This window comes from Apiospora aurea (genome assembly GCF_038362705.1).
Source record: "Apiospora aurea strain CBS 24483 chromosome Unknown utg000006l_segment0_segment0, whole genome shotgun sequence".
Taxonomy (NCBI): domain Eukaryota; kingdom Fungi; phylum Ascomycota; class Sordariomycetes; order Amphisphaeriales; family Apiosporaceae; genus Apiospora; species Apiospora aurea.
Window position 1 is genome coordinate 1 of NW_027117393.1, and position 505131 is coordinate 505131.

At 53.7% G+C, this 505131-nt stretch overlaps 183 protein-coding genes across 183 annotated transcripts; 85 read left to right on the forward strand and 98 right to left on the reverse strand.

Moving 5' to 3' along the window:
- Window positions 1-2642: 2642 nt before the first annotated feature.
- Window positions 2643-3289, reverse strand: PG986_008579 (uncharacterized protein; the record flags this gene model as incomplete). Its single annotated transcript, XM_066844801.1, has 2 exons — window positions 2643-2828; window positions 3062-3289. The coding sequence occupies 2 exons, from the start codon at window positions 3287-3289 to the stop codon at window positions 2643-2645; spliced, it is 414 nt and encodes a 137-aa protein (XP_066697199.1).
- An 85-nt stretch (window positions 3290-3374) lies between these two features.
- On the reverse strand, window positions 3375-8894 carry PG986_008580 (uncharacterized protein; the record flags this gene model as incomplete). The annotated part of the gene is made up of 3 exons (XM_066844802.1): window positions 3375-3533; window positions 4477-4590; window positions 4779-8894. The coding sequence occupies 3 exons, from the start codon at window positions 8892-8894 to the stop codon at window positions 3375-3377; spliced, it is 4389 nt and encodes a 1462-aa protein (XP_066697200.1).
- Window positions 8895-10968: 2074 nt separating this feature from the next.
- Window positions 10969-11585, reverse strand: PG986_008581 (uncharacterized protein; the record flags this gene model as incomplete). The annotated part of the gene is made up of 2 exons (XM_066844803.1): window positions 10969-11154; window positions 11388-11585. The coding sequence occupies 2 exons, from the start codon at window positions 11583-11585 to the stop codon at window positions 10969-10971; spliced, it is 384 nt and encodes a 127-aa protein (XP_066697201.1).
- Window positions 11586-12949: 1364 nt separating this feature from the next.
- On the reverse strand, window positions 12950-15226 carry PG986_008582 (uncharacterized protein; the record flags this gene model as incomplete). Its single annotated transcript, XM_066844804.1, has 1 exon — window positions 12950-15226. The coding sequence occupies one exon, from the start codon at window positions 15224-15226 to the stop codon at window positions 12950-12952; it is 2277 nt and encodes a 758-aa protein (XP_066697202.1).
- Window positions 15227-15270: 44 nt separating this feature from the next.
- On the reverse strand, window positions 15271-17189 carry PG986_008583 (uncharacterized protein; the record flags this gene model as incomplete). The annotated part of the gene is made up of 2 exons (XM_066844805.1): window positions 15271-16162; window positions 16219-17189. 2 exons carry the CDS (start codon window positions 17187-17189, stop codon window positions 15271-15273), a joined length of 1863 nt encoding a protein of 620 aa, XP_066697203.1.
- A 2438-nt stretch (window positions 17190-19627) lies between these two features.
- PG986_008584 (uncharacterized protein) lies at window positions 19628-20376 on the reverse strand (the record flags this gene model as incomplete). Its single annotated transcript, XM_066844806.1, has 2 exons — window positions 19628-19964; window positions 20078-20376. The coding sequence occupies 2 exons, from the start codon at window positions 20374-20376 to the stop codon at window positions 19628-19630; spliced, it is 636 nt and encodes a 211-aa protein (XP_066697204.1).
- Window positions 20377-22302: 1926 nt separating this feature from the next.
- On the reverse strand, window positions 22303-22662 carry PG986_008585 (uncharacterized protein; the record flags this gene model as incomplete). The annotated part of the gene is made up of 1 exon (XM_066844807.1): window positions 22303-22662. One exon carries the CDS (start codon window positions 22660-22662, stop codon window positions 22303-22305), a length of 360 nt encoding a protein of 119 aa, XP_066697205.1.
- Window positions 22663-23242: 580 nt separating this feature from the next.
- PG986_008586 (uncharacterized protein) lies at window positions 23243-24114 on the reverse strand (the record flags this gene model as incomplete). The annotated part of the gene is made up of 2 exons (XM_066844808.1): window positions 23243-23570; window positions 23969-24114. The coding sequence occupies 2 exons, from the start codon at window positions 24112-24114 to the stop codon at window positions 23243-23245; spliced, it is 474 nt and encodes a 157-aa protein (XP_066697206.1).
- A 1343-nt stretch (window positions 24115-25457) lies between these two features.
- On the forward strand, window positions 25458-26300 carry PG986_008587 (cas1 appressorium specific protein; the record flags this gene model as incomplete). Its single annotated transcript, XM_066844809.1, has 1 exon — window positions 25458-26300. The coding sequence occupies one exon, from the start codon at window positions 25458-25460 to the stop codon at window positions 26298-26300; it is 843 nt and encodes a 280-aa protein (XP_066697207.1).
- A 900-nt stretch (window positions 26301-27200) lies between these two features.
- On the forward strand, window positions 27201-27659 carry PG986_008588 (uncharacterized protein; the record flags this gene model as incomplete). The annotated part of the gene is made up of 1 exon (XM_066844810.1): window positions 27201-27659. The coding sequence occupies one exon, from the start codon at window positions 27201-27203 to the stop codon at window positions 27657-27659; it is 459 nt and encodes a 152-aa protein (XP_066697208.1).
- A 277-nt stretch (window positions 27660-27936) lies between these two features.
- Window positions 27937-28698, reverse strand: PG986_008589 (uncharacterized protein; the record flags this gene model as incomplete). Its single annotated transcript, XM_066844811.1, has 1 exon — window positions 27937-28698. One exon carries the CDS (start codon window positions 28696-28698, stop codon window positions 27937-27939), a length of 762 nt encoding a protein of 253 aa, XP_066697209.1.
- Window positions 28699-29078: 380 nt separating this feature from the next.
- PG986_008590 (uncharacterized protein) lies at window positions 29079-29456 on the reverse strand (the record flags this gene model as incomplete). Its single annotated transcript, XM_066844812.1, has 1 exon — window positions 29079-29456. One exon carries the CDS (start codon window positions 29454-29456, stop codon window positions 29079-29081), a length of 378 nt encoding a protein of 125 aa, XP_066697210.1.
- Window positions 29457-30343: 887 nt separating this feature from the next.
- On the forward strand, window positions 30344-31987 carry PG986_008591 (uncharacterized protein; the record flags this gene model as incomplete). The annotated part of the gene is made up of 1 exon (XM_066844813.1): window positions 30344-31987. One exon carries the CDS (start codon window positions 30344-30346, stop codon window positions 31985-31987), a length of 1644 nt encoding a protein of 547 aa, XP_066697211.1.
- A 319-nt stretch (window positions 31988-32306) lies between these two features.
- PG986_008592 (cytochrome P450) lies at window positions 32307-33691 on the reverse strand (the record flags this gene model as incomplete). The annotated part of the gene is made up of 3 exons (XM_066844814.1): window positions 32307-32702; window positions 32779-33573; window positions 33659-33691. The coding sequence occupies 3 exons, from the start codon at window positions 33689-33691 to the stop codon at window positions 32307-32309; spliced, it is 1224 nt and encodes a 407-aa protein (XP_066697212.1).
- A 1529-nt stretch (window positions 33692-35220) lies between these two features.
- PG986_008593 (RNA-dependent RNA polymerase) lies at window positions 35221-39536 on the reverse strand (the record flags this gene model as incomplete). Its single annotated transcript, XM_066844815.1, has 10 exons — window positions 35221-36123; window positions 36169-36198; window positions 36267-36329; window positions 36382-36670; window positions 36737-36907; window positions 36974-37224; window positions 37281-38069; window positions 38126-38287; window positions 38343-39090; window positions 39154-39536. The coding sequence occupies 10 exons, from the start codon at window positions 39534-39536 to the stop codon at window positions 35221-35223; spliced, it is 3789 nt and encodes a 1262-aa protein (XP_066697213.1).
- Window positions 39537-41954: 2418 nt separating this feature from the next.
- Window positions 41955-43490, reverse strand: PG986_008594 (uncharacterized protein; the record flags this gene model as incomplete). Its single annotated transcript, XM_066844816.1, has 1 exon — window positions 41955-43490. The coding sequence occupies one exon, from the start codon at window positions 43488-43490 to the stop codon at window positions 41955-41957; it is 1536 nt and encodes a 511-aa protein (XP_066697214.1).
- A 96-nt stretch (window positions 43491-43586) lies between these two features.
- On the reverse strand, window positions 43587-43823 carry PG986_008595 (uncharacterized protein; the record flags this gene model as incomplete). The annotated part of the gene is made up of 1 exon (XM_066844817.1): window positions 43587-43823. One exon carries the CDS (start codon window positions 43821-43823, stop codon window positions 43587-43589), a length of 237 nt encoding a protein of 78 aa, XP_066697215.1.
- Window positions 43824-45660: 1837 nt separating this feature from the next.
- Window positions 45661-47294, forward strand: PG986_008596 (Mannan endo-1-6-alpha-mannosidase DCW1; the record flags this gene model as incomplete). The annotated part of the gene is made up of 5 exons (XM_066844818.1): window positions 45661-45751; window positions 45866-45946; window positions 45973-46353; window positions 46416-46657; window positions 46716-47294. 5 exons carry the CDS (start codon window positions 45661-45663, stop codon window positions 47292-47294), a joined length of 1374 nt encoding a protein of 457 aa, XP_066697216.1.
- Window positions 47295-48132: 838 nt separating this feature from the next.
- PG986_008597 (uncharacterized protein) lies at window positions 48133-49152 on the forward strand (the record flags this gene model as incomplete). Its single annotated transcript, XM_066844819.1, has 4 exons — window positions 48133-48232; window positions 48424-48643; window positions 48706-48766; window positions 48823-49152. The coding sequence occupies 4 exons, from the start codon at window positions 48133-48135 to the stop codon at window positions 49150-49152; spliced, it is 711 nt and encodes a 236-aa protein (XP_066697217.1).
- A 519-nt stretch (window positions 49153-49671) lies between these two features.
- PG986_008598 (uncharacterized protein) lies at window positions 49672-50082 on the reverse strand (the record flags this gene model as incomplete). The annotated part of the gene is made up of 1 exon (XM_066844820.1): window positions 49672-50082. The coding sequence occupies one exon, from the start codon at window positions 50080-50082 to the stop codon at window positions 49672-49674; it is 411 nt and encodes a 136-aa protein (XP_066697218.1).
- A 1958-nt stretch (window positions 50083-52040) lies between these two features.
- PG986_008599 (uncharacterized protein) lies at window positions 52041-54113 on the reverse strand (the record flags this gene model as incomplete). The annotated part of the gene is made up of 1 exon (XM_066844821.1): window positions 52041-54113. One exon carries the CDS (start codon window positions 54111-54113, stop codon window positions 52041-52043), a length of 2073 nt encoding a protein of 690 aa, XP_066697219.1.
- Window positions 54114-54568: 455 nt separating this feature from the next.
- Window positions 54569-54976, reverse strand: PG986_008600 (uncharacterized protein; the record flags this gene model as incomplete). Its single annotated transcript, XM_066844822.1, has 2 exons — window positions 54569-54835; window positions 54902-54976. The coding sequence occupies 2 exons, from the start codon at window positions 54974-54976 to the stop codon at window positions 54569-54571; spliced, it is 342 nt and encodes a 113-aa protein (XP_066697220.1).
- Window positions 54977-58133: 3157 nt separating this feature from the next.
- On the reverse strand, window positions 58134-58576 carry PG986_008601 (uncharacterized protein; the record flags this gene model as incomplete). The annotated part of the gene is made up of 2 exons (XM_066844823.1): window positions 58134-58332; window positions 58416-58576. The coding sequence occupies 2 exons, from the start codon at window positions 58574-58576 to the stop codon at window positions 58134-58136; spliced, it is 360 nt and encodes a 119-aa protein (XP_066697221.1).
- Window positions 58577-59558: 982 nt separating this feature from the next.
- On the reverse strand, window positions 59559-62177 carry PG986_008602 (subtilisin; the record flags this gene model as incomplete). The annotated part of the gene is made up of 6 exons (XM_066844824.1): window positions 59559-59970; window positions 60035-60146; window positions 60604-60838; window positions 60916-61002; window positions 61061-61566; window positions 61619-62177. The coding sequence occupies 6 exons, from the start codon at window positions 62175-62177 to the stop codon at window positions 59559-59561; spliced, it is 1911 nt and encodes a 636-aa protein (XP_066697222.1).
- Window positions 62178-62364: 187 nt separating this feature from the next.
- Window positions 62365-63248, forward strand: PG986_008603 (uncharacterized protein; the record flags this gene model as incomplete). Its single annotated transcript, XM_066844825.1, has 3 exons — window positions 62365-62579; window positions 62745-62835; window positions 62910-63248. 3 exons carry the CDS (start codon window positions 62365-62367, stop codon window positions 63246-63248), a joined length of 645 nt encoding a protein of 214 aa, XP_066697223.1.
- A 436-nt stretch (window positions 63249-63684) lies between these two features.
- On the forward strand, window positions 63685-64664 carry PG986_008604 (uncharacterized protein; the record flags this gene model as incomplete). The annotated part of the gene is made up of 2 exons (XM_066844826.1): window positions 63685-64034; window positions 64583-64664. 2 exons carry the CDS (start codon window positions 63685-63687, stop codon window positions 64662-64664), a joined length of 432 nt encoding a protein of 143 aa, XP_066697224.1.
- Window positions 64665-65517: 853 nt separating this feature from the next.
- Window positions 65518-65937, forward strand: PG986_008605 (uncharacterized protein; the record flags this gene model as incomplete). Its single annotated transcript, XM_066844827.1, has 1 exon — window positions 65518-65937. One exon carries the CDS (start codon window positions 65518-65520, stop codon window positions 65935-65937), a length of 420 nt encoding a protein of 139 aa, XP_066697225.1.
- A 1613-nt stretch (window positions 65938-67550) lies between these two features.
- On the reverse strand, window positions 67551-68075 carry PG986_008606 (uncharacterized protein; the record flags this gene model as incomplete). The annotated part of the gene is made up of 1 exon (XM_066844828.1): window positions 67551-68075. The coding sequence occupies one exon, from the start codon at window positions 68073-68075 to the stop codon at window positions 67551-67553; it is 525 nt and encodes a 174-aa protein (XP_066697226.1).
- Window positions 68076-68643: 568 nt separating this feature from the next.
- PG986_008607 (uncharacterized protein) lies at window positions 68644-70383 on the reverse strand (the record flags this gene model as incomplete). The annotated part of the gene is made up of 1 exon (XM_066844829.1): window positions 68644-70383. One exon carries the CDS (start codon window positions 70381-70383, stop codon window positions 68644-68646), a length of 1740 nt encoding a protein of 579 aa, XP_066697227.1.
- Window positions 70384-71689: 1306 nt separating this feature from the next.
- Window positions 71690-72664, forward strand: PG986_008608 (L-carnitine dehydrogenase; the record flags this gene model as incomplete). Its single annotated transcript, XM_066844830.1, has 1 exon — window positions 71690-72664. One exon carries the CDS (start codon window positions 71690-71692, stop codon window positions 72662-72664), a length of 975 nt encoding a protein of 324 aa, XP_066697228.1.
- Window positions 72665-72819: 155 nt separating this feature from the next.
- Window positions 72820-75412, reverse strand: PG986_008609 (uncharacterized protein; the record flags this gene model as incomplete). Its single annotated transcript, XM_066844831.1, has 7 exons — window positions 72820-73518; window positions 73574-73824; window positions 73967-74176; window positions 74323-74400; window positions 74441-74854; window positions 74923-75286; window positions 75380-75412. 7 exons carry the CDS (start codon window positions 75410-75412, stop codon window positions 72820-72822), a joined length of 2049 nt encoding a protein of 682 aa, XP_066697229.1.
- A 1203-nt stretch (window positions 75413-76615) lies between these two features.
- On the forward strand, window positions 76616-77631 carry PG986_008610 (uncharacterized protein; the record flags this gene model as incomplete). Its single annotated transcript, XM_066844832.1, has 4 exons — window positions 76616-76746; window positions 76784-77088; window positions 77173-77408; window positions 77494-77631. The coding sequence occupies 4 exons, from the start codon at window positions 76616-76618 to the stop codon at window positions 77629-77631; spliced, it is 810 nt and encodes a 269-aa protein (XP_066697230.1).
- A 633-nt stretch (window positions 77632-78264) lies between these two features.
- On the forward strand, window positions 78265-79281 carry PG986_008611 (uncharacterized protein; the record flags this gene model as incomplete). The annotated part of the gene is made up of 4 exons (XM_066844833.1): window positions 78265-78414; window positions 78498-78735; window positions 78831-79069; window positions 79123-79281. The coding sequence occupies 4 exons, from the start codon at window positions 78265-78267 to the stop codon at window positions 79279-79281; spliced, it is 786 nt and encodes a 261-aa protein (XP_066697231.1).
- Window positions 79282-80507: 1226 nt separating this feature from the next.
- PG986_008612 (L-carnitine dehydrogenase) lies at window positions 80508-81431 on the forward strand (the record flags this gene model as incomplete). Its single annotated transcript, XM_066844834.1, has 1 exon — window positions 80508-81431. The coding sequence occupies one exon, from the start codon at window positions 80508-80510 to the stop codon at window positions 81429-81431; it is 924 nt and encodes a 307-aa protein (XP_066697232.1).
- Window positions 81432-82404: 973 nt separating this feature from the next.
- On the forward strand, window positions 82405-82662 carry PG986_008613 (uncharacterized protein; the record flags this gene model as incomplete). The annotated part of the gene is made up of 1 exon (XM_066844835.1): window positions 82405-82662. One exon carries the CDS (start codon window positions 82405-82407, stop codon window positions 82660-82662), a length of 258 nt encoding a protein of 85 aa, XP_066697233.1.
- A 903-nt stretch (window positions 82663-83565) lies between these two features.
- Window positions 83566-84849, forward strand: PG986_008614 (uncharacterized protein; the record flags this gene model as incomplete). Its single annotated transcript, XM_066844836.1, has 1 exon — window positions 83566-84849. The coding sequence occupies one exon, from the start codon at window positions 83566-83568 to the stop codon at window positions 84847-84849; it is 1284 nt and encodes a 427-aa protein (XP_066697234.1).
- A 554-nt stretch (window positions 84850-85403) lies between these two features.
- On the reverse strand, window positions 85404-86790 carry PG986_008615 (uncharacterized protein; the record flags this gene model as incomplete). Its single annotated transcript, XM_066844837.1, has 2 exons — window positions 85404-85837; window positions 85893-86790. 2 exons carry the CDS (start codon window positions 86788-86790, stop codon window positions 85404-85406), a joined length of 1332 nt encoding a protein of 443 aa, XP_066697235.1.
- Window positions 86791-87736: 946 nt separating this feature from the next.
- PG986_008616 (uncharacterized protein) lies at window positions 87737-88881 on the forward strand (the record flags this gene model as incomplete). The annotated part of the gene is made up of 2 exons (XM_066844838.1): window positions 87737-88491; window positions 88557-88881. 2 exons carry the CDS (start codon window positions 87737-87739, stop codon window positions 88879-88881), a joined length of 1080 nt encoding a protein of 359 aa, XP_066697236.1.
- A 787-nt stretch (window positions 88882-89668) lies between these two features.
- PG986_008617 (X-domain of DnaJ-containing-domain-containing protein) lies at window positions 89669-90564 on the forward strand (the record flags this gene model as incomplete). Its single annotated transcript, XM_066844839.1, has 2 exons — window positions 89669-89824; window positions 89908-90564. 2 exons carry the CDS (start codon window positions 89669-89671, stop codon window positions 90562-90564), a joined length of 813 nt encoding a protein of 270 aa, XP_066697237.1.
- A 605-nt stretch (window positions 90565-91169) lies between these two features.
- On the forward strand, window positions 91170-92412 carry PG986_008618 (uncharacterized protein; the record flags this gene model as incomplete). The annotated part of the gene is made up of 3 exons (XM_066844840.1): window positions 91170-91953; window positions 92020-92207; window positions 92257-92412. The coding sequence occupies 3 exons, from the start codon at window positions 91170-91172 to the stop codon at window positions 92410-92412; spliced, it is 1128 nt and encodes a 375-aa protein (XP_066697238.1).
- A 723-nt stretch (window positions 92413-93135) lies between these two features.
- Window positions 93136-94461, forward strand: PG986_008619 (uncharacterized protein; the record flags this gene model as incomplete). Its single annotated transcript, XM_066844841.1, has 1 exon — window positions 93136-94461. The coding sequence occupies one exon, from the start codon at window positions 93136-93138 to the stop codon at window positions 94459-94461; it is 1326 nt and encodes a 441-aa protein (XP_066697239.1).
- Window positions 94462-95141: 680 nt separating this feature from the next.
- On the forward strand, window positions 95142-97826 carry PG986_008620 (Tripeptidyl-peptidase sed1; the record flags this gene model as incomplete). Its single annotated transcript, XM_066844842.1, has 6 exons — window positions 95142-95422; window positions 95494-95757; window positions 95826-96124; window positions 96180-96300; window positions 96361-96581; window positions 96646-97826. The coding sequence occupies 6 exons, from the start codon at window positions 95142-95144 to the stop codon at window positions 97824-97826; spliced, it is 2367 nt and encodes a 788-aa protein (XP_066697240.1).
- A 143-nt stretch (window positions 97827-97969) lies between these two features.
- PG986_008621 (Protein disulfide-isomerase) lies at window positions 97970-99453 on the reverse strand (the record flags this gene model as incomplete). The annotated part of the gene is made up of 6 exons (XM_066844843.1): window positions 97970-98386; window positions 98444-98813; window positions 98887-99075; window positions 99136-99143; window positions 99221-99228; window positions 99309-99453. 6 exons carry the CDS (start codon window positions 99451-99453, stop codon window positions 97970-97972), a joined length of 1137 nt encoding a protein of 378 aa, XP_066697241.1.
- A 563-nt stretch (window positions 99454-100016) lies between these two features.
- Window positions 100017-100925, forward strand: PG986_008622 (Prolyl 4-hydroxylase 1; the record flags this gene model as incomplete). Its single annotated transcript, XM_066844844.1, has 2 exons — window positions 100017-100231; window positions 100337-100925. 2 exons carry the CDS (start codon window positions 100017-100019, stop codon window positions 100923-100925), a joined length of 804 nt encoding a protein of 267 aa, XP_066697242.1.
- Window positions 100926-101023: 98 nt separating this feature from the next.
- On the reverse strand, window positions 101024-102757 carry PG986_008623 (aspartic peptidase domain-containing protein; the record flags this gene model as incomplete). The annotated part of the gene is made up of 6 exons (XM_066844845.1): window positions 101024-101154; window positions 101242-101636; window positions 101711-101819; window positions 101881-102072; window positions 102157-102409; window positions 102497-102757. The coding sequence occupies 6 exons, from the start codon at window positions 102755-102757 to the stop codon at window positions 101024-101026; spliced, it is 1341 nt and encodes a 446-aa protein (XP_066697243.1).
- A 2883-nt stretch (window positions 102758-105640) lies between these two features.
- On the forward strand, window positions 105641-107471 carry PG986_008624 (uncharacterized protein; the record flags this gene model as incomplete). The annotated part of the gene is made up of 3 exons (XM_066844846.1): window positions 105641-106158; window positions 106221-106596; window positions 106641-107471. The coding sequence occupies 3 exons, from the start codon at window positions 105641-105643 to the stop codon at window positions 107469-107471; spliced, it is 1725 nt and encodes a 574-aa protein (XP_066697244.1).
- A 362-nt stretch (window positions 107472-107833) lies between these two features.
- Window positions 107834-108143, forward strand: PG986_008625 (uncharacterized protein; the record flags this gene model as incomplete). The annotated part of the gene is made up of 2 exons (XM_066844847.1): window positions 107834-107857; window positions 107886-108143. The coding sequence occupies 2 exons, from the start codon at window positions 107834-107836 to the stop codon at window positions 108141-108143; spliced, it is 282 nt and encodes a 93-aa protein (XP_066697245.1).
- A 711-nt stretch (window positions 108144-108854) lies between these two features.
- On the forward strand, window positions 108855-109921 carry PG986_008626 (uncharacterized protein; the record flags this gene model as incomplete). The annotated part of the gene is made up of 4 exons (XM_066844848.1): window positions 108855-108996; window positions 109053-109191; window positions 109278-109527; window positions 109607-109921. 4 exons carry the CDS (start codon window positions 108855-108857, stop codon window positions 109919-109921), a joined length of 846 nt encoding a protein of 281 aa, XP_066697246.1.
- A 222-nt stretch (window positions 109922-110143) lies between these two features.
- On the reverse strand, window positions 110144-111834 carry PG986_008627 (uncharacterized protein; the record flags this gene model as incomplete). Its single annotated transcript, XM_066844849.1, has 2 exons — window positions 110144-111599; window positions 111665-111834. The coding sequence occupies 2 exons, from the start codon at window positions 111832-111834 to the stop codon at window positions 110144-110146; spliced, it is 1626 nt and encodes a 541-aa protein (XP_066697247.1).
- A 495-nt stretch (window positions 111835-112329) lies between these two features.
- PG986_008628 (calmodulin-binding protein kinase) lies at window positions 112330-114300 on the forward strand (the record flags this gene model as incomplete). Its single annotated transcript, XM_066844850.1, has 2 exons — window positions 112330-113187; window positions 113239-114300. The coding sequence occupies 2 exons, from the start codon at window positions 112330-112332 to the stop codon at window positions 114298-114300; spliced, it is 1920 nt and encodes a 639-aa protein (XP_066697248.1).
- A 2230-nt stretch (window positions 114301-116530) lies between these two features.
- Window positions 116531-117231, forward strand: PG986_008629 (uncharacterized protein; the record flags this gene model as incomplete). Its single annotated transcript, XM_066844851.1, has 2 exons — window positions 116531-116659; window positions 116812-117231. The coding sequence occupies 2 exons, from the start codon at window positions 116531-116533 to the stop codon at window positions 117229-117231; spliced, it is 549 nt and encodes a 182-aa protein (XP_066697249.1).
- Window positions 117232-119917: 2686 nt separating this feature from the next.
- Window positions 119918-120537, forward strand: PG986_008630 (uncharacterized protein; the record flags this gene model as incomplete). The annotated part of the gene is made up of 2 exons (XM_066844852.1): window positions 119918-119952; window positions 120309-120537. 2 exons carry the CDS (start codon window positions 119918-119920, stop codon window positions 120535-120537), a joined length of 264 nt encoding a protein of 87 aa, XP_066697250.1.
- A 14582-nt stretch (window positions 120538-135119) lies between these two features.
- PG986_008631 (uncharacterized protein) lies at window positions 135120-135944 on the forward strand (the record flags this gene model as incomplete). Its single annotated transcript, XM_066844853.1, has 2 exons — window positions 135120-135154; window positions 135731-135944. 2 exons carry the CDS (start codon window positions 135120-135122, stop codon window positions 135942-135944), a joined length of 249 nt encoding a protein of 82 aa, XP_066697251.1.
- A 3570-nt stretch (window positions 135945-139514) lies between these two features.
- On the forward strand, window positions 139515-139997 carry PG986_008632 (uncharacterized protein; the record flags this gene model as incomplete). The annotated part of the gene is made up of 2 exons (XM_066844854.1): window positions 139515-139537; window positions 139766-139997. The coding sequence occupies 2 exons, from the start codon at window positions 139515-139517 to the stop codon at window positions 139995-139997; spliced, it is 255 nt and encodes an 84-aa protein (XP_066697252.1).
- Window positions 139998-148498: 8501 nt separating this feature from the next.
- Window positions 148499-149047, forward strand: PG986_008633 (uncharacterized protein; the record flags this gene model as incomplete). The annotated part of the gene is made up of 2 exons (XM_066844855.1): window positions 148499-148533; window positions 148822-149047. 2 exons carry the CDS (start codon window positions 148499-148501, stop codon window positions 149045-149047), a joined length of 261 nt encoding a protein of 86 aa, XP_066697253.1.
- Window positions 149048-150342: 1295 nt separating this feature from the next.
- On the reverse strand, window positions 150343-151899 carry PG986_008634 (Defect at low temperature protein 1; the record flags this gene model as incomplete). Its single annotated transcript, XM_066844856.1, has 1 exon — window positions 150343-151899. One exon carries the CDS (start codon window positions 151897-151899, stop codon window positions 150343-150345), a length of 1557 nt encoding a protein of 518 aa, XP_066697254.1.
- A 1227-nt stretch (window positions 151900-153126) lies between these two features.
- PG986_008635 (uncharacterized protein) lies at window positions 153127-155169 on the reverse strand (the record flags this gene model as incomplete). The annotated part of the gene is made up of 2 exons (XM_066844857.1): window positions 153127-154137; window positions 154192-155169. 2 exons carry the CDS (start codon window positions 155167-155169, stop codon window positions 153127-153129), a joined length of 1989 nt encoding a protein of 662 aa, XP_066697255.1.
- Window positions 155170-155926: 757 nt separating this feature from the next.
- PG986_008636 (uncharacterized protein) lies at window positions 155927-156793 on the forward strand (the record flags this gene model as incomplete). The annotated part of the gene is made up of 1 exon (XM_066844858.1): window positions 155927-156793. The coding sequence occupies one exon, from the start codon at window positions 155927-155929 to the stop codon at window positions 156791-156793; it is 867 nt and encodes a 288-aa protein (XP_066697256.1).
- Window positions 156794-156964: 171 nt separating this feature from the next.
- On the reverse strand, window positions 156965-158191 carry PG986_008637 (uncharacterized protein; the record flags this gene model as incomplete). The annotated part of the gene is made up of 1 exon (XM_066844859.1): window positions 156965-158191. One exon carries the CDS (start codon window positions 158189-158191, stop codon window positions 156965-156967), a length of 1227 nt encoding a protein of 408 aa, XP_066697257.1.
- A 1111-nt stretch (window positions 158192-159302) lies between these two features.
- PG986_008638 (alpha-1-2-mannosyltransferase alg11) lies at window positions 159303-161056 on the forward strand (the record flags this gene model as incomplete). Its single annotated transcript, XM_066844860.1, has 2 exons — window positions 159303-160806; window positions 160872-161056. The coding sequence occupies 2 exons, from the start codon at window positions 159303-159305 to the stop codon at window positions 161054-161056; spliced, it is 1689 nt and encodes a 562-aa protein (XP_066697258.1).
- An 830-nt stretch (window positions 161057-161886) lies between these two features.
- On the reverse strand, window positions 161887-162919 carry PG986_008639 (uncharacterized protein; the record flags this gene model as incomplete). The annotated part of the gene is made up of 2 exons (XM_066844861.1): window positions 161887-162630; window positions 162785-162919. The coding sequence occupies 2 exons, from the start codon at window positions 162917-162919 to the stop codon at window positions 161887-161889; spliced, it is 879 nt and encodes a 292-aa protein (XP_066697259.1).
- A 1793-nt stretch (window positions 162920-164712) lies between these two features.
- On the reverse strand, window positions 164713-166724 carry PG986_008640 (Phosphate-repressible phosphate permease pho-4; the record flags this gene model as incomplete). The annotated part of the gene is made up of 5 exons (XM_066844862.1): window positions 164713-164915; window positions 164990-165231; window positions 165319-165654; window positions 165696-166566; window positions 166649-166724. 5 exons carry the CDS (start codon window positions 166722-166724, stop codon window positions 164713-164715), a joined length of 1728 nt encoding a protein of 575 aa, XP_066697260.1.
- A 1933-nt stretch (window positions 166725-168657) lies between these two features.
- Window positions 168658-171114, reverse strand: PG986_008641 (uncharacterized protein; the record flags this gene model as incomplete). The annotated part of the gene is made up of 3 exons (XM_066844863.1): window positions 168658-169712; window positions 169804-170678; window positions 170759-171114. 3 exons carry the CDS (start codon window positions 171112-171114, stop codon window positions 168658-168660), a joined length of 2286 nt encoding a protein of 761 aa, XP_066697261.1.
- Window positions 171115-172538: 1424 nt separating this feature from the next.
- PG986_008642 (30 kDa heat shock protein) lies at window positions 172539-173300 on the reverse strand (the record flags this gene model as incomplete). The annotated part of the gene is made up of 1 exon (XM_066844864.1): window positions 172539-173300. One exon carries the CDS (start codon window positions 173298-173300, stop codon window positions 172539-172541), a length of 762 nt encoding a protein of 253 aa, XP_066697262.1.
- Window positions 173301-174915: 1615 nt separating this feature from the next.
- Window positions 174916-176411, reverse strand: PG986_008643 (uncharacterized protein; the record flags this gene model as incomplete). Its single annotated transcript, XM_066844865.1, has 3 exons — window positions 174916-175096; window positions 175193-175404; window positions 175473-176411. 3 exons carry the CDS (start codon window positions 176409-176411, stop codon window positions 174916-174918), a joined length of 1332 nt encoding a protein of 443 aa, XP_066697263.1.
- Window positions 176412-178291: 1880 nt separating this feature from the next.
- On the forward strand, window positions 178292-178561 carry PG986_008644 (uncharacterized protein; the record flags this gene model as incomplete). The annotated part of the gene is made up of 1 exon (XM_066844866.1): window positions 178292-178561. One exon carries the CDS (start codon window positions 178292-178294, stop codon window positions 178559-178561), a length of 270 nt encoding a protein of 89 aa, XP_066697264.1.
- Window positions 178562-178606: 45 nt separating this feature from the next.
- PG986_008645 (uncharacterized protein) lies at window positions 178607-179462 on the forward strand (the record flags this gene model as incomplete). The annotated part of the gene is made up of 2 exons (XM_066844867.1): window positions 178607-178809; window positions 178907-179462. 2 exons carry the CDS (start codon window positions 178607-178609, stop codon window positions 179460-179462), a joined length of 759 nt encoding a protein of 252 aa, XP_066697265.1.
- A 965-nt stretch (window positions 179463-180427) lies between these two features.
- On the reverse strand, window positions 180428-182195 carry PG986_008646 (actin-like protein 3; the record flags this gene model as incomplete). Its single annotated transcript, XM_066844868.1, has 6 exons — window positions 180428-180493; window positions 180549-181382; window positions 181478-181564; window positions 181623-181669; window positions 181740-182047; window positions 182161-182195. The coding sequence occupies 6 exons, from the start codon at window positions 182193-182195 to the stop codon at window positions 180428-180430; spliced, it is 1377 nt and encodes a 458-aa protein (XP_066697266.1).
- Window positions 182196-184006: 1811 nt separating this feature from the next.
- Window positions 184007-185864, forward strand: PG986_008647 (aspartylglucosaminidase-like protein; the record flags this gene model as incomplete). Its single annotated transcript, XM_066844869.1, has 3 exons — window positions 184007-184260; window positions 184314-184513; window positions 184576-185864. The coding sequence occupies 3 exons, from the start codon at window positions 184007-184009 to the stop codon at window positions 185862-185864; spliced, it is 1743 nt and encodes a 580-aa protein (XP_066697267.1).
- Window positions 185865-186526: 662 nt separating this feature from the next.
- PG986_008648 (uncharacterized protein) lies at window positions 186527-187828 on the reverse strand (the record flags this gene model as incomplete). Its single annotated transcript, XM_066844870.1, has 1 exon — window positions 186527-187828. The coding sequence occupies one exon, from the start codon at window positions 187826-187828 to the stop codon at window positions 186527-186529; it is 1302 nt and encodes a 433-aa protein (XP_066697268.1).
- Window positions 187829-189940: 2112 nt separating this feature from the next.
- Window positions 189941-192201, forward strand: PG986_008649 (actin cytoskeleton organization protein; the record flags this gene model as incomplete). Its single annotated transcript, XM_066844871.1, has 2 exons — window positions 189941-190702; window positions 190813-192201. The coding sequence occupies 2 exons, from the start codon at window positions 189941-189943 to the stop codon at window positions 192199-192201; spliced, it is 2151 nt and encodes a 716-aa protein (XP_066697269.1).
- A 401-nt stretch (window positions 192202-192602) lies between these two features.
- PG986_008650 (gamma-glutamyltranspeptidase) lies at window positions 192603-194672 on the reverse strand (the record flags this gene model as incomplete). Its single annotated transcript, XM_066844872.1, has 2 exons — window positions 192603-194551; window positions 194669-194672. The coding sequence occupies 2 exons, from the start codon at window positions 194670-194672 to the stop codon at window positions 192603-192605; spliced, it is 1953 nt and encodes a 650-aa protein (XP_066697270.1).
- A 651-nt stretch (window positions 194673-195323) lies between these two features.
- PG986_008651 (uncharacterized protein) lies at window positions 195324-197122 on the forward strand (the record flags this gene model as incomplete). Its single annotated transcript, XM_066844873.1, has 2 exons — window positions 195324-196844; window positions 196901-197122. 2 exons carry the CDS (start codon window positions 195324-195326, stop codon window positions 197120-197122), a joined length of 1743 nt encoding a protein of 580 aa, XP_066697271.1.
- Window positions 197123-198385: 1263 nt separating this feature from the next.
- On the reverse strand, window positions 198386-201084 carry PG986_008652 (uncharacterized protein; the record flags this gene model as incomplete). Its single annotated transcript, XM_066844874.1, has 2 exons — window positions 198386-200703; window positions 200796-201084. The coding sequence occupies 2 exons, from the start codon at window positions 201082-201084 to the stop codon at window positions 198386-198388; spliced, it is 2607 nt and encodes an 868-aa protein (XP_066697272.1).
- A 1274-nt stretch (window positions 201085-202358) lies between these two features.
- On the reverse strand, window positions 202359-203310 carry PG986_008653 (endoglucanase; the record flags this gene model as incomplete). The annotated part of the gene is made up of 2 exons (XM_066844875.1): window positions 202359-202656; window positions 202721-203310. 2 exons carry the CDS (start codon window positions 203308-203310, stop codon window positions 202359-202361), a joined length of 888 nt encoding a protein of 295 aa, XP_066697273.1.
- Window positions 203311-205623: 2313 nt separating this feature from the next.
- PG986_008654 (uncharacterized protein) lies at window positions 205624-207615 on the reverse strand (the record flags this gene model as incomplete). Its single annotated transcript, XM_066844876.1, has 7 exons — window positions 205624-205932; window positions 206072-206328; window positions 206462-206605; window positions 206733-206785; window positions 206905-207215; window positions 207332-207541; window positions 207604-207615. 7 exons carry the CDS (start codon window positions 207613-207615, stop codon window positions 205624-205626), a joined length of 1296 nt encoding a protein of 431 aa, XP_066697274.1.
- An 809-nt stretch (window positions 207616-208424) lies between these two features.
- Window positions 208425-209588, reverse strand: PG986_008655 (male sterility protein-domain-containing protein; the record flags this gene model as incomplete). The annotated part of the gene is made up of 1 exon (XM_066844877.1): window positions 208425-209588. The coding sequence occupies one exon, from the start codon at window positions 209586-209588 to the stop codon at window positions 208425-208427; it is 1164 nt and encodes a 387-aa protein (XP_066697275.1).
- Window positions 209589-209611: 23 nt separating this feature from the next.
- On the reverse strand, window positions 209612-212045 carry PG986_008656 (uncharacterized protein; the record flags this gene model as incomplete). The annotated part of the gene is made up of 3 exons (XM_066844878.1): window positions 209612-210672; window positions 210720-211537; window positions 211600-212045. 3 exons carry the CDS (start codon window positions 212043-212045, stop codon window positions 209612-209614), a joined length of 2325 nt encoding a protein of 774 aa, XP_066697276.1.
- A 546-nt stretch (window positions 212046-212591) lies between these two features.
- Window positions 212592-213512, forward strand: PG986_008657 (uncharacterized protein; the record flags this gene model as incomplete). The annotated part of the gene is made up of 2 exons (XM_066844879.1): window positions 212592-213113; window positions 213180-213512. 2 exons carry the CDS (start codon window positions 212592-212594, stop codon window positions 213510-213512), a joined length of 855 nt encoding a protein of 284 aa, XP_066697277.1.
- Window positions 213513-213789: 277 nt separating this feature from the next.
- On the reverse strand, window positions 213790-215437 carry PG986_008658 (uncharacterized protein; the record flags this gene model as incomplete). The annotated part of the gene is made up of 2 exons (XM_066844880.1): window positions 213790-214536; window positions 214586-215437. The coding sequence occupies 2 exons, from the start codon at window positions 215435-215437 to the stop codon at window positions 213790-213792; spliced, it is 1599 nt and encodes a 532-aa protein (XP_066697278.1).
- Window positions 215438-216452: 1015 nt separating this feature from the next.
- PG986_008659 (uncharacterized protein) lies at window positions 216453-217971 on the reverse strand (the record flags this gene model as incomplete). The annotated part of the gene is made up of 2 exons (XM_066844881.1): window positions 216453-217178; window positions 217246-217971. 2 exons carry the CDS (start codon window positions 217969-217971, stop codon window positions 216453-216455), a joined length of 1452 nt encoding a protein of 483 aa, XP_066697279.1.
- Window positions 217972-219123: 1152 nt separating this feature from the next.
- On the forward strand, window positions 219124-220125 carry PG986_008660 (uncharacterized protein; the record flags this gene model as incomplete). The annotated part of the gene is made up of 4 exons (XM_066844882.1): window positions 219124-219189; window positions 219265-219793; window positions 219863-220023; window positions 220084-220125. The coding sequence occupies 4 exons, from the start codon at window positions 219124-219126 to the stop codon at window positions 220123-220125; spliced, it is 798 nt and encodes a 265-aa protein (XP_066697280.1).
- Window positions 220126-221077: 952 nt separating this feature from the next.
- Window positions 221078-222307, forward strand: PG986_008661 (nucleotide-diphospho-sugar transferase; the record flags this gene model as incomplete). The annotated part of the gene is made up of 1 exon (XM_066844883.1): window positions 221078-222307. One exon carries the CDS (start codon window positions 221078-221080, stop codon window positions 222305-222307), a length of 1230 nt encoding a protein of 409 aa, XP_066697281.1.
- A 1145-nt stretch (window positions 222308-223452) lies between these two features.
- On the forward strand, window positions 223453-224313 carry PG986_008662 (uncharacterized protein; the record flags this gene model as incomplete). Its single annotated transcript, XM_066844884.1, has 2 exons — window positions 223453-223861; window positions 224012-224313. The coding sequence occupies 2 exons, from the start codon at window positions 223453-223455 to the stop codon at window positions 224311-224313; spliced, it is 711 nt and encodes a 236-aa protein (XP_066697282.1).
- A 250-nt stretch (window positions 224314-224563) lies between these two features.
- Window positions 224564-225587, reverse strand: PG986_008663 (NAD(P)-binding protein; the record flags this gene model as incomplete). Its single annotated transcript, XM_066844885.1, has 5 exons — window positions 224564-224674; window positions 224743-224842; window positions 224977-225138; window positions 225208-225475; window positions 225542-225587. The coding sequence occupies 5 exons, from the start codon at window positions 225585-225587 to the stop codon at window positions 224564-224566; spliced, it is 687 nt and encodes a 228-aa protein (XP_066697283.1).
- A 267-nt stretch (window positions 225588-225854) lies between these two features.
- Window positions 225855-226236, forward strand: PG986_008664 (Beta-ketoacyl synthase; the record flags this gene model as incomplete). Its single annotated transcript, XM_066844886.1, has 2 exons — window positions 225855-225952; window positions 225981-226236. 2 exons carry the CDS (start codon window positions 225855-225857, stop codon window positions 226234-226236), a joined length of 354 nt encoding a protein of 117 aa, XP_066697284.1.
- Window positions 226237-226573: 337 nt separating this feature from the next.
- On the reverse strand, window positions 226574-226999 carry PG986_008665 (uncharacterized protein; the record flags this gene model as incomplete). The annotated part of the gene is made up of 2 exons (XM_066844887.1): window positions 226574-226720; window positions 226811-226999. The coding sequence occupies 2 exons, from the start codon at window positions 226997-226999 to the stop codon at window positions 226574-226576; spliced, it is 336 nt and encodes a 111-aa protein (XP_066697285.1).
- A 756-nt stretch (window positions 227000-227755) lies between these two features.
- Window positions 227756-228601, forward strand: PG986_008666 (uncharacterized protein; the record flags this gene model as incomplete). The annotated part of the gene is made up of 2 exons (XM_066844888.1): window positions 227756-227826; window positions 227893-228601. 2 exons carry the CDS (start codon window positions 227756-227758, stop codon window positions 228599-228601), a joined length of 780 nt encoding a protein of 259 aa, XP_066697286.1.
- Window positions 228602-228754: 153 nt separating this feature from the next.
- Window positions 228755-229326, reverse strand: PG986_008667 (uncharacterized protein; the record flags this gene model as incomplete). The annotated part of the gene is made up of 3 exons (XM_066844889.1): window positions 228755-228884; window positions 229114-229240; window positions 229302-229326. The coding sequence occupies 3 exons, from the start codon at window positions 229324-229326 to the stop codon at window positions 228755-228757; spliced, it is 282 nt and encodes a 93-aa protein (XP_066697287.1).
- Window positions 229327-229353: 27 nt separating this feature from the next.
- Window positions 229354-230283, reverse strand: PG986_008668 (uncharacterized protein; the record flags this gene model as incomplete). Its single annotated transcript, XM_066844890.1, has 2 exons — window positions 229354-229988; window positions 230049-230283. 2 exons carry the CDS (start codon window positions 230281-230283, stop codon window positions 229354-229356), a joined length of 870 nt encoding a protein of 289 aa, XP_066697288.1.
- Window positions 230284-230512: 229 nt separating this feature from the next.
- PG986_008669 (uncharacterized protein) lies at window positions 230513-235532 on the forward strand (the record flags this gene model as incomplete). Its single annotated transcript, XM_066844891.1, has 6 exons — window positions 230513-230524; window positions 230784-231101; window positions 231227-232092; window positions 232127-232553; window positions 232575-235001; window positions 235032-235532. The coding sequence occupies 6 exons, from the start codon at window positions 230513-230515 to the stop codon at window positions 235530-235532; spliced, it is 4551 nt and encodes a 1516-aa protein (XP_066697289.1).
- Window positions 235533-236005: 473 nt separating this feature from the next.
- PG986_008670 (uncharacterized protein) lies at window positions 236006-237603 on the forward strand (the record flags this gene model as incomplete). Its single annotated transcript, XM_066844892.1, has 2 exons — window positions 236006-236797; window positions 236902-237603. The coding sequence occupies 2 exons, from the start codon at window positions 236006-236008 to the stop codon at window positions 237601-237603; spliced, it is 1494 nt and encodes a 497-aa protein (XP_066697290.1).
- A 1227-nt stretch (window positions 237604-238830) lies between these two features.
- On the reverse strand, window positions 238831-240363 carry PG986_008671 (Mannitol 2-dehydrogenase; the record flags this gene model as incomplete). Its single annotated transcript, XM_066844893.1, has 1 exon — window positions 238831-240363. The coding sequence occupies one exon, from the start codon at window positions 240361-240363 to the stop codon at window positions 238831-238833; it is 1533 nt and encodes a 510-aa protein (XP_066697291.1).
- A 2788-nt stretch (window positions 240364-243151) lies between these two features.
- Window positions 243152-244375, forward strand: PG986_008672 (uncharacterized protein; the record flags this gene model as incomplete). Its single annotated transcript, XM_066844894.1, has 2 exons — window positions 243152-243154; window positions 243491-244375. The coding sequence occupies 2 exons, from the start codon at window positions 243152-243154 to the stop codon at window positions 244373-244375; spliced, it is 888 nt and encodes a 295-aa protein (XP_066697292.1).
- A 907-nt stretch (window positions 244376-245282) lies between these two features.
- On the reverse strand, window positions 245283-246874 carry PG986_008673 (uncharacterized protein; the record flags this gene model as incomplete). Its single annotated transcript, XM_066844895.1, has 2 exons — window positions 245283-245900; window positions 245966-246874. The coding sequence occupies 2 exons, from the start codon at window positions 246872-246874 to the stop codon at window positions 245283-245285; spliced, it is 1527 nt and encodes a 508-aa protein (XP_066697293.1).
- A 1804-nt stretch (window positions 246875-248678) lies between these two features.
- Window positions 248679-249868, reverse strand: PG986_008674 (uncharacterized protein; the record flags this gene model as incomplete). Its single annotated transcript, XM_066844896.1, has 3 exons — window positions 248679-248753; window positions 249439-249588; window positions 249644-249868. 3 exons carry the CDS (start codon window positions 249866-249868, stop codon window positions 248679-248681), a joined length of 450 nt encoding a protein of 149 aa, XP_066697294.1.
- Window positions 249869-250561: 693 nt separating this feature from the next.
- On the reverse strand, window positions 250562-251269 carry PG986_008675 (uncharacterized protein; the record flags this gene model as incomplete). The annotated part of the gene is made up of 1 exon (XM_066844897.1): window positions 250562-251269. The coding sequence occupies one exon, from the start codon at window positions 251267-251269 to the stop codon at window positions 250562-250564; it is 708 nt and encodes a 235-aa protein (XP_066697295.1).
- A 1018-nt stretch (window positions 251270-252287) lies between these two features.
- On the reverse strand, window positions 252288-252839 carry PG986_008676 (uncharacterized protein; the record flags this gene model as incomplete). Its single annotated transcript, XM_066844898.1, has 2 exons — window positions 252288-252383; window positions 252453-252839. 2 exons carry the CDS (start codon window positions 252837-252839, stop codon window positions 252288-252290), a joined length of 483 nt encoding a protein of 160 aa, XP_066697296.1.
- Window positions 252840-253443: 604 nt separating this feature from the next.
- PG986_008677 (uncharacterized protein) lies at window positions 253444-253968 on the reverse strand (the record flags this gene model as incomplete). The annotated part of the gene is made up of 1 exon (XM_066844899.1): window positions 253444-253968. One exon carries the CDS (start codon window positions 253966-253968, stop codon window positions 253444-253446), a length of 525 nt encoding a protein of 174 aa, XP_066697297.1.
- A 1276-nt stretch (window positions 253969-255244) lies between these two features.
- Window positions 255245-256305, forward strand: PG986_008678 (Alpha/Beta hydrolase protein; the record flags this gene model as incomplete). The annotated part of the gene is made up of 2 exons (XM_066844900.1): window positions 255245-255986; window positions 256046-256305. The coding sequence occupies 2 exons, from the start codon at window positions 255245-255247 to the stop codon at window positions 256303-256305; spliced, it is 1002 nt and encodes a 333-aa protein (XP_066697298.1).
- Window positions 256306-256595: 290 nt separating this feature from the next.
- PG986_008679 (uncharacterized protein) lies at window positions 256596-257408 on the reverse strand (the record flags this gene model as incomplete). Its single annotated transcript, XM_066844901.1, has 1 exon — window positions 256596-257408. One exon carries the CDS (start codon window positions 257406-257408, stop codon window positions 256596-256598), a length of 813 nt encoding a protein of 270 aa, XP_066697299.1.
- A 9744-nt stretch (window positions 257409-267152) lies between these two features.
- Window positions 267153-267662, reverse strand: PG986_008680 (uncharacterized protein; the record flags this gene model as incomplete). The annotated part of the gene is made up of 1 exon (XM_066844902.1): window positions 267153-267662. The coding sequence occupies one exon, from the start codon at window positions 267660-267662 to the stop codon at window positions 267153-267155; it is 510 nt and encodes a 169-aa protein (XP_066697300.1).
- A 512-nt stretch (window positions 267663-268174) lies between these two features.
- Window positions 268175-268985, reverse strand: PG986_008681 (uncharacterized protein; the record flags this gene model as incomplete). The annotated part of the gene is made up of 4 exons (XM_066844903.1): window positions 268175-268489; window positions 268559-268677; window positions 268735-268827; window positions 268892-268985. 4 exons carry the CDS (start codon window positions 268983-268985, stop codon window positions 268175-268177), a joined length of 621 nt encoding a protein of 206 aa, XP_066697301.1.
- Window positions 268986-270297: 1312 nt separating this feature from the next.
- On the forward strand, window positions 270298-271101 carry PG986_008682 (uncharacterized protein; the record flags this gene model as incomplete). The annotated part of the gene is made up of 4 exons (XM_066844904.1): window positions 270298-270361; window positions 270425-270551; window positions 270628-270739; window positions 270811-271101. The coding sequence occupies 4 exons, from the start codon at window positions 270298-270300 to the stop codon at window positions 271099-271101; spliced, it is 594 nt and encodes a 197-aa protein (XP_066697302.1).
- A 237-nt stretch (window positions 271102-271338) lies between these two features.
- On the reverse strand, window positions 271339-272347 carry PG986_008683 (uncharacterized protein; the record flags this gene model as incomplete). Its single annotated transcript, XM_066844905.1, has 2 exons — window positions 271339-272029; window positions 272334-272347. The coding sequence occupies 2 exons, from the start codon at window positions 272345-272347 to the stop codon at window positions 271339-271341; spliced, it is 705 nt and encodes a 234-aa protein (XP_066697303.1).
- A 346-nt stretch (window positions 272348-272693) lies between these two features.
- Window positions 272694-273350, forward strand: PG986_008684 (uncharacterized protein; the record flags this gene model as incomplete). Its single annotated transcript, XM_066844906.1, has 1 exon — window positions 272694-273350. One exon carries the CDS (start codon window positions 272694-272696, stop codon window positions 273348-273350), a length of 657 nt encoding a protein of 218 aa, XP_066697304.1.
- A 60-nt stretch (window positions 273351-273410) lies between these two features.
- PG986_008685 (uncharacterized protein) lies at window positions 273411-274380 on the reverse strand (the record flags this gene model as incomplete). Its single annotated transcript, XM_066844907.1, has 4 exons — window positions 273411-273662; window positions 273729-273880; window positions 273956-274069; window positions 274137-274380. The coding sequence occupies 4 exons, from the start codon at window positions 274378-274380 to the stop codon at window positions 273411-273413; spliced, it is 762 nt and encodes a 253-aa protein (XP_066697305.1).
- Window positions 274381-274406: 26 nt separating this feature from the next.
- Window positions 274407-274730, reverse strand: PG986_008686 (uncharacterized protein; the record flags this gene model as incomplete). Its single annotated transcript, XM_066844908.1, has 2 exons — window positions 274407-274636; window positions 274688-274730. 2 exons carry the CDS (start codon window positions 274728-274730, stop codon window positions 274407-274409), a joined length of 273 nt encoding a protein of 90 aa, XP_066697306.1.
- Window positions 274731-275348: 618 nt separating this feature from the next.
- On the forward strand, window positions 275349-276410 carry PG986_008687 (uncharacterized protein; the record flags this gene model as incomplete). Its single annotated transcript, XM_066844909.1, has 4 exons — window positions 275349-275616; window positions 275672-275803; window positions 275875-276011; window positions 276099-276410. 4 exons carry the CDS (start codon window positions 275349-275351, stop codon window positions 276408-276410), a joined length of 849 nt encoding a protein of 282 aa, XP_066697307.1.
- A 1094-nt stretch (window positions 276411-277504) lies between these two features.
- On the forward strand, window positions 277505-278112 carry PG986_008688 (uncharacterized protein; the record flags this gene model as incomplete). Its single annotated transcript, XM_066844910.1, has 2 exons — window positions 277505-277570; window positions 277642-278112. 2 exons carry the CDS (start codon window positions 277505-277507, stop codon window positions 278110-278112), a joined length of 537 nt encoding a protein of 178 aa, XP_066697308.1.
- An 802-nt stretch (window positions 278113-278914) lies between these two features.
- Window positions 278915-280291, forward strand: PG986_008689 (phosphotransferase enzyme family protein; the record flags this gene model as incomplete). The annotated part of the gene is made up of 2 exons (XM_066844911.1): window positions 278915-279761; window positions 279840-280291. 2 exons carry the CDS (start codon window positions 278915-278917, stop codon window positions 280289-280291), a joined length of 1299 nt encoding a protein of 432 aa, XP_066697309.1.
- A 435-nt stretch (window positions 280292-280726) lies between these two features.
- Window positions 280727-281035, forward strand: PG986_008690 (uncharacterized protein; the record flags this gene model as incomplete). Its single annotated transcript, XM_066844912.1, has 1 exon — window positions 280727-281035. The coding sequence occupies one exon, from the start codon at window positions 280727-280729 to the stop codon at window positions 281033-281035; it is 309 nt and encodes a 102-aa protein (XP_066697310.1).
- Window positions 281036-281066: 31 nt separating this feature from the next.
- PG986_008691 (uncharacterized protein) lies at window positions 281067-281417 on the forward strand (the record flags this gene model as incomplete). Its single annotated transcript, XM_066844913.1, has 1 exon — window positions 281067-281417. One exon carries the CDS (start codon window positions 281067-281069, stop codon window positions 281415-281417), a length of 351 nt encoding a protein of 116 aa, XP_066697311.1.
- Window positions 281418-282072: 655 nt separating this feature from the next.
- On the forward strand, window positions 282073-283755 carry PG986_008692 (uncharacterized protein; the record flags this gene model as incomplete). The annotated part of the gene is made up of 2 exons (XM_066844914.1): window positions 282073-282750; window positions 282838-283755. 2 exons carry the CDS (start codon window positions 282073-282075, stop codon window positions 283753-283755), a joined length of 1596 nt encoding a protein of 531 aa, XP_066697312.1.
- A 161-nt stretch (window positions 283756-283916) lies between these two features.
- Window positions 283917-286031, reverse strand: PG986_008693 (uncharacterized protein; the record flags this gene model as incomplete). Its single annotated transcript, XM_066844915.1, has 7 exons — window positions 283917-284749; window positions 284814-284834; window positions 284894-284914; window positions 285091-285252; window positions 285301-285511; window positions 285576-285915; window positions 285967-286031. The coding sequence occupies 7 exons, from the start codon at window positions 286029-286031 to the stop codon at window positions 283917-283919; spliced, it is 1653 nt and encodes a 550-aa protein (XP_066697313.1).
- A 732-nt stretch (window positions 286032-286763) lies between these two features.
- Window positions 286764-289574, forward strand: PG986_008694 (aaa family atpase; the record flags this gene model as incomplete). The annotated part of the gene is made up of 8 exons (XM_066844916.1): window positions 286764-286925; window positions 286976-287023; window positions 287088-287987; window positions 288038-288145; window positions 288217-288697; window positions 288767-288935; window positions 288997-289076; window positions 289138-289574. The coding sequence occupies 8 exons, from the start codon at window positions 286764-286766 to the stop codon at window positions 289572-289574; spliced, it is 2385 nt and encodes a 794-aa protein (XP_066697314.1).
- Window positions 289575-289761: 187 nt separating this feature from the next.
- On the reverse strand, window positions 289762-291222 carry PG986_008695 (uncharacterized protein; the record flags this gene model as incomplete). The annotated part of the gene is made up of 3 exons (XM_066844917.1): window positions 289762-289845; window positions 289899-290672; window positions 290728-291222. The coding sequence occupies 3 exons, from the start codon at window positions 291220-291222 to the stop codon at window positions 289762-289764; spliced, it is 1353 nt and encodes a 450-aa protein (XP_066697315.1).
- A 244-nt stretch (window positions 291223-291466) lies between these two features.
- On the forward strand, window positions 291467-294258 carry PG986_008696 (uncharacterized protein; the record flags this gene model as incomplete). Its single annotated transcript, XM_066844918.1, has 3 exons — window positions 291467-293184; window positions 293270-293607; window positions 293696-294258. The coding sequence occupies 3 exons, from the start codon at window positions 291467-291469 to the stop codon at window positions 294256-294258; spliced, it is 2619 nt and encodes an 872-aa protein (XP_066697316.1).
- A 409-nt stretch (window positions 294259-294667) lies between these two features.
- On the reverse strand, window positions 294668-295281 carry PG986_008697 (allergen; the record flags this gene model as incomplete). The annotated part of the gene is made up of 3 exons (XM_066844919.1): window positions 294668-294718; window positions 294775-294892; window positions 294971-295281. The coding sequence occupies 3 exons, from the start codon at window positions 295279-295281 to the stop codon at window positions 294668-294670; spliced, it is 480 nt and encodes a 159-aa protein (XP_066697317.1).
- A 2548-nt stretch (window positions 295282-297829) lies between these two features.
- PG986_008698 (uncharacterized protein) lies at window positions 297830-299219 on the reverse strand (the record flags this gene model as incomplete). Its single annotated transcript, XM_066844920.1, has 4 exons — window positions 297830-298021; window positions 298078-298507; window positions 298570-298999; window positions 299063-299219. The coding sequence occupies 4 exons, from the start codon at window positions 299217-299219 to the stop codon at window positions 297830-297832; spliced, it is 1209 nt and encodes a 402-aa protein (XP_066697318.1).
- A 1154-nt stretch (window positions 299220-300373) lies between these two features.
- On the forward strand, window positions 300374-302344 carry PG986_008699 (Smg-4/UPF3 family-domain-containing protein; the record flags this gene model as incomplete). Its single annotated transcript, XM_066844921.1, has 1 exon — window positions 300374-302344. One exon carries the CDS (start codon window positions 300374-300376, stop codon window positions 302342-302344), a length of 1971 nt encoding a protein of 656 aa, XP_066697319.1.
- An 815-nt stretch (window positions 302345-303159) lies between these two features.
- On the reverse strand, window positions 303160-303815 carry PG986_008700 (uncharacterized protein; the record flags this gene model as incomplete). Its single annotated transcript, XM_066844922.1, has 3 exons — window positions 303160-303342; window positions 303439-303672; window positions 303741-303815. The coding sequence occupies 3 exons, from the start codon at window positions 303813-303815 to the stop codon at window positions 303160-303162; spliced, it is 492 nt and encodes a 163-aa protein (XP_066697320.1).
- A 1056-nt stretch (window positions 303816-304871) lies between these two features.
- Window positions 304872-305954, reverse strand: PG986_008701 (uncharacterized protein; the record flags this gene model as incomplete). Its single annotated transcript, XM_066844923.1, has 1 exon — window positions 304872-305954. The coding sequence occupies one exon, from the start codon at window positions 305952-305954 to the stop codon at window positions 304872-304874; it is 1083 nt and encodes a 360-aa protein (XP_066697321.1).
- A 1041-nt stretch (window positions 305955-306995) lies between these two features.
- Window positions 306996-307940, forward strand: PG986_008702 (uncharacterized protein; the record flags this gene model as incomplete). Its single annotated transcript, XM_066844924.1, has 1 exon — window positions 306996-307940. The coding sequence occupies one exon, from the start codon at window positions 306996-306998 to the stop codon at window positions 307938-307940; it is 945 nt and encodes a 314-aa protein (XP_066697322.1).
- Window positions 307941-309014: 1074 nt separating this feature from the next.
- Window positions 309015-309578, reverse strand: PG986_008703 (3-hydroxyacyl-CoA dehyrogenase; the record flags this gene model as incomplete). The annotated part of the gene is made up of 1 exon (XM_066844925.1): window positions 309015-309578. The coding sequence occupies one exon, from the start codon at window positions 309576-309578 to the stop codon at window positions 309015-309017; it is 564 nt and encodes a 187-aa protein (XP_066697323.1).
- Window positions 309579-309593: 15 nt separating this feature from the next.
- On the reverse strand, window positions 309594-310138 carry PG986_008704 (uncharacterized protein; the record flags this gene model as incomplete). The annotated part of the gene is made up of 2 exons (XM_066844926.1): window positions 309594-309818; window positions 309905-310138. The coding sequence occupies 2 exons, from the start codon at window positions 310136-310138 to the stop codon at window positions 309594-309596; spliced, it is 459 nt and encodes a 152-aa protein (XP_066697324.1).
- Window positions 310139-310372: 234 nt separating this feature from the next.
- Window positions 310373-311393, forward strand: PG986_008705 (uncharacterized protein; the record flags this gene model as incomplete). Its single annotated transcript, XM_066844927.1, is given in 2 exon segments — window positions 310373-310575; window positions 310592-311393. 2 exon segments carry the CDS (start codon window positions 310373-310375, stop codon window positions 311391-311393), a joined length of 1005 nt encoding a protein of 334 aa, XP_066697325.1.
- Window positions 311394-315367: 3974 nt separating this feature from the next.
- On the reverse strand, window positions 315368-318203 carry PG986_008706 (monooxygenase; the record flags this gene model as incomplete). Its single annotated transcript, XM_066844928.1, is given in 7 exon segments — window positions 315368-315385; window positions 316598-317155; window positions 317221-317613; window positions 317649-317710; window positions 317783-317939; window positions 318009-318137; window positions 318153-318203. The coding sequence occupies 7 exon segments, from the start codon at window positions 318201-318203 to the stop codon at window positions 315368-315370; spliced, it is 1368 nt and encodes a 455-aa protein (XP_066697326.1).
- A 923-nt stretch (window positions 318204-319126) lies between these two features.
- Window positions 319127-319964, forward strand: PG986_008707 (uncharacterized protein; the record flags this gene model as incomplete). The annotated part of the gene is made up of 5 exons (XM_066844929.1): window positions 319127-319194; window positions 319233-319274; window positions 319327-319381; window positions 319402-319676; window positions 319763-319964. The coding sequence occupies 5 exons, from the start codon at window positions 319127-319129 to the stop codon at window positions 319962-319964; spliced, it is 642 nt and encodes a 213-aa protein (XP_066697327.1).
- A 773-nt stretch (window positions 319965-320737) lies between these two features.
- Window positions 320738-321645, reverse strand: PG986_008708 (uncharacterized protein; the record flags this gene model as incomplete). Its single annotated transcript, XM_066844930.1, has 4 exons — window positions 320738-321072; window positions 321177-321437; window positions 321488-321507; window positions 321623-321645. The coding sequence occupies 4 exons, from the start codon at window positions 321643-321645 to the stop codon at window positions 320738-320740; spliced, it is 639 nt and encodes a 212-aa protein (XP_066697328.1).
- A 260-nt stretch (window positions 321646-321905) lies between these two features.
- PG986_008709 (uncharacterized protein) lies at window positions 321906-322943 on the reverse strand (the record flags this gene model as incomplete). Its single annotated transcript, XM_066844931.1, has 1 exon — window positions 321906-322943. The coding sequence occupies one exon, from the start codon at window positions 322941-322943 to the stop codon at window positions 321906-321908; it is 1038 nt and encodes a 345-aa protein (XP_066697329.1).
- Window positions 322944-323459: 516 nt separating this feature from the next.
- PG986_008710 (MOSC domain-containing protein) lies at window positions 323460-325146 on the forward strand (the record flags this gene model as incomplete). Its single annotated transcript, XM_066844932.1, has 2 exons — window positions 323460-324047; window positions 324121-325146. 2 exons carry the CDS (start codon window positions 323460-323462, stop codon window positions 325144-325146), a joined length of 1614 nt encoding a protein of 537 aa, XP_066697330.1.
- A 926-nt stretch (window positions 325147-326072) lies between these two features.
- PG986_008711 (aldo/keto reductase) lies at window positions 326073-327428 on the forward strand (the record flags this gene model as incomplete). The annotated part of the gene is made up of 6 exons (XM_066844933.1): window positions 326073-326234; window positions 326296-326374; window positions 326440-326580; window positions 326644-326757; window positions 326832-327026; window positions 327133-327428. The coding sequence occupies 6 exons, from the start codon at window positions 326073-326075 to the stop codon at window positions 327426-327428; spliced, it is 987 nt and encodes a 328-aa protein (XP_066697331.1).
- A 334-nt stretch (window positions 327429-327762) lies between these two features.
- PG986_008712 (uncharacterized protein) lies at window positions 327763-330238 on the reverse strand (the record flags this gene model as incomplete). Its single annotated transcript, XM_066844934.1, has 4 exons — window positions 327763-328028; window positions 328101-328304; window positions 328365-330034; window positions 330093-330238. The coding sequence occupies 4 exons, from the start codon at window positions 330236-330238 to the stop codon at window positions 327763-327765; spliced, it is 2286 nt and encodes a 761-aa protein (XP_066697332.1).
- Window positions 330239-331935: 1697 nt separating this feature from the next.
- On the forward strand, window positions 331936-333025 carry PG986_008713 (phospholipase; the record flags this gene model as incomplete). The annotated part of the gene is made up of 2 exons (XM_066844935.1): window positions 331936-332118; window positions 332270-333025. The coding sequence occupies 2 exons, from the start codon at window positions 331936-331938 to the stop codon at window positions 333023-333025; spliced, it is 939 nt and encodes a 312-aa protein (XP_066697333.1).
- A 1396-nt stretch (window positions 333026-334421) lies between these two features.
- Window positions 334422-335415, reverse strand: PG986_008714 (histone H2A.Z; the record flags this gene model as incomplete). Its single annotated transcript, XM_066844936.1, has 3 exons — window positions 334422-334610; window positions 334737-334868; window positions 335305-335415. 3 exons carry the CDS (start codon window positions 335413-335415, stop codon window positions 334422-334424), a joined length of 432 nt encoding a protein of 143 aa, XP_066697334.1.
- A 1386-nt stretch (window positions 335416-336801) lies between these two features.
- On the reverse strand, window positions 336802-339277 carry PG986_008715 (uncharacterized protein; the record flags this gene model as incomplete). The annotated part of the gene is made up of 8 exons (XM_066844937.1): window positions 336802-337272; window positions 337354-337497; window positions 337548-338400; window positions 338450-338522; window positions 338572-338626; window positions 338688-338789; window positions 338840-339103; window positions 339155-339277. 8 exons carry the CDS (start codon window positions 339275-339277, stop codon window positions 336802-336804), a joined length of 2085 nt encoding a protein of 694 aa, XP_066697335.1.
- Window positions 339278-342120: 2843 nt separating this feature from the next.
- PG986_008716 (uncharacterized protein) lies at window positions 342121-344788 on the forward strand (the record flags this gene model as incomplete). Its single annotated transcript, XM_066844938.1, has 5 exons — window positions 342121-342855; window positions 342880-343655; window positions 343753-344066; window positions 344162-344413; window positions 344583-344788. The coding sequence occupies 5 exons, from the start codon at window positions 342121-342123 to the stop codon at window positions 344786-344788; spliced, it is 2283 nt and encodes a 760-aa protein (XP_066697336.1).
- A 286-nt stretch (window positions 344789-345074) lies between these two features.
- On the reverse strand, window positions 345075-346176 carry PG986_008717 (uncharacterized protein; the record flags this gene model as incomplete). Its single annotated transcript, XM_066844939.1, has 2 exons — window positions 345075-345079; window positions 345165-346176. 2 exons carry the CDS (start codon window positions 346174-346176, stop codon window positions 345075-345077), a joined length of 1017 nt encoding a protein of 338 aa, XP_066697337.1.
- A 1011-nt stretch (window positions 346177-347187) lies between these two features.
- Window positions 347188-349302, reverse strand: PG986_008718 (uncharacterized protein; the record flags this gene model as incomplete). Its single annotated transcript, XM_066844940.1, has 1 exon — window positions 347188-349302. One exon carries the CDS (start codon window positions 349300-349302, stop codon window positions 347188-347190), a length of 2115 nt encoding a protein of 704 aa, XP_066697338.1.
- Window positions 349303-349711: 409 nt separating this feature from the next.
- Window positions 349712-352466, reverse strand: PG986_008719 (uncharacterized protein; the record flags this gene model as incomplete). The annotated part of the gene is made up of 2 exons (XM_066844941.1): window positions 349712-351750; window positions 351815-352466. 2 exons carry the CDS (start codon window positions 352464-352466, stop codon window positions 349712-349714), a joined length of 2691 nt encoding a protein of 896 aa, XP_066697339.1.
- Window positions 352467-354696: 2230 nt separating this feature from the next.
- PG986_008720 (uncharacterized protein) lies at window positions 354697-357672 on the forward strand (the record flags this gene model as incomplete). The annotated part of the gene is made up of 3 exons (XM_066844942.1): window positions 354697-355859; window positions 356240-356567; window positions 356629-357672. 3 exons carry the CDS (start codon window positions 354697-354699, stop codon window positions 357670-357672), a joined length of 2535 nt encoding a protein of 844 aa, XP_066697340.1.
- Window positions 357673-358547: 875 nt separating this feature from the next.
- On the forward strand, window positions 358548-360188 carry PG986_008721 (uncharacterized protein; the record flags this gene model as incomplete). Its single annotated transcript, XM_066844943.1, has 1 exon — window positions 358548-360188. One exon carries the CDS (start codon window positions 358548-358550, stop codon window positions 360186-360188), a length of 1641 nt encoding a protein of 546 aa, XP_066697341.1.
- Window positions 360189-362416: 2228 nt separating this feature from the next.
- Window positions 362417-364016, reverse strand: PG986_008722 (uncharacterized protein; the record flags this gene model as incomplete). The annotated part of the gene is made up of 4 exons (XM_066844944.1): window positions 362417-362510; window positions 362548-362872; window positions 363572-363851; window positions 363894-364016. 4 exons carry the CDS (start codon window positions 364014-364016, stop codon window positions 362417-362419), a joined length of 822 nt encoding a protein of 273 aa, XP_066697342.1.
- A 4489-nt stretch (window positions 364017-368505) lies between these two features.
- Window positions 368506-372044, forward strand: PG986_008723 (glyoxal oxidase N-terminus-domain-containing protein; the record flags this gene model as incomplete). The annotated part of the gene is made up of 9 exons (XM_066844945.1): window positions 368506-368556; window positions 368625-368904; window positions 369015-369144; window positions 369203-369264; window positions 369330-369972; window positions 370039-370169; window positions 370225-370317; window positions 370376-371307; window positions 371367-372044. The coding sequence occupies 9 exons, from the start codon at window positions 368506-368508 to the stop codon at window positions 372042-372044; spliced, it is 3000 nt and encodes a 999-aa protein (XP_066697343.1).
- Window positions 372045-374778: 2734 nt separating this feature from the next.
- PG986_008724 (R3H domain-containing protein) lies at window positions 374779-376675 on the reverse strand (the record flags this gene model as incomplete). The annotated part of the gene is made up of 3 exons (XM_066844946.1): window positions 374779-374825; window positions 374901-376233; window positions 376298-376675. 3 exons carry the CDS (start codon window positions 376673-376675, stop codon window positions 374779-374781), a joined length of 1758 nt encoding a protein of 585 aa, XP_066697344.1.
- A 7578-nt stretch (window positions 376676-384253) lies between these two features.
- PG986_008725 (uncharacterized protein) lies at window positions 384254-387343 on the reverse strand (the record flags this gene model as incomplete). Its single annotated transcript, XM_066844947.1, has 6 exons — window positions 384254-384330; window positions 385389-385551; window positions 385608-385987; window positions 386051-386946; window positions 387020-387129; window positions 387185-387343. The coding sequence occupies 6 exons, from the start codon at window positions 387341-387343 to the stop codon at window positions 384254-384256; spliced, it is 1785 nt and encodes a 594-aa protein (XP_066697345.1).
- Window positions 387344-388779: 1436 nt separating this feature from the next.
- PG986_008726 (uncharacterized protein) lies at window positions 388780-389919 on the forward strand (the record flags this gene model as incomplete). The annotated part of the gene is made up of 1 exon (XM_066844948.1): window positions 388780-389919. One exon carries the CDS (start codon window positions 388780-388782, stop codon window positions 389917-389919), a length of 1140 nt encoding a protein of 379 aa, XP_066697346.1.
- A 58-nt stretch (window positions 389920-389977) lies between these two features.
- PG986_008727 (uncharacterized protein) lies at window positions 389978-394058 on the reverse strand (the record flags this gene model as incomplete). The annotated part of the gene is made up of 7 exons (XM_066844949.1): window positions 389978-391880; window positions 391942-392574; window positions 392641-392665; window positions 392721-393372; window positions 393421-393503; window positions 393555-393647; window positions 393707-394058. 7 exons carry the CDS (start codon window positions 394056-394058, stop codon window positions 389978-389980), a joined length of 3741 nt encoding a protein of 1246 aa, XP_066697347.1.
- A 1343-nt stretch (window positions 394059-395401) lies between these two features.
- On the reverse strand, window positions 395402-397063 carry PG986_008728 (aldehyde dehydrogenase; the record flags this gene model as incomplete). The annotated part of the gene is made up of 2 exons (XM_066844950.1): window positions 395402-396442; window positions 396554-397063. 2 exons carry the CDS (start codon window positions 397061-397063, stop codon window positions 395402-395404), a joined length of 1551 nt encoding a protein of 516 aa, XP_066697348.1.
- Window positions 397064-397383: 320 nt separating this feature from the next.
- On the reverse strand, window positions 397384-398880 carry PG986_008729 (uncharacterized protein; the record flags this gene model as incomplete). The annotated part of the gene is made up of 1 exon (XM_066844951.1): window positions 397384-398880. The coding sequence occupies one exon, from the start codon at window positions 398878-398880 to the stop codon at window positions 397384-397386; it is 1497 nt and encodes a 498-aa protein (XP_066697349.1).
- A 1342-nt stretch (window positions 398881-400222) lies between these two features.
- Window positions 400223-401550, forward strand: PG986_008730 (uncharacterized protein; the record flags this gene model as incomplete). Its single annotated transcript, XM_066844952.1, has 4 exons — window positions 400223-400467; window positions 400533-400578; window positions 400658-400927; window positions 401020-401550. The coding sequence occupies 4 exons, from the start codon at window positions 400223-400225 to the stop codon at window positions 401548-401550; spliced, it is 1092 nt and encodes a 363-aa protein (XP_066697350.1).
- A 1763-nt stretch (window positions 401551-403313) lies between these two features.
- On the forward strand, window positions 403314-403718 carry PG986_008731 (uncharacterized protein; the record flags this gene model as incomplete). Its single annotated transcript, XM_066844953.1, has 1 exon — window positions 403314-403718. One exon carries the CDS (start codon window positions 403314-403316, stop codon window positions 403716-403718), a length of 405 nt encoding a protein of 134 aa, XP_066697351.1.
- Window positions 403719-404889: 1171 nt separating this feature from the next.
- On the reverse strand, window positions 404890-406602 carry PG986_008732 (uncharacterized protein; the record flags this gene model as incomplete). Its single annotated transcript, XM_066844954.1, has 1 exon — window positions 404890-406602. The coding sequence occupies one exon, from the start codon at window positions 406600-406602 to the stop codon at window positions 404890-404892; it is 1713 nt and encodes a 570-aa protein (XP_066697352.1).
- Window positions 406603-409543: 2941 nt separating this feature from the next.
- PG986_008733 (cytochrome P450) lies at window positions 409544-411279 on the reverse strand (the record flags this gene model as incomplete). Its single annotated transcript, XM_066844955.1, has 3 exons — window positions 409544-410549; window positions 410608-410932; window positions 411033-411279. 3 exons carry the CDS (start codon window positions 411277-411279, stop codon window positions 409544-409546), a joined length of 1578 nt encoding a protein of 525 aa, XP_066697353.1.
- An 886-nt stretch (window positions 411280-412165) lies between these two features.
- PG986_008734 (uncharacterized protein) lies at window positions 412166-412785 on the forward strand (the record flags this gene model as incomplete). The annotated part of the gene is made up of 2 exons (XM_066844956.1): window positions 412166-412246; window positions 412411-412785. The coding sequence occupies 2 exons, from the start codon at window positions 412166-412168 to the stop codon at window positions 412783-412785; spliced, it is 456 nt and encodes a 151-aa protein (XP_066697354.1).
- Window positions 412786-413039: 254 nt separating this feature from the next.
- On the reverse strand, window positions 413040-413246 carry PG986_008735 (uncharacterized protein; the record flags this gene model as incomplete). The annotated part of the gene is made up of 2 exons (XM_066844957.1): window positions 413040-413189; window positions 413217-413246. The coding sequence occupies 2 exons, from the start codon at window positions 413244-413246 to the stop codon at window positions 413040-413042; spliced, it is 180 nt and encodes a 59-aa protein (XP_066697355.1).
- Window positions 413247-414561: 1315 nt separating this feature from the next.
- Window positions 414562-416142, forward strand: PG986_008736 (uncharacterized protein; the record flags this gene model as incomplete). Its single annotated transcript, XM_066844958.1, has 6 exons — window positions 414562-414711; window positions 414782-414840; window positions 414917-415037; window positions 415101-415217; window positions 415482-415598; window positions 415705-416142. 6 exons carry the CDS (start codon window positions 414562-414564, stop codon window positions 416140-416142), a joined length of 1002 nt encoding a protein of 333 aa, XP_066697356.1.
- A 753-nt stretch (window positions 416143-416895) lies between these two features.
- PG986_008737 (uncharacterized protein) lies at window positions 416896-419178 on the forward strand (the record flags this gene model as incomplete). Its single annotated transcript, XM_066844959.1, has 1 exon — window positions 416896-419178. One exon carries the CDS (start codon window positions 416896-416898, stop codon window positions 419176-419178), a length of 2283 nt encoding a protein of 760 aa, XP_066697357.1.
- Window positions 419179-421188: 2010 nt separating this feature from the next.
- PG986_008738 (cytochrome P450) lies at window positions 421189-423234 on the forward strand (the record flags this gene model as incomplete). Its single annotated transcript, XM_066844960.1, has 6 exons — window positions 421189-421269; window positions 421345-421457; window positions 421524-421573; window positions 421819-422145; window positions 422213-422832; window positions 422884-423234. The coding sequence occupies 6 exons, from the start codon at window positions 421189-421191 to the stop codon at window positions 423232-423234; spliced, it is 1542 nt and encodes a 513-aa protein (XP_066697358.1).
- A 417-nt stretch (window positions 423235-423651) lies between these two features.
- Window positions 423652-429113, reverse strand: PG986_008739 (uncharacterized protein; the record flags this gene model as incomplete). The annotated part of the gene is made up of 10 exons (XM_066844961.1): window positions 423652-423831; window positions 423916-424230; window positions 424304-425204; window positions 425264-425884; window positions 425940-426287; window positions 426338-427199; window positions 427332-427628; window positions 427833-428292; window positions 428789-428885; window positions 428944-429113. 10 exons carry the CDS (start codon window positions 429111-429113, stop codon window positions 423652-423654), a joined length of 4251 nt encoding a protein of 1416 aa, XP_066697359.1.
- A 396-nt stretch (window positions 429114-429509) lies between these two features.
- On the reverse strand, window positions 429510-431365 carry PG986_008740 (uncharacterized protein; the record flags this gene model as incomplete). Its single annotated transcript, XM_066844962.1, has 4 exons — window positions 429510-430475; window positions 430534-430595; window positions 430660-431083; window positions 431177-431365. 4 exons carry the CDS (start codon window positions 431363-431365, stop codon window positions 429510-429512), a joined length of 1641 nt encoding a protein of 546 aa, XP_066697360.1.
- A 1096-nt stretch (window positions 431366-432461) lies between these two features.
- PG986_008741 (DASH complex subunit Dad1-domain-containing protein) lies at window positions 432462-432933 on the forward strand (the record flags this gene model as incomplete). Its single annotated transcript, XM_066844963.1, has 2 exons — window positions 432462-432563; window positions 432685-432933. The coding sequence occupies 2 exons, from the start codon at window positions 432462-432464 to the stop codon at window positions 432931-432933; spliced, it is 351 nt and encodes a 116-aa protein (XP_066697361.1).
- A 1565-nt stretch (window positions 432934-434498) lies between these two features.
- Window positions 434499-435534, reverse strand: PG986_008742 (RHO1; the record flags this gene model as incomplete). Its single annotated transcript, XM_066844964.1, has 3 exons — window positions 434499-434885; window positions 434953-435156; window positions 435241-435534. The coding sequence occupies 3 exons, from the start codon at window positions 435532-435534 to the stop codon at window positions 434499-434501; spliced, it is 885 nt and encodes a 294-aa protein (XP_066697362.1).
- A 1161-nt stretch (window positions 435535-436695) lies between these two features.
- PG986_008743 (Skp1 family protein) lies at window positions 436696-437427 on the forward strand (the record flags this gene model as incomplete). The annotated part of the gene is made up of 2 exons (XM_066844965.1): window positions 436696-436810; window positions 437258-437427. The coding sequence occupies 2 exons, from the start codon at window positions 436696-436698 to the stop codon at window positions 437425-437427; spliced, it is 285 nt and encodes a 94-aa protein (XP_066697363.1).
- Window positions 437428-438661: 1234 nt separating this feature from the next.
- PG986_008744 (uncharacterized protein) lies at window positions 438662-440528 on the reverse strand (the record flags this gene model as incomplete). The annotated part of the gene is made up of 2 exons (XM_066844966.1): window positions 438662-439432; window positions 439788-440528. The coding sequence occupies 2 exons, from the start codon at window positions 440526-440528 to the stop codon at window positions 438662-438664; spliced, it is 1512 nt and encodes a 503-aa protein (XP_066697364.1).
- Window positions 440529-442821: 2293 nt separating this feature from the next.
- On the reverse strand, window positions 442822-444634 carry PG986_008745 (lariat debranching enzyme; the record flags this gene model as incomplete). Its single annotated transcript, XM_066844967.1, has 2 exons — window positions 442822-444510; window positions 444575-444634. 2 exons carry the CDS (start codon window positions 444632-444634, stop codon window positions 442822-442824), a joined length of 1749 nt encoding a protein of 582 aa, XP_066697365.1.
- A 470-nt stretch (window positions 444635-445104) lies between these two features.
- PG986_008746 (Alpha/Beta hydrolase protein) lies at window positions 445105-446217 on the reverse strand (the record flags this gene model as incomplete). Its single annotated transcript, XM_066844968.1, has 2 exons — window positions 445105-445657; window positions 445727-446217. The coding sequence occupies 2 exons, from the start codon at window positions 446215-446217 to the stop codon at window positions 445105-445107; spliced, it is 1044 nt and encodes a 347-aa protein (XP_066697366.1).
- A 958-nt stretch (window positions 446218-447175) lies between these two features.
- PG986_008747 (RNAse P Rpr2/Rpp21/SNM1 subunit domain-containing protein) lies at window positions 447176-447802 on the forward strand (the record flags this gene model as incomplete). The annotated part of the gene is made up of 1 exon (XM_066844969.1): window positions 447176-447802. One exon carries the CDS (start codon window positions 447176-447178, stop codon window positions 447800-447802), a length of 627 nt encoding a protein of 208 aa, XP_066697367.1.
- A 368-nt stretch (window positions 447803-448170) lies between these two features.
- PG986_008748 (uncharacterized protein) lies at window positions 448171-449690 on the forward strand (the record flags this gene model as incomplete). Its single annotated transcript, XM_066844970.1, has 2 exons — window positions 448171-448359; window positions 448431-449690. 2 exons carry the CDS (start codon window positions 448171-448173, stop codon window positions 449688-449690), a joined length of 1449 nt encoding a protein of 482 aa, XP_066697368.1.
- Window positions 449691-450131: 441 nt separating this feature from the next.
- PG986_008749 (uncharacterized protein) lies at window positions 450132-450890 on the forward strand (the record flags this gene model as incomplete). The annotated part of the gene is made up of 1 exon (XM_066844971.1): window positions 450132-450890. One exon carries the CDS (start codon window positions 450132-450134, stop codon window positions 450888-450890), a length of 759 nt encoding a protein of 252 aa, XP_066697369.1.
- Window positions 450891-452093: 1203 nt separating this feature from the next.
- Window positions 452094-453099, forward strand: PG986_008750 (uncharacterized protein; the record flags this gene model as incomplete). The annotated part of the gene is made up of 2 exons (XM_066844972.1): window positions 452094-452167; window positions 452571-453099. 2 exons carry the CDS (start codon window positions 452094-452096, stop codon window positions 453097-453099), a joined length of 603 nt encoding a protein of 200 aa, XP_066697370.1.
- A 526-nt stretch (window positions 453100-453625) lies between these two features.
- Window positions 453626-456529, forward strand: PG986_008751 (ATP-dependent zinc metalloprotease FtsH; the record flags this gene model as incomplete). The annotated part of the gene is made up of 7 exons (XM_066844973.1): window positions 453626-453640; window positions 453790-453881; window positions 453933-454980; window positions 455319-455505; window positions 455566-455631; window positions 455684-455818; window positions 456048-456529. 7 exons carry the CDS (start codon window positions 453626-453628, stop codon window positions 456527-456529), a joined length of 2025 nt encoding a protein of 674 aa, XP_066697371.1.
- A 792-nt stretch (window positions 456530-457321) lies between these two features.
- Window positions 457322-460249, forward strand: PG986_008752 (amidohydrolase; the record flags this gene model as incomplete). Its single annotated transcript, XM_066844974.1, has 1 exon — window positions 457322-460249. One exon carries the CDS (start codon window positions 457322-457324, stop codon window positions 460247-460249), a length of 2928 nt encoding a protein of 975 aa, XP_066697372.1.
- Window positions 460250-461392: 1143 nt separating this feature from the next.
- Window positions 461393-461873, forward strand: PG986_008753 (uncharacterized protein; the record flags this gene model as incomplete). The annotated part of the gene is made up of 2 exons (XM_066844975.1): window positions 461393-461437; window positions 461565-461873. The coding sequence occupies 2 exons, from the start codon at window positions 461393-461395 to the stop codon at window positions 461871-461873; spliced, it is 354 nt and encodes a 117-aa protein (XP_066697373.1).
- A 152-nt stretch (window positions 461874-462025) lies between these two features.
- On the reverse strand, window positions 462026-462288 carry PG986_008754 (uncharacterized protein; the record flags this gene model as incomplete). The annotated part of the gene is made up of 2 exons (XM_066844976.1): window positions 462026-462217; window positions 462238-462288. 2 exons carry the CDS (start codon window positions 462286-462288, stop codon window positions 462026-462028), a joined length of 243 nt encoding a protein of 80 aa, XP_066697374.1.
- Window positions 462289-462295: 7 nt separating this feature from the next.
- PG986_008755 (uncharacterized protein) lies at window positions 462296-463365 on the reverse strand (the record flags this gene model as incomplete). Its single annotated transcript, XM_066844977.1, is given in 5 exon segments — window positions 462296-462484; window positions 462516-462617; window positions 462697-463089; window positions 463145-463217; window positions 463232-463365. The coding sequence occupies 5 exon segments, from the start codon at window positions 463363-463365 to the stop codon at window positions 462296-462298; spliced, it is 891 nt and encodes a 296-aa protein (XP_066697375.1).
- Window positions 463366-463968: 603 nt separating this feature from the next.
- Window positions 463969-464388, reverse strand: PG986_008756 (uncharacterized protein; the record flags this gene model as incomplete). Its single annotated transcript, XM_066844978.1, has 1 exon — window positions 463969-464388. One exon carries the CDS (start codon window positions 464386-464388, stop codon window positions 463969-463971), a length of 420 nt encoding a protein of 139 aa, XP_066697376.1.
- A 2903-nt stretch (window positions 464389-467291) lies between these two features.
- Window positions 467292-468650, reverse strand: PG986_008757 (methylitaconate delta2-delta3-isomerase; the record flags this gene model as incomplete). The annotated part of the gene is made up of 1 exon (XM_066844979.1): window positions 467292-468650. One exon carries the CDS (start codon window positions 468648-468650, stop codon window positions 467292-467294), a length of 1359 nt encoding a protein of 452 aa, XP_066697377.1.
- Window positions 468651-469087: 437 nt separating this feature from the next.
- On the reverse strand, window positions 469088-471730 carry PG986_008758 (uncharacterized protein; the record flags this gene model as incomplete). Its single annotated transcript, XM_066844980.1, has 4 exons — window positions 469088-469964; window positions 470023-470413; window positions 470503-471036; window positions 471112-471730. The coding sequence occupies 4 exons, from the start codon at window positions 471728-471730 to the stop codon at window positions 469088-469090; spliced, it is 2421 nt and encodes an 806-aa protein (XP_066697378.1).
- Window positions 471731-472580: 850 nt separating this feature from the next.
- On the forward strand, window positions 472581-474275 carry PG986_008759 (major facilitator superfamily domain-containing protein; the record flags this gene model as incomplete). The annotated part of the gene is made up of 5 exons (XM_066844981.1): window positions 472581-472822; window positions 472893-473120; window positions 473186-473259; window positions 473342-473766; window positions 473841-474275. 5 exons carry the CDS (start codon window positions 472581-472583, stop codon window positions 474273-474275), a joined length of 1404 nt encoding a protein of 467 aa, XP_066697379.1.
- A 1011-nt stretch (window positions 474276-475286) lies between these two features.
- On the forward strand, window positions 475287-476098 carry PG986_008760 (uncharacterized protein; the record flags this gene model as incomplete). Its single annotated transcript, XM_066844982.1, has 2 exons — window positions 475287-475588; window positions 475660-476098. Coding segments are annotated over 2 exons (741 nt in total), but the record flags the coding sequence as incomplete, so codon positions are not given.
- A 341-nt stretch (window positions 476099-476439) lies between these two features.
- Window positions 476440-477429, reverse strand: PG986_008761 (uncharacterized protein; the record flags this gene model as incomplete). The annotated part of the gene is made up of 1 exon (XM_066844983.1): window positions 476440-477429. One exon carries the CDS (start codon window positions 477427-477429, stop codon window positions 476440-476442), a length of 990 nt encoding a protein of 329 aa, XP_066697381.1.
- Window positions 477430-505131: the final 27702 nt, after the last annotated feature.

A 505131-nucleotide genomic window follows, 5' to 3' on the forward strand; every position in this document is an offset into this window, starting at 1 on the left:
CCCTAACCCTAACCCTAACCCTAACCCTAACCCTAACCCTAACCCTAACCCTAACCCTAACCCTAACCCTAACCCTAACCCTAACCCTAACCCTAACCCTAACCCTAACCCTAAGTCCCACCACCCTATATAAAATATTTCGTCTCCGACGGGCCAGCTCCGCAAACCGACGGGTTGTCGTCGTCGTTATTATCGTCTCCAACGGGCCAGCTTCGCAAACCAACGGGTTGTCGTCGTTATCATTATCGCCTCTAACGGGTTAGCTTCGCAAAACCAACGGGTTTTACTACTTTATAAAAACTATTCTATTTCCGACGGGCCAGCTTCGTAAACTAACGGGTTATCGTTGTCGTTATTATTAATTGTCTCCGACGGACCAGCTTCGCAAAACCGACGGGTCCCACCACCCTATATAAAATATTTCGTCTCCGACGGGCCAGCTCCGCAAACCGACGGGTTGTCGTCGTCGTTATTATCGTCTCCAACGGGCCAGCTTCGCAAACCAACGGGTTGTCGTCGTTATTATCCTTTCCGACGGGCCAGCTCCGCAAATTGCAGGGCCCCACCACCCTATAAAACTACCCTAAGTAGGGCGGGGCCGCGACCGGCCAATCCGGCCGCGCTGTCCTACGTGAAGCCGTCCTACGGGAACGGGCCCGTGCGCGACGCGAACCCTACGCCAACCGGGCGGAATAGGGCCTAGGGAGTCACCGGGCTCTCCTCCTTCATTTAGAGCAACACTCCTCTCATCACCACGCATCTCCGTCTTCCTACCGTATACAGGACCTTGCGCTCGAATCGCATCGTGAACCTGTACACAGCTCTCCTGCCGAGGTAGCCTAGGTAAAGTTACAACTACCTTCGCCTTTTACATAAGCTTTATCCAATAGACTTTAAGCTTAATGGAGCCTTCGCCAAAATAATTTCATGTACCACACAAACTCATAAACTTCGGTAGGGAACTGTCGTAGCCCTCAATCCGCTTTTTACGCAATTGGCACCACGATCACCACGCCTTTTCTATCCTATTTAATACTCTACTCGCAATACCCACTGCGTTTTACATTGTTAAGAGGTAAGTTAGTTCTTATAGTTCGTTTCTATCGCCACTACCACCACGGCCAGGACCACCACGGCCAGGACCACCACGGCCAGGACCACCACGGCCACCTTAACATTTATATATCACCACACTTAGGTACCTGGATTGTAGGAATGTAATGCTGACCGAGTTTTAGATGTATTATTCAGTTTCGCAACTTTAGCCGACGTTTATTCTCTATTTATAGCTAGGACCACCACCACTAGGACCACCACGGCTAATATTAACGAGCTTACAGCCCGAGTCCGTGGAACAGACAACTCCGGACAGAATAACACCACTTATGTTTATTTAAGAATTAAATTAACACAATTAAGACCACCATAACATACTTAAACTACTATATAGCTACCCTATAGCTACACTAAAGCGATTAAGACCACCACGGCTAGGGCTATTAATCCGCTCCTTACGCAATTGGCACCACGATCACCACGCCTTTTCTGTCCTATTTAATACTCCACTCGCAATACCCATTGCGTTTTATATTATTGAGAGGTAAGTTAGTTCTCATGGTTCGTTTCCACCACCAGGACTACCACTACCAGGACCACTATAAAATACTAGAGCTACCCTGTAGCTACCCTGTAGCTACCCTGGAGCAACTAAAACAACCACGGCCAAGGCCACTACGGCCAAGGCCACCACGGCCAGGACCACCACGGCCAGGACTACAAAAAGGTCAACATCCACGAGCTTACAACACGAGTCCGCGGAACAGACAACTCCGGACAGAATGACACCACTCATATTTGTCTAAGAATTAAATTAACACAATTAGGACCACTATAAAATACTAAAGCTACTTTGTAGCTACCCTGTAGCTACCCTAGAGCAACTAAAACCACCACGGCCAAGACTACCACCACCAGGACCACCACCACCACGATCACCACGCCCTTTCTATCCCATTCGATACTCCACTCGTAACACCCACTGCGTTTTACATTATTGAGAGGTAAGTTAGTTCTTATAGTTCGTTTTTATCGCCACTTCTTCCCATTACCACTAATGCCCGTCTATCTACTATCCACCTTAACATCCACATATCACCACACTTAGGTACCTGGATTACAAGAATGCAATGCTAACCGAGTTTTAGATATATTATTTAGTTTCGTAACTTTAGCCGACGTTTATTCTCCATTTACAGCCAGGACCACCACGGCCAGGACCACCACGGCCAGGACCACCACGGCCAGGGCCACCAAGGCCAGGACCACCAGCACCAGGACTACAAAAAGGCCAACATTAACGAGCTTACAGCCCGAGTCCGTGGAACAGACAACTCCGGACAGAATGACACCACTCATGTTTGTCTAAGAATTAAATTAACACAATTAAGACCACCATAAAAAACTAAAGCTACCCTGTAATTACCCTGTAACTACCCTGTAACTACTTTGAAATCTCCCGCACGCCGCACTACCCTTCTTTTACCGGTAAAGAGAACAAGAGTTACTCGAGTCACGAACGTCGAACGGAGCAACTCCTTTAATGTTCGCTTCCCTCATGGGATATTTGGACATAGTCGAGCTTTTTATATAGCTACCTTAAAATAATTAGGGCCACCACGGCTAAGACTACCACGGCCAGGACTACCACGACTAGGACCACCACGACCAGGACCACCACGACCAGGACCACCACGGCCAACATTAACGAGCTTACAGCCCGAGTCCGTGGAACAGACAACTCCGGACAGAATGACACCACTCATGTTTGTCTAAGAATTAAATTAACACAATTAAGACCACCATAAAAAACTAAAGCTACCCTGTAATTACCCTGTAACTACCCTGTAACTACTTTGAAATCTCCCGCACGCCGCACTACCCTTCTTTTACCGGTAAAGAGAACAAGAGTTACTCGAGTCACGAACGTCGAACGGAGCAACTCCTTTAATGCTCGCTTCCCTCATAGGATATCTAGACATAGTCGAGCTTCTTATATAGTTACCCTAAAATAATTAGGGCCACCACGGCCAAAACCACCACGGCCAGGACTACCACGACTAGGACTACCACGACTAAGACCACCACCACCAGGACCACCACCACCAAGACCACCACCACCAGGACCACCACCACCAGGACCACCACGGCCGAGACCACCACGGCCAACATCAACGAGCTTACAGCCCGAGTCCGTGGAACAGACAACTCCGGACAGAATGACACCACTCATGTTTATCTAAAAATGAAATTAACACAATTAGGACCACCATAAAATATTAAAGCTACCTTGTAGCTACCCTTTAGTTACCCTGTAGCTACCCTAGAGCAACTAAAACCACCACCACCAGGACCACCAGGACTAACACCACCAGGACCACCAGGACCAGGACCACCAGGACCAGGACCACCATCACCACCAGGACCAGGACCGCAAAAAGGCCAACATCAACAACATGAAAGCCGTAGATTTCACTCTCGACAACGAGTTAACAAAGTCGATACGAGAAGAATACATCGAACCGGGCTAAGATAAAAAAGAAACTCAACTAGAACCATTAAGAATAAGACCACCATAAAAGATTTAAGCTACCCTGTAGCTACCCTGTACCTACCCTGGAACAACCAGGACCACCACGGCCAGGACCACCGCGCCGTTTTAAACCCAAAGGCCGACTCAAACCCGTATTCCAAGATCCATCGTTAGAAAGGATATCGCCCTCGAGCGAACGTTAAACGGAGCAACGGCATAAAAATCGTAGATTTTATATAACTAGGACTACTAGGACCAGGACTACTATAAAATATCAGAGCTACCCTATAGCTACCCTAGAGCTACCTTGGAACAATTAGGACCACCACCACCAGGACCACCACCACCAGGACCACCACGGCCGAGACCACGACGGCTAACATCAACGAGCTTATAGCCCGAGTCCGTGGAACAGACAACTCCGGACAGAATGACACCACTTATGTTTATCTAAGAATTAAATTAACACAATTAGGACCACCATAAAATACTAAAGCTACCTTATAGCTACCCTGTAGCTACCCTGTACCTACCTTGGAGCTACCCTGTACCTACCCTGGAACAACCAGGACCAGGACCACCAGGACCACCAGGACCACCACGGCTAGGACCAGGATTAAGACCGCAAAAAAGCTAACATCAACGACATAAAAGCTCTAGATTTCGCTCTCAACAACGAGTACACAAGGTTAATACGAAAGCAATTCATCGAACCGGGCTAAGAAAAAAAATAAAACTCGAAAAATAAAGGCTAAAAAACACGACAATATAATCGCTCGCCACGTCGCGAAAGCGTTCGTAGCAACTACCCCGTCTACCCGCCGCGTTCGGCAAAGCCACCCGGTATACGCTTCGTCGCTCGCGTCTATATCGAACGCTTCTCGTACCAGCCTCTGTAGCGACTGGCTCGTCCCGACGAGCATCGCTACCGGGAGCACCGTGTCGATCCACGGACACCCGCCCCCGGCCACCCCTTCGCCCTCCGCTCCTGTACACCACGCCTGCGGTAGCCCACAGCGGTAACAGCAGCTATACTCGCCGAATCGCAGCTTCTCTCGCCACGCGCTATACGCGGCCGCCGGGATCGTACGGCACGACGTAAATGCGTGCGAGATTTTTTTTTAAGCTCGGCCGGCCGTCCTCGTTGTTGCCACTTTATAAAACAGACCGGGCATTTCCCTCCCCGTACCTCGTCTAGCCAACGTTGTAATACCCGGTCGGCCTCGTACTTCTGCCGGTACCACCGCTGGAGCCGGCCCTCACTTAGACTTAGGCCCGGGCCCTGACCCGGACCCTGTCCTTGACGTTCGCAACGGTCGCACGCGTCTCCTCGAACCCCCGCGCAGTCTAGGCCCTGCCCGTCGAGAAACGTCCCCAGCCCTACCCGCCGGCAGTCAACGCTCTGTACGAACCACGTCATCGCCTGCCGGTTGAGCTGCTCGACGTCGCTGCTCTGCGGGGCTTGCCACGCCGCCCGCCCGTCCCAAACGACGACCGAATCGACCGTCTCGCCCTCCCGCCGCCCGCCCCGGCCCGTTTGCTGCGCGAAGTCGACTAGCCCGTACGGTAGCCCCGCGTGTACCACCGCCACGATCCCCTGGACGTCGACCCCCGTCCCTAGCCCTGTCGTAGCCGCGATCCAGTGGTTGTCGGCCTTCCTTTGTATCCACGCCTCGAGCCGCGCCTGCCGCGTTGCCTCGTCCACGCCGCTGTGGTAAAACGCGCAGCCGACCTTGTCCGCTAACGCCTCACACGCTTGCTGGGTTCGGCAGTATATCACCCCCTTTTCGTCGTCCCGCCAGCGGCGCTGTAGCCGGATCACGGTACGTACTACCTCGTCCTCGACCGCCGTCGGGCCCGGCGTAACCGTCGTAACGCGGTATCGGATGTTCCGCTTCGTCGTCGGCGCCCGTACGATCGCGGCCTCCTCAGCTAGCATCGCCTGCCGGAACGCGCGTTCGAGCCGCACCGGCAGCGTCGCCGTGAGCAGCACCACGGGGCAGTCGAACCGGTGGAGCTCCCGGAGCTCTTCGAGCCGCGGCCGGTACGCGGCGTCCATCAGCACGGTATGGCACTCGTCGACGAAAATACGCCGAAGCAGCCGCCTCGCGCGTAAGCTGTCCGCGTACGCGAGAAACTCGCTGCTCGTCGCGACGTCGGCGCTTACGACGACGAGCCGCGCGACCCGGGCTTGTTCGTCGCGCCCTTCGACCTCGGCCGGCTGCCAATGTAAGCAGTCTAGCCCGGCGTCCGTTGCGCGCCGCACGAGGTCGTTAATCAGCGCGGTAAACGGGACGACGACGAGACTTACCCCCGCGTGCATAGCGGGTACCGCCGGCAACAAAAATAGTACGCTCTTGCCCGCACCGGTAGGGAGCACAACGATTAACACGGCGTTTCCTTTTAGCGCTAGCACCCGACGAGCCGCGTCTTCCTGCTCCGCCGACCGCCAACGCGCCCCGTTGCCTAGTAGCGTTTTAAGCGCGCCGTCGGCTTTTTGTTGCCGCCGTTCGGCCGCGGGGTCGGGCGTAGGTTCGGACCGCTTCGCCGCCGGCGTCGTGGCCGTAATAGGATCTTCGTCCGCTTGCTCGTGCGTGCTGCGACGTCGCTTTTTCGGGGCTTCCTCGCCGTGGCCGCCGTGAGAATCGACGCCGTTCTTGCCGTGAAAATCGACGCCGTTATTGCCGTGTTCGAGGTAGCGGTGCCAGAGCCGGCTGATTTCGCGGAAGTTCGCTACCATCTGCGGCTGGAGCTGGTTCGGGAACCGGACGTCGACGGCGTAGTGCTGCCGCGCTACCGCGCTGCCGTGCGTGGCCTGCAGATCCCATACCGATTCGAACCGCGCCCCTTTGCGTGCCTCCCCCGTGGCCGCGTCCTCGACCGTCGCCCCGTCGCCGCCCCGGTCGTCGTCGCCGGCGAGATCGACCTCGAGCTGCCGCACGACGAGCCCGCGGACCGTCCGCCCCAGCTCGATCGCCACGTGCCGGTAATCGGCCACCGACAGCTCGACCCCCACGTGCTGGCCCGTCACGCGCACGAGCTGCTTGCTGAGCTCGGCCGTCTGCCACGCCCCCACCCGCCCGTCCCTCCAGAGTAGCGGGGCGAGCGCCGGCGCCGCCCCCTGCACGCCGGGTTGCGTCTCCACGAACCGCTCGAACGGGAGCAGCCAGACGACGTACGCGACCATCATCTTGCCGAGGCGCGCCGGCAGAAACCGCGCCACCTTCCGGCCGATGCCCCGGATCGCCTTGTTCTTATCGCGGTCCGTCACGAGCATAACTTCCCCGTCGAGTACGAAGACGTTCCGGAGCAGCTGCTGCGTATCGCCGTGCCGCAGCGTCATGATCTCCGGGCCGCGGCCGGGCTGTCCGCCCCAAACGTGCGTGTTCACGAGGTGGGCGCGCCGGAAGGCCTGGAGCCGGCCGAGCCACTCCCGTACCGGTCCGTTCCGCCACCGCCGTCGCTTGCCGTCCCACAACGCCGCGCGCGCGAGCTCGGCCAGCCGCGCGTGGCCCGGCCGCAGCCAGCGGTTCGCCTCGTGCGTCGCAAACGACCGGCCGGCCCCTTCGAACATCACGGTATCGACGACGCGTGCGAGATCCAGCGAGGCCGCCAGCGCGCCCCAGCCGCCGAAGCAAAGCTCGCCCAACAGCGCCTCGGCCTCGTCGACGACGGCGCACGCCCCCTGCCGGAACGCCCCGAGCCGGATCCGCTGGCCGAAGTAGTACAAGATCTCCTTCTCCGGCCCCGTTTCCCACCGCACCGCCGACGTCCCGCCCTCCTGCCGGCGGAACCCTTTCCCGTACGCCATCCAGCGCACGATCGTGCTGACCGGCGTGTGCGAGCCGTCCGCGAGCCACGCCCGGTGCTCCTGCTTAAAGTGCTCGACGGCGTCGACGTCAACCGCCTCGGCGTCGTCCGGCTGGCCTTCGAACGCCGCCTCGAGCAGCAACACCCGCCCGCACCAGAGCAGCCCCGCGAGCTGGTTCGTGTAGTTCTTCGCCGCCCGCCACGCCCGCCGCTCGACGTCGATCCCGAGTACGGCGGCGAAGTGCAGCAGCGGGCTCTCGAAAATCCGGCCCCCGAGTTTCTGCTGAAGCGAGTAAACGCAGAACTGGAAAACGGCGCGGCCCAACAGCCCCCGCGCGTCCCGGCCTTCGCCGTCGGCGGCGTCGTCTTCCTCCTCCTTCTCCTCTTCCTCCTCGAGCGCGTCGACGACGTCGGCCAACGCGTCCCACTGCCGGTCCGCGAATCGGACCCCCCGCTGCGCCTCCGCCTCTTGGCGCCCGAGCCCGTGCGCCCGCACGCAGTAGCAGAGATAACGCTGCCAGTACCCCCGGTACCGGGTCATCGTGTCGGCGTGTTCCTTCGCGCGGAACGGCCGGCCCGCCGGCTTGCTCGGGTCGATGCTCTCGAGCCAGCGAAGCGTCTCGTGCGGGACCCACGCCACCCGCTCGAGCGACCGCGCCACCTCGCCGTCGAACGCGCCCGCGAGCCGCGCCAGCCGCGCCTGCTCCGCCCGCGCGCCGCGGTCGCGTAGTTTCGCCCGAACCGCCCGCGAAACCGGGCCAGCGCTCGCCTCGTACAGCGCCACGAGGTCCTTCCCGGCTAGGTGCCGCGCCCAGCCCATCTCGCGCACCCAGACCGAGTCGCCGTCGAGTCCCGCGGGCGCTTCGGCGACACGGCGTTGCGCCGCTTCCTCGGCGGCTAGCTGCGTGCTGTACGCCGCGAGCATTTGCTCCCAGCCGTCGCCCGGTTCGCCGCTGCCTTCGCCGTCCTGTTTCTCTTCGTCGTCGTCGTCGTTATCGTCGTCGTCGTCGTCGTCGTCGGCGGCGACAATCCAATACCGCGCGTGCCGCCCCGGCGTATACGACTGCAGCGTGACCCGCGTCCAGCCGGGACTCGTACGCCCGTCCGCCGCGTCGGCGTGCGGCGCCTTTCGGGCGTGGTGCCGCATGTTGTTGTAGTTTACCGTCCGGTACGCGCACCCATCCCGCGCGCACGCGTAGCCGGCGAGCCGCGCGAGCCCTTCGACCGCCGCGCCCCCGTCCGCTGGGAGCGCGACCGTCGCGGGATCGCGCGCGCCGCCCTCGACCGACCCGCATCGCGCCAGCACCCGCTGGAGCCGCGCGCCCGTGAACCGGTGCCGGTTGCGGAAGTGCGCCGCCGCCGCGCCCACGCCCACGCCGCACAAGAGGCAGAGCACGACCCCTCGGGGCCGGTCGAAGGCGACCGCCGCCTGCGCGCCGTCGTCGTCGTCGTCGTCGTCGTCGTCGTTACTGTTGTCTCCATTCGGGGTCGCCATGTCGTTTTTTTCTTTTTTTTTTTTTCTGGCTTTGTTCTTGTTGTCGTTGTTTTGTTTTTGTTTTTTGTTTTTTTTTTCTTTCCCAATGAACCAAGCCGAAGAAAAAGAACCACACCAGCTCGACCACGCCGCCCCAACCCCAACCCCACGTGGGCCCCCCCGGGGGCGTGCGCGCGCGCCAATCGACGCGCGCCGTCCTACGTGAAGCCGTCCTACGGGAACGGGCCCGTGCGCGACGCTTACCCTACGCCAAATGGGCATACGTTCACGAAGAACGGCCGGTGGAATAGGGCCTAGGTAGCCTAGGTAAAGTTACAACTACCTTCGCCTTTTACATAAGCTTTATCCAATAGACTTTAAGCTTAATGGAGCCTTCGCCAAAATAATTTCATGTACCACACAAACTCATAAACTTCGGTAGGGAACTGTCGTAGCCCTCAATCCGCTTTTTACGCAATTGGCACCACGATCACCACGCCTTTTCTATCCTATTTAATACTCTACTCGCAATACCCACTGCGTTTTACATTGTTAAGAGGTAAGTTAGTTCTTATAGTTCGTTTCTATCGCCACTACCACCACGGCCAGGACCACCACGGCCACCTTAACATTTATATATCACCACACTTAGGTACCTGGATTGTAGGAATGTAATGCTGACCGAGTTTTAGATGTATTATTCAGTTTCGCAACTTTAGCCGACGTTTATTCTCTATTTATAGCTAGGACCACCACCACTAGGACCACCACGGCTAATATTAACGAGCTTACAGCCCGAGTCCGTGGAACAGACAACTCCGGACAGAATAACACCACTTATGTTTATTTAAGAATTAAATTAACACAATTAAGACCACCATAACATACTTAAACTACTATATAGCTACCCTATAGCTACACTAAAGCGATTAAGACCACCACGGCTAGGGCTATTAATCCGCTCCTTACGCAATTGGCACCACGATCACCACGCCTTTTCTGTCCTATTTAATACTCCACTCGCAATACCCATTGCGTTTTATATTATTGAGAGGTAAGTTAGTTCTCATGGTTCGTTTCCACCACCAGGACTACCACTACCAGGACCACTATAAAATACTAGAGCTACCCTGTAGCTACCCTGTAGCTACCCTGGAGCAACTAAAACAACCACGGCCAAGGCCACTACGGCCAAGGCCACCACGGCCAGGACCACCACGGCCAGGACTACAAAAAGGTCAACATCCACGAGCTTACAACACGAGTCCGCGGAACAGACAACTCCGGACAGAATGACACCACTCATATTTGTCTAAGAATTAAATTAACACAATTAGGACCACTATAAAATACTAAAGCTACTTTGTAGCTACCCTGTAGCTACCCTAGAGCAACTAAAACCACCACGGCCAAGACTACCACCACCAGGACCACCACCACCACGATCACCACGCCCTTTCTATCCCATTCGATACTCCACTCGTAACACCCACTGCGTTTTACATTATTGAGAGGTAAGTTAGTTCTTATAGTTCGTTTTTATCGCCACTTCTTCCCATTACCACTAATGCCCGTCTATCTACTATCCACCTTAACATCCACATATCACCACACTTAGGTACCTGGATTACAAGAATGCAATGCTAACCGAGTTTTAGATATATTATTTAGTTTCGTAACTTTAGCCGACGTTTATTCTCCATTTACAGCCAGGACCACCACGGCCAGGACCACCACGGCCAGGACCACCACGGCCAGGGCCACCAAGGCCAGGACCACCAGCACCAGGACTACAAAAGGCCAACATTAACGAGCTTACAGCCCGAGTCCGTGGAACAGACAACTCCGGACAGAATGACACCACTCATGTTTGTCTAAAAATTAAATTAACACAATTAAGACCACCATAAAAAACTAAAGCTACCCTGTAATTACCCTGTAACTACCCTGTAACTACTTTGAAATCTCCCGCACGCCGCACTACCCTTCTTTTACCGGTAAAGAGAACAAGAGTTACTCGAGTCACGAACGTCGAACGGAGCAACTCCTTTAATGTTCGCTTCCCTCATGGGATATTTGGACATAGTCGAGCTTTTTATATAGCTACCTTAAAATAATTAGGGCCACCACGGCTAAGACTACCACGGCCAGGACTACCACGACTAGGACCACCACGACCAGGACCACCACGACCAGGACCACCACGGCCAACATTAACGAGCTTACAGCCCGAGTCCGTGGAACAGACAACTCCGGACAGAATGACACCACTCATGTTTGTCTAAGAATTAAATTAACACAATTAAGACCACCATAAAAAACTAAAGCTACCCTGTAATTACCCTGTAACTACCCTGTAACTACTTTGAAATCTCCCGCACGCCGCACTACCCTTCTTTTACCGGTAAAGAGAACAAGAGTTACTCGAGTCACGAACGTCGAACGGAGCAACTCCTTTAATGCTCGCTTCCCTCATAGGATATCTAGACATAGTCGAGCTTCTTATATAGTTACCCTAAAATAATTAGGGCCACCACGGCCAAAACCACCACGGCCAGGACTACCACGACTAGGACTACCACGACTAAGACCACCACCACCAGGACCACCACCACCAGGACCACCACGGCCGAGACCACCACGGCCAACATCAACGAGCTTACAGCCCGAGTCCGTGGAACAGACAACTCCGGACAGAATGACACCACTCATGTTTATCTAAAAATGAAATTAACACAATTAGGACCACCATAAAATATTAAAGCTACCTTGTAGCTACCCTTTAGTTACCCTGTAGCTACCCTAGAGCAACTAAAACCACCACCACCAGGACCACCAGGACTAACACCACCAGGACCACCAGGACCAGGACCACCAGGACCAGGACCACCATCACCACCAGGACCAGGACCGCAAAAAGGCCAACATCAACAACATGAAAGCCGTAGATTTCACTCTCGACAACGAGTTAACAAAGTCGATACGAGAAGAATACATCGAACCGGGCTAAGATAAAAAAGAAACTCAACTAGAACCATTAAGAATAAGACCACCATAAAAGATTTAAGCTACCCTGTAGCTACCCTGTACCTACCCTGGAACAACCAGGACCACCACGGCCAGGACCACCGCGCCGTTTTAAACCCAAAGGCCGACTCAAACCCGTATTCCAAGATCCATCGTTAGAAAGGATATCGCCCTCGAGCGAACGTTAAACGGAGCAACGGCATAAAAATCGTAGATTTTATATAACTAGGACTACTAGGACCAGGACTACTATAAAATATCAGAGCTACCCTATAGCTACCCTAGAGCTACCTTGGAACAATTAGGACCACCACCACCAGGACCACCACCACCAGGACCACCACGGCCGAGACCACGACGGCTAACATCAACGAGCTTATAGCCCGAGTCCGTGGAACAGACAACTCCGGACAGAATGACACCACTTATGTTTATCTAAGAATTAAATTAACACAATTAGGACCACCATAAAATACTAAAGCTACCTTATAGCTACCCTGTAGCTACCCTGTACCTACCTTGGAGCTACCCTGTACCTACCCTGGAACAACCAGGACCAGGACCACCAGGACCACCAGGACCACCACGGCTAGGACCAGGATTAAGACCGCAAAAAGCTAACATCAACGACATAAAAGCTCTAGATTTCGCTCTCAACAACGAGTACACAAGGTTAATACGAAAGCAATTCATCGAACCGGGCTAAGAAAAAAAAATAAAACTCGAAAAATAAAGGCTAAAAACACGACAATATAATCGCTCGCCACGTCGCGAAAGCGTTCGTAGCAACTACCCCGTCTACCCGCCGCGTTCGGCAAAGCCACCCGGTATACGCTTCGTCGCTCGCGTCTATATCGAACGCTTCTCGTACCAGCCTCTGTAGCGACTGGCTCGTCCCGACGAGCATCGCTACCGGGAGCACCGTGTCGATCCACGGACACCCGCCCCCGGCCACCCCTTCGCCCTCCGCTCCTGTACACCACGCCTGCGGTAGCCCACAGCGGTAACAGCAGCTATACTCGCCGAATCGCAGCTTCTCTCGCCACGCGCTATACGCGGCCGCCGGGATCGTACGGCACGACGTAAATGCGTGCGAGATTTTTTTTAAGCTCGGCCGGCCGTCCTCGTTGTTGCCACTTTATAAAACAGACCGGGCATTTCCCTCCCCGTACCTCGTCTAGCCAACGTTGTAATACCCGGTCGGCCTCGTACTTCTGCCGGTACCACCGCTGGAGCCGGCCCTCACTTAGACTTAGGCCCGGGCCCTGACCCGGACCCTGTCCTTGACGTTCGCAACGGTCGCACGCGTCTCCTCGAACCCCCGCGCAGTCTAGGCCCTGCCCGTCGAGAAACGTCCCCAGCCCTACCCGCCGGCAGTCAACGCTCTGTACGAACCACGTCATCGCCTGCCGGTTGAGCTGCTCGACGTCGCTGCTCTGCGGGGCTTGCCACGCCGCCCGCCCGTCCCAAACGACGACCGAATCGACCGTCTCGCCCTCCCGCCGCCCGCCCCGGCCCGTTTGCTGCGCGAAGTCGACTAGCCCGTACGGTAGCCCCGCGTGTACCACCGCCACGATCCCCTGGACGTCGACCCCCGTCCCTAGCCCTGTCGTAGCCGCGATCCAGTGGTTGTCGGCCTTCCTTTGTATCCACGCCTCGAGCCGCGCCTGCCGCGTTGCCTCGTCCACGCCGCTGTGGTAAAACGCGCAGCCGACCTTGTCCGCTAACGCCTCACACGCTTGCTGGGTTCGGCAGTATATCACCCCCTTTTCGTCGTCCCGCCAGCGGCGCTGTAGCCGGATCACGGTACGTACTACCTCGTCCTCGACCGCCGTCGGGCCCGGCGTAACCGTCGTAACGCGGTATCGGATGTTCCGCTTCGTCGTCGGCGCCCGTACGATCGCGGCCTCCTCAGCTAGCATCGCCTGCCGGAACGCGCGTTCGAGCCGCACCGGCAGCGTCGCCGTGAGCAGCACCACGGGGCAGTCGAACCGGTGGAGCTCCCGGAGCTCTTCGAGCCGCGGCCGGTACGCGGCGTCCATCAGCACGGTATGGCACTCGTCGACGAAAATACGCCGAAGCAGCCGCCTCGCGCGTAAGCTGTCCGCGTACGCGAGAAACTCGCTGCTCGTCGCGACGTCGGCGCTTACGACGACGAGCCGCGCGACCCGGGCTTGTTCGTCGCGCCCTTCGACCTCGGCCGGCTGCCAATGTAAGCAGTCTAGCCCGGCGTCCGTTGCGCGCCGCACGAGGTCGTTAATCAGCGCGGTAAACGGGACGACGACGAGACTTACCCCCGCGTGCATAGCGGGTACCGCCGGCAACAAAAATAGTACGCTCTTGCCCGCACCGGTAGGGAGCACAACGATTAACACGGCGTTTCCTTTTAGCGCTAGCACCCGACGAGCCGCGTCTTCCTGCTCCGCCGACCGCCAACGCGCCCCGTTGCCTAGTAGCGTTTTAAGCGCGCCGTCGGCTTTTTGTTGCCGCCGTTCGGCCGCGGGGTCGGGCGTAGGTTCGGACCGCTTCGCCGCCGGCGTCGTGGCCGTAATAGGATCTTCGTCCGCTTGCTCGTGCGTGCTGCGACGTCGCTTTTTCGGGGCTTCCTCGCCGTGGCCGCCGTGAGAATCGACGCCGTTCTTGCCGTGAAAATCGACGCCGTTATTGCCGTGTTCGAGGTAGCGGTGCCAGAGCCGGCTGATTTCGCGGAAGTTCGCTACCATCTGCGGCTGGAGCTGGTTCGGGAACCGGACGTCGACGGCGTAGTGCTGCCGCGCTACCGCGCTGCCGTGCGTGGCCTGCAGATCCCATACCGATTCGAACCGCGCCCCTTTGCGTGCCTCCCCCGTGGCCGCGTCCTCGACCGTCGCCCCGTCGCCGCCCCGGTCGTCGTCGCCGGCGAGATCGACCTCGAGCTGCCGCACGACGAGCCCGCGGACCGTCCGCCCCAGCTCGATCGCCACGTGCCGGTAATCGGCCACCGACAGCTCGACCCCCACGTGCTGGCCCGTCACGCGCACGAGCTGCTTGCTGAGCTCGGCCGTCTGCCACGCCCCCACCCGCCCGTCCCTCCAGAGTAGCGGGGCGAGCGCCGGCGCCGCCCCCTGCACGCCGGGTTGCGTCTCCACGAACCGCTCGAACGGGAGCAGCCAGACGACGTACGCGACCATCATCTTGCCGAGGCGCGCCGGCAGAAACCGCGCCACCTTCCGGCCGATGCCCCGGATCGCCTTGTTCTTATCGCGGTCCGTCACGAGCATAACTTCCCCGTCGAGTACGAAGACGTTCCGGAGCAGCTGCTGCGTATCGCCGTGCCGCAGCGTCATGATCTCCGGGCCGCGGCCGGGCTGTCCGCCCCAAACGTGCGTGTTCACGAGGTGGGCGCGCCGGAAGGCCTGGAGCCGGCCGAGCCACTCCCGTACCGGTCCGTTCCGCCACCGCCGTCGCTTGCCGTCCCACAACGCCGCGCGCGCGCGAGCTCGGCCAGCCGCGCGTGGCCCGGCCGCAGCCAGCGGTTCGCCTCGTGCGTCGCAAACGACCGGCCGGCCCCTTCGAACATCACGGTATCGACGACGCGTGCGAGATCCAGCGAGGCCGCCAGCGCGCCCCAGCCGCCGAAGCAAAGCTCGCCCAACAGCGCCTCGGCCTCGTCGACGACGGCGCACGCCCCCTGCCGGAACGCCCCGAGCCGGATCCGCTGGCCGAAGTAGTACAAGATCTCCTTCTCCGGCCCCGTTTCCCACCGCACCGCCGACGTCCCGCCCTCCTGCCGGCGGAACCCTTTCCCGTACGCCATCCAGCGCACGATCGTGCTGACCGGCGTGTGCGAGCCGTCCGCGAGCCACGCCCGGTGCTCCTGCTTAAAGTGCTCGACGGCGTCGACGTCAACCGCCTCGGCGTCGTCCGGCTGGCCTTCGAACGCCGCCTCGAGCAGCAACACCCGCCCGCACCAGAGCAGCCCCGCGAGCTGGTTCGTGTAGTTCTTCGCCGCCCGCCACGCCCGCCGCTCGACGTCGATCCCGAGTACGGCGGCGAAGTGCAGCAGCGGGCTCTCGAAAATCCGGCCCCCGAGTTTCTGCTGAAGCGAGTAAACGCAGAACTGGAAAACGGCGCGGCCCAACAGCCCCCGCGCGTCCCGGCCTTCGCCGTCGGCGGCGTCGTCTTCCTCCTCCTTCTCCTCTTCCTCCTCGAGCGCGTCGACGACGTCGGCCAACGCGTCCCACTGCCGGTCCGCGAATCGGACCCCCGCTGCGCCTCCGCCTCTTGGCGCCCGAGCCCGTGCGCCCGCACGCAGTAGCAGAGATAACGCTGCCAGTACCCCCGGTACCGGGTCATCGTGTCGGCGTGTTCCTTCGCGCGGAACGGCCGGCCCGCCGGCTTGCTCGGGTCGATGCTCTCGAGCCAGCGAAGCGTCTCGTGCGGGACCCACGCCACCCGCTCGAGCGACCGCGCCACCTCGCCGTCGAACGCGCCCGCGAGCCGCGCCAGCCGCGCCTGCTCCGCCCGCGCGCCGCGGTCGCGTAGTTTCGCCCGAACCGCCCGCGAAACCGGGCCAGCGCTCGCCTCGTACAGCGCCACGAGGTCCTTCCCGGCTAGGTGCCGCGCCCAGCCCATCTCGCGCACCCAGACCGAGTCGCCGTCGAGTCCCGCGGGCGCTTCGGCGACACGGCGTTGCGCCGCTTCCTCGGCGGCTAGCTGCGTGCTGTACGCCGCGAGCATTTGCTCCCAGCCGTCGCCCGGTTCGCCGCTGCCTTCGCCGTCCTGTTTCTCTTCGTCGTCGTCGTCGTTATCGTCGTCGTCGTCGTCGTCGTCGGCGGCGACAATCCAATACCGCGCGTGCCGCCCCGGCGTATACGACTGCAGCGTGACCCGCGTCCAGCCGGGACTCGTACGCCCGTCCGCCGCGTCGGCGTGCGGCGCCTTTCGGGCGTGGTGCCGCATGTTGTTGTAGTTTACCGTCCGGTACGCGCACCCATCCCGCGCGCACGCGTAGCCGGCGAGCCGCGCGAGCCCTTCGACCGCCGCGCCCCCGTCCGCTGGGAGCGCGACCGTCGCGGGATCGCGCGCGCCGCCCTCGACCGACCCGCATCGCGCCAGCACCCGCTGGAGCCGCGCGCCCGTGAACCGGTGCCGGTTGCGGAAGTGCGCCGCCGCCGCGCCCACGCCCACGCCGCACAAGAGGCAGAGCACGACCCCTCGGGGCCGGTCGAAGGCGACCGCCGCCTGCGCGCCGTCGTCGTCGTCGTCGTCGTCGTCGTCGTTACTGTTGTCTCCATTCGGGGTCGCCATGTCGTTTTTTTTTTTTTTTTTTTTTTCTGGCTTTGTTCTTGTTGTCGTTGTTTTGTTTTTGTTTTTTGTTTTTTTTTTCTTTCCCAATGAACCAAGCCGAAGAAAAAGAACCACACCAGCTCGACCACGCCGCCCCAACCCCAACCCCACGTGGGCCCCCCCGGGGCGTGCGCGCGCGCCAATCGACGCGCGCCGTCCTACGTGAAGCCGTCCTACGGGAACGGGCCCGTGCGCGACGCTTACCCTACGCCAAATGGGCATACGTTCACGAAGAACGGCCGGTGGAATAGGGCCTAGGGCCTAGGGGTTAAAAACTTTCGAGCGGCGTAAAAGTTTAGCCCGCCTAAAACCGCGGACTTAATATAAAATAAACGGCCGAAACTTTAATATTATTCGCTATCCTTTAATAATAAAAACGGCTTAAACGTTAACGAGGGTAAATTACCCCCGTTAAAATAAATAACCGGCGACGATAATAAGCGCGGCTTCGATCGTATAAACTTTTAAAGCCGAAACGTGAACGGGTCGTTACCGCCGAAATAAACGCCGGCGCTTTTAAATAAACTATTTATACTGTAATTTCTCAACGCGATTAAAACTCGGTATATTAATAACGTAACCGAGATTTAACGGCGGAATAATGCGCGGCGGTTAACGGCCCGAAAAAAGCCGTAAACCCGTTAAAAATAGCCGCTTAAAAACGAGTTATAATTATATTACGCTATTAAAAAATACGGCTATAATTAAACTAATTTCGAAAAGTTATTATACGGTATATTATAAATATCGCGGTTTTAGTAAATAATTCGAAATAAAACGCGAAACGAAAAGTTTAAATAAATTTTAAATAATAATTATATACCGCCGAGCTTTAACGACGTAATTTTATTAAACGCGTAAAAAGAAATACTGCGAAATAAAAAAAATCTAAATAAACGCGAGGGCGCGAAAGCTTAAAATACGAATCTATTCCCCGTAAATAGCCTTTTATAGCGGCTATATTATAATATATCTTTAAGCCTTATTTTTAATATTATTTAACGAAAGCGATATATTAACTACGAAAAAAGCCGAACGAACCCGCGGCTACCTCGTTTTAAAATACGTAGTATATTATTTTATTTAATATATCTCGATAATTACTATCTTTATAAAAGACTTAAATATAATTAAAATAAAATATATATCGTAGCGTTAAGCCCACGTTATAACAGCGAATAAAAAACCTCCCCCTCGATTAATTACTAATAGCTATAACGTAATTATATTTACTAGAGTTATATTTACTTAATCGGTTAAAGTATTTTCTTATAGCTATCTACGATTAAAAATACGAAACGTGGTTTATTTAACAGGGTCGGTTAATAAAGTTAATAGGGTTAATAAGGTTAAAAAGGTTACGAAAGTTTAACGAAAAATAGGGTTTATTTATACGTGTATAAAAATATAACATTTAAAGCTTTTATAAAGGAAAGTGTAATATTTAAAGCTTTTATAAAAAAGAAGTGGGGCATAAAAGGTTTTATACGGTAAAATAAGCCTTTATATAGCTATTTAATAGGGGTAAGCCCGTGCCCGCTAATAGCCACGTTAATCCCCTATTAAATACGCACGACGAGATTCTAACGGGCTTTAAAAAAAGAATTCGTATACGTCGAAACGGTTAAAAATTATAAAAATAAATAGAATTAAAAGGACCGGTGTCATAAGTATCTAGGCAGAGTTTAAATATACTAGAAGCAAATGTGGCGGCGTCGCAGCCGTTAAAAAATAGGAAATAGGGTATAGAAACGACCATAGAATTTTAACCAAGTCCATCACCAAACCACCAAAAACAACGCCAAATGCGACATAGATCCCGCGCGACGCGACGGTGGGTCCGCCGAGCGCGGCCGACGGGCTGCGCGCCGAGATCGGCGACGCGAGCTGGGCCGTTATTTCGGAGCGCATGGCGGCCGACGACGTGCTGTAGGTCACGGAGGAGGAGATCGTGCTTGCGCTCGCGGTGTCGCGGGAACTCGGGTTCGAGGGGTCGGTTGAGCCCAGTTCGGCCGTGCCGCTCGCGGCGCTGTTGTTCGACAAGGGCTTCCATGAGCGTATTTCGCGGGACGATAAGACGTGTCTGAATGTTGGCATCATTATCACTGGGGGAAATATCGGCGAGGGTTCACGAGTGTAAAGAGGAGTAGTTTAAATATCGCTAGCAGTCGCGTAGACATTCTAGTTTTAAGTAGCTTTATGTTGTTTCGCAATTTAACCCCTTAGCTATTTGTTATTGTTTATCCAAATTGCGCTTTCGTCCTTCATGTATATCAAGAATTGAAAATCTCGCGTTCCATCGTATCAGTCGGTCCCACGCCCACTGGCATTCGGGCATTCTGTCGTAGAAAACTATGCCCTCAAACGATGCTCACAGCCCAGTCGCCCGAAGCATTCCCCTACGACAACAACTGCACATACTCATCGAACTTGCTCGTCTTGGCCACCGCCATGTCGAGCGCCAGCGCGCCCCGGGCGCTGTGGTACGAGATGCGCGACGCGTTGTTGGCCGGCTCCGCGGGCAGCGTCACCGAGAGCGCGTAGGCCAAATCCGCCGGCGCCGTGGCGGCCGGGTCGAGGCTCTCGGTGTTCGTGCCGCGCTGCGAGGTCGCGGTCCACTGGCTGCACCCGCGGCACAGCGCCGTCAGGGTCCAGTGCGTGCTGTTGGCCTCGGAGGCCCTTGAGGCCGGTGTACGTCGCGCCCGCGTAGGGGCCGGGCATGGAGTGGTACCTGGGCTCGACGTTAGCTTCTTTGGTTCCTCGTAGCTGCACCCAAGTGCAGCGAATGGAAGTCCTTTTTGATGGTGATATGCTCAAGCCGAATCGAACTGCAATCAAGATAGACCTACGGAGCCCACCGAGAAGAGGCGACAGTTTTATCGTTGTTGGCCCAGCCGACGGTCAGGGGGTTCAACGTCATCCGCCCTCCCCAGGCCACGCCGGCCCAGCCCACAGACTGGGGCGCCGCGATCTGGAGGAGGATGTCGAAGGGGGCCGCGGCGACGTCGGGGATGGCGACGCGGTAGGCCACGCCGTAGCTGGCCACGACCATCTGGTCGTAGCACACGCTGGTGGCGGGGTCGCAGTACCGGGTCGCCATGACGCTGCTGGCAGCGGACGCCAGGAGAGCGGTCAGAAAGAGTCTCATAGTGATGTAGTTGAATCGATTCGAGGGCTGGTGGTGCTATGGAGCTTGAGGTAGTCTGGATGGCCAGAAGCAAAAGGAAAGAGAAAAGGATTCCCGCAAACTCTCGCGGGTACGCTCGACTGATGGCCATCCCTAGTCATACCTTCTCCAATGGGCGCAAATCACGCCCTTGCTTCCAGATGGCCCAACGGCGTCATGTACATAACCCTTTTGGATGGCTCTGTCCTACACCACTACTCCTTACCGATGTATAGTGAGCAGAATGTATGGCTGTCACGTTACGCATTTGGCTCAGTAATGTACCAATTAATTTCCCATCCGCTAATTACTGAGCAATCATCCACGGGTACAATTAGACTTATGTCACATATCAGATCTGCCAGCGCTTCTGTATATGAGGGTTAGTTGGGGGCGGCTTGGCCTTACTTGGCGGGTGTCGCTACGTCGCCGGCCTTGGCCCCCTTTTCCAATATCCTCGGCTGAATGATGCAGGTTCCGGAATGTCACGATGGAGCTCTATGAGCTCAGATGAATCCTTTAGTCTGGCGAGGCAAATATAAGCTTTCCTGTTTGGACCAGGATGGGAAATGGATTATTAGAACAACCAAGACATGATACCATTACCTAGGTCGACGAGGCATTACGCTACAATCTACAGGATGACTACCTTGCTGGTAAATACAAGAAAAGGCTACCAATCATGGCCATGGCCAAGTTTGGCCGAGTCTTCCCAACTCGAGATGTTGTCGAACTACGCTACTGCGTCTCGAGAGTCCGCAGCTGATGTCGATGTGCCCATGTCTTCAGACGGTGCATACCTCGGACTCGGCAAGGTGAAGTTGTTGGGGGTAGTATACGTGAGGCAGTCAGTAAATCAATCATTGGTAAATGTCCAGGCTTTTGATTATCCCTGGCATCATGAGCTAAGCTTGAGTCTTGAACTATTCAGCATCTGATGCTGTGCCATAGCAGTCGGACTCACAAGATTTGGCCCCATACAGGCTTGCAGAGCTATGTGGCATCTGGGGAATGGCATGAACCAGCAAGTGATGTCGTGGTCTATCCAGCTTTGGTGGTTGGTCTTCTCCTATGGCAGCAGAGTACTGATTACACACGAGATCCTCCACCGCCATGATGGCGGAACAGCGGTGTTGGTTCTATTCTTGATGGGCGAAAGGGGAGCCGTGGGCAGGGTAGCATCGCATGCATGAGAGCGGGATTCACTCGGGGATGCGATTGGTTTGTCAGTGGCCCGAATAGTGGGATGAAACGGATCCCTTGGAAGGGCACGTTTCGCCCTTGCCACCGCCGGTGAAGAGGGATCCCTTGCCTCATTGGTCGAAAAGCTGCACAGGAAAAAGGAGGGTGGTGCTGAAAGTGGCGATTGAAAGAATAGACAAACAGACGAAGGGGCTCCCCGGGTAGAGTTTGCCTCAGACGACGTCCGGGCCTGGGGGGTTATTGTTCCTGGACAGGATGCCGCGCTGCCGATCTGCGGCAAAAGTACCATACTGGGAGCTTACAGGCCCCCGTACGAGAAGAAGGAGGAGGTATCGGCGGCCGAGGCGTTTGGGCGGCAGCAGCTGAAAACGGGCAGCCGTTGACGAAGGGAAACACTTTGGATCTTCTCAGGGTAGGCCGAAAATCCTTCTGATGACAGGCGAGACATTGCTGCAGGCAATGACCCAACGGCGACGATGCCACCACGCGGAACCGTCATCGGGGCCGGGCGATTGCTTCCTGCCCGACATCACGCATCGCGATCTCAAGCTCAGGACCATGCCTAACGCACCTAAGATCTAGAAGTCGATCTCAACAAGCGATGCCGGCGACTCTGTGGTTCTGTTGGGCCATGCGGGCGCTTCTCTGCACTCAAGCTTTTCGATTGGATGGCTGATGCAGACGCCCAGACGAACGGGGAAAACTCTACTTGGACCGGTTCGCCAAGGAGCAGAAGGGAGATCTTCGGAATGAGCCCTTGCAGTCCATCATGGGCCATGAGCGGAGCCTCTCGGGCAATAACAACCATGCTGGGCCAAAGCTCTGGCCAGGGGAATGCGACGTTGGTCTGCCCGCGGGAGTGGACCCGAAGCGCTGGTCGGGGTTTCGCCCATTTCGTTCTTGGCAGGCCACAGGCGCCAACTTTTTGGAGCACGCATCGAACATGGAAACCAGCACGGCATTGGACTCCGATCCAGTGCTTGGAGGCTCCCCGACCCTTGCGCCGATCAGGTCCGGCCTCTCTCGCAGCTCGAAAAGCAGAGATTTCGCGGCGCCGCCGGGCATCCCGGGCGTCCCGGGCCCCGGGCCTGCGTCCAAGCCCGGAGGTCTCGACTCTTGGGCGTCGCTTTGTGCACGACGCGCGAAATGCACGGTGGAGGCCGGGGATTGAATCGCGATGGAGTTCGTTTGCGTTTCTTTCTATGCCGCCCCCTGCCACCGGTTTGATGTGTTGAGATGAGTTATATCAGCCTGGCATGTGCCTATGTGCAATGAATGTACATGCATGCAGAGGCGCGGTGAACCGGAGTCCACACTGGCCCTGTCAGCAGAGGCGCGCAGGGCCCGGAAAGCGCGCGCTGCTGCAATTGCCAATCGGGCACCACGCGATAACGACCGCGTCGGGGTGGGATGGGAATGGGTTCTGAATGGGTTCTCTCATGATTGCCGTTATGCTTTGCAGTTATGCTTGTTTCAAAATCTCGGAGTAGGGCCAGTCATCTCACGATGATTCCGTTATGCTTGTTTCGAGCTTCGATCCAGGAGGGCCCGACTCTGGCCGCTAGTCCAACAGGCGCACCCTCTGCTGCTGCTGCTTGTCAAGTGGTTGTCAATGTTACAGGCCAGCCGCCGGTGGGAGAAGAGATCAGGTGAGACGGGCAGGGATGGGGCTGGCGGCCTGGCGAGGGCGTCCCACTGGAATCGCCTCTAAAACAACTAGTGGATCTGTTTTGAAGCGCATGATGTAACCGTCCGTTCGAAGGGGGTCCTTTCGAAAGGCCAGGGCCAGGGAGTCTTTGCTTTTCGAGGCACACACAGAATTGCGCTGCAAATCCGTGCGATGAGGTCGAGGCCGGCGTGTGGTAGCATCCGATTTGGCAGGGCTGTCGGCCATTGGATGCCTTCGGTTCGCGCTGGTGTCTGCTTCGGGGACTTCCTTGTCGTCCGGCAGTTCTCGTATTTCCCCAGGGCCGCTAGCGATTTCAACAGTGCATCAAACGTGACACAGAAAAGGAAAATGCATCGCCAGTCGTGGGATGCATTGCACCAGGAATAGTCCCCATGGGATTGGGGGGGGGGGTCCAATTGCCTGCTTGCTCAAGAGGCGCAGTCCAAGACGGGCAGCCAAAGCGGCTGCTGGCCGGCCATGGCGAAATCCCATGTCGATATGCATGACTGATTTAGACGACGGCGTCCAATCTTGTGCGCATTGTTCAACGTCGATGCGGGAAATACATACACCAGAAGAGTCCTCACGATCCATAGTTACATAGGCTGATAGGAGACTTCGGCAAATCCCACTCACTGAAAGGGCCGAGGTATTATAGCGGTGGGGGGATCTCAGGTGAACCGCGCCCCCCAAAGTCAGTACCTAATGTACTGCCCAAGCCCCCAAGGATGCCCAGGCGGGAGTTGGCGCTTCTGGGTACACACCAGCAGAACACGACGACCAAAAAGACGCTTGCCCAGCAGCTTGGCGACGCGATCGCATGGGCCCGCCGAAGCTTGTCTCAGCATCCTAGCGCCTAGGCAGGCCCAAGCAGGCCCAAGCAGGCCCAAGCAGGCCCAAGCAGGCCCAAGCAGGCCCAAGCCAAGAAACCCGGCAAGCACAGTTACATGATGCAACATTCGCGGTCGGCCCCCAGCCCAAAGCCCCGGGCGCCGCGTCCAAGAAGATCACTACGAGCAGTCGTCGGCATCCTCGGGCGCCCGACTGAGCGTCTTCTTGGCCTCTCTTTCATGTCAATCCCACTCTGCGGACGTTCGTCTGAAAAGGGGTTTGGCATGGCAGTGCTGGCTGCCTGAAGTGAGGAGCGAGAAGAACGACAGATTGGGTGACACCTGTGATTGACGAACTGACAGCTTGACGGATTGGCGCTAGCACCCACATCGGAACGACTTGCACAATACCTACACTACACTACAGCAGCACCCCAGGTTCGGGGACGATCCGTCAATTCAGGTGTATTGCCAGACAAACTACTTGCTTACTAACTTGACGATTGAACCGGACTTTGCCTGGTAGTGAACTGGATAGACGGGAGATGGAAGTCCCAGAGAATCCCCAAGGCCAAGACTTTTGTTTCCCGGCTGGCAGCTATGATTTGCATTGATTTGCAACGATTTTCGCTTGGTGTTTGGTCGACGGGCGACGGCAGCACGACCCAAGCAGCACTTGGCAGCCAAGAGCGAGAGAACACCCGCCACGGCAAGGACGGCAGGGCAACTCGTCGCGATTCCGATCCCAGATTGTCCACAGGGGGTTGCATGAGATGTCGGGGCCCCTGTCGAGGGTCGAGATCATACTACACCCCCAATAGGATAGAATCCTGGGCTCTTTTTCTTCGCTTGCCTTCTCACGTGGGTCCCGAATCTGGACAGATCCCTGTCGCATACCCGTCGCAACACCCCTGCCAAGGGGTCAAACGCTTGACAACCTGAGGAGTCAGGACAGGCACACCACCATCAAGCTAGTCGCAACCCGGTCAGTCGGGGTGGACAGCCCAGCAACATCGCCGAGTCGCTTGTTGGCGAAAGTCCAGGATAGTGAGGGAGGATGCCAGACAAGAACACCCAACATCGCGACGAGGTTAAGCGCCGCCGACGAGTATATAACGCCCCGTCCGTGGCCTCTCTACTGCTGATATTCTCTCTCCCCATCATCAGCATCGTCAGCTTCTCACTCTTCACTTCGCTTCTTCTTTACACTTCGCAACCGGTTGATCTGGTCTGTTTACTCTTCGCTTCTCAACAATCTTTACCGATTAATTCTTTTGCACCCTTCGAGCCTCTTTCTTCGCTCTTCACTCGCAGTCCCTTTCCAATCCTCGGAACCTTTTCAATCCAAAACAATCCTCAAGATGTACACCGGAACTTCTCTCCTCGCCCTGGCCCTCGCCGCCGCCTCCGTCGTCTCCGCCCACGGCAACGTCCAGGTCGTCACTGGTAACATGGGTGGCAACGGCACCGCCCTCGGCATCAAGGGCGCCGTCGTCGCCCGCTTCGGCCGGAACGCCGCCACCGAGAAGGACACCACCGTCTTCCCCAAGAAGTCCGCCAACAAGCCCCTGACCGACGGCCTCGGCAAGACCACCGCCAACGGCAACCTCAAGGTCGCCAACACCCTGGGCGACTCCATGGCCCTGTCCGGCAACACCCTGCCCCAGGTTTCTGCCGACGGCTCCGGTACCATCACCGGTACCTGGCGCACTGTCACCTCCGATGGCACCGCCATCAACAAGCAGGGTGACCTGAACGTCGTCATCGACCCTACCGGCACCGGCGCCTACTCCAAGGGCACTCTGCTCAAGGCCACCTCCAACATGGTCGGCAACGGCAGGGGCAACGTCGTCCAGCGCGCCCTCGCCGCCATGGGCATCCGCAAGCGAGCCACCAACGTCGGCGCCGACGCCAGCTTCTCCGTCAAGATCCCCGCCGGCACCACCTGCAAGGGTACCGACCCCACCACTGGCGTCACCAACTTCTGCCTCATGAAGATCGCCAACAACAACAACGCCGGTCCCTTCGGTGGCAACATCGCCTTCCAGGTCGCCGGTGCCGGTGGCGCTGCTGCTGCTCCCGCTACTGGCAACGCCGGTGCCGCTACTGGTGGCAACACTGCCGCCAAGGGCAACAACAACAACAACAACAACAACAAGGCCGGCAACAACAACCAGAAGAACGCCCGCTCCTTCATCGCATAAGCCTTTCCATCCTGAGATGAAGATGGCCAGGAACAGCCGGGATGCCTAGAGCTCTTCAGAGTTCTTGGCGCACCCACTCCGATCGAACGCTTCGGAAGGCCTCCTTCCTTCCCCTTTGGCGGTGCTGCTGTGCATCGCTGCTACAGGATAATCAAGGAGTCTTCCGGGGTTTCTCTCACGAGTGCTACGATTTGATTGATTGACTGAACTTGCTTTTTGTTTAGATAGAAGGGTTTCAGCCCGGGGGAGAGTTGGGAGGAACAGCAGTGAAGTCTGTAGATAGAGTGCTGTTAATCGAGAAGCTGCGATGCTATGTATATACACACCACCGCGTCTTCTTTGCCATGCCTGTGACTTGTGACCGGGCGACAACAAATGTTCATTGCATCTCCTTATTTACTAATCGCTAGGAGTGACTGACTCCAGGAACCAAATGGCTCGCTATTCTCGGATGGTTAATCCTGCCAATCGAATGCCCCTAAAGTACAGGGTACCATCAATTCCAGAATTTCCAGGCAGAAGGACCCTGGCCCATTTCGAAGCTTATCCTCGGCGCGTACTGTGTCTTTGAGCAACTGTTCTGATTACGCTTTGCGTATTATTGGGCTTATAAAACGCCTGTTTCTCCGGAACATATTTGTGAACAGAATTTGCTGGAGAAATTGGATCGTTGTGGTCTCCGAAAAGGATATGAGGACCAAATCGGCTGGCGTAACAGCTCTTTTACCAAGTCAGAACACGTCCTCCCATTCTACCTTACTGACACATCAACAATAGGAAAAGCGAACGTTCTGATACCCGGATTTCACCAGGGCCTCCGTCGATCCGCCGCCTCCCTACGCGGAGTTCCCGCCGGCGACCAGTGGCGATTTCTTCCACAAGTTTCCCGGAGACGTAACCATGTACTTCCGTTTCCATCCCGACCCTACCAAATCGCGGGAGGAACAGCCATGGATCGGTATCATGCGCGTCAAGGCCGCCAACGTCCCCCAGCTGATGAAGGAAGGGTTCAGCGTGGCGGAGGGTGACGTCCTGTACGAACAGGGATACATCGCGGAGAGCGAATACGCAACATCCCCGCTGTGGATGTATTACTATTCATGGTCGAGGCACATTTTCCTCCGCGACCGGCAGCAGGAGCCGGCGCGCTGGGCGGCGCATTTAATAGTCAGGACGCGTGGTGTGCTGCCCGATCTCGGCGAGTTTCGGTTCCTCGCCCTCACGCACCGCAACGTCGCGTCTTGCTGGGCCGTCAACAACGAAGACAAGCTCATCTACCAGTTCGAACGGGGAAAGGGGGGTGTCAACGCCATCTACGGCGACCTTCCGTTGGAAGGATTGTGGCCGTGGCCTAGATGAACCCCGAAGAGAGCGCGAGGACTTTACTACGTACTTTACTACTCTCTTTGCAATAAGCAGCGTCAGCCTCAAGAATCCGCTATCCTTTTCATTATCCGCAGACTTGAGCTAAATACATGAATGCACAAGTGATTCTCAGGTCTCCCGAATAATTGAAATACATGTTGATAAGTATTTCGAAATCCTCCACGAAACATCGAGCAGCAAGAAAGGAAGTGAGCATTGCTGCCACCCAGCCAAAGGCCCCAAGTCCCTTACGGCCGATGACCTACTCTGCTCACCCGCGCTGGATCAAGCCCTGAAGCAAGGGACTAGTAAAGGCTTCAGAGCGTTGTCGCCTGGTGGCCCCCTCCAAGAACCCCTCTTGGTTCTTCGGATACGGCCACAACCCCTCGAGCGACAGGTCGTCGTAGATGCAGTTGATGGACTCGCGGGGCCGCAGACGGTCAAAGTGGTAGATCCGCGGGCCCTTGCCGCCGCGCGCCGAGGCGGTGCAGTTGTCGACCTGGTGATGGGTCAGCTCGCACAGCCGGATCTGGGCCAGCGTCTCGAAGTTGGCCGCGAAGCACTGCATGTGCGCCATCCAACGCGGCGGTGTTTGGGTTTCTTGCCCTTTCCCTTCTCCCTCTTCTCGTTGCTGCCGGGCCGGGGCGGGGATGGGGGTGTTGGGGTCTCGTAGGAAGTAGTGCCGAGTGTACGGCCACCTCTCCTTCATCCACTCCTCCTCGGGTTCGCTGGTGGTGAACTTGACGCAGCCTTGTTCCCGCAGGATGCTCTCGGGGGTGATGGCGAACCCATCTTTCATCAGCTGCGGCACGGTCTCGGTCTTCATGCGCAGGCGGCCGAACCAGTGCTGGTCCGCCCGCGGCGACTGCGGGACGGGGTGGAATTCGAACTCGATCGAGGGCGGCGCGGCGTAGGCGTGGTAGGAGGCGCCGGCCGTCGCGGGGGGCGTCGGTCTCGGGTTGCACGATTCTTGGTACGTGGGTGGGCTCCAGGGGACGGGGGCTCCTTCTGGTCCTTGACTGCTGCCGGTCATTGCGGGTTTCCGTCTTTTTCTTTTTCTTCTTCGTATGGCCAAAGGTATGGAGCGCTGAGATGGAGTAAGAGTAGTGTACGAGTGTTCAATAGGAATATGGGATTTGGTGGCTTGCGAGCCTTTGAACCTTCGTCGATGGCCCACAGCCTTTGCAAATTGCTCAAACACCAGCAGCAAGTCAAGATCATAGTTTCCTAGATATAGGGTCGATTTGAAAATCTTCATTCTTCTGCCAGCCAACATCGGATTCTCCGACAAGCACACCTCAGCTCAGGACTGTGGCTCGGCACATCTCGTGACTATCCACTATCCTTGAGCATTTTGACTGTAGCCAGCAATGATGACACCACGAGGCTCACAATGATCAAGCCTGCCCTTCGTCAGCCGTAGCCCCGGGGAGATGGTAGAGCACCTTGCGCAGCATTCCCGTTGTCCTCCTCTGGCGCTTTCGGCCACGGCCAGAGGCCTCGCAGCGACATGTCGCTGTAGATGGCGTTGATGCCACATACGTAGTCCTTGGTGCTCTTTTCCCTCTCGAAGTGGTACACCAGCTTCTCCTCGGCGTGGAACACCCGGCACTTGACCACGTTGCGGTGGGTGACGTCGCGCAGCCGGACCCGGGCGAGATGGGGGGCCAGGTCGCGGGCGAGGCATTCGAGGTGCCCGACCCACCGCGGCGGCTCCTGGTGGTGGTCGCGGAGGAAGTAGTGGCGGGTGAACTTGTAGTCCTTCACCCACTCCTCGTACGGTTCCTCCATGTCGAAATGTTTCTCTCCTCAGCTGAAGTCGCTACCATGGTGAAAAACGACGAGGGCCCTTTTTGTAATATGTCCAGACAGCGGTTAGCGAATAGCGAATCTACCTCTTGGGGACCATGGAGAAGCTACACCTGGTTCCACTACATCGGTCATATGCTCACGTCCAATTGCAGAATATTCTCAACTCCATGAACCACATGCATTGGGAGGTCTTGAGAAATGTCACTGGCCGTAGCATTCCGAGTGCTGCAGATGACATGCCGCGCGCCCATCTAGATCGCGACATGATCATATGTCATCGAAGCATCAGAGGTAGAGAGTTGCTCACGGCAGCTATGCAGGTGATTCTTTCCAAGCTGAAGCCGGTCTTTTGGAAGCGCTCGTGGCGAATTGAAGTTTCCCTTTTCCAGCACTCGACACCCAGCTTGGAGTTGTGTAAGTGGTGAAGAGTAGTGTCTTGACCAGGGCGACCTTTGCCGAGTCCGTCATCCGTCTGGAGGGGCCGAAGCCCGCCAAAACGAGGGGTAAACATTGACCCCACACTCACACTCACTGACCTTCAGCGCCAGTGTCCACTGCCCAGTGTCGTGACGCTGCCCTACGCGCTGGACAAGCAGACTCCGGGCTCAACCTTCAACCGCTCCAGTGCCGAGGAAGTCTGCTCCATCTATATCTGGCCTGCCCTGGCACGCACATGGCCGCCATGAATCGCTACATCATCTCCATTCTAGAAGGCTCTCTTCTTCTTTCTCCCTCGATCTCCGACTCAATTGGTTGAGATTGGCCTTCCAAGAGCGTGTCTGTTACTGGCTTCTGACCTTTCATCCCGTCCACACTGCCTGCTGTGTCCCTGTACGCTCTCGCTTCATCCCGCCCACACTGCCACCATGTCCACCCCGGGAATGCTCGCGGTAACGATGCAGCCGAAGCCCGGTCTGCCGCCCGCCCAGTTCCACGAGTGGTACAACAACGAGCACGGCCCGACGCGCCTGCGCATCCCCGCCATCTTCGCCAACGGCCTGCGGTACCGCGCCGCCGACGACCAGCAGCCCGAGTTCCTCGCCGCCTACGACGTCGCCCGCATGTCCCACCTCGAGACCGACGCCTACACCACCCTGCGCGCGAACCGATCCCCGCGCGAAGCCGAGACGATTGGCCAGGTCGACGTGATGCGCCACTTCTGGGACCTCGTGTCGGAGAAGAAGTCGCCGCTGTTCCTGCCCATCGAGCAGCTGACCGACGACGAGGCCGCCGGGTTGCAGCTCGTGGTCGTCGAGCTCGGCCTGAAGGACCACCCGGACGCGGAAACAGAACTGCTCAGGTGGTACAACGAGGAACACGCCGAGATGCTGTCCAAGGTGCCCGGCTGGCTGCGGACGCGGCTCTTCAAGACGTCGGTCCTCGACACGAAAGGCGGCGCCAGAACTATATTCTACGGAGTTCATGACTACACGAAAGAAAACGGCCTCGGCGGACCGGAGCACAAGGCCTCCATGGCCACGCCCTGGCGCGTCAGGGTGACGGACAACTACGCGACGCTCCAGGGCCGCCGCATCTGGTCGCTCTTCTACACCTTCGGCCCCGCGCCGCGCGACCTTGCGTCTCTCTCCGAACTGCCGGCTGTCACGTCCACCTTCCAGTCCGCCGACGGCAAGACCAAGACGACCAACAATAACTCGGACCCAGCCATCGAGTCCTTCGTGACCCTGCCCTCCGACGGGCTCGTCGTCCCCTACCGCCTCGAAGGCAACCCCGACCCGCAGGCGCCCGTGATCGCTTTCTGCAACTCGTTGCTGACCTCGCTGCACATGTGGGACGGCCTCGTGTCGATGTTGGAAACGCAAAGGCCGCAATACAAGATCCTGCGCTACGACGCCCGCGGCCGCCGCGCAGTGCCGCACCCGCCCCAGCCCGCGACGCTCGAGATGCACGCCGACGACCTTGCCGGTGTGCTGGAGGCCCTCCGCATCCCGCGCCTCGCCGCGCTCGTCGGCGTGTCGATGGGCGGGGCCACAACTCTAAAATTCGCCCTGCGCCACGGCGCCAAGGTGGACAAGTTCATCGCGTGCGACTTCAACGCCGCCTCGAGCGAGGCCAACACGAGCGCCTGGAAAGAGCGCATCACCCTAGCCGAGAGCACTGTTACTCTCGACGACGGCACGACGACAGTCCCAGGGATCCAGAAGCTGGCCGGCGCGACGGTGCAGCGCTGGTTCCACCCCAACACAGGGCCCGAGACGGTGCAGTGGATGACGGACATGGTGGCCGCCAACGACGTCGAGGGCTTCCGGTACGGCTGCCAGGCGCTGTGGGACTACAACATGAAGGAGGAGATGCGGGAGTGCGCCGTTCCCGGTCTGTTGGTGGTCGGCGAGGGCGACGGCAAGGGCGCGCTGGTCAAGGCCATGGACGGGTTCCGGGGCAACCTAGGCGAGAAGGGCGCGGAGCTGGCGGTGGTGCCGGAGACGGGACACCTGCCCATGGCGGAGAACCCGCAGGCATTCTGGGACAAGGTTCAGGGGTTCTTGTGAGGGGCTGCGAGGCAGACCTTGGGAGTGACGGGCGTAAATGTCTGACAGTCCAGTATAGAGTGATTCGTAGCATCAATGATAGAACTGGGCCACCCAACCACTTTCATCCAACCTGAATCTGCCAGCTCTGATCCCCAGCTGCTGCTGAGCTAGTGAAGCTCCATATGCGAAATATGTTCAGGCAGGAATCTATCAACACAAGATAGCTTCATGATGATACGCGGTTGCCTTGGTGGCTGATACATGAAATACAACTTCTGGGAGCCTTTATTGTGCGCATAATCCCATCACTGCCCAACAGCCCCAGACAGGACAATGATCACTGGGTCCCGGGTCGCGGGGACTGTCGCAAATCCCCGCGTTGACGATATCCTTCTCGAGAGCCCGGGATACCACGATCAGACCCACGCGGTCGCCGCTGGACCCCCAAGGCCGGCCGCGCGGGTGGTAGCTGTAACGCCGCTCGTCCGCGTGCACATGTCTGAAAGTGGCGATGCCATGGAGGCCCGGTGTTGCGGGGCAGCTTCTGCGTGCTGAGGAGGTCGATCTCCTCCTCGCTGCTAGAGCTGGAGCAGATTTCGTCCTGCAGCTTGGCGAGTATGTGCGGGTGCTTGCCCAAGAGGTACGTCGCCCCCGACAGGAGAACCGCCGTCGTTTCGGGTCCGGCGATGATGAGGATCGCCGCGGTGGCCACCAGTTCGTCTTTGTTCATTTCCTGCGCAGGAGTGTCAGTGCATCTTGCGGGCCTCTCTGGCAACCTCACCAATGGAGACGGGAATGATGAGACCTACATCGCCCTGCTTCCGGCTCCCGCTCAGCATCTTCCCAATGAGATGCCCGCGCTCTGCCTGCCTTCCTAGCCGCCGCTCCACCTTGACGGCCGACAGCGCATTATGCTCCTGCATCTTGCGCGCGAGGGCGCGCGGAATGAAACACCACGACAACAGGTTGCCGACCCCATACCCGAAGCGGCGCAGCACGGCGGTGTTCCCCATGGTCAGCATGCTCTCGAAGGTCAGGGTGACCCATGGGTGGTACTGCCCCTGCTCGAGGCAGGCAAAGGGCTCGCCGAAGGACAGGTCGCCCACCAGGTCCAACGTGGCCCAGTTGTGCCACTGCGTCACGTCCAGCGGGGTCCGCCCGCCATCGCAGCGCTCGCGCGGGCGCTGCAGCAGCAGGTCCACGTAGCGCTGGATCAGGGGCTGCTGCTCCATCATGGCCTGGGCCGAGAACCCGTTCGAAATGATCCGTCGCACCCGCGAGTGGTCCTCTCGGTTCGTGCCGACAATGTTGCCCTTCATCTGCCAGTAGACCACGTCGTCCTTGTGGTTCTCCGCTTTGCCCTTGGTGCGGTGGCCCCGCAGCTGGACGAGCGCGTCCGGGTGGCCGACGGAAACAATATCGGGCGCCACCCGCATAATGGGCCCGTACCGCGCGTGCAGCTCGCGGGCGTTCCAGGGCCCCCGGCCCGTGAAGAAGTTGAGCGTGTAGGGGACCCGCGTCATGGCCCAGAGCTTGGGGCCCGGGGTGCTTCGGAGCGGGTGGAGGAAGAGGTTGTAGAGACAATACGAAGGGTCAGCCGTTGCCTACTTCATCTTATGTCCCCAGTGGATTCAGGCCACCTGCGATCGCCGCCAACTGGCCGACGCCCAACTGAGGGTTGCTGTATACATGGCCCCGTATCTGTGCCACAAGCTTCATCATGCTGGGCAACGGCGGGACTCTGACAGGTCCGCAACAAGGTTGATGTGCGGTTCTTGTATAGGTAAATACTGGGTGTGCAAGGTAGGACGATGGCCCTGGAGTGGTTGTATGGGAGATATGTACCACACCATGTTATATTACAGCGGCAAAGGCGGTGGGCTTATATACACATGTCCGGCTTTCCAGGGAGTATATGGTCTGGTCTACTCGGAACCCGGGATCCGAACTCCCCCTCTTCTTGACGCAGCGAGGGGATTTGGCCAGGAAGCAAACCTGGCTCTTGACACGCGGTCCTTATCCCGGATGGGCCGATACGAGGCATCGGGATGAATGAAGAGCCCGATCATGGGTCTTCGTCTTCGGCACTTGGATGCTGATGCCCACGGGTTGTAGGGTTGCCGGCCACGGATCGCCCGGTGGCTATCTACAGGAATCCTATGTTTGGGCGACCATGATTGGGCGCGACCCCTCGTGAATCGAGCAATTTAGTATGTGGTCGTATATCAGGGTTTCGTTCGTCGTTGGGAGGGTGTGCCAAGCGGTGTCGTAACTAGGGTTACCTGCATAAATATGTTTGCGTAACAAGGGTGGTGGGTCGTCGGGGAAGTCCACGGCATGTGGGTTTTGGTGTATGCCAGATTCTCCGACGAGCAGCAAATCCCCAGTCTCCAAGGCCCCTTTGGTTTCCCTGGAATCTCGGCCATCTTTCATGTAAGCTGCTCAACGCTACCAAACTTGTTAGCCCTCCTCGCAGATTCCACAGCGTTTTGCATGGCTGAAACTGTGTAGCAATCTAGAGGAAAGACCATGGTCACAATACGGGCGCTTCTGGCTCAAGCATCAGCTGTATAGGGCGCACTCTCGCACATGATAACATCATATATTCATCCCTTACGTGGCTTGGCGGGGAGCGATGACGTAGCTCGGCCACAGTCGTGCCACGCCCAACTGCCGCGTGTCCCGTATCCCTCTGGAGAAAACCAAGGACGAACGTGTCGCAGCCCGGCTCGCACACAGCTTGGAATCGAGACGTCTCCGCGCCAATTTTGTTTCTGCTGCTGGGCTTGCATGGCCTTACCAGAATCATACCAGGCCATCGCACTCCTCGCAGCCAAGAGTGAGAAGAACTCGGCCGTGGCGCAACCACAAAAGCCCGATCAGATCGTCCCATAGTTCTATTTGTGCGTTAGCCCCAAGGGTCTCGCTGCGGGTGACTAGTTTCAGTCAAGTTAGATAACCGTTGGGAGTGGGGGGGGCCGCGGAGGGGAACTTTGCTAGGAGACGGGATTTCTAGGCTTCCCGCCGACAGGGGTATAGCCGCGGTCAGGATGCATGCCAAGAGTCGCATAAACTACCTAGTAGCCCCCCTGTCACCATAGCATTGCCGTTGAACATGTGCGGCGAAGCGGCACTACCGAACCCGATAAAGAACGCTTTGCAAGTTTCTGTTAGGAAGCAATCTCGTCTAACGCTTGCCACTATTTCTAGTCATCTAACCCCTTGGACTCAACTGCTTGAAGCGCGGCTCCTTATCCACCGCCATCAGCACGTCGAATGGCGAGATCCAGCTCCCTTGTGGCACAGGATGCCGCAACCACCTTAAAGCCTTGGTATCCACCACTGTTTCCGTCTTCCTGGCCCCACCGGCCAATGCGGCTCTTCAGCTGGCGGCCGCCGACGTAGAGGCAGGCCAGGCTCAGCTCCAGCGCGGCCAGCGGGTTGTAGTCCAGCACCGTGCTGGCAACATCGTCGTCCTCCGCGTCGTGTTCGTCGTTGCCGTGCTTGTCCTTGCGGATAAGGGCCACCGTCGTCTTGGCCATGCGGTCAAAGGCCTCCTTCAGCTTGAGCGATCGATCACGCTGTCGCGGCGTCTGCACGCCCGACTTGTTGAAGATGCTGCCGGTGAAGACCTCGAGCTCCGAGATGGGAATCGATGCGTGCTCCGAGTAGTCCATGGTGATGTTGTACATCATGTCCTCGTACGTCTCCCGGATCTTCGAGGCTTCGCTCTCAAACTGTTTCCAGTTGACCTCGACGCCCACCTTCGCGGCGCACTCCGACTCGATCAGGGTCATGAGAGCATTCCAGACGGCGGGTCCTGCAACGCGATTAGAGTTGACGCGGACACTGTCGTGCCAGATCTTCTTCTCGTCGATTGCCCGGTAGAGTAGGCCAAGGATCTTGTCGGATTCGTAGTAGGTGTACCGGGGACTGTCGGTCTCCTCGTCATCGTCTCCCGTCGGTTCAATCACCTCTTCTTCGAACGAGATTTCCGTTCGTCTTCTGATGTTCACGGGGGCAGAAGGGGCCATGAAGTCGGGACGGAACCGGTTGGACTTGATCCCGCGCAGCTGCGTCATGTCAACCGCAACCCCGGTCTTGGAATAGTCCACAGCCGTGGAAGCCATCTCGGCCAGCTTTTTGCAATCTAACTAATCAGCGTCTGCAGCTCAACGTCATAGAATCTGTGCACATACCGTCGGCCACTGTACCTGCGTCTCTTTGGTCTGCAAGTATCATGTGTTTGTTCGCGAGAAGCCCTGGCGGTTTGTCAGCTTCGTCACGGGGTACTTACCAGGTCCATCAGAGCGCTAGGATCTTTGGACTCACCCAGCTGATCAGCTTCCATGAACTGGACCTTCGAAGCCAAGTTAGCGGCCGGATACCTCTCAAATAAATAGCAAACTCACAAAGAACTCGGTCATGTCATCCCGTTCGACCTCCCGACCAATGTTGAGCGGAGGGGTACGAGGGTAATCCGCAGGCTCGAAAGTCAGGGTCTCGGCGTTCATAGCACCAGGATCCCATATCACGCTGAAAATGTCCCCGTCAAGGTCGCCGCCAGATAGTTGTGAGGGCAGGTCGCGCTCACCCTTTTGCGAAAAGACGATGCAGTTCTGCAGGGATCGCAACGGGTGGTCGTCGGGCGGGATCACGTTGGTGACAATCTGGATGTCGCCAGGATGCATTGCAGGGGATCTGGGACGTACGTTCTGTCAGTGTGTCATATAGATCGAGGTGTCCGTTGAAGGCCAAAAGACTTACCGGGTCACAAGCATCTGGCGTTGATCAAGTTCCATGCAGTCTGCCCGAACAGCCTCCGACTTGTTGAACGTGATGAAGACTTCATCTTCGTCGAGAAACTGGGTCTCGTCACAGATTCCGAATAGGGTCACTCCCTGGTCGATGGGGATTCGGGCCTTATGCTTCAGCAGCCTGCGACGAAGCGTTAGTCACGGAAAAGGCGGGTTGCATGAATAACCGCCAGGGCACCAAGCTCACCTCAGCTCCTTCAGAACAGCAGACTCGACAACCGCGCTCAAGAATCGATCCTTCTTGTAGTCAATCTCGTTTCGATCCAGCCATCTGATCAGCTGCGGAAGACCGGCCTGTTCTCCGATCCTTTGCCGCCGGAGAAACTCCACAGTGTTGATGGTGTGCGCTGTTATCAGACGGAGGCGGTTGAGTTCTCTGTTTTGTTGCTTGAAGAAAAAGTCATTGGAGACCTTCATGTCTTCCATGATCTTGATCATCTGTAGAGTGTCAGTAAACTTGGCCATGGGCACACAGGGGCAACAGAATTAATTACCTGACGGTTGAGGACCAGGGGGATGGGCTTGCTGGCCGCATCGCAGATCTCGAGGTTGTCGTTGTCGTCTGTCTCGAACTTGACCATCGACGGGCGAACCAGCATCTTTCGCCCAGTCAATTCAGTATCAAGCGCGATCATGCCCTTTGCTCCACCCCATCGGATCTGAAAGCAAGTGGGAAACGCTTTCCGTTGGGCCATGGAGTCCTGGATCAGGTCCACAACTTCCTGCGAAATCCTGCCCACGCCGTCGGTAAACACATTTTCGTTGCCTTTTGCATCAACCCGAGTGATATCCGGGACCATGTGGGAGCTGACGCCATTGCCGGTAAGGTCCACAGCGAACGGCGTCTCGGAGAATGCCTGTCCGATGCGGGCGGCGCATCGTGCAGGAGAGTAGATGTGACTGAATTTTCCGAGGTGGGAGATGACCGTGAAGTAAGTCTGCAGTGTCGAGTCGAAAACAAAGGAAGCCATGAACCACGCGGAATGGCTGCGCAATGAGGAGTGCGAGAAACCGAGGAAGGAGTAGTGGCGGCCACCAATAGCAAAACCCTTCTTGAAAACCTCCTTGAATCGCTCGTAGATCTCGGCATTGCTGGCCTTGGGGTTGAATCGGAGATTCTGTCCATCCTCCTCACTGAACTGGACTCTCAAGAAATATTCGACATGGTCGGGGAACCGTCTCAGGATCCGGTTCTTGGCCTCGAGCTCTGGCCCGTGAAACGTCAAGCCAGTTGGCGAGACCTGAGCCTTGTATACCCATGTAAGGTTATCACGGGCTCGTTCCTGTAGACGTGTCAGTAGGTTACAAATCTGACCATGTGCCGACGACGTTAACTTACAGAGAAGAATTCGGCGGCCATATCTTCCCGGACCAGCTTCTCGAGGACACAGAGGTAGTCCCAGAGGCTGGTTGGCTCAAACATGGATGCATCGACCCCCAAGCCAGGAAACGGGATTTTGGGGAAGAGTCGCTTGATCGCCTGAGCAGAGAAGGGCGGTTTCTGACCAAATGTAGTTAGCAACAGCATTGGGGCCATCAGGAGACGGGGTCATTACCTTATCCTGAGCTTCGCCAGTGGTGCCCACCCCATAATACGTGGCGAGCCGACGAAGTATGGCGTCCACAGTCCAGGGCAGAAGGTAGGCGTTTTGGACCAGGGCTTGGAGTTGGTAAAGAACGTCGAACGGCATGACCTTGGAGCACTCCGAGACAAGAGCGGTGAACTTCTTCATGCCATCAGCAATGCTCAGGTTTCCGTAACTCGTGGGCACGTTGTTCCGATGGCCCATCGAGAAAAGCTCACTGCTCTTCAGTGATTCGACCTTCTCATAGAACTCCACTGGCGACACGACGAGGCGGTAGACAAGACACTGTCCCATGGTTCGTTTGTGGTCACGTACACCTGATACGGGGATACAGGTCAATCGGTCCTTGCTGGGCCCTTGCGGACCTTTCTGGATCGAGAGGTTCGCCATGGCGGCTTCGAGATCGCGGTTCTTGAAGATTCGCGGAGCCTCCCAGAGGGTCAAAGTGAGGGCGGTGGGCGTGGAGGAGGTGACGATTGTCTCGATGATGCGGTAGGGGATCTCGAGCCGAATCGAGCCTCCGAACCAATCGGTATACGTCACGGTGAGCTGGTACTTGGAGAAGCTGGCGATTCCCTCCATTGTTTGCCAGCCGGCCTCGGGCACGTACACCAGCTCGCCTTCTTGGTATGTGTAGTAGCCGCAGGAGAGGGCTTTCTCACCCACTCCCTGGAGGGGAAATGCAACCTTCATGCTTTTCGGTGGCTCGTCCTGGTGCCTGCGTCAAGAGGTCAGAGACACCTACAGCTCACGCATCTCCAGACAGACACGTCAAACGTACCTCTCGGCCCTCTTGCGACGGTCATCCTCGGCCTTCTGTCGACGGTCGTTGGCACTCTTCTGCAGAGCCTTGAGATGGAAGGGGTCGGGGTCCTGGCGGCCTCTGTGGCAGAAGACGCGCTCGCTGAACAGGTACAAGCGGGCCTTCTGCTTGGTCCTGCCGTGGCGGCCGATCTGGCCGGGCATATCGTGGGCGCCGTGCTCGAGCAAGAAGGCCGCGCCATCTTGGGCGCGCAGGAAGGTGATGGTGCCGTTTTTGGACTTGCGCTGCTTGTTGCAGGCCCAGTCGTCTTGGATGCCGAGGGCGGACAGCTTGGCGGCCAGCTGGGTCTTGAGGGCCTTGTCGGAAATGTCGGGCGGCAGGTTGGACAGGAAGACATCCATGATGGCGGCTAGGCTTTGGAACAGAAGTCGATGTGCATACTTGGAATTGGCGGTAAAGAAAGATGTATGGCGGGGGAAGGAGGCGTTTCTTGCACTGCAAGTGCGTTTGGTCCGATGCAAGTTGCCGCCACGATCAATTTGAGATTGGTGGTAGTAGGGCTGGCCAATTGTCGCACCTGGGAAAAGACGACAGGCTCATGAATATTGGAAAGATCAAATGTGCTCCGTCTCAAGCAACCATCGTGCTATCCATCAGATCAATTGAGGGCTGGAAAATCCAGTCGCACCTTAATTCTACCAATGTGCACTTGCTGCTCTTGCCTTGACATCAATCAAAGTGCTGCTGCAAATGTGAAGCTGCAAAACGCGATTTTGTGGTGGGGTAGCAGTCAAGCAGCAGCGTAGCGGGCAGGAGCCTCTGAAACTGCTGCAAGCCCCACCATCCGTCACCACCACGGGCCACTGACAGTGCACTAACAGCCGGTTGGACCTTGACAGCCAGCGCCCAATCACTTATTAGAAGCTTCGATTTTGACAATAATTCTGGGCACGGGCCCGAGCATAACTTGCCTGCGGCCTTCACGATTAGTCCTGAGCCGAAGCATTTGGCCGTCAGGTGGGAAAAAGAATAGGTCAGGCCTCATGGAGCCTGGCACAGGGAAACACAAAGGCGTCGATCCAGCCACAAAGCTGCCGTTGCTCGACCGGGGTCAACCCCCGGGGGCTAAGTTTGTAGGGCTCCGGTACTTGGTGACGGGTTAGCATGTTAATCAAATAGTCGTGATCCCAGGAATACATCGAGCTCAGCGCTGTCGAGATTTCCCGTTTCGACTGTGTCACGTCTAGTTACGGAAATCGGCCGCAGCTCATTGCAGTCGGGTACCTCCTCGGCAGCAATAGCGGAAAGTGTGATCAGCCTTACCTGGATCCGCTACCTGATGGCTTTGGGCGTCCCGAGGAAGCTATTTCATAAAGGCGGAGGTGGCTGCGTAGCGACGGCCGCAGACTTGGAGACCGTTGTTCAGCTACAACCCCTGCTTTAGACGGCCATGCCACAAGGAGCCCCTGTTCTCACCACTGGGGTCGCCGAGTTCCACTCGCGAAGGTGATCGGTGTGCCGAAAGAGCAGATGAAGTAGACAATGAACAGGGCCTCAGGGACGTTTGGAGAAATAAGATACACTGGATGTGCGTGTACGGAAACTTGGTGATAGTCGTCACTACCCACCTTTACTTGCATACCTCTAAGGTCTTTCGCCCACCATCTCTACTTTGTCGCGTGGCCAGGCAGAGGGCCAGGTAATGACCCCCAGCATGTCATTCGCCAGTTGCCTATCTGGTCTACATGGCCCAGTATTGCACGCCGGGCCGCATGCTGCCGAGCGCAGAGAAGGAAGAGAAGTAGCCCTGCTTCCATGTGCAGTTGAATCCACTAGGCCCGTCGATATAAATAGCAATAGCGAGCGAGTGCGGGTCATGTCCGTGGGGTTGATTGCACTCTTAGCCCAGGGGAAATCATCCCGCTCAAAGGGGGGGAGTCCTATTGATAATTCGAGCAACGTCCAAGCTAGCACAGGTCCAAATGATGCTCCGTGTTCAGTGTAACACTATGTCCAGCTGGTGAACCCCTGTTCCCCTGTTCACGTGTTCACGTTCAGCCCTTCCGGCCTTCACGCTAAGCCCTGTGGCCTTCACGCTGGTTCTTGCAGGTGCCACATGCGTATGAGGGAACCCGTCGATGGAGTGCCTTGTGAGAGAAGTCCAGGCCGGTGGATTGCTTACAGTCCATCGAATATGGACCTGCTGTAGCCCAAAGAATCCAGCCCATCGGCATGGATTTGTCCACATTGTGAAAGCGAACACTCGGTCCAAGACCCACTAGCCCAGTTCCCGTTTAGGATGGCGACCCCCTGGACGATTGCGTGGAGTCATGTCGCCCCAGATATATGGTACTTTTCGTCCCGAATCCAAGGATGGCAGGGGATAGGCTTGGTAAGCGAGTCCCTCTTTGGGTAGGTGATGACTCCTCTTTCCTGCTGGATCGGCCGTTGTTTGGGTTCCTCTTGGCGCGGTAAAATTGTGGGAGTACCACGCCCTGTCGCCATGCGGATGTATGTAGGGGTTGCACGCATGATCAGGAGTACTTGTAGTCACCAAATGCCGCCATTATCCACGAGCCCCGACCATGGTTCGAGCCCTGAGATGCATTCTTGACGTAACATTGCATGGTGTATTCTATGTTTTGGGTGGCGCAGTCAACTCCTGCTCGCGCTACCTAGCCTCGATGCAGAACACCCTGAGATGGCAAGTAGCTAGGACTACAGCTTTCTATCGTGAGGTATCATGGGCCCGCTTCTTCTTTTCATCCTTCTTAGTCCGCCCACGCCTGTTCCGGTGCTGCCCCCTTACCCCATCTCCGTCAAGGCGGGATCGATGGGTATGTCGCTCCACCCCCTTCCAGCGATGATGATGGGCCCACCCGCTGACTGCTATACGACAGCGAGGACTCTCCCAGTACGTTCCGAAGATCCGGATCGGTTTGGTAATCGAGCAGATCCAGAGCTGCATGGACCTCTCGGAGAACACCATCAGCCGCCGCAGCTGCTGCTTGATCCCACTGATAATGATGATATTGTTGCTGCTGCCGCCGCCGCAGGTGCATCTCGAGCTCTGCGAGGGCCTCGATGGTTTGCAGACTCGCAAGTCCATATTCATTGGTGGAAAAGTCGATGAGGGTGCGGCAGGCACCCAGGGCCGCGTCTTTGTCTTGCTCTTGCTCCTCATCTTGGTTCGAGCGGTTGCGCGCAAGGAGGGCGGCGGTGTCGTAGTACGAAAACAGACTGTCTGGATAATGGGCAATGTCCTCGGTCAGCTCCGGCCGGCTGACCTCCCGCATGGTTTGTGCGGCGTCCTCGTAGTAGCCGTTGTAGTAGGTACGCCAGGCGTGGTACTCCTTTCTTCTTAGGTCTCCCACATGAGGCGGGAGCGTTTGGGAAGTCGTAGCCTCGGGCCGCATCTTCGCCATCCTGTGCATGGCGTTGTAGCCAAACTCCACGTCATTCGCCATGTCGTAGTGCGCTGTGCGCACCGTGGCAAAGACGGGCTCCTGGCTCCGCCCGGGGTGATCTAGGCCGACCTGTTCCATCAAGAGGAGGCGGTAGAATTCGCATATCGCCCTCGCGCTTATCAGCGTCGGTTCCGCCGACCGGCTCGATTCGCTGACCGGGGAGGGCATCTGATCAAAGGCCACCTCGGCCGGGTGGTTGAGCGCCTGTGAAAGGTTCCAGGCGAGCCGCGCAAAGGACTGGGCCGCTTCTGGGGATTGTGCGGCCAGCTCCATGGCCACTCGGTGTGTGTAGATCCATAAAAGTGGATGGTGGTTCCGCATGAGCGCGGTGAAGTCGTCGAAGCACTGCTGCATGAGTCGGAAGCCGAGTTGCATGCGACCGTATTGTAATGCCCTGTTCACCAGGAGCGTCTTCCGGTACCACGCATTGATGGCCGCGCAGGGCTCGACGCGGCCGCCGGCCGTCCTCCGCCAGAAGCCCGACTCGAACCCAAACGCCACCATCCTCTGTAGCGCCGGACTCCTCCTTTGCTCGGGCGACTTGGGTGAGCGTGTGCGTGCGCGCTCGAGTGTTCGGACCCGCATCTTCCGCACCGGCGTCTGTATTCCAGTCGGCGGGGCGGTCGGCGGCGGCGACGGGGTGCGGCAGGTAATGCCCTCGATCTTGATGCGCTTCTCGCTGGCCGTCGCGTGCGGGCCCGCGCTCATGCCGTGGACGAGGCGGAGGTACTCGCGCACGCGCCGCTGGTCCATCCGCTCGCCCCGGAAGTAGACGTGCGTCGACTTGCCGGCGGCCTCGCGCTCCTTGTACTGTCGGACCAGTTCGATGACCTCGGCGGGCTTGAGGTTCTTTCGGAGCTTCCACTTGGAGATTCGCGATTTGTACATCTTGGCGCTAAAAGACGGGTTGCCTGGTTAGTGCTGACGGGACTTCGTCCAGTTGGGTTTCTGCGAGCAAAGGTCAATACGCACGTTCCGTAAAAGTCATGCTGTTCCTTTTGGTGCAAGCTCGTTAGTCGACAGTTCCGCTTCATGGGAGGTGAGGGCGGCGTTACTGACTTCCATGATGCGCATCGTCTCCTTCAAGGTCAAGTTGCGGCCCGAGAGGTCGTAGAGGTGGGTGATGACGCCCTTCTTGGCCTCAAACTCCTCCGGCCTAGCCCAGGGCACATCATCCTGCTGTTTGGGCGAGGGCTCGCTGCTGCTGTCGGTGGCGCTCATTGTGACCTATGGCTTGGGCAAGATTCGTACGTACGTACAAGTTACAGAGACTGAAGCACGTCTGCTGAGTCAGTGGTGAGCAACGAAAAGAACTTGCTTTCTTTTAAATCTGATGCATGAGAAACGTGCTTGGGGTGGTATAGACTTGCATGCGCCGCCACTAGCTAGTCGACGCGGCATTCTCCATAGAGCGGCCACCGCCGTTGACACTGGGAGGAAGCTTCCCAGACCCCTGGCCGGCCCGCTAGGGCTGAGAGGCACAGCACATGGCACAGAAGTTAAGATTGTACGGGACGGCCGTTGCTGGGACTGCTCTTGATTGGGTCGTCTATGCTCTTCGTAGGACATGGACGTGGGCGGCCCATGCCCGGCGGAGATAGTCTTTGTTATCAGTCCAGCCCACAGCGCAACCCTTGGCTTGGGGATGAGCCTGCGGAGACAGCCGATGCTGCGAGCCAATGGGGAAACGCTCCTCCATGCGGGTTTCCATATGAGTCCAGGATTGCCAGACGTCACCGTTCAGGATGCGCAAAAGATAGGATCTAATAATAGCGCTATTCTCAGCACCTTCCCAAATCACAGGCCATTCTATGCCATAGCGTTGGGAGGGGCAGGGACAGGCAGCGACTCACGCGGCAGCCAAGTCCGTGGCGGGAAGCACTAACAGCTCGCATTTGCCCCATAGGCCCGCCTGTCCAGAAGCCTGCCTGTCCACCCCCCCCCGTAATCCTGCATACAATACCTCCTGGCGCAAGAACACAAGAACATCACGACTGCTACCCAATCTGGTTCTTGAGAGTCATGAGCTATTCCCCAGGGGAGTCTATAGGAACCAGAAGAGGGTGAGGGTGGGTTTCGATCAGTCCACAATATGAGATGACATCTGTTGCAGATGACGAGGAACACTTGCCAGCCTCCAGGTCTATTTGCGTCAGTCATGTTGTCCTCGTGAGCGCTCATTGGCTGGGCAAAGTTACCGCGGGCGGGCGTGCAATAAGCACTCTAAAGCCCACTCTTCACTCTGCCCTTGTCTTGCCCCATCCCGCTGGAGAGGTGCGTCTCCGTTTCGCAGACTAGCCGAAAAGTACGGCGCATAAGCAGACGACGACCATGCGCCTGCGTCCTTCTCTTCCTTTGGTTGCATTCTTATTATATATGCTTGCTATTTAGTAACGTGATATTTGATGAGCAGCCGCTTTGCGTTTTCCCGACCATGCTCGCCTGATTCTTGTTCGCCGGCTCGAGCGGCCCCTGAGGGCTGTGCGCAGTGCTTACGAAGGATTCGCTCCCCGGCGACTTTTGGCGGGAAATCAATCCGACACCTAACGTGACGGGCAGGGCGACCGACCTTTGGATGGCCTCTGGAGGATGTGGAGTCCGCCCTCGTCCCGACACTCTCATCTTTGCTCCCATACGGCCCATCTGGTCTTTCAAACACACCCCGACATTCTATGCAACTCGCGATCGTGCAATGGCGGCCTTTTGGGGCGTACTAGGTCGCCCGCCGGAAGATGGGGTAATGAAACCACCATTTTGGTTTTGTTTTGATTTTCTAATTTAGCCGAACACCAAGTCGGAGCTAGGGAGCATGAGAGAGCATCGTAGTAATCTTATCCAGCGTATATGAATTGATCGTCGCGCCCAATCGCGCCTTTCGCCGTTATTTCCTTTGCTCGCATCCTTCACGTTCCTTTTGGGTGCGCTGCAGGGGGTTGCATTACTCATTTATTCATTCCCTGTTGGCCCTGTCCTGGATTACTAACTACAGCCGCTCGCTTGATTGTTTCTTTTTAAAAGAACACCCCGGACTCGAACTGGCTTAATTCCGGTCGCGAACATGATGCGACCCCTGAACTCCGTCCTCGGTCGGGTTCTGCTCTCGGTCCCGGCCGTTTGGGCAGCTCTCGATCTGGACATCAACAATGAAGGTCAGCTCCCGCCATTTTCGTCATAAGAGCAACACAACCTCACTGCAGCATATTATGTGCTTGTTCAAATGGAACTGAGCCGTATCATGTGCTGACACCCGCTCAATCATGCAGACTCCATCAGGAAGGCCGCCGCCCTGGTGGCCGAGGATCTCGTGAGCTACTACGAGGGCGACAAGCCTAACGAAATCCCGGGTATCCTCCCCGGCCCCCTCCCGAAGGCGACTACTACTGGTGGTCCGGCGCGCTGCTCTGGAACACCCTGATCGACTACGGCAACGTCACGGGCGACGCCAAATACGTCGACACCGTCGTCAAGGGCCTCGGGTGGCAGCTCGGCGAGCACAAGGACTTCATGCCCGCCAACTGGACCGCCCAGATGTCCAACGGCGACCAGGCCCTCTGGGCCGGCGCGGCGCTGACGGCGGCCATGTCGGGACTCCCCGGGCCGTCGTCGTCGTCTGGCGTGTCCGATTGGCTTGCCCCGGCCCGGAAGGTGGGAATCGACGAGTTCCCGCTGAGGCTCATTAACAACGGCACCTGCCAGGGTGCTCTGCGCTGGCAAATCTTCCAATTCAACAACGGCTACGACTACGTTGACAGTAGGGCCCAGCACCCCCGACTCGTGGACCGAGTGTAGATGCTGACTCCTACTTGAAAACAGCCACCTCCAACGCTGCTTACTTCGCCCTCGCGGCCGGCCTGGCGTACGAGACGAAGAATGATACCCTGGCCAAGCAGGCCGCGAGCAGCTACGATTTGATGACCAAGATCGGCTTGATCGACGACGACTTTAGCGTCTTCGATGGCACGAGAGCCTCTGGTGACTGCAAGGACGTCAACATGCTGCAGTTCTCCGTGAACCCCGCGCTGCTTCTGACAGGTGCTGCCTACATGCTTCAGCAGGTAAGTTCATATGGTGCTGTTGCCATTGCTATCAATGCTAATTGAGATATGTACTCAGACCAACAACGACGAAACCTGGAAAAAGCGCGTCGACGGCCTGCTCGCCCACGCCCTCAAGGCCTTCTTCCCCGACGGCGTCGCCTTCGAGGTCGCCTGCGAGTCGTCCAAGAAGTACACCTGCAACACCGACATGAAGCAGTACAAGGGCGCGCTGCACCGCGGCCTCGGCCGGACCATGCAGCTGGCGCCCCACACCAAGGACACGATCCTGCCCGTCCTCAAGACGAGCGCCGCCGCCGCCGCCAAGACGTGCAACGGGGGGCCGAACGGGCGCATGTGCAGCTCGGTGTGGGCGGCGCAGGGGGATAGCGGGAGCGATGAGGCGAGGGAGGATGGCGCGGCGGCGCAGATGGATGTTCTTAATGCGCTCAGCAGTGTGCTGATGGCCAGCCCCAGCAGCGGAAGCAGCAAGCCGGCCAGCGGCGGCGGCGGAAGCGGCGATGGAGGCAAGGGACCGGGTAGCTCGGATGCGACAGGGGGCAACAAGGACGCCCCAGGTAACATGGGGGCCGCTTCTGCCGTCAGCACCTCCATCCTCCTCGGCGGGCTCTTCTTCACTACCTTGGCTCTGTTCTAGATGAGGTACGGTGCTAAGTCGACATCGATCCAGCTTTGGCGACTTGTGGCATACCGTCGTCATCGATCGCTGTAAATCTGGTGATAATGAATGTACGCAGATCTGACATGACCGGCCTCGAGTTTCTGGTGAACAACCTGAGAAGCACTGCCCTTTCAACATCGGCAATATATGCCTTTAAAGTCGCGCGTTCTCAACGCTGATCGCAGCGGATGCCCTTTGTGCCGTCTGGGCGTGGAATCTTCGGTGCCTTTGTTTTCAAGATTTTCTTGTTTCTATTCTCGCTTAGGACCCTAGCGAAAAGGCCAATAAGTAGATCCTGCAGTCACTGACTAATTTGCATCTCGCTTGATAATTGTAACGAATATTTGGAAATACATCATTGATATGGAGATTCCGGTTAAAATAGCGTCTGATTTTGCCAGGCAATTCTTCGCCCAGGGCTCAGGGGTAGCCTTAGAAGGCATCGAAGGGTCGGGCTGGCGGACCCTTCGTCTTCGGCTCAAAGTCAATACTAGTCGTCTGTCATTCAGAAAGTACATGATGCACATGGTGTTCGAAGACCCCCCTCCATCCAGCTTGGAACAAGATACACTTTTGCTGCAGGTAAGTTGCCATCGTTCGAGCCGGTAGTGAAATATATGCTCACGGTTCCTAGGATTTACAATATGCGATCCACGTCGTTAAACTCGCGGCTTTAAGCAATGAACCAACACCGACGCCCGAGCCAAAGAACTTCAAGCCCTTCTTCAACCCTTTCAAGCCGGATGGCCTAAAATACGAACACTATCTTATAGAGTACGAACCGAATGGATCACTTGAACAGTTGATCACAAGGATGGAAGAGGACGAGAAGACGTACAAGAGTAGCTTGAACGAGGAAGAGGACGACAGAGAAAGGATTCCCAACCGCCTCCTCATACGAATATTCCTCTGTGGTAAGACACCTGAGAATCTCGATGGCTGGTTTCCTCTGACCGAAAGGTAGCTGCGAGGGCTTGTGCCGCCATGGCGTGGCTCCCAGGTCCAGGCCGCGACCGTTTCGGATACTTGCTCCCCCGAGGAAGCACGGAACGACGTGGATCCGACCAATTTTGTCCATGGAGCTATCCGGCCCAACCATTGTAAGTCGCTGACCATGTCAAGCCCGCTATCTCCTCCTCCAAGTTCAACCCTCCTGATACCTACACCACAGGGCTTTTTGGGCAGGTCGACGGGCATACGGAAGAGCACAGCCTCGTTCCCATCATGAAACTTGCCGGCTTCGACGAGGCCTACGTCCACAATGGCGAGGAAGCCGACATTGAAAACACCCCTGAATTTGACCAAAAGGCGCAGATCGTGCGGCGGTATGTAACCACCAATGATGCCCTGGATCGTAGGAAACCAAGTCGGCTGACAGCAGCTCCAGTACCCGACCGGTGGGCAACTCCAACGCAGCAACCCGCGTAAATGTTCTCAACGTTGGAGTGGTAAGTGATTATCATGAACTGGACATCCCACCGAGATAAAGCTAACATGGGAACAGCTGATGGGCAACATCATACTCGAGGACAACCAGCTGCTCACTGCCGACGAAGTGCGAAGGGAGCTGGGCCCCAAGGAGCAATGGTCCCGGGCCACGCACCCGGGGTACGATCCGGAGCTGGTCGAGCTGGTCGCACGATGCCTCGCGGTGGAGCCGAACAGCCGGCCCACGATCCAGGAGCTGCTGGATACGCTGAGGACGTGGTTGTTCCAGAAGACGGGAGCGTATTATGCCATGATGCCGGGGGACAAGTGGGAGACGGATGTGGCTTTGCGGCAGCTCATCCAGCGATGTATGTACGACGCCGATACGTGGGTAGGTGGCTGGTAATGGAGTTGGCCAGCAGCATGATTAATTTCTCATGAGATTGTCATGTCAAGTTAGGTGCTTGATGAGCAACGGCCTAAATTTGTACAAGAGGCCGTTGTCAAGAGAAGAAGACTTGGTCCTGGTAACGCCGTACAAGTCGTGTACTATTAAGAATAGTGGTCTAGGTGATTAATAGTGAAACTTGCCACATTGGCGGGAGCCTCTGCGCGCAGGGGAGGGGAACACTTTGCACCATACTCAATAGGTACGTAGATAGAGCCTGTGACCTATTTGCCAGCCAGGTCCGGCTGCGCTTCGCCTCTGAAAGCCAATGATGCCGCCCGCACATATAGATGAACCATGAAAGATCCGAGGATGATGAAAATCGCTGCATGGGGCACTATTACGCCGGGGATCGTGATGGATGGAGGGACTATCAGCCCCAAGTCGATTGAAGCATTTCCGGACTTGCCAGACCACCGTGATGACGACTGCATCGGCGACAGTGGCATGGTGGACGAGATCATGTCACCGGCCAAGTCACCGGCCACCCAGTGGCAGCGCTGCAACCAGCGGTTTGGAATGCTTGGGCCTCGTTCTTTGAATAATGGCTTTGTCCGGACCGACCCACCACAGAACCAGGTAAATATGGACGAACACTTCCAGCAGGTAGACGGTGGCGTCGTGCGGAATGTGACCGGGGCCTGCTTGGCTCAGGATGTAGTCCGCGTGAAAGGGGTGGTCCCCGAGTGCTACGCTCAGATAAAAGTTGAAGCGGTCCTGCTCCCTTGCCTGGCTCGACCCTTTCTCCTCTCGCCGGTAGGTGTATTCGAGCTTCGCCGCCGCCAAAGAGCCCATCACGCTGAGTTGGCCGCTGGCAACCTCCTCAAATGGGCTCTGGCCCCGCCGCACCACACCGCCGGTCAATGGCCGGGCTTTCGGCCTTCTCATTGCACCCTCCACGTTTCGATAGCAGGAATCCAGCCTGTTGCGTCCGGAATCGGACACGGAGGGTATCTCCAGCTACTTTTGCAGTTCGACCGTCCCCCGATAATCCACCGGCGCCGTGACGCATACCCAAAACCACGAGGGCCCGCGATAGGCAGTCGGCCTGACAGCACCATCCTCGAGCTTGTCCACGTACCAGAGAAGATCGAAACCCAGACTGCTTTTCCAAAAGCCTGCCAAGTAGTCTGTGGAAACAAGTCCGAATCGCTGGGCCAGCCCGGAAAGTGCAGGCAGGCAATCCGATGGTCTGGCGAGACTCAATCTTGAGACCTGTTTAACGACACCATACCAACTTTCGTTGTATTTATTTATGGAGCTTATACACGTATTCGGGCTGCTCAGCGCACCCGAGCACTGGCCCGGAATGGTCGTTTTCTTGCATTTCCAGCTTCGTAATAATCTTGTCCCGCATCCGAGGACGTTTCCTGTCCCGTTCACTGGTGGATGAGACATAAGCATCGCAATCATCCACAACAGAAGCATCTGAGGTAACGCCCGCAGTGGGTTTCCCAATAATCGGGGAAGGGTTTTTTTTTTTTTTTTTTTTTTTTTTTTTCATGGATGCCAAAGCGCTGCTTCCAACCCGTACCCGATTCGAGGGTGCCACACTCACAGGTCGTCGACTGGCGGGATTCCCAAACAAGCTCCGCGCCACAGAAATGTAAGACTCGGGCCGCCAAGAGTCTCTCTTGCAATACCCGTCCGCGGCCCAGCAAGGGAGCTCCGTCGGCGACTGTGTGGCTTTGATTGATGACATGCGGTAGTCTCCGGCGTACGTGCATCTTTGAGGAGATAGATGAGTTGGTGGGCTGCGTAGACAATGGCCTAGGCGTAGCACCAGAGCGCTTTTGGCTGAACAGTCCGCCGCCGCCGTTTTCGGCGCTCGTGGCAGCGATGGTGATATAAGAGTTCTGGTATAGATCGGCCAGCTTGGCCGACTCGATCTCCCAGTCTTTTCGGTCGTCCTGGATGATGCAGAGGGAGTCGATCCAAAGGTGGCTGATGTTTAGCTCGAGACAAACCTTGATGCTGTGTTGAAATGCCCGACGTCGCTGGTGGAGTGACTCAACAGTTGTCACCAACGTCTGATGCGATGCCCAGCAGTGACTCCAGGTCGCGTAGCGTTCGTGAGGCGGGGCAAAGTCCTCTCCAAGCCGCACCGTGACCGTGTTATCGAGACTGCAGTGAAACGCCAGTACGCGTCGTCTTGATTGTGCGACTTATATAGTCATCACGGCAAAGGTAAGATACTCGCGGATTTTGGTTCTAGTAGTTGGGATAGGCATTCACACAGTTCGGCTGTCAGCTACATCGCCAGCAGATGGGTCGCGAATGCCCAAGTGCCAAGCTGGACGATTGGAGGGTGCCCTCCCAGATCGCTGCTGTCAGCACTGCCCCGCGCCCTCTATCAATTTCACTGGGACTTTGATACAACGTGCCACCGAGACCTTCTTCTTCTCCGTGGAAAAACGAAACGTGAATACATATTTCGTGCTAGAAATAACTGGGTGAAGAGAATGGATTCATCTTGCAGTGATTTGAGGCTGTACCGATCTTCTACAGCCTGTGTATCGGTTCCTACTAGGTACGTGTGACCAACACCCTGGGACAAAGCGACAGACTAAGTCTCCAGCAATGATGTCGGGCTTAAATCAGCCCGTGCATGAGGGCTTGATGAACCATGACGAAAAGGACCAGAGCGACTGGGGATGGTTATCCTTGGTAGTGATACTTGATTAGGCGACACGACCGTAGAGGTGTGTTAGAAGCCGCAAACGATGCGTGTAACCAATAAAACGCCATTATATACAATTGTCCCCCGTCGACATCGCGCAGTGCGTCCTTCCCCGTGGAAAGGGCTTGCTTTCTCTCTCTCTATATCTCTTGTAGGACGACACGAATCAATCATCTTTCTTTGCCGAGTCTTTCTCCTTCTCCATCTCTTTGGTAGGCTCGACACTGCTAGGGCCGCTCAAGCCCTTGGGTGCCTGCTGCTGATGCGGCTGCTCCGACTTCAAGGGAGTCGCGGCTCGACTGGGCACCCGGCTGGGCATCCAGAAGTCGTACCGGTCGGGGAACAGAATGATGTTAGCCAACCTGACCACCTCGGCCTCAGCCGCCGAGATGGTCGAGGGAGACTTGTCGCTCGCCGTCTCCAATATCGCGTCCACCGCCGTCGGGTCGGGTTTGGCACCGGCACCGGCCGCAGCCCCGTCCATCTTGTTGTTGGATGACGTAGTCGCCGGCGGCGTCGACAGCGTCGACTTGCTCACCGTCCACGGCGCGAGCCCCATGGCCTGCAACCCAGCCTCGCCGCCGACCTCGGCAATATCCTTCTCCTCGAGCCGCCCCGTATGCGGCGCCTCGCTGCCCAGCCCACTGCCCGTCGAGTCAAAGTCCGGGCCCGGGTGGCCCCGCTGGAACGCCTTGCGCTGCCGCGCCAGGAACAGCGCGTTGGTCTGCGTGAGGGGGGCCGCGGGCGTGTAGACCAGCATCGAGGTGCCGGGCGGCGCCTTCTCGAACGCGTAGGCCTGGTCCGGGTGCCAGACGATGTAGTCGCCGGGCTCGAGGGTCGGCGGCGCGACCAGGCTCGAGCGGAGCCGAAGGTGCGGGTGCCACGACTCGGTGACGCGCTGGGCGTGGCCCGGGACGGCGCCGTGGATGATGGTGTTCTGGTCCGGGTCGAGCTGCCAGTTGTCGGCGGCCAGATACGCGGCCCATTCCGCCTCGGACTGCTCGCGCGCCTCGGGAGGCCCCTGCTTGGGCGAGAAGAAGGGCCGCAGCAGGAAGTAGGCGGTGCTCAGCTTGGGCGAGGGGAGCAGGCGCACCATGCCGGGCTCCACCGTCGTGAGCGCGAGGATGCCCTGGAACATGCGGAACATGCTGCACGCGCCGGCACCGTTGTACAGGTCCGTCGTCGCGTTGACGCGGCCCGTCGGGTCCCAGGGATTGTAGGCCTCCCACTGGCCCTTCCAGATCTGGTCGTACGTGCCGCTCTGGCCGTAGCCGTCTTGCTCCCAGCGCTCGAGGCTGCCGTTGTCGATCTGGGCGATGAGCGTGAACGCGGCGACGGGGTGCAGCGCGTCGTCGGGTGGGGGCGCGCTGCTGTTGCCCTCACTCAGGCTGCTCGTCGTCTTGGTGTCGATTCGAATGCGGTCGGCGTAACTGATAGGGCAGCGCGTCGCGAGCCGGTTGTCGTCCTGGCTCGTGTCCCAGAGCGACATGGCGAACTTTTGCGCGGCCAGCACGTTGGGGTGCGCGCGCGCGCGCACCTGGCAGGGCGACCAGAAGAAATCAAAACAAGTCGGGTCCTGCGCGGGCGGCGGCTTGAACTCGTGCTTGGTCTCGAGGTAGCGCTTCGTCTCGTCGACCCAGGACCGGGCGTCGGCGGGGGCGACGACGCCCCGCACCACGCCGATGCCGTAGCGCTTGACGCTTTCACAAAAGGACGAGACGGGGGCGCGACGGTCGATGTCGCCGAACTGGATCTCGGGGATTAGATCGGTGCCGCGGCTCTCGACGTGCTTGATCTCGTCGCGCAGGGCGTCCAGCAAACGGGACCACGAGGCCTGCAGCTCGGCTTCGTGGCCGGCGACGAGCTTGCGCTTGAGGGAGCCGAAGCGCGAGGGCAGCGGGACGGGCTGCTCGCCGTAAAAGGACAGGACCGGGGGCTCCATGGTCTTGGTGAAGGTGCGCTGTCGCAACTTGGGTCGCCGGCCTTCCTTGTGGTCACCATTCCTCGCCCGCTTCGTGCCAATTGTCGTCGGCGGGGTCAAGAACGACGTCGAGAACTCGGAGGGGTGGGGGATTTCCACCGAGGAGATGATGGGCGTCGTTGGCCTCGCCGCTGCTGCTGAGGTATTTGTTGTTGCTGTTGTGGTCGTCGCTGCAGATGTCGTCGTCGCATTGGGGGTCATGGGGAGAGTGACAGTGGCAGTGGCTGCGGCGACAAGGGCAGCGTGGGATTTAGACATGGCGGCAGCGGTTGCGCGTGCGGGGGAGTAGACCGTTGTTGGCACCACGCTGTGCCACCACCTCGGCCGCGGACATGGTTTGGGAGGGGGGACGAGGGCGAGAGGGGTATGGCCTATTTTCAACTAACCAAGGCAGTGAGAGGGACTGATGAAGAGACGGCGAGCAAGGCGGTGCAATGCAGGCAAATGTCAATGGCAAATAACAGACGAGACTGGCAGAAACAGCATGTAACCACTTCCAGACAGCGTCCAAGTCCCAGATGCCACCGCCACAAAAGTATGGGGTCCCTTTTTTCGATCTTCTCTCCTCTCGAGTCCTGCCAAGCCTTCCAATCACACGACAGCGTGTCTTCGCTGTCAATCCCTGAGTCCCCAATCTTTCGGTTCTTCCTCGTCCTCCTCCTCCTCTTCTTGTTCTTCTCGATGGTGGTAAAAAACTGCGATTGGGGTTGTGCCTATGGCTGGCACTTGTGCTTCCTCTGCTCTCTTGCTGATGCGATGACCTGATGCTTGCTGTTGCTGCTGCTGCTGCTGCTGCTGCTGCTGCTGCTGTCGATGTGTTGTCTGACCTTGCTTGGTAACCAACCCGGTGCCAAATGCGAATCGTCGTGGAACTTCAGAGCTCGGCCATTGACATTCCGTCCTCTCTTTCTCTCTTTCTCTTCTTCTCTATCCTCACCAATGCAACGAGTTGCAGCACCGGCGGCGGGGTAGGGCTGGGTCTAAATACGGGAAAGCTCACACGCCAGGAGGTGGTCTCCAGACCAGACTGTTACATACATACATACATTACTCCTGTGCCGTGTCGCAAGTAACGTCGAGTTGGCCAAAGGCGCGGGCGGATGTGACTGGGACGGACCCATGGGCGATGCACCCCTGGCAGCCTGGAGGAGCCCGCGTCGTCTTTCCCTCGGCCGAATCTGGCCAATCCCCTACTGGAAAGAGAGAGATGGGCAAGTGGACCTGGTGAAGGGTCCCGCTGCGGCACCCCGGGCCGAAGTGGCATAGACAAATGTTTGACTCGCTCGCCTTCTCCACCTCCACCTCCACTCGACCTGCCAGCCGCTTTGCTTTTAATTGTCTGACTGGAGTGATTCGCAGTGGCCCTGGCCGGCCCAATATCCCACCGGCCCCTTGGACCGCAGACTCGCCTCATTGCAATTGGCTCCAAGGTCATCATTCGGATCTCGCTTGTCGAGACAAGAGATTCTAGTTTCAATGGCACGACAAGTTGGCCGACTTGCACAATTGCAAAAGCAATAATCGTCCGGCCATTTGCGCCGGGTATCGCCTGTGTCGCAGGTAACAACAACGACAAACACATCAATTATGTAGAGTCCCCCCATCGCAAACAGCCTAAAGCGCCAGCATAGATTGCGCACACTCACCTTTTCTCTTGACACGGCCGCCCGCGCAGTTGGACTGGTCATTGATTTGTACAGCATCTCTCTCCATGCAACCCTGGGGCACCCCTCGATTGGCCGGAAAATATGTGCCAAGATCCTCCGCGTTTTCCCTTTCCATGCTGGCAGCAGCATCTCTATTTCGCAAACCACCAGGACGGGATGGTCACGCTTTCTCAATGGAGGTTGCGCTCCGAAACGCAGGGTCCAGAAAGGGCGTTCGAGGAGCACGACGATGGCGCAGGCCCGTGTCGAACGGGAGTCATGTGCTCTGATTCTGATACTCACACTCACTAGAGCCAAATTGCCAACTTGTAGCATCCCATCCCATTCCCAACCTGCCCCTGCTAATTGCCTGCCTGCCTACCTCCGTTTCTCTCTTATCTACCTCCATTCGCGGGCCAAGTCGTGGATCCGTACTCGTTGTGGTTTAGTATATGTAGAGCATCAAGCAGGCAAAACAAGCAGGCCACGTGCTAGCGGGCGGGAGTGCGGCAAAGACAGGGTAATAATCATAACCCCCCACAGACGCATGACTTGGATACGTGCCAAGCTTGTGGACCGGGGACCAAATGTGCAGTCCATTGCCAAGTCGCAGTTTGGGATGTCATGTCGGCCGTAGAATAGCCGGGCGTTTGACGAGGATTGGAGATACTGTATGGCGGGGTAGTTGAATGGGTTGGTTGGAGGCTGGCGGTGTTTTGTGCCTAGTCAGCCTTTGTCAGAATGCGACGTTGATTGAGTGATTTGCATCTTGAACTCGCATTCCCGCCTGTCTCCGTCTGCGATGGCCCCCAGCAGTATCCCGGTGGTTTGGAACTGGATGCTGGCTGGCTGTCCGTCGTTACGAATCCTATTTCCATTCCCATCGGTATCGGTCAGCGGGCAGCGCAACGTCCAGTGGGTTTTGCTGTTGCAGCCAAGAGAGGGTCAATTTATTCCCGGCCAGAGGATTGGAGGATGGGAGGATTGGCATCATGCAGGAGGGAGACAGACAGCAGAGCAGGGCAGACGTTATCTCATCCAACATATTGTGGCTACTTCCAATGAGCTTGTACCTCTGGGAGCCGACATGAACGGAATCCATACGACTACACACTGTCGATCGTATGTGCAGTTTGATCCACGGCGCAGCAATGGGAAGCCGCTTGACGCCGCCGGCTGTTGGGGGCAGGGTCTCTGAGCCTGTCCCTCTAGTTCCCTCTAGTTCCCTCTAGTTCCCTCTAGTTCCCTCTAACTTCAGGCCCTGTTTCCGTGATTCCGACAAGAAGCCCCACCACCAGAGCCCGAATGGGCCCAATTAGTCCCCTAGTTGCCCCCCCCAAACTCCCCCAAACCACCCCAGCTGCCCCAGGCTACAGGCCACACGAGGCCTGCCACTTCCGACCGGGGCTCCATAATCTGGAGATGATGTCGGGATTTAGGCGGCAGGTTCATCTCTTAAGTAGGAGCATCTATCAATGAGCAGGGAGTCAATAACGCCACCTCCATTTGGTCAGCGTCGTTTCTCCACGTTACACAATCACCTACGCTGCTGGTTGGAGAGAGTGGGCAGACAATTCCGCGCGGTTGGCCGTCGCTCACCCATCTCCCCTTTGCATGACTCGCTTTGGCTGCAGCGACTGCATAACTCCATTGGTGATCGCGTATGTAGGTCCTTGGCCAACGTTGTTGATAGGTCAGAAATCAGTCTGACGGAGAGAGCTGGAGGCGAATAGGCGAACGGGTGTCGGACAGCGCGCCGACTCGGGCGTGGAATCCGTCAGAGACTTCTTCCTATGCCTGCGACCCATCCGGAATCTCTGCCCGATCGCCTGGGTCCAGCACCCCACGCCCGGCCTCGGCCCTGGTCCCATCCGCCCCTCGCTCCATTCCATCCGACGCGAAGCAGACATCATGCATGTGCTGCTCTCCTGATTCATGCGGCCGCTTTGCTTCTGCATTGCCGACGAGGCTTATCAAACTTCTTTTCTCTCCGTAGTGCGCCAGTTCGCTTTGCATGCCGGAATACGGGCCATCTGTGTGTGTGTGATATGATTTTGCTATCTTGGCCAAACGCAGGCCAGAACCTTTTCTACGAGTGGCCATGCGCTTAAGCTGTCTTTCCAAGCTCGGCTCCTAGGGCTGACCTACCCGCCAGCCGGCCGCATCGTCAACAAGAGACTGCATCATTTTTAGCAGCCAACCCATATGGACCGCTCTGGCCTCCGACCGGGTTTACGGGTTTTCGATGCTACATTGACCTTGGCGGGGACGGGAAGCAATCGTTTACAGGAAGGAGGTTGTTGCTTTTTGGGTTCCCGCAATGTCACCCCAGCCAAAGCGCCGGACCAATGCGACATGCAGAGTGAAAGCCCCGACCACCGCTCTCCGAGTAGAGCTATAATGGCGAGATTATCATACGAGATACAATATTAAACTGTTTGTAGTGTTTTTTCTTCTTCTATCAACCTATGAAGGCAAGTCCGGTCAGTTGATAGCTGCCTCCCTCCTCCTCCTCCTCCTCCTCAAATCTCCCCAGAGTGAGAATAGGGTTACACGGCACGAATCGCCGCCGCCCACGCAGAAGCAATATGTCTCAGATCGATTCGTTAAGGGCACGATGGAAGTGGCATCCTCACTTCTCCCTATGTCCACGCGCCGGAGACACTGCCTCGTCAACTAAGTATCCGCGTGGCTTGTTGTACTTTCTCTCTTTCGCTATCTCCTGCGGGTGCGGCTCGTGGTTGAGGCCCACCTCCTGGGCCTTGTCGGGGTTCCCCGTCAGGAGGGCGATCATCCCCGCAATGCCCACGCCGGAAATGATGGCAATGTTTCTCCTTTCATGGGGGAGCTGGTCAGCGGACAGTGGCCAGATGGGTGAGTCAAGAGGGTAAAGAGGGTGGGTGCTACCACTTACCCCAGCTTGTTTCCGCTGTCGGGGATGCCACCCCGCTTTGGCGTCGGCTCCGGCTCCGTCGCGTACTTCCTCGCGCCCATGATGGGCTTTTGTGAGATGCGGGCGGGGCTGACGCGCGTGGCGCGGATGCTGGATCGCAGGGCTGCTGATCTGGCGAACATCTTGGCTGGGTATTTGAGAGCAAGTAGATCCTACAGTTGGGTATGTGAGGTTGCTTGCTGTTCGCAAGTGGGCAATGGTGAGCTGTAGTTCAGGGGGTCTCGTGGCAGCAGTCGTGCTAGGTAAGAAGGGATGATTGATTGACCTGGGTTCAGCTACAGAAGATATCGGACTGAACATTGCTTTTATGACTGTCCAGATCGTCACTGCTCATGTATTAGCTTTGGCTGGGTTTTCATCGTGCCTTCTCTCAATTTGACGTGTCTATGACGTCGGTGATATCCGCCCCATAATTTGCGGCTCATACTAAATCGCCTCTAGCTTTCTTGCCCCGGACGTCCCTGAACTAAGAAGGGCATAGTGACGTTATGTAGTCATCACTTTCTTCTACTTCAGATCGGTTTATCGACTGCCTTCAATCTTCTCAGCAGTTCTCGCTCGCTTCTCGCTCACATTTTTCAGCCCGGCTGCTGAAGCTGCGCGGAGGTGCGCCTTCCCACCGCTGCCAAAGGTGGTAATGGCGCTCTGCCCGACGTAGCGTCTCTTTGTAGGTTAAATGCCACACCGATGGCGCTTCAGGTACCCGAGCACTGGATTATTTGCGTTCACAATGTCAACTAGCTAGGGGTACTCTATGGCCCATTTTTCCGATTTACCGTTGCCCGAGTATCAAACAGCACATCAGGCGAAGACTGTCTCGTTCTCAAGTCGGAATACATACGCATTGGCCGTTGTTTTGGTGAAGACGCCAGCATACCGGGGAAAGGTCATCATCACACCAGGCGAAGTTCCTCACGCACCACGCGTCAGGGTTCGGATCATTTCCACAGCCGTTGTCCATGCAGATGCACCCACTATATTTTAACAGATCAATATAGGTATCACAAGGAGGTTAGGATGGAGCGAGCAAGATAGAGAAAAACTTACTCGCCGTACGGATCGCACACAGCCTGCTGCGTGTCCGAGCAACCAATGTCACCGCAGCTATCCACGCGACAAGCCGTGTTCGCGGCAGATGCAGTGCCCGTGCGGATACATGCCGGTGTCAAGTTCCTCACAGAACATGGTCTGGTGGTAGTGCTTGCGGCAGTCCAGGTTCTCGCACTCGTTGTAGCGCTGGCCGTTGGTGCATCCGGACTGCCACTGGCACTCGCACGGCGGGATGCTGCCGCCGTTGGTGGCTACGGGGCACGCCAGCTCAAAGCCGTCTTTACACTTGTCGCATTTGGGAGGGTTCGCGCAGGCTGCGTTGTTCACGTTGCTGGAACTGGGTGGGATGGCTCCAGTGGTTGACGAGGCCGGAGTGGATGCGGACGGGGTCGATTGGAGTGTACTAGTGGTCAACGAAACAGAAGCCCAAGAGGAGATGGTACTCGAGGTCGACGATCTCGAATAGCTGATCGAGTGGGATGAACTGACCGTAAAGGAGACACCCGTGCTACTGCTCCCGCTGGCTTTACCAGATGTCTGGGACGTATTGGGTCCAGTGGACACTACCTGCGACGAGGTCGATATGGAAAATGTCGGGCTTCCAGCAGAAGCACTTGGTGACCCGGAGCGAGTGGTGGTAGGCTGGAGTGTACTCGCAGTCACTGTAGAGCTCGGTCTGCTGAGATAACTAGTTGTGAAGCTTCGGGTGGGCAGGGGGCATTGGTAGCCTAGATCGTCGTCGGGGTTTGTGAATGTGGTAGTTCCCAGTCTTGTCTGCGAAATCTAGAGGGGGCGAGGGAAATGGAGGTAATCGGGGTTGTGGTGGCAGAAGATTCAGAGGTAGGAGATGTCGAGATGTCGGAGGTTGTGGTAGCAGGCGTCGAGACAGACGAAGTTGTGGTGGTTTCACTCGAGGCAGAATCACTCGAGGCAGAATCAATCGAGGCCTCGGAAGCTGTTGAGATGGTGGCCGTGGAGGAAGTAGATGCTGATCTAGAGGTGGCCGGGATAGGACCGGATTGGGCTCCGCAAGCTAATTGGTGTTAGTTAGCCAAGCCGCGCAGGCAGATATGCTGGTACCGCTGTTGAGGTTACTTACGAATATGAGGGCCCCATGCCCCATTGTAGGCGACGTTTATGGGCAAAGGTAAGTTGTACGGGAGAGGGCCACCACACGCGGGTGTATGGTCGATAGCCAAGTGGCGGTCGTACGAGAGGTCAATAATGTGCTTCTTGATCCTCATGACGAGGTCGATGCCGTCCTGCTCCGTATAGCCGTCTTTCCACTGGAACTTGTCGGGGTCCTCGGACATGAAGTTCGCGATCAGACCGGCCTGGCAAAAGTGTGAGCAGCTATGTTCCCCAGCACATCGTATAATTACGGAGCGGGGTGTTTTGGGTCGTGGCTTACCACCTGCGGAGCCGCAAAGGACGTCCCCGTTCTCCAATACTGTTGGCCATTCGGGCGCAGGACGTCAACTTCTACCCCTTGGGCCCACTAGGGTAATCATGTCTGTTAGCAGTTCCTGTCAGGGAGGTTGTGCAGTAAAACTCACCACTGTCGTAGACCCTGTTGGTCCATCGGGGACCAGTCCTGAACCTGCGATGCTGGTGCCTCGGAAGAGCTTCCCGTCGTCAAACACGGACCCAACTGTAATCAGCGCGTTTTCGGGCCTTCCGAGCCTCTGCGGTAGGAAGTCCCCCATGAACCGGAACCAGCCCCAGCCCAAGTCGCCGTCGTTCCCAGCCGATATGACAAAGGACACTCCCAGCTTGGCGAACTGGTCCATAAAGTCAAGGGTTAGTCTTTGAACCTTGGGGAAATCGTCTGGGTTCCATTGATCTCGGGCGGTCGTGCCCGAAAAGTTGATGACGGCCTTGCCCTGTAGATTGCGCTCTTTGATGATGTCGACAATATGTTGGTATCCGTATCGAAGGTTGTTATAGCATGGCGATATCATGACGTATTGGCCATTGGGGTGATGGAACACTCCGCTCAGTTTGATCAGGTACGGATCGGCTCGAGAGGCGATACCGTACTTTGTGCCGATGGCCAGCGATGCTACGGATGTACCATGACCCTCATGCTCGATAGGATTCGACGGGTCTCGTACCTACCCCGGGGGCCACCGCAGCGTCGTCCATCGCCTCGGGCACCCAATCGGCAATGGGAATCATGCCAAGAGCCAGGGCATTGGGAACAATCCACGTATTTTGCGCGAGGTTGTTGGGATCAACCCGCAGCTCATCCGCGTTGGTGCCACTGATGCCAAATCCCGATTCCAAGACGAAGACGGTAATTCCACTGCCGAGAGCACTATCCCGCTTGTATTTCTGGTCCTTTAGAGCCTGTTGGTCAGTTGATTTGCCGGATATCAGACGCTGGTGCGGATACGCCGGGGGCAGAGGAATTTCCTCCATAGCTCGCTTAGCCAGCGGAGATGAGAGCAATCTAGTGGCGTTCATGTAAGATGCACGGAGATTGTCATCCTCTATACGTAGCTCTTGCCACATGCTTTGATCATCTGCTCCATAGCCAAGTCTCTTGTCACGCTCTTCCAGAGTTTCTTGACGGAAAAATCGCCAGAAGCGGCCGTTGACATCCAGCAAAGCTCGTTGCAACACAGAGCCAGGGACCAAGTCCAGCCCGAGGACATAGGTGAATGATTGCATGTTGAGAACCGCGGGGGAAGTTCCGATCTCAAACCCATCACCTCAGTCAAAGAATTTGGTCATGGACCGGAAGTACCAAAGTGGCTGATACTCTATCGTCACGCTCTAGCCGCGGAAGCCGAAAAGCTCGATTTTGGTATCCAACCGGACCCGAGACACCATATCGAAAGCAGCTGCGCCGTAGACCATGGCCCCACCCCCGGACTTGAGACCCGAAGGTCCACCGGTCGCCATGGTGTTCATGAGCTGGGCTCGGGATTTCTGGAGATACGGCACAAGCTTTGACAGATCAGGCTGCGGGTTTGCTAAGAAGCGAGCGAGGTTCATGAAGCTCTCCATTCTCCAGGGCACCCGCTGGCACAGGTCGTCGATTCCGGGGAGCCCCGAGAACGCGACCTGGACGTACGTCTTGGCGTTGTCAGACCCAGACCCTGACCCAGACCCAGACCCAGACCCAGCCAGACTCCTTTTTTTCGCCACGTGGGGCGCCGGCGGCGTGGGGATGCTGGGCAGGCCCAGGCCGGACGTGGGACTCTGCGTCATGTTGTAGAAGCTGGCCTGGAGCAGGAACCCGTCCCAGGCGGTCGCGCGCGGCTCGTCGAAGAAGCCGAGCACCTTCTGGGCCGCGATTGAGATGTTCGACAGCGCCGCCGCCTCGGTTCCTAGCAGCTGCTCGGCCTCGGCGGGCGAGGGCGCGTCGTAGCGGGCGAAGAAGTCGATGACGGCGTTCAGGAACGCGGCCGCGGGGCGATTGGTCTCGTTGCAGGCCTGGATGTAGTCCTGGGCCACCTTCTTGGCGTAGGGCCGGCCGCCGTCCGAGTCCGGAGGCTGCAGGGCGGGGTTGCCGAGGGCTCGCTCTTTAAAGGTCACCTGAGTCTTGCCGATCAGGGTCGGCGTCGGCATCGAGGGCGGCTCGGTGGGAACGGGGCCCGAAGCGCCGCCGATCTGGATCTTGCTGGGCGAAAGGGCGAGGTCGGTGCCGTCCTTGAGTATGAGGTTGAGGGCATCGCCGTCGGCGGGCACGTGGTAGTCATTGCCCTCGATGGTGATGGTGATTTCGGAGAACTTTGAAAGACCGGGGCAGGCAGTAGCCGTCGGCTGCGCTGATGACGATGAGGACGAAGCTGTCGAGAACGAGGCTGAGGATGACGATGTAGCGGAACTTGTCGAAGTGGTTTTCGTTTCCGTGGAGGACCGCTCAGATGTTTTGCTGTTCTCCTCGCTTGTCTTGGAGGGCTCGTTGTTGGTGGAGGGCTTGTTGTCGCTAGGCTTGTTAGACGGGTTGCTATTATCCCCGCCATCGCCCCCATCACCACCATTGCTGCCATTTCCACCATTGCCACTGCCGCCATTACTGCCTCCACCACCGCCGCCGCCACCATTACCGTTCCCTCCACCCCCTCCTGGAGGTGGAGGAGGTCCGGGTGATGGAGTCACGGGGTTCGAGCCCCCATTGCTTCCCCCACCAACAGTGGTGGGTGGGACAGTAGTATCTGGTGCGGTCGGCATGGCCGGGCTTTGGCTTTGGCTACCGGAAATATTCGTGCTGGTCGAAGGCGGGGAGACGGGCTGTGTGGCCTGCGGCGGTATCGCGCTCGATGCGTTTGAGGGGGAAGTAATGGGTATCTGCGGGGTCACGGTTGTCGTTGTCGAACCGGAAAATGATTGTGCGCCGGCTGGGGAAGATATTGGCAGCGTCGTGTTCCCTGGTTTGCCCTCCGTGCTACCCGTCGAAGAGGCGCCAGCTAGGGTTGTGGGAGATGCACGCGGTGTGGTGTTTGCTAAGGAGGAGCCACTAGAGCGTGTCGGGCCGGCGACAGGCTGTGTAGCGGACTGGGATGAATTCAATGGCGTCGGGTAGGTTACACTGCCCATGGAAGAGTTGACGACAGGACCTGACATAGAGCTGGTGCCCGCTCCCGAAGTAGTGATCCCTTGGTTTGGGGCCGGTGACGAGAAATCTGAGCTCGTGGTGCCGGAAGCTGTTTTTGTGTCCGTCTGTGAAAGGACTGATCCCGAAGAGCTCCGCAGCGGTTTGTACGTTGTTGTACTACCGGTGGAAGAGTTGCTGCCTATAAAAGGGGGGCTTACCGATCCTGTGGAAGACGTGGTCTGGAAGCCAGGAGAAACTGAGCTTGCCTGTGTCGCCCCCGCCGTAGCAGTGTTTTCTTGGGTAGTTGAAGTAAGGCTGCTGCCAGAACGAGATTCATATTCGGCCGTTGTGATCGAAACATGTGGCGATCCGACCGTGATCGAGGTATTTAGGGGCACCCCTGGATAAGGCATAGTAGTCGTCACGGATCCGTAAATACCGAGGGTGTAGGTGAACGGAGCCCCTCCGACGTAGGTAATGACCTCCTCCTCGGTCCAGGTGAGTCTGCCAGTTGCGATGCCAATGGTTGTAGCACTGGGCTCTGCTGGGGACGCCGTGCTGGTGACGGCGGGGGCACCATGGGTGCCCAAGGTGCCCATCGCAAGGAGGCCTAGAAGCCATACCCACGAACTATGGTGATGTAGCATTGTGAAGACGTTGAGTGTGAATTGAAGATGGGTTTGTTTGCTCTGGTTCTTTAATGCTGAAATAGCTGGTTGGGTTGGTTGTAAGGATTGTTTGTATAAGGGGAAACGAAAAGGAGGCAAGGCGCTGGGAAGTTGGTATCTTTTTATAGAGTCCCGGGCACGACATTGACAGAGGCACATTCAGGGCCTCCTGAATAGTTAAGCATCGATATATACCTGGCTCGATTATCATCCTTATCCCTCCCCCTCTAAACTGATTCGATGCTATAGGCTCACCAACCAAATACCACCTTCCACCCTAATCCCTTCATTTTATAGTGAGGTACTGTCGGATACGAGTGAATAAACAACTGTACATAAGGCAATGTCATCTCGAATAACACCATATCTCCACAGATGAACGTGTCATTCGGCACCGCCATTGTCCCTCCGAACAATCTCTCTGTATCAGAATTCGACATTGCGAGCTATCCAACTAGTCAACGCTGTATCTGATAATATCCCTGGCTAGGAGCAAGCTTGGCTAGCAACATAGATCCTTGATTTATTGCTCAAGGCTATATGTGAGATGGTATTATGAGGTAGTAATGCATGTAGTGGGTAATTATTGCCTGGGCTTCAAATAATGTATGGGCAAGAACTGCAGGCTCGAGTGTCGCGATGGGTTCCACATGACATCAAAAAGCGCATATTGCGGTATAGAATAGAACTAGTAAATAAGTTGTCATTAGGCATTAGGATTATTAAAAGAACATGTTCAAAACTATTCCAAAGCTCACCGGGCCACCGGAGCTGCAGGAATAGTCCCATCAACCTGTTGATGCTGCTGAACCTGTGGCGTCGATTGGATGCCCTCCTCCTCTTCCGCTTTGGTGACGGGCACAGCGTCGCCGAACTGCATCTTGCTGGGGTCCGGTCCAAGCAGTTCGACGGGATACCTGTGCCGGAATCCCCACTTCCACCAAAGCCGCCACTTCTGCCCCGCGGACATGGCCTTCCACTGCTCGACCAGTGCAGGCTGATCGGCAATGTCGCGGGTCGGGCTCACGCGCGTGAAGCACGCGACCCAGCCCAAACAAAATGTCCAGCAGAGCGTTCCCAGCCGCAGGGCGCGGCGGCCCCGCATCAGCTGCCGGAACCAGAAGAAGGACTCGAGAAACCCGAGGACGAAGAGGCCAGGCAGCACCGTCGCGAGCACGATGACCCAGTACCGCCACGCCATGCACAGGTGGCCGCGTAGGCGCAGGCATACTTCAGTGTCGCCGTGGGAGGAAGAGGGTCGCGAGCCCGAGGGCGGTTTCTCGCACTTGGCGATGTATTCTCGGTAGTGTGTGCCATACTCGTGCGAGACTCCTGACGGCAGTGCCGAGAGGTAAAGGGTCTCCTCGGGGCCCCAGATCCCCGTGGAGGTCTCGGTCGAGGTCGGATGCAGCGCCGCCGTCTGGGAGGCAGCCAGTGAGACGGTATCGGTGGTCTCGACGGTGAAAGGCGTGGGACACGAGGCCGGGGCCGTGTAGGTGATGGGTGCGACCCAGTACGTGCGAGTGCCGCCGTCGCCGCCGTACTTGGGCATGTCGAGGCCAATGTCGTAAACGAGGTCGTAATTATCGACGGAACCCGCCGGCACGTAGAGCTGGACCACCTCGAGGTCCAGCATCGCGTTGGTGTAGGTCGAGGTCGCGGTGACGCGCGCTGCCGTGGGAGTGTAGTACGACTTGGCGGTCCGCGTCGTGGTGACGAGCTCAGTCGTGGCGGCGTAGTAGTCCCACGTCGTGGTCGTGGTCACGACGACGTACGCCGTCGTCGTGGAGGTTGCATGCGCCAGGGCGCGTTGGGCTTGGAGCGCCAGCAGTGGTAGCCATACGGCTGCTCCTGCAAAGATAGGTGCCATTGTAGATTCAAGTATACTACAGGTATCGAACCAGGACGTGAAGTAATATCTCAGACAGCGTCCTGCCCGAAAATTGGTTGACGACCTGACTCTGGCTTTATATATCTAACTCCTCTGCACAACCAAGACCTATCAACTACAGGAATGGCTGGCCACGACTTTCGAAAAATAAAATCTGATAAGGTGGCCCGCCGTGTAGAGTCCAGACGATCCAGATCGTACGAGCTAGGCGGACGCAATGCTCGTTTGGGCCATATACGGGCCCTCGACGAGATTGCGCACCGACGCGCCGGCGGAATTTCACGATGTCTCATTGGCTCCGGCGGGAGCCAGACCGGGGCGTTCTGTCCGTTTCGGCACCAGCCCATCTAAATTTAGGCAGCTGAGTTGCTGTGCCGCACATCTGCATCTCAATATTTCCGAATCTCCTGCAGGGCCTGGATGTTTTCACGCCAGTTATTTCGGCGAAGACTCATATATTTGCGCCGGCCGGCAATGACTCTTTTCGTTCGTGGCTGAGATCCACCCTTCGATGTCACGGCGTCAAAGGGGACATCTCACGCTTGCCAGTTGCATCGTTCGCTCAGAAAAAGGAAGTTTCGATCGACATGCTGTGACAACATGGAAGAAGACGTGTATATCCAAGTGTCCGTTATTTACTGGGTGCATTTCTTCAAATCCCATGAGCCTTGTTCTCCTGCTTCAGCTGCATTCGGCATCAAAGTGGCTGCCATCCGGTCGAACATGGCCAACACTACCCCGGTTGCCTGGACACCATCCCAAATTCTTCGTCTTCCCGTCGTAGTCGCATTGCAGCCTCAACCCGTTGTTGCCGAGACAATCTGTCTCGGGGCCGTGGGGCCGAGGGTTAACTAGACCTGCTCGCTGCCGACAAAGCCCCCGTACTGCTCCAGCGCCGCATGGAACAAATTCTCCCGCCTTATACTGTGTGCCGCATCTGCTTATTCATCCTCGCCGCCCTTAACGCCTTCACCGTCCTCGTACTGCTCCTTGAACTCCTCCCAACCAACGTTGGAGATCTGCAGGTTGACCAAGACCAAGCCGACATCGTTGACAGGAACGCGCAGCTGATCAATGTGCCACGCATCGTTCCCGTCCTCGTCCTCGGACTCGTCGTTCATGGTTACGACAATCAGCCCGGCCTCCTCCCAATTCTCGTCGACGACGGCGGCGAAGTAGAAGGGGCTGAAGCGGTCCGCCGTCTCGGCCAGGTTGTCCAGACGCTGTGCAAGGGCAGCGCGCAGGGGCTGGCCAGCCAGGTCGTGGCGGAGCGGGGCGCGCCGCACGGGGTTGTCGTCGCCCTCGGTCTCGCTGTTGCAGGCCCGCTCGATGCGGGCGAGCTCCTCTTCGCCGCCGGCGAGCGGAACGTGCACGAAGAGGGCGAAGGGTAGCAGGTTCTCGGGAAGGTCCTCGTACGGGTCGATGGCGGGGGAGGCGCTCGTTGGGAGGGTCAAGTCGACAGACATGGTGGTGATGTTGGTCGGAACTGGGGTTTGGACTCAGGTGCGTTGGTTGACGTAGTTAATCTTGTTCGTGCGCCGTGTTTCTACTAGGCATGGAATGGTTACCGGTGTCATTGCTGTCGCCACCTGGTTATATGGAGCAAGTCAGGGAACTTGAAGAACATTGCATTTGCCAAAAGAGTCAAATTTATGATGAGGGGAGAGTTCCATCAGTGCGCCACAATGTCCAACCCGGACAATGGTTTGATCCCAGGATCTCGCATGGAAGCCTGGAATCCGTCCGCACTAAGCACGAAGCCAGAGTAGATCGGCGATCTAGGCAGAAGCGCTAGTGTGGCATAACATACAACGGCAACAGACGCTGGGCGAGCAGCCCCTCAGGGTGCCATGATAGGGCCGTCGAGGTGCAGGCGCTCAATAGCCATTGCCGCGGGCCGCGTGAAGAAGCTGAGCAACATAATGGGGGCACAATCGTATTACATGGTCATTCTGAGATGGCATTGCTTTATATATACAATTCAACTATCGCTCTGGTATACTTAAACAGTCTCATAACTTCGTAACCTATCCTCTACGCCCACTTGACCTCCGCCGCTCTCTGCGCCGCGTACGGCAGACTGGGAGTCTTCCACTCGGGCGTGCTGGCCTTGTCGCTGAAGCCGACGACCGGCTTCAACAAACTCAGACTCTTACCGTCGAACTCGCTCTTGTCGAACTTCTGGAACCAGCCGCTGCCCTCTTCGAGGTACGAGGCTCCGAACACGCGCTTCCAGCCGTCCCAGACCGTCACCAGCAGGTCGAGCACGTGGTGCTGCCCGCGCATCTCGGCCCACTGGAACCGCTCGGTGCACTCCTTGACGACCTCGCGCGGGTACAACCCGACCTCGGGCCGCAGCGCGTACGTGTTGACGGCGACGAGGGAGGAGTGCACACTGTAGCTGCCGCCCTTGACGGCGCGGTCGCGCAGCGCCTTGAGCGTGCCGACGGCGCCCAGCAGGCCGCACGTCATGTCCGAGATGGGCAGCGAGGGCAGCACGGCCTCGTTGTTGGGCAGGTTCAGCGACCGGCCCGTCACGTAGGCCGAGCCCGCCGCCGCGTCGGCGATCTGCTGCCAGCCGGGGCGCTCGGCGTAGTAGCCGTCGGGCCCGTAGCAGTTCTCGGACACGTACACGATGCCGCGGCCGCGGGCGGCGGCCATGGCGGCGACGTCGTCTTGGGACAGGCCGTACTTCTTCATCTTGCCGAGGCGGAAGCCCTGGACGAAAACGTCGGCGTCCTTCAGGAGGGACTGCAGGATGGCCGAGTCCTCGGGCTGGCGCAGGTCGAGGCCGATGGTGCGCTTGCCGGCGTTGAGGGTCAGCTGCAGGACGTTGATGTCGGGAAGGTGCGGCGGGTTGACGCGGATCACGTCGGCGCCCAGGCTGGAGAGGATGGTGCTGATCTGGGGGCCGGCGATGACGCGCGTCATCTCGAGGACGCGGACGCCGGCGAGGGGCCGCTTATCGTTGGGGTCCAGCGGGGGGAAGGCGACGGGAGCCGTCGGGGTCTGGGGCGAAAGGGGCTTGACGTTGATGACGGGGTGGGCGGCAAGCGACTTGCCCATGGTGCTGTTGTTCCACTGCTCGGGGGTGAAGCAGATGCTGCCGCAGAGGCCGTTGAGCAGGTTGGTCATCTCGAGCTTCTCGGGGCTGATGTTGCTGGTGTGCTGGGCGATGTGGGCGGCGGCGGACTCGTTGCTCGCATTGGCGGCGGCGTCGGCGGGGTCGACGCCGATGGACTTGAGCACGGGCGGTGCGTCCATGGAGCCGTGCAGGGAGTACCAGACGGCCGGGTCGGCGGTCGGGTAGAGGGCGGTGGCGCGGTACTTGAGCGGGGTGTCGGTCCAGCCCTGCTCCCAGTCGGGGATGAGGGACTTCGTCTTGCCCTGCTTGACCAGGCTGACGACATCTTCGCCGCCGACGTGGGCGACGGCGATGGTGCCGAGCCAGAAGCCGGCCTGCGTGGTGTTGACGGTGATCTGGCGGCCCTTGTCCTCGGCGCCGCGCAGCGTCAGGATCTCGTCGGCGAGGACTCCCGCCATGGCGTGCAGGGCGGCGGCGACGGAGACGGCCTTGATGGGGCCCGGGATGACGGGGAAGTCCTCGCCGGTGAACTTGACCTTGGACAGGAGGGCCTCGTCTTGGGTGAAGCCGGGCGTCTCGGCGGCTAGCATGCGGAAGATGCGCTCCGTGTCTTGCGGCACCGGCACAAAGGTCTTGTCTGTGTGGGTTCCCGGTCCGTAGACGTCGGGGATCTTGCTAGCTTCGGCCATGGTGGTGGGTGTGGCTCACGAGGAGACTTGATCTAATGGACAACCAGATGAATGCAAGAGAACGTGGTTGAAAAATTTTGTTAAGAAAGAAATGACTTGGATATATAAGACGGTTTAGTGTAGCATCGGGGAGTGCCTTATATAGGGCTATCTATATATAACTGGGCATTTCCGATCGTTGCATCAGGTCCCGACCCCCTTGCTTTGCATTGGAGACGACAGATACACCCAACCCCGCGAGCGGAACTCGCTCCGTCTGCTGCCTGAATGGCTGACCGGGAAAGCAGGCAGAGGCGATAGTCCCATCTCATCCGGGGATCCGAGGCATGTCGCCCTATGAGCATGACCGCGAGAAAGCCGAAGGGCGTGTTTTGAGACGTTGCAAGACGCTTACGTACGTGTCACTTTGGCGAAACTAAAAAGCTTGATCCTTTTCTCGGCTAACCCCACTGTGTCCCGGGGCCCAAAAAGGGGTGGGGCCGTGGTTTCTAACCTCGGAAGTCCCGACTAGAACGTCATGGTGCTGCCGAGCGTCGTATGAAAGGCCGCGTTTCGGGCGGTGTGTTTGCTACTTTGCTTAGTTATCCTTCGCACGCCATCACGTTGTTTGTCATGCGAGTTGATGATATCCCAGACCGCAAGACGGGCAGGACAATGTTTGTTAGGTGCAACAAACATGCACTAGCAGAGAATGCCACAGAGCTAGACCGCAAAGTTACGGCTGCGGAGAATTCTCTCCCATGGTCGCATGTTTTAAGGCCGACGATCTATTGAGAGCTAACCAACGATGCGAGCGCACGCACGCTAGGGGGATTTCTTCATGCCATTGCCAAACTTGGCCCCTCCATCGCGGAAAGGTTTCCCACCTCCTTTCCGCTGTGGAACCAGCTGCGAACTAGCATCGACCATCTCCCGGCACTCGCTCACTTTCTCCACATGACGAACCTGCATCGAACTTCTGCGAGTCATGCATATTTTCGGCCTGCTTCGTTGTCGCTGCTAAGTTTCATGCCAATCATGTTATCGAGTTCGGGAACTTCGCTTCTGAAAAGTACGCGAAGTGGTTCCTGGCAACATACGCGGCGCGAACAGCGCATACATCGTAGTGGGATGCCAAGTCTCCCCTTTTCTTAGCCCCCCGCCGCGCACCCTGGATATAAAACTTGGGTCACAGATGGATAGAGCGTAGGGCTGGAGATCTGCCACTCGATATACTAGCCATTTACCACGATATTTGCTTTGCTTTACGACGCGTTGTTGCCCTCTTACGAAGTTACGAATATCCTCTTGTCATCAATCTAAAATCATGTCGGACATCCAGAGAGTCGCCATCATCGGCTGCGGCACCATCGGTGCTTCTTGGGCCGCGCTGTTCCTGGCCCAGGGCCTCACCGTCACCGCCTTCGACATCAACCCGGCAGCCGAGGGAACCCTGCAAACCCTCGTGCGCGATGCCCTCCCCGTCCTCGCGCGGCTAGGCATGGCCAAGAAGACCGACGCCAAGGCCAAGGACGTCCTCTTCACCACCGACCTCGCCGAGGCCCTCAAGGGCGCGCAGCTGGTCCAGGAGAACGGCCCCGAGCGCCTCGACTTCAAGCGCGAGCTCTTCAACAGCATGGCCAAGCACCTCAGCAGCGACGCTATCATCGCCACCAGCTCGAGCGGCCTGACGTGCTCCTCGATCCAGGAGGGCATGGACGCGGCCTCCAAACCGGAGCGCTGCGTCGTGGGTCATCCATTCAACCCGCCGCACCTGATCCCGCTCGTCGAGGTCGTGGGCGGGTCGCAGACCTCCGCGGACACTATCCAGCGGATGATGGACTTCTACACGGCCATCGGCAAGAAAGCCGTGCACGTCCAGAAGGAGGTCGTCGGCCACATCGCCAACCGTCTGCAGGCGGCCATCATGCGCGAGGCCCTGTACCTGCTGCAGGAGGGCGTCTGCACCGTCTCCGACATCGACGACGCCGTCTCCAACGGTCCGGGGCTGCGCTGGGGCGTCATGGGCCCCAGCACGCTGTTCCACCTCGGCGGCGGCCCCGGCGGCGTCCAGCACATGGCCGACCACCTGCTCGGCCCGCTGATGAGCTGGTACGCGCCGCGGGATCCCGTCGTGGACGACGGGCTCAAGAAGAAGTGGGTGGATGGGACCCTGGAGATGGTCGGGGACCGGAGTTTCCCGGACTTGGCCAAGCAGCGCGATGAGGAGCTCATCCGGCTGTTGAATGTACGGAAGGAGTGGGATGGGTACGCGGAGCAGCAGCAGAAGCAGAAGCAGTAATCTCGCATTTGAGTGATGATAAAAGAGTGGTACATACCCTATAGACCAGGATAGAATTCCCCAAAAGAGCAACAACATGTCAAAAGGAGAAAAGAAAATACTCTGCCCAAGTAATTACCGTGATATCCGCTTGCCCCCAAAGATTGACTTGAAACTCATGTACCCGTCGGCTGTGGCAATTCTTCAAATCCTAAAGATCCAACAGAAGCTGCCTCCGGTGCTGGGTCTGCCTGACCAGCTGGCGTCGGTTGGGCATCCGACACCGGGGGCGAGGTGTTGCTGGAAGTCTCGGACTGCCTCCTGAGCAGCTCCAAGTAGCGATTCATCCATGCATCTAGTTGTGCATCATCCATTCGCTCGAGATCCTCGTCCTCTGTTAGGTGGATGTCTTGGATGGTCATTTTCTTGATGTCGACCATATCAACCACCTTTCTACTTCCGGTGACAGTGTTGTTTCCGGTCTCATCGTCGGTATCGTTGATCCAGTTACGCTTGATTGGTAGCGGAAAATCCAAAGACGGCAGGACCCCAACGTAGTCGTCGGGGATATGCCACAGCTTCTTGGCCGGGTTATGAAACTGAATTTCCTTGTACTTGTCCTTTTTAATCTTACTAAACGGGTACGGGGGCTGTCCCCCTCGTTTCAAAAGGGCGTCTTTCAAGTCCTGGAGCGGAGGAGGCTTCGTATAGAGCTCTCGGTACTGTTTCAGGTTCTGGTGCTGGGTCTCGTAGAACTCGTCGTTGGTGAGGAGGGCCCAGCCGGGGTCGTTCGGAGCCAAGTCCGACGGCCAGCACGGATTGTCCCTCAGGCCGTACCAGACATTGTCCACGGGGAGATTGTCCCAGTCCTCGAACTTGAAAACGGCATGTTGCGTTCTGACCGAGACGACGGATGTGATGGCTACCCACCAACTCGTCAGCCCAATACTTGGGTCTTGGCGCGCCTCGCTGGTGGAGGATCGGAAGGCGTGACTTACTGGCTCTCCCATTCGCTACCCGCGGCGGGTTCACGACGGGCACCCCTATTGTTCTCACGTTGTCGCGGATTTCATAGGTTTTTCCGCCCTGGGTTGTAATAGCATCGTTATCTGTGCAGAAACCTTTGAAGATGTTGCCAGCCGGACCGTTATGCGATCTTGGGTTGAGGCGAACTCGCTGAGCTGGAGAAGGCTTAGTGTTTATTGGGTGGTACGATCATGACAACAACATTCGTAAGGGATAGTTGGAGTTTCATCGTGAAGGAAGTACCCTTGGAAAAGGCAGCGTGTCACTATTAGCAACGGTAGCAGTGAGAGCACTCACCCATGTTGTTCCTGTTAGCATAATTGTCGCCAGGCCAGAAGAGGGCCGGTGGCCACTCGTCTCGTTCGCATAGCCCTGCAGACTTCTTGTCGTTCTCCCGGGGCAGCCAGCCCTGCGCCCATGGCCACCAGTGCTGGTTAAGGCCCTTTCGCGTCGTAACAGCGGTCGAGCCCCAACGGTCTAACGCCGTAGCCTTCAAATTCCTATTACCTGGGAGTCGGTATCCGCTCCGGGTCTCGGCGCAAGCGAATTCCGTCATGCTTTGGGTTGCCGCATGGATCTGCATCACCGAGCTGCATGACCAGAGTCGGGTTAGGAGCCAAGTCAAAGACATGTTGGGCATTGGTGAAACTGACCTGTAATGATAACAAGCTTGCGCCAAGTCCCTCGGACACTTTTGTGGGATGGTGTGTTTGTAGTGCCCGATGGACGGCCTGGTCTGCGTCACATGCATCGTTGGCGGATTTGGCTTACAGTCGAGACTGGACTCGGCATCACCCAGTTTTGCCTTTTCGTACCACCCGGGTTTGGCGCGCTTCTCAACCTTTTTACAGGCGTCCGAGTCTGTTGTGCTGGAAGTAGTAGATGGATGATCCGTGGTTGTAGTCGTAGGCTTGTCTTCAGTGGTTGTGGGAGACTTGTCGTTGGTGGTGGTAGGCCTGCTGTCAATAGCAGATGGTTTGTTGTCAGTAGTAGGAGGCTTGTCGGGGACATTGGTGTTGGGCTTCTCGGGGGGATCGGCTGGTTTTTTAGGTGCCTTGGGGGGATCTTTCTTGGGTGGTAGCCTCTTGCATCCCTTCTTATTAAAACAGCCAGTACTGGTCCCCATGGAGTCTGGCGCCTCACTGAACTGCTGGAACGCCGTCGTGATGTCGAATCCCTTGAAGCCTTTTTTTGATCAGCATAAACTGCTGTATAATGGAGCGATGACGAACGAGTAGGAGCTATGATCTTACTGGCATCGCCACAAACTGGTCCAACCCAGTTACCGAACATGTCCTCGGCTGTTTTCCCGTTTTCAGCCAGCGTCTTAGCGGCTCGAACTCCCCAGCTTACTGCCTTTACAGCCGAGCCTCCCGGAATAGCCGCGATACCCACATCCACAACCTGCTTGACCGTCTCCAACAAACCCTCACAGATCTTCTCGAGTATGTCCCCGAGCTTCTGCAATGCTTCGGCTATAGCGTTGATGATTGGATCAAGCATGGGTTTGAGGTCTTCCGTGCAAAAGCACTTGCCGATGTTGTGTAAGAAGCCATCATCGTCAAACTTCTGAAACGCAGGCTCGGTCTCTTCCAATGTTGGCATCAAGCTGTGGCACTATACATGTAAGATAAGTCAGCAGCAGGTCTCATCTGTCATAGGAACGGCGGCATGTTACCCCTGTGTCAGCCGATTTGCCTTGTTTCTTACACCACTCTTTACAAGGCCGAGAAGACTTCTCATCGTTGGTACAGGTATCACAATGTTCGACCTCATCATCTCCTTTGCGCTTGTACCCCAGGTAGAAGAAACATTGCCCTAGCGTTTCATACTGGGTAAGGACTTGGTTGTCTGTATCACGGCCACTGGCCGGAGTTACCATGGGAAGCAGCGCAAATAGGAAGAGCAAATAGCACTTCATAGTGCTAGAAACTTGAACAGGGCACTAAGAGACAGGTAAAATGACAAAGTATATGGCTGCTATGGAATAATGCGATACAAGGCTGAAGGACATGAGCGACCAACTTCTACGATGTATGGCTCGACTACGCAGAACCTCCTGGGCCTTTTAAATCCACGAACATCGATGTGTTGGATGACCGTACTCCTAACATATTGGGCCGTTTGGAGCGAAGCCAACATAACCGATGAAGGACACGGCATCAGGTTCCAGGAAAACCAACAACTCCGATATCTTCGCTTGGCTCTGGGGTCTATCACCAGTTGCATTACTTGAGCAGCCAGCGGATGATGAGATAATTTTAGAACATGATGAGGACACGGGGATGCATTGAGCCAAGCTGTGATGTCAATGACATCGCTTGCCCTCTAGTGTCGAGCCTGCTGGAGGTGAGAACTGGTATGATTGAGATACCACATTGGTTCGATCCTTGACGACACGCCTGAAGTTGGTTGACCAGAGATCCTTTAAGCCTACCTGAAACAAAACGACAACGACCCCAAGGGTTCCGAAAGGACGTTGGATTGATGATGTGTCATTATCGAAGTGCTCCAGGAGCAATTATCAAAACCAACAAGATAACTCAGCGTATCAGGAGACGCGCGCTTGTTCTACAGCAGGATGGGGGCTGCAAATCAGAGCCCTGTGCTTCATGCTGAGATATGTAGACATCAGGGGCAGCTGCCGAACGATTGGCTCGCTCATGTTGATGGGTGACATCAAGTCAAAAGGTCTTGGGGCCGCTCGGCCCGGGCCCTAATACAGAGGACTGCACAGCCAATCGGCCCGCCCCCCGCATACCAACCCTGCAGTGTAATTTGGAGAGGAGGGGGCGGAGTAGGAATGGCAGAAATAACGGAGAAACTCGGTAGGTTCCCAGGCAGCAAAGGACAATGCAAACGCGCGAACAACCATTTTCCCGTCCTGAGTTCCCCCGAATCAACATCTTCGCGATCCCAGAGATTCGCTTCATACTCTAGGGCAACATGGCTTCACCTCAGCATCCGTCCCTTCCGGCGCGACCTCGAGCTGCCGCTAGCGACGAGCAAGAAGCTGGCAGACCAGACACCAAAGAGGCATATTCGCACGATGCGACCGTGGCTGCCATAACTTCCATGTGGGAATACGTGTCTGAACTCTACCGCGGCGCCGAGTCCTTGTCCTACCCACCCCCCGGGAGGCTGGGAGGGCTTCGATCGCGACAACCTCAAGACTCTGCAAGAGAACGGCAAGTACAACAATGGTCTCACCGATAGAGTCCTGGACCTCATGCGCCAAATCCCGTACTTTGACTCGGTGGGCCCCGAGCTCATGTTCATGACGCACCCAGCCGACCACCGCGAGCACTTCTGTGACCCCAAGCTGAAACCTCCCGAGACCGATGATGAGAAAAAGCTTGCGGAGAAATACAAAGCCGTCTCTGTCGAAACTTATGAAGATCACCTTCCGCCGCACTTGAGTAAGTTTCCGTGGATACTGTTTTGTTCCTGTCGCTCACTCGCGCGCGATGCACGATGGCAACTAACACACCTCCTTTTCCTAGTGGTATTGACCACCGGTCACCCGTGGCGTTGTTATACCATCCTTATCGATACAGAACTGGGGGCTGTTCGGTTCTGGGATCGTTATGACGGCCAGGAGTTTCCTACAGAAGTACCTGGAGACTTGGGATACGAAGAGGACCGCTACGACATAGATCAGGATGGCCCAGATGGGTGGCGGGCGGCGCCCATCTACCGCATCTCAACCTTCTTTGATCTTTGGCGGAAGGAGTTCCTGGTAAGCTGTGACATATAAGGACCGCATTGCCTCTCTCCCTCCTAGGCATACGAAGTCAGTCTTGCAGATTGCTAACCTATCACAGGACTGGAACAAGGAGCTCATGTACAGGTCGGATGAGGAGGAGGAAGAAGAAGAAGAAGAAGAAGGAAGTGAGAACGAGGACAAGGACGAACAAGAGGCACAGGGGGAAACCTTTGATGACGACCGCGCAAAGCTATGATGATGCTTATCTTGGTGAAGCTGCACACACATCGAGACCCCAGTCTGTACTAGGACCAGTAATAGAGAAGTACCTGATAGTCCACTCAAAACTTGTGGTGTGAGGAGGGAGGAGATTGCCAGCTGGTATGGTCCGCGGCATCTTGGAAGGCGTTATCATCGAAGTGATTTATTCAGTGGAAACTGTGAAACCCAATAATAGTTCAGCGTATTACGAGATGCGCGTTTGCTCTACGGCAGGGGAAGAGAATTATCAACTCTCACTTCACCAGCGCTAATTCTATGCCCCGACAAAACTTGGATATTGAAGTTATCATGGGATCCCAGATCCTAGATACCTAAGCTTGCTAATGGTGTTGGGTGGAATTCCGGATTTCCTACGCGAGTCCCAATAGAGTGGACTGCACAGCCGACTGGCTCGGCCCCCCTGCATACCCTGCAGCGTAGTTTGAAGACGGGAGAGGAGAACCAGAAATAAGGCAGCAATTTGGTTGGCTCCAAAATGATAGTGTAACACCTAGGCATCCAAGCCCCAAGCAAGGATCTTATTCGCCTACTTCCCAAGTCTTTAGGGACAATACTTCCACTCCTCTATCCAAGCATTTTCCTACAATTTCGACGACCGCGACACAACATGCCTGCACCTCAATCACAGCTTCTACCACTCCGGCCTCAGGCCCCTCCCCTCGGGGAAGTTGGGGTAGCCGAAGAAGAATATTCGCATGAAGTTGCCGTTGCCGTCATTACCTCGCTCATGACTTACGCGGCCGAGCTCTACAACAAAGTCGACGACTCTTTCTGTTCCTTAGAATATCCTCCCCCGAGGGCTGGGAGGCCATCAGCCGAGATAACCTGGCCAAACTCCAGGAGAACGGCCAGTACATCGGTCTTACCGATAGAGTCCTGGAGCTCATGCGACACATCCCGTACTTTTGCCAGAACTCGCCCGAGCTCTTATTCGAAACGATTCCAATCAGCCATCTCGATAGATTTACCGGCTCCCTCGCCAGGTGGCCCGAGACCAACGAGGAGAGGGAAGCAGCACGGGAACGCATGCGCCAAGAGCGCGAGCTGAGAGAAGAGCAGCTAGTTCCACCGCATATGCGTGAGTATTATGGTAAACAGTTACTTATCCTCCCCATCAATTCCGTATTCCTTCAATCGTGGTACCGATCATGGATTCTGAGATACACTTTGCAGTGATGTTGACCACTGGTCGCCTTTGGCGCTGCTATACCATCTTAATCGATACCGAGAGAGGAGCCGTCCGATTCTGGGACCGTGCAGGGGATTACTATCCTACCCAGCATCCCGGTGACCTAGAGGTAGATATAGACCTGGACGAATGGCAAGCATACGAAGACGGCCCAGAGTCATGGAGACTGGCGCGCATTTACCGCATTCAGACTTTCTTCGATCTCTGGAAAGAAGAATTCATGGTACCGTCTACCCCATCACGACCCTGCGGCACAGAAAAAGCACGGCCCGGTAGGATGCTAACCCGTATCGGGTGTGGAACAGAGAACTGGAGAGGATGGAGGAGGAGAGGAAAGAAGACGAAGAGTGGGAGGAGATGGAGAGAAGGAAAGAAGCAGCAGAAGGAGAAGGTCAGAAAGAAGAGCAAGAGCAAGAGACAAAGGATGATAACTGACCAGAAGGACGTTGGTTTTGCTTATTGCGAACTTTAGCTTTGCCGAAGGTTTGCGTCTGTTCATAACTCCTGAGTGATGTCGTACATGGCAAACGAAAGCGCAAGCTAACCATCTAGATGTGTACATGGATGAGTACACATAGAGTGTATCTTGAGACCGCAGCGCCAGAAAATGCCACAACACGTTCACTTCTCCAACCAGCTAGTATTACCTCTTGATGTGGGTTGCAGCATCCTGTATGACTTTCTTGGTCGTTACCATCGGCCAACAGTCGGCTACCCGTCGGATACGGAGCGCAGCCCGGGCAGCTGATGCCATATTGAGCACTGGGCGGGATCAACCTCGACATCTAGATAGCCTCTAATAGTGAATCTTGATTAGCTTGCACTACTATGACCCAGCCACCAGGGTTCCATTTGCTACGTGCATTGGTAGATCGCGATCCGGGAATGCCGGCCCTACTCTAAGTACTCACCCGCCAATACATTAGAAATGCTGCGGATACTAGATGCCACCTTGTTTCGCACGATGCAATTCGCGTCGCATTTCGCGTTTGCTGAGTTGTCGTCGTTGTATGCGGTGTATGGCAATCGGGTTTGGCCATGCTCGAGTCAGTCGTCTGTGCTTTTGGGCGGAATCTGGGCGGAACAGAGTTCAGGGACGGAACTAACCATTGGCCTTGCCACGTGGAGCACCTGCGGTCGTCATTAACCTACATAAGTTTTCAAAGGGGGAAGCTAACGACGACTCGCGCGACAATTGTTCGATGTCGATGGGTCCGTGACGGGGTTGGCCGAGGTTCGCAAGTTTGCAAGTTTGCAGGGCTGGCTCTCCCTGGCTGTCGCTGGAGGGTCGACTTTTTTTTTTAGAGGGAGCTCCACCACGAGCATCAAACAGCATTCAAGCATTTTAGCATCCAGGTACCGGAAGTGCCGGGGTCAGTTCGGCATTGACCGCCATCGCGAAAAATTGTGGTCCGCCAGCACGAACATTTCTGCGCTTTCGGCGATTACGGGGTGGCGCCATGAGGACACGGCGTTTTTTTTTGGACAGCAGAAGGGGGATTAAAAGGATTCCGCGTCCGGGGCATTGCGATACTGGGGGGTGACTATTTGGCGATCCATCCATACCACCTGCGTCTCCAAGGACAGTAATAGACCAATAAGACTTTGCATTTCATTAGATTCCGCATTGCCGTATCTTGCCACACCATCCATCGTACGATATGGGTTCCGCCATGCAACAGCGTCTCTACATCCTCGACACCGGCTTCTCGCTGCCGGACCGCATCGGCTCCATCCAGTCCTGCCTCACCGACGGCAGCGACCTGCGCACCGTCGTCGGCGGCATGAAGCACAACCCGGACGGCATCGCCATCGACCACGCCGCCGGCCGCATGTACTGGACCAACATGGGCGCCAAGCTGGCCACCAACGACGGCTACCTCGAGTCCGCCAACCTCGACGGCTCCGACCGCAAGGTCATCGTGCCCCCCGGCAACGTCGGCGTCTTCACCCCGAAACAGATCGCGCTCGCCGCCAAGAGCAACAAGCTCTACTGGTGCGACCGCGAGGGCATGAAGGTCATGCGCTGCAACCCGGACGGCTCCGAGCGCGAGGTCCTGGTGTCCACGGGCTCGACCGACGCGGACCGCGCCGACACGTCGCGGCACTGTGTCGGCATCGCCGTCGATGAGAGCCGGGGCTGCTTCTACTGGACCCAGAAGGGCCCCTCCAAGGGCGACAGCGGCCGCATCTTCCGGTCCAAGATCGACGAGACTGCAGCGCCCGAGGAGCGGCCGCGCGAGATGATCCTGGGCGGCCTTCCCGAGCCCATCGACCTCGAGATCCACGAGGAGACGCAGACGCTCTTCTGGACGGACCGCGGCGACCCGCCGCGGGGCAACAGCCTCAACCGGATCTCGCTCGACGAGCTGGCGGCCGCCACCGCCGAAAAGCCGGTCAAGTCGGACATCTTGGCCCGGCGCCTGCACGAGGCCATCGGCTTGAGCGTCGACCACAAGAACCAGAAGGCCTACGTCGCGGACCTCGCGGGCGGTGTCTACAGAATCGACCTCAAGACCAAGGAGAAGACGGTGCTGTTCCCGGAGCTCGGAGACTTGACCGGTGTCGCTCTGGCGCATCTTTGAGGGCTGCTGAGGTTATATGGTTCAATTATATGCGCAAACGATAAGAGACGACGAGATCATGCATCAGGGGCGTTTAGACAGCGATTGATTTCGTTGGTTGTATATACAGATAGACGTTTAGAGAAGCACTTGGATTTGTTGAGATGAGATGATACCAATAGCAAAATGTACCTGTACCTGTACCACAACCAGTTGCGATTATATGAACCCTAGAGGGCAAGAAAGCACAGGCTTCAACAATCTTACGGCGTGCATGGCGGGAATCTGTATCAAGTCTTACGAGGCAAACTAACGCTGTGTATCTAAAAAGATTAATATTCCAAAAACAGCGGTCGAATCATACCAGCTCACCTCAGCACTAGCCCGTACTCGTATCCCAGACAGATAGCAGACTTCAACAATCACAGAAATCAATCAGACTACGTCAAGGGGATTAGGGATGGCGCTCGACCTGCTTGCGAATTGGCAATGGTTGCTGCCATGCACCGGCCCCTGAATGGCGCTGTCATACCCACGAAGCGAGAGGTTTTTGACAGACGATATTGAATAACACACGCCTATATAAGCCACGGGTTCTTGCACTTCAAGGAACGGACAGCAAACATGCTTGATACAACCTTCATATGTTTTCCAAGATGCAGTTTTCCAAAGGTGGCTCTCTCAAGTTTGCTCGACGATGCTTCGAGCAGTAGCTGACCAGAATCTGACTAGCGAACAGCAATTCAATGCAAAGAGAACAACCTCTTTTGGAGTCGTCAGTGTTCTTGTCCATCCGTGAGATACGAGGGCATTGCTTAATGCCAGATTCTAGATCCTCTTCCCAGGATTTGAATCCCTCGACGCTTATGGGCCCATGGAGATTCTCACTCAGGTACACAATGCCACTCTTTTCCAATGATATGATGCATTCGTAAAACCGCAATATCGCGGCGGTTCTGACCAAGTTGCACACCAGCTCTCCGCGAAGGTGAAAATGATCGTCTCCTTCATCTCCTTCGAGGCAGGCCCCGTCAATTCCCGCTACACCCCGCACGGCCAGCCGCCGGCCGACTTCGGCTACATGCTGGGCACGACCACGACAGCGACGCACACCTTCGCCGACGCGCCGGCCCTGGACATCATCCTCGTCCCCGGCGGCACGGGCACCCAAACGCTGGTGGAGCGGGACCCCGAAGACCACCGCAGCCGCGAGATCGAAGACTTCCTGCAATGCCGCGGTGAATGCTGCTGAGTAGGCGCCGCACCAGGATCCGGACTGGGATCCGTTTTCGGTGGTGTACGAGTTGCCCGGCGCCGACGCGTCGAGGTCGTTGGCTAGCTGCGTTGCGCCGGCCGGGTTCTGGCTAGGTCCGAACGTGGAACAGTGATGGGCTCATAAATGGGAGGGAAATAATATCAGATAAGAGGGGTAGGATGTGTAGGCAAGCAGGCAAGCGGTGTGTGACCAGGAACCGCTGTCCTTGACCTGGGTAGAGGATATTGATCGTAACGACTCATACATTTCATTACACTCTGTCATTTGGTGGTAGTTTTACAGTGCCAGTCTGCTGTCACGTCTGGTCAATTTGGTCTGAGTCGCACTAACATTTCCACATCCTCTGTTGGCAAAATCCAAGCAACAGTTGATGTTTGCTCAGGTACTGCGTTCTTTGTCGGCAATCCCTCGTGGCCCCTTTGACCTCGGGCTTAGTCCCCCTTACAGTCAAAGAGCCTTTCTTAATAGCAGGCCACGAGCCCAATAGTATTAAAGAACTTTCGGGACTATCCAATATCGGGATCATGAAATCCGTCTCTTCGGGGCCAGACTTGCTTACGTCAAGAAAGGCTTCCATCCCTTTATCGTGATGTTTAACAAAGCGTCAAACTTGCAGTATATAACCCAGCATGCCATCAGGCACAAGCCCCGTAGCCACCCTGTAATTCTAGTTGTAATCGTAATTTTCTTTCATTTATTTCCTTCGACTTTTCCTTTTCGTAACAAACGTGAAGCCAACATAAATCTTCCTTTGGCACTTACAGTCACTATCAAACACAATTACCAATCTTGGGCCACCAACCCCCGGCTTTGGCAAACACCATCACACTTTGATTCAACAATCTCTTTTCCTTTTCCTTTTTCCTTTTTTTTCTAGTCATGGCGCCACGAATAATCCTCCCCAAAATCAGCGCGTTCGGCCTCTCCCAGATCACGACACCAGGACCCCTATCGCCGCAGTCCATACACAAAATCCGCCACACTTTGCCCTCATCTCCCCTCACCGCGAGCCCGCAGTGTCCCCCGCCTCCGCGGGAGCCCTGCCCGTTCCTGTGGCAGTGCTGCTCCTGCTACACAACATACAGATTCTCCACCACGCGCCGGTGCCTCCTCTGCAGCCACAACTACTGCACGCGCGAAGTCGCTTTCGGCTCTAACTCGTCTACTTCCACAAACGGCAAGAAGCGCAAGCGCAGAAACCGCTACTGCCGCTCCGAGTTCGACTACGAGGGCTGGGCCACTTGGGGCGCCTGGCGCCGCGGCCACGCCCTGCGGCTCGAGAGTGCGCGCGAGCAGGACGCGGACGCTGTGCTGAAACGGCGCGAGCAGAAGTTCCTGAACAAGACGCACGACTGCTCCGTGCACTGCGACTTCCCCTCGCAGTGCTTCCACACGCAGATCCGCGTGCTCGAGGACGAGCTGCGCGAGGACGCGGCGCAGCGGGAGGCGCACGAGAACGCGAAGAGGGAGGCGGGGATGATGGAGAACGACGAGATTTTGATGGCTTATGCGGCGTCTTCATCGCCGTCTTCTAGGTCCAGCAACGGCCAACAGGCAGAGGCGGTAGTGGATTACGACCAAGAGGACGATCGGCTCGAGCTCAATTTGGCCAGGGACCTGCCCGAGGAAGAGAACGAATCGCCCACGAGCCCCGCCAGCAAGGCGCCGTTCTTCTACGACCAGAACAACCAGTCCCAAGTCAACGTAAGCGGTAGTGGCAACAACAGCAGTGCCAGCAGCAGCAAAGCGCCCGTCATCATCCCCGGCCTGACCTCCTCGCCCGCCGTCGACGCCACCAAGCTGACGCGCGACGAGCTCTTCGCCCTCATCGACGAGGACGACGACATGATGGCCTACGAGGACAGCCGGGCGGGCAAACGGGACGGTGCCGGCAGCCGGCCGCCAGTGCGGAACCAGACCGAGCTGGTGAATTGGGACGACCTGGATGACAGCAGCAGTGACAGCGGGGACGAGGAACCCTATTTCGAGTGTCGTGAAAAACCTCGGCGGCCTAGCTCTAGCGGCTCCGACTCGTCTACGTCATCGACGGAGTGGGAGGATGTGGATGAGGATGAGGAGATGGTGAACGCTGCCGCCGCGGAGGAAGAGGCGGCGCTGCGGGACTTTAGGAGGGTGAGGCACACGTTCATGATTGAGGCGTAAAGTCTTGAGTGGCAAACTTTTGGCGGTCTGCGACCTCTTTTGTTTGGTTAATCGGTACCTTTCTTCGGTATATAATTTTGTGCTTTGCAAGGCGTTAATGCAACATTGTCTTCACTGATCACTTCCATCTCAGATGTCTCGAAGGGTGTATTAGTCACGCGAGCCAGCATAGCTGTTTACAGTGAAACCCATTAAACAACGCGCAATGTCTAGGTGAAACCTATGAAGATACGATTATAACCATAGCATGAGATACGGCGAATGAAAGAAACCTGGGATATCGCTCTCGCTGACTGGCAAACGCTGAAACCATCCCATCGCAGAACTCCGACATGTTCCACCGACCTTTTCCAAACTTTTCCCCAAATCATAATTCATAAGTGCCCCAATTGCATACTCCCATCTCTGACAGACGACCCCCCAACTGCGAGTAGTATCTAAACATATCGACTCAGATCACATGGGCCCAATGTCCAATGCCCGCAGAGAGCCGGATAGCATATCACCTCCAGCCACCAACACGTAAAGCGCCATACTTTACCACACAGTCGTCACTAGCCAACCGCCGGCCGGTAGAGCCCCGTCCGCTTCCCCCTCGCCTCCAGATGCTCGACCTGACAAGCCTGCAGCACAGGCCGGAGGTTATTATCGATCTTGTCCCTTAGTATCCCGTCCACGTGGCGACTCAAATCGCTCATCTTGACGTTGAGCTGGCTGTAGTGGTGCTGCTGGTCGTTGCTCAGCGACTTGCTGACGGCGCGCAGGGCGGCGACGAGCTGGTAGACGGTCCCGGCGTAGGTGTCGCGGTTGGGCATCGGCCAGAGCCGGAACTTCTTCATACTCCGCAGGGTGGCGCCCAGCATGGCGTCGACGCTGGACGTCTCGGAGTGCAGCTCGTGCGCGACGTCGGGGATCAGGGACTCGACCCAGCTGAGGAGCGGCGTCAGGAGGCGCGAGACCACCTTTTGGCGCGTGGCGTGGATGGTTTCTGTTGTTGCTAGGTCAGTAGGAATATTCAGGATGATAGTATTCTGCCCACGGACCAAAGGCCTCCTCGGGCTCAAAGGACTCGTTGAAGAGCACCGCCTTGGTGCCGTGCGCCGTCGCTGGAGACCACAGGCTGCCGTTATCATCCAGACGACTGCACCAGGCCAGTTCGACAATGATCCTCTCGAACTCGGCCAGGTTGCCCAGCTCCCACGTGATCCAGAGGCACTTTTGCAGTGCCACATAGCTCGACGCGTTATGCGCGCCCGGCTGCTTCCGGTTGTTGAGCTCGGTGGCCTGCTGCAGCCGCAGGGCGCTCCAGAGATGGGCCCAGGGCCGCAAGCAGTGGGTCAGGTCGTACTTGTCGGTGGTGATGGCGAGGTCGTAGATGAGCTGGATGCGCGACCCCTTCAGCTCGTCCTGGGGCACCTTATCGAACTGCGTGTGGAAGATGCTCAGCAGGATGTAGAAGGTGCTAGGCGAGTCCTCGGGCAGGCGAATCACCCAGTCGCCCCGCGCGGGCCGGTGCGACTCGGCGAAGCCGCCGTGCAGCATCTGCCGGAAGACGGTCGAGGGGCGCGTGAGGGCGCGCGAGTCGGCCCGGAAGGTGGCCGGGGTGGCGCCCTGGTACTCCTCGCCAATAGCCAGCAGCAGGTCGCCATCCGGGTCGATGTCGAAGCGCCGTTCCGGAAGGGCCTGGTGGACTTGGGCTGGGGCTTGGATCTCGGCTTCCTCTGATTCGGCTTCTGGTCCACGGCCCTGAGCAGCAGGTGCTGGGGCTGAGTCAGGGTCAGGGCCAGGGCCAGGGGCAGGGTCGGTGTCGGCGGTGGTTTCAGTGCGCAAGGCCGGCGCGGGCCTTTCAGAGCCCGATTCGGAGGCTGAACGGCTCCGCGGGCGCTTGGTACCCGAGGCGCTCGGCTGTGCCAGTGAGCCAGTCCTGTTGCGCAATTCCATCTTCAAATGCGTGGCTACCAGTTGCGAAGATGATTAGGATTAGAGAAGGAATGACATGGTTTCCGACAATGCGCAGAGGGCAGGGCTGCGCAGTATTGATGAGATGAGATGGAACGTTCGGCGTTGGCTGGCCGAGGCAGCGCAGTGAGTGCAGGTGTAGTAGCAGCAGTGCTACTGTGCCAGCGAGGGGCAGCTAATGTGCTTGTGTGCGTGCCTGGCTTGGGGGCCTTGGGGGCCCAAGCACTTGACAATCCATTGCCCACCAGCCAATTAGCAGGCTGTAGCAGGCTGTAGCAGGCTGCCTGCCTGTCCGACATGCCGTCTAACCCTCTCTGCTTGAACGGAAGTCGGAATCACCGACATGTTTCGCGCAAACCTTTTGGCGCGAACTGGCTTTAATGAAGAAGACAACAACTATAGAAAAAAGGATCAAACTCTTTAAAAACAAGGAAGGCTGCGATGCCTCGACGAAACCCGCGACGGGGGAAAACACGTTTCTAGGTGGCACTTGGCGTGGTGCCCACTTGCTTCCAGTGCCGCGACTAACCTCCAGTAGCATTAGCATGGCGATGGAGGCACCTACCTGTACCTGATATACTGGAGATTGCGGAAAGCCCGGGGATCAATGCCGACATGCAAGCAAGCTCTCGTGTTTGATGCGCATCGTCGCAATGAGGCTATCCACCGCATGCAAGCCACCGAGTTTGTCAGCAACCACCCCCCCATGCTTTCGTTCCTTACTCCGCACCCCAATGACCGTATGATGTCACCGATCTGGCAGGTCGTATTAAACGTCACAACCTCCACCGTGACATCGTCCATGATCAATACAAATTGAGGGGGGAACCACATGGGAATGTCTCGTCGTCTTCTTTACTATTCATCCGAAGTTGCTCTGTGAAGGAAGACAATCAACCATCACGTCCACTGAGAGAGACACACCATCATGTCGTACGTCGACGGCGCCGGTCGCTACCTCGGCCATGTGGGCAACGAGTCCGGCAGCGCCCTGGACTCGTCCCCGATCCCCTCGGCCGTGAAGTACCACCACGGACTGCGGCGCGAGCTCCTGGACGTCGGAATACTACGAGACACCATCCTGCCCAGCCTGCAGGTGCACGGCTCGCTGGCCCTGCTCGCGTACGGCGTCGCCCGCGCCACCGACAGCGTCGAGGGCAAGGACTTTCTCTGGCCCGTCGCGCCCATGGCAAACGGCTGGTGGAGCGCCGTCGGCCGCAAGGTCTACTCGAAAGGCCTGACCCTCCCGCAGGCTTTCGCGACGCTGTCGCGGCCTGAGCGCCTGCTCCTCGCGGGCGTCACGCTCTGGGGCGGTCGCCTCTTCTACCGCATCGCGAGCCGCTCCGCCCGCCGACGCAAGGCGGCGCCCGGCTCGGACGACGCGCGCTACGAGGAGGACAAGAAGGCGCCCGGGTTCTGGAACAAGGCGCTCTTCACCCTGTTCGTCCCCGAGGCCCTCGTCCAGACCGTCATTTCGCTTCCCTTCACGGCGCCGTTCCACCACCAGGGCGCGGTCCTCACCGGTTACCACCCCGTCATCCAGGCTGTCGCTGTTGGACTCTTCTCTGCCGGCTTCGCTCTCGAGGTTCTTGCGGATAAGCAACTGGAGGAGTTCAAGCAGGACGACAAGAACAAGAACGCCGTTTGCAAGGAGGGAGTCTGGAGTCTCGTCCGACACCCCAAGTAAGTCACTGTCCTCTCACACGCCCCTTTCGAAGACATGGCAGCAAGCTAACCGCGTATCGTAGCTACCTGGGCGACTCTCTGGTCCACTTCTCCTTCCCGCTGCTGCTGTACGGCTCGGACATGCTGGCCCCGATCGAGATCCTCGGCTGCCTCGCCAACTACGCCTTCCTGCGCTACATTGGCGGCGACAAGCAGACGGAGCAGCACCAGGAGCGCCGCTACTCGCAGACCAACCTCGAGAAGCACGCCGATTTCAAGAAGTTCAAGGAGACGCACAACTCCGTCTGGCCCCGCGTCGAGATGGTCAAGAACAAGTGGTTGTGGTATGTGCTGGGTGCGGGTGTTGCCGGTGCGGCTGTCGAGCAGGCTGTTCACCAGCTCCTTTAAAGGGGTGGCCAGGTCAGGGCCCTGGTGATTCGACAAAATTGAATCATTCATCAGTGTACATCAATGTACGTTTCCGTTGTTAGGTATGGCGTTATTGGCTTGGACTGGGAACAAATTTGCACAGTCTAGTTATATCAATGATAACAATCCTTATACGAAGAACAACGAGCCCTCAAATTTGCCCGTGGGGCTTGATAACAATACCTATCTGAATGCAGATCCTGATCTGAACTATCGTGAAGTACCTGTACGGAGGAGTCTCACTCCTGCCCGGTACGGGGCTGGTGTTGAGAAGCGGAACCCCCCGAAACACAGGACCCGGCATGCTGTGGCCGTGAAGTCGACCCCCGTGGTGTCGAGCCCGGGCCGCCCTTTTTAAGGGAGTTTAGGCACCGGTGGTATCTCCTACCTGCTCGGCGCCCCTTTCCAGCCGCATCGCCCCTCATCGCCCCTCCGTCCTCCGTTTGTCACGCAGGGACCCGTGTTCCTGCGGCTGTGTTCCTGCGGATGCCGAACAAAAAAAAAAAAAAAAACGCACACCACCCCAGGCAACGGTGAGCTGAGGCACCGACCTTTGGACTTTTCTTTTGATTCCATCCCGGAATTTCCGCTGTCAATGACTTCCCATTGACACTGGGATTCGACCATCACTCACTCGCAACCATCAGATTGACTCCCTCCTTACGGGATCTGGTCCTTGAATCCGTAACAGAGATTGCATCCCTACTTCCTTCCACTGGCCATTCGTTCCACCACCTACTTCGGCTGCTGCAGTTTGATCTTCAAGATGTCTTCGGCCACCAGATTCGATTACTACGCGGAGCTGCGCATCGAGCCTACCGCTACGTCGCAGGAGATCACGGCTGCCTACCGCCGCCTGGCCCTGCTTCGCCACCCTGATCGAAACCCCGACGATCCCACGGCCACTGCTTCCTTCCAGCGTGTAAGTTGCCTCTTTGTTCTCTTATTTCCATCAGTACTTACCATGTGGTATCGTGGTACTGACTCGGAGACATGGGAAACCAGCTTCAAGAGGCATACGAGACCCTCGGAGACTTTGACAGAAAGGCTGCCTACGACGCCTCTCGCCTCTACCCCGGCCAGCAGCCCGCTGCATTCTACCAAGACGGCGATCACGAGACCTTCGTCGACTCCATCATCGAACGCTACTTCGCCGGCGTCCAAGAGGCCATGGCCCGACAGCGGGCCGCCTTCGAGGCAGCCACCAGATTGCAGCAGGCCGAGACCGAGGCCCAGCGCCGCCGCGAGGAGGAGGAAGAGCGGCGCACCGCCGACCGAATCCTCCGCGAGGGACGGGAACGCTTCGCGGCCGAGCAGCAGCGCCACGCCGAGCGGCAGATGCGCGCCGAGAAGAGGAAGGAGGCGGAGCGCGAGGTGGCGGCCCTGATGGCAGAACAGGCGCGGCAGCATGCGGATGAGCGGGCGCAGCAGGAGCACCGATGGGCCCTGCACAAGGCCGTCACGAGGCCGGACAAGAAGAAGGCCTGCCTGCATTCGCAGTTTGATGGCTGGGTCAAGCACGGCCACCGGCGCAAGCCCCGTTGCGAGGAGTGCGGCGAGAAGCGCAGCATGACCACGTTCGGCTGCCCCTACTGCGACATCACGGTCTGTCCTATGTGCCGCGATAAGCTGGTCAAGGCGAAGCGGGACTCGAAGGAGTAAACTGCTGCTGGAGATGAATGCACTGAGACCGAGGGAGTGAGATGGATATACCATTGGAATGGATGGTGGCAACCAATGATCGACTGCCTCTGACTACATACTTGCTAGGACCTGAGGCTGAGGCAATACGAATACGACAGGTTGGACAGGGAGACCGATGTACTTCTGCCATAGGCCAAACAACATGAATTGCGAGAAAATCGCTACAGGTTACTATTTTTCAACGTGATGAGAACCAGCATCTTCAACTTTTGAGGAATGGACAGTAAGGTGCAGATGTATCTGAGGCTGAAAGGTTGGACATCTGGATTGGAGGCACAAGGGACCTGAAAGTCGGAGGTGAAGCCACCGAACCCCGCCGCCGCTGCTGCTGCTGCTGCTGCTGCCCGCTAAGGTAAAGCGATTTCCAGCCACGGGCGCCCAGAACGCGTCACTAAACCAATTTACGCGTCTTCTCGCCAACGCTACCCGCCGAAATAGTTGATTGCATTGCCAACCCAATCGTCTCCCATTCGTCCCGACAGCACCACTGCGACAGCCACATCGCCTTCAAGTAAGTGAAACGGACCTCTTTGGAAACCCATCGCATCCATCAATCGCCCAGCATGTCCGACTTCGAAGACGAGATGGACGTGGATGCTCCTCCCTCCAACAAGGACATCATGTTCTCGTCCGACAACACCACCAAGGGCAAACGCAGCGCCGCCAACCTGCCCGTCGAAGCCGAAGACTCTCTGCCCTGGGTCGAAAAGTACCGACCCGAGACCCTCGACGACGTGTCCGGACACCAAGACATCCTAGCCACCATCAACAAGTTCGTCGACTCGAACCGACTGCCGCACCTGCTGCTCTACGGGCCCCCGGGCACCGGCAAGACCTCGACCATCCTCGCGCTGGCCCGGCGAATATACGGCGAACAGAACGTGCGGCAGATGGTGCTCGAGCTGAACGCCTCGGACGACCGCGGCATCGACGTGGTGCGCGAGCAGATCAAGACCTTTGCGTCGACCAAGCAGATCTTCACCATGGGCGGCGGCGCCTCTAGGTCGGGCGGCATGGCCAGCTTCAAGCTGATTATCCTCGACGAGGCCGACGCCATGACCAACACGGCCCAGATGGCCCTGCGCCGCATCATGGAGAAGTACACGGCCAACACGCGTTTTTGTATTATCGCCAACTACACCCACAAGCTGTCTCCGGCCCTGCTGTCGCGGTGCACGCGCTTCCGGTTCAGCCCGCTGAAAGAGAACGACATCCGCGTCCTGGTGGACAAGGTGATTGTGGAGGAGAACGTCAAGATCTCGGCCGACGCCACGGATGCGCTCGTCCGGCTGAGCAAGGGCGACATGCGAAGGGCATTGAACGTTTTGCAAGCATGCCAGGCATCAAGTACGTCATTTTCTTTTGCTACCACCACTACCCTTTTTTTTCAAATATGCTAATATGTCCGAACAGGTACCCCGCTTCGACTGAAAGACGAGCCCAAACCCCAAGAGAAGGACATTGTGCGAGAAACCATCACGACCGAAAGCATCTACAACTGCATCGCCGCGCCCCCGCCCGAGGCGATCGAGAAGATTGTGCAGACCCTCCTCAACACGAGCGACGTGACGTCGTGCCTGTCGACCATCAACACGCTCAAGGTGGCCAACGGCCTGGCCCCTGGCCGATATTATCACTGCGCTCGCCGAGACGCTGTCGACGCTCGAGGTCAAGCCCGAGGCCATGATCCGCTGGCTCGACGGGCTGGCCGAGATCGAGTACAGGGTTTCCGGAGGCGGGAGCGAGGCGATCCAGACTGGCGCGGTGGTTGGGGTCATCCGGGAGGGGTGCGAGCTGACGGGTTGAAGAGTTCATGCAGTTCACAACCAACACTGTTCCCTTGCTGGTAAGCCCGATACGAGATGCAGTCAGTTCTGGAGGTTACAAAGAAAGGCAAACGGCCGAGGTTGCTGCAGCTACCTGCCACCCAGGCGTTTGAAAGGCTAGGACGGACGGGCAGCAGTAACGAGCACACGGTTTTTTAGGTGCATTGGCGGCATGCGACAGCCAGTTGCCTACTGCTGTTACTTGGCGATCTGCCCTGGGTTGGACCAATAGATTCAACCTTCAACTGAAGCTTCGTAGCTGGATGGCTGTGCACCCAACTGCAGCTGCCAGCCTCTTGTTTGCTGCCCTGAAGAATCGGATAAAACCAGTCCATCAATGATAAATGAAACTACTATCAATCTTCCATCCGTATTCTTTTTCGACTGTTGCATCGTGGCCTTCTTCCATGGAACATTGGCTGATTTGAACGGTCGTTTTACATTGCACAACTACGGCGTTTCATGCCCCGCTATGTCAGTCAATTGCGCTTGCCAACGCAGTAGGTTAACAGCTGAAGGCGAATCGAATCGAAACCTCCACTTCCGAAAGTCGGTTCAACATCGTCGGCCATCCCACTTGCCTCACTAAATTGCCCATCCACTACGTCGTCGGCCTTAGTCGCAGCACCCAGAAATAACGGTTACAATTGCATGACCTGATCAAAGGCACACCAGTCTCGTTGGCGCCCGTCAATCGCCCAACATGTCTGTGCATAGCGCCTTAGCTACACCCGAGATCCTGCATATCATATGCGATTTCTTAGAGACCAAGGACCTCTACTCGTTCCGTCGTGTTTGTAGCAAGTTCGCAGACGTCGGCGCCTGCTACGCATTCCAGGAACTCATCATCCACTTCCACAAGGATGACTTCGACATGCTGCGGCACTTCGCAGAGTACGAGGCTGTTGCGCGGAATGTGCGGTCCCTCATCTACATTGGCGACACCCTGCAGGACGACACCACCATCAACTTCCCGGAGTTTGCGGCGCACTACATGTTCTCCCAGATCAGCAACGACGCCATCTCCGCCATCACGGGCGGCCGCGGCATTTCGTCCCTCATGAACATTGACGGCCTCAAGCCGTCCTACGACTGCTACGAGGAGCTGCTGGCCACGCAGAAGCGCATGCTCCAGGACGACGTGGACAACGCCGTCATCAAGTACGCCATCTCCAAGTTCCCGCGGCTGCGCGACATCACCATGTCCCTGGGCGGCGACACGTACGAGATCGACTACGTCAAGGGCAAGACGCCCTTCAAGAACTCCCTGGTGAAGCCGGGCACCGAGCCCGAGCCCGTGGGCTGCCGCCAGCTCGGCACCCTGCTGTCGGCCATCGGGGACAAGGACATCAAACTGAAATCGCTGACGGCCGGCCACTTCAGCTGGAAGTTCTTTGAGAACAACCCGATGACGGTGCTGAGCGGCGCGCTGGCGCCCTGCGCGGGGTTGACGTACCTGGAGCTGCTGATCGACACGGGCGTCGAGGACGCGCACGAGGAGGAGCCGAACCTGGGGAGCGAGGTGCACAAGTGCCGGCCCGTCATGGAGCGGGGCCTACTGCGGGATTTTATCGCGTCGCTGACGCAGCTCAAGACGCTGTCGGTCATGTTCAACTTTCATTCGTACGAGCACGGCTTCCCGGCCGCGCTTGAGGATGTCATCAAGCCGAAGCACAAGTGGGAGCATTTGGAAGATTTGAGCCTGGGCAACATCGAGTGCGAGCGGCAGGAGCTCATGTCGGTCCTGAAGCGGCACAAGGACACGCTGGACTCGCTGGAGCTGCAGGACATCCGGCTCAAGAGCACGTCGTGGCTGGCGCTGCAGTCATCGATCCGCAAGCATTTGAACTTGGTGGACGCCATGGTCACGGGCGAGCTGTACGGCGTCGACGAGGAGATGATGATGGACGAGCTGTTCATGCTGGAGCCGGCGGATCTACGGGACGAGCTGAGGGACGATTTGTGCGATTACCTTTGCGGGAAGAGGCGGCGGGGGTTGACACGGGATGACAATAACTTTCTGCTGTGAAGGCGACTAAAGACGGTCTTGCTACGTGGACAACATTGACCTATGACGCGGGTCGGGGTGTTGCGTTCAATAGACGGTTCATCAGCATCACCTAGTACGAACCGCTGCACGCTGGGATGTGTTATTCGACCGGGAGGAAAGGCTTGGCCGAATTGATTGCGGAACGAATACAACAGATTACGAGCTTTTCGCCGACATGAGTCCTATATCCTGTACTCATTCGACCCCGCCGGATCTGAGATAGGGTAACATCGAGTGCGACTACGCGACTCCGAGATTCTGGCCCACCTGCGACCGGGCAGCAATTGGAGTGAGATCAGAGTCTAGACTCGGATGCTGCGGTGCTTTCTAAAGGAGATTTACGTGCTACGTTCATCCAGGGGGGGCGATAGATTAACTGGTCTCATCCTCATTTGCACGCCTGTGGCACAACTGTCATTTAGCCGCAGAAGCGACCTGGACTAGCTGGGGCTTTTCTTACTCTGGCGACGGCATTGCCTAATCTAGAACCTTTTCTCACGGGATACGATCCATTACATTGGTTGCCGTCGTGTTTCTAAAAAACAGCGTCACGATGTACGTCCTCTTTTCGTATTTGAACTGTTCGTCTGCCACTTGTGAGTTGTTCGACGTATCCGACTAGATGTGTTGATTCGGCCTGCTGTGACAGGCATCCTACGATGAAGCCCATCTTGATTCTCTTTTATTCTCTTGCACTGTTCGTCTCAAGGGTCTCTGTCACGCCTTTGCGTCATCATGGCCCAGAGGGTCCCGACCCTGGGTTCCAGACAACGACCAGACGGGCGGTTCCTGATGACCACGTGAAGCATGAGAGACGAACCTTCGAACAGGGGCGGAGATGGGTGAGGCTGAGGAGGGCAGATGCGCTGGCGACGCTGCCTATGCGGATAGGCTTGAAACAGCGCAATCTAGAGAAGGGGCACGATCTGTTGATGGATATGTGTGTTTTAACCGTTTTCATCCAACATCAACTGTTCTAGCAGAAGGGCAACCTACTAACCAACCAGGTAGCTCTGACCCAACATCGAAGAACTACGGCAAGCATCTCACTTCAGCCGAGGTGGCCGACTTCTTCACCCCGTCCGAGACGAGCGTCGCGGCTGTCAAGGACTGGCTGGTTGGAGCTGGCCTTCCGGCGTCGGCCATAGCTCGGTCTCTGAATAGGCAATGGATCCAGTTCGATGTGCCGGTCCGTCAGGCTGAGGACCTCCTCGCGGCCGATTACCACGTCTATGAGCATGACGAAAGTCGGGTCCAGACAGTCGCTTGTGAAGAGTGAGTACAGAAGTTTTCCCTCAGGAGTATAGGAGAAGCCTTGGTCTTTCAACTGCTAACTTGACGAGGTACCATGTCCCCGAACATATACAGGAGCACATTGACTACATCACTCCGGGCATCAAGCTCATGAGCCTGGGCGAGAGCCATGGGCCACGCGGCCAGGCCAGGAAGCGAAGTACTTCTAGAGGAGGCGAGGGCATCGACAGGTTCATCTTACCCGTGACAAAACTGGATCCTGCCAAGTTCAAGACTGCCATGAACCACACGAGCGCGCCCAATGATGCTGGGCCAAGCATCCCCTGGAATATCCCGTTTCCGCTTGATGGCGACTGCGATAAGTACATGACTCCCGCGTGCATCCGACGTACAGTTTTCTGCACCCTAATTGATCTCGGAACACAGGCGCTGACAAGTGCAAGGGCTCTATCGTGTACCTAAAGGCACGAAAGCACACCCTAGTAACAAGATGGGCGTATTCCAAGGGCTGGGGCAGAAGTATACGCAGCACGACCTCAATACGTTCTTTATGGGGTTCATGGAGTAATACGAGTCCTCGAGGAGAAAGTGAAAGGCAAACGGCGACTAACAACTCTGCTGTAGTGGAATCATCCCCAACGGGACGCATCCCGAGCTCCGGTCCATCAACGGCGGCCGCGGCGTGACGACGGATCGGAGGCTCGCAGGAACGGAAGCCAACCTCGACTTCCAGATGGCGTACGGGCTGATCTGGCCGCAGCAGACGGTGCTCTACTCGGTCGACGACGAGTACTACCAAAAGAATCAGGCGGGAGCTGATTCTCCTTACAAGGGCTTCTTCAACAGTATGTATGCGACCGCTTCTCTCTAGCTGGACAACAATGGGAAAGCTGACAGCACCATGTATAGATCTCTGGAACGCCATAGACGGTAGCTACTGCTCATCCTCCGCCTTCGGCGAAACCGGCAACTGCGCCTGCCCCGAGTGCCTAGACCCGTCGTACCCCAACCCCCACACCAACAGCTCTCTGGGGTATCAAGGCCCCCTCATGTGCGGCGCCCACGCCCGCACCAACGTCATCACCATCTCCTACAGCGGCGGCGAGGCCGACCTGCCCTACTCGTACCAGCGGCGCCAGTGCGCCGAGATCCTGAAGCTGGCGCTGCAGGGGACCACGGTGCTGGTGGGCTCGGGGGACGACGGCGTCGCGAGCGCGGGCAACGATCCGGCGCCGAATGGGTGTTTGGGTAGGGACCATGAGGTCTTTCATCCGCAGTTCCTGTCGACTTGTCCGTATGTGCTTTCGGTGGGGTCGACGCTGCTGCCGCCGGGGCGGAAACCGGACGGCGTCGATGGCGGCGGCGACGATGACGATGATGGGTCGGCGTCATCATCGGCGCCAAGCGGTTGCGGTGCGGAGAAGACCGAGAGGAAGGAGAAGGAGAACCCAGAGACTCCGACCGTGCGTTTCCCCTCCGGCGGCGGCTTCTCCAACATCTATCCCAGGCCGCCCTGGCAGGACCGCCACGTCGAGAACTACTTCGCCCGAGTCAATCTCTCCTTCACGGGCTACGACGGCGGCCGACCGCGCGAGGGCTTCTTCATCGGCGACCCCAGCAACCTAACGACTTCGAACAACCCCGCCGATACCAGTGCCTATAACAGCAGTGCTACTCCCGGCGACGTCACCGCCCCCGGCCGCTTCAACCGTCTCGGCCGCGCCTACCCCGACGTCGCCGCCAACGGCGACAACTTCGTCATCTCGCACCGGGGCGAGCTGGCGCGCATCGGCGGCACGTCGGCATCGTGCCCCCTTTTTGGTAGTTTACTGAACCTGATCAACGAGGAGCGGCTCGCGGCGGGCAAGCGGGGGCCCGTGGGGTTCGTGAACCCGGTGCTGTATGCGCACCCGGAGGTGTTTCGGGATGTGGTCGTGGGCGGGAATCGGGGGTGCGGTGCTGGAGTAGAGGGGCAGCAGGGGATGAAGAAGCCGATGGCATTTCCGGCGGCGCCGGGGTGGGATCCTGTTTCGGGGCTGGGGACGCCGGACTTTCCGAAGATGTTGGAGTTGTTTATGAGTTTACCGTAGTTGGCGAGGTGTGTTGTGTGGGTGGTCGATTGTTTGCGGGTCTCTTTATACTGCATCTGATGAGTTCCAATGGACCAAGTACTATCCTTTATTTGATCGTCTATGTCGTCTGTCCAATGCTACATGATGTTTGTATCACTGCTTTACAACTCGTCATGTGCACTTCCACCATTCTCCTTATGCTTCCCCTCCGCCTCGGATTCCTTCGGAGAAGATGAAGCAGTCGATCCAGCAGCCACCGGCGGCGGCGGCGTCCCGTCCCAGGGCTTCACCTTGCCCGACGCGATCTGCGTGACGAACTGCTCGATGGCCTGAGCCGAGAGCTCCTTCTTCTGGTCATAGGGGAACACCTGGCCGTACATAGGATTCTGCACTGCCACCGCGGGCAGCGCCTCGGGCCGCAGCCCGAGCATGGAGACCATGTCGGCGTACTCCTCTGCGTCCACCGTCACGAACAGCAGGTACTCCTCGTACTTGCGCGCGACGGCCCGCATAGAGGCGGCGTACTCCTCGCGCTCGAGGGAGTCGGGTGAGAAGTAGTAGACGAGGGATTTGCCGGACTGCACGTTATCAGTGGGTGATTGGTGGAAATATCAGGAGAAAGAAATGCTACTCGCCTGCAGAAGCTTGCCCTCCGTCTTGCGCGTCAGCTCCCCAATCAGCGGCGCCATGCATTTCTCCACAAACTTGGGAATCGCGTCGACGGCCGTCATGTCCGACAGTACGCTCGGCGGGTCGCCCGCGCGGTCCCGGTTGCTATAGCACACAATGGCGGCTGGGCTGATGCTGGCGATGGACCCGAAGGAGGCGCGGTCCCAGTACCGGTCCGCGACGGCCGCGAACAGGGTCTGCAGGTGGGCGTCGCGGGTCGGGTGCAGCTGCGCCATGACCACGACGTCGTCGACGGACTGGAAGGCGGTTACGGCCTTTTCATCTTCGAGCTTGGAGACGGCGCGGCGCGAAGCGCGTTTGAGATAGAATAGGATGCTGCTCGGGAAGGTGTGAGTGGCCAGCTGTAGTCTGAGAAGAATTTGAAGATGAGTTATGGTCAAGGACTCACGCATTAGATGTCCTAGGACCTCGGTACGGCGTCATCTTGCCATTGCTGTCGAGGAGTCGTATCGCCGGATAGGAGATGACATTGTAGTCTTTGCACAGCTGTTGATTTCTAACGCAGTCGATGCTGATAGCCCAATTCGAGGCTTCTTCCACGCGGGCCCATACTGGCTCCAGGGCGTCGCATGCCGCTCTAAGTAAGTTGTCAATCGTCTGTCATCTTGTCCACGGCAAGTTGGAGAAGGGAACTCACGTTGTTGGCTGTGGTCATTATGAGTGACATGTCAGTTTTCAACTATCCTAAACCCGAAAATCTTATAAGAGGCAATATACCATACCTCTATAACTGTTGCGGTGGAATGTTAGCAAATGCGTATAGTAATATTGTCGTTAACTTGCTCTTTGGCTTTGGCCGGGCTCACTTACATGCTACCAGCATATTTTGGCCCTGAGAGATTGCCTCTCCCCTTCCCAATTTGAAGTCCTTCTCCGAGATATGGCTCCAGCCGTGTCTCCGGCCTATCGTCGCCGACGCCACCGACAAGGCGCATAACGATACTAATAGCTTCATTTTGGGAAGGCTATATTATTGTCATATACCTTCTTTTCTTCAAACTTTTGATAAAACTATTACGGTATGGTATACTTCTACGTAGACAATGAGAACAGCTACGCTCAAGAAGTTGCCTGCAACTCGCTAATGACTAGCTTGTAGGCCAGGTCCCAGTTTAGAGCTGGAGAGCTTGGCGAGGTGCCATTGCCGATCAGGGACGAGCTGCAGGGGCTTGCAGCTTGATGGTCCGACGGGAAGAGCGCTAAAGATCCCTACCTCTGCCCAGAACTGCCAGAACTGCCCCTCGCTAGAGACAGCTAGCCCTCCATCTTTCCCAAGCTCCCCGCTGAAGCTCGAGCCGGACACCTGTGCGCAGACAACTCGCGTTTCAATCCTGCAGTCGTGGAACCTGTAGCCTCAAGGTCATGACAATGGAGAAAGGAATGGATTACTCCGATACCGTCATCAGGTGACCATCGGTCTGCCTGGATCTTTAGAGTCTCTAGAGAAGATGCATTCGTCAGTACTGTTCTCCGGCTACTAATATTGAAGCAATCACCATAATCCTACCTTCCAATACTATGGCGCCATTCAAGGACCTGCTCCTTTTCGCGATCGCGACAGCGACCTGCTTCGCTCAGAGCTCTGGAAACGGCGACGCCCAGCAGCCGCTGGTATTGAGCGACGAATGTAGCCATCCGGCCTACCAAACTCACATTCTATCCAAGTCGCCCTTGGTCATCTATCTGGAAGGCTTTCTGACACCCGAGGAGCGGGCGCATTTGACAGAAGTCACGTAAGTGGGAGATAAAGACAAAAACAAAGCACCGCCTGCCACTATCACTGCTACTGCCATTGTCCCTCCGCCGCAAAAGACTGACAATTGCATCTCACACCACAGAAAAGACACCTTCACCCACTCGGCCGTCGCCGACGGCGGCTCCGAGGGCCTCCGCAAGACGCGCACCTCGCAATCGACCAACGTACCCCGCGACGCCGCCGTCCGCTGCCTCGAAGACCGCGCCCTGCGCTTCCAGGGCTTCGACGTGCCGCGCGCGCACCTCGAGCCCGTCCAGCTCGTGAAATACGGCGCCGGCGAACACTACCACTTCCACACCGACTGGTACACGGACGCTGCGGCGCACGCGCGCACCGCCGCGACGGGCGGGAACCGGCTCAGCTCGTTCTTCGCGTACGTCGCGGCGTCGGACGACATCACGGGCGGCGGCACGAACTTCCCGATGCTGGACGCGCCGCGCGACGAGCGCTGGTGCAAGTTTATTGACTGCGACGAGCCTTGGGACCGTGGGGTTACTTTTCGGCCGGTGGTGGGGAATGCGGTGTACTGGGAGAACCTGCACCCGGACGGCACCGGCGACGAGCGCAACTTGCACGCGGGCCTGCCCGTCACGAGCGGCTGGAAGATTGGCATGAACATTTGGACGAGACAGGGCCCTCTGGGCGAGGACATCCGGGGTCCCGACGTCTGAGGAAATCTAGACGTGCAAGAAGAATATTATACCATAATATAGCAACTCTTTTACACACTTTGGCAACTGTTGGAATTGGTCTACTACTGCTCTTGTGTCTACTCGCAGCCCCCGTAGATCTCCGTCCAAAGCTGCTCTCCCGGGTCTTCGCCCAGGTCCGCGACCGCTTCTTCACCACAAGGCCGGTAGTTCGCCAGCCAGACGGCGTCGTAGTATTGGTCAAACACGACTGTGTCTCTAGTTAGAAAAGGGAGTAGAGCAGATGCCACTAATGACAAGATGAAGACTGGGTAGGACAAGGACTAGCGTGACGTACTGTAAGCTCCCCGGATGAAGGTGTCCCCCAGGACCCAAGTCGCCGCTCCCACGTCCGCCGGCTGCACCCCCAGCGCGCACCGGCCGCCGAGGTCGATGATGAAGTCTTCGTACTTGACGTCGATCACCACGCCGCCCTGGTTGAAGCCGAAATGGACGTACCCGTCCCCGCCGGTTCCGTGGAGGTATGAGCAGGACACGTAGTAGACGCCCTGCTCATCGTCCAGGGCGGCGTCAAACTGCTGGGCCAGCGCCGCGACGAGATCCGAGTCCATGTACGAGAAGGTCGAGCCCGTGTCGAGGAGCATCATTTGCGTGAAACCGGTTGGGGTGAGTTGGTCGGTGGCTTGTTGGTCAGGCCGGGTATGGCCCAGGGATGTTAGGTTCACCCAGTACCTAGCAGTAAGCCAATTGTGTCAGTATCATACTTCATGAAGTAACATACCTAGAACGATGTAGGTGTTGCATACCCGACTTGGCCGAATTGCTCCATTTGTTCCGCCGGCGAGGGCCAGATTTCGACGGGCTCCATCCAGCCCTCGAACTTGTGGTAGTCCACACCGCCGAAGATGATGTCGCCTAAGGCCTGGTTTCAGTTGTGTATTCCTCAAACTAGGTACTGCGAGTCCTCAAGACTTACTGTTGCCGCTTCCCTCACCTCCCAGCCCCACGCTGAATACCCGCTGGCTTATGTATCCGTCATCCACGAGGCGGTCCAGCAACGTGGGGTACGGCGTATTGTACCCCTCGCCGTACCCGAGACCCATCATGCCGGCCCAGACGTAGGCGCTGGCGGTGGCGACCCCGAACTGCTGACTAGTAACGGGCCAGTCTGAAAGGCACGACAAAGTCAATCTCACAACAAACAGACGAGTTAGTTGGGGGATTCCATGGGGCCTCATCAGTCAACACTCACAGTCGTCTCCGAGCGTTAGCACGTCGCTAAAGTACGTCCCCGAATACCCGCCCGTCCCGAACGAGACCCCGAACCGCGTCGTCAGGTTCTGGGATGAGCCCGAGTCCGCGGCGTCGTACCGGCCCGCCGACGCGCAGAAGGTCGGGTTCGCGGCGCGGGCGCAGTCCGGGTTCACGTACAGCTCGTACGAGGCCGTGTCGACGACCACCTCGATGATCTGACCGGGGTTTCCGAGGTTCACTGAGTATGCAAACTGGTTAATATTTGATGGTCATGTTCCATATACTTGATTGGTTAAGTAGACTTGCCGTCCATGAGGTAGACGATGCCGCCTTCGTACAGGGAGAGCGGGAGCCGGCCCCAGCGCCGAGATAGAGTTTGCCGTGGTCACATTGCTGGTGCTAGTCACTTTGTTGGTGATTTGCACTTGCTCCTTCCGGAGGGCCGCCTTGATGTAGTTTCCTGGCCTTGGTGTCGAAGTCGGGCGCGGTGGCCTTTCCTGCCCGCTCGTTGGGACCACGCCGTCGGGCCGCACCAGGTCCGCCAGCGAGGCGGCAAGGCTCAGTCCTGGAAGCAGCAAAGTAAGGACTCCGCACACCATCGTTCTACTCAGTGTGTTGCAGACAAAAGGATTTTGCAACGAGTGACCGTGCCGATTCGACAGCGTTGATCCTGGAGGCCTACCAGACTTCCGGCTCTTATCTCAGCATTACCAGTTAGATCCTAACAGTTGAAATGAGACAGCGCAAACCTCCAAAAGCGACGGGGTTGTTACATGCCAACATGGTTGCTGGGGCTTTGACTTCAATCGTGATTCCTCCGCCAATCCAATTCGCCTCTACCCCCTCTCCATGCTATCCGCCAAACCTGATCTTCTCCATGATGATACATTTGCTGGCAATCAAATTCAAAGTGCCGCTATGAAAATCTCGGTGAGTACGCTTTTGCCCGCTGTGGGTATGGGAAAAAGCAAATTCCATCCTGCGTGGTCTGTGTCCGAGTATCGGCGGCAGTCCTGAGAGGGTTGGGGGAAGGACGCCATATGATACAAATAAACAGGTTGTCCCAGAGTGCGGCAGGCTATGGAGAGGGAGTAGAGAGGGCACTTTATCCGTCACAAGAACTTAAAGGTGTATCGACGTGGTTGGAGCGAAATCCGTCGCGGGTAAATGGCAAATACTCCAACGGGCGATATATCGCGGAGCGGGTAGCAACATCAACGTTGTTCCCGAGGACCCGGCCAGCCGACGGTCGGACGCCGGAGGAAGTCCTTATTCGGACGAGGGTTGGGTATAGGCGCGGTAACGTTACCAAGAGATCCATTGCGTGATCTCGAATCATGTTGTATCCTAGTCGTAGGAAGAACGGCAAACCGTCATTTTCTGTCTCGCATTTCACTGTTCTCCAGGCTTGTGGGCTACAGACTCTTCTGGCGGGTGTTTCCTGGACTCCGTGGATTTTCCATCGGGACTATATACACTATGTGGCCGGCTGAAGATAATATAGAGAGGGAAAGCCTAGGATGTTGCAAAGATCTCAAATCTGGTTGCATTGTATTTCCAGACTCGTGATTCTTTCGCATTCCCAATTTGTAATATGAGAGTTGATATAAAACGAAGCTCACTGACTAGTTTGAAGCGACCGGTTCCATTTTCGGGGCAGAATTGTGAAAGGATCTGTCACACCCAGCACCTAGCGTTTTGCTCCATGGTCTTTTATGCTGCAACCCCTGATCAGACACGGCACGTACATCATGAGCTGAACAAGAACTGCACCCGAACAGCAGTATATATCCGAGACAGCTTGCTTGCGGCCGTAATTTATCTGTACAAGCCTCCTTACCCCTTTTCCGCTATGTGCCATCAAAGAATCCTAATGAGCAGCATCCAGGGCGGAGTCTCTTTAGCCAGGGGTACTTTTTGCAATACCACGGGTGCTGTCCCGGTCTATTTAGTTCTTATAATATTGAGTTGCTAATCATGTAACTCTTTCTAAAGCTTGGAGGCAATGGCTATCAATTTATATAACCAATCAAGGATAGTCAGTTGTAGCACAAGAGAGCATGTTCAGTAAAAGAGGGGAGAAGGCTTGAAAATGGATGCGAAGAGATATATTTTAAGCACACCATTATTCCTTCTTGGAAATATCCTAGACCTCCATATAAGCGCCAGATCTGCGAGTTTGGAATCTATAAGCTGACTAGGTAGTTAACCACGCTTCGAGCATCAGTGTACTGAATAGCCAATCAGACTAAATACCGTGGAATTTGCTTCATTGGCATTTCTCGAATATATGTATCCTTCTTTCCCAATGAGGCCGGTACATACTTCAGATAACAGCATGAGAAACCATCATGGTGCTTCCTGCGATGGAAGCATGCGCCGGTTGTCATCGACCTCAAGATTCGTACATTTCGCGCGTATGACGTTGGCAGTGCGATAGACTTAATGCAGGGACCGAAATTCCCGCCCGATTCGGGGAGTTTGGCACTGCATATGCAGCGTGAATAACTGACAATTAGGTTAACGTTCACTGGGCCTGCCGCTTGATGGGCTCCAACGGTCGTTGGGATGACTCTAGTTTAGAAGCAAGCCTCATCGTTACGCATGGCCGGCATGGGTTTTCAGGTATCATGTTCGCGCATCGACTCACGTCCAATCGCCGCTGTGTATCTACCACTAGAACCAGTGTTGCTCGCTGTCACGTCATTGAGCATGACAACTTCGGCAGAACTGTCTGGGATTAAGCAGACTAACAGCTCATCACCCCGCCTTGCCCGCATCGCAACGTGAAGCTTTCTGCAGGCAGGCGATCATGCATTCATTGTGGTATTCCGTACCACTCGAACCAAGAGCAGAGCGGGGTTCATCTGCAAGCACATTGTGTCCCCCTCGACCATTGGCTGCTCACCTGGGCTACGCCTAGAGCGAACACAAAGAACAGCATGGGGAAGCTCTGGAAGAACAGGGATAAGGAGCTGATATCGGGATTAGCTTACCCTCAGCTTATCCCCCGCCCCATCCCTAAGCCGCGTGGGAAGCTGGCCATCTCCCCCGCCTTTCGCGGGCAGCTAGCTGCGCTTCTTCCTGCGTGCAGTCCCGAAGCAACATCAGCGTTCCGTCACACGTCAAATGTGAATGTGAGAGCTGCATGTAAGCCAAGCCCAGCTATGATAGGCTCTGCCCCTCGCTCTGGGTGCACAGCCAGAATGTTCGGCGGATCCCAAGCTGCGAGCTGTCATCGGGAGAAAGACATCTAGGTAAGGCTGTCAGGCTGCATGCATGTTGGAAAGGTAAGGAGAGTAGAGACGGTTCGTCGTTGATGTAACTTTTCTCACTTATCTTTCATATATGCCCATCAAGTTGCTGCGCTTCTTGCCTGTGTTCCCACTCTCTGATCTCCGCCTTCTTCTACGATCTCTTGAGCTCCTTCTAGCGATGAACCATACAGCCACAACCCGCTTAGAAGCAGTAACCATATCACCATGGCTTTCAAGAATACTTATGCTCTAGTAGCATTGATGCTGCTGGGACTGGAAGGAGTAAATGCAGAGCAGATTGTCTGGTCTTCTTTTGCTTACATCCTCCATGGCGAGACCACTCCCCTCTCCACGAGCTCTCTCAGTTCCAGCCTCACCACGTACGGGGCCCAACAGATGTTCGCCCAGGGACAAATGTTCAGAGACCGCTACTTGGCAAGCGCCAGCACCGACGGTGCGAGCGACGATGACGCCACAGACAGCTTTCCCATCGTCGGTCTATCGCGGAGGGCTCTGGATAACAGCCAGCTTGACATTGTCACCAACACCGACACCTACAATGTGGCCTCCGCTATGGCCTTCATGCAGGGAATGTACCCGCCAATATTAGGGGCGTTCGTTGAGAACGATGGCGATATGAACGCCTCAACACTCTCAAACGGATCGATGGTCGACTTCCCACTGGACGGCTATCAATACCCCAACATCCAAGCGACGTCCATACTAGACGAGAAGTCTTTCCAGTAAGTATAAGCAAAAACGCACCTGAAATTCCATTTTAAGTTTAGATACTAACTCATTCTAGAATTCAAGGGCACGTCTCGTGCTCCACCTACATGGGCTCGCAACTCGAAGCTGACTCCGACGAAATCATCCGCCGGAACCACGACGAGAGCCGGGAGCTGTACGGCGAGCTCAGCCACTCGTCCGTCTTTGCCGGCACCGAGCCCTTCCAGCCGCGCCGGGCCAGCTTCGACCAAGCCTACGAGCTCTGGGACTACGCCGCGTACCAGTACAACCACAACGCCACCGTCCGCGACGCGCTCGGGGCCGAGACCCTGGGACGGCTGGGCCAGCTGGCGGGCGACCAGCAGTTCGACTACAACGGCAACCTCTCGGCCTCGGGGCTCCAGAAGGGCGACATGATCCGCGCCATCGCGGGGCGGACTTTGGCCGGTCGCGTATTGGCGCAGCTACGCTCGCAGGTCGCGGGGGATACTTGCAGAAACTGTCCCTGATGGTCGGGTCGTTCGAGCCAATGCTCGCCTTCTTCGCGCTATCGCAGGTGTCCGACGGCCCATCTGCACTACGATTCCGAACCATCCCGGAGCCCGGCTCAGCCATGGTCTTCGAGCTCTTCAGTGTTTCTGACGACAATCACGACAGCGATAGCAGCATCAGCAAACGACAGCAATACCCCGCCGAAGACGACCTCTGGGTCCGTTTTCTCTACCGGTCCGGCACCAACGCCAGCAGCGAGCCGTCCCTGACCGAGTACCCCCTCTTTGGCCGCGGCAACTCCCAGTCGAGCATGAAGTGGCAGGCCTTCCACGACGCCGTGTCCGACTTCGCGGTCGCGGGCCTTTCGGACTGGTGCCGGCTCTGCAGCGCGCCGACGCTGTACTGCATGGCCACCGAAGCCAACAACAACAACGGCTATGGTGGTACCAGTCCCTCCTCCTCGTGGCCCGGTACATTCGGTGGAAGCTTCCGCCGGCGCATGTCGCCCACCCTCGCCGGCGTCATCGGCGCGTTCGTGACCCTGGCCGCCGTCGCTCTCGCGGGGATTGCAGCCTTTGTTATTGGTGGTCTCCGGGTCCGCCGGCGTCATAACGAACGTCGCGATGCGACCGTGCAGCGGAGCAACAGCCTCGGCGGGGGCGGCTTCAAGGGGGCCGAGAAGATGGCTTCGGATCGGGATCTGGCCGTGGCCCGGGGCGGCGGCCGCCATGAGCGCGTCGGCAGCTGGGAGATGGGCGCGCCCGCGACGCCGCCGAACGTGGCCAGGCGGGGGAGAGGCCGCGTTCGGCGCGACGGTGGGGCGGGAGCTGGATAATGATGGCGTCAGTATCCTGGAGGAGGAGCCGGTGAAGCCTCGCGAGACGGTCTAGTGGCGGAATTGCTTTGACGATCGGAACGCAGGTACAGCCCAGTTTGGCCCTGCTCAAGTTGATCTGGTTTTCGTTATTGGGGATGATCGTCCGGAGGAACATCCATGGTGCTTGGAAATTGAGAACCTCTCATTTTGACCATCACACTCAGTAGGCCGTCCTTGGTGGCCAGGTTTAACTTGATAGAGGACAAGGCGGACAACGCTTGGAGGAGGTGTGTATGAGATATGAATATATATAGACGAATGATAAGATGCAGCCATAAGTCCATCAAATCTCTCGAGACAACTCAGGCAAACACCCATCAATGTTGGACCTCAAGCTCCAGCCAGTGAGCCCTCTCGACTGCGCTGCTCCAGCATGGCCCCCGCGATGCCGTAGCCGCTCGCATGAATACGCGCAACCATGTTGTCGATCCAGGCGATCACGGCGCGCGCCGCCAGACCCGCCGCACTCACTCCAGCGCCGGCAGCATGCTCGCGGGCCCGAACCCCCGGGTTCGTGTCCAGCAAGTATTACTCGGCGGACTGGCAGACATTGCAGTCGATCGGTCGAGGCGGGGCAGCTGGTTCAGGCGGAAATGGCGCAAGCAGTGGGCGGCGGTGGTTGGGGGGTGACCCGAGGTGCCAAGAGTCTTACTTTGCTTATTCGCTGTCTGCAAGTATGGCGAGCTTTTGATCTGCCAGGCACGCCCACCATGCTTTCCAATTGTGGAGAGGAGAGTGATGAACTGGAGGTTAGGAGCGAAGCTCATAGTAGCTACAACCCAAAAAACCGGTGCGGTATATTGTGTTACTGACTTACATCATCCATTATCTACTCTACCTGTCAGCTCGGGTTCGCGCTCGGGTTCGTTCCCCGGAACGAGCTGCGTCGGCACCATCCCGCTTCGGGCCAGAATCCGCGAATGACAACCGCCCGGTGCCTGCCCGCTCATTGGTCCAAGTGAACGAAACACTCGAGCTCACTCAAGGTAATTCAACTAGTTGGATATAACGCACAGCGGATGAGGTATCGTGGTACGTCATATTTGAAAGCGATACCGAGATTGCGCGGACTCTGATCATGAACGACATGGAGACATCGTGGCCACACCTAACTTGCGTCTCTTGGCAATTGCTTGTTCTTTGGACCCTGGCGACCTCGCCAAGAGCATGTATAAAGTGATGGGCTCCCACGCCAGCTAGTATGAAGATTTGATGAGAGCAAGACGGGTTAAGCACTTGATCGCTTGTCTGATTGTCGACCCCCCACCCTTTCACTCTTGACCATCCTCGTTCTGTCGCACCTACCCAAGCGGTTTTACGGGCCAAGCCACAGCACCTGCTATGGATGACGCACACAAGGCACCTGCCATTGCGCAGATCGTCTTCTACGCGCCCATAGTGCCCATCACGCTCTACGTCGGAGCACGCGCTTGGAAGTATGGGCCCCGCCTGGCGTGGTATCCCGCGATGGCGTTCGCCTGTGGTGAGCATGACTCGCCTTGCGTTGATCATGAAGCAGTAGCTGGCCGGTACACACAGTTCGGCTCACCGGCGGCGCCCTCGCCCTCGCGAGCCTGAACGACCCCAAGAACATCGGCCTGATCACGGCCACCATCGTCCTGCTGAACATTGGCCTCGTCCCGCTCATCATGCCGTTCCACGCGCTCATCCGCATCGTGTAAGTCAGGAGGGGCGACTACTTTTCCCAAGGTTTAAATACTTCACACCTCAAATAAGACTCGCTAACAGTCTCGGCCTCTGAAGCTTGGAAGCGAGCTTCCCGAAAAGTAAGAAGAAATGGTTCATCGGCGTCACCAGATGGCTGCTTTTGGCTGCTGTCGCACTCCTCAGTACCGCAGGAGGCCTCACAGGCTATCCCGAAATGGCCCAGACCCAGTCGATCCTCTCCAAGGTCGCGTACTTTGAGTTCGTCCTCGTTCTTCTGTCGCTGATCGCAATGGCGGCGTGGTTGAACCTTTGGCGGCACCATCAGATCAAGAACGGCCAAATTGTTGTAAGTGGTCCGCTTTCGCCTCTGACCCATGTGTTCCACCTTGCTGTTCTCAGCTTTGATACTCATGTTCACTTCGTAGTACATCCGATGGCTGTTGATCAGTTCCCCCTTCCTCTGCGTTCGAACCGTCTTCGGTGTCGTCAGCGTGTTCGAGGCCGCCGGTGCCAACATCCGCACGTCCATCTGGAGTCCCATGTTTGGCAGCGCCCTGCTGTTCTCGCTCATGGCCCTCCTCCCCGAGTCCATTGTGCTCTGCGTCTTTGTGTACTTGGCTATCTACCGGGCCTCTACCGCGGACCGGTACGGTTTGGTGGCGAAGAAGGGCCTGTTCAAAAGGACTGGTGACACCGAGTCAAGAGGGGAGACAATTCACGGGTCAACTGAGGCGGTTTGATATGTGACGGTACTGTACGAAGAAGGCGACTGAGGGTATTGCATGAATTCATGTCACTTTCTGGGGCAACGCCTTCGTTGCCTGGTAGAGCGTGAGGGGGTATCAAGACTCAACTAAAGTTTATACGTTAACGGGTGCTCTTGGTATCCAAGTACGCAGCCGAATGCTTGCGTCCAGCTCTCCTCCGGCTAGAAACACTTCGGCCACTCGTGATAGCCTTAATTAAGGTAACGGACCGTACTCTGCTTTCATTCCGAAAAGACGCCTGCTCCTTCGACCACCTATTGGCTCTGGCTCCATCGCCGATGCAAGCCCAGAGCGTCGGGAGCCTCGGCGAAGGGTCGTTTTGGGCACAGGCGGCGTTTTGCTTGGTCTCGAACCCGCCGACTGGGGCGGGGCTCGAACTGCTGCTCCATGTTTGTTTGGATCCGGCATACCGGACGCTGGTATCCTCGTGCCCTTCGACTGAGCATCGTTGTGTTGGGTTTCAGAGCTGGCAGCGGGATTCGGTGGCTGTACTCTTTGCTTCTTGGCTCTTGGTGTTCGTTGCTGAGCAGCAGACTCATCCTCACCTCTGTCGTGTATGGACCCCCTCCTCTTTCTGCTGCGCTCAACCACCGAGTCACGATGGGCGGGGCGTGATTGATCTTGTTCGGCCTTCACCAGTACATATTGCTTCTCAGCCCAATCCAGTTGTCTCCGGAGCCGTCCCACATCGTCCAGAGTGCTCTCGTTATCCCGGGTCGCTATATAGAATTCCGCGTAGCGCCTGCCTCTCTTTTTTGCTAGATCCAAAGCCGCTTGGGTCTCCTTTACTCGTTTGACAGCGGCTGCCAAAGGACGACGTTTTGGCGGCGGTACGCGCATTCTCGACGATTCCAGCTCGGACGGGTCGAAGTCTGACGGGACCAGCTTGCTCAAATCCATCTTCGCTGCCTCGAGAGCCACTGCCGCGTCGCGTACTGCCGCAGCCTGTTGGAGCTTGGCATCCCTGGAACAAACATAATCTCGGGTCTCGAAAGGCTTGACCTTGACCGATGACTCGAAACTATGCCACGCTTCCTTTAGTTTTCTTTGAAGGTTTTGGGAAGAAGTGGCGCAATGAGTGTAGAGACTTCTCGCATAGACGAGGTACTCGGTCCAGGTAGACAGTTGATCCTGTTCCTCCGTGTTCGGCCTCAGCTCGAAGGGAACATAGGTTGTTGTCGTCTCCATGAGCGCCCGCACGGCCTCGACGTAGCTTGAGAAGCCAGGCTTCCGACGGCGATTGAAATGGCTTAGTGCCATTCTTACAGCCCGACGGCTTGACTCCCAACTGTCATCTCTGTTTGCCTTCTGCCAGTCACGGAAGCCTTCCCAGTCGGAAAGCTGCCTTTGAAATACCTCCAATTCGGGCGGGTTCATGTCCTCGTGGTACACCCAGGGACGCAGTACGTCGCGGTAAGCGTGAGGATCGCTCAAGACGTCCTCGAGCTTCTCAATTGGGTAACACGGCCGGCCACCCGCGCGAACCAGCGCCTCGTAGTGTCTCCTCTCGGAGGAGCCGGCCGGGGATAGCGGCGCGGTAGGGGAGCGATCGCGTTGCGCCGCGTCGGTCTCGGCGGATGCTGCGAGTAGTCGAGCGGTGACTTGGTCCAGGTCGATAGCCTGGGAGCGGGCAGGCTCATTTGCGCGATCCCTATTGTATCCCGATTGGGTTCATTGTAAACATGGGGGAAAGAAACGAGCCGAAAGAGTCCATACCTGAGGCGATTGATGAAGCCTTGGGGGAGATTCTCCGGGTCTGTCACGTCGATCACGTACATGCCATGCCTACGTTTGCTTTCCTCGAGAAACGCGCCCAGCTCGGCATCATCGTATTCGGCCACGTCACGTGCGAGTGGTTTATGCCCGTTGTCTGCATTGGCCGCCATCTCGTGGCCAGGTTGGAAGACGGCGATGGCAATGGCGATGGTGGAGGCATTGCATTCACATTGACAATGAATGCGTCGGTACGGAAATGGACGAATGGTCCGTGTGACCAAATCGCTGGAAGAGCTGAAGGGCTGTAGTGATTGGAGTATTAGGCGCCGCGTAGCCTGCTTATAGGGTGCGGGGTAGAAGCACGTTGGTTTCAGCGTGCTGTAGAGAGGCAGCAACACCCTACGCGATGGCAAATGAGATATGGGCGGCAGCCTGGTTGAATCGATGGAAGATGGATAATTATCGTCTTACTTGCCTCAATTCCCCTTCGTACCAGGAGCGCAAGGCGAGGCAATCTATATCAAATCAGCCTGGGTTTGAGCAACAGAGGCCAAAGAATATATAACAACTGCAAGTGTACACATTCCGTTTAACCTGGGGTCAGTGGGATTGAAAACGTGTTGAATGAGAAAGGTGAAAATAACCTCGGAGCTGGACCAAAAAAGATGGAGGACCCTGATCTAATCGCCCGCATCTACCCCGGAGACTCCAGCAACTACGACAACAATTGGCTTAGTCCAGCGGAGCAAATCATTAGGTCAGCGCACCATCGTGAACGCTGTATTAGCTCCGGCCGCTCCACCCCGCTCCCGGAACCCACTCCTCTGCCTCGCGACACTAGAGCACCGACAGAGGAAAGAGATGCATACGAACCCCCTTTCCTCGAATTCCGCTTCAGCAAGGGGCCCGGCCCTCAGGGCTGCTTCGTAGCAGGACGCGATCCGAGCCAATGCCACTTCCTGATACCGTCCTCGGTCGTCAGCAGTCGCCATTTCGCGCTCACGTTCAAGAAAATCGGCGGTCACTACTGCCTCGTCGTACAAGACCTGAACTCCACCCACGGGACCAGAGTCATATATGACTCGGAAGGTGCCGAGCCCAGGCGCGGCTTCGACTGGATCGTAGGCGGCCTCGGAATCGCGACAGGAGCCAGGGAAATCATCATTCAACTCCGTGGGTGTCCGCGATTCCGCATCGTTCCAGCTCAGCACGATGTTACTTCACCGGACTACGTCACGAACGTCGAGCGCTTCCTGGAGAAGCCGGCGGTGACCGATGATCTGGTTCAAAACATCCACCTGGGCGGCCGAGACACGGAGCTAAACACGGGCGCCCAGACGCCGGTTCACGAGGCCATACTGATCCCCTATGCCCAACTTGGAATGGGAGGTTTCGGCGCCGTAACACACTACTGGAATGTTAGCACCGGCGAGGAGACCGCTTGCAAGCGCCCGAGAGATCCTAACAACTACGATGATCTGGATTGGCGGAACGAGATAGCAATGATGAAGAAGTTCAGTCATGTATGTGGAAGGTAGAAGTCTGTCGCTAGACATAAACTTACTCTGCAACAGCCGCATATTGTCAGCTTGGTCCAGGCCAACAATGGCCCTCCACCCGAGATATGGCTTGAGTACCTGCCATGCGGCAACTTGAACGACGAGCATGCGAAGCGCCCGTTGAGTTACGATGAGTGCTGCGTGATCCTCTACCAGAGCGCCGATGCCTTGGAATACCTCCACAAGGCGAGGACGGCCCATCGCGACATCAAGCCGGAGAACATACTGGTCGCGGCTCGCGACCCGCTGAAGATTAAGCTGGGCGACTTCGGCCTTTCCAAGGCGGGCACGCTGAGAACCCAATGCGGAACCCCGGACCATGTGGCACCCGAGGTGGTAAACGGTCGCCATGCCAGCTATACGACGGCAGCGGATATTTGGTCCCTCGGATGCGTTTTGGCGAGACTGGTGGGCTGCTTCCCCGACTTCAGCACAGTCTTCCGAGGCCGATATCGAAACTCGTGGACGGGTGTAGAGTGGCACGAGCTGGTGGTCGAGAGCGTGAAGCACGCGGGGTCGAATGGTCTGACATGTATCTTGAGGTCCATGCTGGTCCTGGGTCCAGATGAACGGGCAACGGCGGCAGAAATCAAGGAAGCGGCACGGCGCCTGCTGGAAAGCCCGGGGCGGGCAGCAACTCCCACGCAAGCCTCTTACGCTGCCTATCGGGCGTCTTCGACGACACCGAGACTGGACAACAACTTCTGGATGGACCCATTGAACTCGATCGGCGGGGGGTCGTCCCTCCAGACCATGCTCCGCCATGACCTCAAATCCGATGAATTATTAACGAATGCATCGAAAGCATCCTCATCGCGTAACCGTGAATCGCAGGGTGCCACCGTTGTTGTCGAGAACGCCCCTTACGAACGCCGTCCGACCGTCCCCCGGCGGATGCCAGTACCTCCTCACGCTGCATCAGCGACGTACGGGGAGATTGCAGGCGTGGCCAACTATCCCCTTTTCGGAGAAGCGCATCAGGAACCCATCGACAATGCAGAAGAGCTCCATGTCCCCCTTAGCGACAGCCGCCTTGCTGCTGTGTTGAAAGCTTTCGGCGAAGAAGAACACACTTAAGCAGCCCCAATCTGAGCAAATGGAAACATAGTAAATCTCATAGTTACGAAATGCCATTCCAGAGAATATCCTTACCCCAAGAATAAATACCCATGCAATTTAGTAAGCTCCTGTATCGGCTCCCTTGAAGTACTCGCCATCTTTCGTAGTCTTCAGCTGCTTCTTGGCCTTGACTCCAGCTTCACGGATCTCATCTTCCTGCCGATTGTTTCGGCAGCCCCTTATTCTCACGGCGTTACGAGCGCTGCCAGTGTCGCCTTGGGGCAACACTTTGAGCAAGGCAGCGAGGTCACTCGGCTTTGGCGCGTTCCCTCGCAGCTGGCAAAATGACCCGTTTCTTCCCTTCCCATGTGAGCATGACCGCGGCTGTGTGACCCTTACGCGGTGCTTGTTGAGCCCGGCCGTTCAAGAAGTGACTCGTACGGCATCACAGTCGAAGACATCAACGCCAGTGAAGCTAGTGCGCGGGGTCTTGACCACCCCGCACTTTGGCCCAAGCTCCCCAACCTGCTCTTCTACTCTTTTAAGTACTTAGACAGAGCGGAATAACTGAGGAGGGGGTGTTGGATTCGCACATCTCGTTCCGTAGTGTTTGCCATCTTCTAGATTCGAGCCAGGAGGAAGAGAGAGGAGGCGGACGAAGCACTTCTTTTTGTCATGAATGCCTGAATGGCTGCAAACGCTGAACAAAGGCCTGTCGTGGTTGGGGTCTTGGGGTCTCACCCCGAACATCTTCGCGCGTTCGAGAACAGGGGTATGGATTCAATATTTCCGGGCAGCGGAATACCTAGGAACGAGCCATGGAATCGGATGACGGGGACTTCCATCCATTCTGGTTTAGCCCTTACTGACTCGCTTGAATACCTAGGTATGCTCGTTGCCTTGTTTGTGATGTGCGTAGCGTAACCAAGGCACCGGGTAACTCTGAACAGTCAATAACTACCACATTCGGACACAGTCGACCAAAAGGGGCATCGGCGAGCTCTTGGCTCCCATATCTCCCCGGGCGCCCTTTGAAACATATCCGGTACGTTTCGGGCAATTGATTGCAGCGCGATAACAGGTCCCAGCTGGCTGTAACCGCTGGAGTAAGCTCGGCAACGGACAACACGGACACTGATCGCCAGGGTCCGGGTCTCGCCCGGATCTACCCGGCTGGAACAGACCGCTACAAGGGATGACAGACAGCCAGCCAGCCCTGCTGCGGCGCAAGAAATTTGGTACTCCTCCTTCATGGCGATTGCCATCACGACCCCCGGCTCGGGACCCCAACTGCACACTGGGGACCCCAAAGTTGGATCATCAGGGGCAAGTATTGAGGACGACGACTCTTGACGAGTACGACGAGGAGTCAATAGTATCGCGATATCACAATCGAGCGAGCCCACGGGTCGGGCGAACTCTACTGTTCCTGCGCGTTGGTGGGACGCGATGCTGTGCCAATCCCAGTCCCATCACTTGGTTGGTGCACGCCACGTCACGTCACACTGGCTGCCACAGGCGCATAACAAGCATCGGCTGCATGTAGATTGCCGACTGTAGGACCCGGCGGACTGGACGGCTCCCGCAGGTCAGCGATGACAAACATTTGCCGATGCAACTCGAGGACCTTACATAAGTTTGGTAGACTTCCCGAGGAATAGTTCCCGAGGAAGTGCGAACGATCGTGTCATGTTGCCTGTCGATAAGAAACCGAGACGAAAAAACAGCACTGGACAGACCCACTGAACAGCTTCCAACGGTGAGGGTCCTGCAGCAAGTTTTCTCGTTTTGCCGTTTTACTAGCAACGACAACTAACTCGCCCTGGCCATTGCCGCCCTGTCCTGGGCAGAACTAGGCCTGCCCCTGAGCCCAGCGGACCCGGCAATTATCGTTAGCGACCGAGCCTCGGCAAATTCCATCGCGTCGTTCGTCTTTTGTTGTGGGCGACCTTCGAACAGGTCCCACGAACCTACTGAAACAGCACCGCGAGCGCCGCCCCGAGGTCGCATTATGGTCGAATGATCGTCGTCGTTGAGCCAGATTAAAGGGGAACTTAAATTAGTTGCCGTCACAGTGGCACGAGAGGAAGCCGGCCTGTTATCGCATTATCTGGTCTAGATAGAATAAATAAGTAACCAGCCAGCGCGCGCTCTCAACCAGCAGCAAAGCCCAAGCCCAAGTGTAGAAAGACGACGAGCCCGTATTTTCTTTTTCGACAACAATCTTTCAGTTCAACTACCGCCCAAAATGCCGCACAAGAAGGCCGACGTTGCCCAATTCGATTGGAGAATGGACCCCAAGGCGACAGTGGAGGAGAGGGTTCAAAAGATCAAGGACTACCTCGAATGGGGGCGCGGGCATCCCAGAGACCCCAAGGTAAGTGAGAAGAAGTCGCGGTGCGATGCCAATGGGACGGTGCTTTCTTCGCAAGGCGCGTTTTGCCCTCGCGCTCGCCGTCTGGCTCCGAAGCAGACACGCATACCGTTGTTACCAGACCCGGCAGACCGACCGACTGACCCTCCGCCCAGGACTGGCAAACCTTCATCGAGCCGTACCTGACGGTGCACTCGTACGCGACGACGCCCTACCCCTCCATCACCTTCCGCCTGGCGACGCAGCCCGTGCACGCCAACGGCAGCGGCAACCTGCACGGCGGCTGCACGGCCACCCTGTACGACTTCTGCACCAGCTGGCCCCTGCACATCATCGCCAAGCCGGGCTTCTGGCAGCACCTCGGCGTCAGCCGCACCCTCAACTGCACCTACCTCCGGCCCATCCCCATCGGGACGATCGTCGACATCCACTGCGAGGTCATCCAGGCCGGCGCCAAGATGGGCGTCACGCGCGGCGTCATGCGCCGCGTCGAGAAGGACGGGTCGCTGGGGCCGGTGTTGACGATCTGCGAGCACGGCAAGTTCAACTCGGACCCGCCGGCGCCCAAGTTGTAAGGCAGTGTCGACTTTGGAAACCGAATTTAGACGATGGCCGCAGAACATTTAGAGAATACGATAAGCGACTCCGCGGAGCTCAGGATACCCTGTTAGAATAGAGGTCGCGTCATCCGGATTGGAGCAGCGACCAGAATGGGCTTAGATAAAAAGGTCCTAGAATCAATCAAGCGTTTTCGCCGGTTTCAATACCATACCATATGAGACTTAGGTGCACCCTACCATCTGACAAAGAGCCCTAGCCATTGCTAGACTGGAAGCACTTTTGAACTGTTAGTCCCTTCGAACAAAAACCATCGAGGCGAATCTCACCAATGGCTACCACGACAACCACGGACCAAAGATATACCACAAATGGCGCTCTCCGACTCAGGGATGGATCGCCTCCTGCTGGCTGTCTAGAAGCAAGAAAAGCGGAGGGTCAGCCGCCGTTTTCTCTTCCTGTGTGTCGAGATAAAAGTGAAAGGACCTTGGAAGTGCGTTCTACCCCGCATCGAATGATTTGGACAGGTGGTGGACAGAAACTTGGGATGGTTTAAACAATACTCTGGTTATGACGCCTGATGGCTCTTCTTCATGTGCGATAATGTGGCTGGCTGCGTTATCATCCTCAAAGAGCTATGGGGCAATATCATCAGGCTTCTGGACTCTATCGCAAGCTTATTTCAACGCCAACTTCCCATGGCAATTTCTATTGGCACAGGTCAAAAAGCCTCGAAGAGACCCAGAGCCTAGCTACCTGCGTTTCAATCGCCTGCGAAATGCAGCAAATATATATGGGTGTTGCTTTAGCATCGCTTTAGTCACATGTCCCTACCCCCACAAACTACTTATTTTCATCTTGCACAGGCCATTGAATGAATGGAGTCGCAGGGGTGTCTGGACGTGAGGCTCAGTCCGTATCTACCGAGGAAGTAGAATTGATGATGGGGGCTGGACCACCATGCCTGCCTGCCGACAGGTGACTCCTGCCGTGTTATGAGCCCTGGACTTCGGGGTTAGCTGAGACGATGAGAAGAAAAGTGAGCAACGTTCACACTAGGAGAAGACATTCTGTAGTGGGGAAGGCTCGGGTGGTTTAAAGCCTTGTCAAACCCCGGGGCTCAATGATTGCTGGGAGTGACATTGAAGGAAAACGATGCATATCAAAAGAGGCTGGAAACAGTTGAACGGCATAAAAACCGTTGATCGGCATAGAATGGATGGCATGACCCAGCTGGCGAATGACGTACTCATGTTTCGCAGAAAGCCACTGTTGGGTCAGCCTGGCTTGAGGTTCAGCTCGCTCTAAGTTCCCCAGACCAAACGAGAAACCCGCAAGCTTACAACCCCGAAATATTACAACGACAAATGCAACACGACTCGGCGAGAAGGAGGAGGATACCTATCAAGCCAAGCTGCAAGAATTACCCGCACGCAGTCCGCAGTTTCGATTCAATATCATTGTAGCCATATTGGCAAGCTGCTCACCGAGATGAAGCCAAACAACATGCAACTTGCTTCGAAGAAGCAGATAGAATTGGCTCAATTGTGATTTATCGGGCTGTCATAATGAACATGGCTTAGTGTAGACGGAAGGCACGTGGGCTTCGCGTTTGTCCAGACGCGCACCCAGTGGGTGTATCAAGCATTGCTTTTTTGACGACTAATGGAAAGCATTCAGAGGTGGAAGGTCCGGAGGCCGTCGAAGAGATGCTGGAGCCTTGAGTGGGGGTTAGCCTCAAAGTTGGGGTCAGATGTACCGGGGTTGGGGGAGAAGGAAGGATGGTTAGGCAAGTAGATGAGCACCAAAGGTTAGTAATGTGAGAATAATGACTATTCTCTAGTACGCATTGCTGGATATATCAATGTGAAGATAAGATATAAAAACACTAACAAGCGCATGGTGTTGCGAGTTGCGGCAGCGTGTCATCCGGAAGAGGGGGCAGTAAGGCGGATTATCTATGGCATAAAAGTACTTGCGTACCTTTCAACCCAAGTTGGGGGGTGGGCGTATGCCAGTGCAAGGAGCCTCGAGTTGTCAAGGTCTTGAAGCGGCATGTTGTTCGCAGTGTCGCCAAGAAGTGCATCGCCAAGAAGTACGCTCTACCGCTAATGCAGACCCTCAACGCCGGTCATTCCCGTTTCCCAGCCCAAACCGCACACACACACACGCACACACCTTAGGTGGTGTCGCGTACATAAGCATTGCACAGCCCCCCTCCCTCCAGCCTTGGCTTGTTCTCTACTGGCTTGGCTCACCTGCGCTGCTATTCGTAATTGGGTGTAATTCGTCGCCTTTATTTCTCTCCCCAAATTCTCATACATTCATGGCAAACAGGCGACAGGCAGGACTGCCAGGTCGTGGACTTATTATGCACCCAGACCGAGCTTTTTACCCAGCCAACAGTGCCATGTCGCCCTGGAGCAGGTCTTCCTACACTGGATATATAAAGCCGCACAACCTTCACCGTTGGGAGCTGCTGGAAGTTCTCATTCAACATCACGAACCAAGAAAGGCCCATTTCGCAACTGTCTAGTCATACACCACAACTGTGTCTAAATCTTATGGTTTCCTCCCTGCTAGAGCCCTGCCCCCGAGCCTCCTCTGTCAGGAACTTGTTGTCTTAAACGCACACTCATTCTCCTTGAATTCAAGACTGTCAACCTGTCTTGCCATACCGGTACTTCGATTTGACCCATTACGATGAGCGGCTCGTCTGATCGCTGTGTGTATGGAGGGTATGTTGCTAAACCTTTCGGTCCTTTCGACTCTTGGTTACCTTACCACCATCTAATGTAGCTGCCTGTCCACCTCCTTTCGTTCTTAAAACTTCTCACAGAGATGCTCTGCTCAGATGCAGTGTTAGTTACGCTGCCCGGTTGAGATCCAGATCGCAGCCAGTCTTAGTTCTGTGCTGGCCACGAGTGCCAGGTCATGGTCTCCAGATTATTCCCACCTTTCTCCTCTCCATAAGTATCTTCCCATATTCGCTCGCCCATCCCTATGTGCTACCACTCCACCTGCCATTATATTATTCAAATCAGGACCAGATACACTCGTACCATTGCGATGTACCAACTCTTACTCATGATAGCGAAATCCACTCCAAGCCCTCCCACTTCGTCGCCGATAGCACTGAATCCCCTTCCAAGGCATCGATACCGTCGAAGAATGTCAAGTCGTACATTAAGTCCAAGAACGGCGGCGGAGACCCCACGGCTCTTGCTCTTCGCCCGTCCTTGTCCGACAGCGTTGCCGACCGCCGGGCTAAGGTTGAGCGCGACATGGCAGCATCGTTGGCTGTGCTAAACGAAGGCCAGTAAGCCACGTAAATATATCATTTCGAATTGGACGTAAGTGGCATGCCATATGCCGGGGCCTTCATCATTTCCCAGTGTCATCGTGGGCCAACGGAACTAACATGCATACAGTGCGCTTATTATCCAAACACCGTCCCCGCATCTAGAGCTCGGCCGCTACAGATATCCGATGACACAAGGTTAAACTTGTCCAAGCCTGTCCATTTTCGCTAGAAGCCCGCTACGGCAGCATCCGACAGGACCCAGCTGGGTGGATAAACGCCTAACGGGTAGGGCAACTAGCATTGTCTCATCTTATACGATTAAGTAGGCCATGCTTCGTTACTTACAGACGTCGGTGATCAACCGCTAGGGTCAACCTGCCCTAACGGGCTGAGTGTTACTGCCGGATTGGGAAGATCTCTGATATTTGGATCCTTTCATTCTTCGTCATCGCACCACTTTGGATTGCATCGGAGTGCTTATTAACGTTGAGCCATTAGAGAGCATGGGGCACAATTGGATTCTTTGGTTCTGGGGCTTTCATTATGTACCCTTTCTTCTTGACTGGCCGTTTCTCTAATTAACTGCTGCCTGGATTGATGGCTCCCATTTTCATTCCCGTACTTGCTTCGTTGCATACACGTGCCTATCATTATAACCATAATCAATTGGATCTTGGATACGGCTCGTTAAGCTTCCATCCAGGACGGTACTAATCCTCAACGCTTGGTAATAAGTCTAAGGCCTATTTACCATGAATCCGCGAGTCGGACATTTCTTTAATTCAACAAATGAGCTCCTTCCGCTGGCAGCTCGGCCGTTTTAATCATATGCTGCAGGTTTGGCAGATACCGATGAGAAGGTGTGCATGATCGCATCCTATCAACATACACGGTAGGATATCAAAGCTGCCGAAGTGAAACATCCAGGGCTGCTTAGAATGACGGATGTGGGCTATTGCGCATGGGCGGGCAACTGAAGACCCCTGCAGACAGCTATCACGTTGAAAGAAAGCTTGAGTGTTGGGCTGCCCGCACGGGCCGGGAGCCGGGAGCCCAGGGTAACGGTTGACAGATGACTGACCAGGATCTTCAAATCTCCTGGAGGAGCCTTCTATATATTTGCTTTCTTGCCGAAGAAGCCCAAGTCGGTTTGAATCACCACCACTAAAAGAAGCACCATTCGCGATCTATATTGTCACGAGAATTCTTGAAATTGGACATATCGAATTCTTTCGGTATTGCATATTTCCCTTGCTGAAGAGTGCCTGTTATGCAAACGAAACTCTCCCCGCACCCGCATCAGGCATAGAACCCAGGTAGTAACCCCGAATGCTCCAAGTACAGATTCAACCAAATTTTGGACGTTTCTTAATTCTAGGCTGTTATACCCCCCTCCAGCACTAAGCCCCTCTAGCACACAGATCTTAAAATAGCGAAAATGGCGGTGTAATAGCTGTCGGGTCACCGGTTATTATCACTGCCTAGGCCTGCCTTTCCTCACTATAGACGGCACTTGAAACGAGCCCTCTCACTACACCAATATTAGAATCACCCTGTTCTTACTTGGTTTGTGTTTCATGTGTCATCGGAAGAGAAACATGGATTGAATGCTATAAAGACTAGTCGACCTAACTCCATCTATGAATAGCATCGACCCCGAAAAGGCCGCAAGGCTCTAGGGCACGAAGGTGTATTACATATCTCTCGGATGTTTGAGGGCCTGATGATATAGAAACCGACTCCTGCGTGTTTCGAATGTTGTGGCGAGCGTAAAAAGAATGGCCATCGGGCAACCCGTGCCCTTTGAATATTGGCATCATGGAACCCAAGGCTGTCACCTTTGGCTGGTGTCGGCATAAGGTACTTCCTGATAAGAACACTTATTAGTGAGGCTTTAAAGTACCTAAGCGAAAATGGGCCCTAAGCTGCACGCCATCCCGTCATCCAACGGGAAGCTAGGGTCTCTTTTTAAGGGTACCCATCCTCTTGGTCTTGGCGGCTGCCTGGGATATCCAAATGTGATAACGTCGACCTGTCTATTCCTTTCTTAGAAAAGGGCGGGCATTTATACCACTTACTTAGATGCCTTCATGACCCATTGCGTTCTTAGAAAGAGACAAGGCTTAATAGGAGGGTAGAAAGAGAGAGTTGCTGATAGCGCGACGTAGGGTTCATACCCTGAAGATCATCCAAGACTTTCATTAGTAGGCAAAGTAAATGGGGGGGAAGAAAAATAAAAGGACCGGCAGTTTATTTCCTGCACTGGGATTCAATGTTCTAAAAGAAAGAATGGAAAGGTACGCGGGTGTTTCATGTCTCCCTCTTGCATTAGTTAGCCGCCCTTGCGCCTAATCAGTCTTTTCCTCCGTCGGCTGCCCGGACCCGTGATTGGCGCTACACTCGGCCCCTGAAGAAGCAAAGAAAGGCATAGAACCACACCGTTCCTAATTTGATTGGAAAACAAGATGCATCTGAGATTTCCATGATGGCGGTATACCCGTTTCCGTCCAGGAATGCACAATTGACCTAGACCGTCGGATCTATCATGTAGCCAATACAATGACGGCGCCCACGGCTTCCATCTTCTGCTAGGATGGCGGTTCTCTATCGTAGTACTTTGAACATTCTGATCTGTATCGAAGTGTCGCTCGACCTCTGGGCCAGGATCGCAACTTCTCTTGGTCTCATGCTCCTCCTCTGAATGCATGAGAACCAACCGTTTTCGGTGAGAGAGGTTATCAGATATTTCTGCGTATCTGTACTCTGTACTCTGGACTCTGTATATCTGACTTTTACATGCGAACATCCCTATTCGTAGACAAGAGCAAGCCTACTTAGTATATAAGACTCCCTCAGCTAGAGTATTCTCAGTTTCCTAGAAATCATGTTCCTCAGAGTTGACATCGAACCTCGAAAGGCAACAAAACCTCTCCAGACCGAACTATCATTGCCATTTCTGCCTCACTCCTTATATTTCTTCTGATACGTTGGAGCTTCCCTTCTCCATCATACGTTACAAAACCAGTCGTTTGCTGATCGCATCATTCCTATCTCTGTCGCCCTCCCCAGACGCTGAGCCGGCTAATCTCTAGGCAGCCTTCTGCATCTCCTACCTTCTTACTACATCCGCCTTCGCCTTCTTCCAGCATCCTTAGTCATGACGGCTTCTAACCAGAGCCTCAAGTCTGGGTACATTAACGGATTTTTTCATTTAATCACATCCTTTCCGATGAATGCATTGCCCTTATTTTGCTTCTGTGCGATCCTCTCCAGTCCGCCTCCACTATCCACGAATGTGATGTGGTGGAACGGTGACATTCATTTACCACACCCATCCCTGCCTGCTTTTTCCACCCGTCTGTTTTATTCTTCTTTTTCGCAATCTAGCAGTCCAATGTTCAGGTCTATACATGTCCACTTTAGGCCCTGAATACTGAGATATATCTCGCCATCCCTTGCTGTTCATCTTCTCATGTGACATAGCGAAACATCGCCAAGAACTCCCGGACCTATCCCTACTCACATCGAGCCCCCCTCGCCGAGATCGATGGCCAGGAGCCGGACCGAATCATACATGTCGACCAATAACGGTGGCGGAGATCCTGTTACCGCACGGCCGCTACGACCCGAGACCCCTACTGAGAGCATCCTCCAAAGATTTGATAGAGTCGAGCGCGAGATGGACGAAGCACTCTCCAAATTGCGTTGGCCTTACTGTGAGTAGTTACTCCTCGTGCAGCCATGCACAAGCCGCCGTTCCTCTCTCGCTTCACTTATAAGGAGATATACAGCGGTACTTGTCCTGTTGGGATTGTCACACGTGACTAACCAGGCCTCCAGCATTGACGCACACTAGCGTGAATAAATGCTCCGGTCCAGACCACCCTGTTGGGGCTGAACCAGCGGGACCACAACCCACTGGGGAAGCTTGACCAATTAGCGGCTTGGCCAGAGCTGTCTTCAATCGAAACAATGCCGTTCTTCCTCGAATCTTTCAGGGTCTGACAGTGTACAGTTTGGCGGAGGATGGAGCATGTGTCTCTGCCTTTTTCTTTCTGCCTTCGGAACGTTTTCCTTCTTTGTTATAATCGCCTAAGCGCTCTTGCCTTATTTTCTTCCGATAACCCCTGGAGGGTGCTTTTCATTTTGGAGGAGCAATAATGGGGGCACACATGGTTTCTATATCTTCTTCCTCTCCGCGTTTTTATTTGCATTTCTTGGCAGGCCCTTCAAGGTCACTGTATTAGGTTTCGCACAATTAGAACGCTGCATCTGAGAAAGAGCCACAGAGGGCGAGGAGATGCATATAAAAGCATTAGACTATCGCATGGTTTCCCGTTAGGTTTCAATCATGATTTTTGTCCCTCGATCTAACCTGCACCGGCAGTGTCATCTGTTATATGCAGCATTTTCATCCACAAGCGGACAAGCGTCCTACGGGTAGGGCTATTAGCATCGTCGCATTTAAGCTTTCCCAGTGATCTACTGGGATCTTCCTGTCACCACAGGCCCCTGGCAATTCATTGGCATCGGCTTTCTTTTAGTGCGTCTAATCTAAAAAATTAACAATCTTTCAAGGGGTAACGTGTAGCAGAGCAAACGCCTAACGGATACACCATCACATCTGGCCCATCCCAGTGATCTACGTACCCGCTGAGATAACCTGTCACAATGTGCCAGGCATATTCGGATATATCTCCGATCCCGCCTGTGTTTCTTCTGCAGGCTGTCAATTCGGCAGTCTCGCCTAACGCATCTATGCATACAAACCTCAATACAAGCCACTCATGCTCTGCACGCGTGGCGTGCGAAATTACGTGCTGCACCGTTCCCCAACCTGGCGCCATGTTAAACTGATAGCCACTACAGGGTACTCGATACAATTGAAGTGAGACCTTCAAAGCCCGTCCGATGTCGGCAACCTGTCACGCTACGACAGACTCCAGGAACACCTTTTGACCATCGGCCAAGCTGGGGGTCCATGTACTACTACTGCTGATGGTAGGCAACTTAAGCGTACGGGATTGGTACCCAGTACTACGCGCAACCTTCCGCCCAGGTTCGTCCGGACTGACGCAGCTTTCTTCCAAGTAAGGTTTTTGGCACGTTTCTTTTGCTTCCGCACGTTCGGTTCTTCATTTCCCTCATGGATAAGCTCGCGGGTCGTACATAGCGTGGAGTGCCAGGTCGCTTCAGCATCCATCTTCCTGGCTTGGTCCTGGAACCGAGAGCCCGGGTCTTCCCAACCCCAGCCAGTCTCTGTGTTCTACTCTTGGCTATGCGGTAAAGGTTCAGAGCAGCAATTCCCAGGCTCTGAACAACTGAAGGGTTGCACACTTATGGCGGTGAAAATAGTGGAGGGCGATTGCCTATGCACGGAAGCCTTCGTCTGCGTCAACCGGGGTCATGACGTGCAACTGGCAGTACGGCTTTTCTGGCTTGGGGGTTCCCAAGTGTGCGCTTGCTGCAGGGGCTGGAACCAATGACGACTGACAAGTAGCTAGGCCCGGACTCTTCCATCCTCCGTTCCCATCACCTATCAGGGGGCGGCTTCTGCTCCCTGGCTTTCGTCGACGGAGGAATCCGAGGCGGTCTAGATCACCCCCGAACAAAGAACCCTGTCGATCGCTGACAGGGGTTCGTCCACGGACACAGGGGATCATGAAGAAAGTTCACTTGTGCGGTCGCGTTACGTAGCAAAGTCGGCAGACATTGTTCCTTGCTGCGCCCATGGGTGCTGGCCTAGGTACTAATCGGGGATTTTGGCATCTTAGAAGTAAAAAGCGATTTTGCCCAGCAACGCAACAACAAGCAAGCGAAAGGTGGATGATTCTCGCTCTCAACGAACGTTCGGATTATTGGTGCCTTCTCAATTGCACCGTTGATTCATTTCATTCTAAAGTGGTGGTACTCAGCCTTGCCTCTCTGCCTTTCCTCGGGCACGACCTCGCGGCCCGCCGCCACAGGAGGCCTGGAACTCCAGACAGTCCCATCTTGGAACGATCTTGCAATGCCTTTAGCAGCCCAATCTCATACGAAGATCAGCGGCATACTGGGTCTACTACCCGCCCCTCAACAACATTTACAGCCTAGCAGAACCTTTCTTTATTGCTCAAAGGGATGTTTTATATTATGACTTACCTACCCTCGAGAAAGCAGTGGGCAAATCTATAACCAGTGCGAAGAACGCTCAATTGGAGCTGCATGAACACTTGTCGAGACAAATAACGGGGGGCGGACGGTGCATAGTTTATCATCTCGTTGACGTGTTCCAGTGGCTGCATACTATTAACAAAAAACATATGGGATAAGGTAAGCTACCGTGCACTGGAATACGGGATCGAAACAGGTTTCCCCGAATCTGGCAGTCAGTCTGTGGCCAGCAGGCTCTCCGGTGGCTTCGACGTGCGTGCAGTGAATCCCCGGCGTTGTCTGTTTCATCGATCCAGAACGGCGGGCTTGCCCACATATCCGCCCCCCCCCCCCCCATGTCGTCAAAATTAGGATTTGTTCCACCGACCTCCCGCTAGCTACCCAACTACTGGATGACAACAGTCCTTTGGCGCCAAATGTAAGGTTAATAGGTTAGAAATGGAAGGACGCCACGGGGCGAGAAAGAAACAAAGCCAAGCGACGGATGTTCGGGCAATAGCCTACCACGGCGGAAACAACCGATTGACTTCATACGATTGACATCCATGATCACGATTGAGGGGCTAATTGACCTCCGAGCTTGAGATTTCAGGGGTCATGGTGCTGTCTTCCGGACAGATCTTGGTGCTTTGGGGGAAGGCAACAAATACCTTCCACGCGGGTTTGTGGAGTCCTCGTGCGGGGGAGATTTCAGCAGCCTCCCCAAAAAATTGCCGCGACCAACCAAAGCCACGACGGTTCAAGTTGTTCAATGGTGATGCAATAAACAAAGGGTTCCGCCCTATTGAATTGTCCGACAGATTCGTTTCTCTTTGCTGCTTTGTTCCTGCATGAGTAGTGCCGTTTCGGTGAAGAGCTGTTGGAGACCAAGCGTCGTTTCTGGCACTTGCACTTGCACTTGTGGCAGGGGGGCAGGGTATGGAAAGTAGCCTGGGCCAACCGAATAGCGGTCCAAGATGTCGCCTTGGTACGTACCGCACGCCCGCGAGTGCTTGACCCCTGGTTACGCTGCCTGGCGCTCAGCCTGGTTTTACCTTGCCCTCTTTTTTCGGAAGATCAAAGAGAGGAAAAAGAGAGCGATGCCTTTTGGCCAGACCCTACGAGCTCCAAGCCCCGACAATCTGTTGACCGATGCGATGGGCAGGGTATGGGTGGGTGGAATTGGCGCTGGCCTGCAGCGTTAAGCGTCGGCCCCTTGGATTGCGCGGGACAATAGCCTTGGGCGGGGGAGGAGAGCAACGGTATGTACCCGGGGGACTCCCATTGCTACTTCCTGGTTTTGCTCCAAGCAGCCACTGCATGCGCCCCCGTTGACTTGGCTTGTTTGCTTGTCAAAGTGGTTCCCGGTGCCGGGCAGGGGCCTGCAGAGATCTCACTTCAACTGATCAATAGATCCGAGAATTGAGCACGAACAGATTTGAATCAAGTGCCTGGGTACATCTAGCAGCATCATGTATCAGTAGCCATCGTGGCGAGCCAACCTGAGGACGTGTGGACAAACAGGAAGTTTCTTGCTACATGCGTCTGTCGAGCATTATGACTTGCACATTTCCTCCTCGTATTACATTGGCAAACGTCTACGCTGGAGCTTGCTGGACGGAAGCAAGTGGGTGGCCTTTGTCTACCGGTGACAAAACCGGGAGGATTGGGCTTCTAGAAGAGGACGTTTAATGCTGCAACGAAGGTCTACCTCGGTTTCTGCTAACGGTAGAACGAGTTAAATGGCTTTGTGGCTGGGTGAACGGGCGCTGACGTCGACGTTCTTCATGCTGCAAGCCGTCGATCTTCTTTTGTAGTCGAACATGGGCTACACGCCATTGGGAGCCAAGCTGCACGCCTTCCTCTGACTCGCAGCTTGTCCGGCAGTGATGCGGCGGCGGCAGTGTGCTTGTAAGTTGCAGCTCGCGGCCAAGGCCAGGGCTGGGCATGCAGCGGCAGCAGCTTGGCAGCAGCTTGGGTGGAGCAACTGGCTACATACCCTCCCAACGCCTTGGCGGCTTCCACAGTTCCGGCAAGAAAAGAAGGTACTTAGGGCTCACCTAGACACCAGCATCAGACCAGCTTCAGCATGTACCGAACGCCCACACGATCTAACCGGACTACCCATGCACCTGCGGTTGACCTGGCTTGTCAAGCTGCCTCCCTGCGATGGCCAGGTACCTGCTGGGGCCCTCATTTGCTTGCGCGCAGTTTGAGGCCTGGTAAATGAACCACCCGTTTCCTTCCCCTTGGAAACGCACACACCCCCCTTCAAAGGCCAACACCATTGTCTACTGGCCCCGCTTTCCCTCTCGTATAACAAGTACAGAGCGGACAAGTCAGAACAACACTCTGCCAAAGAATCGATGGCAGAGATACACATCTGGTCAAAATAATCCTTTGGAACAAACCCTTGGCATCTCGACATCTCGACTTTAGCGTGCAGGCCCAGACCGCAGGCGACGATTTGCATATATAAACCGCCATGCCCTCCCCCGTTCTCAGCAGAGTCGAAGGGCAAGCAAGGTCAGACCAGAGCAAGAACCATCTTCCTTTGAATCCCGCTGTCAACTTTCTTTTGCGAATTGTCTGTCCTTTGGGAAAAGCCCTGCTTGTCTACAAGCCGCGCATCTCTCTCTGCCATACGTGCATTCTCCCACCCCCTCTCTTCTTGACTTTGGTTCAAGGCCTGCCTGCCTTACTGCGCAAATTCTTTCCTACGTGCCAAGTCCCCTCCTCTATCTCCCGTCCCTTGTGCTGTTTCTTGATCCAGCTCGGAAGTTGTCTCTCTTCTCTGCGTGTCTCTGTCTCTTGTCGGCATCACGAACCCTTGGCTCATCTCAATACCCCGACCCGGACAGAACTCCCGTAGCCTTGTTGCTTTGTGCTACCCGTCTCACACCACCTCGATTTGCCAACTTCATTTGATCTCGCAAGCCCGCTCCAACTTAACAATGGCCGGTTCATCGAAGCAGTGTGTGTGTGAAGGGTACGTTGCATAATCGTCTTGTCTTCTCACCCCACTTGACCATCTACCTATCCAACGTTTCAAACTTGAAGGCACTCAACATGTGAATTCTTTCCATACCCTTACCATCACTTATACTGAACTCATGGAGAGTCGTAAGGTCTGCTGGTGTCAACCACTCCCCGCTCTACACTATTCGAGGCACACTCGAGGTCACGTTGAATGTTTCCCACCCGGCACACATACAAAGTGGTGCTTGGTCTATCACCAACTCTTCTCCTTCTGCGTGCTCTTAGATACCTAAGTATCGAGGAAGGCAACCACACACTACACCTCATCGTTGCCCTACTGCTTCCTAACCTCCACCTCCTCTTACCCAATGCCTAGGTACTAAGTACCACGGCAATGTTGGGGGTCCAACGTGCGGTCCAGGGGCACTCCTCTTACCCTACTGGCCGAAGTTCGGATCCATCCACCCACGAAGGAAAGGGCACATTCTTCCTCTTCTTTTTCTTTTCCCTTGTTGCCTCCATTCATGGAAAGAATGTGGCAGTTCAGCAAGTGAACTGCTTCTCCATTTGCCGTGGCCCTTGGTGTCAAAACATACTTTACTTTCCCCTTCCCTGCCATATCACCATGTAACTTTCATCTCATGCATCACAGGGAGACCCCAACCAAGCCCTCCCACGTCCACGGCGAAACGACCGACTCCCCCACAGATGGGCCAAAGTCGAAGCGCAGAGTCGCAGAACACTCGAGACCTGAGAATGAAGGTGTAATAGCAACCATGGTGGCGGGACCCCGGTCCTCAGCCCAGAGGATCTCCGAGCGAAAGGCCAGGGTAGAGCGCGAAATGGCCGATGCCTTAGCGAAGTTACGCTAATCCCTGGCACGCCACGTGGGATGCACACACACAATGCAGAGTTGTAAGTACCGTCCGTCGTTCACATACACAAGTCACAATCTCCCCCTATATCCATCACACAACAAGCGTACCATACCGGCGCTGTGGTTTGATGTGAATCACGAATGATCTGCCAATTCTAATCAACTGACACATGTATCTCATGCAGGGAATGCAGTCTCGAACTGCCATTGATAGTCCATCCCATCGTCACTTCGGAGATAGCGCCGCTCGAAGTTTGGACGACTTGGGTGGGTGGGTTTCCGCCCCCACCTGCCTAATATGGAAGGTTGGTCAACGGCTTCCCGCTTCATCTGGACGGGTACGACCTGACTCGTGGAACTTTGTTTGGCCCAGATGTCCCCAAACAAAAGGCCCTTGCTAAAAGACGGGCTCTAGAAGATGTGGGTATTGCATATGGAGGCTAAAAGGCGCGCTGAGAGGGAGAACGACTAAAAAGATATGGAAGAGCTAACCTTTGAATTTTTATATTTCCTTCTTGGTCAGGAAATGGGTATAGGTATGGACTTGACGGAAATGCTCTCAGCTGGGTAGACAGGACGTTTGGGCTATGGGTTTATATAGAATCGCGGGGTATCGCTGTCATTGAATAAACGATGTTGCACGTCCTCATGTACTACTGCCCGTACGCTATCCACGATCAGCCGCCGTTAAGCTTCCCCTTGCGACACTACCCCCATTCCCATAAAGCAATTGTCTGCAGGACGGTGCATACTCTGCTGCCATATGTGTTCGCGGCAACTCATGGAGCCGATGTGCCTGGCTGCCTCTGCCCGCTGTCTCACCTGCCTCTTGAAAGTAGAAGAGCCAAACTAATGCCATCTCTGCCGATGCACTTGAGAGGTACTACAAAAAGAGCGAGAGTCCCAGCAAATCGAGTGGATTGATGATGTAGAAGGCTAGGATGGCCGTATCTCCGGTCGGCACTAGGAGTTATGTACTGTCCTCTGACGTGCACACATGCCACAGGTTTGAGTGGTTCCATAGCTGTGCCGGACTCCAGGGAAAGTGTGCATGTGCTTGGCGGGTAGAGCGGTTAGCATTAGGTATCAAACGTCGCATTTATTAGGGTCCCCTGTTCCTTGTAGATCTGGATGGACCAGAGGAACCCCTGATGTTTGAGAGCAAAACCTGGAGGTAGATCAATTCCGTCCTTCGGTTCATCGCTTCCGTTTAATCAGTTCTGTGACTAGGCTCACTTCCCGAGAGCGACTTCGGCTATGCATGACGCAGACATCTGCATCGCCGTGTACTTTCCCATTACCGGTTTGCTGGATAACCGTCATTTTTCTTTTTCTTTTTTTTTCTTTTGGCAGCTGGGCGTGAGCGTGCGTTTCCGCTGCTAAGTGGTCCCTCTGTCGCACGTCACCTGTGTCGAGGCAAGACATTATTATGTATGAGCAGCATGCGTTAGTTTAGTCCCTCGCCCGGCAACAGTGACAGAGCAAAACTAACCAACGCAGGAACCAGAGCAATGGCATTAGGTGCGTCCTGCCCCAGTTGTCGCCATGCAGGCCAGTCCTTCAGTCCAGCTAGGCCCTGAGCTAGCGCCACCACACCACCCATCTCTCCAAGACATTTCTGTATGCTGTCTGCCCTTTAATTCCCCCTTCGCCTGTATCTGGAATATTCCGTCTCTTCGTGACCAGGCCAGCGTGTTTTTCGCCGGTGATTGCGTCGTCCTTTCTAATATTATCATCCTTGTCTTGGTCTGGAGACGGCCTAACTATATGCCCGACTAGAACAGTGCAGGCCATGCGATGCAGAATGAAGATGCAGCGCAGGGAGGCAATTTGCTGCAGACCTACTGCATCTACATCTGCATGCAATCTTGTCCTTGAGGTGGGTGTTTTCCACTAACGGCACCTCCCTGTAGTTTGATGGATGGTTAGTGGCCGCCAGCCCCTGCCGGGGCCCAGCGTTGACTCGATGTCACCACATCCTGTCCCTGTAGTCGATTTGTTGACCGCTTTCGAAGGATTGTGTTGTTCTACGCCCGATACCCGACGCCATTGACGATCCGGTTCTGACAGCAGGCTTTGTCCTTTCTCTTTCCCCATCTAATTCCAGTCTACCCTGGCACTCACTGTGCACAGCGTGGGATGCGGCACAAAGGAGGCTCTGTTGTCAGACCATCCCATACACACACAACGGTCGCCTGGTTAGCCTGCTCCCACCCGGTCCGTGCAACGATTCCAGTAAGGACAAAACCACCATCTTCCAAGGACAGGACATTGCGGTTCGATCGCTCAAGCATACGTGGATTTTCATATAATGAATAAGCTGGAACACGTAGACTGCATACTACCATATAACCGACGCGCTTCCTCATGTATTTTTCTCTCCAACCCACTGCTTCAAACGACTTCTCTTCGCACCAATGGCATTTATGCGTACTGCCTTTGAATGGCAGACCCTGCTGCATTGGGTAATCATGAATACCCTCCCAAGGCAACCGAACGACAAGGCGGTCAGCCGACCCCCTCATGCAATGTTGTGCATCATGAAAAGAGACCAATACCAGTGGTGTAAGCCAGATGGGTTCGTTGCTTTTTCTCCGCGGGGGTAATTTTGAAAGAAATGAAAAAAGCAGGCCCGGCAGAAGGCCCGGCTTGCCTGAAAGGAGAAATTTGGTTAGTACCTGCTTCGCTGTCTGTCGATGTTGATTAATGTTTTATCCGCTTAAAAAAACGGCGTTGTTTACCATGACACAGCAGTATCACCATGGCACAGCAGTAGACGTAGCAGCTAGTTGGGATACGTGACCCTGATGTGTGGTCTCTTGGCAGGGAGTGTCTCAGCCACTCTTATGCATACACTGTAATCCAAAAGGCGATGCCACCAACGATGGCTACCCCTCACCAAGCTTGCATTTCCTCAGAACAACCCGCGCCGGGCAATATCGACCCCCGCCTCGCGCTCAGAATCCCATGCTCGATGAAACTCCCCTACGATCAACTGGGGATTATTCGGGCCAGGTGGACCCTGGACTTCTATAAGGGCTTCTAAACTTTCCGCCCTGGAGTGATGTCGCTACCGACAGGGCGGCGAACGAATACCGGTAGTGCGCAGCGAACAATGGGGTATACATACGGTACTCTAACATGATTGATGCCACTGGGTGTAATGTGGCCGAGAAGAAGCTTCCCCTCGAGATGGTTGCCTTCCATCGACAGGGGAGGTGGCGGCTTGTCATCATGCATACAGCAACCGAATGAAGTTTCAGAATGGCATGTCATTTGATCACTACCGATTGTTCAGCCCAAAGATAGGACTTGCTATCTGTGACTTCTGTTCAGTCTAAGTAGGGAGGGAATGCTGCATTTGAAAATTTTCGCCGTCACCGCTTCGCATTGTACCTGCATGTACATATGTAGGTTTGTAAGGAGCCTGCTGGAACAGCACCCCCTGCCATTTGGGCGAAACACACGCACACGCACACGCACACACACATGCACACACACCTGCCAGGCACAGTGATCACCACTGGCCAGATCGCTACCCACCGTCCCTGACCCTATGGCAATTAGGCGAACTTCACCGAAAATGACGACACTAGCTCAGTCGACTAGTGAGGGTGCCTTTGGGAGTCGCAACCAGGGGATATCATACGAGAGCCCGCCTGGCCGCCTAAACAGTGCGGTCCAGGGCGAAGAGGAAAATGCAGGTCTCGAGGATCACTTGTAAGTCTGGCGGCCTATCATATCGCGCGGTCGCTACTGAATCCTCCGGTCCTCTCCCCCTCCTCAACCCATCCGTTCACGATAATTTTCTCTCTTAATATTTTTTCGCCTCTAGCTTTGGAAACCCGCTTGCCTGTAAATCAGGCAACGGCCAATTAATCGATGTTTACTAATGATATAGCTCTTAGTCGATGTATCTTATGGAAAAACTGTTCCAACTGCTCATATACGTCTTTCCGTTCCGGACTCCGAGCGTCGACCATTAGAAGCACCTGACCATGGCCACCTGCATGCAGTTTGTCGGACGGTTGACAACGCCGTAAGGGCCGTTGGTGTGGTTAGTGGTCACCCGAAGTTGGTGCCCGTTCGAGCTGGGGCAGCCTAGTGCAGACCAGAGTGCTAGCGTCATCTTGGCATCGTGCGTCGTCCAGTAGATCCAACAGGGGGGGACCCCTTGTCGCCCACCCACTGGGAAATTACCGTCGGATTAGAGAGAGGGAGAAAGAGTGAATCGCTTCTGGAAGAGGTGCGCAACAGCCTTGGGCCGTTGAAGATTTCGATGAGCAGCCGCAGGCAGAAGAGGAAGAAGAGGAAGAAGGAAGATGGTGATAATGCTGGTGGTGTATAAAACCCAATGGGCGTCCAGGTCTTTCTACGGCTACGCTGCTTGAAGCTCTCATCACTATCAGTCACCAGACCAACGCGAGAACACCCCAAAACAATAAAACGCCATTACACATTCTTTCCCTGAAAGGAGGACACGAGAGCTCTTTCACTACCGACCAACTCCCGTCTATCATACTGCATAATTGCTAGAATCGTCTCGAACTTCGTGCACATCCTCGACCTGTTTACTACAGCTAACCTTGCATACTCTCATTATCCCACTAACGATGGCTGGTTCATCTGACCAAAGCATCTACGGAGGGTATGTGTGTATGGTCTCGTTGTCACTTTCCCGCCGCCTCTCTCCCCGCCTGGCTCTCCAACCCTCCTTTCGAACCCGATTTTGTCAAAGAGCTTGGATTTTCTCACATGACTGCATCGTTACCCATGTCCCATACTGTCGCCCTCATGCATTGCTGTCCCGGCATACGCCCCTCGACATCCTATTGGTGGGGGTGTGGCGTCACCTCCCATCCCGAGTACTTACACAATGATGCTTTGTTTGCTAGTCCACACATCTCTTCTCCTCTTTCCCTCATCTCGGTGCCGCGAGCTGTCGAGAAATGATTAACTGCCTTGCCCCCTTTCTCTTCCTTCCGTCTTCAAGGGGAATGGTGAAGGTTGGAGCATACTGTACGGCTTACAGGTGGTTCTCCCGTTCTATTGGCTGGAGCCACAGCCCATTTACCAACGAAGAAAAATGCTTCCTCTTTTCCCCTTGCCTTGGCTATTTTCCTCTAAGCCCATCCCCTCCTCGCAATTATAGTTGAGGCTATTGCGTCACCCTTTTCCCTCCTACTGCAGCTTGGGTCTGTCTAATTCCACATGACTATGATAGTGCGGCTCCGTCGAAGCACTCCCACGCCGTCACTGACCAGATCAAATCACCATCCAAGAAGTCAATGTCCAAGAAGAAGACCAAATCCTACATGGCGGAGATCAATGGCGGAGGGGATCCCGTGACCGCCCTGGCTCTGCGGTCGGGATCTCAGAGCGCAGACGAACGACGGGCCAAGGTTGAGCGGGAATTGGCTGCAGCCGCCCCGGCGTAGCTGTAGGTGCAACGCAGCTCACTTGGGTGTAAGTATTAATCCAACCAAGCCGTCAATTGAAACATTGACTTTTTCAAGCCATCTGTTAAGCGATCCATTCAGCCAACCCCCATCACGTTGCAGTTGCATGCGACCGTTGGCCGCTGCAAGTCTGACCTGACTGACATGACGACAGTGCGCAGTACCTGCGACTCTGTACCTGTCACGTCACCATCTTCATCTCGAATTTGACAAGACAGATTGGGCGTCCACTAAAAGCCTCCAACGACCGGGAGCCAGCACGTGGTATTGAGGCCCACCGTCTTAAGGCTGAGTCCGCCTTAACGTTCAGTTCAGCTACGGGCCCAGCCGTCGCCAAAAGCAAACGGCTCCAGAATGGTGCAGCTGGGATCGTGGGGGTGGATGTCTGTCCACAAAAGAAGCTGCAGAAGAACAAAAGTTTGGCCAACGACTTGGCTGGGTCGCACAGGGTTCCTTTTGTCATCGCTTTTTCTACACTCTTCCGACTTTTCTCCCCGAGATCTTCTCCCCAGAGGATAGTCATAGACGAGCGACGGCACGTGGCAATCAGAGGGCGATAACGCGCCTGACCCCGACCCCGACTCTTTTTGTTACTATCCCCTCATTCTGCTACTTTTTTCTTTTGCTTGAAAAAGTCTCGTATTATATTTGACTTCGAACCACCCCGCAGAGCAGTACTGCTGGTACTTGGCAATTGGACGAAGAAACGGACATGACTTTCCCTCTTTTTTTTTTTTTTTTTTTCGTTTTTTTTTTTCTTTGGCTATTATATAGGGATCACGATATTATGGATTGCATCATGATGATATGGTTCGCATCACGAGATAACGCTGGGCATGAACGATACCTGTATAGAGGGAAAGGAAAGGGATCTGCAACTTCGACGGACTACATTGTTTTCGATGCCTGTAAAAGGGCAAGACCAATACTGGTCATTTTCAAATACACATTCTATCCCCCCAACGCTGTCCGAATCCTCACCATGTCAATTCCAAATGATCTTCGTGGTTCCAGGTCAACAATGGTACAGCTGGGCGCGGCAAAGGCCAGCTCGCTGTCGCTTGGCTGACAGTCTCCGGTAACAGCTGATGGGACCTCGACAGAGCGAGTATCGCATCTGGCATACGGTTCTGTCGTGCGGATGGGATGAGGCTACCTGCCGCGATGGGTTGGTTCAGGGCGGAACGTTACCATCTGTGCGGAACGAGAATGGCTGCGCCGCAGCACCACCCTAGCTTATCGCATCTTGTCAATTGCCCTGAACCTGCCTCGTGGCTCGACCCTTGTCTTCATTTTTGCTATTTATGCATGTTGGAGCTTATCTTTAGGTAAGGCGAGGCGGTGGACAGTGGACAAGGGAATTTCGTTGGCACGGAGACAGCTCCGGGTGTTCTGTTTGGGCTGTACGAGCAACACAGGATAAACCTGATGGTATGCCATTGCGTAGAGTAACAAAGCGACGCTGGAGTCTTGCCCAGCTTCGGGGGTTCGCTGTCTAGGGTAGTCTCTTTGCCAGGGCGACTCTTATCTGCCCACTCGTTATGACTTGGCAGGTGGTGGGTAATCAGCATTCAAGACAATATTTCCATGCCGATACTTGTTGTACGCCTAGTCGCACCGGCATGCAGTGCCTCGTTACCTACCAGGTAGGTAATACCACCTCCCCTGCAGCCTGCCCACGCAGCCACGTGCAGTAAGCGTTGTCGTCCCTGGGGCACGGACAACGGTTCTCCAGGTCTCCGCCTCCAAACGAAGTCAAAAAGAATCAAGGGGGCTCGGAGCCGACAGGCATGATGCTTATGCCCAGCCGGCCATGAAACGAATCGCCATATCAAAGGACGGCGGCCACTCCCCGAATCCTGATTGGTGCCCCTCCATTGTCCTTAGCCTGAAGGCGCCCAATTTCCCTAACCGAGAGATTCCTTGGGTCCTCAATCAACGTCATTTTGGAGCTGGTCAGGCACTCTGATTCGGATGCTCAATCTTGCAAACCTCGAATATGACATAAGCACGCCGGAAATAAATAGATCTAACGGGGGCCTGCGCGTAGGAAGCTATAAAAAGAGACTTGCCCCACCAGATCAGGTACGCCTTGGAGCAGTTCCTCTGCCCATTGTCGCGACTCTACTATTCGTATCACCAACGCGCCCTCGAATTGCTTATTGGTCTGATCCTTGTTCAGAGTACTTTCAGCTGCTGTGGTCTTTTGCTTAACCTGACGTTTTTTAGCGGGTCTGCACTGGCCTGTCAACCTCGCGTCTCTGAGCTCCTGATGCGGCTCCGTGCTCGTTCCATGCACCTCCCCGGCAACGGTGGTTATCCAGCTGAGCAGCAGGTGGGGTGCATCCAGGCCGAGGGTGACGACGACCGCACGCTCTCACTTGGTTATCCTCAGCCGGCTCCGTGACAAAGGAAAGCGAAGGCACTGACCGGATTGACTTGTGGGCTGCTGAACTGCCGGCTGGGATCTCAGAAGCCGAGACCACCTCCCTCCTCTAAAACGCTGCCCTGCCTATTGGGTACAGCTCTTGTTAACATCCCCACCTCGAGTGCAACAACCGTTACTCACCTATGACCAGAGAGCTGACCAGTAACCCAAGCCCTTCTGGCGCGCAGGTGAGTAGAGGAGGTTGGGAAACTGGACTAGAGATGGAGACTCCTTGTCCTTGTTTATTTCTTAAGTGGTGCAAAACGCGACATCAACTCGCTTCCCGTCGCATCTCGTCTGATGTTGCACGTAAGGCTACTGTTAGCCACCCCTGGCCACCTGCGGGTCCTCACGAGGGCCCCTGTTTTGGACCTGTGCTGCCATCTTCGGAGGGGCATAGCCTACAGCCTGGCATGGACGGCCACCAGCATTTTCGTGCAGCCGTGCTTTAGCTTACCAGTCTAGACGTTGTGGTGTGTGGGCGGTCTCCAGCTGCTGCGGAAAGCCATTCCCGTCATCATCAAATTGATCAGATCAGATCAGATCCCTTTTCCAATCGAAGCGGCCCTTTCCCGCCTTTTCCTATAATCTCGACTGTCGGGCATCATCATTCCCACCCCAGTCCAAGAACAATGATAAATAAAGCAGCCATGACCTCCCAAGGCCTACTTTCGTTATGCTTCCTACCATTTTCATCGAGACCTACGCGGATACCAGACCAGGCAAACTCTTTTGCTACTTGCCCCATCTCCCATTCTTCTTTTCCCCAGTGCATCAAAACCGGTGCACCCAGGACCTACAACGAGAATACAATCTCAAATCACTCCAACAACGCCCGTCTCTCCTTCTTTATTATGCTCAGTTCTTGACTACTCGTACACTTCCTACCCTCGCCTTGAGTCATGATGCCTGGTTCATCCGATCAAAGTATATATCGAGGGTACGCTACACCTTTTCTTGTTCCAGGATCTTCCCAAATCACTGCCTGGTCCCTCAATATCGAGGTTAGTCCGGATCGGATACCTCCACGAAGAATGCATCTCCATTTAGCTAGGTGTTCTGGTATTGAATGGCTGTTTGTCATTCTCTCTCCTCCTTCCAAATCCAGAACCCACATTACCATGGCGGTATATCAGTGTCAGTGGTGGGTTCAGCGCTCTCAAGTGAGAGCTTACCACGAAGTAACCAAGTACCTTGAGTAATATTTTGTTTGTTGACCTCTTACGCCGCTGGCACGTTATTATAAAACCCGAAGCTGCCCTCGTCCATTAATAAGACAGCTTTTTCTTCCCAGTGGTAGCAGTTTCGTGCTGTCCAACCACATTACCCCGTTTCTGATTACCTAAGTGGACCTAATACTTACACGGAACAGTGCGACACCATCCAAGACCCCCGACGTCATCACCACAAGCACCGAGCCTCCTTCGAAGAGCGAAACCTCTCGCAGCAGTGTGCATTCGTACATGTCAACAAAGAATGGCGGCGGAGATCCCGTGAGCGCCTTAGCCCTGAGATCCGAATCCTCATCCCAAAGCGCGGCTGAACGGCAGGCCAAGGTCCAGCGCGAAATGGCTGCATCATTGAAACAATACAGGACTTCATGAGACGTATATGCAACGCAATAATGGACCTCAGTGGTAAGTGTCACCTTGCTGCAATGGAATGCGACGAAGAAACGATGCGCGGTTTGACTGAGACCAAGGATGCAGTGTCGAGACATGATTGCTAATGCGTCCCGTGTTTGACAGGCGGATCGGCGCTACCAAAACAGCTCCGACGACTAGTGGAGAGTCCGCTAAATAAGGTTAGGCTTTAGCGGCGGCCCGCACTGAAACCATCTGGTCGGGTGCCTTAGCGTGGTTCAGCATCCTCCCTACAGGTGGAGCCGGGCGGGCGCCTGGTGCTCAGAGCTTAGCTACTTGCTTTAAAAGGAGAGGAATAGGAATCAAATAGTCATAGGAGGGACAGGATCTAGATGTATTCTATCCCTTCTACGGTTGCCTATTTCGATGGGGTGTTTGACGGTTCTGCATATCAATGTGCACGCGACGACACTCGGCAGTTTCGCTGCGACCTGCAGCCAGTAAACCTGTGCGATGGGATTAGCATGAGAGTGAACAACGATAGGGAAATCATGCCTCGTCATCCCGGTTCTCCATAATCACCAATGACTCAACGTCTGTGGTGTCCTTTTCTCGGATTGCTCCGGCCCGCTCAGAATGCGCACTTCGGGCACAGCCTTATCCGAGATGACATACACAAGTCACCCTTAAAGTCTCCGTTTCTGGCAATTCGAACCGGGCGGCGGCAACACAGGCAAAGAGGGCAGGCAGTGTGGTGTGGTGGGCGTGGTGGGATGGATCCACGCGTCTTCAAAGCGGCTCCGCATATCTGTCAAGGTATGGCTATCAGCTCGGCACAGAAGCTACAAGGCACGCCAAGAGCGCACTTCGCGCATCTTTTTGCGAAGCAGTTCGGGGGCCCGATTCTTGACCTCAGACAGGCAATCCAAGAACATAAGCGACTGGGTAACGCGCGTGGGTCCTGGGTCCGAAGAGTGAATGATGGTGGGCAGAGATTGATGATGAGTGGTCGGGGCAGTTTTCGTTGCAACATCAGAGAAGGATTGCAGGCCGCACTTGTTCGCTTATACGTCATTTGATAGGCAACAAGCAGATGAATGGTTCGCGAATTTCAACGGCACTGACGCATGCAGGTAGCTTTCTAATGCCAATATTGAATCGGTTGGCAAAGTTCTAGTCTTAGTCTTCCAGGTCGATCTGAACCGTTCGGGGTGAAGCATTGAGTAGCGTACTAGAAATAGACGATAGTATCATGTTCTCCAAGGCTGCCTAATATTCGCTTCATTGAAGTACCCTCTGGTCATCATGAAGGGAAGAACGGTTCACTGACAAGCCTACTACTCATGTGGTATGTTGCGTCTTGCCTTGCTCGGGACAGAGACAGTCATAGCCATTTTCTGATAAGCAGTTTTGTTCAGGCCGTCTCGGCTGCTGAATGTGGCCGAATCAAACCAAATGCGACACCAACCGCTCACAAGGCTCCATGGATCTAACCTACCCGGTGCCTTCACTATTCAAAGGTCACAGAGAACCTCCTGCGGCGGCTAGGCAGGCAAAGAACAGCGATCTGCGCTGCGCTTGATGTTGAAGTTCCACACCAAATCTCTGCCTGCAGCATGGGTTCAGCTGCCCCCTCTCCCCCAATTCGCCTTCCCGTTGGATTTGATTTGCCCTGATTGGCCACTCCGCATAGGCTATTGCGGAGGTCCCAGCAAGCGTGACTCGGCCCAGAAGTATGTCACCTCCGAAGGCGCACGAACCATAGATAGTCTCGGCCGGTGCCTTCAACGGCGTCGGTGGAACTCGTCGGCACACGCCCTCATGGGAGGGGACCGCTCCGAAATTCTTATACAGGATCAATGAGCAGCAGGAGGTACCCAAATAAAGGGGTGCATCGATACCTGTTTCGACGTGCAGACCGCGCGATTGGTGCGGATACCATCCAAGGTACGTATAGTCTTTGAGAGCTCAGCGGCCCGCGTCAGCAGCTTTCCAATGGGATGGAGGTGCAGGTAGTATTGGCGACATGATAGATAATGGTATGATAGGATGGAGTTAGGATGTCGTTGTACTTCTAACTAGGCAACTTGTACGATGGGAGAAATGCGTTTACCTATGTCTCTGCTGACACGGGCTCGTGAACCAGTCGGGGTAGCTGAGCTGAACCTGCATGTCAGCCAGGAACATACAGTTGGTTTTCAAATATCTCCGACGCGGAGACAGGCAGACAGGGTGCAAGCCGCCACCTGCCTCCTGTCAGCGGCACGGGTTCGCACTTAAACGGCCAATACACCGGCTTTCTTTTCCTTGGCGCAACGCCCATGAACGACACAACAACGGCCTTGGACCAATAAACTATAAAGAATATTTCAGTATTAGGTGGTTTGAGTAATGTATAAGATGGTTCGTATCGATGCTGCTTTGAAAGTGGGTAGTATTGGAGCTTCGTGTAATAGATGAATTGTAAGCATACTGAAGGCTGTTATATTAGTTTTGTGTCTCACAAGCGTGTGTAGGGCGGTCGTATTGTTTTCTAGCTAAAGATCTCGTGTCTGTGCGACAGTCTGTGTCGGCAGGTCAGTAGCTTCAAACAGCGCATGAGATGGGCCGGCCGGGGCGGCACGTCATGGACAAAATCCGAAAGCTTGGACGAAAGTAATAACTTCAGGATGGGACGCATGGCCAGTAGCCTGCAGCTTCTGTCCGTACTTCTGCCTCGTTGGTTGCCTAAGTACCTCAAGCGACACCGAAATTGTAGTTCGCATACCAACTCCACTGACTTGGGCCATGTTCCTTTCCCTTGCCAATCCAATCTTTCTAGACCGGAACATAAATATATATGACTGCCTTTTGTTTCATATTTAAACGCCGTGGACTCCTCGAGCTCGGCAACAGAAACCATGCGTGGATTCTGGGATTTGCCAAAGCATTTGCGAATACACCCTCTATAACTGCGTCCGTCTTGCGCTCACCACGGCTGGCCCCGCCACCCCACCTACCGTGAACTCCTCCTACTTCCACCGAATACTTCTATCGGCAGCCGTTACAAGTTGAATCTCAAACCCAGTTGCCTTCTACCAAGACTTTATGCCAGCTTGTCTCCCCTTCGGCGGACTTATATTAATCTCCCTTAGTTTTGACCACAAAGGCTTGAGCAATGGGTAATGCTTCGGAGCGCTCCGTATATAACGGGTATGTATATCCCAAGGGACATGCTTCTTCCCAATCACAATATTTTATTGCCTCCACGCCCTTCCTCCCAAGATATGGCCAGTGGAGCCAGTGGCTTCTTGTATCTTGTTAGATCTGTTCACAATTTGCCTGTGAGATGATGTTCCTCCTGCAGTGCTAGTGCTGCGCAAGCCACCTATCAATATCTACATGACATGTGCACGTCAAGGTACACAACATGAAAAGCCATTGAACCTGACCACTGTTGCGCCCAGGGAGACCCCACATAAGTCCTCACACGCTGTAGCCACGAACAGCGAGAAGTCGTCATCCAAGACGTCGATGTCTCGCAAGGCAGTCAAGTCCTACATGTCGATGAAGGATGGAGGCGGCGACCCTGTAACTGCCCTAGCGCTCCGACCTGGCGCACCTTCGAAGAGCAGCGGCGCCGGCCGACAGGCTAGAGTCCAGCGCGAGATGGGCGCATCGCTGAAGAAGCTATATAAATATTCATAAGCGGGCGGCGCAGTCGAATGATCTTAGCTGTAAGTGATGCAAGGTAACCTGAATAGTCATGTAGACTAACACGTTACAAACAGTACGTACCCAAGTTGCGACGATCAGGGCGCGTGGGGGCTGAACCCGCCCGCCAATGTTAGCTCAACGGCGGCCCGCACTTGTGCTCAGGTACCCTTCAACCCTTGTACGATTCCACAGCTACCCAGAGCTGGAGCTGGGAACACGGATGCTAGCAGTGTTCTAGGCGGTAGCTACAGGGAAGGGAAGAGAAGAGGAAGTGGATAAGAGCTAACCCAGGATTTCCACATATTTCCCTCAAGGTAGTAATTAAACCATCCCAAGAGCCTTGACGAAGAAGAGCGCGCAGTACAGGCACGCATTTACATAGCAGCATCTCAGTAGCAAGCAAGGCAAGAGGGTCCCTCTGTATGTGGGATGGGGGTTAGATCCGATTACTTCGAAACCATCCGTCTTTGAAACCTTCTGCATGACCAACCCTCCAAACACGGCAATCCCCCATGCGCATATGGACGCTGCCTATATGGCAGCGTCCACTTCGATATTGGGTATCTGCGACCCAATCGATACACTCCAACATTAACGTGCAGTAGCGAGCAGATCAATTCAGGCTTAGTCGAGGAACCACCACGCACTGTCAGGCGCCGCCCCTGTCGTCTCCTACTGGCTCTTCACCTTACATCTCAGGGTTCTATATAGCTTGATCAGGGAATCAATGACAGCACACTCCCAGGTTTCCCCACTGGGTGTTCGTTGGTGCATAGTCTGTCCGATAACTTTGGATTATCACCATGTGTATAGTCGTTTTCAACATCCGTTCATTGTTATTATTGGTACAAGGTGCCCTCTGAATCGATTGAAATCATCACTACTATAACTGGGCAACAAAGGTCATCGAAGTTTACAAATCGTATCTCTCAGCATTTCAAGAGTATCAAAGACGGCACATGGATGACTGAACATTTGTATGTTTGTCAGATGGGGCCCTGGTCCTGGCTCTGAGGATGATGGTACCGAAAGGGACCAAGAAGTGAAAGAGAGGGGTAGCATCTGGCAGAGGAAATGCCCCAGGACCGCTGAGCGATATTTCACCATATCATTGGCTGTTCGGTCGCAACCATACTCGGTCGGGCGACCCGTAGGCCGCATATGTGCCTTGGTCTTGCAGGCCAATGATGCAGAAGCCTGAGGTGCTGATGCTGCGGCCCAGGGTACAATGCAGAATTATGCAGCACCGTGGGGTGGTTACATATCTACGATAGCCAATAATGTTCCGGGCGAAAGGTGCTGGCTAAAGCTCTCCTTCACCCTAACTCACATATTCTGCGAACATGAGAATTTTGGAGTACGGGGAAGCGATGTTAAGATGGGGGAATATATAAACCACAACAGCAGACCTAACTTTGACTTGACCTTTGCACTCTCCATTTCCAACTTTGTGCTTTACTCAACTTCCCAGCTCTAATAAGCGGAACCCTTTTACCTGTTCAGTTGTTATCACCGAACCGCAATTCCCCTTCGAAATCTCCTCTTCCCCGGCCTCCGAACCTACCTTGTCTTTCCTCCACAGTCACCCAAGTGCTTCTTGACCATCTATGGACTTTCTTATCACTACATTTAGCCCTCGGTACTTGTACTATATGACAATGGGTGGTTCGTCTAACAGAAGTATCTATGGAGGGTACGTTGCTCGATCTGCTTGTCTCCCCTCCCGAGTATCTCACAGCTCTTCAACAATAGAGTTGGTCTACAAGTCGAGATTCTACTACGTGACTACCATTATATATACATCATCCCTTGGCTAGCTATAAGTTGGCACACTTACGTTGTCGACCCATGTTTCGTTCCCTCATCCATGAATCCGCGTACATCTTTCCCAATGTCGCAGTGGTTTCCTAATGAGGCAGTATCTCAATGCGGGATACCCCGCCCGTTCCCAGCATTTTTCTTTCACAGAAGAACCCCCCCCATAGCACTATCCATTTGTTCCTCATCAGCCCAGTAGCCAATTCAATGACGTTCCACTGCCTCTCCTTCCAATCAACCAAGTTGGTTCCCAGCTCATAGAACCATGGTGCGGCTCCCTCCAAGCCCTCCCATTCAATCAACGAGACAGCTAAGACTGCTTTCGATGAGTCTATGTCTCGCAACAAAGTCAAGTCGTTCTTGTCAGCCAAAGACAGCGGAGGGGACCCTGTAACTGCCCCGGCTCTCCGACCGGGCTCTCCTTCCAGGAGCACCAGCGACCGCAAGGCCAAAGTTGAACGTGAGGTAGCGGCGTCCCTGGGACAGCTGAAGGGGGCTCCCCTCATAGTCCCAACCCGGCATTATGTGGGGAAGGGTTCATTCTAGAAAAGTGTAAGTGCCAAGCCTCAAGGGGCAGCAGGCCATTGGCGTCGATGCTCGTCCTGTCAAGGTGTCACAACTTGTACTTACTGCATCAGGTAATACGGCGGGGAGCTCTCATACTGTGCTCTCGAGGGACTCTTTACCAAAACAAGCGACACACCTTGCCTAGTGCGCTCTCCCGTCCCGACGCCGTGAATTGCGTGGGGTTGACATTCTCCGAGCACCGGGAGTCTAGGTACAGTAGATTGGTCCCGTCATTTGACACCAGATAGATCGGTGATAAAAGGGCGTTTGGTTCCCATCCCCCATCCCAGACCTTTCCCCTCTCTCAGCTGTTTTCCCCTCCGTCACTTTTCTAAGCCCGATATAAGTGCAGGTTACGATCGCAACAGAGTGGTGGCATATTGAGCACACCAAGGATCAAACCGTCACTCTTTCTTTTCGTCAGGCTTCCTTTGGCTGTCGCTGCTTGATGTTGGGAGCGAGACGAAAGTCGCATCTAATCTCCGAATCCACCTGTTACTTTCGTCAATTTTCCTTCCATTTCGTTCCTTGGCTATTCGAAAGAGGGCATGGAGTCATGATCGAGGTACTGGAAAAATGATGGAATGACGACAAGGTATGAGGGAATGAAGAAAAAAGAAATAGTTCTCCAAGGCATTACATTGTCACATCGGTTGTGGCCCAGTATCAAATAATCTATTCATTCCCTCAAATCCAGCTCGAGCCGCACCAGATGATACCTCACTACTAACCCCCGCATGATCGGGAAACCAAGTGATGACAGAGGGGTCTTTCAACCGTTGCGTGTCAGAACTCGTACTTCCTATTTAACGGTAAGCACGTAGACAGTGGAACTTCGGCCGTCAACTTTGCTCGTTCTGCATGCGACCATGTTGAATGAAGAGTTGGCCCTCGGTCACATCAAGGAGACAGGCCAGAGAACACCTCCAGCACATGCAAAATGGAACATACAAATTGCCCAGTCAGGACCAAGCGAATGTCTCACCAAAAACATAGAAGTACGTTAGCACCCTGGACAGTCGCAGCTTCAGCTACCAGTATGAGAACGAGGGCGTCTCGGTCCACTTCCATGTCTTCGGCGGCCCGCCACGAATCGCGCACCCCTACGGAGAGGGACAACTAGGGCGTGAATAATGAGGACCTTGGAAAAGAAACCTCTTTCCAGCTGCATAATGCAAGTCACGACACCACCCGTGATGAGCGGCCGCTGAATGGCCTTGGGGACTCTCGATTATTAGTACACGGAGGTACGTGACAGGGGTATCCCCGTTGCCTGATAAAAGACACGACGAGTGAATGTGCAAGGCTTAGGATGCCGATGGCGGGAAATGCTAAGCGTCAGCTAATGATGCTAGGACTACATGCGGACCTGCAAGAGACACACTGACGCATCGACACATTGCCATCGGGCCCAACCTCAACGCACTACTGGCTATTTTTCTTATACATGCGCTCGTTGCCACTAAGACGTAATGTGTACAGACTACTATGATTAGCAATTTCTTCGTACTTTCTCCTGACTCTATATTCTATATCAAGATTTAATATGAAAATGAACACAATACAAGAAAGGTTCCAAGTAGATTTAGAAAGAGGATAGAAGAAATAAAACCTGGTATTATGTCTCAAAGCGGTGCAGCTAGCTGAGGTGGTTGTGGTGGCTGAGATGCTCTGTCGGCTCGTCGGTCGTGCCGTCAGGGTCAGAAAACGTGTAGGAAGGCGGAAGCAATGTGAATGGAAAAGGCGACGAAAAATGGCGCGCCTGCTTTGTTTAAGCGGGACTGATCAGCGTGAACTACCCCTACTATATCTTCCGTCGATAAAAACACGCCCCCTTATCGCCTTGATGTTTCCTAGAAACACCCCCGAGAAAGTGTACGTACTTTACAAGCCCCACCACTGTCAGCCCTTTCCCTTCCTGATTGGAGAGCATTGGACACCCTCCTGCGCAGAGTGCAACCCCCTCTTTACCAGTGGCTGCTGCGACGACCGCGGGCGAAGCATGTTCCCCGGGAGAGCCAGATCACCCACACCACTTCACTTTTGGGGTACTCAGACCTGAGGGTTGCCTGAGGACCTTCCCGGTACAATGGGGATAACGTGGTGCGCCTGCTGGAATATCGCCAAAAACGCCTGTCGGGGTCTTGGGGCAAGTTAAATGCTGACCACTCTTCTACGTTGCTTGCGCAGCACAACTATCTATAGTATAATAAGGGACAGCGTCCAAGCATAAAAAATCCAATGGACTGCCATCTTGAACTTTCCACCCGAGCTAGATTTCATATACAACACGCTCTAAGCTACGGATCGACTAGCACCCCTTGGCCCCGTCCGTCTTCCCCCGCCGTTCCACCTGCGCCTTCAACAATCTCCCGACACCCGTTTCTCGAGTCTCTTTCATCTATCCCTTGAGCTTTTGACCACGAGAACTTCAGCAAGCCATGGATGCCGCTTCGGATCGTTCCGTCTACAACGGGTACGTATGTCATGAGAGTCATATGTCCTGCCTATGTCCGCCTTTTCTTATCCCAGCTCGTTCCATCGCCCAACTCGCCCAACTCGCCCTGCTTAGTCCACCAGAGTTAAGACTTAACCGATGAAGCCAGTAGCTTCTTCCTATTTATGACCTCTCTCTTGGTACTGCGCTATCGTCTGTGCTGTGGACAACGCTCCTCCACCTCTGAGAACTTTCACGTCCATCCCGTCAAGTGCACCCCAAGTGCATAGCTCTGGAGGGGTCCCACCTTACCATCTTTGAATTCAGAGAAACCTCCCATGAGTCCTCTTCGCGCGCTGCCTCTGCTAAGACCAAAACGGCACTCTCCCGCCAGGCCGTCAAGTCCTACATGTCGACCAAGAACGAAGGCGGCGACCCCGTAACCGCCCCCGCTCTTCGACCTGACTCCCCTACCACGAGCAACGCCGACCGGCAGGCTAAAGTTGGACACGATGTTGTGGCGGCGCTCACAGAACTGAACGGGTCGTCGTAGCTCAAAATGATTACCTGTTGAACAATGTGTAAGTGGTGCCTCGCCCTCGCCGCGTGAGTAACAACCAACGTTACTGAAACAAAAACGTTACCCAGTGCGATGAACCTCGAACGCCCCTTTACCCAAACCGTCCACGAACCCTTGTCTGATTCGCTCCCCGCGACCCGACGCTACGGTTACGTGGGGCAGTCCACCCGATAAGGTTAAACTGGGCCAGTTCTCCGCCTTCTAACTAGATCGAGTCAAATGGCCCCAAGTTTCAACGGCTGCGCATCCGGCCGTCAGACATGGTTGTGCCAGGTACATACATCTCAAATCTGCACTGCGGGAGCGACAGTTAGCTGCATGTCGCTGCCAAGCTGGAGACACAGCGGCCTATTGCTGCTTCTGATCCCACGGTGCTTTTGAGCAACATGGCCGAACTCGGCAATTGGAGAAGCCCCCCGCGGTTCTCGTTTTCCTTCATTCCTTGGCCGGGGAGATGGACATTCGAAATGGTTGGTACACGAGAATTGGAGGGGAAACCCCCATCTGGCCCTTTCCATCCCCCATTTCCTTTCCGATTACAGTTTCTCAACTGCACCTAAAAGCACCAGTGGCACTTTGTTCCCCAAACTTTATGGATGGTTCAATGTGTCTTGGAGGATTACATGAAGAAGAGGGCATATATATCGATTCCTGCCTTTCCTTGCACTTTATTTCTCCATTTTCCCTTTCATTGCTTTTCTTTGGCTGGAGTTTTAGAGGAGATTTAGGATGTTACGATACGCAGGAATGGGATATATGTCCTGAAAATGGACCAGCGGCGTTCGAGACGAGCAGGATAGAGATCACCCAGAGAGATCTGACTTTCTGTCGGCCGCTTCTCTTCGGCTGTGCCAAAAAGGCCACGATACGACGAGATCACGATTCAAATGATGGGAGATACTGGTAGACGTAGGAGTCACGGACGGCAAGGGAAGAAACTCCCACGGATTGATTACATTATTTTATTTTATTTTTGTTTCTAAGAAGGGGTCAGACCGAGACAGGCCAGTCGGGTGGTTCTCAATATATATTTTCCCCTGTTCCCCAATATCTTCCACTTCCATACCCGCACAATCGGGTATATCTGGGGTATCTATCGTATCACCAAAAACGCCATGCCATGCCATGCCATCCAAAGTGGTCTGGTCTTTTTGACAGGCTCGTACTGTAGTGCCACTAAAGCCGCCCTTTTCCTCCATGGGTATCACAAGGTGTAGCCTTTTCATCGTACACAATATCTCATCTTCGTCAATCTTACAGTAAAACGCTTAAGAGCCTCGAGCGTCATCAGAACGAGTCCCCAATCCGCAGCACATAAGGCAAATCCACCCCATCCTCCCGCCTCGCCAGCCGAATAACGCTCCCCCGCTCGCCTGGCTGGCGGTCCGCCGAAGGCTACTCCCATCACTCCCATAACTGCTCGCGCCATTGCCATTGCCGTACACCGGCCGCGTCTGCGCAAAGTTGCTGCCGCTATTACTGTTCGTGCTCGAGCTCTGCGCAGAAATGGTCCTGTGCAGCCTCCCGCCAACACCAACAGTGCGACCCGTCCCCGGCGTTCGCGGGCCGGGCGTGCGGCTCATCGGCGTCGACGGCGCCGTGCCGTACTGCTGATGTCGCCACGACGAAACTCCTGATGGAGTCCGCTGCAGCATCGCGGGCCGTTTCGACAGGACGCGGCTGGCGGGCGTCCGCAGGCTCAAACTGGAAGAGCTCGCGAGGCTGTGTATGCTCCCGCCCTCGGGCGTCGTCGGGCTCGACTCGCGCGGCGCGTCGTCGTCGATGTTGCTGCGGCTGTCGGTGTACATGCTGTTCATGTCGGCGAGGTCGTGATCGCGGTCGCTGTCGTTCATCACGTTGAGAGTCGACGGGTCCAGCGGCTGCATCGTACGTAAAACCTCGGCGAACAGGTGCATGAGGTCCCGAAACGCCGCGTTCGACATGGGCCTCGGCGAGAAGCGGCCCCGCTCGTAGGCGTCGAGGAAGTCGGAGACGGTCCGGCTCGTGGCGGACGGGATGACGCCCAGCGACGTCAGGTGCAGGACGTAGTCGCGCAGGCCCATGTGCGGCGCGCGCTGCAGCATCGACACAGCCTCCGGGTCGAACGCGGGCTGGTCGGGCGAGGCGTTTCGGTCGACGGGGGCCTGCGAGACGGCTTTGGCCTCGATCAGGTTCGGCAGCTCGGACAGGACGGTGCTGTACTGCAGGTTGGGCAGGTCGGGCGAGTTGGGGCTGCCCCAGCCGTTGTGTTCGATCTCGCCCCAGACGGGTTTGGTGGGGGGCAGCGCGATGCCCATCTTGCTCTCGACCGTCGGCGACTTCTTAAGCGTGGGCCAGGAGAAGGGCGATCTGCGCAGCTTCTCGTCCCCGATCTTCTCGTCCGGCAGGTGTTGCTGTTCGTATTCGTTGTCCTCCTCCGCCACGATGCCGAGGGTATGGGGGTTCGCGTTGGGGCCGGTGACCTTCGGCCTCGCCTCCCAGGCGATGGCGGCACTCCTACCGAGGTCCTTGGCGATCATCTGGCGGACCTGCTTCTTGACGTCGCCCTTCTTGATCGGGATGGTGCTGCGCGGGATGCCGGCGAGGACGGTGCGGGTGATGTACAGCCTCAAAAAGTAGACGAACAGGACGATGATGACGGACAGCAGATAGACGCCCGAGATGATGATGATGTTGGCGTACTGGAAAGTGTACAGGTAGGCCTGCCGGATGATGTCGCCGGGGACCGCGACCAGCAGGGCCAGCAGGATGAGGTGGAAGAGGAAGTAGACCGAGTTGTAGAAGATGCGGAAGGCAGTGTGCAGTTTTGCTTTTGGATGCGCCATGGTTACGGTGCGAGGCTGGTGGTCGGCGGCTTCGTCAACATATTAAGGTAGGAGGGGGTTATTCGCAAGGTGTACGTTCGTTGGTTGGGTGGTGTGTTGGCGGCACTTTGCTTTATTTATTAGTAGTAATAGTACAAGGACTGGACCGGTAGCACGCTGTCAGAGTCAATGGTCGTAATTGAAAGGATGGAAATCATCGCATCCTATCAATTATGTGAGCGATTAGGACCATGACATTCTGAGCCGCACACATGAGGTCTCGCGTCAGGCCAAGGCGAAGGGCGATAGGCAAAAGAGGGACAGGAAGGGAAGGGATGACGAAGCCGTGGAAGCAACAAAAGGGAAGGGGGGATCTCGAACTGGGAAGGGCGCTGGGGGGGGCTTTAAATTAGATGCTGGGGCACCCGGAAATAGGTGCCCCGCTCAGCATGCAGCACCTATGCAGGATGCCTGCAACTGAGGTCAGACCTGTGCAACCGGTTGCCTCGTCCTTCTGTCTTATCTGCTCGTGTTGTGATGGGTTGGATTTTGCTGTATTTGTGTTGCACTCGCGATCTAATATAGGAGATAGAATCGATCGGAAGCCTCAGTAATCTTGGCATGGCAGGCGCATAGTTCTAGAAACCGCCTTCCCATATTTGCTTCCATAGAAATCATCAAGGAGGCTGCTGTGGCAACCCACTAGAACATGGCTATGAGGGCCATCCTGTTCCACACCTACCGTTCCGGAATTAGAACAACGGGTGCCAACTTTTGCATAAGTATAATTTAGCATTCCATATTGGGCACCAAAAACGCGAGATAACTATTTATTTCAGTATTCTCATTACGAATCGATAACTTTCGTTCGATTCACCACCAACTTCGAACTGTAGCCACTACTTATTCCGCGACTATCTCTGCTAACGTGGTATAGAGAGTGCACTCTGGAGGTGGCCATGTACCAACCAAACGCCTCTGCGTTCTGTGTAGCCACCGGCCTGGCCTAGCGAATATTTATGCTGCCATTCTATCGGCTACCTGCAACCTGACATATTATGAACCTGATGTTCGACGCCGATACTGAGCTAGCCGGTTGCGGCAGGACTGCTAGATCCTATAAGCAAGCCTCGAAGCAGCATCTCTCTCACTGTCGGGCAGCTCCATCTGCCGGGTCGGCGGAACGCTACTGCTCTGTCGCACAAAGCGCCATAACTCAGGCAAGTGCGGCGAGACCGTCGTGTGCCACTAGCCCACTTGCTGCATCTCGGGTTGCTGCTGTACCCTTTCCGCCGCTCGACTCTGCTGCCTCGGCTGCCGCTGTTCTTGTGGCCTCTCCTGGGTCTGCGCCTCCGGAACGGGTGCGGCCTTCTTCTTGGCCGCCTCCTTGGCCAGCCGGAGATCCGTGCGGCTGAGACGCAGATCCGTGCTGTACTGCTCAAAGGCCACCACGACCCGGTCAAGGGCCTCCTTGAAGGCATCCAACAGCTCCTCCACCGGTCCGCATTCCCGGCTGCCTTCCAGGTCGGTCCAGTGGATGGCCAGGTTATCACGGAATATCTCCAGCTTCTTGATGACCGTAGTCAAGGTCCGGATGATGGCTGGCACATCGCGGTGTACGTTTCCGTAGTTATCCTCGCTCAAACTCGACACGGCCAGTTGGGATAGCGTGTACGCGGCGTTGACGTAGATGCTGACCTCGCCGTGAGGGGCTCCCAGGACGGCCGTGGCCAGGCGGCGCGAGAAGAACTGCTTGAAAGGCCATCCAATCTGGTATTGCAAGAGCCACAAGAAAATGTTGGTCCACATGGCCGCGATACCATTGGGGTTTGCGTAAAACTGTTGCTCCTTGGTCAAAAGGTGGTCCCGGAGTTCGGTCACCGTCTGCTTGGCCAGGGGCCCGATCTCGGCAGGTTTCCTGCCGGGGGACCTCAACCTGTTGCTAACGTAAGTGCCCACCGTGTCCTGGAATGTCTTGGGGGGTGGTGCATTCTGCCAGACCATGGCCGACTCGGGAGGCTCGACAATGCGGGCTCGGGGTTGGACAGCAGCATCGTCTGCGCTTGCGGCGGTGGCAGGCGGAGCAGGCGGCTTGCCGAACTCATCGATGCGCTTCTCGATCTGCTTGATGGTGTCGAGGCAGATTACGTAGACCTGCGACCACATGGGGCCATCCTTACGATCAATGTCCTCGAAGATGCCCTTTCGGCGAGCCTCAAAGTCCCGGGCAATCAGGGCGAGCTCCCACATAGCAAATGCCTGATCATGTTAGAACCCATAGACAAGATAATAGTCGCAACGTATAATACATACCTGGTTACGGGGCTTCTTCGCCTTGAGGCCGTTCAACAGACTGCCGTTAGGGTCCTTGGACTCGGCGGTCAAGGGTTGCCCGTTCTTGAGGGGCTCCTTGGCTAGGCGCAGGGTCAAGGTCGCGTTGCCAAAGTTCCACAGCAAGCACAGGAGGAAGCCGGCCAGGATGGATCGGAAGAGCATCCAGACGCTCCACGGGCCGCTGGCGGGAGGGATGTTGGTCTTGGGAAGATTGTAGAGCGGGCGGAAGAAGGTCATGGTCCACCACCACGCTGTACGGCGGAAGAAGAGGCTGTACAGTGTGAGGTAGTTGGCCAGGCAGACGCCAATGGAGGTTGTGAAGGCACGCATGACGAGGCGCGGGGCGCATTTGATCAACTTCTCGAAGGGATCCTCCTTGGATGACTGTTGTGCCGTCCCGTCTTCCTTCTCTTCCGACTTGGCCTTGACGGGCCCCAGCAGCAGGCGGTCGTAGTCGAGAGCCGTGTGCATGACGCCTTCAAAGACGCCCAGCAACGTCAGGCTGACGGTGTAGAACAAGGCGCGCTCGTTGAGGCGCGCTCGGCCGCTGTGGTAGGTGATCCATTGGAGACCGGCATGCTCGCCCACCGAGTACAGGTAGATCTGGCTGAAGACGAAGGCGGAGATGGCGTAGGTCAGGATGTTCTCGCACGTCTGAAGGCTGAGCGCATACTGGCGGAAGGTGTGGAAGCCCGAGTTGGAGGTGCGCAGGCCGATGTGAGGGTGGGCTATCCGCAGGATGACGATGAGGAGCGCCGAGCCGAAGATGGCGAGGGTCCGCAGGCCTGCTATGCCCAGCGGGAACCAGGACCATATGACGGAGTTCCAGCTGGAGAGGGTGAGGGCTTCGGCGTAGGCGACGACGAGGACGACGAGGAGGGTCGAGGCGAATCGTCGTTGCAGGCAGGGCTGCAGAAAGTCCTTGTAGGGCTTCCTTCGCACCACCGGCGCAGGCATGGTGGTGGCAACTGTCTATGTTTCGCGTTCGATTGATTATCGTGGGTTCATATCGATCGGTCGAGTCGCGTAAGGAATGCAGTTGGGCAGACTGGAAGCCGGGGGGTGGTCGAGTCCGGCTGTGGGTTGTATACAAATCAATCGTTGACAACGGGCGGGCCAAGATGGGCAAAGTAAATAAAAAGATTCCAGCTCGAGCAATGGAGCTTTCAAAATGTTAAGGTGCAGCTGCAGCAACTGCTAAAGCTAAGGCATGAACGCCTAAGCCACAAACGGTTAGGTCTTTCAATGCTGGCGGGCTTGATGATGTGGCTGACAGCGACAAGGGTCAATTGCAGTTGCCTAGAGGGCCTTCATCAACATCAAGACTGCGGACTGCCCAGATCTACCATCATATGCTGTTCAATGCGATGATGCCAACGCTCGCATAGACTCGAACTCGAACAATCGCATACACAGTCAACAAACAGCCCAATAAACCCTTCAAGCACAATAGCCGGATTTCGTGGCCGTTGTTCCGACCCTGCTGTTTTGGGTAGTCCGGTGTTGGTCACCAGTGTGGCCGTGCACGTTACGTAGCGTCTCACTCTCTCACCTGAGCCAACCCGAAGATAGAACATTGATTGAATCAACTTTCATCAACGACCAGTCCAAAACCCCATCTCTCATTTTCAGATATCCCCTCATTCCACTCACTTTAGCGACGCCTTCCATCGAGATACCCCTCAATTCAGCCAGCCAACCAACCACCGCCACGATGTCCTTCGACCAACTCTCCAACATGGAATCCGGCGGCGGCAGCCGTCGATCCGGCAACAACAGCCGCAACGGCGGCGGCGGCGGCGGCGCCTACAGCGACTCCCCCGAGTTCTCCCGCCAGAACCAGACCCTGACCAACGCCCTCTTCCACCTGCAGGGCAACAACGACAAGCTGCGCACCGAGATCGACCGGCTCGGGACCCGCCAAGACAAGCCGCGCCTGCGCGAGCGGGTGCAGGCCCTGCTCGAAGAGTCGCGGGACCAGTTCAAGGAAGTCGGCGAGGGCGTGAAAAAACTGCAGACCTGGGACGACCCGGCGGGCATCACGCCCACGCAGAAATACCAGCAACAAAAACTTGCGCGCGACTTCGGCGCCAGCCTCCGCGAGTTCCAGGGCCTGCAGCGCACCGCCCTCGAGAAGCTGAACGCGAGCGTCACCGCCGCCAAAGCCGCCGCGCACGACGAGGCGGCGCAATCACCGAGCGCCGGCGACTACTTCCACGGCGGCGAGCAGCTGCAGCAGCTGCAGCAGCAGGAGCAGGCGCACCTGGCGGCGCAGGACGAGGTCGACTTCCAGGATGCCCTGATCCAGGAGCGCGAGGATGAGATCCGGCAGATAGAGGAGGGCGTGACGGACCTCAACACGCTCTTCAAGCAGGTCGCCCAGATTGTCGGGGAGCAGGGCGAGCAGCTCGAGACGATTGAGACCAACGCCATCAACGTGCGGGACGACACCCGCGGGGCCGATGTCGAGCTAAGGAGTGCGGCGAGGTACCAGAAGAATGCCCGGAGCAAGGCGTGCTGTTTGTTGTTGATCTTAGCCGTCATCTTGACGATTGTGCTGTTGGCCGTGTTCTTGGGATGAGAGAGGAAAGAAAAGGAGATGATGGATATTATACCCGCCTAGTGCTGGTTGGACGAGACGGAATGGCATTATGGCATCATCAATAGGGGCGTTTTGGGAGTTCAATCAAGTGTGTGCACTGCGTGTATCCAGTGTGGTCTGTTTTTATTTTATTTTTTGATACCATCTCGACTAGAACAACTTTTCCCAGTCCTTCTGTCCTGGCTTAGATTTTGGAGATATCACCATGCTCGATATGCCCTTGCATTTCTCTATGGGTTTCTGATCGAGCGGCATGACCCTGTTTAATACCTGTCCAAATACGAAATGTGCTGCCGCCGATGACAGCCAGTACAGGTGAAGCGCCGCTGGCATGTCCATGAGGACGAATGTCCCGAGCGGCATGACGTAGATGACACCGCGGTACAGGCCCCTGGTCATGAGCCGGGGGTTGAATTTGGTGGTGTCCTCTTGTGGCTGCTGCCGCCACCACCGCCCGAAGATGGCCGAGCGCGCGGCCTGGTTCTTGGGGATGAGGTTGATCATCAGCATGCCCACGAGGGCGACGGGCAGGATATGGTATGGGTCGGCCGCCGTCAGGTCTGTGAACCAGAGCATGCCCTCGGTGGCCAGGGAAGGGTCCACGGCGGAGGTGGTAGGTCCAACGGCCGAGGAAGCTGCAGAAGTAATTTCGGGGATAGATGTGTCGACGGCGGCACTGATACTCTGGGCGACAGGGCCTCCTGCGGTCGGTGTTGCGACTGCGGCAGCGCTGCTAGCATCAGCACCGGCCTGGCCGGCAGCTGATCCTGCCTCAAGACTCTTCTCGCCCGTCAGCAGTCCCAGCAGCACACCCTTCTGCCCCCCGCAAACCCTCCGAATCCCATCCAGCGCCAAAAGCCAAACCGGAAAACTGGTCAAGCTGAGATAAAACCGCCACTGCCGGAGCCCCAGCGCCGAATACACCCGCTTCTGGATCGTCTTGAGCCGGTCCTCGACCTTCGCCTTGGCCTTGGCGGGATCCGTCCTCTCGCGGACGATGACATCCTTGATGACCCGCTCGCGCCACGCCTGCAGCAGCGGCTCGACCCGCTTGCGCCTTTGGAGAAGCTTTTGGGAGTAGGCGCTGAAGGGGAGGCGGAAGACGGCATTCACGGACACGGCGATCAGGGGGATGACGGCGGCCCAGGGGAGGCCGGTGGCGGCGTGGGCGCCTAGGATGAGGGCCTGGGAGCCCTGGACGGCGGCCTGGACAGACTCGGTGAAGAGGGTGCGCCTTTGGTGGCCGGCTTGTTGTAAGTGGACATTTTGTTTTAGATGCTTGAGTGATGAGTTTGAGTGTGGATGGATGAAGCTGCGCTTGAGCAGGGCAGATGAAGTGGTCGCCTGAGCGAAATGTCGATGGAGATGAAGACTCATGATGCTGCTACATCTTTCGGGGCTGGCCTATCAATGTTACAAGTGCTGCAAGTATTGGCTGACCTTGGGAGCTGGGGGCTCAATTCGTCGTCGTCACAAGCAAGATCGAGGCAGCTGATCCTCCTGCTCCAAGTAATGAGATTCTTGCCCATCCCAATTGCCAGGGTCCATCCAGCTTGAGGTTGATCTTTGATTGGCCCGAGCTTTCTCCAGTTCACAACCGCATCTTGACATCTTGACATGCCCGCTCTTTGGCAGAGATGTCTGTCCATGCCTCACATAGTAAGAAAGAACATCTGAGAAGAGAAACCCCGCATGTGTAACTGTAACTGCAAGTATGTCGCCGATGAACTACAAATATATCGTCGACGCCCAAAAGACAGTGACCGTCATGATAGTTGAAAGCCCAAGTACATTCAAGCCACAACCAGCAACCACCCCCACCACACACACACCACTGGCAACGCAATCGACATCCATTAGCGAGCAACCTCCCCTGTAGCTCCTGTAGCCCAATCTGCAGCAGGTGCATTCGTAGTGGGACTGACAGAAGCCGTGACGTGTGAGTCCAGCGAACAATAGGTTAAGTAGAGAATTGGGGGCTTTCTTGGGGCAGGCAGTGACACACCATTTTCGTCCGATCCTGGGAACTTTGTTAATGACAGCGTAGACCTCTTTTTTTCTACTTACTGGCCACTTCCCTACCTACACTCGCTCTCTCTTGCGACTTTGCCTGTCCGCTTCTCCTTCTCGTTACCTTTCTTTTAGGTGTGCAAGTTTCTTTTTCTTTCTTCTTCCCCGGTATACAGCACATCTAATCGATGGGTGACAGCGACCACTTTACCCCAGCCTGAACAGGCACGAGATCCCGACCTAATCGTCCACCCCGCCTTTTTCCGTAAGTAGGTTGCGCCACGAACGAACGAACTTCACGATCGAGCGAGCGAGCGAGCAGCCACGCACCGACCGCACCGCACAGGATCCATTCGCTACAAAGGTTCCTTCCTCTCCAGAAAACCCCGCCGACAATTTCCCCACTGCGTGTGGTGGTTAATCAGGTCTACCTACATTCCCCGGCAGAAGAAGAAGAAAGGATACAGAAGCAGCAGAAATGGCCCTCGCGACGGCAGTCTACACGCTCCTGGCGATGGCCTGCACGCCCTTCGCCGCCCTGCTGCTGTGGAACTACGGCGTGCCGGTCCTCTTCCACGCCTTCGCCAACACGGTCGGCACGACGCTGGGCTGGTACTTGCGCAAGAAGACGGACGGCCGGCGGAACCTGATAATACGCATCACCGACGAGGACGAGAAGGCCCACGCCGCCGCGAACGAGAACCGGTCGCGGAGCAAGAGCGAAAGCAGCAGCAATGACAGCAGCGGCCTCGACAACGACTGGGAGAAGCTCGACAAGTCCGTGCTCGGCACCGCCCACAACGGCGAGAAGGGCGAGCAGGACTGGGACGGCATCGTCGGCTTCTTTCACCCCTTCTGCAACGCCGGCGGCGGCGGCGAGCGCGTCCTCTGGGCCGCGATCCGCGCGACGCAGAAGCGCTGGCCCCGGGCCAAGTGCGTCGTCTACACCGGCGACCACGACGTGAACAAGGAGAAGATGCTCATCCGGGTCGAGAACACGTTCAGCATCCACATCCATCCGCCGACCGTCACCTTCCTCTACCTCTCCACCCGCCACTGGGTCCTCTCCTCGACCTGGCCGCACTTCACGCTCCTCGGCCAGTCGCTCGGCTCGCTGGTCCTGGGCTGGGACGCCTTCTCCCTGCTGGTGCCAGACATCTTCGTCGACACCATGGGCTACGCTTTCGTCCTCGGCCTCAGCAAGATCCTGTTCCCCCAGATGCCCACGGGCGCCTACGTCCACTACCCGACCATCTCGACCGACATGCTCGACTCGCTCGACCCCACGAAAGCCGCCGGCGACCAGGGCGTCAACGCGGGCCAGGGCGTCGGCTTCCGCGGCCAGGCCAAGATGGTCTATTGGAAGCTCTTCGCGGCCACCTACTCCTGGATGGGCGCCTCGGTCGACGTCGTCATGACCAACTCGACCTGGACCCAGGGCCACGTCCAGAAGCTCTGGGGCCCCCGCCGCCAGCACCGGAAACAGAACCATCCCATCGCCGTCGTGTACCCCCCTTGCGCCGTCAGCGAGCTGGCCGCGCAGATCGAGGTCGACGCCAAGAGCGAGAAGCGGCGCGAAAAGGTGCTCGTGTACATTGCGCAGTTCCGGCCCGAGAAGAACCACACCCTGATCCTCAACGCCTTTGCCGAGTTCGTCAACTCCAAGACGAAAGCTTCCGAGGACGCCAAGCTGGTCCTCGTGGGTAGCGTCCGCGACGACACGGACTCGAAGCGCGTCTACCAGCTGCGGCTGCTGGTCAATGAGCTGCAGATCAAGGATCGCGTCATTTTCCAGCTCGACGCGTCGTGGCCCGACATCCTCATGTGGCTGAGCAAGGCCTACGTCGGCGTCAACGGCATGTGGAACGAGCACTTTGGCATCGGCGTCGTCGAGTACCAGGCCGCCGGGCTTATCGCGGTGGTGCACAACAGTGGCGGCCCGAAGCTGGATATTGTCATCAAGGTGGATGGGGAGCCTACAGGTACAGTTCTTCCCCATGCTTTGCATTGAAAACTTTGGTGAGCATTTGCTAACAGCACTCACTAGGATTCCATGCTACTACTGCCACCGAGTTTGCCCAAGGTTTCGAGAAGGCCCTGTCACTACCGGATCCCCTCTCTGTCCGGAAGAGGGCCCGGATTTCGGCAACCCGGTTCAGCGAGGAGGAGTTTGCGAGGAAGTGGCTCGCGCAGATGAGCCTGCTAGTAGATATCAAGACCAACAAGTCTTGAGTGAGAGAGAAGGTGGAGATCATTGCAACGATAAGCAAACAAGCAAGTAAAAGAAGAAGTGTGTTATTTTGATCTGGCCAAATGTGCCTTTTCCCCCAATGCAAAAAGATAGAGGATGGTGCTGGGCATTTTGATACCCCGGGGTTTTGCATCGGCGGAAAATAGATGCAAGAGATGGATGGTTTAGAGGGCGGCGGGCTGCAAGATATTTAAAGGCGAAATAGAAATCTTTCACAACTCAAACAATTGGCGTTTTCGAAATATGCCACGTGAGACCGATGCTGGCTATTTACCGTGTCGAATTTCTAACATGTATGAGAAGTCTGGGCTGCTTGAGCCGTGTACGTTGTTGTCAAATTACCCAGTGAAGCGCTGGTCCTGTATCTATTGTCTCCGAGTTCCAGCGTTTGGTTCAATATGTCAGATGTATGTTATGTGGTACTGGGGGCAATGCGGGAGCGCTCGCTATCCACCGGGTATACTGTGTAAGGGTGTATCTGAAGAGCTTGCTAGTCGATGGTGGTGGTAGAGAAGACGACACATGTCCCTGGGAGCCTGGGACTTTACTGCGGCATGATACTTAGTCGATTCAATCGCTGAACGAGGGAGCTTGAGCGTCTCAAGTTGTTGCAAGTGGCGATTGGATCTTACAGGAATAGCATTGGGTGTCACCATGAGACGGTACGGGCATAGGACGGTCTGCTAAATAGTTCTCGGTATTCTTCTAAGCTAGTAGTACGATGTTAAGCAGTGTAGTTCTCATGGATGTCCGTAGATAAGAGTCCCTGTGGACGTTATGTGGACGGCTTCGCCATATCGTGCACGTCTTGCTACTCCTCCTGATCCGTGCCCTCCTCGGCCGGGGATATCATCGCGGCTTTCATCTTGCGGTATTTCGCCCGGAGCTTGCGGTAGGTCTCCTCCACGATGTTGAGGCGGCGGGTCTTCTGCTCCAACTGGCGGGTTTTGGCGCCGAGCTGGCGCTTCGTTTCCTCCAACGCCTTGTTCCGCTTGGCAAGTAAAAGATTCTTGTCCTCCAGCTCGTTGTCTTTGGTGCCGAGGAGGAGTTTGCAGGCCTGCAACTCCTTGGCCCGGTCTTCGAGGAGACAGCCCCTCGCTTCCGACTCCTTGGTCTTGGCCGTGAGTAGACGGTTTCTCTCCCCGAGGTCTTTATCTTTGGCAGCGATGCGCCGGTCCTTCTCCTGCAGCTGCCTGGCTCGGTCCTCGAGGAGACGGCCTCTCGACTCCGACTCCTTGGTCTTGGCGGTCAGTTGGCGATATCTCTCCTCGAGATCCTTGTCCTTGGCGGCGAGGTGACGGCCCTGCCCCTCCAACTCCCTGTCCTTGCTACCCAGAAGACACTTCGCGTTGGTCAACTCCGCGTCTCTGGCCTCGAGAGTCTGTGTCTTCTGGGCGATCTCGACTTTGGCCTTGTCCAAACTCTCCGAAAGAAAGTACACGACCTTGGCCTGGTGCGTCAGGGCGTTGGTTTCGTCCTCGCTAAAGGAGGGGGTGGTGGTGGTGGTGGTGGTGGTGGTAGTGGTGCCAGACTTCGGTTTCTTCGAGGGGGTCGGCTGGGAGGCCGTTGAGGCGATGCTGGGGGGCCCGTCTCTTGCGGGTATCTTCCGTCGGGCTGGGAGAAGGGCTTGCGTAGTCGGCCGCCTTCTTCAATAGAGACTTGGTCCACGCGGATTCGGGACGGGAGGGCAAGCTGTTGGTGGTACTGACTGTGGTATGGGGGAGGGTGATGTGTCGGTTTCGCGGGCTGCTGGCTGCGCCGGCGTTCTTGACGGAGGCATCGATGGACGGGGCTTCCTTCTTGGCCAAATGGCCGCTGACGCTGCTGGAGGTAGTTGAACCCATTGCGATTGGGTGACGAAGTGATCGAAGAAAACTGCCGTTGTATCGAAGGGTGATGGTACGTGTTTGGAATTCGGTGTCTGTGGGCTGGGCAAGTTCTTCCTCGGCTTTCTGGTCGGTGGTTGCAGAGGACATGTCCTGGCTATGCTTTTGGCTGTATACAATTAGCAGGCGTCGCGGAACATTAGCTGAGCTGGCGGTTTCTGCAAGCCACTGGCCGGCCGGTACGAGGTCTGTGTGCGTCTGTGGTCTTGTCCAATGTAAAACTCACAGCCAACCAGGAACGATATTGTATCAAGAGAACGAGTGGGAGCCACTTACTTGGAGGCTGTCTTCCGCTGTGCATACCAGTGAAGATACTTGGCTCGGCAACATGAGAGATCCGGCTGTCGGGGCTATGAAGAGTGGTGAGAGGGCAAGCTCTAGGGACGAGAGGAGAAAGATGAAGAAGTAGAATGCCCAAGGGAAGGTATTGTGTGAGGTAGGCCTGATGGGGGAGAACCCATCGACAGGACAAGAAGAGAGGGTAAAGGATCAATCACAGGATATTTGTGAAGAATACTGCAAGCATACCTTGCGTCTTGTGGCAAAAACTCAGCTGCCAGTCGAGAAAGAGGTGAGACTGCTGTGAAATGGGCCAGGCGCCTGCAGAGCCATGATACCTCAAGACGGTCGGTTGAACAAGTGATGTTGGAATGCAGGCCGCAAGGTCAATACTTGACGGATCCAAGAAGTTGCCGAATGCTCAATCTCTGTTGGAAGGTTGGATGAAGATTGATGATATGTGATATGTATATTGAGCAAGGTATATGTCTTGATTGACGGCGAAGTAGATATGCCACAATCGCGAAGGTAAAAAGGAAGATGGGATGGGATATTAGAAGAAGTGATTGTTCGTGAAATGCCCTAGGATATGCTGCAGTCTGGGAGTAGAGACATGGGTTGCTGACGAGCTCTTGTATTCCTGGGTTACGATGTAGCTGCTGGGTCGGTAGAATGGTATTAGCCTGAAGAACATGAAGGTGTGAGGAATGGGTGAGTGATGCAAGATATGGGAAAGCGATTGTTACGTGACTGCCGATTCAGAGTTGTATGAGTCGGATGCTGTCAGATATATTGAAGCTGTAAGAAATGAACATCAGGATCAAAAATGAACGAATGAATAGTATGTAAATGATAGAGTGATCATTGCCCTGCTTCCTATTCCACAGCATCGGTGGTTGTCAGGAGGCTCGTGTGCTGACGAAGCCGTACGCGGCTGGAAGAATCCAGGTACGTGAGACGTATGTGATTGAATACACTACAATCAAATGCAACGTACCTTGAAAGTGCTTTCTTAAGGTATTGTTCGTCACTCTCTAGTATTCAATACTCCAAAGTAGCCTACCAAAAGGCAAGAGCAAAACGCGACTTCGTCACAATTGGCGGATTGAGTTACATTTCTTGTTCCAGCTTACTCTGATACCTCAGACAAGACGATGCTCAGGAATGTTCTCGTATCAAGTAGAGGTATCAGCCAAGGCGAGGATGAGACTTCGAGGCAGGAGAGACGAGTCGTGATGGTACTCGGCAACCTGACACGACATCTTATAGCGACGAGTGATCACATTGGGTATAAAATTCTATGTAACATCCAAATTGCATGCGCATCAGCCCATACGTAGCAGGGCCCATCTCGTGTACATCCATGGGCACCACCAGTGAGGCCGCTCCTATCACATCGAGCGCCCCACGGACTCCTGACACTGAGTGACTGTACAGTACAAGGCCCGCTTCTTCTTCGTCCCCCTCCCTTCTTACATCTCCAGACCCCAGCGGGGAGCGTTGATAATGAAACCCATCAAGCAGCCCGAGATAATACCGGCACACGGCAGGGTGATGATCCAACCTCCGTAGATCCAGCCAATCATGCGCCAGTTGAGGGCCCTCCAGTCGCCGTTACACAGACCGACGCCGACGACGGCGCCGGTGATGCACTGAGTCGTCGAGACGGGCAGCTCTGTAAGGTAAGTCAGCAATTGCGTACGTTACTTTGCATCTTGTGGAGAATGCAAGCGGGCAGATATCACATACTAAGGCGCGTAGCAATGATGATGGTAATGGTACTCCCGAGCTCCATCGAGAAGCCGCGCGAGGGCGAGTGCAGCGTCAGCTTGTTGCCCAGGTTGGACATGATGCGGTACCCGTACGTCCAGAGCCCGATGGCGATGCCCGCGCCGCCAAAAACGAGAATCCAGACGGGCACGTTGGACTTCTTGCCGGGGACCTCGCCCTCGTTCCAGATCTGGTAGATGGTGGAGTAGGGGCCGATAGCACTTGGAACCAGTGTTAGTTTCGTATACTGGTAACGCTGAAACGAAGAAGAAAGTGAGAATAAAGATCCAGATCAAGGGGGTACTCACTTGGACACATCATTCGCCCCATGCGTAAACGACGCCGCGCACGCCGTCAGGATCTGCAGGAACGTGTACATGAACTCGGCCTTGTTGTTGTAGTGCGCCGAGCGCGCGTGCGTCTCCTCGAGGTCGCCCGACAGCAGGTCTTTCTTGTGCTGCATGCTGACGACGTCGCGGTCGACGCCGTTGAACAGGAGCTTCTTGACCCACCAGAATGCCACGGGCGGCGTGTACCATTTGCCTTCGGGCTTGGGGCCGACCAGGCCCTGCTTCAGCATGGGGCGGTCGTCTTGCGAGTGCGTTTCGGAGGAGTCGAGGGCGGCGTCGATGACTTTTTCTCGGCTTGGGTCTCGCCGGCGCGAGTCGGGGAGGCGGAGGCGGACTCCTCGTCGCCGTTGGGGGCGCGGTGGGCCATGCGCTTGGCCTCGAGCTCCTCGCGCGTGAGGTGGCCCTCGTAGTAATTCTGCACCGGCCCGCCGAACTCAGCTGGGGGCGGGGGCACGGGACCGCGCCGCAGCAGGAGCGGGCCTTGGGGGATATGGTACCAGCGCAGCTGCCAGTCCTCGAGGACGACCACCCGATAAATCCAGGGCAAGATGAAGACGGACGCCAGCACGGCGAAACCGGCCCCCGTGCCGATGATGGTGCCGATGAGCTCCGGCTCGGTCAGGTTGATGGTGTAGCCGCCGCCCTTCCACAGCAGCAGCATGCAGATCAGCGACGCCGTGAGCCAGAAGTAGATCGGGATGGCGAACAGCGCCATCTTGACGGGGTCCTTTCGCAGCATGACGCCGAACTTGGTAATCAGAAACATGATGGCGCCGAAGATTCCCGCGATCCCGGGCGCGATGATCCACGCCAGGAACACCTGCACCACGCCCCCGTTGATGACGGCGGTGCCGGCGCCCTCTTTCACCCATATCACGCCGCCGGCCCCCAAGGAAGCGACGCCCATGCCGATGACGCCGCCCAGGATCGAGTGCGTGGTTGAGACCGGCAAACCAATACGGGTCGCGATGGTGAGCCAGACGGACGAGCCGACGACGGCGCAGGTCATGCCCAGCATCAGCATGCCCGGGTTGTCGGCGAACTGATCCGTCTCGACGATACCCGTGCGGATGACGTCGGTGATGCGTGCGCCAACGCCGACGGCCCCTGTGAACTCCATGATGGCGGCGAGGACCATGGCTTGGACCAGGGTCACGGACCGGGACCCTACCGAGGTGGCCCAGGAGTTGGCGACATCGTTGGCGCCTGGTTCGTTTGGGGGTCTTGTCAGCGGTGGTTTCTATCATAGGGGTGATAGGAAGTATATGAAGCGTGAGTGGATGCTTACCGATATTCCACGCGTCCAGAAAGGCGAAGATGGTGCCAATGGCAAAGAGGTAGTCGAGCTGATGCAGCACAGGCATCCTGGCGGTGGTGGTGTAGCCAATCGATCAGAAATCTAGATGGCTGGCGTCTCTTCTTGGACGACAAGTAGTGACACACAAGGCTCACTGGCTGCGTTGTGACTGGGAGAGAAGAACCGAACTCAGCTGGAAAGACAAAGCAATGGGCGAGTTCTTATATACATGCAAGCTTCTACGTACTACTGCACGGGATGGTTACATGCCATGCGTGGACTAGGTTGCCGATCCCAGCCCAGTGGTTCTGGAAGAAGACTTCGGTGTATATCTTGAGGCAGCATCAGCACATGTTCAGCAGCACGTACGTAACAGCCCACGATAATCTGGTGCTGGTTCCATCCTGACCCTTGTTCGTCCTTAACGGAAGTGAGTGCGCATCAGAGGAAGCCGACCAATGGACGCAGTCAATGAGAGGGCGTGTTCGACAGGATCAGTAGTGAACGCTGAAAACCTGCATGGTCTAGAGTCTTGGTGGTGTCTTGGAACATATCAGCCCAGAAGTTAGACGAGTGGTCGCACCCGCACTAGGGCGTGTACGTTCGATGCAGCTCCAGTGTTCTGGTGTGTAAGTATTGCATCGTTGGACGGGCTGAGAATCCATGGGGGTCTTGGCTCCTGAGAAGGCGAACTCTTTGGGTTTGTTGCATGCCGTTTCAGCCGTTCATTCGCCCGGAGTGATATGCATGGTCAAATACCAAGATATCAGTTCCGAAAGGGTTCCCGCAGCCAGCCCGCGCATATAACCGCATACGCTGACCGACGGCGATGAAAAGAGTAAAAGACCCGTCTGGAAGAGAAACACTTTGCAAGACTTCTTGCATGAACCGTCTTCCACTGGTCTTCGGCACCGATACAGAAGGCGCATGGTGCTCAGCTCGGTTCCTCCTAGGAGGAAATATGTCTTCCAGGGGCTTTTGGGCAATGGTCGAAGCATCGTCGCGTGATAGCAAAGAGTCATCGGTCCTATTCATGGTCTTGGTGGCGGAAGGCGGTCTTCCTGGTTCTCCAATGTTCAATCGATGCCATATGCAAAATGAAGTAAGCCTCTTGTTTCCGGCACGATCCTTTCCTGGAATGGTGGTTGCTTTTTCATGGGTGGTTCCTTTGCTCTGGGCAACGCCTGTTGGACCATGGCGCGACCATGTTTTCGTTTCCTCCCGCCGCAAATGACCATATTCTTCGTCAGCTTTCTTGCTTGCTTGATCGAGCCGAGAGAATTTGAGGAACCTGGGAGCCTTGGCCGGCGGCTTGGCGAGTGGTCCATTTATATGTGATCGTGCGGTCTGGTTGACGTTGAAGGGCCAGTTGAGGCTCTTGGCGGGTCCATATTGCCCAGATCCGGCACGTACCCTATCAGAGAGCTTGATCCCACCACGTGTGCTCGGAATAAGGTCTCATTAGCGGGCTGCCATCCGTTCATGGTGTGTGTAAGCCAAGCGTGGGGAGCGAGCAGCTAGGCACGAGGGGCCGGGGGTCAACCTAACCCCTGCCTGTCCTTGTTTACTCCACTTCCCTCTTCACCCGCGTCTGCGCATCTGCTGCTAGTTCGGTTGGTTGCCGGTGCGAATTGGCTCTGGAATCAGCTGCAGACAGAGCCCGTCCCAGCGGATTTTCAGGGGACCTTTTCAGCTCTGCGCAGGGTCGGCTCTCGTGATATCGAGACTCGTTTTCATAAAGGCATTTACCGCCACCAGACATGAATAATCAAACCTCGATCCGTTATACTTTGTTTCATTATTGATCTGGACTTGATGCTAAATGAGAGTCCCCGAGACAGTCCTGCCCGACGCATTTCTTGTCTTCTTTGCCACAGCAGATGTCTGCAGACTGTAATCGTGTTGACCCGTCAAACCCTCCTCTGCTTGGTGGGCAGGAGCAAGTCGAAAGACCCGTCCGAGAACCCTATAGCGGGAACCCACCAGGCCTCTCCTTCCGCTCAGATCAAGATACTGACCGCATTCCAGCTCGGGCTCAGGACGTCGTAGGTAATCGTCTGGTGATCATCCGTAGCCAGCCCATACCCCTTAAACTCCCCCTCCGAGTTCGCCAGCGCCTCGTAGAACCGCGCCGCCGCCACCTTGATCTTCTGCGCCCGGTCCCCTTCCTTGTACTTGTAGACGTGGTACTTGGACGCCGCGTAAATAATCAGGGACTCCTTGTCGCCCGGCTTGAAAGACAACAGGTAGGGGATGTGCGACGCCAGCAGCCAGTCCTGCGGGTGGTTCATCGGCAGCGCCGCGACGAGGTCCGACTCTTTGTAGCCGAGCAGCTCGTCGATGGTCGTGGGCGGCGGCTGGTACAGCGCGGGCGGCTTGTTGACGACGAAGGCCTGGTAGTAGTTTTGCAGGTAGTTGACCGACGTGTGCTGCGGGGACGCAATGTGGATGCACATGGTGACGCAGTCGACGAGGGCGTCGAAGGATTCGAGTTGGGGGAACGTAGGGAGGTCCGCCCCTTGCTCCTCGACGGGCGCCCGCATCTCGCGCGACCAGGCCTGCACCCAATCGTCGGCCCGCACCGCCTGGTTCGCGGCGGCGGTGTCGGTGCCGTACTTGATCACCAGCATGTCCTGGACATACTGGCGGATCTTGTACCACATGCCGTGGATGCAGCGCGCCCAGGCGTAGTTGTGATATTTGGGGTCGTCGTAGAGCTGGTTGCCTGTCGGGAAGCCGCGGCTCTTGAGGTCCGTGGGGATGTAGCTGCCCTCGAAGTCGTAGGCCTTGTACTCCGACCGGAGGAACTGGTAGACGTTCTGGGGCGGCATGCCCATGATGGGCGCGATGACGCTGGGGACGAGAACGTTCCGGGCGGCGGCGTTCAGCGACAGGGTCTTGAGCCAGTGCGGGTACAAGAGTTGGTACACGTCGTGGTCCTGGGGAAGGGTCCGGTTCGCGGCCACGATGACGGCCTCCTCGACCAAGTGGGTGCGACAGAGATGAACTGTGATGTTGTGTTGAATCCAGTCGCTGGCTTGAACACAGGTCTTGGCTGGAGATGACGACGATTAGTTTGGTTTGGAAAGGGGGTCTGATGTTAGGGGGAGAGAGAGAGAGAGAGAGCGGTTCTTTCAAGTACTTACCGTATCGCCATGGCCAGTCATGCCTCTGCTCCTCTACGGTCAGCTCCTGGTTATAGATGAAGACCCGCCCGTCGGTATTTTTGACACTGTCGATGAGGATAGCTAGAGGCTCAAGCGTGCCACTGTCTGTCAGGTTAAAGAGGCAGACCGAGGCAAGGGAATACCGGAATCCCGCCGGCACGTCACCGCCCCCGTAGGCACAGCGGAGTTCTTGAGTCCCGGCAGCCGTGCGAAAGTAAGAGTAGTCTTGAACGTAGAGGGAGCCGGGCGAATTCTGTAGCCTCTCGCTGATCTTGGCCTTCATCCGGCTGTCTCGCGGGTGGATCGCGGCGTCGATAAAGGTCTGGGGCCAATTCCCGGCTTGCCTGATGGTGGTCGGGTTGGTGCCCGTGAAGTACTGCTGGGCGAAGCGGGCGTCCGAGTACCAGTCCGGCAGATTCCCGATGTTGGGCAGGTCAAAGATGTCCTTCTGGTACCAGAACTTGCTGGACTCGTAGTTGTTGTACTCCTCGACCTCGGCCAAGGTGGTTCCCTGATCCGGGCGGCCCATGCTGCCGTACGCAACGTAGGCCGCTTCATGGCCAAGCTTGGCCTTGGCTTGGTCGATAAAGTTATCGGGGATGAGGCCCGGGAGCAGGATGGTCAGCTGCGCCAGGCGCAAGGCGCTGAAGATGTCGTCCTTGTCCAGTTTTGAGCCTTGCTCCTTTGCACCAGCAGAATCTTTGGGCTCGAGCTGGTTGGCGCCGAGGTTCAGGTGGGGAGGATAGTTGTCCGAAACCGGGTCGGTAAAGACGAAGAACATTTTCTTCTGGTTGGGGGTCAGTGGCGATGGCATCGTCGGCTCGAAGTTGGCCGTGTCCATGAAGGCTCCATACCTGTTTTCTCGTGTCAACATGTATTTAAGGAGATAGTGGCCGGCAGACTGCCTATGCACCAAACCAATAAGAAAACTTACTTCCTCTCAATGAGTTCGTAGACCTTGGTGATCGCAAGCTGAGTCCCACGATATGTCCCCTCCTTCAAGGGCTTGGGGCGATTCTCAGCCAGCCTGGCCTTTTCGAGCAGGACCTCCGGGTTGTCGTCGACGGCGGACCGTTCTTCCGCCGTTAGTTCGGGCAGCTTTTTAGGCAAAAGTTTCTCGTTGGTGAGCTCGGCGATGAAAACGCCAGTGTCAAAGGCCGGAATGGGGACCTTTTCGACATCGGCTGGCCAGTCTCCCTCGGTCGGCTTTCGCACAACCACGGGCCCTGACGGGTTCGTGACGACGGCGGAGCCTGGGTTCAGGACGATGGGGATGACTTGGGCAGCCATACTGTCATGTGCTGAGGATTAGGGAATCAAGTATGGGTTCTGGATCAATGGACTGTGGATTTGAGGAGATGGTCAGGGAGATTGGTTCTGCAGGTGGTACGAAGGCAAGCCTTTTATACTGTAAGACGACCTTGTTCCTTGACGTTCTTTGCAAGAAGACCTGAAGCGTTGGGCTCCAACTGAGATGATATATCGCACAGGTGCTGAGAAAATGTTCCGCGACCGTTTCAGCTGTCGGAATTCACATCGTGGCTTGCTTAGTGGTGTCTTGATTTCTGCCGCGACACGAGGGCGGCTCATAGTCATTGAGGCCTTCATTCTTGAATCGAATGATTCGCGCATCGTGGCCAACGATCTAGACCTGCTATATACGAAAAGTGGTAGGCGCTGTTTCAGCCCTATGGTGTTGCCATGGCGTCGGGTCGCAGAAGGAATCTGGCCCACAGATCACCCATATTCAACCCAGTTCCCTCATGGCTCGTAGCTGAACATCATGCACCGTAAGCATGTCCCGCATGTGGCTGAACTGCACTTCACCGGCAATCAAGCGGTGTAGGCCTCCATGGCTTTGAGCAGTGTCTTAGAGACAGCCAGCTTGACCTGGATAGCTACACCTTGGTGGCGCTCAACGTGCGGGATCTCATCGCGGGGTTGGTTCTAGATCTGCGATGCCATTAAAAGAAAATGGCAGATACACGTATGGGGGCTGTATGGCTTTTTGATATCATTCACCGCCAAACAGACCTTTGATAATTCGACCTCATGTCATTGGCTGAATGGCTCAACGCATGCGCATGACGAGAAGCTGTTATCCGGTACGTGGCCATGCCGGAACCCTGGCCGTTGAATGCGCGGAGATCAAGGGGCGTAGCCCTAAGGCCATCATGAGATATCATTTTGACGCGGAATGCCACTGCACATGAAACGACGGCCAACTTGGCGATTGGTTGCGATTGCTTTCTTCTCAACCCACGCAATACACATCGACTGGTCGCTAGTACGAAAAGAAGCCCGCTCCCACGTCCACCACGTCAAGCCTGTCGTTAGCCACCCGCATGACCTTTCCGGACAAGTCGTCTTCCACAGCCTTCGGGCGATACAGAGTAGACCAAGTAATGTATTCACGGTACCCGTTAGGTAAGTTTGAGGTAGCCCGACTTTTTCTTTTCATTCCGAAGCCCGCATCAACGGGGCCTTGAACCTCCATCAAGTGGCACCAAGTCGCTGTGATGTGATACAATAGAGATACACTGGGGCGCCGAAAAAGATATCGCGCCCTTTCCCAAAACCAAGTCCAGCCCCTCCCAAACTCCTTTTCGCTTTTTTTTTTTTTTTTTCAAAAGGACCAAGGCAATGAGCGACCAAATACACACCCCTAGCAAGACACAAGACATGTAAGAAAAAGACCGTGACGACAGCACCGCTCACGTCTCAATCTCCGATAACTCATCATCCATGAACAGCTTCGGCACCCGCATATGCAGCAGCCCATCCTTGACTTCCGTGGTGACGTGGCCCTGATCGACATCGACGTGGAAGCTGAACGCACGAGCAAAGGCGCAGTCGCGGCGCTCCCGCATCAGGAAGTGGAAAGGGTGCTTCCAGCCGGTACTGCTGCTCGCGTCGCTGTTGTTCTCGTTATTGTTACTGGTAAAGGCGAACATGGAGCTCCTCCTCTTGTGAAAGCTGCCGCTGTTGTTGTTGTTGCTGTTGATTTTGTTGATGTTGCCGTTCCCGCCACCAAACGCTCCGAAGCTCCCGCTCCGCTTGAACTTGTTGTCCTGCCTCTGCAACTGCCCGACATCGGACGCCGTCCGGTCCTCGGGGTGGTACCGGTAGTGGTGGTGCCACTGCTGCGTGCACTGCCGGCAGTTGTCGTCGTGCGACCAGACCCGCGTCAGCTTGCCGCCGTCCTCGGCCTCCTCCTCCTCCTCGACCGTCTCGGGCGGGCGCTGGGCGTCGGCCTCTACTAACAAAACGCGCGAGTTGGCCCAGTTGAGCCGGATGTCGTCCGTCACGACGCCCGGGAGCTCCACGTCGATGAAGTAGGCGTCGTCGCTCTCGCGGATGTCGGTGCAGGGGCTCCGGACCTCGGCGGTGGTGCTGGTGCTCAGGGCGGCGCGGGGGTGCATGAGGTCTTGGAAGAGGTGGTTTACCTTCTGGCCCGCGGACGAGAGGAAGGGCATGTTGCTTTGGTGTTGTTGGTGACGAGTATGGGAGTGGGGTGGTTCGGGGAACGTCTCGGGGACGCCTGTGACTGAGTAGTGGTGCGGCAGTAGTGATACCATGAAGAAGACTGACATAATCTGTCCGAACTCATAAAGTTTGGGGCCGATGTCTGTGTGTTCCAAAGACCAAGAAGCTAGCTTTGACAGAAAAGACGGAGAGTCCGTGTAAGTGAAGGATCAAGAGAATCATGTCATAGGGTGGTGGTCAGGCCTCCTACAAATTTATTGGCCGTCATCTCCCCGAGTCCGGGGTCACACTGGGGTAGCAGTCAGTACCATGTGAAAAATATGGAGGACATATTTCAGGATTTCCTCCCTCTCACCCCCGCCACCCCTCGTAACCGGAACCGCGATCCATGGCGAGCTATTGGATGGCAGATGGGCATGGGTCGTTCTTATCATTCTCACTGTGCAGTTGTCTCGTTTACTCGTTTGCTCTGTTGTCAGTTGTCGGAAGAGTCTCGTGATGGTAGGTTGGGGATGGGTTCGAATGGCCTGACCAGGATCCGGGAGTGGCACGATGGCCTCCCCGCTCAAAATCCTCAACAGGGTTGGTGTGGCCGGACGCCGCCGCGCGCGGGAAGATCCCGGTTGGGCGCAGCTGCCAGCACGTCAAACTCGTCTCCTCATCTGGTAGTGCAGTGCAGTGACATCTTATGTACGTGCCGTCCTCGTCATTCTCTTTCAGCCCAATCTATCGTAGATATGGTAACATTTAATTCGATAGTGGTTGCGCTGACTGATGTCAAGATTGCGGCGATCAGGGTCTGCCAAGTCGTTTGTGCGGTGGTAACCGGTGCCTGCTTATTTCCGCTTGTGGTTCATGCATGCATATGCAGGCTGGGTCGGCATGGCGCAGCTCCCCTTCCCTCCTACCCTACCCTACAGTACATAAACCAAACGTGTTCAAGTCTATCTGCCAAAAACCAACACGAACAACTTGGGAAACGAATAAGCAACACAGCCTCAGCATTGGATGAGCCTCGATACCATGTCCCTTATGTGGTCTTCTTGAGTGATATTGCGCCCGTTTGCATCTCACGGCCTCTCTCTCGGCAGATCTAGCCGAAGCGGCCGAGTCAGTGTCAGACAGCGACTCCACCGCTCGATCGTGGAACGGGTCTGGCAGACCGTCTTGACGTCCGAATAAGGTTTCAAAGGGGAAGAATAATGCTGGTACGATAATGAACAGACCTGGGAAGTGGAGAAGCAAAGAGATAAAGAAACAAGCCTGCTGTCGCTATTCGCCGAGATATGGGCGAGGCCATTCGGGCACATGCCGGGGTAGCGGCGTGTCAGCTGTGCCGCATCAGATTGGACGGCGAGAGAGTTGGCTCCGATTCGTTCGTCTTGCGGCAGTCCCGAGGGTAGGACATATTTGCTGTATCTACAGTACCTATACACGCGAGATTCTACATTTGATTGTACGTCAAAGACAAAATAGTCCTGTCGCTTTTTCGGGCGTTGCCGCTCAGTCACGGAGTAATGTGAGGAACGTTCTACGTGTATCTGGAAAATTTGAGGTTCATTCATCATTATCTAAAATCATTACTTGGGGGTGGCCACCACCATTTCAATTAAAGTCCGGCGGATACTTCTGTTCGACGCACTGCGGATACGTCCAGTATATCAAGCCCGTTATCAGGAAGTTGAGCATGCGCCGCCGCAGTGGTATCTCGGGCATGTAGTGTTTGGTTATATTATACTCGAACATGAGGAGGACGTTGCCGATGCAGTTCAGCAGTCGGAACAGCCTAGGTAGCAGAAGTCAGTATCAAGTAAGGCGCAAAGGATTATCTATCTTCTTTTGGCAAAGTGGATACAAAGGGAGAGCCACGGAGAGAACTCACATGTTTATCGTGAAAAACACCAGTGCCGCAATGGTAGCGGCTCGTATCGGACTGCGAAGATGTATGTCTAGGTCCTTGGCCACCATGTAGAGGGGCGGTATCCATAAGCCGAGGATCGTGAGCTCGACCAGCGCGACCCAGTGATACGTCCTCACGTAGTTGCCCCGGAGCACGAGGAAGGCCATACACACCCACAGCAAAACGAAGTTGATCTGGAAAATCCAAAAATCGTCAGTAACACGTTTCCAATCCGGGAGAGGACGAGGACTTGGGGACATACCACGGCCGGCACAAACACCACCAAGTCCTGCCGGAAGTACGCCAGGCTCAGCGCCCCCGCCACCACGCCCACGGAGAACTGCGCGAAGCCCAGCAGCAGGAAGCACCACAGCACGCGGTAGTAGCGCTCGTAGCACGCGCCGTGGAATTGCTCGCTGGCCCAGCTGTGGGTGCCGCCGACGACGGGCCAGCCGCACCAGCGGCAGATCCAGGCGCGCCCGGCGTTGGCGAGCACGACGGCGTCGCCCACGTGCAGGTCGTGGTTCTGCACGCTGCAGCGGAAGCACTTGGACGCCAGCGGGTGCGACCCCGGCTGCAGGATCAGCGCGGGCGTCGTCTCGTTGGCCTCGTCGTCGGGCATGTAGTGGCACACCTGGCAGACGCCCGCGAACTGGCTGGCGAGCGCCTGGGGCCCGCCGAAGAGCTCGCGCACGAAGTCCGGGGTGAGCAGGTCGTGGTAGAAGCGGCAGGTGCGGCGCAGGCGCTCGACGTCGCCGAAGCGCAGCTGGTCGATGATCATGTAGTGCAGCTCGAGCGGCAGGGCCATGAGGCGGCTGGGTGCGTTGGGGTCCGCGGCGGCGCCGTTGGCGGCCTCCCACTTCTCGCGCATGCGGTCGGCGATGGACTCGAGCGGCACGATGGCGCTGCGGAGCAGGGGCGAGCCGGGCGGCGGCGGGACCAGGTTGCCATCCTCGTCGTAGATGGGCGAGGGGACGCGGTGCAGGCCCTCGACGCCGCGGCGCACCAGGAACTCGAGGCCGCTGGTGGGCGTGATGGAGTTGAGCGAGTTGCGCTTCTCGATGACGCGCAGCTGGTCCCGGAGCTCGACGCGCAAAGAGTCCCGCTTGTCGCCGGGCTTGGACTTCCACGAGGCCCGCCGCTCGCTCTTGAGCGAGGTCGGGCGCGAGAGGCGGAAGGGGCGGCCATCGTCGTAGTCCATTTCTGTCCTGTCCTGATGTGGATGTGGATGTGGATGGGGAAATGGATATGGGAAATGGATCACTTAGCGACAGCGACGAGCTACCGCGAATTGTCGACAATTCGATCCCCCGTCTCAAATGCGGTTTTTGGTTGTTTAGGGGATGGGCAGATAGTTAAATGATGGTTTTGTTACCAACCGATTGGTCACGGGGGAGGAGAGTGTGGGACACTTTGCGGAGGGTTCTAATGCAGGCCAGGGAGATTTAAAATTTGAACGGGCTAGGTAGGTTACCATCGCATCGCATGTAACACCATCGCCTCGTTGCGGGTGGTGGTGGTGGTGCTGGTGGTGGGTGGATGGCACAGGGTGTTGGGGCTTTTTTTCTTTTCTTCTTTCCTTTCCCCTGGCAGCTGAACGGCGCCCCCGTGAAACTCCAGATGTAAGAGTGCAAGGGGTGGGGTCGTTGAAACGGGATCGGCAGGACGTTAGAGACGCGATCGTAATTTAGGACGTTGTTGTTTCGATGGCCGCCCTGTCTAGCTGTTCATCTGCTTGTCTTGTCTTGGGAATTGATTCACGTTGACGTTGCGTTTACCACCTGGCCTCGAGGCGACGACGACGACGACGACATGTGAAGTGTTATGTTTCTCATCTTCATCCGTTGCCTTGTCGTTTAGTCGGTCAGGTGATGCCTGGTGCCACGTTTCAGAATACGACCCCGCCATCAGCTCGGGTTTAGGTAGGATTGCTGGTAGGTGGTGGTAGTAGGATATTCGTTTCGCCGCGGTGAATCCCTCTCCAACCTGGTAAGTGTCCATTATTGCGACGAAATCACCAGCTGAAGATCCGTTTCAATTGGCTCAAGCAGGGAGGTGAAGGCCGGTCCCTCACCGACACATCACTTTATACCTATCAGCCAACTTATTCATGTCGAATGCTTTGCGAGGAAACGAACGACCTGCCATCTCAAGGTCGTGATGCTTAGTCATTTGACCGGGATGCTTCATCTCTAACATGGCTAGCTCCAATGGCAGCCTCATTTAGCCCCCCCGCCCCCTGCAAGCAAGACGCACGTGCAAATGACCGTGCCGATATATCGGGGGGCTGGAGCTGAACAGCTTCAGCTGTCCCGGGAGAACACCGCTTGGCACTAATAGCGTCTCTGCCGGATACTTACTAGAAGCACTCGGCATGCCAGGAACAGCACGCCGGCCTCGATAGATATAGCCCGGTGGATGCGGCTTACAGCTCGGTCGCCTTGGATGGCCTTGCCTGGAAATGAGCTATAGGACAAGCTCTCGCCCGACACTGCAGTCGAGCTGCGCCATCTCACTCCTATCTGCTTCGTATAAGGTCCCTCAACGTGCTTCGTCTACAGTAGTCTCTATACCTACATGTACTCAGAAGCTTTTATATGACAGGAATCCAATCTCCCGTCAAGGTATATCTCGGCAATGCCTATCTTGCCAAGTTTCCGGGCGTTTGCTTGAGTTTGTGGTCCATTCTCTAGAACGAGTCGGTCCGAACCCGTAAAAGTCAATTCGGAAGCTTTGGTCTGCTAGATCGATCGGCACTCGTGGTGAAGGTATACTCATGACTGATACATCGAGGATGTTGTCATACGATACAGGTTGGTCTAGACCAGGGGTGGGTTGAGGGATAGTTTGCGATTCTGGAATGGCGTTTTAGGCTTCCTCTCATAGAAGAGGAAGATATGGTTGACACGTTATAAGGGTTGACACTTGATGGAATCGTTCTATATGAGATCGAAAAGCAGTACATAAAGGGCTCATATCCCGATAATGAATGAATCCTTCCATCTCCTTGTCTCATAAGCTCTTGCAGTATCACCTTGAAGCAGAACAGACAGCAGACAGTAGCCGCAACCAGCAGACACAATGAAGTACCAAGCGACCCTCTCCATCCTCGCAGGGACGGCCGTCATGGCTGCTGCTGCAAACCAGGACGTCGCCCCCTTGGATGCCAACGGGAAGCCCTTCCCCGCCGTCTGGGTCCAGGTCGCCGCGACCTCGTACTACTGCTACGACGACAACTGCGCCCGGGCCGTGACGGGCACCCGCACCGCCACCGACGTGCCGAACCAGTCCGTCCGCATGGCCGACTGCTCCGCCTATATGCAAACCACCGTGACTCCCCCACCGACGTAAGACGCCCCTTCTGTATCTCTTACACCCGCCCACTCGGCCCGCGATATGCTAACCATACGGGATGTAGGACCACGACCACCACCGTCACGGTCGCGGCCGCTGCGCAGAACAAGCGAGTCGCCGCCACGGCCGCGGTTCGCGGAGCTCCCCGGCGATGCAGGCCCGGGATCCTCCGGCCACGATCCCCACCTACGCGAGCTTCTGCACCGAGTCGTACCCCGGGGCCACGCCGCACTACTCCTCGGCTTGTAACTGTGAGATCTGCCCCGTTTCCCTGCTCTTTGTGATAAATATGGCCACGCATGTACATAAGGAGACATGCTGACTCGACACATCCTCCCACAGGCTGGTCCATCACCGCGAGCACCACGACCCTCCCCCGAGCACCGTAACCTCCACCGCGACCGCGACCGTCACGCCCGCCTGCACGAACCCGCAGACGTGCGGCTCCTTCCAGACGAACCTCTGCCCCGGCAGCTCGACCCAGCTCTGCTACTGCGTCAAGGACACCTTGGGCGTGCCGATGTGCGTCCAACTCGGCGTCACCCAGTCCTGCTCGAGCTTCACAAAGTGCGCCTCCAACGCGGACTGCACGGGCGGCACCGCGTGCAGCACCGACTGGTGCTGCGGGTACGGCATCTGCATGGCCATCACGACGCCGGCGTCGTGCCTGAACGAGCTGAATGTGCGCAGCATCTTTGCGGCGCGGAGGCAGCGGGCGCGTGATGCCATTGCTGTTGCTGCCGCCGAAGAAGATGAGGATGAGGGTGAAGTCGCTCCTGCTGCTGCCAATGTCGAGCCCGCCGCCGTCTCCGTCCTCATGTGCCCCTACGGACCCTGCGGCGCCACCACCGTCACCGCCAGCACTATTCCCGCCCCTTTTGCTGCGCGCGGAAGATGAGGTGACGCTGTCACCGCCGTCGAGGCCGCGGCCATTTCTATTACCACGTCCGTCATCACGTGCCCCCATGGGATTTGTGACACCACCACCGCGACGATGGCCAAAGCCAAATAAATGGGTATCTTGCATGTTCAGAGGGGGTGAAGAGGAAGAGGAAGGGGAATGCCAGGACGAGGGGCGCAACTGGTTGAGTGAGTACACCATAGCAGATTGAAGAGAAATAGGGGTGGACTCAGGGGTTTGATTAATGAATTAATGGGAAGGGGCTTGTATATCGTCAAGTGGCACTTGAAGATGTAGGCAAGATGTAGGCAGAATGAAAAACGCAGAGCAGTATATAGATACGTGGGTAATGTGTAACGCAATACGGATCTTGCACAAGCACATACTCACATGCGTATCACCGCCAACATATCGCGATGCTGTGCTTTGTGGCCATAGACTAACCAAGTTATGGCCTGGGTGCTAAGATAAGCTGTGAAAGTCCGGCGTTGGCCAAGATGAAACGCCCGATGAAGGCGATCCCCAATTTCGCCTGAATCCAGATGTGTCCGATGTGATTCTCATGAATCTATGTCGTCATTTAACAATATTCGAGGTTGGGCGTGGTCCGATTGATCTGAAGCGAAGCGGGAATAGGTTGAACTGGCAGGTCCTGTGACGAGAACATCGGTGAGGTAGTAACGTTGCCAATCGCCAATACATGTGAAGGTCCGAAACCGCTGAGATAGGTAAGCATAAGTGTAGATATATTCAGAAAAGTGCAATAGAAGGATCGAATTGCATGCATCACGAGGAAACAGACGCAGGAAAACACAAGAATAAAAGGGCCAAAAGTTACAACACTCGGTCCCATGGCAGCTGAATGTCGTCGTAAATTGATCATGGTGTTGGTATTCCCAACCGGCTTTCTCCTATACATGAAGTTCTTATAAAACCTTTTCGCCAGTGCAAGTAAGGGAAATCTAAGAGCCACCCGGACCTCCAAGCAAGGCAAATCTTCTGACGATACTGGGCCCATATTCTTGGTACTGTCGCGTGAATGTTAGTAAATGGCCACCAGAACACATGGATGGAGCAACTAACCTCGGCCTTCGTGTGGCAGTACGAGCGGAACTCAGGCGTCTGTCCCAGCAAGCTGCCTCCGAACCAGGGACCGTGTCGTTGACGCTTGTGTGTAATGACCTGCACTTCCAAACCGCCACTCCGCGCGCCACCACTGCGAACCTCACTGGCACGAATGCGGGCATCGACCAGGTGCTTGATGTCTCGTTGTAATCGGCGACCAAAGTCCTTGTAGAGGGTGCTGCCACCGGACAGCACAATGTTCTTGTAGAGACCCCGACGAACATCGATGGGGCTCTGCTGGATGACCGTGTCCACGACCACGGGCAGGGGAGTCAGGAAATCGGACGAGTAGATCTCGGGGTTGAAGAAGATCTCGGGCGCCAAGAAACGCTCGTAGCCGACATCAACCGTCACCTCGCGGCCACCGGGCTGTCTGACGGTGTGCTTGGCGAACTTGGTCGGGTCGCGGTCGTACCGGGAGAACTCCTTGACGATGTCGGGGCAGACGTAGCAGTGCTCCTCCTTGATCTCCTGTGCCGTCTTCAGGGAGCTGTCGGCCTCGCCTCGGTCGCGGAGCAGGGATTGGACGAAGTAGGTGATGTCTCGACCGGCGATGGGGATGGACTTTATCGAGGAACCAATGACATAACCCTCGGCGACGGGGATGACGTGGGTGACACCATCGCCAGAGTCGATGACGGTACCGGTGAGGGAGCGATCCGACACCTTTGCTGACGTCCACGAGGCAGCAAGCGCCAGGACGGCCTGGACGGCAATGTAGAGACCGGCGCAGTTGAAGGATTCGAAGAAGATCTCGGCCGTGTTTTCTCGGTTCTCGGGAGGGTTCAGAGGCTGTGGGGCGGATTGTCAGTACCGCGGTCAGGGGCGACTTGTTCGAGCATCTGCCAATCTGCTAGCACTCGGGACAGAATGAGGGCTCAACTTACAGGCTCCGTCAGCAGGAAGTAGTGGTCCTCAGGCTCGACTCGCAGGTATTTGAAGATGGAGTTCGACCAAAAGCGCTCCATGTGATCCTGTCCTGGCATCAGTTGTCTGTTCCAGCCCGTTCGTTCGTTCTCAAGGAGCCCATACCCAGTTTTCTATTTGACCGTGACGGATGGGGTAGTGCAGTCCGTATCCTGGGCGCAGTCTGGTTCAGTAATCGTCCTCGTCTTTGTTCTCAATTGACTGTTGATTCTTGGCTCTTACCTGGTCCTCCCGAGGCCGCGATGGCCTCATCGCCGATGAAGAAGTCGAGATCCTCGGTTCCTCGCTTGCCCGACAGATGGCCAGAGGGGCCGGCGCCTCCAGTCAGGAAAGTGGGCTTGTTCGCAACGGCTGGTCGACCAGAGCCTGTACCACCGCCGCCTCCTCCGGCACTTTTCGTCGCGATGGCGGTCGGGAAGACGAAGGAGGGAGAGTCGTTACCGGCGAAACCTAGAGACGCCCAGGGCGCAAGGTAAGCAAGGGGATCACGCGCGAGGAAGTGGTCGGATGAGAGAGGATTTCGTACCAAGCTTCGAAAAGCCCGTACCGCTATTGTTCGAAAATCAAGTCAGCACAACACACGGGATTCCAGCTTGGCCGCTGTCGGGATTGCGGGGTTGGGGGAGGTGAAGGTCGAACGTACTTGTCCATGACAACGGCCGGCGTTTGGTTCGCCATCTTGAAGGAGAATACAGCGCTCGGCGATTAAGTGGCAATTGTAGAGGGATTGGGTGTTGAGCGCGGAGAGCTGGTCGACTTTTGGGGAGGGATAGTTGGGAAGCTGGCGTCGTGGTGCTCTCCCAACACTGGGAATAATTACGTTGCCTATCACCAGAGTTGCAGGGAGCAGCACGCAGCTCGACGTTTGGGCTGTGATGTAGGGGGTTGTGGCGGTGCCATGCTCAGGCAGCGGGACCCGTGCTGGAATCGATGTGGCTGGTGATCTAGTGGGGTTAATTCCTCGGGGGGTCGGGGGCCAGAGCCTGAGAGCTGCACTGAGCTGCTGCTGGTGGTTGCTGCAGGCTGCAGGCTGCAGGCTGCTGCTGTCCAAACCAAAGAGCTGGGAACTGGGATCAACTGATGCTCTCTGCCCCACCACGATCAACTGGGCTTAAGTAATGGGAAGTCAATTGCTGTGCATCCTGACAACTGCAGGTGGGCGCGTGTGATATATCGTTGAAGCTCAATGAATGCAAGCAGAGCAGGCAACGATACAGCTAGCTTTCGCATCATGACCATACATCATCACATGTGAGTTTACGAATTTGTCTACTGAGACATGGCCATCAGAGCCCAGGAGCGTCACAACGTAAATCGCAAGTAGTAACACCTTTTGTTCGTCAGGTAGTGAAACAATTCTGGTACATGGTGAATATCGTGGAGAGTATTGTAGAAACACCCAAGTAAGGCAGGCACTACATTCAACACCCACTTCACCGAAAGCGAGATTAAGGAAGGAAGCCACGCCCGACTGACTTGGATTTGAAATCATCCACCCCAGGCCGAGCAGTGAAGCCATCCCATTTTGTGCTGAACCTCTGCCAACCTCTGTTCTTCCTCCATCATCAACTCCATCTCGGAGTTGGCCCATATCGTTATATCCACTGGGCATCATCCAACACAGCATTTCTAGTCATTGACGCCTTTACACTGCATCATTCATAGAGGTCTCGTCTCCTCCAGTGCATGGTTCGCACCATTGACTCCTCCAAATTCAACTCACCTCGCTTCTTCCGCGAGTCAACGGGCGACGATATCCGGCACCGCTGCAGCTCCGGTCTTTGTTGTCCATCTTCGACGAAAGGGGCCAGTTGAGCGAGCTGCTTTCTAGCCTTGATACAACACTGTACCGCCAGGGACCCGTTGCCGACGGCCTTTGACCCGCGCGTCTCAAGTCTAGTGCCATTACTACCTGCAGCTCTGCTCTGGTGTTATCAGCAACTCCTTTCGCGATCCCTCGACCAAATCCCGAGCAAGACCTGGAGAGTCTGCTGCAGTAGGATCTCGCCCACCACTCCAGTCCGATTATTTTTCGGAGTAGTGGAACTTCTCAGCTGCCTTCTCTTTCGAACTTCTCGTCGTTGTTTTGGTTGACAATCCACCACGCGGGTCCCACAAACAGCCACAAATCCTCAACTCCTGCATCAACGTCACAACAGGGTCCCAAACCCAAACCGATTCAGAGCCATACACATGGTACCTTTTCTTCCAGGCCTCAAGCAGATGTGACGGAAACCCGCGACATCCCAAAACACAACACAACGCTTGGGGTTTTCCATCTCTTGACCACATAAGACGGTTTCTTGCCATTGAAAACCACAAGCCCAACGCTGGCAATCATCTCCATGTCTGGCGGCAAGCAACACCTTCCCCAGGAAGGTGGGCAAACTATCAACCATTCTTACCACTTGGGCAAGAGGAAGCTCGGGCAAGACAAGCCTGCATCTTCCCAGCCGGCTCGCTCACATCGGGTTAGTGGTCCTTCCATCATGAGCTACGACGGAGACTTTGACTTAGATCCTAACGATGAGTTCAAGACCGACATCTTCCCTGAAGGTACTGAAGTACCTGAGTGGCACAATGCCCAACCCGTCTCAGACCCAGCATTGACAGCCTGGCTGGACGGCGCAGCAGATCGGAAAGGTAGACGCTGGAAGCCGCCTGTTACCGCCATCTTCATCCATGCTGGTGCTGGTTACCATAGTACCGCCAACGAACGAATTCATCTGCAAGCTTGCAGCGAGTAAGTGACTACTGCCCTAACGTGACAGATCATGCTGACACTGGCAAACAAAGTGCTGCGCGCGCCGGCATGAAGATTCTCAAGAGCGGCTATCCGGCCACTGAAGCGGTCGAAGCAGCCATCAGAGTCCTCGAGGACAAGGAGATCACCAACGCAGGTTATGGCAGCAATCTTTCCATAGATGGTACGGTCGAGTGTGATGCTACTGTTGTTGATCACTACGGCCGAAGTGGCGCGTGTGGTGCTGTCCCCAGTAAGTAAAGAAATCGTCGATGCTCCCTGTTTCTGCATGAAGCCGGCTGACACCTCTCCCAGACATCAAGAACCCAGTCACCTTGGCCAAGATTATACTCGAAACTAGCATCGAACCCCTCTCCCTTCGACGAGTTCCTCCGAACCTTCTAGTCGGCAATGGTGCCAAAGACTTTGCTTGGGACAAGAATGTGCCCATCATACCCAACGACCTCCTCATCTCGCGCAATGCCCTGGATCGCTACAATCGCTGGAGAGAGGACCTTGAACGAGCCAAGCTGGGCGAGAAGACTCCGGAGCAGGTCAACGCACGCACCAACAAGAAGGACCAGCGAGATCACACCAACGCCATCATGACAGGAATGTGGAACGAGGGACAGCCAGACTCTCCGGGTCAGCCTAGCACGCCCTCGGAGAATGGACCCTCTTCCTCGCCTAGAAACGCCTCGAACCCTCAATCTCCCCTGCCCAGCCCTACTCGACACCTGCCGAAGGAACGCGGTGTCCTGAACTTACACCTCCTTGGTTCCCTAGCAGCACCGAAAGCCGTGGTTTCCAACCAGTCCGTGGATGCATCTGTCAGCAAGCGACCACGTTTCATAACCCATCACAGCAATACGGGCTCCCAGGACTCCGATGGCCAGGAGGACGACAGAATGGACGTGGATAAGAACCACAACTCTCCACTGCGGGAATCAACGGCATCTCTGACTGAAAATGCAGGTTTGGCAGAACAAGATCGGCCTGCCGAGCCCTCCAACAATGTCGGTGCTGAACTCCGAGATGACCTCATTACCGACACGGTGGGCGCCATAGCCATTGACCAGAACGGTTTCATGGCCGCTGCCTCTTCTTCTGGTGGCATTGGTATGAAGTTTCGTGGCCGTGTCGGCCCAGCTGCTCTTGTTGGTATCGGTACCGCTATCGTCCCTGTCAGCGAGGACGACCCTGACGGCATCACGGTGGGCGCGGTGACCAGCGGCACTGGCGAGCACATGGCCACGACTATGGCGGCCCAGAAGTGTGCTGAACGGCTCTATCACGGAACCAGACGAGGGCCTAGAGGGGTCGATGTTCCGGAAGACGACGAGAGCGCCATTCTCCAGGGGTTCGTGGTTAACGACTTCGCAGAGCACCCTGGCGTCAAGTACTCAACCAGCACTGGAGCGATCGGTGTCATGTCTGTCAAGAAGGCCCCCAGAGGCTACTACTTGTACTTTGCCCACAACACCGACAGCTTCGCTCTGGCAAGCATGAGCAGCTACGACCGCGAGCCATACTGCGTCATGAGTCGACTTCCCGAAGGCAGCTCTAGGGTCGCTCAAGGTGGGAGGAAGATTTCGGTGGATTGACGGAATCCGCCCATCTTTCTTTCCTGTCCTGTAGACTTGGTCTGAGTTCTGTCTATCCTATGATGGAAGACATTGTTCGGATTGCACTTCAACTTCGATGTGCCCCCGAAGTCCTGAAGAAGTCCCAAGGGTTTCTCTCAGAAAACTCTCTCCGATTCTTCTTCTTCGACGAAATCGTCTCGATTCCGCATTCTCGGCGTTGAACTTGATACCCTAGGATTTTGGTTGTTTGCTATCGCCCTCCTTATTCGTATACCTATTTCCTCCGGGGATGATTTTACATGGCCCAAGCACCCTCTGCAGCTACAAAAGTGTCGATAGGGCCTGTTGGGTCATGATACTGGTTGGTATTCTCGTGGCAGTCGGTCGGGGCGCCAAATGCTGGATATGACAGATGATGGACCCTCTTCCCGAGCCTCCAGATTGAGCCTGCACCAGTTCTCGGCATCGAGACCTCACTAGATAGACCCATAGAGCAGTATTCGTAGCATGAATTGTTTTTCCATTTACTCTCTTCTCTTCTACTCTCTTGCGCCCAGTGCGGTGTTAAACGAGCAAACGATGAAAATGCCATTGCTGAATCCTAGAATGCTTCCGCGTCTCCCTTAAAACGCCGAACCCTGGTAAAAAGCCCAATCCTTCCTTATCTTATGACTGACTGCTCAGCCTCTGTGGCGAATCCTACAACGCAAACGATCCAATACTACATGCTGCCACCCACCCAACTCAACTTCCAGAGTGAAAGCTTTCAAGGTACGGGGGGTACCAGTAGCACTGCCCGTCTCCTCCCTGCCGCTGACGCCGTTGACGCGCTTCTTCTTCTTCTTCTTGCGGGGCACGACGGCGGGCTTGTTGCCGTAGTTGCCGAGGGCGAGCTTGGTGCCGCAGGTGAGGCAGCCGGCGTCGCCGGGGGGCACCTCGCAGAAGATGGACAGACACACACTGCAAACAAAGCCCGTGTCGACGACGTCGCGGTGGCAGAAGCAGGCGGCGCGGAAGTCGACGCGGTCCTGGGTGGCCTGGAGCAGGTGGGCGCGGGCCTCGGCGTCGGGGAGGAAGCCGAGCATGAGGTAGGTGAGGAGTCCCCGGGGGTTCAGGCTGGCGGAGACGTAGCTGCCGCCCGTGATGAAGGCGGCTTGTTGGAGGAAGGTGGGGGAGGCGTGGGGGAGAGGGAGAGGGTGTCGATAGGGATGCGGGCGTGCGAGGCGGCGAAGACGGCGTTCATGGTGGCGATGTACTGGGCGGGTTCCGAGTCGGAGACGGAGAGGACGAGGATGCGGGCGTGCAGGGTCGGGGCTTGTTGGGCGCCGGCTACTGCGGCGGCGGCGGCGCCGGCGCTGCCGTTGTTGTTGTTGTTGTTGCCGGTGGTGTTGGCGTTGGGGTCGGTCGAGGAGGGCTTCGCGGGCGCGAAGGAGAGGGCGGTTTTGTTGATGTAGGACAGGGCCGTGGTGAGGGCGCCGGCGACGAGGGTCGTGTAGGGGGATGTCGGCCGCGTCGGTCTCGGCGATGAGGGATTGGAGGGAGGAGAGGATGGAGGACTCGATGGCGGCGAATTGGGGGTACTTGTTGGCCGAGGTCCCTAAGGGAGCGGCTGTGTTCTTGTGACTGTTTCCGTTCCCGTTCACGCCTGTCATTTCCACGTCCCCGTCTCCTCCCACACCGGCCTTCTTCTTGAACGAAGAGAGTGCATTCTTGGAACTGTTGGAGTCGCTGCTCGGGGGTTTCGGGTAGAGCCAGACGGCGCGATGGCTGTGGGCGGCCAGGATGGCGACCTGGTTGTCGTTGCCGAAGGCGAGGTGGGCGTTGACGAAGACGAGGATGTTGGCGAGGGCGGCCGAGATGGACAGGGTCGGGCCGAGGGCCTGCCAGGCGCGCGGGTTGGTGTCGAGGATGATGGTGAGGAGGGAGGGCGTCTGGCCCGTGGCCGTGACCTCGTAGTGGTCCGAGGCGTCGATGCGGTTCATCTTGAAGAGGAGGTCGTGGGAGGGGATCAAGAGACTGAAGGGTACGCAGCGCGCAAGAGGACTCAGTGACGCATCAAGAGCCTGGGATCGTCGTGCATCCGGCCCAGACTGGACATAATAGCCTGGTGGTTGTGCAAGTCGATCGCGGTGTTGCGCTTACTTCTTCAACCTCACGTTCGACTTTCGCGTAGCACGCTTTCCACCACACTGTACAACTTAACCTCTTGGTGGTTGTTGCCTGCCTGACGTCTTCTTCACCGAAAGCTCATCCTAGGTAGGACGAGAGTAGATGTTGTTTGGAATGGTCTTAGCTCTCTGCGACAAGGGAGGCCAGGCATTCGAAGCTTCGATAAATTTAGTGGACCGCTGATTGTTTTAGCGGCTTGGCCCCATCAGAAATAGGCACGTCGACGGGCTTCTTCCAGGCAAGTTGAGCTGTCTGTCTGCCTGGCGCATTCCGCGGCGGACGTGCCAAGAGCTGGAATGCAACAACGCCAACCCTTCGTGTCGCAAAAGGAAACAAACGTCTGGCTGGAAGAAACCGCCAAAACAGTTGCACCAAGCCCCTCGCGCATCTCGACACTCCAATGACAATGACAGGGCGAATCGGGCCTCAACATTCCACGCATCTGGACTCGGATGCGGGAGCGTAGGTTTGAGACAGCAGGTCTTGTCACAGCTCAGAGGGCCGTGAGGCTCTTGGCATATGGCCTTGCTTTTTTTTTTTTTCTTTTTCTTTTTGTTCTCGGTTCTCTCTGAGCTTGATCAGTTCATCTTGTAGGTGCATTCTCGCATGATTCTGTCCAGTGACCGATTCCAATATATTTGAGCTTCACAATTGAAGTCGAGGTTCATGGGATGCCCCTCCATCAAGCTTTAGGTAGAGAGGTAGAGGCGGGGCAGGATGCGTCGAAGCCAATTGGTCTGGACGGCGGACTTTCCCCGCGACGCAAAGCTCGCTGCTCATGTACTCCAACACACCTACCTGACCAGATGTTGGGATTGGAGCTGGCGCCAGCACCAGCACCAGCAATTAACCTAGTCAAAACATCGTAAGGCTGAACTGACCGGAACGTCCTCGCCGACGACGAACGACGAGACAATCAACTCACTCAGACGGGCTGTACAGACCCGGTCCAGACCCTTTTACACTTTTCTCTCTGTTCGCTTGCCCTTTCATCCGGATCTTGATCTTGCTCTCTCGCTCTTGATCTCAGGCTTGATGCCACCACATCCCATTACGGCATTGTAACAACCCCGCCAAACACCGAGCCGTACGTCCATATCTCGCTTCCCATATCCCACGCAATCCCCCTCCGAGGCAGCTTATTAGAGCCAACCGGCCGTACCATCCGAGAAGGCTGCACGACGCATGGTGAGCATTGCATTGCCTTGTGCCTTGCGCCGCCCCGGATTCGCCAATGGCGCCCAGCACGAGGGCCATGTGAACAATCAAAGTCATCCCGCGCCCTCTGACTGTACCCAGTACCTGCGACTATTGCCTCTTCCATACTAACTCCTAACTCCATCAGCCATACCACAGCCAGTACATCCCGACAAGAAAATAAAGGAAGACCCGCGCGCGCGCATACTAGGTTACGGCTGGCTGGCTCTCGCCCTGCAGGTGAATTGAAGCCAATCCCCTTCTGACTTTGCCTACTGCTCCCCCCCCTTGTCGCACATCCAGGCAGCCAAGCGGCAAAAGCCCAAGTGTCCCGGATAGGTATTATCTTGGTACTGCTTCTTATTAGACTCGCTCTCTTCTCTTCTCGTCGAGCCTCGAGCCTCTGTTTCCTCCCATCTCCACCTCCTCTTTCCTCTCCTTTCCTCTCCTCTCCTCTCCTACCCAATCTGGGTCCAATCTACTTCAGAACGTGGCCCTTCTTCTGTGCGCCAAAGCCGTCTTACAAAGCTCCAGAGGGATAGCAAGATTGACAAATACCCCTTCAACTGACGAATACAGTCGACCACAAGCCACCACCGCTTCTACTTATTCTTCTTTTGTTTCACCATACCTACATCACATCGTCCACGGTCGTCGATTTCACCCAGCCATTCTTGCATACTTGACTCAATCTGCTCCTGTGAGGCACTGCCCCCTGTCCGTCCATCATGGAGGAGGCACAAATCGCCATCACCTCCAACAAGGAGGAAATGGCCAAGTACAGCAACTTGGACCAGACGCAGCTCCTTCTCGCCCGCCTCATGCAGGGTGGCCAAGAAGACGTCGACACTTGCGAAGCTCTGGACCTCCTCACCAAGCTTCTCAACGATGACTTTGCCGCTGGCCAAAAGGACAAGTCCCACAAGTCCATATGCAAAATCTTCGACGACGATTGCATCGACAGCGTCTTCAGCTATCTCGATATGAGACAAGCCGAACAAGTCCGTGGCCACGCCATCTTGACCGTTTCTGCTTACCTGAAGGCGGCTGGAGATGACGGGTCCAAGGCTCTGACTCACTTCTTCTTCGACCGCATGAAGCGCGGCACTTACGACGACTACATTGTCGCCTTTTGTGTGGCTGCTGCCGTCTTTCCTATCGCACCGGATATCACTGCCGAGATGTTCCTCAGTGAAGGCTTCCTGGGGAGCCTAGGACCCTTGATGCGCCGCAAGTGGAAGAGTCGAAAGGTCGAGACGGCGTGCCTGGAGATGCTGAACGCCGCGTCCATGAACGCAAACTGCCGGGAGGCGATTGTCAAGTACTGCACGGAATGGCTGGAGGAAGTGGTCGACCAGGACCCGAGCACCATGTCCTCGGCCGTCCACTCGGTCGACACCGAAGTCGAGGGCACCCACGGATCCATCGCGATGCGCCGCCATTCGGAGGCGGTCCAGAACCTGGCGGCGGTCATCCTGGCCAAACTGAGGGTAGGCACTCTGAAGCTCCCGCTCGCTTCGCCCCCCGGCGTTCGAACACCTGTACTGGAAGTGAGAAGTGGGGATGATCGTAGGATGGGCTGGCTGACCTGAGGCTTCAGGCGGTACCTTCAGCAGCACAGCCTGCGGGGGAGGAATCGGAGGGTTCGAGGGTCTCGCTGGCCACCACCAGCATCGAGGACCTCGCCACCAAGTTCACGACTATGATACTAACCAATGCAGACCACGGGAAGAACCACGCCGTCGAAGGCCTGGCGTACGCCACCATTCAACCGGCGGTGAAAGAGGAGGTTATCAAGAACACGCCGTTGCTGAAAAGCCTGGTGGATATTCTGAAAGAGGCGACGCCCAAGTCCACCACGACCTACGGCGCGCTCAGCATTTTCGCAAATCTTACAAGATATCAGCCTACGTTATCGGAGGAGGAGAAGAAAATGAACCAGCTGAAGGCGTATGCCAATGCTGGAGGGAAAACGGCGACATCCAACCCACTCAACGACGATGAGCATGTCGCAGCCCGGTGCAAAGCTGTATTTAACGTCGGTCTCGTGCCGGTCCTCGTTACGCACAGCAGGAATGGGTCACTCGCCTCTTTAGCCATCATTATCAACATCATATACGCTCTCTCTGTTTCCGCCCCGCTTCGAGGACAGCTGGCGCAGCAGGGTGCCGTCGTTCTTTTGATCGCGGCGTGGTCTGCCTTACACACGACTGAAAACTCGGCAAAGAGGACAGCCGCACAGGCTTTGGCCAGGATCCTAATCAGTACAAACCCTGCGCTGGTATTTGGTGGCAGTCGGGCAAGGCCCCAGAGCTCGGCCATCCGTCCTTTGGCTTCCATCATCAAGCCAGACCCCGCAGCAGAACGACGCGACCTTCTTCCCACCTTTGAGAGTTTGATGGCCCTGACGAATCTTGCGTCCACCGACGACGATACGCGAGTTACCATTATCCGTACCGCCTGGGAACCCATCGAGGAACAGATCCTGAGCTCGAATAGCAAAGTGACCAAGGCCGCGGTGGAACTGGTCTGCAACCTCGTCCAATGCTACGACGGCGTCGAGCTGTACGGCGCCGACAACCCGCGGGCCAAGAACCGGCTGCACATCCTGCTCGCCCTCGCCGACGCCGAAGACGAGGGCACTCGCAGCGCGGCGGGTGGCGCGCTGGCGTCGCTGACGGCGTACGAGCCCGTCATCAAGAACATCCTGAACCGCGAGCGCGGCGTGGACATGATCCTGGGCCTCTGCGCGGACGAGAACGAGGATCTGCGGCACCGGGGCGTGTTTGTCATTTACAACATCCTGTCGTGCGAGGGCGAGACGGGCAAGGCGGCGCGCGCCAAGGTGCAGCTGGCGGACGGGTTCGAGATTCTGAAGGAGTGTGCTAAGAAGAGCCGGCGGGCGGAGGTTGTCGAGGTTACGGTCAATGCGTTGAAGATTTTGGTGGAGGATGGGGGGTCGGCTAGGATCGTGGAGGAGATCGATTGATTGATTGATTGATATGAAGTTTTATGACTTCAGACTTGAGGTAGAAAAATAAAACAACGTATGGTTTCCTATGCTTAAATGAACTGGTTACATTCCAATGCGCTTCGTGGATGTCTCTTTGCATGCTGATGAAAAGGGGTTGCATATGAGCCGCCGCCATCCTAAACCAAGCAGAAATGTCTAGGGATCGTCGGTTGTAATCATGACTTGGATTTCGAGCAAATACCGAAACTCCATATTCACATGCTCATGCGACCATATGCCATAGTGATATTTGAACAAAATTCTATTTCTTGAACATGATGATTAAGTAAAGAGTAAAAGCATCCGAGCTGATCTGACCCATCTATGTACCGCAATTCACAATAGTAAACAAGTAACGCCTTCTTCATCTTCTTCTTTCAATTCTCCGCCCACGAAGTCAACCCGCCACTGTTCTTCTGCCTTGTCTCTCCCACGGCCTCGAACCCAGCGATCCGGGAAGAGGAATCATCGTCATCATCATCTCCGTCGCCTCGGGGCAGGACGCGGATGCCCTGGACGGAGCTCTGGCCCTCGCGGACCCAGGTGACGTTGTGGCCGCGCGCGGCCAGGCCGGCGACGGTGGCGTTGTCGAACGAGTACTCGAACACGGCCGTGTTGGGCATGAGTTGGTCGTGCAGGCGGGGCTCGCGGATGGCTTCGAGCATCGTCGTCGCGTTCTTCTTCTTCCTCTTCTTCTCCTCCTCCTTTCCTTTTCCGTGGTTCGCAGTAAGGTCGGCAGCACCCTCGAGCAGGCGCCACGCCACCTGCGCCGTCGAGCTGATGATGCGGCTCCCGCCCGCGGCGCCGAGGACGGCGAAGAGGGCGCCGGTTTCGCGGGACTCGATGATGACGGGGTTGATGGAGCTCAGGGGCCGCTTGCCGGGCCGGACGAAGTTGGCGGGGCTGGGCGCGTAGCCGAACTCGTTGGAGACGCCGGGGATGCTGAAGTCGTTCATCTCGTTGTTGAGGATGACGCCGGTCGCGGGGACCATGAGGAGGTTGCCGAACAGCAGGTTGACGGTCGTGGTCGAGGAGACGGCCATGCCCGAAGCGTCGGCGGTGACGACGTGGGACGTGCCGTGGGAGGCTTGGGCGTAGACCGGGGTCATGGGGACGGTGGATGTGTCGTTGTCGGTCGGGAAGTAGGCCGCGATGGGCTGGGTCGTGTTGTCGAGGATCTTGGACCGGGTCCGCGCGGCGCCGGCGTCGGAGAGGAGGCGGCGCTCGAGCCGGGCCAGGTCGGCGGCGGGGAGGAAGTCCGGGTCGCCCAGGAGCTGGCGCGCGGCGTAGCCGAAGCGCATGGCCTCGTCGAGGCGGTGCATGGTGAGGTTGGTGCTGGCGGCGCCGAAGTCGTCGCTGTAGCCCTCCATGAGCTTGAGGGTGCCGAGGCACATGGCCCCGCTCGAGGGCGCGCCCGTCGAGAAGAGGCGGTGGGCGCCGTAGGTGATGTTGATGGGCTCGCGCAGGATGGCCTGGTAACTCGACAGGTCGGCGTGCGTCATGGTGCCGTTGGCGGCCTGCAGAGAAGCAATGGTGGCGTCGGCGATGGGACCTTTGTAGAAGACGTCGGCGCCGCCCTCGGCCACGGCGTCCAGAGTGTCGGCGTAGCGCTTGCGCGTCATGGTGTCGCCCCGCTTCACGAGGGCGCCGCTCGGCGCGAAGTCCTGCGCCCAGCTCGGGTCCTCGACCAGGAAGTTCCAGCCGGCGTACTCGACGCCGTAGCGCATGTACCGCACCATGTCCTCGTTGACCTCGAACCCGCGCCGCGCGACGCGCGCCGCAGGGTGGACCACGTCCCGCCACGCCAGGCTGCCCAGCCGCCGGTGGGCCGCCTCGAGCCCGCGCAGCTCGCCGGGGACGGCGGCGGCGAGGCCGCCGAAGACGCTGGCGCGCGCGTTGTCCTTGAACATGTCCTCGTGGGCGGCCGCGGGCGCGGACTCGCGGTAGTCGATGACGGTGTAGTTACCCGAGGCGGAGTCACGGACGAGGGCGAAGCCGCCGCCGCCGATGCCCGAGTGGTGCATGCCGGTGACGCCGACGCAGAGCTGGGTGCCGACCCAGGCGTCGACGGCGTTGCCGCCGCGGCCCAGGAGGTCGATGCCGATTTGGCTGCAGAGCTTGGATTCGCTGGCTACGGCGCCTTTGGTGCTGTTTAGCTTCTCCTCAGATGGCGATGATGAGACCAGGTGGTCATGGTGCGCGAAGACGGCTTGGCCGGTTTGGTAGTCTGGCTGGTGCCATGATGGTGGTGCGGCGAGAGCAGCAGCCGGAGATGAAGCAGTAAAAAGGAGAGCGATGAGGCTTCCGGGTATGGGTTTGAAGATTGCTGTGACGGGTTGTTAGTTGGCTGTACTCGGACATTTGTTGAATGCAATATTGGATATATTGGTTGCAGCAATCTGATGCGGGCTTAAGGTGTTACCGAAAGCATGCATGTACTTACCCATCTCGAAACCCCTGGCTGGCAATCGAGGTCACCTTTCGAAATGTACGACAAGATGCAACAATAAACAAGAAATGAGAAAAGACACGACCCGTATAGTTGTTGAATAAGACACCCGACTACCCGTGCTCACATTTAGAGATAGATACACCTCACCCTCGGCCAGGTTGAAGAGGAAGCGGATGACAAATAGCTTCCATGCTTCCCAGGTCTCTTACCAATTGACGTGACGGCAAAGTACCATAATCGGAGGTACACCCTGAGGGAGAGTTTAGAGAGATAAGATAAGCCCCAGTCTCGAAAGCTTGGCCCCCACTAGATTAGCTGTGCTCCAGTTATGCAGGCACCCGCCCAATCACAGGGTCTGCATTGGAAGCATTTTATTGCACTTGCTTGTCGCTTCAAGACGGTCCAATGCAACCTACAATTCCGATCCAGACCCAGACTCGGTGAAAAGTGAAGGAGATTGACATCGGCTTGACAAGACTTGACTTGAGGATTCAAGACAAGACAACAAGTTGTTGGCAAACAAAATCGCCAATCAATGCGAATCTCTCACCAAGGCCTTTCGCGTCTGTTTTTGGGGGGCCGGTCTCTTCTTGTCACTCCCCTGCCATCTCGGTCATATTCGTTCAAAGTAAGAAGAGTTTGGAATATGTCGGATTCTCCTGCTGCTGCTTCCCCTGCGGCACCCGCCGCAGGTTCTGCGCCGCGACCACATGCAAACCAAGGACCTGCCGCTGCTGGTGCTGGTGCACCCCGTCAACAGGGTAAGCGGCCCTTCAAGCAGAATGGCGGTGGTCAACAGAAGCACAACAAGAAGAAGATGCGCAAGCGGGAACGCGACATGAAGTCGGGGTCTCACGAAGAAATCCTCGCCCTGGATATCAAGGCCTTGCTGGAGTCGCAAAAGGCAAACGAGAGCGAGGATGCTTCAGCTGCCGCGGAAGAACCTCCCCTGCCCGAGCAGGGCAGCCACATCGACGTCGAGGTCGTCGAGCTCTCCTCCACCGGCGACGGCCTGGCCCAGCTCAAGGGCTCCAAGCAGGTCTACGTCGTGCCCTTCAGCGTGCCCGGCGACGTCGTCAAGGTCAAGGCCTACCGCCACATGCAGGAGGGCTACACCATCGCCGACTTCATTTCCATCGTCAAGCCCTCGCCCCTGCGCGACGACGCCCGCATCAGCTGCAAGTACTTCGCCACCTGCTCCGGCTGCCAGTTCCAGATGCTCGACTACGCCGAGCAGCTGCGCCTCAAGCGCCGCATCGTCGAGAAGGCCTACCGCAACTTCTCCGAGCTGCCCCCCGAGCTCATCCCCACCATCCAGGACACCATCGGCAGCCCGCTCCAGTACGGCTACCGCACCAAGCTCACTCCGCACTTTGACGGCCCCTCGGGCTGGTCCCGGGGCAAGAACCCGTTTACTAGCCGGCCGCCTATTGGGTACATGCCCAAGGGGTCGCGGAAAACCATTGATATCGAAGACTGCCCCATCGGCACCGATGCCGTGCGGGTGGGTATGAAGAAGGAGCGCGAGCGGATGGAGACCGAGTTCGGCAAGTACACTCGCGGCTCCACCATTCTCCTGCGCGAGAGCACCAAGCGCGTACCGAAGGATGCTGCCCCTGAGTCCGAGTCCGCCTCCATACCGTCGGATGCGGTCGTGGTCGAGTCGGATCGCCACACGGACTACAAGACGTGCGTGACGGACAACAAGGGCATGTCGACCGAGTACATTGACGACTTCGTCTTCCACAACCCCGCCGGTTCCTTCTTCCAGAATAACAACTCCATCCTTCCCCCCTTTACCGACTACATCCGCCAACACATCCTCCCAAAGTCCAACTCCGACTCTTCCTCCATTCCCATCAAGTACCTGGTCGACGCCTACTCGGGCTCCGGCCTCTTCACCATCACGCTGTCCTCCCAATTCAAGCAGAGCGTCGGCATCGACATCGCGGAGCAGTCCATCGAGTACGCGCGCAAGAACGCGACCGCGAACCGCCTGCCCGACTCGCAGGCCAAGTTCATCGCCGCCGACGCCAACGAGCTGTTCCAGAGCCTGGGCGACTACCCGCCCGACGAGACGGTCGTCATGCTCGACCCGCCGCGCAAGGGCTGCGACGCCAATTTCATCAACCAGCTGCTCCGGTTCGGGCCGAAGCGGGTAGTGTATGTGAGCTGCAACGTGCATACGCAGGCGCGGGACGTGGGGCATTTGGTCCGGGGGAGACGGGCGAGGCGGGTCAGGAGGTTGTTGGTGGCAAGGAGGGCGGGAAGAAGGTAAGGTATGATATCGAGAGTCTGATTGGGTTTGATTTCTTCCCGCAGACGGGGCATGTGGAGGGGGTGGCGGTGCTGAACCGGGTGGATGTGGAGGAGAGCCAGACTACTACGGAGGAGATGAAGGGGGTTGAGGGCGAGACTGCACAGGAGGCTACTACACAGGCATGATGGGATTTGCTTGAAATTGGCTATATGGGACACGGTTAAGATGTGACTCAACAGTAATAGAAGTTCCTCGCTGCATTTGAGTCTTCAGTATCAATGTTCTTTCCCCTCGAGGTTGCTTGCTGGGAACTGGAGCTTGTGACTATACACCGAATTCCTCCCCTTTGCAAATACTCATGTTTTCAAAGATGACGGTACCATGACAGCCAGCCTTGGGACACATTCGTTGACTAAAAAACAAGCAACTGGTCAAAAGTGATGCATAATGTTATCCCACTGAGTCACTGTCCAGGAGAACAAAGAACCGATTCCACGTACAATGACCTTGTTTTGAAGTTTCCTTTATTCGCTTAAATAGGGAATTTCGGCCAGGTGTCGCCTCCGGGCTTGGCTGTCCACCCAGCAAGACACCGGAAAATTCCATCAAAGTTGATGCCAAAAAGGGGGCTCATACGGGATACCGCAAGATACTCCCAACACACACACACACACACACACACACAACAAGCAGCCTTTATTTAACTCGCACCAAAACCCATACACAAACACCTAAGCGATGGCGCCGTCACTCCCAACCACCCTCGCCGTACTGGGCTTCTTCATTATATATCTCGCCGTCGTCTGCGGGGGCGCGTACCTAGTTTCCCGGGTAGGGGCTTCTTCTCGGCGCAGCGAACTGTTCGTTGGGGAGAGAGCGGGCTCGAGGATAGTGACAGTAGCGATGATGGGCATCTGCGTGGGGTTCGGAACTACCACGCCTGGTCCCAGTATACGTCAGTGCCGGAAACGGATGGGGATAGTTTCTCTAGCGACTCGAGTTGATGGCGGGTAGAAAACAACGAATTATCTTGGGAGTTGGAAACCAGAGAAACTTTGGAGTTAAGGCTTGATCGAACTCGTTGTACGTAAGACAGTGGAAATAAAAGATATTCGGGAACTGGTTTCCAGACTTATTTTGAATTTCAGTTGGTTGCTCGGTTACTGTGTGTGTTGTATACAGTATGTGCTATAGTGTGCTTCTAGCAGTTCGAATCCCTCTGAACTGAGGAAGGGGGATCTATATGTTCATTCGGCCAGCAGGCAAACCAAGGATAGCCCGTTTTGTAATATCCTGTACATCAACTATGTCTGCAGAACACATCTACTTCCCGTCACGCGGCGAGCATCCGTATTCTGTCATACCTAAGCTTTGCTGTTTATTCTGTCTGCATGAGCTGGGAGAACCAGATGTCGGTGCTGCTGTCCCAGTCCAGTCCAGCATCCGCATTAGGGCCCGTACTCGCCCCCGAGTATCATGCTGCTGAAATCGTTCCACTGCCCCTCCCGATACGTCCAGGAGCCGTCCGGGAACCCGAAGTGCGCCGCCATGTCGGCCGGGAACTGCATGTCCGACGGCGTCTCCGCCAGGGTCATGTCGTCACCGACTTCCGGGTGGTGAAGTCCAGTAGTGCCTTCTTGGAAGATCGGCGCGGGGTCGATATCCATTTGGGAAGCCGAATCATCGCCGTCGGGGTGTTGTATCTCTTTGTGGTGGTTATACGAAGGTGGTTGTTGGTGAGGGCCAACGTTCTCGGCGACCGGGAAGCATGAAGAAGCAGATGAAGGTACATTGGTGGTGGCGATGGTAAGGCCTGCGGCAGCGGTAGGGCTTATTCCTACGGCTGGACCCCGGATGAAATCCTCCACCAGCCCGACCAGCTCGCCCACCACGACCGCGAACCGATGGATCGTGCCCGGCACCAGCGGATTCCGCGCCACGCGCCCCGCGAGCTCGGCGCAGCTCCGCAGCAGCGCCCGCGATGTATTCAACCTACTATTATTGTTGTTGCCATCACTACCCTGCCGGTTTCCCCCGCGCTTCGCGTCGTACATGACCCCCAGGACCAGCACCTGCGCCGCCTGGTACAGGAAGTAGAAGTCCCACCAGGTGGCCTGGTCGAAGAGCCCGTCGGCGTCGAGCCGGAGGAGCAGGCGGGCGGACGCCTGCGCCGCGTCGAGGCAGACGTCGGCCAGGAAGGCGTTGCAGCTGCCGCCGCCTTCGGGGACGCCGAGGGTGTCGGGGCGGGGCTGCTTCTTCTGGCCGTCGTTTTTGGTATTGGTGGTGGTGGAGTTGTTGCTGTTGTCGTAGAGGCGGCTTGTCAGGGTGAGCATGGGGTTGCGCGTGACGACGCAGAGGATGTGGTGGTATTGGACGTGCATCAGAAGGAGCGTCCTTCTCGACCGCGGCGTCATCAAGTCGCCTGATTCTTGTTTATGGTTGTTGCTTGCCACGGTGGTGGCAGCCTGCTGGGAAAGCTCTCGCGGGAGGTTGTCCCTCCACCTCCGCATATCCCGGATAAGACTGGCCGCCGGCGATAGTGGCCCGTTATATGTATCTTCGGCAACCTCGCCATTGGTGGAGGAACTGCTGTTGTTCATGATCCGCACGACCCGACACGCCTGCGACAGCATCCGAAGCAGGCGCGTCGAGTAGTACTCTATCGTCACATCAACTCCTTGGGTATTTCCATTAAGAGGCTGGATGGAGGCGCTATTGGTGCTGCACGAGGCGTCGCAAACCGCGCTCGGCCGGTCGAGCGACGCAGCCTGCATCAGCTCGAACTGGTATAATGTCCACCAGAGGCGTATCCTCAGCAACAACCCGGGGTTTTGGGGCGTTGCTGCTGTTTCCGAACTGGCGACACCGCCATGCTGCCATTGAAACTTGGCGTCGTCGCGATGCAGGCCGATGGCGATGCCGATGCGCACCGCGGCCCCCGTCAGGGTCCAGCACGAGTCCTTGTTGTTGGTGTTGTTCAGGTGCAGCGCGGCGAGGAGCAGGGCCTGCACCTTGCGCCACCAGCGGTCTTCGGCCTCCTGGCCTCGGGCGAGGGACAAGGCCAAGACGTTGTCGTTGTCGTTGTCGTCGAGAGGCACTGTCCGTCGCGCGAGGATGAGGATGCACAGGAGACTGCAGATCCAGGATGCGTCGATATCGGCGTTGCTACTGCTGCTGGCCGAATGCGCGGGTTTCTGCTGGCGACGGAAGCGCTCGTACTTGCGCCGGAAGCAATCCTCAGACAGCACGGGGAAGTCGGGGTGAATGCGCTCGAAAAAGGCGTCGACGAGGCGGTCCGGGACAGTGCCTGACAAGAAACTCTCATCTGCTTGTATTGATGCTTCGCGCTCCCCATCGTCGTCTGCGTCGCTACTGCTGCCATCCGTCTCGCTACTACCATTATCGGATGCCGGAGATTCTCCCCAAGGAGAAGTTCGCCCGGCGCTGCTCATCTCCCGCCCGAGATCCGCCACCTTGCCGACCCAGTCCTTATCGGCGGCGTGGTTGGCGAAGAGGAAGAACTGGCCCTGCTGGCTCCGGCCGTGCGAATCCCGCCCCGCGAGGAGGGCGCGCATGCGGATCTGGAAGATGTAGCTGCTGGCGGGGCCGATGTACTGCATCTGGCCCTGCTGGTCGCGCAGGACGGGCATTTTCTCCGCCTCCTTGTCCTCGTGCGTAGGCTGCTGCTGCGTGGGGTCGGCGGCAATTTTGGTCCTGCCGCTGCTCTCGTCAATCTCCCCGACTGGCGGTCTGTTGACGAAGACACCTCCGCGGGCGTGCCTCTGCCGCTGCTAACTTGGTGGCTATCAGAATGGACTTGATCCGGGATGGCAATCCCCAGTGCCGCCCCCAGCGCACGCAACCCCTCCATGCTCGACAAGTCGGCAGAGGTGGCCGCCGCGTCAGGCACGAGGCCCCTGACCAGACACTCCAATAGGCCGACGCGCGTCCTCAGGCTCTCCTCGACGCTGGCGAAGACGCGCTTCTTGCGCGCCTGCGTCGTCACGCACGCGAAGCCGTGCGTCTGGCAGTACCGGCATGGGGCGCGGCTGTCGTAGTTCTTCCCCCGTTGGCATCCTGGCGGCTGCTGCTCAGCGGATCCGACGACGGCAGCTGCCGGTGGCACTTTTGTTTGCGGGACTTGCATCTATTGAGGTCATGTTAGGGTTGGGGATTGTAGGATGTATAACATCGTTGAGAATGTAATACCGTCTAGAGACGGACAGGAGCAACACAGATGTATAGTGGATTTGGAGATGGCTGAAAAAAAAAAAGAAAAAAAAATGAACAACGTGAAAGTCCTTACTTGTCGCAGCTGATCTCGGTGCGCTTCCGCCGTTCTGGCGGAATACGGCGGCTCGGCATGTTCCACAGGGCTGCATCCGAAGGATGCGATTATGGTTCTGTGGTTTGTGCGCAAAAGCCTCTTTCTCTAGTTTCTTTCTAGGTTGGTCGGGGGCTTCTTCTTATTCCCGCGTGGGATGTTGTCGGGACAGAAATTCCCTCCCCAGGGCCCGGATCTCTGCACTCGAACGATAAGTGCGAGGTTGCAAGGGGAAAAGCGCAGCAGCAGCAGCAGCAATACAGTGAATGCCGCATGGATGACTGTGCCGCCAGCTGCCGGCTGTTGTGCCCGCGAAAAAGCAGCATTCGTTACGATCCCTGGGGGCTTGCTTATCACTTGCCCGAATGAATGAATGACTGGCATACATACACTCTCGACCCCCGGACCGTTCCCCCGCATCACATCGTCATAACCAACAACTGGAGCTGAGGGGTTAGTGTGCCTGCATGCCTACGTTATTCCATCAGGCGAAGCAACCCCGCGTAAGGGGACGATGATCATCGATATATTGATCACCATCACATCGTGTGAAACAATAAGTAATAAGAGATCGAAGTAATTGTCCGAAACATGACCAATATCGGAGACTTTATCTTTTATCTTTGCCAGGCGCAAGCTCATCTCGGTCCACTGTCGCCTTGGCACGATGTTCCGTCTGTCTCTTCACAAGTCGACCGACCATGCTCATAGTTCAGTTGCGTAAGTCACACCAAAGACAGAGATCCGTAGCTATGAGCTTGTAATTATATACACTTTATAGAGGAAAAGCAGATCAACAAGTCACTTGCAGGCACGGACGAAGACGCAATGTCGAACATCAATTGGTTTATTTGCATTCAAGAGTTATCTACCAAAATTGGCCCAATATACAGTTACAGACCCGATGAAAACTAGTATTCTCATCCAAGCTTTAAGAAGTTAAAAAAGTAGGGTGTACGCGAATCGAAAAGAAGAAGGAACTACAACATGCTGCTGGAACATATCGAGTGCCCAAGAAGCATCACTGCTCTTTGGGGGTTTGCGTTGTAAATGCGGGATTGTGTCTCAAAAGGAAAGACAGGACAGGTCGCGGCAATTTACTGGCGGGCGGCGCGGGCGGCACGGGCAGAGCGGCGCTTCTTGCAGGGCTTCTTGGCCGGGGCAGAAGGCTTAGCAGCGCCCGAAGAGGCGGCGGGAGCGGCGCTGGAGACGGGAGCAGCGCTCTTGGTGGCGGCAGGGGCGGCAGCGCTGGAAGCGGGAGCCGAAGGCTTGCTAGAGCCGGCCTTGGGGGCGGCGGCGCCGGCACCGAAGGCGAGCTTGGGGCCGGGGACGGGGTACGAGTCGATCTTCTTGTAGATGTCGAACTTGATGCCGGCGTCGGTGGGGGGTGTAGAGCTTGGTGGCGGGGGTGCCCTCGGGCAGCTCGGTGCCGGAGCCGGTGACCTCGAGGTTGATGCACTGGGGGTAGTTCTGCGCGCCGTTCTCCTGGCCGCCGGCGTGGAGGGCGATGATCTCGTGGCGCAGGACGTAGTTGCCGGCCTTGAGGGTGGCGGGGATGGTGGCCACCCAGCTGTTGTTGTTGGCGACGAGGTCGTCCGAGGCGAACTTGGCCGGGTTGGACGAGCCGTCGACGAGACCGGCCTCGGCGATCTTGAAGAAGTTGAGGCCGCCGGCGGTAGCCTTGGAGCAGTCACCGTCGCAGGCGGCCATGTAATCGATGACGGGGCCCTTGTGGGACGCGGGCCAGGTGTCCCAGAAGAGCTCGACCTTGTCGCCAGCAGCGACCTTGGCGCTCAGGGCGCCGGGGGCACCGTCGCGGTGGCAGGCGATGTCGCTGGTGCCGTAGGCGTCGGGGGCGACGAAGCCGTTGTCGGTGGCGCTGTCGGCCCAGGCGATGCGGTCGACCTTGGGGTTCTCATAGGGAGCCGACGAGGCCGGGTAGCCCTGGTAGGACTTGCCGTTGATCTTGATCTCCTGGACGTGTCCGTGGGCGGCGACGAGACCGGCACCGGCAGCAATGGCCAAAGCGAGGGGGTTGAAGGAAGGCATCTTGTTTTTTTTGATTCGGTAGTCGAAAAGTTGGATAGTGTTGCAAGGGGCTGGTAATTGTGCAAATGGGGCTGGTTGACTAGTTGGTAGACAAAGTAATAGGTGGTTTGCTGTCGAAGTTGAGTGGCCGGCTTGCGGGTAAAAGAATGTGAAGTTGACTGCAGTCGATACAGGAGCAAAAGAATGAAGCTCAAGTGTGAGAAAGCGAATGAATGCAAAGGACCAATGATGCTTGTGATGATGAGAGAGAAGGGAAAAAGCTAATGCATCGTGAGGGCATTCCTGCCTTTAAGTACAGACATCTTGGCAACTCATCCCGTAACTTGGGTCCAGGCACGACACCCTCTTCGCCATTCTTCCGGTCCTCCTACTGGCACGCTTACGAGCGCAAGGGGAGGCTATCCTGGGCAGAAGTCCGTCCTGGGACCTTCTTGCGGACGGGACCTAGTCAACCCCCACTGGGCCCTGGCAACCCTAGCCGAGACAGCAGACAGGAGGGCGGAATAGTGGATTCGCTGTCCACCGCCGATGGACCTCGCCGCCTCGAGATGTCAGAAAACGCCAAGGGTTCCGGGGGCGTCAATCAATGTGACGAGACCATGTGGTGGCAGGCGCAGTCGGGTGGGCAGATGGAAATTGAAATGAGCAGGGGGGCTGGCGGTTGATGGTGTTCGGGAATCCTGTCAGGACTGTTGTGTTTCATCGTCGTGGACTCGCCGTCGAGGAGGGGCCGATGTCAACTCGGACTGGGCCGATAATCATGAGAGTTCAGACGAACACCAGTCCAGAAAAACAATTGACGAGCCACTCGGACGCTCGAGCAACTGCTTGTTCAAACGGCTGCAACATCTTGGTAGACCGAGGCCGACACCCCCTACAGAGGATCCCATGAATCGTTTGGGTTCAATCGGCACACCATTTCCTCCTCGCTTTTGCCGACGCTGATGCGAGTGTTGGTCATGAATGCACTCTCCAGTTCAGCCAAGGCAAAACATGACTGGGGTCCAGACAACGGAAAGGACTGATGGCAGCGTGCAGACAGAGCGACTAGAGCCTTGGCCGGCCAATCGCAAGGTCGGTCAATATGCGGCGGCATGAAACGGATCAAATGAAGGCATCGTCACCGCTGTGTGCAAGGGAGCGGGAGATTGTCGAAGGGGTGGTCTGGGTAAAGGCAAGCGAAAGGGTTTAGTGGACTTCTTCACCGCGTTAGCAGGGTGCAGGCGGCTCAATTGATTCAAGCAGGGGTTCTACAGGGGCGCGCTACAGGGGCGCTGCTGGGGTTCGAGGCGGGAACTTGGGCCGAAGAAGCCTAGAACGGGCCTAGCGCCAACCCGAAGTGCTGGATTTCAGAGGGTCTCCAGGGGCTGCGTCGCAGATATATGGCGAACCCTCTAGGATCTTGACACTGGACGAAAAATCTACGAAAGCAATGACAACCAGAAGATCCTCAGATCTCAAGGGAGGAGCGGGCCTCTACCCGGAAAATGACTCTCTTTCTCTCGGCAAAACCCGCTTCGATCCATCGCGCTTTTGCTGCTGCAAGCCATTCTCTCGATCGGGAGCGCCGGGGAACAAAGTCGAGGTAGGCAACGCTGAGGCATATGGAGTGCGGATTTTCTTCGGCCTCGACGACGGAAGCTTCCATTGGGAACATGAGCAGCGTCCAGAAATGCACCGGAGAAACTCCTACACCACCGCCAAGATAAGACCAGTAGGAATGATGTACAATGAACGATGCCCGCCATCTACGTGGGCCTGCGATCCTCCTGGAGCAATCGTGAAAACATCGGGCCTGCGATGCCTCGGGATTGATACCTCGGCAGAAGCGGGCGCCAACACCTTCATTCACCGTCGAGCCAGAGTCCTTGCATCCACCCAATTTACAGCTGGCCGGGTCGGTGACAGGAACAGGGCTACAGGTACTCCGTATGTACAGCGATTGGTTATCGGTGGACCACCGGCTCGTACTTTTTCGCAAACGTTTCCTAATGCTAAACTGCCAGCAAAGCTTGTCTTCGTGCTAAATGGAAGGACCCATTCAAATCCTCAGTTTTCCCACCAGTCGCAGCCGGCAGGGAGACGACAGTTGTTCCGTCAGTTGGGAAGCGGAACAACTGAGCACGCAATTTCCATGGATGGTATTCCCCTGACTAAGGTACGTAGGTATGCATGCGCACGTACATACGTACTCCAAAGGGATCCAGCAAAGTCCAAGCCTGGGAAGGAGTCTGACGACGACTCTAGCGATAGCCGCCGGAAAATGCCAGCACTCGTCGTTGACAACTGTGGTCGGCACAGCTAGCTAGCTACTTACTGCTTCTGCTCTCCGCCCTCTACGGCTGCCATCCCGTTGCTGGCCACCTTGGTGTACTCGTTCTTGTCATCCACGAAGTCCTTACTCGGCGGTTCCTTGCCCTCGCGCCCCTGCCTGTACGTCGCCATGCCCTTGAGCCGCTCGCACATCTGTCGTCCTGGCGTCGACCTGCCCGGCCCGTCCAGGTCCATCATGTACGCGCCCAGGCCCGACACGTACGGGCACGCCATCGACGTTCCGTCCTTTAGCTTCGTCTTGTTGCCGGGCCAGGCGGAGAGGACGTCGACGCCTGGCGCGTAAAGATCCTGTGTGGCGGTAACGACTAAGTTAGAATGGACTTACAGGGGGGGGCAAAACAAACAGGGGAAAAAAACAGAGCAAGAAAAGAAAAACAAAACAGATGAAGACCTGCGGCTCAAACCACAGCTTCCACTTGTGACTTACCATTCCGGCACCGTAATTGCTGAACCAGGCCACCGCGTCATTCTTGTTGATGGCGCCGATGACGCAAACCTCCGGCTCGGCCTGGGGCGAGTACAGGTCTACATGCCTCCGGTCGTTGCCCGCAGCCGCGACGACAAAGATGCCCTTCTTGGAGGCGATGCGCGACGCCACCATGACGGCGTCGACCCGCCGTTCTTTGCGGAACCCGGGCGCGATCAGGCCGCCGAGCGACATGCTGATGACCGACTTCTCGAGGCCTGCAGATCCCCCCGACCAACACGTTAGCCTTCTCCAATCCGAGTCTTATTTGTCTTCCGAACGAGGGCTGGTAGTGGTAAGTGGTGAAGGAAGTGAAGTCCTGTGATTTCTCGGTTTCGGTTTCCCACGTACGGTTATTTGCTGCAGCGTCCTTGACGGCCCATTCCAAGGCCCGGAGGATATTGCTCGGCTGTGCGCCGCCTCTGGAGTTGAACACCTTCAGGGCCACCAGGTTCGTCTCCCGGGCCACGCCAAACGTCGCGCCGCCGATGGTACCTGCGCAGTCTTTGATGGAGCAGCAAACGCAACCGATTAGCGTGAGATCAACACACATACACGCGCATACAGGCGGGATCTGTCGTTTAGAGGTGAAAAGGAGGGGAGAGACGTGAGAAGAACTTACGCGTGCCGTGGCCGTAATCGTCGCCGCCGGCTGGCATCCATGACTCGTCGCTGCTGCGCAATGCATGTTAGTTGAACAGCACCCCTTCCCGCTTGGCAAGACGTTACACTGCCACAGTTGTGCGTATGCCAGTATACCAGTGTCTATATGCGATTTCTTCTCTTCCACTTACATTTCTCGCAAGAACGAGCCTCCCCACCGGGCCCGCCCGCCAAACTGCGGATGGCCGAGGCTGATGCCCGAGTCTATAACGTAGACGGTCGCGCTGCGGCCCGTCGAGTTGGCTCGGAACTCGAGGTTCGTCGTGTTGGGCGTGAGCGGCCCGTGGGAGATGCGGTGGAGGCCCCACGGCGTACCGTCGCCGCCGAAGGAGGGAGGCGCTCCGGTAGTGGTGGTGTCGTTGCTGCTGTACAGGGCGGCGGTCTCGTTGTGGGGGGCGAAGTCGTCGAGGGTGAAGGGGGTGTCGGGCTGGATGAAGGCGATCTAGGTAAGGGGAAGCGGGGGCGAGTAAGTAAAGGGTTTCGGCTCAGCCAGCTATACTGTGAAGGAGATGATGACTTCTTCTTGTTTGCGTAGATAGGTAGGTAGCTTTCACTCACATGCTCCGAATCCGCCATCGACTGCACCGCAATCTCCGACCCGGGCCCTCTCATGACATGTCCCCTCAGCAGCCCCTCGCCGAAATCAAAGGTATGGCGCGGTGCCGCCCCCGCCGCCATGGCGAGGTCACGCGTGCGCAGGAAGGCGTGGTGGGGGGCGTCGTCCTTCATGACGACGATCCAGCCGTCTTTCGCGGCCTCGGCGGTGAACTGGGTCGATCGGGGAGGAAGGGGGCTGCCAGGGCGGCGCCGGCGAAGGCGAGGGCGAGCACGGGGAGTCTCATCTTGGCGGTGGTGCAGCAGTGATGAGTTGAGAGATGAAAAGTGAAACGAACACTGCTATGGGCCACGGGAGAATGGGAAAGATGTATTTAAATCAGTGAGTTATATAACTGCGCCATATCTAATGGCGTCTTTTTTGTCTTTTTGTCTAGATGGATCGGAAAAGTCAATCCCATCAGATCCACGTGAAGTACCTGGATGGCCTCTTATGGGAGCATAATGCGATATGTATTTCTATTCTATGGCTCTTTTGTTCAATGATCAGGTTGGACCTTGGGAATCGAAAATGTTAATAGATTGGTTAGAAGCATGTTATATAATTTGAGCATATCAACTTATAAACACTTTTTACATGCCCGAGAAGATTTCAGCGCCAAAAGCTTGATACGTCCTTGGAAGTCGAAAATTTCGCTGTTAGCAATTCGCACGATATACAGTTCCATCTACTTGGTTTTAAGTACGGTCCCTGAGCCTGGCGAGGTCGAATAGTAATCAATCGGACGTCTTCTTATCACAACTTTATATATGCTTTCTTTCCTAGACCCATGGCGAGACACATCTAGCTGCAACTTCTTGTATGCAAAAGAAAGGGTTTAGAATGTAAAGATACCAGTAGCGCTGGTCGGACTCGAGTCTATCTGCACTTCACCCATTGTGTCTCTCCGATCAACCAGGCCAGCGCAGTCCGCGACCGCGCGTACCAAGATTGCGCCATCGGCCACTAAAGAGCGCCTCTGTCGATCGGTCCTGGAGTCTCACAATGTCCTTTATCTTATACACATCACTCCTCCAATGGACCCCCTTATCCGTATCAGCGACACAGACCACTGCTTTCCTGCAGCCACTTCCACATCAGAAGTATCCTCGTCCTATCGAGTGGCTGGATGTCCCGCATGGTCCTCGACGCCGCCTGCGTGCGCTCGAGCTCGAAGACGGGCCCGGACTTCGTCGCCGCCGTGGCTGCTTTCGCACCGTCCGAGCCGTCGCCGCCACCCCCGCTGCTGCTGCTCTGCTGGTCTTCGGAGTACTTGCCTTTCCAGAGGTCGAGAAGACCCTGCGAGGAGTGTCCCGACGTTCCGCTGTTTAGACTGGCTTCCAGCCTTTTGGCCCAGACAGATGGAGGCACGGTCTCGAAAGAAAAAGCCGACTGTTGTTGCTGCCGGCCATCGCTGTCACCACTAGACGAGATAAGGTCGAGCATCTCGCGCCATGTAGGCTGGCGATGAGGATTAAGCACATGATAGACCGGGATCCCATCATCGTCCCCATCGCCTTCGCGTGACTCTCCGCCACTTGACTGAGCAGGCGCGACAGAGTCGTCCCCCCGGCGGCCAAGCGCAATCTCCATGACCGCCTGTGCCGCCAGCTCCACAGGGAGCCAATTGAGCGGCGCGTCCCCGAGGTCCGGCAGGCAGCCCGTGAAGCTCGCGGTCGACAGCATGAGCGGGTACGCCTCGCTCTCGTTCCAGATGCCCAAGTGGTTCGCGAAGAGCTGGCCGACGCGGATGATGGATACTGGGGGCGGACCAGTCTTTCGTTCTTGGCCACCGACCGGATGGTTCCCACTTTCTCCCGCCCTGGCCTCGGAGATATACCGTTCATGTGCAGCGGCGCATATGTTCTCGGCCACCCACTTGGACTTCGAGTAGCCGAGCGGTGTCGTGTCGGCTGGATCCACCGACACCGTCTCCGCGATCGTGCCCGAAGATGACGACGCATTGTTGATGACCGCAGCCGTTGAGCTAACAAAGTAAAACCGCGCCCCACCCTCAGCAGCAAGCCCGATCAAATTCCGCGTCGCCGCGAAATGCTGCCCGAACGACCCGATGCGCAAGCTGAAATTGACCGTCCAAGCCGAATGAATAACGACCGTCGGACTTTCTCTGAGCCGCTCGAGGAACCGCGGCGCGAGCCCAAAGCCGGGGCGGTCCAGCTCGCTGGGCAGGCAGACGATCCGCCCCTCGAGCCAGTGCATCTCGTCCCATGCCTCGAGGCCGGTCAGCCCCCGCTTCGAGAGCGCGTTGGAGACGCGCTCGTGGGCGGCGGAGGGGTTGGCGCGCGGAGGAGACAGTAGATCTGGCGGATGCTGGGGTCTTGCAGGAGGCGGTGCGCGATGTGGGCGCCGAGGGCGCCGGTCGCGCCCGTGAGGATGACGGTGGTGCCGCCACCTGTCCCTGGTCTCGGGCGAAAACGCAGAGCAGAAAAGTCGCGGTTCTGCTGCACCAAGTCTCTCATCAAGGCCAAGTCGGCATTTCGCTGCTGTTCCTGATCGCGACCTTGTTCCATTCTGCCGGCCGACGCATCTTCTTGCGACGGCTGCTTCTGCCGGACGCGCAGGACATGATCCACGAGCTCGTGGATGGTGCCGCCGTCGTAGATGACGTTGATGGGCAGAGTCCCCGAACCCTCCGGCAGCAGATCGCGTTCGATCGCCTTGCGGATCTGGATGCACGCGATGGAATCCACGCCTTGCCCGTACAGATCCTGGGACGGATCGAGATCCCGACCCAGCACTTGGGCGAACTTCTCCGCCACCGCTGAAGGGACGTCCGCATCATCCGACATGTATTGCAAGTTGCCACTGCCTGATCCTGCCTCGTAAGCCTTTTCGATCAGATCGCCGCATTGTTCCTCGGCTTGACGGCGCATGATGGTCCCCTTGCTACTTTTCGGAAGCCTTCTATCCCCTCCTCCCGCTTCTGGCAACACTACCACCAGCATGGCCTTGGCAAGTCGCGCATGGCCCGGCGAGTCCTTGTTGAGCTTCTGTATCGACGGCCACACCGCCTCAATGACCTCGGACGCCGATGCCCGACCGTCACTCGGGAACAATAGCGCGCCCGGGTAATCTCTCCCTCCCCAAAGACCAAAACGTCGCGCAACCACCGCGCCGGCGCCGCCGCCAGCACCGCGCCCTCGAGCGGCGACGGATCGAACTTCTTCCCGTTCGCCAGCGTGATCTGCGCGTCCGAGCGACTGTGGTACCGCCACGCCCCCGGGATGGACGGGTGCGGCTCGAACAGGTCCGCGGTCGCGTACGACCCGTCCGCGCGATTCGTCTTGGCCAGCAGCGGCCACCCGGGGCGCGCGACCAGTTCCGACAGACCATCACTCCGGGGTTCGAAGGCAAGGATGTCCTCGGAGACCACGCCCGCCGCGGGCCGGAGGAACTGCCACTCCTTGTCCGTGGCGTAGTCGCGGTCCGAGGACAGGAGGAAGCCGCACTCGGCGCTGCCCATGCGCGACACGAGCTGGACGTTCCGAGCCACTAGCCCATCGCCCACCGCGGCCGGCAGCGCGGCGCCGCCTACGCCGACGAAATCCATGGACCGCAGCAGCCGGACACCCTCGTCGGAGTCGGACAGCATCTGCAGCACATACGGCACCGACGTGAAGTAGCCTACCTTCACTTCTGCTTTGGCGGCCGACGAAGAAGAAGAAGAAGAGGAACACTGGGCCCTCGCGCACTCGACCGCCTTGACGACGTTGGCCCCCGTGACGGGCGCGGCGCCCTCGGGGAAGAGCCAGATGGCGGCGCCCGCGGCCCAGGTGCGGAAGCAGTCGGCCAGGCCACCGTGGTAGAGCGGCGTGGTGGAGAAGGTGGCAGGTCGGCGGCCCGTGGGCGGGAGGCGGGGGAGGATGCCGACGGCGCCCCAGTGGGTTTGGTAGATGGGCTTGGGCAGGCCGGAGGAGGTGCCTGATGTGTGGCGGAGGTACGCGACGTCCTTGGCATTTGAGGGCGTCGCGATATGTTGGTATGAAGTATCGGAGGGGTTGGCTGATCTGGGATAGGAGGGGATGTCGAGTATTCTTAGCGTTTCCCTCAGGCCTTCGACCTTCTCCCGGTACATCTGGTCCACGAATATGGTATCAGCTCCCGCAGTCGAGCACAGATGGCTGATTGCCTTTTCTTCCAATTGCGGGCTACATTGGGATGATTAGAATAATGAGTGACACAGAAGTTATCCGTTGAGGTATTAACTCACGCCAATACGAAGACGGTGTAGCCCAGTCGCATAAGACCCAACCAAGTGAAGACGAAATCCAGGCTGCTCGCGCACATCAACCCGACTGTGCCCTTCGCCTCACGATCTCGCGATTGCCTCAAGCAATCGGCCAGCGTTGCAGATGCGGCTTGTGAGAGGTACTTCAGTTCCTTGAAAGTCACTTGTTGAGGTCCTGAGGCAGGTTTGACAGGCGGGCGAGGATATGGTGAAGTCTCCTCCCCACTTTGAGCTGCTCCTTCATGTTCACGATCATGGCTGAAGTCGGCAAACCCAATGGCAGGCTCATCTGGGATATCTCTTCCTTGATCGTCTATCAACTCCAGCACTGTGGCGAACTCATTCGGCTGTTGGTTGGATTGGCCCTTCTTCCAAAGAGCCGCTTGCCCGAGTGTGCAGGTAAAGTAGTTCAGGTCCTGTGACTCCATGTCTGCTCACGATATTCACTCAAAAGAGTCAGCGGAGCTTCAAGCCTGGACTTTCGAAAAGCCAATTGATTCACTGATCTGGTTGTCACGCGAGGAGGCGTCACCATCACTCTTCGTAGTGCCGGTGTGCCTTGGGGCGTCTACATTGACACCCCACCTGCCACCTGCATCATGGCCTGGACCAAGACTACTTCCGAAGCCACATAGAGATTTCATTTCCGTCCGTCATATAATCCCCAGGACAAGAAGCCATGAGCGTACTAGAGCCAGCGTGGTTTCCCTCGGCGTATTGCGATTGCTAGGCATGGTTATGACGTAATCGACTTGCATGCCGTGCCTCATTCTCTCCACCGTCCAGCGCACCTTCTGAAGCATGCACATGCAAGCAAGCGCACATGCAAGGAAACTGAGAACCATCACTTTCGGAGAGACTACCACGACACCAGACCATTGAATGACTTGAGACTGTACTCGAGCATCTCCTTCCTACCACACCAAACATTGACGCCAACCCAAACCCCTCCACAGCAACTAACCAAAACCACCATGGCCAAACGAACCATCACCGACACGCTCCGCCTGTCGAGCTCCCGCCCCATCCCCCAGCTCGGCTTCGGCGTCTACAAGTCCCCGCCCGAGCTGTGCATCCAGTCCTGCCTGACCGCCCTGCGCGCCGGCTACCGCCACATCGACACGGCGCAGTACTACGCCAACGAATCCGAGGTGGGCGAGGCCGTTCGCCAAGCCGCCCCCAAATCAAGCGGGGGGGACGTCTTCCTCACCACCAAGATCCTCAGCCCGGAGAAGTCGGTGGAGGAGAATTACGCCAAATGCGTCGAGAGCGTAAAGAAGCTGGATGCGGGGAGCGATGGGTACGTGGACTTGTTCCTGATTCATAGCCCCAACTGCGGCGGCGCGGAGAACCGCAAGATGCTCTGGCAGGCCCTGGAGCGGCTGCATCAGGAGGGCAAGGCGAAGAGCATCGGCGTGAGCAACTTCGGCATCCAGCACATCGAGGAGCTGAAGGCGTTTGCCAACGTCTGGCCGCCGCACGTCAATCAGATCGAGGTAAGTGCCCCAGTGGTTCATCAAACCAAGTTCCGGCTGCGTCTATCGTTACTGATACCCCCGTAGCTGCACCCCTGGTCCCAACAGACCGAAATCGTCGCGTACTGCGAAAAGCACAACATCGCCATCGAGGCCTACTGCCCGCTGGTCCGCAACACCAAGGCCGCGGACCCGACGCTGGCCAAGGTGGCCGAGAAGCACGGCGTCACGCCGAACCAGGTGTTGGTTCGGTACTGCCTCGAGCGGGGCTGGATCCCGCTCCCCAAGAGCGATAACGAGGGGCGCATCCAGAACCACGCGGATGTGTACGGCTTCGCGCTCGACGAGGGAGACATGGAGAAGCTGAATGGATTGAACCAGGGGGCGGCCGGGGCGATTGTGCAGGCGGTTGATAACTAAGTAGAAGACAGAAGGGACACGAGATGAAACCAATCGAACCATGATGAGATACACAATGGTTGATCGTATGGGTTGAGACTGACGATAATACATGTTCATTCGAGACGACTGAATCTACCTTACTTTTACTTGTTATGAGGAGTTATCATGGGTAAACTCAATCAGAGGAGGCAACATGTGGTTCGAATCAATGGCGCGCCGAGCGCCGACGCCATAATCGTTCCATTTACACTACTGACGACTTTGAAATCTGTTTGTGGCGCCACACGACTGTTGTTTAACAAGTAAACATCTTGGTAGTGCTTACGTTGACCCTGCTCCACCGCTGCCCCTTCCACCAAGCATCAAAGATGCTCAGCGGCCAGTACGCATGGTACAACGTGACCGCGGGCCACGGGTCCCACGTTTCCCACGTCCCTTCCTTCCAGGTGAGCACGTGGGTGAAGAAGACGAGCAGACCCGAGAGGAACTCGTGTAGGCTGATGCGGCCGGCGGCCACCCGATAAGCCGGATGGACGCCGAGGGACACCAGGTCGTGCCCGACCCAGTACCGCGACTGCGCGTCCGACGGCGGCACGACCAAGTTTCCGTCCTCATCGTTCGCCCTCGGCGCAGGACGGCCATTGGCGGCGCCCTTGGGCGGCTCGAGAACCGACAGGTACGCGCGCACCATGTCCCGCATCTCGGGCCCCGGCTGCGCGAACAGGACGACGGCGGTGTGGGCGCGGGGGTTGCACTCGATCGCGTACAGGTTCCTCCTGAACCCATTTTCGGTGATCTCCTCATCCTCGACCATGAAGTCGAAACTCAAATGGCCCGTCATCTCTTCGTGGCCTTGAGATTCAGAAGACCGCGCGACAAACCCCCGCGTGAACGCCAGCATCGCGCGCGACAAGGCCGAGTCCGCGGGCAGCGGCCGGTAGTGCATCAGGAGCTCCGCGCTGGGGCACGCGACGAAGCAGCGCACCTCGCCGCGCACGACGAGGGCGTGGGTGCAGTACTCGGCGCCGCCCGGGATGAACTGCTGCGCGATCCAGGGTTGGGCGGAGGACACGGGGAGGCGGGACAGGTACCCTTCGGTTTCGGGGCGCGTGGGCAGGGGGGAGGAGGGTCATGTTGCCGCGGTTGGCGTCGTCGACGCCGATGGGTTTGAGGATGAAATTTTTCTGCTTCTTCTTCTTCTTCTTCTCGTCCTTTTCTGAAGAGGAAGAGGAAGAGGAAGAAGCCGCATAGTCGTCGAGAATGCACAAGATCTCTTTCCGGGAGGTCACCGTGTGCGTCTCCGGGCACGGCAGCCCGAGCCGCGCCGTCTCGGCCATGAACCGGTCCTTCTCGTGCAGCCGCATCGTGGTCGCGAGGTCGAACTGGACGCAGCGGCACCGCGTGCGCCGCTCGAGGGCCTCCTTGGCGACGGCGTCCTCGGCCGCGCTAGCGACGCCCGAGCACGAGACCCAGAGGTCGACGCCGTCGGTCCGGACGATGTCGACGAGGCGCTCGACGTAGGCGTCGGCGGCGCCGTTGGCCTTGCTGGGGCTGGTGTTGCTGGGGGCGGAGGGGGAAGTGGGAGAGGAGGGATGGTCGGGCTTGGGCATGCGGTAGAAGGCCGACAGGCTCGAGGACGAGCGGCCTGAGCACGGGATCCCCGGCGCCTCGAAGTCGACGCCGATGACGCGGTGGCCTGACAGGTGGAAGGCGCGCGCCAGGGTCAGGCCCTTGGCCATGCCGACGCCCGTCACCAGGATGGTGCGGCGGTCGCGGGCATCTTCGCGGTGATGATGGGCGGGAGAGGGAGGGGTGGGTTGGGGGAAGAGGTATTGGGCGGCGTAGCCGAGGGACAGGGTGAGTAGAGATAGAGGCAGTAGGAGGATGCTGAGGAGGGTGAGACCGAAGGTCCTGACGGTGTCGGAGAAGCGGTATTCCGACATGGTGACTGAGGGTGAAGCTATTCCCAGCGATGTTGCTGTAAGTGGTGCGGTTGCTTGGACAAAGTCCAATCATCATATGCTCAACCACCGAAGCCAATCAATGATGCTAGCAATCTACTCTAGCTAATCTTCCCTACAGCAAGTACCGACCAAGTATATCATCCACGAAGGAACGGGCCCTCTTGTGTGGGCTAGTCCGTCAAGCTCCACGGGTTCGCGGCTGACAACCGGTCGAGTACCCAGCTTCGAGCTAACGGACTAGTTGTTAGGGGTCGCTAGGGAGCGCAATCACAGAGGCTCTGCAGTAGCTCGGGAAAGCTCGAAGCGACGGCCCTCGAGCCGCCTAGTGAATTGCCGGGCCCAAGACGAGGAGTAGCTCGCTTCGGATCTGGTCTGATGAATCATTACCGACCGTAGTCGAATCTGCCTGGGCGCGGCCCGCACCAATCGACATTCTTTCGTCAGCCGCAGGGACGGCTCGTGTGGGAATGGTGTACTACATACTCTGCTGGCACGCTTCTCGGCTGAGAGAAAGTGCATTTGTTTTTCAATGAAGGAGAACGAGCTGCATAAGCAAGTAGGTTTGGCTTGGCAGGTTGGGATGTCATGCAGACACCATGCGTGTGGAATACGTCATGACTTTATTCTCACATGCCAGCCGAACAGTCAACATGAGAGGGCGCATGCATCTGGAGCGAAACTTCCTGAAAACCACAGAGGGACAAAAGTGACTTGAAGGGCAACGTACCTGGCCATGGACGAATAGTACATCAGACGTTACTTATTGGCATGTACATATTCGCAGAGGATCAGAATGGGAGAGGTTTGATGAATGTAGCAAGGGTTTTTTATGTAGACTTTCTAGCATCGACCGTGGTTGATGCGACTAACGCTCTAAACTATATGAGAATCGTACCCTAATACTCCAGAAACCAGTATCCCCAAAACCAACATTGGTTATGATCGCTATGCCTTTTCATGTGATTAATTCGTGTCAAAAATAACAAGATCTTATCTACGCCTGCACCTTGATGCCGTTAGAGCCGTTAAGGACCCCATTGATACCGTTCTTCGCCTTCTCCAGGAGCGACTCGTTGCCGTTGGTGTGACCATTCACGTGGCCGTTGGTGTGGTCGTTGGTATGGCCATTCGTAGTAGTCTTGCCGTTCACGCCCTGGGACTCGGAGATGACGCCGGCTTGCTTCGCAGCGGCCTCGACGCCGAGCTCCTCGGTCGCGTTGTCGGTGTAGCCGGTATCGCTGCTATCGACGTACGCCTCAAGCCCGGCGCCCTCGCGGGGGTAGGTCTTGCACGCCTCCTTGTGCAAGCGCAGCGCCTCCTGGAGCTCCGCGACGGAGACGTCGTTCAGGAACGAGCAGCTGCCCAGGGGGTTCGGCACCGCCAAGCGCAGCAGGCCGTCGCGCGTCTTGAGGATGGCGGCGGTGCCCTTGTCGAGCACGTCGTTGTCGAAGAGGGGGTGGTCAATGGAGAGGCCGGCCCTGGAGAAGAGGGTCAGGAGACGCTTGTGCTCGGCGTCGGAGAGCAGGCCGCGCTTCTTGGCCAGCGTCGCGGTGAAGGCCATGTCGATGGAGATGGCGTGGCCATGGCGCAGGGGGGTCTCGGGGATCAGCTCGTGCAGGGGGGACCAGGTGTGGCCGTAGGCGATGACGCGGTCGAGGCCGATCTCGTGCAGGTTGGGGGACTCGAGCTTGAGCATCTCGTAGATGGCCTCGCGGTTGATCTGGAAAATCGACCAATTAGCAACGGCAACTTGGAATCATTGGACCTTTTTGAGTGAGTAAACTTACAATATCAGCAGCCGTCTTCAGCTCGCGCGTGGCGCCATCACCGCGTCCGAACTTGTGCTCGATGAGGTGCTCGCAGAACTTGTCCAGCAGATCAAAGACCTGGAGGTGGGAGCACGAGGAGATCTTGATGAGCTCGGCGAAGCCGTTCCGCACCTGGGCGACGGGCAGGGTGCGCAGGAAGGTGAAGTCGAGGAAGGTGTGCATGGGCGCGTGGTAGGCGCCAAGGCGGTTCTTGTAGTTGCCGTAGTTGACGGCGACCTTGATGGAGACGCTGGCGTCGATGAGGCCGATGACGGTGGTGGGCACGCGGATGAAGTTGGTGTTGCGGCGGTAGGACGCGCACGCGAAGCCGGCGACGTCGGTCACCAGGCCGCCGCCGACGACGAGGACGGGCTCCTTGCGGATGATGCCGAACTCGGTCATGGAGTCGCAGATGCTGAGGTACGTGTCGATGGTCTTGGCCTTCTCGCCGATGGAGGTCTGGTGGACTTTCAGGGTGAGGCCGTAGTGCTCAAAGTACCGCTCCATCTTCTTGCCGTACATGCTGAAGACGTTCTTGTCCGTCACGGCCAAGACGCGGCCCCATTTCTTGTAGCAGTCGGCGAGCCCCGGGTTGGCGACGTCGAAGACGCCGTCCACGAAGGTGAAATCGTACTCGATCTTCTCGTAGCCCTCGACGTGGAAGCCCGCCTTGGTCTCCGAGACGTTGGCCTTGAGATCAGACATCTTGTGCTTCTGGTGTGTGTAAAGGGGGTATGGTGGGGTGGTTTCTGTATATAGAAGAGAATAAGAGGAGTAGACGGAGGCTCAGGAGGTTGCTAATACACCCTGCTGTTGATCGCTTTCTTCCCGGTATCCGAGAAAGAGGGCTGAAGAGGAAAAGAGGACTGGATTGGAACCGTTCAAAACCCAGGTGGGAGAAGCCGGCCATGGTCGCCTTCAAGTAATGGCTGCCACCCATCCCAAGAACCCCAAGAAAGGGACCGCACCGGTCGAGTCAATTCGTCATGATCCCAAGTCGTTGACATAACGACTCCTTTGTCCTGGGCGGACTGCAAGCAGTTGCAATGGCTGGGTAGTGCTACGCGCCGCCAGAGCCATTGGAAACGATGATCTGATAGGTTCCTGTCACAGTTTCATGCCAGAATTGTGTTGAGACATTGCTTATTTGGCATGGCGTCGGCAGATGTGGATAGGATCTGGATGGGCGCCGCCTGCCCTGGCGCTAGCATGAATAGGGGGCTAGGGGGGCTAGCACTCGGAGGCGGCCAAGATCCCGATGGCACAATGGGAAAGTCGTCCAAATGCCATTTCCGAAAGCAGATCCAGGTTTTCTCTCCGCACCAATGCCAATCGCCCTTCGGACCACGCACCGGACAAGCCCCCCGCCATCTCACCATCTCGTCTATCTGAATGCGTCCCCCCTCTAGACCCGCAGCGCTAGCAAGAGCTGGTCATCACGACGTATGGCCAGCTACAGGAAACAGGTGGGGGAGCTAAATTCCACCAGTCAAGGGGCAGAGAGTCAATGACTTCAAGATCCGAAAATGGTGACACCCTCGAACCCGTTAGCTGGAAAAAGAAAAGAAGAAGAAAACGCATACTCGACTCCTCGGCTTCAAGCGGGGTAGTCTTTCCCTGCCAAGGGCCTGGATGGTGATGTAGCCGCCGGGTACCGAGCTGTTGGCTGGGGGACTAGGAGCTCGAAGTAGCGTAGCTAGATCGGCCAGTTCTTTGAGCGTGGAAACTTGACAGGCACGCAGAGTGCCTTGTGAAAAGCCATCGTCTGCTTACCACTCACCTACTTGGAGATTTATGCAAATTCGTGTCACAATACTCAGTCAGATTCTCAAAGCAACTCGTAACTCCTCTATCACAATGGGCAGCACACTGAAGCAGTCCGACTTCGAGGGACAGGCGTACCAGCCCCAGGAGGATGTTTACGTCAGTATACCTTACCAATCGCATTGACGAATTTTCTTTTGGCTGGGCACTCACTGATTCTAACGACGCATCCAGTTCGACGACGGACGCGAGATCGCGCTGCTGCACTTCATGTATAGCCACCCGAAGCTCGAGGAGCTGCGAGGCAACCCCCAAAAGGTCCTCGACGCCATCGACGAGTACGGGCGCACGCAGAAGTACCTCATGAACATTGGCGAGTACAAGTCCAAGACCGTGGTAGAGCTCATCAAGAAAGAGAAGCCCCAGATCATGCTGGAGCTGGGCGGCTACGTCGGCTACTCCGCCATCGCGTTCGGCGCCGCCGTGAAGGAGGCGGGCGGAAAGCGGTACTTCAGCTTGGAGAAGAGCCCCGAGTTCGGCGCGGTCATCGCCATGCTGGTGGACCTCGCGGGGCTCGGCGACGTCGTCAAGGTCGTCGTCGGCAGCAGCTCGGACTCGTTACGGCGGCTTCACAAGACGGGGCAGCTGAAGCGCATCGACCTCCTCTTCCTCGACCACTACAAGCCTCTCTACACCGAAGACCTGAAGCTGTGCGAGGAGCTCGGGCTGGTGGGACCTGGGTCCGTCTACGCGGCCGACAATGGTGAGTCAAACCTTGCTGGAATCTCCCGAACTTCAGGCTTGATCCGGATGGCTAATGTTGAGCGCCCAGTTGTCAAACCCGGAAACCCTCCGTACCTCGAGTATGTCAGAAGCACCGTCGAACAGAAGCGCCAGAAGGCGTCTGGCGGAAATGGCAACGGCCCCAAGGGACGACCCGAGCTCGTCTACGATAGCCAATTCGTCGAGGGCTGGGAGCCCAGTGGTGTGCCGGTAAGACGACGCGACCCGGCCGAACAAGATAACGTGGACTTCTTGCTAACGATTTCACAGGATGCGCTCGAAATCACACGATGCGTACGGGTGGAAGCATAGTCGACGACGGACGCAGGTGGTTCATCTGTTGAAGAAGACTGAGTCTGGCAAAGAAGTAGTCATTAAGGTTACGATGCAATGTTCCCAATGAATCGCCAATAAATTGGCCAGGATAGCTTCAATGGCCGTTGTTCACTGTGATGTTGTGTCTTGCTTATTGGCTGTAACAATTGCCATCGCGGAAACGTCAAGGTTATTTTGTCCTTGTGTCGGACAACCTCCGGGACCTGACACCCTGAGCACCCCTGTAAGCAAGTACCTGATGGGCCTGTAAATTAGGCCTGCAACCCCACCACTAGCGCTACGGCTAGCTCTGTGCAGGGGGAGCTGATCTGTGATCTACTTGGGCCGATCTCCCCAGGGCTTCCGTAGATTCATCTCATTTCAGTGGAGCCGGCGATTGAGTCGCGGGAACGAAGAACGAAAATGTCGGATGAACTAGAAGTCTCCGATCAACTAAACTAATCTAGCGTCAATGATAGGCGGCGCAGTTTCGATTACATCTTCCATTTCTTCTGGCCAAGCCAGCGTTCTGTTAAAGCCCAGCTGTAGCCGCATTGTCTACATGCGCCTAAGTACTTGGACTTGGTGACAGCGGGCTGGAGAAAGAGGGGTACATGAAGCGGCGTGAAACGACAAAGGCCCAGACTCTCCCTCCTCCAGGTGTCATGAATCATCATCCCACTGCCACGCTGTCGAGTACAGCGCGGGGATCCTGACGTTTCCTTCCCAGAGATGACAGATCACTTACCTTGTCTCCTCTTTGCTAGCCCTCGGACTGTTAGCCGTCGGACTGTTAGCCGTCGGATTGTTTCCGCCATCGATACTTAGGCAATGCGTGCGCTCTCAGGAGAGCTACTTACAGGGCGCCAAGCGCGGCTACTTCATTCCCCTCGACCCTGACGACTGTCCCTGCTAGGTCCCGGCGAGTGATGCGTCCGCAAACATCAACATGGCACCTCCTCGGTCATCATCATCATCATCATCATCGCCCCAGCGATATGCTTACGTAACCCTCATCACCCGCGCCAGCTACCTGGCCGGCGTGGTGCTCCTGGCCGACACGCTACGGCGCCACGGCAGCCAGCACCCCCTGATCGTCCTCTACACCCCCAAGCTGTCCGCCGACGCCGTGCGGGCCCTCGAGCTCGAGGCGCCGCGGCAGAACCTGGTCCTGCGGCGGTGCGAGTACCTGCTGCCGCCCGGCGACGCCGTGATCACCCTCATCGCGCAACGCTTCGAGGACACCTGGACCAAGCTCCGCGTGTTCGAGCTGTGCGACGACGGCTACGACGGCGTCTGCTACCTCGACGCCGACATGGCCGTCTTCCGCAACCCGGACGTGATTTTCGAAAAGGTCGCGCGGGAGCTGCCCGAGGGCTGCCTCGGCGCCAATCACTGCTGCGTCTGCAATCGGGACCGGGACCCCTGGGCTCCCGTGGACTGGCGCCAGGAGAACTGCGCGTACACGCCCGTCGCGCACCCGGACGGTCTCACGAACCCCACGCAGCCGCCCAGCGGCAGCGCCTGCGAAGACGCGCCCATCGCGACCCGGGACCCGGGCCCGTCCCGAACGCACCGCCTCCTCAACGGCGGCATGTTCGTCTTCCGCCCCTCCCACCAACTACGCGACTCTTTACTGTCGTTCTTCTCGGACCTGGACAACGCGCCCCTCTTGTCGACGTTCAAGTTCCCGGATCAGGACTTTCTGGCGCACTTCTTCCGTGGCCGGTGGCGCGCCCTGGGCTGGCAGTTCAACGCGCTCAAGACGATGCGGTACTGGCACGCGGGGCTCTGGCGCGATGATGAAGTGGTCTGCCTGCATTATATTGTCGACAAGCCGTGGGCGCGGCGTGTGGGCGCGGATGGGGTCGCGGGGTATAAAGGGCGCGATGGGGTGACGCACCGGTGGTGGTGGGATGCGTATCAGAGGTGGGAGGATGGGCGACTGCGTCTGGGCGGCAGCGGCGGCAACATTGCAGACACAGCGGCCGATGGTGGTGTTGACATGGAGCTGGTCGCGCTCGTCCGCAGAGGGATGGCTCCGCCCCTGGGGGCCTCGGACGGTTGGTGCGATGGCGTCGATCCGGATATGCAGGCCATTGGGGCCTCGGTCCAGGAGTTTGCGAATAACCAGGCCCAGGTCCCTCCGCCGCCGTCCGAGGTCGAGAACAAGGCATGAACACCCCGTATACCCGTCTGAGTTGTGGTCCACGGCGGTCCTGGGGTGTGCGTGCGGGGAGATGGCAGCTTGGGGTCTCGTGGTCTCCTGGGCGCCAATAGTGGTAGGGAGTTGGACCTTGTTCAATACCTGTCCTATGGGCTCCTACTTTGTGTCACGTTTCAGTCCCTATCGGTAATCCCGCGCCGCGAAATCTATAATAGATATGAAAGAATAGACGAAAGTATACTCTAAAAGTGTCCAAGGCTTACCAGCTGACCATCGTATCATCCATCGCCGCGAACATAGGGATGTCGTCCGGTGAGCAGCGGCGGCCGTCAACTGTGATTGGCGAAGGCACTATCCTAGTATGATTTTAACCTGTCGATGCAGGTTCTTGGATTTATATATCGTCCTTCTTGAAGAATTCCTTCATTTAGATGTAGGGCGGGGCGGCCCGTGTTGTGAATGAGCGTATGCAGGGGAAAATGAAGAACTTCCAGAAGCAACAAACAACGAGTTCAATAACTGCTTCCTATTGGGCCGTAGGTTATTATTGCCGCGGCCACTACTTTCTTTTCCCAATAACCGTGGTTTCTGAGACAGGCGGTCCTGTGCGGGTGGGGTTGATGTCTCAGTAACATTGGCCCGCCATGACCTTGACCTCGCGACTACAGTCCAGCGGCGGTTGCAGAGAGAGAGGAAGACACACCAAGCCGAAGGAGTAGAATTGACGGCGGGGCATTGCCAGTCGAGGTCCAAAAGCAAGGCGAGGCCGTACCACATCCCAAGTTCTTGTCTCGCCATTTCCGGCTTCGCTAGGACCGCCGGGCCAAAACAACGCGATGAGACAGCGTCCGTCATCAATAGCTTATTGTTTGTCAGGTGTGAGACGAAGCACTCTCAATCGCGGGAGATTTGATTGATATAAATCCCATTGGAAGAATGAGCCTGGGAAGCTTACCTAGCCGAAACAGCAAGTCCATTCGCTCTCTGGCCGCCAAAATCACCACGCTCATTCCGAATCGGCAAGCCGCGCGATAACCAACCCACGACTCTCCTTTTTCTCGAACGACGACTCGATACCAAGAGCTCGATACCGCGAGCTCGATATACCGAACTAGACAATAATCTAATCTAATACGAACCAAACTTCCACCACCAAAATGAAGTGCTCCATCCTCCCCCTCACCCTCCTCGCCAGCCTCACCGCCGTGTCCGCCCGCACCAGCATCGACAAGCGCACCGCCTCCACGACCCTGCCGGCCGCCATGTCCGACGTCCTGGCCGCGGCCCGGACCCTGGACCACGTGGTCGGCGCCTACGCCGGCGGCGAGGCCGAGGACGTCGAGTGCGCCATCAACACGGTGGTCGTCGTCCTGCGCCACACCACGCGGCTCGCCCACGGCCTGCCGGCGGGCCCGATGGGCGCCGAGGACGCCGCCGCCTTCGGCGCGTCGTGCGAGTCGCTCGGGCGGGCGGGCGAGGACCTGGTCGCCAGCTTCGCGGGCAAAATCCCCGCCTTCAACGAGGCGCGCATCTGCAATAGCGTCACTACGCACGTCACGGACCTCGGTGAGAGCGTTCTTCTACCCCCTCCCCTTCTGCTGTCCCGAATTTGACAAATGAACCTCCCCCTCCCCGAAGCGATATTGGTTTCTCCCATCGGAGCCGAGCAAAGACTTGATTCCACATCCCGACGACGCTGACTGACTGCTCCAACAGACGACGGCGTCGCCGCCTTGTACAAGGCCGTCGGGCCCAAGCTGCCCGCCGGCAGCGAGGCCGCCGCCGCCCAGGGCCAGAAGCCCTTCGGCGCCCTGAAGAGCAGCATGGGCGAGTGCAGCGCCTGCGGTGTCCTGGACGACGCCCCCGACTCCGGCGTGCCCCTCGGCAGCAACGGCACGTACACTGCCGGGGCCTACCCGGGCCCCGTCGGCACCAACGGCGGCGCGTCTACTACCGCCGCCGCCGTGTCCTGCGGCGCCGTGTTCGTCGCGGCGGGCGTGCTCGCCTTCTTCATGTAAGGAGGGAGGAGGAGGCCAAGACATCGAATAGGCCGACCTGGAACGCGGTGCTCATCTGTTTAAACTGAAGTCGAGAAAGCGCTGTCGCACCTCCCGGGTTTAGCCCCCCTTCCCGATCGGGTATCGCATGGCTTTAGGCCCCTGTCCGGTCAGCCAAATAATATATATAACAATCTAGAAGTACCGTTTTCGTTATACGTCCATTATATCGCTTTCTGTTTTCTACTCTAGTTTAAAAACACAATCGATATCATAAGCCCCTCATATCATAGGCTTCTCGCGAACCCACTCGGAAATTCATGTCCGATCCATCCCAGTCGTAAAAGTTGCCTGAAGTTGTCTCAGTAGTTGCGGCATCCAGCTGCGTCCAATTAGTTAGGGCTGAATGCGGAATCAGGGTATGATATTCTCGCCTCAGCTTTGACATACCTTTTTGATGATGCCGTTCACGCTCTCTTCAGTAGTCTGGATAGCCTTCTCCATGCCGAAGAAACGGGCACCGGCGTTTCCCATATCGGTTTGCACCAAGCTGATTAGGACATGCGTTAGTATTAGTCGTGCCAACTCTTCACTGTTCAGGTTCTCCTTCCACGAAGAGGCATCAGGCAGGGCCGACAAAACATTCACCCAGGGTTCATGACAAAGGTGTTGAGTCAAGTGTACTCAAAGGAGATACGTCGAACGATATAGTTCAGAGCAGCCTTGCTTGCTCCATATCCCCCAGCATGAAAGCCGTGTTCGCCTCGAGGTTCTGGATGCTGGAAGCTATTGTGCTGATGGCCAGGAATTTGGGGGCGGAAGCGGCCTGGAGCAAGGGCATTGCGGCTTGGAAGAGCAACAAGGGGGCAATGGTGTTGATTCCGACCTGCTCGCGGATATCATTCGCGTCCGCACTCTCCAGCTCCGCGAAGGGGCCTTGGATGCCGGCATTGGCAATGATGAAGTCCAGCGAAGAGACGCCAGCCGCCTGTAGTAGCCTGGGTGGCCTCGGCTGGGTCCGAGTCGACCTTGCCGTCGATCTTCACGACTTGAAGCTTGGATCCATGGGCGGGCTGCATCGCCTGCAGGCTTGCGACACTCTTGGCAGATGTGTCACGCACCGCCGCAACGACGGTGTGGTTGGGCCGGGCAAGGTAGGCTTTGGCCAATCCGCGGCCAATGCCTGATTATGCACAAGACACCATTAGCATACACTATGCGAATCTTGGCAAAGCCATGAAATGCATACCTCTGCTGGCACCAGTGATGAGAACGGTTGTCTGGGGGCTAGACATAACTGCAGTCGTGGGATGCTTGGAGCAACAAATGTATCAAGGGCACCAGACGTAGCAAGAAGATGAGAAGACGGTGGCGCTATATTGAGACCAGATGAGTTGCTTTGGTGTCGAAAGGTCAACTCGGTGCACACGATCATTGGCTTTATAGAAGTCTGACGATACTGTAAACAGTCGAATTCTGGTGTATGGTGATTTATAAGCATTTGGGCTTGTAAGCCGTTAGCTAGGTAACTTGACCCTAAGGGGCAGGAATTTGTCAGAGACATGTCTTTGTTTGCTTGGAAGTCTAAACTGAAGGGCTGCGAAGTATTCCTCGTTGCGCAAAGGGGGCGTCAGCTCAACAAGACCAGCCACAATCTGCAGTCAGCCATTAAGACTCAGCCCAACCAGGCTTGAAAGGGGAACAGTCTTCCATCTTCTGCTGACGCCGACGCTGTGCCTCGACGAGCCTCTCGAGTCTGCCAAACCGCTCGCCGCCTATGGCCTCGACTCGCTTGCGGCCGTGGAGTTCCGCGATTGGGTCCGCGCCCAGCTTGGTGCCGAGCTGGCTACGCTCGAGGTCACCAGTGCCCCCAGCCTGCTGAGCCTGACGGAGAAGATTGTGGGTAAAATCCAGGCTGCTAATGCTGTCGCTACCGCGGCGTGATATGGACAAGAATTCTTTTGTTCACTTTCTCCGACAATTCGGGTGGATCTTTCGCTGAGATGCTTCGATTGTATTATGCACCGTGGCTACAAATTATCACTAACAGGGGGCCTGGGGGTGTATTTAAGCAGTGATCCCGTTTTACATCCGCCTTCTGGCTGGACTTTCCAATGTTATAAGCAATTAAAAGACATCCCGGACCTATACAGGCTAAGCATAACCACCCTGCACTTCTCAGCCCAGAAACTTCACGGCACGTTCATCCTCTCAAGGGAAGAAGACGCTTCCCGCCAAGCCTGGGTGAAGGCCTGGTAAGTTCTCGTCGTGCGTAGCGGATCTAACAAGGCGTCTGGTAGTCGCCGATGGTCGGGCAGGCCCTCGCGGTCTTGCACGCCTGCAAGGGATACTCCGGAAACTTCTCGGCACAGCCCGAGGCCGGGAAGGCTTCGTCCATACGCTCCGACCAGGTAGCAGCGGGGAAGCACTGGGACATGCGAAGCAGTGATTAGTCACGGGCTGGCGACGAAAGCAAGTAGTAATATGGGAGTCTTGGAAAGGAGGGACGGATACATACGTATTTCTGGCCATCGATCTCGAGATAGCTTCCGGCGTAGTACAGGAAGATCGAGGGGACATAGGTCTCGCCCGATTCCTTGGCGCAGGCGCATGCTAGCACCTCGTGTCCGCCATCCTGTCTAGCATCGATCGCAGGGGCCGCGAAGGCGGCAGGCGAGGCAGCGAGAATGATGAACGAGGCCTTCATGTTGGTATGCTTGCAAACGTAGACGCGGTGATGCTGGAAAAGGGTCGACTCAAGATATTGAACACTGGGATGGGTGACGGGCAGAGGAAGAAGGAGTAGATGCAGAAGCGGAAGGGTGGCAGCTAATAATATATCGACTTCTGACCTTAAGTGCAGCCTATAATTACATTACTATAGCTATTGAATAACTTGACCACCTTCGCAGGAAGCATCACATGTTACTGGTGTAAGCATCAGTTAAGCATCAGTAATCATGTCGTAGCAATGCAGGATACCGCTTGGGCCCTTCATATGCCGGGACTTCTTCCAATCCAGTGTGCTTGGCCCGGAGAATTTTCTCTCGGCCGAACTGGGCCGGGTCCCTACCACCCTGCGTGCCACACCTCTCCTGAGTCTGGCACCATCTGCCGTCGAGTGTGGGTTCCGGGGTGGTGGCCTATGCGGGGAGACCTTCGTGATCCGTGACCTGCCCGCCGCGATTGCTACCCTGCCGCATCGTAAGGTTTCGTCTTCCCGCGGATGCGCCGAATACGATCTGCGCCGCGGCGGAACCGACCCAAGATGGCTCCAACTGTCATGCGTAGCACGGATGCCTTCCTCATCAGTCGCCTGCACGGGCACGATACTACCCAGCAGAGGGACCAGTCTAGCATAGAGATATCTGCCATGGTTCTCCGCGAATTCCCGTGTATCTTCCAAGGTTTCCTCGTCGAAGATCGATGAAGGGTTTAAAGCCAAAATCCCGACCCTACCCAAATGGGCAACTTGAAGTTCCGCGGTGGGGTTGTGGACGCGGCCGTGGCGCCCGGGAAGAAGTACCTGGTCTGGTAAATCCTCGCCCTCGCCGCCGTGCTGGCTCTAGTGCCCACTTCGATCCTCCCGTTTCGACGGAGGGCGTACGAGGCGTCCCTTGCGTCCCACGTCGTGCTGTCGGCCATGGCGCTGATCGGCTCCATCTTGCACATCATCTACCGCTACGGCTGGCCACGGTGGGAGTACCAGACCTGGACCGTGGTGGGGCTCGGGGTCTGGGGGCTCGACCGGCTGGTCGCGAGGCCGGTTCGGATCGTGAGGAACGGGCTCCGGCGTGAGGCCGAGGTGTCGGTATTTCCCGTCCTTGAGCTGGCGCGTGTGGGAAAATCACCCGTTCTCCGTCGCAGCGGTGGGAGGATACCACCCCGGGGAAACCCGTGCCTCAGCGCTTCCAAACTCGGATTCGGATTCTTCGTTACCTGGGCCCGGAGAGAAAAACGGACCCAATGCCGATGGAGCTGCGAGAGACCAAACCGTCTCTCCAAATGGACCTGGCACATCGTCTTCATCGTCCGGAGAAGAGGCGGCCTCACCGCCAAGCTCCGCAAACACGCCGGAGACAGCCAACGATTGCGCGTCCTGGTGGGGTCCTGCTACGGCACCACGAGAGATATGGTGTGGGGTCATGCCAATGTGTCCGTCTCCGTGGGTAAACGCTTCGACTTCGGATCTGTCTTGGAAGCGGCTGTGGGACGGATGAGTGGCGGCACGACAGTTGCTGTTTGCGGGCCGCCGGACTTGGCGGACGAGATTATATGCATCGTCGTTGGACTCGGAAAGGGGGGCTAGTGGTGGGGCTTTGGGAAGAGAGTTTTCGTATTGTAATGTCCAGGTCATAGAAACAATTACATTTCAATTTGAGTCACATATTCGCCGCATACTTTCTTCGACCGTGATAGAATTCCCTATTGACCTAAGCCGTTACGTTCGCCCCGGAGCCCCTCATATCTGGTACGGCCACCTCAAGTCCGAGTCTAATCTGGGCGGACAGACCGGCTCGTTCCGGCTCTTGGCCCACTCCTCGTATGAGTCGGGATATTGGGTCTCAAGCTCTGCCATGTAGCGCACCATTCTATGACGTGTCAGACATATCAAGCCGTTCGCACAGGCAAGGAACGTTCATATCGCCGGGTCACTTACTCATTACGATAGAGGGGGTTGTCAACTTTTGTTGCTGCCACCCTTGCTTCGAAGGCGCTGGGTTCAAATTAGCTAAGTTGAAACCCCTGGTATAGGTGCCACTTCGCCACCAGAACACTGGAAATAACATCCAAGTAATTTGAACGCGAATTGCTCCTTACAGTGTGTACAGCATATACCGGCCATGGGAGTCCTCCTCTGGCGCTGACCTTGGATACGAGTTGTGATAGTTATTAATGAATGTCATCCCGGTCTTTTGCCGGGGGTGGTACCAAACTCCGATATCGACTGCGACGTGGTTAGCATCGGCTCCCGTGATATGATAGTATATTGCTTGGGGTTTTCGTACACTCGTTGTGACCGTACATGGACATGGGGTCAAATATGATAGGTTCTCCGTCTTATTTGACCCCCAGATTGCCATCCCAGAGGTTCGTATGGAGGAGCGTAGGGGCAATACTGCGCCCACCAGTTTCCAGGGGCCGCAGCAGCCGTGGTATAATCTTGCTGAAAAGCAAGTTCACCAGGCGGTCAAGCTCTGGCGTCCGTGGGCCTTGGGCAATTTCTTCGGCGCGGAACATATAACGCACATAGCGAGTGAAGAAACCCTCCCAAGAGTCGCTTTTGTCAACTACGACAGGAATCCGGCCTCCCCCGATAACCACCTCCCAGCCATACATTCCGTCTGGGGCGATAGACCGCTGGTGGAGTCTCGCCAACAACGGCGGCAAGAGCTGAGGATCGGCTGGCTCGCTGAATATCTCCACGAAATGACACAACAAGAAGAAGACTAAAGGCTCCGAGGCGTAGCAACCCCAGCCGATCGGCTCTGGGCAGATACCAGGCACAGCTTCGTACATGGCCTTTAGTGACTCATACTCGCTGTGGTACATGACTCTCCCAGACCTGAAGTTGGTTGCCTTGATGAAATAGGATCGAGGTTCTCCCTCCAGTTCGGTCTGGATCTCGGCGCTCCGTGTCCAATTGCTGTTTCCGTGCGGGTCGATAGATATGATTTCAGTCCCTTCTGGTAGTACTAACGGCCGAGGAATCAGTAAACATCGACTTTGGAAGGGTAAGCTGTATTCCTTCATACGGGCTAAGACGTTGTCATCGATTGTTTCAATGATATCCTGGGGGATTTCATGTGCGCCCATCGTCCACCAAGCACTGGATCCATCCCCCAGAGCCGTGAAATCTTCTTTCGCTACCAGATTCCTGTTCTTCTGAAAGTAAGCTCGATTGCTGTCCATCGGCGCTATCAAGGGTCCTTTAGTTGGGTGGGCTTTGCGTAAATCCCTATGCGACAGTGGCTCGGACGGTCCCTCCATTGCGGCTGCCATAATGGGATCAAATCTTGGAAAGACAGGTTCAGTTGAGCGTGGAGTGGCGAAGGAGCCTCAGGTGGAGGGCAGCGTCGTATTATTTCTTCAATTTGGGGTTACTCCCAGTCTGTCTTGCATGTACAGGGGCCATTACCCAACTGATAAGCGCCGATCAGGTTGATGATTAGGTGAAACATCACCTCAGGACCAATCAAGCGAAGACACCTCGAATTAGATGTCACGCAAGGTACTGCCAAGGCGCAGGCATTGTTTCACCCCGCACCAGTCACGCGATAGGGGGTACTGCGATAACAGGCGTTCTGAGCTTGGTTCCAATAACTCGTGCTTGTGAATCCGCATGCTTACAATCCAAGCATTCGAACCTCTTCATTTCCGACCAACGATTGAGCGAGTTGCCGTCTCCCGAATCCGGCTCAGTTGACTTTCTATGCGGGAACGGGCCGAGCCTCCCGCGCCGCTTTTCTCTTCGTCCACCTCCATCCCAGCCATCAACCAACAATGACATAAACACCAAGGGCCCTCTAGGCCTGACAATTGTCTACCGCCCAACTTCAGGATCCCCTTCTGTTGCACATATCGTGTTTGTCCACGGGCTGGGCGGGGGGTCTGAACATACCTGGTCCAAGTATGGCGTTCTTTGGCCCCGTGATTTACTCCCTAAGCAGGCGCCTTTTCGGGACACCAGCGTTCACACCTTTGGCTACGACTCAAACTTCAAGAAGAGCAGCACTTTGAACATTCATGATTTCTCCAAATCAGTGCTCAATAATCTTCTCAATAGCCCTGATCTCAATGATGGAAATGTACGTTTACCTTGCTCATTTGTATAACCGGAACCATGAAAGGGTGCCAATACCCTATTACGTCGGCTCGGTATTTTCATATATCGAGCATGGCCGATGCAAACCAAGACTGACGATGGAGATAGTGCCCTATCATTCTTGTCGGTCATAGCATGGGTGGGCTCGTTATGAAGCAGACCTATATTCTCGCCAAGCAGATGCCCGCATACAGCAATGTTGCGAGTAGGATCAAGGCCATTATATTTATTGCGACGCCTCATACCGAATCTGAACTGGCCTCGATCCTCGAAAGGATATTCCGCATGACCTCAGGATTAAAGCCGTACCTCGAGGACCTCGGACGGAACTCGAACGCGGTCCAGACAATCAACACACTATTTCCGGCCCATTCGGCAGATCTGATGATTCATTCCTTCTACGAGACAGATCCTCTGAGTATCGCGGGTCTAAGGGATGTCATGATCGTCCCAAAAGTGGACGCCGTACTCAACTATGCACACGAGCAATCGGCTCTACTATACGGGGACCACAGGAGCGTCTGTAAATTCGAATCTACTTCGGAACATAACTTCATCGCCGTGTGGCAAGCCATAGCGGCTTGCCTTCCTAATACCGGCGAGTCACCAGGAGGTTCCGGAACGCCTGTGTCAGCAACCAGTAGTATCTGCCAGAGTGACGCAGAGATCAACGAGGCCCTGGGGATATGGGATCCATCCGAGGATGAGCTGCATCGAGTCCGAGCAGACCGGCATCCTGGAACATGCGAATGGCTATCCACGGATGGGGACTACCGCAGGTGGCTCCAGGAGCATACGCATTGCATCATCCTTTGGCTCAGTGGACCGCCGGGCTGTGGCAAATCGTATGTCGCCGGGCACATCGTGGATAGCTTGGAGCTTGCCCAAACCCAGTGTTGCTACTACTTCTTCAAGCACGGCGATAAGACCAGGTCCTCCATGGAGAACTTCCTGCTATCCATGGCGTGGCAGATGTCCGATGTCCAATCACCCTGACGTGCACCGAAGGATCCTCCAGATCTGCAGAAAAGGCCGAGGCGTGGCTTCAGGCGACTATCGAACACTGCACCGAAAGATTTGGGATCAGGGGATCTTTCGAGCTTCAATTGGGCAGGAGCCTATTTATTGGATGCTCGATGCCTTTGACGAATGCCGCTCTGGGATCGAACTCGCGAAATTCCTGCTGCGTGTGATGGAAAAGCTAGGAGGGCACGTCAGGATCGTCGCGACTTCTAGGCATCCACACGTCCACTTTTCTATACCACCTGCCTCTGCCATACACCGAGAGATCGACGTCTCGGACAGTCAAAGTGACATAGCGAGATATCTTGACACGACAGAACACGAACTGCAAGGCGCAAGTCACTTGGAGAGAGGGCTACTCAAGGAACGAAGTCTTGCAAAGACGAACGGATGCTTTCTCTGGGTCGTCCTTGTACTACAGTGACTAAGAAAGACTGTCGGTTCCCAGGCCCGTCTGAGAACGCTGGAAGAGACTCCACCAGGAATGGACCAGCTGTATGCTCGAATACTGCAGACCATGACCGACAAAGATGGCCTATCGAAGGAGATACTCATTTGGATCACATGTGCTGTACGGCCGTTGACCGTAGCAGAGCTGAAATACGTCCTTGAGAAACAGGCCATGGACGAAATAAGCGACGTGGAAACATTCTTGTCTCAGTTTTGCTACGATTTGGTGTACCTTGATGGAAATTCATGCGTCAAGATGCGACACTCGAGCGCTACCCGGTTCCTCCTGCGCAAAGACATCAAGTCTGAGTTCGATGCTCTGACGATTGATGAGGAGGCTGCCAACACGACTCTGGCCATGACCTGTCTCGACTACTTGAACGGACCGGAGCTGAAAGCGAAGAAGCGCAAAATGGTGGCCTCGGCCCAAGGACAGTCCGCCTTTGGCGCCTACGCGTGCAGTGCTCTCCACGAGCATGTCAACAAGTGCTCGGCTTCTGATGCTGGTATTCTGGAGGCACTCGCCACTTTCCTAAAGTCCAACGTGCTGTTCTGGATTGAATATCTGGCCAGCGTTGGCGAGCTGGAAGCGGCATTGCGAATGGCACAGGTGCTCAAGGTTTTCCTGCGTCGAAAGTCTCGCGTAGACCTCCTGCTGGGCGAAGAGGTCATCGTGATCGATGCGTGGACCACCGACCTGGTCCGACTGGTCAGCAAGTTCGGCAAGCAGCTGTTGACTCATCCGGAGTCCATATTACACCTCATCCCGCCGTTCTGCCCCGCGGAGTCGGCCCCTTATGCCCAGTTTGCCTCGTCGGGTTCGGGGGTCTCCGCAGGAGTTCAAGTTCGTGGCTTAACGGCCAAATCATGGGACGACTACTTGTGTGCGGTGATACCCAGCGAACCAAGTACAGGGAACTCCTCGGGCGCTGCTAGACGTGAGAGGCTCCACTCTCTCGGCGTGTCCGACGATGGCTTTTGTATTGGGACTTCTCTCGGAAGGTTATGCATATTTAAGGACAGAACCTGCCTCGAGGAGAAGACGATTTCCCACGGCGGCCCTGTGACCCATGTTCACTATGCCACCTCACGACCACTGTTGGCAAGCTTCGGGAAGCGGATCGTGCGGATCTGGAACACCGAAACCTGGGAGATGCAGTGGGAGGTCAATGCAAGACACAGCTGTCTAGCCATGCACTTCGTGGATGACGATCAGCTTCTCCTGGTGGCTCTGCAGAACAACACCCTGCTCGCCTTGAACCTGATCGACCGGACCTTTGAGGCCACCAGCTGGACCGACAACCTGGACGACCCGTACCGGCATTGGTATCACGGGGTCGCGCCGCGGTGCGCCACGTTCAATACGGACTTCAGCCTTCTCGCTGTCGGGTATGCCGGCCGCAGCGTCATGGTGTACAACTACGAGCTAGATTCGCACAAGCTGCTCGATGTAGAAAAAGGAGTGTCCGACGACGTCGACCACCAGACCTTCACCCACCTCTACTGCATGGTCTTCAGCAGGCTCCCCGACACCTCGCTGCTGGCCGTGAACTACGGCACCGCCGAGCTGGTGCTGTTCGACACCGAAGCCGGCCGCGTCGTCGCGAAGCTGTCGCCCGTATACTTTTCCACCCTCGCTTCCTCGCCGGACGGGAGGACGCTCGCCGCGGCGAGGAACGGCGGGGCCATCGAGCTCTACGACTTCGAGACGCTGCAAAAGGTCTACTGCATACGCCCCCGCGACGGCGCCGCGGCGTCTCTGGCGTTCACGTCCGACAACACGCGCTTCCTCGTCATCCGGGCCGGCGTTCGGAACTGCAGCGTCTGGAGTCCGGCCTCGCTCTTCCGCCGGGACGTGGGACACGAGAGCGTGCGGTCCCCCTCGCTGGGGAGCGGAAGCCAGGATGGCGCGTATGAGCAGCCTGAAGCGGAGGTGGCTCGCATAACCGCATTGGCTCCAGACACGAACGGGGAAACGTTCTTCGTCGGCAGGGATGACTGCTCGGTGACAATATACGATACGAAGAGCGGATCGCCACTAAACACTCTGTTCTCACACAAGTCGACTATCAAGGACTTATGTATGAGTACTGGTAAATCTGTTCGTCTCTTGGTCAGTATCGACACAGCTGGTTTCGTTATGGTACACGAAATCGCCTATATACATGCTCAGTGGGTGGCGGAGTGTCAGTGGAAACACCGAGCATCTGTGGGAGGGATACAGCATGTCTTGTGGGACCCAGAAGGGTCATTTATCCTCATATGCTCGAGCGATCAAGCGATTGTCTACTCTACGGTCGATTGGAAACAAATTGCGTCGACGAGTTGCAAGGATCCGGATGGCAAGCCTTATTTGTGGGTGCAGCATCCAAATGACCCTTCACTTTTGTTATACATGACGGGAAAGCGAGTCCAAATTCATGCGTGGAAAGATATGTAGCTCGTTCGGACTGTGCCAGAAGGATTTCGTCTCCCCCAGGGCTTTCCCGTAGATCCGAATATCTACGAGGCATCCACAATCTTCGCAAATGCCAACGCGATGCTCATGGCCACCTTGGGGGCACGAGAGTCGCATACCCAGGCATGGAAAGTGTGTTTTCCGGCCAGTGACTTTACCATGGGCGCGGCTGCCATCTCGGCTATACCCGAGTGCCAGAAGCACTGCGACGACATGGCTTTGTCCATTGGGATGTTTCGCGACAGGTTGGTCTTCCTTCACAAGGAAGGCTGGATATGTTCCATCAAGGCCAACGGGATAAGCGGTCGAGGTAACGAGAAAGCGATGTCTCACTTCGCTCCACCGGTGGATTGGCTGCATACAAACAGCGAACCGCTCATCCGCGTCACGCGGTTGGGAGACGTGTTGTTCGTGGTCAAGGGGGAAGTCGCGGTTGTCAGGAAAGGGCTCAGCAGGGCGGCGGACGTCCGCTATGTCCAGTAACATGCGTTACCGAGAACGAAGCCTGAGCGAGACCTGAATTACTGCCTCAATAACCAGGAGAGTGGCCTGCAGATGAATTGGATGTGTGCCGAGCCGTAGTTACTCATGGGTATTGGTACCAGACTTAGATGCAAGTGCCCAAAGATTCATGCAGACATAACAGCCACTCGTAGCTATCACATTCATTGATCGGCATGCAGGCAAACTTGATTCGTTGGTTTGATACGACATGCCCAGGAAGCAGCTAACCCCGCATCCCCTGTCGTTTGCCCCAGACACATCCAATGCTTCGGCGGAGCCCAACCGTCAGTGAAGACTCGATTTGCCCAGAACAACACAGGAGCCCTTTTATCTCCAGGATAGAGTGATAGAACATACTGGTCGCTCCTCAATACCGCGCCAAGTGTTGTATTGAAAGTTTGAACCTCTTCGACCTGCTTGCGCTGCATCCTTTCTAACACCGTTTTACCATGATGGAGTCTGCGAACTCGTCCCCTACACCAGAACGGGAACCCTACCCGATTCTCACTTCCCGCCACCGCAAAGTCCTCACTGTTCTCCTCGGCCTGGCGAGCGTAACCTCCCCCCTCACCGCCAACATCTACTTACCTCTGCTCCCGCTTCTCCAAGAGCAGTATCATGCCTCGGCCCAAGCTATCAACCTGACCATTACGCTCTACGTGGTGGTCCAAGCCATCATGCCCATCTTCTTCGCTCCGACCGCGGACCAGTACGGCCGTCGCCTCGTGAGCCTAGCCAATCTTATGGTGTACACCGTCGGCAGCATCGGCTTGGTCGTCAACGACCTCGCTGGCAGAAAGTACGCTGCCTTGTTGCTGCTCCGGGCTTTGCAAGCGTTCGGTTCCAGCGCGTGCGCGACGACCATCTGGGGCGTGGTGAGCGACGTCTGTATCCCCGCCGAGCGAGGTGCCATGGTCGGGCCTGTGATCAGCATCTCGAATGTCGGGACCGTCATTGGTCCGGTGGTGGGAGGGCTGGTGGCCTGGCGGACGGGGGACGCCACTTGGGTCTTCGCTTCCATGGCGATCTTCTCGGCCGTGACCCTGGTTTCGATAACGGTATTGCTGCCCGAGACCGCACGCTCGGTGGTGGGTAACGGGGGTCAGGGGGAGAGGCTGACGCGGAAAGGGGCTCGCGGCTGGCTGACTCTGGGACCACAATGGGCGAATAAACATACCGAGGCAGGGACTTTGAGTTCTGAAGGACCCAGTAACGTCAACACGGATTCGTTACCATCCAGCGAGGTTAAGTCTTCGTCTCCGGCTGCCACGACTAGTGATAAACCGAGCGCCCCATCCAGATTCCGTTGCCCGAACCCCCTTTCCAGTCTCACGATCATCCTCTCCAGAGATACGGCCCTCATCCTGTGGCTCGGCAGCTGCACCTACGCCGAGTGGTACACGATCAACGCCGCCTGGCCCCAGATCTTCAAGCAGAACTACGGCTGGAGCGAGCTCTAGATCGGCCTCTCGTACCTCCCGTGCGCCGTGATCATCATCCTCGCCGGTTTCGTCGCCGGGCCTTGGTGCGGGCCCGCTACCGCCGCACGGCGCGCGAGGCCGGGTTGCCCGCCGACGGACACGGGGTCGACGGTTTCCCCGTCGAGAAAGCGCGCATCCGCGAGATGTGGATCGTGCACGCCGTGACGCACTTGAGCATCGCGGGGCTCGGGTGGGCGGTGCAGTACCGCGCTCACCCGGCGGTGATCCTGGTGCTGCAGGGGGTCGCGGGGTTCGTCAAGTCGCTGCTGTTCTCCTCGTTCAACACGCTGCTGATAGACGTGCACCCGGACCGCCCGAGCACCGCGGCCGCGGCCGCGTCTCTGACGCGGAGCGGCTTGAGCGGTATTGGGCTGGCCATCTTACAACCGCTGGCCGACTCGTTGGGCTGGGCCTGGTTCTTCACGCTGCTGGCCCTGGTTGTTGGGGTCACTCAGGGGGTTTGGCATGCTTGTGTTGCTGAGATGGGGGCGGGAATGGCGGGAGGCGAAGATGCGTGCGAAGCCGCTTACATAACAGGCCATTTCCAGATGGTCACCAAAACCTGTTGAGCCGACAGGTCCCTCTCCCTCTTCGGGTATTTTTTTGGCCGCATGGCTTCGGGTCTAAGTCTAACGCAAGACAGCAATGCCCAGCTGAAGTTGCGAAAACACCAATTCTGCCTCGGTTAATTAGTTTGAAGTTGTCCGCGTGCTTTTCCTCAGAGTCGCTCGATTCCTTTCTGAATCGCTTCGTACTCCTCTTACAGCGAGGCCATGACACTGTTTGCACCGCGCGGTGTGGATGTCTAGAAAGGCGAAGTGGCCATCGTTTAAGGCTAAAAGCGTGTCACGTACGGCGACTTGACCCTGGAGTTCTGTCGACTTCGAACCGAATTTCGTTGATCCAACTCTACCCGTTAGACGCAGCATATACGTTATCATGTAAAGTTGTCTTCTGGGTGACAGCTATAATGTGGTAGGCATCGACTTTTTGAGACGCTGTGTTGAAGGTTTCTTCCGAGGTTAGGTGAAGATTAGACATAGATAAGCTAGAGTTGGACGAAGAAGAATGAATGTTGGTTATAATTTAATAATCACATTCAAATAGAATCAAGTGGAAATAAATCTAGGAACCGCTATTAAGGGGCTTGTAGAGTATAACCGCACAGGCATTCATCCCCTTTTCACAATTCCTATTTGTCTCGCACCATCAAGCTGGTTTCGTAAAACTGCGATCCAAGTGCATCGTGCGCTTCAGCGAGACAAAATGTCAAGGCGGAGCACGCGCGCGTGCAGTGGGTTGCACTAGTAAGGATCACAAACGATGCGATAGAAGCGTAGTAGTGTTGCTCGTGACCCGTAGCCGAGGAGCCGCGCGCATGGCTCCCGAAAGCGCGATCTAAGTGCAGTGCATCGTGTGATTCAAAGGCAGAAGATCGCAGTTCGGCGGGGCGCACGCGGGAGGGAAGTGGACTGGTGCTAGCAGGGATCACGACGATGACGATGCGGAGGAAGCGCGATAGGTGTGTTGCTCGCGAGCCGTAGCTCAACGGTCATATCATTATGTCGTATCTATATCTATGGGCAACCGAAGCCCGTACATGTAGGTAGTATCTCTCTCTAAATATATGTCGTTTGGAAAAAATAAAACAGAAAAAACCGCCCAGAACTCCTGAACTTTTTCTCTTTCAATTTCAATCATCAAACACACTCATTATCGGCCAACGTGCCTTTGGATATCATCGTCAAATCGTCATCAACAACACCACATCTTCGTTTGTTGTTGCTTGTTGTTGTTTACACGTAGTTCTCCAGCGTCTTGCGGGCGCCGACGGTGTAGAGGCTCTCCATGGCGTCGGTGAGCTCCTTCACGAAGCGCTCGTCGCCGCGCAGGTCGTCACCGAACAGCATCTTGATGCCCAAGAGAACATGGGGTTCATGGCCGCCCTCGCGGGCCTTTTCTTGCAACTCGGCGGCCATGGGGTCGTTGACCTTGATGGGCTTGCCGGCCTCGTCGAGGCCGTTGGAGAAGCGGAACCAGCCGGCGACGGCGAGCGTCAGGCGGCGCAGCGGCGCGCCGTCGGCGGGGTTGTCGGGCAGGCGGCGGATCTGCTCGGCAATGGAGGGCATGATGAACTGGGGGAACTTGCCGGAGCCGCCGAGGCAGAGGCGCGTAACCTCGTCCTTGAGGATCGGGTTGCCGAAGCGGGCCAGCAGGGTGTTGCAGTATTTTTCGATGTCGACGCCCTCGATCTCGGGCAGCAGGGGGCGGACCTCCTTCTGCATCATGTTGATGATGTAGGAGCGGAAGACGTTGTCGGCGATGACCTCGTGCACGTACTCGAAGCCCGACAGGTAGGCCAGGTAGGCGAGGGCCGAGTGGCTGGCGTTGAGCAGGCGCAGCTTGTGCATCTCGAATTGCTCGACCTCGTGCAGCGTCTTGACGACCTGGACGCCGACCTTCTCAAAGGGCGGGCGGCCGTCGCTGAACTGGTCCTCGAGCACCCACTGCATGAAGGGCTCGGTGACGACGGGCCACTCGTCCTGGACGCCGAAGGTGTCGGCGAGGAAGGTCTTGTGCTCCTGGACGGTACGGGGGGTGATGCGGTCGACCATGCTGTTGGGGAAGGCGCCCTCCTTCTCGAGCCAGGCGTGGATGGCCGGGTCCTTGAGCTTGGCAAAGGACAGCAGCATGCTGCGGGTGATGGTGCCGTTGCCCTGCATGTTGTCGCAGGACATGACGGTGAAGGGCTTGAGGCCGGCGGCGTGGCGCCGCGCCTGCGCGGCGAAGAGGAAGCCGAAGATGGTGGCGGGCGGGCCGTCGCCCTTGAGGTCCGCCTGGATCTCGGGGCGGTGGGCCTCGAGCTCGTGGGTGTTCTCGTTGTAGTAGTAGCCGCTCTCGGTGATGGTCATGGAGACGATGTGGGTGGCGGGGTCGGCCATCTTGGCGATGACGGCCTCGTTGTCGTCCTCGGCCAGCAGGAAGTCGGTCAGGACGCCCTGGACCTTGGGCACGCTGCCCTCCTCGGAGCGCTCAATGACGGTGTAGAGGTAGTCCTGGGGCTTGAGGGCGTCGCGCATGGGGGCGTCCCACTTGGTGATGCCGACGCCGCATATCGACCAGTCCTTGAGGTCGAACTGGGAGATGAGGCGGTCGACGTAGACGGCCAGGTGGGCGCGGTGGAAGCCGCCGACGCCGACGTGGACGATGCCGTGTTTCAGGTTGTCCCTAGAGTAGCTGCATGCTTCGACCTCGGTGTTGCGCGAGCAGATCTCGGGCAGGTTCTTGTTGCTGAGCCTCAGGGCGGCGGGCGAGAGGCTGTGAGGCATATTGTCTGTCTGTGTCTGTGTCTGTGGTTGTATAGCGTCCTGGGTGAATGAAGGTCAAGGGGTGAGAGGACGTTGAGGGGTAAGACAAGAACGGTTTCGACGTAGAGTACAGATGGATAGATGGATGAATGAAAAATGAGGACGACCGCTACAAGCTGCCCCTCGAAGCTGACGTCCTGCGCCCTCTTCTTATCTAGCAGGCCAGCAGCAGTAGGATTTTCTTGATAAGAACCGGGGCCAGGGCTGTCTGGGCGTGTGGCAAAGAGCGGTGGATGACGGGGATCCACCTAATGCGATACGTGTACTTGTAGCGGCCTGGATGGGGCTTTGGAGACCTTTGGAGACACTTGTCATATTTGTGGATGGCATTGCGGGAGGGTTCTTCTGTGGGTTATCGAGTGACGACAGACCATCTTCCGTCGCAAGAACGCCTGACTTGGCTGGTCTTGGGGCTGCTGGCTAAACGACTTCGCTGCCAGGCACATCTCTCTCTCTCGCTCTCTGTTGGCCGTGGGGAGAGACAGAACAAAGGGAGCAGAGCAGATCAGTTGGTGGGGGGTTGAGACAAAGACGCAGTGCGGGACAGATTCCGGATGCCGAATGCTACGCCGTCTATCGGTGTACGCGCCCGTGCTCCGTTTTTCTGTCTCTCCGGACAAGAGCCTAGAATCGAGGCCTGGCGCCGGGAATATTCACCATTGGCAGATAGACTTCCCAAGACTGCAGGTGCATGCATTCGCCAATTCAAAAAGGTCGAAGTCTAGCGATGATTGAGCGTTCGCTGGGTGGGATTAGGCACAATAAACTGGAGTTTGGGGGCCTGAGTCCGGTTCGCGGAATGCTCCAGCCCCTTTGGCCTGTGGAACCTAGGACCCCTGACTCGAGCAAACATTTTGCGTCTGCATTTATGTACGCCTGCATTCGCCCAGGCTGCCCAGGCTGCCCAGGCTTCCAGGGTGTGTCCAGACGATGCCCAGCTAGTCCAGGCCATCCAGAGGCCATCAGCCTGAACTCAGGCTACCTTGCACTACCGGCCAGGCTAACCTGGAAGCATTGGACCCCCACAGCACCAGCAACCGCCCTGGCGTCCTGGATCCGGTCCGCCCGGATCACATTTTTGCTAGTGTGACTGATTTTTGGGGCTTGCGTCATTTAGGTCCGTCTCCTCGACCTTGCATTGTCTCCCTTTTCAACCTCAATCTATTTCGCCAACAAAAAAAAAAAACTCGATAGAAAGGAGAGGGGCGTGGGGGTTGTAGAGGGCCTAATACCCTTTGACTTCCATGGCAATCAATTATGTCTCTTCCTGGTGGGGGAACAACGTTTGATTGGCATACGCATCTCGGTTGAAGAGGCGCTCCCTTAAGCTTTCGCGGTCGCAGCTCACCATTTCGTCGGACTCGTTCGTAGTTCAGCCCTGCTCGCTGGAAAATTACGTCAGATTGGGCCCCCGTGTTTCCACTGTATCTTGCCGTTGACTTAAAGGAGGGCGATCGTTTTGATTCTTTTGTTTCCACGACCCGACGATGCGATTCCACGATGGCCGTAGAACTGGGTCTGCAAGGGCTGCAAATGGAGTCGAAATCCTCATGGCGACGTCAAGATTGCGGCTCAAGCTCAATTGACACCCCGCAATGACCGATAAGCCAGGGACCATGCGTTCATCCCACTCCACGGCCGGTGCTTATCTCCGACCATCAAGAACACCGTTCTCAGCAGTGCAGGTTTCATAGGTCCATGGAGGGGCAGTATGACGGCCAAGCAGATTTCGCCCGGTGACAATCTTAGCCTGCGGCTCGGGGAATTCTGCGACATTGAAACGGCTTGACGGATATCTGGAACTCTTAAGGCTGGCGCAGGGGTTCCTTGACTTGCTTGCTCAAAGAAGCGTCCAATAAATTTCCGTACAATCAGTTTGCCCGGAGCTTTTCCCCTGCATTTGATATCAAAGTTTACATCATTGCGGCTTGGTATCTACAAGTAGGAGAAACCATGTCCTGATGCATAAAGGGATCGGCAATTGCATCCAGCACTCATAGAGAGCACACACATAGCATCGGACTTGAGCTGCCGGGAATGACTTGCGGGCGCCTCTCATTGCGGCATACTCGAAATCCAGCTGGGCTGCCGCTTCTCCTGGTTGATTTAATTCCTCTTTTTCACCCTGATTTGAAATTCCGTGGCTTGTCCTCCGTTAAAGATTGAAGTTGAAGATGGCGCACGCGACGCGCGGACACCGCATTGGAGAGCACACGCAGATTTATCTTCCTCAACGTCCGAAATACGGAGGTAGGTATCATCTGAGAGCACCTCAATTGATTTTCGAAAGCCATTAAAGTTCCGGCTCGACAATTCATATCTGCTTTTTCAATACTATCAACATGAGTTCATGTTTCAGGCTTATTCCAAGCAAGGAAAGAGTTCTGGCGAGTCACATGTTGAGGTTTGGACCGCTGACCCCGCCAATCCATATACGAAGCTTTGCGCAATTCGCTCTTGTTGCACAGCGAGGGGTATACACCAAAACATCTTCTCATATATTACAGTTCCCCGATCACAGATGATCATAATCCAACTACTCAGGCCCAAGCCAACCTTGACGAACTAAATATCAATTTATAGGAACAAGTTTTATGTAGCGACGCTGGCGCCACAGGGTCGCGCCGTTCGCATCATCCAAGATGGGAAGAAAGCTTCGTCGTTGACACGCCTGCCGATGGCTCACACGGCAAAAAGGCTTCGATCTCGACCGGGCAACAAATCTCGCGACACGACGAATCTGTTCGCTATGGTATTTCGGTTCGCTCAATTACAGGCTCATTTGTATTCCATCAAAAGGCCCAGCACTTACGTAATCCACTTTTACCACTTACTGCACTTACTCACTCAAGGCAGCAGCAATGCATCAATCCGCTGAATGAAACAACTCTAACTAGCGCCCCGGCCAGGCATCAATCGCCAAGTATTAGGACATCCCAGAGATGGCTCGTGCCGTAACGTTGACAGTCGATTCTGGAGTCTCTGCATTCTTTTCCTTCACGATACACTAAACCTACAGAAAGAAGCGCCGTCATATCCAACACGACATTCTAGATACTGGGAGCAATTATGTTCAAAAAGTGCCTAGACAAAATGCTACCATCAAGCTCCCCGCCCCCCAGAGACGGCGAGACTGGACGACTACATCCGCAAAGCCTGGACCAAAGACCCCTCCGTCCAACTCTTCAACACGGAAGACCGGGGTGGTGCAGACGACATTGAGCCGCCGACCCTGAGACGAGACCGCAAAAACCGCATCATCTACTACATCGGCAGCTTCAACCCCCCTCACGCGGGTCACGTAGCGCTGCTCGACCACATTTACCACCACTCCCGCGATCCCTCGGGCTTCAACGCCGTCGCCGTCCTCGTCATGGCGCACGGCCAGTCCTGGGTCCGGCGCAAGGTCCGGAATGACTCCCAACCCGTCCATCTCAAGTTCGAGCAGCGCCGACGCCTGCTCGAGGACGGTTTGGGCGCGGAGCGGCGCCGCTGGCTCTGGGTTCTGCCGCGCGACGTCAATGCGTGGTGGGTGTTCCAGACGAAGCTCAACGACGCCTGCGCACGGGACGGGTTCGCCCTCGAGTTCCATGAGTTGTTGGGGCCGGACTATGTCAAAGCCGAAAGGCCGCAGTGTCATGGGTGGCACGGCGTCGTGACGTCGAATATCTGCCGGCCGGCGGACTTCGACGCGGGGAACGGGCAACCACTGCGCCAAATGGTTGAGTTCGAACCATGGGTGAAGGAGCGGCGGCAGCTGAAGGAACAGGAGGAGGGGCAACAGCAACAGGCGGTGGAAGAGGGTACTCGTGCCACCGAAGACGACAGCGACGACAACGAGGTCTGGATGTGCCACAAGCAGGTCCAAGGCCAGGACTACAGCATTCGGTACATACGGACGAAGCACCCGACCCTGGACCCCGACATGAGCTCCACCAAGCTGAGGGAACATCATCGCGGACTCGCCGCCTGACGAGCTCGCGGAGAACCTCCGGGGAATTGCCATGAACCCCGAGTTCTTGTGTCAGGTGCTGCAGGAGACGACTGCAGAGTAGGCCCCCTGGCACTGGTTGGATGGATCTTTCTCAGGTCGACTCTACAGCAGGGGTGAAAGCTTAATCGCTTAGGCTGTCTTTGCCAAGGGGAAACGGGGTCCTCCGGTGAATTAGGGACACACAGGGGGAAATGCAACCTCTCCTGATGATATGCAGTTCCTATTCCTCCGCGTCCCTTCCCCGAGCCCTAGTCTGACCTGACCGGCATTTCATACCGCCTCTTCTGAAAGCGTGGGGTCGCAGAATCACCACGAAGCTTCGAATGCATGCAGTGTGTGGGGTTATCGACGTGTTTCCCTACTAGTCTACCCGCGGACAGTGACTTTATTGACTGGTTGAAAGCAGAGTCTCGCCAGACAGCAGTCGCATGATGGAGCGGTCTGCTTCCCCATACTCCATACTTGCACCTAGCCCGCCTCCGCATCAGCTGGTCGCCCTCCTTTTGGGAAAAGCGATGCGACCGACCCACCCACAGGACCCTTCACCGACATCCAAGACCGGGGAACGAGCCGGGGCGTGGGGTTCGCGCATGCATGCAGTGTGGTGTGACATGGACCGAGGCTCGAATTGCACGATACTGCTCTGCCTTGGCTCAATAGTTTATTCTTTTCTATAGAAATGCTTTTAGTACCTGGCAAGAGTTGCCCAAAGTAGGTAGGTATATCCCCAAATGACAATGCGCCGTACGCTAAACCCCTGAACCCCTTTCGCCTGCCCCAAAGCATAGCCCATGAAGTACCAAAGTCAATCATTGTCCCATAATCCCAGAGCTTTCGTAATATACAGCAGGACTTCCCTCGCCGACAGGGCCACGCCGGCTTTTCATCATTGCACCTTAGGCCAGATGGGCTTCTTGCACTCGCCCTGCCGCTCAATCCACTTATTGATCTTGGGCACGTTCCAGCCGCTCCGCCACCGGTACGCGGGGCTCTGCTCGCTCCGGTTCGGATGCCCGAGCTTGAACGAGAAGCTCTTGGCGCAGACGCCGGCGTGGTACAGGAACTGGAAGCAGTCGTTCGCCGCCTCGCACATGGCGCGGCAGTCCTCGAAGCTCTTGTGGGCTTTCCGCTCGACCTGCGTCATGGGCCCCTTCTTCGCGCGATCGAGCTCCCAGGTCTCCAGTTTTCGGCCTTTGGAGTCGGTGGACGTGGACAGGTCCACGTACAGGACGTCGTCGCTAAGATTGTCCCAGTCCTCGCGGCTCGACTGCATCTTGGGCGCGAAGAAGTGCGTGTAGATGTCCTTGAGCAGCAGCGTGCGCTGTGGCGGCGTCGACAGCGAGGAGCGCGCCGAGGAGTCGTGCGGTGAGAAGAAGTCGCGCTCGTATTCCCAGAAGGACGAGATCTCCTGCGAGTTCAGGTGGTGCATGGTGACGACGGGATGGCACCAGTGGGTCGGCCCGAAGGGCAGCGTGTAGGGCTTCTCGCCGTTGATGGTCGGCCACTAAAAGCATGTGTTAGTCGGTCCAACCTTGCATCGCAACGCTGCAGGGGGCAAAGAGTACATACCACGTTCTTCACCGACACGTCGGTGGTCTCCTTGAAGGCCTTGGCGAACATGTAGTCGCCGCAGCAGGAGTCGTGGATCTTGGTATCCCACTTGTTGGCGACGCTTCCGTCGGGCCGCCCGTTGAACTCGGTCATAGCCGCCTTGGAGATGACGTAGCCGCTCCCGCCGTGGGCGAAGGGGAACATACTGATCATGGTCATGCTGCCGAAGTAGTGCTTGCTCGTGGACCGGAAGTTCTTGAGCCACTGGACCAGGTTGGGCCAGAGCACGTAGGTGTCGGCGTCGATGAAGACGTACCAGTCGTAGTTGGGCCGCAGCGCGAACGCCTTCTCGGCGATGTGGATGTTCTTGTACTTGTCCAGGTTCCAGCCGGCCTTGGCGGCGTCGCCGCCCTCGCGGTTGCAGTTCTCCAGGTCGACCTCGCAGGCCTTCTGGTAGTCGTACAGCACGAAGTCCGAGTTGTCCTTCTTGGCCTCCTCCAGGACCGTGTCCAGGCTGTCGTGGATCTCCACGCCGGCGAGGGTCTGCTTCATGTCGGAGAAGATGAGGTAGTCGGGGACGCAGCGCAGTGTCGTCATGAGCTGGGTGGGCACCCGCGCATAGGCCTCGCTTGCGCCCGTCTTCATGACGACGAGGATGTTGGAGGTGTCGGGTATCCAGGCGCATGCGGGATCCTTGACCGGTGATGATGATGATAATGATGCGCCTGAAGCAGCGCCATCTTGGGGGTCGGTGTTGTTATTTGCGCCGGTGGCCGCATGCGCATGTCCGTGGTAGTAGGGTATGGAAAGTGGTGGTTGGATGTAGGAGGGGCCGAGAATGCCGATGCGGGCGGCCGTGTAAAAAGTGGCGACTAGGCAGATGGCCAGTAGCAGGGTTGCTGTGAAGGAGCGCCGCGATTGAATCATGTTGGCAAAGGGGACATGTCGGCGGAGCGAAACAGGAGCTCAAAAAAGGACAGAAACGTCGGACGGGAGGGGGGAGGACATGAAAGAAAAGGAATGTAAGACGTGACACGAGGTAGGCAGGTGTTGGCTGTTTACTTAGTTAGTGTGACGGATCCGGGCAAAGGAAAAGGGCCCTTGGTTGTGGTGTGTCATTCGTTTGTTTGACGAGTGTCCCTTGCTGATGCATCCGGGGGCTGAGGGTGTGTACAGTATGCAGGGCCGCCAATGTTAGGAAAGTAGGTACGTAACGTAAGAGGTACAACACGCCCAACAGTGTAGATGGTGGATGGTGGGATGGTGGGATGGTGGGATCCAGTGGAATCATGCAAATCAATTGCGCGGCGCGGATGGCGTCGATGGAGGGATCATCTGGCGCAGGGAACCCCCGGCCTACCCATCACCAAGCTGAATTATGTAACACCACACGCTGGCTGGTGGCTGTTTGCGATGTGATACGATCTGTGCAGCTGCTGACGCCACTCGAATTGCACATTCTTTCCCCATCCAGCAAGCAAAGCATAGCTGCTGCAAGCCAGGCCCATGTAAAAAGTGCATTTACCAACTTTGCCAGGCGATGGCTACATCAATCAATTTCCTACATGCGGTCCCGATGTCACGTAGGACGAGATGGGTTGATGTTATGTGCCAAGCGCTGCTAAACCATTTGACCAACGTTCTGACTGCTTTTGGTGTAGTGCGTAGTGCACTGCAGCAGACTGTGCCATGCACGAACTATGCCTTCTGGAGTAACTGCAGTCCCTCCGAGCCGGTGGGCTGGGACGACTCTAGCAGTCTAGGGCGAACCATAAGGTATCGGAAGCACGCGATGCGATACCTCGGATACTGTCATGTCTTCTTTCATTTGCTGCCTACTACTAAAGTAGTCATCTGTCTGCATAAGTCATGCCGCCTGTCAAAAGTACGCAACGGATGTTTCTGATGCAAGTATTCGGGTGCCTAGCTAGCTGCCTAGGGAGGGCTGAATACGTAATTAGGGCACGAGCCGCCCGTTGTACGCGTTCATCTGCATCAGCCGTGCTGATCACATCTCCTTGCTTGGCAGCAATCAAGCTTCAACTCGTGTTGGTCGGTGGGTCAATCAAAACGCCAAGCTTGTTGTCGCTTTCTGGATTTTTCTATTCGGATAATGTCGACATGTAGCTAAAACCATGCCATGCCGAGATAATATGTACATATGCAGATGAATCTAGAAGCATCTTTGGTAACTCGAAGTGACAGTGTCGCATGCGGCACCCCGCAACACCCGGCGGCTGGTAGGCATGGTGGGGGTTGGCGACCCGGCGAGCCGAAACTGGCGAAACGTGGGGTTGGCTGTCTGGGCAATCTCCTGAAACCTGAAAATAAAAATAACTAGCTGCCGTCGCTCCGATCAACGGCTGGAGCCATGAGCCCTTGTGTCAGTTGAGTGCACTTTTCATCTCCAACCAAATCAACAGCTTACGTACTTACCTATGTATGTTTTCTGCCAACTTGTCGCGCACATTTGCTTAGGAGAGCTATCCGTTCAAGTCATAGTAGGCGACTGACTACCAAACACCCGTCCACCCTCTTCTGCCGACCACTCTTGAGCCTAGGTATACATCCCGGCATTCCCAATACAGCACCCCGTTCTTGCGGACATTAGGCTTCCGTTACTTCTAACGGCTCCTCGAAAACCTGATCGCGTGTCGTTGTGTTAAAGTTGGGACGTTTACCGAGCTAGCCCGAGCCTGCCCCATCTGCATTTTGGTTCCTGTCGATTGTCTTAGGGCGCAGATTCCAGACACCCCCACATCTCTTCTGATACGGGTGGATGGGGAACTACATCCGGTGTAGCCAACTAGAAGACGTATGTAGCAATTCTGCTTGTGAGAACCCAAGACATCGTCCTCAGCTTATGTCCTAGAAAATGGGCGAAATTAATACATGCGCCATGTCCACCTCCCATTCCGTGTCGCAACTAACGATGCTGTTACCCAGGTTCAAGTCGGGTTTAGGCTATCTCGGATCCTCGCCCTATAATGATTACTGGACTGTCCGGATATTGGGGAATGAATGACTCTCGCTGACTGGGTTGGCGGCATCCGCGTCGTCGTCAAACCCCAGGTCGAAGCTATTTTCTTCAAGAGCTTACTGCATTGTGCCAGGAAGCGATGGCCCGCAACATACACTATTCGGGGCATGTCTCACCTGATGAGAGAGAGATTTGAGAAACGTGCGCGATTGTTCCCTTGTTTCTTGCTCTACCCCCTGGCGGTACATGGTGCTGTTGGTCTCATTTCTAGTCCATTCCATGATAGGCAGCATCGTCTTACGCGTGATTGTAGTTTTTAGCCCTACTGCCAACTCAGTCCATCATGGCCGCCCCTCTTAGATCTGACGGAGCAAATGCCCTGCATCCTCCTTTGGACTTAGTCACCGTCTTCGGTAATTTCGGGGGGGTAAAGATAACCCTTCGAATGAAGCGTGATATAGCCTCGATGAGACACTGGAATAGCGAAGAATTAACCCCGAAAGACGCTTACCTCCAAATAGAGCTGCCTCAGCGCCTCGCCAGCTCTGTCCTCGAAACTTGCTCTCTCAACCAACTGCTCGCATGTGGACGACAATATGCCACCTACCCTGGCAACAGCCGCACTGACGAAGTCGAAATGCGAATCCGATAATTCGGCCACCTGGCAAGTGAGTATCAGCCAGGAAATGTTACGAATGGCGGGGATAATTTCTTACTGCCAGGAGACTTCTGAGATGGCCAGAAATAACCCCGACTGGGTCTCCCAAACCCTGAACGACAAAGTTGATGAGGGCAGAGGATCGCTCCAGGAATTGGATGATCTGCTCAACGGCCACGCCCACGACCATGGTCTGCCGATCCTTAACCCTGTAGCGCATCTCCAAAGCACGCGCTTCGTCCTTGATGGCCGACAGATCAGGGATCCGGTTGCTGACTTCCATTGGTGCGGTGGTATTTGGAGCTAGTAGGCTTGGGCACCGTGATTAACAGGGAAGGATTTGGCAGGACCGTTTCCTTTTGTCCTTTTTAAATGCCACGCCATCCGTCCAGCAGAGCCAAGAGAGTGTCATGTCGTCTCATCTGCAACCGATAGCAACGCCTTTCGAGTCATACGTCACGTATCTGTCGCTCGGTAAAGCAGTAAGATACTTAGATAGACACTTACTGTAGAAGCTTGCCTATCGTCCAACCGATACTGATGAATTCCGTGTCACTGGCTCGGAGACTTCTTGTCGTATTGGTCAAGTTTAAGTGGGTTGCTGCGAAGGCAACGACACCCTAGTATTCGATGTTTCATCTGGATGCGCTGCGCTGGCGCCATGCCAGCTAGCTAAATCTAGTTCTAGGTCTACAGCTTACATTAAATGCCATCGAGCAGACTTCTAGTACACAGAAAATGGTTTGGTACACTAATCGCCCACTGATTCGGACAAAAGCCAATTGGGGGACAAAGGCTCGTATTATCTGCAGAGGCTGTAGACTGATGGTGTAACTAGTGACTTGAGAGGCCTCTGAATTGTCTAGATACACTAGAGACATTTGAAAGGAACATGCCCAGTGCTCATTGCTCCTATCTAGGGGTTAGGGTCTTCCTTGATGTCTTGCCCACTTTCGTTCCCCGAACGAGGTCCCAGCTATCTCGACGCCCCCTTCAGCCTACGCTTGACCTGCCTTTTGAGAGGACGGACAAACGCCATAGCAAAATTCCTCATATCTCCGTCCCCATCATCCGATAGGGTAAAGCGGTATCCAAGCTCCCACAGCTCGCGCGGTTCGCTCACGAACTCTGCCGTAGGGACCCGTCCACGCGAGATCATGAGAGCGGTGGGGCAATAGTCCGGCTGCGCATGCGGCCCTCCACCGCCGACTCTATACCCTCCCAGCCCCGTCTTGCCCTTGACCCGCCCCACGAGCTCCTTCTGGCCCCGCGCCTCGTACGCGGCCTCCAAGCTGCGAGGCACCTGGCCGCCCCAGAGGCTGATGACGGCGCCCAGGACGCCGATGTGGGCCGGGTTGGCGTAGGCTTGGATCTTGTACCACGTGGCGCCGTGCTGGCACGAGTAGATGTTCACCTTCTTCTTGAGCCGCTTGACTTCGTTCCGGACGGCGGGCGTGCTACCGGCTACCGATGACGGCACTTTCCGGACTCTTTGGGACCGGAAGTGGGACTTGAGGAACTTGCGGGCTTGGGCCAGGGCTTGGTCGGTCCAGCCTTCGTGTCTCATCGCCCCGAGGATGACCTCGATATCTTGGTGTGGATTGGTATGCGGACGTGTGTGGTCGGGATTGGTTGGAGCAGCTTCCATCGTCATGAGATCGTCAGCCGTCGGGGCTGGCGACATGATGTTGACGAGCGACGGGCTGTCCAAATCTTGAACAGGTAATAAAGTCCTCGTGTTTTCGGGGATAGCTGCTGGTGCGAGAGGAGTGCGAAGAGCGCTGATGGGGAAAATCCGTTTCTTCTGTGGGAGGTGGGGAATCGTGAAGGAGGTTTGCCAGAAGATGCATAACCCAGTGGATATGGGAGCAGATTTAGATTTAGCAGTTGGTAAGGCAGTCAAGAAACAAGATGACCCAGTCGGAACTTGAAGAGGGTTTGATTGTCAAGGGTGGGTTGGTACAAAGTGGCAGGTGAAGAATGGATTGGCAAACCTGCCTGGCAAAAATAAGGGCCTGGGGCGGTATCAATTCGGAACATACACAGAGGCCCTACGCGTCAGATAACTAGATCTTGTTTCGGACCGCGTATGGTGGTCTGTCAAAGCAACGTGCAGGTTGGGTGACCTAGATGTTCAATCAAACTGGCTAGGTGAGCAGATTTGACAGTGACGGGGTCAACAGCTGGTGATTACAGAGACGTTGGAAATACATCGGCCGAGGGCACAGCTTCCCATTTCAGGATCTGGACTAACCATCACCCTTGAAATGGACGTCACGGCATCTATGGACATGCGAGAAATCCATGAGAGTAGAGGACTAACTCCCCTGCCACTTGTCGTAGTTCTACTCAATTACGCATTTTGGTTCATGATTGATTCGCGATGCACTAAGATGCCTATGATGAACTAAAGCAATGTGATCCTGGCTCACGGTACCTATTTGCCCCATGGGGGCCCGGTTGCCGCTATGCCCCAGTCCACGGCTATGTTATGTAGGCCCAATGCCAAACGCAATTATTTAATGCGTCAGATGTCCCATCGTTTCCCGGGAGGCCAGGACTAGACGAAAGAGAAAGCACTCTGTTCAAGCTCGAATGAATGGATGCTCAAGATCCTCGACCGATCTCCAAAGGCCTCAGTTCGACTGACCAGCCTCCCCACCATTGCCGTGCTCGGGTCCGGATGTGGCAGCAGCGGATCCTTATCCAGGTGTGCAATTGTCCATCAGAAGTGTGTCGGCGTATTCCATCAATGCCTCGCACTCTAAGAGCTGCTGATCGAGTTTCTTCATCAGGGCCTGTCGCTATTGTGTATGTCAGCCTTTTGATACAGTGGCGAATCGGTTTCGGGTTCCCAAGTTACTTACCTCGTCCTCAAGTCTGATGCCATCGGGGAATTGGACGTTGAGATCCATCTGTTGGGCTACGCTTGCCTTCCTTCCAACCGTGTTGCCATTCATCTTGGCGTCCACCTCATCGAGGAGTTTTCTGATATTTAGCATCATTCCCTCGCGGGTTTTGGCGATGTTGATGATCCCATGAATGACAGCCTCTTGAGCACCCGATCCATTCTCCTGCGCAGAATTCATGTCATCCAGCAAGAATGAGATGCTATCCATGTGTTTCTCGTTCTGCCGTTGCAGCAATCCGACAAGGCGACAGTTGAGAAGGGTTTGGTATTGGTCGAGTGTGTCAGCTCCCAGCCGATCTTGCTCATCGCCCGGTTGGACGTCTTGCTCGGTAAGTTCAACCATTGCGTAGTCCACGTATAATGGGAGAGGCAATGTGCCGGGAATGTGATGTGTTGGTAATGAAACGAATCAAGCGGAGATGCAGAGTACCCACAAGTTGGGGCTGGGAATGCAGGTGGAAGGCGTTAGGCTGGAATGGTTGAGAACTGGAAGAAATACCACAGCAATCTCTTTGTAGAGGTAGTCCGCGGTAAAGGGAAATATTGGATACAAGTACCCACGAAGATGAAGCTCCGGGGCAGCTGATTGTCACGAGTCGACTTGAGGGCACCAGGCAGCAAGGGAACTGGTGGATGTTAGATGGAGCCTGTAAATTGTCCAGGCTTAGGATTTGCAAGAAACAAGAAGTCGTTCCGCACTGGCCTGTGAACTGGCAGTAATTAAAAAAACGGCCAATGGAAACGGTGAAGATTGTGCAGTGGCATTGTGAGACTACTAAGGCTTCCACAACCTAAACATTCACCGTTCGCCTGTCTAAACATGCCATGGGCCAGTGTCTTTCCGTATCTACATAATGCCTTTTTTCGAACACCGTTGAAATGATGTAACCAAGTCCCCCAATCGTAAGCCGTCCCTATCACGTCTGCTTGTACCACGCACACTGCGCTTACTGTGCTTTGGCAAAGGGGAAGCACTCAATCCCCTGATCCTCCGCAAGCATGTAAACTGCCACTGCCCACCACTGGTCCTCGTTGCCCTTTGTCATCTCCCGAATGGCGACATGAGCGACCAGGTATCCCATAGCCAGACCGAGATTCTTGTGACGCATCACGACGACCGTAGCGGGCATCGGGCGATGGGCGACGACTTTGACGACGGCCGGGTCGCCGTGCAGTTCGGCCTTGTAGCAATCAGGGGCGGTTCCTCCGTGGTTGTATTGCTCCCTGATGCGCTTCTCGACGTCGGCGAACTTGTCATCGGGCCAGTCATTGAGTCGGTCGTCCTCGTTTCCGGAAACAAGGAGCGGGCCATCCAGGTTGCGATGGGTGAGGAACGTGTTCCATTGTAAATTGAGGGGGCCTTGCAGATACACTCCCATGAGCCGGTAGGGACCAGTCACTTCGAAGGTGCTAGGCGTAGGAAACAAGGTTAGCATCCAACAAGAGCGAGCGGCCGGGTAGCTACTCAGCATGTGCGTACTTTGGAAGAGGGAGAAGGTTCTGTCGCTGCTCGGGAGGGGGAGTCATTGCTTCTGATGTGGACAATCGGATGGGAACCCAGGTGAAGGAATGGTAGAGTAGGAAGCCATTGCAAGTGAGCGAACCTCACTGTACGTTTGTTCTGACTCTGGGGTTGGGTATTTCAATCAAGGAAGGTGCAATGAATGGCCTGTACTTGCATCCATTTTTCAGATGGCGACTGCCGTCCTTACAAAGCTTTTCTGGCACCACACCACCTGCGGACGTCTCAACACCATCAACACCATTTCACCATTTCACCAGCCAATCGATCTATCAACATCGCTTGTCACGAGCAGCAATCACCAAAACATCCATAATCCGACTGGAAAGAGAAGTGGAGTAGCCTCGGGTAGCCTCCATCAACCATCACCCGTGTCCAGCTTATCGGCCCATTCAGGCGGTGCGGACTCCCACAGCATAAAGTCCTTCCAGTACATCAAGGGCTCAAACGTGAGCAAGGCCATACCTCCCACACGACTGATCACACGCCCGAATTCTCGTTCCGCAGCTTATCGAGAACCTATCCGATTCAACCAGTTTCAGGCGACTTGACGAGTTGATCGTGGAAATTCTCTTGGTCACCATTCCGACGCAATAAACTGCAATGACAGCCATTCCCGAAAAAGTGCCTGGTTTTATGGGCCTCGCACCAGAATTGCGCGAAAAGATCTGGAAGAGTGCAACGATGTCGCGACGTGAGGTTGGAAAAGGGTTTAGTGGGGGAGGCCGTAGCACCGCGCTTGGTTTCGACCGGGGAATTGGGCCCAAACCCCCACTGGACTGGGGAACTCCGAGGCGCAGCTAACGTGGACATGGAAATCTAAACCGGGGACCTGACGTTGATTCTACATGCTGAAAGGACCAGATACTTTGGCAAATACGAGCAGGACAACCTAAAGCAAGCGAGGAAAGAATGACGGAAAATAGAAACAAAAAGTGGACTTGGGCGGGTGCCTCTGACGTTAGATCTGATACGGCACAATCAGGATTTACCCCTTGCAGCTCATCCCTGGCCCCCACACAGCCGATCATCCGGCTGTGTTTGTTGCAGTACAAAACCCCCTCAATCCCAAAATGCGATTTGACGCAGACATAGTCAAGCAGACTGAGTCACAAAACCGAGATCTTAAAGTGGTTGGAACCCGGCCGACTCCCTAAGTAGGAGACAAGGATCAAGAAGATATCATCATGTTGAAACCAGCGGCTACCGCGTCAAAGACACCAACCATGCCTTCGTCGTCCTGCCCGTCCTTCGTCCACCCGGACTACTGGCAGCTGCTAGGCAGCAAGCCTCCAGCCCCGCCCCCGGCCGTGACGGACCTGCACGTCCTCCGCAAAACGACAAACGCCACCACCAAGACCGTGTTCGACGCGATCCCTCTCCCGGACGGCATGGACATCACCACCAGCACCGCGACCTCAGCCGACGGCACCGAGTTCGAAATCACCCGCTTCGCACCCCTGAGCACCCAAGAGCAGCAACAGGAGAACCCGGGCACCCCGCAGAGGGCCATCATCTTCGCCTTCGGCGGCGGCCTCGTCGCCGGCACCGTCCCCATCTGGCGCCACGCCATCGCCGACTTCGCCGAGCGGGCCGGGACGCAGGTCTTCGCCCCCGCCTACCGCCTCGCGCCCGAGGACCCCTACCCGGCCGCCGTCGACGACGTGCACGCCGCCGTCGCGTGGGTTCAGGCGCGCGCCCCCGAGTTCCGCGTCGACCCGGCGCGCCTCGTCGCGTTCGGCGTCAGCGCGGGCGGGAATTTGGTCGCGGCCGCCGCGCTCCGGGCGCGGAACGAGGGGATGGACCCGCCGATCGCGGCGATGTTGCTAAGGTACCCGATGCTGGATGACCGGACGCGGGTGGGGGAGGGGGATCCGCGGTTGGCTTACTTGACGTGGCGGCCTGAGGTTAATGCGTTGGCTTGGGAGGCGTATTTGGCAAAGGTGAAGGCAGAAGGAGGAGAGTCGGGTAAGTTATCTAACATCCACGCTTCCGCAAGGGCCTACTGACTTAGTGTGTGTTTATAGCAGACGACAGCATCCCGTACACCGCCGCCCCGGGACGCGCCCAGGATCTGCGGGGCCTCCCGGCTACGTTCATCGGCGTCGGCGACCTGGACCTGTTCTGCGAGGAGTCGGTGGCGTTTGCGGAAAGGCTGGAACAGCAAGGCGTTCGGGCGAAGGCGGTTGTGTATCGCGGTGTGCCTCATGGGTTCGACATGGTCCCGTCTTTCTCGTCAAGGCAGGAGTTATGGAATGACGAGATAGCATTCATTCAGCAGATCTAGTGGGCTACGGTTAATCATTAATAGTACGCAATGGCCAGTTATATTCGGTGACACAATCGAACTCTGGAGTGTGGCCGGAAACGCCGAGATACATGTTTCAGATGCCATAGATCCGTGAAAGAAATCATGTTTATTGAGTGGTGTGGTTCCATTTATCTAACATGCTCCCATAATACATAGCGCCCTTCTTGATGTAGTCTTATGGCCGGCTTGAGAAGTCTTCGGAGAAATCTCGAAAAAGCCAGCATTGGTGGTCGTAAATTGCTCAAGAAGCTGTAGGGGTTGACCAACTAGTGACCAGGCACGTTCTCCTCCTCATCCTCTTCAGAGGCAGACCCAGCAGTAGCCCCAGTCGAACTGCGGCCAGGCGAAGAAACAGGCGAAGAAACAGGCGAAGCAACGGGTGAAGCAACAGGTGAAGCAACAGGTGAGTCCAGAGCCCCAGCCGCAGCCGGAGCCAGAAGTAGATCTAGGCCGGGAACCCTAGGAGCGCGCGCGAACGTGACCGACGGAGGGAGCCAGTGGCGGGTGGCGGCGGGGCCGTTGGGGAAGAGGCAAAGGGCCCATCCGGCGCGTTGACGCATCTGCCGGTGGGCGCGACCGAACCGGTACCCGAGGATGCGCTCGTAGACGGCCTGCGCGACGCGTCGGAACTCGGCCAGCTCGTCCGCGTCGCCGCGGCGGAGGGCGACCAGGGCGAACATGACGGGGACGCCGTACCGCCGGAGCCATCCGCCTCCGGCAGCGGTCGCGGCGTAGGCACCACCGGGATAAGCAGCAGGGTCAGGGTTGGCGACGGGGCCGGCCCGCTGGCCGGGGACGATGCGGAACTCGGAAAAGAGGACGCCCTCGCTGATCTGCTGGGCCGGCATCTGGGCGTTCTCGAACTCGTGCTCGAGGATCAGGCCGAAGACGTAGAGCTCCCCGTCGTTGAAGCGGGAGGGGAAGGGGCCGAGCCGAGGCTCGAAGTGAATCTCGTAGATCGCATAGCGCGGGTAGCGCGGGCGTTCGCGAGCGCCCGGGACCAAGGTGTCGTCGGGAAAGTGCTCGTAGAGCTCCATGGCGCGGACGTCGTAGTTCTGCAACAGGATCGGCAATGCCATTGTCGCGGATCTTGCGTGTGTCCTTGTTCGCGTGGCATTGTTAGCAAGTCGGATCAAATGTGTTATTCGGGGTTATGATAATAAGATGAACTCACTTACACTTGGGATTCTTAGTGGGAGTTCGGTAATGGTCCGCTAGGTGGCGGGCGAAGAAGGGCTGGAGTGATCAATCAGCGCTGATGAGAGGGATGCGCTTGCGACCAAAGAGCGAGAGGAAGAACAAGGCACCATTGTGGTTTCAGTTATCACTTTTATAGTGACGAGAACCACTCCATCGCTAAGCCGCGTGGAGTCTGGCCAGCCGCGAATCGTCAATGAACTGCATACTGTGCATTGAACGGCCTCGTGGCCAGCCGCATGTTGTCGATGAGGTACTGGTTCCCAGACCCGCCCGCCTTTGGCGATGGACAGAGTAGCTACAAGAACCTGAGACTGGGCTGCCCGTATGTGACTATCCGGTAGAAGCCCAATCAAGACAGATGCAACCAGGGCTGTGTCCCTCGATAATCGCCGACACATACACAGATACAGCTACGGTGACGGCCTCTTGTTAGATATCACGTGTATTAAATGGAAGTAGATATTGTGTAGTTCAGAGTGATGTATTTTCCTCCGTCTGTCCTTGCAGAGGAGATTTTTTCTTAGTTATTTATACCCTTTTTAATTAAAATTTTAAGGTATTTAACCTAAACTCCGTATACTAGAGTTACTATAGTAGGTAATTTGTTAAGGTTTTTTATATTCTTTTAAAACTAGCCTTTCGGAGAAACCCTTTTATTTAATATACCCCTTTAATTATTAACCTTTTAAGATAAACGAGTTAATAACTAGTAATATTTATTTCTCTTTTAATAATTAGTTTTTCGGTTGCTTTAAAGTCTTTTAGAGTTAAATTCCTTTTTTATTTAACTTTAAGCTTTTCCCTTATATCTACTAATCCGATTTATTCGATAAATCGTTAATGCTTTTAATAAAGAAATGCTTTCGTAAAACTATCGGTAATTATATGTTTTAACGGGGTGTATATAATCGTAAGAGTTTTAATATAAACCTCTTACCTTAACTAATAATTATAAATATTTATATACTTTAAGCGAGTATTTAAAACCGTAACTTTATCTTAAACTAACCGTATTATTTATAAATTATTGCATTCTAAACGAATCTTTTAAATATCTAGCCTTACTCCTAATTCTTTTAATAGTCTAAAGATAAAATACCCTTCTTTAGCAGCTTAAGTAAGGGAGAGTAATTCCGCTTCCGTTGTGAAAGTAGTCACGGTCTCTTATTTATTCGCTCGCTAACTAATAGTACCGCTAAATAGCTTTATAGTATACGCTTATAAACTTTTTCGGTTTAATAAATTATCGGCGAAGGAAACGTCGCTTACCACGATAAAATTATCGGATCCTCTTAGTTATAATACGAAATGCTTTATAGAGTAAAGGTATTAAAGGATTCGGTTTACTATAATATAATATAACGGTTTAAAATTTATATTAAATTTAAATAAACGAAAGGCGGTAAATATAATATTTAATCGAGTAATAACTGCCGTATATAAGATCGAATCGATCTTTTTTTAATATAAGTTAACCTCGCTTAGCCGTGTAAGTCCGTTAAAAAATAAGAGCTCGTTTTAAGCTATAAAAGTTCGAAATAACCGCTTCGGTGGTTAATTTAATAATTGCGTAATTTTATTAATATAATCGGTTTATAATAATTAAATATATCTTTTAACGCGGTTTTAAATAACGTTAATTCCGAGGAATTATTAAAATTTATTGCCGCCCGTAAATTAATAATGTTTTTTAAGAGTATAACGTGGTTTACCACTACGCGACGCATATCACTTGGCGACGCACCTTTTCCACTTCTCGACCCTTTTACATAAATTAATTCAACCACAACGCTTAAAATCAATTAAAACTACTCGCTATCCGATTCCTCGCTTGATTCTATATCCTTTTCACATGTTCGCGCATTATGACCTGTCTCGCCGCAAACACCACAGCGCCTTCCACCGGTCGCCCTCCGCTTCGACGAACCCCCATTTTCACCTTCATCGGGCGCTGAACGCTTCCCTTTTGCCTTCTCGTCCTGTAGCTGCTGAGATTCCTCAATAGTAAGGGCTCCTCCAAGCTGGACTCGCGACTTTTTGGCTCTCCGGCGCTTAGAAAGTGCCAAATTAGCCTCCTCCAGCATATGCATCCTATCGCGCATAAGGGTCATTTCATGGGCCATTTTGGTCATACCCTTCGCCATCTGGTCTACCGCATCTAAAATCGGCGTCGGAGAGCTTCCTTGATGGGTAGACACCCTCTTTTTGATATAAGTAGAGTGCTTAGTTGTTTGTTGGGGGTTGGACGGCGTTTGAGGGTCGTAGGTACTGGCCGTCCCTGGACGGGATGGGTTAGGTGTAGGCGTCCGGAGACGCACATTCAGCTTGCTAATTACCTCGTCAGGGTTATGAGGTACTAAACCAGATGCGCTGAATCCAGATTTGATGTTGGCTTCCGTAAAAACAGTAAAATGCGCGGCTTTAAAGGCGATAAAGAACTCGAGCTTGGTAATATGGTTTATAGAAGCCTTGATAAATAGCTCGATTTCTTTCGAATAAGCACGTTTTAAAGGCGAATAAAGTGCTATATCGAGAGGTTGGAGCAAGTGCGATGAATGGGGAGGCATACTAATAGTGATAATATCGTTGTCCTGGCAGTATGCCTCGAATTCGGCCGAAATGTGGCTCTCGTGGCCGTCGAGAATCAGGAGGCGGTAGCGACCCTTCGTCTGCGATCTGGTATGTTTATCGAAGTGTTTGATCCAGTCTAGGCCTGTCTCGTTGTTGGTCCAGCCATTGGAAGTCGGCTTGATCACCCAGTCGCCCGGTAAATCGGTTTCGCGGGACCAGTTCGCGAGGTGATATTGGCCTTGAACGATCAAGAACGGCGGAATGCACCAGCCCTGCGAATTAATGCATTCAATCGCCGTTGACCATTCCCGATTACCAGGCTGGACCGACTTCGCCTTTCCACGCCGCTCGGCGCGTGTTACGACGAGTGTTGACCCGATCATGCCCATCATGAAGCCGGTCTCGTCGAAATTCCAGATGTCTTCGTCGACGATCCCGTATTTCGCCTTTATATTCGCGACCAGCGCAAACCAGGCAGAAATAACTTTAGAATCCTCGCAAAGAGCCCTCTGGTAATCGTACCGACGATTCATTTTGGTCTTCAGGTCCGGGTTGCGGTCGATAAAGCGCCTGACCCAGTGCTTGCCGACGCGGTCGCCGCCGCGCGACGCGGTAAGGAGATTAGCCATATCTTCTACACCAGCGAGATCGGGAGGCATCCCTCGGATATCCAGATCAATTATATGCTTGCGAAGTACCTCCTCTTCAGTTGGATTTATTTTACGTCGTTTCGGTCGGATTTCGCGTTCTGAAGTTCGGCCGTGGATTCGATGGCGTAAAGTTGATTCGGGTATGTTGTAAGCTTTTGCTGCTGCTCTTTGGCTTATTTGATTCGGTCCGTTTCGTGTCGCTTGAATTGCTAAAACTATCCGATCTTCTTGGGATTGATTAGGCATTATGGTTGTGGAGGTATTACGCGTTGAAGTTTAATTGTATTGGAATTGAATTGAGGTGCGTCGCCAAGTGATATGCGTCGCGTAGTGGTAAACCACGTTAATCGTTTAATTAATTGTATACCTTTTTCGATTTTTAAATGCTATAACGATATCGTTGTAACGAACGCTATCTGGGTTTCAAAGGAAACCTAGTAAGACGTACTTGGGGTTTATGCTTAGCAATACGAGAGAGTATCTGAACGTGCGATAGAAGTCCATTTTTATCGATATAATGTGTAATAGCCGTAGGAATAAAGATGACTGAGGTGCGTAGACTTGAGGGTATTCACAATAGAGTCGTTAAGGCTGTTTGCTTCACCAATGAGTTAGATTGATGCTTAGATTGATCACTGAAGTAGAGAGTGTTTATATGAAATATATAGGGAACGTCTATCGTTATATATCCAATCCCTCCTTCACTGATCGCGCCTGGTCAGCGATCACCACTGATCACGCTTGGTGTTGCTTAGTGATCACTGCTGATCATGCTTAGTGTTATTATTAATAGTACGCCGTATGCCGAAGGCCTTCGGTATATTTACTTAGTTCTTCGTGTAATAAACCGTGCCGAAGCTGGACTAAAAATACACGCTGCTAATATCGTAAAATCTACCTTACGTACTCGACGTTACTATGCTGGTTCTTACTCACCAGTTTAGTAACCCTTGCTTTAGGGCCTGAAAAGAAATTATTCAGGTTCGGGTAGTCCCCTAATCTCCATTATTAATTTATATAGCGGTAGTCGACCGGTCCGTAAAAGCCACTTTGCGATAACCTTCGCCGTATCTTTTTTATAGTAAGCGTCGCTAAATCGCGACGAGTTCGTAGCGGACTAGGTGTTAGTTGTTTTATTAGTTGCTTTTGTTTTCTCTCGAAGTCTTTACAGTATAGGATTAGGTGTTCGGTTATTTCCTGTCCTTTACCGTAATTATATAGCGGCGTCGGGACGTTTAAAACCTAATAAGTAAACAGGAACGACTTAAGCCCTATTTTTTTAATGCGTACTTATATTAAGACCGATATTTCGTGTTTAAATATATCATTATAACGACGATACGCTCCCTAGTTTAACGGCGACTTTATAATTAGTTTACAGCGGTTTCGCGTCGAAGTAACGGTATAAAATTATTTTTATTCCTATTTTTTTTTAAGCGCTTATTCGACCGTTTAACTATTTAACCATTATCTAGCTAACGTTAATTAAGCGTCGCTTAATTATAAAGTTATAGGGGCTTCGTTAATGGCCCTTTAAGGTTTTTTTTATCTCTTTCTCCTTACGCTACGTTTTTTATTAATAATCTCTACCGTTTTTATATAAGCGCCGCGTAAAAGTTATAGTTTCCCGGTAGTTTCCGTGCGTATTTCGAAGCTAGCTGCCTTCGTATTTAAATAGAGGTTAAGGGGGGGAATTACCGTTTTAATCTTTAAATAGTATTAGGGGGTCGCCTTATATGCCCTTATTACGGTCCGGAAATAAAAGTTTTGGATTATTATAAGGCTAAAAGCTAGCCTTTTTTCGGTATCGCTTATTTTATACTAAGCCGACGCTCCGTATACGAATACGCTACGTATTACCTTCGTATAAAACTCTTTTACCCTTCGTATTAAATATTCCTAAATTAACGCTGCGAGCCTAGTAAAAGTTAATATTTAAGTTACTATTTTCGCTTTAATTTTTAAAATATAGTCTTTTTATTATAGCTTCCGATAAAGCTAAACGCCGAGGAATCTCGTAAAGGTTACCGGCGTTATAATAGCGTTTCCGAGGCGTACTTATAGCGTATAAGCTTTTCGCGTTTTAATAAAATAAATAAGCTCGCTTTTTTTTAAGTTTGAACTCTATCTTTTTCGTGCGTGCCCAACGGCTATAAATTTCCCAGGCTTTTTTTAAGTTTCGGTAATTCGTAACGTAATTTAGTTTTACAGTAATAAGATTCGTATTATCCGCGAATCCGACAATAATAAGCTATTTATGCGCTTTTAATTTCTCGTATAATATAACGATATAAAAAATAAAGAAAATCGGTAATAACGGGGAGCCTTACGAAACACTAGCGCGGAGCTAGATTTTCCTTAACGACTTGCCGTCGAAATAAAAGTAAACCGATCTATCCGTAATAAAGCTCTCGACCCATCGGTAGACCCAATTCGGCAGTCCTTTCTCGCGGAGTATAATAATTAGTCTTTTATAGTTAATTATATCGAAAGCGCTTTTAATATCGAGTTAAAAAAAAAGCGACGCTTTTTTATTACTACGTTATACGAACAACGTCGATAATTAATCGAATAGCTAGCTCGGTAGACCGCTACGTTCGGTTTTTTATTTAACTTTTAAATAAAAGCGAGTACTCTTTAGCTATTCCGGTAATTCGCCGGTTTATAGCTATTTTTATTACCTTTCCGACCGTACTAAGTAATAAAATAGATCTCTATTTATTAGGTGTCTATTTTTCGGTTACTATTTTATTTAGCTTTAGGATCACGATAACCTTTACTGTACGGAAACGTTTAAGGAAATAGGCAAGCCGGAAGCTCGCTGTCGCTAAGCCGGCTAACGTCCGGAAAAAGGGTTCCTTATACGTTTTAAAGAAACTAAGAAGTAAAAAGTCTTCTTTTAAAACTTTTTAGGGTCCCGTTTGCTTAATAATATTTTTTATTTCTTTAGCCGTTACCTCCGCCTCGATAAGGGTAAGGCTAAGGGCGTGGTTCGGTACGGTATTTAAGTCCGTAAGGTCGGCTTTTGGGTTAAAGAAGAACCTTTCCAAAAAAAGCGTAGTTTTTTCGTCGTAGTTTCGCGCCTCGTTAATAACTCCTTTGCTACGTTATAATTCTGGGATTCCCGCTATCTGTAGTAACGTCTAGCTCCGTAGTCGGGCCTATTATTCAAGCGACCAAAGTATTTTAAAATCGTAAGAGGCAGCGGCGATTGTATAGCGCCAGCTTTTCGTTTTCGCTATTTAAACGATTTTCTCTAGGTCCGTTTTCAACTCGGTGTATTAGTTCTAAGTATATTACGAGGGTACCGCGAAATAGGCTCGGTATCGTTGTTTCGTTATAGTTTACGTTTTTTAGACTTCCGATAACCACCAGGGCGTACCTTTATTAGTATAGGGGTTTTTTTTTAGGGCTACTATATCGGTAATTTTTCGTAGGTTGCTTATAAGGTTATCGATAACTTAATTCAGTTTTTTCGGGCTTATTAACTCGGCGATATCGGTTAAACGTGCTCCGGTTTCCGCCCGTACTAGCCTTTTATTTAATATCGTTTAGTTTTATCCCTCTACTTTTATTTTATTACCTCGTAGCGAGTTAGCTTTTTAGTTTAACGTAGACAACTTATGCCCTATGGTTAAAACCTTTTAAGCTAAGGTTTTTTTTATATAAGATTATTATTCCTCGTGTTACCTAGGCTAAGTTTAGTATGGAATTTTTTTATTCGTAGCGTCGTTTTGTAATTTCTTTATATAGCGTGGTTAGTTTTAAATTCTATTGGTCCGTAAAGGCAAAAAGGTTGTTTACTCCGTACGATTTTTTACCATACACGTTTTAAAGCGGATAGTATATGTTAAAGTTTTCGACGAATAAGTGTCGCCCGGGGTACGAGATCGCATCGAGGTCGTTTAGGGGGCTCCGTTATCGAAAAGTTTTTTAGATTAGCGAATATATAAATTATATAGTAAAGCGGCTATTTTTTTTTTTCGGTATTATAACGGTAGTTTAATCGGGGCCTGTTTTAGTTTTTAATTTAGCGATATCGAGGCGTTTATATATATAAATAGCCGCTCGGCCTTCGCCGTAAATTACTCGATACCTAGCTATTTTTAGGCAGTACGCGGTTTATATGCGGGGGTTCGTTTATATTTTTTATAGTGTTAATATATTGTACTTTTTTAATTAATTAAGGCAAGTGCCGTTATTACTTTTAATGCTACGACGTTTTAATATATTATTTATAAGCTTATAATTATAAAACTATAATAGTATTTTACGTTAATAGGGGAGCGACGATACCGCGCCGGCTTTACGAGCGTATCTTTCTGCTTTAACTGCTCGTTATCGAATCGAATCGCGGGCGGTTTTTTTTCCGCGAAATTATTATATACCCTTCTTTATCGCTAATAGGGAACGTCGTTAGTAATAATAAACGCTTTATTTTTACCGAGTTATCGCCGGTATTACGGACTTTAAACTAACGAGGCCGGTAAGTATAAATTTCTTTTACGCGTTTTCTCTGCTAGATCGCTACGGGGCAGCCGCGATCCTATGTCGTATATTCCCTGCCGTAATTAATATAACGTTTCCTGCCTCGTAGTCCTCTTTAAGGGTATTTTTAATCTCTTTTAAAATATATTACTATAAAATAATAGCTATATCGCTACTATTTCCAATAATACTTAGCTACGTAGCCGTAGCCGTAATAACGGTAATATTATTAAATACGGAGGCTGGCGTTATACGGTTCGCAGTCGAAGATTTCGGAATCCTATATTAAGCCGTTATCGCACAAGTCCTTCGCAGTTTAAACGGAACTCGTATGCAGGATAAGGGAAACGTAGCGTGCTTCGGGATTTTTCGGCAAGCTACGCTTATATTTCGAAATCTTTCTCGGGTTATATTTATTTGCGAGTAAATTACGTAATAACGCGGCTTCGTTATAAGTATCCCGTAGTTTTTTCGCTAGGACTTTTTTATAATAACTACGAGTTTTTTATAAGTAAATTACGCGTTAATTTCGAAAGCGTTTAAAACTTATCTATTATTCTTTATATATTTCTTCGCCTCGTTTTTAAAAGTAAAAACGATATCGCTATTAAGTAGTTTTTTTATTGCGATAATTTCGCTATACCCGATTACTATATTAACGTTCTGTACGATATTTACTGGCCTTTTCTTTTAAATATCGTTGGATTAATTTACGTTTTTAATTACCATTTCGCGGTTTCGGCGGGCTGGGACGATAATTTTCGGTTGCTAAGTAGTAAAATCGCTGCTACGCGGCGTAAATATAATTTAAGCTTAAAATTTAATCTATATAGTTTTAGAATCCTGCGTAGTTTAAGCGATAGTTTTTCCGACTATTTTTCGTAATTCCCCGCGGGTTATTAACGTATTATTATCGTTATCGAGGTACGGTCGTAATTCGGTCGTTTCGGTACGAAATTCTTTAATTACTTAAAAAATCTCTTTACGCTTACTACTGGGGGCTATTAAATTAGCGATTAGTTTTTCTAAATACTTTAATCTTTTTTAATACCTCTTTTCGAGCTATTTTCGCTATTAAGACGCGTTTAAAGCGTTTAAGGTCCTTGATTATACGCCGCGATATTGCTTCGCGGGTAGTATTAATTTTACGCGAGTCCGGCGCGACCGATATTAATAATTATCGGATTATTTATCGGATTATTTATACCGTAACGCTTTAGCTGCGTCCTTTCGATAAAGGTTCGGCTAAATCAATTCGACCTCGTAGATTTAAATAATAAAGTTTGTTTTCGATTATTCGATGGTTCGACCGAGTTATCGATCTTTTCCCTTCTTTTCTTAAAATTAAAATAATTTTATAAAATTTACCGAAAAGTAAAAGAAAATTAGAATTAAATTAAGGTACGTCGCTAAGTAATATACGTCGCCTAGTAGTAAACCACGTTATATTATTTATTTAATATTAAAAAAAACTAATAAATAATATATTAAGTATATTAAATATTATAAGAATAAAATAAAGGGAATTAGTTAAAAATTTCGAATTATTATAATTATAATACTTAATTAAAATTAATACACCGAGACTTATAAAATAATAAATCCTTATAAATAAAAGTAAAAACACTTTTTATATTTACTTATACTAAGTCGCTATCTCGGGAATATAAAATAGATTATTATAAAAAGGCGAATAAAATATAATATAAGCTAGCGTAACACGTATATATTACCACTAGGTTCTCTTATACAGTAGTTAACCCATGGGCCACTTATATAAAATACTGTTTTAATTATTACATAGTAAATACCGTAAATCAATGTCCTTTAGGTATGTCAGTGTCCATCGGGGTCTTGTATAGATCGCCTTGAAGTGCTCCAGGTGACACGGACGTGCTAGGAGAAGGGCCCTCTTCAGTCAACTCGATCATAGATGTTCTCTGCCTGCTGAGGAGCGACTGGTGCTTTCTGCGCCTGGGAGGCGCCTTTATTAGTAGAAGTCTCGGTCGTGATCCCATCCCACTGTGCGGTCATTTGCTGGACTCTGGCTGGCAGCTGGATGATCTCCGGTGACTCGTCAACAACGGTGGCCGGGGCAAGGGTTGCGTAGACTTTCTCTACACATTTACCGATATTTGCGATGCGTAGGGCAATCATGGCCGCATCCCCCCGGCATAATGTAATGTCGTGACACATTTGCACGATATAATATGCTTGCTCGGTTGTCTCTGCGTGGTTGGTCTGCAGGCCAATCTCTAGATCAGAGATCCCGGCTTGGAATTCGTCGAAGACTTTGGCCATGGCGTCGATGGAGCGCGCCGAAACGTGCTGCATGTGTTTGAGAGCTTCAATATCTGTGATGACCTGCTTCATAAAGCTGTACAGGTTGCCGCCGTCGTTCTGATTTCCGGTTGGTTGAGACATTGATGCAAGTCGAGAGGTGCACGTAGGTATGGTTGCGAGTTGCGTATTGTGGCCGCTATTGTGGCTGTTGGGTATGGGGGAAACGTAAGAGTAGACGAGTAGACCATGGAGTGGACAAAAGTAGAAAATTTAGTCGTATATTAGGTATTTCCTTATGTCACGCGATGTTCAAGTTATATAGCCCCAATGTACTGGTGGGTGCCTGATTTCCAAGCTATACTCCTGGATTCCAATCAGCTCCCAAGCGTCGCAGTGTCTTCCAGTATCACCTACGATGTAATATCTCACCGAAGGGCTCAGGAATTCAAGCCTCATATTGGGAGTTGCTAGTTATATATTATATTATACCCACTTATTAACTAGACGACGAAGATTTGGACGATATTGATATCACCCCCAGACTCTTAAACGCCCGAAGCCTTCACCAACGGACCTATGCTCGAACAATGGGGCAAGTACTATTTGGGCATGGCAAACATATTTATACTTGATATAGTCGATACAATGATATATCAAGCAATACCCGTATGGTTGTGAGGAGCCTTGTGTTGGAGTGTCCACTCGACAGCCTGCTCCCAGCTACGGCATTGATGGGTTGCACCCCAGCCATCGACCCCGGCCGGACCGACCTCGCCATTCGGCAGCAGCATGGCCCCCTCCAGCGTCATGTCGCCGGCACACATGACCGCCTGTCGAAGGTAATCAAAGCAGTGGCCAATGTGGGTCATTTGCTGCTGCTTCAGCTCCGCCCCCGACAGGGACTCCTCGCCGTACACGTCGGCCTTTGCCCCGTGCATGCTCGCAAAGTACATTTCGCGTATCATGCCCTAGTGTAGGCATGTAAATGTGAGCCAGACTATGTTCCAGCCCTGGGGGTTGGAGCAGGAGCAACTTACTAGGCAGTGAAGCTGGTGAAACATGGAAATGCTGTATCGGTCCGGGCCTACATCTGTCGGGATGCCTGGGCCCAGGTTGTATTCGGATGGGTTGTCGACGAGAACGAACCCTCGGCCATCTTGGTTTTTTGTTAGCCATATCTTCATGACCCCAGAGTTCCATGGGGAGTCAATACCTGGCATAAGACTATCCCAAGCAGCATTGCTTTTCGGGGTAGGTTCGGTCTTGAAGAGCTCATTAGGCTCAAAGACGACAGGAACAGTTTGTACTAAGAGAGACTGTTAGGACCAAGTGTAACTATACATGCACTGGCCAAATAAGAGAGGATGTACGTGTAGGGGGAAAGTGAGGCGGGTTCTGATTGCGATCCAGGACCATCATGACCACTGCGAACACAACAAAAAGTCCGACTCCAGTGCCCAGCATGGTGGGCCAAAAAAGAAGACGGCAGCCCTTGGGGTTCTTGTGAGGTCCCGTAGTGCCGCCAACTCCTTCTTCATCATCGTCTTGGGAGACTTGGGAGTACCATGTCCATGACTGGGACCCCCGAACGTCTTTGGAACAGCCCCAAACATGACTTCTGGGCTCTCATTCAGATGTTGGATGGACTTCAAGTCAGTACAGGAAACAGCACACAGAAAGCTGGTTTGAGAAGATGGAATCAAGGAGCAGGAATGTACACATCGACGTGGGAGAGTGCCTTGTTTCGCGTCGGCCGAGGTATCCTGAACGGATCCTACCCGGTCTGGAAATTCAGCAACGTCTTAGCTCGTACATCCTTCTTACCGGCTGCTGTCCCATCATGCAGTTGATATTGCCTACGTCACGACTAACTGTTTCTATTACGTCTTCCGGAGTACCCGGCATAGTCGATGGCGTGATCAAAATATTTCGAGCAGGCCGTGGTTGATCATTTGACGTTATAGTATCGAATGCAGCCGATATGTCTCGGTCAGGATTCCCCGCATTCCCATCCGGCTGCGTCTGGACCAAGCTCTTCGCAAAGTATTGCAGCCCGGCTGTGGGAGGCGTTTGTGAGTCTGTCTATTCCCGAAACAGCCAGCAAGACTGGCCCATGATGTGAAAGCACATACGAAGCCCACAGACGCCACGCATATCATTGAACCTGTTGCTCGATTGTTGCACGATCCGCAGTTCGGTCCAGGGATACGATGCTGTGCTTCAAGTATGCCAGCATCCGAGGCACGGCCGACTATATCGTTTTGTTGCATAAGGTGTACATTGAACTTGCCGGTGGCCCCTTTGTACGTCGCACCAATCTCACCCGCATGAAACGGCAACCAGTAATGAGGGCGTGCATAAGTGCTGACCTAAACGGAAGCCTGCCGAATGCTAAGGCTGCCTGGGGCAATTCTTGCTCGGACTGCCTTGCCTTGCCAGTTACCCCGTCGTCTGTATCTGGCTTGTTTCGTTTCTACATGCAATTCGTTGCCATGAGCACCCTGGGCTTACTCCTCCTTTTCGCTCACAATTTTGTTGAAACAGCTTGCATTGAGCCTTTCTATTGAACTTTTGTCTTGAGTTTTGTCACGTTCACGAACAACGATGGGGCCTTCTGTCAGTTCTTTTGAGGGGGGACCAAGAAAGCGCTGATGCGCCCTTCTTGCATCCTATGGGACGCGGAATATACGATGCCACAGAGTCCGAAACCAGACGGCTGAAGCGGACCAATCTTATATGCACATTGCTTGTATTCGTGCTGGCCTTCATCTGTCTCATGCTTTCGGCAGGACTGTGGTCAGCTGATAGGCCCTGCCCTGCCATCGAGAATGAGGTCTATTGTGAGTGAAGACGACGCAAACGACTGACGTGAAAGTTATGAGCGCCAACTGACCCAGTATCAGCGCCGGTAAAGGACCTGATTCAGTACAAGAACGTCGTCTTCACGGCCGGGTTTGGACGTGAGCGCTCCCCCCTACCAAGGCCCCCCGACGCCAGAGAGGGACGCCCAATGGGACGACTTGTACGGCTGTAAGTCCTACCACAAAAGCCCTCTCCGATAATGCATGCCTCTCCATTGACGAAGTCTACATCTAGTCGGCATCAGCCGCATTCCCATGGACAAGGCGTCGCAACTGGTCAACAAGACGGTGCCGATCCCTGGCGAGCCGGGGCAATACGTGATCCAGCTTAATGTTTTCCACCAGCTTCACTGCCTGGTTAGTTCATCCTTCTGCGCCAACAGATCTCACAAAGGGCCATAGCTGATACCAAGTAAAACCTCGCCCAGAACATGCTCAGGAAGCGCCTGTACAGCAAGACGGAGTATCCGCCCGACCACGAACTCATGGGCATCGAGCACCTGGAGCACTGCTACGACGCGCTCCGGCAGAGCTTGATTTGCTCCGCGGACATCACCCCGCTGCCCTGGCGCTGGGTCGAGCAGATGCAGGAGGCGAAGGAGGTCGCCCAGGTCGCCCACACTTGCCGTGACTTTGACGTGATCAGGGAATGGGCCAAGCGAAATGCGGTGGATCACTTCGACAGGAAGACATATGTGCCTGACCCCCTCCAGAATTAGCATGTAGTCCATAGTCGCAATGCTTCTAATGAACCGGCTATCCTTGCTTTGCTATGCTCGTCATTGCCTACATGAATTGCGATTCGCCTGGAACTCAGCATATTGACTTTCATGTATGTAATAGTATGTGTGTTAATTCACTGCAAGCTAAGTTCATAAACCTCCATCCTCCCAGTTTCCAAGCAAGTCCTCTTCTTCTTTGATCCTGGCCAACAGACATAGGAGATTTTGAAGCTACTACCAGTATCCGTCCCCTTCGACAAACTCTGCCCCCTCGGGCATCTTCAGCTCCGCCCACCGCTTCGGCAGATCCCGGACCGCATTCCGCTGCGCCCAGCCGAGCAGCGCCTCGAAGTCGCGGCACTTTTTGATCACGTTGAAGTCGGCAAAGGGCTCGGCGGCCGGCCGGTGCGGCTGGTCCGGGACGTCGTAGTGGACCCAGTTGTGCGTGATGACGTCGACGTCGGCGTGGCACATGAGGTCCTGCAGCAGCATGTGGAGGCAGTGCCGCTTGTGCTCGACGTCGCGGTCGGCGGGCGGGCGGCCGCCGCCGGAGGAGGAGGAGGAGCGGTTGAGCCGGGCGTCGGCGCCGTAGTAGTAGCCGAAGTCCATCTCCTTGCGCAGCTCGTTCAGGCAGTGGATCTGGTGGAAGACGTCGACCTGCGCGACGTAGGCCTGGGCCCCGCGGCCCCAGCTTGGGGGCGCCTTGACGCTGAGGCCCGGCGTCTTGCCGGAGAGGACGACGGCGTCCTCGTCGACGGTGATGATCTCGATCCCCTCGGCAGAGAGACGGTCCCAGGCCGCGTCAACCTCGGGGGACGGGTCCTGGCGATAGATGGAAGTGTTATCGTGGATGCGGCCGTTGAATTTCTGGTACTGCAGTTTCAAATCCACTTCATCGAAAATGGGCGCTGAGATGGTCAGAAACCTGGCGGGAAGGTTTGAGTGGATGGTGATACATACAGTAGGATGACACCGTTTTGAGGTCACCATTCATACCACCCGTTTCATGATGGGTGGGCGATGATGCTGAGACCGGTACATCGCAGCTCTTTGTGAGAGCCCAGACTAGAAGGGTGATGCCAGCGCAGAACTGAATCGCGTTTAGGAGAAGAGAAGCGGCAAGCAGATGTCCCAGTTTGGATTTCAAAAGCCCAGTATATGGGGTGGAAAAGGATTTCTTGTGTTGGTTTGGATTGAGGAAGACTTGGACCTCTTCTGCCCCTTCTGACCCTGGGGAGTTCATAGTGGCTGTGTTCAGAACGCTTACAGGTAAATGGAGTTACGGTTCAAAGAGTTGATCGGGTAAGGTGGTAAGTAGAAGAGGAGAAAAAGCGTGTGTGCTTATTCATTTTACTGGCTGTTACTAGCGGGCCTATGGGATAGGCGTGTCGTACAGGATAAGATGGTTGACGGTGCTCAACGGTGCGGGGCGCCCTCCCCCTCGCCCGTGTACATGATACATGGGCAGCAGCAAGTTTCCATTTCTAGCAATAGTTCCTATCATACACTTATTCATATCTCACCTACTACGTTCCACCCCTTTGTCAAGTCCACCAAAGATCATTAAGCACACTGCTATCCTAAGCAAAATGCCCCATCATGTTTCGTTCGTCTCTCCGGAATATTCTCACTCGGTCGAGCCCCAAGGTGATAATGAAGGAAAGGAATCCCCTGTCATGATTTCCCCAATTGCCCGCTCACACTGGCTCTACGTCATCATTGGTGTCTCGACCATAGCCATGACATCTGTCTGGCTCATCCATGCCTCAAGCATGCCTCTTTTGCAAGACGATCTAGCGCCCAAGCGGGCACTTTCCCAGTGTGGCAACTCGTCCGTCGAAGCCGCCGCCCTAGGCTGCTACTTTGACATCATGAGCTTCTCGTGGCTTCCGCCCGCCTGCTTCGATGAGCAGCTCACGCACGAGTTCGAGACCACGGAGGACTGGCAGTGGTTCCTCGACCAGAACGGGACGCAGCCCGTGTCCAAAGAGGAGGTACTCTTGGGGGAGAGAGACCTCTTTGTGTCGTCTCGGTACCACAAGCATCACTGCACGTTCATGTGGAAGAAGTTGCACCGCGCGCTCGGAAACGGGCACTTGATCGACAGCTATATCGGGAACTACAACCACACCGTGCATTGCGAACAAATGCTACTATCGGAGGACGCGGACTCTGCGGTATTGAACACTCGGATCTTCAGGAAGTTTCCGTCATGCTTGTCAATTAAGGTACAACCAGCGGCTTGATCAAGATAGACCATTGATGTTTCCGTCCGTATACCCCTGTACTATTCAACCTGTGTCTAGCTACAATGCTCCCGGGAAGTGATGCCATGCAAATCCCGCCCGGTTTTCCACCCACACTCTAATCGCATCGATGTCTTTGCACTGATGGATCGTGCCCCAGCCTATGCCATAGCCTGTCTGGCCCTCTACTGTGGTATCGGCAGCGCAGAGGAGAGACTGTCTCAGCAGATCGAAACAGTGCGCGTCGTGATCCAGATCTTCAGGCGTCTTCCCCTCGATCACGGCATGCCCGTACGAAGTCATCAGAGTGGACTGTGTACACGGTGTTAACCAATTGTGCGTTGGGCGGGTAACGTTTACGGGGCATGCAGTACGTACCAGACAATGGAGTTGGTGGAATACATCGACCATGTATACTTCCTCTTTACTTCGGCCGTCCTCCTTGCGTTCGTGCTCTGGGATGGGGATCTCGTATGGGTCCGACAGGCCCGACCGGTCGACGGGATCGACGACGATGGCACCGCGGCCCGCTGCAGCCATCTGTCGTTAGCAGATGGGTCTGTTACACATGAATCGACAAGTAAATCGTATTGGTAAGCACTTACCGACTGTCATCCTCGTCCAGTACTTGCGCGTGTCCTCGAGAGCGGTGAGGTTGGCAAAGCTGTCCGCACTGATGAAGTTCTCGTCGGCTTGGAAGAGAACTCCCTTGGTCGCGACTGCGATTTTTGACGTTAGTAATCTTCGGATTATTATGGGCCAGTTTATTAGTAGGAGCGGACGCACAGTGAGGCATAATGCCCAAGTTGCTGGAAGGAGCCTGCGCATAGCCTTGGCCCGGGTCGTTGTGAGAGAAAATAAGAGCTAGAAGGGACAGAAGGAGGGCTGTCTCGAGAACGACACGAAAAATGTGAAAAGCCTTTGCACATTGAGCAGCCCACGACTTTGGCGTAGGCGCCGAGGACGACAGGGTCTCGGACAAGTCGTCGCCGTCGTGAGGGGACAGTTTGGCGTATCTAGGAGAGCTCATGATGGCGTAGTGATGTGACAAGCGAGTCAGATGCGATGGGATTCGGCGTTCTGGGCACAGGATAAGGAGTGAACAGAGAAAGCCTGGAAAACGGAGGGCCCAGGTGAAGTGGGAATCTCGAGATACCAGAGCTTGGCGATGTTCTCTCCTGGCGATTTCGGCGTGTGATGGTCTTCCAGGCTCATACCGTATGCATACATATCCCTTCGTCGAATGACGATCTCCGCATCTCCGCCAACTTCGGCCTTCGGTGTGCCTGCCGGCTATCGCTAGGTGGTACAGCAGCTTAATACCACGTCCATCTCACCTGCAGCATGATGTGATGGTTTGCCATGGGTGGGAGTGACCATCGTGACAACGGTGGGAGCCGCATTCAGCTGTCACCGCACGAACTGACCGTTCTACGTGTGTGTGTGTGCGTGCGTGTGTGTACCTACCCGTCAAGAAAGCCAATCGGATTGCCTCTACGGCCCCCGCGTAATCTGGGAAACCGGTGGGTCTTGCCTGACGCCTCTGTCGATCATCCCCCTGGTATAATAGGGGTCAGACAGAGTACATACCGGCTTGGCAGATTTCAATGCGCGTTTATGCAATAAAACAAGCTTTTCTGTTTGCCTTACTAGCTAGTGCTGACCCAGCCTTAATATATTTTGTACGACAGACCTCCGCATGTCGGTCTAGACTAATGCATTGTAAATTGAGCCTCCGCATTTCATTACTAATTTAATGACGGCGTAGGACTTCAGCAACTGCCATCAGCGATCCTATCATATCCATTCATTCGATGACGAGGGGCGGAGTTGAGATCAAGTACGAGAAGTTCTTCCTTGGTTAGTATGCTTATCGGGCCTCGTCGTCCATCGTCCTCTGCTGGTATCTTCGTTTCCTCATCATAAGACATTTTCATTTTAGCACCCAAGCAACATAACTACACCTTGTCTCGTATACCATCGCGTCACTCAAGCGCGATGGCGGACTCTAAATACTCGAAGCTTGATGAGACTCACCAGGACAGTGAGAGGGCCCCTCTCTCAGAGGCCTCGTCAGATACGTTTCATGACGAGCCGCTGGACCCAGAGGACAGTCTTTCGCGCAAACGACGGGCCGGACGATGTCAAAGGCCACTGCAAACCCTCGGCCTTGTTCTTTCGTCCGCAGTGTTCTTCGCCATTGGGTTTCTTTCTCACTCCCAGCTTCAAGAGGTTGACGAACGCGCGTGCATTGATACGGCCTGGGGTGAGTAGCACCGAGCAATTTCTACGGTGCATTCTTGGCTGACTTTCTGAGGCAGATGCGTTGCGGGAACCTGACGCCGTCCGGTTTGAGACGCAACATTTCAATCCCCGTTTCACGGGCGCCCCGTCTCCGTATATGGGGCCTCCCAACGAGCAGGTCGATAAACTGTGGTATGACCTGTCTGAGCGTACGTATCCAGAACCCTGTTGTTTGAACTCAAACTGTCCAAGTACTTATTGTGCTGATCTCTACTTGAAGTGCGCAACTTCGGAGTCGGTCGATCCACGTTGGAGTCGATGAACAGATCCCGTGGCGCAGTGGAGTTCATGAAAGATGGCGAGCACACTGGCCTCTTTGAGGCTGGTATGGAAGTTTTCCATCAGCTACATTGCCTCGTAAGTCTGCCTATGCTGTTTTGTTCTGTTACGCCATAAAAGGCAGATGTCAATAATACCCCAGGTCACTACTAAACGAGTTCGCAGAACTACGTGCGGATGTATTCCTACATGGACTACTATGAAGCTATCGACTTTGACATGCTGGCCGAGTCTGCCGAGAAGCGGCAGGAGCACAAGGACCACTGCATCGAGACGCTCCGGCAGAGTCTGATGTGCCACCCCGACCTGAACATCTACTCGTACCACTGGGTGAGCCGGCACGATCAGGCCTGGGCCAATCTGGAAAGCCGCCACAGATGCGTGGACTGGGACCACTTCCATGACTGGGCTCAAAGCAACCTGATGACATACTACCCACCAAAGACCAGACCGGAAGGAGTCGAAGTTTGGGAGTAGTTAGCCGTTTATTCGCGTCGAGGATGACATTTGGGATTATTCTCATGTTGATTCTAGCTATTTGTGATTAGGCCCAATATAATATTGTTCCCCTTCACTCCAGCATAGCTATGGTGCCTTTAGGCACACGTTATGTGCCCGTACCTTGTTTTCTTGGCCATAGGATGAAAGTTGTACATGTAGATCTCACGAGTAGTTTGCTGACTTACGCGGCAAGAAACGGCGAGCAATCCCTCCGGCTGCAAGTACGTAGAACAAACAACTAAGGATCGGTCTGGCCATGGCATATTGCAGAAGTTGTTGCCTGAAAGCTAGCCAGAACGAGGGCTTCCACATCAAGCGAAACATGCAGTCCTTCACGCAGACGGGGAAAGTGGCGGAGTGATCGGTCCCGGATGATGCGAGACACAATAGCCTGCCTGTACCTTCTGTATAAGTTCAAGATCACCTCCCTACGCAATATTGCCTCATTCCCAATATCGAGGCATGCAGGTGATATATTCCTTACAACTCATCCTTACGGCATGCGTAGCGCTACCACTCGTCTACCCCGCATCCATATGCAAAGTCATACATACAGGTTTCCTCGGGAGGCTTGACGTTAACATCTCGGTAGACGCATACTGCTTTCTCGGTCATACACGCAGAGCCTTGTATATGGACACTTCCTGCGTTTTTACAAGGATACGTGCAGATCGTATTGACTTTTGATCATATGACTATCAAAAATTCACCGCAGGTTGATCGGCGAGTGCCCGTGCTCTGAGACTGACTGGGTGGGCGAAAAGGGGGGAGGGGGTTGCGTGCTTTGGCCAACAGACCCGACACTGTCGCAATACACCGGTCCATTTTCCATACTCGAATCTAATGTCATGATTTGGAGATCGGCTTCATGTGTAACTATGCGGGGGAAAACGATACATGGACTCAATATACACCACTTTGAAGTGTCTCAGATGACGAGACAGATGGCTATAAAGATCAAAGATCCACGGCAATCCCCAAAGAAAATAGGGCTATCTTCATATCACATCCCAACTTCAAAGCACAGAAGATTACAGTTCAAACAAGCGCATTTGCATCCACAGCCCACCATGAAGTTCACCGCTGCCCTCGCCACTGCCGTCCTCGGCCTGACTGTCACTGCTCTGCCCCTCGATGTCAGTACTCTGTTCCCGATACCCCCCTCGAACTAGCCGCGCTCCGTAAATATTTCTAACGAGTAACACAGGGCGAGAAGCGTGACGTCGAGCATGCTCACTTCAAGGAGGTCCAGGCTGAGCCGGCCGACAACAACGTCGACGCCGCCGCTACTCGTGCCGGGTGGCTCTACGTCAAGCAGCGCGACGTCGAAGAAGCTCAGGACAACAATGTCGATGCGGCCGCCACTCGCGCTGGCTGGCTCTACATCAAGCGCGATGCCGAGGCCGTCCACGCCGGCAAGGCGGTTCCGGTTCCGTCCGCCGAGCCCGCCGACAACAATGTCGACGCCGCTGCCACTCGAGCCGGGTGGCTCTACGTCAAGCAGCGCGACGCCGAAGAAGCCCAGGACAACAATGTCGATGCGGCCGCCACTCGCGCCGGGTGGCTTTACATCAAGGAGCGCGGTACCGAGGAGGCGCAGGACAACAACGTCGACGCCGCGGCGACGCGTGCTGGCTGGCTCTACATCAAGGAGCGCGATGCTGCTGAGAAGGCCTAGATACAGGTTCTACGCAAGGAACAGGGCTGTCGTCCTCGCTTGACTTTGGGCATCAGCAGGGGATGCCATTTGAGGTCGGAGCTGAATCGGCAAATGGATGGGAAGATTGTGGGAAACACCACTCTGGTACTTAGGAAGGGTATTTCTTATTATGTACTTGGTAGCAACGTAGTAGTCGCTCATTATCCCAGAAATGTCACTCATTGTCTCCAGACTAGCTATTTGGGAAGGTGTCTTTCTGCTACCGTCACATTTCGGTACCCATGTGTTTCGAGTAAACTCCTCGGTGGCCTCTTGAGAGTCTACACAGTATTAATCAACTCCGGGTTTCTCGGTACGTATCTTACACCCAAACGTACAACCCGGGGACTACACATCTCAGACACCTCATGCCAGAAATCAATGTATGTGTACGCGCAAGCCGGTGCGGATGAAATCACTTATGATCGTGCAATGGCAGTGACGAACAAAGGGCTTCCAAGGCAAACACATTCCCGTCAAGTAGCAGGTGAGTTTCTCATTGGAAGAAAAAAAAAACAGCTTGGAATTGCGGGGTTCATCTGAGGTGACACACACACAGTTGGCGTGTACTGTTTGCTGCTAGATTTTCTTAGCACACTTGGGACATGGGTATTAAAGCGTGGCTTGAACCTGTCAAACTGTTCCAATCTCTTCCTCGTTCTCATTCTACGTCGACCTTCGAGTAGATATCTGCCACACCCGCTTTGATCTTTTCCGATCACACAACAATACCCTCTCCCCATACTGAAACACGGCCGTTTGCCATCTAGGCACCACTAAAATGGCCAACACGCGCCCGAACCAAGAAGGATTCCATCGCCGCCTCGATGCCGTCCAAGCCATCCTGCGCCAGTACGGCCTGACCTCGGCACAAGTCACTCCCGTCGCCTACGTGGAGCATTGCCCCTTCATGTTCAACAACTATATCTTCAAGGTCGACCTGGCCGCCCCCGCCACGCCCTCCTCCTTCCCCGGCACCCAGCCCTGCACCACGCCGCCCCCGCCCGCCGGCGTTTCGAGCCTGGTCGTGCGCATGAGCAACCCGCTGGCCGAGGGCCTCAACAACGCCAACCGGGTCGAGAACGACGTGGCGGCGTCGTACCTGATCCGCCAGTCGGTCGCGCGCGCCGGCCTCGCGCCCGTCGTGCCCGCCGTCTACGCGTGGGCGCCGAACCGGTTCCCCGACGTCGTCGCGGGCGAGGCCGGCTTCGGCTGGACCCTGGCCGAGTTCAAGCCGGGCGCGGACCTGGACGCTCAGTTCCCCGCGCTCGAGCGCGGCGCCGTAGACGCCGTCCTGGAGCAGCTGGCCGATCTCGTCGTCGCCGTTCAGCGCGCCGAGCTCCCCGCCGGCGTCGGCCGCTTCGGGGCGCTGACGATCGATGCGCAGGGCGCCATCGTCAGCGGCCAGATGCCCTTGCTCAAGGGTGGACCCTGGGATACCTATGCCGACACCTGGGTCGCCAAGCTCCAGGATCGGCTGGCCGAGTCGGACCAGAGCTCTCTGCTGAAGGGTTGGCGGGAGACCGGCATCCGAGAGCGGATCGATAAGTACATTTCCGCGGGTGGGGTTCAGCTGATCCTGGAGCCGGTCGACAACAACCAGAAGATCTTGAACCATGGAGACTTGAGTGAGTATATCTTCTTGCACGTCCCAGTGCTAGCCATGTTTCTAGGTTAGAGGATAGGAACTAACCAAATGGATCAAGCTCTGAACAACCTCCTGTACGATAGCGACACCCAACGTATCACCGGCCTGCTCGACTTTGACTGGGCGGCCGTGACGCATCCCTGTGATGAGTTCCTCTTCGGGCTCTGGGACATTGGCGGCGGGATCCACGAGCGCGTCGGTGATCTGCAGCCCTACGTCCTCTCGGGTGACTTTGGCCAGCAGCCCGACGGCCTCTCGGAGGAGGACGTGCGCAAGTGGGAGACGGCCAAGGCCTGGGACGGCGCCCTGGCCCGACGGGGCGCCATCCGCCCCAGCTCGATTGACGGCGTGGACCGCATCCAGGCTCTGCGGGGCTTGGAGGAGCTGCTGTGTCCGTTTGCCTTGGCGAGCGAGGTCATGCTGGGTCGCATCTCGGATGCGGAGAAGGCGGCGAAGAAGGAGGAGGCGGGGATCAAGATTACGGACTGGCTCGACCGGTGGGCTGATTAGTTACCATTAAACAGCCCTTCAAAGATGATAGGGCACCACGTGTCAGAGGGTGACATAGTGGTCGACTTAGGACTGGATAGCATGTCATTACCCATGTATCGTATGCCCTGTATATTACCCCTGAGTCTCTCGAGGCCCAGCTTAGCGATCTCAGGGAGTATTAAATAAATCTGACAGTCCCTTTGTAAGGGTCGTCCCGTGGTTCTTTGTTCGAATTTTTCTCTGTGTAGCTTCATCACCACAACTAAGTGCTCGCTACTCGCATTGCATGCATTGGGGCCAGACGCTTCATACGTCCACCACATTGCCAGTAACCCATAGGTCCATTAAATAACCCCAGCAAGCGTCTCAGCTGTAAGTGTCTTCACCATTGGATTTATTTCAACAGATCCAACCTGCTGACCACGTTTAACAGGCCCCGAAGGGTCCTAGACGATGGCATCGCCGCCCCTTTTGCCAGAGGTCGACATCCGAACCATGGATTTTCAGGAGCACTTTCCTGCCGACGTTTACCATCCACTTCAAAACCGCTACCCTCTCCATTTCATCGACTTCAACGAGCGAATGGGACCCACGCCCGCATGCTTCGCAAATGTAGAGTGGGACATGTACACTGCCTTCCTTGAGATGGAGTTCGGCTTTGTCGACTTGGAGATCACCCAGATGAGCGAAGGCGTCCTTCGGAGAGAGTCCTGGGTGGTTCCCAGCCGACCCATCACCCCCCGAGGGCGAAAGGCTTTATGACGACCGGCAAGGCATCCCCGTCCTATTCGTCATGGTAGCCCTCCGCCACCCCAACGATGCCGAAGAACAAGCCGGCTTTCGACGTGCAGCGGGAAGGGTTCACGATAACATCATCCGGATGCTGGAGCTGGTCCATCCGACACGCGTGAACGTCGGATGGGCCCTTTGCATCATGGGTAACGGCCCAGCAGCCACCTCGCACTCCCTGGCACCAAGAGTGGCTTTCCAACTCGGTCGTACGACGCAAGGCTTTGGCATGTACTTGTTCCAGGGCCCTGTCCCGCATGTTGCTTCCTCGGCCCGTGATTTCGATGCGGCTTCTGAGTCCGCGTCTGAGGATAACGACGACATGGCCAGCATTGTTGGTAGTATGGGCAATTAGCGACGAGAAAAGGGAAGGAACATCCATGATTGGTCAAAGGACACGGCGCAGCAAGGAAAACGACATCATCTACAAAGCCCCTCTTCCCACAGCAGTAGCTTGCCTCCTCTATGTCCCGCGTCTTCGCTCATGAGACTAAGGATACATACATGAATCAATAGATACACAAGGCTACTGAAACGAAAATGAAGAATCTAGAAATGTGTATAAAGCATCACGAAACACATAAACCCTTTTGTGAGAGGTAGGAAACTAAATCACGTTCGGATGATACTGTAGTTCACCTTCAAAACATCAATACGTCGCCTATAGAGCGAAAGTGCAATTGTGCACTTGACAACCTGCCCTGCCATCCAGAGTCTTGTAAGCCGCGTCTCGTCGACTTGCTTGTAGGTTCTGGTGAGAAGATATCGCCGACTCACAATGCCTAACCCCACACAGCCTCAAGCGGAGGTCGCATATCGGTCTAGCTCAAAGCGGCCGCCTGGTAAAATGCGTTACTCATGATTTTCTCCCATCAGCTATGTCTACATTTTTCGATCTAAGCCATGACTGACACCCATTTCCGTTCCCTGTCGCGTCGAAAGCACGGGGGCTTCGCATCGAAACTTTCAGTAATAGCCCCCCTCCGGACATATGCACGATTGGAGCGAGAATGGCATCACAATCGCATTCCCTGGTCCCTCGGCTTCGTCTCCAGCTCGCCAAGGCATTGGAGTCTGAGTTTGATGGAACAGCAGCCTTCCACACCGAGCCGGACAGTACTCGGCTGACAGTACACCCCAAGATGCATGTGAACCTTTCTACTATGGCAGCATATCTCGGATACACTTGTATCAGACCGATCCAGAGGTACCTATTGAGCCCTCGTGTCGTACAGGTCACCCGGCTGTTGTATCCCCTCCTCGCAGATCCCTCCGACCATAAGGACCTCGAAAGGGTGTTTGCCTGGTTTGCGTCGTCTGGGTCCGATGCCCAATTCCGTGCTGAGTTCTTGAGAACTACAGGACATGTCCTAACATGTCTAAAGGGTATCGGTACTTCTGGTACGAAGCTGAAAGCTACCGACCGGAAGGCTACCGCACTGGCCTGCCTGCTGGTCTGGGCATTCGGCGTTCTATTGTCGGATGAGAGCAATAGTATGTCGAAACCGGCTAATAAGTCGAACCCAGCTGCTTTAATGGGTACGAGTCTTTTGGACGAGGACAGTCATCTGTTCGCTTGCATGTTAGACGCTGTCTATTCCTCCGTTGATCGCGCCAACGAGGAGCGCGCAAGCCGGGGACAGACTCTGGAAGAGGCCCAGGCCATATCTATCCGACTCATTCCCAAGGTAAGTTACTGCGTCTTCACCCTCATTCCGGTCTCCATTTAGCTGTAACTTTGGCGTTCTATTGTACTAATCAGAATTAATAAATAGTACACATGGCCCGCAAAAGATATCCAACCCAAGATCTGCCATTACCCCGAGTTCGATGAGCACGAATTCGAAAAATACGCCCGCATCATAACCCTAGTAAGACACTGCGCCCAGACCATCTTCGAGATCGCAGCCGAATCGAAAGACATGGATAAGCATCCTCCTGAGAACGGCGATATCATGTACCCCGACGGCGAAACCGTCCTCGACAAGCAAAAGCGCGTGCGGTTCCGGGACACTTACGTTTTCGGACCACGCCAAGCCATCAGGCTGACCCACAAGCCGATATGGATGCAGACTGCGGACGTCGAGTTTCTGCTGGTTCCCACCATGGGCGCATGCGTTCACGGGCGAGCGGATCTCTTGGGCGAATGTGCGAATCCCGTCCCACCCGTCGAGGGGTGCTTGTCCGAGCACAGCCGCATCGTCGGGAAGGTCCGCGGCACCGTCAACTTTGGCAAGGTCAGCAGACTGTCGGAATGGGTCGACGAGCTGTGCGTCAGCCTCCGCTTCGCCAACCCGACGTCACCTAGGCATCTCACTTCGGTGGCCTACTGCGATGGGATCTTCCAGGGAACCTCGTTCGAGGAGCTTGCGAAGGTGAGACACTGGTGGACGCCAGTGTACTCCTCTCGACCCCAGGACATGGCCATCCCTCTTTCCCACATCCCTTGGCTCGACATGAAGCGGGATTGGTCGTACGTGGATGTCCCGAGAACCGTGGTGGTTGCCCACTGCCCTTTGCCCGCGCAAGAGACTGAGTCCTATCCCTTCTGGACCGGCTCATACCGGTTCATGCAAGCACATCACCTCTCGACCCAAGGTCCGAACTTGGCTATGACGCCTGTCTCGCCTGTTGTTTTCCCAGACGACGATGTTGAGGATGCGGAGTCTATCTCTGAGGAAAGCGACCCTTGAACAACATGCCGCTAATGCTCGATAGCAAATGTTGATCCTGGGATCTTCCTCAAGGTTTTATAACGGACCAATAAGATAGAGTCTTAGGGCATTGCTGGGAGCGTCAGAGTGTAGTAATGAAAGATCAAACAAGCATAAATGAACCCTCAAAATTTCAAGGGCTACTTAGTTTGTGATAACGTCCGTATGACGAGACTACCGTCATCAGTTTGCCCAAACTCATCCTTCTGCTCCTCCACGTTCCAGTCCAAGGAATTGACCACCACCAAGACTCTTAGCTTCACTCCCAGCTCCCTGTCCTCCGCCAAGCTTACCAAGCTCTTGAGCACAGCCTTTCGGTGGAAGTTCCTGCTCTCCGTGGCGCACTGGCATTGGTCCAGCCGATCGAGAATGATCCAGACCGTCTGCCCTGGCTCAAATAGGTTGAGGACGGCGAGGACCACGTTCCTGAGTGCGCGGTGCACCTCGTGCTTTCTGTCAGACTCGTCCGCTTTCATGTTGCGGTAGTCCTGCAGGGCCGTCCAAAGCCGATCGTACGCCGCTTTGTTCCTAAGAACGCCTCGGTGCTGGCTCAAGAGGCGATAGGCTACAGTTGAGAGGGTGTGCTCCAACGTATCCTCCGCCTCTCGCTCCCCAATCATAAAGAACGCGAACAACTCCGGCGTCGATGCCTTTCTGAGCTTTTTCACCAGCTCAATGGCAATAGGAGACAGCCAGCAATGGGCTGCTTCGTGGACCTGGTTCCGACCGGCCAGCACAAGCACGCGGGAACGGGGAGAGTCCAGCCATGAGCTGAACGCTGGTCCCGCTTCGACTTCGGCCAGTCGGTCCGCCACGTTCGGCCCAAAAGAATAGGTCCGGCGAAACTGTGCCGTAACGCTCCCTCTGCGTTTCTCTAGGCGTTGAAGTTCCGCTTCCAGAGAAAAAGTGCTATCCAGTCCCAGGGCTTGGCGTACGTTTTCCAGGTCTTGACTGTCCTGGCTCTGTTGCAGATCTGCATCGTTCTCATGTTATTAGTTGCTATGCATTCCAATTAGTCGAGAAGAGCTGGGCGTTACCTTGGATTCGCTGCTTGAGTTCTGGACGGTGGTGAGTGCAAACTGGATTATGGAATTAGGGGATGGTAACAGGAACCTACCACTGATCTCTGCGAGTTGGCCTATGATGCAATCGGTGAGCATGCGCTTAGCAAGGTAATACAACTTCACATGTATCTTGAAGGACGCATGATGAAATAGGGGTAATATAGCTCACTTGTATTGATCGCTTCTAGATCTGTACCCCGTCAGTTGGTCTTCGCTCTCCAATTGCGTAGATAGAAAGGCGGTATCCTACTTTTGTTCATTTGCTCGACAGATTGTAACTTTTTCTTGATTTCCGCGGCACTCTTGTGCAACAGCTCTTCTCCAACTTGTCGGACAGCCCCGATGGCGCCCTGCACGCTGGCGGCCTTGTCTTCGAGACCCGTTGCGCGGCTCAACGATATCAGCCACCGCACTGGATGCAGAACGTCAGCAGTGATTATTAGGTCGGGATAGAACATACCGAAGCCGCCAAGCTCATAATATTCGACAACAGCTGTGCAGAAGCTGACAAAAGTGTGGTAAGCAATGGAAATCTTGGACTGGAGCTGCTGGTCTAGCCCGTGGCTTTCGGTGTAGATGTGACTATAAAGCTTCAGGCCTAAGAGCCTGTCTTGTATGGCCAGCAGCATCACGTTGATTCGCTTCTCCCTTTCCTGCCGATGCTTCGATGCCTGTGAAACGCGCGCATTAGTCATCGTGATATCAAAGATTCGTCGTAGAGAAATGGCAGCCTACTGCGAAAACGAAGGTGATTGTGCCAACGGCTATCCCGGCGTACGGAAAGCCAGACTCCTTTACCGCGTCTATTATGGGACTCAGAGCTTGCAAGGCATCGTGTACAGACGCCGCCGCATCGTTCACGTTTTGTGCCACCAGCCCAGTTCCATGGGAGTGCTGCATATCAAAACGGCTTTTGGCAGTCAAGGTATTGCCAAAGTGTTGTTGGAAATAGGCTTCGGCGGCGGTGATACTGTCCAGTTGCAATGCCGCCTTTTCGTCCTGCCTGAATCGTCTCGATTTCCTTACTTTGGCATGTAACTCCTGTTGAAAGCCAATGGACCTTTCGACTTGATTGCTGCACCACCTGTCAGAATACTAGCATGAGCCCGGACGCCAGCCTGCTTACCGATCATCCTCCCTCAGCTGCATGGAAGTAGATGCGCCTCTACTACCGATAGCTAGCTTTGCCATTCCGTTCAGTACGCTTGGCGTTTTTGAGGTTGCGAAGGCTCTAATGAAGAGAATTCTTGGCTAATGTGACATCGATGTTGCCGGGAATCTTGCCATATTTCGTTGCCATGCGAGCCCTGCCTACAAATAGAGCAAGGAACGTGGATCGATGGAGAGGACATGCCGGAATCAGGCCACAGTGCTGCATGAAAGAGGGTGGCGGGCTTGGCAATGGCATCTCATAGATCAATTGGCCCAAAAATAGTGATGCCAGCAGCCCCTTCTAGATTGAACGGGAATGTAATACAACGTCTCGGCTAGCAAGTCGGTGAGAAACTGGGGGCTCAAAGCCACCACCCTCTGGTGTTGGCTCCATTCCTATTGGTACGCTTGGAGGCCGACGAGCCAGCCTGATTGCTGAACCGCTGTTTTGGCATCAAACCATGCACTCCGAGACGAATTGTCCCAGGACATGTGGTCGATCTTCCTGCAGCCTTCGGAAATTCATACCATTGTCATCATGAGGCTCCCGGGTCATCCCAGACCCCGACCCAACCCCCCACCACAAGTCGGTGAGGCCGTCGAAAGATTAAGATCATTCAAGCCTGACCAGTTTTGACACGAGTTTTCGCTCCCATCCGTTCTGGTTACTCTTGCTGAAATAGCAGACAGATACCGGGCACCTGTGGTCGCTGCCTGTCGTTGCTTGCACTCGTCCAGACAGCCGAGAAACAAAACACTACGCTTGCAACAATGGCATCTGCAGATACTATTACCTTGCTTGAAGAGCTTTCTGGGCTGAAGCGAAAGCTTGCGGAGCTAGAAGCCAAGTACCAAAGTCTTGCCTCTCCTGCAGGTATTGCTTCAAACGAAGCCTCATCCCCGTTGGACAAGCACAACGAGAACAAGGATAAGGTATGACAATCATGCACCTCGCAATCATAGCCATGTTCTGATCTATCCAGACGGCCGGGACTCAGACGGTTGGAACAGGAAATGGCATAGGCGGCGAGGTGAGCAGTAGTGACCAAACAACCGATGGGTGTGCCATATATCCTGATTAATTTCGCATTATAGACCGGCGAGAGGAAACCAGCTTCGCGAGTGAAGATTATCAACTTCAAGCGGAATGCCGACGGTGAACCCATCGAGACCGAAGGAGAGGTGCAGAAGCCTCCGGACTCCCAGGAGCACGCATTCACCCTCAAGAAGACCGTATACCCGAAGACGACCCCTGGCGAGGACTCGGGCATGTCGGAAATAGACGTTGTCAACCTCGGTCTCTGGGAGCTGCTGAGGGAGCACCTCGGATGGTACCCCTACCACGTGTTTCGAGATGCCCCGACCACCGTGTATTCTCCTTACGAGCCGATCGTCTTCGAGTGGGAGAGACTCCAACAGGCCGCCTCTCAGTCGCCGAAAGACGATAAGGACAAGCAAGCCCGGGAGGACCTCAAACTCCTTCTCGACACCATCAGCAGTGGCTCCTCCGGGGATGCTAAGCTGGACAAATACTTCAAGGAGCGACGGAACAGGAAGCCGGGGGCGGACCTCATTCGATACGACGATCTATGGACAGTATTCCCGCCCGGGACACTTATCTATGGCAAGCCGTTCCAGGGCCAAGACCAAGTGTTTGTGGTGAGGGACAACCTTTGGCCATGGCCCACTAATCGAGGGGCCGGGGAGGACCAATTCTGGAATCTCGAAGTGTGGTCCTACGACTGGAAGAACACCACATTCGGGCGTATCAGCTTCTTCCTCACTTTCAAGAAGTTCGACGGGCTTGTCCCTCTCACAACGCTGGAGTACTATCCTTTCCAACTCCATCGTGAATACGATGCTGTATGGAAGAGGCTCGTCGGACGTGGCAAAAAGTTCAAGAGCCTTTGCAGGGCGGAGACGCGCCTGTTCGAGTATGACGGGAAAGCTGTGTTGGAGAAAAAGGGCTTCTCTCGTCTGACGCAGGAAAACAACGTATGTTTCCGTGGTTGATCTACAGAGTATGTCTTGCTAATCCCCGCCAGGTTGATAATCACGACTCCACGGAGGACGTTCTGTCTCGCACATCCACAGGCTTGGGTCCCGGGTCGCAGATAAGAAACAATGAAGCCTCCCAAGCAAAATCTACCAAAGTAAGTTCGCCTTGATATTTCGCCAAATCCCATCATGGTAAGACGCACTTTCTCTAATCCCCCGCCAACAGGTCAATGATCGCGTCATGGTAGACTTCGAGTCCTACTTCCGCTACGGGCCGAACGACGGCCGCAACGGGGCTTTAATCCCAAACGACCAAAGTCCCAACTGCGCGTGCGCCGACTGCAGCAACAACGTGGACCTGGCGCGACGCTTCCGCGTCGGGTTCGACGAGACCGCCGAGGCCGCGGAGTGGGACGAGGAGCAGTACCTCATATGCCCTCCCCGCGTGCTCGGGTACACCCTGCGGAAGAAGCAGTGGGCGCAGCTGCAGGTGGACAACATCAAGGCCATCGCGCACGACGAGAAGTACGACGCGTGGCACTCGCGGCTCAAGCTCGCGAACGAGGAACACAAGAAGATGCTGTTTGACCTCGTCCGGAGCCACTCGGGCGAGAGCAAGGATGACGAGGACGAGGACGAGGGGAACAAACTCGAGGTCGACGATATTGTGCCCGGCAAGGGGAAGGGGCTTGTGATCCTGCTCTACGGTAAGCTGCTACATGTGGTCAAACACTGGAGAAGACCCAGATGACTAAACCAGGGGGGAAACACAATAGGGCCACCCGGCGTCGGAAAGACCACCACAGCCGAGACCATAGCCGTGGCTGCCAACAAGCCTTTGCTCTCGGTCAGCGTGGCCGACGTGGGCACGAAGGCGAAACATGTCGAGTCAAACCTCGAAATCGTGTTCGCCCTGGCCACGAACTGGCAAGCTATCTTACTGATGTGAGTCCATGATGAAGCAGCCGAAGCGGTTCCTAGAGTACGAACTAACACCCACAATCAGTGACGAAGCCGATGTATTCTTGGAGAGTAGAGGCCGCGGCGGCGTCGTGCAGTCCACGGATAAGAACGCACTCGTATCCGGTGAGTCCCGTCTACTTGATATGACTGCAATAGTGTTATAAACGACTGAGCCTGCCGCTAGTGTTTCTGCGCGTGCTCGAGTACTACCAGGGCATCATGGTCCTCACGACGAACCAGATCGCCGAGTTCGACATCGCGATCCCGTCGCGGATCCACCTGGCGATCCAGTACCCGAGCCTGCGGGAGGAACAAATGCGCGGCATCTTCCGGGGCTTCCTGGCCCGGCTGCACCGGAGCGACCTGGTCGACGACTACGGCCAGATCGAGGACTGGTTGCAGGAGGACGTCTTCCAGGAGGGCTTCGACGGCCGGCAGATCCGCAACATTGTCACGACAGCGCTCGGGCTCGCGCGCGCGGACAAGGAGTACCGCGGCGGCTCGGGCCGGCTCACTAAGGCGCACATGAAGAAGGCCTTCAACAACGTCAAGCGGTTCAAGACCGACTTCCAGACGCAGATGGAGCGCTACAAGGAGTCGCAGGGGAAGATGATCAAGTGAGGGCTGTGTCTTTCATATAATTGAAAAGCAGTAGTATAGTAGATGTTCCTTTCTTGGATTCCTAAGAAACGTGATTTAAATTTCTATAAACTTTGTTTCGAAGAAAGATGGTTTCACAACATTCAATGCCCCTGAGACCTCGACTCCATGCATCGTCATAAATCTTGTAATGTATATCCTCATGCCCCTAGAAGTGATATGTCGTATCAAACAAGAACTTCTTAATAATGCCAGCAACCAGCATATCCCATGGCATCTCGTCCCCTAGAGCCTTGGCCCATCATGCCGCACCGCATCAGTACCTCCCAACACTCTCCCAGGTACCGGTCCAACTGCTCGCCGATTCCGCTTGTGGAATGGATCATGTGGAACATTGAGTGCTCGGGTTTCTTGGTACCCGGTAAAGTCCAGGACCAAGCCGGCAAGCTCCATTGGGAGCCCCGTTTGGAAGAGCACCGACCGGATCTCCTCGAGTTCCTCGGCCGAGGGCATGTACGGCGGGTCCATCGGACTGAAGGGCTTATATGGTGAGCTGTAACATTGCTCATCTTTGATGCCGAAGAAGTGCCTGTGCATGTAATGCGGTATGTGCGAAGCCAGGTTGAGAGTCGTCGTCGATTCCACCATATCCCCGTACGCCGTAGTAAGCCGAAAGTCCGGCGACTTGCCTTCCCCATCCGCCTGGGCAAATAGGTCCGAGAACCTACGGATGAAATTCAGGCCAATATACGTGTGCAACGCATATTTGCAAACCATATCCCAACCTAGACTACCCGGGTTGCAGCAGTCGCACGTCGGGTTTGCCCACCCACGGAGGATGCCCACCCTGGGGTGTGTGCATATTCGGAACACGGTATTCATATCGCCGTAGATGAGAGTTGCTTTCAGAACCTCCAGTCCCAAGAAAGCGTCTCGGAAGCTTTTATCGAGATCATAGCAATCCTCCTGCTCAAACGGGTAAAGAAAGGTAGACATGCGTCTCTCTTCTAATCGTAGCGCACACCGGAAGTCGCTGGTATCATCCACATGGGCACAGGGTGGTTGTCCATTGAGGTTGTCAATTTGCTGAAGCGCGCACCAGCCCAGTAGAATTATTGCCTGGATCCTAGTCAGAAAAGGTTCGCGCTGTATCGGAATGTCTCCCATCACCTACAGTAGCGACCAAGATGCTGGCACCGTAACCGTAGGGTGATATGGCGAGGGGGATAGCCATCACAAGTAGAATAAGACGAGTACAGCTCAGGAGCCCGGTGATGGGAATCGACGAGTGTTGCCTTTCATATGAGTCTAGGCGTTTCCAATTGAACTGCTGTATTTGAGCAGCCCCGCTGAGAATGTGCGATCTCAAAGTGTGCACTGCGGGAGGATTGTTTGGTGATGTAGCTCGAACGTCGTTAGTTCCTTCATCCTGCCTGTACTGAGACGTGCTCCAATGCCCCTGGACTGACGTTTGAGGCAATGACTCGTGGGAAGTGTTGAGCTCCCTTAATTCTACGGCGCTCATGTCGGGGACCTCTCGATACGTAATGAAAGCCATGACCGAAGCAGAACCAATAAAGACATGAGATGGAGAGGGGCAAGGCCTGTGAATAAATGCTGCCACTAAATCGGGGTCAGAAGGCAAGGGTGTACGGGAGGGGGGTTGCATTGTATCCAGCCCCCAAGGCGGCCCTCGAAAGGGAGCTGCAGTTATAGTGGAGGGGATCAACAACATACATACTCTGAAGCCCGGGACATTCAATCGGCAGTTGCGGTTGTAGCGACCTTAAGACGTAGGCGAGGTGACGTAAGCGAGGAAAGGTCCCAACCGTAGCCAGACCAGAATCCGGGATTGCCAATCCCATATCTCTGTGGTCAAACAGCTTTCCACCACACAACCATATCACTTCAATATGTTTTCCGTCCCCTTACAGAGTGACAAGCAACGGTTCAGGGGACGGTTTCAGTCGTTGCGGTCGACCGGGTGGAGACGAACGGGAGCCTGGAATGTTCTCGCAGCTGCGATTGCGGGCATCGTCGTCTTCTGCAGTCTCCTGGTTAGCATTTCGCAACCCGACTCATCACTGCGGAGCGACACCATTTTGTTCCACGGTAGTTGTGATTACAGCCGGAACCTCAATATAGGGCTGCACCTCCTGATCAATCTGGTATCGAGCGCAGTACTAGCATCTTCCAACTACTTCATGCAAGTTCTCCACGCCCCATCCCGCCACGAGATCAACCGAGCACACCGCATTCTGTCCTCGTTAGAAATCGGCATTCCGTCGCTCAAGAATCTGTCATTCCTATCGGGATTCAAGCGGTGTTTCTGGGCACTGCTACTCATATCCTCTTTGCCAATCCACCTCTTCTTCAACAGCTCCATCTATGAGACGAAGATTGTGGGATCAACATGGCAGCTAACAATCGCCACTGAGTCATTCCTACATGGTGCTCCATTCTTCCCGCCCGGAGCGAGCCTAGCAGCAGCTGGAAGCCCTAGTCCTATAGACTACAATGCGACCACAAAGATAGTGTTGACCGGAGCCGACTTTTCAAATAAGACGGAGTATCAGAGGTACCAGTACAATGAGACATTAGGGGACTACTGGCGAACATCCTATGGCGAACCTACCAATCTATCTGATTACTGGGACGATGTGTCACCAATTCGTCGAAAGCTCGATCAAATTTCGAGTAATGCAATGGAAGGGGAGCGACTTGGCCTTTGGGAACGTCTTCCGAGCAAAGCTTGTCGTCAGGAATATTGCTTTCTCAAGCCCAGAGAGAATTATGGTGACGTCGTGGTGGTCGTCAAAGGTGGCGCCAACACCGCTGGCTGGACACGCGCCGAGGTCTACGCCGACCCCAATGATAAACTCCCCGAGTGGTCGAATCGTTTGCCCCCAGACGACATCAATTCTCTCTGGTATACCACACAGTGTTCGTACCAAAAGAGGTTGAAATGGAACTTGAATGAAGGGTACAGCTCTATCCTGACCACCGAGGCGCCCTGTCTGGGAGCGCTGGGGTCTTACTGGTACGCGGGGAATCGCTGGACCCCGGGGATAGAGGAGCTATCTGAAGAGCTGCGAAACCAAGACAAATGGTCAATCCAGTTCAAAAATTGGACTGGGCCAGCCAGGGCCCTTGAAGAGGCTGCTGGGTATAACAGCAGTTTCAGTTCTCTGGAAGTGGAATACTGCTTGGCCGACCTGGCCCCAGCCAGAGGGTGCAAGGTTGTCATGGCCAACAGTCTGGTTCTCGTTACGGTACTTTGCATCTTCTTCAAGGTCATCATTTGTACCGTTGTGGTAGGGATGCTGCCGCAAGAATCGCTTGTTACGCTTGGCGATGCCCTTGATTCGTTTCTCTCAGATCCAGACCCAGCAACCCAAGGCATTGGTACTTGCGACGTTCACGACATTCATAGAATGGAGTTTGGTGTACCACACCCGCTGTCAGCTGGTGCTTTTGGCGACGAACCTGGCCCATTAACTCCTGTTCCCATAGCCAGGATGTGGCAGCCAAAAAAGCGCAGTATAATTTCCGCCATGACTCACTCGGCGTGGTGGCGCCCTTATTCGCCCATTTTGACAGCTCTGGTGATCTTGGCTTATTTAACAACATCGTCCTACGAGGGGAATGAAGATAGCTTTTGAGTTGCCTTGCCGTCGGGTCATGCTATGATACTTACTTACCTGCCTGAAAAACAGCGGAGGGGCCTTTGGAGATCAGGGAGCGAGGTTGACCGTTAGTTTAGGTTCTGTGCCCTACCTTGGCGGACTCATCGCAGCCAACGTAGGCCAGCTTGTTCTTTCGTGGTGCTATTTTGCGTACAACGCCCTGCTCACACGGGTTCACGTCGAAAAAGAACTCAACCTTTACAGCCAATCCTTCAGGCCGCTTCGTGTGTCCTTTCCGAAAGGAGAACAGATTGCTACCTGGAGACTCCAGCTTCCATTGCAGTTTGGCATGCCGCTCCTCGCTATAAGCATTGTACTCCATTGGTTGGCTTCCAATTCTATATTCCTCCTTATTATGGAGGGGGTCAGTGATCTTGCGAGCCGAAACTGCACGAGACCCTCACTGGGCTGACTTCAAATGTTCTTGGGTTACTGGTCAAAATACTAACGGAACAGATGATGTCATCCCAATTGGCGTAGACTCGGGCAATCACGCCCTTGCCGCTGACTCCGTCGTGACGGTCGGCTACTCTCCTCCGGCCGTATTGGCAACGCTGATCCTGGGAGCGACACTGGCGACCGTTCCCCTCCTCGTGGGCCTCTACAAGCTACCCGGGGACATGGTAGCTGGGGGCTGCAACTCGCTTGTCCTATCCGCCTTGTGCCACGCGGTTCTTCCGAACCGCCAATCAGCAGATATGACCGCTGGGGCTGCCGAAACGGGCGACGATAGCGCACGCCTCCTTTCCGACTCGACCCGGAGAAGCGACGAGGCGGCGGCGGAGGAACCGCCGCCGGATCATACAGGTACACCTGCGGGATCAATCTTGGTGGACGGAACTCGGGAATGCCATGGACTTGTTAAGCTCGCGCGGTCGAAGCTGCGCTGGGGCGTCACGGCGCTGACCCCCGAGCTGCGCGACATAGTGCAGGAGACGGGACAGGAGGCGCTGCACCTGACTTTCGCGACGAAGGAGACCTTTATCTCGCCCCCGGTTGAAGGCGAGTTGTATCTGTAGCATGTGACCCAATGAGATCAGAGGTATTGGGATGGACGGGTTTATTGAGTATATCTCCTTGATGGCGAGGCCACTGCTTTTTGTATAATACTTCCCTTGAATAATGGACAAGCGGGTTTGCTCCAACCAGACCATCTATCGAGTGGAATAAACTGCCACTGATCTGAATAGTACGAAATAATCTACAGAGAGCAACTCTTTCACTATCGAGGGGATATTATCGTAGAGCTTGATCAACGTGATTTGAAACTGGGGAAGCGAAGACTGCTATGACTACACTCATATGTTGAAACATTCACGCAGGTTCAAGAGTCATTGGTGAATTGTGATTGTTTTATATTACTGTTAAAGCATTATAGATGCATCCCTTTTTGCGAGATAGATGCGTGATACATATATAACATTAAGGTCATAAAAGGGTTTCCAGATCGTAAAGGTCATAGTCATCCGAAGCGAAAAGCTGCTTAAGCGCAGAGCTCGGCGGTGACGTTGAGGGGGGAGAGGGCAGCCGTAGACGCGCTTCTTCTGGGGGGTGCTGTAGCAGTCGGCGGCGTTGGCGTCGCAGTCGAAGAACTCGCAGCCGTCGCCGGGGGTGAGCATGTTGGGGTACTTGGCGAAGGGGTTGCCCCACTCACTGTGGTTTGTTAGTCCTTGTTCATATTGTGATCACCTCTCATCAAGTATGACAAGAGAAGGAAGAGAAAGAACTTACGTGCTGAGCTCGTAGTAGGCGTAGTCCGGGTTGTTGGAGAAGGAGTAGCCGAAGAAGAGGGGGCCGTCGAGGGTCTTGGTGGTGGCGACCTTGACGGTGGAGCCGGCGGTGTGGAACTTCTCGGCGAAGCTGCCGCCGTTCTTGGCCAGGGTGGTCAGGGGGCCGGGGGCGGAGCCGTCGAAGGGGAAGGACTGGACGTAGACGGGGAAGTCGCAGTTGTTCTTGACGTCGGCGTAGCCGGTGTTGTCCTGGGCGGTGGCGGCCGAGGCGAAGAGGGCGGTGGCCGCGGCGAAGATGGTGGAGTACTGCATGGTGATGGTGGTTTGGGTTGTGAGGCAGGTGGTTATTATTAAGAGTGGTGGAAGAGGTAGGAGTAGTAGTGTAGTAGTGACTGGAGTGAGTGAGGTGGTGAGTCTTCTTTCTGTATTCTCGAAGGGGCAGGAAGGCGGCTTCCTTTATAGACGGCTCGGATCTCTCTACGTATCTGCTCGGCTGGGCTGGTGGGTGTCCACCGAGGCATACAACCTCTTGCATACCGCAGGCCACTATGGTCCGGCCTTGGCCAGCAAGGGAGAGAGAGAGGGGCTCTCGCTCACGGAGTATAGTTGCACTAATGGATCGGTATCGGTTCATTCCTTACCATCCCCATCCCTGAACCCTCCCATTCCTCCTTCTGCCTGCCCAACGCATAGTCGGCATAGTAATGTCGTAAGACATGCCGTCAAGGCCGACTGGCTGGTGCGTGTGTGTGTGTGTGCACACGGACACCTCATACGAGGCGGGGCCAGCGTAGTTCAGCTCAGCTGTTAGTTAGTGAATGGGAGAGGCAGAAATCGGGCAGGCGGGTTTGCGCTGGGCTGTCTCCGCACTGGGGCGAAAACCGGTTATACGAGGAATTCGGTTGACGGAGACAAAATCGACAAATCGACGACGGACAGACAGCAACGGGGGGGGAAGCGCAGGCGGCACACAGCGGGCCATGCATGCAAATGCAGGGCCAGGGCTGCTAGCTACATACACAGGTGACAGGACAGGGCAGGTATCGGCGGTGTGTGGTGTGGTGTGGCTAGTATGGGCGGGACATCCATACTTATTCTGGATCAAGTTGTGACATAGCAATGTTGTAAATGGCAGCAGAAATGTTACCCGGCTACGCGCGAGATCTCGTATTCTCGTTGCACTAAGGAAAGTCAGCCAGGGAGTCGAGGAATTGTGCTATGTCACACTGCAGCAATCGCTGGAACTGGCAAAAGACACGGCCGGAGATCGACCCGCCAAGCAAGCCCCCAAGGAAGATCCCCGCTCGATCCGACGGCACTCCCAGGCTGCCAGGCACAACACAGTCCAGTGCAAATTGCTTTGGGCAATGGGCATGGGTGCAGTTTATGCAGCATGCCGGCTCGTCCCACGGGGCATGCCCGGATACGGATTGACATCTGATCTTTCTCGTGTTTGTTCATCCGAAGAGACATTGATGACCTGGGCTTCTAGTTTGCGTTGTTGTTGTTGCTGCTTTGCTGCTGTTGCCCTTTACTTCATTAGTGGATGTCGGTCTTTCAAGGCACTTGATCATTGGTGGGAATTGCCCAGAATAGCAACCGGCTTTAGTGGACCGTTGCCAGCAGCGCTGTTCAGAATGCCGCTAGCGGCTCCTCAAGCTTGAGATGGAGGTGGGAGGGGCCCCCTAAAGCCCGTTGGCCGCCTACTACTAGCTGTGTTCACCTGCCTGCAGCCTGTTGGGCTGGGCAGTTGGCAGCACAGCAGACCAGACAGCGAACAAGCGAGCCACCCCAACCAAACCAAGCCTCTCTCTCTCTCTCCACTTGCATATTGACGTTGCGACTCGCGCGACCTGCATCATTGGACTGCATCCAGATGCCAGGCGAGTAACCAATGAAGAGACCAAAAGCAACACAAGCTGAAAAACAAGACCACACACGGCGGTCAGACACTCCCAAGCCCACTTACACCGATAGAAAACGAAGATTATCGATCAATGATCATCGAGAGACGATTGATCGATAGACTGCTGATTGTCGTGCTTGCCTGCTGGAGCCCCTGGCAAGGTGCGCCCGTTGTACAGTGCTGTTGGGGCAGGTGGTATTGTGGTTTTTTTCCAGGCCTTACCAAATACCCACCACCGCTGGTCCACTACCGGTAATATTAGATCCATGCCATCATCGATGAGACCTCGAGAAGGCATTCGAACCTCTTCTAGCTCTGCCGGTGTGCAATGCGAGTGTCCCCTCACCGATATTGTCTGCACTTGTGGTACGAGCGTATTGCCGAGGGGTGCCAGCGGCATTGGTTCTCCGTACCTTGCAGTTATTCCTGCACTTCATGCGAGCATAAGGGGCCTAGAACAAGTGCCGTGGCTGTAGATGCAGGGGAAGACTTCGGAACCCCTCCAGCGACCAATTTTGGTTAGGCAAATATCTCAATGGCTAGTCAGAACGAGAAGCTCAAAGGCGGCACCTCTGGTCGTATTCGTCACAGACAGTGAGCTTGCTGCCGGGACCTGGTGCAAATTCTGATTCCGTGGGATAAATGCATCAAGTTCGCCGTTCCACTTCACCGAAGCTCGGCAGCCTATATCCTGATCTATAATGTACAAACGCTGTTTACTCCTGTGCTGCCGGCACCTTGCCACGAGGTTCTATGGGAATATGTATATCCAGCACGGCATCAGGGCGTAAATCCCAGCGTGGTGGGCGTCCCTCACACCCAAAACGATCCCGTCGTTCATCAGTCACGTACCTACGTAAGTACCTACGCGGATAGACGGGCCATCCACGTCAAACCAAGAGAAACCAAAACGCCGTCGGTGGTATCATTTCATGCTCATCCGTACAAAACATCTTACAAAAAGTAGTCCGAGGGCCCCCTACGACCCGCCGGAACGTGGCGCATGTCGTCAGGCACGGCCGAGAAGATGCTGAACTTGGGATCCAGATTCCGGTCAACCGTCATGATGGACGCCACGTTACCACAGCGGTAGCAGTAGTTGGGCGCAGACCACACCGTAACGACCGAGTTTTGCGGGAAGTGATACTAAAGCAAACGTCAGTATACCTGATTCGATCCGGGAATGGACGACCAAAACGCACCTTGTAACCCTCGTTGACAAGCTGGTGAGCTCGGGCAATGAGCTTGAGGCCGTTGACGTGATTGAACTCGGTAGCCACCTTATCACCGAAAAGCCATCCTGCGCCACGAGGGCTGATGGCCCACGTCTCCACGTCTTCCGGGTCGCTCCAGACGAGGTCACAGAAAGCACCCTCATGAGGTATTTCCTGAGCACGTGCAACTACCCGGATCTGATCGATGGTTCTAATCTCGGGACTCAGACCGCCGTGGACGCAGAGGATCTCGCCGTCGACAATCGCGGCCAGTACGAGGAAGTCGAAGACTTGACAGCAAGCCTTCCAGACGGATGCATTGCCGTACTTCTGCTGGCATTCTTCGTAGAACCCGTATACTTGGGTGATTTGTCGCGACTCGTGGTTTCCGCGGACAAGCACTATCCGGTCAGGGTACCTGTTGTTTTGTCATCAGTACGCGCAGCCGTAAATTTGATCGGAGTATACAAGGCAACATACTTAGCCTTCAGACACATTAACAGGGTAAAGGTCTCCAAGCTGAAATAGCCGCGATCGACGAAATCGCCCAAGAAAACAAATCGTGTATCGGCGTTGTTCACTGGCGGGGTGATCTCTTGGGATCCGGGTCGCGACGAGTTCACAACTTCTGTCGCATCCTCATCCTCGTCGTCAATTGTGGATTCCTCGCCCTCTGCCTTGGGCACCCCTTCTGCGCTCTTGATCTTCTTCTTCAGTTTCGGCTTAGTAATGGTGGTAGGAGGCTCGATCATGTCGGCTGTGATGACGGGCTTGGCGCTCAGTGGGGGGTCGAGGGCGGGCTCGCCGGGCATGCCGCCGCTGACACGGAAGAGCTCGAGCAGATCGTAGAATTGGCCGTGGATGTCGCCGCATATGGTGACGGGGGTAACGACGGGCTGGATGTTGCTTTCTGTGGTACGCAGGTGTCAGGCAAATTACGTAGGTGGGCAGGCTCGCAGCGGGCGCATCATACCCTCCATCAAGACCTCCTTGACAATTTCGCACAGCTCCTTCATGACCGGCTCGGGCAGGTAGTGGCATTGCTTGGCCTCTTCGAGCCATTCGTCGAGGCCAGCTCCGGGCCGCAGCTTAGCCGGGCCAGGCTTGGGCACTCCGGGTCGGGCGGGCATGGTGGCTGCTGGAGGTTATGACACTTTGGTATTGATGTTGGTACGAATGAAGAGGTTTGAATTCCTGGAATTGGAAGTTGGCTAGGTGCCCCCGCTTTAGAAGTGGGAGGATTTTGGGGTGGTAGAAGCACCGACGACGTGACTGTACATAGACCAGCTCGAGTTATGTCCAGTCAAGTCAATGAATCCGGCCTTGGATAAGCCCGACAGGTGGATGAAGGGGGGTGCCAGCGTCGAGGCTGCCAGAGGTCACCACCTTCCCGGTACGGTTAGTTCCATTGTGCCTGTTGTTTGCTGCTGACTTAGCCAAGGTTCAGGTCACCTAAGGTTAGAGGCTGGAAAGAGATAAAGATAAGGCTGATGGGGCCTGTGCTGCTTGTGAACGACGGACAAGGCCAGCCTTTGAGCCCAGCCCAGACTGCTAGCCAAGCACCCAAAGCTCCGGTCAATCAGTCAATCAATCGAGACTGGATTGCTGATGATCAAAGGACAAAAAGAGAGACCCCAACGTCTCCACTCCCGGGCGCGCTCGAACTGCCATGTGCCTCCCGTATACCCGTAGCCGACCCGGTGGAATGCATCGCTGCCATTCCCGTCTAATGGTGGGGGAGCCGACGAGGCCATTTTGAATTCCCTCTCTACGAACATCCCGACCTCCAGCCATCAGCGATACATGCATCCATTGCATCTGCATCTGCAGTCTCGAGAATTGCAACCTCTGTTTTTCCACCCTAAATCGCAACAACCTACCCTTACCTTGGTACCTAACATACCTAGAGTTGGGCCTTTCTGTGATTTGATTTGCGGTCGGGATTGTCTGCCGACTCACTGAAACGGATGGGGACGAGGTTCACTCTTACCAGTGTACGCCAGAACCAATCCTCCTAAACCCCCTCCCTCATGCTTTGCGCTCAAACTGACCAAGTCTTACCAAAGACATTCGTCCATCACCACTCCATGGTGAAGCCGTTGCGCTTTCCGAACCATGACATTGACCCTCACTACGACCCAACCTTTTTTTCTCGACGTGCCGCCGTAGCATAATTTCCGCCCAAAATACACCCAACCAATTCTTCCCGATTTCCGACTGCGCCCTCTCACCCACCCAGCCGCATTCCCCCCAAAGCGCAGTCGTCACCACAACACCACCAGCCATGGCTTCGGTGGCATCCTCGCGGAAGGCCAATGGCACCCATGCGATCGAGAATGCCGGCAAAACCGACGCGCCAAAGAAGACAAAGGCTCCTTCCACCAGCAAGAAAGTCAAAATCCGCCGTCTTCCGCCTGGCATAACCGCGGATGAGTGCTGGAGCATCCTGGGCGACGAATGGAAGGTGGACAGCGGCAAGGTCGACTGGATTCGCTTCGATCCCGGCAAAGTCGCAAGTGGCCCTTTCAAGGAATCGAAGCCTGCTACCGCCTACATTCGCCTTATCGACGCTACACAGGAGTTCGCCAACCTCCAACAACTCGTCCGAACTCCGGAGATATGGCGAGATGCTAAGGAAACATTTAACGACCCGTGCCTCCGGGCCCCTCCAGAACTCGTCGTCGCCGAATTCCAGAAGATCGCCATGGGCAAGACCCGCATTGATCCCAGACAAGGCACCATTGACACAGATCCGACATACATGGCCTTCCTACAGCAATTGACGGAGCCCATCACGAGTATTCGTGACGCCGAGACCGGTGCCGACGACGACGCTGCTGCGAAGGACAAGCCCAAGGTGACTAGCACTCCCTTGGTCACCTTTATTAAGGAGAAGAAGGAGGCCAAGGCAAAGGAAGCCGCTGCTGCCAAGAGTGCGAAGCAGCACGCTCGCCAGGAATCCTCGGGGGTCGGTAAGAACAAGGATACCGATGACGGCAAGAAGAAGGGCAAAGGAAAGGAATCATCCAAGCCCTCGGAGAAGACGGAGAAAGCATCTGACAAGGGCAAAGAGAAGGACAAGCAGCCCGTCAAGATCATGACCAAGAAGGCAGCCCAGCAAGAAGCAGTTGAAGCCGCCAATGCTGTCGCCGACCAGATTGCAACGAGCAAGGCAGCCGACGAAGGCGGGGCTCCGAAGAGCAGGCGCGCGGGCATAGCCGCGGCGGCCAAGCTCCTACAACGAGATCTCGGCCTTTCGCCCGGCAGCGCCCATAGAAGAGCCCGTCAGGACGCTGCTAAGGCGGATACTACCACCAAGCCTGAGCCCGCCAAAGCCCCGGAGAAGGAGGAGGAGAAGCCGAAGGAGAAGGAGAAGGGCAAGGAAAAGGAGAAGGAGAGAAAGGGCAAGAACGCTGAGAAGGAAAAGGAGAAAGAGAAAGAAGAACCTGCGGTGCCTACCGGACCCAAAGGACAGAGCACCGAGGGCTCCCGACGAACGCGAGGCAAAGGCAAAGCGGCCGCCGCGACGGAATCAACCAAGGGTAAAGCCGCTGCTGAGACCTTCAAGCCCACCACGGGGCCCATCATTCTCCTTAAAAAGGAGAACACCAAGAAGGAGGAAGCTGCCCCCGCTAAACCCGCATCTCCTACCGCGCCAGCCCAGAGCTCGACGGCCTCCAATGCGACACCCGCACCACCGACCGGTCCTAAAGCAGCCTCGGGTGGTAAGGGCGCCGCTTCGTCCAGCAAAGCAAACCAGTCCCAGAAGAAGGGCGCGGCTGCTCAACCGGCGGTCGGTGCTACGCGCGCCTTCATCAAACACGCCAATCCGTCTCAGGGAGTCACCGAGGCCTTGTTGAAGCAGGCCATGGAAGGGTTCGGCACCGTTACCTTCGTCGAAATCGACAAGCGCAAGGGGTTCGCCTATGTTGACTTTGGGGACGCCGCGGGGCTCGCCAAGGCTATTGCGGCCAGTCCGGTCACGATCGCCCAGGGCACCGTCCAGGTCCTCGAGAGAAAGGATAAGAAACCCGCTGCTGCTACACCTGCTGCTGCTGCGACAACGGCGGCTGCTCCATCCACTTCGGCGGAGAAGGCTGCTCCTGAGGCGCCGGCTGCGGCTGCGACTCCAACGGCCTCGGAGAAACCTAAGCGGGGAAGAGGAGGCCGCGGTCGACGCGGCGGTGGTGGTGGCAAAGATGGGGCAAATGCTGCCGAGGGGAAGGGATCTCCTGCTACTCCTGCGGCCACCTGAAGATCAAGGACTGATCTTGATTGAGGGCACGGTGTATGACTTGGGACTTATTACATATTAAGCCATTGCGCGTGTAGCACTGAATTGGCCCGGGCCCTCTTATCCCCAGCGGTGGAGCTCAATGGTCTAAAGAAGCCCTGCTGCAGCATCTTTACGCTAGGTAGCATTGTTTACCAAGCGCATCCATCCGAGAGCTGCGTTGCAGATCGACTGAAAGCAGCATTGTTCCGTTTCGGGGAACATGGATCAGCTGCATACGGATACGGATACGGGTACTGGCATGGCTGTTACATACTTGACCATGTGCGGTTCGCATTGGGCAAGCTACATGCAGGCAGCCACTCAAGGTTGCGTGGGCTCTCTCCAAGTACATAGGCAGGCAGTATTGCAAGAGACGCAGTTCGCCTCAGTAGTTTGGCTCTTCGTACGGGGTCTAGATGTGGCATAGATAGATAATATCTTAAGCATTCCGTTTACTTGACGGTCGTCTTTCTGTTTTGTGAGGTATGTGGCCAAGATATGCTGCTTCTCCAAACAACTGTTTACGGGGTTCACCTGAGTACAAACCACACCGGATCAGTTGGACATGCTCCATCGTGATGCCAGTCCATCCGCCAAACTACATCCATTCATATGATAATTCAGCATCATGATCCAGATAGAACAGGGTAGGTAGGTAGGTAGGTGAGGACCTAACATCGTGCTCGATTTATTGGGGTCTGGTTATCTTTCATTGTTTTCATTTGAGACCCTCTTATGATAAGATTATGCATTAAACAGAAATATGTATTTACTAACGCCACCCCTATTCCTCCTCATTGACTCGGGATTGTCAGCAGCCAAAGAGCAAATCGCCGTTGTCGGTTTGCTACGTGCTGTTTCTCTTCGTCCTTCTCCTTCAGTCGCTTTGTCCGGAACCTTTCCAATTTGTCGTACAGCTTGCCCTCTGGCTGAAGGGGTTGTGCTTTATGTCGGTTGTGTTGTTGTGCATTGATGGACTGCCTCAAAGTAAGTTAGTTGACGGAGCTGGTTCATCCAATCTGGGTCAGTATGTCCTCAGGTCAGTATGCTGGGGCGACCGTGTGTCAACTTACAGTTGCTCGGTCTTGTCTCTCAATTCCGCGCTGGATTCCGCGGTCACGGTACCTCTCGTCTGGAGCAGGGTGTGTAGGGTGTGTTGGAGCTCTAGTTGGTCCTGTCATCTTCAGGCGGCGGTTCCTGGCGTTGATCTCGAGGTCTTCGGGCAGCGTTCGCGCGATCGAGCGTGATTTTGGTCGTAGGCTTTTCGTGTAGGTGGCCCCCTCGGAGATGAAATCGACGAGAGAGGTCTGGTGGCGGGCCAGTCTTGGCACCACACACGCACACACGCACAATGGGTGCAAAGGGGTGTACGTACCGTTCTGGCTGCGGCATGAGATGGGTTGAGGAGCGTGTGTTTGCTTCCTCTCCCAGAGGCAGATATGCTGCTCATGGTGGCGGTCGTCGCGACCCGCTTGCATACTTCTACCAGTGCTGCTGTGGATGTGTACCATGAACCGCTTCAAGGCGGCGCCTAAGCTGTTCGACGGCCAAAGTTGCCGGTAATGTGATGGCAAGAGCACCGGGTGACCTTACTTATGTAGACGTAGACGAAACCCGGTCTAGAGCTGAGGAGGGAGCGGGCGTGATGAGTGTTGTGATCCTGGCAGACCGGTATATCTACCACCGCTGCTGCTATGAGCCGGGGAGATATTTCCTCAAGGGAGGGGCTTCCAGCTGCCTCGGCTTGGCCTCGATGTCATCGATGTTTTGCGAGTACTTCAGCAGGAGCTTGTTTTTGCTCTTCAGCTTGGCAAGGAACGCGTGCTTGGGCTTTGTGTGACCAGGCAAGTGAAGCGCCAACGGGACGCATGGGTGTGTAGCAAGGTAAATAGGGCTGGCATGACCCCGGTTAACTATGGGCGATAGCAAAGGGGGAAAAGAAAATCAAGGATCAAAGTCAATGTGATTCGAGGTTGCTGCTATATACAGACGCCCGTAGGCGTCCTATTACGACCGTAATTGGTGGTCCACCATGCGCGCATACCTCCGATATTTATCGTCTGGCTTCTGCTACTGTCCATGTCGTCTCCTATCCATCTGATGGATTTCTATTGGCTCCACAACTGACTTCTTGACAAGGTGCGTCGAGGTGCGACCGTTGTTGCCAGGCTGAGTGTTGTTTGGGGCGGTTCTTCCGTATACTTATTATACAATAGTCCAACAATAATTCATCGGCATCCAGTAGGATGCCATCAATGTAGATACAACGAAAGGCCTCGATCAATGCTTCGCCGATGTTCTGAATGGAGCCTCGTAATTTGTGAGTGGACTGGTACTTGTCGTGTATACGAGATTGCGACCTACTTACGTTATCCAATTGCTCAGTAAGGCCTTATTCCGGCAATTACTGATTTCTTTGAATGTCTCCTGTAGTAATATGGTCAGCTCGGGATACACATTGAGGAGTTTGAGATCAGATCTAGAGGATAGGGGGCGACAATGTGGTTTAGGTCTGGGGATATTTTCGTGAATGGGCCTCACCTTGGATCTCGCCCTGGTTATTGTCATCTTCACCGTCGTCTTCTTGGCCATGGCTGCACATGCAGGTGAAGCTCAGACTTCCACCCTCCCTCACATTCTTCTTCCACTTGAGCACGTTACGCGCGCCGAGGTCGTCGGAGCTGAGAATAACTGTGAGATCGGCCGTGTAGAGTTCTTGGGCGTTTTTGAAAGACCCAAGCTTCCAGTCCCGGGCGCCAAGGTGGGAGGATGCACCGCAAGTATGTGCCCGGCTCGTCTCCTGGGGGATCGTGCGCAGGTGCACCACCCATCGGATCCGCCGCACAATCTTCTTCGGGAGCAGCCCCGTCATGTTCCGGCTCACGAACTCGCTTTCCCAGTTTTCCGGACGGGGCACGGTATAGTTGGGGCTGTTGAAATTGAGGCCATTGTTGTCCTGCAAGACCTGGCTATACCCGTGGTATATTTGATCACGTATGATCGCTCTCGCACAAATTTCGATATGGACGAGGTCCCAAGGCATGTCCCTGCACTTCTTCGTGCTAGTAAGGGCGAATCTGTCGCGCTTGCTGCTTAGGAATATGGTGCCAGTAACCCTGCCGCTTCGGCCGTAACCCACACGATCCATCTTGTTGGGTGCGGTCTGGAGCAACTTGTCGACATCGTTCCCGATCTTGGGCAGGACATGGTCTCTCCAGAATCTGTGAGCGAACCGGGCCCTCTTGGGCTCGCCGTGGTGTCCTCTGGCCACCTCGAGAGCATCCCTACCGCCGGCCGCCCTCCAGCCGTAAATTGTGTCTCCGTATTTCATGATCTCCGCCGCCGCATCGTAGTCCACGTGGAGGTTGCGGACCTTAAGATGGACGTCGAAGAAGAGCTTGGTGGCGTAGCGGCGCGACGCTCGAGTGGTGTTCATGACCACGCTCTTGTTGCTCGGGTGCGGCATGACCCGCATGCTGTTGCGGTGGACAATGATCATACGGGAATCCACCTCCTGGTTGAGGGCTTCGTGCCAGATCATCTGGCGGAGCTCAAGAGGGAGACGCTCAAAACAAGGGAAAGACGACATGCTCGCGATTTAAGTAGGTCGCGAGGAAGAAGGAAGGTGGTTGAGGTGGTTCGGGTTGACAATTGGTTGTTGCTTGTTGCAAACTGTTTTTGCAGCAACGTAGCAAAAGTGAAGTCAGATCCTAGGAGATAACTGCTTGTTGGGTGATGTTTTTGCTGACAACTTTGCTTGATGAAGTCAGTTTCTGTTGTGTGCAGCTTTTGTTTCTTGATGGATGATTGGTGTGTTGAGCTGGGGTGAGATATGTGGCGGACGGCAGATGAGGTGCTTACCAGGTGCTTCAGAAAGTGTTTATCAAACTCAAACTGTAGTCCAGTAAATCTAGAGGATGGGTCTCGTCTAATGATGGAGGTCGATTCAGTGGCGATGATGGGTGGATGTATGGATGAATGCATGAGTGAAGGTCCGGATTGATGGATGGAAGGTAGACACTGGAGAGTTGTGTCGAGGTCTGGGTCGGTAGACGATTAGGTGATGTGTAGATGTTGGTAGGTATTTTTCTTTTATCTATTCACTGCAGAAGGGAAGATTTGATAAGCTGGACAGCTAGCGTATCTACTGAAATTGAATGCAGTGAGGCAGGCGTCGACTCGGTACGTGATAAGGCCATGGCCTGCAGTACAGAGGTTCTGCCGCCCTGTAATTAACAGGCCCTACGTACGCCCTGAGCCAGCACCTACTGATAGGCCGCACTGCATACGTTTATAACCTCACCGAGCAACACCCCACCTCGTCAATCGTCTGGATTGTTTGATTCTGCAAAAGAAGTGCTGATTGTGTGGAGGTCGCCATCTGCTGTGTCTCGCACCTGCCTGGCTGCATCTCACGATTTATTTTCCTCTTGCTCTCGGCACTGTAGCATCCTCCTTCACCACTACCAAACCATCCGACAACACTCGCACAATCAGCCTATCCTCCATTCTTTCCTCCACGTGCTGTCGCATTATATAGCGATTCCACCATTTTACCCTCCCGCTCAATTCCATCAAGCCGCTTGAGCGTTTCCAGCAATCATCAACCACATCCACATCGATTGCCAAGATGTCGACCTTCACTTGCTTCAACAAACTTCCTCCGGAGCTTCGCCACATGGTCTGGAACGAGGCGCTCCGCGAAGAGGTCGAAAGCCGCTACGTCCTCGTCCACCGTATCTCCATGAAGGTCTTGCCACACAAAAAGACCAACAAGAGCGCGATCCTGGCCGCCAACCAGGAGTCCCGAGGCCGCGCCCTAAAGTTCTACGACATCCAGCTCGAGGTCTGGACATTCGCACCAATCGAGGTAGACCACAAGCGCGAGCTCGACCTCTTTTGCCGAAACCCACTGAACGGCCTCAGCCTTTACTTGGGCCGAGGAATGAACGCCCGGTCGATGAGCAAAGGCGTCTACGGCGCCGAAAAGCTCAAGGCGTTCAACGACCGCTTCTGGGCATGCTCGCTGCGGGGCCGGATCCACGAACGGATCTACAACCAACTCAAGAAGGCGCCGCAGCACACCCAGGGCAGCCGGCTAGCGGGCCGCATCTACCTCAACAGCGAGCTCGACAAGTTCACCCTGTCGGACAGGATCACCCATCTGAACTGGCGTGTCGACCTGTGCACCCACAGCTTCCTGCGGGAGCACGAGCGCCGCGTCCGGGGCACGACTCGGGACCGCAACGAGTACGAGAGCCCGCACATGACGGTCCGGATCCCCAAGAACGCCCTGGAGCGGATCCGGCGCGTGGTCAAGACCTACTGGGTCACGAACCCCGGCATGGAGCTGCCCATATGCAAGAGGGCCGGCAGGAACCACCGCCACTGGAAGCTGGGCAGTTTCAAGGGCGCCACCCAGCTCTACTCCACGAACATGACCCGCATCCCGGCCGAGGGCCTCAGCTTTGCGGAATCGCAAAAGCTCATTGAGTGGAAGCGAACGGGACCGAATGACGCGCGACCCTTCGTCTGCGCATGCGAAGAAGCCAAGGTTGCGCAGCAGGGCGAGTAGGCTTCGGCTGATGGAGAGACTAGTCCAGACGATCTGTGAGCCGGCGAGCCTCTAGAATGTTTCATTGAGAAGAGAAGACATTTACCGAGAAGGCCGTCATTAGCCGTTGCGAATGGCAGAACCGGCAAGCCATGGACGTAAGTACCTACACCTGCATCCCCAGAAGTGTTGCTACATACTGACCAACTGAATCCAGTTCGCTATTGAAGAGTCAATTGGGAGGTCAATCGATGGTGGGGAGGAAAGGGATAAGAATCGGTCAATCAGCTGGACAACACGCATTCATTGGATTAAGAGCCCATTCTGTGTACAGAGGACCTGGTATCCGAATCCACTCGGTTGACAAAATTGCGATGATCACATTGCTTTCTTGGACTTTAGTTTGCCACGAGCAATGAGACAGAGATGAGTCCCACCGTACAGTTAGCTGCTTCTACTGGACTTGCATGTGTGATGTCAGCTTGTACACAGGAAACCCCAGCTGGCGGTTTATTTCCCGGCGTAATGTTCATCTTTCGCGAGTGGGCAATACCAAAGCCCATATGGACTTGGGTAAAGAGGTACGAGAAGCGGGGCCTGGGATGAGGACCTGACCACAGACGAAGATGCCCTTTCCCATTGGCGAAGTAGAAAGTGACAATGAGCATGGTTTTCTAAATAAACCACGTTCCCCATGTCGTACTGTTTCGAAAGCGGATTTCAGTACCTCATCTTGGCTTCTCCCTATGCCAGAGTAATTACCTTCTAAGCTGCTAGGGACCACGCGCAGTTCATCCTCGGCACAGAGTCCGTGCCCAATGAGCGCCGCGTCCGCAACATCTCGAGCGGATTGATTGAGATCTGGGCCATTAGGCCAGATCGGCGAGGGCATACGACGGGACCTGGAGAGGGCCATGGAGGCGGAGTGGAAGCAGGCAGCTGACGGAGGCAGTAACAACGACTCGGGAGTGCCCGGGCTGGATAGCAAGCCACCACAGAGGCCGACATCGTCGCCTCGTTGATCTCCATTTTTTGCCGTGTAGAATGATGGGTTTGCGAATAGTCTCGTAGCGACGTTCAAGGCGAATGAAAGTGTCATTTGGCATCACGGGAGAGAAGAATCACAATATAAGGAAGCTGCTCTTGACGTACTCCGAGGCATGCGAGACAGTGGCAGATAATACGCACGCGGTTCTGCAGAAGAGCGGTGCAGAACTTGGGTATCTTGCCCGCTGCCAACAGTTGCACCAGCACCGCGTCCCTCTCAGCTACCAAGTTCGACCAGTAAACATCGCTCAGAGACTTCTTGACACTATCCTCCAAGGCTGACAGCCTCTCGCGACTCCAATCAACCCTGTTCTTCAAGATGTCCTCCTCCCAAGTCTGGATGGACGGCCCCAGGCGCTCGATCCGCTGAGAAAAACCGTCTGGTCCGCCTCCGCCGCCCAGGGCGTTGGTGACGATGGGGCCTGTGGGCGCCCATCGAAGGTCGCGGCCTTGTGTCACCGCTAGATCGAGGTCCGACGCCGAGACGATACCCCAGCTTATGAGACTGTACGCTTCGTTGTTAATGGCCGCCTGGAGACGATTGGATACAAAGTCGGGGACCTCGCGATGGAGCAGAATAGGTCTCTTCCCGACGGATTGGTAGAATTTCATCGCGGCAGAGGTGGATTAATCGCTGGTTCCAAAATTGCGCACAGCCTCGACCAAGGGGATCGAGTGAGGGGGGCTGAAGGGGTGGCCGATGAGTACGCGGCTCAGGTCTTTCTCGCACTGCTGGATGAAGGCGGAAGACGGCAAACAAGAAGAAGACGACGCGATCACAACACCAGGTCTCGCGTGCTCATCGAGCGTCTTCAGGAGTCCCTTCTTGAACCCCTGGCGCTCTGGTCCGTTCTCTGGGAGAGGTCAGGGTCAGCGGGCTCCATTGATCACGTACACAAGACAAACTTACTTCTTGGACAGAGTCGGCTTCAGCCAACCTCGGCGCGATGTCCTCGAACAAATTCGTAGTTGGTAACATGCTGCTCGAAGGTTCCATGCTCCTCGATGAAAGGCTTTGCCTGTTCCAGGTATCGCTTGAGGGTATCCTCGGCCCATTCTGCAGGATCAGAGATGATGGCCTTCAATCCCCTCGAAAGGAACAGGGCGGCCCATCCCATGCCAATCACGCCGCATCCGACGATGGCGACGGTACGATCTTCTTGTGACATCATGTCCGGCATCGAGACACAAGTGCAGAATGATAGCTGGTCCCCAAATCCACCCAGCAAGCGCCAGGAGTGTGCTAGAGAGGAGTGTGCTAGAGCATATCAATTGACCTGTCCCCGTATTACATCCTCTCGCGTCCGTAAGCATACCGCCTAGTCAGGAGTAGGCCTCAGGCTAGCCGTATCCATTCCCGGGGCGTAGCCGCTAGCACTGATGCAAGGCGCGGGGCAAATCCGGGGATGATATCCGGTGTGGGCGATCTACGGCAGGGCGTGAGGCGTGCTGCATCCTCGCCGCTGGTCTACCGGGCCACCACAATATACGAGACAGCTAACAGGGGTGTCTGGTTCCAGCTGCACGGGTCGCTCGACTCGTGGGAGATACTGGACCATCTCGGCATCGGGAAGGAGCTTGACGCAGAGGCCCGCGCCAACGACGCCGCGTACGCGCTCATCCAGGAGCGCGTGCACGGGTACCGCGCGCCGGGAGCTGGAGCAACTCATGGTCGAAAAGGGCCTCTCGGGATCGGTCATCTTCTCGCCCGCGGGATGGCGTCAGACCGAGATGGGCCGGTCTCTCGCCCGCCACCCGCTTATCAACTACGCGCGACAAGATCAGTGCCCGCCTCTCGCGCCACCGCCTCTCCCGGCGCAGATGGAGACAAGCGGCCTTTTCACGGCATCCAAGTCGTCGAGCTGGTCCGCATTATCGCCGGCCCGGCCGCCGGGGCCGCGCTGGCGTCTCTGGGCGCCGAGGTCATCCGGGTCAACTCGTCCAAGCCCAAAGACAACACGCCGGCGCAGCCCCTCTTCCTTGATGGCGGGCAAGACCACGGTCGATTTGGACCTGGAGGACCCCACCGACCGGGAGAGGCTGACGAGCCTGTACGAGCAGGCCGATGTCGTCATCCAGGGCTACCGCCTAGGCTCGCTCGAGCGGCGGGGCTTCGGCCTACAGGCCGCGCTGCACATCGCGAACAAGCGTGGCAAAGGCGTCGTCTTCGTGGACGAGAATTGCTACGGACCCGACGGCTACTACGCCGAGCGGCCGGGCTGGCAACAGGTTGCCGACGCGGCGGCGGGCAGCTCGTACGTTATGGGCCAAGCATTCGGCTGCCCGCCGGGCCAGGGCGTGCTGCCCAGTCTGCCCATATCCGACATGGCGACTGGTATCCTGACCTCCCTTACCGCCGTGTGTGGCCTCCGGGACCGTGCCAAGTTTGGCGGCTCGTACCACGGTCACGCCTCTCTGACCGCCTAGAACATGGCCACGCTGGACCCCGACGTCCGTCTCTATCAGAGTGACATTGTGAAAAAGATAAACGGCAAGTACCAATTCCCAACCTGTTCCAGCGATGCCCATGTCGCCCCCTGAATTACTCCATCTTGGACGCGTGGGACAAGCACAGTCACTTGATAAAAGACGAGAGGTACTACGTGCGCTTCACTCACTCTGTATTTGGCTCTGAACTGCTCGTTCTGGCGCCGGTGGTCCGGTATAATGATGCGAAGTCCTCCCCAAGATGGGACCGCCCACCTGTGCCCTTTTGTCACCATGAGTTCAGGGGCTTCTCGGAAATATGACGAGGGAACCCCCCAGTGAGACGGGTTGCTTAAAATGTATTGCATCTAAATAAATACGCTTACTGAGTCTGCTTTTGTCTGACGACCGATCCTCTGCACCTCGTGCGTGCATTTGGAGTTATGGTAAGCTCACCACCCGTCTCGCTGACCCCCTGCCTCGCTGACCCCCTTTTCCCCACCAAAATCGTAAAAACTTCATAATATTCAAAAGGTTCTATAAAATTAAATAAAATAGGTAAAATTAATCAGATGTTTATATTTTAAAATAAAAGACAATTTAAAGTTAATATAATTTGAATTTAAAAATATATTAATTTAACGCTATTAATATAACGCTTAAAAGGTGAATTTGAAATTTTATATATAAATTACTAAGAAATGTAAAAATTAGGATAAAACTTTAAATAAATATTATTATTTAAGTTTAAAACATTTTACGGTTACAAGATATTATTTAAGAGGTAAATTAAAGAAACGAAGCTTATAAGTAATTTATTTATTTAATTATTAATTTATTTTAAAATTTTAAATTATTTTCTATGTGGAAAAACTAGAGAAAATTTATTTTCTTTAATTAAAAAATGGTTTTATTTTATTTATTTTTTATTTCTAAAATAAAATACTTTATTAAGCTTAAATATAATAAATAATAAAATAGTCACGTGATTTATATATAAACTTTATTTTATATTCGTTATAATAATATTTTAAATACCTTAATTTATTCTATTAAATAAAACTGTAAAAAATATAAAATCTTTATATTTACTATTTATTATAACGTGGTTTACCACTACGCGACGCATATCACTTAGCGACGCACCTTTTCCACTTCTCGACCTTTTTATATAAATTAATTTAACCACAACGCTTAAAATTAATTAAAACTACTCGCTATCCGATTCCTCGCTTAATTTTATATTTTTTTTATATGTTCGCGTATTATAACCTGTCTCGCCGTAGACACTATAGCGCCTTTCACCGGTCGCCCTCCGTTTCGACGAACCCCTATTTTTACTTTTATTAGGCGCTAAACGCTTCTTTTTTACCTTTTTATCCTATAGCTGCTAAAATTCCTTAATAGTAAAGGCTTTTCTAAGCTAAACTCGCGACTTTTTAGCTCTCCGGCGCTTAAAAAGTGCCAAATTAACCTCCTTTAATATATATATTTTATTACGTATAAGGGTTATTTTATAGGCTATTTTAATTATACCCTTCGCTATTTAGTCTACCGCATTTAAAATCGGCGTCGGAGAGCTTTTTTAATAAGTAAACACCCTTTTTTAATATAAATAAAGTGCTTAGTTATTTATTAAGGGTTAAACGGCGTTTAAAGGTCATAGGTACTAGCCGTCCCTAAACGGAATAGGTTAAATATAAACGTCCGGAGACGCATATTTAACTTATTAATTACCTCGTTAAAATTATAAGGTATTAAATTAAATACGCTAAATCTAAATTTAATGTTAATTTCCGTAAAAACAGTAAAATACGCAGCTTTAAAAACAATAAAAAACTCGAACTTAATAATATAATTTATAAAAGCCTTAATAAATAACTCGATTTTTTTTGAATAAACACGCTTTAAAAACGAATAAAGTACTATATTAAAAAGTTAAAGCAAGTGTAATAAATAAAGAGGTATACTAATAATAATAATATCGTTATCTTAGTAGTATACCTCGAATTCGGCCGAAATATAACTCTCGTAGCCGTCGAAAATTAAAAGGCGGTAACGACCCTTCGTTTATAATCTAATATATTTATCGAAATACTTAATTTAGTCTAAGCTTATCTCGTTATTAATCTAGCTATTAAAAATCGGCTTAATTACTTAGTTACCTAATAAATCGGTTTCGCGGAACTAGTTCGCGAAGTAATATTAGCCTTAAATAATTAAAAACGGCGGAATATATTAGCCCTATAAATTAATATATTTAATCGCCGTTACCTATTTTCGATTATTAAACTAGACCGACTTCGCTTTTCCACGCCGCTCGGCGCGTATTACGACGAGTATTAACCCGATTATACTTATTATAAAACCGGTCTCGTCGAAATTCTAAATATTTTCGTCGACAATCCCGTATTTCACCTTTATATTTACAACTAACGTAAATTAAATAGAAATAACTTTAAAATCCTCGCAAAAAGCCTTTTAATAATCGTACCGACGATTTATTTTAATTTTTAAGTCCGGGTTACGGTTAATAAAGCGCTTAACTTAATACTTACCGACGCGGTCGCCGCCGCGCAACGCGGTAAAAAAATTAGCCATATTTTCTACACTAACAAAATTAAGAGGTATCCCTCGAATATCTAGATTAATTATATGTTTACGAAGTACCTCCTTTTTAATTAGATTTATTTTACGTCGTTTCGGTCGAATTTCGCGTTTTAAAATTCGGCCGTAAATTCGATAGCGTAAAGTTAATTCGGGTATATTATAAGCTTTTATTACTACTCTTTAGTTTATTTAATTCGGTCCGTTTCGTATCGCTTAAATTATTAAAACTATCCGATCTTTTTAAGATTAATTAAGCATTATAGTTATAAAAGTATTACGCGTTAAAATTTAATTATATTAGAATTAAATTAAGGTGCGTCGCCAAGTAATATACGTCGCGTAATAGTAAACTACGTTAGTTAAATTCTAATAAAACGAAAATTCTTCTTTATATTTTAATTAAAATATTTAAAAATAGCCATTAATCAATGAGAGGGGGAGTTAGTGAGGGGATACGTGAGCTTACCCCCCGCACCAGTATATAGCTGGTTCAAAGGCCCCCCTTCTAGCCACTTAAGTTTATTTAAACCCCATTCATGTTAAGCAACACACGCATGTAATTATAAAACGTATAATGTCCAAGTCCATCGTCTCTTGCTCGCTATTAAGTTAATACATCCCCCTACGCTCACACCCCCTAACGGATATAGGTAAAAACACCATCCCTAATTAACACCACCTTCTTTTTACAATTGTATATAAGTTAGTTTTCGTCGTACTTTTAATTAAATTACTTCTTTCTCTTCGTCTTCTTTTTTTTATACTTAACGCTATAGTGAGCGAGTTAAACCTTAATCGTGCGATTTAAGACGTCTCCCGCGGCGCGCGTATTAGTATAACCGCTTTAAAGCACCGGGTTAGCCGCACGATTTTAAAGGCTTAAATAAAAGGCCGGTTAACTCGAAAAGATAGAAATAAGTCGCTCTAAGTACTAACTCCGGTAAAAGAGTCTCGAATTACGTCTTAGGCTCTTATATAAATTTCACTAAGTATCGTACCACCGTATATTTACCTTAAAATATTTACTTAACGTATACTTAAAGCTAATAAAAGTCACTATATACTAAGAAAACGCTAGATTAATAAATTTCTTAAACGCTACCCTTACTTAAATTCTATTCTTTTATATACTATAGATTTTCGGCGTGTTAATAGTACTTTTAAAAAAAATATTCGAAAGTTCTTTAAAAAGCTTAAGCACGACTTCTTAAAATTTATTTCACCGGCCTTTATTTAAAACTATAACGAAGTTAACATATAACTAGGTGCCGGCAGTAATTAAATAATAATCGGCCCTGCCGGAATACGAAAAGTTATCGTTAAAAGCTTTATTAACCGAAAATAAGTAACTATAATAAAAGTAATTAATACCGATAGCCGGTCTATTAAGCCGATAGTTATATTTAAAAGCTAATAGCTTTAACTATAGTAGTTTCCCGAAAAAAATAACACTTTTACCGATTAAATAAAAGGCTAGACTTTCGCGGCGTTACCGAAAAGTTAAACGAGTAATAAACTGGCGTTAATATAACTTAAATAGACTTTCCTCCTTTAAACTACCCCCGATAATACCGATTAATAACGCCTCCTTATACTAAATAACTACGCCTCTTACTTAACCGAAAAGTTTTTATTAACGTATATCGAAAATAAGGTTTAGCTTTTCTTTTTTTCGGCTTACACGTCGCACCTCTTATAACCCCTAAATTTAAAGGTATTTAATATACTTAAAAAAAATACTACCGAGAGGTTACACTATATTACTTAAGGCTTAATAATATAAAAATAAGCAAAAAAAAGTTTTTAAAGTGTTACGCGACGGCTAGGACTTTTACTTTTAAGCTATACATCATCGCCGGCGAATAAAAAACAGCTGGCATTTTCCCTCGTAACATTAATAAGCCCCTAAACTCTCGGCTCCGAAAATTCGAAGCTTCGTAAACGGCAAGACCGGCTAAAAAACCAACACCGGATCCGGAAGCCGAATATACAGCACTTCCGTTAACTACTTTAATTAACTCCCGGCAGATTAAAAATTTAGCCGAAAAGTTAAAGGATAATAATATACGATTCGATGGCGTAACACGAAAGGTACTATTTCGGAAACTCTAAAAGAGCTTAAACTCTTTAAACGGCCAGGTCGGCCAGCTCCAGCACGAAAAGGCTCAGTTGGAGGCCAATCTGGAAAAAGAAAGAGGAAAAAAAAAAGGCTCATCCCCGACCCCAACCGGAAATATACATCGATGATAGAGGTAAAAAAAATAAAGAGGGAGGATGCAGGTGGCTCGTATACGCCGACGCGTGTAACTCCGCCGGCATCATCACAAGAAACACTAGAATTGAGTTCTAATACGGAAAGTAAGGCCTTTAGTTTAATTGAAGTAAAATAACGTTATTTCTATATTTTTACTATTTTTCGTTGTTTTTCTATAGACCAATCTACTATATTGTTACTTGTGGTATTTTTGTTTTTCGCCGATGACCGTTGGGGGGTGTGAGCGTAGGGGGGTGCATCGACTTACCCGCGGGCGGACACATTATATCCTTTCAGCATCACGGCTAGCACTCATCAGTTTCCGCATCCTGCCGAGCACGTCCTGCACATCGTCGTTCATATCGTGGAACCAGAGCCAGTCAAAGCGTCCCTGCTGGAGCCTAGGGAGGATCTTGCCCATGTCGTCACCGGCTTCCTCGTGTTGAAAGAAGATCAGGTCGCCCACTTCGGCGGCCTGCTCCAGTTGCTTCTGTGCGCGGGGGCGGCGCACCGCGTCGTACGCCGCCAGGCCGGCGAGGATCGCCGGCATCTGGGCTACGCCGCGCTCGGGGCGCCCTGCGAGCTTGGCGAGCACATTGGACAGAACCAGCGCGTCCTCGAGGCCCTGCGCCGCGCCGGCGGCCTGGAAGGGCAGGGACGCGTGAGCGCTGTCGCCAATCAGGGCAATGCGGTCCCGGAAATAGGTCGCGGTATGTCGGTGGTGGAAAAACCCCCACTTGACGGGCTTTGCCTTGGAGAGCAGTTGCCGGAAGCGGTCGTCGACACCCGGGCCCTCGAAGTCGGCCATCATGGCCTCGTATGAGATTCTTTCGGTGACGGCATCCTCCAGCTTCCAGGCGTCTGGCCCATCGGCCACGCAGAGAAGGAAATTGAACTCCTGCCAAGCGGAACATCAGTAAGCATACCGCGAAAGCGTGACTCATGCTGGATGCAGTCCCTCACCTTTCCTTCAGTGATGCGATAAGTGACGGCGCTACGCTTGTGTCCAAAATAGAACTTAGCCACGTCTGTCAGATCGCCCATGATTTTGTAGGCTTCGGGCATGGGTATGACGGCCCGATAGCAGTAAGCGCCGGCATACACAGGCGCTACTTGTTCGGGGTGGGCATCTCCCAGCACCGACTCTCGCACCGTGCTCTTGATACCGTCCGCGCCGGCCAGGGCATCTGCCTCGGCCGTGGTGCCGTCGGCAAAGCTGAGGATGACGCCGTCTGGCCTCTGCGCAACGTTGGTCAGGCGCTTGCTGAACCTCACATTCTCTATGGGTACGAAGCTCGTCATGATGTCGAGCAGCGTTTTGCGATGAGCCTGAGTCTGGTCAGCGGCATCCCTTGCCTGTCCAGGCACGCAAGAGGGGGAAGGGGGCTGACGGATTTGCGAACGTAGTCGGGGTGGCCCCAACCGGATTTGCCGTACCATGGCTGATCGCGCCCTGGGAATTGAGTATGAGCGTAACTGTTTGGGGAATCTGGCATGGGCAGAGAAGGTAGGAGTCAGAGCGTACCAAAGCCCTTTTCAAGAAGCATGCCCTCGAAAAAGATATGCTTTGCGTCTTCTCCCTTGTTTCCAACGCAGATCTTTTCATAGAGAGGTTGGAATCCGGGTTCAATGAGATCCATAGTGCGCATGCCATTAGGGGCAAAGCCAATGCCGGCACTTCGCTACCGTCAGCAGGAGAGCCAAGAGAAGCCACTTTCGGCAAGACGTGAAAGTAGGAAGACCTACCCTACTGCCGAGTACTCCGCTGCCTCTTCGTAAAGCGTGAAGGAAATTCCCATTTTGTGCAATGCCATCGCCAGGGCGAGGCCGCCAATGCCAGCACCTGCAGAAGGGGTCAGGGGCCCATTCCGATAAGAAAGCTAAGAAAGGCAGACTCCACCAATGATGGCAACGTGGAAAACATTGTGAGTTGACTTGATAGTCATGGCGAATGCGTTCTGGTAGGTCTCGGTGGCCGCTTCGTATGTAGCAGTTGGCTGGTGGTATGCGTTTGTTCCGCAAACGCTTTCACTTTCGCTCATATCCATATGTCCTTAACACTCTTAATTAACGTCCCAAGTCTGTTAGTTGGTATACGATTAGAACGTGACCACGGGGTAAAACCGGTCTCGGCTTAACTTGAGCGAGCTCGGATTTGGGCTACTGTGGAAAGCGATAGAATGGATGAGAGCCCTATGGCAGGGGAAAATAGCGAGATAGATCGGTAGGGTTTATAAGTGGTATTATTGGTAAAGGCGAGGGAGGCGGGGGGGGGCGGGTTTAGTTACGAAGCGGATTAGGGAGACTTGGGGATTTTCCTAGATATCGGCTTGTTTCCCGGATTAGTAGTTCCTTATATCTCGGTTTTCTTTTTGCCCGGTTTACGATTGCGAAGCCTGTTGATTAAAGGGTATCTACCGGTATCATACTACGGACCTATTTCTTTGTCCGCTATCGTGGCGCTTGTATCCGAAACTATTCGCCCCGTCTGGGGTGGACGCCATGGCGCTTTACCGGGTTGAGCCGGCTTTGATCCGATGTTACCGCGGCCGCGTCCTTAGCAATGGATGGATGCTGCGTCCGATTGACTTCTCTACTGAACTAATGTCCCCCATAGTATGGAATGTATGTTGCGACGGGCGCAAGGCATATGCTCTCCACTGCGGTCGATAAGCGCTGCAGCCCGATACACTGTACCTAAGTAGCTTGGGGGTGAAGCTGGTCATGACATATATTGGCCGTCTTACACCGAGTTGGGCAGTTCGTTTTGGGGGACCGTTCAGGAAGTCCTTTACGAATATGAGCAACCACATAGCCAAGACCGCAAAGTCTTGGACCGAAGTCGTCGCGGAGAAAAGATCCGTTCGAGATGCACACCTCCGAATACATGAACTGGCAAATCGCGACTCGGGATCGGCCACCCTCGGAGCTGATTTGGTCGAGATCGGCACTTGAACTAACCTGCTGAGGGCTAGGGAAATCTCAGCGGAGGAGCTCATCCGCGCGTACATCGGGAGGTGAGTCCAAAAGAGCAGCCGATGGTTGATTGCGAGCTAATGAATCGTACAGAGCCTGCGAGGCGCAGAGAAAGGTAAAAGCCACGCCAGGAAGCAGTTGGATGCAGGTTACTGACGGCGGAATCAGACGAATTGCCTTACCGAGTTCTGCTTCGATGATGCGATCGATCAAGCCAGGCAGCTTGACAAGTTCAAACAGGAGCACGGTGTACTGATAGGTCCTTTGCACGGTGTGCCTGTATCATTCAAGGACCAGTTCAACGCCAAGGGGCTGGACTCGACATTGGGCTACGTCGGACCCTGCAGAGTCGGACACGTCTCTGGTGCGCACGCTGAAACAACTTGGGGCTATAGTCATCGCAAAGACGAACCTCCCCCAGAGTATCATGGCGAGCCGCCCATGTTTATTCGGGACTACAAGCTATGAAGCTGAGTGGAGAAGTGGTGCGAGACTGACAACCCGCTCTGGGGTCAGACCACACACCCAGCGGTTCCAAAACTTACCCCTGGTGGCTCCTCGGGCGGCGAGGCAGCCTTGCTCGCTCTAGGCGGCTCTCTGATCGGCTGGGGACTGACATCGGAGGTTCGATCCGCATACCCAGCCACATGAACGGCCTATGGGGCCTGAAACCCAGCGTAGGTACCCTTGACACTCTTGCTCTCGCGCCCTACCACGCTGACATGGCTTGAAAGAGCAGTAGAATGTCGTACAGATGCGTGAGGGTCACTCTGGACGGCCAACAGCACGTCCCCTCTGCCGTCGGGCCAATTGCAAGGGCTCTAAGCTCTCTCACCACGGTGGCAAAGTTGGTGATTGCTGCTGAGCCCTGGAATACAGATCCCCTGCTACCATCGGCACTCGTTAGGAAGCCGGAGGCCGCCGGCCATGAAGTCGTCGACTGATGCTCGACTCCGAACGCTCAGTGCATCCAAATTATGCTAAGACCCGTCCGGTTTCTGGAATCAACAAACCTCCTGGATTACGTCCCAGCCTGATTGTGAGCGGCCAGGACGAGTACTACGCCGCAGACGGTGGCGAGGGTATACGGACAGCCGTCGCTGCTAGCGGCGAGCCCTTTGTGCCGCAGATCAACATATTCGTCGAGCGTGGCCCGCCTATCTCCGTGTACCAATACTGGCAGTTGAACAAGGGAAAAAGATCGCAGCACAGCAGGCCTACCATGACATGTGGGAAAGCGTGCGGCCGCCCTCGGGAGCGGCCGTGCAGATTCAGCCGTTGTTGTAAGCAGATCGCCGAGCAGATCCTGGGCACGCTCTCAGGCGTCACATTCATGTCACAGAAAAGAAGCACCCACGCGTTGTATCTGCTCCATCACCAAATTTTCTATAGAACTTTCTTTCCGTATTCCATTCCTGTTCGACCTTCAAGTAGCTACTTTCGCCGTTGTCGGTAGAGGGGGCCTCTGTCCCAGATCAATACTTCGTTTTCGGATGCTCTCTCATCACCGAAGACGCTGGGCCCGCAGTTGCTTCTTGTTGATCTTTCCCATAGCATTCCGCGAGAGTGCATCCGCTATTTCCACGTCTTGAGGCATCTTGTAGGCGACGATGCGGCTCTTGGGGACCCTTCTCAGACGAGCCAGGTCCATCGGCTCGCCACAGGCCCGGCCCTGCCCCGAAAGCACGGGGGCGGCCGCAACCTTCTGGTCCCCGACTTCCGAGGGCAAGCCGACGACGACGCATTCGTCGGTCTCGGGCAGGGCCAAAACCTCGCGGTCGATTCCAGCGCCGAGACCTTCTCTCCGCCGGTCTTGATGACGTCCGCGCCGAGGCGGTCCTGGATGAAATACGCAGGGCCCTGGGCCCAAGACCCAGACTGCGCGCGGCCTGAGCCCGGAACTAGGCGTCGGACGACGATATCGCCGGTCCTGAACCACCCACCGGGCGTGGATTGAGGAGGTGGAGGCGTGACGGCGAGACGGACGTTGGCGACGATCCGTTGTGGGAGGTAGGCATAGCCTTTTGGGAGTTGATTAACTCCTGAAGAGCAGGAATTGGTCAGGTCTGCGTGATCTATAGACGAACCAGCTCCGGATTTGCAGGCAATCAGATCGTTTACGCTACGGCTGACCTTGGGGAGGCACGCACACACGAGCTCCTTTCCCAGCTTCTTGCTGGCGTCGCAACGGGAGTCATCAATGCCTGTTCCCAACCGTACATGCGTATCGTAAGGGCTACATTGAACCCCTCACGGTCGTTTAGCGAGCTGCTTCTGGAAGCATTGTAATATTCGCTTGCTATCATTTCTCAGCTGGATTGCCATTCGGGAGGTCTTGTGGTCCCCTGCGACAAGATTCCAATCACTGAGCCACTGATAGCAGACGAACCTAGCGCCTGTGGCGAGAACCATTGGTGTGCCGGGGTGCACCGTGCAGCTGTCGCCATTCAGGGGGCAATCCTGGCAAACCCTTGTTTTCAGTGTGGCTCTCTAGGCATCAGCTCCACCCCTGCGCCGCTACCAGGAGGCAAATTAGGTACACCTCGGTACATTGAATGCAAGTAACTAACTGAAGTGAGAGCGTGCCCTGGAATGCACTCCCATATGCCAGTGGGATCCCATGGGATGTCATCACCATTCGTCGTGCTAATACTACACAAGTTTAGGGTGTTCTATCTACCCAGCCTTTTGTCGGCTGGAATGCCTGCCTTCTCCTCGTCCGTCAGGTGCACGTCGAAGATATCGGCCAGCGCCTGCACACGATCCTCCTCGGTCTTGCATTTCTTGACGACCTTGCGGTCGGCACCAATCGTCTCCTTCACCGTGTCCACGAACAGAGTCAGGTTGCCCACAAGCGCCTCCCGCTCCTCGTCCTGGACCATGAGCGTGCAGGTGACGTAGCGGGTGAAGAAGGAGCGCGGGTTGGTTGACGTGAACCAGGACATGACCTCGTAGTCCTGAGGCAGGAACTCGGTCTCGGTGAAGCAGTAGACGGGCGTCCACATATTCTCGCCGCCCTCGGCCGGACCGTTGCAGACATCATAGCACCACATGTTCGGGCCAAGCGCGGCGGACGCGTACGACTCGGCGATGGGGCGCCGCTGCAGACGGACCCGGCGAGGCGCGATACTCGTCGTCTCGAAGCCGTCGCGCAGCGGGAGGGGCAGGTTGGGGCCCATGGACCCCATGCCGACGTCGAGGACGTACCACTCGTCGTCCAGCCGGACTAGGTTGAGCATGTGGTTCCAGCCGTCGTACGTCGTGGGCTGGTTGCGCCGGACCTCGGGGTAGGGGCTCATTGCGCGCGCCACCCGGCCGCCGCAGTTGCGCACCTCGAAGCCAATGGAGCGCAACGCCGTGGCCAGGAAGCTGTTCTGCTCCATGCAACGCCCCCCACGGTGCTGGCGCACGATGCGATTGAATAGCGCCGCCTGGTCGAGCGTGACCTTCTTCTCGGCCGAGTAGTGAAGCACGAGGTTGTCAAAGGCGACAGTGCACGCGTGGTATCGCGTCAATGCCTGCAGGAAGGGCAGCCCATGCTCTCTGGTCCGGGCTTGGGCCGCCTCCTTTAGCACGGCCGAGTCCAGATACCTCTGCGGAAGCTTGATGCACTCAAAGTACTCCCGCAGCTCGGCATCGCTAAATCGTGGACGGGCGTCCAGGTCTAGCGCGACGTGCGTCAACGCGGTGGGTGCGGAGTCGGTCGACATAACGCGACGTGCAAATAAATGAGTAGGGTACTTCGGGCAACTAGAGAGGTAGGTAACGAAAGACGCTGGGGTCGTACGAGCGCAAGATGGAAGTACCTTCGGGCTCATGCGCCGCTTGGAGGGCAGCTTCGGGGAGAAACAGGGAGGCCCTCCGCGGATGGACAGCTCGCTGCGCCACAATAGCTTACATAACGAAATGGGTCGGCTAATATAAAAAGCCTCATAAGCGAGCGAGGGAAGGGCTTGGCGCTCACCCGACGCCTGTGCATTACACCCCCGTTCAAGGCACGCCTGCAGCTCTTACGTTGGCCACAGTATTCATTACTGAATCGCCGGCACTTTCCCTGGTATTGCGTCACCCATCATCCCGAAGAGTCGGCTGCAACGCAGAGTGCAGTCGACTCTGCTCCCCTATCCTCCCGGCCACGCCACGCACACCGCCCACGACGTCCTGTCGACACCTTCACGAGCGCGCGACCGTTTCGGTCTGATCGCAAACCAGTGCGCCCCCTGACCATGGCTGTCCTCTCCGCAAGGAACATCCCTAAGGAGGCCGTGTCCAGCTTGGAGGATGCAGCCTGGCCTGAGAAGGCCGTCGTGCTGCAAGTGCGCGCAGGTAAGATCAAACAAGCCGCCCTGGGAGGGGAAATAGCATCGGCCATCTACAAAAAAGAGAAAAACGGACCCGTTCTCTGCAGCCCGACCGGGCTGACCGGAGACGAGCATGCATCGTGGAGACACGGCGGGACGGAGCGCGCCATACATCAATACAACCCGGACCATTACCCCGACTGGCAGGCCGAGAACACGCCCAACCCACAGCTGTTCGCGGCCGGCGCATTCGGGGAGAACCTCATCGCGACCTCCATGACTGAAGAAAACGTGTGCATCGGTGACGTGTTCCAGCTCGGCGTCGACATCCTCCTGGAAGTCAGCGAGCCCCGACATCCGTGCCACAAGCTCATTGCTCGCTTCCAGTGGGAGAGGGCACTGAACCGCACCATTCGAACCGGGCGGTCGGGCTGGAACTTTCGCGTGCTGCATACCGGCCTTGTCCGTAAGGGGGGATTCCTTGACGTTGGTCAAACGACCGTTTCCCCAATGGTCGGTCCTGAACGTACAGCGCGTCATCAGGGGGAAAGACGTGCCCCTACATTTGTTGGCGGAGTGCATCCAGCTTCCTCTGACGGACATGTTCAAGGACCTGGCCAATGCCCGTTTGAGGCAGGCCGCCAAAGTGTACACCCTGGTCGACGCCGAGTTCGTCACGCCGCGCGTCCGAAGGCTCACTTTCGAGCTGAAGCAGTCCCTCACCCTCACCAACCCCCAGTTTGACCCCTACGCTTTTGCCCAGATCACATTCGGACCGGGCGCGGCGTTTTCTAGGTCGTATTCCATCGTTGATGGTGACTTGTATCGGTTCACCCTAGGCGTGGCCCTCGACCGCCAATCGCGAGGCGGCTCGGCATACATCCACCACGAACTGAAAGTCGGCGACACGATCCAGATGGCCCCGGGGTCGAATCCCGGCGCGCAGGAGAACGACAAAAAGTGTGACCCGGCCACGAAGCGCATCGTAATCGTGGGCGGCATCGGCGTAACCGGCTTTCTTCCGTCCATCTGCAGTTGGGAGGCCAAGAACCTGCCCTACCATGTCCACTATGCTGTGCGGAGCGCCGACGAGGCCGCATTTCTCGATCGGATACCCGCGGAGAAGACAACGGTGTATGCCTCATCCCGTGGCGAGCGGCTCGACATGGCAAAGATCATACCCACGCTTGGCCCGGAAGGGGCGCCTCAGGTCCGCATCTTCTCATGCGGGCCGTCGCGCATGGTGCAGGAAGCCGGCCGGATCGCCGCGGCGCTGGGGTACCCGGAGCACATGGTTCATTTAGAGGACTTTGGAAGTGGGGATGGGGGTGACCTGGGTGACGAGTTCGAGGTCGAAGTCGACCAGCCGGACACGAACAGGCACGAGCAGCTGACGGTCCCTCGAAACAGGACACTGCTCGACGTGCTCAATGACGCGGGGTTCGACGTCGTGTTCTCGTGCAAGTCCGGCGCCTGCGGCGCCTGCAAGGTACGAGTTTGCGAAGGCGACATTGACTACAAAAGCTCGGCGCTCCTTTCCAAGGACAAAGGCGCCGCGTTGCAGAGTTGCGTGGACCGTGGCCTCGGAAAGCTCAAAATCGAGGTAGACTAGGAAGAAATACGACGCGGTGAAACCATCATGCGTCTTGGAATAGAGGCGGCTCCGAAGCTACAGCGTTCAAGGATCCAGGTTGAGGTTTCGTGATAGGAAACACGTTATTGGGGGGCAATGCCTTCCACCACCCTGGACGCAAAACCGCAACACTGCGAGCGATACTGCACACACGCGCAACCTTGACCGGGCTTTCCGAGCGCCGTGCCCACTGCGGGATTCCTAATAGATCGATCTAATTGCGTGGCAGGTAGGCGCGAAACACAATCAGCACCCCAACCACGATGGACGAATCCTCCCCGTTGTTTTCGACCATTCAAAGGTGCTGCCACCTTTCCATCCCGCCTTGGAATAGTTCAGACTGGGCCAGAGTTATCCCTGCAATCGAAAAACTTGGGCCATGTCTCCGGTGGCAAACGCATCCTTGATTGAGACACAGGACGGCATATCTGCACAATATTTGTGTTCGAGCTCGTAATACGCGCCTCAAGTCCTGAATAAGAAGGGCAAGGTACGTACGTCCCACCAACCACCATGAACGAACCAACTGCCACCATCAGCACGTGAAGTCCGTATTTGAGCTTCTGTGTCGGCCGTCCGGTCACGCAGCAGGTTGCAATCGTACATTATGTACATGTGCAGCATTTCCAATGTCAGGCCCGTGCCCCGGGCAGCTGGGGATGTTTCGGCTAGATATCCCGCCGGGTGGAACCCGAGCCACTGACTCGGCGGATCTCATCGCGTAAGAAGCCGACAATCATCCCCCCCTAGCTCCTCCACTGCCAAAACCCGAAGCAACTAGCCCACATCTGACAGGACTATAATAACCACCGAGGTTCTGGGATCTGCTTGTTTCTGTCTAACGGCATTTTGCACCGACTTTCTTACCCACGCCACGTGTCCACAATTTCCCCGTTTTGAGCAACATGGTCAAGTCGATGCGCTTCGCCGACGGCGTGGAGGTGCCCGTGCCGGGTTTCGGTGCCATGGGCATCAGCTTTGCGCTTGGCAACAACCTCAGTTACGAGGAGGCAGAGCCTGTGCTGCTCAAAGCTCTAGAGTTGGGCTGCACATTTTGGGATACGGCCGTGAGTCGCCACTGAAGCACCCGCGAGGGACCGCCCAGCTAACCGCTGCCCTCTCGCCCAGGTATCATACGGCGCCGGCGTCAACGAGAAGATTTTGGGAGATTTCATCCGGAAGCACAACTGCCGTGACAAGCTGTTTAGTAGGTTGCCCCGTGCCTCGCGACCGAACAGCCACGCCGCGCATCTTGCTGACCGGGACTGGCAGTTGCCTCCAAGTGCGGTATTGCTGCTTTCGAGGACGGCAGATGCACGAACTCTGCCTCGCACATCAAGACTTACATCGAGGGAACTATTCAGAGACTTGGCTTCACGCCGGATCTGTACTATCTGCACCGCATCGACCCCAGTGAGCAAGCCCACCTAATCAGCCACCATGAAAGGCGAGACTGATGCGCGGGGGGGGAATCAGACACCAAGCTCGAAGAATCCATCCCTGCGTTGGATTCACTCCGGAGAGACGGCAAGACTAAGTTCATAGGTCTCTCCGAGTGCTCAGCCGCGACGTTGCGAAAGGCGCACTCAAGTAAGTCGGGTTCGCCGGGCAACGGGTCAATTGCAAAGCGGACAATGCGCTGACCACCCTACCAACCGCCACAGTGGCCAGAATCGACGCCGTGCAGGCAGAGTATTCAGCTTTCGAGACTCTTCATGAGTCTGACGGCCTTGTCGACGCCTGCCGCGAACTTGACGTGGCGTATGTAGCCTACGGCCCCCTGGGCCACGGGTGGCTGGTCGACAACTTTCCCTATGAGTCGCCCGAGGACTTTAATGAAAGCGACTACAGGCGCGAAAGTACGTATATAGTACTGCACGGCAGGAGAGTGCTTGGACCCCTTTTCCTTTCTTGGGTCCCCAGCCAAACAAAACGGCTTAGGCTGACCTCTCCCCCTTTCTCCAGTCCCCAAGTTTCAGGGCGAGAACTTCTACGCCAACAAGAAGATCGTGGATGGCTTCAAGGAGCTCGCCAAGCGAAAGTCGTGCACGCTCCCGCAGGTTGCCCTCGCGTGGGTGGCGGCTCAGGGCATGATTTCGATCCCGGGCACGACGAAGCCGGGACGCCTCGAGGAGAACTGGGCTTCGCGGGACATAGACCTCTCGGAGGAGGAACTGAAACACATTCGCACCATTGTCGACTCGTTAAAGCCGCAGGGCGATCGCTACAACGCGGAGGCGGCGATAAATATTGGAAACTAACAGCAAGCCTCGAAAGCTGTGAGATTCGTATACTGACATACTCCCGAATGTCCTTATTGGTGTTCCCATATGGAACATACACCGAGACTTTTGGAATTAAAGACAACAAACTTCTCTTGCGCCTTTGGTTGCTGACCGCTTACGTGTTTATGGCCTCACTTGCCTTTTGTAGTTTCAGTGTCGGTGGGTTGAGACGATACTCGTGTTGTTGTGCTTGTCGAGGTCTACGTTAGCGTTATCGGCAGTAAGCCCAGTTCGAGCACGGATTTCCATTCCATTTCTGACTGCTTTGTTTGTTCGACACTCGATACAGCCTGGGTCGGATAGGTTTGACTCAAAAGCCTCCATGAGAATCGCTTTCCCACAAGCCGTTGGCATAGGCAATTCCTTCGACGGGAGACTGGTGGAAGCCCTCAAAGATGGAAGGGTCGAACATTTCGGACGTGAAAAGCTGGAACGCCTCCATATCCTCGGTGGTGAGAGGGGTCTCTTGAACCGGACCGGTTCCGGCGATGTGGGAAGCGCTAACGGCGGCAGATTGCCCGGCACCCGCGGCCATTATAGTATCGGAGCAACCCTCGCTCGTGCCGGGCGCCAGGCCTATTTCCCTCTGTCAGAAACGGCCGGGCATGACTCACGCCTGCGAGGCTACAGTAGGCGGTAACGACTGACCTTTGACGCCACACATCCTCACCAAACGGCGGATGTACTCCAGGCAGCTCCAAACCAGGCTGTTGTCGTGATCCAGCGCGTGAAATATCGTTTCCACCTTACCCAGCAGAGCCTTCGCGTGCTGAACGGCTGGTTCGTCTGCCGTACTCTGCCCGTGCTGTGCCCACAGCAAGCGGCCACTGATGACCAGCGAAGCCGCGAAGACTGTTGGCAAGTCTGCGTGTTAGTTTCACCACAGTCTCGCTAGAAAACGGGTTGGCTCACCGTAGTACAGAGTGAAGAATGGTGCCCCGAGGTTGTTCTTGCCTGTTTGGTCTGCGCTGATGATGGCATGGACGATGTCAATGGTAAGCTGTGCTGCCCGTATACATTCGTGCGCCTCCGCCATAGCGAGCTGTATCAAGTATGGCGGGGCTTCACCTCCCGCACCATCGGTTCGGAATATGTGACGTATGGTGGCGCTAAGCAGTGGCTTATGTATGAGGATGCCGAGGTTGTGATGTCTGAGCGTGAGAATGACACGCAACCGATTCGCTGGGGTATTCTGAAGAAGCATGGTAGAGTCAGGCTCCAAAAGACACAAATGCGGTGGCAGGCGTGCCACCCAGCTCTGTAGCATCTTCCGCAGCTCACCCGAGGCCCTGAGGGAGTCCATGTCGTCCAGGTTGACGCCAGAGCTCTCGAGGTTCGCCCCATATTGATCGATGAGGGACTTGGCCATTACCTGATACAGCTTAAACGAAACAGCAAGGACCTGGCAGGGTAAATCAACACTGATGTCGGCACTACCGGGGGATGACGGAGACAGTCCGAGGGCTGGTTCTCGTCGGTTCATCAGCTCATCGGGAATGCTTGCCGGTCTGCCAAAGGCCGCGCTGAGGATCTTATCCAGGCAATATATTACGACCCAGGTCCGGCGGCGGCACTCTTCTTGAATAGGGTCGATAGCCTTCTTGACGGCATCATTATGGAGTCCTAACGCTATGGCCGACCGGGTTACAAGCCCGTGAGTGTTCCAGGCCTGCACCGAGCGCTGGGTCCCCTGGCAGTGGATAACCACGAGCAGCAGGTAATGGACAATCTCCAAGCTGATGACACGTTTTGAGAGGTCGCCGCAGAGCTCCAGGGCCCTTTTGTAGAAGACGTTGGACTTCTCAAAGCGTTTCTTAGCCGATGGGATACTATCTTTGTCGAAAGTGCTGGCCATGGCGAAAATCACGTTGAGGGCTCCCAGCCAGGTTCTGCGAACCCTGGTGAAGTTATTGCGTTTGCACTCGGCGTAGGTACCCCTCATCGTCTCTTCATGTATGAAAGGGAAAACGGCACCGGCCGTGTCAAAGTATACGTCGAGAAAGTGGTCCATCTCTTCGATTGACGGCAGGATGGTGGGAAAAGAGTCGGCCGGGGCTGTCAATGGAGCCGGTGGGTGATGGGAATGGTCGCGGGAGAAGCTCGCTATGCTTTCGCCCAGAGCCGAGCCCCTGCCCAGGGTGGCTATGACGGCTGGCGAGGTCTGGTGCACAGCCGCTATGCCGCGGAAAAGGAGCTGCGTGAAACTGATGTTGGACGACTCTCCAAAGAAAGCGGAGCTCTGCTCCTCGAGGAAGATCATGGCCATGCCATTGGTCGACGCGTCCTCGTCCTGCGGCTCTTCCAGGCCGGTGGCACGCGTCGTGGCCACGGGCTCAGCCGCGCCAAAGGACGGGGCGACGCCGGCGGTGCGGCACGGGGGGGCGTCCGGGCACGGCAGGAGGTGCCCTTGGAGAACGTCGTTGAGCCGCTGCAGCTTGCGCTCGACCGACGCCACGCGCTGCTCCAGGTCGGAGACGTAATCTTTGCGCACAATAACATTGGTGGCCGAGTCCCCCGGCTCGTATATGCAGTCAAAGCCTAGGGTCAGGCAGGACGTGCATGAGGGTCGCTGTCCGTCGCATCTGTCCACGGGCGCCAGGTCAGCGGATGCACGCAAGCGCTGGGGCGTCGCTCGGCGACGTGGCCATAGCTACCGAGACTTTCGCATCCGGCAGGCGTTGCACGCCAAGCCGATGCGCCGCCGCTTGTGCCTCGTGGGGGGGCGGTTCGGCGCCCGAATCCCGATCATCATCTACCGAGGCTGTATTTGACGCTTGCTCCGCCATGGGTACGATGTCGCGTAGTGGGTGGGCAGACGGGTCGGCCGGGAAGGAGGGGAACAGGAGCCTGCAACGCCACGGATGGACGGGCCAGCATCGGAAACGCAATAAGCGGAAGAATCTCAGAAGTCGTCCCGCGGAGTCCTACAGGGTGAACGGCCGGGAATCGGGGAGAGAGCGGGGAGGTAAAGGAACGGCAGAAAAAAAACTACCGCTAATTATGTAAGTACCTGTCAGAAGGTGTCAGGAGCATAAGGTCAAAGGTGGCTGGTGGTTATGGCACAGGTGGACCTAAGCCACACTATAAAAGAAAAATAGCACAGGCGGAGATAAGCCGCTTGTACTTTTAAACGAGAATACACGAACTGTTACGACCCGACCTAACCATGCGGCCAAGAACCCCACAAACCGGCACGAAACTACGATGCCCCGACCAGGCTACGATACCACAGCCACAGACCGCACCGCCAGCTACACCAACATGAACTCCGGCATCCTCCAACGAGGAGCAACGATCACGGCGGCGCCACCTCGCCCGGCGATGGGACGAACGCGCCTGGAAGCGATAAGTAGTAGACGCGAGTCACGTGACGACTCACAAGGATCACCAACGCCAAGGCCCTGATCCGAGTGAGCCAATGACAAAGGGATCAGGAGGATCACCTGGGACGTAGGACGAACCAACTGATCCAGTGTGGTCGGTAAAGGAGGGATTGGATATATAACGATGGACCTTTCCTATGTATTTCATATAGGCACTACTCTCTACTTCAGTCAAGTTCTACGATCAGTTGAAGATATTGCCCATTGTATCAGACGGGCGCACTCGTCTGCACGTTCAAGTCCTCTCTCTCGCCTGAGCCAACATAAACCCCCAGCACATCTACCGTCACGGCTCTGAACCACTGAGCAAGCTAGCGTCTCGTGCGGACCGACCTGGTCCCTAGTGGGGGGCCACAGGCCCCTGATTGGGCCTATTTCTGCCAGGCTCCTGCCTGATCCCGAATTGTAGCTTCTTAAGCTACGCCTTCGTCATAAGCATGCCGTCGCGAAACCTTCTACCCAGTAGTCCTTCCTTCCCCCGTGTAAAATCATTCTCCTACTTGGGAGCCGCACCCCCTTGGGCGTGTCGACGATCCCGCGCTTTTGGTTTTGCCGCCAGGTTGACGGGAAGAGGGTTCCCGTCGGCTTGTCCTCGCCATAGCGGCGTAGCAGGAAGCTCTGCGCTCGGCTTCAGAACGTGCCGGCCGCAGGAGCATTTATGGACGTGATGATGCACGTGGTGTACCAGCCCAGTCAGGCCTTCTGGGCCACTATTGCGGCAGTTCGAGCAGAGGTCGCTAAGGGCGACATCCCTTGGACGCGCCGCGGTGCGGGAGGGAGAACTACGGCTTGGTCGGCAGAACTTGGGACGGCGGTGGTGGCGTTTGAACTCCCTGCTACGCGACCTGCCACAGACTTCACAAACGCGATAGATGGTAATCGTGGGCACCACTGCGACTGTCCCTTGGCAGCATCATCCTTTCGCCCGCAGTGCCTGATATAAGGACGCCGTATCTGCCAGCCAGAAGCTCCGGATTCGGCTTACCACCCAACGCAGCCGTTGCCGTCTCCTCGATGCCGCAGCTGTTACGAGCGCCGCGGCGTCGTCCCTCTTATATAAGGACCTGGGTCTCCTAGGCTTTCCTTTCTGCGGCATAAGCATGTCGACTTGCAAGCACACGAGCTGGCTGAGCATCCTGCGCAAGGACCACGAACCTGTCCTGGAGATCCCATCGCGCCCGCGGCTGCTTCTAGGTAGCATGGGCAAGCCAGAAGAGGAATTCCCGAATCTGGTCATTCAGATCGGGAACCAGTCTAAGCTCCGATTCCTTAGGAGGCTAGGGGTAGGCAGCACGCTCCCCGGGGGGCGGGAGAAGGGCGCACGGGGAAATCCACCTGCACGCGCTGGTTGGCAATCGGAGCGGAGGACCTGGCTTCTTTGTCGACGCCAATCTGCCAACGCACAACCGGACCACGAGGCTTTGGAAGTCGCAGAACTGCCATGACAGTATCGTCCGTTCTCTGCAAAGCCTCCCCCAGCCACACAAAGCCACAGAGGTAAGCGATCACATATTTTACCGGCTCCTCGTCCCGTTCGCCAACGTGGTCTGCTTCTTTGCCGACGACGTCGGTGGCCCTCGCCGGGTCGCTCATCGCTTGGCGGCGTGGCTGGATAAGGGACAGCCCTCCACCATCCACGTTCCTCCATGGCACGTGTTGGTCGTTGTCGAGGGCTCGGAAGACGGCCACTTGGCGGCTTTTAGAGACTTAATAGGCCAGGAGACCAGTATAGACATAAGAGACCGCTTTGCGGGCATTCGTATCGTACGTGTAGGCCCCGAGCCTGGTAGCTCCCGGCGCAGGCAGGGGTACAAGGCCCAGTCCTTCAGCAAGCTGGCCCGTGTTATGTCGGATCTGTCGAATAGGTTGAGGCAAGGAAGGCTCGCTTCCGACTGCCTCTTCAGTGCCCTCCATCTGGCCAAAATGCTCCAAAGCATGGCAGTGCACATTACGCAGGCGCCCCGTGAACCGTTTGACCTGGTACGCACCTCGCGCGCACATACCCCCGTTGCGCCGGACCTGGACGCACACCTAGCCCGTTTCCTGGGGAATTTCCGTTCCCTGGAGCCTCTGAAAGAGGTGGGCGTCCCTCTGATTGCCTCAAGCTTCATCGATCAATACCCTTCCGGAATGCATCGTAAGTCGCCCGCCGTGTCCGTAGCCGAGATCGAAACGAAACGACCGTCTTAATATAGCCTTCAGCCCCCGGCACGCGTTCGCCGCGTTATATAGAGAAAACGTGTTACCGCGTGTGCAAGGGTCTCGTCTTAGCCGATGAAGGATCCGACTGTATGCTTCTCCCTTTGAAAAAAAGTTTAATTCAAAATTACTTTTTTTAGTTTTATTATCGTTAATTTTTTTTAAATATAAAATAACGAAAAATATTTTTAATTTTAAAAAGGTATTATATTACGTAATATAGTTCTTTTTAAAATTATATTAAAATAATATAATATATTAAAAATACTTTTAAAAATAAATATGAAATATATTAAATAATATAACCATTATATATAATTTAATTAAACTTAAGAAAGTATATTAATTTTAATTCGAATTATTTATTTTAAAAATTAATAAGTGGCCCGTTATAAGAGTATTTCGTTGCACGGTGAGTTAGTTTAGCCATTACGGCGCACCTCAGCATCTATCCTACCACTTACTGTACCGAAATCGCACTACATCTAGCAGAGCGCAATTACCAAACCAGAAACCCCAGATGCTTCTATGAAAGCAAAATCGACTTTAGGTTACATTATCCTTGGACCTTCTGAAAATAGAGGGGGCACTGAAACCAAGCCACTTAGAGGCCGCCAGAGGACGGGAACCCCCAAAAGTCAATTGAGAAATGTAACACAACGTTTCAGATTTAGCGGTGGCTGGTCGCTGGCTGGCCCTTCTTAAACAGCCTTGATGACAGCAGTGCGCGGCCAATGGCCACCATCTGAGCGTAGGTATTAGGTGTCAATAGGATTGCTAGTGCTGGCAAGCCTTCAGCATTCGAGTGTGAACCGTTCGAAGCTCTTCTCCGGTAGATGACGATATAGATATGCGGACAACCGAATATTTCATTTATGTATTTATGAGAGGAGAGTATGTCTTTAAACATTAAGCGCCGTAAGATCTCGTCACATCGGAAAGGAAAGAAAAAGAAAAAGAAAGAGGAATCGCCCATGACGAACCGTAAGCCTGTGTTGTTGTACATTGCTGCCTCTCAGAAGGCAATAGTGGAGATGAGACGGCCTCTCACACCTTGCTTTCCAGCATATCTATCTCAGTAGCTGATAATCGAGCATTGACTGACAACGTGACTAGAACCATTAAACGTGTATGATATCCCCACCAAACGTCTGACAGCGCAGCCAACCGAGATCGAGACCCGTATTGCAGCCTCGAACTACTCGTGAACTCTTTTTTGGGCGGTGGCCTAGCCGCAGCAGCCTGATTTGGCGCTGACCTGGCGCCACCCTTTTTGCCACAACCTTTCACTCCATGAAGCAGAAACCTGTTCCCGCGAACCGAGACCAACCAGACAATTCAGATAATAACACCGGAAAACTCAGGAACGAGAAAAGTCAAAGAAGATCTACACTTCCTGGGCCTTGGCCTTCTTCTTCTGCTCAACCTTGAGGAGCAGGGCGCGGTTGATGTGAGGCAGGACACCACCGAAGGCAATGGTAGCCCGAATAAGGGTATCCAGCTCTTCGTCACCACGGATGGCGAGCTGCAGGTGGCGAGGCGTGATACGCTTGACCTTGAGGTCCTTGGCCGCATTCTGGAAATCTCATTAGCTTTGTCCTACGACCATGGCATCATGTCACGTGTGGTTGCTTGTTATGGATGTTGAGATACGAGATGGGCGGGATAGGCAGCAGTGCGGGTGAAAAGAGGTGTGACTCACTCCTGCAAGCTCCAGGACTTCGGCAGTCAGATACTCGAGCACAGCCGTGACGTAGACTGCAGCCTTTGCACCAACGCGCATCTTGTTCTGGGTGTTCTGCTTCAAGAAACGCTTGACACGACCGCAGGGGAACTGGAAAAGCACCCTTGTTAGTATTCGCCGTCCATGTGTCATATCTGCAACGTTTCAAAAGACTCCGCGCATTGTGTAGTTTCGTAGATTCGGCGACCGTAAATAGCTTCGCGCTGCCTAAAGTCTGTCGAGAAGCGGGGATAGCTCCAGTTAAGCTCTGGTATTAGGCGGTCGGATATCGCTCTCGGAAGGCCGGCCAGGAAATCGTATGCAATGATGCAACAATTGCATATACGCGACACGGCGGGTGATGCATTCGGTGCAACAAATGGTCGGGAGCAATCGGGTCGAACTATGGACGCGTCGTTGTCGGCGTGGTCGTGGGGTTGAGGCGCAAAGTTGTCGTCGAAGCTCCGGAAGCTCAAAATCACGATCGCAAGGGCGCAAAAAGATCCCGGATGCCGGGAAACCTCATAGAAAAGGCGCGAGAACTAACCTGAAGACCGGCGCGAGCAGAGTGGCTCTGCTGCTTCTTGGGACCCTCGACCGCAGAAGTCTTTCCACCCGAGCTCTTTCCGCCAGAAGACTTGCCCTTTCCGCCCGGCATTTTGATATCGATATGCGCGTCGAAAATAAAAGGTGTATGGGTTGGAATGGATTTGTGAAAATCCAATAATCGAACTGGTCGGGACGGATGCGAAGTCGATGGGGGAAAAAATTTGGCAGAGGGAATGTTCTGTTGTGGTGGCGGTGGTGGTCGGGAAGGCTCTTTTTCGTGGAGGCCAGGCGTAGAAGTCGTCAGAAAATCAGATGGCGGCGCGCGTAGGAAAACGTTGCTTGCTTTGCGTTGTGTCGAGCTCGCAGGTGCACGCCGTTCGTGGATTGGCCCGTTGTTATTATGGGAGGTCGCTCCCCAATCGTGTTCCACCAAATCCCCCCCAAGGCCCCCAAGCAGGCTAGTCGATTAGCAGGTTGGGCGTTCACCTTCAGCAGGCTCGCTGCTGGGCACGCTGGGCTGGGCACCTAAAAGCACCGCCAAAAGGCCTGGCAGATAGGCGGACAGGCAGGCACCCGCTGCTTGGGGCTGCTTGTCAATCCTTCGGTGGATTTTGGGCCAATGAGGGGTCAGGCTGGGGGGGAGCTGTTTGCCTTGGACCTCCCAAAAAATTTCGCTTGGTCGGCCGGATAAACTCCGGCTGCCGAGATGGGCCAAGCGCGCAGTTTGAGGAGAGAGCACAGCATACGAAGCCATGTATGCCAGAAGGAAAGGGCTTCGCTTGAAGGCAAGGGTGAGGTAAAATATGAGAAATGCGCCCGGCAAAGGAAACAATCGTAGGGCTTTCTGTTCCCATCGTTCCTGCCCAGAAATAGGCTGAGAAGGGGGGGATGTGCAACTGACCTTGTGCTTACCATCGCTCAGGGAGGCTCTGAGGAGGGCAAACTCAACCCGGCAGTAGCAGCCCAACTATGGGGTCTGGGCCGTTCTGGGAAGATTGCATGATGCGTACGACCTGGTACAATGCCATAAGAGGGCTTTGCAGGGTGTCAGGAGTCGTATGTGGGAGTTATGCTGAACGGCGTTGGTATCTCAACTGCCAACTTGACGTCGGCTACCTGGCTTGGAGCTCAGGCGCTGGAAACTTGGAGGCCGAGCTGTGGCTTGGCCGGGCTAGCATGCAGGGCAGCCACAGCCCCACTCACTGCCCACATCAGCCTTTTTACCCCAAAACCGATCTTCGGTGTGGTGTCTTGGCAAATCAAGGTGAGATGGTCCGGTCACTCCAGTGGAGTTAGTGTGTAGTCGGGCCCATAATCCTTAACCCAACTGCAAGTCGTCTTGTCGCATCAATTGATCACATTCGAGCTGAGAAGCAAATGCATGGGACTACACTAACCTTAGGTAATTCTTGATTGAATAATCGTACTAAATGTCCTCTCACGTGCATGATTCCTTCGCCCAATTTTTCTATGAACACCACATCATTTACTCGATTCAAGTGCGCAACACCTTGAGCGCCGTCACCAAGCTCTCCTTCTGTCGCTCCAATGCCATGCGCTGCTGCTTGGTGTCAACGTCTTCGCCCGCAATCAGCTCAAGTTGATCCTCCGTGAGGCTCATCACCATGTCAGAACCCATGACTTTGAGGGGGCTCACCTCGCCCTCCAGAAGGAAGTACAAGATGACCTGCTGACAGATGACGTCCACAAAGCGCTTGCGAGAAATCTTGTAGTAGCTCATCAGAGTGTCAAGGATGTCCTCGCACACTTGATGCGCGTTGTCCTTGTTCTGTGCGTGGCTTTTGATGCTCTCGACGTCCACGTAGCGACTATCCCCATGCCCGTGGAACTCCACCGTTAGCTCGTCCAGCGCTTCGACCATCCGCTCGCCGCGCTTGCGTTGAAGGGTGCCATTGAAGGAGTGGTTGAAGGTAGCCGGCCGACCGCCGCGCTCAATACCCAGTAGCTAGTGGGCGTGCGACATGGCACGGCGGTACGCATCACACAGTCGGTCCATCAGAATGGCGTCCCACAGCTGCTCTCTGACTTGCTCTTCGGGGCACAATTTGGCCAGAAGCTCAAAGGTGTAGTCGTGAACCAAAACGATGGCCTTGCTGATGTGTGACAACACAAGAGGCTCCCACTTCTCGGTTTGTTCCTCGAAAACCGTGGCGAGAACGGCTCCGCCAAACTACGCTCTGGTTAGCAACAATACGACCCATCGGTAAAGCCTGTACTTACCGTTCCAAGCTCTGGACCGCGGCTAGAGGCATACACATCCTCAATCTGCTCCATTATCGGGTTCCCCGAGGACGGAGGACAATCATAGTCGTCTTCTTCAAGTATATCAAGAAGCTCGGGGTACTTGTCCAGAGGAATCTCGAATGGAAGGCTGCCCGTCTTACTCGCGAACGACCCTTCCTCTTCGTCGTCAGACCATTTGGGCCCGAAGTCCAGTTTGTGGCCTCTATCCTTGAAGAGGTTCGAGAAGTCCTCGTTCAGCTTCATCATTCTGGTCACTAACTTCAAACCCGGGTCGGTCTTGAACAGCTTGTCGCTGGCATAGTATCCATTCAAGGCGGCTCCGGTGACCTCTTGGAATCTCGAGGCCAACTTTCCCAAGTATTGCCGCTGAGACTGTTCACCTGCCCGAGCTGGGCCCATGGCGTCCAACTTGCCCTTGCACGCCTGGAGTCTGTGCTCGATGTCAGTCTTGACGTGCGGGATCTCTTGCTTGGAGATGTTCATGAGCAATCCTCGCAATCTCAGTTTGAGGGCAGTAATGCCACAGTGTTCGGAAATGGCTGACCACGCATGATCCATGAAGAAAGCCTCTTCGGAAGCGAAGCGCTGCGAGAGTGTGGAACTGTGGTCATCTGCGCCACGGTTCTTGACCACGTGGTATCCCAACTTCAAGTTGCTACCTTTGCCCAGAACAAGGTCGCGGATTGTATCCTTGGATGCTTCTTCTGTGGCAAGATCAGGTTTGGTGAGCACACCCATGGTTCTCACTCCAGCTGGGTCAGCAGTCTCGGCAAGCTTCAGGATCTCCTGAGTGGCCAAATCGACGTTGCAAGGGACAATAGCCAAAATTCTACCGAGTCATTAGCAGCGATGCGCCGCCATGGAAGTTGTATACCCACATGGTTCTCCGATCATTCATGTACGACTTGACCGTATTCTCGACGAGGACAATGTCGTTCTCAGTGGTAAGCCCTACGTGGAGGTAAGCCAATCTAACCTTTCCTGGTGGTCACTGACTTACCAGGTGTGGCTACTCGGAATATGCCTGGAACATCAATAACGGTGAGATGTTCTTGCTGGAGAGAGAAAGAGAACATAGTCAGCATTGGTACGTGTCGGTATCGAAGGTCAACGTACATCGGGGCCACAGATCTCGATCTTCAAGATGTCCTGGCTGAATGCAGAGCGTCCGTCGTTGGTGTCGGTCTTTGACATTCGAATGCCCATTGCGACGTTGGCCTGGAAGATCAGCACCAAAATCGCCGAAATGTAGTGTTGAAGCGCCATACCTCCTCGAAGACCTTGATGAGCTCTTCGTCATTCATCTCTGGAAGCTCGTGCTTGAAGTCAAGCAGCTGCCTCTTGGTCTGCTCGTCGGCATTGGGGCGGGGGGATAATAGAGATGAAGATGCGCTTCTCCGCAGCGCGGCGACAGGTGATCTGGGTCGCATAGCGAGTGCAGAGTCCTGCGGCGCAAGGGAACGAGAATCCGGTGACGCTCTCCAAGACCGAGCTCTTGCCACTGGACTGGTCGCCGACCGCGACGAGCTACTCTATGATCAGTACCATGTGGGATCGCGTCAAGGATGGATGGCATTTCTCACCTGGGGCAGTGGGATGAGGGCGCCGACGTTCAGCTCTCGCAACTTGTCGATCTTGGTAAGTGTGACCTGGTTTCCCAGACCAATTTCGCTTTTAGCCATCTTGGCTGTAGTCTCACTTTTCATGATTTTCATGAAGTCTCTAGGAAATGATCGCAAGTTGGTTTCGAGAATGAAGGGAAACCAGTCCGACTTGAAGGTGGGCAGTCTCTGTTTATTTATCTTGGAATCCTACCTGGTCAGCACAACTTGGTGGGTGGACATTGCCATTGCGGTATTTCCACAAGTACTCGAAGGTACTCGACAATGTTCAGGCCACGTCCATCGGCAATTTAATGTTTTCATCTCCTACCAAGTCATCTACAAACGGATTCGGTTGCCTCTCTCAAGTCAAATAGGCATTTTGGCTCGTGGGCCTCCTCGTTGGCAAACGGATCTGTAACCCATTGTCGCACAGGCGCTGTTAGTTCCCGTTGTGACAGCATGCTAGTACGCTGACCAATACCTCGACCTCCAACGGGTATTGCTGTTTACACCTCATGAGTCACTGTAAGACACAGGGTTCAAACGAATGCCTGCTTATCGACCGTTGTTTTCATGAAATGGTACACGGGACTCCAGTAATTCGTTGTTGACACGGTCCTGTCCCCATAGACAACCCCTTGCCAAACAGGTATTCGGGAGCCAACCTGACCTTAATAATACATAGATACATAATACACACACCTTGTACTAAGGCGTAATGCTGAAACCTGTAGACGGACATGGCAGTCAACATCCGATCCGCCAAGGTGCATGGAATACACCCGAGCCATGTGCTGGTACCTTGCCCATACCCTGCCAGCTATCTTCCAATATCCGACTCCATCTATGAGTGTCCGTTTGTGTCCCACATAGTTGAGCCTTCGCGACCACGGCTCAGTATAGCACCCCCGCTGCCAAGAACGTGTTTACGGCAAAGTCTCTGCCTAAGTACCCAGTCTGCAAATTGGTTTCCGTTGGCATCCCTTGCAGATTCTAGCCTCAATTAGACCTGATGGGTTCTCCTTCCAGGTGAAGGGCTGCATCTTCAAACTCTTTGCGTGCAATTTTTCAGGTCTGTCCCGTCCAAATAGGCTGGCGGAGGGCAGTAGTGCCCTCGTCTCTTCGCAACAGGGCTTCTCCGACTGTGTAGTGGTTCTGGAATGGAGCTTTGAGGATTTAAAGTTCGTCGCACGAATGCGTTGATCTCTTCTAGTCCCGATGCATCATGCCAGCTGGAATATAGTAATTAGTTGGCTTGTCAAGGGTAGTAGAATACCTTGGGAGAATTACCATACCTCTTGTCGGTTCTTCATGGTCTAAAAGACTATCCAGTGAGGGCCGCCGCGGATCAGATGACCCCCCAGTGGTACTATAGTCAAGGTAAACGGCGACTGGGTAGCCGGCCCTCGTGAAGACGATCGCTGGTAAGCGGTTGAAGTACTCCTTACGCTGAAGTCGCACTCTTGGGTAACGTTGAATATGCCGTATAGTAATGCAAAGACTTGACAGGCTGTTGGGGCAGGAACATTAGTGTCGTCCTTGCCGGATTTAGAATATCATCCTCACACTAGAATAATTGTAAAGCCAAAAGCAGCTGAGTGGATACCATTCGCTGTCTGCTTCCATTCAATCCGGGTAAAGCACAGGTAAACAATCCCTGAAACAGTGAAACAAGCGTCGACTAGCAAGACAATTTCTGAAGATATTCCTGGCGGTTGAGGATAATGCATTTGCAGTCGGCGGTAGATGTCCAGGATTAGAACTAGGACGGAAAAAGAAAGCTTGAGAACGTCAGCAACACTTTTATAGACCCGGCCACCTGGGCATTAAGTTAACGTACAGCTAAGACCTGCCTAATATGATAACGACGCAATTCCGCAAGGGCTTGTGCTTCATATTGTGGCAAATTAATATTGCGGTTAGAGATATAAACAAGGGAGCATGCATAAAGTGCGGTGCAAACAACTGCTACAATGATTCGGACTAAACGGAGAGCTCTTGGGGGCAAGAGGAAAATGCATTTCGGATTCGGCCGATTGATGTTTTGATGGGAGTCTGCCGGGCTTCCACCAAAATCACTAAATGGTATTGTCTCGGATGCAGCCGATTCATGATATCTCGCAGGCCAAAGTCTGTTTAGCGCCATGTTATATGGTGTTTGTGGAGTGGATTGAAGTCGGGAATGGATGGTGTTGGTTGCAATATTGAACTACGCTTGTAGCCGACCCGACAGTCGCTCAAGAGCGTCGGAGGGCTTATATAACCATAGCCTTTGCTACGCTTTAGTGTTACCTTGCTAGCAGTATGACGCACGTCTGCAGGCAGGCAGGCAGATCTTATGTACTTACTCAACGCTAAGACTGACCAGCCTTGTTCACTGTACACTCGACACTCCCAACTCGAGCCCATAGCGAAACACTGCCACCCGTAATTCCTGATGCATGTCTCGGATTTCCTTCCACGGGATGGTACATAACCGGCGGTAGGACTGCCTAGCTCAGCCATCTAGAGTTAAGGATCAGCCGAAGGTATGACATGACGAAAATAGAAAAGGACTTTCGGGTTCTACAGGCCAACGCAAGCCTTGCCAGAGGCTTGTCTCTTTAAAGCAGCTAGTATGCCCCGGGTGATGTGCTACGCGGCTTAGCTAGTGATCTGCAAAAGAAGAGGTGTGTGGGGTGGCTTAGCTGGTAGATCCATCTAGTGGGCGCAGACAGTCAGAGCTCGAGCAGGCTCCGGACATCTCACATATTTCCCAGAGACTTCCTGTCCTGAGACTTCCAAACAGCAAGATAAATGGGTCGATCGATTCCCAATCCCGCCCTTATGATTGACTAACACAGGCCTTTGTCAGTTTATTATATCCCCTCTACGCTGTCGCGTCATATCTCGTCTCTCTTATGACAAGCCGGTTCTTCGGCTCCGCAGTAAATAGGTAACACCAGATGCGGGCACCACGAGCCTTGGTCGACAGAGGGTGGCGTCGCACTGGCGCAATCAATATTGTCTGGGTGTCAACATGTGGACTCATCGTCTTAGCTGGCCTATTGTACTCCATCGCCCGCAACGAAAATGGCTCGAAGCTTCACTCGACCAAGATCTACCAAGGACGATGCCCCAAGTCGTCGCGGATCAGCACCGTTTTGCATCTTCTTGTCAACATTGTCTCCACGGGAATCCTGGCATCTTCCAACTTCTTCATGCATATCACCACTTCGCCCACCCGAAAGGAAATCGATCGGGCGCATATGTTTCTTCGACCTTTGGACATCGGCCTGCTGTCCCGGGGGAATCTGTCGTCCCTTTCGTACTTCAAGCGGGCCTGTTGGTCGATTCTTCTTCTCAGCAGCATCCCGATACATCTGTTTTTCAATAGTGCCATCTACAACACGGTTTTCCAGGGCGACAGTTTCGATGTCGCCATAGCAACCAAAGCATTTACCCAGAACAAGCAGTATTGGGCCCCGGGAGCCAGCTTGACGCCATCTGGTGCTTCTTCGCCTGTGCAAATATACCAGGACGTCGGATACGAAAACCCCAGTCATAACTACGAGGTGGAAGCACCGCTCGATGGCTACGGGAGTCCAGTCCACCTGAATGACTATCGGAATAAAAGCTCAGATATACGACACCGCATTGATGATTTGGCACAGCAAGGCTCCAAGTGGGAGTTTCTGGATGTAAGAGACTGCTTGAAGGAGTAGAAACCCAGAGGATATCGAGGCAGCTACAGCGATTTGATCATCACCATTTCTGGTGGAACGAATGATTCCACTGGATGGCTACGAAGCGAAGTATATGAGTTCGTTGGCAGTAACAGCTCCTACCTCCGCGACAAGTGGGACTCGGTTGTGCCGCCAGATCAGGTCAATCCGTTATGGTTTTGGGCCCAATGCGAAGCTCCATCTACCTCGCTCACATCCTGTAGCCGCATCCTCTCGCAACGAATCTCGTTCATCGAGGATGGCCGGCCCACAGACGAAACCAACGGCACGGAAATGGACTATGGGTACAAAGCGATACGAAGGGAACTGGAAATCGAAGGCTGCCTAGCGAAGCCAGTGGAAACCTGTCAAGTCCTGGTATCTAATGGTCTACTCATCGCTGTTCTGTTTTGCGTCTTTCTCAAGATTGTAACCTGCGTCGCGATATTGCTGCACCAGCAAGATGCCTCCTTCATAACACCGGGTGACGCGATCGAGTCTTTCATTACCGATCCGGACATCTACACTCGTGGCCTCGCTACGCTTAGTATCAAAGATAGCCAGCGCCTACAGTGTTCAACGCGGGAAGTAATCAAGGTCCCTGATGAAACGTACTTCGTCTCGTCAACCAGGCCCCGTCGATGGAACAGAAACCGCCGCCCTCTGAGCTCTGCTATACTTCAAGGTACATGGATCGAGATCTATTTTCCTAGCACCATCGCACTACTTGGGCTGCTCGCTGGCTGGGTGGTAGGAATAGCAGCCAAGAACTCAAGGTGAGTGTACATGCTTGGTCCCAGGCTGCAACATATTATTAGCATGAATAGCTTTATGGTGCTTTTCAATCACCTTTTCCACAACTTTAACTAACAGCTTGAATAGCTTTGGTGACTTTGGGCCGTCCAAAAACATACGGACTGTGAATTTACTGGACGGGTTGGGGTACGTCGCAACACTTATCTGCATAAACATGCCGCAGTTAATCCTCTCATTCATCTACCTCACTATCAACATGCTTCATACACAGCTCCAGGTCGAAAAAGAATGGAACTCGTATGGTCTCTCCTACAGGCCTCTTCGGGTATCTTACCCTAAGGGGCAGCAGACATCGACATACTGGCTCCAACTCCCGTTCAGGTACAGTATCCCGATGATTGGCACGAGCGCTTTGCTTCATTGGCTAATTAGTATCAAACAGCCTTTTCATGCTTATTATTAGCGGAAGTAAGTCTTCACACTCAAATCTGGCTTCAATTAATTATCGACACTAATGAGATCATAGGATCGGATATTGAGAAGACTGCCTATAATGAGCGTCTTCGCAACGAATTCCGTCTACCCGAGGACACGTTTGTTGGCATGGGCTATTCTGATACTAGCATGTTCATCCTGCTACTTCTTGGGCCTATTTCTATACTGTCCCCCCTTTTATTTAGGCAGTTAAAGATCCAGAGTGACATGGTCTTCGGGGGCACCAACTCCCTCATTCTCTCAGCGGCTTGCCACATTCCCCGGGCCCCAAGTCAGCTTGCAAGTAGGTATTGCCCATATATACATTCCTAAACATTGCCCAGATGACACGGATGTGTTAACGATTAGTTCAGAAGCAGGCACGATTGAAGCACCGCCCGTCATTCAACACGAACGGACGCAAAGTGTTGAGGCGTCGGCTGCTAATTTACCCCTCGTGGAAAGTGAGCCAGTTAGAACCGGCTTGGCGTACACAGAAGAAGACGGGGAATACCTAATTTCAGTATCCAGACAACCACTGCGCTGGGGTGTTAGGTCACTACCAACTGACCTGTCAAGAGACATATCAGTCGAAAATGATGAGCCGGTCATGCATTTGAGCTTTGGAACCGAGGACCACGATGTTCAAGAGCCGCAACCTGGCGGACTGTACGCGTGACGGTAGTCATGAATCTATCTTGTTCGAATATGCAATGGCATACTTCCCTCGCTAGAACAGTTGAATCCGTATGTACCCTCCAAGAAGTGCAGCGCGGCCTACTAGCTTGAATTTGACGCTCAGTTCCAAAATGGAAATAGTAAATATGAAAACGAAGAAAGCTCTAGATCCCTTAAAATTTAATGGCGAGAAGAACCTGTGCCCAGTAATCATGTAAACATGGTTGACCGCCTATTTCTTCATTAATGTCGTTGAAGATGACATCCCCGAGGACCCGGAGGGTCCCTCAATCTTGGTCGTGGAAATTTCTGGCAGCAAAGAATGCGGTGCCCCCTTCTTCGCCGCCCGCTCCCGCTCCCTAGCGGCCTGCCACCACAATTGCTCATCTTCCCATAGATCCCCGGGAAGAACGTCTTGATCATCGACCGACCGCATCCCGGGTACGACTTCTCCAGTTCCTGCAGAGTCTTCATCACTTTGGGCTGTGCGAATACGTCTTTGTACGTGAGGTGAATGCCGAACAAGCCCGGCTTACGCGGCGCCCCGGCGATGATTATGGTGTGGATCATGCCGATAGTGCCAACGGCCAGGAGAAACCACGTCTGGTTCTCGATGCCGCACACCGTAATAAGCAGGACACACCACAGGACTGCCAGGCCCGAGTATATGATGGGCGTGCTCCGCTTCCCCGGCAGTCCCTCCGACGAGGTGGCCAGGTCTTCGAGGTCGAGACCCCGCCCGGCCCCGATGATAACGATGGCATGCTGGGCCCCGTTGCCCCGAGTCAGGACGAAAGTCTTGTTCGAGTTCTTGTTGCAGGCCCATCGCTCTTGGGTCCAGTGCTGGAGGCTCGCTGTCAGAAAGGCCAAGGCGGTCCCGAGGGCCGTGACGGCGAACTCTTGCCAGACTCCGTAGAGCGCCCATGGGATCGCCGCGATTGCCAGCTGCAAGGCTGCCACCACATAGCCAGAGTACCAAAGCAGGTCTCGATCGGGAACTCCGGCTTTCTTTTCCGAGCTAGCCTCGAACACGGAGACGCAGAGGCCAGCCCGGCGTCGGCGCCGGACGCCCGCCTCCGCCAGCATCTGCGTGAGCCTTCCTTTCACCTGCCTCGGCATCCAGTAATCTTCATAATCGCGGAGGAGCCGGTTGATGACCCATGAGTTGTTCGTTCGGTGGTAACCCCATTCCGTGCTCATCACCACCGCCGGCAGCTCCGGGGCCGGCAGAAAGGTCTTATCGCCGACGGCGGCGAGGATGCCCGAGAAGCTGTAGGTGACCCATCCGAAGGAGAAGACGACGGGAGGCGGGAGCCAGCTATCGCCACCTGTCTGCTGCGCGAGTGCTCCCTTGACAACGTCGGCGCCGACAAGCAGGAGCAGAGACATGATGTCGGACGGGTCTGCCCATTGTGCCCGGATCTGAGAGGAGACGCCAAGCTCTTGGCGTGCAAGGACTGATACTATGGATAGGGGGAGCCATATCGACAGAAGATGAAAGTCTCGGAAAATAGTCCCGACTTTTCACTCTGCTACAAGGCGCCAGGCTTCCCCCTTTTTGTGTTTCTAAGCATGTGTCTCCGTTTGCCCCATAGCCACTGAGCGTCCTGCATCTTCCATTGGTCAAATGAAGACGCTCTGCCTCACAAGGCAGCCACCGCGCGAACCAGACTAATGTATCCATCATGTATGCCCATTCTCCATCTTGTGTCTCTGGACTTCTACGGGGCGATTCCAATATGTAGGTGTACGGTCCAATGACTTCGCCACGAACCCCTCACAGCAGGGCATTGTACGTGCCCATGGGTGCCCAAGTATGCCTTGGGCGCAAATACCCCGCACTTGCTTTCTCTTGATTCGCGAGCCTTGCTGCACGACCATGCAAGATGCTATACAGAACAGTAGGATGTGGGATGTGGATCTTCAAGTAATTTACTTACCGTGATGCTAGTCTCTACCAACGTCAAACCGTAGAATGGATGTACCGACAGCATGCGAAGGCTGCCCTGGTCGGCTCTCACCGGGGGGACTACGTTCATTGGATGAGCAGCGGGGTGTGGATAGCGTCCAGGGACTTTTCTCGTGGGAAGGCAAGCGGACAAGCTTGTATGTGTGACCTTGTGGTATCAAGGTAGAGACTCTCCCCTACTGGACTATCCATCTCCGTATTACGAACTGGACAACGCTTTCGGGTAAGCTGTCGAAATGCGTTGATGAGCTGCTATACTGCTGATTTCGCAGTTCCTGATCCGAGACCATGCGAAGTTGGCAAAGCCCCCTGAATGTGCAAGGGATGGGCTTCTCCGAGGTACTCGGGAGCCCAGAAGGTTGGTCCGCTGAGATCGAGACTATGACAGCTGCCACCACCGAGCCGACTCTTTCAGTGCCGTTCTCTGCGTATTATAAAACGCAGCGTAAAGCATTATATTCGTCCGAGGCGACATACTGCCCGTCCTCCAGCAGTGTCATCTCGAAGACCTTGACCCTCATCCTGCCTTGCTCTGCCCTATCCGCCAAGACCCTTACTGTCTTCACCACAGACTTCTGCTCATAACTGGAGGGTAGGATGAAACCAGGGTAGGCTATTGTCAATCCCTCATCTCTTCGATGAGCCAAGGTGAAATCGTTGATCGGGGCACTCAGTCGATGGTGGGTTCGGGAATGGCCAAACCTCGTCACGGCCCATCTCCAACCTACCTCCTCCATGCGTGGACCCGAGGCAAACAGAATGCCCTGGGGGAGCGTTTCCTGTTTGGAATGGAGATACTTCATCCGTTGGTTGGCAGGTACTGAAGAGAGGCCAGAAGTATCCCACCCGAGCAGACTGGCAAGGCAGATGTACTCATCGGCTTGGCGGCTCGTCGTCCGATACCGGCTGGCGATGAATGCCTCCATCACAGCACTGCCCATCCTGCCCCTTTTTACCTTTTCGTCGTCATAATGGATATACTCTCTCCGCCTACCAAACAGCTTTGGCTCATACCCCCTTTCAAGCCTGAGGACATCCCTACGTAGGGCGCTCATTGAAACGTAGAACCGGGCAGCTTGGTTGGGCACTGTCCCATATGTTGCTGTGAGTCCCGGGGTTACACCGGAGGGAACCTCGCAGTTATCCAGCTCGGTTTTGGCGCATGCGACGTCTAGAATTCCGTCCTTGAACTTGACGTACATCCGGGTAGCCAGGACCCCCTCCTGTAGGGTCCACAGGCGTCGCATCCAGCCCGAGAGGGAGATCCGCATCATCATCTCGGTAGTGTCTCCCATGGGCACTGCTTCTAGTTCTGCATCGAGGACAAGAACCTGATACGCATTCGCGTATGTGTCCTTCATCAGGGCGATTGCGCGCGACCGCTGGAATTCGTATTGGGGGCCAACCGGTATGCACAAAGTGTCGATCCAAAACGGTACGGATACCCCCCGTTGCCGCCCCCAGAGTCTGCTAGCATGCCCTTTATTGACGAGAGACAGTGTGCTCGTGAGCCGGTCGAGCTCGTCAAGTAAGAGCCAGATTCTCGTAACCTGGCACATGGGGAACTGGTTTCGCAACGGATTGCCCAATCCATCGGACCACACGTGGGAAAATGCGACATAGCGACAGCCAGGCCTGTAAGCACGTACCCTGAAAGTAATACCATCTTCTTCCTTCTTCATCGTGAGCAATGGGACTCTTCCGGAATCGAAGATTGCCAGAAGCTCTTCGACGGGAGGCCCGGAGCTGACACAGTCGCAACTGTCTTCGGTGTGTTTTGTGGTGTATGCCGACGTGTTGACTTGGGAGGTGACACAAGCCTCACTCGAGCAACTGCTGTGGTCGCGGACGACGGTACGTTTAAGGGAGCTGGCGTGATACTGAGCCGCCGGGGAAAGTTGCTCCAGCGCCATCGAGGTGTCACTCGGGCACCAACCTGCAGCAACCATCCGGGACTGCGGAAGTTGCCCGCCCCCAAATCGTAATGTTGTGAAGAAGGGGTCATATTGAACATGCCACAGTGTCGCAAAGATACCGGCAGACATATAGCTACCCAAAACCCGCAAAGAGAAGTCAACCTCGGCCGGCAAGGGCCATATTGAAACCGCTGGGTCTTCAATGTCGCCAGCTACGGTCGTGTGACTGCAGAAGTAAGATAACTGCTCGAGGGCGTGCTGTATCCTGGCGAGTCGATCTCTGGCCTCTTGCAATCCGTTTCGCAGATTATCCTTGAGCAACTCCATGCAGGTTGATAGATTAGCGTCTAGCTTAGCCGTGGTGACCTGACCATGTTCGGAGTAATTGGCCTTTGCCCCGAGGTCGCCCAAGATTTCGTCAAGTACGCCGAAATAGAGCCAGTTTTGAAGAAGCGCTGCGGTCGCTGCGGCAGGAAACTGAGAGAAATGCCCAACCATGAGCAGTGACTCGTCCCATCCCTGGCGCGCAGGATAACCATCGAAATCCTGGCCGTCGTATGGTGTTGCATCTAGACGGGGAACTTGAATTGGCGCGTAGAGCGGGTCGGGCGGCTGTTGAATGTGGTCCATAGCTGCTTGGAAGCACACAGGAGAAAGGGGCGTCTCGGTACACTGCGCTTGAGCAGGCCCAAAAGTTCAATCCCAACCCAAAGGGCTTGTGAGAATCAGTTGACCTTTCGCTCAATTGACGCTGTAAGTCTGCTACCAGAGCCCCCTAAAAAAGAAAGTAGCACGGGACTAGGTGCGGGGTAATTACAGCAGTGAAAGCATGCTAAAACCTCACCCAAGCTGCTGGTGTAGGCACCTGAAGCAAGCAAAGTCCCGGCCACTTTGGACGCCTGTTTAGAAACCTACTCCAGAACTGGGAAGGCAGAACCACAACATGTCTACAGAATACTTTCCGGGACATATACTATATATTAGCATTAATATGTAAAGACCGACAGCGTTCTCCGATACTCAAGCACTTGAATACTGCTCAGAGCGAGTCCAGCTCATCATCCTGGTCCTTCTGGATACCTCTGCAATCATCCACTGAAACCCTGGACTTGACACTGTCAGCAAAGCTCGAGTCTGTTGGCAACGAAGGCTTGTGGGGAGAGGACGCTGCCAGTTCCGCCTCCCACCCTTTCAGCCCTTCCTCCAACCGAGCTCTCACGCCGTCTTCAGGGCTCATTCTAGATATTATGCCTTGTAGTATGTCCACTGCCTCTTCCTGCTGCCTCCTCGACGAACGCTTAGTCGAGCCGGTTCCAGACTGGCCGGTTTCCTGTTGGCCGGCTTTCCAAAGGGCCACCGCGAGATTGAGCGATGCGCTCTCGGCCGCTTCGTCGTGCTCGCCGTGCACCGCCTTGAAGAGGCTGGAGAAGACACGGAGGCTGTCCACCATGTCAGAGTGGCGGCCGTCTTGTTTGGCCGCCTCGGCCCTCTCCCATTGCCGCTCTAGCTCCTCTTTTAAAATCTTCGAAATTTCCCGATCTAGCCTGGATAGAATCTCTGTACCTTCGGGGAAGCCCGCCAGCTCTTCGCGTTCTCCGTCTCGCAGCGATCGGGCCAGGGCCGCGAAGATGTCCGCCGCCTCCGTCTTGCGCCCCAGGCGATAGTGGATCAGCCCGAGCTTCTCCTCGATCTGGATGCACTCGATAGGTCGCAGAGGCCGCACCTTGGGGTCGTGCAGCCGCTGGCGCAGCTCGGCCGACATGTCGGCTGCGCGGTCCTCGTTGATGCAGCAGACGGCCGCAAAGGCGGTCAGCAAAGCTTGCAACGTGTCCGGGTGTCGGCTGCCAAGTCGGAGGCTCATCAGCTTAGGGATGTTGAGGAAGCGCTCCGTGTCTGCCTCGGAGATGCTGTCGGGGTTATGCATCATCTTGCAGAGGTGCTGACCTTGCTCAGAAAGTAGTACGATAGGATGGCCCTGGAGCGCGGTGCCGGATCGAATGACCTCGCTATAATACGATTCCGCTGCTTGTGACTGTTTTGGGTCCGGATCAAGTCGAAGAGTGTTGGCCAAGTCCAGCCCAGCCTGCAGCGTGGCAAAGTGGCCGGGCTGGAACGACGGAGACGCCTTTCGGATATCAAGTATCGCCAGTTGAGCCTGAATCACACGTTCTCGCGACGCACCAGAGCGAGTGAGCTCGTTCTTAGCCCATGCCCCTAGAGCGTGAAGAATAATCGGGTGGATCTCGATTTCGTTCTTGGGCTGCTGGCTGGCAGTAGTTAGAAACTCGATTAAGTTGTCGACAAAATTGTCGATCTTGCGATCATCGATGCCAAGCTCGAACAAACGACTCTGGATGCAGAGCACTTTCTCCAGAGCTTTCTTGCAATCACCGCTTCTCCCGGATAGAGACAGAGCGATGGAATGTTCGATGGCACAGGACAGAGTCCAGGGGCTCTCATCGCCCCATTTCTCTCTTGATTTTGATGTTGCATTCTCAAGCTGCTTGAGTGCATTGGCGTGATTTCCATCCCAGAGACTCAAAGCGGCCATTTGGAACTCGTACCGGAGGGTCTGCCGGTTTCCGGTGCCCAGGACCTCCCTCGACCGATATGTCAGGTTCTCGGACGTCGTGAAGGCCTCGGAAGGACACGAATCGAGCCGCTGTATGCCCACAAGCGCGGAGGTGGCCTTCAGGGTCAAGGGATGGTCTCGATCCAGATGCCTTGTCATCAGGTCTATAATTTCCACGCACATGGACTTGGCGTGGTCCAGCTGGCCTTTCTCGGTGAGGAGACGACACCAGACGAAGCGCGCTTCCAGTGTCAGAAGGTGAGAGACGCCGAACTTCTTCTCCAAGTCCCCTGAAAGCCGTTTCACAAGGGCCAGACCTTCCTCTGCTTTGCCTCGCAGCAACAGGATTTGAGCTTCACTCAACGACACAGCTGCCTTGAGCCCGAACAGCTGTTCTTCCGCTCCGGGTTCCTTGCTTGAACCAAAACCAGGTACTTCCTTTGAGACCGTAGTGCTGGCCACAGTGCCATATTTCTCCTCCTCCTCGATCTTCCTTTTTGCCTCCTCTATATGGGGGAGACGCTTGGGAAAAGTGACCAAGGTAGGCATGGGCAAGCCCAAGAAGGCGACTGTGGTTTACCCAAAGATACTTGTTGTCCACATCTTCCAGAATTCGGCTTAAATCTTTGAGTTCGTCCGTCGCGTCCTTGAAATCGCCCACTCTGACAAGTGCCACAGCGTGATGATAGGAAATATCGGCGGAGATTGACAGGTCGGTGATATTGAACCTTTTATTGAGCTTCTCCTGAATCTCTTCGTTGAGACTCACCAAGTCGGAGATTGCCACTTTATACTGGCCGCGCATGATCTTGATGACAGCCAGCTGTATTCGACTCCGGAACACGATGTCGCTGTCTTGAGATGGAAGCTCTCTGGCCATTGTGATGCAGGATTCGTACAAGGCAGTGGCATTGTGGAAGCTGCAATTCTGTAGATAGAGCTGTGCGTACTCGCTTCGCTTGAGCCATGCCTTCTTTAGCTCCTGAGGCTCCCGCGGGCCATCCTGCTTGGGACCGATGATCCTGCTAACCCGAGGCGAGATGTTAGAATGTTGATGTAAATCATCCCTGAGCCTTGGGATGGCCGACATGGTTGCCTTCACTGGCTGCGGGATCTCGGGCTTCGGGGCGTCCGATATTGTCGTCTCAACTGGCTGTGGCTCTTCGGGGACAGTGTCAACCTTGAAGTATTGGTACTCGGCGAGTTCTTCTTTCTCATCCATGGTCCCAATTTTCGGAATCTCGTTGACCCCTATTAGCCGTAGGATTCTACCAAGAATCTCTACGTCATAGGCCCTTTGTAATTCCCTTTTCTTAGAATAGCGGACCCAAATCTTTAATATCTTAAGGATCCTTCTGGATAGTCTCAACGGCTTAGCTTGATCGAGTGTAACCCGCTGATTCGCGGGTTCGTCGTGTTCGGATCCGCTCACTCCGCCGTCTTGGGCGTTACTGGCTGACCGCGGTGGTCCTTCTGAGGACTCACTGGACATCTTTGACAGGATGAGTTAGCAACAATGAAATACTTAATGTCTGAAATATTTGACATGGAAAGTGCAGGTTGCAACATGAAGCTTACTATGTATGATGGCAGCAACCATGTATTCTTGCTTAGCGATGATGATTGGAAGTTCGGGGTGAAGTTGTCGTCGATGGTCACTAGGCGCTCCATGAGATTGATGAGGCAACGCTTTCGTAGGTCAAGCGGCTTCGTCTCGGTCGGTGAAGGTCTCGTTTGCAATGCAGACCATTCCTGCTCCAACAGTTTGGGGTAGCTGAGGTCGATATGCGGTGACTTGACTTCCTTCAAGACGAAACCTTGGACAATGGAAAGCCACTTATCACTCTCCCCAGTCTCGGCTGGCTCTCGTGCATCCTCATCAGCGCAGTCATTCAGGAAGAGCTTGACGAGTGATGCAGCGATTCCATTGGCAACGAAGAGGATCCGTAAGGGCTTGTCCGTGGACCTCACAATCTTGGCATGGATCTTATCGATGGGGTTCTGGGGCTTCTGTCCTTACTTTCCGGTTACTCACTGCGTGGAGCTTTGGTGGTAGGATGTGACATTGCTTACGACGTGGCGTTGCATTGACTTTTTGAAGTCATCGTAGATATCGGAGAAGGCGTTTTCTCCTCGTTCGAACACCTCTTCGACATTGAACCTGTACTTTCGAATCCGTGGCGCCTCCTGTCCTGCTTTCGACGCGGCCCTTTTCACGGTCTTCTCCAGAGCCTGATCTAGCTGTGGTCGTCTCCGAAACCCATTCACTAGAATAATGCTGCTAGAGTCAGTAGCTGCTAGCTTTCCCGAGACCTTTGCACATACTAGAAGGAGCTGCTTTCGAGCCAGACACAATCTCCAAAGTCGATCTCTAAAACCGCGAATTAGCATATATCTAGTGACATTGGCGATTTCCGCATACCTTTGTTGGTCGAGGAAAGCTCATTGTGCTTTTTGGGGTTAATCCTGATCGAAGTGAGTGTTGGATTGAGCCCAGGAGAAGCCCAAGTTCGGGCAGCCGGGGGTAGTACCTTAGGACTTGAGGTACCCATGGGGGTTATGTCAGCATGCGCTCAGAGAGCTGCGATGATTGGTAAGATCGCATGCAGGTCACCGGGGCTATGCTGCCAGGTGCGGTTGCGCCGACTGAGATTGATAAGCCAGGGTTCATGTCTCACTGCTTATTGCTGTGCCCCAATGGCCCGCCCACTACTGCAGCTGATCATTTCCAGCAAAGAAATCAATGCATTGTCAGCGGGCGGCGCCACCGCAGCAGACCCTTGCCGCTCTATGGAGGGAATCTACTGGTCTCTACAAGTAGGCAGCTTGTTCCAGCTACCCTATTACAGCACATACTGACACGGGTTCTAAGATCTGCTCGCCCGTTCGATATGTATTCCACATTCAATCAGGCGAAACCTTTGGGTTTGGAAGGTCTTATGGTGGAAATGGTGAATGATGGATGGTCGCGACCGAAGTCGACAGGCTGCAGACTGCAGGACTCGAAACCCAGGAGCGCAGCTGAACCGAGGTTCTTCGGGTTGGCCTCTCGTTCCAATCATCTTCCCAACCACCCCCACCTGCAGATTTCCCGTGGCTCTGCCCGCATTTCGCTGACGAGGGGCGGCCTACACTGCCATAGGCAACTGGAGTATATGGGTTGCATTTCCCGATAAGCATGCACTACACCATGCGAACAATAGTTCGAGGCTCCGGGGATCCTGGAAATGGCGGTAAGCACACAGGCGCCGCGCAGGGTGTAGACAAATACGATGCAGCATGGGGGGAATGCATGCTTACCTAGGGCTGAAGAATTTGTCAGTGGGCGTATTTGAAGGGTAAATACACTACTCCCCAGAGCCTCGTCGGTCGCTCTTTCGTCTTCTTTTGCACCTTCTTTCCCCCGCAGTCGCATCACGCCCAAACGGTTATGCCTAGAACCGTAAGGCAACATGGACCATCTCCTCCATCATTTCGGGGACGTCGTCAACGTGGCTGTTCCGTGCCTGCTCGAGGACCGGGAGGATACCTGCTGCCTACCGAACGATGGCCTTGATGCAGAGGCTCCTTTTCAGCACGGGAGCCAGTATCATGATTTTCTCAATTTCCCTTCCAGCCACGGATGGAAGGTAGAGCCAGACACCTACCTACTTAGCCTGGACAGGGGAAACGGACAAGCTGAGTGTCTCATCGATGGAGCCGACCAGTTCGTCCAGTCATGGTTGTTTTTCTGTCTTTTGACTGTCGTTGTCCGGACGGATGAGCCTCTCCTCAACATGTGCGACCTTGTCCGCTGGGAGCGACAAGGGCCAGACGCAAGTGTCAAGCCCCAGATCACCACCAAGGACTTGGAACAGAAGCTCACTCAATGGCACGAATGGATGAAGGAGAACCCCACAAGAGCCAAGCTCCGGCTGATGCAGACTGATCTGGTACTTGAGTTTGCGCGCCAGGTGGTTCGGGAAAATCTCGACGAGAAGAAACGTGCAAACTTGGAAATCAACGCAAGGGTCTCATTGTCCATAATGGTTCTTGGCGAGACACTCTCGGCTGTGAAATCGAGCATGCTGCGAGAAATGGACGAGAGGATTTTAGGGTGGGAGAGCGATGACCTGAACGGTTGGGGTTGTCCCTCGCATGTCATGGATATCAAGCCCGACGCCTGCGCTTATACACGGAAGGCATTGAAACGTCAGATCGGTCCTAATGCCACGCTCCTGCTTGCTGCATGGAAGCACTGCACGTGGCACAAAGGAGAGGAATATGAGTGCAGCGAGACTGAGTGTAAATACATCAAAGTCTCGCCGCCAGTCAAAACGATCGGTTCTGCTGCGGACGCAGCCACTACCGATGCAAACACGGCGCACGCCAACTACGTCCCTCGATGCGCATGCAGGAGACCATGCAGACTAGTCGGCCCCAAGATGGAAGACGTTTACAACATCCTCCGAAAGCGCGACGCCTCTTTCCCCGTCTTCGAGGTTGGTGAAGCCAGAGACAACAAAATGAGCGTCGTCGTCAAGGATTGGGGGCAACATCAGCAGAACAGCGCGTTTGCTACCATATCTCATGTTTGGTCCCAGGGCCTTGGAAATCCAAAATCAAACGAGGTACAGTACGTGCATTGCTCCTTCATTGGATGTCACACAGCGTTTCGTTACAAAATACTGACGTCGTGTTTCTCAGCGAGTGCCAGCTCCGATTTATCAAAGGCGCGCTGGATGGGGTCTCCAAAACAATGAGAAAACAGAATCGGTTGACTCCTCCCTGTCGGTTTTTCTGGTTGGACACATTTGCGGTCCCTGTTCATGACAAAACCAAGCCAGAGACCAGGCCCCCGGACGACTTGTTTGAACTCAGACATCGATCAATAGGTCACATGTACAGTGTATACGATGCGTCAAGTCACTCCCTTGTGATCGATGATGATGTATGTAAGAGCGAGGATAATCCTATGCAAAGGGAACTAATATCGGCGGTGAAACTACTTACAAGTTCATGGATGAGACGTCTATGGACGCTACAGGAAGCCTTCCTGAGTAAGGCGATGTGTTTCCCGGAGCAAGCTGAAAACGGCAATTTGCGAGCCGAAAAAGGTCGTTATCCTGGCAGAGGGTTCGATCAGCTGATCCAAGACCTGGGCCCTGGGGGAGACACAAACAAGCCGACGATACTAAAGGTATCTCTGGCGGAAGTACTCAAACGCCACCTGTTCGAGAACCTGATGGGCCGAGAACGTGGCGCGAGAATCGAGAAGGGAAACCCGTTTGGCGATCAAGGTTCGCAGCTCATCGCAAGCGCCTGGCGTTCTGCCCGCTGGCGAGTACGTGACGCCACTTGCATATACTTAAATGGTAGTATGGCTGATACGATGTATTATTCAGGACACATCCCACAAAGAGGACGAGACCATCATACTTTCTACTCTACTCAATTTGGATTTCCGCGATACCACCTTGGACGGCCCAACTCGACACAAAGATCCCAAAACACAAGATGCGATAGAACAGCGGAAGGAAATGATGAAGGATTTCTTGCAGCTTATCTCAAAACACTGTCCCGGTTCTATCCCTGCCGGCATCATATTTCTCCCTGGGAAGCGACTAAAGCTGCCCGGCTTCGGTTGGGCTCCCGCCACGTGGACCAGCGGCCGTAACGAGGACTACCCCTATCCGCTGAGTCGTATGGAGCACCCTACTGAACTCGTCCCCGAAGGGCTTCTCGTTCGGTATCCCGGGATCATGCTCCACTGCGAAAAGTTGGCGACCGTCACGAGCCAAAACAGTCAGGGGTTTCACTTCCCCGTAGACCGGGAGCTGAACGAATGGTACCGCGTCGACTTGATCAATGAGAATACACTACCAAAGGTTGCGGATATAGAGGCGGGCCGAACCGGCAGAGTGTTCAACTACATGCTGGCTGTGATCATTTCCCGCCCGCGGCCGAAGGAGCGACTCCGTGACGTGGGACTGCTCGTGGAGATCTACGAGAGCTCCTGGCGGAGGCACGAAAGACAGGTGCGAAATGAAAACATCTTCTACTCGCGCATTTTGAGCCGCGTACATATATCCCGCGTTGGTCCCGTCTCCTGGCGGGAGCCCAGCGACCAAGTCATTGGCGAGCGCACGAGAGAGGACCAGCTCTGGTGCGTGGACGACTTCACCTCCAACAAGACACGCTTTGAGGAACTCGCGGCCAAGAAGAAGAACCGGAGGGGAAACGGTGACAAGGCCAAACCTAACACCACGGCACTCAAGGATGGGATCTTGAATGTCGCCGGGTCGGCGCCAGGGAATCCGCCGCCCATAGAAGCGGACATCACTTCCGACCACGATGGGTCAGCAAATGTTATGGGCAATATGGGCACTTGGAGAAATATGGGAAATATTTTTAATTCCTTTTTCGAACAGAACAACAACGGCAACTAGCCGTACTGTCTTCAAGTCAATGACTACAATTAAGGGAATACCACTTGTCGATTCCAGCTTTGAATAACTCAGATTTCGATATCATATCTTGAGAACATACTAAGCACATCACCAACTCTACCTCCCAAAATTAGCCAGGAATTTTCTCGCTAGAGATTGGGCTATCAGCTGGGATATGGCCAAGACATGCAAAGGCGCTATCGAAATGCATTGGATGAATGCCGTTAAGATCTCGGCGAATCGGATAGCCCGTCATACATGCCAAAACATGACTTGGAGAGGGCAGTCTATCGTGGACGGAGCCCTATCGAGAAGGGGAGGGTGTCGTGTGTCGGGTATCTAAGTTGGTACACATGTTTCAGCGGTGACTGGGTCAGGTTTTATTAGAGGCAGGACGTAATGCGAGGGGATATCTCCATGCCCAAGGCCTTCGTGTCGCCTCACACAAGGCGTGCATCAAGGCATATCAATAGGTGGTCTCGAACCGCTAGGTAGCTGGTCGGCGAAAGTAGTGTGACGTGGCGGAGTGCATCGGTGCGTCCCGACGACCCAATGACATGGGGCTCTTATCCAAGGCATAATCAGAGTCTGCCCACCGTCAGCTGCAAGGGTTATTCCTTTTTATGGGCGGGGTCGGGTCAGCACAACCAGCCACCTGGCATTGCCCGAATTCTGACAGCCCGCAGCATCAAATCAATGCCTTCGATGATTGTACACTTCGAAGAGTCGCTGAGACACTCCTGCAATATCCCGATATAAGTATCTGAGCCGGGCTTCAGATGTTGAACCTACAAGACTCCCAAGGCTTAGGATAATAAACAGCCCAGCTGCTCATCTCAGTAAAGGTACGGCACGACCTCACACCGCGTGACGCGATGAGCACAATCCAGCAGCTCCGGGAGCAGTGGATCAACCCGTCCGATGTCTCGACTATCTTAATGGTCATCGGCGGGGACGTGGTCCAAAATGCATTCGCCCAAGGGACAGGGCAGCTTTATACACCCGTCTGCTTCTCCTTCGGCTGTGTCGCATACGCATTCATCACCCTGGTCAACATCATCGGAGACGGCCGCCTCCTCCCGCGCCCGGATTACCCCGTCAAGGTGTTCAACCTCGAGTCCGGGTACGCCCGGGAAAACAAGAACTGGGTCGTGGGCCGGCTTCTCCGCGACATCGAGGCGCAGGTCTCGCGCGAGCGGCCCCTGCAGGACGGGACGGGCATCCGCATCTCCGTCTTCGAGGCGATGGAAAACGACAACAAGCCGACGCAGTTCTCATGGAGCTTCGTCCACGTGATCGGGGCCTTTGCGACGTTATTGCAGCTGGCCGTTTCCGCGATCCCCATCGCGCTCGACCGGCAGTGGGGCATCATGTTCATCACCGTCGTGGGCACGCTGCTCATCCAGATCGCGGGCTTGCTTCCGCAGTGGAGGGCCGAGAAGCTGCCGAACCGGCAGCGGGCCAAGGACTGCTACGCGCTCACGTCTGGCAACGGCTCGACAGACATCGTCGTGATTATCGGGCGGGGCCTCTGCTTGAACCTCGAAGAGATGTCCGCCTCCCAATCGCCCCGCGTCAACCGCCCCTGGGAAAAGTTCCAGCGGTTGTCTCGGGAGATCGATCCGGAGAAAACCGAGACGCTCCCCCGTCGGGACTCTCAAATACGGATGGCGAGAACATTCCGCGGACTCCCCCTCGGCTTCCGTCTGACGCAATTCACCTGCTGGACGCTATCGATTCTATGGCTTCTGCTCCTGGTAAACGTGGCCGCGTCCACAGACTACACCTGGTGTATCCTGGCCGTGGGCGCCCTCGGCATGTTTCAAAACGCGTGGCTCGCCGCCGTGGAGCTGCCGCCCGCGAAGCGCAACATGCCGCTCTGGCACTGCGAGACCATCATGACGCACAAGGTCATGGACGGCCTCATGGACTTCGACGTCACCTACGGCCGCGGCGTGCCGCTGATGGAAGAATTCTTCCCCGGCCGCCTGCGCCAGGAAGAAGTCGAGTGGTGGAGCGGCAACACGAGACCCCACGACCAACTTCGGATGCGGAACCCGAAACGCGGGATCCCACGGAGTGTGCAGCCTGCCCGCCCGACCTCGACCCTCGATCCGAGCGTTCGTAGGCAAATGTCCTGGACGGATAATAAGCGGCCGGATAGCCTCGAGCATGTCAACTACGAGCCGTCTACCAGATGGGATACTCTCAGAACTGTAGATCGGTCGAGAAAAGGCAGCACCTTCGACAAGGTCAGGGAAGTCAACGATAGCGTCGGAGACGCGGGGAACAACCCACAACGCAAGCAAGATGCACAAAGCGTAGACGATGAGCGTCCAGAGGAACAGCAAACTGTTGACGAGACTGATGCGGAGAACGACGCTGATAGTCCATTCAGCGACCCTGTGACAGAAAGGCCGAGTCGTGTGCGAGTGGCGTTTTCTAAGGACGTCATCAGCGATTCCAACTATGAACAGCGCGCGAGGGAATCAACAAGGTGTCCTCCTTGGGCATAACTGTTCTTCAATAGGCTGTAGTTTCTCTTGTATATTGGGTTTTTCATTGGTGAGCTGTCGGATCACAATTTGCGATCTAAAAGTCGGACACTCGATCTATTTTCTGCTTTTCATATCGGGTAAAGAGGTTGCCGCTTCTCGGATCGTCCAAGTCCCGCCACGCCGAGGACATGGCAATGGTAACTTTGGCTGGCTCCGATCCGGATTTCCATTCTCGACGGGCAAGAGATTGACGTGATGGTCGTAAGAAGCAAGGGCCTGAGGAAACCACTGATAGCTCCGTCACTTCTATAGATCTCATAGCAACTACAATAAGACAAGGCAAATTCTACCAATAAAAATTTCCATGTTTAAGGCATTGGATGCGTTCAATCTTTGTTTGAAGTATCGAGAACTAGGTCTTATCCGAGTGTTTTATGAGTGTGTCGATCGCGGAGAACTTGGAGTTTCTGCCTCAACTGGAAAAGGGGCTAAAAAGGGGTAGGAAAGAAAATGAAAAATCCAGCATGAGCAAAAAGTGAATCGTCACGGTCAGGAGCGAGCGTGGATCGAACACGCGACCTTAGGATAATTGCGAATTTTGACTGCAATCCCACGCTATACCACTTAGCTACCGCTCCGTTGACGTAATGATACGATGGTTGGCGTCCGGCTTATGCACCCTTATCAAGTGGGCTGACACACCGCCAAAGCCGGTGGGGATAGTTTGGGTTAGAACATAGCTAAAGTCAGACAATTGCGGCAGAGTGAGTACCAAGATACTCTCAATTCCTTTAAGAAGTCTGTCACTTCTGCATAAGTATACTAGCATACTACTGAACAGGGCAGGTCCACATGCATAGTATAATGGCACCCACTCATCTTTCGGGATTGTCCAGCTAGTGGACTGTCAGGCCAATATGGAAAGCTCGTCACCCTCCCCGATGTATGCCCTTGTAAATGCCAAACATCCATCTGAAGCAGGGCGCGATGGCAGAGTGGTCTAATGCGATAGACTAGAACTGGATCTCCGATTCTAGGTATCTATTTCCTTCGGGAGCGCAGGTTCAAATCCTGCTCGCGTCGTCATTATTTTTGTGGCAATCCTTTATGTTGTGCTTAGCTTTTCTAGAACATGGACGACAGTCTCATGGATTTCTGCCCGGAATGGCAACATTGCCAGAATGGGCGGTTGTATATTTCTATCTATGGGGACTAACCTCGTGGACCCCCACGTGCTGCACATGGCCTCATCATTGAACGTTGTATTGAATCACTTTTTACGGTACAACTGTTGTGCTAGTTCTTATTAAACTGGAACTGCCATCTGCAATGCGCTCGAGCTGACGATTTATGTAGCCAAGCCTCATGTTCATGTTGAAAGTGAAACGGCTGCATGAAGCCGCCATGGATGTGCACAAACATCAACCTTAGTTCGACGTTTGTTGGAATCCAGAAGGATTGGAAGATGGAGCTTTGCCATTACCGCTTCGTCCGCAGGAGACTGAACTAAATGGTCTGTCTGGTCGTACCCCACTGCTGGACGCGAACTTTGATAAGGCTGACGTGAGTGTAGCATGGTCGTTCGAGTATATCTTTCGACACGGGTTGAAAGATCAAGCTGTAACGTGGGACTGGTTGACCAATTGGGCAAACCAGAACTTGATGATAATATGAATGCAGACTAATCCCTAGGCTCGTACCAGAGGAGACCGCGATAGCCGTACAAGCGTATAATGCTACAATTGGTGACATATTAAACAAAAGAACAAAAAAAGTCAATGTTGAAGACGATGTGTGTTAAGTTTGCTCGGTTTTGAGTCAGTTGCTTCTGCTGGCCTGCGCCGGTATAAGCCAGAACGCAAAGAAAAAAGAAATTAAGGTTGAAGAAGATATAGGCATAGAAAGAACCAGTGCTTGTCCAGATCAAGATAGCAATGAGGATAACCAGGGATGAACATGCATCTGATGATGGCTATCTTCATCAATCCTTCACATTTGCCGTCAAGCCGGCGACACCATCAGCTGTGGTTCGAGGGAACTTTACTACCATAGGATTGGGATACTCTGAAGTAAGTTTACATGGACAGTGGATAAGAAGACTGCTGAGCTTCCTTGAGTCACAAGACCTTTTCAGCAGGTAAACCCACTGATGATATATCAAAGCCTTCGAGATTCTCGTTCTTCAGGTGTTACGCAAACCAGAATCTTCAGACATCAGTCCAAACTTCACTCAAACATCACAACAGTCAAGCAGCAGCACTAGTTTCTCCGAAAACATACTCAAGATGTACATCTCGTCCATCCTCGTCCTCGCCGCCCCCCCTTGCGGCCTTGGTAAGTCTTTCCGAGGGAGTTTTTCCAACCCCAGACTGCTAACAGGAACGCCCCCTCCAGGCCGCTACGCTCAAAGCCCCCATCCCCGGGTACCGCGTCGAGCCGATAGAGTGGGAGGTGGAAGTGGCTCCCGGGCGGACCGAGGCGCTGAACGGCACCATCGAGGAGGTCTACGCCCAGGTCCTCTAGATCAACCCCGAATTCCAGCTTGCTGCTCCCGCTCCCGCCGCCGAGGCCCGCGGACTGCAGCCGGAGAAGCGTAGCCAGCTGTTTTGCGGAGAAAGCGCCGGCGCCGGCAAGCGCCACATAGAGTCGGGCATCACGTATCTTCGCGGAATCGACGGCAAGCCCGGCAACGGGCCGTGCGCCTGCGGTCAGGTCAGTTGTTCGTACAACTCTGCGATCTTCTGGTGCAACCATGTAAGCTCTGCCCCCAATCCTTCGTATACACGCAAACACACACGACTTTTGCGAGTAGAGTTGCTAATTGCAAATGATTCCTCGACAAAAACAGAACGACGTCTCCAAGGAACTTGACAATTTCGACCAGATCGCCTCAAGCGCGCAGGCAATCCTCTCCGGGTGCCCCGCCGACAAGGGCAAGGTCGCAGGCCTGAACTGGGAGGACGGAAATTGGAGCACCATCGTCATGGAGTCAAAGTGCTAGAGGCATCTGTTGGGGCTTGGAAAAGATATTTCCGTCTGGAAATACTTCGGAGAGTCTGACATGCTTGGGCTGAGGTGGTTGGCGAGGGGTATTTATCTTTCGTCTGCATCCTTTTCTACGCCAGGTTCCTTTTTCAAGAAAGGGGTCAGCTACTATCTTTCATTATGGATCTTTGCCTTGCAAGAACATCCTCGGCCTTACTGCGCGTTATGGCCATTTATGCCATGGTTTGTTTAGTACACAGACAGTATACTTGGGTTGGTACTGGGAGCCAATAAATTGTTGTGTCTAGGTTGCAATATGTGTGCGCTCGAGCTCGAAGTGCTTTGATTCGTCCATAGAGGTCACGATCTAGATGCAGTGGCGAAAGGTTTAGTGATCGTGTCACTCATCGCCATACAGGTAATCATCCTCCAAAAGACCCGGATGCTTCTCTCGGAGAGTGTTCCGCAAAGCTTCCGGTACACCTTGCGCATGACGTCGGTCGAACCGTCACCAGTTTCGCCCGAGTGGTTGGCGTAATCATCGTCAACCCTCCTCGGGCCGACCGGCACGAAGTTGAGCTGCCGAAACTCGCCCTTGAGCTGCTCGAAGAAATCCGTCACCGCCCAGGCCGGCCCGTCGCGCCGCCACCCGAGCACCTCCTCGGTCGCGTAGTCCACGGCATCATCCAGGACCGGCTACATCTGCGGATCGCACTCGATGGCATGAGGGCACTTGACCCAGTAGATGGCGCCGAGCGCCGTGTCCAGGTTGAAGCTGAAGGACCGCCGGGCCTCAAGGGCCAGGCCCACGACGTGCGGCGGCACGTGCTCCCACTCGTCGCCGTCGGTGGCCAGGAGCATGCTCTCGCGGTCCCAGTTCCTGGTCGCCAGGCGTTCCCAGTCGACGAAATGGGTCCTCGGCGCGACCTAGGGTGTCTCGGCGTCCCCGTCGTCGCGGATGTAGGGCAGGTGGCGCAGAAACTCGATGAACTCGTCGGTCTTGCCGAGGTAAGGTAGCCTATGCTCCCCTTGGTGATCTGACCACAGTGGCTAATAGGACACCTCGCTCACATTAAAGCCTCGCCGAAACGGCCTTCTATGAAGGCCCGTATCGCTTCCACGAGTTCCCCGCCCGCGAAGACCACTGACGACCGTTGTTGCGAACAGCTGCCAGGCCCTCGATGGTATGAAGGCGGCGAGGGCATCTTCGGCGTCAAAACCTAGCCTACTAGTGACGTTAAGTTGTGTAATGATCCCTTCTGGGCAGCTTTCGAGGTAGAAGCCACGGCAGTGCTTGGGATATGCATTTCACACCCGGGCTGCATGCAGTTATGGCTTCACCAAATCTTGAGAAGTGAAGACAGTTATGGCACTGGAGGAATATCGCTACGTGACATCACGAAGGTTGACAGCAATTTCAAAGTAATTGGATAAGGTTGGCAGTCAAGAGGATCAACTCCAAGTGGTTGCCAGAACTTGCGCCAGTATCGCGCTCAACCACATCTTCATTCGCTCGTTTCTCTAACTGTGTTTTCAGTGGCAAACAACACACTGGTGGGATGACACGGACTTCAAGACGGCGTAAAGCCTTCTGGTCGCCGAATTTAACGCCGACGTCAGTTGAACAGAGAGTGCCACAAGAAGGTGGCTAGGGTCGGCACGGGCCGGATCTACATAGCATGTCATTCTGATGGCAACCACCCCGTATTCACTCATGCTAGGTTACATGACCAGAGGCAGGAAACCAAAAAGGGGTGAATGTTGGGACTAACAGACCCCTTGGATGACCACTCATGCATATGAACGAGAACACGGCAGAGCGCCATCGAACGACTGTCACCGACGACTGCGTAATCAAGACTGCAACCTATGATCAGCGGTCACGAACCGCGCCAACCTGTGTAACGACTGGCCGTGCGTGGCCGGCGGCGCGTGCCTCTGTGGCTGGTGCAGGACACATGAAGCGGTCAAGTGTTTTCGTTCATTTATCCTGCTTCTTCCACTTCGTTCCTTCGGGATAGACCTTCCCTCTTGAGTCATCAGCCCTGCATGATCATTATTCAAGCGTATGGTGCACGAAAAGAAAAATAATTGCGTCGGTGGCTGAGACTGAAATCACACTGGCGAGGCTCATAAGGGGTTCGGTCAACAGGATCGCTTGATCAGTGTAAAGATTTGGGGAAGCACAATGCAAGCGAGAGTCGGTACGTTGCGGTTGTGTGGGTGGTATGCAGGAAAGCTTACTAGAACGGGTCGCATGTCAGACGGCCGTGATGGTGGCTGGTGCCGGAGTTGGTGTTGTTGTCGAGGTGGCTGTCGCGTTTCGTCCAGATGACTGTATTCATTAAGGTAAGTTGGACTCTGGAACAGGCAGGCGACAAAGGGAAACCCATTCGGACGGCCAATAGTCGCGTTTGGGTGTTCAGTTATCATACATGATTTGCCCGGTGAAGATGATGGCTTGCAGCAGACGCCGACCCGTAAGCAGAGCTAGGTGTGTGTGTGTGTGTGTGTGTGTGTGCCTTGCTGCAGATTCACCGCTCTTCTTCACTGGTTGTCAGGCAGTCAATCCCGCGAAATGTCTCAACGAAAGATGATCTATTTGAGAAAACAGCAGGCTTGTCGAACGGGGATACGACAAATCAAAAAGCAAGCACAAAGTGCGAGGGATCATGGTCATCTCGACCAATTGGGCCGGAATTCCAAGAGCTCTTGCTGACTGTGGCGCCACTCACACGATCCATCTGCAAATGGCGCCCGTGCTGACAGGCTGGGCGCTGTTGAGGACGTTGGACTAACTGATCAACAGGGTCGAGCCTGGCGTTAGTTCTGACTTAATGAGATCTCGATAAACTGCTTGCCTCGATTTGATGAGACGAGGAAAAGGGGGAGGAAGGAAGAAAGGAACCGTTCTCCGACCACCAGCAGACCTCATCAGATTGGTTGGCTCCCTCCTCCCTGTGCATTTGATGAATGAGGCTCTTGATCTGCGCCGCCACGATAACTTCCAAAGTGGTCGTCGGCTAGGAGCGTGTCGGCGGCTGAGCATCGGAAGCAGTTGTAAGCATTGTGCATGATCTGGGAACTGGACGGTACGGGTTTGGAGGTGTCAGAGCCGCGGTTGGGGTATTGCCGGTCAGGCGCGGAGAGCTGTGTCCTTCTGTATCTTGCTTATCTTGGACTGGCCGGCGTAGCACTGCAGGCTGCATGGAGATGCAGCTGAACGCCACGTCAAGTCATGGGAAATCAAGGCATCTGACCGTGAGCCCATAAACCAAGTTTGCATCCTGATTTCATGCGTTGGACTTGCATTGTGCGGCGCTCTCACGCTTGGAGCTGCTCCTGGCTGGTTTGTGATGGAGGTCTTGGCAGGGTAGGCCTGCCTATTAGTATTTTCTCGGCGAGTCCCGAGCGCTGGCAGCTGAATTAAGGGTTTGATGAACAGGGTGAACGCCACGGTCTTGGGTCCCTGTTGGTCCCTGTCGGACCCTTGGAGTGGGCGAATTGCCTTTGGGGGAGCTTTGTGGGAGCTTTAGTTGTAGGCAGCGCCGTGGCTGGTGGCTCGGATGACGAAGAGGAAGATGCAAGGCAGCCGTGGTGGCTTCGCACGGCAGCTGCCAGAAATGAGGGGCATCGGTCCATCGATGCTATTGATTGGCTTGACGTCGTCCTACTCAATCAGAAAGAAGAAGCTGCGAACGAACGGACGGACCCCGCAACGGCGTCTTCTTGTCTGGACTCAGGGCTTCAAGTTGGCTGGAAGGCGCGTGTTGGTTCTATGATGGCTTCCCTTCCCCCCCTCCAAGTGGGCTGACCGATTTGCCGGTTGAGTTTTTGTGCCGGCTTAGTTGGGCTGTTATGGTCTGGGAAGGCACTACCCATAGGCATTTTTTTAGGCGATGGACCATTAGAAGTGCCCTGAAGCGTAGCGTGCCATGACGCGCACAGGCTATACTGCTGCACTGTCAATTGAACCCCCCACCACCACCACACGGGTAAGGAAAAGGCCTTAGACCACCCTTATCCTGAGGCCCTCCTCATCACCAATCAATTTGCTGTCTATCGAATACGAGAAAGAAAATCCGTGATGCTGCATAACTTCTCGTGTCCTCTATCCCCCCAAGCAGAGACGGGAGAATTCTCGGCCGCACTCTGCTAATCGGCGACCGGCTGCTTCCATCCCACTGGTACAAACTGCCAACCCACCTCTGCACCGCTTACCTGCGATTGACGCTTGCCCGGAATGGGCGCCTGTCTGACTGCATCTTTTGCTTTTTCTTCCCGGTACGGGGCAGACAGACAGTTTAAGCTATCGCCCGACGTTCAATAGTCCATTCTCGGGGACCCGTTTGATTCTGGCTTGCGCGACCCAACGGTGGTGCGTGTGTTGGCTCCTGATCTGCGAAGGGCGCCAATCCTGCCAATATCGTCTATCGACTCCCCTGCCACATGTGGTTGTGCCATCTCGGCTTGCCTAGATGAGGGCTGGCCCCATCCACACCACACTACGACTGCGACGTAACATCTATCTTGATCACATTGACATTCCTCCGATTCGCCTTCTCCGATCCTGCATTTCCAGGCCCAACAAGGACGGTGACTCTCATAGTGGGCTCCCAGATTGCTCTCTCAGCTGTCACAGCCAATCAACCACGGCCCTGGGAGAGGCGCGACAGGGGGGTTCATGCAAGTCCGGGGACAAAGAATGCGACGCCGTACGAGAGAAGAAGAGATTTCAACCACTGTCATCCGAATACATGGCACAGACACACGCCATGGCACTGATATCGGCAACGCGTGCCAGCGCCGATCAGCACGGCCTGGAAATAGAACTAGAACCCGCCCATGTGGGTGCGCCCGATATCTGACTGCTCCACCTGAGCTGTCGCCCCGTGGCATCATCCCGGCAGCATGCCCCCAAGTTCCTTCTTAGGCTACCAGCCGGCTGGCCGCGCCAAGGGTAATTGTGGGCTTCATTCCATCTCGTGTAAGACCTGCTGCCTCTGCTACGTGCTCTTGCTTCTTGCAAGTCTGCATGGCCCCCCCTCTGCTTCACCGGAGCTTTCGGTACGCTCTATAAGGGCTACTGGAGTGTACAGCCAACAGTACTGGCGGCCCGGCGAACGAACACATGAACCCTCCCTCTCCTGGCTTCCCCAGCTGAAGAAACCCCGGCCAAGCTCTGGCTGAATCTCCACACCACTGCAGACTGCAAGCCACAGGATGCCTGCTTCTTCCTAGGGTTCTTGATGTGTTTATATAGGATAGGGTCTCACCTCGATCCTGTACTTGATTCCAACCTCTGTCGCTCGCTAGGCACACTCGTTCGCTATCTCGCCAGCAGTTCGCTATGGCTTCCCTTCGTTCCCTTGCCGTTGCTTCAGCGGCTCTACTTGCCCAGGTAGGTCTCCTGGTCCCCAGACACCCCCACACGTGGCACTGGGACACCGTCTAACGAGTCTTGGGCAGATCGCTGCGGCCGGTATAATAATACCTAGAGCGCTGAGTATACCTACCGACCTCCCCAACAACTGGACTTATGTTGCCTGCTACATGTATGTCTGCAAGCTACCCCCTAACGTGGTTGACACTCGAGCTAATCGGCCACGCAGCGATAATGCAGACGGCAAAAGAGCCCTCGGTGGTGATGGGTACAACAATGGAACCAGCATGACGGTCGAGGACTGTGCCCTCTTCTGTATGGACAAGGGTTACTCCATGGCTGGAACCGAATACGGCGCCGAGTGCTGTCAGTTGACCCGACTGCCCGTGTTCCATATGCCTGTCGCTGACCCATTCTCAAGACTGCGGTGACAAGCCCAACGAGGCTTCTACCATAGTCAATGACTCGGAGTGCAGCGTACCCTGTGCTGGTGACGCGACGCAACCCTGCGGAGCTGGAAACAGATTGTCCGTCTACAGCGGCCCCGCGAAGACCCCCCATGCCGCCAGCTGCCATTGACGGATGGAAGTACGAAGGATGCTATACGTCAGTGCTCATTGCATTGTTGGCGTACCGTACATAATACTGACTGGCCGGTATACAGTGAAGGAACTGGAGGAAGAACACTCACATTCGGTGCCGGGGTTCCTGGTGGTTCAGCTGCAAGTAAGTAGTACCTTTTCAAGTGCCCTATCTCTAGCCGAGGATAACATGAACTGACTCTAACGAAGTGTCCAACAACCTCTGCACCACTGCATGCCGACAGGCTGGATACACCATCGCAGGAACAGAGTACTCGGGCGAGTGCTTTTGTGGTAACGAGTATGCCAACGGAGGCGCTCAGATCTCACAGGGCTGTAACATGGCCTGCAATGGTGACTCGACCCAGATCTGCGGTGGCGGCAGCCGGCTCAGCGTCTGGTCCCTGATTGGATCTGGCTCAAACCCGACTTCTACCATCTCGACCAGGCCATCCCAGCCCACCTCTCCCGGCAGCCCCGCCGCCCTACCCGCAGCGTGGGCCTACAAGGGCTGCTATACCGAAGGCAGCAGCGGTCGTGCCTTCTTGAACCAGCAGCCCGACAGCCAGACTCTGAGCGTCGAGTCTTGCGTCGAGAAATGCGTCAGCCTCGGCTACGGCGTGGCTGGAATGGAGTATGGGGCACAATGCTTCTGCGACAACTTCGTTCGAAACGGCGCCGAGCTCGTCAGCGACTCGGATTGCAGCATGTCCTGCTCCGGAAACCCCGCCCAGAAGTGCGGCGCCGGCAACAGGCTCTCGGTCTACTCGAATGCTACCCTTATCGTCTACCAGCCGCCCAAGCCCCAGACTGAGAACCTGCCCGCCAACTGGGCATATGTCGGTTGCATCATGTACGTAGCCCGCGTTTCCCGTTCGCTCACGTCCCCACTTTCATCTGCTAACATCACTATGTCCAGAGATGACATTGCTGACCGTACTTTCCCCTGGATGTCAAACAACATTGAGAACGCCACAATTTCTGAGTGTATTGCCGGTTGCAGTCGCTTTGGCTACGAGGCTGGCGGTATCGAGTACGGTTACCAATGCTGTGAGTTGGCACTGACACCCCGCCTCTTCTGGTAATGTGACTAATCAGCTCGTAGTCTGTGGCGATGTTCCGCTGGGAAGCAAAGCTACTCTTTTACCTGAGTCTGAGTGCAACGTGGCCTGCCCTGGCGATCCCCAGATCCTATGCGGTATGTTTCCTCTCCCTGACCATCGTGGTGTGTTCACTGAGTTACTGACGTCCTCTAGGTGGCGGCAACCGGATCTCGTACTACCGGTGGACTGGTCCCCAGCTGACGAAATGGTCGTACGCCTCAGGCCCCGCTGCTGGTCGCTACGACTTCATCATGTCTGCGCCCCTCATTCCCCTGATCAGCACCGTCGGCATTAACGACAAGGTGGTGTTCGTCGAGAAGCACGGCACCGGAGAAGGCAACCACACCGGCTCTTTTGAGTTCGACCCCTCGCTGGCCCCGCAATACGGCACCGCCTTCCGCGAGCTCCAGCTCAAGACGGATGTCTTCTGTTCGGGCTCCATCGTCATGCCTGACAAGGCCGGCCGGCAGATCAACCTCGGGGGCTGGTCCCTGGAGTCCTTGTACGGTGTTCGTCTCTTCACCCCCGACAGCCCGCTGGGAACCAACGGTACCAACCAGTGGGAAGAGGACTACACCAAGCTGAAGCTCATGGACGGCCGGTGGTACCCTACCGCTCTCACCCTCTCCAACGGCTCGATCCTGGTCATGGGTGGTGAGGACGGCTCCGATGGCCCCATGGTCCCAAGCGCCGAGGTCGTACCCAAGCCCGCGGGCGTCACCGCCTCCACACACCTCGACTACCTCGCCAATGTCGAGAAGGTCAACTCGTACCCCTTCGTGGCAGTGATGCCGTCGGGCAACATGTTCTTCGCGCAGTATAACGAAGCCCGTCTCATTTCTCAGGTCGACTTCCACAGTGTCCGGTCGCTGCCCAAGATGCCCGGTGCCGTCAACAACCCGGACGCCGGCCGCAACTACCCGCTCCAGGGAACCATGATGCTTATGCCCCAGCACGCGCCCTACACGGACCCCGTGACCGTCCTGGTCTGCGGTGGCACCACCGATGGCGCCAACTTCGGAATCGACAACTGCATCTCCACTGAACCCGACAATGCCGGGGCCCAGTGGCGCATTGAAAGAATGGTATGGTCCTTATCTCCTGATTGGCTTGACTTGGGCGACTGTGACTAACAACAATACAGCCTTCAACTCGTGTCGTCAGCTTGATGGTCGCCCTCCCCGACGGCCGCTACGTCATCATGGGCGGTTCCTACAACGGCCGTGCCGGCTTCGGCCTGCAGCCCGACCCACCGAACCTGTCGGCGGTGCTGTACGACCCGACCAAGCCCCTGGGCGCTCGCATGACCATGTGGGCCAACACGACGATCCCGCGACTGTACCACTCCGAGGCCGTGCTCATGTCGGACGGCCGCATCCTGGTTTCGGGCTCGGACCCCGAGGACGCCAAGCACCCGCAGGAACACCGCCTCGAGTACTTCTCGCCCGACTACATCCTGTCGGGCGCCGCGAAGCCGACCTTCACCATCGCGAACAAGGACTGGGCCTACGGCGCCACGGTGAGCTTCCAGCTCACTTCGACTTCGGGCGGCGCCATCCGCGTCTCGCTGCTGGCGGCCGTGGGATCGACACACGGCAACAGCATGGGCCAGCGCACGCTGTTCCCGGCCGTCACCTGTAACGGCAACACCTGCACGGTCACGGCTCCGCCTAACGCCAATGTCAGCCCGCCGTCGTGGTACCAGATGTTCGTGCTCGATGGGCCTACGCCTAGCCAAGCTGTCTGGGTCCGTATCGGTGGGGACCCGGCGCGGTTGGGTGACTGGCCGCAGATTCCTGGGTTCACTCAGCCTGGAGTATAAGGTCATTCTTTCCGAGGGGGATTACAGAGAAGCGAAGTCAGGTGGGACTCCCAACTTGATTTCTCGTCGTCGTCGTCGTCATGGTAATGGTAATGAAGTTCGAAGGATGCGGGGTCTTTCATAGAGAACCAGATGACCAAAACTCGCTACTCAAAAAAACCGTTTCATCTTTTTTTATATATATGAATACTTGCTCAAGTACATAATGATGTAATGAGGCTCGGGATATTTGGATGAGAGGAGGGAATAGATGGAAAATGAATTTTTCATGGGCGGATAGTTATTCAATCAATCAACGTCAAATCAATAAACTTTCTCGATATCACTCGCAATTCCTAACTGGTCGATGTAATCCCAGTGGATATGCACTCTTCTTCCCTTCTTGTCGCGTCTTCCTAGGTATCAAGCGAGGCTGGTTGAACGTCAACTGTCCCCTTGCTCAAAGTCTCGAAGTGGTCGTAAGCCCCCTCCCCTCTTAATCAGAGAGGCAAAGAAAGGTTCGTCCCGTCTTCTCCTCCCCTCTCCTTGAATTGATTGATTGACACATCCGTGATCGAACCTTGTTTGCCCCGTTCATCCATACAGAAGCCGCTCTGCGCAACTCAACTCAACGTCTCCCTTAAACTTCCCGTCGGTTCGCCACTTTTCGAAACGGCACGCGGGACGGCACGTCATCTCATATTCTGAACTAAGCCCAGTGATGGACACCGGCGAGGCAAACCTTCAATTCTAACCCTAACTCTGACTGACTGACTGGGCGTGGGAAGTTTGTGAAATTTTGACGTGGTGCAAGGCATGGCATGGCATGTGGCGTGGCGGGGTACATGCAGCACATAATAGAGTAAGTATCCTCAGTTGTGATCATTCCTTTTCAGGCCGAAATGCGCAAAGCTAAGATGAGAAACAAGCACGATTCGCATGAATCCAATCATTCCCAAGACCCAAAAGGCGTTCCTTTTCCAAAAGTAGGCACGGAATGAGATGGGGGAGACGGGCTGGACCGTCATATTACGAAGTCTCTGGAAATGCATCAACATCATTTGTTTTGTCCGCGTCGAACGGCAGTCAGTAAGCAGCGTTTACGATCTCGGTCTCGTACTCGGGCATATGATGCGTTCGTTTCTCTTTCTCTTTCGTTCTCTCTTCCGCACTCTCAACGCGCTCTCTCTCTCTCGCTCTCGCTCTGGCTCTCGCTCTCATCAATCCCTCTAAAAGCGAATGCATCGATCAGACCATCAGGTCCCGATACCATTCCTGCACCACTCCAAAAACCCATCAAGCCGGAGGAAAAGAAACCAAGGCCCATTTCTCCCAAGCACATATCCATCCCCATTGTTCCAAATCATGCACAGGCAATGACAATCCCTATTCCGCACCGAGAGCGCACCGAAGTCTCCTTTTACTCCATCATTGTTGGACAAAGTCTCTCGTGGCGGTGTGGTCCTAGGCGAGTGGTGCCGGGTGGAGAGAGGGGGCGAGAAGAGGAGTGGAGTTATAAGATGGATGGATAGATAGGTGAATGGATGTAATTATTTTGGACACCAGATTGGACGAGCTGATACGATTGAATGTTGGTGGTAATGACTGAGCGCGAGACCAGAACACCCATGTATGGCATATGATGGAAAATAGAAAAAAAAAAACGAACATGGACAAAAAACACGGTCAAAATCAAAATGCACTGATATACAGAAAGCTTTCCACAAGAGACTTCATAGGTTTCCTTCCTCTTCTGCCAAACCCATACACGACATCCCTTCTCATCCTCCTCTCTCTCCTCGTCTGACCGTCTTCGTATAAATTTCGGCAGTCCAGCTCAACTGCCACTGCATATTGCCACGTCTCATCGTCGTCGTCTTCTCCTGTCTTCTCTTCTTCTTCTTCTCTTCATATTTTCGTTGTTCATTCCCAAGCGGAAACTGGTATAGATGCTGCTGCTTCGCGTCCCAAGATGTGTGTGTTCGGATAGGTGTAATGTTGATTAAATTAGGCATCTTCATCGCCAGCTAGCCAGCCAACCAGCATCGCCTTGCCATCTAAGTGATGTGCATATGCGTCGTAACAGCGTAACCATCGTGAACAGACTCCACCGTACCCTTCGGCCCTTTCAAATCCACGAGGGGGCGACCCAGGGCAGGCAAGGAATCCCAAGAGGGTATAGAAGTTTGATATCGTGATGCCGTGAATGGTCGCCCATATCGTCGCTGTATGTTGTGTGTATCCAGTTAACTTTTTTGGTGGTACGCGGTGGCGTCGGTCATCGTAAAAAGGGTATAGTCATAGAATGGCCCAGCAGGGTGAGGACGCATTCGTTTCCACGCAGGTTTGCCCCCAGATTATTGGGCAACTGCCTCCACCGCCGCCGAACAATACATCCAACACTGATGCAACTCCGTCCAGCCACGACACAAGAGGTCTGGGCTTCCAGATCACCTCCGACATTTAAAAGCAGAACATAAAAGCAAAATCATATTACAAGGCGTTAAAAGCGGGTTGGGAGTCGAATGCCAAGGAGGGAGAGTGGCCCGGTCAGCACATCATCCCCGTATCGAGTAATCACGTCTGCTTCTCCGAGGCCCATCTGGCGATCGGCTTAGGGGAACGACGCAGTGTTGGAAGCTTGAAGCATTCTATATCTCTAAGTATGTCGTAAATCGTCTCTCGTTCGAGGATCCTTGTGTCGAGGATGCGACAGGGTCGATGGGGCAAGGGATTCTCCCGCGGGCAAAAACCCTTAGTGGAAGCGCGAAGCGCCAGAGCTGCGGCCAGCATCCGATGAGTCTGGAGTAGGGTCGTCGTATTAGCAGGGATCCAAGAAATAGTGTCGTCAACAAACTGGACGGAGATGTCGCTTACCACTGCCTCGCTGCATGTGGCCACGGTTCCGGCCGCTGAACGCTTCACCCCACTCGGGGCCTCGGGGCTGTCGGTCAGGAGCGGAGCGGCCGGCAGAGCCGTTGGCACCGGGCCTCTGGCTGCCAATAGCGCCAGGAGCCTCACGGGAACGAAGATGGGCCGAGTCGTAGCCAAGGTTCAGGCCACCCATGTTGTTCGCCAGCATGGTGTCAGGGCCGGCGCTTGTGTTCTGAGCCGAGGTCGGCGTCAGGTTGGGAGGCGTGGTGAGGTTGTAGTCTCCGTAACGCGAGGCACCGAAGCCGTTCCCGATGCCAGCATAGCTCGAGCCAGAGGGAGCAGGGCTGGGACTCTTACGCAGATCAGCAAAACTCTTGGCCTTCTGAAGGCTCTGCGGGTTGTTGTATTCAGGGCTGCCGGGAACCTCGAGCGTAGGGCCCTGTCTACCCACGGTGTGGTAGGCACCCGAACCGTCTCTCCGGGCTGCGAAGTCAAACGTGGCAGCTCGGCTGAGGCCTCTGCGGTGGTCTTCCCAAGACACATTGGGCGGCAGCTGGGTCTGCACGTGGGCAGGGGGCGAGTTCTGGGGTCTCTTCATGACCTGGATCTGGCGCCTGTCAGCCTCGCCAACGGAGCGGTGTTCTAGCCCCATGTTATGGGCCAGAATATGGATCTGTCGGCGTTGTTCCGGTGCGACATCAGGCGGGAAGATGTGAACCTCGCGGCTGGGGTCGTTCTTGAACAGGGTAAGCTGCGTGTAGTATTCGAGTGTGTCAGGGTCATTCAAATCTACGTCGCGCAAAGGGGATCCAGTGGGCTGCTTGCTCACGCTAACACCGAGGGCTTGCAGAGCGTGCTGTTGATGGACTGGCAGAGGCGCGCGGTGCTGCTCTTCGAGCTGGCCCCTCTTCTCTCGCTTTTCCCGATCGATGCGATCTCGCTCCTCTTGCGGCAGCATCTTCTTGTATTCGACCCGGAGCTTTCGGCCCATGACTTCCATCCCGTTCATCTTCTGGATGACAATGGCGGTGTCCTCGGGAGTCGAGAAGTTGGCAAAGGCCAGACCTCTGAATACGCCCTTGTCAAAGTGGTAGTTGAAAGCGTAGGGCTGGGGAAGGTTCATGGTAGCCATGATCCCTTGCAGCATCTCCTTCCGGCACTGAAACTGAATGTTCTTAATAACGATGGCGGTAGGGATGAGCTGCTCGGAGTCGCCAGAGGCCGGGGTCGTAAGGACTCGGTCGGCGAGGTCCATGTCGCTATCGTTCATAGACATGTTCCCGTCGTACATTTGGTTCATGGAGTGCATGCCGTGCGCCGGTTGCTCGGTCCAATTCTGCGGTGGGTTAGTGGCGTTAGCAAACTTCTTAGGAGGCAAGTCCATGGCCATGTTGACTTACGGTAGGCAGAGCAGCTCTGCGATTGACGGGTCGTGACCCGATTCGGCCGTTGCCATTCAGGGGGCCATTCATCGTTGCGGCACCAGCGTTGTTATATCCCCAGGTTTGGCTGTTCTCGAGCATATAACCGCTCTGCTGCTGCATGGAGCTCGGGTTGAGGCGGTCGAATCGATGCATCGCGTCGAATCGCTCGTCAGGCGAGTATAGGGCGGAAGAGCCCAAGGGCCCTCCGAGGTTGTCCATAGGCCTTTGGGCTGAACGATGGCCTTGCAGTCCCGAGCCCAAACCGACGGTGGCATATCCCTGTCTCGTCGAACCAGGCGACCTGTTCGCTGACGGCGGGTAGTCGTAATACATGTCGTGTTGTTGTTGATTCATGGTGGTGAAGCTATTTTGGGGTGTTGATTGCTATTGAGAATAACCAGAATCCACGAGGGAAAGACGCAGCTGCTAGTTACCTAACTAGCAGGCTGCCGATCCCTTCTTGTCCCCCAAATCGGTATCTTAGGCCTGCGGTGGGTGTTGTGGCGACGCGAACCAGGCAGGGCAGATGACTGTTCGGGTCAAATGAAATAAGACTGGTCGCTAGGAGGGCGGAGGGGTCTGAAATGATAGGCCAAAAGGGTGCGGCTTTTCTACCCGGATCGACGAAGCGTATTGCTGGAGACGGCCAAGGCGAAGTCGGGAGGGCTGGAGGTGCAGGAGCACGAGGTGGTCAGGTCGCTCGCTTGTCGTTGCAAGTGTGCAGGGCACGGGGTGTGATGGGGAAATGGCTGGAAAGCACAAATTGCCCAAGCAACGGAGCAGAGAGCCAGTAAGCAGCGGCGACAGCTCAAGCAGGATTTGAGCAGGAGGGTGGGTTGAGAGGAGAGGGGGGGCCTAGAGGAAAGCGATGCAAAAAGCCGAAGAAAAAAACAAGTCGCACTCGGTCACGGGATGGGTACCGAGTTAGCTGTCTAGCGACTTCTGGGATTGTATGCAGCTGGGTTGATGCAGGGAGGGCGAGGTGATCAAGTATAGAAAACCAGACAAGGCTTGTCTCGAGACACGCTTGGGGGGGAGAGAGAGGACCAAGACTCCAACAACAGATCCGTCGTAAAAGAATGGTCTATCGGTCGTCTGATGAGGTAAGGAAGGACCAAGGACTGTGAGGTGAGGAGGGCGGGAGGAATGGGAAAAAAATGTCGGCGGAGAAAAACTGAGTTTGGGCGCAAAGACCCCAGAAACCGCAGAAGCCCGATTTTCTTCTTGCTTTTCGAGTGCGTGGTGAGAGGTTATGGCCTGTAGGTAGCGGGAGGTAAAGCAGGTAAAAATAGCGTGGTGATGGTCTCCGTCTCTCTCTCTTCTCTCTCGCTGGCTGTGGAGGTACCCAAAGCTAGGCAGCTGGACAGGCGACAGGCGACTTAGGTAAGGCAAAAAGTATATGTATGCGTGTTCTGATAGGCGGGGAATGCCCTGCGACCAAATTGCGATGGCGAAAATGGGCGATTGGGCTTTTTCTTCTTCTCGTCTCTCTGTCTTCTCTTCTTCTTCTTCTCTTCCTCTATAGCTTTGCTCGGTGAAGCGGGAACAAAAAACAGAAACAGGATACGAGGGGAGAGGCGGCAGAGGCAGGATGGAAAAGGGTCTGCTGCGTCCAGGGGTCCAGATGGGTGTCGGTGTCGGTGTGTGTGTGCAGTGCAGTGACCTTTTTGACGATGAGTCGCTCCAACGCAATGTGATGCGCCAGGTGCAGAGTCCAATCCAATGAGATGAAAAAGAGCTCTGCTCAATGCGCGATAGGCCCTCCTATTGCCTGTCTTTCCCGTCGCTCCGTCTATCTGCACTGTACGGCGCACTCGACTCTATGCTGTGTTTCTTCTCCCTCCCTCTCTCTCCCTACAGCTAAGGGGGTGGTGGGTTGTGTGTCCCAGTGTGGGATGGGGGCAATGAAGAAAGAGAGGGCCGGGGTTCAGCAGTGGAACGCTAACTTAGACTGCTGGGCAACCCTGAAGCCCTCCTTGTCGCTCCCTGGCCCTCGACTTTCCAATCTGCTTCGATGGGGCTTCCTATTGCTCCAAAGTGGATGTGGGCTGGCCAGTGGGCTGGCTTGTGAGTGGTTCGTTCCTGCTGCTTGCTTGCTCCCTATTAGACTCCTCGGTAGGTACGGATATCCTTGTACCTAGTAGTACATACTTGATGGATTGATGAAAAGAACGAACGCCCCCTACGCTGAATCCGATCTCGAATCTGAACAAAACCACTCGGCATCATCGAGTCAGCCGAAGGGGCTCAAGTGCCGAAAAGACCGGTCCAAGAACACCACCTGTATATTTGCGCGTCAGGCGAATGTCTGTTCGCGCGCTGCGAAACGAAACGGGGGTCTGGCGATTTGCGAGTAGGGCAGACGATATGCGAGTGTATGATGATGCAGCGGGAGCCAGGCGAGCCGGCCAAGTGCAAACAGAGGTAGCGATCTTAATAAGTGGATGGCTGCCGTTGCCCCTCGCCCAACGGCCGGTATTCCTCGACGCTGCAGACCTCGAATAGTAAGAGGCAGCTATCAGGCAGAAGAGCAGATAGGCTGCCAGTATATCTGAGGTAGTCTCATGCAACTGCTTTCTTTTACTTGCTGGCAAGCACGAGGTTCTGAGCCATGCAGCAGCAGCAGGTTTTTGCTGACAGCTGCAGTGCTGTCAAACCCTAAAAGGCATCTCAGGTACCAAAGTTTGAAGCTGCATGCCGGGCTGAACATGGCCCAGGACGCCTCCTTCCGATTGATGCTTACCTTGCAGGGCTTTACGAACTCGCACTTGCGGTTTCTGATGCAGCCCACATTCTCTTTCATCATAGGAAGGATCATGAGACTTCAGTATTCCATACAAGAGGTACCGAATAACCGTCGCCTGCTGTTTTTGGGCGCTCCTGAGAACTCAGAACAGGGGGATTGGATAGCGCCAATGGCAATATACAGGTGGGCTGTGAACGGGATAGAAGGAGGGAAAGCTACCAGGTCGGCATCAAAGCTATGCCCAGAGCCGTTAGACCACCTAGGCCATGCATTGGCAACGTTGAACGTTTGATTTCCGAGGGTTTGTTACATGCAATTCTCAAATCCGAAGAGAACTGCTGCGACCAGATGGTCTTTGCACAATATTCCCACTGCCAGCGAAGTGGTAGGTGTTGCTGGCAGGTTGCACTGTACGTGGGGTGAACATGCTGTCGATTGGGGAGCTTGCGAGTTTGGGGGCCATTCCAGGTGACTTCGGTCCCTGTTGCATCAATGCCATGTTATGCTGTTTGGCTGTAAGGTACGGGCAAAGTTCGGGCAGGCTACCTAAGCACTTGTTCAATCTGCTCAATCTGCCCTTGATAGAGATCAGGACATCACGATACTTCAAATGTTGTGGTTGAGGCTCTTTGCCATGTAGGCACTTAATCCAATGACCATAGCTTTACTATTACCTAGCATCAATGGCACTGGCAGCTGACTCCTGGACGATATCATAAGAGAGAACCTAATAATCCAGCAATGTTGCGAGAAACAGTGCGTGCTGGATCATTGGCAGGCCAATGCACCACTCTCAGGGGAACGTGCACGGGGCAGATTAAGCACCTGCCTTCTGAGGCTGTTCAATAAATCGATACCTCCTGCCCAGAACTTAGCGGCAGCTCTTCATTGATCAAGCACAGGCTGCAAACCGTTGGGTAACGACGAATCGTTTGCAACAGGCATTTGACGCTGCAAGCTGCAACCTGCAACGAGCTGTCAGGTCATTGCCCATTTGCAGTATGGCGCTCGTTGAAAAGGCTTTACATGTCTCTCTCGCGCATTCGGGGATTGTGCCGGGAGCGCGTTGAGCTGAGTTCATCCCAACTGGACTTACTTGGGAGTTCTCCTTCTCTGCCTGGCACAGGGGTTGGCCGTCGAACGGAGAGGATAGCGCAGGAGCCAGGTGCCCTGAGCAGACCCTGAGTCTGAGTGCTGCTGCTAAATTGGTCGACTGTGGCGCCTTTGCGCCCCCAACCACCCACCAACACGCCGATTCCCGTTGCTGCTGCCAGCTCAAGCCAGCAACGAACAGCGCACCAGCCTCATTGGAGGTCCACTGCGGGGACGCCGGACAAACTTCTCGCGTCTGGCGTTCAAACTGCTCCTGTCACTGACATGTTCGCCGGGGGGATGCCATTGATTCCAATAATCCATTCGCTCACCTTATCGTCGGAGAGATTATGGAGTCGCGGGACCTCGATACTACACAGTAGCTCTTCGTTCGTTATCGGTCTCTGCTCTCTGTCTCTTCCTCTCGTCTGTCAATCTCGCCTATCGCCAGCGCGGTTCCAAGTCCATGGGTGGGAGTCTGGCAATGAGTAATGTTGGCGATTGGGCAGAGGATTCCATGGGTGTTGCAATGACCTCATCAAGCCCGCCCGCACGCACACACACACACACACACACCTTTCTGCCGCTATTGGTCTTTTTCCCTCTCTCGTTTGCAAATGCGCACGTCACACCCAGCAACCAACGCTTCGTCTTGTCACCTCACCTCACCTGCTACGTACAGTATTAGTATTCATTCTTGGGTTCACCAAAAAACAACAACAATATCACGGAAATTGCGTCTATCCACCTTGGCCCCCATCGAGCAAAAAAAGACGGACGGCCCCCCAACGACTGGTTGACGGGGCATCCCTGAGGCTTGTCCCAGTCTGGTCAAGCTGTTTCTGTCCGTCCATCCGGCCCGTTACGAAGGCTCCATCTCCCTTTTCTTACAGATCTCAATAAGGACATGGGCATGGACATGGACATGGACGTCGCCTGCCAATGCTGCTGGTGCTGTTAGCTTGTCGCTCAGCTACCTAACCACCACTCTTGGCATCGTCTATTGAAGCAAGTTTCACTTTCCTCTCGCTCTCTTTTGGTCTTTTTCTACCCCCCTAATGCAGAAACCGCATGCCCAAGGTGGTGTGTGTAAATTGCCCACCTCGACATTTGCTGTCGCTCAACGTGGGCATGCCAAGTGACCGCTGCTTCTAGATTGCGGCAATCGACTATAGCCAGATTTGTCGGACTTCGCCAGTCGGAATCTTCCATTAAACCCGGATGGTGGAGACCCGGGAAATGTTCTCCTGATTGTCATCATCTTCTCTTCCATCATCACCATCAGATCTGTCCGTCTGGTTCTCGGCCAATACAACATATCGTCATGTAAGGACGAGAAAATCTCGTCGATCAGCTTCAATAGTAGGTGGGGACCCATTTCTCTCAGTCTCTTTCTGGCGGAGACAATACCCACGTCGTCTTCCTTTCCGGCCTCTTCTGGCGAATGAGCGCGATCGAGCCCACACGGAGGCTGTGAGACATACATACATTGGCGGCTGGTTCATATGCCCGTCATGGTCTGTTCTTCGCCGAGTACCCTCGAACCAGCTGGGAGCCGGTCCCGTCGACGGTGAGTGACCGCGCCTCACGCCTGCCGGCATCACCATCAACCAGGCTTCGTCTTCTAGAAACAATTCCCCCTGTATCATCCCTTGATTAAGCTCTCCTGACCACGCTGGGGATCTGCCGCTAGCCCCTCACTGCCCCGACCCCTATTTCTGTTTTTCCCCTGGCTTGGCCATACTTGTTGCCCCAAGCACACGGTACTGTGAGTCACATGACCTCGCGTGGCCGGCGGCTCAGGACGCAGTGCTCCAGGGGTGGCGCCTATTCGCCCAGCCGTCGCTGCAAGCAAGCGCCACCAGCCCAGGCTGTCGTTGCTGGTTCGATCCTCGATGCCAAAAGCAGGTTAGATCAGTGGCATTGGGGGCGAAAGCAACGCGTGCATTCGTGTGTACAAATGCGCTTACGGATCGCGAGGCGACCAGCCAACAGCTCGTTTACAACTAGTCACCGTCACGAAGGCCCGACTGCTCTATTACTTTCACTTCGAGTTACCAACACCATTGCTCCGAGCATTCCTGTTCAACTCTGACACCCCCACACAGCATGTTCAAGGGTTGATGCGAGAACCGGCAGCAATCTTGCACCAACAGTAGTCTTGGAATGCGAACTAACGCAATCATCGTGGCCGATCCGCCTTGCCGTACGCTGGATTCCCTGCGTTACATCTTAGCAGGCGCAGCAAGCGCAGGCAGCCCCAACGGTGAGCGGCCTGGATTCCCCGGATGTCTGCTGGACCTCTGTTGCCCTCTCATTGGTTGGCCCCAAACGAATCAAATGTGACAATTTCCGTCAACCTGGTCGGCATCGGCTTTCTTCGTCCACGGCACATAGCTTCTCCAGTCCGCCTTCCCTTGTAAATCGTAGAATTGCGATCTAGGGTTCCTCTTTCTGGTAGACCCCACCGGCTTGTACCAATATTCCGTCGCCGACATGGGTCAGTCCCGTGACTGCGACCCTGCGCTGCGGACGGTTTGTGGCGATCCAGGGTTGATGCCGTTGGTCCCCTAGGTCAACTGAGAAGCGTCTAGCGTTCCATCCGTTTGCACTTTGAGGTTCCAGGTACGAGATGCGTCTCTGGGGAGCTGAGACGCGTTATACGACAGCCATAGCAGCAAGCGTACGCGAAGCATGCGACGCGTCGGCGAATCGTTCCACGGGCAATCAGAATGATACTGTTCGCTCTAGTCTCCCCCAATATCACGTATCCTGCCCTGCTGTCTTGCTCACCTCCTCGGTTTCTCCTTTCTTTTTGCCCTCTCGCCAGTTCGACGGGGTCCTACAGAAGCCACATATTGGCTATCACCGCATTCTGCAGCAAGCCCCCTTGATCATGACAGTATTTTTGCAGGCCCAAGCACCGTATTGGATTCTTCGCGTGCATAGAGTCGGCTTAGCCGAGATGTTGCAGTGCGGGCTGTTGTGGCAGCTGCATCTAGCCTTGTACAAGGCGATATTTGCCTGCGTAACGACCAGCCATGCTCCATCGACGGCTGAGCTAGCCAGCAGTGCGCAGACCGGGTCACAGAGTACAGTGCCTGTCAGCGTCATCATCTGGAAAACCCCTGGCCCCTCTCTGTTCTCGCTGCCCCATTGCGGTATCCGACGGGACGGCTCGGTCATTGGTTGGCTTTCTCTGATGAACCCTATATTTTATTGCGTCGTACTCTTGTCGGCTGTCGATGTATGGCAAATCGGCTCCTCCCCCAAATCGCCATTTTGAATTAGATCCAGAAGCTTGCTCCATGAAACGGTGCGCTTTTTTATTCTTCGCTTGGATGCCCGTCCAATCGGTATCCAGCCGGATGTGTGTCACTGCACGACGCGTACCGGCATGTTTGGTAACCGGGCTGAGAGCATGCTCTCTACCGGGTGGAAAACAAATCTCTCCAGATTTGGTTGGTAGATCAAGGACATTGGCTTTCCGCACCTACTTAACATTGCCTCGTGGCTGCCCGTGGCTACCCCTGGTCATCCGAGTCCCTGCCAAACCAATCTGCAATGTATTCTTCTTTCAAGGAGGCAACCTGGGCACTCTTTACCCGCCGTTGGGTGATGGCAAGTTTCTCGGTGTGATGGGTGGCTTCCGCACTCATGTGCCAAACTCCAGCTTCGCATACAACGAACCTATGATTTAGGGTGTCTGCGTACCAGGCAAGGCAATCAAGTACGTACAAGACCCGTCGTCGAGGGGATACGTCCGTTATGTTGATGGTGGGTTTTTCTTCTTCTTTTCTCCTGCGGAGAATGAATTAAGACTGAGACACCCGACCCAGGTGAGAGCCTGCAGCGCCTGTCTCACTTTCGCTCGCGAATTGAATGATGGGAAAAGTCTCACATTGGTCAGTAACCCGAGGCAACTGAACAAGCTTGTCTCAGGGCTAGCCGCCGGTCTTGCTACCCTTCTTCTTCTTCTCTTCTTTTTTTTTTTTTTTCCATTCCCCATGATTTGGCATGCGTCTAGGAACCTGCCACAGGGCGGCAAGTACGTATGCGTCCGCCGTGGTCCATGGCTGATTGTCCAGACTGGGCTATACATTCTTCCTCTCCTTGGGCACGACGACGGCGGCCATGTTTCCTTTGATGTGAACCTCGGACTCCGCGTCAACTGCTGTCATTCCATCAGACGCAATCAACACGATACGCTCTGGGGAGACAGTTGCTTCTTCGCTGGCTGCTTGCGGGTACAATGTGTATGGGATTATAAGGCCGTACGTAGGCCCGCCACGCGTTGATTGCGTCATGCAGACATGGGACATGTGAAGCTGGGGGGTGAGTTGGTCTCAGATACAACGCACATTCCCTGTAAGTTCATATAGGGCAATGACCGTACGTACAAAGAGAGGGAAGAGTACTTGGCCAGTGTCGGATCGCGCTCTTCCGTTACGATACGTAGATCGCATAATGCCGTCTTGAGTTGATGAGATATGATTCTCTACCTAGTCTGATAAATACATGCAAACTGCATGCTCCCGGCAGCTGTTCGGACTCGAGCCCGAGGTCTTGGACGCTTGTTTTTGATACTCGGTCTTCATGTCGGTAGTCAAAGTTCCCTCCCGACCTGCGCTCTATGTTTTGTGTTCATATCGATACTCGGGCTTTGGGATATGTGCTCAGTGTCCTGGTACAAATCAGATGGTAACCTATGGTGAGACTTTTGCTCATACTGAGCTGACTTGGATTCGAACCAAAGTAAAGGGGAAATACAGCTATGTTTTATTATATCATAATTGCTATGCCTAGAGTTTATTCCATTAGTGACATGATTAGCCAGCTCTGACATTAAATTATAGTGAGTCGGATCAACCAACACTCTAGCAAACGGAGGGTTTATTTCAAGTAATCCTGACAGTAATTCCCATTGACAATCAACATACTGTTTACGAATTTCGACCCCCTTGTTGTAGACCCAAAGCTTATATGCCATTAATTCGGTATACGTCAAAACCACAGAAGTAACGACTGAACATTGCGGGAGGGGATTAGTTGGACACGACAGGACATCATCGACATCACCTGTAAGCCAGCGTGAGGGGGAGAAAAGCTATAAGCACCCAACATGTAGACCAAGCCTTCCATCGGTCGGTTACTGTTCACCACCCCGCGATGATCTCCAAGACCCATTCGACGTCCGCCTTCCCTCAGCCGCTGACAGTGACGACACACCGGAGACCACGCGGCTTTGTCCCTGGGACTGCCCCGGGCTACCGCCAGCACCCTCTTCCTGCTGCGCAAGAGGGGCGTACGCCCCGCTGGATGGTCGGGATGAAGCTGCCGGCGTCGGGGTCGGTGGAGACACAGGGGCGGCATTGGGGAGAAGTAGCCGCTGCTGAAGCGCGACGTAAGCGGCCTCGGTGGTGTTATTGTAGCTGCCGCGGCCGCTACGGCTGACTGCGGCGGCGACACGATGCTGCTGTTGTTGCTGAGGAGAGGGGAGGTATTCTGCAGGCCCAGACCGGGCAGCTGGGGCGTGGACCCGGCCGAGTTGGCACCGGTGCTGGCTCGCGGCGTGCTGGCGTGGCTACTGCTGCTGGCGGTCGATTTGTGGAATGGGGAAGCTTGCGAGGATCCGGAGCCGCGACCCGCGGGCGGCGAGACTACCTGCTCGCTGCAATAGTACGCGAGGTCGACTTTGTGCTCACTGGGGGCGTTCTTGTTGAGGGGCGAGTACTGCTGCGTGGGATGGCTGTAGAAGACGGCTGTCGCGTTGAAGGCCGGCTTTTCGTCGTGGACATGTTTGTCTTTTCTCGTTTGACTTACTTTTTCTGAATGGGTGGTCAGTACAGCACCTTTACCAACCAGGACCTAAATAACCATAAAATACTTACGGCTTACGACCTGGGCCACGTTAAACAAGATGAAGCCGCTCATGAAGATGGGCACCAACTGGCCGAACGAGGACCAGTCGTTCTCGGGGTTGGTACCGTTGTCCGTTTCCATCCAGCCGGAGCGCGCCACCCAGTCGCGCAGCTGGAAGATGTAGACGGTGGACTTGATGACGGCGATGGAGCTGACGACGACGCCGCCGGTCAGGTAGGTCAGGTAGCCGAACGACACGGCCTTGCGCAGCTTCGTCTTGGGCTTGAAGACCTGCGACAGCCGCTTGCCGGGCTTGCCGCGCCAGCCGGCGTGGTGCTTGTTGCGCCGGAAGTAGCGGATGGCCTCGGCGACGATGGCGGCCAGGTAGAAGAGGAGCAGGATGATGTACCAGTTCCAGCCGTGGATGGTGTTGCCGGGGGTGGACTGGTTAAGGTTGTTCTTGAAGAAGACGTCGACGCTCGACGTCGTGTTCTTGAAAGTGTCCTCGAGGGGGGAGCGGGCCGTCTCGAAGCACGCGGCCGGCAGCAACAAGAAGCTGTCGGTCTCGTCGGCAGCGGGCACCTCGGTCGGGAACTTGATGTCCGGGTCGGCGGCGTTCTGGTTCACCATGAGCAGGCCGGTGACGATGAAGACGCCGGTGACGCATAGCACGCGCAGCAGGGCCAGGAAGGGATACTGCCAGTAGTGCCGCACGACGGTGACAGACATGAGGTGGGTCGCGCAGCTGATGAGCATCATGTTGCCGACGATGTTGTAGTGGTAGGCCGAGATCTTGCAGCCCTGCCAGTAACGCAGCGTCAGGGCGTAGGCGGCGCCCGTGAAGATCTGCTGGTCGCTCGAGGTCAGCACTAGGCTCTCGAGGATGTCGGTGAAGCTGATGCGGTCCTGCTGCCTGCGCTTTTCTCTGTTTCAGTTGATTCCGGTAGTTAGCATCGTGCGTGTCTGTTGGCGTGCCCATGAAACACAATGCAACTTACTCTTCTGAACGTGTGGACTTCCAACCCATTGTCTTGGACAGCTGCCATAGCACGTCAACCGCGCTGGCGGCTAAGGCGAAGCATGTCACCCCAATGAAGACTCCGACGATCTAGGCTGTCAATTAGTTTATGGACAGCTTCAGGGATGCTCGGGATGGGACGTACGCCGATTCCAGCTACATCAGGATTGCCAGGAAACTGACCGCGCCCAAAGTCTCCCAGCGAGTTGTACTTCTGAGTTTCATTGTTGATATCCTCGTGATCACAGTTGATCGTCACATTATAATGACTCCTGCATTCGTAAACGGAGACGTAGGCGCCCATGTTTGGTAAGAAGCGATATTTGTTCGGCAGCCAAGATACGATTTGCTAAACAATGTCGGGTATACTCCAAGGTTCATCTGACTGGTATTGAGAAGCAGACCTAAAAGAGTATGCGCGAGGGGGCACCAAGTGGAATTGATATACCCGCGCTGGAAGAACGAGTTCGAAGTTCCCCGCCGCCACCATTCTGATGTGCCATTGATAGAAAAGATAACCACTGAAGCAGGATCCCAGCCCGTTCCTCTCCATCAGGCACGGCAGGCCGAGCCTGCTTGAAAGTGACACACGCAACCCCTGTCATTGCAGATGGTGCTATTGACACCCCGAAGAACCGTTGCATCGTCCTGCATGTTATCACGTCGTGCAAACAACCAACAAGCCAATGAGGTCGAGCTTATGTGCGGAGAAGGCTGGCTCAGCTCCAAGCTCAGCAATCATCGTTGGGACTATTAATAGCTTTGCCAGAGCCTCGTACTCTCAAAGCCGGACGGCATGTTGGGGGCTGAAGAGTATGCTTTTGCTCTCAGCCTGGCATGCCGACTCCCTGTCCAGCTCGGAGCAGTCGGCGGGGGAATATGTCTGACACCAGGCTAGAAGCAAGTAAAGAAGACGGGAGGGCCAAATTTCGGTCGCTTGAAGCCGCAGCAGAAACATTTCATGTCCCCTGCGTCTGCCGGAGATAGAGGCGTCCCATTGGTCGGTTGGTTGACCACGTTCAGCGGCCAGGGGCCGGCCCGCATAATCGGCAAATGCTGCTGCCCGAAAAACCCCAGCGTTGGATGTGATAAGAACCGGGGGTCTGGTCGTCACGTACTGCGGATGCCCGAGCCTCCCCGCACCGTCGCCAATCTATGCCCTTTCCAGGCGGGCAAGTTGGGCATCCTTTCTTCTCTGTTCTACAGAGAGCAGTGCAACCTTACTTATCAGTTAATGATACCTGGGCTTGGACCCCCAAAAACGCACCGTCAGCTGGAAGTTAGTGTATGAGACATAACGTGCATATGCAACCACCATCCAAACGCTCTAGTGCCCGCCGAAAGGTAGTGTGCAGAAGCTGGTAATTAGTCTAAAATTGGAGCGAGGCTGTGTTCAATTGGACGTTGTACAGACACATTGTCTTGGAGGGAACGACTGGCCCGACTGAGAGAGGAAATGTAAAGAGATGTCGTTGAAAAAGAGGTCGCATGTAAGTAAGTAGCAGCGTTGACGACATGAAGCACTACATCAACACACGAGTTTTATTCGGTGCAGATCTGATGAGAGAGGGGGGTGGCGCAGCAGTGCTGTAAGCCACCTGCTACATGAACTACTGCATGCACGCGCCACGTTTCTATTTTTCTAGAATCAAGACTCTCCAACCCTATCAAGACGTCTTAACCGGAAACAGAAACGATTGCAGCTCGACGCACATACATACGCATGTGAGTGCAGTCAATATGGATCCCGAAGGAGGGATTGCTGAGAGCGCAGGCCAAGATAATGCTACTCAGGCGGCTCTGTTTGATCCGTTCACTCGCCTCCCGCCAGAACTCCGAAGACACATCTGGGACTTGGCGCTTCCCCGTCGCATCATTCCAATCCTGGAAAAGCTCTGGGACAAACGACCGGCTGGCGTTATATATGATGACGATATGAGGGTGTGGCCTCGATGGCCTACATACGCCACATATGTATTTGAGAGGCACCATCGGCCACCCGCTGTCGCGCACGCCTGCCGTGAGGCGAGAGATGTGGCGGGTCTGGGGCGAGTGGTCAGTGCCGACAACTCCAAAAGCATACCCGCCAACGAGCGGGAGAGATACCCGATAGGGAATTCTATAGAACACACCTGGTTCGATCCTGAGCGGGACACCCTCCTGGTCGAGATCGACTTTCCGAATGCCACCTACCCCCGGACGGCCATCGAAACCCACGCAGTTGGGGTCATCAAGGACCTGGCCAGTTGCGTCCGCCACGTCATCCTGAGCGACAGCGGCAGCGGTGATCCACACTGCTTCATTGAAGGCCTGTTCAACCCAAGGCTCTTCCCTTGTCTCCGGACGATAGGCGTCTGTACCCGGGAGTTGCGCGTCGATCTACGGGAGAGCTACTTCTTCCTCCGCACGGTGTTCGGCATCTTGCAAGAAGACCACGAGTCCATCGTTATCGACCTCTCCGAGGAGCAAACAGCGGACGCGCGCGAAATCGATCAGCTGCAGCGCAAACTCAGGGAAATCTCCCCCGGCGGCGAGATTGACGACTTCTGCGAATGGCTCACCGCGCTGAAGGAGCGGCATCAGCCTCTCCATCCCGGTGTGATCTTCCGCTCCCACGTAAAACGCCTCCGAAAGGGGTTTTTGGGCCAGTGCATCATGTGGACGCCGCTCGACGGCTTACGGGAATGGGACGCAGAGCAGTATCCCGAGGACGAAGACCGGCCCGGCTACTGCGTTTTGTACCACCCTGAGGACATGGAGTATACGCTAGACACGGACTGCTATATTTCGTGTTCATTCGTGCCTCCGCCAGGATGGGTCGAGTACGCGGCCTCGCTTTGTCCAAAGATTTATAATGTGGCATCGGTAACATGGGTCTGAAACAATATTACGATGACACTTGATGTATAAACATATCAGTGAAACTAGTGTACCGGCTCTATGAGTAAACCTGTCTCAATCCCCTAGGTCCCCAGCCTCCTCTGTGTCTCCGTTCCCACCACCCCTCGAAGAGCTCTAAGTCGGTTCCGCTGGGAAATGGCACCTCTGGCGGCCACTCAGACTGTTTCTCTTTCAATAACCATCGGATGACATGCCTCCAGCGCTCAAAGTCCTTGTAGGCTTCCGCGGGTGACTCGACATAGGTGCCATCACAGCTCTTAGCTCTGAACACCATGCGAAATGTCCGCCTTTTGACAATACTCCATGCCTCTGGGCTGTACTCGTATAAGTTCCAAGTTGGAGTATTTTCGAACTCATAAATCAGTGCCTCATCCTGGACTGACTGGACTGCCGAATACTCTTCCAGTCCTTCATTCTTCTCATCGTATTTGATTTGTCCCCCTTTAGAAATCAAGAGTTGAAATTTGTCAAACGCCTTATAGTCTATGTCGACATCGAAGATGTACGAATCAACGTCGCTCAGGTCGTAATCGTAAGAGAAAAAGTCGCCCGCGTATCCTCTTCGATAATGTACCTGCATAACACTATCCTCGGCGTGATAAACAATACGACTGTTAACCATGGCTCCTCGATCGATAAGCCACGCCATGGCTTCTATTGAGTCGCTTGTTCGAGTGGCAGTTGCAAGCGCCGAAGTCATGTCAGCCCCCTGCTCTATCATCATGTTGGCAATCTGCGGAGACTGTTCCGGGTCCCACTCAAGCTTTGTCAGCCAGCCAAGAGGGTTGGACCCGTCACTGGAGTTCTCGACGAAACGCTTCACAGCATCAGGACTGCTAGCATCGATCAAAATTCGGGCGCAGCTAAGTCTCGAACTGTCGGTACCCAAGTGATAACCCTGATAAAAGCATGACTGCAAAGCCGATATGTCAGGCTTCTTGTTGATGGGTTGGTTTGCTTTGACTTCAAGCAACAGCTTGACCAGCATTTCGTCGCCATCGCACGCCGCCAGGTTGAGGGCCGTATCAGACGTAGTCTCATCAACCAAATCTACCACTTCAGGCATGAGGTGAACGACTAGAGGTATGAGTGACTTCAGCCGACGTTGATACAACATTTGCAAGGGCTTTCTTGACTTCTGAGGCTGGTGCCAAGCACTATAGCCTATAAGACGATCCTGAAGCTCGCTGAGGTATTGCGAGTCCGGCTTGAAGAGCTTCCGGGCTAGACTGGATAAAGTACTTGTGTAGTTTCGCTCCGGGACGTTTGCTAGACCCTTGAGGGTGTCTAGCATGCGGTTTGAACCAAATCGAACCAGAGTGTAATCTGCATCTATGCTCCGATTATCGTCCGGAATGTGTACTGAAAAGAACGTAGCATCGACCAGATAGATGAAAGATGCAACCCTTGACTGCACGATATATAATTGTGCTTCGGAAGGCTCGATATGCCAAGGTTTGCTGATTTCATGCTCGGACGTCAGGAACTCAAGCAGAGAGAAGTGGCACAAGCGTACATATTGGTGGACGTTTGTTGACCACATATCAGTTGTCGATGCCGCAGGCGATTTGAGGCTGTTGCCAGATTCGTCGTCATGATGGACCGTCACCAGACCAGGGAGCCAGCGAAGTATGTCCTCCGGGGCGGCAATATCGAGATTCTCGTCGTATAGACTCTTGATCTCAAGGCAGTCGTCTGAAGTACTAGTACGATAAACCGGCTTCAGCCGCGCCAAGAACGCGAACTCCTCTATTTCCAACCTCCGCTTGGAGAAAGCAAGCCACGTGAGCGCACGCATGGTGACGTCCAGATCAGGACTTCGCTGAAGTGCCCGTTCATAGACCTGGTTGATATCACCCGGCAGCTCTTCCAATGCCCTTTCAATCAAGCTTATTTTTGTACTCCGAAGGACCTCCAGTTGCATTGCGACGTATTGGAACCTAAATCTCATGATTAGCAATGGCTTTTGAGGGGGGTTCGTATTAGCAATGGGTTTCATACATTCCTTGTGCTTTTTCAATCAAGGCCAGGCGAACTCTGCGCTTCAAGTCGGGTTTCCAATGTCCAAACTTGGGCTTGCTGCTAAGTTGAGTATTGATGTAGGTTTTGATATCGCGCCTCATCTCCGTTGAGCAAGCTTCGAGACTGATTTCTGCTGAGAAGTCTGACGCGTGACCTTCATTTTCATGATCCCCGCGGGTCGAAAGATGCAATGCAATATCATGCTCACGTCGGCTTGTCACCAGGAGATGCAGTTGGGGAACCCCCCAACCTCGAATGTCTTGTATACATTGCATCAACAGGTCACGCTCATCTCCAGTCTGAGGACACTCGTCCAGCGCATCCAGTATGATGTAAATATTAGCGAAGCCTCGAATCGATGAGAGGAGGGCTGTCTGTAGCTCTTCGGTCGAAGGACTTTGGTTGGTATTCGGGAATCTGGACAAGCGACGCAGTGGTCCTGGAAAGTCTGGCCTGCCCTGGCTGATTTGGGCAATGAGGGATCGTAGCATGTTGTTTCTTGTTTGTTTAGAGGGATCCCTAAAGTCAAAGTAGAAAAATGCCATGGTGTCGTAAACTTCGTCGATGACATCTGAACGTTCCTCCGGTTTCAGGTGTTTTATCACGGTGGTACTGTTGTGATTATCTTAGTCCTCATTAATTCGACATCCACCACAGATACTCGGCTCCTGCACGTACCTGAGAAACGATTTTCCCGAACCAGCTGTGATACGGGTTAGTATGCTCTGATAGAGATCCGGAGTTTTCAAGCCACATACCTTTACCATGAAGCCACAAGATCGAATTATGCGCAGACATCCAACGGTGAAATCTCTCATCCACCAAGATCCATTCACCTGTAGACTTGGTATGCCTGTCGCGTGCTACCACATAATTGGTCGACGGGTCTGCTACCTCTGATAGCCAGCGTTGGAGCACCTTCCTTTCCGAATCGACCTGCTGTTCTTTGATCAACCTTTTCAGGCGAGACAGCTCCGAAGGGATGGCGTTCAAGGCAGAAACCTTTTGTCGATGCTCTTCTTGGTTTGATTCCCACTCTTCTTGTAGCATAACGTCGCGCCAGGTGTCCTCGATCTGGACAATGCTAATTTGTTGTACGTTGACGGCTTCCATGAGACTATCCCACTTGTCCCAATTGACCACGTCCTTCGCGACTCTCTTATATGTTTCCCCGGTGAGGAATAAGAAGCAGGTAACCTCGAACTCCAATATCTTGATGTACAACATTCGAAGAGAATCTCGATATAGGGTATGTGCTTGCTCCAGTTCCTGGCGCATAGCCTTGCCCATTTCAGACTCGTACCTTCGTTGGTAGACATGCTCGCGCAGTCTGCATTGCCTGAGAATATTCGACAGGTTTTCAAGCCCTTTGACTCGGGATTCCTCTCCCTCACCAGGCTTGGTCACGAGCTAGAGCTTGTCAGGGTGGGCAGTGATCACACAGATTGGGAAGCATACAGGTAGCAGCAGGCATATACCTGCCCAAGCCAGCGATGCTGACGGACTCGCTTCAACCGCGTCCCCAATAAAGTATCTGATAGCTTCATCATGTTAGGCTTCTGCAGTAATGGCGAGCGAAGCGCTGTACCCACATTGGGTTATTGCAACAACCGGCTTGATGAAGTTTTTGACCTTGAAATCATACCCCTGAAAGCTTAGCTTCCACTCGTTTTTCTCGATCGTCTCTGTTTGACGTCGAATTAAAATTGCAACTGTTCCTGCTTCCCATTTGGCAGAGTTTCACCTGCATGGGCGACACCTTCAACTGACTTTAGTAACAAGGCTTCAAAACGCCGAACCAAGGGGGCGGTCTCGGCGTCCTTGACTAACTCATCCCATGCCTCGTCCCATACAGCGGAGATGCTCAACTGCTTTGACCTCACTGGACTTGCACTTCTCGTCTGCGCTACCGAGGTTCTCTCCGGCTGTTCCGGAACGGGATCAACTGGGCTGCGGGGGCCTTCATGCAGCCGAGGCAGTGATGCATGAGGTGGGGGCGGCGCTGCCGCACTCGAGACATCCGGACTTGAGATAGGACGAGCCTTGGTTATCGCATTGCGCTTGAGCTTTAACTGAAGCCTCTTGAAGAAACCCATTGCTTTTGCAATCGGAATGGCAAGACAAGTGTCACCTAGAGATGAGAGTTGGTGTGCCCCAAGGGGAGCTCAAGTATAGATGCCTGCCAGCTCTGTCTCACATAACTCTTATCGACCGCTCCCGGTTCACCAATCACGCCGGAGTCGCATTTAATTACCCTCACCATGCAGAGGATTCCTTATGGGAACCATTCTGCATCTTGGCCATATTATTGCTTTGAGCGCTTCCGGTTCCGAGTGGGTTCTGCCTCTACATGTATGAGGCTAGTATCTCGAACCCGAAGGCAAGCATCTACTGAACGGGAGTCTGCATACATCAACGGATGCGAAACGAGTGGCTTGGACAAGCTGGTGACCGCGAGCATCAGTGAGCCCCTGCTTCACTGGTGTCCGGCTCAAACCATGGCACAGGCACAGGCTGGGCGCCTTGAAGACAACGAACCTACCCCACTCACGCACAGTTGACCGACCCATCATCTCTCCCGTCGTACCACCACAGCTGGAGCGGATAAGGCCCAAGACTTTATCCACTAATTTATCCGCCCCATTCTGTCTTACTTCTAGAGATTAGACGACGGGCTCGTCACCGGTGAACATGGTGTATTTGGCCTGCCCAGCGCCTCACTGCTGACATAATGCACTTTTCTCTTACGGTACAGCGTCGCGCGCCGGATGACCCCGAGTATCTCGTTCTAGCGCGTCTGCATCGAGCACAACTCACGCTACTGGTTTACGCGGGAAGCCAACTACGGTCTGCCCGACCCCGGGATATCGCTACCATGAGAAGCTCCAGGAGGTTCATCTAGTCTTAACGCGCAGAGTCAGAACTACAGCCGAAGTCGCTGACAATGGGCCACCGCAGGCTGGCGGTCTGGAGCTCCCTAGATCATGAGGGCCTGCGAACTATTCACTCAGGTCCCGACGGCGCATCTCATAACGAATTGGACTCGGAGCGAGAGGCATCCATATTCTGGGTCCGAATAACGGACCCAACTCCCAGAAGAGGGACTGGAATAGATACCAGTGAGGAAACCGATGAACATATTGGAAACCTTCCATAGCTCCGGACTTGCAGTAACTTGTGGTGCAAAGTCGAAAGGGTCTTGTAAACATCATTATACTCGATTCACTTCACTGTACTACCGCTAGAAGATGGCTGTGCTTCACCGCCGTCCCTGATGCTACGGAATTATCGCACAGTACAACTCCGAAGCTAGTTCATCGGATAAGGACGACATGACGGTTGCTCGCCCTTAGCTGCGAGACCCGGTGTGCACAATATTTACCCAAAACACTATTTCAATACTGCCAGGAAATTCGGTCAAAAGAGCGTATGTATATAACTACTTTCTAACACTATCACTAACTAAAACGGATACTTCATCCCGCCCTTGGCCAACGTAATAATCTTCCGCTGCGTAAACTCCTCCACCCCCGCGATCCCGCCGAACCGGCCATACCCGGAACTGCCCCCATCCCCCGTTGGGCACCGCGGGATCCGAGAAGATGGTCGCGCCGTTGACGTGGCACGCCCCCGTCCGCACCCGCCGCGCCACCGCGAGCGCGCGCATGACGTCGCGCGAGAAGACGGCGCCCGACAGGCTGTACTCGCTGTCGTTGGCGAGCCGGACGGCCTCGTCGTCGTCGTCCCCGCGGAACTCGGTCAGGCACACGAGCGGGCCGAAGCTCTCGCGGCGGAAGATGTCCATGTCGGGCGTGACGCCGTCGAGGATGTGGGGGGCCATGATGGTCCCTTGCTGGCCCCTGAGCGACATGTCCCCGGTCAGTAGCTCGGCGCCGGCCGCGCAAGCAGTCTCGAGCATCGCTTTCACGCGCTGCGCGTGGACGGGAGTGAACATGCCCGAGACGGATACGGAACTATCCTGGGTGTGGTCTCCGACCTTGATCTGCTGGAAGCGCTTCACCAGGGCGACTTTGAACTCCCCCGCGATGGAGGCGTGGACGAGCACGCGCTCCGTAGCCATGCAAACCTGTCCCGCGTTAGCCAAGGCGCCAAACGCCACAGCCTCGACCGCGTCGGCCAAATCGGCGTCCTCGAGGATAATCAGCGGAGCCTTTCCGCCCAGCTCCAGCACGCAGGGCTTGAGACAGGACGCCGCCAGCCCCGCAATGATCCTGCCCACGCGGTCGCTGCCCGTGAAGTTGACGTGGCGCACCGCCGGGTGCTTGATGATGTACTCGGTCACCGCCGGCGTCCGCTCCGGCGAGACGGGGAGGTAGTTGAGGCAGCCGGCGGGGAGCCCGGCTTCTTGCAGGGCCCGCACGACCAGGTTCTGGCTCTTGGGCGAGAACTCCGAGGGTTTGAGGAGGACGGTGTTGCCGCAGATCAGGGGCATGCAGATCGCGCGCGCGGTCAGGGCTACCTTCGGGGAGGTTAGTCCGAGTCACTTAGCCCGAGTGCGACAGGCTCGGGGAGTGTTCCGGTCTGCCGGGGGAGGGCTCGGTTTGGCATTAGGGAGGGGGGTAATACATACCGGTGCATTCCACGGACTCATGGCAAACACGACGCCCATGGGCTCGCGCTCGACGAGGATTGTGGTCCCGGGCCGCTCGGAGGGGACAACTTCCCCCTTTATCTGCGTCGCCATGCCGGCGACCTCGCGGAAGGTCCCCGCGGTGGCCATCATGTTCACCATGATCCAGCCCTTCGTGGCGGACACCTCCGACGAGAGAATCTCGGGTGCGTCTTGGTGCATGTACCGCTCGATGATGTCGGCGGCCTTGAGGAAGATCAGCCGTCGCGACGAGGGGCTGCTACGGGACCATGTCTCGAAGGCGGCCGAGGCCGCGTCAATAGCACGAGAGCAGTCCTCGGTGGTGGCGGAGGAGCAGTCGTACAGGGTGTCGCCTGTCATGGGGTTGACTACGGGAAAAGTCGATCCATCGGAACTGTTGCTGCAAGAGCCCCCGACGAAGAGCTGCTGCGGCTCGTTTAATGAGGTCCCCGCCTCGACCGAGGAGCCAGTCTTGCTACTAGCAGCCATGGTAGTTCACCAACAGGCGCGGAGTTAGTAGAGAGAGGAGAATGCTGATCGATGTGTAGAGATTGCCGCGTAAGAGTCGACTCGCGCGATCGAGATGTCAAGTGGAACGATACGTGGTAAGAGGAGATGGAATGCGGCTTCACCTCTGAGGCCGAGGGGCCCCTTGCGTGGGTGGGGTATGGCGGGAAATAGCCGAATGCAACCTGTTGGTGATCCTACACTACTAGAGTCTACGACTACAGAATGACTGCGCCACTCGCCCGCAGAGTGCATGCGGAGCTGCAGTTCCGCGGCGTTTCCTACTCCAGCAGCTTCCCCCTTTAAGCATTCAACCCCCGCGGCCGAGCAAACCTGAGCAGCTCGGGGTCCTGCAACAGCCGGTCGTGGCAGCTCTCCTCCAAGCAGACGCAAACCTCCAACCCCTCGTCGTTATCACCACCAGCACCGCTGTTCGCGTTCTTCTTCACCGCTGCGCGCGACGGCAGCACGAACACGTACCCCTCGAATTGCGGGTGCGGCCACCGCATCGCCTTGGGCAGCCCGAACCCGAAGTCGTGCTGCTCGTACGGCGTCATGGCCTGCCAGCTCGTGCCCGCGAGGTCCATGCCCAGGAACGAGTCCATGGCGATGGCGATGTAGCGGCGGTCCTCGAGCCCCGCGACCCACTCGGGCAGCTCGGCGGCGTACTGCGGCGTGATGGTCCGGATGGACTCGCGGACCGCGGCCGCCAGCTGCGGCAGGTTGCTGCTCTTACCATCGTCCCCAGGGGCTCGCACTAGTTCCTCAATGGAACCGACAGACACGCGCGGTAAAGCGACGGCGTTGCCGAGGAAGCGGTCCGGCAGAGGCGGTTCCAGCATGTTCCGCGTGTTGACCGCGTGCGCCATGATGACCTCCTTGCTCATTGCCGGGTTCAGCAGCGGCAGCTTGGCGCGCGTGATGGTCTTCCAGAACAGGGCCATGATGCAGTCGTACGTCGATATCCACTTGTCCTTATCAGCCGGCGCGCACGCGCTCTTGAGCTCCGCGGCGCGGCTCCGCGGGACGTGCCACATCCGGACCTTGAGCTTGGGCATGACGAAGTCGGGCGGCGGAGCCGGCGGGGGCGCGCCGAGGTCCTTGAGGATGGGGAACTTGCCGTCGAGCTCCTTCCAGCGCGCGGGGCTGGGCTTGGGGGCGCTCAGCTGGCCGCGGTTGGCGTTGGCCCGGTCGATGGGCTTGAAGGGCTCGCGGCGCGAGGCCGCGGCGGAGTTCTCGGCCCATGTGGTCAGGAAGCCGTTGCAGCCGGGGCCGTCGGAGCAGTTGTGGTGGATGGCGGCGGCCAGAATCAAGCCGCCGGCGATGAAAGTGATCTGGAAGGTGGAGATGACGGTGGCGTGGTCGTCGGCGTTGTCGCCGAGGGGCGAGAAGAGCTGCTTCTCGGTCACGATCTTGGGCAGGGCTTTGTGGCCGTCGATCAGCTGTATGGGGAAGTCGTTGGTTTCGAGGTAGTCGAACGATGGCAGGTCGCCCGATGCCGAGGCATCTCTGACGAAGAGGCCCACCGTCGAGTCCTGCTTCTTGGTGACCCACATCCGACCGTTGGATGCGTCCATGCGCAGGACCCCGGCGAGCACGGGATATTGTCCCAGCGCGAACGCCAACCCCTCGGCCAAGCTCTTTACGATATCGTCTCGGTTCGCGTCAGGTGGCAGCTCGAATATCTCGGCGATCTGAACATAGATCTTGGGCATGGTATGGTCCATGTCCGAAAGCTCGAACCGGTCGGCGCCGGGACTCTCCCCGAGTGGGTGGACGCGGATCTCTTTGGCTTCCATGGTGATGGATTTTCCCTTTCAGAATCGGGGTAGACAATCTTCTAACAGAGTAGGAAAGTCGACCAGGGGGAGGATCAGAAAGCTGGCTGGAAATCGTTTTCGTTCATCCTTCGCATCCTGCTTATTATCATGCAACCAAATATGGTGGACGGGAACGTCTTATATAACCATGGTCTCCGCTTCTCGGACGATCGATGACTGTTCTCGGTAATCATTTCGCTAGCATAAGCAGAAGCCACCCCAAAATACACCGCACAGCTCCAAGATGCCGCTTAGGAGTCGCATGTTTTGACCTACGTTTGTTTCCAGCAAAGCAGCGTTATAAAAGAAGTAAAAATAATAATAAATTCTAACTTTATATACTTCGAATACAAATTTGATATTTATATTCCTTGTGCTTTTTACGGCTTTATTTCAAGTAGTTACAGTACGTGGAATAGCATAGGGGCTTTGGCGGTACGAGTCAGCTGCGCGGTGTACTTCTGGGGTCTTTTCTGCATGAGTGGGTGATCATAGTCGAAAAGACAGAAGCTTGGATCAAGGAGCGATTGTGTAGACGGGTCCATGGCCCCTGAAAAGGTGCGTCGCAGCCCTACAGAGCCTGCCAAATCGCTAATCATCCACATTTCATATCCGCTTCTTCTCCAGAACCTCCACTCCGCATTGTCCGCTCGCATGATTCCCGCTTCATGCCCTTCAAATACTACCGAGAGCGCGGAGGAACTTTTCGGCAGAACCATCGAGGCGGCACTCCCTCCAGACGAGCCTGACTCCATCGCTCTGTGCTCAGATGGCGTGTTTCGTTGGTCCTTTTCCGAGACCTGACACATTCTGTCGGTGGTTCAAACCAACAATGGAGAGAATAGAGGCATGCCGCCGCAATCTCCGGGCCTCACTCCTTTGTCTGGGCTAACACCTACATGCAAATCATGCGCATAAGTATCGTTCTAAGCTTTTTCTGTAATGAAGAGCAGTATAGCTGTCTGCTGACCCACCCCCGGTCTGGAGGGTTGGGTTTCCTCGAAACCGTCCCGGAAAGGGCAATGCCCCCTGTAATACCGTGGGATGCAACCTTGACCACGTTGCCCCCTGCCCGAAGGACCGGCATTTCGGTCTGGCTCCTAAAGAGGAACAAGCTTTGTTGCAGACTTGCTGTAACCACAGCACCGCCGGCAGTTCTTTCCGGCATACTTACATAACTAGACCCCAGACACCAGTTTCGTGGCTCCAGTCTAGTTTTGTTTTCTTCTCGCCGCCTAGGCTACAGTCTGGATTATTCTGTTTCTTCCTTGCCGATGGCGACCTTTATTGGTTTCTAAGTAGCCGTCATCATTTGTTGACAATGGCCGCGGCGACGGTACCTGATCCCGAGGGGCCGGTGGTTCTGGAGAACATGCAGCCCATCGTATGGACCGTCACCATTCCGTTCGCCATCCTGTGCCTCAGCTCCATTTTGATTCGTCTCTACACTCGACGTTATATCGCGAAGTCGTTCGGGGCCGACGACTGGTTCATGCTCGCCGTCCTGCCCGTCTGGATTGGCCAGCAGTACATCGCGTGGATGTGGACCATCCTCGGAGGTGGCTTGTAAGTAAAATACCAGGAGCGTATCTGGTGTGAGCTATTCCGAAGATGACGAACCAGTGACTTAGGCATCAGGGAGTTGTCCCGGCCGAGAACGTGGAGCTGATCAATGTTGTACGCCCCCGTTGATTCCCATCTCTGGCATGTCAATCTGGAAGGATAAGACTGACAATGATGCTTCTCACGACTCCAGTATCTGTTCGCCGAGGAGTTCTACTACTTGTTTCTACAGTTCCTTATCAAGATGTCGTTTCTTTGTTTTTACCTCCGAACCCTCACCACGACGAACCGATTCCAACATGCCGTCTACGTCGTGATGGGCCTCGTCTGCTTCCAAACGGTCGGGACCTGGATCTTCTACGGCCTACAGTGCATACCCATCGACGCCTACTTTCATCCGGAACTGTATCCGGACCGCCGGTGCATTGACTCAAGCCTGTCTTACTACCTCCCATCCGTCGCTGTGCGTCGTCTCCCTCCCCTGCGTGTTATGCTCTCGCCCCCTCTACCGCCACCGGACGCCTGAACTAATATGCAATCCCATTCGCCCACCAGAACGTCACCATGGACCTAGTCATCTACACCCTGCCCATCGTCCCCCTCTGGCACCTCCAGGTCCCCCTCCGGCGCCGCCTCGGCCTCATCGCCATCTTCACCATGGGCGGCAGCGCCATCACCGTCTCGCTGCTGCGCTTCATCGTGCTGTGGCAGCTGAGCAACACGGCCGACACCACCTACGTCTTCGGCTCCGTCACCATCGTCACGTCGGTCGAGTTCGCCGCCGCCGTCATTACCGCCAACATGCCGGGGACCGCGGGGTTTTGCAAACACCTCCGGGCGCGGAGGGGGCGGGAACGTGACTATGGCGGTAGCGGCGAGAGTGGCGGTGTTGGACACCGTCACCGGGGAAGTGGTGGCGGCGGAGACGGGGCGCAGGAGCTGGAGACGATTGGGGCTAAGCCGTCGAGGAAGAAGAAGATGAATCAGGCGTCGAGCAGCGTGCTCGAATCCCGGTCCGACAACGATGCTCCGAGGCGGACTGAAAGCGAAGAGAAGCTGACGGAGTATCAAGGGGTAGCGTTTTGAGGACATCAACAACCAGCGAAAGTTCAATCCAACAGCTATGAATCTCATACAGACTCGGAGATTATGTCTGATAATCGTGTAACGTGGCACGCAATAAACCAGACTCAGTTGGCTATGATGAGTCTAAGAATTGATATCAAAGTCATTCATTACTAACGCGTTCCCCTAACAGGTTCCCCGACTCTAATTGGTACTAGGAGGGGGAATATGCTAAGGGACGAGCGGCGAGGATAAGGAGACAGACAAGAATTATACCCAGAGGCATATACCTGCGCGGAAAGAGGGAAGGGGCGCGGGGAAGGCCAGCCACACGGACAGGCTTCACCGGTCCATAACGACATATACCAAAACGCTCATCTATATGATAATATGCGGCTGAACCGACATGCCTAGTTGGAGGTAAAATAACATTGTATGGCGTACACCACTAGACAATATGAACGGTTTTCCGTGGCCATGTCCCAGGTTCATTTTCCAGTGCTTGTAGAAGCCCTACCCCCACCCGCCGGTAGATTTCTTCGTGTAGAGAGAGTTTGACCAGTAGAAGACCAACTAAGCGATGCTGGACATCGAATGTGAGACAAACAGTAGACGGATATTAGTTATAGGCCCAAGGACTTACATAACTTGTATAATCTGGATCATCGTGCGGTGATTCAGGTGACGTACTGGAACAGGTGGACGATGAGCTCGACTCCGTGTCAGATTCGAGATCATTTGATGACATATATCTCGTACTGAGTAAAGTTAGCAGGCTGCAGGCCTTCAGGGACCTGTGAATGAACATACCGTGAGTGGTTGCGACCGGCAGCTGTCATTAAAGGGAGACTATGAACTGTGCCCTTGTAATCTTCATCGAAATACGCCACTCCTCGCAGTCGCGGGTACTCGGAATCAGAAGGCTCCGTCAGATTGAACGGTACACACCCCTTGTAATTCACCGCCATTCCAACCATTTCCTTGATCGGACCGAGTTGGGTGTCCAGTGGTTCGTTTATTCCGCCAGCTCGATCCCCGGAGGTATGGCATAAGACCGCGCAGTCCTCGACCAACAAGGCACCGGAGTCATCAATCCGGAATTTGTCATGAGCGATGACAGGTGCCAGAGGAGATACGCACTCGGAAATACGATCAGCCAGAAACACCTTGAGGCCACCTTTTGACGCCCAAGTCCAAGACGGCAACTCGACGAGATCCTCGGCGAGGTCTTCGGCATCGGACATATTTCCATTCGTCCATAGAAGCTGTTCGGGAAGCCGAGATAAGAAAATTCCTCGGTTATATATGTTTCCGGTCTTTTTCTGCAACTCACTGGCGTATGCCTGTATAGCCATGAGGCGGTCAGATTCGTATGTAAGCCGCCTTTCTGAATAGTTCTCTACCACACTCTCCCAGTCCTTGTGGAAAAAGGGCTTACCCTTGCGATTTCTTTCGTCAAGGTCCAGCTCTCTGCAACTCCAACTTGGGCCTCCGGGCATGAAGTGAATAGCCCTCCTGGCAAAATAGGCCTCTTGCAGAGCCCATCCTCTATTCTGAAGAGGCCCTTCACCTGGGAACCAGCGTTTCCCGGGAATATAAGCGCATGCATGAACGTAACCTTCACTTTGGCCATCCTCCGTGTAATAGGGAAGGTTAATTGAGCACAGGTCTCGGGTTCCCGTGATTAAGCAACCTCGCTGTGCACTTGCCGAACCGGATGCGGCGATGACCAACGATGCGTTTTCGTAGACGGCACCCATGCGCTCAGCCTCGGACGCCCAGTCATGTTTGTCCCCTTGGATGATGCAAAGGCCGTCAATCCAAAGGTACCTCATACCCAGTGCACGGGTTATTTGAACCGCATCCCGAAAGGTTCGTGGCAAGTCGTCGAAGCTGATCTCGCGGAGACGATCTTCAAGCGTTTCTTTGGTGGTAAGAAACGTCTGTGTATGTGGTGGGCCCCAGCAGTAGCTGAGTGCGCAGTATTCTCCCCGCAACCCTTTGCTTTCCAAAAGGACCAGGTTTTGAGCCGCTGGGTGGCCCAGGTCGAGAACACGGGTAGGCAATTCGGGACCACCGTCTTCGTCGACCTGGTCTCCGCATACGGTTCTCTTGCACGTTTCGTGCTCGAGGCGGCATGTTTCCAACCATGTACTGTAGAGGCGCGCTGCCTCTGCGGCACTATCTGATCTCAACGGCGGGGCGGTGCTAAAGAAACGAGCCGCATCGGTTTCTACGAATTGTTAGCAGTTGATCCGATTCCAAAACCTATATACTAAAGGGTTGAGAGCAATACCTTTGTCAACCCAAAGGGATATGTCGGTTGGTATAGTTCTCAACCACCCTTCCCAAATGTCAACTCTTATCCAACATGTAGCCAAGCATAACCGTCCGGCCATATCTCTCTTCAAATCAAACCTGACTTTCACCGGCTCGCTTGCCAGGATCGTCTTTTCATGTATCGAGCCTTTCACAATATGGTGGTATATATAGTCACACAAACGGCAATCCCGGCCATTCCGCCAACTGCAACTCAGCCTACGATCCAATCCTGGATGGATCCAGCCATGCGCCGTTCGTAGAACTTGGCACCAGAGGTCGTGGCAGGTGTCGCATAAATGCATTGAATAATTGGTATCGTGTGGATGGCCGTGTAATAACTTGTTCTATTCGGGTGATTATCTTTCTTGCCGAATGCCAGATCGAGAGACGATATTTTGGACTAAACAGACTGAAAACGCACCGACACTGGTGGTCATGGGAAGTGGCGGTCAAAGGCTGCCAATGATGTTTGTGTCTTGGGTGGATGTGCCAGTGTCTCGTGGAGGGGGAGGAATCGGGCTGCCTCTTCCTTGAGACGTGGGCGAAGAAAAAGGAAGGAAGGTAGAATGACGACTTTGTAATTACGTTCAGTGCATATGCCTAACTTGGACTCTGATTGGATCGAATACGAAAGCGCACCTTGCACTAAAACCCAGATGGCATTCAGTGGCTTGCAAAGCTGTCGGCAGGTCGTTTTCGCTGCTGCCTAAAAGTGCCCAGGAAAAGCAATCTGGTTCCTCCTATGATCTCAGCAGGGATGGTTCCCGACAGCAAATGACTTCCTTAACGGCATGGCTACATGCAAAAATCGTCCGACGGCGCAACTCCGGCTACCAGGCAAACAATTCGAGCGAAGGCTGCACTAAATCGGACGAGTGATATCACCAACCCAAGATTGGTAACAATACTCGGAGTATGCTGAATGGCAATGTGTGTTAAGTGGGCGAATTGCGTCGCGTGTCAACAACAGTCACAACCGACCTAATGCTGCATCAGCCGATGACTCTGTTTTATGCAGGTCGAATTCGTGAGGACGCTCTACACCAGGGTAATAGTATACATGAAACTAGCATCCACATCGTCGTAAAGATGTCTCGGGACCTTGGAGCTCTGAAAGTGCTTATCTAGAATGGCACAGCACTCACTCCCCTCGTCTTCATGGTCCACAACCTCGCGGGTCATCCCGGTAATCCCCGAAAACGAGACGAATCCCACCCGGCGGAAGGCTCCCTTTGACCCGGCTTGTATGAGGACCAGGCAATCATAATGGCCCACGCCATAGAACCCCAGCCGCTGTTGCACGTTAGACTTGGGGCTTGGACGCGCGTCAGTAATTTCGTCCCTCGTTGATGGAACAATTGACTGGCTCGAAGGGCTTCTCTCGGACGATGTATCGGACTCGGAAGCGGCGATTACGTCTCCTTGGCCCAGTAGAAGATACACCTCCTGAGAAAGGACCTCCCCCAAGAACTCGGGCGAACTTTGGTCCAACAAAAGTTCGAACGACTTTCCTTCTTCCAGTTCGTCCTGACCAAGTGCGATGGTATGATTGCATTCCTGTTTGAAAAGGCCACTCCAAGGGAAAGGATCTGGTGCTCGCGAGAGTTTCGCTCGGCATATCGGGGCTCGGATTTTGAGTACGCCTGAACTTACTGTGCTATACGGACCGCCGGACACGGCGGTGGTGAATGTACCCACTACTTCAGCGACGGGTTTGTAGTTTCCGACATTCTTGGGTGCTTGAAACCAAACGTTGCCATTGACAGACCACCACGACCAAGAGGGAATGGAGTGATGGGCCCTTTCGGTGGATGTCCGCGTGTACCACATCATTTCCAAGGCCAGATGTGGTCGCCAAAGACCACACAGATAGTCTGTGGACTTCAGATTCAGGAGATGGGCAAACGTGCGCGCCAGGCCAGCAATGGCGACAGGCCGATCCGAGATGAAGGTCAACTGGCCTTCAGTGTATGACTCTACCAGGAGGTACCATAGCTCGTATAGCTTCTCGATTTTTTCAGTCTCATTGGACTGCATGCGAAGGTCAATAAGTGACCTTGCCGGTGTCCGGCTAGTGTCGGGCGCGATGTTGAAAGAACTATCCACGCACTCGGATGTCATGAGCTCCACGCATTCCCAATGTACCTGGTCGTCGCAGAAGTGAACGACACGAGGCGACATGAAGCGCTCTTGAGTGACCCAGGACCTCGTTTTCAGTGGCGCTTTCTCGATATATCTGTCCCAGTTCTTGGGGAAGCAGTAATAGGGGGCATAACTGATGCCAGTATGAGTGGGACCACTGGGAACGAGAAAGGCCTGGAACATGGCTGGGTCTCGTGACCGGAACAGTCCACCGTCCCCATCGGTCGAGGAATCGGCAGAAATGTTGATGTAACAGTTGGTATACACTTGCACCATTCTGGAAGCTTCACACTCCCAGTCAGCTGCGCAGTCTTGCACGATGCACAGCGCATCGATCCATATGTACCCGAGACCAAGGCTGGTAGCGGCAAGTATGGCTTCCTGGAACGTCAAGGGGAGTATATCCCAATGGACTTGGGAACGGAAAGCACCAATATTGCTACGCAACAGCTTGACAGATACACCATTGGGACCCCAGCAGTGACTCAGTGTAGCATACCGAACGGTGGTGGCATCCAGTTCGGTGCTGAGCACCAGCCGGGCCGCTGGGTGTAATGATCCTGGCAAACACTCGATCTGAATCAGCCTAGTCGGCAAATCCGCCTGCATATTGGTGATGCTGCCCCACGTTTGGCAACTTTTGTGTTTTGCGCGGCAGTTGGTTAGCCATGTTTCAACCTTCTCTAACGTCTCATCTGACCAAGTCCCCCGGCTGAAGAAGGGTGATATTTCCGGTATTTGACTGTTATCTTACAATAAAAAACAACACGACCAGTCTCTTTACTCGTGGCTCCTAAGCAGGGGCACAAGGTGAAAAGCAAGAAGGCCCAAGGAAAGGGGAAGAAAAGGGACTACCTTGCAGTTTCTCGAATGAGACCCACGGGGAATACCCATTCGCGTGGTCGAAAGTTAGGCGCATACTGTCATTGCCTGAAGCGGCTTTCAGACAGGGGGCGGCCAATGCAGCCAGGCTATGGCCTTTCGCATCGAGGACTTGCATCTCGGAGTGACCTTAACCTGAGGTATCGCCGATGATAGCAAGCACAAGACAGCACAAGCGGCATCCGCAAACCGCACATCGCCTTAAACCACCGAGGCTGTGTCCTGGGTACCACTCGCACCAATCAAGGGGTACTTCGTTTAGCTGAGTATCGAAGGAGTCCCGGCAGCATTTGCATAGCACCCCGTCCCAGGATAGGCCCGGGGCTTTTGTCATTTCCATACACCCCAAAATGTACGGCCAGTGCGTAAAAAAACAAAAGTGAACCAAGAGAGCTGACGAGTGTACCGGCGTTCTATGTAGTAACTGGAGAAAACCGATGCTTTGTAGCGGCGGTTGGTGAATTAACATCATATGCCGAGAGCCAAGATCAGGGTAACCCCGCTTTCTTGGCGCATGCATATGACGACGGTATGCACACGGTGTTGTGCCCTCATCCGCTTACGGCTGAGCTGCAATTCCAAGTAAGCAATCTCTGGGTCTTATTCACAGTCCACTTTCCAGTACGATCCGGACGGGCCGACCTCGACCCAATGGACGACTAGACGCTATCCTGGTATGGAATACTCAGGTAGGACTTGCTGCTTTGAAGGTTCCACGTATGAACAAACTGGGCATCGGCGCATCATGAGGAGTTGGAAAGGAATAGGACATAACGGCGTCAGCGGGCCGGGAACTCGTGCAGTGGCTGAGTAAAGACGCAAAATCCGAACAGTGCTGCATGGGAGAATGACATTGTCACAATCTGGAAACGGTAAAGGGGTACCACTAAGACACCACGAGTAGTAGAGAAATCAATGCTAAGCATTACCCCAATGCGAGGAAAGGGGTCGAGCCTTCATATGAAAACCGTCCAACATATCCCCTTGATGGCGACGACGCTGTCCCCGCCATATCGTGTCGTCCTGTATAAACGATGGAATAATCAGTACCGTGGTATAATTTTCATCTAATTATATTTAGTAGCATAATACTTATGGTATTATACCAAGGACAGCGTTGTCTCCATTAGGGGGATACTCCCCGCTCCATCTGGTTCCCAGACGGAGTGAGGAGAACGCTCCTCGTAACATCCCTGGTGAACTGGAAAGACAAACAATCAAATAGAGAAACATAGCTTAACCACCACGCCAGCGTAGCCCTGGCCTGCAACAACACCCTCGGGCGTAACTATCCCGAGACGATACTGCCCGGCCGGCTCTCCGTCTGCCGCTTTTCCGCGGCACGAAGCTTCCGTATCTGTTGCCTCTCTTCCTGTAGATATATTTAGCCAAATTCCCTGTAGATCGATGGAAACATCTAGTAGACTGGACGTCATTTGCCCTGTCGGAAGCAATTGCCACAATGGCGAATGGCGACACTTGCCATTGTCAGTTGCCGTGGGAGGTTTATTGTGTAATAACCCTGTTTCATCTAGCATCAATGGATTGGAACGAGTTAGAGTATATAGGTGAAATAATGGAGTCAGGTAAAAGGGTACTGTAGATACCTCAACTTTGATGGAGGGGTCGTAGAAGTAGTCGCACAACCACTGTTCCAGCTGGTCGCGTCGCAAGCGATATGTCGATATCACCACCATCATAGAATTGCCCGAGCTCCAGGCTGCGGCGAGATTTGGATCAGTACTGTGCACGAGAATGTCCTGTTTGCCAGATGCTGATAACAAGGGGTAACGATTTCGGCTTACACATCGAGTTCATTGGCAACAAAGTCCGCGAAGATGGCACAGGTCGTTGTGGTGGTATGGACAATTGTTTACAGGAGAAAGTTTGAAATCGCAGCTCAAGAACGGCTGAATTGGTAGCCGCAGCCTCAAATCTATGGGCACTCGGCAAAGTGCACTTTCAGGAGTAGGTGGAATGAAGGTAGGTTTGCGCTCATTCGGGCGTTTGTTGGGTTTGGCAATCCGCCATCGACTGCCTCCGTGGGCAAATGCATAAAGCCGTTAAGCCTGTCAGTAATACTAGTTGTAATATTGCATAAGCCCTTATTACTCCGGTACGGGGTAGTTGCAGCGTTGTAGGGTGAATTTGATTGTGATATGGTGTTATGCGCAGATATTGCATACCCGGCTCGACCCCTGAGCCTGATGCAGTTTCTGAGAGTACGAATGCAGTTAGTTGCATGACGGGAGCGGGGTTTATGGCATGTATACTTATTAGGTAGCGTGCCGTGCTTAATATAAAACCTGACAGTAGCAGGGGGCATAGCAGAGGCAGGATAAGCAAGCAAGCAAGCAATCAGAGCCCGTTGTGGGAGTACTCCGAACGCCCCAAGAAAACCAATCAGCATCTCATTATGGGCCAGACCCTGTCGCTTGGTGACGCCGAAATCCCTACAGCCGCCGGCCTGGTGGTCATGTTTACCAAGGGCCCCCCAGTGCGACTGCATGGACATCCTGTTCACCTGTTTGCCTACCGTCCTCCACATTCACCAAGCCAGGAACCCAGGCCACCAACTCACTCATTCCGCCCTTATCATACCCTTGTTGGAATGAAACAGAACATGCACTCGTACGAGCACTGCCAAAACGACCAAGGCCCAGGTTTCCTACTCTCGCGCAGTCAATCTGACCATCAACCCCGGCTGCAGATACGCAATTCCCCCACAAGCGCAATACCTTCCCTCCTCCAGCACCTCGACCCCGAACCGCCGCAGCACCTCCGGCACGAGCTTATGCATCTCCATCAGCGCCAGCTCCTTGCCCAGGCACACGCGCGGCCCCATGCCGAACGTGTACATGTACCCCTCCATGCGCGCCGACCGCTCCTCGCTCTCGAGCCAGCGCTCGGGCCGGAACTCATCCGTCGGCTCCGGCCCGAACGCGTCCGCGTCCCGCTGGACCACGACGGCGTGGCTGAGCATCTGCGTCCCGGGCGGGATGGGGAACCCGTCGATCGTCTTGCCGTCCCCGGAGGGCGGGACGAGGCGCGAGAAGAGGTTCGGGATCGGCGGGTGCAGGCGCAGGGACTCGCGGATGCAGGCGCTGAGGTAGGGGAGGTGGCGCTTCGTTTCGTCGTACTGGACGACGGGGTTGCTTAGGTGGCCCTTGGCGTCGGCGGCTGTTATCTCTTCGCGGACTTTGGCGAGGACTTCGGGGTGTGACAAGATGAGCCGCAGCGTCGCGCCGAGCCCGGTCCCCGTGGTGTCGGCGCCGGCCTGGATGAGGAGAGTCATGTGCGCCAGCTTCTGCGTGTCGTTCAGGGGCTCGTCGTCGATGCGGGCATCGATAGCGGTCTGCAGCACATCATTGAAAGAAGGCACACTTTCCCCTTTTTCTTTTCCCTGAAGCTTAGTGTGGCGGTCCGAAATCTCGCGTGCCCCTTGCGCCATGAGCCACCCGTTGCCCCACTCGTCGGACATCTTGGGCAGTATGTAGTCCTTCAGCTTGGAGCTCAGGATCACCTCGCGCATGAAGCGCCAGCGCACGGCCAGGCCGAAGAGGCTGGTGCCGACGCGCCAGGCGTGCAGCATGCCGCGCTCGTCGCGGTCGTTCTTGACGAAGCCCCAGGGCTTGGTGAAGAGTACCATGGTCATGACATCGGCGGCGAACTCACTGTTGCATCCGTTAACCTGTCACCAAGGGCCGCCGGAGCTTGCGGGATAGAACGTACGAAGTCTTGTTGCTCAGGATGATGGTCTTGCGGTTCTCCGAAGGGCGCTTCCGGTTGCCAACCCAGTCCACAATGAGGTCGTCGATCTTGGCCTCCCACGTCTTCTTTAACGTGCCTACAGACCAAAAGGAACCCCCGACCGCCTTGCGCAGCTTCCGGTGGTCGTCGGCGCTGGTGGTCGTGAAGAGGGACTGGGGCCCAATGGCTTCGTGCTGGTAGATGCTGCCCTTGGTGTTGCACGCGGCGTCCCAGTAGATGTCGCGGAGCTGGCAGGCCTTGTGGAAGAGCAGAAGCTCGGGGGTGATGCGGACGGGGGATCCGTCTTCTGGAGTTCGTTGCGTTGTTTGTTATCACCGAACCCTCTCTGACTTACGCAGCGTACGGTGATAGGATCAAAACAGACGATGATGCGCATTCATACTTACTGCCGTACGTTTCGACAAGCCAACAGAGCCACGCGGGCTCCGATCGGGATAGGCCGGCTATACCGAGCGGCAGCGACGTGCAGGCCGTGTACCACGGTCCCGGGAAGTCCTTGAGGGGGTGGAAGCAGAGGCTGTAGACCACGCGCCAGGCCGTCGCTGCGACGCCGACGAGGACAAGCAACGCGGCGACTCCCCCGACAGAACCGGACCCGGAGTCCGGTAGGAGAGATTGGATATGCAGTGCCATCGGGGTAAAGCTTGCGAGCGTTGATAGATTCTTAAGAAGTATTATTAAGAGGTCGTGAATCGCATGACTCGCGTAGCCTAGCTACCCAGAGTTGTTGATACTTTAACCAATATGCATATCCAGAAGTTTCGAGACCTCGAGAACTCGGGACCGAAACATCTCAAGCGTTGTGCGTCCCCTGTATGCAATCTTGATGTCACTGGTCGATCCCCTAAAGATATCAACGACATATTATGCGCTGGCCGTGTATCCCGGGTTGCTGCAGCATGCAGTGTGCTGAATCATGCACCAGGTAATTCGACGTCCTACACCCACTTCCACCGATTTGCTAATCACGCGGCAGTGTTGGGTCGCACCGCTTCCCGTCCAACGAATGACAGCAGCATTTGGCTTGGCCGAGTGTGTGCATTCATTTGTGTTTTCTTCAAATCATAACGGGAAATCCAGCACATAAACAAGAGACTCGCATATAGCACGGTGCACTCCTGTAAGACACTGCTGCCGGATGATGTATTAAAAAGCAAAACACGGCAGATGTTGGCCCAGGCTGGTGCATAGATGCTCAAAGGCAGGCTGACATGCAGCGATAGGCACCACCACAGACGGATCCTTGGTCCAATGGTAATTAGTATATTCTTGTCAGACATGAAAGGGTGGTTGAGTAAACAGCGGAGAAAGCTGGATGCCGACTACACCTAGCCGTATATCCCGGCAGTTGTCCCGCGCTATGGTAGCCCCGCGTACGGCACTCTACACCCATATGCATATTAATTGTGGCCGATGTCGGCGGCTTGGTGCCAACGTGCTCGTCACTCTTTGAGGGAGGAGGTAGCCCCGGGGCCCCGTTCAGGAGGATGCCGAACTCGGGCAGGTCTACACGCGCGAGATGGGTGAAGGCCCCCTCCGCGGACAGGACGCGGAACAAGCGTTGGAAGAGGGCGCTGGCCTTCTGATAGCATATGGCCCGGTATGCGCGGCGACGGGTATACGGGGCTCCACATCCAGGGGTCTCATCCATCCTCCACAGCCGATCTCTTTACCGCGTAACTGCGCCGGTGGTGGTCTCGTTACGGCCAATTCCTGCGGCATGGACGGGCCGTTGAGGCCGAACATGGCACTCTGGCCTTGCAGATGGACCGGCGCGAGCTTGCTCGCGTCGAGCGAGGTTGTGATGACTTTGACGAGGCTGGGGTGCATCCAGCCGACGAGCCGGAGGTCCGTCGCGGCGGAGAAGATAGTGGCCGGGCTCTGGCGCATATACGGCTGGTCGCCGATCTGAGGCGGAGACGCGAAGTCGAGGCAGGCCACGTTCTGCATACGCCCAGGTGCTTTTCAGGCGCGCATGTCGATATCGGGCAGCCCCTGTTCACCAAAGCCCCGCCATGCCAGGGTCCATGTCAAGGTCTTTCGCCAGAGGCCGCTGGGTCGGAAGGGTTTCAGGTCTGGTATGCTCATGCTCAAGAGGCCGACCGAGGTGCCTGGGTCGGAGAAGTTGGAGACCAGTAGTCAGCCACATGCACTCACTGACTTGCAGCATGTTCCCAGGGACCACCCCCACTAACTTCAGCGGGCTTTGCAGCCGAGCCCTGATGCATTAGGGACCTTCAGCAGTCCCTTACCAAATCAACTCCAAGGATGTAATGTCGCAAAGCACAATTGGCCGCAAAAGTGTTTCTGATTATCCTCTTCAATAAACCAATTCACCCCTGCTACACTACTTGCAATCACCAACTCTACCCCCAAGTTCCACTGCAACATGATCACGTCACCGTGAACCCACCGTCCACCACCAGAGACGCGCCCTGCATGAAGCTGCTCAGGGAAGAGAGGAGGGGCACGAGGGGCACGTCACTCACCTGAAGCAGCGCCTGTGATGAAGGCCGTTCCGCTGAGAAGTTTTGCCATGTTTGCTAGAAGTCGATGTGGTAGGTTCTTACTGAGATGATGTTCAAGCGAGATTGGGACATGTCAATGTGCGTTACAACGGTGCAGCGTGGCGTTTATTAGGAAACCACGGCACTGACCGACCTCTACAGGATTCCTAGGATTAATTCTCAGCTCTCTATCAAGTGGCCTGTGTCACGCCGTATATCAAGGTCAGGGGACGTCGCTCCTTTGCCCCCAATCGACGATGTATTTGCCTCGAACGGCTCCCTCCCCTTACATCATCCCTCACCTCGCCGTTGCAAGCCGTACCCGGGGTCCTTGGTCAGTCTCCACACAGATGGTTGGACAAAGTGGCAATGGTTTGACGGCAATGGGACCTGTGCTACGGCCACTGTATCGTGCGAACATTGGAGCCTGAAGTTGTGTGATAATGCATGTTGAATGGGGCGCCTGCATCCGTGGCGTTGACATTTTAAACAACCTGCCTACGGTGGTGCCCCGCACCAATTACAGGGGGCAGTTTGGCAGCCCGGGGGATTAGCTGCGGAGTCGGAGTCGTCTGGCCCAACAGGTGGTGAGTATTTGCTGAGTAAGAAGTGGTAAAGGCTGACGAGAAATTCGGTTCCGATGATCATGCGGCAGGACGCTTGCCAGAAATAGACGCGAACGGCACTGCAACATGTCGAATCGAGAGTCCGTCCTACTTCTTTCTTTTCGGTTATCGACGGCGAGATCCGCGACCATTTCATGCACCGACATTGACAGGTTGACGGGAGCTTTCTGTCGATGCGGCCAGCCTGCCACTGACAATGTGCGCCAAGAACCCGTATCATATCCCTGACGCGACCTCGGAGAAGCCCTCGACGTCCTCGCTTCCTGTTGGAATGTGACATATCACGGCCCCGGACCGGCTGTCGGCCAGCTGAATGTGACTCGAGCACTCGACAATTCCACGCATTCTTATCTGTCAGTTGTACTCCTGAAGATAGCCTATGTAACTGGAAGCAACAAGCTGCCCAGCCACCAGGTCCCCCCCGGCAATCACCTAATACACAGCCTGGCGTTCGGGTCCAAGTAACATGAATTGCATTGCTTCTAATGTGACAGATCGAAATGCGGTGTATGCTCCTGGGAGCCCTGCCAGACTTGCTAACGCCAAAACATGAAATCCTGGTCGCCCAAAGTCTGTGTCCTGGAGCAAGCTGTCATTTCAATCATTTACCGACTGTTTGGACCTCAGGGATCATCAACGCGGAGGTGCTCGATGCCGAGATGCTTGCCTGTGCGAACTGCTTGGGAGAGTAGGGGTGATATAAGCCCCCCCAATAAGAGTTTCCAACCTTCTGTACACTCCCACCTTATCACTCTTACCGTTGGGGATTCCAAGCCACGACAATGGACCCGGAAACCAAGTCCTTCGTTATTGAACAGTGGGCCGAGTATGGTGCCATCACGCTCATCCTCTTCTCCCGGCTCGCGGTGCGCATTCGTGTTCAAGGTGTTCGTCGCCTCGATGGAGACGATTACTTGTCTGTTCTGGCTTTTGTAAGTCCTCGGCTCCATTCTGTGCAACGGTGTCTACTCAGCCTACTGACACATATGCGGCCTTCGGTAGGTCATCATTACGGTTATGTCATTTGCGGTCCAGGGCGTTGCAGAAAACGGGCACAATCGGTAAGTCCATCAGTCCCTGGAATCATTGAGGCTCTCTTGCTCCCCAAACACGAATAGCATCTCAGATCGTCAATAGGGTACCTCCAAACGAAGCCGCGCGACTGCAGATTGTGACCAAAACCCCTGAGCTGGCCGAGTCTCTGGCGGTTGGATCCAAATGGTTTTTGGTCGGATGGTTCACCTACCCAGGATTCGTTGTAAGTCGGCCAGTTCTCCCACAGCCGAAGCTCTCAACGCTCACTTCCCCTATTTGTCGACAGTGGACGGAGAAGCTGTGCATCCTGTTTCTCCTGAAGCGCTTGACCCGCGGCCTTTTGGTCGAACGCCTGATCAAGCCCATGATGGTCATCTTCATCACTTGCTACTTGATTATTGTTGTGATTGTTACGACCTGTTGTATCCCCTTTCACAAGTACTGGCAGATCTATCCGGATCCCGGAAGCACACGGCCTTCCTGCTATCCAACCGCACGATACTGATAGTATTCAAGCGCGATACCATCCCGACACCCCCGGGCTCTACATGGCAGTTTTAGTCATGAACTGCTTGACAGACCTCAGCATTGCGGCCATTCCGATCCCGGTATGTTACGTCCCAGTGTTGACCGATCCGCGTTTGCTAACATCAAGGAATGCCACCAGCTCCTCCGCCACGCCCCGATGCACTGGGCAAAGAAGATCGGTATTGTGGTGATCTTGTGTGCGAGCGTTTTCACCATGATCGCAGCAGTCATGCGAGTCTACTTCTCCATGACCGGAGTAGGTTCCGCCCCGTATCCCCCGGCATCGCAACCCCTATTTGCCCCCTACCGGATCCGAGTGGAACACCTCCTACTGACTCCTCATCCACCTACCTCGCTTACAGAAAGTCGGCGCCGCCCCCTCCTTCTGGGCCTGCCGCGAATGCCTCGTCTCCTGCTTCGTCGTCAACGCCCCCATCTTCGTCGCCGTGTTCCGGTCCTCCTTCTGGCGCCGCACCGGCAGCACCTACGGGTCGCACTTCGGATCGAGCGGGAAAGGGGCGAGGGCTGGCGGCGATCGCGGCGATGGGTCGGGCCAAGTGCCGGCCGGGCACACGGAGCTGAAGGACCGCAGGCACCCGAAGAACAAGTACCGGCACCCGCACGAGATGGATACGTGGCTCGCGCACGACCGGACCATTGTCGACTGCGAGGCTGCGTCGAGTACGGAGCGGATTCATGAACCGCGGAAGGGAGACCATTGGCCGGACGAGCGGAAGATCCATGTCAAGCGGGATGTCCATATTCGGCACTCGTCGTCGGTCAAGGGTGTTACATACTGAAGGAAAGGCGGCACGTTGTAGGCTGTCTGTGCAATTCAAACTGATTGTCTGAGTGATAGAACTGCATTGGCACAATTGGTACATCCATCATACAACAATAGCCTCCATCGATGCCAAGGAAAAGGGGCGCCACCAGCCATCATCTCGGCGGTCCTCGAGTCTTGGCAGCTGGGTGCCTAGCTCAGATAAACACTATATATAGCGCAGCCTCGTGGTCATGCCAACGTTCGGTCCCGTTCTGAGCGTGTTATCACCCGACAGCTTACTACCACGTTGGCTCAATGTCAGCGTGGCGGCTGACGGGTTTGCTCTACCATTAAGTAAGCAGGGCGCATACATGCTGGCCCCCTCAGCCATCCGCCCGTGGCGCCCGCTGTCAGAAATAGGAACGGTGGCCTCCGAGTCGATGCTGACCAATGAAAAGATTTCAAGGGGTGGCTTGGCCCCAAGGCCTTGCACTGTGAACTGGCCAAGTCGACTTTGGACGACAAAGTATACTGAAGGACGACTACACCACGAATGTCAAGTCATCAAATAATGCAACTTTGGGGTGGCTGGAGTGCATGATCGTTGATACTACCACTGGATTGATGTGGTTGGATAGCCTTATGCGAACAGGAACTATATTAGAGAGCCGGTATATCCAACATCTGTCAGTGTACCACATGGATCGGCTTGATTATGTCTCTATCTACTTAACGACATATACTCAAATCCTTTATTGCGATTGACCCTTAGTCATCTACTACAGCCATGACTTCACAACTCATGCAAGAGAGGCATAACCCCATAGACTGGTCGACACCACCAGACCAGTCGCGGATCTCAGCCAGCTTCCAGATAGAGGAATTCGTGGCCGAATCGTCCGAGGAGAGACGTACTTTCGACCCATCCCGCGACGAGTTCATCCCCGACCCATACACAAGCTCTGACATCTCGGAAGGCTCGACGCTCCCTGATCTCCATCGCCATGGGGGCCGGAACATCCGCCACAAGCTGGGTATCACAGGGCTACTTACTCTACTTGTTGGGACCCTCTGCCTTCTCGGTACGCCGTGCTTCCTTGTCTTTCTCTGGCAAGGGGCAAGGCATATTGCCAAGCACCAGGACCCCGGCCGGGTGTGGACCAGCATCGTCTTCTCTAACTGGGCGACACGGAGCATCACCATCTGCGCAACCATCATTCGCTCCGCGATCACAGCTCAGTCAGCACTGGTCACCTCGATGGTGGCATCGGTCCTTCTCGAGTCGGCCGGCGCCAATCTGGAGGACCTACCCGTGTTATCAGTCTTGCGGGCCATTAGAGTGCCCCCCTTCAGTCTGCTACGTCGGAATCTTCTGAAACGAGGTCGGCCCCGCTGGACTGGGGTATTGTGCGCGGCCGTGATAGCCCTGAGTTCGGGTTTGACGCTCATCAGTCAACTGACGTCGACGATCCTCCTTTCCGACTTCAACATTACCCCTATTCCCGCCCCGCCGGCGCTCGACAACCTCATCATAGGGGGTTTCGTCATCGGAGGGGACAGTAACAACTACGGCTATGGCTCCGCTCCGGCGAACTGGTGGCGGTTTGCCGAAGACAAGGAGTCGCCTAGAAGCGTCACCACCATCGGTGATACTACCTTCACTGACACTGGTCGAGTCTTCCGGGCCGCGATCCCGTCGTCCGATCAGGTATTTAGGGAAAGCCTGCGTCACTATGAGGGCACCGCTAATACCTGGGACGCCAGAGTTGTTTGCCTGAACCCAAAGTTGTTGCACATCAGCTTTGCCACGAACGACTACTACGACACGGCGGAGCTCCACGGTACGGTGGAGTTCGACCCCACCAACGAGACCTACGCAGGCCTGAAATTCGGCGCTCACGATAGTGCAACCCAGGCGCCGTTCACGTGCACAGTGCCATACCGTGACGGCGCCTCTATCTGCATACTGGACTCCGACATCTCCCTTACGGCTCCCACAGAGGATGTTCAGCCTCTTTACGACGAGATGGCTGGGCGCTATGTGCTGGTCCGGTGGAACTTCGCGCGCAATGGAACCGAATCCGAGGCGGACGAGACCCTTGCGGATCTGAAGACATTGGTCAACATATCAGCAGATGTGTGGCCTCCGGGCTGGCAGCAGCGAGGTCGGGCATCGTGGACGGAGTTGGTGAGTCCTTCCGGCAAGGATGTGTTCAGCATATCGGCCTGCCTCACCATGGACGGCTTACCCACGACTGGACAGCCAGTGATCATGTCGGCCAACTCTTCCTCGCTCGAGCCCAAGCTAGGGTACACCAGGTCGGCGTCTAAGCCTTTGCTAGCCTCTCAGGAGCCGACGCTACAGATACGGGGACATATGGGGGTTTATCCGGACGAACAGAGCTTGCAAGAGCGCGGCGTGCTTTCTCTCGCGTTCCAAGACGGGCGCTGCCACAACCGCTTCATCGTGTCCGGCAACAGCAGCCATCGCGACGGCGTCGTCGTCGGCGGATTGGGCGCGGCGCTGTTCCGCTCACGGACCCTCCCATTGTCGGTGAACCGGCAGCTGATCACCATGGTGGATAAGAGCGAGCGGAAGCTGCAGCAGGCGCACGCCTGCCTGGTCCTCGACGTCCTCGCGACCGCCGACAACCCGGCCTTGGCCGTCCAGTCGCTCTCGACCACGCTCATCCAAATGCTGCATTTCGACGAGGACTACCGGTGGAACACGACGGCGCCGGTGTCGTACACCGTGGCGACCGAGGTCACCATTCCGACCAGTCGCTTTGGTCTCGTCAGCGTGCTCGCCGTGATCGCCGTCCACCTGTTCGTCTTGCTCGCCGTCGCTCTGCCCGCATTTCTAAGCCAAACGAAGGCGACGCTTCTGGGCAACATTTGGTTGGCTGTGGCTCAAATAATGTCCGATCGGACGCTGGAGATCCTGGCGCACAGTCACGATCTCACAGATAAGGAGGTGACTAAAGCCTTGCACGGTCCGCGAAAAGGGCCAGGGCTGCCCGGGATCATTCGAAGACGACACAATGGGCGGGCCGAATTTGGTCCACGATAGTTGGCATAATGCAAGGATCGGCGAGTGCCTGTTTCTTTGGCAGCTATGCACCTAAAGTACAGTCGCGGGGCAGAAAGTAGAGCAGATTTATCCGTCGCACAGCAGTCAATTGGTGTACTACAGACCTCGCTTCAGCGCAGGGGGTAATTGCCCCTCGGCGATACCTAATAATCTAAGAATATGGGCGGTCGACAATCAAAAGTACCTCGCCTAAACGCTCTCCTCCATCCTTTCAATCCAGCGTCTTCGGCCACGGCCACAGTCCCCGCAACGGCAAGTAATCGTAGACGCAATCAATGTCGTCTCGCGGGGTGGTTGCTCGATCGAAGTGATCGATCATTCGGTTCCCGATAGACCAGGCCATGCACTTGGCCACATTGCCGTGGGTGAGACCGCAGGGTCGTATGTCGAACAGAGAGGTGCCACCTGTTGGGCGTGCAGCGTACCCCGTCATGTACTAAACGGACCTGTGGATCAAGCACTTGCAAGGCCGTCGTAGCTGCTTGTGGGCGCTCTCCCCTATCGTTTCCGACTTCCTTTGCCATGGCCATAGGCCACTCAACGGCAGGTCGTCGTAGATATCTTGGGTTGCACTGATGGTCAGGCAACTGCAATAGAAGCTTTGAGTTGCCAGGTTTAGTGATCCGCAGTCTCTCGTTCTCATCTACCCAGTTTGGAAAGAAGGGAAAGCTGGCACCTTCCAGCCTGCAGGTACCAGTGACCACATGCGCACCTTCCAATCCATTCCTGTACATGCCTACCTGTTTACCCTGCTTTAAAAAAGAGCTCCTGGTAGGAATGTAGCAAGTCCTCATTGTGTCAAGTCAGACGGCACTCGTAGACTTCCAAGACACATAGAGAGAGGGGGGGTCCCTTTTCTTGCACTGATTCCATGGACAGGCACGTCGCGTTCTCGGCGAGTCTAGCTGCCCGACGACCTCCCTCCCCAATCCCCACAAAGCCCGGCTCCCACCACCACATCCAACTCCGAGACGAGCTTCGCCGCCACAAGACCGCCGAACGGACGGCGCGGCGGGCGTGAGCACTGATTCTTGGCGGATGTTCGGTTATCTATTCCGGAGGCAGAGGGGCGGGTCAAAGAGACTAACAACAAAAGCTCCGACGCATCGCGCCTCCGTTCTTCCAGTAGGTCCTCGACGTGAGAGTGTGACTGCTTGGTCCTCGGTCAGTGTCAGAAGGCACTCGTATTTGCTTCTCTCGAATTTCGCGGAATTCCGGCACTGTCCGTTGGGTTATCTCTTACGTTCTCGGTGAGTCTCCCTCCTCTCTTTACATTCTTCTCTCTACATCACTACCATCTTTCACCGCTGTCGCTCGCTTCCAAGTGCAATATTCATTATACACTACCACCGACGACAAACTATACATTCACTACAAGGTATCTCTATCAAGAAGAGTACCTCGGTGCAGCTCACCCTCATCTTTAAAGATATCATTCTCGCGCCTCTAGAGTACGTTGCAAGTTATTGTCCCATGCCTCGACCAATGCTGACTTGGTGCCATATTAGCTTTGGTCCCATCGCAATGCTGCCCCTCAAGCTACTCCCCTTGCCGCCTCAAGGCCTATGTTTGGTCGTCTCTCGCGTTCTGTAGGCCCTGGTAGCACGGCTACCAGTTTGTGGCCTGTTCGTAGCGAACTCATTTTCTTTCCTTCCTTGTTCGAATCACGTTTTCATTTTCTTGAATGCGGGTTGGACCACGTCTACAGCGAAATCATTGCACTTAAACTTACCACAGTCAATGGCCCAATTGGTGTACCAACCCCGCTACTACAGCGCATGGGGGCGGTAGCTAGGGGTAGCTAGGGCAGCAAGGGGGGTTAGCTACCTAAGGCTCCGGTTGTATGTCGCCCCAACGTGCCTGCGAGTACCGCTCGCGCTCGTCCGACGATGGCGCTGATGAAGTCCATCTCCTTCGCGATGGTCCAGTGGCGGATTCGCAGATCGACGACCTTTCAATCACTACTGCTTCGCTATTCTCACTCCAACGATGGCCCTTTCAGAGGACTTTGTTGGTTGGGTAAGGGGTACTTTGAGCAATAGCAAGCTCCTGCCCTCAATCGCTGCATTGGTGAGTCTACCTAGCCGTACGTCGAGGTCTACTCGTTCACTGCTAATATATTCGACTCTTCCTTCTTTCATACAGACCATTGCCTACTACATGGCTGTGGTCGTCTACAGACTGACATTCCACCCGCTTTCAAGATACCCAGGGCTGAGAGTCGCCGCCGTCACTGATCTCTGGTGGGCTTATGCTAGGTATGGATTGTACCCCTCGGCAGCTAGCATCTGACTGTGGCGGTGAAACTGACAAGATATCATTAGGACAACTGGAAGATACCCTTGGATAATTGAGGATGCGCTCAAGCAACACGGTAGGCATCCAAGAGACACTGCTTGTCACACATGGATGAATGCAAGTAACTGTTAATCATCAACTAAGCAACGTTGTTCGTGTTGCTCCAAATGAGCTCGTGTTTCTCACGCGAAAGGCGGCAAAAGGTTAGCTAGCTCCCGCCCCAGTCGACTACACTGTCACCCAGCGTTTATTCCACTGTCACCCACCGTTTTATTACATTGTTATTCAACGTCTGGGATGCTGACTCATACATTGGGACAGACATATACCTCGCGCAAGACAAGAACCTCGAGCTCTTCGTCCAAGTCGGCTACGACGCCTTAGATACCGGCGACGGCGGCATCTCGGGCGAGACTGGCCCCGTTAGGCATCGCGCAATCGCCAAGAAGCTCGCCCCTGCGTTCAGCATGAGGAACCCCAAGGCGAGAGAGGCGACTATTCTCAAACATGTCGACTTATTTATTCAAAGGATGAGGGAGGTCGGCGTGCGAGGTAACGGGGTCGAGTTGCAACGCTGGTCGGACTGGTTGGCGTTGGATCTCTCCGCAGACATGACCTACGGCCGCGACATGGGCCAGGTGCGAGACAGTAAGCAAGCACCCAAACCCCCTGTATCCCTTCTTTTCTCCAATCATTCCGCTAACACCTGAACCAGTGAAGGGTTCAGTGCTCCTAAGCGCCACATTGAAGCTGAACCTCTTCATCACGATGAGCGAGGTCACCCGGAAGTTCCGTCTCCTCAGCCCCCTGATGTACCTCACCATCCCGCCCTCCGTCTGGCTCTTGATGCCCAAGCTCATAAGGATGAACACCGAGGACGTCAAGACGCGCATCGAGCGTCGCGGCCAGACGGACCGCCTGGACTACTTCGAGCAGCTCATCCCCGCCCACCAGCCCGTGCCGCAAGACAGGAAGCACATCTATCACCTTGAGAATGTGGCAGGGCAGCTACTCTTGGCCAGCTGGCAGCCGCTGGCTGATCAGTTCTACTCTCTGATCTTCTTCCTCCTCGGGTCGCCTGACGCATATGCGACTTTGGTGGACGAGGTACGGACTGCGTTTGCGACCTCCGACTCGATGAACACGGAGAGTACCGCGACTCTCAAGTACCTCCAGGCTTGCCAGCGGGAGAGTCTCCGACTCCATAAGGCGACGGTCGACGGTTTGCCGCGCGTCAGTCCCGGTGCTGTTCTCGACGGCAAATACATCCCTAAAGAAGTAGGTTACTTCATAGCTCCCGTTTATTTGTCAGCCCTCGAAGAATTTATATACAATGTGCGCCTTATGATGATTTGCTGAACGTCGGACTGCTAGGTCATCTGCCAGATAAGCTACTTCGCCGCAGCGCGAAGCCGACGCTACTTCACCGACCCCCTCAGCTTCCGCCCAGAACGATGGCTATCACCAGACCACCCCCGGTTCGACCCCACCTTCAAAGGTGACAACCTGGTGGCCTCCAAGCCCTTCAGCCAGGGCCCGCGAGGCTGCCCGGGCGGTCCCATCGCCATGGCCGTGGTCCGGCTGTTCATCGCCAAATTCCTGTGGCATATCGACCTCGAAGCGGCGCCAGGCTTCGGGGACTTGTCGTTTGAGAAGGACTTCAAGTGGTTGACGTTCTGGGAGAGACCGCCGTTCTGGGTCAGACTCAAGGCTACTCGAACAGCGGCGATGGCATGAGTAAATACTTGGCGCCGCGGTGAGAGCAAACAGTGGGGGAGGCAAAAGGGGGGAAAGCTGAGCCTCTGGATTTTGGTGCAGCTTCACTTGATAGAAAACATCCTAGTTATGCTCCAATTGCCCCCCCACCCCCCTAAACAACAATATCTTGTTGTATCCTTCAAGTTCAGCCTTCGAAAAGAAGCGCACCTCTTCTCAAAACCCGTGGGCATCATGCCTTGGGAAAAGCAACATTCAATGATAGTGCAATTCGCTGAACGGCGTAACTATGGCAGGACCACATGAGGAAGCAATTAGTCACCAGCATACAGTTATGGAAACGAATTGGTACTAATCAATCTGAGTCATACATATCCAAGGAAACCATCTTCTCCCGAGACCAATGAAAACCATACAGGCGTCGTTTCTTGTATTCTCTCAGCCATACACCGGTACCACCGACCAAGACTCGGCAGTGAACTTGAGTCTCTCCGAGACCCTCAATTCTTCCGGGTCAATGTAGATCCTGACGTCCATGTTGTCGTACCCGAGGTTGTAGACCCGGAATATGACATAAATCTTATCTCTGTTTCCCATAGTCGTAGTATTCTCTTGCATCTAGAAGTGCGCGGTCAGCATTCTTTTTGTCTTTTTTTTCCCTTCATCTGATTGGGCGTCTGGTACTGTCAAAGGGAAGCTTACTCTTCTGTACTGTGCCTTGCTCACGAAGAACGGCGTGTCGCAAGTCGATGTGGTTGTCTTCACCTCCAAAAAGTACTGCGGTCGTGCGCCAGGCCAAACGTCCCGCCGCAGAAAGCCGCGGGCAATGAGGCATTCCGTCAACGCGCCCTCAGTGTCGTTATAAACCAGGTCCGACGTCTCTCTCCCTAGCCAGGGAGGCATTGTGCGATACTCCGGGTGGAGAGTTACGTGGCTTCGAATGTTACTCTGCCAATTGGCTCTAGAGAAGCCGGGCAGGCTGCGCGGTCGGTTTAGATTGGCCAGTAGCTCGAACACCTGGGTTGTTACGGGTCAGTTACAGTGAAATTGAGAGGGGGAGCACATTGGATGGACTTCGACTTGAACTTACATAAAGCTCGCCTGCTGCCCCGACCTTGGAGTCTCGCTCTAGCGGAGACAGAGCGCCCAGACCCCAGTTCGTTGAACCACCGGTGCCGGGAATCTCGTATATGAAGAAACCCCTCTCGAAATCCCCACGGACTGGTAGGGAGTTCTTCCTCCCATGTTCGATTACTTTGCCCAACAAGGTCACATATTCCCGAGTTATCACTCCACCCGGTACCGGGGTGGCGCCACTCTGGGTCGCAGACGGCGAGCTAGACAAACGCCTGCTAGGTGCATCGCGCTGCCCTCCCGATGGCGAAGACAACACACTTCTACCTGGGGTTCCTACAGCCAGTGGGCCCGGCGGCGAACCAGCGTTGACTGAGCTTGGTGTGCGGGGACGATCAGAGTCGCTGTCAGCTGGCGCTGGACTTTCTCCCGCGACTTCCACTGGGGTTATCGGGTATTCTGGCACGGCCACCACCGTGCTTTCGTCGGTATTCTCAATCTCGATCATGGCGATTCCGTTGTAGTCCAGAGCCCGGTCCAGCCGCGAGAGCGGGGCAAGCATAATATCCCGGGTTGCCGTCACCCCGTCCTTGATCATATCCCTGGTACCTCCGGATATGTGCGTTACTGGGTGCTCCACCATCCACTCGAACAGCCGTTGGGAAAGTACATTCGTGAAGATGTACCCCTGGTCGTCTTTGCTTTGCGGTACATAGACCTTGAGGCTTTCACAGCTCTCGTCAATATGTAGAGTCTGGATCTTGCCCTCGACCGTATGCGAAACGTTATCCTGGGTAAGGACGAGATCTGAAGAGATACCGTTCGTTTCATAGAGCTCGGCACTCTTCATGATGTCATAGAGAAGATGTTGGCCGTTCAGGCCTTGCACTCGAGGACTGTTGAAATGATTTGCGATTCTGCGATTGGGCAACGGTCAGCACTGTTGGTCCACGGTGATAAAAGGGTTGAAACTCACCTGAGCAGGGCATGAGCTCGGTTGCGAATTTGGCGTTCCGGGTTGGTAGTCAAGTTTGCCGCACCTCCATGAAAGGAGGCCATCTCGCTTACACACCTGGAAAGATACCTAGACTCGAGGCCCGCCCATTCCAGAAAGGGTTGGAGTCGCACCACTTCTTCGAGGCTGAAGTCCAAGCACTTCACTTTGTTGTGGAATGCGGATCTGAGGGATTCGCGATCGGCTACGAAGAACTCGGTAGCCCTTGACACAACAGTGGTCATCCCAGAAGGGGTTCTGATTGGAAATACGCGACCTTCCACGACGCCCCGCGGGCTTGGAGGGTGTGATGAACTGGGAAGCAAGGAATTAACCGTTTTTATCGACTCCTTAATCTCTTTGCGGGTGGCTGTTGGATTCCTTGCAATCTCTGCCAGCTCATCCACCGCCATCTGGAGGTCGACTTGCCTGACGCCGAGGAAGTTCACGAACAAGTCTTCGAACTTGCCGTATTCGTCATTCAACGATACCCTTCCTCGGAGTCTCGCCGCGCTGGACCAGACACATTGCGAAGGTTTGTACCATGTCGAGCTGTCGTCATCAAGGTGGACGTAGATCAGCGCGCCGTCCTCGAAGGCATTCCTGGGGAGCCCAAATCAGCAGCTGATCAACAAGTTGGTTATACTTGTATCCTTACCGGACATCATCCTGAATTGAACCAATCATTCGGGCTTTCATGGCCTGCAATCCAGCATAAATACCGCTTATCATGTCAACATCGTCACATTCCGACCCGCGCAGGACCCTCAACTCTTCAATCAGGATATGTGGGTTGCAATTCCCGATTTCCAGTGTATCGGCGAAGAAGCGGGACAGGTTTTTGAAATTTGCAAAGTTCTTGTCTTTCTTGTAAAGACACTCCAGAGCTTGTTTGGAAACCAGAGGTTGCGGGGCCTTCCACACACATTCACTTGGAAAGGCCCAAGTGCAGCCTTCCCCAGATACTCTTGGTACGTAGATGCATCTATTTTCGCCGAAGAATTTGCTGGGTGTGTTAGCGTCCTGCAGCGAGCCTTGATGGCATTGTAAACTTACCGAATCTGGGCCGTCGCGTTTCCCTGGTTCGTTGCCTCCTCCGTCCTTGCCCCGCGAAGCTCGATCGAAATGTGCTCATACAGTTCGAAGATCCTGACATCATTCCCGTTTTCCATTCCCATGACAGCCTCCACGAAGTACTTGAACATGTCTAGCGCGAAGCCGACGTCCGAAGAGGGCATGCCGACGCCCACTTTGCTCAAGAAACTCTTCCATTGTGACGGAACGGCTTCGGGGGCGGCTTCGGTATCCAGCCAGAGCCATGGAAAGAAGGCGCCAGGCGGAAGGAACCGATCGACGCGTCGTTGTAGTATATCTGTGGGGAAGTATGCGAGGTGGAACGGCACTTGTCGGTTTCCACGACAGAGGACCTCGGTGGTCCTGAGGTATTGCACCGACCCAGCTGCCTTGTCTTGGGCCCACAAGCGAAAGCAGGTCAGGAACATTTTTGGTCTATATCGCTGCAGATACTGACCGTCTGGACTCAGTTCATTGGAACCCATGTTGACGAGCCTTTCCACCTTCAGCTCTCTATAGAACCATTGCAGCCACGTCAGGCCTTGGCCTGGAGGGGTCGCAGGATTGGGCCCGTATAGACTGTGGAAGTGCACGTCATGGACGAAATACGGAGCATCATGACCTGGCGCACCATCAACTGTTTTTTGGAAATGTTCCCAGGGGCCATACGGTTCGTGGTTCTTGATGTATACAGTTGTAACAGATGGTCGACGGAGCTTTCGTTCTCGGTCGAATAAGGCTAGCACTGAGTAGTCGGTCTTTTCATCACCTTTCAGATGATGAGAGAGATAGAGGAACTCAAGTTGGCGCTTCGACGTAATTGTCAAGCCAAAGGGGGGCAGCACTGGGTTTGAGTAGCTCAGCAGGATTAACTCTCGGACGAGACTTATAGTGGCTTCTTTAACCCCCAAATCCGCGAACAGGACTTTCCTATTGGGGGTCGTTGCGCGTTCCGATATCAGACGTATGCTAATACCTGGAGGAATTTCCAGTGTTCCAGCGTGCGCGAAGTATACGGGGCCTGATGATGCAGACTCCCAAGTGCCGTCTTCCAATGGAAGAAGACGCAGTTTCCGAAGTTCCGCTATCCCGTCTTGCCACTTCAGCGTGAATATCTGCTGGATTAATCCGGCAGCTCGCTCATGCCAGGACTCCGTTGTCATTCGTGAGTGCATTCGAGAGTTTTCGCCTTGCTCAAGATCTTGCCTGACCAGGTCCAAGACATCTCGAACCGATACCTGCCTTAGGCCATAGGGAATGACTAAGGACTCGTCTGTTTTAGCGTAGCTGGATGAAAGAATACAATCTTTTTATATATCCTCAAATAGCGGGTTCCCTTTGTCATCCAGGACCACATCGACAATGCGATACATGTCACTGTTTAGACGTGGTCGGTGAGGTTGCAATCGGCCCCGTAGTACAGGTGTCCTTTCGAGTCGGGTTGCGATTTTGTCAACCAAGGAAGTTCATAGGGTACCTAATGTCTTCTGCACTTTGTCTGGCAAGTATCGCATCCACTGGTATCTCAAGATATCGTGCCGGCAGAATTGAAGAACTGCTTCTATGAAGGCATCGGCAACCCCATCCAGAAGGGACAAGTTCCGTAGTGAATCCCTGACGATGTCTTGTCGTGCAGCATCAGTGACAAAGTCGGCCTGGATCAAGAAGGGGAAGACAGTTGGCCGAACAGGAAGAAAGACAAACAAGTCCTGGGGTTTGATTATGGGTTCCGATGCTTCCGTGAGAGGAAATGCAAGAATAACCTGAGATTTGGAGTATGCTCGCGACGATTCTTCCTTGTCTGAATAAGTCCTGTTGTCGTTTTTCGCGAGATTTGTCGCCTCGTGAGTCGTGACATGAAAGTACCTGGCCTCATCCTCCGTGACGTCATCCTTGGATTTGCTTCGTCTCAGCACTGCATAGTTAGGCCAGGGCTTCTGAACAGAGTACGAAGTCGACGAGATTCGCTCACCCCCTCGTCATGGAAGGTGACATGGATTTTTTCAAGTTCTTCATGAACAGCAGAAACGTCTCCTGTAGCTCATCGAACTGAGCTTCGATGGTCTGGCGTGTCTTTTCCATCGCAGCCTCGTCTCCGGTTTCATGGAGATAGAGTGTGATCCTCGTTAGTGATGATGGGGGCAACTCTTCATCTGCATCCCCCAAATGGGGGAGATCATGCCCATTCCGGAGCCGCCCGGCTTATGCGTGAAGAAGAAAGAGAAAGCACCGGACTGGATGTGGACTATCCAAGCTGCCATGAAAACCGACTTGAAGCCAATGCCTTTTTCTCCTATTTACCCTTGGGCTCCCTTCTTGGAGCTTTGTCCGACAGAGCAAATCGCAGACAGGTTCTCATGGGTAAACCCGTCTTCATTGCACTCGACCACTATGCAACGGGGGGTGAACCTGAAATAAAACAAATGGTTCTACTCCAAGCAGCTTGGTCCTTTCGTAGCTGTTATCATCGGCATTTTGCAGCAGCTCAAAGACGAAGCGTGCTTTGCTCGTGTACAAGTTCTTTGACAAGCTGTAAGCGATGGTTAGAGAAGTGCTCGGTACGCAGGGAGGAGGATGAGGCAACATACGCGATGACGCTGGAACCGATCATTTGGTCCTTATTGAGGAAAGCTTCTTCGATCTTGCGACGCAGTGCCGGTTTGAGTTCTCGCAGATCCTCTTCGCTGACGTATCCATGTTCTCTTGTGATCCTGTCCACCAGGGCCTTCGCACTCTGACGATCCTTGGGGATATCCATTATGTCGCTTGGCAATGTGGACAGCAAAGCTGTCCACGCCTCAATGTTCTTGGGTACTCTTTAGGTTATGAAGTGATATGAATGACCCTGATGTAAGAAGTCTGGGAAAGATATTGATAAAGTCTCCAAGTTGGCCCGTCTCAGGTTTTGCTTCTTCCTGCTTGATCCATGCTAGAAGTTTCAAAGGAGGTAGGTGCCTGAAGAACCAACAGATACCTAAAGCAGGTACTTACAAATTGCAATTGAACGCGGAATTCAGCATGAGGTCACAGATATCCAGTTACAAATTGATCCCAGGAGCTCGGGTTGATTGACATGAACCTGCACAATGGCCGAAAAACCAACGGGAATGGACTGGTTGTGCGAATTTAAGTACTTGCATCGAATAGGATAGTTCTAATGTGAGAAATACCCCGAATCCGCCACCGGCGCCCGATCCAGCTTGAAGTACCCCGGCTGCAGCCTCTGGAACACGCCCGCTGGATCGTGCCTGTCCGCAATTGCCTTCAACCGCGCCTTGCTCTCCGCCCCGTAGCTTCTAATCACATCCTGGAACATGCTGGCGTAGTTCATGTAGACGTAGTCGTTCGCGGCCCCGCGCTTGACCGACACGGTCTTGATCCGCGTCAGGATCTTGGACGCGACGCCGTACACGGCCGCGTCGTCCTCGCGGTGGTCCCACCACGCCGCGACCTGCATGATATAGACGGGTCGACCTTTCCTCAAAGCGTCTTCGAGGCCCAGGGGGTTTCCGCCGTTCTTCTGCATTTTCTCGAGAATAGGCAGGGTGAAGCCCTGGCAGGACAGGACGGGCAAGAGGCCGCTCACATCCTCCAGCGCGCCAATCTCCTCGAAAAATATATCCTTGGCGGCGATGAGCACGTCGGCCGAAGCGAGAAAGCTGAAGCCGTAGTACATCTCACGCAGGCCGTCCGGGTTCGACGCCTGGACCTCGGCGGTGTAGTCGTACAGGACCCGGTTCTGCCGCGTGTCCGAGGTCGCGGGGATACCCTCGAACGCGGCCCAGGCGGGCGAGTCCCGGCCGTCGGGCTCGGCGTAGTAGTGCTCGACCGAGGCGACCTTGGTGCCATTCTGGGCGGCCATGGCCAGCCACATGCCGGCGCGGTGGTCTTTGCTGGCGATGTTGTCGACGGTGGCGGAGAAGGCTTTGCACATGTCGTTGAAGGAGGACTCTTCGTAGACGAGAGAGCCTCCCCACATCCGGCCTCCAGGCAGCGGGATGGTTTCCATGTGGAAGTTGACCACGATGCCGAAGTTGTTCCCGCCGCCGCGGAGCGCCCAGTACAGGTCGGGGTTCTCCGAAGCGCTTGCAGTGGTGATGTTACCCTGAGCGCCAACGACCTGACCAATAGTAAGCATGGAGATAAAGTACATGCACTCAATGAGGAAATCGTCTTACATCGTAAGCAACTACATTATCACAGGCCAATCCATACAGGCTCGAAAAGAATGAGATACCCCCTGAAACCAGGCATGAGTCAGTATGGCATTACCATTGAAGAGTTCCGCTCGAAATCGAGCTTACCTCCTGTCGTTAGTCCGCCCACACCAATATTCTCAACCCGCCCTCCGATGACCGCGACATCGTCCTTCTGGAGGGCTGAGTAGACACTGCCCCAGGTGTTCCCAGGCTGCACGGAGGCAACCTTCTTGTCGGCAGAGAGGGCAACGTCGCTGAGGTTCTGGAACGACACGGTGATTCCTCCCTCGATGCTGGAGGCACCGGCGAATGCGGCGTGGCCGCCGCTCCTCACGGCAAAGGGACACTGGGTAAATCGGGATAGTAGGACCAGCACCGACATGGCCTCTGGGGCGGAGGGCTTGAAAATGCAGTAAGGGTGAACATCGGACTGGATGGCGGACCAGTACGTGCCCTTGAAGCTGGTGTAAGCCGCCTCGTCAGGGCGATCGACGGAGTCTGCGCCGTAGTGGTGCTGTAGAGCCTTGCACTACATGTAGACAAGAGTGGTGATGTTAGTCGGGAGAAAAGGGGACATGGAAGCAAGCCTGTGTATGTGTGGGTGACGAAGATCGCAACTTACAGCGATCTCGCAAGCGCGGCTCGACGAGGTATACGCCAGGGGAGCTAGATCGGTGTACTGGTCGACCTGGAAGCCATGGCTCTGAAGAGCGGCGGCAGCATCAAAGTCGGTGTGCTCAAGAGGCGCGCCGGTGGCGACGGCGTATATACTCGTAAGCGCGAGCAGCAGTTGGGAAGAGAGACACCTCATTGTTTCCTGTCAATCTTTACACAGCGACAGACTGATTGGCAAAGAATCTTGTGAAACCAGGGAAAAGGAGACGACGTAGGCATATCTATATTCGAAAGAGAGCCTACATGTTGCCGAGAGGATTGGGAGCTGAACTCGACCAACGACAGTACAGCAGAAGAGTGACGACACCGCTCAATCAGCTATCTTGAGACAAACTCAATTGACAAGGATCGCGGCCGGAAGGGCATGAAGCGGTCGAATAGGTGCAGATGCACATTCGATAGAGCGCATGCAGCGGTCGTATGTAGGTAGTAGCCCAGATCAGATCAGATGGCAGGCCTCGACTAGAGCGGCCGCTAGCAGGTCGGATGGGATCGAATCCGTTGCCACGACACCCACCGCCTTGCTTCTTGATACGCACGCCGCATGCATGCTGCATGGTAGAAGAAATGCGACAAGAGATTCCTGGGGTCAACTTGCTTGGAAATTGATGACGAGATATAGTCCATATCGCAGGACGGGAGCCGAAGCGACAGATGTCAGCGTTGATTGATTGATTGCTTTGACAGCGCTTGACATCAGATAAACAACATCAAAAATCACAAGCAAAAACGCATCTCAAAATAGCGGCCAACGAGGTGATGGAGGGGTCACTCGCCCATTGTAGTCAAAATAAACAGTACATCCCATCCTTGCTTTCCAATGTCTGTGGGTGGATCTGATCTATCTCTAGCTGGGCAACGGTCCCGGCAAGGCAACGATTCGTTTCTTCAAGTTCCATCAATCAAGCCATCCTATCCCACCCACTCAGTGGAAGGACGGGAAGAAACGAAGAACAACTTTAGTGAGGGACCCCGCACTCACTCTCCAAGCCAGGCCAGGCACTGCCCGCTCGCTCGCTACCAGCCGAAGCACTATTACTACGACCCGACGACAGTAACTTGCCTAGTTGAGTAGCACTGCACCACTGCAAGGCGCCCGCGCGGGAAGTTCAATTGCCAACCCCACCAAAGCAAGGCCAACCAAAGCAAGGTCAAGCAACCACTAAAAGCGAAAGCGCAAGCGCGACTTCATCACATCACACACGTAAAAACACACACACACCGCCAACATCATGTCCACGAACCAGCGCCCAGCCTCCGCCTTCGGCATGGCGCGCGGCGAAAAGAGCTTCTTCGAGCAGCAGCGCGAGCTCCTCATCGGCGAGATCGCCATGGTACGTCTGTCTACTCTTCTTCTTCTTCCTCTGCCCCCAACCCAATTGCTTCTCCCTCCCCTCAGCCTGTGTGTGCGGGCGCGAAAACTAACCCGCGCCCCAACCCCCTCAAACAAAACAGAACTTCGAACACGTCCTCGCCAACATCAACAAGCTCAACCGATCCCTCGAGGCCGTCATCGCCGTCGGCCACGAGTTCTCCTCGGTCGAGGCGCTCTGGTCGCAGTTCGAGGGCGTCATGGCGAAAGAGCCCGAACAACCGGCCACGGCCGCCGCCAGTAACGGTGACGAGACAATGGGAGACCAGACCAAGCAGGAAGACGAGGACGACGACGTCACCGCGCGCGTCAAGGAGGAGGACCAGGAATGAACGGAGAACTTGGAACGAAACGAAGCGATTCACGAAAGCCAGGACACGAACGACGTATACCCGAGAACGGAACAAGAAGGTAAACCAAAAAAAAAAAACAAGTAATGCGACCAAGAGGAACCTCGGTGAGGGCTTGTCTTGTCTGTACAGACCTACCTGTCAAGCGAACAAGGTTTTCGGATACAGCAAGCAGATGGATGCATGTACATGCAACTGTCAGACATACATACAGCACGGGTGTGCTTTTGTCAATCGACCCGTGTGCTTCGGCTGCTCGTGATGGCAGCATGCAATGTCAGCTCTATTTCGATTCCTTTTCGGAACAGAGCCGCCATTACATCTTGGCATGATGGGCAACAGCAGGGCACGGGCAGATTCACGGCTAGTAGTACGTCATCGGCTGAAAAGAAGATGGATACGAGGTGGAGCGCCACGCCGGAGCAGAATTAGATAGATAGATACCCGGGGCCAACCGAGATACAGATCCTCACGAACCGAACGGGGAGACCAAGACCAAAATAGAAGAAATCCACAGGTCAAATGTATGTTTCCTTGCTAGTAGCCACGTACGTCTGTCTACCTACCTTGCTAGTTGATTAGTTCGTCACTCAAGTAGTTCAGTCATGTCACGATATCAGTCGTAAAGACGGAAGCAGTAGCAAATGCGAAATATTTATATAGTTTTTTTTTTTTGGTATTCCCTATCCTATAGCCGGAACCACTATGCTGCTGCTGTTTTGTTGGTGTTGTTGTGTCTTGGATCAACAAGAGGGTAGAAAAAAGTGTGTGCGAACCACCAAAAAACCGCAACCAAAAAAAGATAGCCCTATCCTTGATGATGAGAGCTACAACAAAAGGAAAGATTTTTCCGGTTTCTCTTCTTCTCCGGAGGATAAAAACCTTACATCCATGATCAATACACTCGTGTTCTCAATGTTTCTGCCATTGCCATTCTCCTCATCTCCCCCTCTCTGTTCTCTCTTCACTAGAGAGAGAATTTAAGAGAGCAGGGTCGTCGTTTCGTACGTACTTGACGTAGCAACCAAAACCTCCCGTCGAGGCTTTTATACAAGACGCCACAGTCTAGCCAAGTGGCCAAGCGGCTCCGCGTTCGTCGTTCTCCTGTCGTTTCTCCCTGGTCCCATTCCATGCATTTACCTTCTCCATCCCCTTCGCAAACAGAAAAAAAGAAAAGAAAAAACAATAGATCGAAAATAAAAAACTCGAGGAACGCCGGTGCGATGAACATCTATGATGCGAGTGGGAGCAGCATATACAGGAAGCCCTCGTCGTCCCAGCAGCTCCTCGTCTTCCTCTTACAACGGCTTGGGTGTTCCTCTGGTTTTCCCTAGGCAGTGTGTCGTGAAACGAAGTCGTGGCAAATAATAAATATCGTGCAAGAATAGTGCGTTGTGTTGTTATTTGTCGTCGTTGGCATTACCACCCCTCCTCCGGTCGTCCGGTGGTAGGGCGTTGCCCGCGCCGTTCCTCCCAGGACGCACCCCTCGTGATCACGGCACCGCAGTGTGAGATGCTGCTGCAAAGCAATGGACCCGGCGCGCGCTTTACAGTGGCCTACACATTCGTCTCTTCTTCTTAAAAGCGCGGACGCCGGGTATGCCGCCACTGTTCCGGTTGGAGCTTCCTGTGCCGCGCGACGACCCGCTGCCAGCTTCGTTCATGGCCGCCTCCAGGTTGCGACGGTCATTAAAGACAACCGTGTCGATGGCCTTCTCGAAGATCTCGTCCACTCCCGACATCTCCTTACTGCTGCACTCCATGTACTGGGCACTCATCTTCTTGGCGACAGCCATGCCCTGGTCCGTTGTTACTGGCGTCAGGCCTTGCGTCTTGAGCATCTCTACGCACGTCTTCTTGTGCCGCAGATCTGACTTGAGGCCGACGAGAACCAGTGGCGTATAGGGGCAGAAATGCAGGACTTCGGGGTACCACTGTGGCATTGGTCAGCAATCATGCATGTGTACCTGTGATGCGAGGGGAGGATTGGCGTCGACATACCTTGTCTAATACATTGTCTAAAGAGTTGGGGCAGTCGATAGCGAAGCAGACGAAGATGAGATCGGTTTCGGGGTATGAGAGCGGGCGCAACCTGTCGTACTCCTCCTGGCCGGCCGTATCCCAGAGCGCCAGCTCGACAGTTTTACCGGTGCGCTGGTGCGTGGGGTATGTGATGTAGTTCTCGAAGACAGTGGGCACATATTTCTATTTGTTGTGGTTAGCAAGGTGGGTGGCGTCGGGCGGGAGGAGGGGGGGCCAGTAGTGGCGGCAGTGAATGGATGGACTCACCTCGGGGAAGTAGCCTTGGCTGTAGCTGATCAATAAACATGTCTTGCCGCAGCCACCGTCGCCGACGACGACAATCTTCTTGGAGTAGGCGGGGGCCTCGGTGACATGAGTTGCCGACGACTCCCTACCCGTCGAGGAGCTCATGGTGGTGCTGACGGTGCCCTCGCTGGATCGCGTATTACGCTGCTCGCGGGCGCCGGTGGGTTTGCGCGAAAGGCCGTTGTCGTACTTCTCGCCCGTGGGCTGGCTGCTGTTGCTGCCGTAGTAGGAATTGCGGTTCGAGTACTGCGCCATGACGGCGATGGCGTTTTGAGGAACGTCGAACTTGTAAGTGAAAAGTGATACCGAACTATTGGCTCAATTCTGGTGGTGTTGGTGGTGGTAAGTGGTGGGTGGTGAGAAATGCTGGCCCGCCCGAGGTGGAAAGTCTCTCCGTCTTAATCGAGGTGGTTGGTGGACTTGGCAGGTGGCTTGAGGTTGGAACGTGGAATGAGGGATTCTTATTGACGTCTCGCGGATGGGCAATAAGATTGAAGATGGCAAAGGCGAGGCGTTGAGGTGAGGCGGATGGAGTGAGAAGATGTTTGGCTGTATCGAAGGGCAACAGGCACAAGGTATGTTGTGTTGGACTGGTTGATGGTTGATGGATTGATTGGTCAAGTGGGATGGACTGGAGGTGGGATGGGATGATGAATTGTGCTCCGTTCTTGTTGTTTGGAGCGGCCAGCTTCATTGGCCGTTCCAAGGCATGGATTCAGCGGTTTAATGGGATGTGGTTGGCGGCTGAGCCGACGCCCAACTCTGCATGGGTCGGCGGAGCAACGGGCGCTGCTTGCAGCCATTTGCAGTTGCAGTAGGGTGGCTGGGGCCAGAGCTGTCCCCGCCGTGCTTAGTGTCCTTGGCACCTAGGACGTATCGCTAGGCCTCTAGCCCTCTAGCCCCCGGCAATAATAGCCTGTTTCTTCAGCCAAATGCCACTCCAGCACTCGCCAAGTGCCATACGAACAGTTCCCTAAGGCTCCACCGCGCGTGTTACAGATTGCTCTCCGGTCCGTGTTATCTTGTATCTCCTTGTTTCCCCCCAGTCGCAGTCCCGGTTCAGTCCACCAGTTCGACCAGCCTGCTAACCAGGCTACCGACCCGGCCTAGTCCCGACCCAGCTTTACCCAGTCGACACTGTCTGCTAACCTGCTGCCAGCTCAGCTTCAATTCCCCGATCCCGTCATCACCGATCCATTCTGGACACCATTGGCACTAGGAACCACCACGGGCCGTGCACTCTTGCTCTGCCCGTCGGTCGTGTGCGGTCAGCGAAAAATCGCAAGCGAGCAAGCGAAATCTCTGCCTACAAATTAAAGCCAAAATCGACGCGTCAAGTCCCAACGCCTGCTTCTCCTTCTTCTCTCACCAACCAAACTCTTCTTCCCCAGAGCCAAAAGAAGAGAGCCGTTTGCCATGGCGGAAGTCAGCAAGTACGTCACTCTCATCTCCAACGATGGCTTCGAGTTTGTCGTCTTGCGCGAGGCGGTCCTCATCAGCCCCATGATCAAGAGCATGATCGATTCCAAGAGTGAGGACAATTTCCCGTGCCTTTCTCTCTCTGGTCGCATCTCCGGCTAAGTAGGTTCCTGCATATAGATAGCTTCCGAGAAGCTCGTCTAAGCGGCCGATGCACCTTTGAGGAGATCAGGTAAGGCTACACTTTTCTTTCGTTGGACCTGGAGAGATCGTTGCTGTCTCCATCGCCAATTCCCCTTCCTTTCCCGCCCGCCAACAAGAGAGCTCGCTTCCTTGATGAAACCACATTTCGCTATGTGCTCACTGAGGGACCACCTCGCCGTGGACCGCATGACACCAACTACACTTGATCTGAGATTCTGGCCTCTCCTCCGCCTCCGTTGCGTATTTGCATTGCATCCGTTGCCTTACCTGCGGACATCCGTTGCCTTACCTGCCTCCACATGACCAGTCCACGAAGAGTCTTGCACTGACAGACAGTACTGCTGAAGTGGCCAAGTGATGGAGAAGGTTGTCGAGTACTTCCACTACTGGTACAAGAACCGCGAGAAAGAGGACGTGCCAGACATGGACATCCCTGCCGAGCTCTGCCTCGAGCTTCTTGTCGCTGCAGACTTCCTGGGCCTCGACAGTAAGAAACCACTCCTACAACCCCGTGGGGGTTACTAGCTTGGTGGCGATCTTCGCTCACACTCCTTCCTCCCCTCAAGAGCAAACATGATACGACTGAACGAGGCATGAACCGGATGGCGTTGGACAGGGTGATTGATTACGCATTCACGGATATTTGGCGTTGTGGTGCTCCGAGACGCTGTGTCTCTCTCGACGAAGCCACTGTGTTTTACGAGCTGCAATGCAGCTACCAATATGAAGACATGTTCTTTCTGGTACACGACGCAACGCCTCATTCGACTGACGTTTTGCTTGGTCTTGCTGTTTGCTGTGCTGAAGCCTTGATTGGCTGGTAAGTCAAGCTGTTGAATGCATGATATCAGTTCTTCATTTCCTTCTGTGTCTCCTCTTCCCTGCATCCGTTGCAATACCCACCCATCTTAAGCATATACGATCTACCCTTACTTCTCCCGTGGGTTGATCGTCTATAATAGATGGAAAATCGAATTCGTCCCCCGTCACTCTGCGCGGCTCCGGCTTCACCGTGGAGACCATGCTTTTAATGAAGGGGATACATCCGGGAACCACAATGACGTTGCCCTTTCGGGCCACCGCTTCTATGGAGATGGAAAACTAATAGTCTGGCGGGCTCGGTTCAATAAATCCAAATATACCCCATTACTTCTATGCATAGGAATGCCGTGCAATTTGACGTTTCCAGCATTGCTCTGCTCTCATCTTGTCCTGTGTGTCTCGGTGGCCCACGTGACCCGAGCCAACTGGTGCACCCTGTTTGTGGACGAACGTCTTTGCGTCTGACCGACTCTGCCGAAGGGTGGTCTACAAAAACGCGTACGTCCCCTTTTTTTGAAGTGAGGCTCAACAACCTACCTACATTGCCTCATTGCTCCGACGTACTGCGATCACGAAATGCATCGCCTGTCCATGGTGCCACTCTAAAGGTGCTCGGACGTTGTTTAATTTAATGTGATGCATTTGGTTTTTGTTTAATCTATGTACATATTGGTATTGCACTATGCGGAAGGCGCAATAGTAGTACACCAAATGCAATTGTGCTAGTGATGATCCAAATTTCAACATCAAGTACAGGAAGGAGCGAAGTTGCTTGCTGCAGGTAGTCTCATCAATCCATCTTTTCCCATTCCAATCCGACTTAACTGCCCAAAATGCAGAATCCAAATGTGACTGAATACGATCCAAATATGCAAAATCCTCTTGCCTGCTTTGACCCATCTATCCCCATTATCCCTCATATATCCAAAACCCTCCCTCAGAGCTTGGGTCCCCATCGCCGACGCTGGAGACGCTCCCACTCCGCACTCATGAACTCCGTCCTCCACTGAGCTGCTCGCTCATCGTTCTCTGGCCGCTGTGGTTGAGGCTGGTCCTGCTGGTCCTTGTCCTCGGCTGCTTCTGGCTCGACCTCCAGCTCCGTGGGCTCGATCTCCGGAAGAGCTGCGGGCGCTGCGTCGAGTGGCGCATCTGGCTGGGCTGGTGGGGTTGTCCCGGCAGTGATAGCTTGCTGTAGAGCCAGTGCTCCCGCCGCGATGGCCGCGAGTCCCCCTGCCGACCTGAGCGGCCGGTAGTGGGGTTCCGGTGCTGCCGGCACGACTGGTGGTTGTGGGATAGTATCCTCATCAGACTGGTCATGCTGCTCAGGTTCCTGCAGTGGCTGCCGAACAGCTGATTGGTCGTCCTCGCCCTCGACATCATCGTCCTCTGGGTTGTCGTCTTGGGGCTCTGCTCCGGCGACGCCAATGGCGTTTGACCAGTTTTCTGCTGGCTCGACATTGTCGCCGCCGTTGTCATTGGCTGGCTGTGCCTCCCAGAATCCGGGGCCGTTCCAGTTGTGGTCTATTTGTTCTGGGGGAGCAGGAGCATCGTCGGCGGCGTTGTTCAAATGGGCATCATCAGGGGAGTTGTCGTGGACAGCTGCAGCATGTTCATCGCGGTCATTGACTTGGGGCTCGTCCTCATCTTCAGCGTCCCCGTTTTGAGCTGTTGTGGACGCGTTGTCGTCCTCTTCTCCCCGGGGAGCTCCCTAATAGCCGACAGCTGCTGCCGGAGCCAGAGCGCTCTCTGCCTCTCCAAGGGGGTGAATCCGCCTCGGGCAATGCGACGGTGTGCTTCATTTTCCATGTCGATCTCCCATTGGTGGAGGGTGCCGGGGAGTCGATCGACATACCCGATTTGTTCCCTCCACCACCGCTCGTCAAGGGGTTCGTTGGATGAATTTGTATCGAGCATGAAGATCCAGCCTTGAAGACGAGTAATGTATTGGCCCATTCTCCAATCGATGTGTTCGAGTTGGTTCGTGTGCTGCCTTAAGCGGGCCCACAGGGCCTCTCTTTCGTTGCCTATTTGTTGGATCCGATGGATATTGAAGTCTATCATACTAATACGGCCCCCCAAACTGTTCTCATGGCCCTGGACACCTCGGGCTGCATGCCGACGAAGCGTTCCTGCGTGTACCGCTCGTGTTCAGCGGCGTAGCGGTCCGCGGCGGTGTTGATGTTGTTGAGCTCCCTCTGGAGGTTCCAGAGGCGGATGTTGTACGTGCTGATGTCGTCCCGGTGCCATCTCCTGAGGTTGAACTGGTGCGCTTGCAGCCGGTGGACCAGCTCCTCGGCCAGAGCGAGGATCTCGTGGAATTCGACTAGGCCGCCGACCCAGCCGTGGGAAAAGTTACCAGGCGCGCCGGCGGCCTCGGGCACGGCCCGGCTGAAGTGCTCCCAGAAGTGGTTGATGTGGCGCGCCCACTCGAAGAACTCGGGGTTCGGTTCGATGTCCTGGTCTCCTTGTTCCGGGTCCTCGGGGCCGGGGCAGTCTTCCGTGCAGGGGCTCTCGAGGATCCCCTTGGGGATGGCGGTGCCCGCCACCAGGAGGTCGACGGAGAGGAGGTGCCCGCAGCTGTGGCGCAGGTCCTGGCGGCACAGGGGGCACTTGTCGTGGCCGGCGTTTGGGGAATCGAGCCACTGGCGGAAGCAGTCGGGATGGGCCTTGTGGGCTCCGTTGCAGGGCAGGGCGACGAAGTCGTTGCCGGGCTGGTCTGTCTCTTCGATGCAGATGGGACAGGACTCGGTTGGCTGCTGCTCCATGATGGGGCGGGTGAGGTTGTTGTTGGTGTTGGCAGCCATTGGATTGGTCGGGGACTGTGTGTGTATAGAGCAAAGTGGTTGGGTTGGTGTTACTGTCCTTTGAAGATAGGATAGAGGTGTGATTGTGTGGGAAAGAGTATCGTCCTTGGTTTAAAGTGACCTTGGACTGTGCAAGTATCGTGAGGCGAATGTGAGGTATTTGCCAGAGGATTAGAGAAGAAGAGTCTCAGAAGAGAATTAAGTGATGAAGTGATGATTGAAGTAGTTTGTCTTGTCTTGGGAAGAGCAAGTGAAGATGGAATGGTTGCATGTGTGGTGTTGGGTCTCTTAATTGAGTCTCGATATTGGATTGAATTGTATGAAGGGGAAGAACAGAAGAAGAAGAGACGAGGAAGGGAGATGCGGGCTGTTTATATATGTAAAAAAAAAGGCCTTCGGAGATGTCTCTTGGATAGAGTTTCAGTGCTCTTTTCTCTCTGTTCCTAGCTTTGCACATGAGGCATTGTAGGCACCAGTGAACCGGCGATATAGTCTTGGTTCGTGGCCCGGAGATGGGTGGTTAGCGGTATAGAGTTTGGAGAGGACCAGTATAAGGGGGAGAACACCAGCGTCTGTCGTTCTCCTATCTTCCATGGTGAGAGAATTGAACTCGAGGTCAGTACTGGTGCCTATTGTCAGAGGCTCTCGGGGCGAGGGATGGGTAATGGGCTTTCGGACTTGCATTTTCGCCGTTTGGTTCGAGCACAGGGGGGCTATTGGACAATTGGAATTTTCTACAGAGGACTTGAACCATTGGGAGCACTGTGAGATAGCCGGAACAGGAAGAATGGAATGGCCATGTCATTACGTCGTGGTTTACTTGACGAGCGTGTAAGTTGCTGACGAACCCCTTTTTCTCCGAATGATATGACAACGTCAAATCAATTCCATCACCCGTCTCTACTACGGCTACTTCAACCGCACAATTGATTCGCATCGTCTACTGCTTCTGCTAAATTTGAGCGCAATTATTTGCTGCTGCTTTTGCACAGTGCCTGAGAACACCTTTGGACTGCCTGGTTATTCCATCTCCCATGACCCGAGAGGGAGAAAGCCAATGGACAAGCCGTTGCGGGAACCTCAACTGCCATGAACTCTAATGCTTTGCTGCCTTGCCCGACAGCACCAGGAGCAGCAGCAATTGCTGCGAGCTGCTCTACGCTCTTGGGCTGAATTGCTGGTACCACGGCTTATTGCAGATGGACGAGTACCGAGGATGGGAGTCTCGCTCTCGACTTGACCATGTACGTAGTAGGTCACGCTCTTTGGGTTGGCAACAAATACGCCCAAGGCAGCTATATCTCGTGGGTATTTCTAATTGAGAGGCATGGTATGCAATTGGCAAGGGGCACAGTCAAATGAGGGAGCGAATAACTTGGGTGTATGACTGGGGCATCTTGCTCTATCGGAACGCGGACGACTCCCGAGCTGATGGTCGAGGCTGGTTATGCTTTACCCCGTTCAAACGAGTTTCCATCCCCTCGGGTCATCGGCCAATCGCACGGCCAACCTGCCTTTCAAGAAAGACCAATCCCCCCAAATAAGAAATTGGACGTAGGAAAAGGAAAAAGAGACGCATCGATAATATCTACGACGTAGTACAACTTAGGCTGTTGGCACAAGCCAAGCCTTCAGCGAATTGGTACGAAACGCACCTCTCTGCATTGGTGTGCATCGCGATACGTGCTAGAGTATTGCCTACAGTCAATCGCAAGCTGTCCTGCACCATCACCAAAACTTGAACCCGAGATGCGAATTTTGACAAACAAGGCGATCAAAAAGGAAAAGAGAGCAAAAAGAGAAAAACAATGAGCTCGTGCCCTGGATCGAACAGGGGTTGCCAGAATAATGATGGCTTATGGATCAGAATCTGGAGTGATAGCCACTACACTACACAAGCCTTTCAAATGGAGTTTTCCATCTTGGACGAAAACTGGTTAACTTATTGATACTCAAGTACCAAGGTAAGTAGCATCCACTCTCGTAAGTTGCACAAGCATCTTTTGCTCAATACCTGGGAGGTCTGGTTTGATCTTCAGCCATGATGGGTTCGAGGGAGTGGATGTGCAGACTAAAATTGGGCCATGGACACTGACGGTCTGGAGCAGGACGAAAGCATGCACAACCTGAATAGACTTATGCGCGATGGATAACCCAAACATACTTGAAATAAATGCATATTATTTCTTCTAGCACAACGTGATAATGGTAAGACCAGATCATGAATCAGAACGCACCGTTTTCATTTCTCGTGACTCTTGGAAAATGTACACTGTCAACTGGGGGTATCAATTCAGTACCGTCCACCACGTCCACGACCCTGACCTCGGCCCCTTCCACCCCCACGTCCACCTCCAAACCCACCGCGACCACCACCACCACCTCCTCGTCCACCCCCACGACCACCATTATCCCGATCCCGACGTGGCATCGACCGCGCCGGCCCCTTGTGTCTGCGCTCGTTCCGCTCCTTGGCCGTGGCGTCCCAGATGTTCGGCAGATCCAGCAGACTGCAGAGCGCCGCTGTCTGCGGGCTAGTGTACTCCTGGGGCTGCGTGTTGGCGAAGTTCAGATCGGGCACCTCCTCGTCCTCGGGCAAGGGCGGCGCCGTGATCTCGAAGTTGTCGGGCACGTCCAACTTGCCGGGCTTGACGACGTGCTCCTCGACCCAGGCGCGCTCCGCGTCGATCAGGGGCGCGTAGACGGCCTCGCCCTCGTCGGGCGGCAGCCTGGCGGTCTCGCGGTCCTCGTGGCCGAAGGCGAGGTGCCGGTGGAAGACACGCGTGATGGCCAGCCATTCGGGGTCGTACATGAGCTTGGGTTGGCTATCGGGGGCCGTCGTCTCCTTCGAAGCGGCGGCGGGGTCTGGTAGGTTCACGGGTGTGAGATACGAGAGCTGGAGGAACTTCCTGCCGGGCAGGACTTTATCCAGAGCGATGAAGCGGGTCTCGGTGTTGGTGATGGTAGGCGGGACTGGCTGGCCTGGTATGGTTTTGGGCTTGTGGGTCGGCCGGGCAAAGGCGGCGGGTAGTTGTGCTCTCAGCTCATCTGAGACTGTGCTAGTCGCAGTAGTAGCAGTGGTATCACTGGCTTTCGCCGCCTGTGGTTCGGGGTTTGAATCTTCAGTTTGCGGCTTCGGCGGTTCCGCGCTGTCCTCGTCATCGTCCATATCCAGTTCAATTTCCTCTGGGTTCGCGGCAGGTTCCGTAGCCGCAGCCGCAGCCACAGAAGACTCGGCAGCTGCTGATTGAGGCTCCGTCATAGTTGCAGGGTCCTCGGCTGTGGGCGCATCGAACGTCTTGATAGCGGTAAACTTGCAATGCAGATGCGCGGACAACCAGTAGGCCGGTCGGAGACGATCGAGGACATACGTCGCCGCAGGGCTGCCCAGCGTGCCGTCCCGCGACTCGTTGGCGAAGAAAGGTTTCTCGCGGAACAGGGCCGCGTCGTCGCCGTGGCGCTCAATGGCGCGGGGCCAATCGTGGCTGACGCCGAGGTCGACCTGCTCGCGCACGAGCAGCAGCTTGCGCACGTCGATCTCGCGCACGTGGTAGAAGCTCTTGATGTCGTCCGAGTTGAAAGGCAGGCGCTCGATGTGGGGGCGGTTGTAGTCGAAGCCCTTCCAGATGCCGCTCATGCCCGCGATGCGGAGGGGCCCGAAGCGCAGCACGTTGGCGGCGCCCATGTAGTAGATGTTGGGCGCGACCCAGCCGCCGTAGTACAGCTCCCACAGGTGCGAGGCGGCCTCGTGGTTCCCGCCGATGAAGAGGGTCGTGACGGGCGCCTTGACGGTGCCGCGGTAGTACTTGGGGAAATCACCCAGGTGCCGGTACTTAGAAGGTACCGACATGACGGTGATGTCGGCTACATTGCGCACGGCCTGGAAGTCGCCTCCGATAATGAGGAGGTCGACTCTGTCCCATCCTCGGACGCTGGCTGCATTCTGTACAGCGGCGTAGATGGCATCGAGAGTGCCGTGTCCCTGGGTGAAAAGGTCAGCACCAAGTTGGTCCTTGTGTGCTGCAACTAGATAGGTCAATACTTACACATCCCTCAAACGCCACACGGACACCTCCGATCTCTTGCAGGTTCTTTGCACTTGCCATTCTTGATGATTGCAAGTGAAGCCGACGGACAAAGTGCCTAAACATGGAGATGCAGATGGGACATGGCCTGCTTCTATTTCAATGTTCGATGATCAACTGTAGTGGGTCAATTGGTTGCAGCAGCAGTTGCAAGTTCAGCTAGTGCTGAGACGTGGCCCGTGCTCGCAACTGCCGTTTTCGTTTTTGTAGGCTGTTTTTCCAAGTACGCGACTGCATGGAAAGCACTGAAGCCTCCAATTACATTACAAGGAGCCTGGGTGACTCACGAATGACTCCTAGTCAAAAGTGATGCAAAATGATTCATGCCCATACGACTTCAGGTTATTGTCAGAATTCTCTGGGCAATGGGTATAATGGAAATCAGTATGGGCACTATGCAGGAGGCTGCTTCGGCTCGAGTGGAGTGAGTTACGATGCCCCATGTCCGCCTGGCATCGGACAATAGTTGACAAACAACCCCATTTCCTTTCTTAGAGCTGCTTTAGCCATGCAAGCAACTTGGCAGCCCCGACTTCCCACTGCTTATCATTCTGTACATGATGTCCAGCACCGGGCACCCAAGCAAGTCTGACGCCCTGTCCACTGTCATCCTGCCCGCCTTCACCTTCCAACTTCCTGACTGGCGCACTGTCGGCTTCAAGCTTCTTCTCCCTCACCATGTCTGACACGGCGCTGCGATACGTCTCGGCAGCCTCGATCTGGACACCTCGGGTCATCAACTTGTCTCCAGTCCCAGCCATTATGAGGACCCTGTCGCTGCGCCCATCCCAGCCGAGGATGTTCCCCAGAAGCTTTCTGGCGTTGACAAAGGGGGCCATCATGCCAATCGGCCACCAGAAGCTCTCGTAGCGGTTCAGATGCCGCTGGAACTCCAGCAGGTCTTTCTCCGGGTACTCCTCGCTGAAGAAGGCCCGCCTCGTCAAGAACGGGTGCGATAAGGGCGAATTGGAGTGCCAGCCGTGAAAGATCATGCGGATGGCAAACCAGGGATCGAAGCAAGCCCAGTTGTAGTAGACCTTGTATCTTTTGAGTATCAGCCATATGCCTCATTGGTTGATGCCCATGTAAAGTATGTAGCTATGGTATACTTACGATCCGGTACCGGGAACTGCTCCGAGCAGACCCAGGCCCTTGACTTTGACATCCCCCTCGTTGAGAAGGAACTGGCTCAGCCCGCCGCCGCTGGAGTGACCAACCAGAACGACCTCGCCGCCTCCCTCCCGCGCCTGCACCGCCTTGATGCCGGCCACGAGATCATCACCGAGATCCCGCTTGGTCGTCATGTAGAGCATGCGCAGGAAGGTCGGGTGCCAGCTCTCGCCGTGGCCCCGCGTCGACACGGCGTAGCTCGCGATGCCACGCTGGGCCAAGTAAAGCATATAGGGCGTCCAGACCCAGGCGCAGCCCATGCCGCCGTGCGCGAAGACGACCACGGGCTGGGGAGTGCTTGCTTTAGACGAGGAGGAGGGTTTGGCGCAGAGAAGCTCGATCTTCCCGTGCGGCGTCTGCACGAAGGGAGCGCTCGATGCCGACTGGCAGAGCTGAGGGCGGGCTCGTTGGCCGTGTCCAGTGTATCCAGTCATAACTGAGGTAGAAGTCCAAACCAAACATCGTGGGAATTTAATGTGATACTGAGCTCCGATTGATTGATGATCTCTGGGTATGTTGGTGTATATCTGGGGATAACTGTCGCATGGTCTGCCTCAGCAGCCCCGAAAGCAAGAAGAACTGCTTATTATATAGAGGATGGTTGTGAATTAATACTAAACTTCAGCTGCCGGTCTTCCTCGATAGTGGCTAAGTTAGCCAGAGAGTCATTTTCCAGATAGCTCGTCGTCGCGATGACGGAATGTTTAGGGAGCGCAAGTGCAAGTATGGGCTTGGCATTCCAGCCGCAAATGCCATGCAGCGCGCCATCGTGGCCTGGACCGAGCAGAAGTCGGAACCTTTGGTGATACTACATACACAGTGGCTGACTGAGTCACCGGCTTTCAGCTATCCAACTGGGACTACGTCGTTTTAGGATGTTCTTAGTTGTCGGCCATACTGGCGCCGAGGAGCGTGCTACATCTAACTGGAGGCAAGTTGATGCAAGCCCCGATTGAAACGTAGCATCACAATTCAGATCGCCTTTGCTTGCTCATATCTGTGCTTGTCGTAAGGAGGGATATGCACATTTAAGCAAGGGGAATATGTGAAGTCTCACGCTGACGGCTGAACAGAAAAGTGACCTTTGTCTCCCGAGAAGGTGAAGCTGGTGAGGAAATCATATGATTCGTTGTCTCTCTTGAATCATCCAAATAGAGTCTGGAATATTATCGAGATGGCCGCCCGCCCACCAAAGCTGAATGACTTACAGTGGGTCTGGACATCGGCGCGCCCTGACCACCGCTAAACTGTGCAGCCCCAAACTCTGGTCATGGTCGTTTCTTTTCCTCATATCAAGGTGTTATCGCAACGTCAAGGGCCACCCGGTTATCACTTCATATTCTATTCCTTACCGATCCCCGACTCAATTGAAACAGGCCAGACATCTTCATCATGGAGAAGGAGACGCTCGAGCCGAGTCTGCGTTTCCTGACGGACGCGGCTCATTTGCTGGCCAAGACGGCGCCAGAGACCTCAGCTCATATCATGGCCAAGAGGAATGCATTCATGTTTGAGAACAACCTCGAGCTATCAGACCGACAGAGAGAACACATATGCGGCGCATGTGGCCACATCATGGTTCCCGGTGCTGGCGATGCACTGAGGTTGGAAACAGACAAGGCTATTCGCAAGAGCCGCAACAAGAAAGGGGCAGGCGTCGTAAAACCAGACGCGAGAAAACTTGGTCGCGCGTCCGGCATACGCAAAGTCATAACCTGCAAGATGTGTGACCACTACACAAAGCTCAACTTCCCATCGCCCCCTCCAATCGTGCGGAGAGCGAAGACGAAGCCAGTTATTGCAACAACTGCAACAGGTCTCCCGGCAGCTCCCGGCGCGAAGGCGAATGCGGCTCAAGCCAGCGAGGCTGCAAAGGCGCCGCCGTCCGCCAACGCCAGCAGCAAGAAGAGAGCTAAAAACCGGAAACAGGGTCTTCAAGCTCTGCTGCAGTCGCAAGCCGCCTCATCTGCTCCCAAAGTGGGGCTTGGACTTAGTCTGGCTGATTTCATGAAGAAATGAGATTTCTTCATTATCAGATCCAATTACATGGCAACATGGGATTTTGGGGAGTCATCTATATCGAAATCCGATCAAGTATTGCCCAGCTCCAGCTTGCATGCATTGCGTCCCGAACTGGCTGCCAGCTTTTGCCGCTAACAGCGCTGTGGAACATTCTGGACCCAGCTGGCTAGGCTATGTCATCAGGCTCTTGGCGACCCCGCGGATGCACTAACCGTGCCCCTCCAAAATTTTCGGTACAGAGAAGAGATACCCCTCCAAAGATTTGCACATAAGAGTCACTTTGCGACAAGCCCGCAACCCAACCCATTCTGTTAGGTATTCACTCGGTATTTTCCATATAATTATCCAGAGAAACACCCCGCAAAATGTCGGCAAACGATCAGCAGGACGCGACAAACAAGACGCTGTCTTCGTCCGAATTCTTCGAGACCATCGGGCAGAAGGCGAGCCAAACGACCAATGGGCAAGTCAACGGCGCTGGGCAGGAAAATGGCGAGGACGAGCCCAAGGTCGTCGAGGAGATCGAGTCGCTCTGCATGAACTGCCACGAAAACGTAAGCGCACTACGTCCTTTCCTCGATCCGTACTTCTTTTGCTCTCGAGATACTAACCCTGGCTTTTCCAGGGCATGACACGAATGATGTTGACCATGATCCCCTACTTCCGCGAGGTCATCATCATGTCTTTCTCCTGCGAACACTGCCACTTCGCCAACACTGAGATCCAAGCCGCCGGCACCATCCAACCCAGAGGCTCCCGCTACGAACTGCGACTGAACGAGATGGAGGACTTCGCCCGAACCGTTGTCAAGTCCGACAACGCCGTCGTAAAATTCATCGAGCTCGATGTAGAAGTCCCCGCTGGTCGCGGACAACTTACAAATGTCGAGGGTCTTTTGTCGAGCATCATTGATGACCTCGAGCTGGGCCAAGAGGCGCGCAAGGAGCAGGCCCCGGAAATTCACGGCAAGATTGCCGAGATCATCACCAAGGGCCGTTCCATGCTTGCTGGCAACGACTTCCCTTTCCGCGTCTCGCTTGACGACCCCTCGGGCAACTCCTGGATCTCGCCCGACATCAAGGATGGTGTTGGCAAGTGGTACAAGCGCGACTACGTGCGGACACCCGAGCAGAATGCCGCCCTGGGACTTGCGGCGCAAGACCCCAACGTCATTGACGCTACCACCACATCCCCCGAGGACAACATCATTCCCGACACAGTCTACTCCTTCCCGGCCACATGCCCCGGATGCATGCACCCCTGTACCACCAACATGAAGATGGTCGATATCCCCCACTTCAAGGCTGTTGTGTTGATGTCAACAGCATGCGAAGACTGTGGCTACAAGTCGAACGACGTCAAGACGGGAGGAGAGATCCCGGAACTGGGCAAGAAGATCTCGCTCAAGGTGGACGAAGCTGTCGATTTGGCAAGAGATATTCTGAAGAGCGAAAGCTGCGCGCTTGAGTGCCCGGAGCTCAGCCTTCACGTCAACCCCGGCACCCTAGGCGGACGCTTCACCACAGTCGAGGGTCTTCTGACCCAAGTGCGAACGGACCTTCACAACCAGATCTTCCAATCTGGCGAGAGCGGAGACTCTCTGGCCGTCGGTGAGAAGTCGAAGTGGGACGAGTTCTTCAGCGGACTGGATGCCGCCATCAAGGGCGAAAAGAAGTTCACTATCATCCTGACAGATCCTCTCGCCTCGAGTTACGTCCAAAAGCTGGTCGATCCGGACCAGGACGACCCGCAGATCACGAGCGAGGATTACACGCGGACGCACGAGGAAGAGGAGGACCTTGGCCTCCTCGATATGAAGACCGAGGGCTACGAGCAGGATGCGGCGGCGACGACAAATGGCGAGGATGCTGCCAAGGAGTCATGATACCGCTAGACCTCGTTGTGGAGAGGCGGACTGGACAGCATAAAAAAAGGAGTAGTTGACGGTTTGATGATGATAGATACCAAAATAGATCTCTTTTGCACTTACATACTTGTAAGCTGAACATTTGCCTTACATGATATCCCGGCATTCTGAGGCTACGGCGGAGTCGCAATTCGTAGACTAGTGTAACGGCACTGCGTCCCTCCAGGTTCCCTTGTTGACCTTCCCCACGACGGTGGCTTCTCCTTCACGCCTTCTACCCCAACACCCCAGTGGCAGTTTACGCCAACCTACCGTTGAAAAGATCAAAGCACATCGATATTCGTTAGATAATGCAGATATACTATCCTACCAAGTGTCGGGTATAAGAACTGTGAGCTTCGGTGAAAATGGAGCACCTCCCCGAGGAGCTGATCGGAGCGGTAAGTATGCCAGGACCCAATGAATGCCGCAAACAGCGACGCTGACACTCGTTTACCTCCCAAGATCACATCCTACGTCGGGGCCGTCAAGCATGTCCCTCCCGGCGACGAGACCCGTGCTCGCCGTGCCAAGACCGACGCCGAGGGCCGACAAAACCTGGCCAACCTGCGCCGGGTCAACAAGCTCTTCCGCCGCTGTGCCACCCCGCTGCTCTTCCGACATATCAGCGCGACCGTGTACGGGCTTGTAAGGCTGCACGAGGTCTCTATGCATCCCGCTCTCGCAGCCCACGTCCGGCACGTCGATGTCGGCGTCGGCCGCGCCCGCTCCCTGCTCGCGCGCAACACCCGCTACGCCGAGGACCTCGCGGGCCTCCTGGGGCCGTGCCTCGCCCGGCTGCCGCACCTGGCCTCGCTCGACTTCGTGGTCGGCGGCAAGGCGTCGCTGCGCGAGCTGCCACCCAAGCTCAACGATGCTCTTGTCAAGGCGCTGGCGTCGGCGTTGCTCTATGTGGAGCTACCGGGTCTGCGGGAGCTGGACCTGAGTTTCCCCATCGCCCGCGACTTCGAGCAGCTGGCCCACGCCGACGACGAGCCGCGCTCGACGCGGGTCCGCCTGGGCCCGCGGGTGTTGGGGGAGGCTCCGGCACCTTGGTTTACACGTCAAGGCGTGGACGAGCGCGTCGTGGCAGCAGCGGCACTGGTCCGTGCCCATCGACCCGGCGTACGCGGTCAATCCGCACGACATGTACGCGCACAACCTGGTCCGGCTCGCTGAGAAGACGGGGAACTTGGAGTCGCTGGCCCTTGGCAGCACGGAGATGCTGGATCTCGAGGGGTTGAAGGTCCCGCCCGCGTGGCGGCTCCGGTCGCTCAGTCTGCAGAGCGTCTCCTTCTCCGCGGCCAAGTTTGAGAGCTTACTCGAGACGAGCTGTTGGGACTCGCTGGAGTCGATTCGGTTGTGGGGGTCGAGCTGACGGCGGGGACGTGGGAGGAGGTCCTCGTGGCGCTCGGCGAGCTGGCAACGCCAACAACGACATCTGTATCGTCGCCGGCGTCAAAGGGGAGGAGAGTGAGGCTCCTGACCGGCTTCCGCATGGAGTCGTGCGGGTACGCGCCCGAGGGCGCGAGCGCGGGCCGGCGGTCGACCAGGAAGATCCAGCGGGACGTGCCGGAGCTGATTGAGACGTGCGAGGGCGCGGACCTGGACGCGCTGGGGGCGGTGCAGTGGCAGGTCCAGGAGAACAGGAGCAGGGCGGGGATGCGGGCGATGGAGAGGACGGCGTTTCGGTATCTGCGGCGGCATACGTGGAATATGGAGGCGCAAGGGGAGGTGTTGGGTGAAGCTGGATTGATGATTTAGGGGGAGGGAGGGGGTGTAAGCTTGTAGGTGCCTTTGATGTCACAGATGGGACCTTAGTCGTAGCGACGACTGAGCACCAGTACACATATTAGTATATGCATCTGATTGACTTGATATGTACCTAGTTAGTAGGTATGCCTTCTCACATACGTACAAGTTTCGACTTAGGATACTTATATTGAAGTGGCGACCGGCTTCAGAGTCCTTGATGGGGAATCCGTGAGAGTTCTTTCACTCTTTTAGCCACGAGAGCGGGACACAAATCATTGAGCGGCAGTGCCCCCAACATTGAATCGGAGTGCTGTGGGAATTGGAAGAATTTGCTCATATCGCCGGCGGATAAGATCGTGGGGGACTTGAAACATTTGGCATGTTCTAGAGCATGTATGGCATCCCGTACTTGCGCCAGGTATGTAGCGAGAGCAGTCCTACACGTATATAAGTAAACTCAATGAATCAGTGTGCCCCAAATGGGGCACCGTAGACGCCTATCGTATCGCCAGTCTCCTGTGGGGAAACTTCCCGGCCTCAAAGTCTTTCAAACACGCCCCCTCCATAAAACCACGAAAATACGCCGTGCCTACGAACATGTAAGACCCGTCCTCGCGCGGCCGCAAGATGGCTGCCTCGCGCAGTCCAAACAGAACGAACAGGCGATCCCCGGGTCGTGAGATGACGGATCCGATGCCGAGGTACCTTTCGTTGGACAACAGAAGGCTTCGGCCCAGAGTCTGGTTACGAGCTTGGTCCAGTATTTCGTCTGCATCCAGCGGTCTCACTCGTCTAATCCTCCATGAGTGAGATCGACCCCACAAGTCCCAGACAGCGCCAGTGCCAATTACTGTACAGGTAGAAACCGCATAGGGACACTGCCCGCTTACTGTGCAACATCTCAATTTCATCGTATGCTTACTTCCCCACTTTACTGTACCTCACTCTGGACTCAATATGCTTGATATACATAGGAAGATGAAATGCAGATGCCTAAAGTTCTCGTGATATATATAGTTAAGATAGAAGTCTTGCATTTTAGGCAAGGGGATTAAACACAGCTTTTCGTCACACCAGCACAGCTTACCCTCCAATAACCAACAGATCCCAGGACTCTTCTATCCATCTCTTCAGCAATAGCGCCCACCTCACCACCTCCTCTGTACCAGCTACTCTGTTCGCGGCCACTCCAAACCAGCACCATGCAGTTCACCACCGCGCTCCTCCCCCTCGCCTCCCTCCTCGCCCTGGGCGCCAGGGCTTCGACCCTCCCCTAACCAGCCGCGACACCTACGACCGCAAAGGCTCCGCCATGTGCGGCAGCGCGACGATGCAGGTCAAGTACTGCGACGAGGCCGTCAACAGCTTTCTCATCAGGGACGACGCGTACCGGTACCGGCCCGACGTGTACAACCGGTGCGCGGGCGCGTGCTCGGGCCAGGGCGCGCGCGGGACCACCGTGACGAGCGGCTGCCACGTGAGCGTCGAGGGCGACGCCGCGTGCCGCCGCTCGGGCAACCAGATGTGGCAGGACTACCAGGACCTCCGCGCGAACGGGGCGGGGAAGTGCGGGTCGAAGCACTGGGATCAGTGGGACAATGGGGGAAGAAGTTGGCGTGCCGGACGACGGTGAATTATATCTCGGATTGTATGAAGGGGAAGGATGAGAGCTGCAAGGCGTAGGGATGGGCCGGGTATACTAGCTAGGTGATGATAACAGACGGGCGCTCGGATGGCTCTTTTGGAAGGTGTGGGTATGGTTCGGGAAGAACTGGGTAGGACGAGGAAGTGCGGTCATCCTGGGGCTTGTCGTGGCAGTATAGTCTTGTGGGGAGCGAGGAGTTGGGCTACTCTACATTGTCTCATTACATATTTCAATATTACGGGCCGAAATTCGTGCATCTCGTTATATTATTGGAGCAGTCTCTGCGGCGATATTGTCGTTCAATATCTGGGCTACACAAACTCCTCCATGAAGCTAGAAAACTCCGTTACACGAATTCTTAAGTTGCACCTCCTGGAAGTGCATGTGCTGTCCAGAATGTCACCATGGACACGGCAGTCGTGTTGCACAGCAGCACGAACCTAGGGGAAGGAGCGGCTATCAAGGTGGTCATAAAAAAGGAAAGGGCAATCCTGTGTAATGTGACAAGGCAACCATGGCCTTTGGCCTTGTGAGGGTGCTACGTCGTCCAAAATGCCTTGAGTGGCCACAAGCACAAAATATCCCAAGTGCATCCCATCCGCACTGGACCGCCCTGGGGAATGGGTCATGTTCTCATTTAACCGTGATAGCCCCTGAACGTTTACCAGATGACTCCAGACTAATCGCCCACATCTTCGGCACCCTGCGATCGATACCTTGCCCTATTCTGCACCGGTGCTCGGCTTCCAGGCCTACGTCAAAAGGGATGGGTAAGTTGAGATTGCTCTGGTCACCTATTATAGCATTACTTCTGGAAACAGATGGAAATTAATCAAGCATTACCTCCATGTAGCTTCCAACTTCAATCCTGTTGGTGCTTTGATGGACGGCCCAATGATGTTCAAGGCCGACGGCACCGGCGCCATGTACTTCCCGCAGGCTCCGATATCCACCTGCCCCGCGCTCCCCAACATCACGCGCCCCGAAGGCTTGACCGGACAGGAGGTGTTCGTCCAGACCTTCTTCAAGGGCCCCCCGACATGCAAGTGCTGCAAGAACTGGGTCGAGTACGAGCCGGAAGAGGCAACCCCCGAGATCAGGCAGAAGTACGTCGGCGCGGCCATCATCCAGTACAGATGCAAGGATCCCACCACCTCCACCAGAGTCGGGGGGCTCCGGCGCTACAAGGTCGAGTGGATGGACGTACTGAGCCCCTTGATCCGGAAGGAGATCAAGCCCCTCCTGGCCGGCCTGGGGTACGATTTTCCCAACGACGCGATGACCGTGCATGCCCCGTTCCAGGCGCTTTTCTTTGGCCAGGCGAGGATTTCGGACCGGTTCAAACAGCTCGAGGAGGGATGCGAGGAGAAGCAGCATCTGAAGCTCCTCGTCGATGTCATGAAAGACCTGTTCATCGATCTGGCCCCCAGAGTCAATGATTTCCTGAGAAAGGGGATCATCGATGGGGCGTATCTCTGGGCCTTATTTCCCAAGGGACAGATCGTGTACAGTCGACACCTCGGCCATGACCAGGCCTTTCAGGTCCAGCAACTGAAGGAGCGCAATCTATGGTGTCGGCACGTTGCCTTCGACGGCTCCGCGTTTGGATGGGCCTACGCCACCATTAGCATCCGTGAGTTCACTGGCACGCGCAGCATCAACGAGCTCGAGGTCTATCCTATCGCTTTTCATCCGAGACATGAGGAGTTGAAAGCGGAGTTGATCCAGCGTGGCCGGAAAAGCTTGGACTACCAAGGCATCTGTTTCCTGGACTATGAGGGCCAAGCAGAGGGTCGTAGAATGATAGTCAATGAGGATTATGACGACTATGAGGATGAGGGTTATGGCCCCGAGACCCTACATATCAAGGTACATATTTGACCATTCTGCCTCATGGAAGGGTACTAACCCAGGTTGCCTCCACCTAGGCCACAGGTAGAGTCGTTGTCGACGTGTTTCGAGGCGCCAATTACGTTTCCGTGCCGAGGAACCTGGGGACACTAACGCCGGGTGCTTCCGAAGATGCACAGCTACCGTTCCCACGTGGACGACGCTCTACCCCTGAAGAACAAGACATCTTTCGGAACAGAATCGGGGCCAATAGGCTGTGGCTGATGTTGATGTCTCCTAAGACCGTGGCATACCACTTGAAAGAGAAAGTCTGGGGTAATACTGCAATACTACTTTCCGTACTGATAAGAAACCAGACCAAGTATGCTGACGAAATTGCTATACCAGTGTCGGTTTCAATCGATGGCCTTTCACCAACCTCTTGGGTGGACAACGCTTTTGATCAGCTTGTACTGCCAGAGTCAACCAAAGATCTTGTGCTGACATTTGTGGAGTCTCACAAGACGACCCAGGCGCTTGGGAGTGACTTCGTGGCGGGTAAAGGTACGGTGTTTGTTTGCCCTTGAACCTTCACGGTAGTCACGCTTCTGACTCGATGCAAAGGCAGGGGACTCGTCTTCCTTCTCTGCGGACCGACCGGGACAGGGAAGACTTTGACCGTGGAATCAGGTACACATCACGTCCATGAGTGCTAAGTCTGTTCTTGCTAAGGCTCTTGCAGTGTCCGATAAGGTCAGGAGACCTCTGTACCACTTGCAGGCTGGGGAGATGGGATCAAAGCCAGTTTCGTTGAAGTCCTCGCTGCAAAAGGCTTTTCGGCTGTGCGAAGAGTGGGACGGCGTGCTGCTGGTGGATGGTGAGATTGCGGCTTCCAGTCCCAAGACGGTTGACGACCAGCGATTCTGACCCTGAGTCCAGAGGCCGACGCCTTGATACGAGATCGAGACCGGGACAGGCACGCCAGTGAAGGTCTCTGTTGTGGTCGGTGCATCCTTTCCTGTGTTCCAAGACTCGCCCCTTTTCCGTTTCTGTCCCCCCACTTTGGCAAGAGTGGTAAGTTGAACCATACTGACATCTCCGGCCAGTACTCCTGGCCACACTGGAGTACTACTCCGGCATCATCTTCATGACCACGAACATCCTCGCAGGCCGGGACCCCGCCATCGTCTCGCGCCTCGACATCCACCTCGAATACTCCTGCCTGGACTTCCCCACGCGACTGCAGCTATGGAGGAACCTGCTGCTGCCGCCGCCGTCGATCCTGCCCCAGCCTTCGCCGGCCGAGACGGACGATTCCGACGTGACAATGACACCGGCGGATGCGGCGGCGGTACCGGGCCACCACGGCCTGACCGAGGCGGACCTCCTGGACCTCGCGTCCTGGAACGTGAATGGGCGGGACATCAAGCATGCGGTGAAGAATGCGCGGAAGTGGTGCTATACCAAGGGGAAACCGGTCACGCTCGATGCGCTGCAGACGGGACTTATCACCACGGCGCCCAGGAGCAAGAGGGAGGAAAATGAGGAGAGTAACTTCGATGGCGGGAAAAAGAGACGGATTGAGTAGGATAGGGATCTCATTCTTTGGATAGGTCGTGATGAGATTTGTTCTTGTGGAAGCACTGAACCCGTGAACCTACTCGCCTCTGGTAGGCCTGACCACGGAAAGACACATGATGCTTATCTGTGGGCTGCAGACAGTCGTCTTGCAGCACCCAAGGCAATCTCGTTGCTACGTACTGGCATTCTAGGTATCCTGAAAAATGAACGAAATGGGCGGAAATAAGAAGCCTGTACCCTTAGCAAGTCCAAGCCCGTGATGGGGGGTGATGATCGTGGGATGGTGGTGAGCTCCAGATTGATGAGGAAAGCGGGCGGGATTGTAGTGGCCCCCACTGACAGGGCTGTCAGGCTGTTTGGGCAGGTCAGGCGCTAGTGGTACGCTGTAGGCCCCAACAGCTTACCGCATTTAGTGCACGCACCCCTTAATCCAATGCAATAAGTTGGGTCAATTACAACAGGTACGACGACAGGCTGGTCCTCACCGAAAGAAATAAGTTGAAACTCAATCTCGAGCTTCGGGACGGTATTCGTACTGTCTTGGACGTGTGAAATGTACAGTGCCGATCCGCGATCGTCTCAAGACGCCATCTCGTTATCGAAGGCCGACACCCCACCACCTTCTAAGTCCAGACTAGCTCCCATGATACCATCCCATCCCGTGCACTGATCTCAAGATCAACAAGCATGACTTGACCCATCGTCTCCTTTCATCTCTCTATATTCATCTTTCCTTTTCATCATCATCATCAAGACTCATCAAAATCCAAAGATGGGTTTCGGGAAGGAAAGAGACCCAATGCTGCCACCCTACAGCGCGACCGGGCCTGTCCCGCCAGCACCTCCACCGCGTTGGCGCAGGCGCCGACCCGCGCGACTTACACGGGCCCTCAAGTTCGTCGGCCTCGCGTGCCTCGGCTTCATCGTCTACGCCCAATGGCGGCAGATCTCAAGCAGTCCTGCGAACGAGTCGGCGGGCGGTCGCCGCAACCCGTCGCTGCTGTCGGCGGACAAGCTCCAGGCCGACCTGCAGACCTGCGCCAAGCTTCACAAGAAGCCGCAGGACCCCGTCGGCCTGGGCCGCGAGCGCAACGCGCGCTACGTCGACGGCCACAAGCCGACGCTCATCAAGAACGCCACCGTCTGGGTCGGCGAGCCGGCCAAGGGGACCAGTGCCGAGGATGCGTGGGCCGGCAAGGGCTACGCCTGGATCAACGCTGATGTCTACCTCGAGTACGGCCTGATCAAGAAGGTCGAGAAGGATATCTCACTCAAGAGCCTGGCGTCGGACACACTCGTGTGGGACGCCAAGGGCCGTCAATTGACTACCGGAATCATCGACATGCACAGTCACGCGGGAGTGGACTCGCTGCCCGAGCTCGAGGGCAACGACGACACCAACGAGATGTCGGCCGACATCACGCCCTACGTGCGCTCCATCGACGGTCTCCAGCCCCAGGACCACCAGATCCAGGTCATCAAGTCCGGCGGCGTCACGACGAGCCTAGTCCTCCCCGGATCCGGCAACAACATCGGCGGCGAAGCGTACCCCATCAAGCACGCCGTGGGCCAGCCCGACGGCCGCGAGGAGATCTCGGTCGCCGACATGCTGGCCGACCCGGACCGGAACTGGCGCTACATGAAGATGGCCTGCGGCGAGAACGCCAAGCGCGTCTACGGCCAGGTCGGCGAGCACGGCCCCGTCAGCCGGCTCGGCGAGTCCTGGGAGTTCCGCCGCGCCTTCGAGACGGCCGCGACGCTGAACCAAGCCCAAGACGACTGGTGCGCCCGGGCCGAGGCGCCCGGCGGCCTCGAGTCCGTGGACGGCTACCTGCCGCGGGACCTGAAGTGGGAGTCGCTCGGCGCCGCGCTGCGCGGGCAGGTCCACATCAACGCGCACTGCTACACGATCCCGGACCTTGAGGCTTTTGTTGATCACACCAACGAGTTCAACTTCTCGATCCGCGCGTTTCATCATGCGCACCAGACTTACCTCGTGCCCGAGATCCTGAAGCGCGCGTGGGGTCCCACCCCGCCCGCGTCGGCGCTTTTTGCGGACAATATGTGGTACAAAGCCGAGGCTTACATTGGGTCCGAGTACGCGGGCAAGACGCTCTGGGAGAACGGGCTGACGCCTATTTACGTAAGCGACAACCCGGTTCTCAATGCGCAGCATGTCGTCTTCGAGGCGGCCAAGGCGTTCGGATACGGATTGCCCTACGCGGTCGCCTTGGCCTCGGTCACAACAGCACCTGCTGAAAGGTTAGGCATGGGCGAACGTCTCGGCAAGATCAAGCCGGGCTATGATGCCGACGTCGTGGTCTGGGACAGCGATCCGCTCACCGTCGGCGCCGCGCCCGTGCAGGTCTGGATCGACGGGACGGCGCAGTTTGACGACCCGGTCGAGTTGGAGAAGCCGGTCAAGGGACCGATTGACCCGAAGACCACGTTCGACATGCCCGCGGGTGAGCCGACCGAAGTCGCGGACGTCGTGTTCACCGGCGTCACAGCCTCGTACCTCCCCGGCCTGGAAACCGCCGAGGGATCGTCTTCCGACAACAACTTGACGGTTGCCATCTCCAACGGCAAGATCACCTGCGTCGGCGCCTGCCCCGCCGAGCTCGCCGCCGCCACGCAGCGTGTCCACCTAAAGAACGGCCACCTCACCAAGCCCTTCACCGCCTTCGGCTCCACCCTCGGCCTCAACGCCATCGACGCCGAGGACAGCACCGACAACGGCCACTCGACCTCGCAGTTCAGCCGCGCCGCCGACGGGCTGCGCCTGGGGACCAAGAAGCTGCGGTACGCGCACCGGTACGGCGTCACGCGCGCCATCTCGGCACCCGGGTTCACGGGGGCGGGGACGCATTTCGGCGTCAGTGCCGGGTTCCGGACGTGGGGATACGACACTGTGCTCGAGGGGGGCGCGGTGTTTAAGGAGGAGGTGGCGGTGCATTATACACTACAAGAAGCGGCGGCTAAGGCCGGTGGATCAGGGACGGTTTCCGGGGCGGTGGGGGCGCTGCGGAGGAAGTTGCTCAAGGCTGTGGGCGACGACGAAGCTGCGGGAGAAGGCAGTAACGAGACGGCCGCCGACGCGTTCGCGGAGGAGGCGTATCTCGGCCGGGTGGTGCGCGGGGAGGTGCCGCTCGCGATCACGGCGCATAGCGCGGACGGCATCGCGGGCGCGCTGAAGCTGAAGAAGCAGGTCGAGGAGGCGTCGGGCCAGGCGGGGCTGACGATGGTTATCATTGGCGGCGCGGAGTCGCACCTGGTCGCGGACGAGCTGGCGGAGGCTCATGTAGGGGTCGTGCTGGCGCCGCTGCAGTCGTACCGGACGTCGTGGGACCAGCGGCGGGCGCTGACGGGGGCGCCCCTCACCAACGGGACGGCGGTGGATGCGCTGGTCAAGGCGGGCGTCACGGTCGCGATTGGGCTGGAGGAGGATTGGGTGGTGCGGGATTTGGGGCTGTTGGCGGGGATTGTGTACAGGAATGGGGAGGGGAGGGTGAGCGAGGGGGAGGCGTTGGAATTGGTGGGAGGGAATGTCTATAAGATGCTGGGACTGAGCGACAAGGATAAGAAGGAGAAGGAGGCGAAGGGGCAGGGGCAGGCGGTGGAGGATTTCTTGGTGTTTGAGGGGAGTCCGTTGGAGATTGGGGGGGAAGATTCGGGCGGTCGGGGGGAGGGGGAGGGTGGATTTGTTTGTATAAGTAGGTACGTGTAGGTATGCAGCCTCGGTGAGAAGGACCGGGATAGGAGAAGACAGGTAGAACCCAGTCACGCTAGGTGTTGATATTGGATGTGAAGAGATTGAATTCATTCACACACAGATCTTTCGCTCGAAGCACTTTGAGTGACGAACCAACATAGAGTTGCACAGTTTTGCTTTCAAGCATGACTGTCGCAGTGCACATGGTTCTTCTTCAATTCGAGTGTCAATCCCACCCCCTTTTCAGTACGCGAAACCCGCACGCCAATCAAGCAATGACTAACAAACAACATATGCTACATGCAACCAGTGGGTAAAAAGTCATGATCGTCCATCTCCAATAACGAGTTCAAGTTGACTGATGTGGCAAAAAAGCAAAAGTTAAGTCCCTCGAGCCGGATTTGAACCGGCGACCTGTGGATATACAAGTGTATTGTAGCAATTACAGTCCATCGCTCTGCCAACTGAGCTATCAAGGGCTTGAACCACCGGGGATTTCCCGCTAATTGGAAGGTTCGCTGCTATCGCAGGTCTTATCCTGGCCATTGGCTAAGCATGTTTCTACGAGACTTCTGCTGGTGGTTCACGACCTCGCTCCAGTAAGTAGCCTCAAATGACCCAAAAGTACCGAATGATGTAGGTGCTTATGGTCATGACCCACTTCGGACCCGGCTGGCTCGGGGCCTAGTGCCATAGCCGAATTCAACATGGCGATGATAGACATTATTCATGTTGGCCCTTCTCGCTGCCTACTTCTATCCCGTGAACCCTTCACGATGCAGCTGGCAAGCAACTCGAGTGCTCAGCACTAGCGTCGATTGAGTTGTCCTCAAGTCGGCGCCACTATCCTGCTAAAGGGGCCCGGGTAGCCACGGCCGGAGCCATTCGTCCTCCAGGCCCGCCACATCACATCATCATGACAGTACCACTGAGCGAAGGTTCGTATGGCGTAGCATGTGTAGCACTACGTCAGGCCGACACGCACATGCTGTTAGGCCTTATATAAGGGAGTTGCTCGTCTCCAAAAGCACCGAGCCCGACATCTGGTAAATCAGACTACTTGACCTACTTGCTCATTCCGGCGACCAGCTTCCGAAGGCCATTATAACAAGAAACCAGACAGAAGCTGTAGAACTCGCACGCGTTGAAACCAGCAAAATGTCGACAGGCGGGCCTCCTGCGGGTATTCACTCAGGCGGCCATGTGCGTTCTTCATCCAGCACAGTCCACTCGCTGCTTCCGGGCACACTTTGGCCTCTTCACTCCGCCCAGCCATAACATCTCCCGTACTAGTGACGTATGCACTAACCACTTCCCCCCTTCTTCACAGAAAGGCGACCGCGGCCTCGTCACCAAACTCAAAGACGCCATCAAGCCCAGCAGCAGCTCCGACAAGAAAGACAGCCCTTCCCTCCCCGGCGGCCTCGCGCACGAGAGCGAGGACCGCGGTGGGAGCGGCGTGCTCAACCTGTTCAAGCCCGGGACCGACAATACGGAGGGCAAAAGTGCCACGCTGGACGCGGCCCGCGACGCCACGGACAGCATCAAGAGCGGCGCGTCGAGCAACATGCCGGCCGACGGGCGGGGGTTCAAGCCGGGGATGAAGGGGGTTGGGCCGTCGAACCCGACGCTGACTTGAGAGAGAGAGAGAGAGAGGGGGGGTTTCAGGGGGTTGCGGATGATAAGTAACTAGATTTATAAAAGTGCCTATATGAGCTTCGACGCCCGCTGCAGAAACCGTGATTCTTAGTTTTTTTTGGCCCACCACCGCAGCTTTCGGAGCGAAGTCTCTCAATGATCTTGCCAGTACCGACGATGGCGGAGCAAACAGCAGTTAACGTAGGGGTCATACGCCGATTCCGAGGGGATGACGTTGGACCCGCCCACGACCACATAGTCCGTGCCCCAGACCCGGCCGTACTTGTCGCACGCGCTATCCTCCTGGCTGGAAGCTAATGGTGGGTCCCGGCATCCCGTAAACATCTGTCATCTCGTCGGAGTACGTCATCCTGCCCTTTCCTCCGGAGGCCGAGGACGGGGCGTAGGTAGACCATCGGAGATCTACCGCCACACGCCGGCCAACTGCTTCCGCTGTCGGCGTTGTCGCGTCATCGTTGTGGTAGATCTCGGCGTGCCACGGACACCGCTCCGAAGCGGGCGCGCCGACGTGGGGGGGCCGAGGCCCTTGGAGGGGGACGGGAATGGGGTCTCGCGCTTGTGCCGTCTTTCATCCGGATCCGTGCAGGATCCCTGGCGTCGAGAGCGCCCCGGCGCAGATGACGTAGGTCTTGGCCTTGATCAGAAAGTCCTTGTCGGTCTCAAAATCCCTGCACAGAGCACTCCCCCACTCGGCCACCGCCGGAGAGGTCCCCCCGCGCACCAACTTCGTGAGCCGCGTTTGGCGATGCAGCGCAAAGGTAAAGAGGCTAGCCGTTGGCCTCGGTGTCGAGTTGCGCAAGAACGATGGCCGCGCGGGTCCATTCGAGGTCGCCCTCCTCGCCCGATCCGTTCCGGGCGACGGGGAGCGGCATCGACACAATCTCTCGGGCACCGCCGTCGTGGTCGGCGGCCTGCAGGGTGCGCTTGACGAGCTGGTGGCGGATGGAGCCATCGATGGCGGTGCTGCTGATCCCGAGGCGCTTTTCGGCTTCGGCGTAGAGAGTAACCCACTCATCGCCGTTGAACAGCGAGCACCGCTCTAGCTGGGGATGTTGTCGGTTTGCGGAGAAGGTCCAGGGATGCGAAATGTCGTCAATAGCCACTTGGCCAGGATGGTTCGAGACATTGAAGGAGCCAAGGCCACTTTGTTGGTTGGCAATCCGAGAGCCTCCGCCACCTTGAATAGCGCTGTATTTCTTACATTGGCCTCAATTCTCAAATTTGCTCTGGTTTGGGTAGCTTGCGACATACCTGAAAGGATCCATGACATTTTCTGGTGTTCACCTTGCGGTTCATTAGACCGAAAGGCAACCGGAGCGGAAGTCTGGAGCAACTCACTTGTCCTTAATTTCGGTCATGTGCACCGCAATCCCGGCACCGATGAGCTTGCGGGCAGAGGTAACACCGACAGGACCAGATCCAACCACGGCGGTGTCGGTTTCGGTGACGGGTCCGGATATATTTGGAGACATTGTGCTATTGATATAGTGGTTTCGGGGGCGACGTAAAGTAACGCAGTGTGTCAGGCAAAATGACTGCCACGATATCGACTTGCGGGCAAGAGTTGTACCAACTACATGAGCGGGGAAGGGGACTACTATATAGGTTCTCGAACCGCTAGGACGTTTTCCAACCAGATGGAAACGCTACTACACATCTGGACCCCGGATAGATAATAGTTAGGCATCAGGGCAGTAGAATTATGACGTTGCTGAATCTCATTACCTGCAGAAATCATGAACATTGCAAACCCTGTCAACAGGCTTCCCTGGTCTGCAATGCATAAGAATACGGCCGTTGCATTGGTGGAAAGGGTTCATCATGATGGATTGTTATGCACTATGAGATCGACCATCTCATGAACATAGAGGTTTCGCCTGCACTGCAGGCCGTAGTTGGCGGTCAAGATGCGTTGGCTGCATATACAGTCCGGGGTCTGAAACTACTGAGCAGACGGCAGAGAAAAGAGAAACAAAGACGATGAACCAATTGGATAGTTCTACATCAACATGGGCTGCATCTTGAAGAAGGGTGTTAAAGAGGAGACGACACGAGACAGTACTGAAAAGCTTCAATTATCGGTCCTCTACGAGCTTTGTTTCTTCAGTGGAGACATGATTAACGTCGTCCTCGTCATCTGCATCGGAAACACAACCCTGCCGCCATGAGCATGCCGCCGCCACCAGAGCCGAGCCGGTGCCGTCGACGCCACTGGTGATTTTCTGGCAGAACGGCTGGTTCTGTTGGTGCTGCTGCTGAAGCAACTGCAGTACGAAATGGTTCCGCTGTGCCTGCTGCAGCCTCTCATGCTGCAGGAATTGCTGCAGCATGTCCGTCTGATGTTTCTGCCTCTGGGGGAAAGACTGGTGCTGCTGCTGATGCAACTGTGGCACATTTTGTTTCTGTGGCATGAACTGGTTCTGCTGCCCCTGTTGCTGCTGGGGCGACTGTATCAGCAGCAGCCCCAGTACAAACTCATTGTGGAGCTGCTGCATCGCGAGGGAATGCTCGTGCTGGCTTTGAAGCAACTGCAGTAGAAACTAGTGCTGATGCTGCTGCGTCTGAGGCCCATTGTATTCACCCGTTCTCTCGTTGGTTCGGGCATCCGTCATTGGATTTGAGCAATTGCGTACCATGCTGCAGGTTCCCAAAGTCGCCGAATCTTCGTACCCGGGCGGGTCATCCTGGGTCTCGAGGCTGCCTTCAGAGACAGAGGTTGTCGGAGTCCACTCCTTCGCATGATCACCGGTGGGAGAACGATGGCGACCTCAGAGACGCTTTACGAGAGGAAGATTTGGTACCCAACTCAGATGCAGCTTGTAGTTGCCCGAAGAAAGTAAGAATGGATGCCAATGGCGTTGTGCTCGGGAAAAAAGGAGGCAATTGCGTTCGAGTCCAATAAACATTCCAGTAGCTGAGCGTGTGCTTAAATGGACCGATTTGTGGCCCATCTCCGATAGCGGGCGGTCTTGAGAATAAGCTCAAGTCGGCCGACAAGAAACCCGGGCTCGACTCGAAGGTATTCCAGAGGTCGATCCAGTCTCGTGACCAACCTTGACACGCATGACTATTGTAGTTGCGGCAACTTGTGGGTACATGGCTTGACCAGAGACGCGAAACGGTACTGGGCGCAGCCAAGGGCAGACCACAGGTTTGAAGCGGGATTGTCGAGCAACTGTGTCGGCATCTTCTGATATTGCGTCTAGGTAGCGTACGCAAGCGACGCCATCTGGAAATCCACGTCGCAAGGAAGCCATATTGGTTTATATCGGCTTGATGATTCTCTTCTGTGACACTCGGAGAGAGAGAAAGAAATGAAAGAACCAAACAGAAGAATGTTTCTCGGAAAGGAATGGCACAAACACAATAATGTAAAGAGTGGTAGAAACACGACACACACACATACGTCTGCGGGAGAGGAGAGACTTTACCTGACTTGAGTGGTGTTGACGCTTAGTGGTTGCGACAGACGACAGTGTTCCTGGGTAGATGATGGACGACAGACGACAGATAGTTGCTGAGTTGACGGTTGACGGTTGACGGATAATGGAAGACGTAAGAGTTTGTTTAGTTGACGGACGACGGTATTGGTCTTAAGTCTCGCGGATGGCGTGGTTTGGGGACCGCAAATGACGGTATAGACTTGGGTACCCGACAGACAGCGTTGCTTGGAAACAGCATTGTAGTTCGCAGGCAGCATCGCAGTTCGAAGGGAGCGTGGTTGCGTAGAAGGCAGCATTGTAACTCGCAGGCAGAATTCCAGTAGGCAGGGCAGCGTTGTAGCTCGCAGGGCAGCGTCATTGTGTCAAGTTGGGCGTTGCTGTTTATCTCGCAGTGGTAATAGTTGAAAGAGGTGCTTCTGGTCGTGCAGCACACCAGATCCGAGACAGCTGTGTGTGGGCAAAGAACCATGGACCGTCAAGGAGAGGTGTATGACTAGTGTGTGTTGGGCCTCACCTTTATGCACAGCGCCGTGTGTGGTGGTAGAGTACAGTCGAGGAAGAAACTCGGACATCAGACAGTCAGGGGTAGGTAGGGCTAGCAACATCGATAGCCCAGTGAGTCTCAGAAATCGGAAAGGGATGAGGATGCACGCCTACCTACTTCTTGACCGGCTCTCTCAGCACTCTCTGCTCCTGGCATTACCGGGTTCTGTCGTCGGGAAGTGCATGGAAGAATTGAGAGGTATGAAGTTGAGCAAACAGCTGCAGGGTCGGTCTGGTGCTGTACCTGCGACGGCTGGCTGCACTGGGCATACAATAGCAGTGATCGATTGAAAGACGTTGACTAGGTGCTAGATAGCAAGCAATTGATGATGGTGATGTGTTTCATGCTTGGGCATTCGGTATGTTTGAGCGAGAGGTCAACACACACGTGCCTTTTGCGGTTGGAAGCAGTTGCTCGCGCCAAACGACATTTTGGACCAGGCCGAATGGGTTTGCCTAGAGGAGTTGCCTAAGTACCTACATTAGGTACATGTAGGTAGGTACATACTTATTTATAAGTAGGTACCTGCATGTAGTCAGGTATTTCGACCCATGAGTCTGCTGCCTGCATTGGTGTGTACTTACCTCTTCTGTACATAGGTACTTAATGTAGGATTGGGATTCGTTACCTGCAACGGGAACCTTCTACTGCCGATTTCGGCAGAAGCAACAATCGGGATCTGGCCCAATGCTCAGTACTGGCTGGATTGGGCGAAGAGGACCTCCAACCCCTTTTTGACAAGGCCATTCTGGCGGGCCGTTCCTGAGCGGCGATGGGCTGCGGAACGGCCCAGGTGGCGATGGGCGTCCCTTATCTTCCGGTGGTGTCCTGGGCTCCGGAGGCTTACCGGTGCGACGTGAAGTTCAGCCACTCCGGGCCAGTTGTTGGGTGATAACGTGAGCCTGTCAAACCCGGACGGACAAGGAGCCGTAAACAACGAGCCCTAGGCGACAGGACTGGGGCTACTTTTAGCAACGCTTGTTTACCAACCAATTTCCTCGCCTGACACTCTTCTTTCCTCTTTCGTTTTGGGTCTTTACATCGTTCCGTTTACACACTAGACGATACTGGGGGCTATCTGTTATAATAATCATAAACCGTCTCGCCTCGTCTCCGTTATTCAGTGCTAAAGCGTACGCCACCAATCATGAGCCGTTACGTGTAGTGTAAGGTCAAGCCTAACCTTGAAATTGAAGAACAATACAGCCGTTATGCTGATGCAAACGGTTCGTTATGAATGGTTCTATACCCGATGAGATCATATTTCTAAGATTCGCCCGCATGTAGGCCGCAGCTTGCGGTCAGGATGGGTGGATGCATGTGCAGTCAGGGGCTTAACTTTACGGGGCAGACGGGAGAAGAAAAAAAGCGCAGCAAATACAGCAAACTAGACTTTGCATGGCCTACTGAATCACGCATAGTAAAACACATTTCCCTCAAACAGTCTCCGAGCAGTCCTCGAGACGATGCACCGATCAATCTCCAACCCCCTTTCGCCGTCCGGACGCATCCAATTCTCAACCTCCATGACCCCGCTGCTATGTGCGAGCCTAATATTTCTCTTCGCAAGGACTTGCGTGTCTGGGATGGCTTCTTCCGGCACCCTCGCACCCCATAGCGAGCTGCCCTGGCCGTCATGTAGCGATGATGGACTCGGCGTCCTCTCGGGGCTCGGCGGTAAGCCATCAACCAGTGGCAATCCCATCATCTTGCCCTTCTTTGAGAGCCGGTTCGCCACTGTCCCCTCTACTGCGACGGCACTGGCCAAGCCCACACCGCCCGTGAGCTGTAGACTCGGGTGCGGCCGCCCCATGCTGTACGCCAAAACCTGGACATCTGGTTGATCAGCCGTTTCATCTTCCTTGCCGCGGAGCACAGCGGACAGTGGTGTTGCCGCCGGGGGCCGCGACACGTATACCAGCTTTGGCGTCCCGCGCACCAACGCCGCGGCTTCTACCGTGGCCGCCAAGCCCATGTGGACAGCCCCGATCCTCCGGATGGACTCCGCCACCTCCAGAGAGAGCGGTGAGTCCCGCGGCTGACTCCGGATTAATGCCGGCAACGTATCGGCATCGACGATGACGAACGGGTTCGCCGCATCGATCAGCGTCACTTCCACGCTGAAGGGAGGTATCAGGCCATCCCCATGCTCGACGTGAATCCGCTCGGACCGCCTGCCGGTCGGAAAAAGCGCACTCGTCATGCTGCCCGCAGGATCCACGAACGCCACTTTGATCTCGCTGCCGGGGCCCTTGACGCCCGGGATCCTGTAGGGCCCATCCTCGACGACATGGCCGTCCTCGTCTACCTCGACGGACTCGACAATGAGTCGTTCCGTGTTGGTGTTGAAGATGCGGACATCTACCGACCGCCTGTCAACGCGGGGCACTGGCGATATCGGCACTGGAACCAAGCCTTCCTGGATGGCGAACGGACCGACCCCCGCGCACATGTTCCCGCAATTCCCCGTCAAATCGATCGTCTCGTCTCCCACCGCGACCTGGACAAAGGTGTAGTCCACGTCGACGCCGGCCCGGTCCGAGGGGCTCACGACCGCTACCTTCGACGTAACGCTACTGGCGCCCCCGACGCCGTCGATTTGGCGCACGTCTTGATAGCGCGAGCCCATGATGGCCAGGAGCGGCGCGGCCCAATCTGACTCTGAGGGCGGGAGGTGGGCGCGGTGCAGGAAGAGGCCTTTGGAGGTGCCGGCGCGCATGAGGACGGCCGGGATGGAGCGCCGGGTTCGGCGTTTGGGGGGCACGGTCATGTTGGGGAGGAATGGCGGCGGGGGAGGAAGACAAGTAATAGTATCAACGACCTGGTGAAGATGCTTCTGTGCTATGGAATGTCGTCCGGGGTCTCTGAAGAGGGACGAGCATGCGAACCGAAAAGGGGGCATCAGAAGAAGAACAGGTTGCCTACTGGATAGACACACAGTGAATATCAACCCTATGCCTACTGGTGCCCCAACCTCATATATAACTCTCCGGTACAACTGAGACCATCAATATTCCCTTGAACGGTGTCACGTTCAGATGGCATGTTGGTGGATTGGTACCCAGGATAGTATCAACGGGTAGCTAGTGTGTCCACGGGTATTCTTCCCGCGGGAAGGAATTCTCACCAAGTGTGCTCCACATGCGCCCCACACGCCATATAGGGAGACATGACCTCGTGGACCGGCTCGTTTGCCTTTGTCGGTACTTAGTAGAAGGCGCTATCCAAGGCGGAGCCGTTGAAGCCGAAAAGCAGGTCTTCGAATGACGCGGTTGCCGCCCCGGACGCTCCCCCGCCCGGCAGAAAGCCGATCCAAGACGCCACGTTGCCGTCGACGCCAAGCCGCGCATCCTCGGGGTCACTCATCTCACCGAAACCGCCAAAGTCACGCATTCCAGGCGCCGCTGCAGTGGCAGGTCTGTGTGGCGGTATGTGGTGGCCCTCCATCTGACCCGGGCGGCCTGACATGTCCTCGTTGCCGTCCTGGCCACGCGCGAAGCTCTGGATGATGCCATCGATGTCGGACCACCCTGCGGACGGGGATGTGGAGCATCCGGAGAACATCTGACGATCACTCCTTGCATCCGCCACGCTTGCCTCGCGCGAGGAACGGTTGCCGACCTGTGGTACCTGCCCATCAGGATTCGGCGGCTCCGGGTGCACCCGGGCTTGCGTTGTACTACTATTCGGCGCAGTTCCGGCCTCGGCCAAGCGTACGCCGAGCTTCATGATCAGACCTTCCACGATCGTCTTGGCCCTCCGCACGGCCCAGTTCGTCTTCTGGTTGTCCCGGAACACCCCGAGGCAGGTCTCGAGGTTCTCGCGGGCTTCCGAGGCCGTGCTGCGCCGGGCCGCGATGCGCACGTGGATCGTGGCGGCGACATAGGTGGCGTAGGAGATAAGGTACGGCGCGTGGCGCACGGAAAAGGTCCGATCATAGACGCGGAGGAGGGCCGATATGCTGTCAGCTGCAGACGCGCAGATGAGGAAGGAGTTGACGGGGATGGAGCGGGAGGTGTTGTAGAGATGGCCATCGGCGACGAAGGGGCGGTGGAGAAGGATGGTGAGGACGTGGTACATGGCACTAGAAGACCTTAGTTGGAAGTATGTAAAACCTATCCGGAGCAGAGGAAAGGACTTACTGCAAGCTGAGGACATGCGGTGGTGGAATCTGGGTGGACTTGACCGGGTCAAAAGTGAGATGTTCCGGTAAACCGTCCTTCCAGGCTGCGAGTTTGGAATTGAGACCTTCAAGCACCGCACATAGATCGACTGCATTTCGGTCGAACGTTCGCTCGGTATAGATACAGCTCAGGATGTCGCTCATGACGACCGATAGGCGACACAAAGAGGTGAACGTCGATACGCTGTACGCCGGGCTTCCCGGATACTGGGTCGACTTGACGGAATACGCAAACGGCTGCCAATTCTGAAGCTCCTCGTACGTGTCTAGGAATTTGATCGGGACCGCGGTGTCGGACTCTCGGAGCGTTGCCGGGCGGCCTTGGTATAGACTCTGGATCTTGTCGACCACTGACTCGGCCGGTCAGCCATCGTTGTCTCAAAAGCCCATTGTTTCCAACACGACAAGCTCGGGATACGTGGTTAGACGGGTTACGTACCGAATGCACCCCAGAATACCCTCCTCCGGACCTCCACATCCTCATCGGAGAACTTCCGAAGGCTACCTGATAGATCCGGCGCATCGACATGCATCCCGAGATCAATAATCATCCGAAACGCCAACCCCGCGTACAACCACGCAGCACTTCTCTCATCCCCTAGTGCGAAGAGTGAATTGGTCATTACCAGCAGCGCCTGGATAGTAGTAATCTCGCTCCGGTCCAGCGCGCTTCCGAGCAAGGTTCGCACGCGCTCGCGGAACCGCCAGCCCGCGGTGCGGACATCGTCCGGGTCGCGCCGGACCTCGCGCCGCGGACTGAACTTGGACGCACCGAAGTAGATGGCGTTGAGCAGGATCTTGGAGAAGTAGGGGCCGCCGCAGGCCATGTCGCGCATGAAGGCGGGGCGGTAGGTGATGAGGAAGGAGTGGTGCTGCCGGTTCCAGTGCAGGAAGAGGAGGTGCATGCCGAGCTCCGGGTCGACGCCGTCAAAGTCCAGCGTGCCGGCGCGGTAGTTGAGCTCCTCTAGCTGGCCTGCCCTCATCCGGAAGGAGATGTATTAGCTGTGGGTTCTGCAGGCATCGCGGATCCAGGGAACAAGTAACGTACCTTGCTTTGCGGCTTCGGCCACAAGCCCCTTTTCGATCCATTCGTCCGGCATCCGGGGTCTCGCTTCGGCGGCTGAGGTCCGCTCCTGGATGGTTTCCTCAAAGAGCGTGCTGGTGCGGCCATGGTAGCTGGAGATGCCGTTCGCCGAGACTACCATTCGCGACACGCCGGGACGATGGGCGCCGGCGGAAGATGGCGTTTTGACGCTGGATGATGGTCTGCGCAGCGCATTTGCAGTTTGGTCGTTCGGGAGACTGACTCGGGCTTCATGCGCCGGCGAAGGCGCGATCTCGTCTCCGGGGCCATCATAGTCCGGACTGGTAGCATCCTCTCGGGGCTGGGTTGACGTAACGCGAGCTTGATGCCCGGCCGTGCCAGCGGTTCTGACTTCTCTCCGCCGGGTGCGATCCGAAACACGTCTTGGCACCACCGACGAAGAGGCTTGTTGATTGACAGATGGAGAAGCCGTCAGGGGCTCGTAAATGCAATCCTTGCCATACGTCTTGCAATTGGCGCATGTGGGCTGCTCCGTGTTGCATTTGATCTGGAGGACGATCGGATCAGCTTCGAGTGGAGTGACAGCGCCCCTGCCATTTCCGCCGTCGGAGATCCATCCCATTGGGGCAGATGACCTAAACCCACCTTGCGCTTGCGGCAGAATGTGCATGCCTCGAGGGCCCGCTTTCGAGGCCGTCCGGAGGCCGTCTTGGATCTTGATGATGCCGGATCCATTGCATGGAACTTTTGATGTGTAAGCGACGGGCGGAAATGGAAGCGGCAAAGGTGTGGAGTTTGGGTCATGACATAGCCGGGGAAGGATGTTAATCCCGCGGGAAGCAAAGCTGCTAACCTAAGCATGTGGATTTGGGGTTCGCACGGGAAGAGCCGTGATTGGCTCGGGCGAGTTGCCGCGGGAATAACGAATAACGCTCCCGTCTAGTCGCATCCTTGGCACATATTCCACGACGCAACCGAGTCTCGCGGTTCATAGAAAACATGCTCGGCTCGGTCGTGAGTCAATGCGATCTGCCTTATACCGATACCGCGTACTTGGGCCCAGCCATCCCGCGGGGACGGTTGTTGGTTCGCGAAGGCTTGGTATCGAACTGACCTGCTTTTTTCTCCTTGACACCCCGCACGCCGCGCCTGAGGCCATTCCAGGATCCATGCGATCACAGTTACAATATTGGTCTCGAAGAGGAAATGTTTGCAACTGATCCTTCAGTTGGTGCCGGTTTATCTGGATCACTCACGGCAATGCTCGGGGATAATAGAAGGCGAACAAGGGTCACCTACCTAACCGATGTGGTATTTTTGACAGACACAGGCTTTGACAGACACAGGCAGTTCAGGACTGCCTATAAAGATGTCGAGTATTCCGGGAAATAAAGGGTTCTGGTGGAGACCGTAAATCATCACGCTCTGTACTAATCACATTGGCCATATCGCCCCCGATCTAGCTCCGAGCCATGAGTAGTCCACCGAGTCTCGAAATCCATGATGGCATCGCAAAGGAACGCGGCCAGGCCAACGTGGAGCAGCTCGAGGAGAAGCCCGAGACAGATCCCAAGTCCTCCCCGCGCGAGATCCAAGGGCGCTTTGATCTACTCCGAGACCTGGGAGACGCGGAGATGGAGAGACTGGGCAAGAGGGTTCTGAAGAAGATCGACATGCGCATGATGCCTGCCATAACCATGATGTTCCTCATGTGGTACGCTGGATCTTCCGGCCCTACTTTCCCCGTTTTATGAGTCTCTGACCGATTGATTGACACATGGCAGCTACCTCGATCGCATCAACGTCTCCAACGCGAGACTGGCCGGTATGCAGGAAGACCTTCACATGACCGACACCATATGGAACCTTGGCATCTCAGCCTTCTATATCGGCTATCTCGTTGGTCAATTGCCCGGGAACTTGTGGTTGGCCAAGGCGAGCCCGAGGTGGTTTCTCCCGTGCGCCATGCTTGGGTGGAGCACATGTACCATTTGCACACCGGCTTTGACAAAGTGAGTTGGTCGAATCCTGGATATCCCGAAGAAGGAGGTCGGTCGCTAACTCTGACGGATCTTAGCGGTGCCGGGTTCGCTGCCTGTCGCTTTTTCACTGGGCTGGCAGAAGCCCCTTTCTTTCCTGGTATTACTTTGAGTACGTTGATTCGTAGGAGATGTCTGAAGCTGGCCATCCATTCCTTATCCTTATAACCTCTCATATCTAACCCTTTCAACAGTGACGTCTTCCTGGTACACCAAGCAAGAGAATCCGACGCGCATGGCCATCTGGCACGCCGGCAACACCATTTCCAACATCATCTCCGGCTTCCTCGCCGCCGGCATCCTGACCACCATGAGCGGGGTCGCCGGGCTGCACTCGTGGCAGTGGTTCTTCCTGATCGAGGGCATCGCCTCCATCGTGGTGGCCCTAGGCGCTCTTATGTTGCTCCCCGACTACCCGCACAACACCCGGTTCCTGACGCCCGCGGAGAGGGAGATGGCGCAGTACCGCGTCCTCTGCTCCAACGGGGGTAAAGAGGAGGGGATCGGCGGGACTTGGGACGGCGTTAAGGAGGCAGTCAAGGATCCCTTTACTTGGTTCTTCTGTCTCATGCATTTCGCCCTCGTCACGGCACAGAGCTTCAAGGACTTCTTCCCATCAGTAAGTCTGAGGCATTCCCCTATTCCGACTTCTCCCCAAGGGATTCCCGGACTAGTTACTAACACGTCATCCAGATCGTCAACACCTTCGATCTTGGCGAGCTCACCACCTACTTCATCCAAGCCCCACCCTACGCCTTCGCCTTCGCCTTCGCCTGCGCCGTCGCCTGGTCCTCCGGCCGCCGCCAGGAGTCCTTCTGGCACATCGTGCTGCCCATCCTCGGCAGCGCCGCGGGGTGCGCCGTGCTCATCTCGACGACCAACGTGGGCGCGCGCTACTTTGGGCTCTTCCTGCTGATCTCGGGCACGTACAACGGGCTCAATCTGCAGCTGTCGTGGGAGACAACCCTCGTACCGGCGCCGCGCAGCAAGAAGGCGGCGCTGATCGCGATCGCCAACTGCATTAGCCAGGTCAGCCACTGGTTCAGCCCCTATTTCTGGCCCCGGGCCCATGAGCCTTTTACCGTCTTGGCGGGGGGCTGGTCCTGGTCGGCTGCCTGCTTGTCGTAGTGTCGGCTGGGCTGGCGAAATGGCGCGCGACTAGGTTGAATAGGAAGCTGGATGAGGCTGAGGGGTGGTCAAAGCACGGGGGCAGTGAAAGGGGCTGGAGATATGTCACTTGAGCTCATGTGCCTAGAGACGGAAAGTCCAATGAGGGAGATCAGTAGTTTGAGAGCCGGTTCCAATGGTCCGCCTCCTTCCCTATACATTTACTTTTGCCTGATTGGGGTCTCCCAGCATCTTTCCACCTCGCGTCTCGACTTTTTCGTATCCGGTACAAAGGTTGGGGAAGTCATAGATAGATGGCGCCCTAAGGTACCATACGCGTGCTTCATCAGACTAATCTCTCACTTATAAAGCAGAACGCAGCCTAGCCGCTGTCTTGCAGCCGCAGAGAGTTGACGGTGGTGGTGATCGGAAACTGGCCGCGGAACATACGGAAAAGGTCTAAAGAGTGTTGACCGGTGGTGATTACTGGCGTAGCTTCGGCCATAGCAGGGTAGGTGGAAGATTCCAATATGTAGTACTCCACCGATTGCGACATCCATGCATCTCACGTTTACCGTCTGGTGGATAACCCTTGCACACCGCTGCCCAGCAGGAGATCTCTGGAGCGCAATTCGCCTCCCAGCGCGAATATCGCAAATGCTATGCCGAGAATGGAAGTTAGGTTAGGGTCCGCTGCAATATCAACCGGGGGTCATCTCCAATTGCAATCGAGGCCCTGCGCCACTAGCTTTTCGGTAACCTGACCATAGGACAATTTGGGGTTCTGGAAAAGTGCCGTGCCACTATAGCCTAGGATTGGTCATTAAATGACGGCCACATCCTATCTAGGACCCGTGGACGGTTCGTCTAACACAAGGGGATATATTCTTGTCCACCCGGGTCAGCGCTTTCCTTGCCAGGTCAAAATTCCCACATTTACGAGCTTTCCGGTATCGTTTCTGAGATAGCTCGCCTCTTCACATCTTCAACCAAAACTCTGTTTCGCAGTTCCAGTTCCAGTTCCAGTTCCAGTTCCAGTTCCAGTTCCAGTACGTCAAAAGGAATCATGGCGACAGCGACGATCAATGTCGGCAGCCTAACCACGACTTTCACGCCCACGGCCACGAGCTGCCTATCGTGGTATATATAGCCTGGAGCAACAACCATACTTGGCTTCAGCATGGAACTGTTGGTCCCGCTGCCCCGGAGTGCTTCCCCGGCGGGTATAATGCCGTGAATGGCTATTACTCTCCGGGCGTCTGTCCTCAAGGCTACGAATACGCCTGTAGCGCCGGCATAGAGGAAAGCGCGACTGTTGCTACATGCTGTCCTAGGTAAGTAAGAATCCCGAACCCGAGAAGCGCATTTCGACGGACGACCATTGACTCCCGTCTGGTCGCCTTAGTGGCTTTGTCTGTCAGACCCGGCCGACTGACGACCTCAACGTATGCTACACGAGGTTCTCCTCCAACTCCTTTCTGACGGTCGATGTGTGGACGACCATGCCGGGGGAGAAATCGGAGTTCGTGAGTACGAAGGCCTTCAGAAAGGACCAGTGGGGAATGGCGCGGGGACTCGGAGTCGTCGTGAGGAGGTCCGGAGACGATCCGACATGGCCCGACGCTACAGGGGCCTCGGTTTCCATCAGCCGGCCGACGGTTGCCGCTGAGAGTAGCCCCAGTGTTGGATTAAGCTCCGGTGCCAAGATCGGCATGGGTGTGGGTGTCTCGCTCGGTTTGGTCTTGATCGGCGGTGCTGTCGTCGGTTCAGTCCTGCTTGCAAGACGCCGGAGGCGGGACCGACAGAAAGAGGAAGCCGATCGGAAGGCCGGATCAGGGGGTTAGGTAGACCTTTCCCTGCAGAGATAAACAGCCGGACGCATTTCGCTGAAATGGCCGGGGCAAACGACGGAACTATTGGTCGACATCCGAGAGAATTACCGGCATACGCAGAGCCGACAGAGCTCGACGCAGTGGCCGGAAGGGGATCCGGCTTCAGGCAATGCGCTCTTGGAAGCGTACTGGGTTAATTGGATCGCTGATATTAGACAGAGATCGGTGACACGGAATGCATACTTGGGAAGCCATTGGACTTTATTACGCTGTCTGTATCCCACAGAGGCTATAGAAACAAGTACATGTAAATGTATGGTTTCACGACCATAACGATGTTATTTCCAAGATTTCTAATACATCCATGTCGACCCGCTCTTCCGGTCTTCGCCGGCGGCGATGTTCTGCTCCTCAACCGCCACGCCACGGTAGCCAGTAGACTGTAACACTACGATATCATCGCCCGATCCGGTCATCATCCCCTCGTTCTCAAGGCCCTCTTTCCCCTCCTCATCCTGGACGAAAATCCCAAACTGTCTCGCCTTTGCTTCATTCTCGGCACCGTGCGGCCTCTCTCCTTCTTCATCCGGAACCAGCCCCCACCCCATCCACAGCCGCCGTCCCGGACATCCACGCAGCGAGTCCGCGATCCTTGATTCTGGTGTCAGTTGCTGTGCATCTGGAGGCATGCGGGAGAGCAGATTCCCGCCCGCTACGAGCGCCGCGACTGAGGCGATGCTCGACAGCTTGCTGCGCGGCAGCACGTCGGTGCGCGGCAACGTGACCCAGCCGACCACGAAGAGGATGAGCGCGGTCGCCAGGACCGCCTCCAGAATGCGCGTCGCCGCCGCGTCCTGCACCATGCGTCGCCGGCCGTTGGGGTCGGTCACGGTCGCGTTGTAGAGGCGGTCGGCATCGGTAACCTGATGATCCGCGCTGCATAGTCCCGACGACGACGCCGCTGCCAAAGTAACGTTGGTCCGGTTGGCCGGGGCTAGCTGGGCCGAGATGTGCTGGGCTACGATGATGCCGTGGTGGTGCTTGATGGCGTCGGCGACGCGGTCGATGGCCGCGGAGTCGCCGAAATCGGCCGTGGCGATTGCCCAGGGGGACGAGACGAGCAGGGAGAAGAAGTTGTCCAGCAGCTGTGGGCCCGTGTTCAGGCTGGCGATGCAGCAGCACCAGAGGGTAGACCTCGGTATCGTTCGCTCGGACAAGCGCCGTGTGGTTTCCTCGATTGGTCGTGGCGGGTTCTGTAGATCGAAGTCGAGGTCTATGCCTACAAACGTCGCATCCACATCTACGACCTCATAGGCCATGTTACATCCTAGAGCGGCTGGCATGGTTCAGACTAGGTCGAGGTTTGTGGTCGATACTACCCCACGTATACAGCAAATCACTGCAACCGAGGACTGATACCGAACCGAAGTAGGTCGCCTTCTCGGAGACGGGGGGTTATGTTACGCTGTGGCTGTTTGTGGCGAGCGAGTTCTGTGTATATGCAATCCTCGCCTTCGATCAGGAGGTCCAAGGAGTTCTGGTACGCATTGTGGTAAGATGCAACCCCTATCGGCAGACCGCCCCCCACCCCCCTCTTCCGTTAACCCTTTAAGTAAATGTTACTTAAAAATTAAATAATAAATTAAATAAATTATTTTTTATTTTACGCTAGTAAGTTTTTATTAAACGCGTATAGATATAAGAATTATATTTTAATAACTATTTTATTTAATTAAAGATTTAAAGAGATATTTTTATATTAAGAATTTTTTTAACGTGGTTTACCACTACGCGACGTATATTACTTAGCGACGCACTTTAATTTAATTCTAATATAATTAAACTTTAACGCGTAATACTTTTATAATTATAATGCTTAATTAATCCTAAAAAGATCGGATAGTTTTAATAATTTAAGCGATACGAAACGGACCGAATTAAATAAGTTAAAAAGTAGCAGTAAAAACTTATAATATACCCGAATTAATTTTACGTTATCGAATTTACGGCTAAACTTTAGAGCGCGAAATCCGATCGAAACGATATAAAATAAATCTAATTAAAAAAGAGTTACTTTATAAATATATAATTAATTTAAATATTCGAAGGATACCTCTCGATTTCGTTAGTATAGAAAATATAGCTAATTTTTTTATCGCGTCGCGCGGCGGCGACCGCGTTAATAAATATTAAGTTAAGCGTTTTATTAACCGTAACCCGGACTTAAAAACTAAAATAAATCGTCGGTACGATTATTAAAGAGCTTTTTACGAGGATTTTAAAGTTATTTTTACTTAGTTTACGCTAGTCGCGAATATAAAGGCGAAATATAAAATTATCGACGAAAATATTTAAAATTTCGATAAAACCGGTTTTATAATAGGTATAATCGGGTTAATACTTATCGTAATACGCGCTAAACGGCGTGGAAAGGCGAAATCGGTTTAGCCTAGTAATCGGGAATAAATAACGGCGATTAAATATATTAATTCGTAAAGCTAATATATTCCGCCGTTTTTAATCGTTTAAAGTTAATATTATTTTACGAACTAGTCCCGCGAAACCGATTTACCGGGCGATTAAATAATTAAATCGACTTTTAATAGCTAGATTAATAACGAAATAAGCCTAAACTAAATTAAGTACTTTGATAAATATATTAAATCGTAAACGAAAGGTCGCTACCGCCTCTTAATTCTCGACGGCTACGAGAGCTATATTTCGGCCGAATTCGAAGTATACTATTAAAATAACGATATTATTATTATTAATATACCTCCCTATTTATTATACTTGCTTTAACTTTTCGATATAGTATTTTATTTACTTTTAAAGCGTGCTTATTCGAAAAAATCGAGCTATTTATTAAAGCTTTTATAAACTATATTATTAAGCTCGAGTTCTTTATTACCTTTAAAGCCGCGCATTTTACTGTTTTTACGAAAGTTAATATTAAATTTAAATTTAACGTATTTAATTTAATACCTTATAACTTTAACGAGGTAATTAATAAACTAAATATGCGTCTCCGAACGCTTATATTTAATTTATCCCGTTTAAGGACGGCTAATACTTACGACTTTTAAACGTCGTTTAACCCTTAATAAATAACTAAATACTTTATTTATATTAAAAAGAGGGTGTTTATTTATTAAAGAAACTCTCTAACGCCGATTTTAAATATAGTAAACTAAATAGCGAAAAGTATAATTAAAATAGTTTATAGTAATATAGTGCGTTAGCCTATACGTTAATTAGTGTGGAGACTTTACACTAGCCTTATTACCCTATTATTAAAACCGATTTACCGTATCGGCCCTAGCTCGATTTTCTCTTTCCTTTCCTCTTTGTCGTAAATTCTATTTATTTTAAGACTTGTTTACAGCCTCGTTTTATAAAAACTTAATTACGTAACTATTTACGACCGCCCCTTTTATTATTTAATAATATAATATTTTACTTAACTATCCGAATTAATTAATACTATTTTCGCCGCCGTATAATAAAAAGTAAGTATTAATTAATTAACGCTAAACCTTTTAATACCTAACGACTTATTTTAATATACACGCGTTATAGCGCGTAACGAAAATAATCGCGCTGCTACGGCGCACCTTGAAATAGGCCTTTGGTGGCCTTGCCAACCAGAGTAGGGCAAGGGCATGCGAGAGATAGCCCGAGCGCCACCTAATTTTTCCCTATTTATTTAAATAAAGAAATCGTTCCGGTAAAGCTAAACCTTTTCCTTTTTTCCCTATTTTTTTCGGTTTTTTATAATAAAGTAATAATTTATAGCTTTACTTTTTAAATTATTATAATTATAATATTACCGAAAAAGATTTAATTTATTAAGCTTAGGAAAACTTTACGAATATCCTACCTTTTTAAAAACTAGAACTTAAATTAATTTCGATTAAATAAGGTAATTAATTAAAATAACCGCCGGTTTAAAAAAACGCGATGCGCGCGTAAAATAGGCCTATAAATCGGTACGTTTTAATATCGACGATATTAACCGCTCTTTCGCGAACTTAAAGAAACGTGCCGCGCGAAACTCTTTATTAATTAAACGCGCATTTTTCGTTTATTTTAACGTAAACCTAATAGACGTAAATAATTAAAACGTTATTACCGGGCGCGAGGGCGAGGACTTATTATTCGATATTAAAAACGACTTAGAATAAAAAATTACCGCCTTCGAATTATCCTATTAATTATATTAAATCGAGGCTAAACTTAAACTATAAACGTTTTTTTTTTTCCCGATAACTTTTTTAATATTATGAACGAAAATGTCGAGAAAAAGATTAAACGATTAATTATTATATATAATCCTTATTATAATACCCCCGTAATACTTTTCGTAGTTTTTATCGAAACCGCGAAAACTTAATAGTTTAAACGCGAAGGCTTAATTATCGAAGGATATTTCGATAAAATATATAAAAAAACCCGACCGTTATTTAAGAGGAGTTTAAGCTGCGAACTTTTTTTATAATAAGCTTTAAAAATTAAGCCTTTAATTTAATAAAGATTTCTAAAAACTTTGATATTAGTTTAAAAGAGAGTTATATATAAATTGCCGTTTTTGGCGAAAAGGATTTAAATAACGACGTTAATTAAGAAGATGGTTAAGATAAAGGACTAAATAAAGACGGTAAGCTTACCGAGAAAGAGAAAGATTTTATGCTAATCGTTGTAAAGAGAGACGAGGAAATCTAGTAATTAAATTAATATATCGTTAATCTCTTAATTTAAAACCGAGGAGTCTCGGTTTAAATAAAAGGAACGACCCGCACCGGCGTTACGTTATTTAGTAGCTCTAAGCGAAACATTAAAATATTCGACCCCCCCTTATTTATTAATAAGAAAGACTTTAAAGTTAAGTTCGATTATTAGTTTATAACTTTAAAAGGTAAATTAAAGACGAATATTAACTATTACCTTATCGATAAAGATAAATATACCTATATTATTAGCCGGGTTAGCGGTAAAGCCGCTAAGAATTTATACCCCTTTATTATTAACGAATAAAACGACCCCTTAATTAAAACTTTTAAAAACCTCCTAGATTACTTATATAAATAATATTATAACTTTAACGTTTATAAAAAAGCTCGTAAAGTTTTTTAAAACTTAATTATAAAGCTTAGTAATAACTTTTAAACTTTCCGACTCGAATTTATTAAGCTAATTAAATACGCCCGCGTTAAAAAAAACGACTATAAACGGAAACTTAACGATAAATTACCCGCCCGATTAAACGAAAAAGTAATTATTAATTATTATAATAACGATATTTCGTTCGATAAGTTTTATTTTATTATTTTCCGACACGATTATTAATAAAATCGTAATTACGTTTAGCGTAACGGCGTAAAAAGAAAATAATGTTAAAACTACCGGAAAAAGTATTAGACGGAGTACTACTTTTAAGACTAGTTCCGCCGGTAGCTTCGCTACCGAATCGTTTAAATAAACTAATATTTCCCGTCGTATCTTTACCGTTAAAATAAAAAAGTTTTTAATTAAAAGAGCATGTTTTAATTATAAAAAAACCGGATATTTCTCCCGGAATTGTTTTAATAAGAAGATTTTTAATTAGTAGCGTATTAAGCGAGTTAACGAATTAATAGCTTTAATAGGATATAATTTTATTAATCTTAAATCGACCGTTCCGTTTAGCTTTACCCGTTTAAAAAAAAACTCCGATAACTCGGAAAATTAAATACCTTAAGGAATTTTAACTCTTTTTAGAGATATTATCCGAACTAAGTATATAAAATATACCTTTTAATTTCTTATAAACCTGCTTTAAAGGGAACCCTTTTACTTTTACTTATATTATAGTAAACAATAAATTATTTATTACTACCACTAATATACTCGCGGATACGGGAGTTAACGGAAAGCTGTTTATAAGCGTAAAATTAGCCCGTAAAGTAATAAAGCGATTAAACTTTCGATAATTAACTAAGTTTTAACTTAAAATTATCGGAGGATACGACGGCAAGTCTTTTTAATTAATTAATGTCGCCCTCTTTTTAAACTTTAAAATATAAAGATATAAAACACTTTGTATACCTTTTTTTATAATCGATATAAAATATAACTTTATTATTAAATAAAAATAGTTTAAAAAATATAACGTTATAGTAAACTATCGGAAAAAGCGGTTAATTTTTTTAAAGGACTAATAAAAAGCTTAGACTCGAGATATCGATATTACGAAGGCAGGACGGCTTTTAAAGAAACCCGAGTATAATTAAAACGTTACTTAGAGGCAAAGAAAAATGTCTATCGAAAATAAACGAAAGCGGGATGGAATTTTTTTTTCGAAGCCCTAACTTAATTATTGATAGCTTATTATAATAAATAAACCGGAAGCCCTGAGCGATAGTTTATCTTTAGGTTAACTTAAGGAACCGGAGGTAATTCCTTAAACTATTATAGAAATAGTTCAACAGCGTATCGAATAGCTTATTAAGGAATAAAAAATAGATAGCTAAGGTTAAATAATAAAAGAACCGATATTACCCTGCTACGTTATATTAAAGCCGCTTCCGAGGGACTAGTTTAAAAATCCCGAAATCTTTAAAATAAACCGCTAACTCGATAAATTGTTACCCCCGCGCTTAATTAAAAGATTTTTATTTAAAAAGGGTCGTTCCTCGAAAAACCCCCTTACGGGCTAAAACGAGACGGCGTAGAATAGTATAAATTAAAGCCCGTCGAGGTATAAACTTTAAACGTAAGCGGATTTTTTAACAATATCGGTTCCGACGTTATAAAAATCGTATATTTAAATAATATTAACTTAGTTATCGACTTTAAAAACGATTTCCTATTAAACGACGAAAAAACCCTAAAATAAAAAGTTAAAAAAGCTATGCCTCTTAATTATTATAAGTACCACGATATTTTTAATAAAACCTAATTCGACGTTATCGCGCCGTACCGGGGAAGCGTAAACAATTATCGAATAAACCTAAAAAAAAGAGCCCCGAGGACTTAAAATTTAGCCTATTCTATAAAATATCCCTCGAAGAATTTAAAGTTTATAAAGAATACGTTACCGCCGCTTTAAAAAAAGGTTTTATTATTAATAATATTATTTCGTAAATAGCGCTTATTTTATTTACACGGAAAACTAATAGAGGACTCCGTTTTTACGTTAATTATTATAAATTAAATATATTTACTTAAAAAAACCGGTATTCGCTGCCGCTAATTAACGAAACCTTAGCAGGATAACTAAGGCTAAAATATATACTAAAATCGATATCCGCTAAACATTTCATAAGATTCGTATAAAACTTTAAAATTAAAATTTAACGATATTTCGGACTAAGTATAAATCTTTTAAATATTAAATTCTCCCCTTTAAACTTACTAATAGCCCCGTAACGTTTTAACGGTTTATTAACGAAATCTTAATAAAGTACTTAGATTTATTTTATAGCGCTTACTTTAACGATATCTTAATTTACTCGGAAAGCGAGGAAAAACACGTGAAATATGTTAAGAAAGTATTATAAAAACTAAGGGAAGCAAGCTTTTAAACTAATGTAAAAAAATGCGAATTTCACGTTATTAAGATTAAATACCTCGGTTTTATAATAGGTATAAACGGCGTAGAAATCGACCCCGAAAAGATGAAGGCCGTTAAGGACTAAGACGCCCTTATTAATATTAAAGCCGTTTAGTTTTTCTTTAGATTTTATAATTATTATCGACGCTTTATATACGAATATAGCTATATTATTAAGCTTTTAACGAACTTAATTAGGAAAAGTTTTATTTTCGCGTAAATCGACGAATATTAAAAGGTATTCGAGAAACTAAAGAAGTTACTCTTAAAGGCGCCCGTATTAGTATACTTTTTTTATAATAAAAAAACCCGAGTCGAAACCGATATATCGGATAGTGTTTTAATTAATATTTTATTTTAAAAAGAGGGATTTAATAATAGATAGTATCCCGTATATTTTTATTCCGAAACGATATAAAGAGCCGAGTATAATTACTTTATTTAAGATAAAGAAATATTAACAGTGGTGAAAGCGTTTAAATATTAGAGAGCGGAACTAGTAGGATTATAACGATTTTAACCATTTTTTATAATTATTAATTACGAAGCACTTTAATATTTCGGTATTAAACGATTATTTAACGTAAAATAAGCGGTTTAGGCCGATACGTTATTATAGTATAATTTTATAATTATTTATAAGCCGAGGGAAAAAACGTCCTCGTTAACGTACTTTTTAGAAAAACGGGTAATTTTAAAACTTAAAAGGATAAAAAAGACGCTTAATAAACTATAGCCTTATTTAAACTAGCCTTTTTAAACGTTATTTAAACTTTAGAAAAAGCGCGTTACCCGATTAAAAAAAAGCGAGCTCTTAATTATATTTAATTAAAAAGCTATTTAAACGCTTTAAATATAAACTTATCGATACCCTTTTATACGAGAATATTATATATTCGGGGTTAAAAATATATAAATAAAAAACCCGAGAAGATAAAATATAAGGATAAACTATTAATAAACGGTTTATCCTGTTTTAAAGCCGCTTTATTATGCTCGACGAAAGCGACTTTCGAACCCGTGTAATCGATAAAGTTTATTTTCGGACCTTTATAATATACCTAGGAAAGAATAAAACTAGGCGATTAGTATAAATAAAATACTAATGGCTAAGATTAAGTAAAAATTACGATGTGTTCGTAATTAATTATATAAAATATAGGCCGAGTAAGGTTCCCCGCGATAAAATACTAGGCTTTTTATATTTATTACTAATTTTATTATAACCCTAGGACGTTATCGCGGTAAACTTTAAAATAATACTTAAAAATAAAAAGGGGAACGATAATATTATACTAATAATCGATAAATTAAAAAAGCGAATATAAAGTATCGCTTACTAAATAATTATTACCGTAATCGAAACAGCCCGATTATATTACGAAAAATTATATTAAACGTATAATTACCCTTTAATAGTAATTTTAAACCGAGGACCGTAATTTACCTCCGTTTTTATAAATAAAATATTAAAGATCCTAAGAATTAGGTAAAAACTATCCTCGGCAAATTATTTTTAAACGGCGGGATAAACTAAGATAGCGATTTAATATTTCGAATAAAAGCTACGAGTGTTTATTAATTATTTTTAAAACGATTAGGATAAAGTTTTATCGGCTATAGATATCGCTTAGGTTATATTACCCCAAAATTTAATAAAATACTCCCCCTACGAGATCGAAATAAGGTTCCCTATAAGATTTACCTAGGATTAAGAGGCCAGGATTAAAAACATAACGAACTTAAAGGAACGCGAAAAGCTTAGCCGAATAACCGTATAGAATTAGATAAAGCGAATCGTTAATTACTATAAAATAGCTAAAGGAAATATAATTAAAGCTTAATAAAAAATATATAATTAAAAAAATAAATACCGACGGTAACCGGATTTCGATATTAGGGATCGGGTATTTATTATTAAGAAAACCTAGTCTTTTATAAGGCTTACCGATAAGCTCGATTATCTTTTAACCTAATAATATTATAAAATTAAACGAAAAATCAGTTATTTATATTTACTAAAAATCCCAAAAAAATAAATAAGTTTCAAGGTTTTTTATATAGACCGATTTAAAAAGTACCTAAATAACTCTTTAATCGGATAAGCGGCACGAAACCTTAACGACGAAGTAATCGAACTAAGCGAAAAAAAAAAAAGAAATAGGAGGTATACCGTATTACTAATTTAAAAACTTATTATCGAAAATTATAATATTAAGTCGAAATAAAAAAATAGGATCCCGATTTAACCTAGTATCCCGTAAAGAATTTTAAGAATACGGCTAAATAATTATAAACTTATTACGAATAAAATTCCGAGGCTTTTAATTCCCCGATATGTTTATAATATTAATTATAAGCGGCCGAGAACGATACGTTTAACGAGCTATACGAAAATAATAATAAACCGGTCGCCCCCGAAAAGAGAACGGTATAACGAAGGGGTCGGAAAAGATAGTAATTTAAATAAAGGAATAAATTTAAGTAATTATAGTACTAATTTTTTACTTAATATATCTCGGGACGAACTATTTTAAAAGGGGGGGTAATATTACGGCGTATTTTAAAACAAGCCTTTAATAATTTTATTAATTAGAGTAAAATAAAGGCATACGAAAGATAGCCCGAGCACCACTTAACTTTTCCCCACTTATTTAAATAAAGAAATCGTCCCGGTAAAGCTAGACCTTTTCCTTTTTTCCCCATCTTTTTCGGTTTTTTATAATAAAGTAATAACTTATAGCCTTACCTCCCGAATTACTGCAACTGTAACACGCGCTTTTTAAACGGAAGCTAAACGATATATACGTTTTAATTAAGGCGTTTTCGTAAAGCTTATTAACGAACTTAAAAAATCCGATAAGAAATTAACTCGCTTTTCCTATTAATCCTTAAATTAATATAACTTATTAATTAATTTAAAGGTCGAATAAATATAAACCGTTTAAAATAACCCCGATAACGTAAAAAACGAATAAGGTTTTTATACCCTCGCCGACTTCGAACAATTATAAAAAGAGGCCTAATTTTTATAATATAACACTATAATCGACGATTTAAACGGTAACGATTTTTAAGCTCGGTTAAACGCTTTATTTAATCGATATACCCGCGACGGTAATAAAACTACCTTTTTTTTCGCCCCGTAAATTAAGATCGGAAAAGTTAAGTAGCCCTTTAAAAGCGGACTTATCGCCCTTAACGAGTTTAAAAAAATATATAATAACTCGAACGAGCTATTTTAAAAAATACGCCTTATAGTTTTATTAAGTTATACCCGTACGGTATAAGTATCTAATTTTTACGCTAAAGCCCGCCCGGGTAAACTCTTAATTAAAATTAATCGTTACTTAGGCTAAATATTTAGCTTCGCTCCCTCTTTCCGACTATTACGATATTTATAAAGGCGAGAACCTAATAAAAGAATAATTTAAAATTAACGGATTAAACGGTGAACTCGATTCGTTAAAAACTACCTTAAAAAAGTTAATTAAAGCTTATAACGAGGCCGTTACTGCCCGGGAACAAGTAAAAATAACTGTAAACGACCTAATTACCGACCTTATAAAGGTTAATATCGAATCGGCGAACCGATTAAAATAATTATATAACGCTTAAACCGCCGTTACTCGATTAATTATAAATAAATATAATAATACTTTTTTATAACTATTAATAATAGAGATACTCGTTATAAAAAAAGTTATAAGGTTAAGGTCGACGATTCTTATAATAATAAAGATAAAGATAAAGTTTTTTTCGAGGTTTAATTTTATTAAATTAAAGATATACGAACTAAAAATACCGATTATTTTTTTTCTAATAGTTAAATATTTAACGCTATTCGTAATTACGTAAAAAGCGATACTGCTCGTAAACTCCTATTTTTCCTTCGGGATTACTACTTTAATCGTATTACTATTATCGACAAGCTCCTCGACTACTTTTAAAAGTAATATTTCGACTATATTTTTCGCGAGAAAGTAAAAAAAGAGTACGATTAATTAGAAATAATTTCCTTAGCCGGCTATTAAAAGTTTTTTTCCGATTTCGTTAAATTAGCCGGAAAAAAAGAATTTTCCCGTATTTCTTAAAAAGAGAGTTTTTACGATAAACTTATACCCCGCGTTATAATTACCACCGTTACGATATATTTCGACGAAATTATCGATTTTAACGCTTACGTTAAGTACTATAAGTAAATAATTTAAAGCTTCGTAAACGCGGACGAGAAAAAAAGCGATCTAATAAGCCCTCCTCCTCGTAAACGGGTAAAAATAATTCCCGTAGTGGGAACGATAAGGCTGGCACCTTTAAAACCCCTGTTTTTACTAAGCCTACCCCGTAGGCAAGCATCTCCTCGATTAAAACTTACCCTCCTCTTATTACCGTTAAAGAGACTTAAAAGCTAATAAAAAAAACGATACTTTAATTATTATTAAACTAGTTATTAAAAAATTAACTGCCCCTTAGAATAGTATAATACCGGAGAATATAAACTTAACGATATTAACGAAATTTATTAGAAATACGGAGAAGCGTCGCCCAACTTCTCCTTTAATAATTATAAACTTAATTAGGCCCTCACCGAGCCGGAGGGATTAAAAAATTAATCTTAAAGAATAAAGACTCCTTTTTAAAATAAGTATTAATTACTATTAAAAATAATTTAATAATAATATTATTCGATTTTTTATAGAAACTAATTAAAAAACTTTTTTTAATTTTTAAATATATTATAAATAATAATGGATTATCGTTATTTATTACCGTAATATTTATTAATATAAAAATATCCGGTTATTTATTTATAAGCGTAAATTTCGCGGGTAAAATAATTAAATAATTAAGTGCGAAGCGAGTAACCGCTTTTCGACCTTACGAAATTAAGGGTTTCGATAATAAACTTTTTTAACTTCTTAACGTAATAGTATTCGTTAACCTATAAATTTATTACCGAAGCACCGGGCTAGTCCCTTTCGTAGTAATTAATATAGGATATAACCTTATTATTAAATAAAAGTGGTTCGAGAAATACGACGTCGTTATCCGCCCGAGAACTCGTTATCTAGACTACTTTAATAATTAAAACTTTATTAAAAACACGGATATACCGGTAAACGAGGTAGGTATACTATTATAATATTTAAGCTATTAAAAAAATACGGATATTAAAAATAAGGTTTTAAAAGCTTAAATTAAAAAAAATAAACGGGAACGAGACGGCCGACTTTCTTAATTAAAAGCCCGCCCTGTATAAGGAGACAGTACGCGGTTACCTAGTATTCCTAATTCCCCCGTTATAAAAAAAAATTTAAATCTTAAAAATCCGTCCGCGTATTATTTACCGGCTAAATAAAAAAGTAATTAAAATATAGCGTAATTTTAATAATAAACTACGAGAATTAAAGTAACTTAATAATAATCGCGAACGAACACTAAAACGTGCGCCCTATTACGATTAAAAAAATAAACGCGGACCTTATCGCCTCGCCCGCGACGCTATAAACTAGTATCGTTAACGAGTGCCCGATATAATAATTTTAAACGCTTTAAGCTTTTATTAAAGTATAAAAAAAGACGACTCGTGCTAAATTTATAAAATTACCCTTTATTAAATCGATAAGTTTATTTAAAAAAAAGAGACTTTCTAAGATAACTCCCTGCCTAAGAACGAAAATAAGCTGCGTTAAAAAGTAAAAAAAATAGTACTTAAAATATATAAATATTTTTATTATATATTTAATAAAACATAGTCTAATAAATTAACTGAATACCGCGGATCGATAAACTATAAAATCGAATTAACGAACGATATAAACCTAAACGATCTAGGCTATAGCCTATTTTATAAAATATCCTTGGAAGAGTTTATCGTAGCCCGAAAATATATTTCGGAGAACCTTTAAAAAGGCTTTATTATATTAAACGACGCCCTTTAGGCGGCTTTAATATTTATAGCCCTTAAAAGCGACGGCGGACTTCGTTTTTATATAAACTTTCGGAAACTAAACGCTATTACGCGAAAAAACCGATATTCGCTACTATTAATCGAGGAGACCCTCGATAAAATAATTAAGGCAAAAATTTATATTAAAATTAATATTTAACAGGCTTTTTATAAAGTCCGCTTAAAAGAGGAAAACGAAGACTTAACGATTTTCCGAACTTTATACAGAGCGTATAAATATAAAGTTCTTTTATTCGGGTTAATTAACGGATTATTTATTTTTTAAAAGTTTATTAACGACTTATTGCGGGAATATTTCGATAATTTCTATTATGCCTATATTAACGATATCTTTATTTATTTTAAAAATCTTTTTTAATACGAGGAGCACGTAAAAAAGGTTTTTTAGAAACTGTTAAAAGCCGGCCTTTAAGCCGACTTTAAAAAGTATGAATTTAACGTAATAAAAATTAAGTACCTCGGTTTTATTATTAAGACCGATAGCGTTACTGTGGACTTTAATAAGATTTTCGCGGTAAAGGATTATTTTTTATTAATAAACGTAAAGGCGGTGTAATCGTTCTTTAGATTTTATAATTTTTATCGTAAGTTTATTAAGGATTATAATAAAATCGTTAAACCGTTAATAATATTAACGAAATCGAATTAATTATAAGTTTAAGGAATTAAATAATAAACTATTTTTAACGAACTAAAAAACGCTTTACTATAAACACTAATCTTTTCGTATTTCGACTACGAAAAAAAACGAAGCTTAAAATCGACTCGTTCAATTATATTATTATTAGCGTTTTTTCCTAAAAATAAAACAATAAGGAATAATACCTAGTCGGGTATTTCTCGGAATCCCTTTAAAAATTAAAGTTTAATTACCCTATTTATAATAAAGAGCTACTCGCTATAATTCGAGGTTTATATTATTAACGTATAAAGTTAATCAGGTTTTAACGCTTTAAACCGTTTATTATTATTACCGATTATTACGCGCTTAAATATTTCGGTATTAAATAGTATTTTAATTCCCGATAAATTCGCTAGACCGAAATTTTAATTTAATATAACTTTATTATTACTTACCGGCCCGGAAAAAACAACACCGTCGCGAACGCGTTATTTTAAAAAGCGGAGGAATTAAAAACCCTTAAGGCTAAAAAGGAAAGCGAAAGACATTAAGCTATTTTTAAGCGCCTAAACCTGCTATTAAGATTTAGCTTTAAGGCCGCTAATATTAAAGTTATACTGTTAAGAGATAATATCCCGCCCCCGATTTATTAGGGATATTTCTTTTAAATACCCTACTTAACGTTAATTAATAATCGAAAGACCTCGAGGTTTTATATAAAAAAGCGCGTATAAATTATAAGGATTTTATATTAATTAATAAATTATTATTTTATAAAAAAAAACTAATAGTTTTATTAAAGGATAACTTTTAAACGAAAATTATCGAGGATATTTATTACCGAATAATAACTGTTTACTTAGGAATAATTAAAACTAAAAAAGTTAATTTTTTAAAACTATTAATAGCTAGGATTAATAAATAATTATAACGTGTTTATCGTTAATTATATATATAGGCTAACTAAAATTTTACGTATAAAAATACTAAGAAAACTTTAACTACTCCCGGTACTTAATTAATTATAATAGAACGTAATAATAAATTTTAAAATTATAAACCCCCCGGATAAAAAAACGGGCTACAATATAATAATAATAGTCGTTAACCGTTTAACGAAACGTAGTTAAACTTCCCCTTATAATAAAAACGTAAACGCGAAAAAACCGCCTAGCTTTATTACTAAGGGCCGTTTCGAATATTTAAACTATTACGAACCGTAATTAGCGATAAAGGTACTTAATTTACGGCTTCTTTTATAAAAAAAATTTATTAAATATTAAGCATTAAATAAATATTCGCCTTTACGGTATATTATAATATAACTAGCTAAGTAAAAATTATAAATAAATATATAGATTAGCGGCTACGACTATTTTTAACCTATTATTAAAATAATTAGGTTAATACGTTACTTACTTTAAATTACGTTTAAACTACGATCCCGTATAACTCTTTTAAAGGAATATCCCCCTTCGAAATAAAACGGGGTTTTAAGCTTTAAAGTTATTTCGATTAAAAGAAAAAAACCTAAGATTTAAAAAGATTTCCTCTTAACGAGAAACTAAGTCGAACCTAAACCTAATAAAACGTATAAATTATTAAAGAGTACGTTAAAACCGCGCGGCGGGCGATATTAACCTTTTAAAAAAAATAAGGGAATAAATAAATAAACACCGAAAAAACCGGATTTCGACGTAAGCGACCGGGTTTATATTAAAAGGATCGCCAGCTTAAAGACGAATTAATTTAACGATAAGTTAACTTTCTTTTATACTCGATAATTTTTTCGTATTTTATCCCGTGATAATTATATTTACGAACTAGATATTTTTAATTTATAGAGAAACAGGATTTATTATATTAATCGATTTTTTAAAAACCCCGATAACCCGTTACTTAAACAGGCTTTAAGGCGCCAGGCTAGTGAGATCGTAAACCTTAACGAACTTAAGAGCCCGGAGTATAAAATATTTAAAATTAAAATATCCCGAACCTATTACTATAAATTATAATATAAAGCGGATTAGGTTAATTAAAAGGATAACGATACTTAGTACCCGGCCTTTAACTTTAAAAATGCTCCGGATAAATTAAAGGATTTTTATCGCTAGAATTTCGATAAAGCCGGCCCCTCGATACGATTAGCGTAATAAAGATTCGCGGCCGAGGAAAACCGTTTTAATAAAAATTACTTAAACGACGAATTATTAATATCGAAAAAAATCCGCCGATTAACGAAGCGAAAAATTAAATGAATTATAATAAAAAATCCCTGCTTTAACTAGAAAGCACTTTCGTTTAAATCCCCTTTAAAGCCGTCGAGGCGCTGTCACAGTTACAGTAATTCGGGAGGCAAGGCTATAGGTTATTACTTTATTATAAAAAACCGAAAAAGATAGGGAAAAAAGGAAAAGGTCCAGCCTTACCGGGACGATTTCCTTATTTAAATAGGGAAAGAAAAGTTAGGTAGCGCTCGGGCTATCTCTCGTATACCCTTACCCTATTTTAATTAGTAAAACTATTAAAGGCTTATTTTAAAATACGCCGTAATATTACCCCCTTTTAAAATAGCTCGTCCCGAGATATATTAAATAAAAAATTAATACCATAACTATTTAAACTTATTCTTTTATTTAAATTACTATTTCTTCCGACCCCTTCGTTATACCGTTTTCTTTTCAAGGGCGGCCGGTTTATTATTATTTTCGTATAGTTCGTTAAACGTATCGTTCTCGGCCGTTTATAGCTAGTACTATAAACGCATCGGGGGATTAAAAACCTCGAGATTTTACTCGTAATAAGTTTATAATTATTTAGCCGTATTCTTAAAGTTTTTTATAGGATACTAAGTTAAATCGGGATCCTATTTTCTTTATTCGACTTAATATTATAACTTTCGATAATAAATCCTTAAACTAATAATACGGTATACCTCTTATTCTTTTTTTCGCTTAATTTAACTATTTTGCCGTTAAAGTTTCGTATCGCTTATTTAATTAAGAGGTTATTTAGGTACTTTTTAAATTAGTTTATATAAAAAACTTTAAAACCTATTTATTTTTTTAAAACTTTTAATAAATATAAGTAACCGATTTTTCGTTCGATTTTATAGTATTATCGGGTTAAAGAATAATCGAGTTTATCGGCAGGCCTTATAAAAAACTAGGTTTTCTTAATAATAAATACTCGATCCCCGATATCGAAATCCGGTTACCGTCGGTGTTTATTTTTTTAATTATATATTTTCTATTAAGTTTTAGCTATATTTTTTTTAACTATTTTATAATAATTAACGATTCGTTTTATTTAATTTTGTACGGTTATTCGGTTAAGCTTTTCGCGTTTTTTTAAGTTCGTTATATTTTTAATCCTAGCCTCCTAATTTTAAATAGATTTTATAAGGAACCCTATTTCGATCTCGTAAGGGGAGTACCTTATTAAATTTTAGGGTAACGCAGCCTAGGCGGTATTTATAGCCGGTAGAGTTTCGTTTTAATCGTCCTAAAAATAGTTAATAAATACTCGTAGTTTTTACTTAAAGTATTAAATCGTTACCTCGATTTATCCCGCCGTTTAGAAATAATTTACCGAGGATAGTTTTTATTTAATTTTTAAAAATTTTAATACTTTATTTATAAAAGCGGAAATAAATTACGGTCCTCGGTTTAAAATTATTATTAAAGGGTAGTTATACGTTCGGTATAGTTTTTCGTAATATAGTTAAGCTATTTCGATTACGGTAATAATTATCTAGTAAACGATATTTTATATTCGCTTTTTTAATTTATTAATTATTAGTATAATATTATCGTTCCCCTTTTTATTTTTAAATATTATTTTAAAGTTTACCGCGATAATATCCCAGGGTTATAATAAAATTAATAATAAGTATAAAAAGCTTAATATTTTATCACGGGGAACCTTACTCGGCTTATATTTTATATATTTAATTACGAATATATCGTAATCCTTATTTAATCCTAGCCATTAATATTTTGTTTATACCAGCCGCTTAGTTTTATTCTTTCTTGGGTGTACTATAAAGGTCCGAGAGTAAACCTTATCGATTATATAGGTTTAAAGGTTACTTTCGTCGAGTATAATAAGGCGGCTTTAAAATAAAATAAACCGTCCGTTAATAGTTTATTTTTATGTTTTATTTTCTCGGGCTTTTTATTTATATATTTTTAACCCTGGATATATAGTATTTTCGTATAAAAGGGTGTCGATAAGTTTATATTTAAAACGTTCGGGTAGCTTTTTAATTAAGTATAATTAAGAGCTCGCTTCTTTTTTAATCGAGTAACGCGTTTTTTTTAAAGCTTAAATAACGTTTAAAAAGGTTAGTTTAAATAGAGTTATAGTTCGTTAAGCGTTTTTTTTATCTTTTTAAGTTTTAAAATCACCCGTTTTTTTAAAAAGTGTGTTAACGAGAACGTTTTTTCCCCCCGGTTTATAAGTAATTATAAAATTATACTATAATAACGTATCGGCTTAAACTGTTTATTTTACGTTAAATAATTATTTAGTACCGAAATATTAAAGTGCTTCGTAATTAATGATTATGAGAAATAGTTAAAATCGTTATAATTTTACTAGTTCCGCTCTCCAATATTTAAACGTTTTTACTATTATTAATATTTTTTTATCCTAGATAAGGTAATTATACTCGGCTTTTTATATTATTTTAAAATAAAAGTATACGGGATACTATTTATTATTAGGTCCCTCTTTTTAAAATAAAACGCCAGCTAGGACACTATTCGATGCATCGGTCTCGATTCGGGTTTTTTTATCGTAAAAAAAGTATACTAACACGGGCGCCTTTAAGAGTAACTTTTTTAGCCTCTCGAATACTTTTTAATATTTATTAGTCCACGCGAAGGTGAAACTTTTCCTAGTTAGGTTTATTAAAAGCTTAGCGATACGGCTATATTTATATACAAAACGTTAATAGTAATTATAGAATTAAAAAAGGATTAAACGGCTTTAATATTAATAAGGGCGTTTTAATCCTTAACGGCCTTAATCTTTTCGAAGTTAACTTTTACGCCGTTTATACTTATTATAAAGCCGAGGTATTTAATTTTAATAACGTAAAATTCGTATTTTTTTATATTAATTTAAAGGCTTATTTCCTTTAGTTTTTATAATACTTTCTTAATATATTCCACGTGTTTTTCCTCGCTTTTCGAGTAAATTAAAATATCGTCGAAGTAAGCGTTATAGAATAAATTTAAGTATTTTATTAGGATTTCGTTAATAAACCGTTGGAACGTTATAAAGCTATTAATAAATTTAAAAGGGAAAACTTAATATTTAAAGGATTTATACTTAGTTCGAAATGTTATTAAATATTAATTTTAAAGTTTTATATAAATTTTATAAAATATTTAGCGGATATCGATTTTAATGTATATCTTAGCTTTAATTATTTTGTTAAGGGTTTCGTTAATTAATGGCAGCGAATACCGGTTTTTTTTAGTAAGTACATTTAATTTATAATAATTAACGTAAAAACGGAGTCCTCTATTAGCCTTCCGTATAAATAGGATAGGCGCTACTTACGGAATAATATTATTAATAATAAAACCCTTTTTTAAAGCGGCGGTAACGTATTTTTTATAGGTTTTAAATTCTTCGTGGAATATTTTATAAAGTAGGTTAAACTTTAAATCTTCGGGGCTTTTTTTCTTTTTTTAAGTTTATTTAATAATCGCTTACGTTTTCTCGGTACGGCGCGATAACGTCGGATTAGGTTTTATTAAAAATATCGTGGTATTTATAATAATTAAGGGGTATAGCTTTTTTAATTTTTTATTTTAAGGTTTCTTCGTTATCTGATAAAAAATTATTTTTAAGGTCGATAACTCGGTTAATATTATTTAGGTATACAATTTCTGTAACGTTGAAACCGATATCGCTAAAAAATCTGCCCACGTTTAAGGTTTATATTTCGACGGGCCTTAATTTATACTATTCTATGCCGTTTCGTTTTAACCCGTAAGGGGGGTTTTTTAGGGGACGACCCCTCTTAGGTAAAAGTTTTTTAATTAGGCGCGGGGGTAGTAATTTATCGAGTTAACGGTTTATTTTAAAAATTTCGGAATTTTTAAACCGGTCCTTCGGAGGCGGTCTTAATATAACGTAGCGGGGTAATATCGGTCCTTTTATTATTTAGTTTTAGCTATTTATTTTTTATTTTTTAGTAAGTTGTTTAATACGTTATCGAACTGTTTTTATAGTGGTTTAAGGAATTATTTCCGGTTTTTTAGGCTGACTTAGGGACGAGTTATCGTTTAAGGTTTCCGGTTTATTTATTATAGTAGGCTATCGGTAGTTAAGTTAAGGCTTCGAAGAGAAAACCCTATCCCGTTTTCGTTTATTTTCGATAAATATTTTTTTTTATTTTTAAGTAACGTTTTAATTATACTTGGGTTTTTTTTAAAAACCGTTCTACCTTTATAATATTAATATTTTAAGTTTAAGCTTTTTATTAATCTTTTAAAAAGATTAGCCGCTTTTTCCGATAGTTTATTATAACGTCGTATTTTTTAAACTATTTTTGTTTAATAATAAAATCGTGCTTTATATTAATTATAAAAAAAAGTATAAGAAGTATTTTATATCTTTATACTTTAAAGTTTAAAAGGAGGGCGATATTAATTAATTAAAGGGACTTGCCGTCGTATCCTCTAATAATTTTAGGTTAAAACTTAATTAATTATTAAGGGTTTAGTCGTTTTATTATTTTACGGGCTAATTTTACGCTTATAAATAGTTTTCCGTTAATTCCCGTGTTTATAAGTATATTAATAGTGGTAATAAATAATCCATTATTTATTATAATACAGGTAAAAATAAAAGGGTCCCTTTTAAAGCAGGTTTATAAGAAATTAAAAGGTATATCTTATATATTTAATTCGGATAATATCTTTAGGAAAGAGTTAAAATTTTTTAGGGTATTTAGTTTTCTAAGTTATCGGGTATTTTTTTTAAACGGGTAGAGTTAAACGGAACGGTCGATTTAAAATTAATAAAATTATATCTTATTAAAGCTATTAATCCGTTAACTCGTTTAGTACGTTGCTAGTCGAGGGTTTTTTTATTAAGATAGTTCCGGGAGAGATATCCGGTTTTTTTATAATTAAAGTATGCTTTTTTAATTAAAAGCTTTTTTATTTTAACGGTAGGGATACGACGGGAAATATCGGTCTATTTAAATAATCCGGTAGCGAAGTTACCGGCGGAACTAGTTTTAAGGGCAGTACTTCGTTTAATACTTTTTCCGGTAATTTTAACGTTATCCTTTTTTTTACGCCGTTACGTTAAACGTAATTACGATTTTATTAATAATTATATCGAAAAATAATAAAATAAAACTTATCGAACGAAATATCGTTATTATAATAATCGGTAATTACTTTTTCGTTTAATCGGGCAAGTAATTTATTATTAAATTTCCGTTTATAATCGTCTTTTTTAACGCGGGCGTGTCCGGTTAACTTAATAAATTCGAGTCGAAAAATTTAAAAGTTATTACTAAGCTTTATAGTTAGGTTTCGAAAAGTTTTACGAGCTTTTTCGTAAACGTTAAAATTATAGTATTATTCGTATAAATAATTTAAGAAGTTTTTAAAAATTTTAATTAAAGGATTATTCTATTCGTTAATAACGAAAGAGTATAAGTTTTCAGCGGTTTTATTATTAACCTAGTTAATAATATAGGTATACTTATTTTTATCGGTAAAGTAATGGTTAATATTCGTCTTTAACTTACCCTTTAAAGTTATAAACTAATAATCGAACTTAACTTTAAAGTCCTTTTCATTAGTAAACAGGGGGGGTTAAATATTTTAATGCTTCGTTTAAAGCCACTAAGCGACGTAACGCCGGTGCGGATCGTTTTTTCTATTTAAACCGAAACTCCTCGGTTTCGAATTAAGAGATTAACGATATATTAATTTAATTACTAAATTTCCTCGTCTTTTTTTACGACGACTAGTATAAAGTTTTTCTCTTTCTCGGTAAGCTTACCGTCTTTATTTAATCTTTTATTTTAACCATTTTTTTAATTAACGTTATTATTTAAATCCTTTTCGCCAAAAACGGCAGTTTATATATAACTCTCTTTTAAACTAATATCAAAGTTTTTAGAAATCTTTATTAAATTAAAGGCTTAATTTTTAAAGCTTATTATAAAAAAGTTCGCAGCTTAAACTCCTCTTAAATAACGGTCGGGTTTTTTTTATATATTTTATCGAAATATTTTTCGACGATTAAGCCTTTACGTTTAAACTATTAAATTTTCGCGGTCTCGGTAAAAGCTACGAAAAATATCACGGGAATATTATAATAAAGATTATATATAATAATTAATCGTTTAATCTTTTTCTCGATATTTTCGTTTATAACGTTAAAAGAATTATTAAAAAGGAAAAGCGTTCGCAGTTTAAGTTTAGCCTCGACTTAATATAGTTAATAAAATAATTCGGGGGCGGTAATTTTCTGTTCTAAGTCGCTTTTAATATTAAATAATAAATCCTCGCCTTCGCGCTCGGTAATAACGTTTTAATTACCTATATTTATCGGGTTTATATTAAGATAAACGAAAAATACGCGTTTAATTAATAAGAAATCTCGCACGGCACGCTTTTCTAAGTTTACGAAAAAGCGGTTAATATCGTTAATATTAAAACGCACCGACTTACGAACCTATTTTACGCGCGCATCGCGTTTTTTTAAACCGGCGGCTATTTTAATTAATTATTTTATTTAATCGAGATTAATTTAAGTTCTAGTTTTTAAAAAAATAAGATATTCGTAAAACCTTTTTAAGCTTAATAAGTTAAATTTTTTTCGGTAATATTATAATTATAATAATTTAAAAGGCAAATGTAACGAACGCTATCTGGGTTCCAAAGGAAACCTAGTTAGACGTACTGGGGTTTTATGTTTGGCAATACGAGAGAGTATCTGAACGTGCGATAGAAGTCCACTTCTATCGATACAATGTGTAATAGCCGTAGGAACAAAGATGACTGAGGTGCGTAGACTTGAGGGTATTCACAATAGGGTCGTTAAGGCTGTTTGCCTCACCAATAGGTTAGATTAATGCTTAGATTAATCACTGAAGTAGAGAGTGTCTATATAAAATACATAGGGAACGTCCATCGTTATATATCCAATCCCTCCTTCACTGATCGCGCCTGGTCAGCGATCACCACTGATCACGCTTGGTGTTGCTCAGTGATCACTGCTGATCATGCTTAGTGTTGCTCAGTGATTCCTCCTGAGCCACTACCACGTGATCCTCTTGTCTGTCCATTCCTGTCTGCCCATTCCTGTCTGTCCATTCCTGCCTGTCCATTCCTGCCTGTCCTGGAGTGGCTGCATCGGGTGCTGCCTGTCGTCGTAGTGCTGGTCATCGTCGTAGCTTAGTCGTCGTAGGTCTTGCTGACTAGTGGGGTTGTGATGACTAGTGGGGCTTTGCTGACTGGTGGAGTTCCGCTGACGGGTGTGGCTTGGAGTTATGCTGGGTTTCTTGTGCAGAGGTTCGGGGTATCGTAGGGGCGTGCCGTAAGGTGGGTCCTGGGCCGCATGGTTGGGCCAGGTCGTAACAGCAAAGCTATAAATTATTACTTTATTATAAAAAACCGAAAAAAATAAGGAAAAAAAGAAAAAGTCCAGCCTTACCGGAACGATTTCTTTATTTAAATAAATGGGGAAAAATCAGGTAACGCTCGGGCCATCTCTCGCATGCCCTTGCCCCACTCTGGTTGGCAAGGCCACCAAAGGCCTGTTCTAAGGTGCGCCGTAGCAGGCGCCGCCTTTTTACGAGGGGGGGTAATAATATAGTGCGTTAACCTATACGCTAATTAGTGTGGAAACCCCACACTAGCCCCATCACCTTATTATTAAAACCGATCTGCCGTATCGGCCTTAGCTCGATTTTCTCTTTCCTTTCTTTTTCGTCGTAAATTCCATTTATTTCAGGACTTATTTATAGCCCCGCCTTATAAAAACCTAATTACGTAACTTTTATAAAATAACGTAATCCACGGTTTAATTAAATACACGGTTTAATTGAATACTTTCTTTTAATTCCGTATAACTTATATTTTATGCCTTATATTTTTACTACTTACGATAATAAATTAATAAAAAAAGAACGATATATAATTAACGCTTTAAACGTTTTAAAAAAACCCTAAATTACGCGTATAAATCGCAGCGCGAATATATAATATTCCTTATATAATTTTACGTTATCGGCGTCGCGGTAATATTTTATAACGAAATACGTAATCGTTAACGTAAAAACTTACGAATTCCGAAAAATAATTAATCGTATAATATATAATTAATTTAAATTCGCGATCGTTTTCGCCTCGAATAAATAATATTAAAAATATAGCGAATCGATTATTTAATTTACGCGACGCGGAACGCGTCGGCGTTAACTAAGCCTCTAACTTTATACGACGATAATTAAATCTCCGGACGCGTTTTAACCGAAAAATCGATTATTAAAAAATCCTTTACGAAAATTTCGACGCGTATCGCGCGTAGTTTACTTTTATACGAAATATAATTAATAAGTATAAAATTTAAAAAAAGGATATATATAATTTCGACGAAACCGGGTTTTTTATAAACTAAATCTCGTTCGAAATAATCGTAACTACCTCCGATTAACGCGGAAAGCTTAAAGTAATATAATAAAAAAACTAGGAATAAGTTATAGTAATATAAAGCGTCGAATTATACGATTACGTTATCTTTTCGTATATTATTTTTACCGGGAAAATATACCTTTTTTTTTAGTACGAAAATAGCTTATTACCGAAAAATTAAATAATCGTAATTATTAAGAATAGCTAAATTACGAATAAAAAAAGCGAGGACTAAATTCGATATTTCGATAAATATACGAAGTTTTATATAAAGGGTACTTACCGCCTATTAATCCTTAACGGTTATAAAAGTTATTATTCGATAGCTTTTAAGCTTTATTATAAAGAGAACTCGATTATTATACTTTATATACTTTTTTATTCGTTATATAAATTTTAACCTCTTAATATCGGCTATTTTCGTGCGTTAAAAAAGGCGTACGGGAAAGAAATTAAAGGTTTTATACGGGCGTATATTACTTATATTTTAAAGGAGGACTTTCTACTAACGTTTTTAAAAGCGTTCTAAGCGATTTTGTAACGAACGCTATCTGGGTTCCAAAGGAAACCTAGTAAGACGTACTGGGGTTTATGTTTGGCAATACGAGAGAGTATCTGAACGTGCGATAGAAGTCCACTCCTATCGATACAATGTGCAATAGCCGTAGGAACAAAAGGTGACTAAGGTGCGTAGACTTGAGGGGATTCACAATAAAGTCGTTAAGGCTGTTTGCCTCACCAATGGGTTAAATTGATGCTTAGATTGATTATTAAAGTAGAGAGTGTTTATTTGAAATACATAGGGAGCGTCTATCGTTATATATCCAATCTTTCCTTTACTGATTCCTTTGGGTCTTGTTGGATATCCGCGATCCAACATATCTTGTCCTAGCTCGTACTGGATATCCGTAATCCAACATATCCCTATCTTATCTTCACGTGACCAGTGTCATCCTGCTGTCCTTCCCTGGCTGTCCAGTCCGTGCTGTCCAACTCGTGCTGTCCAACTCGTGCTGTCCTGGGGTGGCTGCGTCGGGTGCTGCCTGTCGTCGTTAGTGTTGGTCATCGTCATAGCTTAATCGTCGTAGGTCTTTGCTAACTAGTGGGGTCGCGATGACTAGTGGGGCTTTGCTAACTGGTGGGGCTTCGCTGACTGGTGTGGCTTGGAATGTTGCTGGGTCTTTGTGCAGGGTTTCGGGGGTATCGTAGGGCCGTGCCGTAGGGTGGGTTCTGGGCCGCATGGTTGGGCCAGGTCGTAACAGATTTTTACCGTTTCGAATATATAAGGAGGCTTTCGAGGAACCGGACTTATCCCGTACGATCCGGAATATATTATTTTACAGTTAAATATAAAGCTACGTACTTTAATACTTCCGAGAACGTTTTTTAGTTTACTTATTCTTTAAAAATTAAAAACTTTAAATAACCCGATTAAGGCTTAATTTTAAACCGAATACGTTCGAAACCGTATTATACGGCATTAAAATAGCTTTCCGACGTCGATTTTAATTTAACTTAATTAAATTACGAAAAATATAACGTAAATAATATACCGGCTCGCTTTTTTAAAAGGTAAAATAACCGTACTACGAAAAATAAATAAAATATTTAATCGGCGCCGCCGTATAAAAAAAACGGCTATAAAATAAAAGATTACTTCGTATATAAACTAAAAAAAACCTATAGTCTTAAAAGGACGTTAATAAATAGTTATAGGATAAATCGCGCCGAAATAATAGTTATATAAAAAAGCTTAAAACGCGTTTATAACGCTATAAAATTTACGAGGAGCCCGGGTATAATACGCGTACCTATTAAAATAATATAAAAGTATTTAAAAAGGAGGATTCCGATTAATTTTAATATATTAAATACGTTATAGTGAAATTAATTTATATTTCGTTATACGAGGCCTTAGAAAGTGTTTAATTCGACCGTGTGCTTAATTAAACCGTAGATTACGTTATAAAATTAAATAAAATAGCTTTTAACTTCGTTTCTTAAAAATCTTTTTTGTATTAGTTATAGTTATTTAAATATAGTATTTAAATAATATTTTATATATCTTTTAAATAAAAAGTTAATTTTTTACGAATTTATAACGTGGTTTACCACTACGCGACGTATATTATTTAGCGACGCACTTTAATGTAATTCTAATATAATTAAACTTTAATGCGTAATACCTTTATAACTATAATACCTAATTAATCCTAAAAAGATCGGATAGTTTTAATAATTTAAGCGACACGAAACGGACCGAATTAAATAAGTTAAAGAGTAATAATAAAAGCTTATAATATACCCGAATTAATTTTACGTTATCAAATTTACGGCCGAACTTTAAAACGCGAAATCCGACCGAAACGACGTAAAATAAATCTAACTAAAAAGGAAATACTTCGTAAATATATAATTAATTTAAATATTCGAAAAATGCCTCCCGATTTCGCTAGTATAAAAAATATAGCTAATTTTTTTACCGCGTCGCGCGGCGGCGACCGTGTCGATAAGTATTAAGTTAAGCGCTTTATTAACCGTAATTTAAACTTAAAAATTAAAATAAATCGTCGGTACGATTATTAAAAAGCTTTTTACGAGGATTTTAAAGTTATTTCTACTTAGTTTACGCTAATCGCGAATATAAAGGCGAAATACGGGATCGTTAACGAAAATATTTAAAATTTCGACGAAACCGGCTTTATAATAAACATAATCGGGTTAACACTCGTCGTAATACGCGCCGAGCAGCGTAAAAAAGCGAAATCGATTTAACCTAATAATTAAAAATAAGTAACGGCGATTAAATATATTAATTCGTAAAGCTAGTATATTTCGCCGTTCTTAATCGTTTAAAACTAATATTACCTCGCGAACTAATCTCGCAAAACCGATTTACTAAACGATTAAATAATTAAGCCGACTTTTAATAGTTAAACTAATAACGAAATAAGCCTAAACTAGATTAAATACTTCGATAAATATATTAAATCGTAAACAAAGGGTCGTTACCGCTTTTTAATTCTCGACGGCCACGAAAACTATATTTCGGCCGAATTCGAAGTATACTATTAAAATAACGATATTATTACTATTAATATACCTCCCTATTTATTATACTTACTTTAACTTCTCAATATAACACTTTATTCGCCTTTAAAGCGTACTTATTCGAAAAAATCGAGCTATTTATTAAGGTTTTTATAAACTATATTATTAAGCTCGAGTTTTTTATCGCTTTTAAAGCCGCGCATTTTATTATTTTTATAGAAGCTAATATTAAATTTAGATTTAACGTATTTAATTTAATACTTTATAACCCTAACGAAATAATTAATAAACTAAATATGCGTCTCCGAACGCCTATACTTAACCTATCTCGTTTAGGGATAATTAATACCTACGACCCTTAAACGCCGTCCAACCCCTAATAAATAACTAAACACTTTATTTATATTAAAAAAAGGTGTTTACTTATTAAAGAAGCTTTTCGACGCCGATTTTAGATACGGTAAACTAAATAGCGAAGAGTATAACTAAAATAGCTTATAAAATAACCTTTATACACAATAAAATATATATATTAAAGGAAGCTAATTTAACACTTTTTAAGCGCCGAAGAACTAAAAAATCGCGAGTCCAGCTTAAAAAAGCCTTTATTATTAAGGAATTTTAATAACTATAAAACGAAAAAGTAAAAAAAAGCGTTTAGCGCCCGATAAAAATAAAAATAAGGGTTCGTCGAAGCGGAGGGCGACCGGTAAAAAGCGCTATAATATCTGCGGCGAAACAGGTCATAATGCGCGAACATATAAAAAAAATATAAAATTAAGCGAAAAATCGAATAGCGAGTAATTTTAATTAATTTTAAGCGTTATAATTAAATTAATTTATATAAAAAGGTTAAAAAGTAGAAAAGGTGCGTCGCTAAGTAATATGCGTCGCGTAGTGGTAAACCACGTTACGATGTTTTTTAAAAGTTTTTAAAAATACCTTAATAAATTTTTAAACTTTAATATAAAATCCCTAACTTTTCTGTATTTTATTTACTATTTTATAATTAAAACTCTATACTTTCACCTATTTTATTTAATTTTATATTAAGTTTTAAACCTTACCGATTTAAGTGGGAAACTATAGAATGTATGGGTTATTTGAGGGGGGGCAGCCGATAGGGGTTGC